Source organism: Cygnus atratus, chromosome 20, assembly GCF_013377495.2.
Source record: "Cygnus atratus isolate AKBS03 ecotype Queensland, Australia chromosome 20, CAtr_DNAZoo_HiC_assembly, whole genome shotgun sequence".
Lineage (NCBI taxonomy): Eukaryota > Metazoa > Chordata > Aves > Anseriformes > Anatidae > Cygnus > Cygnus atratus.
In genome coordinates, this window is record NC_066381.1 from 4596499 (window position 1) to 5140757 (window position 544259).

A 544259-nucleotide genomic window follows, 5' to 3' on the forward strand; every position below is an offset into this window, starting at 1 on the left:
GCAGTGCCAGTCACACTAGAGGGGAAAGATGGTGTAATCAGGTGAGAGAAAGCAGTGCCAAATGCACATTACTGCAGCATGGCTCCGCGTGTCTCGCTGCACCAGCTACAAAAATCAGCCATGCATGAGAAGCCTCTTGAACAGCCCTCTCCTATTGCTTGATGAAGTGGTGAGTGTAGCTCTGTTCCTGAGTGCGCAGGAAACACAGATGAGAATGTTTAGTATGTGGAAAATCTAGAATTAAGATGGTAAAAACAGAAATTTCTAGTCAAAGAAAAAGTTGTTTCATTTTCATATCTTCATTTTTTTCATACACATTTCCAACAAGAAGCACACACACACTGTACTATGTCAGGGGTACCTCCTATTACTTCCTGCAGACAGCTTCAAAACCCGTCTCTGTTACTATTCCAGGACCTCAGTTGGACACAAGGAGGCACTGTCAGAAGAAAAGCAGCATGGTTTCTCTTGGGCTGCGGGGAGACCCAAACCACCAGTTCCAGTTCCTCTGCCTGCCTTTCCTCCCTGTGATTTCTCTTGCTCTCCACAGTACCGGCAAGGCTGCTTCAGGAAGTCAACCCCCCCACTCTACTCTTCTGTGTCTTGCAGGCAGTTGTGGCTTCAGCTGCTGCAGAACGTGATGACTCTGCAGGTTTCTCCTTCCTGTCCTCCGAGTCTATCAACCTCTCCATCAAGAGGGGCCACTCAAGTCAGTGCAGCTGCAGTAGCTACCAGCCAGCTGTAGCTACTGGGTGGCATCATTCAGAGGAAAGGAGAAGTACACGGGAAGGCCTGCCCAGCTGTGCAATAGCCACAACAAGCCCTTCCTGGAAAAAAAACGAAGGATTTCAGCCTTTTGAGAAGCCCCAAGGATTTTCCTCCACCTTCCTACAGGTGGAGCGGTTGGGCAGACACTTGCCTGAACCCTCCTGGAGCCTTCCCAGCCCACTAACAGCAGGCTTTCTGTCCAAAAGACTCATGTGCAATTAGGCAAAGCAAACTTCAAAGCCGTCTAGCCCACTGACCCAAGATGGGACAACCTAATTAAAAGAATTAGCTACAGTGTCAGCTTTTACTGGGACAGACCTTGCTGGAGGTAGAAAAAAGTCTGAACTGGGTTCTCAAAGCTGCAGGTTAGTCTTCTACCAAGGAGGAACTGAGATCAGGGCTATGAGAACAGTATTAGTTGAATATCTGACATGTCCATTTCCAATTCACTAAGGTCTGGCATTGATCATTTCTAGTTCTTATAAGATGGTAAAATATCAAAGGAAAGCTCCTTGTGAAATGGATGAATGCTGTCATTGCAGGGAGGGTTCCCCAGGCAGCTGATCCTCAGTGAGTGTGAGCTACGCAAGTGACTCTGCCTATCTGCACCACTCCAAAATGGACACAGCAGCTAGGTCTGGAGGTGACACAACCCTGTATCTGCCTGTACCTGAAACCAAAGCATGATATGCAAATGAAAGGTGGCTCAGAAACTGCAGACAGCACGGTAATGGTAAACAACAGTGAGTAAACTCCCTTTGTAAAAAGCTGGTAAACTGTATTTTCCAAATGAGAATTGGGTTAACCCCATTTATTTGCTTTCCCACTTGTATGCCCTGCTGGCAATATTAATTATTAAAGAGGTGTAAGCCCATTCAGAAATAAAAGCCCTAACAATCCATAACAGTCCCATTAACTAACACCCTGAACTTCCTTTGCACTATGCAAGTACACGTTTAGTGCCAGGCACAAAGCCACTAAAGCCAGGGAAAGTCTCCAGAATGTGGGCTACTCGAACGCTCACAGATATTGGTGAATTCACAACTTTTCGGTGAGATGGGTCAGCATTGTTAACCCCATTTTACAGACAAGGATATTGAGGAAGAGAGAAGGGAAGTGAGTCACCGAAAAAAAAAACCACCCTGTATTAGAGACAGGAATAGGACTCAGATCTCGTGACTTCCATTCCTGAGCCTTAATCACGATTAGATCGAAGCTGTAGAGCTTCGCTTCACAAGTTCTGCAGACTGGGAGAGAAGAGGGGAGAAACAAGAGGTGGGAAGGGTGCGGAGCTCCTTTGAGTCAAAACGAAATGCAAGTTTCCTGGAATGGAGCCACCACTAATTTCAATAAATTTACTTAGATCTTGAGCTTTGGGATGGCATGAGCAGCTGTGAGTCATCTTGGCCAGTCAAAGGAATAATTAATTGTTGTGGGCAAATCTCAAAAGGTTTAGGGGGTCAGGTAAGGTAAGCAGTTAAGCTTATCCTTGCCTGCTCTTTTCTGCTCTGCAGACTATGCTGGAGACACTCACCAGAACACTCACCCCATGGTTTCCTTATGCCAGATCTATCCATCTGCTGCACACACTTTCTGCCTCGTCTTATATTTTGATTATAAACTATTCATTGCTGGGATTGTCTCTTTTTAAGAGGTTTTTATAGCACCTGCCATGGCACAGCTCTGATCCATATAAGGATAAAGCAGTCTCAGACGTTCAGCCATCACCCAAATAGTAATAAAGGCTGAAAAGTTTGGCTCCTGAGATTTTTCATGCTTCCTGATTAGAGCAGGAGTGGTTTCCTTGTGGAGCTTTGATAGTTTTGCTCCCAGCACAGCTCACAACCAGGAAGTACAAGAATGCAGAGCAATGATAGCCAGAATTTGCAGAACAGCTCAGCATGCACGATCAGAAGCAGATTTGCAAAAGAGCTCAGCTCCCATTTAGGCACCAAAATCAGTATTTAGATTTTCAAAAGTGCCAAGCTGGCAGGCTACAGAACTCTTTAGCAAATACAGCCCTCGTGGCAGCTTCTGAGCATTTGAGGATCTGGCTCAACTTTTCATGCTGAAATGGCACCAGAGCAATGTGAAAAGTCTCGCCTTGACTCAATGTTGGGTATTCTATTTTTTTTCCACAATTTTTAGTGCCTCTCAGTGCTGTAGGATGAACCATGTAAGAAAAGTGTTGTCTTCTTTGATAGCTCTTCATTCCAAACAAAAATGCAAAGCTAGGTGTAGAAAGATGCCTTTTCTGCCTGTTGTGCTGCCCTGAAATCTCAGCTTCTCTCTGGCTCCAGTCCTTAGGCAGTGCCTGAGGCTGGTGACTGTACTTCGGTACTCCAAGGGTCATACCCAGGCAAAAGAAAATCCCATAGAAACAAAGAGAGCTAGCTCTGTAGTCTCCTCCCTGGTGTCCCTACTTCATGTCTCATCTCTGAGTCAGGGAGGCAAGCAGCATCCTACACAATGGATTGTCACTTAGGGCTCCAGCTTGCTCCTTGAATGGGGCAGGACAGGAAGCTGTAACTGGGTTGCTGACAGCCTGTTCCAGCTCCGTCCCAGCTTCACCTCACAGTAGAGCACCAAGGAACATCTGGCTGTGAGGGTGGCTAGGGGGTCCCGTCTCATGCCAAAAGCCATCAAGGCTCCTTGCAAGTATGACAGGCTGTCAGCAGCTGCTTGGTGATCGCTGGCATGTTTGCAAGGCACAACTGTTGGCATTTAATTACAAGGCTGATACCTAATAGCACATCTCCTCTGAGCTGGGCTGGCACTGCGGCACTAAAGGGAAAGGGGACGGAGGAGAGGAAGGAAGAGAAATCCACACTGCTCCCTGAAATCACCAGAGAGAGTCTGCTGCACTGGGGGAACAACTCAGCTACTGGAGATGTTCCTTACAGCTGGATAAGAATTCACTACTGAAAATTACTTGTGCCCAAAGAATGACAGCATCCTTGAAATTCAAGAAACTTAGTGGCTTGTTAGACTCAGGAGGGGTCCTGACCAATCCTGGCCACATTTCTGGACAGCTTGCCCAATAAAGTCCTATGGAGCACAGGTTTCTGGGATGTGTGGTCTGGGGACAGCCTCTCCACAATATCACACTGGTCAGGGAGCCATGAAGCTGGCAATATTATGGCTAGTGGGAACGTTCCCATTGCGGATTTGGCCCAGCAAGTGTTTTTTGCATGTCCCTTGCTTCCCATCTGTGCCTGCTGCCTCACTGTGTGACTGCTCCTTTTCTGTTCCAGAGCAAAGACAAACAGTTATGCCAAGCTATTGGTGGTTTGAAATGAGTTTGATTTTTCACTGGAGTACAGCAGAGGCACTCCACAGCCCGAGCCGTGCTCGGGGAGGTGACGACTAACATACCTGTGGAAGCCCTGAGAACCTCACTGAGAGCCGATAGGCATGCAGGAATTTAAAAGCCCTGAAGCCACGTCTGAACCAGGAACTTCAGAGCACAGACTTTCAGGTTCAGTTTCATTCTGAAACGTCTGTAAAGAAACATTTTGATATTTAAAAACCATTGTAATTTATTTTCCCTTCCATGGGAAATTTCAAATATGTCATTTTTTTTTTGCTCTGAAACAGAACCTGTCAACTCCCACCTTCAAATTTTCCAGGAATTTCCCCAATTTTTCAAGTTCTAGGATTGCCCATAAAGACATGCTGACTTTCAACCCTCTCTAGTGCCATTACTCCACAGCCTTTTTTCCAATTATGATTACATTTTAAAGAAAGAGTTTATAATCCCCTGCCAAAAAAAAAAAAAAGAGCTTCTTTTAGGTTCCAAGTCTGGAGAAAGGTTCCCTTTTGTTCCTACTAAAGAGATATGTTGCCTGGTGCTGACTGGGAGCGGAGACACTCCTGCATTCCCAGCCCTGACACTAACTGCCCCTGTGGCCCCAGGCTAATCGCTTAAATGCTCTGGCTCAGTCTCCCCATTGGTAAAACAGAGATAATGATACTTACCATCTTCTTCGCAGGGGTGTTGCAGAGAAATAATTAGTTTGTCTCTGTAAAGCACTTTGAAGATAAAAAGCACAATACAATTGATAATAATTATTGCTATGCAGACTGGTTCTCCCCTCCCTAACAACTTACTGATGCAGAAAGGTAAGGAAAGCCCTCAACTGAACCAAGTGTCTCTCCTGGTATAGCCCCAGTTTCAGCAAAAGTGCATCTCAGCCCAAAACCATAAGCCAGACACCCCAAAATTTTGTAAAAGTCAAATCTGGTTTAGTGACCCTAGCTTTAACTTACCAGAGTTAGATTCATCACTGCTTGGAAAAGAGATTTGTTTTTCACTGTCTCTTTTTCTCTAGTCCCTCGCAGTTTTTAATAGCATTCCGTGCCTTCAAAAGCTTCCACCAGTCCCTGATACCTCTGCCTTTCCCGGCATGGGGCAGCAGCTTATTATACACCAGTTTGTTACAGCCTCTGCTTCAAAGCCCCACAGTTCAAAGGGTCCTAGAAGTGTTGAACAGGTCAGCACTTTAATGCTGATCCACACATCTTTAGAGGGCAGTAACATAGCCCCAGTTTTGTTCCTGGGGGAAACAGAGAACAACTGGTTTGTAGAGTTCCCTTTGGCCTTAAAACTGGCCAAAGAATTGGATGCTCCTGGTGGTAAAGATCAAGCGTCAAGGAACCCTGTAGGGGCTGAGCATGTAGGGCTGTGATGTAGTGAATGAGGGAAAATGTATCTTTATGAGTCACTGACTTGTTCCTAATGGGAGCTGCAGAGGAACAGCGGAAGAAAAAAGGGAGAGGGGAGTAAAAGAGAAAAAAAGTACCAGAAAGGATAAATCAATCTAAACTAGTTCTTTCCATGCACTTATTTTTCAAGGCATGTGACAGAGTGATGGCACACCTAGAGATCAGCCAAACCGGACCAGAGAAAATGCTACCCCAGATAAACCCCCAGCACAACCTGAGCCACATCCTCTTCTCAGATTTGGTGAAAAAAATATAGATATGGAATACTTGCTAAAATATTTTTCACTTGCACATAGACTTGAACTTCCTGCACACTGGGTCAAAGTCTTCTGCAAAAGGCCCCTCTTGGTGCGTTTATGGCCCAAGAGGAAGCAAGAAAAAGCAGAAATCATCCTGTTCTGCTGAGATCCTAAAGACTGTTTTCCAGCCAGACAGTTTGAAGAAGTAGTATTTGAGTCACTGGGCATCTCTTTAGGCTGAATCCAAATATTGAAACTAAATGTCAAAACTTCCTTTCTGATATCAGCCAAAGTGGAAGAAGCCATTTTTGCGGTGGGTATTATTTGTTGTCTTCTAAACTGATGTGAATCAGATATGGTATCAAGCCCTGGAAGAGCTTTGCTCTTACCAGCTTTATATGCATATATATATACCAACTTTAATCAAATGCAACATGCATGAGGGCAGAATTTGCCCTGCAGTATCTAGTTGGGAGATTAATATTAGCAGATTCCTTTGAGTAACAGAAACAGAGAGGCTTCAAAGAACAAAACAACACAGAAAGGGGGGGCGGGAGGGGGGTCTGTCTGCGAGGATTTTACCTGGGGAAGAGCTGTATACTGTAGCACATGAATTAAATGCATGACTGAAATATACCACAAACCAACTGTAGGAGAAAACTGCAGCATCTCCTGGGTGCAATTTTTTGCAAAGCATCATTTAGCTACAGATGCTCATAGACTGTAGACATCTAGACTGTAGACATCTCTAGACAATACCAAAAAGCCTATTTTGATGGCTTAAGTAGTGGGGTCTTGCCCTTGGAAGGGCTGAGTTTCCCACCAGGGGAATGATTCAGGTGATCGAGAAGTAAATGAAGTTTGGGCTCTAACAGAACAGGCTCCATCCCAGCTGCTTCGACTTCAGCTGGTCGTCAGAAAATCCAGTGCACAATCAGGACACAGCTCATTTCTTACTTCTCTTGTTTCATCTCTTTGTTTCTAGTCCTTGGGGGAAGGGTGTTTTCATCCACTGCAGAGCTGGTACAGCACAAGCCTGAACACCAGTACCTAGCAGAGATGTCTGCAAAGGGGAGCACTTACATTTCTGAAAGGCTTTTTTCCATTGCCCATCCAGACCCATGTCTGTGCCCAGACACCTGAAATTCTGTTTGCCCAACTGTAGAAACTGCTGTAAAAACCTTCATTTTTATAAGCACGTAGGGCTACAGGAAGCATAAAAAGTGCACAGGTGCCTACTGTAAACAAACATTTCATATGGGAAGGGGGGGATGTTGCATTTGACCTGAACTATGGAAGTATAGTTCTCCTTTGTCTCAGGTGAAACAGTCTGTAAAGCTCTCTTGTCTATAAAGCCTCATCCTTCTGCTGAGTTTGCCTTAGGCTCAGCCATTCTTGCACCTTCAGAAAAATACTCAGAAATATGTTTCCTTGCTTCTTTTTCCAGGGCCTGGGTGGCATGATGTCTTAATGCATCTGCCTGTTTACGTTAGCAAAATGGAAAGCAGCTTTGTTTATGGAAAAGATCTATTTTTGTTTTACTTTTTTTCTCTCAACTAAACTGACTTTTATCCAGGATTGTGTTTTGCTTTGGGAAAAGAAATGTGCTGCAATTCTTAGCCCTAGCTTGAAAGTCAGGTCAAGAGGAAAGGGGGAAATCCTGATCATATTATTTAATTTTGTAGGATTACACTGCAGCTTGGAAATCTAAAAGAGCGGAAGAGTTAATATCCCCCTTGTCTTTGCAACATCTTGTGTCCCTGTGCAATGATATTTGCTATTCTCCCGTACACATTTAGACAAGCCAGACCAGAAACAAAACCAGTATTTCCATTTTATGGGCAGGGGGACAGTGTGTGGAATCCAGGAGAGAAAGAAATTTCCAAAGTCATCGTGCTCCCTTGAGGATAAATCATGTCACTATGTCTTTCAACTTCTTCAGACTTTGATCTTGTAAGAGATCAAACAGGGTCAGGACATGGATGGTAGGTTTTGAATGAAAACCCAGACAGGGCATTGACGTGGTGAGGTGAGGAGCGCAGCACGCAATATTCTCCCTCTGCAGACACTGCTGAGTACCTGGAGGTATACATGTATACCGATCGGCTGCTGAACAGGGAAGGGTCCCATCTTGACTTAGAAGTCAAACTAAAGTCTGGCCAGTCTTCATCTTGAAAGTTTGCTGGACGGTTTTGACAAAACTTGATACTTAAGCCTTGGGTTCTAATCTTAGCTGCAGTTCTGACATTTAGATAATTCTCTGCATCCTCCTCAACAAAATGGAGCTTGTACTCTCCTGTTTTGCAGAATTGTACCGAACTTTTGGAATGTGTGGTATAGAGTTGGAGTTTGTACAGATTATGGCCACCACTTTATGACACGTAACAATTCAAGGTGAAACCTGTATATAAGGATATAATACAAGTATATAAATTATCATTAACACTATGTGACATAGGAAATGGGTTTATCCCTATTTCAATTACGAACATTTAAATGTGTGTGTGTGTTATGGAAAACTGTGGTAGCATTGCCTACTATGACGGTTGTCTGACTTTCCACAGCAATATATTTGTATACATGTGTGTGTTTGTATAATGCATATATACATAACTGCATTAAAAAACAACAACAACAACAACAACACTGTGGAAATGCAATGTTATTTTTGATTGCAAAGCAAAGTGCTCAGAAATGAAGGATATTACAGTCTTGAGGTGGGCCGTGCAACTTCAGCTGAGCCCCACTGTGCGTATATCTTTATGACACAGTCATTTAGCATTTAATCACACAGTTTTCATTCAACGTTCTTCCTCTTTCCATTTTCAAAACCTTGTGCAAATCACAGTACTGGATATGCCCTTCAGAATAATAGCCAAAGGAATTTTTAAATACAAACTGTTTAAGTGACCTAAATGTAAGAGTTTGCTACTACTCTCCAGTAATAACATGATACAATAGCCAGGGTATGCACTATTAAAAAGGATAATGAACAATGATAATAATCCTTAATAAGTCATAAGAAATAATAAAGTAGGTAATGAGGTGCCAGTTTTCACAGTTAGCTGTGAAATGTTTCTCAAGTTGATGCGAGAAAATCCATAGAAGAGGATGAAAATGACCATATCTGTTGATTTACTCTCACTTTTGACGTTTCTTCCTAACATCAAATTTGTGAACTGGAACAACGGAGCTTAACCATGTACTGATACATGTCTGGTGCAGAGAAATCTTTCCAAAAATGCAAAATCAATTGAAGAATAAGGAACAATCAGATATCAGCTAGTTTCTGGCTGGTTTCCCATCTGACACTGTAAAAGCATCCAAGAGTATTTGTTTAATTTGAAATAGAATAGTGAACCATGCCATTCTGGAACCCCTCCTAGCACATATGCATATACGCAGACCCAGCAACAAGCTCCCTACCCACAGCCATCTGTCGTATGTGCCAACTGGAGTAACACACTAATATTACTCAACAAGGAACTCAGTACTGCTTCCTTTTCATATACTGGGCTTCTGTAAAAGATCACAGTCTTTGGGAATGTGCAGCAGGATTCTGGACTGGGGTGCAGTCTATGCCTTTCAGTAACAACTATCATTATCATCACTCAGGGTAACATCCGTACTTCCTACAGCACAGGCCAGCTGCGGAATCAACCTGAAAATGACTAGCAGCCAGTCCACTCTGACCTTCTCTGGACTGTTTCAGGAGTTAATTTCATTTTGTCTATCTGTAAGTCTTTTTCAAATCACACATTTATTTTAAATTTTTCTCAGTTTTCCATCACCATAATGGAAATATTCACTGGATTTTCAAGAGATACTACAGCTCAGTTCCACCATCACATACTTCATTCCCTGTGATTTCATTGTTGGTCAGTCCCTATTTAACACTTCAATGGAGTTTCCTGCCCTTGAAATTCTATAAACTCTTTGGGACAGAGATGATTTTATTACATCACAATATTCAGTATCCAGCACAGCAAGCCCTGAGCACAACTATTGCACTATAATAAAGAAAAGGGCAAAATTACAGTGAAAAACTCTGGCACACGAACAAATCCCTTAACTTCTACCTGAAGCAGATGCTGGTGGTATATTTAACGTGTGGGGCTTCCCTGATTTACACCCTTGTAAAAATCAGTATTCAAAGCTCCTTTTCATGTGCAACTTTCATCTAAGTAAAGGGGATACCACATATCAAAGGCAGCTGCACCAGCCACTTTAGATTTATTAGTAAATCCATTGAAAAAACATTTCCAGTGAAATAAATCTCAGCCTGCTGACTTCCTCCTATTCTTTACTTATCCTCTTATTGATTTTTGTCTCGGAGATTTAAACCTCTCAATTTGTTTTATGAGACACTTGTCGAACAGATGACAAGAAAAAAGACAGTGCTGGATATTTTCCTTAGCAGTTTTAAGTAGAAATAAAGAGCATTTCTTTGAAATTAGTCTTGCTCTTGTGACACAGTAGGAAGAATATATCTGACAAGCCCTTTAGAAGGCTTTAGCTCAGTGCACAGAGAAAGCTCACCGGCTGCCACTGACACAGCTTTGTGGCAGCAGTGCCCCAGAAGCTCATTGACAAGTTTGACATGTAAACAAGCTGTTGCTAAAAATATTTAACCTAGGGGACCCCAGCTAGTTCAAGGGGCTAGTAATGGAATACAGATCCTTTCACCTCTAGGCATCTGTTCAAAGCTACAGCATTGACTGAAAGTCATTATCGTCTGATGGCTGTTCAGAGGAATGAGTAGGTGGGCTCCACTCTGGGTCCTGGGAGAAAATAGTTGCTTTACTAAACCACTCTCTGAATCTCACCAGAAAGTTGGGGCCAGGTACCTGCTGGTAGCTGGGGCTACCCAGATGAGGGTGTCCTCAGCTTCCTCCCCTCGAGCTCCACGCTGAGGACGTGACACCTGGCAGGCAGTTGTGTCCTTGCAACAACCCCCCTCCTGAGTTGCTACTGCTGCTGTTCTGGAGGTGAGAGGAGATGGAGGAGCGCATCGTTCCCATCAGCTCCTGCCACCTGCCCCACAGCCTAAACCTACCCCAGTCAACGAATGCCAGCAAGGTGCTGCTCTGAAACTGAGCTGCCATCTGCAGCCATTTCTAAAGCCTCTCTCCAATCCTGGCTGTACAGGAAAAGAGGTGACACAGGCTGAAACACTGTCTCCATCTTGGAGACCATCCTTTTGGGGCAGGCACCAGTGACAGAGCAGCACCAGGGACTCAGGCCATGGTGAGATCAGGTCCGTGAAGCACTGCCCACCGAGTGCCTCTTCCTCCCCTCAGCTCCGCAGGAGCCTGCCCACAACACGGGGGGAAGCCAGGGAAGGAGAATTTCTATTCCCACACATTTTAAATTGCTGTTATTTCACTTACTTGCCTTTGCGCTGGGCTGTGTGCTCCGAGATGACTCTGTCAGCTTTCCGCCAGTCTGCTACCACAGGAAACAGCTTTCCCCCGACTGTTACTCAGCTTGAGGCTTGGCAGCGGCTTTACGCTTAAAATCAGGTCCTGAAGAGACCCAGAGGCAGGCAATGAGGCACTGCCACTACCACCAGAGACAATGGGCTTCCCCATTTCTGTAACATCCACTAATCCCGTTTTGTTTTTCCTCACGCTGTCCTGTGCTGTGGGGCAGCCTGGCTCCTCGCCTCAGCACCCAACATGGCGGTGACAGCAGGCCCAGTCAGAGCCCACCCCACCCCCTCCCCTCACAGCCTCCCCAGAGCAGTATCCATCAAGGACAGGGGCTGCATTTCACCTGATGTCACATACTCTGTATTAAAATATGTACCTATATATAATATGTGTATGACATAGGTGGGAGAGATTGCTGCCAGGCTCTGGGATTTGCATGCGATGAGGGCTGTGGGGTTTGGAAGCTCTGTCTTCCTGACAGGCAGAGAAGGCTGTGATAAACAAGGCTTGGAGAGAAGAGGTTGGAGACACTGGGACAGTTTCTGTTTTCTGGAGAAAAGTCACTTTCCCAGACTGACTGTTTCTGCCCCAATTGCTTCAGGTTGTCAGAGGATAACGGGTGCCCTGATGAGAGGATTGAACGCTGCGCAGCAGGCCGCGAGCCACTCCTGAGGTAAATTTAAGGTTGGTGTCCTACTGCACACAGTATCATTACAGGTCCTTCAGCCCCCAAAAGCAGGAGGATTTAAATCCATTATTTTTTAAAAAATAAATTAATCTGGCACCTCTCCTACTTACTTTCTTCGTTGTGAGGCTTTTCAGTTCCCATTTAAGAAGAGACATCTCATCCCAGGGGCTCCAGGGCAAACTCCATCTCCACACACAGAGGAACATGATGTTGCTAGGCAAGGTTGGTGTTAATTTAACTTTGGGAATAGCAGGAACAATAGGACTGGAAGGGGCCTTCTGGTTCATCAAACTAGTCGTCTGTTGTTAGAGGCAACTATGTTATATAATCCCTTATGCAAATGAAGCTAGTGCTATCCTAAAGCCAGCTATGTTATTTTTGTCCCCCTGCACCCACGGGAAGGCCCTTGGAGAACCTCACTGCTGAAAGGACGTCTCCAGCTGAGGAGCACCTTGCTCACTGTGGAGTGTTGCTGTCATTAATCCCAAACTGCACAGCCTGAGATCTCATCCTATTACATTTCATCTTGTCTCTAACGCTCTAATGCCCAGAATCATAGAGTTCTTCCCCTCGACTACTCTGGCCCTCCACATTTACAGTACTGCCCTTAATTTGTATCACCAGCACAGTCCTACAGCAAGATCATTGATCCTATTTGATACTTTAGTAATCTTAAGGTTTCTCCTTGAGAAATTTCAAGTTACATGCCAGTAGGATACTCTCTGATGCAGCTATCACCTCCTTTTTTGGATGGTATGCATTGGGCAGGGCTATCTGACCTGGGTAAATCTATCCATTCCCATACAGTTTTGTTCAAATTCAAGAATGTATCTGCTACTTATGTTCTTCTATCATATAACTGTAAGGATGATACATCCCATGTTGGCTGAGAGATTTGTGAACTCCTGCCTTCTGGAGAAAATTTGTATGCCACATCTTCCCGTGGCTCTTATGAGGATCTCAGCATAGATTTCCCACATTTATAACCTTCATTTTCCTTTGATTTAGCTCTGTGAAGAGTTTTGGACAAAATTAGTGTTTACCCTATCTACAGGATTTATATTCATCCAACCTCTTGTCAGGGCAGGACAGAACAGGAAGAGTGCAAGACCTTAGCCACTTATTGAAAGAAAATCCAGACAGTCTACTGTTTTCTTGTACCCTAACTATCATGTTGAGTGTGTAGGCATTTTAGAGAAGGAGGAGGGGTCCTGTTACAAAGAGACCTGCTTCCCACCCTCTTTTTTTCACTTCTTAGAAGGCCTCTTTGGAGGGGACTAATGGCCCTTTGGGACAAGCCCCCTTCTGCCAATAACTGTAGGTCAAAAGTTAAAATGAACAGGGAAGAATGAAAAACGGATAAAATACACTATAAATCTTGACATTCTAATTGAGAACTGTCCAATGCAAACTGCAGTAGTGTGTCTGTTTTACCTCAATGCTCTACAGGAGGCCAGATCCTGCTTTCCTTAATGGCTTGAAGTATCCTACTGATTTTTACTAGGACCTCTCATTTGATCAAGAGAAGCAAGATTTGGGCTTATATGCCGTCTCCTTGAAAAGACTTGATGTTTGATTGTTAAAACAATTTCTGTTCTGCAGTTATAGTAGCAGAATGATGTTTTTGATTTCACAATAAAGGTGTGTTCATCTGATCTTTCCGGCAGAACTGACATGACTGTGTATGTATGTGTCTGGGGGCAGAGATTTGCAGGACAAAAAGATCTGTGGACAAATATAGCTTGTACAGAGAATTTCTTACTGAAGAAAAATTTGCCTGAATATTACATGTCATCTCAGATGCTTTATAGATATTTTTGCTGGCTGAGGTAAATGGGGGAGGATTACACCTATTTTACAGACTGGTGAAATCAGCACATAAAGAATTTAAATGACTCACCCAAGATTACACAATAACTCAGTAGCAGACCCTAGCAGACATTTCAGGAGTCTGGAGTCCCTGTGCTTGGAACACTAGCCTAAATTGTCTCCTTGGTCTCATCATCTCTGCCAGACACATCGCTTTCAGACATTTAGAATACATACAGAGTCAAAAATAGAAGAACGGAGCTTGTTTATTCTGATTCTTATATATTAAACATTAGTTTGCTTTCAGTGAATAGTTTTGTTGTTTACATTTTCATAGGAATTCTAATTATTGAAGCAATTCATTCCAGACTTTTGCTATTCCTTTTCACAAAGGGACATATAGATACTGAAACAAAACTACCACTACTACAAGCAGACCACTGTGGTTCCCATCCTGGCAGCTCAAGAGAACAATCCTGTAACATTAGAATAAAGGAGCTTTTTATTAATGCTACACCTTGGAGCTCTTCTCTGAATAGGAAACTTTCCCCAAAAATGTATTTGAAATTACATCCCTACACCCCGAGCTAATTTTTTTCAACCTGGTTAACGTCATGAAATGTATCATGAATATGTCCTTTGAAAACGATGCCAGTCCTGTGTAGCTTATACAGTCTGTATGTGTTGGTGCAAAGAAAATTGCTTCTACTGTATAGAATGTGTGTGCCAGAGAAGAGAGAGAGGGTTAAGGAAGGGAAAACATATACTGGAATGTAGTGGCATAACAAATCTATCCCTAATCTTGAAAGCTCCATACTGCATGAGTAATGAAACTAAAGATGAATTATTACATCTTGCACTCATAATTTACAGGTATGTGTGTATTATCTTACAGCATAAATATTCCATTTATGCTTTGTGACGATGTTTTTCTCCATATAGGAAAATAAAAGTAGTATTAGTCACATGTCCATAGCTTTGTTAGTGGTTGCAAAATGTTTTTTTTTTTCCAAAAGGAAAGCAGACTGAAAAATGCAACGCTTATATTTAGGCTGTTGGTTTTTTTTTTATTTTGTTTTATATACATTGACACTTTCAAAATCTAGAAATGGTTCTTTTAATTTTAAGGGCTACAGTGTCTGCTCCCTTTATTCCTGCCCTTTATCATCTTACACACCATGTTCTTATAGACAAGGGGGGAAAAAAAACATTCCAGTGTCTAATAAATCTGAAATCCATCAGGGGCCGCAAAGCGTTCATTCTCCTTTCTTGGTTCAGATCGTGTTACATTCAGCAGCACAACAAATGCACTTTGTGCACAAATGCCAATGGATTAAGCACTTTTGTTCATTTTTCCAGGGTGGGAACTGATTCCATTTTTTTTTAGAGTTTTGAAAATTTACAACAAAGAAAAGAGCTCCACAATTGATTTTCAAGCTAGGAGAAGGAAAATTTGTATTACAATAGTTGTTTCCAAGCAGGACTTTAATATTGTTAAAGGACTTTTAAAAAATATTTTATGATACTAGCCTTCCATGGCACGCAGTGCTCTACCTTTGGTTTTCTGAGCTAATTTATGAGAATCTCCGTGTGTGCAGATCTCAGTATTCCTTTTTTTGTTCTTAGACCTTTTGCTGCCTGTTACAGAAAAGTTGCACATGCTGTGCTTTCTCAAATAGGAATTTTACTCTTGTTCTTTCCTGTTGCATTTCCCTAAAATAAAGTATCTGGGGGGCAAAAATAAGTATTATATTACTATTTGTGTAGGGGTATGTATTTTGGGACCAACTTTTTGACACACCAGGACCAGTTTTCGAATACGTGATCTCACAGGTATGAGAGATTTTATTTCAAAAGAGCTCAGTTCACAGTTACATACCTAAAAGAGGAGTAGATTAATAGGTGTCGGGCATTTTAATAGTTTCTTTCTGACCCTTGTAGACAGATTTTTTAGAAGAGCTGAGCTCTCAGCAAGCTGAGTTCTTCTACATGGTGAACCTTTCTAAAAATAATAGCCCTTCTTTCAGATACCCACATCTCAGTTCTGCTTTTGTGAAATGAAAGCATTAATAACAAGCTAAATCATTATTAATGAGTTGATCAGTGAATGATAGCTATGAAATGCTTTTAGATTCATGGATGCTAAATAACATTAAAACAAATAAATAATTTGCTGGAGAAGTCTCCCATGAAGTTTAAAAATGTGCAAGAAGATAATCTTTCAAAATTTGTTCCACACAAAAAGTAAGTTGCATTCATCAAATCCATGGCAATTTACAAAGTGGATAGTAACCAATATATATGTTTTTAAGGAAGAAGCAGTAGTTAGCTAATGTAACTAGAGCTTTTTCACGTAACACAAGTGTTGAAGTCTTCCAGCACAAAAAAATGAAGAGCAGTAGCAAAGAAAAAGCCAAAGGACAGACCCTCAAAGACAGACTTTCAGATGGGCATGTGCTAATCCAAATGATCTGCTGAACTTGTGTGTACAGACTTGGGGGGGGAGGGGAGGGTGTTATATTCATGTGTGAGCATTTTCATATATACCAAAATTAAGCACTTACATATACACAAATTGGCAGATTTGAAAACATCTGCATTGAGTGGCATGCAGATAAGTGGGACATCTGTAATAAGGACTGGATCTCAGCAAGGATTCTGTTGTATTAACTTTTAGTCTTGTCCTCAGCTTAAAGAGAAGAGAAGGCAGAACAAACACTCCAGCCTGCCACATCATTGGCTTCTGTGCGGGATTAAACAAAGCCAGAATTCAGACCTCTTATAGCAGGTAAGAAATATAAAGGATGTCTTCCATGTTACTGCTGTCAATCCACTGCTTTCTTCTTTTCATTGGTCAATAAATGGTATTGTCAGATCTGGAAGGATGCAAAAAGTTTTTTTTTTTCCTATTATCATTAGGTCTGATATTTTGAGCTTGCAGTGGACACCTGTGCATTGTAGAAGTGTTCTTTAGTTCCAATCAGTTTTCATCAGGAGTGGCTTATCAAACATGAAAAGCTGTAAATGGTTGCTAGTGTTTCAAAGCAGAAATTGTGCTTTGAAAAAAAAACACGTTCCCAATGCTGGCATGAAATACTTCCGTGGACAAAAAAAAATAAAATGTTATGGTCCTTAAGAAATCGTAGACAGTAACAGTAAGGCAGCAGAGGGAGAAAAGCAGTGTGCAGAGATATCTTAAGGAAAAAGGTCTGGTGGTCACGCGGTTCTATGGGTAACCTTCAGCATTCTGCCAGCAATACCACTGCTTTATTTGTAAGAAGCCATCCATTTCAGCCAAAGAAGGTCTTATTTTAAAGCAGAAGCATCTGTTTAAAGCTGCAGTCCCCAGTAAGTATTTCTTAAGAAACGGTTGAAACTGTCAGCATTTTAGGAAAGCTAGAGGTATTGCAGCCATTTCCTATCAGATGATGTCTCTCTAAGTATGCAGGGTATAGGACTTTTTTGAGCAGATTAGGTTAAATACTAAACCTGACTTCATTAATGCTGGTGGAAACACAGAGCTCAGTATTCTGTGCAAAATTATGTTTTGAAGGAAAACCTCATGTTAAGTAAGTCAGAATGTACCAGTTTAGACTGTTAAATTTGATACTGTTTTAACATAACACATTTCAAAACTGAGTCTCATTCTGAAATAAGAAGTAGAAATGTTCCAGTCCTGTAGGAGAAAATTTATAAATGTTGACATTATTGGTGTTCTTTGCTTCTACATTTTAAATCAATTTGCATCAGAAAACTTTGTGTGGGAAATAAATTGGGAGAACTACTCTCAAGGAACTCGAGGCAAGTAATTTTTATTTTTATTCAGATTTTTTTTAGATTTGTTATTCTGATTAAATAGTGAATAAAGTAATCACCATATATCTATCACTTATTTTGCTTTGCAGTACAAAACTGCAACAGAAAGCTTAGAAAGTAACTGTGTTGCTTTAGCAGTACTGGCATCCCTGATGATTCTTGTACACTAACAGGGTAATAATAAACAGAAATGCCTTTTGAATTACAAGTTCCATCGGAATCATAGGGGAAAGGTCAGTGTTTGCCAAATTGAGGAAGACAAAACTGGCATGAAAGGAATTATATGTTCAAGCTTCTCAGAGGGGATTAGAAGTGCTTTCCTAATAGTGACTGAAAGGAAGCTGGAATGGTGTCACTGAACATACAGACATTGCCCTGCTTATGTATGTATACACACACAGTTACCATATACAGCAGCTCAAGATGCAAATGTATAAAGTTGCCGCAACGTTTGAGGGGGGGGTTAAAATACATTTTTTTCATCCTTCATCTCCACATACTAAATATATAATAAGATACCTTGTTTTCTTGCCCTGTAGACCCACATGACCAAAATGAGGGACATTAGTAAGTGTTAGAAAAAGTATTCAAGTGTGAAATGAATTTCTCAAACATTAATAAGTATTTCTAGAACCTCAGTTTCATAATTTGACAGTTCCACAGTTAATAAATCACAGGAAAAGGAAAGTGTGATAACAGCAGAGCAAAAGGAAGCCTGGATCTATGAAGTGCAACTGAGGGATAAGTGAAAGAACCATGCCGATGACCCTGAGTTTACTTTTGGGGTTTCTGAGCTTTCACTCAATTAAATTCATTCCTCTCCTCTAAAGACCTATTATATGCCTTTACCTAGGTTCCTAACTGATTTTTCTTGTAATTCAGCTTCTTTGCCAAGTTATTTCCATGATTTAAAGAGCACTGATTAAAAAAAAATTTAAAAAATGTAATGCTGAGATGAAAGGAGCATCTACAGTATATTTGAAAGGGTTTTCTAAAGAGGTGGGTTGATTTTAATTAACTTCCTGAATGAAACAATTCAGGTCTGGAGCTGGCAATCTCCAATAATCACTCTTTGGCCTCTGGATGAAAAAGGGAGTCAATTACACAAAACAATGCAACAAAAAGGCAGTCAATGGAAGGAAGTAGTTATGTGTATTATGGCAGTATACACATTAAGAGAGGCCCAGCATCTAGAGGCCTAAAATGAGATTAGTCCCCACTGTGGTAGACACTAAATACACATTGGAAGAGACAGCCCCCTACTCCACAGCTTATCTTCTCTGCAAGACTAGTTCCTGTTTATATATTTTGAGCATTTCCCCTAATTCAAACTCTATCTGCACACAAAAAGCTTTAAATTTAACGTGAGTTGCTGTCCCAAGAATACCTCAAACTGCAGCCCCATTTACCCAATGACTATGTGCCAATGTGACCATTCTGTAATATCGGCATTGCTTAACATCACTCACCTGCTCCCACATCTCTAGTTCTTTCCCTCTATCCCCCCTTTTGTGTCCTGAAAAGAGGTTATTTAGACCACATTTTCCCTAGGAAGAGTTAATACAGAAACTTGAGGAAGTACCCAAAATCTTCCAGTTGCCGTTGAACAAGAAAGATCAAGGAGAGAAAAAGAGTGGCTGGGAGAGAGAATGGCTTGCCAAAGTTCATGGCAACAGGGTAGCATGCAGATTTTTCTCCAGCCCTTGTCACAACAGAGCCCTGGTCTCTACTGGGACCGCTATCTGCTGCCATAACTTATGTAAGCCATGGTAATAGGAAGGCTGGCAAGCTTGTGTGAAAAGGGAGAATCAAAGCAACATGAACATGGGAAAAACGCATTCAGTTGAAAAAATGAAAAATATTCCCAGGCCCTGCCCATCTCTGACAAACACGGTTTCCCATAAAAGGCCCCAGGATTTGATGTGTCACTGTAGCAGGCTTTCCGATTCCTGCAACTTTCCATAAATTTTGGAAAGTCCTAGGTCCTAGTACTAGACACTCTGAATGTTATATATATGTAACATATATAAGAGCTATACCTATTATTTGGTTTTGTTAGATATTGAGGTCACCTGCTAGGCATCTGTAGGCTAAGTATGGTATGAGGTTGAAAAACTCTGGCTCCTCTGTCCTGTGTTGGCAGAAGGGAGCAGCACTATTTTCACCTGGGTAAGAGGGAAGGTGGAATAGCTACTAAAGGCCACCAAAACCAAGGAGAGACAACGTGAAAACCAGTTGACTTGAAACAGTGTTCTTCCTGTTGAATGATGGTAGGGGGTGTCTCTTTTTTAGGGACAGAGGTAAACATTTTGTGGCTGTTGTTCTCCTTTGACTGGTGTTCAGAGGGTCTTCCTGTATCCATCTATGCTGCAAGGATGGTTCATCTTGTGTCCACTCAACTTCTTTTGTGTTACTTGTAGAGACAGAATCACAAGGAACCTGTATTAACCACACAGTGATGGGCTTACCATACTTGTCTGGTTTCTGCAGGAAACTAGCATAACCCCAAGAGTTGAAGCCCTCCTTCCAAAAATTTCTTCCACTCTCCCATTAGAAACACCAGTTTACCTCCCCCAGACATCACTGTCCTTTATAACCCGAATATTTACTGTGAAAAAAAAAAAAAGGAAATGATGGCAGCAAATCCAGAGACATAAGCCTAGTTGTCTCCTCTCAGCACTTTACCTTTACCCCCCTTCTCATACTCTAAAAGCCACAGCCCAGAGATATTTGAGTGACCAAAAAGATCTTGTCAGGGTCAAGTATTTTTTTGTCTCTCTTTGGTCTTAATTTTCTATATTTCCTAGTCAGAATTTAATACCATGCTTTGGTCAGCAGTGCTTTAAGGCAGATTTAGTTCAGAACAGCATGACACATCCTCACTTCAGACACATATCTGTTCCACTACACCTTCAACCTACCCAGCGAAGCTTCTGGGCTTCTCTTGAGCAAAGAATGTAAATCAAGAAACTGCTTGGTGGTTTTCTGCTGCTGGGAGAAAGAGAAAATTCTTGTGATGGAGTTCAGAGTCTGAACTCTGTCACCTGCCAGTTCCACTGACATTAATGTGCCAATTCTGGGTTAGGATTTGGTTTGGGAAGACATCCTTAACCAGGTGAGCTCATTGGTTTAAAATGTACTTATAAAGGGTTGCCCCAAAGCAGTAGCTTTAATTGATATAACTCAGATCCAAGCCTGACCCACAGACTCTTAAGTCCAGAAGACAGTTACTGCATAGTTTAAGCAAGGCAGCCTTTATGATAAGAAAATAAAATTGGCTTTTAAAAGTGAGATTTACCGTTCTACTCCTAGTGTATTTTTCCCCCTGCCAGCAGAATTAGTGAATAAAGATTAAGCAGAAGGAGGTGACAGGAGGAATAGTGAGGCTGCAGGGTTGTGCTTTTACCAGAATGTTACATGCAGCACCACTTTGTTCTGAATCGCCCAATCTATGGATTTAGCAAAAGAAATTTGAGACACTTGAAAAATGAATGAAAGTGATCCTGAATGGGAGGAAGAGAGAGAGAAAAGCTTAAAGTAAATAGCTTAAGTCAATCTGTCCAAATGTCACATGTAAGGATGGCTCTGCTCTGCCTAATGACAGGAGAGCAAGAAAGGTGAGGGGGAGGAAGGGACCCTTTTGAAGGGCTGTTGTTCTAATGTACCTGTGTTTATTTTAAAAGCTTTTCAAGGAGGCAGGGAGGGAAGCTACTGTCTCTCAGCGATAAAAGTTGAGTGATTGAAGACGCCATTTGGGGGCAATCTGTTCTCTGTCTCTGTAGTGGCCCACAAAGTTCCTGATACGCAGGTAAAACAAGCTCGGAAGAACGTGGTTGATGGGAGAAGACTACAAGATAGGACTCTGGGCTTTATTTCTAGTTCCAACCCTGACTCCATGTGTAGGCAAGTAACGTGAAACTTCAGTGAAACCACCGATCTGGCAAGCAGTGGCAGTAGTCTTTACTCCTCTCATAAGACAGGGATGACATGAGGTTTAAGAAGTGTCTGCCACACAGATTGGTTTCATGGGTGAAAAGTGGCACAGACGTATGAAATATCTGGTAGCTAAAACAGACCAGTGAGTAGGACTAGACCCTTACTGAAGAAATTCTAATTTCTCTAATGTATCTGTTCTAATTAGGTGTCCTATGTGAACATCTGCACCCACCATCTCCCTGGTATGTGGCAAATAATATCATGGTTTTTGGCTCCTCTGTCGTGAATGGCTTCTTGCTCAGTGTCTGATATTAAATGGGTTCAGGCTGGAGTCTACTGTGCTGTATGCGAACTAGTCTGTTTTAAAAGACAAAAGCTTTTGCTTCAGTTGCTGTCATATACAGACACTGTAACCTGGCTCTTGTGGAGAAGGCTGGCTGTGGAACATCTCCCGGCAGGTTGCTGAAGATAAAGGTATTCTTGGTTTTAGTTCCAGGAGATTGTTCTGCCAGAAGTTCAGAGTCAGTTCCAGCACTCACTGACCCCCGCTGTCCTCACACACCTCCAAATGGCCCTTATTTAGCAGATAAGAAAAATCTCTTTTTCTCTCTGCCTCTCTCCTGTGCTCTTTCTCATATAATGTTGTCCTTTACTAACAATGACATATTCTCACTGCTTCCTGTATGCCCTTCCATTAGGTGAAAAGCTAGGTCCAGATTTGTTTTTGCTGTCATTCCAAATGAAGCCATTCCCATTATTCTGGGAATCATCTGCACTCTGCACTTTACCTAAACAAATTGGGAAGGACAGGTTTTGAAGGCAACTGATCCTGCAAGGTATACAGGGTCTTTAGTCAGTGAGAGAGAAGGACACAGCCACAGTGCCAAGACTCGGCTTTTTTGTAGCGCATGGAAACTGATTTGGAGATTGGTTTCTCCCTATAGTAGTAAATGAACACAAAATTTCCTAGAAATAAGCCTGAGTGCTGTCTCAAAACCAAGACAAACAGCATCACCCCAACAAATCTTCAGGTACATTTGGATAGTTGTAGCACCAGTCTCAGTGCAGAACTCCTGTCCAGGCTCAGCATGGCAGAGCAATGGGGAAGTTTTACTTTGGGTTAGGTTTTATGTCCCAGCTTCATCTTTTTCTAGCTCACCATTGGAATTAGCTGCAAACGGCAAAGCGTCCCAGCTTCTGACCCCTAAAATATCTGTCCATGTGAGTTCAGCCCTTTGTCCTTGAGGATCTCTGGCTCTGGTTTAATGGAGCTGTAGCCCAAGAAGGGAGACAGATGGTACTGATGGGCTGAAATTATACTCGGCTAAGTGCAGAGCTATAACTGCTATTTGTCATTCTAACATCACTGATTTGTCTAGAGAGAAAAGCAAATAACTTATTGGGGGAGTAAGCAACCGACTGGCTGTGGCCAGGCCAGATTGGGAGTGGGTGTAAGGCTCGGCACACAGAGACCCAGGTGCCATCAGCACTCAAGGGAGGCTATTAGGATGTCATTTCAGTTTCTTTCTCTGACTGTCTCTCTCTCTCTGCTTGCTGTGGAGGTGGAAGGTGCATGTGTTGTGAGGTGAACTGGGGAGTGAGATAAAAATCTGTGGTAAGGAAATGCTACAGCTTTATCTCTCTTCTTTGATGTGGCAGGACAAATTAATTGATAACAGAACCAGCCAAAGCAGATGTGGTCATGGCCTCCTGAACTGCCCTATTGCAAGGAAAAGGCCCAGCAACATCAAAGACAAAGGTCAGCCAGCATTCCTCAAGCACAAAAAGACAAATCATGACAGGCAAATAGCTCAGGCTGCCATTGGAAAGGGGTTATTACCACAAAAGATGATGTCTGGCACATGGCCACTTTCCCAATCAGCTGGACTCGGTAGCTTCCCTCCTAAGCCATTTCTTTCTGTACCCAAAGGCAGAGTTTGGACATAATATTTTTTCTGTAAAAGTGACTGTTGTTTTGCATGTAGTGGAGCAGGAGAATAAAAGAACAAAGCAGAATCCAAGGAGCAAGGCAAAGCCCAGACAATACAGTTAGAAAATCATCTTCAGTTACTTTGAATGCTCTCGTAGCCATGTCTTTGAAACTACGGTAATCCTATCTTCTCCCTTTCTATTAAGAATGAAAAAATTTGGATTCTAGTCCCAATTCTACCATTTGCTGTCTGCATGTCTTGAGCGAATCAGTTCCTCTCTTGTGTCAGAACTTCCCTGTAAAAGGGAGGTGGCAAAGAAGGCCACTCTGAGACCTCCAGCTCTAACAGAACTCCAGATGATATTAGTATTTTATATCTAGTATTGCTTGTTTCTACCATTCCCTTTAGTATTGTCTCATTAATATCAATATGTTGATGCTTTTCTAACATGCTCCCCATCTATAACAAACATTGATCAGTGATCAGAAACCACTGAACACATAACGCCCTTACCAAAAAGCTGACCAAACAGCAGTTCTCATGTTTATTTTCTTTGTTCCCTCTTTCTCTATCTGGGAACAGAAAAATATGTACTTCAAATTTTATGATCTTCAAAACTGAAACCCTCACTCCCCTAGCAAGTAGTTTTTAACTGACACGGGGTGTGTATTTTCTTCTTGTCCATACTACTAAATTCCTTATATTCATCCTTGCATCACCAAACAGCACCAGCATGGTATAACAACATCGACATGCCATTAATACCTTTTTCTTCAGATGCTGCCCAGCTGTTTGTCCAAGCTATGTCTCAGCTGCACGTCAGAAAGAGATCCTGGCATGCATCTCATGCCTCTGACCACTGGCTTTCTGCTGGTGAGAAAGCCACCAGGCCAGAAAACACCTGCCAGCAGATGCTGGCCAGAAGGGAGCCATGAAACTTTCCAGCATAGCTCCTGGATGTCCCAGGGCCCAGGGTCATGCCACAGAGAACCACTGCCCCACAGCTAATATGTACTCAGAGTGCCAAAAAGACTGATCCGCCCTCACCTGGAAAACCTGCAGCATATTGAGCTCTCTGATCACTTGAGCCAGAGCTCTAGGTACTTTCTGTCATTCACACGGGCAGAGTTGCTGCCCAGGATGTGTGCTATGCCCTAGTCCATGAAAACATTTCTTCTCACTGCGGTAAGAGTCCAGCAGCGGACCTTGGAGTTCTCAGACAGCCCTGGAGAGCTGCGCAGCCCTGGCTACCAAGAGATGCTCAGTTGTTCCACTTTTAGGTGTCCTTGTGCCCATTATAACACAGACACACAGACACAGATTTCTAGGTTGGAAGAGACCTCAAGATCATCGAGTCCAACCTCCGACCTAACACTAAGTACTCCACTAAACCATATCACTAAGCTGTACATCTAAACGTCTTTTAAAGACCTCCAGGGATGGCGACTCCACCACCTCCCTGGGCAGCCCGTTCCAATGCTTAATAACCCTTTCGGTAAAGAAGTACTTCCTAACATCCAACCTAAAACTCCCCTGTCGCAACTTTCGCCCATTCCCCCTCGTCCTGTCACCAGGCACGTGGGAGAACAGACCAACCCCCACCTCACTACAGCTTCCTTTAAGGTAACTGTAGAGAGCGATAAGGTCGCCCCTGAGCCTCCTCTTTTCCAGGCTGAACAAGCCCAGCTCCCTCAGCCGCTCCTCGTAAGACTTGTTCTCCAGACCCCTCACCAGCTTGGTCGCCCTTCTCTGGACTTGCTCGAGCACGTCCATGTCCTTCCTGTAGCGAGGGGCCCAAAACTGAACACAGTACTCGAGGTGTGGCCTCACCAGAGCCGAGTACAGGGGGACAATCACCTCCCTAGACCTGCTGGCCACACTGCTTCTTATACAGGCCAGGATGCTGTTGGCCTTCTTGGCCACCTGAGCACACTGCTGGCTCATATTCAACACTGCAACAAAAATAACCAGAAGCGGGTATGTGTTCCCAGCAGGCATCAGTGATTCATAGCAAACTGTAAAAACCAACGCGTGACATAGATAAAGGCATATGAAGCCCCAAGACACAGTTCTGATGTGTGCGTGCACCCTGCACTACGTCACCAGAAAGCAGAGGATTGCAAAAGCTTCTCTCCTGTGTGTGCGATGGTAACTCAGTGGGACAGGTCACATTGACAAACAGCCAGCTACCGTCCTTCTCCTGTGGAGAAACTTATAGGAGAGATCACAGAAGGAGAAAAGCTCTGGGAGGCAGCCCGGACAATGTTCTCCAAAGCTTTTCTACAAGGAATATGGGAAAGGTTAAATAGTGGTACCCAGGGCATTGCAGAAACAGAAGGATGTTAGCTTCCCCCTGCAGACCTGTGTCTCCCTTGGGGAAAGGAATGTTTGGTTTTCTGTGGGCTTTGTTTGTTTGTTTGTTTTCATGTTATTGTCCTTTTTTTTTGTTTGGGGGGGTGCTTGTTTTTTTGTTTGCTTTTTTTGTTTGTGTTTACTGGAGACAAGGATTGACTAGATTTTGTCCCTCTTCTCCAGGGTAACCTGGACATAGAAACTTACAGATTACACTACAGGGACAAGCTGGTTGAAAGAGGTTAGTAAATGTGCCTCACAGGAGGAATAAAGGAGCCAAAGGGATGTTTTTAGACATGACAGCAGCTGTACAATTTCAGACCTAAAACTGATACTGACTGGTTTCAGGGGGAACGCTCCTGTTTACAAAACTGAGAATCTAAGCCACCAAAGTTATTTCTGATTTAAACCCAGTGTAACTGCAGGAGGATTAGATTCAACTAGCGTAGTTCTGGCAAGTCTGAGAAATAGGGGAACTGGAGAAAAACATAGCTGCTGCTTGAAAGGGGGAGGCAATACTAGTCCGGGACATGAGTATGCACACCAGGAAAACTGGTTGTGAGTCTCCAGGTGACCCTCGTTCACCTGCAAGTTCTTTTTGCTGTGGTTTCCCTGTCTGTCAGGGTAGGAAAGTGACATTGACCCTCTTTTGGAAAGTGATGTGACAAGCACTAAGTCTTAGATTGTTAGACAGCTGTGGGAAGCATTGTGAGATCTCTTGGAATTACAGATACAGAAACAAGGAAAGATTCTGTCAGCTGGATACAAGGACTGAAAAAAAGACATCCTGACATGCTATTGCTGCTGAAGTAACCTCCCCAGAGAGGTCTGGCGAGGGCATTTCTCAGTGCCCACTCCTTATCTGAACTCCTCCACATGCCTCAATCCTAATCCAGCACAGCAGAGACTCATCCTATTGTGTTAAAATCAAATGTACTTACAGGTAAATGTCACTCTGCCATAAAAAGAAAGGAAACCACTTAACTTTCTGTTTCTTTGTCTACCTCCCTCCATAACAGTTCTTGTCAATTTACATTATTCATGACTAGCAGAGCTAACTTAAAATGTATCTTTCAATAGAATATAATGCAAACAGTTTTCTGTGTGGGCAGGGTAAAACAAAATAATAATTACAATACAAGATGATAACGCTTGTAATGAACTATTATTTCCATAAAAAGATTTTTTGTGGCAGGAATACACACTCCAGCAACAACAAAAAATACTGAGAAAGAAAAACATCTCTGCTGGTATATTTGATTCTATCAATGACACTGATGGTTGCATTGTCTAAATAAACATTGTGCGTAGATAAGGTATGACCTGAAAAGTAAATCCTGAGATTGACAGGATAAAGCAAATCAACTTTCTTCTGTCTTTATGCCTCCCACCAGATACATAAGCAGGCTTCTCCCTATGTGGGCACTCCAACTGCAAGCATCTGTCAGGATCAGCTATTCTCATAGCTGGGGTTTGGTAGTTTATGATAATCTGACAAAATTGCATCAGTCCATTTCAGAAGGTTTTTCCTCTTTTTTTTTCAGCAATACGAGTACTTATTATTTTGTCTTTAAAAGAACATTAGACCTGGGCAGGTTGATTTTGTGATTTAGGATAATGAACTGCAGTGTCTGTGTGTGTGTGTGTGTGTACAAATCACATGTATGGAATTTAGTTAGAATCATAGAATCAGAAAACAGCTTGGGTTGGAAGGGACCTTAAAGGTCACCCAGTCCCACCCTCTGCCGTGGGCAGGGATGCCACCCACCAGATCAGGTTGCCCAGGGCCTCATCCAACCTGGCCTTGGGCACCTCCAGGCACGGGGCACCCACGATTTCTCTGAGCAGCCTTGTCCACTGCCTCACCATGTCATGTAAAAAGATAGCAACGTAGCCACCCTATTGTAAATCAATAAATGGAAAACCGAAAGTGGAAATTTTTCTGCTTTCTAGCTGAGCTTCTGCTAGCTTCTGCTAGCTTTTCTGGTAGATTTTTTTCTATTTTAAAAGTGTGGATTAAGGTATATCAGACCCCAGAAGCTGTGTGAAACACTAAGAGGATACACAAGAGCATCTAACAAGTTAATTCAGGCTAACTCTACTGTCCAGGGCCAGAGCAATATTAAGATGATAGAACTGGCATAAAATAGCTAAAGCAAAATCCTACCATAACTCACAGCTCTAAGTGAATCCAAAAGACGGCTGACTGAAGCCAGAAGATAAGATGACAGGGATATATTCTCTCACAGCCTTAAGCAGCTTGCCCCACAGATCACGGTCCACACAATGACAAACTGCAAAGAAAAACTGTTAGTTAAAAAAAAATAATTCACCTGTGGAAGTGATGGGATTGTGTTGCACTTTGTGAAAAATAATAACTTGTGACAACACTGACATACCTCCAGCCACTCTGAAAGCACTGCTGTGAAGACTTTTTGTTAATATCCTTGTGCTGGAATGTTATTATAGAGTCCTTGTGAACCCCTGTTTATACATCTTCCCCAGGACTATGGTGACCTTTTCTGCAGGGTGGAAATGCTTTCAGAAACTATTAATCTCTCCTCTGGGGTGGGTAGAGAGGACCCGTGGAGAGAAAGGCTTCCATGGTCTTCCTCATCCTTGTCAACAAAGATCAGAGATAGGAACAAGGTTTCGTGTTTGGCAATATACAGCAATAAGCACAAAGCTATTACAGAGCAGGGCTTTGTAAAGATGAAGGGCTGAGGAACATGAAATGGAAAAGCAATGCTGCTCAGTAAATATTGATAGATGTTCCCTGTACTCCCTCTACCTCTGTTGCACAGTGATCCCCTTCACCACTGCCTTTCATGCTGTCACTCCGTAGACTAGAACATTACTTCCCTTCACCTTCTGGCTGTTTAATTTAAAGCAGGTCTCTGCGTTTGCTCTGAAAAGTGACGAGGTGAGGGAGATGATAGGAAACTTTCCGCTCAAGACTTTCTGCTCAAGGACAGCAGCACAAATGTAACCCCAGTTTATTGCATGAAATGAAGTGAAAGGTTTTGTCAGTGTTGATCAGTGTTTGTTTCACTGGTACTGATTGCCCATTTTGGTAGAAAAATCAAGGGCTGAATGCTGAATGGCAGGAAGACTAAGCTAACCTTTCTTCCCAGGAGATGATCATTGCGGGTCAGGCTTGAAGCATATTAGCTAGGTATTATAAGGGGAAGCAATGCTGAAAATCCTGCTGTGCCTGTTTGTCAGATAAATAAAGAATTTCAAGCTCTGGGGCAGACAGATCAGCAATAAATTCATATTAAGAAATGTCTGTGAGATTTGCTAACAAGACTTCAAGTACCTCGGGGCAGGGACCATGGCCTTTCATGTGTTTAAAAAGCATGCAACTCAATGGAGCCCTGGTCCTGAACAGGGCAGCGACATGTTACTGCAGTACAGGTAAGAGCTGTACAACAGTTCTGTGGGCATACAGGTGCAAAAGAGGAACAGTAGGAGTTCAACAGTACAACCTCTAAGCAGGTTTCAATGCTAAATGTTCAATACATTTTCTTCTCCCTTCTTCTTCCAAGCAAGGCAGCTTCTCCCTAGAGATAGCCAGAGAAAATGTCCTGGAAGATAGACATGGGTTGAGTTTAGGTCTGGCCATTATGAATTCCAGAGTGATCAGCTCCAAAGGAAAAGTACTTGGGATGGGATTCTCTGAAAATATCTAGATAACTTAAGAGCAAAAGAAGTGACTGGATCCTGGTGCGCTCCTAAGTCTCTTGCTCTTGAAGCAGTGTTTCCTGTCTCTGAACAACATCCATAAAACTGAAATGAAAATTCGGCATAGAAAGGTGCTGTGAGGTTGAATTTGGTGGCTTTTGCAAAGCTCTGATGTGAATGCTGAGTGTCATTCTGTGGTAGCAAGATAGGGGGAGAGTTTTGTGAGGCGGAGGAGCGAGATTCTCTCACTGGATCGCTTTCAGTCAGCCACCTATGCTTTTGCCATGCAAAGTTGAGGTACAACTCCGTATTCTGCAACCGCTCCCTATTATAATGCCATCCTAGATTCTGCCATCTTCTCTTTCAAATTAAGCAGGTTCAAATATGAAAAATTCCCTTGGATGGGAGATTCATGCATTTAGGTTGGGCAAGAGTTGAGCCTAGGATGCTGCCACGTACAAGAAATGAAGCGGAGGAACACATTACTGCTTGGAGTTTATATGGACAGCAAATTTATCCTGGCTTCAGGAGGTCTTGCTTTCTCTGCCCCCTCTCCATCATAATTAGACACATCAAAGAGCTGATCTGTCATCTGAAATGGCAAGATGCCTAATATTCATATTAGAAGGAGTCAAGCCTCAAGCGAACAAAGATCAAGAACATGATGGTGAATGTGAGGGGGGAGATTGAAAGTCTGTCTGTGGACCCCAAGGAAGCTAAAATGATGGAAAGTGTACAAGAGAAGAAGAAAAGGCAATCAACCTTCCAATTAAAATCCCCAAGGACGAGAGTTTTGTCTGGGTTCGTAATAATCAAGGGTAAGAAATCAGACAACTCAATGAGACAGGAGAAATTGTACTGAGAAGCAGAGGACAGGGAGGAGCTGGGGGTCACTGGGGGTTGGGCACACACAGGAAGAAAGAAAACAATGACTAAAAATTTAACTACAAGGTGCTTAAAGGAAGTAAAAATCTCCCCAGGTGCCGGGAGTGTTCTAAAGGCAAGACTGGCTTTACTCACCCCTCGACCTAAACAGCAGGCTTTCTTCAAAGTGGAGACCTACTCAAATATGCTTATGCAAAGAGGTTTTAAAGCTTTTATTGACAGCACTTAGCAACTATGGTTTTCCTGTACCTCAGCTTGCCTAAGGTGAACATTGTGTAGGTTTAAATTCTTCCTCCGGCCAGGGGTACTCTCCCTCAGTTCAGGGACATGCTGGGCACGAGCTGGGTGCAGCGGAGGGAAGGATTCTTTCTTGCTTCCATAACTTTGAATCAGGAATTCTGCAGCAGTCCCTGCCTCTTGCACCCACAAGGAGCAGATCTCAGTCAAGCCCGTACTGATTAGCCTAAGGCAATAGATGGTGTCAGTGTCAGAGCCAGGATTAAAACTCCAGTGGTTTTTGGCTGCCAATCTGATGCTCGAATCACTAGACCACACCTCTCATTATAAAATAATTGTCTGATTTTCCCTTTGAAATCAAAGCTGTTTACAATTATATGGGAGAGAGCTAGAAAATGCAATCTGGGACGGTTCTGTTTAAAAGCATTTATTTGCACCTTTTTATGTAAAATTTCAGCTTAAACCAGCCCTGTGCATGCAGTTGTTAGGGGACTCTATTTAGTCCCTTATTTTGTCTTCAATTTGACAATCGGAGTCTTGTCCTATTTGGAGGTTTGCAGGAACTCTCCAGATTGAGATGAATTCATGTATTTTTATCTTATTGAGAACTGCTGATTGTGATGAATGTAAAGTGTTATACTTTAAACACAGCATAAGTATCTACCACTAAATGAGTAGCTGAAGACTTTGGTTATGGATAGCTAACAAATTTATGAGTGTTGCATAGGACCAAGCTTTTTCTGAAATGATTCAAGACAAGCTTTTAATACCATAAAAAATAAGTATTGAATATGTGTTTCTCAATGAATTAGGTAATCTTCTATGGTAAACTAATATTACTGCTAATGAAACAGTAATATTTCTAGCAATTAAACACTCATAAGTAGTAGACTACCGAGTAGACTAACCTAATGAGTGTCGTCAGCTTCCATAAAAATCCACAGAACTACTCCGGCATTTCAAGTTGTGCAAGTATCTGACTGAATTAGGCCTTATTTAGTAACAGAATGGGACGCCACCTTCGGAGGGTTTTGACAGAGTTGCACTGAAACTTACTAATACCGAATATATCCCTGTTTTCTTGTATGGAGTTTCAGGAGGTTTTGTTTGTTTGTTTGTTTGTTTGTTTGATACTTTGGACCTAAGCTAGATACAACTAACATCAGTGGGAGTCTCTCCTTTCGGTTTAAGGGGCTTTGGACTGGATCCTGGATACTTAAAGAGCTGTAGACAAGTCTGTATTGTAGTCAGCCTTCTTCTGTAGATGGTAATGTACATTGCTCATGGTTATTATGAAAATGATTCCAATTAGAGATACCAGATGCCGTGATATGAGGTAAGCTAAAGAAGCTGTCTTTAGCTAAGGAAACACATCCAGACCTATCATTAGCAAAAAAAATGGCTGAAGCTGTTGATACTGAAGACTGCACATAAATATTAGTCACTAAAAACTGTGCAATATGTTTTCCCTAATATTTTATGACTAAAACCAGCAAGAATCAGAAGATGTAAAAATGGTATTTTCAATATTGTTCTTCCTTCAGCCGAACTGCACGTTTCATGGCATTTACTTTTTATAGACACATATTAGTTTATTAAGCTACCCATTTAACTAGAAAATCAACAGTAAAATGGTATGTACTCAGTGCAATGCCACTGAGTTAGCACTGTTCTTGGAACTTTGAAGGTCACTTCCCTGTGGAAATGGACTATAGACATATGCAGATAGATTACATTTTTATTATCTTTCAGTGACTCCACAGTCATTGTACTCACTGACAAGTGGAAGTCTGGCTAAGGAAGCATTGTGAAGAGGAAGGGTGAAAAGGAAGGGTAAATTTAACCCCAAATAATCAAGGTCCTGTGTATTTCTTTTTCTTCTTATGCCATATCTGCAGGAACAAATGTTTTTTTCAGGTTCAAATAGGGCTTGGGTGACATGTATATAGCCTCATCTTCCTGGGTGGCATATCACAAATGTGTTGACACCAATCATGATAACCACATTTTGTTTTAGTGTTAAGTGTAATGATAATGATGTAACCTTAGATAGCGCTGTATTGTAATTACACAGTTGTGCCAGTTATTACATAGTTGTAACACAGATCAGCTTCTTGATCAGATATGCCCAGGAGCTTCTTTTGCTTTACTCTTAATGTAGGAACAGAAAACTAGATCCCTAATTAACTTTGATTGAACCTTGATTAGATAAGGGAGTGGGGCCAGTAGGCACCAAGCGGGCGGGGAAGTCAGCCCATATGTAGATATGTTAAATGTGTAGGCACCATCCTGACTAGTCATAGGAAAGAGAAAGGAAACTCCCTTTTCAGGAATTGATACCTCCCGACAAGCACAAAGGAATTGGCCCAGACTAGCCCTCAGAAATTCAAGAAACGTCTTACCTTCCCCATCCAGCATTGCCCCCACCCTATTAAGATGAGATTCTCAAGCAATTCACCTTGGGAACAGATAGATTTCTATCAGTCTCTCCTGCCATCACAGAAGGGAATTTCAGAGAGAATTTAGTACAAAACACAATTATTCCTCCTAAGTACTCATTTCTTACTCCTTTTATTCTGCTAAAAGTGCTGAATTGTTAGTGCTCTACAAACAAAGTCCCTTTGGCCTCTCTGAACAATCTCATTGAATACATGATTTAATAATCGAGTGAATGAAGCCAGACTTGGTTAACTGTCTGGTGGACAGCTGAAACCTAAAAAGCAGCAGATGTATCTGAGGAGAACACAGTAATAATTTTGTGTATGAGACAGGAGATGTGCAGATGCCATTTCACTTTTCCAGAGCTGCACTGGCTCTACAGTAGCCATTTTTTGGATCCAAATGTTGGTATATTTGGTAATGATACTGCCATAAAATGAAACTTCAGTGTAGCAGGATATAGATTATCCCCTTTTCAAGAGTAGAACTGCATGTTAAAACTCTGTATTTTTGCTGACGCTATTCATTTTTCTAGGGATCACTAATATGTAAACTCAACAGGAGCTCTAGGATGCTTAGTGTCCCGTAAAATCTAACTACTACTAATCTAATCTACTTTGAACAAATAAATCAGTACAACTTGAGACACCCTTGATAACCTTTCTTAATCAATCGAGGGTGATTTTTTCCCATGCGTTAAGCTGCCATATTGATTCCTGTTTTACAGAGTTCTTCTTGCCTAAACTCATTACAGAGTGTGAAGGCTTTTAGGATCCGTGGCCAGAGTATATTAGAAATGTGCAAGGATTAGCTAAGAGTGCTCTCAGATGACATAGCATTTTGTACCACCCTCAACATGGAAGGGAACATAAAACAGTATTTTGCAGAAGCATTAATATCTGAGCCCTACTTAAGCACAGTATATAATTACTGTTAAGTGAGTATCATACTGACTTCTAGGGCAATACTAAGCACTGTACTCTTTTGAAAGATTTTAAGTTATCTTTGGCCCAAATTAGCCTTATTGAACCTAGAGAGGAAAAAAAAAAACATCTCAGAGAAAAGGTACTTTAGTGACTGTCCTATAAATTGACAGTACACCATCCTCTGTAGATGTTGTCACTCAGACTTTTCCAAGGCACTGAAATATTTTGTTCCATTTAGTATCCAACTTTCAGGCATCAGACTTTAATACTATCCAGACAAGACTTTTTTCCTATAGGGGCTGTGGACATACCCCTCAATGACAAGTATTTACATACAAAGTATCAGATTTGAAATTTCTTTGATATATGAATTGTGTGTTTGGTGGAGAAAAGCATGACGGGTTGCTGGGCACTGGAACAGGCACTTCAGGGAGCTGGTCATGGCAGCAAGCCTGTCGGAGTTCAAGAATTGTTTGGACAATGTTCTCAGACATAGGGTTTGATTTTCAGGTGGTCCTGTGTAGAGCCACAAGTTGGACTCAAAAGTCTTTGTGGGTCCCTTCCAACTCAGGATATTCCATGATTTAATGATTTTATGATTCTGTATTCTACGGCAATGGTTTTCTTCCAAAGTGGGGAAAATGTGCTGATTTCACTTTTGTAGAACTTAGAAATGGCAAGAGTATTCTACTTTACATACATAAGTGTGTAAGTAGGAACACACAGATATGGATAGAAAGTGAATATGGACAGCTTGCCTGCAAGAGAGAGCTTTGCAGAAGTGAATATGTGAGCTATACGGAACCTGCCTGCAGGCACAGCTGTGGACAGTCCTATCAATTTGTTATCATCTAGGTGAGGGAGTCTCAACATTTCCTAAACTCTGGCACCTTTGTTACTTCCTAGCATGCCTTTTCCCTTCCAGCACTTTCTTGATGTACAGGACAGATCATCCAAACCTGAAACTTTATCTCAAGCTTCATTCAAACTTTGAAAGGAACTGAATCAGCAACTTTGCTGACTGAGCAAAGTACCAAGCACATGCTTAGCTGTGAGCTGGTGAGCAGCCTTCCTGAAGCTGGTAGAAGACCTGTATGTTTAAATTCAGTATATGCTTCCATGTTTTGCTGGATCAGAGTCAGTATCATTAGAATTGAGCCATCTTTGTGATTTTCCTGGTTTCAGAGCAAGGGAGATAATAGTGACGTAGCAGGAAAGGCATCCTGTAGACCACTTAGGACTTTGTAACAGTCACAGAGACTCCAGTGCAAATAAACTATCTGATGATACTGATTTGGTTTCTGCTGAGTAGGACCTTAAGAGTGTGAGGCTGAGATAACCAGCTCAGACCCAACGGAGAGCTTGGCTCTACATTTGTCCCTCTCCAGTCATACTCATTTTGCACAGAAAAAAAAACAGCTTAGCAGTTTTGCCTGCTTTACAGCCAGCAACATAGTGACAGAAAGCTGTAATAAATGGGGGAGAGAACGTGGCTGATCTGTGCTTCCAGCATTTGAACCTCTGAAAAAAAATTATGTTTCATTTAGAGCTCTAAGGAAGGGCTGTGGGTGTAAGTACAATGCTGGCTTTTTCTCTTTGCTGTGGCCCGGAACTCTTTTGCCAGGGTTGGCTTCTTTTTCTCCCTTAACAAATCATCACAATTTCGGCAAGCACTTCATTGACTGCCAATGCTGCGCTACCAATAATCTACCAGAATTGAGAAATTGTTCTTTCATTCTGCACAGCTAAATTATCTCCTGCGTGCCTGGATTTGTTCAGTTCTGAATTACGTACCAGAGGCTCAATCCTACCCTGATACTGGGCACTGTCTCTAGGCTTTTAAGAGCATGAACACTCCCAAGGATTTCAAAGTGAAGATAGTGGTTGGATATTTTGGTTCAACTGGGGACACTCTGCTATGCATCTTGGAAAGGAATTAGGGACTTGCATGAATGCTGTAAATTAGAAAGCATAAGCGCTTTTTCACAGTTTATCATATTTTTAAGGCTTGCGTGCAGTTTTATGATTCCTGATATGTCGGTACCAAAGAGCACCTTCTGCAGGATGCTGCACCAACACAGATTACAAATGGTCCCTTTTTAAGCAGTTGGTAAAGTTAACATAAAACAAGATGTGACAGATGCAGAAAGATGGGTGCAAGAGCACAGAGTAAAAATGAGATGGCAGCTGGCCTATGCAGGACTACAGTGGTGCCTTCTTCTAGGAATCCTTTTGGGGGTGAATTGTATGTACAGTGAGGAGATGTTGCATAAAGCTGAAGTGAAATTTCTCGTATTAGCCTTAGATCTTAGACTCAAAGTTGTATTAACCTGGGAAATAATATGAATGCCATTAGAAAGCCTATTCTTGTAACATTTCTGACCCATTTCAGACTCCTTCTGGTAATCTGGGAAGGGACCTTTGTTCCCATGGCAGCCCATAATTTCCTGACTGAAACAGCTCAGCTGAGCTCTGAATGACACAGTCAGACATTTGGATGCTTATCTTGCTTCCAAGTGTTCTGAGGTTCCTCATTTCTCACTTATTGCACAATGCCCCGATCTCACTGGGAAGGTGAGAACTGGATCAGAAAGAAATATAATTGCTTTTTTTTTATTAGCTTATGATACAGTCCCGCCCTTCTGTGTTGCCAGCTTACCCAGTTATTCACAAATGATGATATACATACAGTGAATTATATAATTATCAGCCTATAATTACAGGTATATAGATATATACATCCCCCTGGAGGAGAGCTGGGCTTGGCACATACCTGCGTGCACCTCTGGGTCTTTAGGGAATTCATGCCCATTTTAAGTAGAAGATTATTTATTTATCAAATGCTTGAGACATTTTATGAAAAATGAACCCAAAAGAATCCTTTGATTCTTTTTAATAATGTTCATAAAGTATGTAACTGAACAAATCCAGGCATGTAGGAGCAAACTCACTTGTGCAGAGTGAAAGCAGAGAAGTTTCTCAATAGTAGTAAATTATTGGTAGCACAGCATTGGCAGTCAATGAAGAGCTTGCAGGAGCCATGCTGATTTGTTGAGGGAAGAGAAGATGCCAGTCTTGGCACAGTGATCAGAAGCCAACATTGAGAAAGAGGAGTCAGTGCAGTATTTCTATAGACACCTTTTTGAAAGCATTAGACAAGAATTAGTTTATCTTATGATGATGCTTTAATTCTGTAACCATAGATAAACCCTATTGCCTTCCCACTATGTTTCAATGCCTCATTTTGTCATTGGGGCAGATAGTGATTCTCAGCTGATATAAATCAGCAAAGCTCCACTGATTTTTAACAAAGCTGTGCCAGCTTCTGCTAGCTGAGGGTCTGCCTAGATATTTCTCTGCTTGTAAAGCAAAGAATCCAGCAGGCAAAGCTGATGTAAGTTGGATATTTTTCTTGGCTTGTTTTCCTTTGTTCTGACTTTCAAATGCTGCTCTCATTCATAACTGCTTGGGTGCTTTCAAGCCTGTGTATGAGAGTTATGGAGCTTAATCTGGCTCCTACAATGGTGCAAATCTAGGGTAGCTCTATTTAAATCAAAAGCATTACTCAGAGGTATTGCACTGCTGTAAAAGCAGCATACTTGTGCATAGCAACTGATCTGTAAATCTCATAATGTGCCCAGTATCTTTACAAGAGTTTATTTGCAAACAAACAAACAAAAAGAATCATTGTGGCTGAACAGACCTGATTCCAGCCCATGAAAAATGGACTGAGCCTCTGCCAGAAATAAACTGTAGACACTTGCTAATTACAATTTGTGGCCAGCTTACAAAGTTCAGTAAAGGAGAAAACTACCCCATTCAGCTCCTCTTTCCCAGTTTGATGACATCATTCACATCATTATGTTGTGATATGCCAGATGGGAAAATTTGAGGTGGGGATGAAGTGAAAATCCCGGTTACACCTTTTCTCCAGGCTATCTGCCTCTCCATCATTTTACAACATCACAAGGAGACTCAGACAGTTTGACTCTGCCATTCCCAGCTGGTTTGGACCAAGGAGATAAATGCTGAACCATTAAGAATCAATACGTGCTTCCACTGATGTGACAGGTTATGCTGCACATAGCTAACATTAATTTGTTTATTTAAGCTCACTCGTATATTTAAATAGAAAGTGAAGGTAATGGTATAAACTCTGTAATTTCTATTCCTTGGGACGAAAAAAAAAAACAACCACCAACAGCCCTGCATCAAATGCTTATTGAAACTGAAACATATGTATTAACATATGGCAGAATTTCACTTACTGTATGTTTTAGTGCAGAGCTGATGAGGAAAGCATCTGTGCCGAGAGCATCTGAATGGAGGCTCCGATAATGAGCAGAGCTCAAAAAATACAGTCTGAAAGGTTGGGATGTGTCAAAGTGCCCTGCAGTTGATTTGTGTCAGAGCCAAAAGAATGTACTTAAGCTCCCATGCAGGTACATTGCTGTACTTTGCTTTTGCTCTGAGACCGGTTCGAACCTTCGTGTGCTACTTTGGGCACCTGCTTTGGAAGTCCTGGCCAAATTTTAAACCCCTGAGAAAATGGTTTCCCACCAGAAATGCTGACACAAAATCTACTTGGCGCTTAGGCAAGTGCAGTTACAGTATTGCCAATTAACAAAGGAACGATTATTAGAGAAGATCTTAAAATCAAGCCCAAATCTGGATCTAGATTTGAGGTTCCCTTAAGGACAGCAGCTCTGTAGAGCTGAGGTTTTGTGTTTGCACTTTCTGCAGATGTGCAGCCTAGTATAGTTGTACGCATAATCTCTGTCCTCAAACAAGAGACACCAAGAAACACCAAGAGCAAGCTTTCTCTGTGGAGATTCTCATCCCAGCCATGCAAACTTGTAAGGCTTATACAAAGGAAGGTATTCGGGCTCTGAGAGGAACCCCTGATTACTGTGAATATTAACCATTTCTCCTGCCCGCAGTGATGCGGCGTTTCAGTAAGCTCTGTAAAGACTCTCAGAGGCTCGTGCTGCCAAGTACTAATATTACTAATGGGCACTACAAAGCCACATTGTTCTGCACCTATTTACTGGAAGCAAGATATGAGGATACCAGGCGTAATTACTTTACTGCCTTAAGGATAGAAGTCTTTCTTTCTGATTTGACCACAGTTGAACATCTGCATCGCTCAACCACAGTTTACCTCGCTCCTGGGAGATGCTTTCAAAGCACCCAGCTCCTGCCTAGTGACCCAGAAGAAAATTCACCACCTACTCACAAAGCCTCATTTTGAAGTACTGTGCCTCTTGTAAAAGCAAGGAATCTTAACCTTCTTTGGAGCATGGGCCACATGTTGAATGTGTGAACTGCTTGTGCACCATTGTACAAATCGTGGCTTTTCATATGAAACCGTACTCCCGAGGTATTTCCTACTCCATAAAGAAGTGATTATTGAGACTAAGGAAAAGTATTTAACACATATACGTTGCTTCTTATGGAAGTTTGCATGGAAATAAAATAGGTTGGGACTGCTCAAACTGTTTGTTTCCCAGAAGCACCAAAGAGAGTAAAATTGTGTTTATTGAGAAGGTCCAAATCTTTGTGTTTCCCTTATTCCCCTATGTTCCCCTTGTGTTTCCCTTGTTCCCTTATTCCCCTATGTTTCCCTTATTAGCTGTATTGAGGAGACTTTTGGAGGTCTTGGCATAGTCCTTGTGCCACAGGCTGCACCCACAGAATGGAGTGTGTCCTGCCACGAAAAGATTTCAGTGTGTGGTCTTAGAACACGAATATTTTCCATGTATTTGTTGAACTCCACCCAGGTACAAGCTTCTCCTTCACAGGAAGGACAGGTTGTATAATTAGGGGCAAAACAAACTAAATACAAAGGGATGTCTCAGTTCTGCAGGGTAAATGCTGACGTGCAAATGCCCTGGCTGGAAGTACAAGCATGCCGAGCTCCCCTTCGGTTGTCGAAGATGTCATTACTCCTACTCCTCTGCTCAGTCTCTGCGCTGGAGGTTACCTCCCACAGCAGCATTATAGGCAGGAGATGCTTGCCTGCATCTCCACTGCTTTGAGACAAAATCAAGGCAGGTAATTTCAGCTCTTTGAAGGTAGGTTTGTGCTAAGGACCTGGATTTTATGTTGAAGTGGCTGACGCTAATACTATTTGGGGGATAAGGGGTAGCCTTTGGCAGCAGACAGCTGACAGTTCTATCATCTTCAGCCAGCGTAGGAAGATTTTCCAGAGCTTGTCTGTTAGCACCTTGAATAAGTCCCCAACTTAAATCCACCTTGATTGAGAAAAGGGCAAAAGAGATTATGTATGCACACAGGCATATGAAAACATATTTGTCTGTTCAGGTATCCAAATAACACTGTGAACAGAGGCTCGGTGTTTTGCTCTAAGTGAGGCAGGAACACTTGGCACAGGCCTGGATGCTGAACTTGGATCTCCTGGGTCCCAGCCCACCGTTTCAATCACAAGACTATTAGTCTTTCCGAGTATGGATTTGTCTATCCCCTATGTCTTTTCCATCATCTCTAAACTTGAGTGACTCCTATGACTAATGTGATTGTAAGTCATAAAACATTAAGTTATGACACAATCAAATCAAAGCCAAGAAATTCATAGTTAGGGTGTAGGCTACATTCTTAACTCAAAACCAGAAAAGCAGCATTACAGGGTAAACAAAAGGATGAAGTGTCAGCCCTCATTTTTCATTTTTGGGCTCTTATCAGTTTGTATCAATTTAAGCCTTTTTTAAATATGTAATTTCTTTGACTTATTTTTTTCCCTCTAGGAACTGAAAATTATTCTGCTTTGAGGTCTGGAACCTGCCATACAATAAACACTACTTAATTGGGACATGCTTAATAGGGATGGCCACTTTAATGGGACATCTCCTAGGGAACCTATTTATGCTAATGAGACTGAATGACAATGACTGTTTCTTAAGTGGGGCAACAAAAGGAAAAAAACCTCCGCTTAACAGGGATGCGCTCAAATGTTACTAGTTTAAGTGTTTAATCAGGTGTTAAATAGGTCTAAAATTTGGAGCTTCCATCTTTTAATTCAAAAATGGGAAATTACAATTTACCTCATGATGAAATGTGGTGTTGGTATTTATACAGTGGCATTTAGTACAAAGGAAGGGCCGGGCTGTTTTCAAGGAAGCCAGACATAGAGGTTCTCTTCTCCAAGCATGGAACTACCTGTAGATTAGATTTGTTCAGAATCATTGCAAGAGCTAGAAATAAAACCCATCCACCCTAATTCTCAATCCTATATTTTATTCTCTCCCCTCAACTCTTCCCACTTCTGTATTAGGACAGTAACAAAGAAGCAATAAAATACAAATAGGAAAGCTTTTTAAATCCAAGTGATCCTTACTCAGAGTCTCTAAAACCCCTAAGAAAAGATGCCTGAAGACTTCCAGGAGCTTCCAGAAGCTGTTAAGCCATTTAGAAGGTTATTCTCCTCCTGAAGATCTTTTGTGTTCTGTGGTTTCCTCTGAAAATATGTATGCTTGTCTGAGGGATGAACAGGAGACCACGTTAAGAAGTTGTGTTAAACACAAAAATCCCGTCTTAGATGACAGCTATATAAATGTGGGGACTCTCCCAGGCAAACCAAGACATCTGATTATGCCATTGTATACTGTTTGGCAAAGGAGAGAGTGAAGGAAAGTGATAGACATGAGGGGCAGATGGAGTTTGCCTAATGTGTCTGTTCTTTTCTTCGCTGCCTTTTCAATTTAAGAATGTAGCAAAATAGCAGCTGCTCATAATTTCATGAATCAAGAAGTATGTAAATTTCAGCTACAAAATTTGTTGCATAGTTAAGACACACACAAAGAAGGAAAAAAAAGAAAAAAAGATCTTGCTTGCATCTACAACTTTCTTAATCTTGCATGCAAATTTAGCCTTTCAGGCCTGGTTCTCCTCTTGTTTCGGTGCAAATCAAGAGCAGTTCAGTCAATTTTGTCATTGTCGTGTAGGGCAAATGCTGTGGGGTTATCCTCCGCTAAGGGTTCAGCTCATCTCTACTCATTGCCTCAATGCTTCAATGGAAGGTGAGCCTGGTATGAAAGGGTCCTTTCATACCCCTGAGCCACAGAGGGGCTTTATGCCCTACCTCTGCTCCTAGGCTGCAGCTGGAGGTGAGGAGGAAAGGCTCGGTGATGGGAACGTCTTCATGAACAGGAAAGCCGTAGTGGCGAACAGCTACCTGAGGATGCTGACAACCGCTTCACATTGAAATGGAAATCGCACTCCTCGCATTTCAATCCCTAGCCATCTCTGAATTAAAAGATGGAAAAAGTGACTTGAAATGTATCATCCGAATGCATGAAACACTGCTCAGAAAGAGCTGGGGATCTGGGCCTCCATATACTATACAGCTGGTTCTAGTTTTCAGACAAGATTTACTAAACACATGTAAACCGTGCATATCTGTTTGAATACTTTTTGTGCAAATAACTTCCTCTGTGGTCAAGCTGTTCCTTTCAGATCCAGCCTACAGATTTGTGCTTTATGCTCACCACTTTTTTACCCTTGGATTTCCACCAGTATCAGTTCACACTCAGAGTATGAAACTGTGAAGAAGGGAGCTGAGTTTGGCAGCAAGAGTCGGGAGAATTTACAATGCAAAACACTGAGCAAACTCATGATAAAGGGCAGAAATCATCCCTGGCGTAGCTCCATCCAAGTCAGTGGGCCAGATCCTGAGCAGCTATAAACAGACACAATACTACATATTTCACAGGAGCTGCCACCGCTTGTATCATTTGGCCCAACAGTCTCCTACACAGAGGCAACATTTTACTGATTCTGGTGGGATTTCTCCTGATTTATACCCCAGAGTGAGCAAGCAGAGCATTGGTCTGTCTTCACCAATTAAAACTGCCCCACAATTATATCTGCTGAGTGTCATGAGTTGAAACTTTAAACACAAAGCAACAGCTGAAGCTGAATATAAAGGAGCAGGAGGGCAGAGTTTTATGATCAATGTTTTATTCGAATCATATAAAAAAGAAAAGCATTTCACATATTTCACGGAGGCATTTTATGTGCATATTTAATATGAATCCTTTTCTTGTTAAACTCTTACATGATCTATGTACTTCAGTATATAAAACACGGTATAGGACAACTATGAACAAGTTTATTAAAACAGCTTAGGTTCCTGTTGACATCACCAACCACACAAGTGCTTGCTCAGGGTTGGTGTGATCTTATCAGTCTCTCCTTATATTTCAGGTTACCTACTTGTTCGTTTTCCCAATATATCTTTCATTGTTACAAGAATTCAACTCATGGGCAGATTTCTAAGATAAATCTGTTTGTCTGTTTTGGGAATATGGCTCTAGTTCTAATTTTGCAGACTTCGTTCAGGCAATACTCCCTTTGACTTCAGGGATTTTTGCCTGAGTAATCCTTTCAGAATTGGACTCTCCATGATTTTCATTTACTTAACAACTTGGCATTACATCTGTAAAATATTAGCCCAGTAATGTGAAATATCAAATTAGATTTATGCATTAATCTAATCTATATATGAAGCCTGATAGTCAGTTCTCTTACACTGCATTATTGCAATTCCAGGCATTCTGTGTCACTTCAGATTTATACTGATGATGTAAGAGAAATAAAAAGTGGGATTTATAGATCAAATTCGGTAACCCACGTATCATGGAATCACAGAATATCCTGAGTTGGAAAGGATCCACAAAGATCATCGAGTCCCACTCCTGGCTCCCCACAGGACTACCTAAAAATTAAACCATATGTCTGAGAAAGTCCAAAATTAAAATAAATTCCCATTTTCAGGGAATCCAGGTAAATGTTTCTCTATCAATCACAAGTGAAGGAGTGCACACAAAAAATTAGAAGAAATCAACAAAGCAGTAAGTTATTTAAAAGGAATAAAAGGTCAAAATAAATATCTGAACTGCAATGCACTCCCTAAAAATCCTTGGAAAAGACAAATAAGCAGTTATTTATTTTCTGTGTGACAGTAGCAGTCTGAAAAGTAAAAAAATTACTTTTGCATACATGTTCATAAACTGCATTTATAAACACTTCACATAATGAAATTATATTTGTTTCCTCCAGGTTGGCTGCCCTTGAACATTCTTCTCCTTCTTGCAGTTTTTAATTTTTTTAATATAATTCTTCCGTGAAGACAGGTCTTATGCATATGGCCCTGGATCAGCAGCCAACCCCGCACAGCAGGGCATTTAAGAACATGTTAAACTCCAGTTTTGTATGTGCTTTGGTACTATTAAAAACTGGGTACTTGGAGACGACCCACCAATATGGTATTCTTACATCTTAAACCCATTTACCTCTTCTCTTTGTGAATGCTTTCAATTTGTTTTACTCTTTTTGGGCCAAATCCAGATTGTTATTTACAGAAGGAATGCAACAGGATTAATAGGTTATGGTCTGCACTAGTCTATACCCATGGAAATTCATTGTGATCCCATCAATTCCCATATAATTTCTTTGGATTTGTATCAGGTTAAAGCCCCAATCCAGGATAATGCCAAGCAGATGCAAACAAGGGCCAGGGTAGAAATGTGGAGAATCACGACCTGAATAAGACTGGATCTGTTTATTCCAATGGAGAAGGTAATCTTTAAATATATTTAAAAAAAAAAAAAAAGTTAGAGAATTTTAAGGATTTTTTTCCTATTTGGTAATTTATCACCACCCAAACACCAAATAGGAAGTGAAGCAATGCCAAGGAAAAAAAAATCAATTTATTTCCTACACATTACTAAAGAAATCCTAGACTGAAATGCAATCCTGAGCACTTTGGTTCACTTTCAAGTGTGCTGTTTACCCTTACGGATATTCACCTAAACGTGGCCTTCGTACAGTGTACCTGCACAGAGACTCGTGCTGAGCTGGGAATCGTATTGTGCTTTCCATTTACTTGGCTCTACGAGACCTGGCTGAGTGTTGCACAAAAATAGGGCAGCCCACAGGTTATCCACACTAAAATGCATCCTGTGGAACGCCGCATCAATTTGTGCCAGTGTATGGCAGCTGCAGTGAACTTGTGGCTTACTTGAAGGGTGTCTGTTTTCTCCCTTTCTGCGTTAATCCAGAATTACTGTTTCTCCTACCCTAGCATTCAGATCCAACAACCCCAAACACAGTTGTGTTTGCAGAAAATCACAGTTGTGCCAAGCAAGTCACAGTTGTGTTTCTAAGAAAAGACGTGCTTCCCAAAATGAAATCTCACACGCATTTTTTGAAGAAAAACCACCTCGAACATCCTCAACATCCCTCCCCAGCAGGCGCCGCAGCCCTTGCAGTGTGCAAGGATGTGTTTTACACCGGCGCAGGAGGCGGACAAGTCTGTCTGTGTCGGTATCTCCCCATCTCCGCACACACCTGTCTCTCCGTCCCCGTACACCCGTCTGCCTCTCGTCTCCCGTCCCTGCGTGTTGCAACAGGGCCCAGGCACGGATGCCTCTCCCCTTGGCACCCGTGCACTGGAGCCAGCCGCGCCGACATGGGGCTGAGCTGGCACCTGCAGGGGACCCGGCACGAGGGGTGTGACCACCTGGGACATCCCCAGTGGTGTGGGGACAGCCCAGAGCCCAGCTGGTGGAGGGGAGCAGAGCGATCTTCCCTCCCCAGCAAGAGGGAGCTGCCACACCAAGCCTGAGTGACTGGAAAGTGAAAGAAGAAGCTTTTCTCTCTTTTCCTTTCCAAGATAGCATCAGCTTTACACTCACCTGCTTTACGGGCCCTATCTGGAAGGGAATGAAAGGGAAGCCGGTAGGTGAGGGAGCACCCTCCGAGCTGGCTGACGTGCACGCTTCCCTCCATCTCCTTCCTGCAATCCTGGACCTGCAAGGTGCAAGCACCTCACAGTCACCACAAGATTTTTATCTCCTGGTGACCACAAGCATTTTACAGAAACTGAGTGACGATTTGGTGAATTGTTTCATGTCACGAAGAGACTTGTGACAGCAGCTGAACACAGCTCCCAGCCCCAGTACAGCCACTAAGGCTGCTCTCCTGCCACGGGGGAGCGGCACAAAGCAGGCAGAATACAATCAGCCCAGCTGAGGTTCAGAAAACAGAAAGGAATTTAAACTGATCATGCTGTTTTTGGCTTTTTATTCTTAGGTAATATGTGAAATATTATGACCTGAAGGTTCTGCAGAAACTGGAAGAAACGTCTGGTGGGGGCAGAGGATTCCTGACCGAGCAGGAGGGACCTGGAAGGGCAAGAGCCCAAAGTGAGGAAGGGGCTGTACAGAGTGCTTGAGGAAATTCATGATAGGGATAGCAAGACTTAAATACTGCTGAAAAAAGATGTTCAAAAACTAACAGAAACCAGTAAGAGGTAAAGAATAAGTGAAAGGTTCCAAGTGAGAAAAAAAGGTGGGAATTTTCCCTAGGACCATAACCTACGAAGTTATCTCCCAACCCTTGAAGGACAGAGGCGATAAATGCCCAGGTGAACAGAGCAGCCTAAGGCAGAGGATGGTGCCAGAGGGAGCACGAACCCTGCCCAGCCACAACGGGCACCTGTGGGCTCACCGCACCTCCCGTCCAGCACAACGCTGCCTCTGGTATCAGCCTGTGCACAGGATGAGGCAGTCAGGCGAGGGCAATGCTGACAAATTGATGCTGGTATGAGCCATTCACTTACGTAGGTTCAGTATGAAACTGTTACTCCCTGCCAGCTCCAGGGAGGGGATAACCTGATGGGTCCTCTTCTTCTCTAATTCTCTTGATCGCCTACGGGTGATGTTATTGGTTACGTTGGCCAAAACATGAATATGCATCTGGATAGAATATACCATGAGAAAAGCAGTTATTTAACAGAACTGTTGCAAACATAGCCAGCCTGGGAAGACTGACTCAACTCACTAGGCAGACTGATGTATTTGTTCTTTTGGGGTCTTCAATAACTCCTTCTGTGCGTGGCAGAGAATACCACTACAATGCCATCACACGCTCTTGTTGGTGTGGGTTAATCCACAAATCCTCAAAGAAGATCTGTTGTGGGTTATGCTGGATACTTATGAATGTCTTCAGAGCTAAAGAGCAAGTAACCACACTGCCCAAATTTACTTTGCCTTCAATTGTGGCTGTTTTCCCTGCCCTCTGTAAGAATTGCTTTCTTCTCTTCCATCTACCAGTGGGCATCTGTGACTAGGTACTACTCAGGATGTCATGCTTAGATCATGTTTGCCACAGTGTACGTGATTTGTGCCAACATTTCCAGGAAGTACCGAAGAAGGTGGGAACCACCATGCCACTTCAGAACATGGGTCTGACCAGCTCAGTCTCCTGTCTCTGCCACTGACTGCAGGTGGACACTGAGGTAAGGGCAGGCAGGTGGCTGTGGGGCTTCTCCCCAGCTCCCAGCCGCTTGGCAGCCTGGGGAGTTCCCCAAGCCGATAAACATCACTGTGTCCACACTGTTGTGTTCACGTTGCTTGTCAATTTTTCTGTAATTTATGTGCTGCAAACCCCCTGGCTACTATGACAGATATAAATCAGTGTGGAACCAGAGTTACTAACAATGACTGGGGAAAAAAATCTGTGGTGTTAAAGACCTATGAGTTTTGATCTTAATGTGGGCTAAATCTCCCAGCATCATAAATTACCTGTCTGCTTGTCTGTCTCTATTCCTTGTCATCCCTTGGACTGAGGGATTTTGGTATGAGGTCCTCCTTTTCACAGGGAACAGACACGTAGAGCCAGGCAGCTGGGGACAAGAAGCAGCTGAAGAAAATGCAAAGATGAGAGCCAGGAAACTGAAGAGGGAATGGGCTGGAGAAGGAGCAGGAAGGGGTACAGAAAAGGCTCTAGAGGAACTCTGTGATGGGAACTGACATTTGGGAGTTAGTTAAGGTGAAAAAGATGCAAAGAACTCAACAGAATCAATGGAGAAGAGACTCAAAGTTACAGCCCTGCTGAGCAGTTCGCAGTTCTCAGAGTCCTGGGCAAGGAAATAAGCTAGATTCACTAAGGCAAACAGAAGCCCAAGTCCAGTGATTAGGACTGGACTCATGGTCCAAAATGTCTTAATGAATGCGGACTGCTGCCCAGAGGAGCGGCTGTGACAATGAATTGTTTCTGACAAGTTTGGGGCCCTTGGAATAAAGGTCCCTTTTCCTCAATATTCTGGACAATGACACGTGAAGCATAACGAGACCGATTGCCATTGATGGCCCAATGCAAGTGGTAGAGCAACTGTGTTAATTAAACATCTGTATTAGTGACATTTTCTGACATGGTGACATTAATGGGAAACGAATTTTAATTAAGTATTTGATTCCTAAAATGGTGCCTGTGTGTCTATACCTGGAAGAAAATAAAAAAGAAATCTGTACAACATTCTTTCAAACACTTTGGACGTAGCAAGCATGACTGAAGCACTGTTAGTAATTGCCATCATTTTAGATTTAAACTGCAAATACACTGTACTTACTTTTTCAGTACTCTATTAGTGCATGTTGAAAGAAGTTAGCATTTACACAGATCAAATCTAACCTTAAGAAAGCGTTCCTCAGATGAACACACGGGACCGATTTCTGAAAAACGTAGTAATCCAAAAAAACTTTATTCTAACCGGCCTCTTGCCAGGGTGCACCAAATTTTCCATGATCCTTCTTCCGTCTGACACGGGTACGATTCGGCAGAAACACGAAGCAAATTACCTCTTGCTCCGAGAAGCTCTGTACCCTGCAGGATCTTTGCAGAATCCAGCCCAAAGAAATACAGCACTTTCAGAACACGGAGCTGTCAAGCAAGATTTCCTCGGGCTTGTTGCCACACAAAATGGCAAATAAGGGACCTGATCCTGCACTGAAGGCAACGGGAATTATAGGTGCTCAGCATTTGTCTGCTGGCAGAGCTAAGGTTTCTCAGTACTTCCTAAAATCAGCCGTGCTGTTTATTCCTATTGAAAATTATACAGCTAAAAAGCTTTGGTATCTAGCCACAGAGCTTTTATTTCAAATTGGCAATAATGTAACAAGATGTAACTCCTGCAAAAAGACTACAATAATGTTAAAAATATCATAAAATATTATTTATATCAGGATACATTTGCTACCCCATATGACAATCATTCATATTTCTTGACAGATATAAACCTCTGCTTAACACATTAGTATCATAAATATTACCAGATATAACACTGTAATTTAATACCTACCAAATGTATTTTAAAATATTACTCAATTTAAAACTTTGGATTTTAACCAGATGTGTTTCCAGAAAATGATTCAGGTCAGATGCTTTTTTCTTTTCCTTTTTCTGTGCGTGTGCGTTCAAAGTGGAACATTACTATGTGATTTATTGTACTATGACTGTATGCCCCAAACCTAAAACAGCACCACGATACTTCATCCTTGAGGCTTACACACCTGCAGTCCAAACTAACAAGAGAAAACATCTACATGGCACGGCAGGAGTCTTTGAAATGTCTCTTTGCAGTTGCCTGGACACAGAACAGACTGGTAGAGCAGGGAGGCAGCGGAGAAAGGGTGAAGACAGGAACTCCAGCCTCTTTCATCTAGAAAGGGGGGACCATGGAGAGATTAGAGGAGAGGATTTTGATTAGATCACTGGAATGTGAAATGATGCTTCCCAGGATTAAAATCCTATTTTAGAGCTACCAAACCGGTTACGTTCTTAGTCAGAATCTGGAGGCTCGCAGGGCTCCATCCCTGCAGACGCCTGCCGCGCCCGACACCCTCTGCCTGCAGCAGGGGGGCCCCGGCCAAGCCCCCCGGCCTCCCCCCGGCCTCCCATTCGGCAGCCCCCGCTGCCAGCCCTGGACATGCTTTCCGGAGGGCGAGGGGCTTCATTCCCCTACCAGCCCCGTGACGGCCGCACGTGCTGCGAGCCCGCAGCATGCCCGGCCCAGCTGGGCAGGCAGAGGCCCGGCGTTCTCGTACCCTAGTGCCATTAGTTTTATTCCCGGTACGGCCAACCAAAAATGCGAAGGTCTACAGTTGTCGGGTTGATCCTTAGGTGGGACTCGTTAACATAAAACCCGCCGTTGCAATTAGGAGCTTTGTGAGCAGCAGCCTCAGCAAAAAGTGGAAATGGAGGCTGAAGCGATGGTGCTCCTCCAAAGGAGGACGGCGGCAGATTGGGAAATAGTCTGCAGCAGCCGCTCCGCCGCTGTCAGTGCCGTAACTTCTCCAAAGACAGACAGAGCCATTTTCAAGTAGTCAGCCCGCCGACTTGAGCGAGCACTAAATTCACTTGATGATCAAATACTGTTTGACGAAAAATCCACCGTCGCTTACTTTCCCGGAGGAAGATCTATTTATTTGCCTTTTGATGAGGCAGTGCGAGGCAGCAGCGGCGGCAGCGCTTGGGGAGTGCGATGCAGCGGGCTCAGTCCCACGGGGCCACCCGCGAGGCATCAGGCACGCTGCAGGGCCACGGTGGGCGCGTGGGCTGCCCACCCAGAGCTTGTGGGGCCGAGCTGCGCCCCAAACCCACCGTGCTCATCGGGGTGGGCGCAAGGGGGAGGGAAATAAATCGCGTTTATGGACGCGTTATTGTTTAGAACAAAATAAGTTATTTCATCCCTGTGATCTCCGTTTCTATGGCTATGCCGCACGAAGCTATGAGCTGATTTTCCAACCCCGGTGTTAGCCACCCTCTCCGAGCCGGCGGCCAGGGGCAGTGGCCCCATGGGCGCCTGCCCGCGCCTCCATGAACCCCGCTAACGACGGTGCGGCCGGTGGGGACGTGGGGGTCCCCCTGCTCCCCCTGCCGCCACCAACACACCGGGGGGGGGGGGCCAAGCTTGGAGTGGGAGGGCTGTGGGCAATGCCCCCCTCCCCAAATCCCCCCCAAATCCTAAATCCCAAATCCTAAATCCTAATTCTCCCCCAAATCCCAAATCACCCCCAAATCCCAACTCCCCCCCCAAAACCAAATACCTCCCCCCAAACCCAAACACCCCCCCCCAAATCCCAAATACCCCCCCAGCCGTGCCCCCCCCCCCCAAGCACGGGGATGGGGGGGGATGACACACACACACACACACAAACACACACACACATTGGGGGAGGGGGTCTCTATGATCGCACCGCCCCCCAACCTTCTCTCCCCCCCCCCCCCCCGCCCCCCCAGCGCACGGGGCTGACTCCGCGTTCCGGCCGCCGGCGGGCTCCAGGCCGGGATTTGGGCGCTCCCCGCCCGCCTCCCGCCCCCTGCCCCCCCCGCCCCTCCTCCTCCTCCCCCCTCCCTCCCTCCCTCTCTCCCTCCCTCCCTCCCTCCCCCTCCCTCCCGGCTCCCGAACTCCAGCCCCTCTCTCTCCCTCGATCAGCCGCTCACTCTGTCTCAATATGTCTCAAGATGGCGGCCAATGTGGGATCGATGTTTCAATATTGGAAGCGCTTTGATTTACAGCAGCTGCAGGTCAGGCTCCCCCGCTCGCCGCACCGGCCGGGCCGCGCCGCCGGACCCCCCCCGCCCCCCTTCCCTTCCCCTTCTCCGCCTTCCCTCGGGCCCGGCCTCCCCCCCTCCTTCCTCCTCCTCCTCCTCCTCCTCCTCTTCCTCCTCCTCCCGCAGCCGCCCGCAGGATCCCCCCGCTCCGCCCGGCCGCGCCGCTCCGCTCGCCGCCCCCCCCCCCCGCCCCCGATCGGCGGCCCCATCGGAAATCGATCCCCTTTGTTCAATTCATCGATCAGCCCAAGATGGCGCCGGAGCCGGCGCTACCGGGGCCGCCACCGCCGCTCCAGCCCGCTTCGTCCCGGGCTGCCCTCTGCCCGCTTCCCGTGCGCGTCCCCCCCCCGCCGGTACCCCGGGGCCGCCGCTCTGCGGGGCTCCGCTCGGCCCTTCCCCGGCCCGGCTCCCCGCCGCCTCCCTCAGCCCCGGGGGGCGGCCGGGGGAAAGTTTCCCGAGTGCCGGGACTTTGTGTGGGGTGTGCGGGCGGGGGGGCGCGGGGAGCCGGCCGGGCTCGGCGGTGCAGGCGCGGAGCGGCGGGGGCTGGGGGCGCTGTGGTGCCGGCCCAGGGGTGCCGGTGCCCCCCCCGGTGCTAAACCCTCCAGTGCTTCCCCCCTCGGTCCTTACCCCCGCGGTGCAACCCTTCGCCCGGTACTCCCCCCCCCCACCGGTGTCACTCCCTGCGTGCTTCATCCCTCCCCGGTGCTCCCCCCTCAGTGCTTGTCACCCCCCCGGTTTCACCCCCATCACGGTGCTCCCTCCCTGTAGTCACCACCCTCCGGTCCGCATCCCCCCGGTGTAACCCCCCCGGTGCTCTCCCCCCTCAGCCGCCGCCGGGCAGGGGGCTGCGGCCGGCCCCGGGGGGGCAGTGGGGAGCTGAGGGAGGGAAAAGAAGAGAGGGACGGGGGGATCCGGGCTGTTTTTTGGGGGTCACAGGGCTGGGGCAGCGCGCCCCGAGGGGCTGGGGGCGGCCCGGTGAGGCGGGGGGGGGGGGGGGCAGCGTGACGGGAGGCGGGGGCCGCGCTCTGACAGGAGAGCGGGGGGCGCCCGGCCGGGGGGGGGTGGCTCAGGCGGCCGCTTCCGTGCCCTGTTGAGGGGACGAGGCCGGGCGGTGCGGTTTGGGAGCCCCCCGCGGGCCCGGCCCGAGTGGCATCACGGTGCCTCGGGGCCGGGGGGCAGCGGGGCCGGGCCCCCCCGAGCCTCCCCGGGCAGTGCGGAGCCGCTTGGGGTAGGTGCTGGCCCCGGTCCCTGCCGGCTCTCAGGTGCATCGGGAGGTGGGGTGAGGCGCTGCCTTTCCCTCTCCGTCTGCCTTTTTTTTTTTTCTTTTTTTTTTTTTTTTTTTTAGCTGCTTTCGTGTTTTATTGTTTCTTTTAAAGGCTTTGGATTAAGGTAGACTTGGCTGAACTTTCCTCACTTGAAAGGATTCTTAATAGCGACCCAGAATACCTACAGGAATACAGAAAATGAGGTCCAGATGTAGAATTGTATAAAATAAAATGGATTAAATTAAGATGTATTTAAACAAGGTCTGACATCTTTAATTGTGGACTTTTGCCTCTGTGTATGCGTGGTTGTACTTGCTTAGCATAGAAAAATAAACACTCGGAACGTCACTGCTGCGGCGTTACATTTAACGGCGGGGAACTCTGAATATTTCCTCTAAAATAAAGCCCTCAGAAATGCTTATTGATTAAAATATATTACGCTAAAGTATCTATCATGTAAATTAAATTCTAAAATGTAATGAACGCGGCCAAATGGCATTTTGATAGATTGTTCCATTCTGTTTTTAGTTTGAAAAAAAAAAACCCCTCACTTTTATTATAATTTAATTTCTGTGCATACTGTAAAACCTGTTGTGGAGTATCACTCTACAAACCTTAATCTTATTTTTACAGGCTCGATGTGACAGGCTGACTCGAGCAGCTTGTAGGCTCTCCTTTGAAGCACGCCTGTAGTGCCAGCTCTGAGCTGTCTGAGCAGTGTTCGTTACCTGGTCCCGAGGACTCGTGATTATTTGTACGGGTTGCGGATTGGGGCTGCTCACCTCATGGCAGATTCACCAGGCCGTCCGTACCCAACAAACTTTGTGCTCAGCCTGCCCGCGGAGAGTCCTGGAGTGACCAGAGAGGGAGAGAGGACCTTTCATCCCTAGGCAGAGTAGTTAATTTGTTTCAAATTAGCTTTTTATTTTTTTTTACCCACCCATCTGCATGAAGAGGTAGTGTAATATTTACTCCCACTTGCAGATGAAGCAATATGCTATTAAATCTATCATTACCGAGTGTGAAGCTCAGTCTTACAGAGCTGTTTGTTCCCCCCATTCATTTGTAATCATGTCTTTTGAGTGTGGAATTACAGACAGTAAAAATTGCCCTTTTCCGTACTTTCTTTACCCTATTCCAGGGCAAAAACGCGAAGGACTTGTGCTTAGCGTAGTTCCGCCTGTGCCCTGCCAAGTCCAGCTCTCCCAGCTGTGGGCTCGGTGGCTTCAAAGCTGTCGTTTTGCTGCGCAAGAAAGTTGTGAGGAGCTGAGGATGAGGCTGTGCCCGTGTTCCTGGCAGCGGCGCGACGTGCATGCTGCCTGCTCACAACTTCCTCTTCTGCCTTCTGTTAGAGGGCATTTAACTGTTGATGAGCTCCGACCTGCCTTGTAATATTAAGCAGCAGGTTTCTCGGGATTGTGTCAATATTAATTAAAAACGGAGCCAAGACCACTGTAGGGTCTGACTCTTTTAATTATTTATTTCCGTTCACTAAATAACCTCTTGTTTGTAGGAGGAGAGATTTCAAGAGTTGGAGGCAGGGTTAAATAATTCAGAACTCGGATTAAAGAACAAAAAGGTCCGTTCACAAACGGAATATGACGCGCAGAAATGGCGGTTTCCTAAAAGTACCAAACACGGCTCTTCGCTTGAGACTGTACCTCAAACCCATGCACGCAGACTTTTATTTTACAGCGAAGGTTAGTTGCATTTCCTAAAGAAGTGATGAAATTGGCATGGCATCATTTCTGCGTGAGTTTGCTGCGGAAGGTGGATCCGTGTTTGATAACTCATGGTGAAGGAGTTGTAGAGAAAACAGACCCTCGCAGACGGTGAATGCTGTGGCCATAAATGCGAGTTAAAGCACCGGGGCAGTGCTGGTGCCCTCGAGATAGGAGCAGGTCTCCTCTTGGGAGGTGTCGTGCTATCCCAGTCGGCTGGACCTGCAGCAGAGTGAAGCTTGTTACCTGCTGCTGGCCAGGTCCTCGCTCACGGCTCTTGTTTTTGGTGTCTCTTGCCATCACCTCCCCCATAAAAACACCCCTCTGCTGGTGAGCAGGAAAACAAGCCTGTGGGTGCTGCATGCTGTCCTGTTCCAGATTCTGGTTGGTGTTTCTGAGTGTGCGTGTGTGCCTCTGTGTGCCTGTATCGGCAGACGCAGACGGCCCAGCCGTACCTCTCCGACCAGCAGTACTGCTCGAGTAAGCCTAGCTTGCCTCTCAGATCTAAGCTGCGTCTGCAGGATGAATGGAAAAAGTTAGTACTGCTCGAAAACCGAACGCACTGCGTGTTGAAGCGTTCCGCAAATAAGCACGAGTCTCAAAATCTCAAAGCTTTTTAGGGCAGGCACGCATGCTAGTGAAAAGTACAGCTTCTTCAGTTCCTTGCTGCTTTTGAACAGAACAGCATAACTTGTTACCGTCAGGCTACAGAACTAAAATCTAACCCCAAGTCTTGCTTGTGTTTTTTTTTTCCTTTGGTAAATCTCATCCCAGTATTGCATCATATATGATTAATATGAGGATAGAGTATTAGTTTTATGTCTGCTGTGACTAAATGTTTAAGGTAAACCATTGATCTTACTATACCATTACAAAATTTGTAACAAATCTGGAAAAACTAAGTAGTAATGAGTAGCGTTTAAATAATGAAGCTATTGAATTATTTAATTAGAAACAGGTGGAGTTCTTGGCATCTTTTCCTTGGGTCTGATTGTACTGGAGCACGAGCCGATTTGCTGTAAGTGAAGAGTTGCCATGCTTCATCAGAAGTGGAATTAGCATCTTAGCATTAATTTTGTTTACCCATACAGAGCTCTGCAGAATTTGTATCTGCCCTAAAAGTAGTCAATTCTCGGTTATTTGTGATGGTAGCTAAACATGCAGTAAGAGGAGTCTTTAGCTGCTGAAAGTGCATTCCTGTTCCCCCACCCGATCAGATACGGGTGCTGAAAGCAACTTGGCAGTTCTGCGAGAAGGTGCAAGAGAGAGAACCCAGAGGGCTGCGGATACCTGAAAGACAGGACGCCGCTGCCAGTCGACTCTGCCAGCCCTCGTTTGCCTGAAATAGGCAAATTTGGCTTTTTGTGGTGGTCAGAGCAGCATCCCTGGGCATCCAGCATGCATGACGTACTAAGGGCCCACGCTGTACTTCTGGCTTGACAGTTTGGCCTCCCTAGGATTCTTGAATCTGTTCCTCAGAAGGAAATTTCTGAAAGCTTTGCTAGCCCTCGTTCTTGATCCTCAGATGAAATAATGCCCATCTGAAGCATGGCAGAATTAGGGCACGTTTCAGTCAGACTGCTGGTATGCCAATTTTGTAGTTAATTGGATAATGTATCGAGAAATGCAGTAGTGGGGATTTGGAATATGGCAATGGTTGGGATGTGTTGGAAAAAGAGATTGTGCTGCTTGGCTCTGTGTGACAATACCAAATAATGGGCGAAATGTTTGTTAAAGAAAAAAATACATGCAGTCTAAAATTTCAGTGAACAATTATTCTTTATTTGCGAGCTGATTTGTAATGCATGGATGTAGAGAAGTGCACAACCCCAAGTTTCAGTTTGATCACACTGAGGCTGCGAATGAAGGCAGTTTATCTATGGGAAGAGGAGATGCATACGTGAGTGTCTGCTGTTATTTCAGACACCCAGCAGGCAGGGCTCGTTGGCTTGGGGTGTGAGCGGGGTTGTGTGTTCCTGTCTTGGATATCCAGGTTTCTCTTGCCTGTTTTCTTTGCATTTTGCTGTTTGCTTATCTTTTTGCTTGGCTGTTTCCTGTGTACTTAATGGGCAAGGTGGTGAAAATGTGATGTTTTCTGGAGCCAGAATGTGGTGATGATATTCCTACACTGCATGCCTGAAGGAGTGGGGACGAAGATGTGAAGCTGAGCAGGAGAAAGCTGAAATGGGGTCGTTAGCAGAAGCCAAGAAGTCTGGGGGCAGACATTTGTACAAGAGTCCCCATGCACAGGCTTTCAGTGTAGGGTTGAATTTACCAGGAAAGATGAGAAAAATTAGGCCTCATGATCAGGATAGCTGATGTCCTTAAAGTGCTAAAGATGAGTCTTACTCAGGTTGTGGGATGTATGTTTGCGACTTGTTTTTGTTTTCTCTGCTCTGACAAGGCAAATGCATCTGTCACTTCTGCTTTTCTTGTTAATTATACTGAAAAAATACAGCATGTTGCAGTGCTCGGGTTATGAAATAGGTGGAAATCCAAACAGAAAACTGAACGTTAACAGAGTTAAGTTCTTAAAAAAATGAAATGCAGAGCCTACAGATGTTGGGTGTAGGTTGCTGGATGTAACAGTGGTCTCCCCTGTTGTCAAATAACACTTGGGTTTCTTGGAAAGCAGTAGGCAGCAAAGAATTTGTGCTAGACCCACAGCTCTTGCCTGGTGGCGCTTACGTTGCAGCTCTCTCAAGAGCTCTGCAGCAGTTCAGGCTGCGTTTCTGTGGCTTAGCAGCGTTGGGTGTTTGAGCATGAGTAACTGCGCTGCTGGGTGGGAAGCGTCGAGGCCAGGGGGTGACCCGATGGCTCCGTGCGGGAGAGCCGCAGCAGACGGAGTCTGAGGCCGGAGTCTTTCAGACGGATGCTGTCTGATGGCTGCTCGCCTTGCTGGCGGCTCGCTCGCTTCCCTGCCTTGCAGTAATTTAGTGCCTTTGTCTGCAGTTGGGGTAATAAGGAAGTCTCTTGCCGGGGCCTGAGGTGTGCTTCTGTGGTCGGGTGGAGGGCGCAGTGCTGGGGTGATCAGCTCTGTGGATCACGGGGGGCTGCTCTGGGGAGGCGGAGGTAGAGGCAGCCCTGCCTGGGGAAGCTGGAAGCAGATGCATAGAGATCTGGGACCTGCCTTCCTTCGAGGCTTTACGTTCCCACGTGTCTGTGCCCTGGCCATGAGCTTTTTAAGGCCTGTGCGGATGTAGGCCGGGACTGTCTCCAATGCATGAGCTTGTGCCTCAGTGCTGAGCAGGTCCTGTTGTACCTTCGGTTTGTGAAATGTGCCTTAAGGAATCTGCAAGCACCTGGAAGTGCTGCTGCGAGGTTTCTGTGAAGAACATGAAAGTTTAGGCAAAAGCGTTGGTAAACGAGATCTTAGGTTTGGAGATCTTGTGTCTGGCTATTGGTCAGCTGAGCCTGGAGCCACACGAGCACGTGGGTGAGACCAGACCATGGTCTGATTCCTGCTAAAATTGTAAAGCAGTGCTTGAGCTGTGGAGATGAGGGGGTCCTGTGCTGTGGATCACCGCGGAATTCCTTCCGTGTGTTTTTTTTATGTGTACAGGGAATCCAGATCCCCTCTGCTGCTTTTCGGTTAGTGGTGGCTTCAGTCTGTGGCTCTCCTGTGACGAGCTGAGGTCTGTGACACTGCAGGGACACAGAAACAAGTGGGGTGGGGGAAAGGACGCTGCTCACAGAGGGAAGTGGTGAAGGGAGGAAGGAGTTAAAGAGCGAGCCTAAGCCTAGGGCTTGGAAAAGAAACTTTCCTTACAGCACAGCTGGGAGGAGAGGGAGCGTGTTTCAGAACGTGCACAGGACTGGGGCGGTGCGGCTGGGGAGCACGGAGGGTCTCCCAGCAAGTGCCTGGCTGCCGTGTTGCAGCCAAACCCAGCTCACCTGCGCTCGCCCGTGTTACAAAAGGATAGCCTGGGGTTTACCACCGTGCCGTGCTTGTGGGAACACCCTGGGAAGATCTGCGCCAGAGATACCAGGGCGGTGGTACAGCGCCGAAGCACGCCGACAGATTTTAGTGCCGTCCTGTAACAAATAAGGCTTATGTTCCTGGTAGAGCTAAGCAGTTCCTTAACCACTGAATGGTATTTTCAGGTATTGTGAGTAACAGACGTATTGTCATTGTTCTTACTTCACAAAATTTGAAAGGTGATTTAATAGCTGTTGACTTGCGAGTCTTCGTTTCTAGAAAACAAACAAACAAACCTCCAGATGTATCTCAGGCACAAGAAGATGATTTGTTTTGCATGAGAATGTCCTGGCTTATTTCTCTAGAAACTGAACTGCAGAACTAAAGCGTAGCGCTGCGGGTGATGATGTGCAGTGGAAGTTTGGTTACATCGTGCTCCTGGGCGCTCCGGTACCTCCGCTGGGTGCTGGAGGCTGCGGGGTGCTGTCGGTCTCTTATTTTAGGGAAAACAAAGGGCTTCCCTTACCAGAGTGGTAACCTTAAGCTGGTGTGTGTCAGTTCATCAGAAGTCTATACACTGTGAATATGTCGGGGAGTAATGCTCGGGGGCTGATGCTGGCTCGTAGTAGGTGAGTGGCCGATAGCAGGTGGTGGTGGTCTGGTGTAAGCTGGGGGTCCCAGCCCTGCTGGTGGCTCGTGGTGCCTGTGCTGTGCTCTGCGATGCGGTTCTCCACCTGGAGAACATGAAGCGTGCTGAGATGGAGGGCTGTCAGCCAGCGCGTGTGGTTCTTCATGGCTTCTGCCGAATTCTGTGCTCAGCATAAAGAAGAGTTAATGGTGCATCTTTCTGCACCTCTGTTTGATTTCTGTTCAAAGAGATTAAACAGAGGACATACCGCCGTTGGTTTGTGGAGGTTTTTCAGGCTTGTTGCTAGAAGCAGTGTCTACAGGAACGAGTGTGGAAGAGGAACTGAGTTGTCAGATGTCCTAAAAGGTCGTTGTTGGTGATTGGTACCAAACCACTGGGAAAAAACCTTTCCTGCAAAGGGTTATGGAGGTGCAACCTGGAGTTACTCGTACATACACACATTCTACCTCACAACACACCAGCAGGTGCTTTGGCTTAGTGTTTGAAGGCAAGACACGCGACTTAGCAACTTTCCCTTCCGATTCTCTGTTCGTTAAAGGCTGCTTAAAATTTACATTATAGGCTCCCAGTGGTAGAGATGTCAAATTTAATGCTCAGCAGCCCGTGGTTGCATCACTTAGAAGTGAGGTCCTGAGCTTCAGCTGGAGGCAGCACCACTCTTGGGTGACCACCGACTCATCCCGCATGCCTTCACTTCCCGAGGAGCTGCTGGGCTGGAGGGGCGCGGTGCTAGGTTGCCGAGCCCCTGAGCACCGCTCTGGGTCGCACTCGATGAACTTTGCAAAGGTGAATAAGCTTTACCCCTATTTAGCCTATCACCAGGGCCCTGACCCAGTAAGCATTATCGCATGTGCTTAATTTTTAAACACATGCGTAGTCGGAGTCTTCTGAGGTCGTCTGGGAAGGAGTGCCCTTTGCTGCCACGGCCGGTGGCTGAGTTGTGAGCGGAGGAACCTCTCCAGCCTCTCCCCACGGTCTGCTGCAGTATCCAGGGTCTTCTCTGTCTCTTCCTTTATCTCAGGTTTCTAATCAGCTTGAATCTGTTTCTTGTTTGGTTCGTTGATGTCAAATATAAATGTTGTCGGAATAGCTCAATAAAATTTATACTTGTGCTTTGTCTGTAATTATTTTTCATTTTATTTTTATTGGGCATTTACAGGTTTTATTGCATATGCATGTCAAAGTAAATTTATGTCATGTTATCACTTAAAGATGTTTGCTTCATTTTCAGACGTAAATAAAATGTACCCTTTGTCTGTGATCTGAAATATGATCATGTTAATTTTGTCAGCAAAATACATATCTATTTTTATGTTGCAACTTTTGTGTGTGCGTGTTAATATTGTAGTACTCAAATAACTTGGGTTTGGTATGTCTGGTATGAGCATAGTTGCTTTTCTAATACTAATTGTGGAGATGGGATAATATTAAACATTTAGTAACAAGGAGCCAGTAGTCTTGCAATTGATTTTCTAGGGGGAGACCTCTGTACAGAGCTGCTTGCACAATTGTAACCTTAGTTTCTTTTATGTGAGCACGAGAAGCGTTTGGTGTATTAAAAAAGAAAAAAGGGGTGGGGGGACCTGAATACAGTGATTTGTCCCTCCCTTCCCTTCTGCCAGCTCTATCCTCTTCCAGGAGCTCTTGTTTTCTTTTGCTTATAGGTTTCTGCACGTTTCCTTTGGCATGGAGTCTGGCTATCGAAATTCTTAGGATGCTGGAAAAGGGCAGCTTGCTAATATTGTGTCTTCAGCTCATCTGTCCATTGCTGGGCACAACACCCTGCTCGTTTTCTCGAGCAAACGTTCTTCAGGCTCGCAATTACCGTGTGAACTCACAATTTCTATCATTTTGTTGTTATCAGAACTGAGTCGATGCTTGCTGCTTTGCTGGGGTGACCCTGGGAGGCTTCCACACAATGAGAGGGGCAGGAGGGCTTGATAAGGCAGATGATCGGAGAGCAGGATCACCCCGAGGATTTGGGCACTTGGTAATGAAGGAAGCTTTCCCCTGCGAGCCTGGATCCTGTGGGACTGCGGGTACTGCGCTTCTTAGAGCCTGCACGTCTGGGCATCGTTCCCCTGGCTACTTCAGACCAGGGTTGAATCAAATGAAATTGTTTTACGCCACGCTCCCAATTCTGTGCATAAAACACATTTCCCTATTTTCTGTGCTCATGAGGAGGAGCTGTTTCAGGCTTTTCATGTATGTTTGGTCAATCTCCTGCTTGGGAAGTTGTGTTGTAAAGCTGTGTTCTTTGTGTAACCTCTGATACTCGTTTCTATCAGCCCTTGTAAGTCCTTTGTTGTGCACCGTGCCATCAACTCTTGCAACTAGAACTGTTTTTTTTGTTTTTTTCTTGGGTTGTTATGGTAAGCATAGCACAAATGATTAAAACTGCATAGGCACTGTGCTGTGACCAGCTCATTTTAGATAATAAATTAAAATCCATTAGTATCTGAGATGTCCTGGCATATCCCGAGTACAGTTAGTTCTTTAATGTGCCACGTCTTACACCAAGCTAAGTAAAACTTGATTAATGTCACTATCTGGGATTTTCTGTCCTGTAAATAGGACTTGAAGTCTAAAATTGGAACTGTGAAAACCTACTTTAAATAGGATTAGAAGAAGAACTTAGTAGCTCAGGTTGTTTTCACAATCTTAGAAAGTGGTCGCCAAGGCCCCCGAGCTGCTGCACGTGCTGTCTCTTTGACATTCCCCTGAGTGCAGGGACTGAAAGGCTCCTCCGGTCCCTGCCTGGTGCTGGTGCTGTGCTCAGCGCAGCCTTCCCCTGGGGTGGGTTCACAGCTTCTGGTGTCTGCAGCACCCTGCCCAGAGCTAGGTGCTGGTGGGCGGCGTCGCCTTCTGCAGGCACCTGAGCAAATGTGGAAGCTCCTGGCACCAGGGAGTGACAGCTGCACGCCTTGCTGCTCATTTTCCAGGTGAACTTGGGTTTGGTACAGGCAGATTACGTGGAAGCTGGCAAGTTCACAGGTGTGCCTGGTTTAAAAAAAAAAAAAGCAAAAACTTTTTTAAGGCATTCACTGCTCTTTATCTTATTTGCTTCTAGATGTGTCACGGCAAAATGAAGTCATATATTGTAGTGCTTTTACGCCCTCTTCATTTGCTATAATAATTTTACCAACAAATTGTGAAGTTAATTTCAGCAGTAAGAAGTTTTCATTCTAGCGAGTTTTTAGATGGCTGACGGCTGGCAGCAGCCCCTTTGTACGGTTTCTTGATTGTCAGCTCTTCATTAGAAATTTACTTTCTAAATGCTGACTTAAGGCCTGACACTTTGTTTGTTTAACTGTCAGTTACACTACTTTGGAGACCTAATAAAAGCCTCTCAGATCTTTCTGTTGAATTAGGCCATCCTTTACCACCCCGGTGACTAAAGTAAAACAAGCGTAACGTTATCTTTCTGTATCTACCCAGTTTTTGCTGGATCCCATCTACGGGTGCCCTCTGATACTTTATCCTCAACGCGACAGTAGTTCAGTTCTCCAGTAAAAGGTCACTGTGATGTTTTAATTGGATTTTTCAGCTGCGAGCAATATAAAAACACAGGTTTATTAATAGAGCGGCTTTGATCTCAAAAGATTCCCAAACATTTGCCATGTTGCGCACGCAGGAATGGTTCGTGCTTTAGTTTCACTGCTCGGTCGGAGTGATCGGTTCCGCTGGGGAAGCTGGATGTCGCATCCCAGCTGGAGGAGCGAGGAGCATGTCCCTGTGAAACCGGGGAAAATCTTCGAAGGCAGAACTTTGTTTCCTGAACTGGAATTTCCCCAGGATACAGCATTGAACTGCTCTTCCATTGGAGGTGCCAAAAGATCTTTCCCAAATTGTTTTGGTTTTGTTTTCCATCTGAAATCTTTGAAAAAGGTCACGGGCAGTAGACATTTAGAGAAACGCTTAAGTGACCTTGTTAGCGTATTTTTGTGGAATTATTGTGCTTTACAGTTATTGCTGCCTTACACAGATGGTTATTGCTGGTTTCCATCTGTTCGTTAAGCAAAAGTAAAGACAGAAAGCGGCATCTTTAACTGGGTTTTTAACCAGAACCTTTAGGTTTTACTTCTTCGACCTGTTGGGTACACAGCGCCGTGGTTTCAAGGAAAAGAGATCAAAGCGGGAACACGTCTGCGCAACGTGGGTCACGATAGCAGCTTCCTGTGTTTCGGCACCCTTGTCTCGTGCGGCCCGCAGGTACGCAGCATGGCGTCGCCATGGCAGGGGACCAGGCCGAGGGCCAGGCCCTGGCCAGGCCTTACACTGGGCAGCGGGCTTCATGGCCACAGGACCCTTCTGTCATGTTGCTGCTTGCTTGTGGATAGCCTTGGTGTTCTCCCTGTGACTGACCCCAGTGGAGTTTTCCCTGGTTTTGCTCAAATCTGCTCCCTCCAACTACTGCGATGGTTAAGTCCTGTTGAAGTCTTGCTGGTGTTGGAGCTCCCTGCTGGCTCTGGTGCAGTAGGGCTGGCATCGGTTTTAGCATTCGTGGAGGTCTTCTGTCCCTGAGTTTCTGCAGAACTGTGGGAGAAGGAGCCCCAGAAATACAGAGAGGGATTTGGGTTTTCACCTGGTGAAGAAGATCAAAACAAAAAGAAAAACTTAAAAGTCCCATTGTCCTGATGCTGGCACTCGGGGTTTTCCTTCACCTGCCTGCTCCCTTTGGACTGGTGGATGATTTGGTCTCGCGAGGCTGTTCTCAGTCAGCAGAAATTTCAGGTGGGACAGAAAAGTCGGTCTGTCCCTGGTGGGAGAGCTGCTTCCAGCGGTGCTGAGCAGGGTACAGAACACTTACTGTACTTCTCAGGCTCCTTTGCCAGTTGCTAGAGCAAATGTCCTCAGCAGTTTGTGCTATAAGATGTTAAGTAATTAGATCATTCAGATTCTAGTTAAACATAATTAGAGCCCTGTGTAAACTGAGTGAAGCTGACAGGTTTTATAGGTTGGTCATAGCAAAAATATCGGATGATATAGTTCAGCATTAATACAAAAAGATTTAAGCCTCCCTGCTCTCAAATAAAGAGGTGTTTAGTCTCCAGATTTAGTCCTTAATTAGAACTACAGTTTATGGAACTTACTAAAAATGTTTTCAGGATCTTGGAAGTCTCACTCAGAAGTACTCCTGAGCAGTGTTTGCCAGTTACAGTTTCCGTCCATGCTCCTGAATTTGAATGTGAAAACCTGTGAAGCACTTGGTGGTGGGTGAAGTGAACAGGAAGGTAACAGAATTTCACCCCAGCTTTTCTTCTTCCTGTCACCTAACCCAGAGGGACAGTTGGCCGCAGTGGTGCATGTGGATTTGTGAGGAGGTGTTGAGCAAGGAGTCCATCTGTCCCCTGCCTCGCTCATGCCCGGCTTGCCTTTTCGGGTCGTGAGCGCTGCGACACGGTGCACGCACCCAGCATGGGGCCTCAGTGGACTTCACTCTTCACCAGCTGTCCCACTGCCACCTGGAGCCGTGGCCATCGTGTCCCTTTGGTGGCCGTTCAGCAGCAGAACTGGGGAGAATCCCTGTGTAATGTGACCACGAGTGCAGGTACTGGGCTGTAAGGGCAGCAAATGCAAGGCTGTGAGCACGGGGCATGCGCGTTAGGTCTGCGCTCGTGGGTGATCTCAGGCATTTGATTATTGTTATTTTTTTACAGCACTTTGAAGCTAATTCCTGGTTATTTCTCTCCCTCATTTTACAGATATGACACATTATTTTGTTGTTTGTTTGCTGGCAGGCGAAACATATTTTCCGAAGGAAAGTGTTAACAGATAGGCTGATAAAATGTCTGTCTTCTAAAAACTGTCTGAAGACAAATTGAGTTTTTGTCTGCATGTGGTGTTCACACTGTTGTTTTGCTAGCTACCGAACAAATTAACAAGATGATTCTTGTCTTTTATGGGATGTAAACTTTCTTTTTAGATGTTGCAGGACTCCCGTATTGTAAACTAGACCCAGGGTGATTGTTCTGCTGAATGCACTGGAAGCCGATTGCTGGTCATTTTGCCACAGCAAATAAAGAAAAATTAGGTACAGAATGTTTACAGAAAAGTGAAAATATGTTGGAAAAAATCAGATTCAAATAATTAAGGCAATTTTGCAGTTAGGCTTAGTTAAAAAAAGGAAAATCAGGAGGAGAAAACAGCAGTTACTTCTTGGTCACCCTAAATGATGAAGTTGTCGTGCTTGGTACAGAAAACAGCTCCTTTGCATGCCCTGCAGAGTTGTTTCGTGCAGTAACTTCCCATGTCCCCTCCAGCCTCTCCCCACCATGCTCAGTTATGTCACTTCTGTGATGCTCCGAGCCTTGCTGTCCTGGCTGGAATCTTGAGACTGTTTCCAAGCTTGTATTTCTCACTTGGCAGCACATGATGCGGCTGGTGGGCAATCTGCCGTATCCCTTTTTTGTCAAACATCAGAGTTGGTGTCTGACACTGAATCCGGGAATAAGAACAGGGAGAGTGAAATGTAGAGTGGAACCAACGGTATCTGCTGGGTGTTTTTGTGGGTTTTCTGCTGCTATTGCTTGTGATTGATACTCAGTTCTGGTGGTGATATAATGACAAAGATTTTGTTTTTTTCCCTTTGTAATTTAAGTGATTAGCATGACCTGGTCAGTGGAAGTTTTTCACCTACCTTTCATGTCAGGTACCATGTACTTAGGAGTGAAAAAGCTCAGTTTGAGGAAAATCCCCTGAAGTTATATGGAAGCAAAACAATTTTAAAAAGCTGTCTGTGTGTGTGTATGTGTATGCATGCATGTATGTGTGTTTGTGTAAACACACAAGCTCACACAGGCACAATCTCTTTCCTGGATCAGCTCCCACCATGCAAAATACAACCTGAAAGTGCTATAATTGATTATGTGCAATAGGAGACAAACAACCGAGATTTTGGGAGAGGGCAGGGTGTGGTCCAGATCTGGCAAAACATTTAAGAACAGAACATTATTTTTTCAAAGGTAGGGAAACTTTAAAACATCAGTCCAAGAGTTAAGACTGGTTGGGAGAAGGAAAAGAGTACAGTAAACTGAGACGTGTTCTTTGTAGGGGGAGGTGTTGGGGGGAGGAATTGGGAAGAAAGAACACGCAAGTTTAGGTTAGTACATGTTCATGTTCTTCTGGTTTTTTAACTTCATTTGTTTCCCTGGCAGATGTCCCATGGCTTTGAGGCCTTTGTCTGTGTGAGAGAGAACATGAAGGAGGGCTTGGCAGAATGCTTTTGGGTTGTGTGGAATAGCTGGTAGTCATATTTATAGTGAGTGTTGTCTCTTGGCATGTGCAATTTTGATAACTGGCAATTGTTCTATAAAGTTACGTGTTACATTGGCAAGTAAGCTTTCCCTGAATTTCCTCCACTAGTTCTGTGTTGTAGATGGATTTCACGTACAAGTTCATCTAAGTCCTGCGTGGGACTTGTCAAAGCACAGTGCAAAGTACTCTACTCGAGGGCTGTGAGCCTGCCCCTTCCAATCTTTCCTCTGTAAGCCATCTTCATATAATCTATTACACTTAACCCTGCTTAAATTGAAAATAATCAGTATTTGTAGTAGTTTAAAACAGATCTAGCAGTCCTTAGGTGATAAGATTTTCCTGAGCTTTGTAGCATGTATGTGTGTGCTGCATCCTCCTTTGAAAGCTCTTCGTGCACTTGTAATGCTGCTTGTACCTTACTGCTTAACGCGGCGTTCTTTGGACTTGCTAAAATTCGTAGTGGAGTTGGTCCTGTAGGTGCTGCTGTCTGCAGGGGAAGGATACAGGAACAGTATTGGGCTGCCATGAGGGTTTCAGTCTTCTCGTAGCCTTTTACTTTTTCCATATCCATGACTCTAAATGGATTTATAACAATATAGCTTTATGCCTTTAAAACACCTGCTATAATTGCTTAGAAATATACTCCATGTCAGCCTTTATTGCTTACTGTGATTATGTTTCTGGTAACCATCCTTTTTGGCAGACTCATAAAATAAGTTTCTCATAATAGGATTCCTTACAGACTTAAACAATATGCATAGCTTAAAGTGCAAATATGTTTTATAGGGGAAGGGAGATTATTCTGCTGTTCTTCGATACCTTTAATTTGAGACAACAGGAGGTGCTCTGTTAAGTATATGCATAAGTTTAAAAATACCTTAACTTCTACCCATTTCATCGAGGGGAAGTACGTGGGGGCCTTTTCTTTGCATGGTAGGTTTAGAGTTGAGAAGAACGTGCAGACAAGTTCTTGAACTTCTAGACGTGATTTTTTATCAATTAGCATGGTTTATATATAAGCTGTACAAAAGGGTGAAAAAATGTTGCTTAACATTGCTGATTTAACACCTCGGTGCTGTGTGAATACTGAAAAAAAATCCGGCACCAGAGGTTTGTACGTTCAGTTTAGGGATGACCTCATGCACTCTACTAAAGTAGAGGGTCCTGTGAAGCTTTATGTAGGGTGTGATGGACGAGCTCTTCATATGTTTGGTCATAGTTATACGTTGTATTTGAGTATTTTACATCCCAGAAACATATCAAGGAGTATCAGATCATGTATTCTCACAGCGAAGGTGCAGAAGATTGCAGACAACCGAGGCTGTTGGATGCCAAGTTGTGCTACCTAGATGGTAGGTGCGTAGTACATCTTGGCAGCGACATCAGCCGGCTACGGGAGGTTGGGAAGTTCCAGCTCAAGCCTGCAGATCAAATTAGGATGTTGGTTCCTGTAAACTGTTTCTAGAGATTGCAGGATTGAGGAGGTGTTATTTATCGTCACTTTTAGCTAAAGAGTTCCACCCATGCAAAATTCTTTGCGCTAAGAGAATGAGACTTTTTGGTAGGCGGGTTGTTCTCAAAATCTTGAGTAGAGGAAAAGGTGGTGAATAGTTATTTTGGGGCCCTTTTAAAATATGAAAATAAAATTACTGGGGTTAGTCAATGTTCTTTACATCAGCACCTTTATCCTCAAGGATATTTTGGTATTTTTGCCTTTGAAATTTAGGCTAGACTTCAAAGGGCAGGTGGAATTTCCCGGGAGAAGCAGGGCGCTGTAGGGTGGCAGAGGCAGGGGCTGGAGAAGACGAAGCAAACGCGCGTGGGCCGCTCCTGCTGCGGGCCCGTGAAGGGTCTCTGCAGAGGAAGCCAAGAGGCCTCAGACGAGTCATTGTGCCTCAGTGGCACAAAGTGCTGCTGAGGGTTCGTTTTGTGCTGCAGCTCCCTGTGTCACCCATCTGCTGAGGGGTTTGATGTGCTTGAACATGGCTGCGTGCTTCTGAACCGGCTGATGTGATGCGCCACGGTTGGTGGTGCCATGTGCAGGTGCTTCTGCTGCTCAAAACCTGCTCGAGTGGTTTTAGCCATTTCCTTGTGGGACAGGGATAGTGAGAAGTTTAATCATTTTTTTTTATTATTTCTTTAAGCATCGAGGATATCAAGCAAGCATAACATTAAATCCTGTGGGATGGCAAATACTGTTTTTAAAACTAGTTGGCTTGTTGTAGCTGTGATAATCTGTGTTGATCAACCCTTTTGGTGTTTGCTACAAAATTTATTCTAAAAGGCATGGTGGCTCATTCTCGCTGGTGGCAGTCCAAATCGTCTCGGCTGCCAAACTTGGCACTGGTGCCAGTGGTTTGCTATTGCTGATCTAAGAATATAATACAGATGGTTTGATACGCAGTGCAGATATATACAGATGGTTTGAAACTTTTGCATTTCTTTTTCATTCCATTGTTTCTTCTCGGTATATCAAGTATCTCTGGATATATAATTGCTATTCTTAAAACATTCTGAGCCGTATTGGGTTTAACTTCTGCCTGTTGTTGTCATAAGAATTTGTCAGCAAAAGGCATCTGTTTCATACAAGTTCAAATGTTCTGCGTGTTGGTACAGGTATGCTTATTTAAAAAGCACGAGAACATTTCTGTCAAGCTGTTTGACCACCACACCTGTATATATCCTTCAGTTACACAGGATGAAGAAAGCAGATTCCATAAAATAAGCTTGTAGATCTAAAAATCCAAAGGCTGTGGTCCCTGGCTTTGCTTCAGATTATTGCAGAAGCTGGTAATGACATCTTTGCAGTCAAAACAGTGAAGCTTTAGCCTGGTGTAATAGTTCAAGCAGACATCATTGAGGTCTGGCTAAGGGCTGGATCATTTGTTTTCAGTGCTCATTACAGCCTGTTGATCTCTTGCCAGCAGAAATTTCTAGGTTGTGAATTTGTTTCTGTTGTATACAGGCATATGACATCAGTTGCCTGCTAGCAGGACAGGGCGTAAATAGTATCATGACAGTGTAACTTCAGTACTCTCCACATTTCTCCATGCGTACAATATATTGATGTTACAGTAGCTGATGTTGACATAGTTCATTGCCTGGGCAAATGGTAAAAGTAGCCTCTGCTTTGATTTGCTTCTGGTCTGATCGTATATGAGAGGTCCTCATTCTGCTCTTCAGGGATATCGACAGCTCTGTCCAGTGCATGGAGTTTCAGAGGTGCTTATACAGACGTGCTTTTGAGCAGTGATTTACTTAGCTTCCTTCGTAAGGTTGTTAAAGTGCTTAACAATGCAATTAATGTAATTTAAGAACAGTTAAAGGCACTAGTGGTTCTTTTCAACTTAATTTTAAATGCTGAGACAGATTAAGCAGTTTGAACAATGACAAGATTATGTTCCATAGCCATCGAGCGTATAAATAAAATATGCCCTAGCACTTGGTATTTTGAATCCAAAACTTATGGACCACTGCAATGACTGATTATGGATATATTGCGTTGTTCGGGGATTGTCAGACATCTGACAAGTTAAGCATGATTAGTGCAAATCAGTATTTAGATGTCAAACCTGTAATGATTATTTCATTGCTGTGGGAAGTACTGCTGGTTACTTCAATACGGTATGTGTCTTGAATTCATTTCAGTTCCGCTGTAGATACTGGCATAATGATAATTCCTGAGATGAGACATAAAATAGATCTATGTGTCTCTGAATGCTTTCTGTTCTATTTGCATGGAGGCATTAGCATTTTATCCAAATATTCTCTTAGCTTTTGTGTGTGTAAATGATTTATGGCTTTTTTTCCCCCCTATAAGTTTCATTAATGCTTTAAGTTAACACTTCATCCTTTTAATACAATTCGTATTTGTAATACAAAGCAGCTCAGACTGTATTCAACAGGAAGGAAAGTTTCATAGGATACCCTTATGGCAGTGCTGCCAGACAGATCCATCACACCAGCCCTCCCTGGCCAATTGATGGTTGGTTTAGGGTAGGGTATCTCCACCTTTTAATGGGAAGAGAGATGTTGACTGTTTGTAAGCGTACCAAGAGTTGTGGTAGTTCCTTGGTGGTGAAATAAAAGCCACAAGGGTAGGTGGGAGGTTGTGGAAAAGTGCTTTACAGTGAAAGCAGTCAGACATTTCGTGCCTTGAGAATAAACTCAGTGGAGGTATGCGCAGCATGAAGGGAAAAATGAATCTAAGATTGAGCGTGGACTTCATTAAAGCCTCATTTGTACCTTGAAAACAAAGTCACCTAAATCATACCTGGATGTAGGTACTGACTTCTAGTCCAGTCCACTTCAAAATTGGTGTTGCTCCAGAGGTGGTGTGACACTGAGAGCAGGCACATCTTTGGACAGATTGGTTGGGAGCAACATGCGTTGTGAAACCAGCCTCACTGTCTGGTCATTGAAATGCTTAAGTTGGGTTTGAAAAGATGGCTCGTCTTTGGAAAAAAACGGGTGCTCGTGCTGTTTATTTGAACAGTCCTTTTGTATCTGCTTCAAGAACTTCAGTTCTAATTCAGCCTTATTTAAGAAAAACTAGTTCTTCAGATTTAGCTTCTATCCTTCCTTAGCCAGGATAGAGCTTAACTGGGGTGTTTCCCAGAGAGCTGGTTTAGGAGTGACTGACGGGTAATGATGAGTGACAGAATTAGCATAAATTCAGATTAATGGAGATACGGTCGACTAGTGCCAACTGCCTACATGGGTATAAAGCTCTGCTCTCGGTAGCGATGACAGAAGCTGATTTTATCCCTCTGCCCCACCGCCTTCCCACCCAGACTGCTGAGCATCCGGCTGGATGTTAAATACTTGAAAATCAACCTCCTGTGCAGGCTGGAGCGGGCTCTGGGGACGGGGATTTAACAGGGAGGGCTTGTTTGGGCTGATTTCTGCCCATGGATATCTGGGGGCACACTGCTGCCTGGCATGTTGGGGATGTCCGGGACCCCCGGTGGAGCTGCAGAGCCGTGTCACCGTGGCGGGCAGCGGGGGCCGCTCTCCTTGGCACCCTGAGCGATTCTCCAACAAGCGCTGCTGCCGGTGGCGCCTGGCCAGCTTATCATGTTGTTGTTGAAAACTCTCCTACGCTCCTCCAAACGTTTTGAACCTGTCTGGATCTGCTTGGTAAACCTCGGTGTCCCCACAAGCTTCACGTGCAGAGCAGGACCTCTCTGACCAGCGGTGACACTTGGTGGCTTGCCGATGGGCAGGCCAGGCCATCCCCACGCAGCGTGTTGGCGGCGCGCACGGCCTGGCGTGTGGCGGAGGAGCGAGGAGCTCTACGTGTGGCTGCGCTGCGTGGCCCAGGTGACAGCTGCTGTCTTCGGGGACAGGCTTTAAATTAAAAGAGGGGAGGTTTAGATTAGAGGTTAGGAGGAAATTCTTCACTCAGGGCGGTTAGGCACTGGCAGAGGCTGCCCTGAGAAGCTCTGGGTGCCCCAGTCCTGGAGGTGCTCAAGGCCAGGTTGAGGCCTTGGCCAACCTGACCTGGTGGGTGGCGTCCCTGCCTTGTGGCAGGGGGTTGGAGCTGGGTGATCTTTAAGGTCCCTTCCAACCCGAGCTGTTCTGTGATTCATTCCTATGGCAGGGTGCCAGCATCAGGCCAAGCTGGGCTCAGGGCTTTATCCCAGAGCTGGGCAGGACAGCGGGTCTCTCCGTGCCTGTCCTGGCCCTGGAGCACTCCCTGGCGCTGCAGCCCTGGCCTGGGAGAAGCGGTGGCACGGCCAGGGAGCGGGTATGGCGGTGGCATGGGGCTCAAGGAAGGGGCTCCCCAGGGGCTGGGTCTTGGCACAGCTGCAGCGAGAGGTGACCTGAGGGAGCACCGGCACTTTCTGACTTCTTGGCCCCTTCACGGCACAGTCTGCCAAGTCTTGTTTGTTGTCCGTGGTTTTAAAAATAAAGTAACAAAGAGACGAAATGCAGCACTTGGGCTGTGTGATGCATCGCCAGCAGAGTAGAGATGTCTTTACAGAAATCATCGCTCCGTGTTTTGCTGCCTTGCTGCTTTCGGCATCCACAGTGTTGGACCCTACCTGCTGATGCTCCATGTGTGGTGAAATAGGGTGAAAGCTGGCCAGCACTCTGCTCGTGCCCGTTGTGGGTCGGCTGGGTCTGGGCAGCGTTTGGTAGCAGGCTCCAAACGCACGCCTGCTAAATGCATGCCCTGGCAGGCAGCGCTGCCTCTTTTCCCCACATGTGCTTAATCAACTGGATAAATAGAGTGGCTGCTCAAAGGGGCTACTAAAAAGCACCTGCAAAATCAGTAGTCGCTGCTGAAATCCTAGTCCCTATATGCTGATTAGGCTCTTGTTTTTAAAAAACTCCTAGTGAATATGCTTAAATTCTGAAATGAAGATATTTTCCCCAATTATTTTCTTTTAAAACACACATTTTAAATTGTTTGTTCTTACACTGAAGAATATGTAATGCTGCTTCCCTCTAGTTACTGGTGTAAATGCAACCCTGGAACATTGTCAGCATTTTCTGATATTATTCAGGCAACATTTTCTTTTCCTTTTTTTTTTTGTTTTTTTTTTGTTTTTTTTTTCTGATGAATTCCATGACTGCTTGTAAGAATGAAAGACTTGGTAGTATTCCTATTACAAAGTATTTTTTTAATTGCTCAGAAATATTATCCTGCTTGCTTAGTGCAACTGTACTGGGTTCTGAAGGTGGATTTTTCATGAAATTTCAGGGGTATTGCTTTGTTTGACTTGCCTGTTGCCCCCTCCCCTCGTTACACGTTGGTTTGTGGAGTTTTCTTGCAGTCTGTTACTGCTTTGCTTGTTCGAGTGAGATAAAACTTGTTGAACTACTAAAGTGGACAGAGTTTAAAATTACAGACACATTACTTTCCTTTGCAGCCATAATATGTTTGTTTTGGCAGTCTGTCTCTTCACCGTAACATGGAACAGTTCCTTTTTTGCGATTATTCACCGTTTTCAGTCGCCGTTTTCAGTCGCACCGCACGAAGTATTATTCATGGTCCTGGAAAAAGTTACTTTTCCACAGAACAAAAGCATAGGAAGTATTCTGAGCTACCTCGTTTTCATAACTGATGGGTATTAACAATAGGTGGGCACATTTTGCAGTAACAATATGCTTTAAACGAAGTCATGGCACAGGGCGTTTGAGGCTCTTGAGTCCCAAGAGCCTTCCCCAGGTTGTGAGGAGGTTTGGGTGGTTGCGCAGGACCTGCAGGAGTGATGCTTTGGGGATCCACCACTGTGTTCACCTGGGCTAGTGCTAAGCTTCTCCCACATGGTGGAGCTTTTACCCTCGACTTGACCACAAAAAGACATTTATAAAGTGCAGAGAGCCAGCTTAGCGAAGGAGGACTCTGCTTACCTCCTCTTTGATCCATGAAATTTTTGTATCTCATCTAATGATGTGTTTGAACTGCACAGGCGTGGACACAATTGCTGTATTAATGTCTGCAAATCGATTAGCGTTAAGTAGAAGACAGGCTTCCTTGATACCTTTACAATCATGTGGCGGTTCCTAAATGGTATATAGCTGTAATGTGCATTGCAACTTCTGCTGAAAAATGAGTGTCTGTTTTTTGGCTAGAACAGGCTAATGGGATTTGCATCACGTTCAACAAGTATCTGGCCTCTTCTCCCACCCAATTTTCCCATTTCCAGCTGCCTTATTTTGAAGCGTCTTGCTGTCCTGTTTCTCCGTAATACAGGAATAGTGCTAATTATTAAGATTAATGATCCTTAATAATCTGGAAGTTGGTGTGATTTGAACCATAGGTACAGAAGAAAGTGTGCTAGTGAGAAAAACTGCCTGTTTTGCAGAAATAAGCCATTTCTTTCTCCTTGTTTGTAGCATTGTGATGCTGTGTGGCCTTTTGAAGGTTGAAGTGAAGTGTGATTCACTTTACTCCAGCACATATCTGTTTTCTAATAATACTTAGAACAAGAGCCGACCTTTCTTTCTTTTTTTTTTTTTTCCCCCAGGGAAAAGGAAAAGAGTAACTTCAGTGTATTTTTTTTTCTTTTGAGTAAGGAAAATACCATTTCCTCCAGTGGAAATGAGTAATGGTGATGGGGGTCAATTTAGATTTTTACATTAGCCACTTGTTTACATAAAAATAAACGGCTCTTCCGAAAATGGGTACTCTTCCTGGGAACTGTGCGTTAATTTAAAGCTCACCCTGCTCAGACCACAGTAGCGTGTTCACCTATCATTTGCACGGGTGGAAATAGGAACCATTTTTCCTGCTGTCCCTCTATCTGCTAGGAAATTGTTTTTCCTGCTGAGATCCCTTAATGCCCGTGTGCTGCCCTCTTTGCACGTTGTGCGGCCTGCCCAGCTCCATACGTCTTTGGTCTTGCTCTCTGCTGTCTCTGAAGCAAATCCCTGAAACACTTTTTTCCAGTGTTCCTCTGCCTTTCTCTTTTTAATTTATACAACTAAATTGTAGAGCTGATCTGCTGCCTATCGGCCCAGCTGTTGGTGAAATCTCCCGTTCTGCTGGGAGACAACTGCTAACCCTTGTGCCTGTTCTTACTGCTCCTCTGGCTGCATGCTTAGGTTTTCCTTGCATGTAAAAGATTTAGGTAGTTTTATCAAGTGACGAGTGAGTTAAGTTTTGTGTTTTGCAATGCAGGAATAGATGTCTTCAAATGAAAACATCTTGCAGCGAACAAAACGATGCTTCCGATCCATGGATTGGGAGCTCTCAATGTGCTGTGGTAGTGGGAGGCTTGGTTTTGTTAGTTGCTGTTTTCTAGGTGAGAGTAAGTAATGGCTTCTTCCCATAATCTCAGTAATCTTTTAATTTTGGTGATTCAGTCTTTAATATAAGTACAGTAACATGACAGGCTTCATGCTCTTAATTTTTAGGGGTTTTAGTCATCTTTTGAATTAATCCAGGTTTCAGTGGAAGCATCTGTTATTAAAGAAAATACAGAGTCAGGTATTTAATTACTTTATTTTCCTTTTCTGACAGATTTTAAGAACAGCTGCGGATTCTAATGAAGTCAGTGAGACTGAGTCCCTAAAACTGCCTAAATTTTTACAGGCATGTGGGAGGAGGGGAAGGACTGGGGTGGAGGGCAGGGTACTGTGAAGACGCCTGGCATGTATTTTGAGAAGACTTACTGTATTTTTAGCTAACGGGTATGTTTAGAGTGTCATTCATTTCAGAGAGTAAGATTTGTTCGAGGTTGTTTGAATTCCTAGTCCTTCTGTAAACTGCACCAGAGTTTTCTTGTGGGGATGATTTAGAGCTGGATGATTCTCAGCTGTGAAAGGAATACTTAACATTGATTATCTCTGCCTCACTGTGTTCTTTTAGGTTTTAAGAGGCTGTGCTTCACATCTCAAAATTAGAGGACTCCTTTCAAACTGCTAAATTATACCTACCAGAGGGCTGCAAAGCTAGGTGTGCGTGCCTGTCTGAACTGTAGCTGCTCTCAGCTGCACTGCAAATAAATTATATACGTTAGCAAATTATTTTGAAAGCAGTAGTTTCCAAATTGGGATGGTGCTTCTGTGCCTGTTGATATGTTTTTTACTGTAGCTGGTTAACAGGTGAATTTTCAGATAAGTATAACACGAATAATTCTCCTCTCTGTCCTCTACAAAGAGGAAGGAAGGAAAAAAAAAAGCAACAAATCGATTTCAGTATTTTCTCAGAAGCTTGCTCTTACAAATTTCTCTTTTTTGATGAAACTGTACTTTAAAATCAGCTGAATTTATTGAGGACTACTAGGATATCTAATTCCGCTTCGTAATCAAACGTAATGACTAATTATTCACACTAACGAATCTGTCCAGACTTTTCAAAACAGTGGCTTTTTATAAAGTATGTAACAGATGGCTGCTCATAATTTTGAGTCACTTACATATATATTTTTTTATCAACATGGAATTATCAGATGGTTTTGTGTGTTTATGCAGGGGAGTGTACATGCTGGTGGCTTTTAAGGCTCCATCAGTGAGGTTTTTACTTTACATTCAGCTCTGTACCGACCTAAGAGACAAACAGAAAACCTTTGTTTCACATAACAAACGCAGACATTACCGGGTTTAAGAGCTTTGCCTTCTAGTCAGTTTTTTTGTTCTTTGTGGTCTCGTAATTACATTTTCTTAAATGCAGTTCTCTTCACTGTTGTGGTGCAGAAGACTTTTAAGGAAGGGAACTGTGCATGTGCAATAGTTCGTGTATGGTCGAAGTGTGTAAGCTAAGAAGAGAAAAATGTCTCTTATCTTTTTCCGTTATCTCTGCTTACCTCACTTTTTTTTTTTCGGTTGGTTTCCACCTTAACACGGTGCTGCAAAATGAATCTGATGAAAAGCATAGCAATAATGCTTGGGGCTTCGTGGTGATCTGTTTCACTTGCAAGTGAAAATATTTAGCCATACTCTGAGGTCCTGTTTGGCTCCAAATAAATCAGCACGTAGTACCAAGTTAACTTCATTGTTCTTAGAGAGCTTTTTATTATAGGTACTCTGACTTGGGTGTGGTTTTCCAGACTTTGCAGAATTTTGTTAAAATCAGGGAATGTCTTTTGTATACTTAAAATAATCAAAAGCAAGTGTTGACCTCTATTGATACTTGATGAGTGTGGAAGCTGCTGGCTCTGTGCTCAGATACCGTGAGTGCATGTCTAACAAACTGGTACGAAACCTGCTAATGGAGCTTGCACTTTCCTCTCCCAACTGAGCAGCAAGGTGGCTGCCCTCGAGTCATCGCCTGAACGTTGTCCTCTAATCTAAGTGGCGTGCTGAAGTTTTTTGCAACAGCGTCGAAGGCAGCAGTGCAAACTGATTTGACTGATGGTATTTGTGCTTTATATCGTCATCAGTGGATTATCTGCCGGAGGAGGAGGAGTGTTAGAAACGAGGATGAATAATACACTAAACAATGAAGTGCCTAATGAAAAGGAAAGTAGAATTACAGACAGTAGGATTTAGTTTTATATTGGACACCCTTTTGGTAAGTTATATAAGAAAGACTGGAAAAATCTCGTGGCAGGGTGGCAACAAATATTAGGTAATTTATTGAACAATAGGTATTGTCCTGAGCAGGGAGTTGAAATATTTGGTACGGCTGCTTAAGTGAGCAGGAGGTGGGTTGTTTGTGACTGAGGGGGAACATTAACCACAGCTGTTTGTGTCTTGAAGGGGATGGGAAACGTCTGAGCAACGTCACTTTTATCAGCAGCGTCTTTGCTTCAGTGGTTTGCTGGTAGCCAGGGGGAGTAATTAGTGAAGAGCAAAAAAAGTGGGGGCAATTTTGTACCTGTAATCAAAATCCATCACTGTATTAAAAAACAACCAGCTTAAAAAGTGGTTTTACTGAACATCATTTCTGTAAGCTCGAGGCTTTGATTCAAAATAGATATGGCAGCACCAAGTAAAAGCCTCATCTGTATTTTAAAGTATGTTTGGCTGCCAAACATGGCATTTAATTGGTGGGAGTGTGAGTCGTTGTCCTTTAGCCCTGTTGTAGGAAGCAGAAGAATCTGAACCAAAAATTAGAAGTCATTCTGATCCAGAAATTATCAGTGGTAGCTACGTTGTTAGCTTGCTCTTCATATCTACTAGCATCCTTGGTGTCTAGAAACCTGGATCTGAATGACTTAGGTATTCTGAATGCATATTTTAGAATGCTTTAGCAGAAGACATGATTCCAAAAGTTGTTTCTTTCTAAACAAAATCAAAAATAATTTTTAAACTTTCATGTGTGCAGTATTTCTAGCTATATTTATCATAGGCCTAAATTATTTAAACCGTAAAGCAATATCTTGCAAGAAATTCCTATTCCTATGATCTGTTTTAAAAAAAAAAAATCCGTATAAATATTTCAAGTCCATACAAAAGGCAAACCTTGTACAAAAATACTATATCACCCATGAGTAAGAAAAGCTAATAAAGGTAGGCACAGACTGAGTGGTGAAGTGGGAACGTCAGATTCCTCAGAATAGTCTGTTACTAAGGGATGCTGAATCCAGGATAAAAGAGCTCATTTCTTCTATTTTCCAAGAGTTTTCTCTGACCTATTTAATTATGCCTTGAATATATCCAATCTGATGTTGATGAGGGTAGCTGTTTTGGATAATGATCAGCTGTTGCAGCAAGAGGATTCACTCAGATTTGTCATTTAGGAAGGAGAAAGCTGTTTTTTGATAAACCTGGTCAGTGAACAACAAAGTATTTCCTAAGGTGACAGAGAAGTCTTGGATGTCACTTTAGTTTTCTGTCTAGTTTCTCAGGAAACAGCTGAGTGCAGTACCTAGAGATGTACCTTTTTTTTTTTTTTGTCAAAATTACCTTTTTCAGCCCTTACAGTCCCATAGTAATTCACAAATCTGCAAATAGTGTTCTGCTCAGAGCTCAGCCAAAAATGAGTGATTTCCTTTTTTCTTCACAGTACTCTGGTGCTAGTCTGTAAGATTCTCCCCCAGTGGAAGAATGGGACACATAATGTACTGGAACTGGAGCCCGTAAGAGAATCAAATTTAAATTAAACTGATTCTAAGGATTCCTTTTTTGCTTTACTGTTTATGTGCATACACAGAGTAGTCTGTGAGCACTTCATGTGCCCAGCTGCCATTTTAACAAGCTTTTAGGTGTGTATTAGCAAGCGTGCCATTACCTTGCATCTGTTCCTCTGTAGGAAACGGGCTGTTATCTTCTGTTTGCTTCCTAAAATCCTTGTGGTTCTCTGTTTGAGGCTGTACCCCATTAAATATGGTATTAAATATGGTGCTGATGGTAGGCAAAGTCAGCTTGTGACTGTTCTGTTTTCCTGCTGTTGCTGCAAACAAACATCAAGAACCCTTCCAAAAAGAAAAAATCCTCAAGGATCCTTCATTAGGTATACTCATGGGAATTGGTAATAGATACTTGAATATCATTCATTTTAGGAGCAAGGTTTTGATGCCTATTAAAATCAATGTGCATGCTAAATATTTACTCTGTTTGTTTTGAAATGTGTATTCCTTTGAAAACAGCTTCTTTAGCATCTGCACTGGAAATGCAGAGCTCACCGATCGCTGGGGAATGGTTCTGGGGCTCCCAAGGATATATAGGTGTTTTGGCAAACGAGACCTCAGGACCTCAGTTCCCCAGTTCCTGGTAGATGCTGTGCAGGCGTTTGGCTGGCCTTGCACAGAGCAGATGGCACAGCAAGGAGAGTTCGTAAGTTCTGCGGGCCGAGGTTTATAGCAAGCTGGAAAAAAAAAAAGGAAATGCTAATATAGAAACTTGAAAAATCCCCTGATAAAGAGAAGGGAAAAATGCCAAAGGGAAGAAACAATGGTATTACTCTGAAAGTTGTATTCTCATCCCAAGCATAAAAACTAAAAAGCTATCCTGATCTCACCCGTGCAAGGTCTATAAAATCCAATTACTCTGATATCTGGAATTTAAATAACTAGAAACTTTTTGTCTAGTCTTGTCTTGCTTTTAGCTTTCTTTTCAGTGGGAAAAATTGTCCAAGTCAGTGATAAGGAACCATTTTATTTGGGGAGGAGTTTTAAACAACACCCAAGGATGATGTCATTCCTGACACTGTGCATATCCTGATTCTAAATCTGTGATGGTGAAAGAAAGAAGTATGTATTGGGAATGCTGTGGCGTTATAAACTTATGAGGCATTGTTTCAGATGTTTTAAAACAAGTCTTGGCATATAGAACAACTTACTGGGTTTATGGAAGACTGATCTACTTTTTAACTGAAAAAAATCGTTATTCAGACAACATCTGATAAAATGATAGTGCATGGATTTTAGGCTACAGTAGTGTTTTTTTGGTTTTGTTTTTAGCAAATGTGTTAAAAATGGAAAATGTGCTTAGGTTTTTTGCAGGTAAAATATTAAACATGACTTTAAAACATTAAAGGAGAAAAGACTTGGAAGCATCTGAAAAGGAAGTGGATTGTTAAAGTTGCTTGAGAATTTCTTTTGCTGTCTGTTTAGGTAATCATAATTAAAAAATGCCTGAATGATCTTAATAACACATGATTCAACTGACAAGCACTAATTGCTCTCTATCAGGCCAAGAGAAGATGAATGTTGTCAAGAAAACCACAAGTCAGACAAGCTGATTCTCTTCTAGTCTGACACCATGTTCCCATGTACAAACCAGTTTTTACTGGAGTCTTTCCAACATCAAAAGAAAATCCGTGCCTTCCCATTAATTTTCGTTGCTGGCAGGCTTGAGCTGTTTGTGACGAGTTACTTTCGATACTACTGCTGGCCTGCTAATGCACAAGATTGTGCAAAGACAAAAATGTAAACAGGTTTCCCAACTTCTCTTTATCTTCTGTAGCTTAAACTTAATACATTTTTACTTTGGAACATGAAGCATTAGGGGGAAAAAAATACTCTTTTATAATAGTCACAGCAATCCCTACCCCCACCCCCGGATTGTGCAGCACGCCGGGCCAGGTAGAATAACATGATTTTTTTTCAAAGATTCTCTTTCTTTAAGACAACCTATGCAAATTATGTCATTGCTGTGAAAAATCCCTGTTTTATATAGCAGATGTTATCTGGCAGGATTTCCTGCAAGGTGATGTGTATCTATTGTTTTTTTTTCTCTTTTTTTTTTTAAAGATACCTTTTCTGCCTGTGTTGCTTCTGTTCGAGTTGAAAACCTGTCCTTAGCTGCTTGACTTTACTTTATTCCTCGATTCAAATCCAAGTATGCTTTGTGTTCTTTCAGACTTTCCATTTAAGTTTGGGAATCTACTAAGTAGTGTTGGGGGCTATGGGCCACCTGGGCAACAGTATTCCACTATAAATCTGATGACATCTTTCAGTAAACATATTTTTTTTAAAGGTGGTGGAGGGACATGTTAAGTTTTAATTTACTCCAATGTTAATGGGATCGTACTGTGTTTCAGTGTAGGTTGTGACTCTTGTATAAAAACAAAAGAAAAAAAAAGGATCTTTCTGTAAACGAAATATCTCCTTTAACCAGGCATTTTAAATTGGATCTGTTAAACCTCTTCCCAGAGCTCTGTAGAGCAAGTTCATCTTTTAATTAGTTTTTCTGAGGAACAGGAGTATTCAGTGGGTTGTGAATACAGCCGTGCACTCTGCAAGAACTTTTAACTCCATCCGATTAATGTTATTATAGAGAAGGCAGAGATCAGCTTTGTAGAACTTTACCATCGTTCTCAAACTTTAATTCTTAAACATCATGTCAGTCATCCACCTCACACTATTTCCCTGCCAATTTTAATTACTGTTTTAACTATTTGATGCCCACCTTCCATGGCTGGAGATAGGATGTCTTTAAAAGGACTTACTATTTTGTGCAAAATGAAACTTGGAATTCTCTCTCAAGTTGGGCAACTAAAACATCTTGAAGTGCTAAACCTGGTGGTTTAGCATGGAGTAGTAATGAACACATTTTCCTTACCAGCTTCTTTTGCTGGCAAAGAAAAAAAAAAACTGATAATGGGTAATGTTCGGAAGCAGAGGGAAAGATGGGTAGAGAACATGGGAAGAGAGGATTTCCAACATCCTTTCCAAAAAGATGCCGGTCCCTCCGGTGTGCTGGGTCATCATTGCAGGTATTGTTCCCCAGTTTTTGGCTCACAGACAGTAGAAGTAAGTGAATAAATCGGAGTAGATAGGCAAGACCATGAGCTGACAGTGGGTTGATTTGTCATTTCAAATCTCCTGAAAGCCAAGAAGTACCTATGTTTTAATGTCAAAACTATTACCAAATCTATCTGAAATTATAATAATCTGTGACAGTTTAACAACATGCCAGGATATAAAAAGCATAGTGATGAGGTCCTGTTCTCAGTTTTTGCATGTGATGGAGAACAACAAATTCCAGCTCTTCTTGACTGGTGCCCTGGGATGCTGTTCTGTTGTGCTGCTGCTCTGCACCTGAAATACGAGGGGGCTTGTTAAAATCAGAGGGCAGAGCACTGCCTTGTCAGCTGGAGCCGAGCTCCTTTCGGGGCAGCAGCAGGAGAGGTCTCGTTTGTTCCTACTTCAGAGTTTTCTGTAGAAAATAATGAGAACCCTAGAGTCTGTCCTGAAATTGTGAAATCCTTCGCTTCTGTAGAAAAGTGAACAGATATTAAAAAAAAAAAAAAAAAAAAAAAGGCTGGGGGATGGGGTTTGGTGTTTAGACCGTGGTAACTGAAAAGCACCAGACGGTCATGGGGTATTGTGAAAATAACCATTATCAAATCTTGTTTTAGTAATTTGTCAGTGATGTTGATGTGTAATTCTATCTTGTATTTGAGTAAAATTGTTCAAAAATCTGATCTAGCACCTTCTGCCGTACAGAGCTGTGCTCTAGTATCAGAGCTCACTGTTTTTTTTTTATTTTAATTTTTTTTGGTGGTGGTATCTTTTGCAATGCATTACTTAAGGAAATAGCTTGGGACTTTATTCACTGGGTTTATAGAGTGAGGCATTTCCATCAAATCCAGATATTTGCAGTTACCAGGTTGATTTTCAGGGGCAGACCCATGCTGCGGGTTGGGTGGGCTGAAACTCACTTGTCCCCGCTTCTACCCTTTCTTATTCAGACAAGCGAGGGCAGCAGGGTGGTGTGTGAGGACATGGTGCTGTCCCGGGGGATGGATTCTGCCATGCTGCCTCACTTCCCAGGAACCTTGCGGACGGACAGAGCAGCCTTGGAGGTTCTCTGCCCTCATACGGGGTGGCTGAGGTTTTAATGTATACCTTTGAATGTGTAATTTATGATGGGATGAACGCGTTCCTTGGCACGGTTCCCCATACGCAGTGTGCCAGTGAGCGATGAGCAGTGCCATCTAGGGTTGAGCCTGGCCTGGGCTTCTCACTGTGTCTCGGCAGCCAGCTGCAGCCCTGCGGTGGAAGGTTTCCGAGGGCAGAGTGTATCCTTAATCTTACAGACATAGGGTTTTCCTCAGATGAGAGCCCATTTTTAAAGTACTGAACTGAATCTTACGAAGAACCTTGAATCCTGCTGTTATATCAAAAATACATACCTGTGCCAGGAAGACTTGTGGGAGGCTTTTGCTGGGCCTGTGATTTTATGGGAAGCACGGGAAGTTCTTGGCTTGTAGGTGATAAAGCGTTGGGATTATTATTGAGAACCGGAGGACATTGCCTTCTGGCTGATTCATGCGGGAGAGCTTCAGCTTGAGGAAACATTGCTGCATGTGTTTGAAAGGGAATAATGTAGTTTGATCATATGGTTGAAAAACCTAAGCAAGCCAGACGAGTTGCTCAGAAGTAACTGGGTATCCCATTTGGATTTTGATATCACTGCAAACCTTTTTAGGGGGGTGGGTTGAAGAAATAAAATAAATAAAGCACCTTTTCCGTGGAGCAATATGTTTGAAGCCTTGAGTAGCAGTCCCCCCTGACGGCACATTTATATATATGGCATATATCTCCATTTATTTAGCTTTGTAGCTGAGGCATCCCTTAGGGGCAACGTCTGAAAAAGTCAATTAACTCTATAACTGACCCATACCCAGAAGCAAAAGATTTTGTTTTACAGATTTATCTGAGGCTTGTGTGTAGCTTTGGGGGAACTCATTAAGCTTGACAGCAAATGCTATGGTCTTGTTAGTACCATCCAGAAAGGCCTTGTGGTTTAGGCTTTGGATTACAGTTTTCCACAAAGAACCACATCATTTTAGGGTAAGTAATTGCAGAAGGCGCTAATGTTGAAGTTCTGTCCTGTCCTGCAGCCTGTGGCCCACGTTCTGGTGGTGGGACACCTACACAGAGCCGTGACTGAAACTGCGCGGGGCGAAGCTGCCCAGGGCCTGGGCCTGTCACCCCAGCCTCGTCCTGGCGCGCTTGGCCTTGGGGCGAGCTCGGGAGCCAGCTCCCAGCTGCTGCCTGTGGGCAGACGTGGGTTTGCATTATTCTTCAGTAATATTTAAGTTCAAATGACTATAACGTATAATAGCAAAACCATAATTTAGTAAACGCAACGATTTATTTCCCAAAGTGCTGAGCACTCTATGCCTTCTTCCGTCGCCAAATTATAACAGGATGTACAGTGGTCTGTGGATTATTTTTCCCCAAACTAGATGATTTTCCTAGGCCAGTTTACTACATCTGAGGAAGGTAACATGGGCTTCTGTGAGCAGAGGGACTGATGGAAGGGAGGCAGGCCTGTCAAGTGCAACTTCTGCTCAGTGCTTCTTTCCAGCTCTGTGGGCTTGAAGGGCAAAGCTGATAGGTCCCTCGACCCATTTCCTAAATCTTTCTTCACCTTTCATTTCTTGTACAAAAGAATTCATTTTCTAAGGAATTTACTTACCTTTTGATTGGATGTGTTAGGCAGGAGATTTGTCTGTAAGCTCAAACTACTTTAAAGGTAGTTATTTTGAAGGTGCCCTACACCCCACCCCGAAGCAGCAAGTATGGTTTGCTTTGACGTTTCAGGTCCTTGCTTCTTCCTGTTTGAATTTCTGTATTTGCTGGTTTCATGGTTGCTGTTTCCTTATTATTATTATTTTTTTAACCCTTGCTTTTTTTCCTGAAAGTACCAGTGGAAACTTCAACAAATTCTTTCGTGGCTCTCCTGATTGAATGACTAAAGGCTGGGGTGGGAAGAATGTCTGGCCTTCAAGTTTGTGATCTGCTGATTCATAGATAAGTATTCTATAAAATGCATAGTTGGGCTGCTCTGACTTTAGGGCTGAATATTCTTTGATGATCTGTTTGGGAAAACAGCTGCAACTTGACTCAAACTTTCCAGTTCAGTATGTCCTGGTTCCAGTATTATGAAGTTCATCAGCCTGACTTAAAGGGAAATCCTGGTTCTTGCTCCCTTGCATTGTACTCCTCTGCGTGCAGAACACTGTCGTGAGCGAGGTGAGGCCGTGCTGATGTCCTCCTAGCAAAGCTGTGTTGCTGATAGCTGTGGGGAAAGAGGGAAAACAGCAGACTGAAGATGAGGAGTGCTGGCACGCAGTGTTACGTAGTCGCTACTTGGTTTTCTGTGGAAAAAATACTCAAGTAGCAAAATAAATTATGTACAGGCTGAGAAGCACTTCTTTTCTTTCTTGATCTTGTTAAAGCATTTCTTAACACAACGGCTTTTTTTTCTCAAGTATTAGCATTAATTACTGAAAATGTTAATAGGTTTTGTGGATTGAACAACTGGGAAGACTAGCAACAACCTGGTATTTCAAAAGAAAATAATATTCTGTCCTCTAGATTCAAAGATAATTCAGGAAAGTAATAAAAGCTTGTGAAATCATATGGAAGAAAGCTTTATGTCACTTCGCTCCTTCATCAGATAGAAAGCAAATACTTCATTTCATTGTCCAAAAATCTGTGTCTTGGAAATGACCCTGTAATTTTTTTCTTTTGCAAGTCACTAAGTTTCATACATCTCAGTGTGCTTTTTCCTCCCCTTCTCAAATTGTAAGCTTAAACCCTCCAAAGTCTTGGGGCATTCTGGCAGTCAAGCCTGCTGCATATGCTTCCTGGAGTCAGCGTGCACAAATGATCACTCTTTAAATCACATAGTGCAAGATTTCATTAAAAATTTGGAGAACCATCTTATGACTAGGTTGATGATCTCATTTTATCCATACATGGTACTTATTAAGTAAATACCTTTGAAGCATAGGAAGCCGTCTGGGAACCGACTTGTGTTTCTTCCTCTGTTGTGTTATCTTAATTTGATTGGTGGTACAGAAGTCCTGAAAATATTTTGTAAGGGAAATATACGTTGGAAATAATGCAGTGCTATTCTTAGCTCTTCTTGCAAACTTCCTACTTTTTTTTTTTTTTCCTTGGGACATTGCCATACTTCACGTACTTTAACTTTGCATTTACTCTGATTTCCCTCAAGGGAAGGATTTGGTGAAGTACTGAGCACCTTTCAGAATTCAGAAGAGAAGACTAAGGCAACAGGACCTTCTCCAGGAACTAATTCTGGCCTTTTCTGTGAGAATCCTTGTCAGCGCATTTTTGCTGTAAAGAAACGGTGAATAAACTGTAGCATTTTTGGTAGCAGTGGTACACCACACGTCTGCAATGCCTGTCCACTGAGAATGCGTGTGCTCTGGAGACTTAGGAATTGCACATCTTGAGCATGTTTCTGCTTTAGTTATGAGGAAGTATTTATGCCGACAGGCCAGGACAGAAGCTTTCATGAGTGATCTCCTATTGTCTCACCGTGGATAATAATCGGCCTCTCACCTTCTGTGGTTATTAACTGTTTAGTTGGAAGCATGAGCCTTTTAAAAATTTGGCCAAGGGTGTCACATCATAATAAGCTGTCTCGTTTGAAGGCATCCGATACTGGATGCTGGAACTGTTGGTGTCCTTTATAGCTCTGGAGAAGATGGCAAATATGGTCCTGTCCTTGGCTCCCAGCAACTGAGTTTTCAGTTCTGTGTGGTGAAGTGGGAGGTACTGTGCGCACAGTTGGTTCTTGTTAGCAAGAAAAATCCTAGCATTGTAGAAACACTGGATGGGAGGGACCTCCGGACTGCCTCCAGTCTGACGTCCTGCCTGACATGGGACTGTCACCCAAGTCACAGCTCTGCTGTGGGTTTGTCTCAGCAGAGCATTGTCAGTCTCCAGGGATGCAGACTGCCCTGCACTGAGAAAAAAGTGAAAATGGACACTCTGAACCTCCCAAGGAACAATTTTGGCTGTTCGTCAGTTCAAAATCTCCCACTTAAGACTGGTTTCCTTTTTTTGCTTTAGACGGCGCTTGCTTGCAGCATGAAGTGAGCTCCTCTGTTGTTGGGGCTAGGAGCAGGGCTTCTGCGTTAGAAAAGCCAACAAATTCTTTTGAAAGAGGATGTAGCTATTCATCTAAAGCCTTAATTTTCATATGTTAGTGTTGTTATCTGCTACCGTGAACTTCCGTATTTGATAGAGAGCAGTAGTCAGAAAAATCTTGATGAAGAAGAGGAACCACCCAGCATATAGCTGGCACTTCTCTGCATTGTTCTGGACTTTCCAAATTGGATTGAACGTTGTGATTGAAAAGATTGGCAGCACTATGTAAATGAGAAAGAGAAGTGAAAGTGCATCTCATGCAGATAATTTCTATGTAGATAATTTGCCATAAAAATTTATATTGCAGTCCTTAAAACCTTCAGAGATTTATTCTGTCTAGGGAAAGGTGATTTATATGGTATTAAAACACTTTTTATGTTCCAGTCCTTTAGATTTAATGTTTATTGCCTATAAAAATGAAATCTTCCTGTGGATATTTAAAAGTTTTGGTACTGTGTGAAATATATATTCAGCTTGGAATCTGAAATGCTTTAGAGACGCAGTAAATAAGTGACGGAGGGTTACCTCAGGTTCACTGGCCTCGACAGTCCAGACTCACTCCAGGGATGAATCCATTATGTAGGTACCATTCTGCTTACCGTAGGCATATCGTAGAGGAGGGTATACTGTGATACAAGTAACATGTAATTTTGTGCTTCTTGTTTTGGATAAATATTTATACATATTTATACTTTATACAAAGGTTTTCGAAACTGAACTTGGCCTGCTGTGTATAGTTGGTATTAAAATGCACAGGCAGGCTTACTCCTTACCCATAAAGGGCTGGATTAAAGCACAAGGTTAAGGTACTCTGCAGGAGTATCAAAGAAGAAAAGGAATTCTGCATCGCTTCTCCGTGTGGTGGTCGAGTGAACAGGGCAAGGCAGTGCTGGGCTGCTGCGGTCTGCGTGGACAGATGGGCAAGGAGGAATCCGTTCTGGGTGGGTTTCTGGTTCAGCTGTGGGTTGGTTTTGCTACCCCTGCTATTGTTTGGGCAGAAACACAGAAGAAACTGTATTTCTTTTAAAGCATAATTTGTAACCCTATGGTGTAGGTCTCTTTCCCAGCCAGTTTCTAGAGCCTAGTCAGCCTGCCTAGAAATGCCTGAAATAGAACACGTGAGAGAGAAGGAAATAAATCAAATGATTTTTTACACAAAAATAAGAAAATGTGTGTAGATGATAGTTTTGCCTTGTAACTTAATGGTGGTGTCCTGAAAAAGTAAATGACACAGCATGTTTTGTTTTTTCCCAAACGTTTCTCATAGTTCTAGAGTTCATCCCACAGCAAACATGTAAGTTAAGCTCTAAAGCATGCATCCCCTGAAGATGGAGATCGAGAAAAGCTTAGCAAGTCCTTGTGAGATTTTCTTGTGGAACTGCAAAATCCTCTGTGTTACTGCAGATGAAGCACAAAAACTGAAGGCTGATTCGTAGTCACATAGCCAGCACAACCAGAGACATTGTGGGAAATAATTCTGGGGGCTTACAGATAATGCTTAATTTGCAGTGGTACATCAAATAGCATCCAGCAATTCCTTTCCAAATCATTTTCTTTTAATAGGAATTTAATGTTACTGCGAGTTCCTGGACTGATTGTACTGGAGCCTGAAGTCCTGCCTGTGGCAACAGCGAGTCGGCAGCAGTGCAGGCTTTCTCACACTGCTCCGCAGCTCTGCCTCCGTCCTGGTGTGGGAAAGGATGCAGTTCGGATGTTGCAACAGCAGACAGCCAAGTGAATGGCACTGGTTCAAGGAGGAATTTTGGTGAGGCTTCCCAGGGTTGTAAGTCTGCACCTTGGCACATGAAAGCCGAGGAAGCAGCCGAGTGTCGTAGCCATAAGAGGCGAGTCTGCGTTGGTAAATGCAGCCTTTGGTGCAGCGTGTTTGGCAAAGGTGGCTTGTGTGCTGTTTGAACAATGAAGCCATCCAGTCATTGAGACAGGGTGGGTAAGGTGGCTTGCAAAATGTGAGGAAAAAATAAATAAATAAAATCCAAAGCAATATCAGGGTAAAACTAATAATAATAATAATAAAAAAAAGGAACAACAACAACAAAAAATGCCAACAACAAAACCTTTGATTTTTATTCTGGTCTTTATAAGGGATTTTGGAAAGCCAGGATCATATTCTACATGGCTTTTTCCTGGGTAATGTGAATGAAGTGGAGAGGCAGGAAAGAAGAATAAATGTGCAGTGGGTTTAAGAAGACTTTTGCTTATAGAATTGTAGAAGTGTAATTTAGCTAAAGTTAACCAAAAAACAATAGCTGAAAAAATCAGGCTTCAGCTGAAGGGATTTTGTTCTTGGTTCCTTCACTGTTCAGGGCAATGTCTCTGGTGTGAGGTGACTGCCATTCTCCAGCCCTTTTCCTCCCCCAGTGCTGTTTGTGTGGCTCCAGAGAATTTTCTGCGAGGTGTTTCCAGTGACCTGCTTTGAATGGCTGTCTTCATAGTGCAAAAATTAAACTCCTGTATCTTTTGTATGTTGAACTCTGAAAAGCGTTGAGAGGTTTTAGGCAGTCTGTGATGTTGCTGTTGAAGCTGATATCTGTAGATGTCTTCGTGTGGAAGAAATATGGTTTTATTTAGTTTATCTTTTCTACTGCTTAGCCAGATACACTGTCATAAAAACAGCTCTTGTAGTCTGATCATTCCATGATTTTGTGGGGCTTTGTATTTGTCCGCTTGCTTCTACTGTAAAAAGCTTACTAGTTAAATGTTCATTTCATATCAGATATGTGCTTTAAATATGTGGATGATCTTTGACCAGAACTTTTTCTCCTAATCATGTAAAATCTCCCTTTCTTTCTCCCATGATTTAAGGGAGAAAGAAAACCAGTCTCAAAGTGAAATTTGTATCATTTGACACACCACGTAGCACACTTGTCATCGCAGTAGTGGTGTTTTGGATCAAGCTTCCCTATTGTCAGGCCCTAGGCTTTATGGTATTTCATCAGCTTTTTCAACATAAGTGTTTTCTGGCATTTGGAGGAGAGCGTCCAACACTCTCATCTTGCATATATGAAAGTTAAAATTTGGTGGTTCTTCAAGAGCGAGATGCTGGAGGCAGTGAATCTCCGTGAGCAGATGAGAGGTATACCAGCTAGTTCTGGTTTGTCTGAAAAGGGATGGAGAACGGTGATAAAAACCTTTAGCTTGCTGCTATGTATCACATGCTTGAATGTTTTTTTTGGTTCAAAAATATGATACTGGTTAAATACATGATACAACCCACAACAAACAGCAAATTATTCATGAGGACCTGACTTCATTTCTTGAACTTCGTTTCAAGAACTTGGGGTAACGTTGGATGTGCTTTCAGGCACTGCAAAAAAGAGGGAACGTAGTCCCACCGTGTCTGAAAGTGTGGCTGTTTAATTCCGTTTTCTTCCAGGATATATATCTATATGAACTGAAATCGCTGTATGACAGAATGCCTTGACAAGATACAAACCGAAATGGTTTCTTGGTAGAGAGATCACGTCTGTGACTTTGCCGGGAAGCAAAAATTAGTGTATTGTAGATAACTGTATTTGTAGAGTTTCTTTCTGTGTGTGGGAAGGGAAAGAAGTAATCTGTTCCATCAGCTTGTAAAACTGAACTAATTAACAGACAATCAGCATTGATTGAGACAGCTGCATTCTTTACTGAGGGGTTGTAAACACACAGTCTTCACAGAATTGTTTTTACTGCTCTAAAGTGCAAGAAATTGAAATTGTATTTGATAGCCAAAATTAAGGACTTTTAAGTGACAGTGTATCATAGCAAGGTTGACAGTGCCACTGCAGCTAAATCTGTTGTTTTCATAGCAAACCTCGTTTTAGTGAGATTTGTCACAGTGAATAGTGGCGGAATTATAGAAATTATTATTGAAGATTTTTCTTTAAAGTCAAAAAGGTATTTTAGCTGTATTGAATACCTTAGTTGTATTCATGGAGCAAGTAGATGCAAGCTGTCCTTGGTTCAGCGGTCATCCTGGTTGGCCCACCTTCCACCGAATGCCAGAGGATGCCGGATTTCCAGTATTTAAGTGTGAGTGGTAATGCATGACTTCTGGAAGACCATTATAACAATTCCTTGCATACGGTTTAGAGAGTGCTACCAGAAACACTGATCTTAACAAGGGGGGTGGCAGTACATGTTAAAAGTACTGCATGAAGAAGAGTACTTCTGGTACTAAATTAGCATGCAACATTATTAACATCAAGCATGTTATTCTTTATGTGGTGCTACGTGCGCTGTCACCTCCAATCCAGCCTCCTCGTGACTGTACATCAGCTAATTTTACCTCGTGAGTCAATTCTGCTATTTTCCTTTTCATGTCACAGAAAATGAGCTCAACCAAGTACCCCAATATGTTGTTGGAAAACACCTAGCCAGGAAAGGCATTCTGCATTCCTTAGCATCTCCATCCGGGTTTGAGTTCGGTGAGATCCTTACGCTGCACTGTCGTCATGGTCCAGAAAAAAAATATTAAAAGCTATAAAGAAAAAAATTCTGAAAGGCTTCACAGTCCAGCATTGTTTAATTGCCCAAAATATGTAATGCTTGCTATCAGTGTTAAATGCCAGACGTTCATTTTAAAATCGTGTTGTTGTCATAGCAAGCTGAGTCTTATTTGGGTTTTAGATATGAAAGAATACTGAGAGGTCTAAATGGGACTTCAGTAATGAAAATCTAAATAAAGAAAACGTTACTTTCTTGTTTCCTATTTATATCTATAATTTTTTAGAAAACATCCACCAATTGCATTCACAGACAACTTCACAAAAATGCTGTATTTTTTCCATCATGGGAAAATGCATAAACCTTGCAGCGTGCCCAGAAAGTCAACAAACTCAGACCAAGGGAGGAAGCGTGTTAGTCAGGAGTCAAGGACCGTTCTCCAAAAACCCTCTGCCAAATACTCTTCCTGCTTAAATTGTTTATCAAACAACAATTTCATTTGCCAGTAATTTTCTTCTGATGTTGTTTTTGTTACTACCGATTTCTTAATACAAGTTCCCCATCCAGCTTCCTCTGCAAAATGCTGCAGTCACCGTCCTGTGCCTGATGTCAGTCTGTCCGTCTGCCAGTGCAGCCGTGTTGTGAACCCAGGTACAGAGCTCTTCTGCGGAGGAAAAGACAGTCTGTGAAGGACCATAGCAACGTTTAAATGTGTCCTTTGATCAGAAGGGACAGGTGAACTAAAGCCTATTAGAAGGGGGTCACCAGACAATATTTTCAAGATGTATTTTGTAGTTTTTCTCCTATTTCGTAGCACATACCTGCTGCTGAGGTCTTTAGTAACAAGAAATTCCAAGTCTAACCTCATCTTTCTGAACCATATTTATCTGGAAACCCTCCTACCATACAGATATACTACTAGGATAGTTTATTCTCATGCTGTACCACTTCTGCAGTGCCCCAGCATCAGATGGGAGCGAAGGCTGAGGTGGTAGGTTAGCTCAAGGCCTGCTCCTCAAGGAATTACTCTGTTGAATGTGGTTTAAAAAGTATTTGTAGGCTGCTTCTTCAGTGTGTATTTATTCTTTTGTTGGTAAATATTTTACGTCCAGTATTTATTGTCCATATTTTACGTTAGGAAACAGCTTACGTAGCTTTCAGATTGGTGATTGCATTTGGAGACTAAAAGATTATTGAGTGGTTGCTGTGATGGACTTCAGGGCAGACAGTTGGTCTGTCTTCAGTGGTTAACCATGTTAAAAATCTTCCAAGAATAAAATGTCATCAAAGGAAGAACAATTGCGACGTTGTGTTCTAAATGACAGTGTAGTGAGGATTTGAGTGAAGTTAAAATCCAAGCAATGAGTTAGTTTGCGTTTAGAATAGAAAACAAAACAAAAAAAGCTTGAGTTTATTTCTTTTAAATAATAAGTGTCCAGAACTCACGTTGAAAAAAGGCTGTGTGTGTATGTATTATTGATTTATTAGTGGCGGCCTTTATAGCAAGTTATAAATCCTGATCTGTGTTACAGTATGTGTCTAGCTTAAAGCATGGTCATGCTTCATTTGCCAGCAAAGCTGAGGCTGAAAAGAGGAGTAACTAAATACTTTAAATGATGTAGCAGAGCTTAGGTAAAGGGCTGATCTTTTTGTTATTTGAACCACTCTTTTAAGGCCACGTTTTGCTTTGATCTGAGGTCAAGAGAATTAGTTAGTGTAACGCACGAATCTGATCTTGCTTGGAAGTAGGACACGAGCTGAAGTTTATGAAGGTGTTTTATTACAAGATGGCAGCATAATCTCTCTTCACCTGAACACAGTGGCTGCTGCAGGAGTTGGCTGAAACAAGAAGAGTGCATTAAGTAGTTTGTAATTAGTCATTAGTTAATTGTTTTTTTCATGTTGTTTAAGGGCCACAGCCCTTTAAAAAGTCCCAAAGAACTACAGGGACAGCCCTGGGGACCACCTTGTACTCCAGCCTGCTGTGTTCCTGCATCCCGTAGGGCAGTGGGGTGGCTGTGCGCGATGCACTTCTGGTGGTGCAGTTACCACATCTCTGCCGGCCCTTGGGGTCTGTGCAGGGCGAGCTCATGCTGCATCTCGGTCAGTCTGTGCTCATCCAGCAAGGTAGGAGGTCAGGCAGATGTGTATCACTGCGTCTTGCCTGGGGAAAGTCTTTGCAAGCGACACCGGGTTTTCTTTGGTTCCTCGTAATTTATTTTATTTGGCAGAAGGTGATGTCATTTGATTCCCCGCCACCGTGTAGTTGCTGTGAAATAGCAAGTATTAAACTGAGGCATTTTGTGCTTCTTGCGGAGTAATTAACCAACATGGACGTGGTAGGCTAACGAATTCCCTCTTGCAGTGCAGGCTGGGGGTGATGCTCCACGGGCCAGCCGGAGCTGTGCTCGCTGCTTAGTGCATGCTGGCTGCCTGGAGGAGCCTGTCCTGGGAGGCCCGACCACAGCCCCGCTCAAATTCATGTTACTTTTTCTTTTTGGCCTCTTCTGCTGTAGCTTTTGATGCAACGGGTTTGTACTTCTGCTTTTGAGTGCAGGAGTGTGAAAATTAACGTGTGGCAGGTCGGTGAAGCCCTGAGCAGCACTCCAGCAGCATGGGAGCTGGAGCCTGGCAAAGGCAAAAGGGAACCCTCTCCCCAGCAAAAGCTCACGGTTTCGTTTTAGGAAATTTATGTCATTTGAAACTATAATGAACAGAAATGCAGGACCTAGCAGAGTGTTAAGTAACTGCTGGAGAAGGTTTGCTGAAAGGTTTTTTTTTTTTTTTTTTTTTTTTTTTTTTTAATTTGGCCAGGATTTGTAACCAAAGGACAAGGTGAAGTAATGGAAGGTGGTGGTTTCACAGCGTTACAGGGACGTCTGTGTGAGAGCCTTCCCACAGCGCCCCAGTGGGGAGCTGGGAGTTGGCCTCTTCTCGCAGGTAGTGATAGGACATGAGGGAATGGCGTCAAGTTGCACCAGGGGAGGTTCAGGTTGGAAATGAGGAGACATTTCTTCTCAGAAAGAGCGGTCAGGCATTGGGACGGGTTGCCCAGGGAGGTACCATCCATGGGGGCATTCAAGGAAAGGTTGGACGTGGTGCTTGGGGACATGGTTTAGTGGGTGACATTGGTGGTAGGGGGACGGTTGGACCAGATGATCTTGGAGGTTTGCTCGCATGGAGAGCGCGGGGCCTCCGTCCCAGCAGCCGTGGTGCAGCCTGGCCTGGTGACACCTCGCCCAGCAGTCGCCTGTGTGAAGGGACTGGGCCCTGCGTGCATGGCGTGCTGAGGAGGGCATAAACAGTGCCGCAGGATGAAAACTGCCTTTTGGAACGAAGAGCCGGTGTTTCGTTATCCCTGAGTGGGAGGAAAAGCTCGTTAAATAAAACCTACAGACCTTTGACATTAAGGTCTCTCTAGCTCTGGACAGTCTTTTGTTCCTTGCATTTAAAAAAAAAATGAAACAAAACACAACAAACTTTTGAATTCAAGGTGTAGATGAAAAGACAGGCATAATCCCGTGTTGGCCGTGGCACTGGCAGTCTGTTCCAGTAATAGTGGTTTTGTTGCTGGCGTAGATATTTATGCAGCTGGGTTATGCTGATGGTAGCTCCTTTTGAAAAGCCAGGACTAGCTTTCCCCTCTTGCAAGATTTTTTGATAGGCTTTCCCTGCATTTGTGGTAGTGCCTGGTGTTAGGGTGAACAAAGCCACTACAAACTTTTTTTATGTGACCTTTCTTTCTTTTCTGTAAGAGCTTTTTAGTTAAGCTATCTTATTGATAGATACATTAGCACCTCCGCTTTTGTTCTCTATTTGCTTAATGTGGTGGCCACCGCACACGTTGACTCACTGTCCAAAAGTACTGCACAGAGTACAAAAGTGGTTCCAGTTAAAGCTTGTTTAAAAGCTTACTTGGAGTCAAATTACTTGAGTATGCGGAAATAAAATGTGTTTATTGAAACTTCCTAATTCTGTGTGTGAAAGGTAGTTGCATCAGTTTGCCAAGTGACAAAATTATTCTTAAGAAACATGTTTATTTTAATGCTTTTTTTTAATTTTTATTTATTTCTAAGGTAGGAGACAAGCAATTCTTGAGATGTTGCACTCTTTGGACTCTGATCTTTCCTTTTTCTTGTGTGAAAAAGGGGCTTCACTGCACAGCAGGCATGAACTCATCTTACAGAGAAGAAACTTCATCCGTTATTGCATTCTTATAACATGTTCTACCTTTCTGAGCACTGCTAGACTGGAATTGGTGCTTGCTTTTTACAAGCAAGGACTGTGAAAATAAGCGTTTACAAAAAGTACGACTTTCCAAACGTCAGCTCTGTGGTTACTTCCCACGTAACAATCTGCAGCTCTGTCTATGAGCATGCGTGTTTGTTTTTCCAGAGAAACACATCGAGCTCACAAAACAGCTTATCATTTCTGAAATACTTCTGTAATCAGTACGTAGGCTTCTGAACAGGTGAAGACTTCGTGGTTTTTCAGATTGAGAGATTACATAATATATCAGTTAGGGAAACGTAAAATGTCCCTGAGACAAGTAGGCTGTGGGTACGCAGGGCTGTGTCTGACACTTCTGCCTTGGTATCTTCGATGCTCTGAGAAATTTTCCTTTAATAGGAAATTAAAAATTACAGAAAGCTACATTGGGAACTTTGATAGATTTGACAAATGCAATACAGAGAAAGGATGCAAACAGAAATGAGACTACTGAAAACTCCTCTCCGTAGCAGGTTATCATCTAGACCGGGCAACTGATTGAAATGATGATAAAGGGAAGTACCTGAACTACACAGAAACAGGATTTCGGTGGAAATGGTTACCAGTACATTTACTGGTAGAAAATTCCTAATCTGCATGCAGTTGTGATTTGTGTCTATCTTTATTATAAGTAAAATAAGGTTTATGGTGCAAACATGCTGCTAAGATCTGCAGCCGTGCCTGAGGCTTTTGAAGGCGCACCTGTGCTTGGGAGGCATCGCTGCCCTGACTGAGAGGTGTCTGCCAGCAAAAATCAGTCTGCCCTGGAGTTTTGTTCTCTTTCTTGCTCCAGAATAACAGCTTTGCGAGAAACACAGCAGGGATTAGACACTTCAAAATGGGGGAAGAACAAAATTTTGGGGTATGATTATATCACAGTGTTTGTGGATGATTACCAAATGTTTTTGTAACTCATTCTATGATAGAGCTGACGAGTGCAGTCCTGAGAAAGGATTGCTGTTGTGCATGTCCCCTCCTTCCTGCCGGGGTGTCCATGCGGCACAAGATGCTCCTCGTGCCTCTGCCTTTGCTCTTCACCTGAAGTCTCTTGTTGGTCCTGCTTGACCAACTGTCAGGGCATGCATCTGTGGACTGTTGTTGCAGTGGGTAGCAGACTGACCTCCTCATTTTAGATTATTTTTTTATATAGCATGAAATAAACCTTTTAATGTTTGTTTTCTGAGGGTTGCTTTTGATGACTCCTGCACTTAAGCACCTAAGACTTTCCTGTCTCTTCTCTTCCCACTGCCTCCCTCCCACCCCCAGTAAATTTCTTGAAATGGGTCAAAGTAGTAACCCTAGGGAGGGGGTTCCTCACTCATCTGTGGCTCAAGCAATGAGAGCTGGCTGCCCGAAATTGACAGTACTGTGGGGCAAAAGGAAAGAAGCAAGAAAGATAAGTCTTTTTATTTTGCTTGAATAAATGATGCTTGTAGTGTATGTGGTTGAGATCAAGTAAGGAAGAAAAAAATAGCAATTTTTCAAATCGTTTTGATTTGGGGTCTGTTAACTATGACATAGACTATGAAGACTTAATATCTCTGCAAGGTCCTTGAGCCCTGGTTTCGAACAGCTCAGTGTGGCTGCATGCTGGCATTTTTCCTTGGTGACATCTCTACCTGAGATGTCCCAGAAGGAAACATCTTGTAGTGAGAAATTACGGTCCCTGTCCCAGAGGGTTTCTGAAGGAAAAGGGAGGGTTCCTGCAGTAAAGGCACCGTGGCACTGGTGTTGATCAGGCAGTGAGGGCGATAAGGGTATTCTTTATTCACCACCTGACTCTTCATAATAGCACAAAGTAGGATTTATTTATTTTTTGAACCAGTTCTTTTTCTTTCTTGTCTCTTAGCTTGGAAGTATAGGTCCTAAAAAACTGCTTTTCCATTTGTAAAGTGCCTTGCTAGCCCTCTGTATTGTAAAACAAGCATTTGATTCGTTGCTCTACTGAAATTCTCTCATGCTTCATGATTAGTGTTTTCTTTGCTTTGCTTTAAATGTGTGCTTCCTTTTTAAATATAGTTTTCCAAGTTGCCGGCCGTACCAGATTGTTTATATTTTTTAAAAGCCTTCTGCTTAGCCGTTATATTGCTCTTTATAGTACTGCTTAACCACATTGGTTTCTGTTGCTCTTTTTTCTTGCATAAACTTAGCTGGGATGAATTTCAAATGTGGTTTATCCAACTGTTAAGTATTTCCCACTTTTCTGCAATAGATTTCACATATGTTACAGAATTCCAAACCAAGATCTGGTGGACATATTGCCCTATTTTTTTCTCTCAAAGTCAGAAATGCAGTGTTTTTAAAGCCTTACGGTGACAATATTTAGGTCACTGGCTCCAGCGTGCTGCCTAGCTTCAAATCCATTTGTCATATTTAGCTTATTTCCAAGGATTAAGATAACTGTGGTCCATATACGTAGTAGAAATAAAAGACTTAAAGGGGAAACAAGTACGGATTCTCTGGAGTTGGAAACTGCAGAAGGGATTTTTTTCCTTCCAGAGGTCAAACTGTGGAGCCACGTAAAACACATGTCCATCCAGTTGGTGAAAGTTACGGGATTCACCCTCAATAAAAATAACAATTTGGGACCAGTTTTTTTCACAGAGTATCTAGAAAAACTGCAGCCGAATTGCCTTTTTAAAAAATAAAAAATAAAAAATTTGTAGTGCAAGGGATTTTAGCAGGTGTCCTGTGGATCCTGCTTTCTGCCTGCTTCCAACACCTCTAAAGAGTAGGAGGAAGTAAATCTTTGGTTTCCCATTTTGTTTCCCTCCTCCGGCTGCCTGGTTCCACTGGCAGGACCCAGTGCACGGTCAACTTTTCAAACATCTCAAACAAACAGCATCTGCTCTATTTTTACCACGTTTTTTTGGTGTGCGTGGAGATGACCGGGCTGGTGGCTGTCAGGCAGCGGGAAGGGAAGGCAGGCAGAGGTTTTCGGGCTGCTGTGTGCTGCTGGCTGGGCTGGCGGCAAGGGGCTGCGGGGGTCCGGTGGTGGAGGTGGCCGCCAAGAGGACCTTCTTGGTGTCTTGCTAGGGCAGGTTTCTCTCACTTCTCATTTACTTCTTTCTCACAGCCAAGTTGTTTCTTCATTTCAAATAAATAAGGGGGGGGAAGCAATGCCCAAATTCCTCTTACAGCTCCTTGCTTACAGCTCCGAGTGATTTGGGAATGATGTCCATAGCTGAGTCGAGTTGTTATTTTTTTCCTGCTATGTGGAAATACCTCAGAAAGGGAACGGCCTGACAGGGAAGGCTGTGTTGTTGCTTTCTGTGCTGATAAGTGACCCATTCAATCCATTGTGGTGGCATCTGGAAGCGTGGGCCTGAGCAAAGGAACTCTGGTGGGGATTACACTCTGGGCTGGGCCTACTCAGCCTGGTAGAAAGCCTCGTTTCTGCTCAGCCGAGAAGAAAGCTGTTGGAAGATACTCTGGCATTCACCAGATGAGTGACTGAAGCATAACCAATGTAGGCAGAAGCACAGGATTAACCAGTAGCCGAGTTAGTCATAACTTTTTTCACAGAAAAGCTCACAAAGGCAAAATCCAGTATCTGCAGGCATGTGAAAATAAACCTGGGTTGAACGTGTTCAAGCTTTGTCATCTTCACTGGATTTGGGGAAGTATTAGGAGGTATGTATTGCGCTCCTCTGTTAGCATGCGTAATGTGATAAACGCATGAATGCTTTTCAGGAAAAAAGGTGTTTTGGTTGCAAGGTGGAATTAAAAAGGTTGCAGACCTTCGTTCGATGTTAACACAGGAGTCTGTTTTCTGGAAGTTTGGTGCTTTGTTCTGTACTGCTCTACAGCCCAGCCGCCTCGGTATTCCAGATGATGTGATGGACATACAAGCTTTTATTTTTATTTTGGTGATAATGAGAACTCTAACTGTAGTCCCCTTTTTTTCGTTGTTTTTCTTGACAGAGAGAACTCGATGCCACAGCAACAATATTGGCTAACCGACAAGATGAAAGTGAGCAGTCTAGGAAAAAACTTATCGAGCAAAGTCGCGAGTTCAAGAAAAACACTCCAGAGGTAAGGAGAAAAGCTATTCCAGTCTTTGGAGCTTCTTGCAGTAGTAGGCATATTTAAGAGTTCTTTTCTTAATGTGTTGTTTCCATAATTTTCTTAGCTAAGACTTCTTAAATTTGATGGCTTTCTCTTCAGGAAGCTTCTGTATTCTTTAAGCACTGAAATATGAGTTGACTTTTTAGGGGAAGTATGAACATTAGACTTCAAACAGGCTTGCTCTAAATTTTGTAATAATCTAAAACCTGGAGAACTGCAAAAAAAAATCTTCTTCAGTTAAACCTAACTCTTTTAGCACTTGGATGTAGCAAGTGACATTTTGCTGCCTAAATAAATCTATATCAAGGGCATAACTTCAAAGATGCTCATTTTTCCACCAAAACTCAAATGAAGTTCAGCTGTTAATTTCACTGGAAATGCGACAAGGTCAGTGCTGAGCTCTTTACAAAGCTCCACTCAGAGGATACACATTGCATGCACCAGGTGGTGTGTAAAAGGTGTCAGAACCAATGCTAGGCAGACCTTGGAAAGGTGAACGTTGCATGGAGGGAGCTGATAGTTTTCAAACTCTTTCACGATTATGATAGCTTGTGCAATGTTTGTCTGTGCCTGTGTATGCATAATTGTATAGAAAATGCATATAAACTCATTATCTGTAATGAATGCATAGCAATGTGTAGGGCTTTTTTGTTCTGTGTGTTTCATTTCTCCCAGTGACTGCCAGCAATTTGTTCATCCAGGAGAGTTCTAGGGTTTCAAAGCCCCTTCCAGATAACTGATATACAAGTATGGGTTCCTTCCAAGAACCGTCTGGGAGAGAAGCAGCAGGCGGCTCTTTTAACCTTCTCAAGTAGCAAGCAGATGCTGCTTTGCTTCCTCTTGGTACAGAGGGAGAGATGCTGGGGGAGCCTGACCCAGCATGGGGAGAGGGAAAAGGGGGGACTGCTTAACTGGTGCCCTGAGGAGGCTTCGTGGGGCAGAAAGCAGTTCTGCTTCTTTGAAAAAAGAGAAGATTTGGGGACTGCAGCTTTAAAAGAAGAGGAGCAACTTTAAGTAGGTGCAAAAGAATATGGAGAGTAAGTGAAATCTCTGAAAGGGTAAGGAGTTGGTTGATTCCCCTTATAGATGGGAAATGATTCCCCCATTCTCTCTAGGGATGGAGAGAAGTAAAAGAATAAAGAAATTGTACAAAATTGAGAAAATAAGTAGATTTCTGGGGCCACATTTTCAAATTATTTGCTAGAAGCTTAAGTTCATTCTTCAAAACTTATTTGAGTTTCCTGCTTCCTTCCTTTTCTTCCTGTAAGGAAAACGACAGATTCTTCAGGCTGGGGCTGCAGCTGCCAGCTCCGAACTGATAGCATGCTTACAGATTTGTCTCAGAATGGTTTCTTCAGACCAATTTTATTTTTATGGAGCAGAAGGTTACTGGCGGGGGGAAAAAAAAAATCCAACACTGCAATTCTAAGAGCATTGAGAGAGGGCCTCGTAGCTCAGTGGGAGTTGATGTGCAGAGGAAAATTATGCACTCTGTATAGTCACTTCAAGAGATATCATGGGGAAAATGGTATGCAATTAGTTCTTTTCAGTTAGCAAGATGGAGTGAATGTCCTCCACCGCTAAATCATTTGATGGTAAAATTAAAAAAAATACTTTTATAAAATATAGTTACGTAGCCTTTCATGTAATATTTTGGAAGGGAATTGAGTTGTTTTATTCATTCACAGACTAGGTTCAAAACAATGGCTCTGAACATCCCTAACATTTGGGGAAATTTGGATCTGTGCTAGATTCTACATCTTGATCCTGCATCATGGGATTCCTAGGAAACCACGTTCCTTTATAAGATTGCATGGATTTTTGGTATTTTCTTCTTTCCTCTCTGCTGTGATGTTTTTTTCTGCAGCCTTGTTTCTGAACAGCACACAATCCGACTCCTCTTCTACTTTCTCTGACAGAATTCGCGAACAAAAATGGGATCAAAAGAGAGTATCTGAACTGTAGTAACAGCCAGCTCTAACAGACTGGATATGCTGGCATTGCTCATAGCTCAGCTGAGCTGGGTCTGACAGGGCCTCCCTGTCCCATCCAAGGTGATTGGTGTGGTAGGTACAGGTGTGTAGGAGGCAAAAACTGCAGTACCAGTGGGATAAGTGAGATGGTGTCCAACCGGCCTCACTGGAAAACTTCACTTCTACACAGACGTTTAACCTTGCACACTGCTGCATTCATCTTCAGCTGTTCTCTGTCCTCCCAAAAAAGAAAGTCTACGGATTGAACTCAAAGCATAGACCATTTTGGAGGACAAGAGAACATTAGGAGGCAAGGTTATAACTCTTTGAGCTGATTTTTTCCAAAATTGCAACTTTGTCTGAAAACTTGATGTGGTGAAAACATCCCTAACGTTGGTAGGAAACACATAGTCAGCCACTGGCATTTTCAAACTGATCCATTTATGTTACTAAAACATCAAGCATGCTTTTTTTTTTTTTTTTTTTTTTTTTTTTTTTTTTTTTTACTAATGAAAGAATTTTGTGATAGAAAACCAGCCTGTTTGCAGAAGTGTTCTTTAGATAAGTAAGTAGCCTAGTATATAGCTTTATTTAAATTTCCAAGATGAGGAAACACATTTCTTGGTATAAAAAATGTGGCTGGAAATGTTAAATGTAATAACCTGTTTCAGAGTCCTACTTTCCATTTTCTTTTTCATTCTGGATGCATCCCTGTTGGTGCAGTAGTGGTTTAGTCTGTTCCAGCATCTCTTTCCCTCAGCCGTAGCCAGTCTCACCATAAATCAGGAAACAAGTGTCAATTGCCTCAAGTTTCCTATCCATTGCTGTCTGAGATGTCCTCTAGACTTTCCATAATGTCTGCTGTAAGCAATCTCCTGAGTAGCAGAAAAGTGAAGTTGAGGATATTTATGCTGCTGTTTCAGAAGACTTCCAGAAAGATGTGACAGATCTGTTTGGATCATTTCTGTCATCTTTGCAAATGATCAAATTGCTGCAAATGAAATATAATAATATTTCAAGTTTATAGGAATGACTCTAGGGCTTGGTATTTAAATATATTAAAGCACTATTTCTGACTTGGCATACTGGGACATAAATCTAGGAAGAAGTATTTCATGGTTTGGGGACCTTATGAACAGAAAGTTAGGTGGTGGCTGTTACATGCAGAAACTTTAAGAAAGAGTTTGTAATTCCTGTTATTCCAAAAATACTTTGTACCCATCACATCTTTTAAGCAGTCGTATCAGACCTGCTTACCACAGATGTTTTGGGGTATTTTCAGGCTCATTTTGTTCCATCTTGAGCAGCTACCGTGGAAGGCTCAGACTGGCCAAGAGATTACTTGAAACATCAATTTTACATGACTGTTATTTGGAAGGCAGCTTCAAATATGTCATGTGAATTGCCACACTACATCAGATTATTTTCTTACAGTGATAATTCCTGAACTGTTGGGAGTAACTGCATTACATTTTGAGTATTTTAACCTCAGTGAAATTCTTGGTCTAATTCATCATGTCCTTGTATGCCGATTCTGGTGTGAATACAGAAGCGTTTGAGTGACAGTCTTTGGCTTTGTTTTAATGTCTCTCTTTCTCTGAAATAATTCTGGTTGCGCAGGTTAGTAGTTTTTGGCACAAAGTGAAGATACTTCCTAACATTGATAATTTTACTTTGGTTTCTACCCAGATTCCTAGTTGAGTAACTGCTTTTTGCTTACCTCTTGCTGTTTTAATCATTCAAAAGCTTATGTAATACTTCAGGCAGGGGATACTTTTAACCTTGTCAACAACAATAGTGAAAAATGCCAGAATAAGTAAATAAGTAATTTGTTAAACACTTGTGGGGAGGGAAGACAATAATATTTAAACTTGATTAATCTATAACTCTCCATGCCTTTTCTTGTGTCCCTCTGTTTCCAAATAGGAACAGGAAAAGAAAATAAATTTTACATCAAGTCCAAAAGACTAAACGTTTTCAAGTTTTACTAGTGTATTAACTGTTGATTGCCAGTCCAATGTCATTATGTAGCTGCACATTTGATTTTGATTTCCAAGGCATGATGTGTTTCAGTGTGGAGAATGGCGCATGGCACTGCCCATTCTTCATTCTTGGAACAGAAAGTTATTTCCACGTGCTTAGGTGTGTCCTACAGCTCGCAGCTTCTCAGTAACCAGGTCTGGGTGTTGGTATGGCCATGTAATATGTGGAAACATTTTAAAGTGGAGCAGGTGATTCCTGTCCAAATTTAGAGCTGGGGAGTGGAAGACTCAGGAGCCCTTGAAGGCTGGGTAAGGATGAACACAGCTCTGTACACAGCCTTACAGGATGAGGTTATGGGGTTTGCTGGCACCATGACTACCTGAGTGCACTTCATTCAAAGAATTTGAAATCAGAAAATTAGTTTTCCCTTTGTTCCAAGTGTCTTGTGAACACCTGAACAAACACTTCTCAGCCTGTTTTTAATATTGATTCCAACCGAAAACTTCGTTTATGGTTTAGCCATGTAGGTAACTGCTGAACTATGTTGATTATTACCAGGCTCACCTGCAACACGGGTGGTTAAGTCAAGTCCAGGAAAAAAGAGCAGCCAGAGAGGTCTGAGCCAGCTGCTCTTGGGAAATGCAAGACAAGGCGAGCTTTCTAATGGGGGAGAGCGTGAGCTCTGCAGAGCTGGGCAACTTGCCGTGCCCGCAGCCAGCGTCCCCCTCGGCTGGAGGAGCTCACCCTGCAGGCTTCTTGCTTTGGTCACTCTGGTTTTTCCTGATGAGAACTTGCACTGTTGGTTCCTCGTTGTTGTTGCTCTGCAGTATTTCTAGGTTGTGAATGTACTCTATCAGTGAGGTTTAGAAAGCCAAGATTACCTTTAAATGCTAAAATTGACACCTGTATTTTGCAAAGCAGATTAAAGATTGGATGAGCAGAGTTATGACAGGACACGGGGGAACCTATAAGCATAGGCAGCACAAGTGTGTTATCAAAGCAACTAGCTTTAAAATGCCCTGCAAAATGGAAAGTTGGAAGGTGCCAGGAAAAGAAAGAACTGAGCATATGAAAAGCATGTCTTAGCACTGCATGAAGCAACACAGCTCACCCCCAGCGCTGTTACAAGGACAAGCTCTGTGGTGTGACAGTGATGGTGCTGCTCAGGACCATCCAAGCTGACTGCTGTGTTTTAATCCTGTAAGCGTGGACACATGTTAGTAGGTGTAAAATGTATTTACAGCGCACATATCATTTTACGTGGTCAGTTCTGTGCTGTCTCGGTCGGTCTGTAAGGAGTGACTTGACCAGTCCATGTAAAACCTGGGCTTTCCTTGCTGCCCTTGTTCCCTGAGCTACCACCACCGACCCCATCCTGCTCTGTGACCTCCCCACGCTGTCTCTGCCACAGAAGGGAGCGAAAGAGGAGCCTGCGTAGTTTAGTCTCCTTGAAGTATATTCTTTGAAGTTTTTGTTACCAAACAAGTTGAAGTATAGCAGTTGTAGTAATTTTATTCATGAGGTTACAAATGAGGGTGATGCATGTTTTTAAGATCTCTCTTTATTTTACAGAAATAATATTGTAATTGCAACTCTAACGAAAGGAAATGATCTCAGTTATTAAGCGACGGCCCAATTTTTTAGAATTTAAAATTCTTAGTCTCCAGTGTTTCTGGATCGTTCTATTGAGTTAGCTAGTCTCTGCAAAAAAAAGATAATCAAATTAAACTTTAAAAAAAAAAAAGGAATATTAATTCTGCCGGTTGAATAAGTTATTGAAATGAGAGGAGTCTTGTTCTAATTGTTGGTAGTGAAGTGTGGTTGATTCCTAACAACTTTGCACAGTCAGCTTTCGTCTAGAGTGTAATGAAGTGAGAATAATGACATGCCTAGAAAAACTGCTGAAAATACACAGCCTGTCTCAAAATACTTGATGCTCTCAGTTTCTGTGTACATAGGGGTGAATATTGATTTGCTGCCATCTAGAGCTGGGTTGTTCTACTCTTTTTTATTCTTTTCTTTTTTTAACTTTGATTTTCTTTTCCAGCATGCCTGAGAGTGCGTAGTGTGGGGAAGTTCCCTCCTGCCCTTCCCTAGGGACATATGGGAATCCTGCTAATTTTGGGTCCTGAGTAGGAAAGAACATACATAATGTTTATGTAAAATTTAGCTACCATAATGCAACTAAATGTACTTAACACAATTTGAAAATAGTAGATGTCTCAGTATATGGCAGGGAATAAAAAATAGCACCTTTAAACGTCTTTCTGTACTTAAAGGTTATTGTAGGAGAAGATGAGTAGAAATGCTTCTTAAGTTCTCCCTTTCTTCTCTCTTCTCATGATTTTGAAAAGGAGAGTTTAAGTGATTTTTGCGAAAAAGAAAAGAATTTGCAGATGATTCTTTTTGAACAAACTGATTTTTTCTATTAATTTGTATGACTCAAATGGAGCTATCAATGTTTTTTCAATTCTGTTATAAACTTGTTTTATATTTTTAAGATCCTTCACATATTTAAAACCTTAGAAAAGGTTAAATTTAAGATACTCTCTGTGTTAATTTAAAGCATTACCATTTTCTTCTGTAAAAAAAAACATGATTATAAGAACAGAGACCTATGACTTGCAGGTGTGGAACTTAGATGAATACCTTACATACGGGCTAATGATATTTAGGTGCAGTGTCCTCCCTTTCAATATTTTTATTGATTATTACCATTTTCTGAAGAATCTGTTTGCAAGGCAAATGACATTCATGATAATTTTTACTACGTGGCTTGCTATTTCAAAAGCTAAATGAAAAAGTATATTATTATTATGAATCTTCTTGCAGAAAACTATTGTAATATAGCCCTATGCCTTGAAATAAAGTCTAAAATCTAGTCTGGAGGAGTCAGTAAGGTTAAATCAGATCTAACCTTATCCTGGAGATCTTTATTCTTGAGTTCTCAGTAATTTTGTTGTCATTATTTAATACATATTTGACTTCAGAATATTCTAATTGTTAATGGGAAAAACAGCAGTGTTTCTGACTTGTTTTTCTATGTGATTATCTCTCAGTGCCTTTTCACTTCATTGGGAGTGAGGGAACAATAAAAGAATTGTAACTCACAGTTGTATTTTTCTAGGATTCTCATAAAACTGACCTCCATTTTTCTGCACGTTGACCATTCTCACCACTATAATCACAGGACATTATTAAAATACAAAAAGAAGTCTTTATCACCCCCAGAAAGCTTGGCCAGCGTCTCTGCAGACGGTGTTTGCTGTGCATGCATTGCTTATTGCTCACAGTGGTTCTTCACACGTCTCGGTGTGTTGGGCAGCAGCACAGCCCGGCCAGCACCAAGCCTTCGTAACGCCTGCAAGCCTTTAGTCGCTCTGTGTGGTATGCCTGCTGAATTCTCCTGTGTTCAGTGCAACTCCAGGACTGGTTTCTTTTCCAAAAGCAAGTGGTTTTGCTTTTCGCAGCAGGGAGAAGATGGCAGCGAAGGCTGCAGGTGGGCAGGCTGCCGAACCTTTAATTTATTTTGAGGTAACAGGCCTGGAGAAGATGCTTTTGCAGAATGAGTATGTATTTTGAAGGTTGCTGGTGTGTGGGATTTCAGGGATAACAGTGTAACTGTACAACAGCATTTGTGAAAGTCTGAAAGCTAGGAAAGTAATTCCCTTCACCTGCAGAAGTAATGGTCGTGCATTTTATGTTACTAGGCAGAAAAATTAATTTGAAACATTTGTCTGAAAGCATGTTATGTAGGATACTGAGATACCATCTCTGTCTCCATTTCCTTAATAAATAAATAAATTCTAAAATCAATTTTCTACAACACATTTACCTCAAAAGTCTTTCCATAAAGCTGAAAATAAATGGGTGATTACTTTATTCAAGAGCTCCAAAAATACTCAAGGAGGACACACATCTGATTCAACTGAATGTGTTAGCGTGGTTCAAGAAATTAATTACTCTGAAGTCAGTTGCTCTCGGTAATTTAGATTTACACTATTTAAGCATTTTTCTAGTTAAAAGTGCTTGACAGTTGAAGAATGCATTATTCTTGTAGCAACATCAGTTGCAGGTATTAGATTTCAGTAATGTCAAGAGTGCTGTATTTTCCGTTGCAGAGGAGGGGAAAAGGAGATATTTTTGATATTTCTGTAGTTTTTAAGAAAACATACTTGTAAGTAAATAGTTACCGGTTAATCTCTCTGGCTAAACATGCCCTGCTACTTTTTTCTGCTGTCACTAAGAATGAAAATGATACAAAGCAAATAATTTGTTTTTCTTGAGTTGTGCTTTCTTTTGCTAGAAGGAGGAAGGGGAAGGTTGAGTGGAGGTTTAAGAGAAGGTTTTCAAGGCCAGAACTTGAAGGTGAAGGAAAAAACTTGATCTTATGGGCCATTTCCTATAGGGCATCATCCTTCCTCCTAAAGAATGGTTGTAGTTTAAAGAAAGGTGCATTAAGAGGAATGACATGATTTACTGAATGCATCACTGGCTGTTCTCAAAGGGCAAATATTTGAATTTATTTAGCTGAAAAAGCTAAGATTTTTCTTATTGCGTTACCACCAATTAACAGCCATTCTTATGGTCTGTTAGGCTGTTTCTAAAGGTAAGTGTGAAACTTATGTAACCTATATGTGTGTATATATATGCATGAAACAAAAATAAGGCTGAATACTTACAGCAGTTATGAAATTCAGTTCCTAAATTCGCTTTGAGCCATTTGAGCAATAGGTGGACTTATTTTCAAGATGCAGCTTATAAAAATAACAGGCAAGCAAGATGCCTGCTCTTCCTTCCTATGCATATTTACCAGAAGAAGAAATAATTAAACATCTTCAATTAGTACTTTTCCTTTTTACTTTGTGAAAAAATATGCTGTAAATCTACTTGAGTTCATCCACTGGACCACCTCAAAGTCATTCAGGTGTAATTAAAGGAACATGTTGTTCTCATTAAAATTATTATGTTGTCATGAATAACTCTTTTAATAATAGTTGCCAGTTACGAGAGATTCTTTTCATTGTTCTGACAGCGGATAAGTGAAAAGTTGGATCTGCTTGAAACAAGAGCAGAAACGATTAATATGTTGAGTGAAAATGCTCACAAACAAAATGACTAGGTTACAGATGACAGTTGTAAGCTCTTCTATTAACAAAACAACAACAAACAACAGACTTTCTGCAGAGAATTGCTCTCTTATGGTCAGTTTTGGATGAAATCTTGAGGCAAATGTTTAGGAGGAGAAATACTTGTAAAATGCTTTTAAAACATGTTTGCATTCCCATATTTTTAGTATGTTTTGCTTGCTTAAAAAAAAAAAAAAGCTTCCTGGTAACCATTTTTAAGTAAATTAAATGACATATGAGAATTAGAGCAGTTGAGAGTCATTTTTATTTTAGAATTCTTTTTGCATTAACACATCTGCAGTGTTGATGAATATATGGAAAAATGAAATTGTGCTTCTATCCTGCCGTGTCTCCAATGTGACAATAAATCAACTTTTTTTCCTTTTAAAACGTCTGGCCTTGTAATTTATGTTTGCATAACCCATTACTAAATTCATAGTAGGTGTTTTAGTTGGCAGGCACAATTCCAGGGATTCAGTGGACCTGTTTTAATACTGAGCTTTTGTTACTGTTCATAATTATGTGTAGAAATATATGTATTTTCTTAATTATAAAAACTAGCTTGCTTTTAGTTTTGGATTTTTTACTTCCTCAACACAAATTGTGCTTTAAGCCTTTGAAAGAATTAGTATCTTCCGGACTTGAAAAGACAAATAATAGGTTTACCAGGTTGGTTTTTGTTTATTTTTGGGGAAAAATAAAGTCAAACAGTATAAAAAGTAAAGTTATGATGCATCCCTGTTGCTATTTATAATTGTTGAGGATTTTTTAATTTTATAGTCAAGTAGTAAATATTTAGGCCAGCATCAAGACAGTATGCAAATAAAAGCAGTTTTATTAATAACCATTATCTGGACCCTGGTAATAAATATGTATGAGTCACATAGGAGTAAACCCACCCAATAAATATAGAAGCCATACAAAACCATTAAAAAATTTTAATGGACTTGCAGATGGAATAATTTAATGCAACCGTAGTTACTCAGGTTCCAACTCCTGTTACTATTTCTCATCTGCTTGAAAGCTTTCATCTGAAATACATTGCTACCATTCACCATTCCACCTTGTCTCTGTTTAAAACCATAAAATTGCGGTTTCACCATTTGTGAAGCGCTAACGCTAATTTATGGCAACTTTGGTGCCTTTTTTTTTTTTTTTTTCTTTAAGAATAGGGGCAGCTATTTCTCTCTTGAGCATCCACTGACTTTTCAAAAGAAAGTTCTGGGAAGCCGCAGCACAGGACCTGTGTTTGCGGTAGATGCCAGGGCAGCACAGGAGCCCTGCGTGCCCCCCGGGTGCTGATAAGTGAGATGCTGCTTGAGAAGGGGGCTTGGAAACGTTCTGCAGTTCTGGAAGCTCATTTTAAGCCACAAAGCTTTTATTTTAGTGCATGACCGTGCTGGGAGAACTTGTTGAAAGTGTCTGAATGAGTTAGGACTCCTTGGTCCTGCATCAGCGGTGGTTTGTGCACTGAGAGCTGGGCTCTATTGTGTGTGCTTAGGGCATGTCCGTGCCTCCCTGTGACCACTGCTCCCACTGTGGATTTTGGACAGGGTTCCCATGTTTCCCAGCTGCTTCAGGCCCCTGCTGCATCACCAGAGCTTGAAAGGCTGGGTCTGGCAAACAGACCTGTTGCTGATGGTCCCATGTGCCTCTTGACTCCTGGTGGTGAGCAGCTGGAGAAGTGGGGCGAGCAAATGAGACGTGCTGAATCTGTGGGGAATCAAGCTTGGGGCTGCAGTCACTTCTCTGCAGGGACTCAGCAGGAGCTGGGGTATCCAAAATGCATGCATTTTCCTCCAGGACCGTAAATCACTGGGCTGTTTTGAGATGTTCTCCATGGCCAGGTGGGGCTCAGCTCGGAAACTTATATCGGGTCTGCACCATCCCCATTCTTTGGAGCCCTCGGCTCGCGGGCTGTTGGACAGAGGTCTGGGTGATGGGTGGCGTGCGCCGGAAGGCAAACCCTTGGCATTCGCTCTTCTCAGTGGTACAGGTAGGCAGACAAAAATTTCTTCCACCTTACAAGGAAGAAGTGGCAACAGTAAAAGTGAGGCCTGAAGATTTCCTTCCTCACCGTTTTGTTCCTGTCATCACATCATGCCCTTCTGTGGAGCTGGACCCTGTTCCAGCAGGGCTGAGCTGACAGAGGGGATGCTGGTGAGATACCCCAGTCACCGAGTGCCAAGGTTTGAGCTGTAAGTCAAGGCTTGAATGTGGACATTGGCATGCTGCAGCCGGGTGCAGTCCTGGGGAGTGATGTGCCTTTAAAGCAAGCCGCTTACCGCCAGCGGCACATCCTGCTGCCTGCAGTGTGCTTGGTTCATCCATGCAGTTAGAGTACGGGCAGCAATAAAAGAACCAAAGTGATGCTTTGTTAGGAAAGGAAGACATTTTTAGTCCAAAAAAATGAGGTAACTGGTTGAAGTAGTTCTTCAATTAATGGTTGATAAAGCAATAGGCCTGTTTAAAATGCACTTTCAGTTACAGTAAAAGGAATATATTAAGCTCACCTGTTGAGAGCATTATCTCAGCTAAATGCACACATTTTACGTGAGACCAAAATAGATCCTTAAAAAATTAATACTGAAATAGGTTTACAGCTGATAGAGAGATTTCTTTCCAACCTGTTTTGTGTTATGCTCATCTGCTTTTTCAGGAATTTTAAGCATTGAAGGAATGAAGTCAAAGCTGCTGCTTGTCTTTGAAATGGATGCCTCTTTGATAAGCCTCTGATCTCTGTACCCGGAGTTGCAGCAGCAGATTCAAACACTGATTGTAAAATTGGGAGACTAAAATGTAGCCACGACAGCTTCAAACGCTCTGTCTCTCTGTCAGATTCAATGCACAGGACATTGCCAGGAGTTAAAACGATGCAAAATTAAAGTAGCCTACTAAATTTACCTGCCATGGAGAATCCACAAAAGAGCTGCCACTTCTAATCCTCAGATTCGTTTCAAATTATTATTTTTTCAAATTGGACTCCCTGATCTCTTCAGCTCAAGCTGTTGTACAGATTTGAAAAGCTGTCTCTTCTTGTCAGATCACTGGTTTAATAATAATAATATCTTACGTTTATATAGTCCTTTTCATCCCACAGATTCCTAAAGTGCTTTACAAGCTTTATATATACAAAATCGTGCAACCATCTCTTGGGTGGCTGGTGCTAGTCAGCCGCAGGAGTGGCTGGCAGCTCGTTACACTCGCCTTCCTCCTTCACATGAAAGCCTTGGGGAAGAGTAAAAGACACGACGACGGTCCTGCTTTGTCCCAACAGGATCACGCCATTATCTCCTGCAACGGGGAACTAGCACCAGTGTCCAGCCCAAAGCTGGGGACATGGTGAGGAGAGTCCATCAGTGCAGCCTTACAGACCTGGTCCTATTTTTGGGTCCTAGTTTTGTTCTGTGATTATTCCCCTCCCTACCCTACTGTCAGTCTGAAAAAACACCTTAAGTCTCACTTTGGAAGTTTGGGGAGCAAGAGGAGTAATTTTGCATGACTCCTTTCAAAACTATACGTGTGAAAAGTGCAGGTAACTTGAATATAAAACAGTTTTATTCATTTCAAAAAAATCCAAGCCTCTATCCAAATACTCTTACTCATCTGTTTCTGGTGGAGACTGCTTGGACAGCCAGTCCTGACCTGTCAATAAATGCATTGTAATGGTTTCTTTGAACTTCCAGAAGCTGGGAATGATTGCACAGGATAGATTTTTGTCAAATGAGTGCCAGCTCCTGAGGTCATCATGTCTGGGAGAAAAGAGGTACCGAAGTGGGATGTGCACTGCTCGTTAGTGGAAGAGGCACAAATGACTTAGCCGCTCAGTGTTGGTTTCTGAAGGCAGAAAGGGCACGAACACATTTACGGAGGTTCAGACACCATTTATAACATGAGACCGGTTTTCTGTGATGATTGATCTGGCTTATTTTTTTCCTGTGTTAGTACTTAATGTTACATTTTTGTTTGGTTTCAAGCTTGCCCTTTTCAAGATTACTGATGCTGAAAGACAACTATTTAAAAAATAAAAAAAATCAGGCTCTTTTGTTCTCAAACCGAGCCACTGATGTGTCTGAAGAGCGAGCATACTGCTCTGATGCCTTCCTACAGTTTGGATTGTCTCTGACCTCATAACTCCTTAAAATTATCCTGAGTTTAGTGTACTGGATACCATTAGAGATTGTTTGCTGTGTCCAGATTCACATCAAATAACCTTGCCTTCTTCTTCACCACCATCTCGGGGCACAGGGGATGCAGAAGGGGAAGGCTCCTCTTCAGCGTGAAGGGAAGGGGTCTGGAGAGCCAGGAAGAGGGAAAGACAGAGAGCCAGACTTGGTCTCAGAGGCCTTAAAAATGTGGAACAAAAGAAAGCGTGCATCCATAGACACTAATGCTAATGGACACTTAGCCTGTCTCTGGCTGTAAATTATTGAGCTCCTGCTTCTCTCTGGTAATGCAGCTTAATAAGAATCAGTTTTTCTGCTTTGACCCCATAGGGAACCATCTGATTCCATGTCTCTGTGTTTTGTCTAGTCACCGTACTGGGAATCTTCATATTGGGCCTCGTGGTGCCACGTGCAGGCGAGGTGCTGCTCGCCTAAGGACAGCGTTTTGGGAGGCAGCAGCTCAGCACCGTGTCTCCTCCTGCAGCCCTTCGGCCGGCATCCAGCACTGCACAGGGCTATGCCATCCTGCTGCTGGGGAGGACCCGTCCAGTGCCCTTCCACGCTTCCCCCTCCTTGCTGCCTTTTCACAGCATTGAAAGATGACTGAAAACTGATTTTTTTATATTGTGCATCTCTGTACATAAGAGGCCTGTGGCATCGCACGGTGCCTCCTCGCAGCCTCAGCCTGTGCTTTTTCCCAGTCTCCCCACGGGCTGGGGCAGCTTCGTAGGCAAGAAAACAGTCTGAAAGGCAATCAGCTCTGCCAGTGGCTTTTTCATTTGTGCCCCTAAGTTGAAGGTCAGTTGTTGGGACTGTCCAAAGGCATGAGCGTGGTGCAGCTCTTCGCTCCTGGGGGAGGCTTTCTGTGCCACGACGCACAGCCACGGGTGGGAGGCACACACTCGAGCCATTGCCTGCCATAAAGACAGGTGGTTAATTTTACACCAGGCCAGCCCGAAGAGAACTCCCTTGCTGTAGTGCAGACGATACGGGGGGGTCAAGTCTGAAGGGCTTGCACTGCCCTATCCAGCTGCCCGCTGACCTGAAAGACAAAGCCTGCGTATAGTTCCCTAAATTCGGTGTCAGCAGGAACCAGTGTGCAGCAGTATGTTGGTGGGATACCTGAGAAGATGGGTACTGGATGGGGGATCCTTTACTCTTGCTGACTGCAGGCCGAGCAGGGTTCATGCATTTTTCAGCTCGGTTCCCACTCTCCCTTTATTCTCCTAGCCTAGTCTGCAGGTTTCTTAAAGGGATTACACTCCCAAGCCTGGGACTTAAAGATAGTTTTAATGAGTTTGATGAGGCTGTGTAGCAGACTTCCATAGATGCCCGTCTGTCTAAATAGCATTTTAAATAGCAATTCCTTCTGCTCAGGAGATTAGTAAGCTTAATGCTTCGAGGGCTTCTTCCCCACTGGATGGTGGCACAAAAAAGCAAGCTCGCCTGAACGGTAATATCCTTCACCCAAAAAAGAGCATCTTTAGGCCTGAAGTTGTGGTTCACTAGTGCTAGAGCCTTGCTCTTTGTCAGCAGCAAAGAAGCGTAGAGAGGTGTGTGTGTAAGCTCAGTGTTGTTGGATGCTTCCCTGAAGATCCTCACCACTGCCTTTTGTGGAGGATATTTTTTGCTGATCTCCCATAAGAGGTAATTGGCTCAACCTCCCCCCCCAACCCTCACAGTTACTTCCTAAAGGAAGTGATCTGTGAATTCATGTTAGTTGCCTAAACTTATCTTGGAATTCTTTTGGTGGAATTTCTCTAACTGAGTTAGAGCAAAGGCTCTCAGATGCTGTGTGTGCATTTGTGTCTATCTATTTTATATATTTATACATATAGAAGTAGTTACAGGTGAAACCAGTAATGTCTTAGGGCAGGAGTGCTACAATACCCCTCCAATGGACATGGTTTTCCAGTAAATTCTGTGTCTCGAGTAGTATCAGCACATCCATAGACAAGTGAATAAATAAAGTCTCAGAAAATAGATTCTAATAAGGAATTTTTTATGTGAGGTATAACTTGGTAAAATAGATATGTTTAGACTGTATGTTTTAGAAAGTATTTGACTCTTAAAACCTGTTGCTGGTCCAAAATTAAATACTGCTGTGCTGTTTTCCAGGTCAATGTAGTTTTGGAGCAAGGAAAAAGATTTCTGCATTCCTTTTTTTTTTTTTTTGATAAAAGAGGAAAGAGACACAACATGTTTTTGCCTGTGAACTTTTGAAATGTTAGAAGTATTTTGGGGAGATGGCTTAGCTGGCAAAGTTCACGTTGTTGAACTCCTGTTCAGAACCAAAAGTAGCTTTCGGTGGGTATGAGCATTCTGTTACCTGTTGCTTATCTGATCATATGTTCATTTCTGTGACCTTAAAAAGGGATTGTCTTGTAACAGACCTGTAATGAAGAACTTTGATAACTCCCAAAAGTCGTCATGATGTTGATGATTGCAAATTAAGTTCTTAGACATTCAGGTTTCTAAGCGTAGTATATGGTGAAGTAGTTGCATATGATACCTTCATGCTTCAGAATACAGTTATGAGAGGATGACTGTATTTTGGGGGGCTCAGGGTCATCGTTGTCTGTTTTCTGCACTTCCATTTCCAAATCAGATGTTTTTATTTATTTATTTAGAATTTAGCTTTTGCTTTTTTAAATGCACCGCTATGTTATGCCTATAAGTATGATCCCATACAATGGGGGGGAGGGGGAGGGCACTTGGAAAAATATATGCTAAAACGAAGTCAGAAGAATGAATGAACTCACAAGTTCGATCATTCTCTGTGGTAGTTCTTCTCTTGCTTGTTTTATTTTGTTTTCGTTTCTATAAAAGAGGATGAAGAAGTGTCTTTTCCTTGTCAGTACAAGTGAATGCTAAGTGCTTAGATATAGCATCATCTGCAGCATTTAAGGATAAGCAGACACATAAGTGCTAATAGCATCTCTAGGTTTCTTTCCTCCTTTAGTAAGCATGGTGATTTGAAGGAAAAGAAGATGGCTTGCAAGTCCTGACTTGCTACTGCCAAATAGGAAGGTCTGTAATTGAAACTTTGGCATTAGTTGCATGCCCCTTTCATGAGTATTTGCGTTTTACCTTGCAGGATTAAAAAATTGGAAGTGAAACACAATCAGGTGTAAATGATGTTATATAAGATCTTGCTGCCATATCTGTGCTGTTGAGAAATAAAGTATTTTTATTGAAACCAACAATTTAATTTTACCAATGTACTGACTTTTCCTTGCTCTCAGAGGAGGAAAATTGGCAATTAGTATTCCAATGACCCAGTCTTATGGAAAGATTTATCTGTTGTCAGCTAGATTATATTTATAGAACCTAGTGTGTTCCGTGCTCTGATATTCTTCAGTCTGATCTCTTTAAATTTGTGCCAGGAATCAGAATTTAATGTTGGAATTAATTAAAATCCAGAACATTGAACAGCTACATTTGTTGACTGTATAAAATAATAAAGGGATAACCAGTAAACAAATACATTGTGCTTGAAATGTTCTAGGGTTTAATTCAATTATCTAAGACCTTGGACACGCTAATATTGAAGGTTTTATTAGTAAAACTTGCACGTTTTCCCTTGTGTTGACAGTTACTAAAAGCTAAAAGATTGGTTTCTAAGTGTCAATGAAACATGATGGTTGCCAAATGGTAAATAAATGTACTTTTGGCCACTAACCTTGCTGCTTCTCTCCCCCTTCTTCCCGTCTTTGTATTTAGGAGCAAATCCTCTGTTTGTTTCATGGTTTTTATACAATGATACGCAATCAGAAGTGGTGCTGACAGCAGAATGATATTAGTGGGATAAAAAATTGAGTGAGAAGATTCTTGATGTTTGGTCTTCAATGCATTCAGCTTATAAGCTTAACATTCTGGAGTCAAAATAGGAGAAAGGTATGTAAATCTATGAGGAAAAGCTATTTCTGGGAATTGTAATGACTCTTACTAGATAAAAAGGAAATATTAACCATAATATCAGTGGGTGGATAGAAAAATGATGCTTAGCAGCTAAAAATCACAGTGTTTGCCTTTTTAAAAACAGGGTCTTGCAGGTTGGGATCTTTGGCTGGAGGCTTTCCAAAGCAGAATGACTAAGTAAGAAAAGACAACTCCCAAAGCTGCTGGGTGGAGTTCCTAGGCTGGTACCAGCAAATTCCCAGAAAGGAAAACAATCGCTCCTTAATGGGAATTCTTTAAACGAAAGATTATTCACTTATCAATACTCTAAAAATACCTTAAATAGTTTTCCAGAAATTTCAAGTACAGTAGTGTTTTTAATCAGGATATGCTCGTTCTGCTTGTACAGTGATGGTAGACATGCTGTAGGATGCTTTTAAATATTTCTTTAGTGTATAAGAGCAGAAGGGGAGATGAGAGTTGAAAGAAAGAAAATTAAACAAGGTGATTCTTGGCCTGTAAGGAAAGACTGCGAAAGGTCAAAATTCTATATCTTTTCCTCAAAAATAAATTTTTAGGGGGAAAGTATACATTTCTAATATTTGCCCTTTTGTATTGCTGGAGTGTATAAAGTTTCATTTTTGTGAAGCAGTCAGATAATAGCAACAAAAAACATTTCAGTCTAAGGAACATGATTTTTCTGGATAGCTCTGTGGAGTGCTACATATTCAGCGGAAGCTGTGGTAGGTGTCAGATTTTTGTATACAGTGTGACACAGCAAGTCTGCGTGAAGGTGTAACAGCAGTATAGATTGCTTTAGTATTGATAAAGTGCTTTGTAGATGAACACTTGTCAGAACAGACTGGCAGAAATCTGCATCCTTGTCAGTAAGTCTTCATGCTTTAAAAATTTCAGCTGCACTTTTCTGTCATATTCCTCACACATGAGCTAATTGGGAGGTAGTTTGTGGTAAGTTAATGAGAGCACCAAAAGTCAAAGATTGTTCTCTACACAAAATCAAAGGAAATTTCCAGAGATTGATCATTTATAGTATTCTGAAGGTGGTGTTTGCTTGCCTTTTTTTTTTTTTTTAACTAGTCTTTAAGCTACTTTTTTGTTGACTGCTTGAAGTATAGTGTAGTACTTTCATACAGGTTCTGGGTGTATTGGTTTCTTTTTCCATATTTAAATCCATAAATCATGTGTACTCAATTTGTCAGCAACTGGAATAGGCTAAAGAAACTTACTTTCCCAACACCTACAAAAATAATAGGTGTAGAAATACTTTTAATTATGAAAAATGTCTTAAGAATTACTTTGAGCAGACTTCCTAGTTGCATGAATTTGTTACCTTGTTGAACAAAATCAGCTGTTCTGTTGCTTGTTTTGTATTTACTGTTAAGTTTATACCTTAAAACTGGCTGCTAGCTTCTTAGCCGTTTATGTTGATTTGTTTCAGATCCATCCTGAGCTGTGGTAGTGAAATGCTTTCTGTTCTACTCTCTGGCACCTTCTTTTGGAGGAAGGAATCATTGAATCTGCATCATGAAAGTCGAGGTTGGACTTTCTGGACAGATTCTTCTGCAGGGGCTACTTGATGCCTTGCAAACACTCCATGTTTATTCTGTCTCATTGGCTGGACCTGCTGATAGGCAAGGCAGGGGCTTCAGGAATTCCCAGAAAAAAACTCCCTGGCTGTGAGAGGGCAATGGTTAGCAGGGCGCTGGAGCTCCATGGTGGAGCTGTTGGTAGGGGGGGAAGTAAGGGAGCTGGCTGGGCATGAGGGTTCACAGCCAGAGCTCAAGAAGTGGTGGCAAGCAGTGTTGTATGTCTGTAAAAGGACCTTCTGTGCTTGCTGTTGTATGACCACCGAAACACCTTTTCTTAACCGGGAAAAGATTGGAGCACGGTGCATTACTGATCGCGTGCTGGTGTTGGACAATATGTAAAGCAGTGAGATCTTAAAAGGCAGAGATTTCACGTACAAGGAAGTGTAATTTTCTGTAGTTCATGGAACAAGACAATACCTTCTCTGCTAGGTATCCCACATGGGTTGAGGGTCTCAGTACCACTGCTGCTCAGAGGCAGGCGTCTCGTATGGGTTTCTGTGTTCATTCTCACCAGAGGTTTCACTGCTTTGACTTTTTTTCTTCTTCTTTGGCAAGATGGATAGGGGTATTTTCTTTCCACAGAGAAGGTTAAAGTTTTAGTGTCATTTTTGTCAGGTTGGCAGCGTGAGTAATTTTGGTGGCTTATTTGTACAAGAAGTTAGTTTCTATACTCTGGTGCTAAGGCTTGTAGTTATTCTTGTTAGTTCTCTTAAATCCATATGAAATAGCAAAGTAGAAATGCAGAGTACACAAGTAACTGGAAAAAACAAACCTCTGGGGAGGAACCTCTGCTGGTTTAAGCAGGTCCAGCTGCAGAGCTGCTGAAGGAGGTGGTCTCATCCTGCACAGCCCACGTTTTCTTACGCCCTTGCTCATGGATAGTTTTTCCATCAGTGTGATTTTATTTGTCTTTATGCTTAAAAATAAGTCATTTATTTAAAGATGGGCAAACTGCTCAGTAATCCTAGTGTGTGGTTATTTGCACACACTCCTGCAACATGTATCTCAAGCCTCAGATCTTGCAGGATAAAATTCCCTATTAAAATTTAACAAAATAAGTAGTGTTCTTGTGCTAGGATAATTTTTCCTCTTGCAGCAAGGACATAGTCACTGTCTGCTCCTTCATCTGAGGAGACTGTTACCTCGTGGTTGTGTTGAAAAAATCAGATGACCTCACAGCTTCTCCTTTCCCCTAATTTGACCCCATCTAAAGAAAGTTGCCTGAAGTTCTTGCTTTTCTCATTGACTGAAGCGAGCAGGTCCAAACAGGACTCTTAAATTTCACCAACTTAATCTGGGTTCGCTCCATCTTATCATGTGTAAGCCTGTTACTGGCCTCAAACTTGGAAGTGCAATATTCCCCCGGTAGAGGTATTTGGGAATGTTTCTCATAAAAGAATTGAATTGCAGTGCCAGTTGATCAAACCAGACTTCTCATGGGAAGATGTTTTGATAAAGTTTTAATGGGAATGGCTGCTCCCAGACAACTCCACTAAGCGGGGAAGGAAGTCATCTGAGAAGAGGTCTGGGTTGGGAATCAGACAGTGTGCCTGAAACAAGGGGGATGCATCCAGGGCCCCTTTGCCTGCCTGACATGGTGGATCTAAGCAGGGGTCGTCCATGCCCTGCACTGGTGATTCAGCACTGACCTACTGAGGCAGTTGCTGTTGTGAAGGCTTTCTCACATACCATGCAAATAGAGGTTGTGGCTTTAAGGTGAACGGCTTGTTTCCTGAATATTTGTTGTGAGGACTTTTTTGGAAAGAAAGTAATCCCGAAAACACAAGGATTTGTGATTAAGGCAGTCGCTTTTGGTTTTTGACAGTGACAAAGTAGGTACTTGAACACTGGCTTCCTCCTCTTTCCTTGTGCTTTGCTCAGTTCTGGGCAACCAGGGAGAGGGCTGGTTTTTTGCCTTGTTAATTTTTTCCTCTTTAATACCCAAAAGTTCTGCGGGAAGGGAGAATTACCACACATCTCTGCCTTAGAGCGTGCAGCAGTGCTCTGGAGGAAAGAGGGGATATCGTGAAGTGGTCCATAATGGCCTCCCAGCCCGCGAGGCCTGGTCGTGGCCGCAAGGCGACGTGCTCGAGGGAGTCCTTGCCCCACGCTTCGGGCGGGACGCGTGGAGCAGGCACCCTGCATGCAGAGTCTTTGAATCAAAGAACAGGAACAAAGATGAAGAAATTCCAGAGCAATTAACTTGTTGTGCAATATTTAAATTATTTTTAATCATAGTTTTACCTCAAATTATAATTTAAGATATATCATGTAATCACTGCTAATACAAAATGAAAATGGAAAGGGCATGTTCTTTCTTCTGAACGTTCTCCATATAATAATCAGCTAATAACGCTGTCTGCTTTAATTCAAAAGTTCCACTTGCTCAGTTTTTAAGTTGGCAGGCTGCTTTTTAATTCTTCTGTTCTAATTTGTTGTAACATGTATGAAATACATGTGTTAATTTGTGTAAATACAGTAAAGTTAATCAAAGGAAATGATTACAGAAGGAACGCAAGAGGGTAGCTAGTTATCGCTTAGAAAAGAGTTATGTAGTTCTGCCAAATTAATTAAACTCTACTAGTTAAAGGCAAAGGTTATGATAAGAATCTTGTTGAATTTTGGATGCAGGTGACTTGTTATAATGGATAAAATGATGACCCTTTGGTAGAACAGATTCTTTCTTCTTTCCATGTAAAAGCCTAACAGGTTATTTATTTTCAACGTCCTCTTGCACTGTATCTGCACTTCCACAAGGATTTCCCTTAATGGGATCAGCGGCAGAGTTCTGCCTCCCTCACCCAGTGCTCCGAGGTTGCTTCACTGGAGGCCTGCGTGCTCCTCGGCTCCCTGCGTCACTGCCGAGTGTCCCCACTCTGCTAGGAGAGCTATAATTAACTTGCGAGGCACTAGTCAGAGGATTCGGCAAAGTGCCAGGAAATCAACCCCAATTACTATATTCACGTTGTCAGTAATGCCCACTTCATGGTTTCTACTAATTTGAAATGGCAGGTCCCAACTTCCCATAGCAAAATTACCATTTTTGCACTGTTCTTCTATTTTCTGCTTCTTATTCTGTTATTTTGACTCCATTAAATTACTGTTGTAAAGAGAATTACAAATAATCTCAGAAAATTCTCATCAGGTAATTGCAGTGATACAATATAAATATAGCAGATCCAGAATTATAGACCTTGTGTTTAATACAGTTTAACACAGATCCAAAAAAGAAAAAAAAGTGTATTACTTGCCCTTAACAAAAGACGGTATTTAGGCTTGATCAAAACTGTGTCTGCACTTTGAAAAAACATTCTTGTAGGGGAAGTTGAAACAGTAATGCAATTTAAAATACATTCAGAAACTTGACTTTTTCTTCTTTTACATCACTTTGCATAAAGTTGTGTATACCAGCTTTCAGACTGTTGCCTTCAATCTATTGTTGACATCAAGTTTCATATTCAGATGGTTCTTCTCTTTTTTTTTTTCTTCAATAGGTTTTCTCAAACATTCCACAAATCAGAATCAAATGCTACAGGCAGATGGGGCAACAAATTCTTAATTTACTCTACTACAAGACAAAATAATGTGTTTAAAACTATTTTTCTGATTTCAGTGTCTGTAATGCAGATGATGCAGGACTAACCATCTGTAACCCCTGGTATTCTGGTCAGTCTGGAGGAAGGAGCCTGTCATTGTTAGCTGTACCCCGAAACACCTCGAGTGGATGATGGCTCTACCGAGGAGTTATTTCTGTGATCTGTTCTTCTAAGATCCTGCCTGGCTGATCTGATCCAGCTTTTGTCCTTCGATACTCAACGAATGTGATTATCTCATTGTAGGCTTCGTTCACTTCCCTAATGAGCTCCTGATAGTGTCACCTAGTAATAATCTGATATGGAGAACTGAATTAATATGTTTCCTTGTATTTCTATAAACATTAGCTTAAGGGCTAGATCATTGGGTAAGAGAGATTTTAATTCAGTGGCTTCATGTTCCTTGGTAGATAGTGGTTTTGACAAGAAGATTGGTTTTGTTGGTAGTTCATTGAAACACATTCACTGATAATTTATTTATTTTTTTATAGTTGTAGCTTTACCTTGAATTCGTATGTAACATCCTTAGGAGTACTGCTTTGGTTTAACTTCAAGAGCAAAAATCAATTTCGCATTTTGATTATAACTTCCATTAACTACTGTTAATGGAACTGTCATAACTGCTGTAACTACTATGTTTTTCACTCGAGTTGATGAATAGAGTGGGCATGAAATGCAAAATTCTCACCCTGGAAAACTTTCCAAAATTAAATCTTTTTGCCTTTTTTTTTTTTCTTTTTATTGGCGCCTTAGCAATACCTTATAAGGAAATAATAAAATACATATATTTAAAAAGAAACCACAACCTCTTCCCACCTCCTCATTTTTGCATTTGGCCCATAGTGTGGCAGCCAGGACATTTTTCTGGCATGTAGCAGATTACAGTTCAAGCTTTTGCCTTGCTTGACTTGGAGTAACTTCCTGTAAAGCACCGCTTCCTTTCAAGCAAATTTTAGAACGGTGGTGTTAAAGATCTGTTTTTAAAAAGATTACAGTACAGGGGTTGAAGATCTTAGCTTTAGTAAAACTAACTTGTTAGCCCAACTTGGCCATGGCCACTGGTACGTTAATTGGCATTTTCCTTGTTAGCAAAGCACTTTTTTGGAATTAATAGGATAAGATGCAGGGATTATCAGGAGAGTTTGCTTGCAGCTTTGTTCTTAGGTTTTGGCACTTGATTTTGCCTGTATGGAAAATTCTAGATGGAAGTAATGACTGTTTCCACACTCTTCTGTCCTTTTTAATGCAGCAAGTATGTGTATTTTGTCCAACAGTTGTTCTCTTTTGCTATTACTATCATTTAACAGTATCTACATAATTTTGTTCTTGTTGATTAGATTAATCTTTTTTGCTGATAACTAACATTTAAGAGGGGCAATATAGAATTTCCAGGAGATAAATACACATACACATCTGTGTTTTAGCCTCCCGAGTTTCACAAGTCTAGGAGGTCCTGAGATGGCCTGTTGAGAAGATGACTTTTTCCAAGCACGGCTTTGCCTGACCAGCTGCTGTTAGGGAAGCCATTTGCTTATTTGGTTTGAAAGCTTCCAACACCGGTGATTGAGCTCCTGCAGCGGAGCATCGCTGCTCCCCTGCCGTGCGATGTCCTGAGAACAGCAAAGAATGTCGCACGCTCTGTAAAACAGGGTAGCAGTATTTCATACTGAGTGGCTGGTGAAAGGGTCGTGATTGAAAACGTGAAATAAGTTTTAAAGCACCCGTTCTTTCTGCTGTTTTCTTTCTGACCTGTTTTTAACAATGCTTCAGAACGGATGGCTCTTATTGGAAGGGAGAACTCGCAGTAGAAATACTGCATATTGTAGAAACGATAGGAATTTTACATAAAAGATTATTTTTTTTAAATAGAAAAGGGTTGTACCTAAGATAGTAATGAGTGATGCAGATGACTAGCATGCCTTTGAATGGGGGCAGGAATGCTTTTTCTTCAATTTCAGCATCTCTTGAGCAGTTTTTGCACACTGACGATTGTGTTCAGTACTTCATGCTGTCCTGTCCAAATCCTTTTGAACTCCATCATGGTTGCATCCAGTTGGAAGAACTTACATGCTAGTGGTCAGCCTGAGGTCCTGGTCATAGTTTGGTGACGATTCAGATCAATGCCAGGGCCACTTTCCCTTCTGTTTTTAACTTGATGTATTTAAAAATTGAAGACTCATTCAGACACGAGGTATTTTACATGGTGTTGTATGACTGCAAGGTGTGATGCAGGTCCTCCTTGAACTCTTAAAGCAGTGTTGATAGGTTCCAGGGTGTGCTTTGTTTCTCTGTCCCGTGCCTGGTTTAAGCAAGCCAGTGCTCTGGCTGAGGATTAGAGCTACTGCTTGAGTTCAGATGAAGAACCATGGTTGAAGAACTCCTCAGAGCTCCCAGGCAGCACGAGGCAGGGCCCCGGGGTGCATATGGGGGGCTGGCGAGCAGTGAGCAGGCAGAATTCAGAAATACAGGGTTGTTATCGACTCCAGCACGTAGACCCACTGCTGCATGGGTGTTCAGGGGGTGTGTATGTTGGGACAGATCAGTTTAATGCTGTTCGGGAAGCAGGGAGTAGGCTGCAGTGGCGTTTGCAATGCGGCACTTGCTACCACTCGTGTTCTTGAAGGGCTTTGGTGGTGGGAGTCTCAAGTTGTTTTCTCTTCCCTGATTGCAGTTTGTTCAGAAAGTGAGTTTGGGTAGCTGGGATTTATTGTGACTGTCATTAAAATCAGTCTTATTTTTCAGGATCATAAAAACCGTTTACATTGCAGAAGATATTTTGGGTAGCAAGTAACGTAGCTGTCCCCATCTAGGAGCAGGAAGCATTTTACTGTCCACAGCAAATCTTGCTTCACTTTTTTTTAAAAAGGAGAGATTTATCTGCAGAGCAGAAGTGCATTTTCCAGAGGCAAAGCTAAGCGGGCAGAACATCGCCACCAAGTCTCACTTATTACTGGGGCCAGTCCGAGATCAGGTATCAGTCCGTCACATTTATCCAGCTCCTTTAATCCAGGCCTTGAATGATTGCTGGTGTTGCTGACTGAAGACTTAATTTAGCAAGCAGGAGATGAGCAGATACTTGTTGACCATGGTACATGAAGTGAACCCTGAACAAGGAATCCAGGCTTTTCTCCACAGGGCCATGGCTGTTGCTGCTCTGAGAGGCCTCGGGAGGTGCCACATGCTCCGTCCAGAAAGCCGTCACGTCCAGCTAAAAAAAATCGAATGAGAGATGTCCTTGTTTATGGCGAAATTGCCATAGTGTGCAGCATGATGGGAGTGAAGTGTTGCTCTTTCCTCTGAAACCAATTGTGATGAGGGTGGAGTTCCTTGCAGTTAATTTTATTGCTTTTTTAAAACAAGTCATACTTTTTTTTCCCCTCCCCTGTTCGTTCTTGGTTTTTGGGAGGATTCAGTTTTTGCTACTTAATTAATAGGGAAAATATTCTCCTTTTTAGTCTTGCATCATATGGAAGATCCATGTTCTGACATGGTGGAGCTTGTGGACCCTTTTAAGTATAGCTTCATTATTTATAAGGCACTAATCAGATTAATTTCGTAATAGTTTCCTGCTAATCCTGCCATTGTTCCTTAACTCAGAACTAACGAAAGCACAATTTTAATACTCTTTTAGTTGCTACAACATCCTTTCACTATCAGTTATATTTTTATTAGAGAGTACTTTCAAACAGTTGTTTAAAATCTGCAAATGATCATGCAACACCTTAAAATTGTAGCCCTAACTAATTTTACTACTGATAAGAGGACAATTTATCAAGCAAATCCCCTTTTTATTAAACTCATGTTTCTTTGTCAATTAAACTTTGTAGGAGTGTTCCAGCTTTCTGTGTAATCCCAGTCCTTGTGCCAGCTGAATTTGTTCTAGCAGCAATAGTGAGGCTTACTTAAAAACACGTTTCTTTTGTGGCAAACTGTCCTTTTGGAGATCCTGATATCAGTTACAACTGAAGTACTTCAAATACTGACGTGCAGGTATAAATGCATAAATCTTAATTACTTGTATATTATTTTGTTATCGAAGAAACCTGTGCTCGAACGTTACTTCCTTAACTTCAGTTTGCGAGGGGCCTCATTCGTGAGATTTTTTAATGAGATTATGTGTTTTTCATGTATTTTTTCCAGTTCTGTTTTTTTCTCTGTTATGTAATGTTGAAATATGCCATTCAGGATTTTTTGTGATATTACGTAGCTTAGAACAGAAACCCTGTCTAGTGGTAGTCTGAAAAACAAAACAACCCCCCCAAAAGTTAACCAGCCCCCTGCCGAGGTAAGTCTGGTTACCTGCATGCACAACCGCATGGGTATCAGTCTGTCTTAACTGCTGTTCATCTCGTCTCCAGTAGCATTTTAAATACTCTAATATAAATGTATATATAATTACAAAAAGGCTATTATAATCAAAATCAAAAGGTCATCAGGCAGATTTCTGAATTGATGTACCTAAGAAGCACATCATTTTTAATTATGATGAAAATGTATTTTTTCTGTGCCAAAATGGATGATGGGGAAATGCTTGCACACAGTCTAAGAACAGATTTTTGCTCAATAGCTTATCATGATAGGGTCATTGAGGTGTCAATTACATATTTTATATTTATAGAGCACTTCTGTTCATGAAAGATTCCAAAGTGTCTCCCAGGCACTAACACATGCATATGAGGAGATTAATATATTATTTTTCATCTTGAAATTGGAGTGGTTCAGAAATAGTAGGTATGCTCTGTTATAAAATGATTACTATTTTCACAAATAGACTGATCAAGATACAAGGGGTTTGTATGAGTTGCCTGGAGTAGTTGTGTGAGGGTTTTTTCTGGATGGTGTATATTGGAATAATTTTCTTTTTGAACATGGGCTTCTCTGAGACAGTAACCATGGTTCTTGATTTGACTTATTCCCGTAACTGATTAATGAGAGAATGAAAGTTTAAAAAGCACCCACAACTCATTTCATTAATAGCTTATCTCTTTTTAGAAATTGTGTCTATGTACTACTTCTGAAGCACCAAATTAAACTCGTTTTACAATCCCATCATTTGTCATTCCTAAATTAGAGTGTGTTTAATTGCTTTGAGGGAGCTCCACAGAAATGCATGCAATTCAAATGAAATATTTTTTTCTGATTTTGGGGATAGACTCATTGTATCAGCAGTAGTTACTGATCTATTAGTTTGTTTTATGTGACAGACCTACAACAGAAGTGCTGATCTCTTGTAGTCATGCAAGTTTCCAATGCTTGCTGTGAACAGCAGTTGAATTGATGATGCTAGGGTTGGTTAAGGTCTAGATCAAGCCCATCTGTTAGAAAGTGTGTGGTTTTTTGTTTGTGGGTGTTGAGTCTTTGTTCTTTAAAGTCTGACTGTTACAAGTGAACGAGTCTTCAGTGTCCATCCTTTGGAACAAATTCATTATCAAAGAGTTTTTGCATGTTGCATTTTACATGGTCAACCAGCTCAAGTTGCTATGTGCGGTTGAACATGATCCCATTAAAGTGTGGTTGTGTTACACTGGCAAGTAAATAATTTCTGTACACATGGAGGAGATGCATATGTATTAATATTTTGTAAAACTTATTTGTTCTTGAGGATCAAAGCTACCATGTTAGTGAAAACTTGAAATCCATGTCTTTTAACCTGCTGTTTAGTTCGTACGTATGTATTCTTTCTTGCTTAATAGTGGTGAATTATGTGTATCTCTCATTTTAAGATCAAATAAGCATCTCAAATCGGTTTCTTAGAAAGAAAAAAACAGCTAAATTAGTCTTCTCCACAGCGGTGCTGTCAGCACCACTGGAGGTGCTGTACCAGGCTCCTGGGAATAGAGAAAACCCAGTTAGCAAGAGGTCTTGGGAGAAAGGAAGAAAGCAGGTAGTTATGGGAGACTATAATTAGGGCAGATTTTATAAATATTTTTGTGTTCCTAAAAATGCCATCATGTATTATCTCAGTTAGTCATGACAATAACCAGCAGCATGGGAGAGAGGAAGGGGAAGTGGAGGGAATTAATACACAGCCCAGTAATGTGGCCATTCCTCTTTTTAAGAGGAGATGCTGTACGATGGGCAGCTTAACTAGAGCAGCAATAAATATCCCGACCTCTTGTTTCTTTTTCCTATAAGTGAGAAGGAAGTAGGAAAAGGCACCTTCAGATAGGCAGCCTCCAAAAAGCAGCATCCTCACATTTTCGTGTTAAATCATGCTCAGAATTTTATAGTTTGGAGCAAGTTCTGTGCCAGAATCCTAACTGCTTCGTTGTGAAAGCAGCTTTCCAAAGTAAGAGAGAAGCGCGGTCCCAGATTCATTATAAGACTGTTGCAAGGAACTGCATTGTTTTTATGGCTTCATATACGTTGGCTCAAAAATGTAGAAATCAAACCAGAGATTCTGCTTCTTATTATACAGGTGCATGAGTCAGCTTCTTGTCTAGTTTTTTAAAGCTTTTTCAATTGTGTAATAAAATCATGTTGAAATGCATTTTAGTACTAAATGTGTTGTTTCTCTGAAAGCTTCACTGAAGTTGTCTCTAGAATTATTCAATCTTCCATCCACATGACGACAATTATCTGCAGTAGGAGCTTATAGCTTGGCACCCAGATTTACCATAGCTCGGCACAAGGCAAACTCTGCCTATGCAGCTTAAGGTCAGATTGTGCTAATGAAAACAGAAGTGACCAAAGGAGACCTTAGTGCAAATATTGCTGTTCCTAATGCTGGTCCCCAGAGATATGAACACTTACTGGAGAGGTCTAGGTTAGAAGCAAGGGGAAATTAGGTTCTTGCTGTTGGGCTGTCCACAAACTCTATGAGGAAATGCACTACTCACCCTAGAGTTGAAAACTGTATTTTAGTTAGCGTAGGAGATTGGATTTTTCTTTCTTTCTTTCTTTTTTTTTTTTTAAAGTATACCTTGTATTTTTTAAAATAAAAACAACCACTTTTATTTTTACCCTGAACAGAATATTCTAGAAAGTATGCCTGTCTCTAAATTATGCTGTTAGTCTTGATTTTCTTTTTGTATGACTGAAGCAATTGTTGTTTCACCTTTAATTCAGGTTTATTAAATGTAGAAGACACAGAGCATGAAAGAAAGGTGAAGCTTCCCGTTCCTTAATGATCTTGCTTCCTGCCAAAAGTGCATATTCCTCCGCTGCGTCTTCCCTGTATGTGACTGCAGGTTCAAGTTCAAATTATCTGGTGCTTAGCTGAGAGCAGATAAGTTCAGAGAGTTTTTCTTGCCAGATTCAAGAACATTAATGCTTTCAAAGCAAACACATTCATTTTTCTTCCAATTAAAGAAGTCATTCCTATTTGAGGGAGGCATGAGAAATTGCAACCCTAGCATCGTGGTGATGAATTTTAGGACACAGAGCCTTCCACCAAGCAGTGTGATACTCTTTAAAAAGGAGCATTTGGGAGAGAACAAATGAGCTTCATATTGTACTGGAGGAATTAACTTTCATTTTAGAGGTGGAAATTGGAAACACCAATATAGGGAGTCAGTAGTAATTAAGTAGAGAAAACAGGACATGGCTTCATACCTCTAGATATTTAAGCATTGCAGTTTCTGTGGAAAGAGGGAAGTTAGATGTGTACTTCTGTTGCACTTTTCTGCAAAGCCTGTTAGCAAAGTGCATTAAAAAAAAAAAGATCTCTACAATTTGGGGGCTACTTGGTTTTACTGTTAGTACAGAATGATCTGCGATGGGATTTTAAGTGTATACGGAATACATGGCTTTGGTGTGGAGCAAAGAAAAAATCAGCCATACCTGACAGCTGTTTGCTGAACCTCCTCTTAATTCCCGTGTTGGTGGCGGGTCACAGACGGTTGTTTCCAGTGCCTTTTGGTCTTTTCCTTTACAAAACAGCCTGACTGGTGCTGTCCAGTTCTCCGTATTCTGCCCACAACATGGAGAAGAAATTATTACCATTTGCCTCTCTGCAGCAGTATTTTACATTTTGAAAACACCATCTTCCCAGTTTCATCTCTTTCCAAAACCAGGAGTAGGTTCATTTATGAACCAGGCAGGCCTCAGAGCGCTCTCTCTGCTCTGTGCTTTCTCAGATTGAGCTCTGTCAGGTTTGAAATGCAACATGCAAAGGCAGCAAGGCCTCAGCTGGAGTACTTCGTCCACCACTCTCTGGGGCAGAAGGATTATTTCACATCTTGTTGGTTCTATGTATGGGTTTGTGCTTCACAGGTGTGATGCCTTCCTCCTTTGGAACAGCAGGGCACTGGCTGAGTCCTTGCCAGCGTGTGATCCAGAATTATCCCTCCGTTTTCCTTGCTGATTACTCAGTCGTTCTGCTACTAAAGTGTAGTCTTTTACAGTAAACATATTTCGGTTGAATCTTGGGGTTTGGGCTTCCCCCCCCCCCCCAGTTTGTAAAGTTCACTTTGAATTTTGATCCTGCCCTCTATCACGGTTTGTGTTCCCTCCAGCTCCCTGTCCTTGCAGACCAAATAAACTTGCCCCCATCCAACAAAAGGTTGTTAGTGACAGCTGAGCAGGACCAAGTCCAGGTCGGACACTGGAGGAACCTCTCTGAGCACCTCGGGTTTAATAAGCAGCTGCTGCTGCCTCCCCTCTGGATGCCACTCGGTGGATGGAGCCCCCAGCCCACCTGATGCCTAACCTAGGTAGGTGGGTCCACAGCAGGTTTCCTTAGCTAGTTTGAGTGTGCTAATAAGTATTTGTTGAAAGCCCTCCTCAGTTCAAACTGTGGCATTTCCTGCTGTTTTACTTCCTCAGTCCTTTAAGCTCCTTAGCATCTCAAAGAAGGAAATCAGGTTGCTTTAACAGGGCTGGTTAGTGACAATTTGAGCTAGTTGTTGTTCATCTGTTGGTTTTCTTCTAGGAGCTTCCAAGCAGGTGGTTATCTGTTTTTGTGATTGCTGCTAAGGTGTTCATCCTCCGTGTCGTCTCCTCCTTTTTTCTGCCCCTTTAAAAATGGGCTATATGTTTTGCCTTTCTAGGTGCTTTTTAAGGTAACAGCTAATTTCTCAGATTATCTGTCAGGTTTTGTAGCACACATAGCAAAAACATTTATGAAGCTAGGCCAGTTTGAAAATACCTAAAGCCTATAATTGACATCTTTGTAATCTGTTCCGAATACAGCTTTTAAACCTCCCTAATGTTAGCCATCTACTGGCAGGTCTGAAAGTTGATGTAAAAAAAAAAAAAGGCAGTACCTGTTTTTGGCCTCCCTCGTGCTCTTGTTGATGTCCTTTTTCCACTGTGCGGTAAGCCAGCAGCCTCTTTGGTTGTCATTCCCCTGTTCCTTTATTTATAAAATGTATTTCTTGCTGCTTATTGGGTCTTTTGCTAGTTTTCTCCCATTCTGTGTTGGAACATTTCTGATTTTATTTCTAAATGTTTATGCTGTACTTTTATACTTGTCTTTGGCAATCTCACCTAAATCCTTTCATCCCCCAGGCTTTTTTCTTTCATTTGAGGTCAGCAAAGAGCTTGTGATAGAGCCGCTGGGGACTTCAGACACTCTTCTTCAGGAGGGCGTTTGGACCTCTGTCCTCAACTGCAGTTACTTGAGATTCTGCCAAGTTCTTTTTAACTCCTTTTTTCCTTAGGTTTGTGTCCATTCTGACTTCTACCAATTACATGAATTTGTAGGTCTGTCGCCTTTAATTGTGCTGTGTCTCACAAAACCCTCCCCTGTAGCTAATCTTTAGCGTTGGGAATAGATTCCAACTATAAAATCTACTGTATAGTCTTCTGCTTCGGTCACCAGAAGACTTTTGGCCAGTTTGTCTCTTACAGGTGTCTGAGTCTCGGATCAGATGCATTGAAACCCTGGTATTGGAGACAATCCTTTCTTTTTTTTTTTTGGCACCTTTACTCCTTCCCTCCCTCCATCTCATTGTGCATTGTGCACCATGCATCCTGTCTGAGCAGAATCCCAGGGGCTCTCTGTTCAGCATTATGCTCGAGTACATGTTCCGAAACCTGAAGGCAGCAGCAGTAACAAGGTGTGACAGAAGTTGATTGCCCTGATTTTTACTCCTTAAAAATGTGCAAAGTCAAGTTTGTGGTGGTACTACTGACACTGTGATTGAATTTACTGAACCACTGATGTAAACACATAGTGACTGTACGTATTGGAGACCTAGTTGGGGGATGTATGTATATTCAGAAGCTCGTTGATAGTAATGGATGAAGACAAGGGGTGGGAGGGCAGAATTGATAACTTTCTGGGGGATGCAAGTAATAGATATTGTAAGGAAATTAAGTGTCTTATTAAACTTGGTTAACTAGATGTCCTGACAAGTGCTGAAATATCATTTGTTACTGGAAGCTTAAAGAAAAGGTGCAGTTAGTTAGGAGGCACCTTCACAAGAAATTTGATAAAGGATATCAGATGTCTCAGAACCAGGAGTAGTTATCTGGGAGAAAATCCCAGCTCCCAAGCAGTGCGTAGCTGTCATTTCTCCCTGTGATAGTACCACAGTTATTTCTTGGATTATCATGCTGTGTTTTAACCCTATGGCTGATGCACGTGGTTAACAGTAATTAGTGAATCCAAGCATAATTGTTACTTTCCCCCGATAGCCCAATTTCTGAACGTTTGGGAATGCAGTAGGGAAAGCAGCTAAAGAGGTTATCACCTTCTGCCACTGGTGCTACACATTTTTGGAAGGCAGGTGATGCTGAGGTTGATAGAAAAAAGCAAGCTCTGGAGTGAGCCTCATTAGCAGCCACAAACCAGGGCATTAGTGAAAATCCATCCTCACTGGAGCTCAGTCCTGCTACTGGCAGCTTGGGAGCAGTGGAAAACAAGAGGCGGGTATGTGGAAGGCAGCTCTGCACATGGAAGGAAGGCTTAGCTCCTACTTACGGGTTCCCAGGCATCATAAATGGGGACAGACCTTCAGAGTTAGAAACAGGAGAGGGTAGTTAAAACTGAAAGCAGAAAGAGGAGGCAGTAGCCATTTGCAAGACGACAGAAAAATGATGAGATTAGATGGTAACTTCATAAAGTTTGGGGGAGGTGAATGGAGACAATGGAATGTATGTGGAAGTTAGCATCTGCACTAGGGGTTACCTATATCAGCAAACGTGAAAACTGTGCTTTTGGAGGTTGCTTTTTACCAGTGAATGTGGAAGCTACTGGTGAACGTGGATGCTCCTTGTTGTTTTGCTCCAGTTTTGACTTTACAGTCCTGGTTCCATCTTCACAAAGGAACTTCAGAAGGAGGAGAAAGATGCTTTCATGTTAACCACAGTGGCAACTGTATTTTAATTATGCTGTTTTTTTCTTAATGTTGGCATGATGTTTTTTATTGTATGTGGAACTGTAAGAAATCGTACAGCAATGTTGCATTAAAAAGATGAGCAACCCTATAGAGTCCATGGATTCACTGCTAAACACTCGCATAATTGTCCATTACTACTCTTTAAGAACAGCTCTTCTGCTCTTAGAACTGCCAGCATGGGGTCCTTAAGAATACCATTTTGGGTGGAGGGAAACACAATTGTAATCAAAACAATGATTACCATCACAGTCATTTAAATGCAGAAGGAGAAACTAATGTGTGCTCCAAAGGGATGTAAAAAATTTACAAGTAATTCCTGGTTTTGAGGTGAGGTTTCTGATGTCCATGGGGAAAAAGTTAATTTCTTACCTTTCACTTTCAAGTGAATATTTTTGTATTCATTTCTCACTCTGCATTTAAATGAATGTGATAGTAATCATTGTTTTGATTACAGTTGTGCTTCCTTTCCCCTATAATGGTGTTCTTGAGTACCCCATGCTGGTAGTACTAAGAGCAGGGGAGCTATTCTTAAGGAGGAATAATGGACAATTATGTGAACATTAACAGTGAACCTATGGACTTCTTAGGACTCCTCGGCTCTTACAGAACACTTCTTTTGCTCTTCCTCTAAGATGTGGGGAACTCCTGAATAGACTTACCTAATCATAGAAAGTTGAATTTCACAGTTCTCTATCAAGCTCTTGCTAACAGCAAATGGAGATCTGCCTTGATTTGTCAAACAAAAGAATTATGAACAGGTCTTTGCATTCTCTGTCCCGCTCAGTTGGACTTCAGTATTTTTGCGTGTAGTGCTTAAAAATCAAACTGCAGAAATACTCTGTAACTGTCAACATAAATACAGACTTTTTTGCTATTAGTAATGGGTGATGACATGCTGTAAGAAGAACGCATTTCCCGTCGCTGCCATTCTTCCTTTCTCCTGCTCTCCATCCACCCACCCTCTCTTTTAATATTATTACTACTATTATTATTTTTGTAGCAGACATCATATCTGGGAGCAGGAGATTAAAAGAATAATTCCATTTGGCAGCAGGCAAGCAGCATCAGTACTGGAATCCTTTTTGTCCTTTAGCAATATTAATGTTGGTAGAATATTATTGGGAGGTAGTTGGGTGACTGGAAACTTGCATATAAATAGAGGGGGGATAATTTTGTCCATGTTGTTTCTTAAAACATTTAGCTATACAGGAGTAGCAACACTGCAAAAATATTCTATACATGTTCTTAAATGCTTTTAATCCTGATTTTTACTTTTAAACCAAAAGATACTGGAAATATAGTGCATTTTATTTAGAATTATGGTGCTAGTTGGGGTGGCTGTCAGTACAAAGGCTAATGCTATTTATTAAGGTCCTGGTTTTATTTAATAGCCAGATGAATGGAACAGTTAATAAAAGAAATATTGCTTTATTCCCTGACATTTATGTCCTTGGTTTCCAATAAAGAATTGAAATTATGAATAGTTGATGGTTTAAATTGATGTTTTATGTTGAACGCTAGCTATAATTTCCCCTCTGAGGATTGTAATACCGAGAAACAGATGGTTTTTCACAGTAACAAATTGCCGTGTGTACGCCGTACATAGAGCTGGCTTTCAGATGCCTTCACCTCCAGCGCCGCGCAGCCCCTGCATCGGAGCGCGGCAGCAAGCACGCGAGAGTGTGCCGTCACAAACCGCCTTCCTGGCTCCGTGCGAGACAAAGTCGATGCCATGGGAAACACGAGCTATTTTTTCAGGTGTGAGAGCGATATGAAAGCTGCTGCTGAAATGGCTCTGTTGAAGCTCAGCCTGAACAACACGGTGGTATAAACACACAGGTTGCTGGCTGTTCGTCCATCGGGCACACGCCTCGAGCTGCCAACATTTTGGTGCGCCCTGGCAGGCTGGTCGCGTGGTTACGGTGCTGTTGGAGGTGGACTTCTGGGAAAAAAAGCTGTATAGGTAGGGAATGAACAAAGAAGCTTGAAGTTAAACAGGCAGCTTGAGTCCCGGCCAGTGGCGGCTCTGTGGTGGCTCTTGTGTCTGAGGACAGCGTGCTGCGCTTCCAGTTTGCCTCTCCTGAGGTTTATTGACACGCAGTCTGAAGTAAATGCGCCCTAAATGCTCTTGTTTATGCATTTTTAAACTGCTCCTCAATGATTGTTACTGTGGGGAAGTAGTGCGAGATGATTAGTGGAAAGTTTGGCAATCCATGGTAAAAATGTACTTTTTATAAGCTAATTACCTAGGGAAATGGCTAGTAATTATCATTTTTTAAATATTCTCTGCTAAAATGTAAAGTGACCCAATCCAAATATTGCATGTAAGACTTCACTTTAAAGCAGAAAGGGAAAGGAAGCAGCGTGGCGGCGAGCAGGCTGGTGCCCCGTGAGGCCTGTGTGTGCCGCCATGCTGGGCTCCAGCACGGCCCCACAGCCGGGAGCATCCGGCTCCACAGACACATCCCTGATAAGTCATGGTGTCGGCAGGCATTTAAAACATACACGTTTCAACTTGAAAACAGCAGCTTTTGAGTAAGGCGTTAATTGTTCAAAGGTGAATTGCACAGATCATATGATAATTTTAGAATGGAATTGAATGGTTCACATGGAAGGGACCTACAGAGATCATCGAGTCCAGCTGGCTAGCCACTTCAGTACCAGTTTTCAAAGATCTCTTGTTCTAAGAATTGATGAAACTACTTTCCAGATCCTTTCCTGCTCCTCAGCCTGAGATCACTACTTTGTGAATCTCAGCATCCTCAGACTTTTATATTTCCTGCAAGATTTGGACCTGAGCATGGCTATTTGTTATATGTTGATTGTAAACCAACCACAAACTACGATTTTTATAAAGCAATTGCAGTTGCTGGAATGAAATGCCATGTTAATAATCAGACTTGGTTAACTAAATGTTACTTACTGTAATTTTTCTGGTTGTACTGCTGATGGCTTGTATTCAAAGTAGTGAAGAAATGCATCAGGAATCCTGGCCTTTACTGTTTTCCCCTTTTGGCTTAATGTCAGGAAATGGCACATTACTGCAATTTGTCTGGCTCTGTGCTGTTGCTAACAGATAAAGCACTAAGAACCCCAGGACTCGAAGGCTGGAACTGAATGTGGCCATTGACAAGGACAGCAAAGGTCGGAAAAGGTTAAGATGGTTGGGAAAGCCGTTTTACATCTATCAACTGTGTTGTTTAATAAGTGACCTGGAACCAGTTTCTAGCAGTTTGGATCACAGAGCTTAACCAGGAAAATTCGACAGAAATCCTACCTAAAGTATCCAGAATGTTGGTTATAATTTAAGAGAGCGCAATATGAAACTTGCTGGGACCAGCTTTTTCAAGCTTCTGTAATGAGAAAGTCGCAATCAAAATACTTAAAAGTGATCTTTTGTCCACATTGTCCACAGCTTCTAGTTATTGCCTGGTTAAAAAAACACAGGACACGATTGTCATTGATCTTCTAATATGAACGATTGGCTAGGTGAAGTTTTTTATTTTTACAGCTGCAGAAGGGGGATCAGCCCACAGGTGAGCAAGAGCCTGTAGTGTTTTGAATTCTGTGCTGAGGGATGTCAATACACTTTACTTACTAGCTCTTACCTTGAGGTATTTTGTCCTAATGCTGCTAAGTTTAAGTTTTGGGTGAGGGAAGAATGGGACAGAAACTTGAGGGAGGATCAGGAGATCCGTACCTGCAGAAAGAACAGAAGTAACCAGCACTTGCGTGCGTGTGGTCTTTAATTTAATTTAATTTAAATGGTCTGGGTTGTTTCCTTTAAATTCATGTAAATTGCATGAAAAAGTTAAAATGGTATTTTTAGTAGCATGAAGGGCTAAAATAAGCCTGAATTTCTCCAACAGGGTTGTTGTCCCCCCTCCTTTTGTTAATTCTCCTTTTTTTCTTTTTTTTTTTTTCTTCCTTCTCCTTCTGGCCTGGAAATGTTGTCCGAGCAGAATGGGAGAGCCCTGGCTCCCTGCCCAGGATCTCTGACTGTCTGGTGCCCCGGTCTGAACAGGAAATCCCGGGCAACGCCGAAGCGCGCAGGCGCGGGTCACCCTGATAGTGCACGCACCCCGTGCCCAACATGCCCCTCGGTGCCGGAAGCGCTGCGCGCTCTGCAGCATGGTTTGGGCGTGAGCCACGTGCTCCCAGTGGCAGCTGCCCCCAGCATTGCACATGAATGGCACGTTTTGAGCAGAAATACAACGTTCCTAGTGATGTTTGCTTTTTTTGATTCGTATAGTCGGGCTGTAGCTCTCTGGATGGGCAGGATCGTTTCGAGCTAGTGCTTGCTTGTGACTTGAGCAGTGATGGGCATATCGGAGCTTAAGAATTGTCTGAACGGGGAGTATTAACAAGAGATTTCTTAATCCTCTGTCTTTTGCTTCAAAACCATTCAATATCTCTTAAAGATAAAATTTTGTCACTTTAAGTCAGTTGTGGCATGTCTTGGACGTGAGTAACTGGTTATTTTTATTTAGAAGCATAAGTGTTTATGCCAAATAAATCACCATTCCCTTTCTTCCAAATAGTTACATCTGGTGATGATTTATTTACTTAGGAAAAAGCCCAACTAGTAACAAGTGAACATGTCTTGGATTTGTAGGTTATCCTTCCCCCAGAGGTCAGAGGTGCAGGGGTCTCCGGCTCTTGCTGAGGAAGCTGCTGTTTGCAGGGCTCCTGTGTGGGGATGCTGAACAAAACGTGCCCAGCCCCACAGTTGCACCTAATAAACTGGAGCTGTTAGGCAGCCATACATTGTAAGAAAAAAAGTGCACTGAATTTCCATCTCCTAATCCACTTGTCTTTTTTAGTACGTGTTCACAAAATATTATTATAGCCCTTTTTAATAAATGGAATAATAGTAGTCTTAGTGTTACATACAGCAGATTATCATCTTCCGTGATTGTGTGTGCACAGCTTGTGTTATCAGAAGATTAAATGAATCTTAAGGAGACTGCTTCACAGCGAGATTTGATTTTCCGCTGCAAGAAGGCTTGTTAAATTATTGAGCCATTGCACTCGCACTGCAAACAGTCTTTGGCAGCCCAGAAGCCAGAAGGAAGAAAGTTTTGAACCAGCTTACCTGCCCTGTCAAATCGCTCACCTTGACTGAGTAGGAAGGGCCCTATCGCTTTTAACATATGGGATGAATTAGGGGCAGATTAAACGCTTCCTCATCGACTTAACGCAGCGCAGGGGGCGCGCGGCAGGCTGGGTGCCGGTGCCGGCCCCGCGCCTCGCTGCCTGCTCGCGGCAGCCGCAGCCTCTCGCGGTGCTGCTCGCAGCTCCTCGCTGCTTGTTCGTCTCTTCCAGCAACCTTGGCACAAGGGACCATGAAAACTATCACCTTACGTAAATCCTCATAAGCTATTCATGTTACTAGACAACTTCGCTCATGCTATTTGATTCACAATCCTCTGCTCCTTTAGTTCTTTCACATATTAACGAGTTTGATCACTGCTCCATATAAATGAGGCATAATCTGAAGCTGTCAGACCTAAACTGTGTCTTGAACATACACTAAGTGAATTTATTCAAATTTCTCTTTAAAGCTAGGAATATTTATAATAAAACTTGTCAGAGCTTCAGTTAACAGTTTACAGTGGAAGTATTTTTGGTTGTGAAATACAAAAACAAGTCCAAAAATGACTTTGTGAGCTGATATTATTATATTTGCCTTGCATATGGAAAACTCATGTTGTGATTTCAACAACAAATGAGAAAATTGTCAAACTTCTATGAAAATTAATTAACCTCAAACTTCTATGAAAATTAATTAAGCTTAAACTCCTATGAAAATTAATTAAGCTCAAATGAAAATATGTTAAAACACTCCACAAATTTATACTAATGTGACTTGCAACAATTGCAATAAAAGAGCAACAGACTCTGTTAGGAATGCTTTTAATTCTGGTTGTGCTGCTTCTGTCATAGACTGAAACTGGATATATATTGAAGTGAAAACAGCAGACTTTTTTTTTTTTTATCCTGTGATGTTCCCAGGGAAGTATGCTGCGTAAAAATGTCTCCTGGCTCTCTGAGCCGCAGACTCTCCCTATTTTGTTTGACTGCTATTCGGGTTAGTACCTCTTCCTCAGACTGCATTTGTCTGTTCTCCCGTATCCTGTCTGACACAGGGCTGTGTCCTCACTGGGGCAGAGGCCAGCACAGAGGGAGCTTGAGTCTTGTCTGGGTTTTTCTTTGTGTTCCCCTAATACAAATATGTAAAATTTAGGAATGTGCTTTATATGTTTGAGTGGAGGAAGCACAGAAATAAACAATATATAAAGATGACTTCTGAATTCCGAACTGCCAAGGCTGGCTGCAATAAGGAACTGTCAAAAGGAACAATAGTAGGAGCAAATATGTCTTTTTTTAGCTACGAGGATAATATTTTGGAACGGAATGAAGGCTATAGCTTATGAATCTCATTTCCCTCCTTAGCCATATCAAATGCAGAAGGGGAGTGTATATCCAAACGTGTGTTGCTGTGTGAATGAAGTTTAAACCAAAACTCAGAGTTAGGGAACTCGTACAAGGAGTTTCTGTTCTAAGCCCTCGGGCTGGGCTTGGCCAGACGGCCTGGAGCATCCATGAGCTCCTGCCTGCAGCCTAAGGGCAAAGCTGATAGAGTTTAGCCCCCAAATTCAAAACATTATCTTACCCAGTCGAAAGCATTATCTTTGTCTAGTTCTGTGTCCAAGGCTAAACAGACCCTGGAAATGTAAGTTGAATCGAATGTGTGGAAGATTTCCTTAGCAGCCTTGATGTGAACAGGAAATTGATCCTCCAGCACAAATGTCCAGAGTGCCAAAAGCTCATTCTTCAGAAAGATAATCAGGCACAAAATGTTGCAAGTTAATCAGTTCTGTTCCAGTTTAGTATTTTCGGTCAGTTCAGTTTTAAATAAGCATTTAATTAGTTCTTAAAGTATATTTGAAAGCCTTCGTGCTGGACCTCATAGATAATGATGCCTGAGATTTTTGTTTTTTTGTTGAAAAGTGAAACCAGATGCAGATTCGCCATCCAAGTTTAGATTCTGGCTGACTGAAAGCTATGGAAGATAGGCTTTTTTTTTTTTTTTAATCATTTTGGAAGTATTTCATGTACTGCACTAGGACTGGCTGTTATGTTGTGGATGTTGATTCCACGCAATGTTTTAAGATGTTGGAACAAAATTCAAACATGTAAAGCAGCAGAATCAGATTGTTCTGTTCAAAAATGGAGGAAAAAAGAGGATTTTTTAGTTAATTTAATATTCAGGAAGTTGTCAGTACCATATAACTCTATCAATTTCCATATGCATTGCGCAGTTGTACTATTTAAGCCTCCTTTCTTTCCTTTGGGACCGAATTCTTGTCCCAAGTGCGAAACCACGGTCCGTTTTTTCCAGTGAGAACCATCGTGGGAGTTGAGAAGCACGCCTTGCCCTGCCGCTGCCGACTCACCACAGCACCCGGTGTTCCCATGCTTGGGGCTCCCCACAGTGCCCCCGGGCTTCGCCCAGCTGGCTGCTGCCCCGTCCCACAGTGCTGCTGCTCGCCCTTCCTCTTCCTCTGAAGCAGCTCAGGAGAGGAGCTGCCTTTTCCATCTTCTGCACCCTGCCCTGCAGAAGCCGCACTCGTGCTGTAGTTTTTTGAACATAACATTTGTTTTTCACTTGCTCAAGGTTCGCACAGTGTTGACAAACGACCACTTGTGACGGCCATGTAAGAAATGCCCGTTTTAGATTTACTTGTTAAAGCAGCCCTATCTGCTGTCTTACTGCTTTCGTTTCATGGGACAATCTGTTAAGGGTCCTCCCTGAGGGGATGCAGAGGGAAAATCCTACTGTGTTTGTGATGCACTTAATCCACAGCCTGTCGATGGACTGAAATAAATACAGCGTTCACCTTTCTGTTTGTGGATTCCTTTCAAATACAATTACAGTGTCACCTGTGGCATCCCGATTCATCAAGATCTGCACTAAGCACTTCTGAATCTTATTGACCACTTGTTTTAGAAGATGATAAATCCTTGTTCTCCCAGAGCAAATAGATTTAATAGACCAGATTTTTTTCTTTGATTTATGTTTGCCATGACCAGAAAGCAGGATTTCAGCATCCAGTCGTCAGTGCTTCACAATTACAGAGTCTGAGGCGGGCAGTGTCTGTTTTGCTGCTGTATGACAAATGGGGTAAGATGGCCCGGTGACAGTACATGATATGTTCATACAGAGCTAGAGCACTCGTTGCAGTGGTTATTTCAAGATTGAACTTTCTTGAAACCTCGCCTTGAATTTAGAGGATGCCTCTATAGATGTAAGCTCTTCAGCTTACTGGTTAGAAAATGAAGACAGGCAAAAAAAAAAAAAAAAAAAAAAGCCCCATGTGTTAGATTTGAAAACAAAGATGAGATGTTTTTAACCTATGTAGAATCTTTGAAAAAGTGAAGGTAGTGTGTACTTTGCAGGGCTTGGAAGATTACTGTAGACATTTGAAAATTATTTTCACCCCTCATTCTGTAACATAGATAAGGGCATAAAAAGCAATCCTAACTGCATTTCAAAAAGCCACAATGCTAGCACACAACAGCCGAAGAAATTAAAGAATGACATGTTAAATTGTGACTATATGATAAAATTAGATAAACAGAACAGAATAACCCAAATGAGATTTTGGCTGATGGAATGTGAATGTGGTTACAAGTCTGTGTTTGTGTGTTGTCACAATAAACAGTCATGTGAGTTGCAAGCATTAGCGATGCAGAGTGGCACTGCACTTCATGGATCATAAGCTGGAGTGGCTTGTGCAAGATGCTGTCCCCAGCTGCTGCCTACCCCTTTCCTCATCTGCTATCAATCCATATGATTTGGAAGGGGTGCTATACCCCATGGTATTTATGGGGTACCTGGGCCTATGCCTTATCTAACAATTTCATCATTAGTAGTTGCATCCATGGGATTAGAAGAGCACCAGAAATAGTTGTGTTTACTTAATGTTGTCAGTACATTAGAATGGGACTTGTCTAAATAATGAAATCCTAGTATAGCAACACATCACTTGAAAACCATATGTCAATAGGGCTTTAATATTGCTTGAATATGAAGAGGATGTTACACAAAATAGAAAGATTCTGCCAACCTACGGATAGGAATTGGCATTTTTCAGAACAGATGTCATTGATAATTTATAGATGCCTTTAAAAATTAAACTTTATATAGAAGCCGGCTTCAAAATGGAGTGTTGTCAATGTTCTAAGTGCATTAGGTACATTAAGCGAAAGCGTACACTTCACTCAAAGGTATTTAAATACTTCAGAAGTCAGTTGCAACCATGTCAACCAGGTCTGGTTGTGTTCAATATTAAAGGCTCATAGCAGTCTGCTGGATTACAGATAACGTGGTTGTGCTCCCAGGAAGTGTTTGGAAAATAGTAATTATTAGTTTTATTTCTTAGGTTTCTGATTTAAACTTGAAAATGAAATGCATGCTTCCTGGCAAAAAAAGACACTTTTACATCTAATAATATTAACTCAGCTTTTTCTTTCAGTAAACTGTAGAAACATCATATTGATGGCCTCCTCACTTTAAAAATGGCTTCGTGGTGCACTCACAAAACAGAAGGCATCTACTCTCTGCTCGCAGGACAACACCACAGAGCTAGGAAAATTACTGGAAATCTTTCTTGTGCTTTTGTGGAATTAGGCTTTCCTTTTTTTCTTTTATAAATTCACTTCTTGTTAAATGATCCGCCTAAAACTAAACAGGGGTTAATACACTCTTTGCTAAGTAAGAAAAATAACAAAAAGAAAAGTAAAACTGAGGTTCAGCCCAGGAAGATGGGAATTCTGAGATAATATTCAATGTGCCCAAAGGGACAATGCTGTCTCTTGTTGTTGCTGTCTATATTTAGATACCATGCTCATAGGCAACTTAAAATACCTAGAATAGCAAGAAGAATTTTTTTTTCCTTTCATTTGAAGTGGCACAGGGTAGGGTTGTTAATTTTGGCTTATCACAACTGACACTTGAGTAGGGGGAAAAAAAACAGTGGTTTGAAGCTTTAACTCTCTCCACATGTGCGCCTTGTGAAAAGCCCTCTTGACTCCTGTGAAACTTTCTTGGCTGACTTAAATTATATGCCCCTCATTTAGGAGAAGTTCACAGGTCGTTTAGTTGATTTAAAATCCATTGTTGTTTGTGCAGCTGATAAGGAGTAAAATAGCTATTAGTTAACAGTCTGATAGTTCAGAAAAATGTTTTAATAAGTTTAGCTTCCTACTTCCATCAGCTGAAATTCTTCTGATTAGTTAATGGGAGCAGTATGATTTCTACTTGAATACTCCAGTTTATATGAAAATGAGCAATTTTTTATTTCTGTTGCAGCATAATTCTTTATGTTTCAAGATGATTAAGTATTTCTGTATGATGATCTGGTAAATATTTATGTTTTATGAACATATTACATACTTCAGTGTGCTGGTTTTTAATGGGTAACACTCAGGAGTGTCAGTTAGAGCTGTCAAAAGTATTGAGCAGAAAAATGGAAGAGAAATCGCTGCTGTCCTTCCCTAAGTTCTGTACTATTAAAAAGCACGTGGAATATAGCTGAAATTAAATCTTTTCCAATAGGAGCTAACAGTTGTTTATGCTTCCATTATCTGATAATAGCAATGAAATATTTCCTGGCTTTTATAATTAGAACTTCAAGAGCAGTATCAAAAACAGCATGTTGGACGCTGTTGTTTGCTTTGATGAATCCCTTGTACAAGTGAATTATCTCAATCCTCAGATCTGGAGGACTCTGCAAGAGCTGCTCTGTTCCCTCCGTCACTGCCACTGAGGGGGGTCATTTCACCCCAAAAAGCTGCTGGAGGTGGGCTGTGCTCAGGGGGCTCCTGGGGAGGGCTGAACAGGCCTGGCTGGGTGGAAGAGGCAGTCTGTCTTTCAAGAGCACAAAAGCCTGAGGCTGGTTTACATTCTGAAGTTGTATAGAAAGAAATGTCGGTTAGTGGTGGGAGGGGATGTGGGTTTGGGGTTGTTTACCAGCTCACTATACACAAGAATATGAATGCAGTTACAACAGCGAAAAGATGTTTATTTCTTTTCCTACATGGGAATCACTATTTCAACTTGCAATTACATCCAGAGTGATGAAATTTCCTCATTTTAATGGCATTGGAATGAAATAGTACAGCTTTCTAATTAGAAAGTTAGTTGACCGTTTCTAGCCATGTAACTTACATGTGATGTGGTGAAGATGTTTTATATACGTATGTTATAAAGGATGTGAGAGAGCAGGGCATACTATAAGCTTTTTATTTACCAAGCTCCTTAAGTGAGGTGATGTAATTACCAAGGATGACACAGGGACTATGTGGGCAGTTAAGCGTTAACAGCTGCGTGCTCACTAAAAAAACACAAAACGGTCATTTTGATTTATGTGAATGTTTTAGGAGCCCAGTTCTTGTACCAGTCACTGCCCAGCAAAAGGGCTGTAGAGTCAGGATTGCCTCTTTAGTCCCTGTATTACAGCCCAAGTCACTGAGGTTTTCACCGTGCAGGTGAGAGTTAGACAAAGGAGAGCTTGGTACTGGGCCTGCCTCTGAGTCTGTGGGACTCTGGCTGCTTTTAAGACTTTTTCGCATCAGCTTCTTCAATAGTAGTGTTGAACTTCAGAGCAGCAGTTCCCACTGCCTTCTTAAAAACAAACTTCCATGGGCTGGAACTTATTGTGGAGTCCATTTAACTTTTCCTTCTTCTCATGTATGAATGGCTTACATAAGGCATGATCTCCGTAGCCCCTTGTGTGGGTTATCCGGTATCAGTCTGTTTTCTAGCACTTAGACCTGCAAATATGCAGCTGTATTAGGTTACTGGAAGTCTTTTTTATCGAATGAAGGAAAACAGATTTAAACATGCATTTTTCTGAAGACTTAATAAGGTGAAAATTCAAAATCAATTTTAAAAATTAACTGTTATATCTTTTTATAAGCATGGACAATCAGGATCCACTAAGTAGAAGTTGTAAAGTCAAATAAGTTGCTGAATGACTATTGATTAAGGTAAAACAAACAAAGGGGAGAGAAAGACAGTCCTCGATGTCTCTTGCCCCATTTGGCTTTTTGTTGTCTGTGGACAGCCTGCAGTGTTAGTCCCCGCTCAGCTGAAGAGAAAGATCACATTTAAAATACCATCTTTGAACTTCATGGTATTAATAAGCAGCTGGGCAAGATACAATCTCCTCTTTTCCTCTAACTCCCCTTGTCTCTGTGTTTGAAAGGCTGTGACATGGCTGCATGGGGTTTTCGGCCTTCAGCTTGTGGTGACCAGGCCGTCCCCAGATCCTGGTGACGGGGCTGTGCCACTGCCTGAGGTTTCAGAGCCCTGAGGTTTCAGAGCAGCTCATGGTTGTTAGGACAATTAACTGGTGTGTGCTTTTGCACAGGAAGAGGCTGGTTGTGAGTCTTGGCTTTAAATGACATTTAAAAGTGAGCCCCTGTGGCATTTTGAAGCGGCAGGGCTATGTATCAGGACGGTTTCTTACTGATGTTCTTTCAGGCAGCTGTATGCCAGACAGAGGAGAGGTAGAAGTTCAGAACTTGCAGCAAAATGAGTAAGATACTGAAAATATGCAACATGAATATCATGGAGTTGAACAGCTCAGTAGAAGTGTTTCAACTTCCCTGTGGAAGCCCAGTGAGCAGCCTTCAATCAGGTGGTGTCACTGGGCCTACAGATACCACCAAAACCCCAAAGCGTTTAAAGTTACCTTTGTGTTCCTGTGACTCTGAAGGTGAGTGTCAGGGACTCAGCAGATTACTAGGCATTGTAAAATAAAACAATAATACCATTCTGAATCTCTGAGAGAGAAGGATGTAGTTTTCTAACTGAGGCCCAGATCTTTCCCTGGGAAACATGTTTTGGATTTAGATGCTCTGCAATCTTACCAATAAAAGATGGTTTATATATGTGTGTATATATATGTATGGAGGTATGTGGGTGTGTATGTATATATATATATATATATATTCCTTTCTATATATATAAAGAAATTGAAGCAAGGCTACAGTAAATACAGTTGTGCCTATAAGCTAAACTGTCATTTATGATATTATTTTGTTATGCTTTTCCTGGGAGAGCCCAGGGCTGTGATTACCAGTTCTGTGTTGGTATGAACAGGTCCCCAAAACAGTCAGAGACTGTTGTTCTGTTTCTCATTCAGTTCTCTGATGTTGCACTTTGACAGTGTTATCTATTGGTTTGCTTTTTGGAAGGTTGTCATTCACTTTTTTTCACTGTGTATTTTTTGTGCATGTGTATATTTTTCTGTATAACACTTCAAAGGAAATTGTTTAATAAAGCAGTTTCTAAGTACATGTTTCTCCACATGGCTTCTCACTTGAGCTTGTCTAGATGATACCGTCTCCTCTGTCTGTCATACTCTCATATTATTCCATCCTGCATACAAAATTTAATATTTACTTCCAGTCTTTCAGCCAGTATACCGAGGTTTTGCTCCTTGGTTTAAGGAACTGTAGTCTTAGCCATTTTGAGCCCTCAGTGGCACTTAACGTCCCTTTTGAGGCGTGTTAGGAACATTTACCTTAAAGCCATTTGAACTTGTTGTATCTTTTGTTTAGAATGCACAGAGCAACTTTTGGATCCAGCTAAAAGAAGGTTTCAGTACTTTATCACATACTGTTGCTTTTTACTTATTAGTTTAACCTTTGTGTAAAATTAACATATGTATAAAAGATGGTCATTGCAAGAAGTTAAAATACAATATTTTTCTGGATTTAAGGATTGTTGCAAGCATTGTTGGAATTCCTTTGTAAGTCCCTGTGTACATCAGTCAGTCAGTTTTGACCTCCCCTACGTTTTTTTGAGTGCACATTTCACTTCATTTACCAGTTTGTGCTAGACTTCTCGTGACACTTGGTGGTAATTGATATTTCAGGTAAGCTGTAATGGAAGACATCTGCTGTCTGGTGAGGTGCATGTCTCCAGTAGTAGTAGTGTAAATGAAAATGTGAACTTCACAGCATCTCATTCTGGTTCACTCATGTATATAGATGTATTTCTGAGAAGCACAAGTTGTTAACAAAGTTAAGTTTTACTGAAGTGTATCTTAATTCCAGTATTTTTGTACTTAGTTTTTACAGTCTTGTAAAGAGTGGGAAAATGCTTTTGAGAAAAGTATTTGACAGTTTGTCTAATTTAGCAGTATTACAGATCAAGGAAGTTTGCCACTAGGATAGGAATAAGGTAAAAAGTTTGAAGCTTAGGTTAAAATGATTGTAGATAACTCAATCTGCAGTTGCCATATATAGTCATACAAGAAAAAGTCTGCACAAATCCTCCAGACGTTTATGGACTTCTCTGATTCATCTGTCAGAGCCAAACAGCTCCAGCCAAGAGATAGGGAATTTGTTAAACTGCATTAAGTTCCTAAATTGCTGTAGCCCAAAGGAGCAATTCTGCCTTTTTAAGGGGGAAGAGTAGGAGGGAGTAGGCTGGGAGGATAGTGCATTATGAAGTCTACTTTTGGTAAGAGGTTCAAGAAGATGAGTAACATTCTAGAGCTCTTGAGGAAAGAAAAAAAAAAAGCTACACAAAAAAACTTGAATTAATTTCCGTTGCTATCATCAAAAGCTGTCTTTCTAAATTTAGCAGTCTCCTATAGACGCTCGGCTTATGCTAGCAACAGTGAAACTATTTTTCCTTAAGTGCAATTTGTCACCTCCCCCTTCTAAGTTAATAGAAGATAAGCTTGTATTAATTCTGTTGATTTATTATTACACAAGTATGTCTCATTTTAATCTGCTATTGAGTTCATTGTGATTCAGCACTAGGCTTGCATGCGTTCAGTAACGGAAAAAAAGTGCACAGGAATGGCAGACTGAGCTTGCTCTGTCTCTGTCTTTCTGACTCTCTTTTTTTTTTTTTTAATTTTCTTTCTGGTCTTTTTATCCCCCCAGTATACTGGAATGGTTCACAGTTCAGCATATGAATTTGGGAATTGGTCCCAGCTGAGACTATATATTATGGTTGTGAGGAGATGCTGTTGTTCCAAAGTGCTTTATGTGTTTTTTTTTAATTTCTTAAGTTCAACTAACAGGCAGTAAACATACTGAATAAGCCTGTAGTGAGATTTTACTTTCTCCCATCCTGATGATTCATTTATATCTACTGTGCACTACCGATGCATAGGCATTATAGGCAGTGTGTTTCAGCAGGAATTTTGCTGAGAAGCATACTGGTAGCAAAAGTTTGTTTTCTCTGAATTGCTTCGTTTATGGGAGCAACATGAAAAGATCTGTGTTTTTTTTTTGATTTAGGTCAGGAGGATGACAGTTATATTAATTTTGAGGTGTTTGTTCCAGATGTGGTAAATTAGACGTAATAAATACTTTGGGCCCATAGACAGTGCTTTTGAGGTTGTCATTTTTTTTCTTTGAATTTCTCATTTTTGTGGGGCTCTGAAGTTATGACTTCAGCTGTATTTGAAAGTGCTGCCTGTTAAAGGCATGGTAGCCTGTGAGCAGCAGCAGCAGGCAACTGGCCAGTGGCTCCCTGAGTAGAAGAGGTCACAAAGAACACAAAGACAATGAGGATGATGCTTGCGGGAGTTTTAGCAAATGTAGGACGTGGATTTACAGGACAGCTGGCTTTTTGCTCTGACCCTCACGAAACAACTTGTTTTCTATAGGAGCAACTGGCTGTTGAATAAAATGGTCAGAATCAAGATTAAGCAAGCAAATCTTATAAACAGATTATTAGAGGATTGCTTAGTATTGGATTTTCTTGCATTGGAATCATAGAAGAAGGCTGACTGTAATGATATAAATCAGTAAATATACCTGTGTTCTTACACGCAGGTATGTCAGAGTACGATTAATAACGTGGTCTGTGCGCAGCTAGGTTTTTAACATGTATTTGAAAGATAAGCAGAGAAAAAGGCTTGCGGTATCTGATGTCTCACAGCCTGCCCCCTAGTTCACATGTAGTCAGTAAGGATCTGTGAGGATAAAATCTGATTCCTTATTTTAGTATTTAGCACAGAATTACTCTTCTTTCAAACTTAACCTGGCTCTAAAGCAAGATACTTGTATTTTGGAAATCTTTCCAATCTACCTGATAGCAGGTTTGGAACATTTTTTGAGTAACCTCACTTTCCCTAAATAGGAAACACATGTTGAAATGCCTGGTTTCTCAATAGCCCTACCTCTCTTCTCCATGAGACCAAGGAGAAACCCCAGGCTGGTGAGCGCAGCGCTGCCACGCAGCACCCAGGTCTCTGGTTTCTTGCTGCCAGAAGGCGCAACTGAGCGCTCAGGTAGGGTGCGCACTGATTCAGACACAGCTCTGCTTGTGGTGGAGGGAATAGGGAAAATTGCAGGTGCAATTATGGTTTCACATTAAATATTCGTCTTTTTACATCCACCATGTGAAGCATTAGTCCGTGTTTGAACTGGTGTTGTTAATTGGACCACAGTACTTATATGCCTTTTCTGCAGACTCATGGCCCATGTCATTAGCTTCTCATTAGACACGTTAATTTTTTAAGACTCATAATAATTACCTTTTTTCAGAAGTTCCCCATTTTACACTGAAGAGAAAAACCTCTGTTCTGCAGGCTGTAATTCTGAATAATCAGGGCAGCATTGTGAACTCTTTGGCTATAGACTTTCAAAGTGGAAATGAGACTGCTGGAGTGGATGGAGAAGGATTTAATGCAGGATGTGCTCTGGGAGGAGTATTAAGGATGTTTTTTACAGGAAGCCTCAGCTGCAAAGGAAGAGAGCTTGTGGAATGATGTGTAGGTTTGGAGGGACAGAGTGGTTGTGATTAAGATTGGGCAAACGCAGGTGAGGCTTCTTATGGGGATGCACACGAAGTAGTCAGTTGGCTTGCGGTTTTATTAGATAGGCGTACACAGCTAGAAAAAAAAATAATCTGCAGGCACTTAGCAAAGCTCGGTACCAAGTGATTATCTTCTGCATATGCAGAGATACTGGCCTGAGCCCTAAGAACGGAGGCTCCTGGGTTTCGCTGACACGTGGTTATCCTGCTGGCAGGAGCAGTGCGCTTCAAAGATTCTGAAATATTTATTTGGCTAATCAAATTGTGTTTCATTACGCACAATAAGTAGTTCTGCTGACCTGGGATGGTAGGGACATGTGGTTATTCCCATGACAAGGGTCTGGCAGGGTATGTTTGGTATCGCCTGCAACCTCCAGCAGGGACTACGGGGCTTAACAAGAAAGCAGGACAAACTGTTAGCAGGAGGAAAATCCTCCTGGGGCTATTAGCCAATATGCAGCTTTCTAACTTTGTAAGTTTGTTAAAAATTGTGGTGGATTTTCTGCACTTATTGGCGACCTATGAAAGAAGCCATCCATTTTTTTCTCTACTGTAATTTTAGCGGTCAGGCTTTCATTTGCTTAGAATTAGCTCTTTCCAGAGCTCTTCTACCTCAATCATTTTTGTTTGAATGATTTTTTTTGTTTCCTAGCAACTCCAGTTTTTAAGTTCTGAATTGTTTCTGTTCAATGTCTTTTCTAGCCAATGTTAACTTACTGGTTTATAAATGACGGCAAGGTTTCAACATGATTCTGAAATGCATAGTTCTCTACATTCGTTTGTAAAGTTAGTCTAAAAAATCTTTTTTACATTATATATAGCATATGCGTGTGTATATATACATAGACACATATATATGGGTGCAACAGCTCTTCTTTTGCACAGTTGATTCTTTAAACAGTTGTGAAGGTAACCAGTCTGTTTATACGTTGCTGCATAGGCACAGAGTAAACTTGTTAGCTTTATGTTTATTTTAGCTTGGAAGAAGCCATAAGAAGATTCCATTAAGATTTGCTCAAGTGAGTAGTGCCATTGAAAGCACCGTGCCAGTCCCAGACCTTAGGAAGCGCGGCGAGTAGACACCTTCACAGATGCTTCATTTTTCTCGTGCCTGGGAAGAGCAGGCTTTGACTCCTCGCCAGCGAAAGGGACCACAGGAGCAGCCCCAAAACGCTTGCTCGCCTTGGGTTATTAGGGCCCATGTGGCCTGCAGAGTTTGGTGGGAATGAGGGTATTTCCACAAATAGTCTGAGACTTCTCTGTATGTCAGCTGTCGAGGCTCGCTTCTTTCGGGGATTGTCATGTGGCAGAGGTCTGAGGTGGTTAAATAGCAAAGATTCTCTCTCTTTTCAGGGAGTCTCTTTTAGTTTTAATTCTGTAGACTGGTTATGCCCTGCTTCGTAACCTTTCTGAAGTGCGAGCTTCTCCCCCTGAATTACAATGCGTGTGTTTTTGCTTAATTTTCTACTTTCAGCTAGAAGCCTGCTCTCACTAAATCAGCCTTTCGCAAATGGAATATTTTTTCACTTCATGCTGGGTGGGTCCATACACTGAAAAATAGGTCAAGAACAGTAATCTAAATCTACTGCTAATAAATAATTAAAGCTAATGGAATTTGCACAAGATCTGTGAGCTAAAATATTTCAGAATACTATGGTGTACATTTGGCTACTGTAAATCAGGATTTTTTATTTATCGCTGTGCTCGGTTGAAACACATCTATAAATGTAACTTGAAATAATTTTTTTTTGTACAGGGAAAATACTGGCATGTTAGTATATTAAAATAACTGAAAAGTCATAGAAAATTGATAACATCGTGATTCATTCTTTAATGATCAGATTTCAAGTAAATACTTTAGCAGCCTTAAGCAATAAGAGGTTTTATATCTCATTAAATCATAGTGTAAATTGAGCAATAAATTGTTTGCTCATATGATTTAATTTGCCTTATATTTTAGGAATTAAGTAAGTCATCTAAGCTACTGCATAATACCTGTTTGGACAACTGTCTGGGTCTTCAGTTTCATACCTTTCAGAGCAAAGCTAAGTGGAGCCTGCTGAAACTAATTACAGATAACGACTTCTGTGTTTCCCTTAGTACACCTCCAAACGTGTGCCCAGGACCTCTGAAGAAGAAATCATAAATTCGGTATTGCTTCATAATTGTGGGTGCAAAGAAATAAATATTTAACCGTGGGTAGGTGAGCATCTGCCTGAACGATCGCAGCTTGTGCACCAGTTTGCCCATAGCAGGGCGAAGCTTATGCACACATTGGCTCTCTCTAATTAACCAGCAAAACTGATTGCTAGTAATTATAGTTAACTTGCTGATTCCTGTGTTTCACAGTGACAAGTTGTCCTGTAACTATGTTACAACCAAACAGCTCAGAAGCCCATGCCAAGGTTCTTCCCAAATCCTTCCTGCTTGGCGGCTTTTTACCTCTCCCCCTTTCAGCTCCATTTACACAAGAGCAATGCTCAGCGACGTTTCTGAGATGATTGCTGCGTGGACAAAGTGTAGGGAACCCTGCCTGCCAGGGTACCCTGATAAACGCCCCCTAGGCTCCAGAAATGAGTATGAGTTGAGCCAGCACGCTGCTCGGTGGAAGAGGGGCTCCAGCCGGCTGGCAGGTTGGGACTTGAGAGCTCCTTGCGGGGCCGTGCCCGTCCTTCTTTACGTGCGGACTGAGCTGACAAATAAATACCTTCCCACACAGCAAATCCGTCCTGGTTCTGTTCTGGGTGCTGGAGATTGTTTCTTTCTCCGCAGGCTCTCACATGAACGCGGAGTCTTGCCAGTCTGAGCGCGGGGCTGCTCGTTAGTTCCTCCGTACGTGTGGGCTCATGAGGGAGGAAACGGGGAAGGGCAGGGTGGCAGGAAAGCCAGAGCATCTCGCCGGTGATAAGGTGGCTCAGAAATAGATAGTGACAGCTGAACTAATGATGTCACCGATGCTGATACAAGTGGGCTGCTTCTCATTATGATTCCTCTGCCAGACACAGTGACATTTGCCAGCCAATGCGTGTCTCAAGTAGACAATATATAGAACAAATCATAGGAAGGGTGGCACAGGAGGGATAGGAAAGAACATTTGCCCATTTTTTTGTTTTATTTTACACGAGTGCAATACTTCTGCAGGTGATAAAGGTGTACAGGTCAAGCTTAACTCCCTGGACCACTTTATCAACTCAGGGTTGTAGGTCTCTTGTTGTGACATTTAGAGATAAGCATTTGGGAAGTAAATGAGATCGAGCAGTCGGAGAGGAGATCGGGAGGTGCTGTACAGCTTTAGACCTCAACTGAATTACCAGTACAGCATTGGTAGCCTGACCAGTGATATGTCCTTTGTACTGCACGCAGTGTATTAAGATAGAGATAGATAAATAATGTAATTTACTTGTCAGAAAGATGAATTTGTCGCCCAGCTTTTTACCATGGATTTATTCTTGGCTTATTTTCCATAGAGTTATTTTTAATGTGAATGGAAAGGGAGTTAAAAATTATTTGGATTCAGATTTCATTGTGTAGCCATTTGATCAAAATATAAACTAGTTGTTTATACTCCTGTAAAGAGGAAAATGCTATATTAGCTTTCAGCTATCAGATTTGATTCAGATAATGATACAGCATCCTAATTCATAGTCTCTACTTCAGCTATTGAGTTTGTCTGTGATAGAGCCTTTTTCAGAAAACTGCTCCATTCTGATAAATCATCCACAGAAAGACGGAGCACGTTTAGATGGCATGGAAAAATAGGCCAATAATGTGATTTTATAGGAGTGCTCGAATATTTCAATGCATTTGTGCTGATAAATTGTCATTTGTTTTAATGTTCAATTGCATGTACTCTTTTTAGCTGTTCTGCTTGATCGCAGTGATTTGCTAGCTGTATGCGAGTGCAGGAGTTGGTTGCTTTTCCTGTTTTGATCAAAACCCAGGCAGTAAAGGCCACCACACTTTAAACAGATAATAAATCATATGGTGTCCTTGCTAACCAACGCTACAGATTCCCCCGGGTCCAAACCGAATGTCCTTCTTTCTGTTTAGTTCAGTGCAGAGAAGGTAAAATTCTATTTGATGTTAATACAGGCTTTTGAGACAAAGTCTGATGAGGAATTTTTCCGAACTGCCAAAAATAAATCTCACCGGCAGAGTTTTAGCTGGTGACTTGAGGCATATGTAATCCTGACTTCTGTGTGTTTATTTTCACTTCCTTTTTGTTGTGAACTGTCGAAAGTTTTGATGCTGGTTAGCCAAGGAAGGAATTACAGAAGTAGCCTAAAAGCACTTTTGGGGGGGAGGAAGGGGGAGAAAGGGGGAGGAGAGGGAGACAACCAAAACTGGTGTGAGGAAGGGGTGTATTCCTTTTGTTATGCTGCCTGCCATTTACCCACTTATCTGCATGGCATGTTTGGTTGCATTTAAAACACTGGAGCAAATTCCTTCTGGTTACTTCCCTTAGCCTATCTGCTCTGGGCAGATAATGGAAAGGGGATACTTTCTCTGCATTGTTCAGCTGCGGCAGATCTCAAGTTATGGCGAAGATTTTGAGTTGTCAAAGCATTTTGCGCTGTTAAAGTGTGCTGTACTGATCAGCGTGTCCCACCACTGCCCCGGATTGATTACTGCTGTACAAACGATTGCTTGCCTGTGAGACTGAATCACTTCGAGCTGCCTTCTCCTCTGTCACGAAATATTTTTAAAACAGTTTTACCAACAACAGAAGCTGCTGCCTACATTTTCCATAGCATAAGCCGTTTTCCCATTATGCCTACATTTCCAAGCATAATGTTTTGCCATTATGGCATGAATTTTGCTTAGTAATGTTTTGATTGCTGGGATGAGCCTTTAGCATCCTGAATTTGCTAAATGAAGAATGTTTGGGAATCAGATTTTATACTCAATGGCTTTTCCCCCCTTTTATCAGCTTGACCAGCTGTTTCTTTGGCTTTGGGATGCTCCTCATATTTCCCCTCCTTTTCCTGCTCCTCTCTTCTGTCCTCCATAGCCAACGAACAGCAACATCACTCGTTATCAGAAGTGAATAGGAAGGCAAAGTCGGGACATGGTTTATGATCATGAAATAAAAAGTTCTGCACATTCAGAAGTTAGTGCGTTTCAGATACAAGATACACGGTTCAATAGCAGGCTCTGCTAGTGCTCACCATGCACACAGAGGAGCAATGCTTACATCTTCTGCCTCCACAACCAGCTGTGGTTTGTTTTCCTGAATGTCACTGCGGCGCTGTGTCGTCTGCAAAAGTGTCTTGGGTGATTTCTGGTGCTTAGGCAGTGGGGATAATGTTTGACGCTTACGAGCTGTGCAAGCACGAGGCTTGGGGCTGGTGTTGAATTAGATCTCCTACATTTCTGCTTTCAGCTTTGACATCAGTTTGCTGGCTGGCACCAAACCAGTTAGTAAATTCAGAGGCGATACCAGGAACCAGGAGCCTTAAACCCGATGATATCCTATGAACTGAGATTTTTATTTCATGAAATGTTGCTTTGCTTGAATGGTGTAATTTTCCCTGATTTTATGAAGTTTAAAAGGATACCAGTGTCCTGATTGTAAGTCTTAGGTCTCAGTTTACAATTTCACTGTGCGTTAAAACCTGGCACGCCAGATTTTGGCCCTGACTGCAGACATTTATTTTGCCATTGATGGTTATTGTTTTTTTCTTCAATGTCATCATCGTCGCGTTACGAGGAAAATAAGCTATAAAACGTGCAAAGCCTTCTGGGCTCCCAGCGTAGTCAGGAAGTGGGAAAAGCTGCTCAACCTGCCAGCTTGCTTTGGTAGAGGCATAATTTATCGACGGTCATGGTACACAAGGACAGTATCTACCCTTTTTCTGTCCAAAAATAGACGACAGAAAAGATCAGGAAACGTTCAGGTGACTTGGTCTAAGAAGAGCAGCGTTGTTTGGTTTGGTACGGAAGAATGAGCTTATAAAGCTGTGACATTACCCTCATCGTGGTGGGGGTTAGCTGTACCGTATGCAGTAACCATGGAAGAAGTGTGATTTGGCTGATCATTTGTCTTTGATAGCTCCATTGGCATTTGGCCCCCTGAGCCATTTCTCAGGGAGAACTCCCGATTCTCCAACTCCCTCTGTGACCTGTCATTTAAATGACAAAACCCACTTCTCTCAAAAGCCTTCTTTTCCTTCAGCAAAACAGATTAAACCCAGGGCTGAGGGTATTTTGGTGTGTGGTTTAATGCCCAATTTGTTGTGTGACTCGGGACGTAAAAGTATGCATTATTGCATTGGAAGAGAGAATTTCCCAACTTTCTGTGCTGACCCTCTTTTCTGAAATGCCCAAGGCTTCAATGGGCACTTTTAATACAGAGAGAAAATACTTCAAAGATGTCTTTATGACCCTATTGCATGAGCTTCAGTCTAGCTATGGGACTGTGGGAAGCAAGGAAGGTTTCACGGCCGTGTCAGCAGCTCGTGACTGCCCCGGTTGTGTTGTTGGGGCGTCACGGGGCTGGGCTGGAGTCTCCTGCTCTCACCTGGCCCTCAGCAGCTCCTCAGCTCCGGGCAGCTGGGCCTACGAAACCCTCCAAGGCTGGGAAATCCAGCCCCATCTGGGGTTTGTAAGTCCCAGCTGGGAATTAGTAAGTAAATTCGGCCTACGTTGGTTTAAAAGCAGAGCCACTGAGAATTTTATAAAAGATAGATGTATCCCGTTGTCCTAACTTACCTTGGTTGGTAAGTCAAACTATGCTATGAACTATTAGGGTGCTTCAGTGGACAGTATTTTAATGAATTTTGTAGTGTGAAGTGTGCTGTAATTCTGGAAAAAGAAATTTTGAGTTGAAACCAACTTTGTTGGTTTGAGAAACCAACAAATAATGCTCCCATCTTCAGTATGGCTATCTCCAGTTCCTCAGTGACTGAAGTCATAGCACTCTTCAGAAAATAATAAATAAGATAGTCTTTTTACAAAATGACAAAACTCTTAGCTGGACTGATGGTCCAGAGTCATCTTCCTTCAAGCCTGGCTTCCATTTGTGGAAATTTCTTCAGCGTAAGTTCAGAGGTGTAGCTGCTGTTTGGGAAGATGGAGGCATTTACTTCTAATCGTATTAGTGTTTCAGCTGAATTATGAGCTGAAAGCGTTTAGTGCTTACCTAACATCACTACAGTTTTCAGTTTTGTTAATTAATGCTGTTTGCAACAGATACAGGTGTACATCAAACTGGAAATTCAGACTTGTTCAAAATGAATTCTGGATTTACATTTACTTTAATCAGAGCTCCCATAAGGTACAACGAAGTCTTACGCAGTACTTAAGATCTGAAAACAGGCTTGGGAAGAACTTGACGACGACACAGCCTTTCACACTTTCTGATGAAATATTTTGCTTCTGTCTTCTAGGACCTTCGCAAACAGGTAGCTCCATTACTGAAGAGTTTCCAAGGAGAGGTAAGAGTTTCTGCTTCTCTTGATGCTTTTGATCTCGCTTCATGTGAGTAGCGTGCCCGCAGTCTCTCAGCGTGGCCGGGTGGGGATGGAACCTGTGAGCAGGGAGCATTGATGGGGTTCAGCTTTTCTGCATTTGGCTGTGTGCTGGATGTATTTGTGATGCGCTGCATTTGTGCTGGACAAGCTCAGCTAGTCAAATCACTTTGCATTTGGCATACTTGAGCGTAAACTTTTGCTGTTGTTGTGACTCAGGTGGCACACAATAACTCGGTATGCGTCAGTGACTCGACAGTTCGAATGCTTAACGAATGCAATGTAATGTGTGTATACAAAAATATGAAGGATATTAAAATAGTTGTAGTGTAAACCTTTTCAGCTGTAAAAGACTATTCTAGGGGAGTTGTTGGAAAACCTTAAGTTAGCAGGTGTTTGTTGGAAAACCAACAGAAAGTGTTCAGAGCTTTGGTGCTGGCTCTTTATTTGGTTTGTCTTCACACTGCTCCACTGAGAAACATGTGATTAGAGTCATCACAAGTTTAAAGGCCAACTGTTGTTATTTTTGAAGAATTTCTATAGGAAATGGCAGCTGGGCCAATTGCAGTATTGTGGACAGCACTGAGGCACTCACATCACATGAGCGAGGGCCAGCTGGGAGCTGTTGTACTGCCTCTAGGAAAAAGCCATGGATGAAATTTGCAAGTTATTTTTCTCTTTATAAAGATTAGTTCCTGGGGGTAGGGTGGCGGGGTAGGTTTAGGTTTTAGCTTGCACTTTTACATTGCAGAGCCCTACTTTTAAGGTCATCTGTGTTCCAGCAGCAAAACTACTTAATTTCTCAGTCTGTAGTAAGTTGTGAGCTGATCCTGTACTGTTACAGTTCCCATCAGAGCACAGGGAAATTCAGGAGCATGTTTTCAGAAGTCTGCCCAGGGAGTTAAGTGCACAACTCCTATTATCTGTAATGAGGGTTGCATTTCTGATTACTTGTACTTCCTGCTAAATACGTATCCCAAATAGACAATAATTTTTCATCTTAAAAGCAGTATGGTATTTTTTAGTTTACTATCCAATTTCCCACGTACTGCTAGAAATAAATAAATAAATAGGAGAACTTTGTCCTTGATATATCTAATAGCAATTTGTGAGAACAAAGAATGACTTGTGTGAGTCCATTTGCCAATAGAAATTTACACTTTAAAATTGTTCCAAGTGAATTGCAGTGCTCTTAAAACCTTTCCACTTTAGTTTCAAGCTTGCAAAGCACTGACTGAAGTGTATGTATGCTTTCAGCACTGTTCTATAATGAAGGGAATGTCTGAAGATCAAGTAAGAAACATAAATCAAAATTTTGCTTAGTGAAGGAATATTATCCAATTAGATCTTGCCCATTGGAGATAGTTCACTATTACCTTTGTGTGGTTCATGCACACTCCTCTTGTACAGATCTGCTTCACTAATGTAAAAGTGAAGTTTATGTTGGTATAAATTCAATCTCATAAATTACAAGGGTAACATTTGTTGGTAGAAATCCCCTCTTAAGTGAAGCACGAATATGTCACAAGATTGTGCTGCTGAATCTCCTTAGGCAGTGATTCCAGTTTCTGTAGTCTAGACAGGGTTTTAGAAACCTAAAAGAACTGAATTAATTGTGATTGAGCACATAAATGCAGAACAGCTAACTGTCAGTTGTGGTATTTCATTATAGATTTAATTACTGTACCTTGTTTTGGAGACAAATAGGATAGAACAGAGTAGTTCAGTTGGAAGGGACCTTCAAAGTTCACTGAGTCCAACTGCCTGACCTCCTCAGTGCTAATCAAAAGTTAAAGCATATTACTGAGGGCATTGTCCAAATGTCTTTTGAACTGACAGGCATGGGGCATCAACCACCTCTCTAGGAAGCCCACTCCAGTGTCTGACCACCCTCACAGCAAGGAAATGTTTCCTAATGTCTATTCTGAACCTCCCCCGCCTTTCCCATATCAGAATCAAAATACTAAGGGTATCAGTAATAATACTAAGAATGCTAAGAAATCAGAATACTGAGAATATTAGCCTGTTCTGTTGAGTTATAATTTATTGTTCAGTGTATAGATTTGGCCTCTGTTTATTGTTAAGACTGGCTTTCTGAAAGATCATGAGATGAATGCTCCAGGTAGGTCAAGAACAAATTGCCTTCAGTGTATATAGGCTTTTCTCCATTCCAAACCCACTGGAGTTGCCTCGTCTTACTCTCCCAAGATGGCTCTGCAAGCCATGTAGTTGGGGCAGGTCTTGGTGTCACAGCACAAGTGCTCTAGGACATCTGCAGGGAGGAAGAAATTGAAACGGGGAGTGATCTGCTGGTAAGAGGTTCCCTGCTTCTGCTACAGACACTTCACAAGTTGCAGCCCCAGTGAAGCATACAAAAAAACAATGACAACAACAAAACCATAAGTAATTAAAATAAAGAGAGGTAAAAGGAAAAGTAGTGAGAATAGATGCCTTCTGCTGGAGAGGAAGTGTTCTGGAGCAGCAGGTAAAGAATATTCTTGGAGTGCTCTGGTTCACGCCCCTGTAGGCATTGTGGATGTTCCTATTGAACTTCAGGGCACCACCTTCTCATCGTCTTTTTCTTGTACAGAAGCTAGGAAAATACGTTCTTGTACGACACAGCTTCTCCATCAACCATGTGGTCTCCACTGCACTTTTGCCCCTCGCTTCTATCTCCACCCTGTACTGCTGTTGTTTCCACCCTTTTCTTGCTCCCTACTGACAGAACTAAGTAGGTGTTTTGGCATGTCAGAGCAATATTAAGTTAGCATTCTGCCCCAGAAGGGAAGCAGGCCTTTGCAGGTGCCACATGGGATGACTCCTTCTGTGGGCTCAGGGCACTGGGGAAGGCCAGACAAATCAGAAGGTGCAGTTCCCTAATGAACAGAGGTATTTAGGTAGCTTTACATAGCTATCGATGTCTTCCTGCCTACCTCTGGACTGTCTCCCCACCTCCTGCCTTCCCTCCACACTTCTGCTTATATGATCCCACGGAGAGCACAAAGTTTTCTGTTTTTCCCCTCTTTTTTGCTGGCTTACTTTTCTGCCAGGTTAGTCACTGACCCAGCTCGCTGAGGCTCCTGCTGGCCAGGGGAGAGCAAAGCCAAGGGCAGAAGGAGTGCAGCCATGCCAGTGTAGGTTGACTTAAACTGTCCTTGAACTGTACCCTCAGCAAGCCCGACGTGACTTGGAGAGAGGTTAACTTAAGCTCGCATATTTAAATATCCTCCCAAGCATGCTTTATGGGACATCTGCTTGTAAACCTGTGGCTAGTTCACTTTTTAAAATAAATACACTGATCACTTTAGCCAAATTTTCTTCTCAGCTTGAACAGATATTGGTACCTCGTGCCCCACTCTGTATAGTACCTTTGTATAATATGCTCACAAGTAAAAAACAAAACAAACAAAACCTGTAACATTCCATATTCCGTGGATATTTATCTCAATCAAAAGAAATTGCAAATGAAACTGTTCCACTTATCAAATCTGCAGTTTCCATTAGTTGTTGGAAATAACTTTTTTTTTGGTACAGATTGTTGGTGCTTTAAGTAAGTGTGGATTTTTTATGATGACAGTTGAAGTAAAGCATTATGAAATGAATTTTAACATGCTACAAATTTAAAAATGCATTCCGAGTGCAATGTGAAACCCTGCTAATTTGTCATTGATAATTTCATTATAGTACTTTTTCCTTGTTTAGGATTTTAATGGAAATTGGATGCATTTTTTTTCTTTCTTCTTTTTTAATGAATAGACTGTTGTGTCTGATAGAAAGCTGGTAACATTGTCCTTTTGATTTCTGTGGGTAGCTTTTCTAACTTTCCTGGAAGGTTTAAGGCATAGAGGGTATAAATAGCTTATTGGGAGCAAGACGGTTAGAACTCACTAACTTGAGGTGTAAAATTCCTAACATTTCTGTCTTGAATCTCATTTTTTGTTTGCTTATCATTAACCCGAGGATGCATCTTATTAATGGTTTGCTCACAGTATGCTGGGCTAAATGCAGGACAGAATCAGAAAGGCTTAAGAGCTTTATCATTCAATCATAAAATCATTATTTATCATTTCCAAGTTGGCAAGCAACCACCTCAGTAAGCTGTGCTCAAACCCACTGGGTCATTGTGCATTACCACGTTTACGTGAGCCGTTGGATATTTGTATGGGAAATCTTAAAAATAAAACTTTATGTTCTTGGGCTACGTTAATTCACAGAGCTGAAGCTGTGGTATGGAAATCTAATGTCTGAATCCATATTTGTGAAGTCATCAAATAGATATTTTAAGGCTGGGAAAGGATTTCCTGAGGTCATTAGCATTCTTTTCATGTGGCATAGCAGTACTGTCCAACAGTAATGCAGTAATCCCTCATTTGGAGAACCCTTTAAGGCACATACTCCGAAACAACACGCTATGCTTCGTTTCTGTGAAATCCATTTCTCATTTTCTTCTCACAAAGCAAGTACTTTTAAGAGTGCTCCCGTTCTGATGAGACCACTCTGGCTCCCCACTTAGCTGAATTGCTCTTTAAACTATTAATTTGGTCAGCAGAGTAATTTAATAATTTTCCATATGCAGGCAACAGAAGCTGAAAATCTGTTTGGTGTGCTGGAACTACTAATCATGCCTTTGAAGGAGGGCTTTAATAATGCGTGTGTGTGCCTGAAGAACTTCGGACACGCTTTCCTTCTGCATTTTGGAAGGAGTTATTCCTGAGCTGATACCCTGATACTCCCTCTCCCCCCTTTAATTTCCTTATGTTAAATTTACAAACCTAATTAATACAATTTCTTTCCTGTAGGTTCACTCCATGATGGCTCAATTAGAGTAGCAGTAGAACTGTGGTTCAATATTCAGGCCAGCTTCATAATTGAAAACACATTTTCTTCTCAAAAGCTGCAGCTGGTTTGGTTCTGCTCATGCAGAAAAGGATATAACCTTGCATAACATAGGAAATGAACGGTTGAGAGAGAAGCCAAATTCAATTTCAGTCAGATATTTTGAGGATAAGTCCATGATCTATGGAAGCAAGGGAATGAAAAGTGTGTGTATGTGGAAAGCAGCGTATTCAGCACTCTATTAATCACGGCTAGCCTGGGTGCTGTTGTGTGCTGTTGCGTTAGCGCTGATTCGAGTACAGAGGCTGGAGAGCAGCCAAGCACTCCAGAAGTTAACCTCTTAAAGACCCTGAGCTGCTTTCTGTTGAATAAATGTAATTTTGTGGTCAGAAATAAATGCTTGTGATGTAGCAGGAGCTTTGAAAACAACAGCGTGGCAAAGCTATTACAAATTGCTCTGTGTTGTGGAAGTCAACAGCATACATCAAAATTCAGAGCTCGCATCAAGCCGAGCCCGGCCCAGAGCCTCGCCACTCTTCAATGAAAGTCCCATTAAACCACTCCATGTAACAAAATGGAGTAAATCTGGTCTTTTTGGTGGGTAATTGTTATCTTTCAGCATCCACTCTGCAGGGTGGGGGTGGTAGGTAATTTCCTTTGTATAAGGGGAGCACGGGGACTGTGCCTCCATGTCAGTGCTGCTGGGGAGGGCAGAGGCGTGCCCTCCATGCTTTTTGGGGTGTCGGCAGCTCAGCAGCATTTCAACTCTGTTTACATGCGTGTGCAAATACTTATTTATTTATATTCATCTGGCTTGATTGCAGTTTAAACAACAGGAAGGTGATTTAAATATACTTACTTGAGCATCTCAAAGGCAGATGCGCTCTTCCTGGTGAGCATGGAGGGTGCCTGCTTCCACAAGGGTCAGAAATCTCCCCAAGAGAAGAGAAGTTTTAACTCCAGAGCAAGGGGCAGAACTGCAGAAACTCTCAAACTGCAGAAATTCGGCTATTGGGATAACAGATGAAGTCCCAAAGCTAAGGAATGCCAGCCAAACACATACCAGCACCAGGCACCTTTCCGAAGCTCTTGCAGGTTCATCTCCATCCCGTCTGGTGTGCAGGCAAGTCGTACAGAAACAGCCATCACTACTGGGGTAACTTTGGGGGGGGGATCAACCCAAATCCTCTTATTTTTATGTAAGTGACAATGTGCTGAAATTCCTGTTGGCAGCTGGTGGGCTGTCTATATTAAGGCCTGCTATGCCGCTGCCACGCATTTGGGTGAAATGCTAACAGTGGTGGGAAACTATTTATGCAAAATTCAGATAGGCAGCACTGTTTCAGTTCGCAGTGTCAGAAGTATCTTCTCATCCTTAAAAAAAAAAAAAAGAAAAAAAGAGAGTTTGAAGTGTGCTGGAAGGAATGGGGATGGGAGCGCTGTGCAGGGCGTGGTATTCTGCTGAGTGTCATCATAATCCAGTCCCTGCTTCTCCAAATACAGAATTATTCCTGTATTTATTGCAGAATTACTACAAGGCTTAATACAGGTCAGTGTCTGTTTCTGCCTTGCTGTAATAAAGCAGCAGTGATTTGTAAGAGGGCAGCTCAGTATAAAATATGAGCAAAAGATTGCATTTTGGTATTTATGTGCAGGTAGATTTGCACAAAGGCAGTTAATGAGCTCGTGGCTGCAAGGATTCCTCTGCCATATTTTTAAAAATACATGAAGAAAAGGTTGGGTCATTTCGAGGGAGAAAAGTGATTGTGGGGTCCAGGCCACTGCTTATTGTAGAGGCAGGAGGAGAGGCTGATGGGCAGATGAAAGCAGCCACTCGCTTTCCTGCTGGGAGGCTGGAGGTGAGGGGGGATGGCACAGGCTGTCACCGCTTTCTCTCCTTCCTGCCCTGTCCCCCTTTGCTGTGTTGTGTGCCGAGCTTGCCCGTGTGCTCCTCAGGGGCAGCTGTCCTCCATCCCACCCCATGCTTGTGCACAACATTGAGAATCAAACACAGCAAGTTCTTCTCGGGTTAGTAGCATGCAGCGAATAATTTGTTGATCCCTTTGCTAGAAAGGTGTTGTTTTTTTAAGGTGTGCAGGCTGTAAGGAAGCCAAAGTCCCCCGGTTGGAGGTTGTGTGGTGCTGGCGCCCCTTCCCCTCCCATTGCTCCCCAGCTGAGACCCAGACGAGCACAGCTCTGGTGCCCTCAGCAGCAGCTCAGTGTCCCCAGGGTGCCCTGGACACAGTTACTGTCCTCGGGGGACACGTCCCCTGGAGCTGCTGACTGCCAGGGCTGAAGGTGCTCGGTGTCCCTGGGGAGTGCAGCACACAGCTGGTAATTACGGCTGCTTTATTGCCTCGCCTTGGAAGAATTGAGCTTCTGTCACATTCACCTGCAAAGTGGCTTTTTTTTCCTCCTTGCTTCCTGACGTGTTTGGCTTTTTTTCCAGCAATTTGACCCTCCTTTTGCCACCCATGTTTTGACAGTGTGGTTCCGTGCTGTACCAGCCCATGGCAGCACGGGGCTGCCGTAGGCAAGTGTCCTCGCCCCAGCCCGGGGTGCCCACCTCCTCCTTGTGCTGAGTCTAGCAAACATACAGGATGAGTCAGTTCAGCTCGCCGACACGGTGGAAAATAAATTCTTTCTCTCCTTCATTGCTTAGTTTTTCATCGAGTCAGTGAGCTGAATCATGCTACAACACTGTGATCGCTGGATCTGATGCAAGAGGAGCGGGAGCTGGTGGCCCGAGGCAGGAGGAGGGAGCTGGGCTGCTCCATTTGGTGCTTGCCCGAGAGATGGATGAGGAGCAGAGTGAGAGCATAAACTGAGAAACGCTGCTCAGAAACGCCCGGAGAAGTGTGGAGGAACACATGCAGGTTACAGAAGGATCCAGGAGAGGTTCGGCAGTCGTAGCAGACCCACCACTGCAATGATCTGAAGGCAGGGTGGCAAATAGTAAAAGCTATTTAAACAAAGCTGTCGTTCTTCTGTCAATGTCTTGAGGCACATGTTGGGCTGGGCTGTTTTACTGGGAAGGAAGATCAAAGACTGGAATAGCAGCAAGAAGCTGTCCTGTGAGAATGAGGGAGCTCAGCTTTCCTCAGGGGATGGCAGCGTTGTTTGTCTGGGAAAATCAGGATTTATCTGGGCACGAAAGGAAGAAAAGGTTTCAAGGGTTCAAGGTTGCAGCTGTTTCACAGTAGAGGGAAGTAGAATTGAAAAGTTTAAGGATTTCAGTCCCTCTTGAAGCTCTCTTGTTAACTTGAGGTTAAAACAACCAGCTGGCGAGGTGGCGTGCTCTTCCCTTGCTCTTCCCAGGTAGCGTAGCTGCGCGCGGCACCCACAGCTTCGTTAAACAGATTGGAATTGTAGCCGCTGTAAGGCCCTACTTTTGTTAAAGAATTTATAGCACAGCTAAAATACATACCATATGCTTTAAGCAGCCGCACAGGAATCATTTCTTTTTAATTTTGCTTCAAAAAATTTTTAATTGTAGCAGAGAAGAAAAACAAAATCATATTTTTAATTTTTCTTCTGTCAGCTGCAAAAACTCTAACCGGGCTCTATTTTTACTAATTTTCTGTGTAGATACCTGTTGGTATAAAGAAAGGGAAATCAAGCCAACTGCAGATATACACTGCATGCTCCCTAATACGCACGCAGTGTGTTGTAGAGCTGTTACTGTGCACCACCTTAGCAGCTGATGTACTGTTTTATGTGAGGGAGCAGCTAAGCTCTATTGTAATGGCTTAAAAGAAAGAATTATGTCATTGTGTAGCGCTAATAATGCTTGCTATATCCACCACTTGATTCCAAGGCAGCTATTCAAGAATATGGCTTAAAATAATGTTACGTTAATGAGTTGTTATCATGCTTTTCCCTTTGTTTAATATGGTTCTTACAATTCTTAATGGCACTTAGGTAGCTCAAAGAAATTGAAGACAAATGAAAAAACTTGGCAATGCAAAACAATACAAGGAAAGATGTGTAGGGGAGCTCTGTGTGCAAAGGGGGCTGCGTGTCTCTCGTTAAGGCATCTATTTAGTTTAAAAATGGAACGGCAATATAAATGCCTGTTTAAATTGTTTATTTCTTCTTGGTAAGTTTGTTCCAGATTGGGTGCAGGACAGTACAAGTTAGTATCTTTCATGTTGAGGTTGTTAATGAGAGTGAGAATTGCAACTGAAGAGCAATGATGGTAAGTAGAAGAGTCAGGACTACAAAATCCATGTTTAGCACAGCTGCGTGAATGCTTGTGTTTGAGACTCGTGCTGTGTGTACAAGTTAATTGTGCTTCAAGGAAATCGCTATTTCTTAGGTAATGCCATACCGACACCAAAAGCAGCGTGATCCCTTCAGTGAGCAGTTGGCATCCTGAGTAGTCTAAAACCAGAAGAAAACCCCAGCAATGCAGAACGATCCGATAGAAGGAACTCATCGTGGCCAAGTGCTGGTCACATTGTCTGCAAATGTGTTAATATGCTGATACCCATCAGTTTGGAGAATTGAAGTGTCTATGCAGAACGCGTTGGCACCTGGCAGCTCCACCTTCCTTGCAGAGTTTGACCTGCCTGCTTCGCCTTCGCTCCGAATGCAACCGCTCAGCCTGCCTGGCTGCGGTGGCGGAGCAGGAACCGTGCAGCTTCTGCAGATCTGCCTGCTGAGTCCAGGTGATCTGTGGTGCAGTAGGCATCAGATTTTAATTAATGTTGAAATTTCTTGGCACACGAAGCGTGACAGATTCCAAAATAAAGCCACGGGTTTTGCTTTCATCTTTTTGAATTTGTCTGTACAGAGCTAAAACGGAAGGAGTTAACGTTAATATGAAACTGCATTCGGCATCTTCCCTGACACACGTGGCCAGATTTACGATGCTTACCTGAATGTGGAGACAAAACTGCTGATTTCATTGATGATGATTAGATTTTAGCCAGGTGTAGTAGACAGGAGACTGACCAAGCCACCCTGAAATGGGCTGTCCGTGCTATCAGAGCAGCATGGCAGCAGTGCTGGGCAGCCTGCTGCTGTTCTGCCAGTGGAAAATGGGAGCAGAGCAAGGAGCTCCTGGCACACAAGCTGGAGAGAGATGGTTTTGGAGGGGAAAGTGTCTTTCAGCCTCAGGGAGCAACTCGGTACTTAGGGCAACAACTCATGAAAGCACTTGACCTGGAAAAATAAGGTGGATGAAGGGAGGGCGGCTCTCAAACGAGCGTCTTGCTGCTCTGGTGAGATTGTGAAGATGAAGGGTGTGCGAAGGAGGGAGGATTCCTTGTGTCTCATTTCTGTTATCTCAGTGTAGCTCCAATGGTATTATCAAGACAAATAGTATGCCAAAACTTAAAAGTGAACATATGTTTATGGGGGTGGTGGGGAATACAGAGGTCACTGTTGTTTCTTTCTGGTAAGAGAAGACATAATGGGGCCTGGTTTAGATAAATTAAGATGTGGAGCTAAGCTCGTGTCAAGACTACCCTAGTGTGATTATAAGTTGACTTCTTTCTGGGTCCCTCAAGTTTTTAGAGTCAAATAAAAATGTTCAGCGAGAGTTTTATAATATATTCACTGACTGTTTTAGTGTGATCTGATTGCAGCTGATCCTTGTTGGCTCCTGAACCAATTTTACTTTGATTTGAAAAATTTTCAGTGAACTCCCAAATGCTTATTTCCATGTCATTTCAGCGCTCTGTTTCCTTTGTCTCTGGACTTTATTTATATCTTGCTATTTTGATGACCTTCTCATCCCATATTTCCTTACACAGCTGGAAACTGGCATACTTAATTCTTTTTTATTCTAGTTAAAGTCATCATAGTGCTTTGGTTAAAACTATTTATTTTAAGGTACAGAATAGCTGCAGAGCTCATTTTTAATAGAACTTTAAGCCAGGCAGCTTGATTGATTTTTTTAACTACTTAAACAAAAAAATCTTTCTGCCTGGTGGGGTTGTTTGGGGTTCTGGTTCTGAATTCTGGGAGGAAAAAAAAAAAGGTGTGAAAGTTCAGTGATTTACAAACTGCTGCCATCAGAGCATCTCTGATGTCCTTGGAATATGGTGTTTCAATTCTGTTTTATACTTCAATCACAATATAACTGGCGAATAGTGAATAAACCATATCTTTTGTAATATTTAGGGAGAACATAAGTACAAATGCCCTTTATTAAAATGTAAGAAGCTGTAATAGGAAAACAAATCCATTCAGTTATTTCACAGAAATAGAAATGCGTTTATTTTAAAAGCCTTGTTTTTCCTAGAAGGGGCAAATGAATTTTTCAAAATACAGTACAGAATGAGTTCTGTGATGCTAATCGTCTTTAATAATAGTAATTTAAATTTGGCTGTACTGTGCTGAGCAGCAGCGAGAGAAAATTGTACGTGGGAACACTGAAGTCCAGAAGTCTAACATATGGTGTGCTTTGGCCTTCAAAGTCTGTCTTCATGTACCCATGAAATATCTCAACTGCAGAAGCCTTTCTGATGGCTGCCCCCTCCTTTCTCGCCCGCTCGCGAGCGGTGGCTGATACTCTCAAGCATGGTTTGCACTACCCGGTGCTTCTCCGGCTCTGGCAGTTTGTTCCACATTCTAATTTCAAATACTCTTTGTGTGAAAATGTTCCGAGTTACTTATGTTCTCGTTCCCTAATGAGCATTGGTCCATCTGTGATTGCCTGAATTCCGATTAATAAATGGGTTATTCACAACCATCAATCCCTCACTGTCCAGCACGTCGCATCACACGCCCGCTGAGATCCCGGCGCCTTCCCACAGCCTTTCTTGGTGCACTCTGACGGAGAGCACAGCCAGTGTGTTCTGGGACCTTGGGGCTGCTCTCCAGATCCACATCGTTTTGGCCTATGCTGCTTGCTTGTCACCTCCCTAATACTTTATTTTTAAATTTATAAGAATAGGTCATGGTTCAGTCATGGTACACCTCAATTAAGTTGCCTAAATTAATCCAGATTTCGGGAGCTGTAAGTGAAGAAGGAATTTGGTTTGCTTCTCCTACTACAGCCTCGTCTCGTGCTGAAGTAACTCATCCCTTCACAACCTCTCTCCAGATTTTGGTGGGGCTGCCAAACGCTGTGCAGATGCCTTTGCCGTCCTTATTCTCCTCCTTGACCTCTCTCCTCAAGCCTTTCCTCGGTTTATACGTTGTGTGTTGTGCTTGTGTGTGATTTTACAATTGGCCTCCTACTTTAGCTTTTTGGCCTTGATCCCCTCCATGCCGGTCTCCACAGGCCACTTACAGCCACAAGACTGATCTTAAGCCACATGGAGGTGCTGCACGCTGCTCCTGTGCACTTCTTCGCACCCATCTCCTCGATGATTTTCATCATCTGTTTTGCAGGCTTCTCCCCCCGGATCCTTCCCTTCCCAAGGCACTCTGGCAGCAGGCAAACAGCCGCGGCACCGGGCTGACCCAGCAGCGCCCTGCGCTTATCTCTCCTCCTCCCCGCGCCGTTTCCTTTCCCTGGCACCCTGTGCTTCCTGCGCCAGAGCTCCCCGCGAGCTGGCGCGGCAGGTTGGGCTGCAGCCTGCCTTCCAGCCCTGCAGCCCTCCCTCCTGTATAATAAAATATCAGATACTTTCCTGAAATGCAGATACAGTAAACTCTGTCCATTGTTCCTGCCTTATCTACCGAATCAATAAAGTGGTTAAAGGATTCAAGGACGTTTTTCAGACAGGACCTTCCTTTTTTAGTACATGTTGACGTACGCACCTTTAAATGGTTTCATAATATTAACTGCTTTTCGAATACGCAGAAGAATTGGTATCAGGCCTTTGTATCTGTAGTTCTTCAGATCCTTCCTTGCTTTTTATTAAAACATGGGAACGATAATCTGCATGCTTTTAGTTTCCTGATTTCGGTAAACTGCTGGAGAGCTCTGCCAGGCTTTCCTGCTTCCCTTTCTGTCTCTTTCTGCTTTGGCATAGTGATTCAATGGGCCAAGTCCTGGGTGGGTTTATGTGGTTTTTGTCAATATTTAGTAATCGTAAATCCTCTGTTTTCCGGTACGTTAGGAAAATACTCTTGCCAAAAAAAAAATAAAAAAAATTGCAGTGGAATAAGTATTTTATTCTCAGAGCTATAAAGCTGCCTTTCCTTTTAAAATGAAATTTTTAGAGGAAAATACAGATTTAGAGAAAATAATAGCTTGTGGGAGGCAGTATTTTCCCTCACCTGGGCAGGCAGCTTCTCAGATTAGTACTGTATGTATTAATACAAAATAAGAACAGAAACTAGTCAGAGCAGCCTGTCTCCAGCTCAGCAGTGCAAGGCAGCACAGCCTTCATGGTCTGTGCTTTAAGCTTTAGCAGAAAATGCATTTGCATGTAGAAGATTCAGAGATTTAGTATTAAGTATCAGAGGGTACCCAAAAGTACAACTTTTCATCTTCTCACAGGCTTAGTCGATATAAGAGAAAAATATGTTTCCTACAATAAAGGCAGAGCGTGATGTCCAAAGTACATGCGGCTCCCATTTGTTGTGTTAGATCTTAGTCAGTGGTAAAAGAAAAGTTTTTGAGAAGAATGCCTGTCTGCCAAGTGCCTGGCTTTTTTTTATTTTTTTTTAAGATTTAAAGTAACGAATGATAATAGGCAATAGTGTTCATAAAACTATTGATGCTTCCTATTGTGCTGAAAAAGAGCTTTAAATTACATTAAGTACAGACATACCAGAAATACTCTTATAAGGCTGCTTCTATAGGAGCTGTACACAGGAGACTCAAGTTCCCTTTTTATGTATTAACTAGTTTTATATGAAATATTTTCATTTATTTTTATAGCTCAGACTACAGGAGTTGTACTGGAATAAATCTAAAGCCTTCTTTTCTCATCACCCCTTTAGATTGACGCATTGGGTAAAAGAAGCAAAGAAGCAGAGGCAGCCTTCTTGAATGTTTATAAGAGATTAATTGATGTTCCAGGTAAGTAAATTATTTATGTATTCCAAGAATCTCATGGTTTATGTTGGTGTGAATGCTGCTTGGCATTTTTCTACCTTTGCTAAGTTAAATATGAGTAATGTTTTTATTCTGAAACCAATATGCTCTAATATTGTTTCTAATGGAAGAAACTATAACTAAGGCACGCTTCATGACTTCTTAAAACTGTTCATTGACTTTACATTTTAATGTTTGTATGAATCGATTAATATTAATACAGTATTGTGTGATTCTGAGTAATTCATTCATTAGAGAGTCCACTCTTTTTAACAAAATAGATACATCTTGAAACTTCATCAGGGTGAGGCGATGCTTGTACCTTGAAGGACAGAGAAAATTCCTCATACCTTTGAAGGAAAAAAAAAAAAAACCTTAATAGTTGCTTGCAAAGGCCAGTTGCTCTGCTCCTATTCATTCGTGAAGAGAAGAAACACTTTGGATACTGAAAAGTAAATCACTACCAAATTTCAATTCTGTTCAGCCTAAGCGTGATCATAAACTTTATGCAAAGGCTTTTCGCGTGTGTATTTTCAACTTTGCTTTATGTTTGTCAGCACAAGTTTCCATATCATTTCTTTTTGCATTCTTTGGGAGCTGATTTTTTTGTTTGTTTGTTTTCCCCAATGTTAGAGACATTGCTGTCTGTCAAAGATGAGAGGGAGCTATGAGTCCAGGTCCTCAGGTCTAAATCCTGCCTGGGCTGAGCTGTTGGCATATGGCAGAGTCTGTGTATGATTCTGTACTTTCATAAAATGTGGACATTATATATCTCTCTTATATGTGTTATATTCAATATACTTACCTCAAAGAGGTTTTGAGGTACAATTAATACATCTAAGGGCTTTTAAGTTCTCATTGCAAAGCACACACTGGTCTTTACCTTTTAAGGAACGTACTTTATGCACACTTCAAACCAGAATGATTTTTTTAATGTTTTGTTTACAGCTTAACTGGTTAAAAGGTCAGTGTTTTTCAGAAGCTAGTCAGCACTAATGTATATATTTTCCATACTTTTGCCCAGTGGCCAGTACCTGCTGTGCTACGTGTGGTGTACATGAAGCGATGCAGAGGCTTATGATGCTTGTCCCAGACCACAATTGCCCCAGCAATGTTGATTTTTAGGTTATTTGGCTATGGCCTGGAGTTTTCATTGACTTGCTTCCTGCTCGTGGTAACCATTCTTAGGTGAAAAGCTCCACTTGCACATCTGCCTGTGCCACAGGAGGTGGCTGACAGCTCAGAGCAGCTCCGGGCATCGGACGGCTCATGCCAAGGTGTGCAGCAGGGCACAGGATGGGCTCCTACAGCTGTGCTTTATGCAGGAAACTCCTCCATGAAAGCACCCCTAGCAGGCCTGCAGCCTGCAAACCCACCATGCAGTGCTGCAGAGAAGAGCTGTAGCTCCTCCATCTCCATCTAAACCCACCCAGGATGCTTGTTTGTTTCCTGCCATAGCTTGGGAGGCAGGTCAATTTGATGTCTAGTGCCCTGAGAGAGGTAACGTCAAACCAGAACTGCATGGGACTCTGTGGATGCTCTCATGCAGAGGCTTTTTTTCTGAAGCCTTGCATCATCACAGGTGCTGGGATTTGAATAGCAGAGTCAAGAGTAAAGCCTGGTGGGGAAAGCAGGACATACATCCCATGTTGTAGGATCTGAGTTGTGAGAAGCGTCTTTGTAAGAGAATTTTCTCCTTTCCTTCAATTGCAAGAGCAAAATTTGCACCCCTTTGTCCACAGTCACAATCTCTCCCTTGTCCAGCCTTCCCCTGTGTGTGCCTTATGTTAAGTGTCAGAGAAATATTTCTTTGATATTCTGACTCCATGTAAAAATTTCAGCCTTGCTATGTTGTGAGTGCAATGGAGTCTGTGGGATTAGAAATATCTACAGGTCTTAGTCCCACATCAGGGCTGCAGGCCTCAGAGGCACACGAAGAGCATGCCAGTGCTGTTAAAAGCAAATTCCAGATTCTCCAGAAGTCCGGCCAGTCTCCCGTAGCTGTATGCAGGGTAGCCAGTACTCGCAGTTTACAACAAGGAACGCAACAGAAAGGAAAATCGCCATTAGGAATGGATCGCGCCGGTGTTCGTCACAGCGTGGTGGGGCTTGGCCATATGCACTCACGGTGCGTGTGGTGGTGGCTTTTTCCTTTCATCATATATAGTCTTCTGCATTCGGTGTATCTTCATGGTGGGCTTTCCTTTATAAGAGACACCAGTATTAATTTATCACACGTGCTGTTCTGCCTCTCTGTGGCTTACATATCTTTTGACCTGTCCATTTGGTATTTCAAATATTTAGGTACGCTTTTAGCTCTGAAATCCTGCGATGTTTTCTTTTCAGTGCAAGAAGGGAGCTATGATGTTTTGAGAAAGCTATGACTGGAATGCTGCAGAGTGGTTATTTAGCATTAAGCATCACTGTTACATGACAAGGGTGCAATTTTATCAGACGTTCAATATCCTTTATAGGACCATATAATAATTGCAGCTGAAGTCTAATTCCCAGCAGCCAATTTTATGGTTCTTGAGGAAAGCATGTATTCCCCTCTTCGGTAATAATGTGCACACTTTATATAATTAAAAAGGACTTCTATTTTAATTTTAGTATAAAATGATCTGTATTGAAATTCTGGCTACGGTGTTTTGTGGATTCAGCTAAGCTTAATGATTTTCTTTCCTGACTTGACCAGAGTTTTCACTCAGGCTCTCCAGTGAAGAATTTGTGGGAAGGCTGGTATTTTGTGAATTTTCCTGTGTACATAAGTGGTTTTCTCTTTAAAAGATAAAATAGACCTTTTCATATCTCTCCCTAGTTTATGTCACTGTTAAAGCATTATCATCGGCGTGTTCTGCAAAATACATCCTTCTGAAAGGAAAGTACATATCACAGAAAACACTTTGGTTTATGTGCATTTATACAGTTGTAATTCTCACTCAGATCATTCTGTCTTGCTGGAGACTGAACATTTTTAATTAATGGAATTAATTTTCTCATTTAATTGCCTTATTTTCAGTATGCAGTAGAGAGCTAGAGAAAAGTGAATGCTGCCACATGAATTGCACTAATCAACAAGGTTGTCACAACTTACCTTTAAAAATAATGCGAATGTATTTATTTTGAGGTAAAGGGAGGTTCAGTTTGTATTTTGAGGAGGCTTTCTTCCATCTGTACAAGATTTCTTTCTCTCTAATTTTATAAAATAAGTGCATTATGCTATCACCCTTGGCTTTCAGGGCCCTAATCTTGCAAACACTTCAAGTGAAATCGGAGCCCTAATTTGTAAGTGTTTGGAGGAGCAGTTGCAGTATATACATAATTCTCTTTTTCTAAAGCTTTAACAGAAAAATATTAAGCATGAACAATATTAAAAATTAAATATTTTTCTCTTAAAAAGGAACAATGTTCAATGCTTGAGAAGTTTAATCTTTTTTTGTTAAACAAAACTTCACTGTGATTTTCAAGTAAAAGTTAAAAGAGAGACCGGAGCGAATACCAGATGACGGTATCTGCATAAACTGCTTGAACAGAATTTCACTTTACGCTGCCTCGTTATTACTGTGCGATTACTGCACAATGCCACACTTTCATTTTCTCGGTTTTCAGCATTACTCCTGTTACAAATGGCTGCTGCGTAGGCAAAAAGAAACAACTTTCTGTCTTCAAACAGAAAATTTTCTATCTTGCTGTGGCACCGATTAAACCAAATTTGGGTGCCAGCACTCATTTCCTCTAACAAGTGACGGTACGTACTTTGCAGTACCGCTAAAAACTTTTTAGCAGAGAGGAGTACCTGTGAGTTCGCCTCCTCCTGTGACTCCCTGGACTCGGGAAAAACTCGTGCCGTCGCTCCTGGGCTCGGGTCCCATCCTGCAGCCTGTGCTCTTCCACAGAGGCTCAGCCCTAAGCTGGGCTCCTTCCTCCCTGCCGCCTTCCTGCCTCCGGCACGGCTGTGCCCTGCACCAACAGAGTAAGAAACTGTGTGGAGGCTTGTCAGCATACACGTTTTGAGAATCAGGATAGGTTAACAAAAAGTACTTGCTCTCAGTTCGGTGGGGACTGTGCAGCTCTTGTGGGTTGAGTCACAAACGGTTGAGTCTGCTTAACCTGGATCTCAACGAGAAGGAACTGAATGACTCTTACAGTGTGAAAGGGGATGTGCTTGCGTTTTTACTGGAGACTCTTCACAGCTCTGTTGTGGTCAGACATGCCATCACTTCGGTGCTATTTAATGTGCATGATGTATTTTTTTAGTTCAGAGAAGCCCCTATCTAAGGGAAGCATAAAATAACAGAGAGGGTAAAAAGAAGAAATGCACAATTCTTTTAGTGTGCCCTGTCAAAACAATTAAAAGCAGTAACAATGAAAGATGGCTGAAGTGGAAATTTTGTCTTTCCCTTGTTCCTTACCGTCATAAATTGCGTGCCCGGCCCCAGGGGCTGGACCTTGCAGAGGGAGGGGAAGGAGGGACGGGCGCCTTCCGAGAGTTTTCCACGCACACATGGGATGCGTAGCAGTGGTGCTCGCAGTCACAGTTCTGCCCTGCCCGTTCATCCACCCTGCCTTGCACAGGGCTATCTTTTCCAAGGGAAGATTTAGCTGGGGAAACACAAACTTCATTTAAAAGAAGTAATCAATTAAAATAAGTGTTAGGGAATTACTTCTACGGGCAGAAATCTGTTTCTCACCCATAAAGAAAGCTTCATTCCTTTCCCAAGGAGCACAGGCTATCGGCACTGTGAGATGTAGTGCTTACATCGCTCCATTTCCCTGTGATTATTTACAGTTTAGCAACACTCTCCAGACTTGTATTGCTGCCTGGGCTACGAAAAGACTTCCATTTAAAAAGCGGTTAACGCTTGATCAGTGCTCTGTGGTCGAAAGTGACATAAGAGAAAAACAGGTTAGATTTTTTTTCAGAAAAGTTATCTTTTGCTTCTGCTGGAGGTGATAAATGTGTATGAAGTTGTTGTATCTGTGTACATTACGCGACTCATTTGGGTTGTTCTGCAGAACATAATGTTAAGCAAAAGGCATAAAGGTTAATGCCAGCCGATAGAAGAAAGGCAGTACAGACTGTTATGTACCCAGGTGAGCAGAAAGCTGCATGACGTGCTTAAATTGCGGCACAAGCGCACACACACAGCACTTGTGCTTGCAGAGGAGAGGTGGCTGAGTGCAAAGAGGTGAGAAGGAAAAGAGGCTGCTCTGAGGGATCATGTTCAGCACATCCTGAACTAGAGCACTAAAAACACGGTATGAAAAAGTTAATTATCAGAGTACTTTTCATTGGGCTAATTGGTAATTGTTTTGCAAAACTCTGTCTAGAGAGCATGATCGGGTTGTAATATGCTCTGAGTTTGTGGTGTGTTGAGACTGATCAGCACAGGTAAGTTTCTGAGGAATGTTTCCTATTGTTACGTACAGTGCAAAAAATTTTAAGCAGTTCTATGTTTGATAAACGATAATAGGTGTCAAAATAGTCCCCCCTTCTTGAATAAAATATACATAAATCAAATTGGAGATAGAAGAATAAAATGAAAGGGCTTATATTTCTGCTGTCCCTAACTTTGCAATGGAAATGAATATTCATAACAAGTGCCTTTTCTCAACATTAGAGGGAAAACAAATCAGTATGACAGAGAGTAGTCCTAGGAGGAAAGGAAGCAAAATGAACTTACTCACGGACAACAGAAGCAGTGCATACACCCCCTCAAAGAGAGCAGTGGGGTATCTTTTTAAACACACTTGAAAATCGAATAAAATTAAGCAGAAAATTGAACGTAGTTAATACTTGAAAGAGCAAAAAGCAGTAAACCCATGGGGCTGCAGGTAGTGATTTAGCTTGTGACTGTATCCCATCTGAAGGTACAGTCTTTGAAGCTTCACCAGCACATTCAGGCCAGTTAAAAAAAAAAAAAAAAAAAAAAAAGGGACTTGTGTAAACATATTTAAAATGCCCCAATTCTGGCTGGAAGAGAAGTCTATATAATAACAAATTAGGGAACGTAGGCACCGGTGATTTTTCTGCAAACCATTCTGCACAAAGAAATGCCTGAGCTGGGGTGAAAGGGATGGTTTACGTAGCCCAGGCTGCAGAGTGGAGGTCTGGAGAGGCGTTTCGGTGGGGTCAGCCACTGCTACTGTGAATTTTTCAAAAGGGTCTGGCTCGCCTGGGATGCTGCTCCAGCCTTCGGGCAGCCCAGCGCCGAGGAATGTGGAAGTAGCTCGTAATCACTTCAGCCTCCTTCCCTCCGGGGTCTGAATTCTGTGCCGTGCCTCTCGGAAATACAGCATGAAATACAATTTTGGATCTGTGCTGGCTGAGTGCGTGCTGGTAGGGCATACTGTTAGTGTTACATAGTTACTTTCAGATGAGGCGCAAAGTCCTGGCCGATGCTAGTCTTTTAGTTCTCATTCACTTTATCCTTATGTTTTGAAATGGATGTCACAGTAACTAAAAATAGCTTTGTTACCTGAATATGTGGCTTCAAATTGGGCTTGTCTGATCACATTTTTTTTCCGTTTTTCATGTTGAATTAATAATTGGATAAATTCCTTTGTAAAAGCTGGAATAAATATTCGAAGGAAGAAATATCCCTAAAGCACACACTTTAAAAAATTTATTGTGTGGTTGTCAAGCCCTATTTTAGTTGGTAGGCTGGAGGCACGGAAGGAAGAGGGGAGGTGCAGATAAGGGGAAGGATGCAGTGAGTAGATGCAGGAAGAATGTGCCATATAGGCAAGCAGACAGCCCTGCTGCCTTGGGCACGTTCACCTGGAGGTGCCAACTGCAGCACCCTTTTGAAGCTCTCGCTTTAGGGACTGGGGTTAGAGCAACCCTAACCCCAGTGACTGGAGCAGCGTTGCATATTCGGGGAAGAAGAGGCAGTATTTGATTCATGTGGGATGGGATACATTGCACTTCCCTTCGTCAGTTGCAGGAATGTGAACTGGAATTAGAATAAACCCCAGCCTGCTGAGGGTTTAGGGCTAACTACATTCAGCAGTGTTCAGGAGAAAGAAGGGTTGATTGTGGCAGAAATGCTTTCAAATACAGTGGAGGGTTCTCTTTTCTTTTTATAATCTCAAAGTAGGAGAAATGAAACTTCTAGCATATGAATGATTTTCTGTAACTGTCCTTTGCTTTGCATTGAGCTCAGTGTGCAAGCAGTAAATTCCACTGTCTTCAGCCATTACTAGAATATTAATGTTCAAATTGGAGCATTTTCAGTTGCTGGGGGTTTTTCTTATAATTCACTAGGTCCTTTTTTAGCTGGCATATTACAGTGCCATAAAATACTGTATCACCTATTATGCATGCCCACTTTAATATTAAAAACTTCTCTGAGGATTAATTTTGGTTACTTCTTTGAAGGTAAAGGGAACTGCAACACAATTCATGAAGGAATCAACCATCAACATTGCCTTGCTTGACTTTTTTTGGGATACTAGGGTAGAGATGCATCTCATAATGTGGTGCAGGGCCAAAGCAACTTTTCAGCAAGTAGCCAGTCTAGAATTGGTAGATAAATAAAGGATGTTTTCATGTAACAACCTAAAAGGCCTAAGAGCCACATTCCAGCACAGGGATCCTTGTGATTGTGGTCGAAGTGGCCATATCCCATCTCACATCATTTCACTTAACCCTGTGAGTGTTGCAGGGTGCTGCCACTGACAGCTTATGGTGATTAATGGGGAGCAAAGCCGCCGTTACGCTGCGGCTTCCCGTCCCTGCTCAGAGGGGTCGCTTCAGAATTGCTTTGCTGCTTTAGTGCTTTTGGAGGGCGGCAGAATGTGGCATTCTGCTTTCTTTCTGGTATGGAAGATGAGGGTCCCTCACCCTCTTATGGGTGCTTTGAATTCCCTGGCACGGCCCTTAGAAAATGCTCCAATGCAAGGAGGGCAAGGAGAACACTTTGAAAAATGGAAAAAATAAAAGGAAGAGAGGGATCCCAGTCCTGTGGGATGGGGGAGTAAGAAAATGTGTTTAATTCTTGTTGGAAGGGAGAACCTTTTCATGTTTTTTATGAAGTGAGGAGTTGGAGAGATGATGAGCTTTGTTTCAAACGGAATTACGGCTATAACTCTTCTGTCCCTGGGCTACCAGAGTCATGGGGGAACAGGAGGAAAGTTATCATTTATTCCATGAAATCTTTGTCTCAGTCTCTCTAGGCTATTTCAATTTACCCCTGAAATTTCTGGGGAATAATTAATGAATTAATTAAGTATGCTGTGAGGTGTTTGAATATTCAAAAGCTACAATGTAATTATTATTTTTTCTAAAACACATTTTCAGGTTATTTTCAGATATGCAGCCTCCCAAGGAGGCACTTAGTGTATCACAAGCTGATGGAGCTGCCTGCAAAGCAGGCGCCGTGTGCCCAGAGAACCACTCGCTGCACAGTGCAGCCTGGGCCAAAAGCTTCACTTGGCCATGACATGGCAGAGCTGAACTTTTTTCCAGAAAGTTAACAGCTTACAGTAACGAAGTTCTGCTAAGGAGGGTGGATTTATTATTATTATTATTATTTTATTTTTTCCCCCTCCCTTATCGTTTTGCGTGGGTGTTTCTTGCGAGCGATCGCTAAGCTCGGTTTGCTTACAGCATGGTTTAGGCAACACAAACAGTCTTTTTGAAACAATTGCTGAGCCTTCAGTGCATTATTTTTAGACCCCAACCTTAGGAAACACATTCCCCGTGATATAAAATATTAATTGCCCCTGTAGTCCTGGCACTGTTTCATAACTTGCTTTCCGTGCGTTTCCAGCGCTACGGGCCTGTCATGAAGAGGGAGGAGGGGATTTAGGAGAAGCCCTTTGTTTTGGAAAAGCCTTCTCAGGAGCTCCATTTTAAGACACCGGCCGAAGTATTAGGTGCCCTTTCCCCTTTTGTGAATAAACCGAGCCGAGCCCGCCGGCAGCGCCTCGCACCGCAACTCGGGAAGCACGTTTCCCTCAGAAGCGTGGAAAAAAAGGGCGCCTTTTTTATTTTATTTTTTTTGGTTAGTTTCCCCGGCCCGGCCCGGAGCCTTACGAGGGCAGCGCTGCGCTTCCCGGCTCCGAGCTCCAGGCCGGGCATTGCCGCTCGCTCCCCGCGGGGCTGGGCCGGGCCGTGAGGTGCCGTGAGGGGCCCGTCCGGGAGGGACCGCGAGGTGCCCGGTGGCGAGGCCACGCCAGGCCGGGGCTGCGCAGGCCTCTGCCGGCCGAGGGGACCCGGCCCGGCCCCGCAGCTCTCGGGGGGCTTGAGCGGGGCTCTGCCCCCCCCCCCCCCCATCTCCGATAAACGAGGGTGGTCCCAGCATACTCCGTATCTAGACAGCTTTTCATCAGTCGCTCATCAGCATGCTAATTGCTGTATGACTAATTATGCCCTGAATTCCAGTTGATTTTCTTAATGAGACAGCTGGGTTAATTATGTAATCGTATGATTACATTAGCCTAGAGTGCCCTGGCGAAAAGCGAGGCAGGCGGGAGCGTGATGTCATTGCGGGAGCAGCGCGCACAAGGGGGTGCATTCATCTCCGCTAATGACAGGGGAGGGCAGCGTACCCACAGTGCTCTTTGTGTAAACACTTAGATTGAATTATTAAGATCTGTGTCTTTTTCCAGCTCACAGAATGAGCGAGGGATTTACCCCCCCCCCCTTTTTTTTTTTTTTGGTGAAACCCCGTTTGGAAATTTAGCTGGGCATTGGTAGTGGGGTTTTGTCACCAGGTTGGGGTTGTGCTGGGGCTGCAGGTGGTGAGGTGCTGCCTCCAGCGAGTAACATAATGCGTTCTTTGGTCCAGATCTATCTCTAGTTTTCTTTTCAAGCTGTTCTGAAAATGCGTGGTTTACATGCACAGGCAGCAGCAAAAAATTGGTTCTCCTGCACTGCTGTTTGAAAATAATTTGTCCTTGGGGCATGTATATGGTGCGAGAGTAGCCTGAGAGGTTTACTGCTGCTGCCTTGCACCGGCTTGTTTGATGTGAAGTGTTGCCTACTATATAAATAACGTTACACTTGTAACGCTAGCTAATTCTGTTCACCTCTTCATTTGCTGGGACGTGTCCATCCAGCCCCTTCATGAGCAGAGGAGCTGTCAGCAAGGGGACTAGTGCGGTGCGTGACAGCTGTTAGCACCGAGCTGGGCACAGGGAGCCCCATGTGCACTGTCCCCAAAGAGTGATCCCTGGGGAAGTGACAGCGGGACCAGGCTTTGGGATGCGGGTGTGGAGATGCAGCAGGTTGTTACTTCTGCTGCCGGGTCAGGGCCAGGCCTGGACATGCATGGCATGCACAGATGGGTGATGCTAAGGGCCTTCCTTGGGGACATGGGGGGCTACAAGTGGATAAGGGAAGTAGAACAGAGTGGGGAGAGACGGAAACAAATCTACAGAACTTCATGTAAGAATGGACATCTCAGTTTACTCTTGGGCAATAATGATCCTGCTAAACACTTTTTAAGTTTTGGATGAGCAGATTCCTTTTGTCTCTGTTCTCATTTCTTATTTATCTAGTGCCTAGCAGGGATGCTGAACTTCAAGCTAGAGAAGATTCAAACCAAGAGAATAATTTGCAATGAGTTTTTTACGTTGAAGTGTTAATTGAGATTATTTTTCTCTTTTACCGATTACAGAAAAGGCATTTCCTTTTTTTGCTGCTGTCTATAAGCTAGTGGCGTTTGATTTTTTTTCAGAATGCATATGCCTGTTGTTTGTGTAATGAATCGAAAGTTTTGGTCCATTGCTTGTGTAAAAATTCAGTGACCTCCTGTTAAATGACATGAAACATACTTTGTAAGTCTGGTTAATATAAATAGGAATGCTTTTTCATGCATGCATATGTTGGGAAAAGGAGAGTATTCTTATTTATTTTTAAATCCAATCCGTTCAGGTAAGAAAAGAGTTGCACTGGCTGTATGGTTTGTACGGGTTTCTGATTAATTGATGTTTATAAATGCTCCAGAAATCATGGTCCTCCTTTAGTTTTTTTGAGATAAAAGAGCATGTTGGAATTTGCCATGAGAAATTAATTATTTCTGTCTCTGGTCAGAATGTCTCGGTTATCTTATTGTCATGCAGTGATTAGTTTTCTTTAATGCAGTTTATAAAAATTAAGTCTAAGAGGTGCTTCAGCCATGGTTTTTTTTAACATGTCCTTAAGCAGTATTTAGTGGCTGCAGGCCATTAGTCCTTCAAATAGGCTCTAGTAAAGTTTGAAGTTTAATGCACAGAGACTGTTTTTACATTTTGTTTGTTCTGCAACTGTTTTGCTACTTGAACATTAACCTTTAATAGAGCTAAATTAAATATACATGTCCTGATGAATAATTATGAGATTGCAAGTATTTTCATTTTGAGCATAAAGCTTCTCAGGGATCGCAAATTTGACTAAAGGCTTAGTCATTATTCACTTCATAATGCCCATGTTATTTTTGTCTCCTAATTCCTTACCAATTTAAATTTAAAAAGCCATGTGTATTTGGAGCAAAATATGTTTTGTGGGTGTCCTGGCTTTTTACAACGGACATTCTAAAAAGAGGGGGCAAACGTGCACTCACAGTTTTTTAAAGTTCAGTTTCTTTCATCGTGGCATTTTAACACTCTTTTATAGAAGTACCATAGCTGAAGCAGAAGATCGCTGTTTGATATATTTTGAGGTTCCTTTAACAACTTAAGACACGGGTGGATTGAGACAATCCAACCTCTTTTTACGTTCAGCAGATGAATGTCTTGGACTAGCTCTGTCAGAGAAATGCTGAGCTGCAGAAGTGTGACAAAGCGGGTAGTCCCGCTAAAGGTCGGCGGACCTACATGGGAGAAGGGTGATGTTGTGACAGCCTGTACCTTAATTGGACCATACATAAATATTGTAGGGACTTTAACTTGTGCTACTGCTGTGACTTAAACTTTGTATTTAATTCTTTACCTGTACCCTCTGTCTCTGCCACAATAACATTTTAAGTTTGATTTATTATAAATATTTTAATATAGATAATAATAACGAAAAGTATTTGGCCTAAAAAGCATAAATGAAAAAGCTATGTAGTCATAAACTATGTATGTACAGAGAACAGATGACAAGCAACCTAGATTTTGTATTATGAACAGGGTAATGCCATAAGCTGTTGAAGAACTGAAGTAACAAAATGCAGCAGACTGCTACTTATAATGTCTCTGAGCTCAACATAACCCAGTACTATTCTTTTATAAACTATGAAACAACGCTGGCATATTGAAAAAACACACAGGCTCATGCTTAATGTGTTAACAGAGGTACAATAGACTTATTATGTGTTTCCAGAGACTGAGGGTGGTCTGAAAAATTAATGACTGTGGTGGCTGAAAATTAAGTGAACTCCCTAATATATACTGTTGTTGATCCACTGAGTTTGGTGTTTAGCATTCCTCAACAGGAGACTAAATCTTTGCAGCCATTTCACAAGAGATGCTGGCGCCCATAACAGAAATGTATTCAATAATCTTTTATAAGTCCATTGGACTCCAGCATTTTCCTATTCTGACTGGGAAGAAATCCCAGAATAAATCACGCATGTGTACATGTCAGGTGTGTGCTAGGGACTCTCTTCAGTGGAAGGGAACCAACATCGAAGAATTAATTTTGTGAGAACTTACAAACTAATTTCTTATTTTTATTCGATTAGTAGTATGCGAAAAATAGGGAATAAAGGTCACAAAATCCAAGATTCGTAGAATTAATTAAATTTACACAATACTTCAGATTGTTATTGATCTGTCACTCTGAAAAAATACAGCTCAGATCTCTATAATCAAATAAACTTTTAGTGCTCAGCTGTGCAGGAGGACACAATTTTCATCAGAAATTCACTCCTGCAAAAGTGGAGGTATTTAAGGGACACCAGCTGTCAGTGGGTGGTACTTTTTGGATTACTTTTTTCCCCCAAAGTTCTCATTTTAAAAACAAAAATTTGAAACTTCAAGCTGTCACATACCTTCGCATCATGACTGTCTGCACCCTGGGCGAACTGCCCTGTGGATAAAAGCCACAGTGAGGAAGGCACACTTCAATTTAAAGGGTAGCATAGGTAAAGTTAACCATCCATATTTTTTTAATTATATAGGATGTGGAGTGATGAACATAGGGAAAAAGTAATTTAAACTAGGGCATTGACACGTAAACTAGGTATTAATAGAGAAAAAAGGATACTTGAGCTCTGAGCTGTTTGAGTCACAGAAGCGTTACTGTTATCTTACATTTTATTTTACTGTTTCTTTTTTAGATCCAGTTCCAGCCTTGGATTTAGGACAGCAACTTCAGCTCAAGGTTCAACGTATGCACGATATTGAAACAGAGAACCAGAAACTTAGGGAAACTCTAGAGGAATACAACAAAGAATTCGCTGAGGTGAAAAATCAGGGTAGGTTGCAAATGTGTGTTTACCAGCTTTTAATGCATACTGAAATTTGAACACTGGGATGAAATTCAGTTTTATTTCATACAGGCAGAGTTGACAGTAGCATTGAAAGTCAATAAAGAAAGTACAGTAGTCTATTATTGCCATTTGTGCATATACATATGACTTTGGGTTAGACTCTCTGAATTTCTTTAAAAGTCTTCTGTAGCACCACGTCAGAATGTGAAGCTGTTATTTAGTTGTAGCCTCCAGCACTGCCTGGAAACAACACCATTGACTGAAGTTATATGTAGACACTATATGATAGACCATACTGCTACTGACATCAAGATGAATGTGCATGTGGGTGCATGTAGTACACAGACACACACAGCAGTATTTCATACATGGATACAAACCTGTACAAATGGGACTTTCCTTGTACTCTGTTTTTCCCTTACGTAAATCTGAAATGTGTTGCTGGAGTACATTCAGCATACATATTTTACATTTACTCCAGGGACTATCCAAAGAACCATGTAAACACAAGCTAATACTGTTTAATTAATTAAGTTTTAATGAGACCAGAGATTTAAAGCCTGTTGTCCTTAAGACTGTTCAAGTTTTCTTGTACTTCAAAAGAACATGTTTCCTTCACCAGGAAACAAAATTTGCTTAGTTGTACACCTGCTTCCCTGGACATGGGACTCAACATTTCCATATTCAATACTAAGTTCTGGCTGGTAGAAAGGTATATCTTCAAGGAAAATGTGGAAAAATAGAGGTTTTCTTATGCTATGGAACCATTGCACTGAAATGGGTAACATTTCGAAGCAGCATTAGCGATTAGGTTGGATCTATTATGTCTCATTTTCAGCAGAAGAAGCACCTGTGCGCCCACGGATTTGCTGTTAACATAGAGGGTTTGGGCCTTGGGGAGGATAGGTTCCAGCATGCAAAGATTCAGGCTGCACTGCACAAGATGAGCTGTAATGCTCTACCCAACAGTCTTTTGCTGGAAATGCACAATAATTGCAGGTTACTGTGCAGTTTTCCTGAGGCTCTGCATCCCATACACTCAGACATGACATAGGGATTCATCCCAGAAAGTAGAAAGATCTCAATTTCCATAGTTCCATGCTGCAACTACATGTAAACTGGTTTTTGTTTTAGTTTTTTTATTTCCCCAGTGTGCACTAACTTTCTTTCTGTTTTGCCACTCTAGTGTTTGCGTTGTTTTTGATGCCAGTGCAATAGTTTTACGCTCTATTTCAAACGAGGTTTAATAAGATATCCAGGGAAAAGTGTGTTGTTAGCTAAGGGTGCTTTTATCAGTTAATCTCTTTGTTTGGAGGAGGGCTGTATACAAGCTGTACAATGCCTTTAAGAAACTCCTTCCAAACCTGGTATGAATGGCAGTGGTAACAAGCTGCAGCTGACCTGAACAGTAAAGAAGGCACTTAAGTTCTTTCAGCAGTGTAGGGGATTAGATTGTGCCTAAAGGTAAAAACAGATTTGTCACAAAAGTCATATTTTTTCCCCATATTTGTGCACTTTTTGCATTAATTTTAGTACTTTTGTTTCCTTTTAAAAATGAAATGTTCGGAATTGGTAAGGTGCAACTCTGTGCGTTTCCCTGAGATTGTTAGAATGGAAGCTACTTATTTCGCTCCATGCTTCTTCATGTACCTGAATACTTTTGTACAGCTCACATGTGAAAATACTAGCAGCAAAGGTACCTCCTGCACAAATAGTGCATCCTTCATCTGTATGAATGAACATCCTTTTGCATGTGTGAAGAGCATCCTTTGCTTATTCATGAGATGATCAAAATTCCTATTTCCCAGATCTCAGAGAAGAATTTCCCCTTGCTCTTTTTTTTTCTTTTTTTTTTTTTTTTTTAAGTCATGTCCCTTTCATGGCTTATTAATCTGTAATGAGACTCATCTGATTTTTGCATGGCTAGCAAAATCCCAGTCCTTCATTTAGAAGTAGCTGGTTTGCTGGCAGTCATGTTTTACCACTCTCCCCCCGTTCTTGTGGTCTCTGTGGTCCCAGCTGCCTTTGGTGTAATTCCCAGCCAGCGGACCTTATCACCAGGTATCTGCTGCTTGGTGTGACAGTTCTCTAGTCAAGTCTAAAAGTGCAGGCTTTTAAAGGATTATGCTTGGTTTTGTGTGTATTACTGAGATACTTTTTTAAAGTCGTTAGGCTTTACTTTTCATAGCAAAGTTTGTCTTTCTCCCATATTTCTGCCGAATGAGAAACAATTTGTATCCAAAGGTATTTTTCCTAAAGCATCGTTAATGGCAGCTGCTAATAAGCTGATGCCTTTAAACCACCCCATCTCTGTGTAAGTACATTGAAGTATATTGCTAGCTGTGAGTCTTCTGGCAGTCTGACGCTTTTTCCAAATTCCATTATTGTTACAAAGCATACTCTGGTGAATGTCCTGCTTTTCCTCTTATGAGCCCTAAAAGGATCTGGTCCTTTCCTGTGGGTGGGATCAGAGGGCTTTCATGTAGGAGCGGATGAGGGCATGCAGCAAGACACTGTCCATCAGAGGCTCCGTGGTGACTCTTCAGGTTTCCGCCTCTTCTCTCATCCGTTACCAGGCACAGTTAATGCAAGAAAGCTTCTTTATCTGAGAGCAGGGTTTTTTCAGATTTCCTGGAAGACTGCAAGCACACTCACCGAGCTGTAGCAGTTGATGCTTGTGCATAAAACACAGCGTGGATGACAAGGCAGTCAGAGCAATGGGAACACGAGGGGCTCCGGAGTGTCTGTTGCATCTGATCTACTGTTAATACAGCAGTTAAATCTTAACTGCCGTATTTGTCATCAGTTGTGAAGCAGAACATAGCTATATCCCAGATATGTGTTCAATTAGTGTTAGATTGCATCTGTGCATGAACCATAGTAAAACTGCCTCTTTTTACACGATCACAGTTATGTGAATTAACTGTCCTGTGTGTAAATGCATACTTAAACCCGCACTGGGACTTTATTAATCTCCACTCAGCAGCGAGCTAATTTGAGACTAGTCAATAAGGTGATATTATATTTTACAATTGATTTTTTTTTCTTTTCTTTTCTTTTCTTTTTTTTTTTTTAAAGTCATGTTAGAGGAATCTTCGCTCTGCTTTCCAGCAAACTCCATTGATTCTTCTCAACCTAAACGCTTAAAGTTCAATTTAACATTTAGGGAGTAAAAGGTCTCCAAAGGGACTCATATCCATTGATTTTGTGTCAGAGTTGAAGAGCTAAAGTTTAAAACACACTGAGCCTACAGGGTAAAGAAAGCTGTGTGTTGTGGAGCCACGTGGAGCCATGTAAACTCATTCTTTCCCTATTGTTTTTCTGTAGAGGTTACAATAAAAGCACTTAAAGAGAAAATCCGAGAATATGAACAGACCCTGAAGAACCAAGCTGAGAATATAGCTCTTGAAAAAGAACAAAAATTACAAAATGATTTCGCAGAGAAGGAGAGGTGAGTGTGCATGTGTGCTCTGTAGGTATTGTAGAGAAGCAGAGATGTATTTTTCTGTTTAATCCTCCCAGCCGGGATCCTTTCTTTGGTGTGCTGAGACAGCTCATATATTGAGTGATTCTGGTGATTTATGTGTTTGACACAGAATCATTTGATACTCAACTTTGCACAGAAAAACAATCGTGAAAGTGTAGGAGTAAAACAAGGACAGATTGTTGCTTGGCGGTAGTGTTGTGTGGGGGGTGTCATGTTCAGAAGGGTGCAAACCTGCTTTTATTCTTCACTAGCTGCATTGTCCTTTGTGACACTAATCTTTCTCCATTAGCCGACAGTGTAATTCAGTCCACTGTGTCCACTTTGTGTGTCAGAGTATCACTGTACAATCTGTACAACCCTGAGCTATTTCAGATGAAACACTGTACCCAAGAGGTGCATCACCCCTGCCGGTATGGTCATGTTTAAGAAGGGGACTGCGTTCCTGAGCTAGAACTTTATCCTCAAAATAGCTTGCACAGTCCTGTGTTAACGAGTATTTTAATTTTTACATTACTGATTTTTTTTTTCTTGAAGCATCTTGGATGCATTTCTAATCTTTTGCAAATGAGTAAGGAATGTTTGAATCTTGTAAGCTAGTGGGCAAACAAATCTGGCAGAACAAGGCCAAGGGTCTTAAAAGGGAGTGCTTTTCAAGTCAAGTTTCCTACCTTGAGAATTTATTTCTCCTGTGGAGCAGTAACACTGAAGCTAACATGTTCAACTTAGTGTGAAAGCCCGAGAGTTTACATGAGCTTTTTAGTTGGCACATTGATAGTTTAAATTCATATCTGAGTGGGAAAAACCTACCTGTGAATGCCAAGGTTTTTTTATTCATCGATACCTGTGGTTACTCTCTGATAAGTAACATGCAAACAGTGACTTTAAAAAGCGCAGTATAGAAATGTGTAAATATGAAACAAAATGACAGGTCATGGAATGCAAATAACAAAAACAAGCATGTATAAGAGAGATTTTGAGTTCTCAAAGCATATAATTTGGTATGAAGGGAACTGACGCATGTTTCTCGGTATAAATAGTTATCAACCTGGTCAGCAGTGTTGGAGAATAAATTTATGTACCCTATAGACTGCAAGTAGGATGCTGGTAGTTTTATAAGCCATTTCACAATTCAGAAATCTGCAGGATATCTTAAAAGCGGTGTCATAAAAAGCAATGTCTTCTGGGAGATGTCGGACAAGCTCCCTTCCAAAGATGAGTTTTTATAATTCCTTTTGTCCACCATTTAGCAAAGGGTGTAGTGCCTGTATGGCAGGATGATGTTAAAATGTATACTGCTGACACAAACAAGAAAATATTGCCTGTGGACGTAAGAAATGTGAGCATACTAGAGGTCTGATTGTGTTATATAGAAAATATCAATGTGAAATTTGTTTTGAAATATGCAGATTTTTTTTAAAAAGTAGCTAATAATGTTACTGCATTTGGCATCCATTACAGCTACGATGAAACAGCTGCCACATCTATTCAGTATATCACTTAATGGCAAGAAATTTCTTCATTATGACAGTAAAATGGAAATGTATCATTCTTCTTGTACTAACTTTGTACAACAGAGGGTGCTTGGTGACAATTTTCTTAATGTGTGTGACATTTCCAAAACAAATTATGCTCAAGAAAACCTTCCACCGAAGTTGTCATTTATATAGCAGTCAACTCTTGTATAATGTTCACAGCTTATGTTATGAGGTGGTTACACTGCTAAAATTTTAATAAGTGGGACTGCAAAGTATGAACAGTACTGCAATATGACATGATTTATGGGTCCCATTGAAGCACCTTGTAGTCTGTGTGGTGTTGTCAGTTGTCTGATTACAGTTGAGACAGTTAATCACTCTATCTTCCAAATTTGCAAAATACAGATAAGTTGTTTAACATGATTACGAGCTATGTTCTCACCTCTTCTTTTCCCTTTATAGAAAATTGCAGGAGACACAGATGTCGACAGCCTCGAAGCTGGAAGAAGCCGAACACAAAGTTCAAGCTTTGCAAACAGGTTTGGCATCGCTATTCTGACCTATACCAATGCTCAGGCTGGAGGTGAGAGGACAGAGATCGTTAGCTGAGTCAGGACTGTGTGTGATCCAGCTCTTGCAAGTACAGAGAGATCCAACAGAGCTCGAACGTGCTTCATAAATCAGAGCTTCTTTGGGGCTTCACACCTTAAGTGAACACTTGGGTTGCAGCCAGTGTGTTGGTAAATACAGTGGACAAGGCCAAGCACGAAGCACATACAGCATTAGAACAACACAGCAATTAAAACAAGCTATGGAACTTTGCATCCATGTTGTGTTTTGCTCTGGGTTCACACATTTCTGAACTATGATAAATATTTATAGTGGTCTGAGTTCAGTATGAGCCCAATTTCCGCTAGTGTTCCTTGCCTGTGACTTGCTTGCCGTTAATATTTCTGTTCATCTCTGCAGCCTTATATATTCCAGGTTGGGATACATTTGTTTTTGTTTCCTTTGAGAACACAAGAAATGTTATTCCCTGAATTACTGCAATAAATATTTCAAATGAATAAGCAATTTAGCCAGTTTAATAAGAAATGAATAATGTCTAGTTTTGTTTAAGTAGAATAGAAACTGGAAATTTTTCCAATGTAAAAGTAATAGCGTAAGAAATTGTGAAAAATCAAGACACGTTTTTGCTAAGTCATAATGGTTTGCCTAGGTAGAAAGATAAAGCAAGGTATTTTTCATCAGGAGGTATACAGCTTTATTTATGGCTCAATAAAAAAAATGGAGTAGTCTTTTTGCTTTTCACTACTGTTACAGTGCTGTAATGCTTCATGTTTATGCCTTTTAGCCTTGGAAAAAACCAGAACAGAACTATTTGATCTGAAAACAAAATATGATGAAGAAACTACTGCAAAGTAAGATTTCACTGTTTTCTTCCTATTTCTTTCTTCAAGGTATCACTGCCTTTTTTTTTTTTTTTTGTATCCATCTGTTGAAGACAAAAGGGGTGGTGGAAAGAGGTTCAGGAGTCCAAATTTTTTTCGAAGGCATTTTCTTTGGCCTCCTGTAGAAAGATTAGGAGTCATCTTAGTTTATTCCACCCAATTCCCTGGTTGTTTCTGGTTGTGGCATGACAGTCATCACTCTCCCAGATACAAACCAAACTACACGAAGTGACATTTTTGGCAGGCTTTTGCCTTTTTTTTTGTGTGTGTGTGTTAGAACATGCAGGTAGTCTCAAAAATGCATATCCTCATCTTCTTTATGGCTACTGTTTTCACTTACCCTCAGTTTAATTAACAGTGCAGGAAACAGAAAAAGTGAGACAGACTTCTGCTGTTTTTCTTTGAACCTTTCATATTTAAGGAAATTTAGTAATGAGAAGGAATTCTCATGACCAGCAATAATCCCAGTACTAAGCCGAAATAGTCAGTAACTTTTGGAAATGGGATGGGAAAGGAAGAGCCCATTTCAGATGGGAGCCCTGGCTTCTGTAAGGGCAAGGGGTGGAAGATGCACCACACATCCCTGTGCCGACCGCCCCCATCACGCTGGGAGGAGTGCTGTGGTCTTGTTTTGCTGGTAGGTGAGTGCTTTCTGGTATGGCTCATGGCAGAGTCAGGTTTGTCAAGACCACTCAAATTGGCAGTAAGTTTTAATTTCTTAGTGTATGATTCTGCAAGCACAGAGGATTCAGTTCTTCACTGAGCATCGGGAGAGCTCGGCGATTACAAAATTCAGTCCACAGTGGTTAAGAATCAGTGTCCAGGGTTGAAACACCTTTTACATCGTTAAAGGTAAACTTCTAGGTAAATTTTGGGGTTGCTCTATAACTCCAGTTTCATTTGAGTTCCATGTAAGGTAATTAAAAGTGTTTTTTTTTCCCCCCTCGATTTCATCATTCTCTAAGAGACACATACTAATGATGTTTCTGATGGAGCCTTAAATTACTGCAGATTGCCTTTATTTCCTTTTCTGCGCATAGCTGATGCTGGCAGATCTGTTGCTGTTATTTTGTCTTGCTGTCAATTCTGCAGGAACAGTCATAGATCAGGGCTCAGTGGTTGTAGGCACCAAGCCTTGTAACCCCTGACCCTTTTCACTGTTTGTATTTGCAGAGTGTTTGCATCGTTCGTTTTTTCAATACTATTTCCCTAAGTACCATAATTTATACTGGGCAAAAGATGTACTCTTAAACTGTTTGTTTGCACTTGTAATGTATTTCATTTTTTCAGAGGGATTCACATTGAGATGTTTTCATATGATCTTGAATATGATTCTTAGCTAATATATAGAGAATTACATCAAATTAGTAGCATCTGCAGCAACAAGAAGTTTACTGTGTTCTGTAGCAGAATGATTATGGAGGCTGGTCTGGGATATAGAGATCATAGAGCTGAATCCTGAAGCAGACATTAAGGATGTACTTTATCTCCCAAACTAATGTACTGTGAAAACAAACTTGTAGAACCTAATAACAGCAGAAATATTTTATCATTGTTTTGGATATTTATGGCAGGAATAGTTCTTGCATAACAGCAGTCGTCTGTGGTGGTTGTAGCCCAAATTTTGCAATATGGAAATCTAGAAAAACATGAAAAGGGAACTGAATATAGACAGTGAAATTGAATCATTTATTTTAATTGTAAAAGCTGGGAGAAATGTTGAAAAAACACCAATAAAAATGGTGAAAGACAGTTTGATTCTTTTCTAAAAAGAAACCCTCTTTTGATCTAAGTCTAAAAAGCTACTTGTATTGCCAGTTTTAATTTTGTGTTTTAAAAACATGTGATTTTTATCTTAGGCCAGAATTGTTAGTTTTACAGACACTTATTTGATGCAGATGAATTGGAATGCCTTTAGGAAAAAAAAGATAATTGTCAATTTTTTTAAGCTAACAGTACTTTTAAGATTTTAAATTTTGGAGTAAATCAGTCTCTTAACTGTTTGTAACTTTGAAAAGCTTTCAAAAAAAAAAAAAAAAAAGGAAGAAGAAATACACAGTAAGAAGTCTTCAGTATCAGCATTGAGGAGTCTGGATTTTGTCCTAGTGGCCGGTGGTTGTGATCTTGAAGCTGGAAATCACTTTGTCAACTTGTTTGTTTATCTTTTGGTGTTTTTTTCAAAATGTCCCAGTTTCAAGCGCTGTGTGCAGAACAAGGTATGGAGGTAACTGTCTGAGCCTGATGCTAGCAAGGCATCTTCAGATGAGATCAGTTTCTGGACTTGAAATCTTGGGTCATATTAGCTCCTGTCATCCCATTTTATAAAAATCCCCCTTCCCTTTGCCAGTGGCCAGGTACCCCGTGTGCAGCAGGAGCGGGGATGCTGCGAACGCCCCCTCCTTGTGGCCCCCCATCGCGCAGATACTGTGCTGGCGGGGCACCGAAGGTGTTAATGACAAAAAGAAGTTTGTTGTGTGCAGTCATCGCAGCCTGTCAGCTGGAATATCAGAAGCTGAATTTGACAAGATGGCAGCAGAAAAGTTTTCCATGTGTAGGCTTGAAGTAAAATGTAATTAGCCTTTATGTGCAGAACAAGGATCCATTGATGAATACAGCTGGTCTTTGTTTTCTTCTGTCATTGAGTGTGGGAGGTAAAAGTGTTCTTCTTCATGTTTATTAATACAGGATTCCTTAGACAAATGGCAAGCACAGTTTAATATTTGTTGGAACACAGTGGGGCTTGCCAAAACAGTTGTTGTGTAAGAGGATTTCAAGGTTTTCAGATTATAATCATCTCTGGGTTAAATAAATGAATGATTACTCTGCCTTTTTCAATTAAAGAGGCACATCCTCTCTCGAGGCCTGATACTGATTTTGTTTGCTGTCCCACACGTTTCTATCAGCAAACCTGGATTTAACCAGCACTAATGAGTTCGATCTGGAGATTCTATCAGAGCTGAAACTGAAAAGCAAACTCAGGCTTGAGTTTCATGAAAATTAAAGATTTTTTTTCCACTAGTGCAACAAAATTATTTTTCTTCTTCACCCTCTGTAGAAAAGAACAGGACAAAATTTGCTTGGGGATTTCCTTAGTTTTCTGGGGACAAACTGTTCTCCTTGCTAACATGCTTTTTCACTACTGTTTCACTGCAGAGTCTTAGCAAGTGTTTGAGGTTCCCAGCTGAGCTGTTAATGCTCTGAGCCAGAATGGTTGAATTCCAGTTCTAAATAAATTCCAGAGCCACCTCTTTGCTCCTGCCCCTTCTCTCCCCAACGTAAATGATTTCTAATTGGAAAAGGATCTTCGGTTGTAGCACATGCAGTAGGCTTGTTACATTACTGTTAACATGTGGGTTGAGGCTCCCTGCCTTTGATGAAAGAAAATATCAAATTTCACTGAAATGCTGCATTTTCACCAGTAAATGTTAAATAGTCTTTTGAGGGTTTTTGGTACTGCACCCGATTCTGCAATAAAAAACCTTCATAAATAAGACAGAGCAAAAAAATGTTTAGGTTTTGGTTGTCAGTCAAAGCAGCTCTGCCCCCATTTTTTGTTCCTGCATGATTTTCTGGAAGATGCTGACTTCTTGATCTTCTAAAAGTAGTGTATGTGTAGAAAATTAAGTGGAGGAAAAAGGTTTTAATATTTACTAAAGGAGTCATCCTAAAACAATTCTTCTTAACAACTTACTGAAAAACTGCTTTCCAGTATATGAAGCAGGGAACCGTTGTCCATTTATAGATCAGACTGATTATTATTTTTTGGCAGTATAGTGAAGGATGGCACAGGATGGCATACTGGTGTAGCATCACTAAGACTGTACACTAGTGCAATATTGCAAATTACCTCCACCACATAGATCCAGCTGACTTGTTTTAATCCTGGACTACATTTTAATGAAAACTAAATCAGGAAATGGCAAGACTGCAGTTGATGAAAATGTGGTCTGTGAGCTGGCAGTCCCTGCTTTGCGATAAGGGAGAGATTTTCTGATGTTTCAGGGCCTGAATCTGTAATCTAGACTCACAAGATTTCAATATCAATATTTAATCTTACTTCTCCTGTGGTGGTCACAGACGTCAGCCTGTGAGGCTGGGGACACTGGGGTGGGCACCACATTATATCTCTTATAAAGACTGTCTCTGCCCTAAAGAGCTTACAGTATGATATCATGACACCGCACAAGAAGTTAATGAAACAACTAGGTAGACACTCAGGAGCGGGAGGACAAAGTAATGCCTGTTTTCATCCGCATATCCTGCTTGAAAATAAATCCTCAAGTAATCTGCACAGAGTCAGAGGTGGGTGACAGATGGGGACTGCTGGGAAGGAGGCAGGCAATGCTGTAACACAGGCAGGAGGGCTGCTGGAGAGGTAAACATCCCCTCCTGTTACCTGCACGTTAGTGCAAGGTGCTTGAGTCACCACTCCTGGGGACAGGAAGCATTTTTGGGGGATTAGATGCCAAAATACAGGAACAGAAAGAGACACTTGTGTTTCCTCACTGTTTGGGGTGAAGGGTGCTCCTTCTACTGGTTATTGAGTGGACCTGTTCTTCAGGCATCGATGTAAAATAAAGTTTTAAATATGTGGCTTTCTGCACAAAAGGAGTGCAGGGTTGGGCTCGAAGGCAGAGGAGCAGTAATTTTAGTCATGAGAATTATTTCTGCTTAAAGTTACGTGATGGAATTGGAGTTCAAGTATTCATATGAAATCTTCTGTTACATTGGGGCAAGTCTCAGTTAACTTTGGCTTCAGGGGAATAATTCCCAATATATACTGAGAATTGAATTTGGCCTATGAATTATTTACTTTAATTTTTTTAACAAATCTTTCTTGTTTAAGTACTAGCTCCTACCGATATATCACTTTTCAGATGTTTGTAGTCTTCCATTTTGACAGTGCTCAGGGTCAAACTGAATAAAAAATAAAGTTGTGCTCCCTCCAGCATTACATAATTACTGTGATAGATGTCCTCAAATGCTGCTTCCCCCCATTGAGCATGAAATACTGTAGTTAGGATGGTTGTGTTGAACATGACATGAAATAGCTTCTCTTTGCTGTGCCTTTAAGGTCTTAAAGTTTCCTATTTCCTGTTCTTTTGATGAGTCATTAACTTCTAATGCTCGTCTCTGGAATTATTGCTGTATTTAAAGTGATTTCCCTAAAAACAGGAGATGGAGAACTTCATTGGCCATGCGTCTTACAGCCTTTTCTCTTCTTAAATTTCCTAGTCATACTGCCATTGGTGAAACCCCAGGAGTAGTGATAGTGGGGGGATGAGAAAACAGTGAGGATGTTAAAAAGAACTAATTTTTAAAAAGCAAGAACAAGTGAATGTCTTGAATCTTACAGAAAGCTCTGGGTGCATTTTACAATCTGAGACATTCGTTAAAGGTTTCAGCTGTGCCTTATGCAAAACTTAACAGTCACTGTGTAACGTTAATATATTTCTTAAAGCTAGAAATAGAGATTAATGAAAATGCTTAATGAGATCTTCATTTCAATTTAAAGCTCTTGTGTGAAGCAGGGCTGGAAGGCTCCTGTGCAAACCAGCTTTCTTTTTTTTTTTTTCTTCCAAATTTTGGGTTCAGCCTCCAGTCAAAACAGAAAAATTGCAAGATAGTTATGACAATAAAACACTCACCTGTGTAAAGTGCTGAGTGCTTGCTTTCCAATGTTGTCATTAGCCTTTACTTTTGGGTAGGGAAACTGAGGCACGAGGAGCACGTGTAATGCTCAGAGCCAACAAGTCTGGTCTTGGCTGGAATCTAGAAATATGCAGACATGAGGAACATAAACCACAACTGGCAAGAAGAATTTTCTTGTAATCTTTAAGTGTGCATTTATGAGAACTCCATGGAAATGGAGTATTTAGAGTTTGTAGGAGTTAGTGCAGGGCTGTGTTGTCTCTTCTGCTAGGCTTGTAATGCTTGCAAGTAGTTAATGTAACTTTTCGACAGCACAGAAGTGCCCTAGGTCTTTCCAGGGTTTTTATTTGTTTGCTTTTTAACCTCGAGTGAGACTGTTCAGATCCTTTTTCTAGTGTAGCCTAAAAGCTGGTGTTATTTAACAGCCCAAAGTAGAAAAAAATAGCCTGAGGGTATTCCAGCATATTCTAGTCATCACCCTGTTACGTTATCTGTAACCTTGGGTTGACATGAGATCCTAAGCTGCAAATCTTTAAATAAATACAGAATATTGCACCAAAGGGTCTTACCCTACTGTGCTTGCCGTGCTGGTGGTCATCCTGACCACAGCAGCTACCGCAGCTCTGTCTTGGGTGTGAAATCGCAGGGAAGAGGCTGGAGTGTCCTTGGTTCATGAGTCTCCACGAAGGTAGAAGGGGCAGAATGGGCCCTGTCCTGGCTGTCCTCACATGCCCTTGCTGGAACCAGACCTCTTCAGGCTCCTGCAGGCTGCGTCCTTCTGCCGAGCAGCAGAGACCACCAGTGTCTTCCTGCAGCCCCAGCCTGCCACCAGGGACCTGCATTTCCTGTGAGCCTGACAGGAGGGCAGCCCAGTTATTTGGAGTGGTCTTGTCAGGGCAGCTTATTTTTATCAGGAACAGCTGGACTCTGTGAGGTCCATGTGGGGGCTTTGTGAGGAAGAGGAGCAAGTTACAGGGAAGCAGCCCCCTTCTCGAGGTGAAGGCCCATCTGCACCCAAGCATGGACAGGGCTTGGGCCTCCACGTCCAGGTCTGCTGGGCTTGGTTGTCACGCAGCTCTCTCATGGAGGTCTACAAATGATAATACCTATTTTTTTTGAATGCAGAGTACCAAAGCAAGAGAGTAATTTTGGTGTAGTACCACTTGTGAGGTCTTGTCCTTGAGAACAAGGAGGCTGTGTGGTACTGCCCTGGCTCCTTGGCACAGCTGCTGCTAGGTTGAGGCTGCGGGGAAAGCCATCAGGAGAAATCCTTCAGTCATCAGAAGTGAACGGTTCATCTGTTTTCGATAGGGACCTGTCCTGTACGATACGTGGGATGACCTATTTCCAGTCACAAAGCAAAGTTCTCCATCAGGCTCTCAGTTAAGCTGGCAGTTCTTGTGGTAGTCTCCACCTAGCTGTGCATTTAATAGGTAGGCTTTCTGTACTGGCATTTACTTGAGCCTCTTCTCCTTGCACTCAGAAAATGGATTCCAGCTGTGTTTCCCACTCCCACGCAACAATAGTGCGGGCGAAAAAATGAGTCACGTCGTGTGTGTGTTGTGCTGCCTCATTTAATGGAAAAAGATGGCCACCCTGAACGAGAATGGGTGTTGAAGAAACTTTGCGAAGGCCCGAGCACCAAAACACTGGGTCCTAGTAAACGGACTCTTTCTCTTCCCTTTGTCTTCTTTCCCTTTGGAAAGCCATGCATTTGCCATGGGAGCTGGGGGACCCACTCTCCCATGTCCTGCATTGTTCCACACAGGCAGCTCTTGCACTCATCCGTTGTTTTCATTTCACTTTTTTGTTTGGCTTTCTAGAATGGGAATATGTTGATAGTCACTGTCAGTGGCTGTATCTGGCCCAACCTTCATTAAAGTATCCATATGCTGTTTCCTCATTAGACAGGTTTTTCAGCATCTCATTAAATGTGTACCTAAATGTGTTTCATCCCTCCCCTGCCTTAAAATGTTACTGCGATGCCACAGCTGTAAGCCACCTTACTACAGAAACAACAGTATTATACTCTCCACAGTTGCTTTAAAAATGTATTTCTGTTTTGTTTTTGCCACCTTATCTGTTAGTTCTGTTGATATTGGGAACTTTTAGGTGTTCACATTGCTTGGGGTAAAGTCTGCAGAACAAAATCCTACAGCTGCATAGCTATGCACGTCATCTCTGCCACCAGTGCTGGCTTTCAAACTTCTGACTAGTTTTTCCTCTGCCCACCTCATGTAAATCTTTGACTTCCATTTTAACCCTTATCCTTAATGCGTGTGGCTGAAGCACAGCTCAGGGAGAAGTATCTGCATTGGACATCAGGGAAGCATGTCCGATCTGGTTCAGCCTCTTCTAATCATCCTGGAGACATCACTTAATGGGAACTAAGAAATATTGTCTCATTTACATATCCTCTGATCTCAATTAAAAGACAATAACACCGTGTGAGATTGCAGTTTTGTATGCCACAGAAAATATCTGATATGATGAAAATGAATCTCATTATCTTGAAATTTTTAAAGAATGTTTTAATGAATGTGATTTTTAAAATAGTATCTTTGAATAAGAAGCTGAGAATCCCAAACATAAGGAGCTAGGAACCAGGACCGAGCACTAATTCAGGGATTTGGAAGAGAAATGTTGGCCAGCTCGTGGAGCAGAAGGGATAAGGCAGTATGGTGCAGACAGTAAAACCAAGAAAAACAATAGACAGCATGCAGGCATGTTAATAACTTCATTAGCATTCATGTAAAGCATTAAACAAACAAATGCATTTACAATCCTGTGAGCCTGATATTATTAACCCTTAACATTTATCTAGTGTGTTTCTGGAGGGGCAGATCACAGCAAAGGCTAATTAACAGCCTTTCTTCCGTTTTTTTTGTAACATGTTGGGAAACTGAGTCACGAGGAGTTTGGTCAGGGACGCAGAGGGCAATCGATATTGCAGCAAGGATCAAAAGTAGGAAATCAAATCACTGGCTAGAAGGACGGGCTGCGTCTTCCCATTTTCACTTAGATACGTCTTGATGCTGATTGAACACTTGCTGATTGGATTTCACGGGTTTTAAATGCTTGTTAGCGAGAAATTTTGAACAAAAAATGAATTTGACTGAAGTACTACCTTAGTGTTACCAGTCTTTTGTAGTAGTCTTTCAGTGGCTCCTAACAGATGGTCTTTGGTTACTTGTGATCACCGACTACACAACCTGTCTTCATTCCTTCCCTCAAAATAATGAACTTACAACTGAATACGGGATCTGTCCCCAGTTAGGTGCTTTGTCCTGCCAGATGACAAACCTGCCCTCCTGCACCTCCTCCTGAATGAACTCCTGGCTGGACCACTCAAACCCAGCATTACTGGGCTGAAGTCAGCCAGGTTCCCAACTGAGTATAGGCCTGATTTAGTTGGACACCTGTAACTGTTCCCCTTCAGGTGCATGTGACTGCATTGGCAGTGATACACAAGCCATAGCCTTCAGGACAAAGCAGTATTTATTTGTATTACAGAATAGGAAGCATTCTAACAAAGGATTAAACTTAAGAAAGGCTTGAAAATTTTGTTTCTTAGAGTTTGCTAGTTCGTTTATCCCACTTGTAGTGGTATTCCTGGGCTCGGTTACTCAAAATGAGTTGATGTTCACATACACACACTTACCTATGTAGCACCAGGGCAGCTTTTGTCCTTCCTTTTCCTTCATTTGATTCAAACTTCAACGCTGGGAAGAGTCTGCAGAGTTGGTGCAGGGGAAGACTGTGAAACAGGTAGCTTTCTTTCCATGGTTTCCTCAAGAAATTGTATTTACTGATGTTTCATTTCCTGTGTATTTTTCCACTTACGATGTCTGGATTATTAACCTGCCTGAATACAGTGGTTACATCAGATAACCTGAGGGGCACATCTGCCTTTCATAAAAATATAACACCCATTTCCATCATAGTGAACTATGTCATCTACCAGCTGGGTTGCCATAAATTGCTGTGAAATGCACGCAGCCTTAACCAGCAGTGAGGAGCACATAACTTAACCATGGAGTAACTAACCATCTTAATAAATCTAAATTCACTCTTTGCTGGAGACACTTCAGGGAAAGTGGCAACGATTCCCACAGCCTGTGTATCCCACGTGGTCACAGTAATGGAATGGGTAAGTAGAGTTGTTCTGTGGAGGGGTAGCTGGACCCTGCTCCGTGCTTCCCCCTCAATGGCCGGGAACCTCTGTCTTGTGTAAAACAAACAAAAAGCACCGCCAAACAGCCGGTTTTGCAGCCCGAGTGCCCAGCATCCTTGTTCAGGGCCGTCATTAAAAGATTTCATGAAACAGCCTTAAAAATGAAAAGTTTCCTTTCTGAGAGAGAGAGAGATAATTGAACTCATTGATTTGTTTCACGGTTTGTTTGCCCTTTCATTCCCTTCCTGAGGTGCTGTTTGTTGAGGAATGTCTCCAATTGCCAGAAAGACAGTGGGGTGTCTAATATTTCCCCGCCAGCTCTCCTTTCAGCCAGAGCAGAGTACTGTGGCAAGCCTCTGATATGAATTTTTAATGCAGAACTTTATAACATAGCCCTTGCAGCACGGCTGCACTACTCTCTTGAGCTTTCAGATTTAATGCTCTGATGAACAGAGCACAGACTTGGGGCATTCGACAGCAGTCAGAATTAACCCCTACATTTCCGACTGTTGTACCAGTTAATTTCCCTGTAGATTAATACCGACGTGGGTGGAAAAATTCCAGACACGCCTACAGTGGAGAAATATCAGAATAACTTGGAATTTGACACCAAAAACGATCTATGAAATGTGTTTTTAGCTTTTTCCTCTTCCTCTAAGAATAGGAATTTTTAAGGCTATTTACTTTTCCTGGGCTCAACAGTAATGCAGTCCTTCTGTATCGGTTGTACCAACACTGTCCTGCCCCCTGTGATAAAGACCTGTGCTGGTATGCTAGATGTCCAAAAAGGGGAAAAAAATTGAAATAGCTCTGTAATTCATAGTCATAGATTAATTTACGGTAGGAATGTTCTTCCAGATTGTATTGTTTAGTTGTTTATGCCATGAATCACGATGTTTTATCTGAGGGGATTTTGCTTGTTTTGGAATATGATCTTAACTCGGTGCGGATGTTCCTATTAGCCCATCATCTTATTCAGGTCTTTACTGACTACGAAGTGGAGAAGCCCAGCAGTGTAGATAAGTAGTCTGAATTATTACTCTTCAGGGCATTAGCGCTTGTTTGTCAGTGTTGAAGCTCATCTGTCATAAAGCTGCCCATTCACCTGGTTTGTTTTAGTCTCTGTTTTTTTTACTCTTGCACAGCCCTTGCAAACCTGAATAATTTTGCTGTACTGCGGTTTGTGCCGCTGTGCCGTTCATCAGCTTTTCTAAATCATCCCTTTACTTATTAAACAATAGCAGGCCTGATGTATTATCTGGAGCAATATTGCTCTCCAAATCCTTTAAAGTCTGTTTGCATAGTCTTTGGGTTTTGTAGCCAGTTCTTTTGGCAGCAGAGCATGTCACAGCCAGGACTGGCCTTTCAGGGACTTTGGCAGGATTTTGTCAAGAGAAAAATGCTACATTTGTAGGTTTGACTTTGATAATGGAAAAGGAGTATGATGTGTTTAAATCGTGATAGAACTGGTGTAAGCCAGAGAGAATTAGATGGGATGCAGAACATGCAGAGGTGTTAATGGCATTCGGGAGAAAGACTTAGCGAGGAGTTTGTACTCGGGTGATGTTAAACTCTTTGCCTTAAGCCCTTGCGAATGAGACATGCATGTTGTTCTTAACTGATACCAGAGAAGTACATTTACGCTTTTTAATCATAAATCAGCATCTCTGCTTTGGTGAGACATTTGCACATTTACTTCAGATGAAGTCTTTTAAGCAGCTTGTCTTATTGATTATAGACCCAAGATTGTCTTTACTTCCTCCACTGTTATTACTGACTCACGAGATTAAGGTTTTCAAGGCTTGTTGCTAAATGTGGAGAAATCCCATCATTTCATTCAGTAGTTCTAGGCATCTATTAACTTTACTTCTATAAAAAAGCCGTGTATTTTGATAGAAAGCTTAAGATTTGTGGAAAGGACACTCCTGTTTTCATGTACTGTACTGGTAATTAGCTCCTACCTCTTATTTTTGTTGTGTCAAGTATGCTACCTAAAACAAGGCTGATGACTCAGTTTTGCCATATGTAAAAAGGGCACACGGGGTAAGGCAAGGCTTTATTAATGTGGATAGTCTTTCAGTCCTTGGATAGAAAAGTGGAAGTGCTCTTCTGACGCTTGCATTGTAGCCTGTAAAAATAAATGTACATAAATAGAAGCACATAAAATGCATTTGCTGACCATTCATTTGAGCATTGCCATCCATTAGATCATGCTGTGATGAATGGAAATATTCTTCTTTCCTGGAGACCACACCAAAGGAGAAGGTGCATATGGCATCTGTCATAATAATAATGCAGCAATACCACTGACTACCCCATAGCATGGGCATTATAACTCACTGGAACGGGCGACTTTAAGCATTACAGCATTTTTCATTGTTTTACCTATGTGGTGCTTTAATGTGGGAGTCGTCTGCTCTTACTGAGTCGAAGTGGAAATATTTATTTAATGAGTTGTAGCCGATTTTTATATGCATAGCGGCAAAGTTGAGGAACATGACTCATAGGAAGTAAAAAGATCAACAAATTCAGTGCTTTCAACTGTTTTAAGTTCCTCGCCACTGTCCTTCTCATTTGGGGGAAGGGAACAAAGACAGCAGGGGGGCAAGAAGCTGTCTCCCAGCCTGAATTCCAGAGGCGCCTCTGCCTGATGCTCACTCTTGACCTAAATTCTAGCGATAGGCAAACAAGGGTCTTCCAGAGCATCTCAACCTAGGCACTCTCAGTGCTGCTCAGTTCCTGTGGCTTTGAAGTTTGCCTGGGTGGCCAGAATGATCTTTTCCTGTTCCTGACCCAAGATAAAACTTTGATTTATTTTTTTTAATTGCATGTGATCAGAGAAAAATAGCCGCTGCAGTAATTCATGCTTTTAATTAAAGATTTTGAAGTTGAGATATGCAGGATCTGAATCAGAAGATACAGAATCTGTATCTGGACTTCTTACACTGGGGAAGTTAAGGATGTTGGCTTGAACTTGGGGCTCAAAGCCAGAATTTATATAAGTTCTACTTTTAAAAATGCAAGTAAATGACCAGAATGGCTTACATTTTTAGGACAGAGGTTGAAATAATTAAATTGTAGCTGAGTGCATAATATTAGTGTCTTTGAAGATCATAGTAAGGAAGTATTCCTCAGTAATACACAGCAGCACTTTTAATAACTTCACAGTCCTGGGTTGGTTTAGATTTGTGGAGCCAGTAGGGAAATGTGCATTAGCATTGCAACTTGCCATCTGAGTGTGACAACAAACAACTCCTGCTATTTGAATGCTAACAACTGACAAGTCATTTGGTACAGCCATTTGCCAGTTGAATGGCTTAAGCAGCTTAGTTTTAATTAAACAGAAGCTTCTGTGTATGGTATCAGAGAAAATAATGTTCTACTTAAAGCTCAGTTGTTTACTGTTGTCCCCAACTTGCTGAAGATACTGAGTTTCTCTGTTGTGGCATTCATCTTGTGCAGTGTCTGCCATTTCATTGCAGAATTAGTAACAAAGGCCCTTTTGGGCTATGGCAGAGCCTTAATCTGGTAGTTAAGTGCTAACTCAGCATTGCCTCGTGGCAGCAGTTGTTGCTTGTGCAGGAAGAGCTCCGTGCACAGACCGCAGAAGTGGTTTTCATCCCAGAAACACGCAGCCTGGGGCATCCTGCAGCCCTTCAGGGCAGTGGCCAGAGCGCCATAACTGATGGGAGTAGAAGACTGGGAGCTTATCAATAAATGGGTAGAGGTCGTGCCTCCTCTCAGGAGGTGCACCTAGCAGGAAGGTGAAGTGAGTGATAATTTGTGGTAGGAGGAGTATTTTTTTGGTGGTATATCTGAAATTAATTTCATAGGGATCAAATGACTTTGTCAGGAAGGGGAAGTCATGTCCTTTGCATTTCACTCCCTAGTACCTGGAAACTAGAAACCAATTCTGTTGGAGAGCCGTGCCGGAGGTGATAACCCTGCCATTCTGCTGCTGCCAGAATGAGACAGTTCGGTGGCGAACGGCAGAGAAAGGTCATGTTGCCAGACACAGTTCCTTTTCTTAATCACGCTGCTTTTCAACTGATATCTTTTTAAAATGTCTTTTTTTTATTTTACAAAGAGTATGTGGCGTGGGATCACTGTATTCTTTGGCTGATATTCCTTTTCTTCTCAAAGAGAATGGTGTAACATGAACTTCTGCACGACAGATGAAGACTTAACACTTAGGCTACTTGAGATTAGACCTGTAACATCATGCATAGACAACTGATTATAAACAGCCTGGATTTCAGAGTTGTTCTTTTTGATTTCTGTTATCTGAAAGTGTCAGCCACGGCACTGGTTTCCCGGTTACCTGATCCTTCTGTGTGCTAAAAGCCATGAGCTCCAAATAAGTCAAATTACTTTGCAGGAATTTTTCCATCCTCTTTCTTTTTTCTTTCAATTTCCGTTCCCTTCCCCTTCAGTCCTTAGATGTTTTGAAAATCTTTGAGTACATGTGGCAGTATATGCAAAATGTGTAATTCTGATGTAACACCCATGGTAATAAGGAGATAGCCAGGGTACTTTGGCACTTAAGTAATAAAAACCCAGAACGCACAAGGTTTAGTTCAACTTGTGCTTATTAGGGCAAGTATTTCACATCTTGAACTAGAACCTCTTGAGACTGATACAGCCTAGCATTGTCTGATTTATTTAATCACATTTACATGGAATCAGATATATTCATCAACAGAGAACATTGTGAGCAAATTGAATGAAAGCATTACTCAACAGAATTTCCTTCTCTGATAATAGAAAATATCCTTTAAGTTTCAGCTAGTAGAGCTGCTGCTTGTAGCTCAATAGCAGATCATCTACTAAGGAAATGAGGGCCAGAAAGCAACAGCTATCTGTGATTTCTCTGTTAATTCCCTGCTTGATAAATAGGTGTCCAGAGCTCCTGCCATTGCGCCTTAAGGACGTTGTTCATCAACCCGTACGTAGCACTGGGAAATTCCTAACCGGAGGCAGGAAGGAGTGACCTGCGTTGCTGTTTGTTTAGAGAGATAAGTGATGGTCTCCATTTGGGCATGTTTGGAGAAGGAAATGCTTCGGTGTTCTCATTTGCTCCAGATTGGGGCTGGACACCGAGCTGTCTTGCAGGCTGGGTCCACCCTTTTGCACTCCGGTCTGCACTGCAGCATGCGCAGCTTGAGGCAGAAATGTCCCTTTATAACAAGCGACTTGAACCTGTAACTAGTGGCAACTTAGTTATGTGTACACAAGCTTCTTTTAGTTGAATAAAATCATCATTAAATTAGTATTTATTTACAAGATGTACGTTGGGGTAATGGATTGATTTTCAGGCTCGTATTCCATTAATTCTTTGGGGGAAATGCTGGTTGTTTATTAAATGTAGAAGCAAGGGGGTTTGGATTTAAGTTGTATTTGTGACTGTCACTGGCAAAAAATGTGCACACAGAATGGCATAAAGTAAATAATCAGCAGAGTTTTGTAAGTTATTCTTGTTTGTGGTCAATTAAATTTATTAGTAATTTTTTCTTGACTTTAAGTATGGCTGTCTTAAATATGCTGAAAGTTAGTGACTTTTTGTGTGGATAGGAAAAAATGTCTCGTTCTTCTAAGAACCGTAAGGATGCAGTGGTTTTGCTCTGATCATGCAGGTATCTGGAGTTCCCAAATTGCACGTTATTGGTCTTCTCATCGTCTTGGCAAATCAAGGAGATCTTGCTGCCAGTCACAAAAGAAGGATAATACAAGAGACTTTCTCAATGTCATGTGCTTCAGAGTTTATGTTATAAAACAGTTTATCCTTTTTTTCCAGAGCTATCTACATTTAAGGGCTTTGTTTTGTACACTGTTGCGAATACATTTGCTGCATGCATTAGTCATTTACAGTACTTAGATCCTGTAACTATTAAATTGTTAACATTTGGAGCCAGCTATAATTATCTTTTATTATTATTATTTTTAATGGGCATAGTGCTTTCTTTCCTCTCTAGCTTTCCTAAACATTGGAGGGATCTTTAAGGTATCTGTTACACTGCAGTAGTGGTGTTTGACTTCTGTTTATCATGCTTGTTTTCTTATCTTTCTAAAATACTGGGACTGCTAAGAATTTTTAGTCTGCATGAAGCGCTTTGTTCTTCAGAATGTCTAAAATGAATATCACAGAGCAAAATATACCTTAAAGACATGGCTATGCAGAATCAGCAGAACTTCTATGAAGTCTTTGCATTTGGTGTCTCTGATGGCTGCTGTGACATGGTGTCCACACTTGGCAAAGTCGCTCTGTAAACCTGACCCAAATACCAGTTGACATAGGTACTTGTTGCTTTTTGATTTTTTTTACAAGAAGTGGATAGTGCCAATGCTGATCACTGGCTATTCTGCTAAACATTGTTTTTTCCATGCTCCACTTATTTCCAGTTAGGAATACGCGTTTTTCTTTCACTTCTATTTCAAAGCCTGAGTGGCCTATAAATGAGCCCATAGTTTAATAGTTGGTTTTTCTAATTCCTTTTTTGATTTTTCTTTATCTGAAACCATTAAATCTGGAAATGCTTGACTTCAGAACTAATTGCACTCTTTCTCTAGTGTTTATTGTTTGATGGGGAAGGACAGACGATAGCACTGATGATGCTGGTCTCATCTTGGGGGTACTGTCCACAGGCAGGCAATTCTTTGAGCTTTTAGTTAAGAACATGGGGGTCTTGGAAGTGATGGAAGACCCTTAGCTATGTCCAGTCAGGCAGCAGTACTGTTAATTGAGCTCTGTGTTGATGGTCTAGATCAGCGATTTTCAGTGTGTTCTGCGAATTCCTGGAATTCCAATGCTTATTGCTAGGAGATCACAAAAATAGCTGTGAAAGTCAACCAGTCACTACGTGCAAATGTGCTGTACTGATGCTTCATCCTTTAATGGAAAATGCCAGGTAATCCAAAGATTGGAAAGGCTAGAAATAATCTTGTAGATCCACTGGTGTATAAATTTAGCTGGGACTCTTTCACAATCCCTTGTGATCCTCTGCCCCTGCTGGATAACTGTCCATACAACAGCAGTGACTTTCTTGTCTTTTCTGTATTCATCATACTGTCATAGTTGTTGTTGAAGTTTTATATATACAATATCTCGATGTTGAGTATGTTGGACCAGCTTAACTCAGCAGAAAACCATTTCTGTACAGGGCTTGTAACCGATAATGGGTGTACTTTCGCCCTCTTCACTGAAAGGCAGTGGCCACTAAATATAGCCGAGTGAGCTATTTTTGATTATGTAACATCTCTATCTGTCTGTACTCTGATTAAATAATCTATTTTCTTGGCAAAGGAGTAGGACTTCATTTTCTATTATTGATCAGAAACATATTTGAGCTGTGATACAGATGACTTATTTGTCTTGCTGCCTGTTGGATTGATTTTTGTCACCACCTTGTCGTTGGTGATGCTGTGGCGCAGTGCTAGCGCAGAGCAGAGCCAGGCAGAAAGCTGGCAGTGGTGAGACGTGCCAGGTCCCTGCCAGCTCTCACCCAGGTCAGTATTAACAGTCTTTCTGTCTGGTGACTGTGAATGTATGGCAGATAAGCCTTGCTCTTTCTCTTACGCTTTTTGTTACCATTTTTTTGGGGTGAATATATTGTCCGATATCTAGACTAACTAAGCTTTTTCATTTAACCTCTTTTTCCCCATATTTTTTTTTCTAGTTCGTTCCTGTTCACTCACATCTTCTACCTAAACAATATAGGTGTCACAGTAAGGTTTGCTGTACTGAATACTTTACAACCCTGAAGAAAGCTACATGGCCTGGGCTGTGCGCAGTGCAAGGGGCCGGCAAGTCTGGCCCCATCCTCTCTGTTTGTATAACAAACACTTCAGAAGCAAAGTAAGGTTCCCTGAATTACTGATTTACTACTTAACGCCATAAAAGGAGCTAAGCCTAGGGAAAACAGAGGAAGACTAGATGCACTTTATTTGGAAAGTTTAAAACTCTTTTACACGTACTGTGCAGAAGCTTGCACAAAATGTCCACTTAGGGTAAAAGAAGGGGAAATTCCCCTACTCTGTAGCTGCCCTTGCGTGAGCTCGTGGGACAGAGAAGTACCCAACTGATCCCAGCAAACTGAGGACAGAGAAGCTGCGTCTTTGCAGCTGGTGTGTCTTCCCATGGTGTCCCATCGAGCATGGACCCTGGTGTGTAGGGGCACCCCTAGCTCGCACACAGCCCATGAGGCCGGCTCAGCAGCTTATGGATCAGGCCAGCTCACCAGGTGAGACCACAGAGCCGGGGAGAGGATGTCACACCTGCAGAAACGCGGGTGCTGCAGCAGGAGGGGAGGCAGTGGGGCAGAGGTCTGACACCTGGTGGGGCTGTAGGCTTATCTTCACACCTCCTAGGGCAGGTAGCAACCAGGAAGGGTGCTTGGCCAGTGAAGGTCTAAATGGAGTGAACTTACTCATTAACCAAATGCTGGTCGTGTGACTCTGAGATCCTTTGGGTAATAGTTAGAATTGCGTTAAAAGATAGGCAAATCCAAAAGGAAGATCTGCGTTATCTTACCTCCTTTCTGTGCTACAGCTGTTTGTTACATTTAGGAAGGATGGTTTTCATCCACTGAAGAGGTTTCTGACATCAGTGTATCTTTGGATGTAGCAGAAATGTTGAGGAACTATCATTAGCAACAGAAGACTTTCCAGTTCAGACTTCCCTTTTCTGTAGAAATACTAAACCTGTTACATTAGCTGTTGAAACAGAATAATCAAATAGTTCCATACCACAGACTACAATATTAGTCAGGCCTGGAGCTATTTTACTTCAGCTGTATTTTAAAGGCTAACAACTGTTGAAAGGGAAATAGAGAATTGGAAAAGTGCTTCTGCAAATAAAATTGTAAAAGGTTAAATTAGAAAATACTGCACTGTTGTCCTCCGAGGGCTTGCAGTAGTACCTAGTGTTGTTTTTTGCCAAGGATTTTTTAAAGTAATTTCTCTAATATATATCTAGTTCAGATTCTGTGTAGACAGGCAATCTGTCAATCATATCAATGAGCATCTCGCATAATATGATACAGCTGGAGACTTAGCTAGAAAAGGACTGAGCAGCTTTTATATATTCAGCAAAGATGTAAAAATAATATATGCGAGCTACTCTGCTGGTACCAGCGACTGGAGTGAAGCTGTGCTGATCCATACCCACACAGCCGCTAATTGGGGCCAGCCTACCAGACAGCAACTCGACCCTGGGAGGCTCCTGAGGGCAACTGGAGGCTGAGTCTGCCTTTCCAGGTGCCCCACTGGGGTATGAGCAGGTCCAGAGGAGGGAAACGAAAGAGAAGGAAGGCAGTTCTGCCATCTGAAGACCGGGACATTGTTCTGTGTCCCAGGTGATGGGTTTCTGTTAAGTAATTATGAACTGGTGCTTGTTGTGCTGATTCAGAGAGTCCCTGCCCTTTCTTCTTCCTCCTGTTTGTTTTCTCAGTTCAGTGGGCTCCCTCTGCCTCCTTTGTTTCTTTCTGCCTGTTTTTTGCAGCTTTGTCACTCAGGTCAGCCAGATTCGTGCTACTGATAGCAAAAAAACGAAACTGCAGAATGGTGACATAATTGCAGTTTGACAGAAGCAGTGTTTCCATTCAGAACAAAGCTGGAACAGATTGGGAAGAGAGAAGACCATATTTGTAATTGGATACATTATTATAAAGATAGCAATCATCCTGATTTTTAATCTTCAGCACAGCTCATGGGAAGGGTAAAACCTACTCAAAATGTTCAGTAAAACATGTCCCCCATCATGGGTTATGCTATTTTCAGTCCCTTTATTGAATAGAAGGACATCAGTTGCTTTTGTCAGAGACCATGTAATGCTGTTTTCTTCAATAGCCAGAGGGAAATACTTGTTTCAGTAGCTAGCAGAGAATAGGCTCAATCACCTATATTCACTCCTACAGCCAAAAGCACTAAAGCAATCCCCAAATACATCTTCCACTTGAATGCTGTGTTACTGCAGAGTCAACATCTAGCCTTTCCTTTGCACAGTGTGCATGTCTTTTACATAGATAAAGGAAAAAGATAATAAAAATAAGGTGTTTTTATCTAGATTCTGTCACTAAATAATGCTTTTTTGGTTTTGTGCTTAATGATAAAGCAGTGTCTAGATGCTACAGGTGCAGTTGTCAATGCAGGGAAGCAGGATATTATCATATTTGGGTGGCTATTAGTAAATGTGCTTGCAGGGATACACAAGGAACTTGATAAGAAATACAAAGTTGGAGATTATTTTGCCTACTGGACATGTTTATCTTGTTTCATGCCAGCAGACCCTTCAAAAAGTCATATAGGATGTTGTCACATACTCCATAGTGCCAGTTACCAAAGTCAGACAGAATAGACAGTCCAGAGGAGGCAGATAATCAAGAGAACTTGAGTTTTTCAGGTAAGATTGAGAGGGGTGTGGCTTTCTCTTCTTTAGTCCGTTACATTTACACTAATACATGTTCAGGCCACTGGAAAATTACCGTTTTCCACAAGGCAGGAGCTGATGTTCTGTCGTTGCCGCAGTGGTAAACAGTAATTTTCCCTTGATATATCCCCGTGGAGTGACATGTGTACATAAAATTGCCTCACTGTACTGTTTTATTTTCAAACTGACATAAATCTGTTTTACTGAATGTAGAATAAAGTAAGTTAAACAAAAGCTTTTTATAGGTTCTTACAGTGACGGACAAAGATACAGAATAGATAAGGGGAGAAATTAATAGATATCTAGATTTTCCAAATTACTGAGCTGCCCAGCTCAGCTCTTTTTGCAGTTAAGGAAAACAAGAAATGCTGAGCCTCTCTGGAAAGAAGCTCCTAAAGATGATTCGGGTATGTTACTGTAGTAAAAATTGTGAAAAGTGTCCAATTTTTGAAGTTATTTTTGTTTGAAAGAAAACAAACGTACAGACATATGTGATAGTAGCATTCATGTAAAATGAGAGAAGATTGTTCATTTTGTGATTGCAGCTACTCAGAACCTAAAGTCATTTTTCAGGTGTGACATGGTGATTCTTAAAATAAAATAAAAACAAACAATCAAGCAAACCATGACCTTGCCAAGATACATATACTCATTTTACATACTGTATCTACAGTGACATTGTTGAGTAAGTTAAAGTATTTGTGTGTATTTTTAGAGAATCTTTAATCAAAGCACAGACAATTCTTCCTGCTGATTCTTCAAGGTTTAAAATACACCATTCTGTTAAAAAAGAATGACAACTAAGATGCCTCCAATTAAGTTATCTAATTTTGGGTAATTGATGTGCTTTAACTCCATCAGTAAAAATAAGAAAATGTTGCAGGTGCTGTATTTCCAAAATCCCAAAATGTCCATTATTATTACTATTATGTGTTTGGAGAAATAATTATAAAACAGCTTGTGCAAGGTGTAGAGCAGCAGAGGTAATCAGTTAAGGCTTGGTCTTTAACAAAGTTCTCATTCTATATTTGTTGTACGTTTTTTTCAAGCCAAAGTAAAAATGACAAGTTCTGCTGTTGTGCAGCCTGTGCGTGTCCGTGGAAGGCATGTGTAGCCAGCAGTCGCGCTGAGTGAGCACAGCTTTCAGCCCAGCTTCTGAAGGAAATGAAGCTGCCATTGGCTTGGGGTCTGTTTTACTGCCAGCCTCCTCGGTGCTCAGTTTGCAGTTTATCAGCTCTCCTCCTAAATTAACTCGTAAGCTGATGATTGACTTCAACAGAAATTAACAGCATTAGAGATCCCCAGGACAGCGAGCTCTGGTGACTCTTGCAGGAATGGGGAGTGGATAGAAAAGACAACCGAGTAATCCATTTGAGTGGAGGGCTGCGATTTGAGAGCAGCAGTTACCTGTCCACTTGCTGGTTCATCAGCCGTGTACATGTTTCTGGAAGGCATCCATAATCCCTATTTCCATTTGTGGGCTGGGAAGGGAAGAGATGACATTTAGGAGATAAGGGAGTGACCTAGAAATATTGCAGGAGGAAGTAGCAATGGGGGGCAGTTAGAAAGCACAGATGGGACAGCTGATACTATTACAATAGGTACTGTCCAAACAACATTATAGGAACAATTGATAGGAAACAGTACTTTATTTGTATTCAGGCTTACGGGAGAATGTGTTATTTTAGCCACTGACTCAGCTCTGTGTAGAGCATCGCAGGAAACAGCATGCAAGATTTCAGGGTGTCAAATAAAACTCTGTTCCCGCCAAATCAGGTTTTGTAATAGTGCTGACTTGTTACTTTATATTGAGGATTTTGCTCATTGTAAACTCCAAATCATGAAAAAATACCTAAGAATACACATGACACTCCTTCAGAGGCTGTTGCTTTTCTTCCATCAGCCCAGTGCAGAGCACCTTTTTGGATCAAGCTAGCATTGACCAAGTCTTGTAAAATTTTGCACAAATGATTGCTGCTGTTTGATTCTTTAACAAATTAACTGACATTGATAGCTTTGTGAACAGACTTCGGAAGTGGCTAACTGCTGGCAGCAGAAATAGGCAGCCAGAGAGTGGGGAGTGGACCTGGAGCTTTAAAGCTCCCACCAACCCAGCAGGACATGTTCTGGAAGTCAGTGAAGTTCGTGGCAGATGGGAAGGTGTTCAGGTTTCTGAGTTAAGGAGCAAATTGAATTGAGTTACCATTAAGAAAACAATCACTTCTCAAAATGGTTTGCAAAGGATGGTTTAGATCAGGATTTCTCCACATGCAGACCACAAACCTATTAGTGGAATAAGTGGGCAAGAAAGGGGGTCCTCTGCATTGTCTGGCATGAGAAGCACTCTTCTTCTGCTTCTGTTGGGATCAGACAGAAATGAGAGGGTGGACAAGCTAGGAGACAAGGAGAAACTTGCTTTGTTTATGAGGACAGCAGCTTTTTAATAGAAGGACCTCTAAAGTTCATGTTTAAATCCTTGGGAAACAATGATTTCATCATCAAATCTAACTACAGAGTGTACCCAAAAGAGCCCAAATGAGTACAATGCAAGGACCATAAGGTTTAATAATTATGCAATCTTCATGTGATTAATAAGACTGCTGATTTCCCTCATCTTATCATCTGACTGCAACACTGTTTTGTATATTTGTTATCTCCATTATGTGTTGCAGTATGGGTAGATAAATAGAAATACCATGGAGGCAACAGGAAACAAAACAAAAATAATCAAACATGTTTATCACTAGAGCATTAAAATGGCTGCTGTGGCAGACACCAGATGAATTATGCAATACATAACTTAATTCTCTGGGCCACAGATGTTTCATTTTTCCTGCAAGAAGATGATTGAACCTTGAATGACAGTTTCAGGCAGTCTTTGATTGCTCTGTGGGTCACATGCTTGATATGACCTGCATTTGAGTTGCTTTCTACATGCTGTTGCTTTATAAAACATGTAAAATTGACATCATGTTGGCTGCTCAAGGCCAAGTCAGAAGTAATTCCATGCTTTTGATATGCTTTGTGTGTGAGCGAGGGAGAGGGAAGGGTGCCTGTGTTTAAATTCTGATACGTTATTGAATCAACTGGAGTCAGGAGAGGGGAATTGCAGCAAGCTCTTTCAATTTGTAATAGGAGGCACCAGGAAATACAGAGTTTGTTGCATCTGTGTCATCTTGTATTGTTAGAAAATCCTCAGAGCTGTAAGTAGCAGATCAGGCAGTGCCTCCTGCTACCCAGGGCACAGCACAGTGCAGATTGGCAATGGCCAGGAGGGCGAGTGGAAATGTTTGTTTGTCTAAATCAGCTCCTCTGAGCATGAATATTCTGCATATTCTGAAGCTGGAGATTGTGTTCCTCACCCTGAGGACTTCATCCTGCAAATTTAGTGGGTTTGTACTGATATTGGTGCAGTATGTCAATCACAGTGTGTGTGTCTCTGGGTATTAAAGCAGGTGGGAGTCAGGCATAAATACATCAAAAATTAAATATCCAGAAGTTCTTGTTTTTTACATAGCCTCTAAAGGCGGGTCCAAATGATTGCACCAGAACTGAATTGCTGAGATGCCTTGCCTTGCCTGCCGGTATTAGAGCCCGCAGGAGGATGAGCCCACACCTCCCACGTGAAGTCCGAGACTTCTTGTCGGCTCCACCAGAAGCTGGTGTGTAGCACCGAGTGTAGGTCAGTCCGAGGAGGTCATTTGTTTCTGCAGGTTTCAGGTGCAGAAATGATCTCGTGCTTCAGCAACCTTCTTCGAATTCCCCTGTGACCCAAAGGATTGTCGCCAGTAGCCTGCAGTGGGAGGGGACCCAGAATGATCCAAATCTGGACATTCCTAATAGCTGATTTTAACATTGCTCATAAGGCTTTGTGGGGTAAAGCAAAAATACATTGTGAAATAAGACAAGTTTGATCATGAGACTTGTAGAAAAGAGAGAGATTGCGTTTCTTTTCCTGTCTGATACTCCTTTCTGTAACAGGCAACGTGATGGCTGGGCACAGATCACAAAAAGACCTGTTCCTGTGGAGGGAAAACCAAAATGATAGTTGAATAGGGGGGTATTTAAATGGAGCAATGAGCAGTTTGGGGAGTTCAGGATTCATGTTGGCTGTGGTACAAAATATATCAATATGCAGTACGTAAGAAAATAGTATTGTCGTTGAATAAAAAAGATGTGCCATCTATTTATAGATCGGGCTAGTTTTTAATGCAGCCAGGATGCCTTCACTCTTCTTTATTCCAGCTGCTTACGTTAAGCATTCTTCTCTGGTTTGGGAAGTGTGCCAGGGGCATGTGTGTGTAAAACTATGGGACTTACAGCTCTGGGATTCCATGAGCTGATATTTTCTCTTATATATAATTCGTGGGGTTTTTTGGTGTGATATTGGGCTAATAATTGGTGTCATTCATAGCAATTTTTCTCTGTAAAAATGATTAATAAAACACTGCTGATCTTTAGAAACTCTGCTCCCTAGTGTATCGCTGAAATAAAGCTGATTTCTATTGTATATAAAACTTCATAATTGTAAACATGATTTTCTTATCCTTGAAAAGCCTGACTTAAGCCATGGAAGAGAAAACAAAGTGATGTAGGGGTTTTCTTAGAAAGCGGCTCTTCTACAGACTAACAGAGGTTTTATTCTGTACAGGTGTTTTTTTCCTTCTAACAATCAAGATGATTTTTGTATTGTCCAAGCATTGCTCTGTATCTTGAGCTTTATAAGCAGTTTCTTTAACCTCAATCAATATTTGATGATCACTTGACATCTTTCAAGCACCTAGGACATCATTTATTTGAAGATCATACCTACAGCTGGTGCAACTGCTTGATGCTGCTACTTATGATACTAACCCGGTGTGCTTAATGAGAAATGCTTGCATGAAATTTAGTTTATTTTTCAGTTTGAAAATCTGTATGCAGCGCACTACATCGATACAAGGCTGACAATGAGAGGAAACACAAATTAATTCCACAAAATTAAAAAAAAAAAAAGAAGCATTGAATCTCTCTCCTTTTTGCTAGGGAAAGAATTTGATTTAGTATAGGATAACTGCATGGGGGTGTCTGGACAGTGTACACTGGACATTTAACCATTCCCCAGATTAATTCAGATGACGTATTGTGTAATCGCTGGAGCACCTGAAACCAGCGTTCCTTTGATCTCTCAATTTAAAGCCTTCAGTGTTTCACTGCTTAGCAGAGAGAGGATTTTTTCTTCAATTGAGTTCCTAGGAAAGGAAACACCCAATTCATTACTAAAGTTGGTGGATTTATGAATCCCTGAACAGAGAAATTCTTTTACGAGAGGCCTGGATTTATATGACATTGGAAAAAGTATTATCTGATCTGAAGATCCTTAGAGGGTTGTTGTGAAAGAAAATATTAACCTATAGCTCTTGCAATTTGAAAAGTAGATTTGAGAACTTACTACTAAAAAGTGTGTGAGTTCTTGCCTTTTGATGTGCTGTACAGGTTATGCTGAAATAATTTTTTCTTTCTTTGTACAACCTTTGTGTCTGTGACTTTTAGAGGCCCTATTAGCAAAAAATGTGGATTTATCTAATACGGTTGTTTGTTGGATTAGAAACATTATGAATTCTAAAAAGGCCTAAACTATGTGTACAGCAATGTTCCTAAGATGCAAGATGAATGGAATTGGTTGTGATTTTCTATTACATCCTGTCAAAATCTTTTTAAGATCTTAAGTGTGTTAAGTTCCTCATAAGGTGCTCCTAGAAATGAAGCAAGCCAGCACTACATGCACCTTTGCATGGTCACCGACGTGCAGCAATTAAATAAGGGAACCTACCAGCAGAGTCTTGAACTTGGGTAGGAAATTTGTTACCATTTTTTTGCTTAGAGAAAAAATAAAATTTAATATTCAAATGCTGGAAATGCTCATGTGCCCGGAGTGAATGCTCTTATCATTGGACTTCAGGCAATTCTGATGTTGTTTAGTGATCCGAAATTACCTCCTAGACCCAGAAACTTTTCCTGATAAAAATTTTACTGAAACTCTAAAAAATAATAATAATTTTAAAAGTCCAATACACTGCATTTTTTGAGTGTTCTGGCCCTTCCTTCTTCTCTTCTTCCCTCCCATATGTCCCAAATAACTTCCCAGTTTGCCTTGTGCTAGCAGTGCTAGATTACACTGCCTCTAATTTTAAGAGGGTAAGATGTTTACCTAATTCTGCCAAATTCTGCTTTGTGGTGACTACCAATACATGTTAGTAGTAGGATTTTTCTTCCCCCCATCCCTCCTTTTTTTTTTGTTAAACATAAATGCACATTAGTTGATAATGTATGCTTTTAGTTTGAAATTGACTGCGTAAATGTTTTAGTAATTAGAACATTTTAACAAGCCCCACTGGCTCCATATACCGTTTGCTCTGACCAATAAACTTATACATGTTTTTAAAGAAAACAAATGTGTGGGAAAAAACGCTGTTTGTTTTTTGCCAAACCAAAACATTAATCTGCCCTGCTAGTGAAGTTTCTTGGCCATGCCGTTGACTGCAATTTCAAAAGTGTCATCTGTGTTTTTCAGTTCTTCCATGTATAAAGAATCCAACAGCAGTTCCCTTCAAGGTTCAGTAAGTTCAAATGTTTAGGGGGCTGTAGCCACAAGATTTGACAAACCACTCACTTGTCATGTTGATAAAAAAGGAATTGTTTCTGCCTCTTTAAGCTAGTATCTAAATGAAGGAGTCAGATCAACTGGATTTTAATTATAAAGTCCACATTCTTCTTGCTTGCAAGTGAATAGCTTCATGGTGTTTAGGGTTTTCATCTGATTTATTTAGAAGATGAGATTGAGCTGCTTCCATTTTACCAATACTTGAATTTGCTTGCTTGTTGTGCTGTTCAAACTTAATCGGTTAACTTGATCTTAAAAAGAAAATTGAACCTTTTTGTGTTTTTGACTTCCCATAAGCAATTGAATTGAATAAGCGTTTGTTGTTGTGTGTTTTGTTGTTGGTTTGGTTTTTTTTTGAACTACTTAAGTTGTGGAGTGTTTTTTGGTTGTTTGTTTGTTTGTTTTGTAGATGGCACGTTAGTTTTGAGGGCTCCTTCATAAATGGCAAAAACTTACACCTTGTAAAATCTATACCTTTTAACAAGCTTGGTTTTTTTACTTCAGATACAGTTACAAAAGAAATAGTAGAATATTTTGTGGTCATGCTGTTTTAACAGTTCAAATTCCTTTTATTTGTTCCCACTTATTTTATAGCTTCAAATGCTTGAACTGAAAATTTGATTTGCTACATTGGTTTGCTAAGTTCCTTAGCTTGAAAGTGTTGAAACTTAGAACAAACTATCTTTAATACAGACTGAAACCGTCTTGTTTACATGATTACTTTTGCTGTAACAAAGGGAGTATAAGGACCTAGATCAGACTAACGATAATACCATCTGTGGAGTGGGAAAACACAGGATAGATAATATTAATTCCTGAAAACAGCTTTTACCCATTCTCTTTCTCATGATCTATTTTAATGTTAAGAAAGAACCACCCTTGACAAACCCTGAATACTGTTGGTGTTAATCTTGGCCATTGTGATGTGGAAATCTGTTCTAAAACACCATAAATATTAGTGTAAAAGATTCTCTCACTTCTAACTACCCTCATTTTCTGTATTCATGCAAAGAAGGAACTTTGTGGTTTGTTTTTTTTTCCCTTGCCTTCAGCTCTTGGGTTGATGGGGGGTATCTAGGCACTCAACAAGAGGCCAAGTCATCTTTGCTTCAGGAATTGAGAAGGTTAAAAGTAAAATCATCAGATCTGTGACTCTTGTAGGTGAGTGTAACTCATCTGCAATGACTTTGGTCAGAAATTTAGGATTGATATAACCACGTTTGCTAAACTTGGCCGTTGTTTTCTGTAAGGTTCCCATCAGATTTTCAATGAAAACCTGTAGGACATGATGCCATTAGCCTTGAGCTGGATGGTGCTTTACCTGTCAAATAGTTCCACTGAAATAAAGAGAAATACTGAAATCAGAAGGTCTGAAAATGAGGAAATGTTATGGATGGTGGATACATCAAAAATGGCCTGTGTGGGCCTAATCCACTGATCCGGAGTGGGATTTCCTCATGCCTTGCAGGTTTGAGTTCGACACAGTGCTTTGTAAACAATAAATCAATGCAAGTTGTTTCTGTGAGTGCATAAAAGGTGTAAGAACTATAATTTATTTTATAATAAATACTTCTGCTCAGCAAACAGCGAATGTAGCTATTAGAGACTTTCTCAAATAAGTGATTTTAGACTGCTGAGTGCCAGCTACCGATGTGGGAGTTGAGCTTTTAAAATGAAAAGACTGAATTCCTTTTGAAGATTCTTCTGAATGCTGTTGACACTTGTGCTTGGAAAGAATACAGAGTAATTTAATTCATTGCTTCACTTAAAGATAACGTTTATGGTTGCAGCATTAACCTTGGTTGGTGTGCAGACTGCTAGGCTGGAGGTGTTCCGCTTGAATTTTTTTGGAGATGTCACATCCTGTCGTTAGGTGTGTGGAGAAAGATTGCGTGGGGAAAAGCTGGATAGAAAAAATGCCTGGGTGAAAGGGAGCTCAGGACCAGGCAGCTGGTTTGTCTGGGTGCAAGGACAAAGGGACAATTTTGCCCTTGGCTACAGTTTGACACTCTACCGGATTCAGTCAGAATTATCTGCGGACACTGAAGGGCAGAAATGTCATTTTTATGGCATGCTATATCCTCAGTCGCTTTTTTTTGTAATTGACTGCGTATACCAGTGCTGTAATAGAGCTCTTAAATCCTGACCCCAGCCGAAATGGCATACAAATACCAGTATTAATACTTGTGTCCGTTGTAAACAGAGGACTGTCCTGGGGCCTCACCCCGCTCCTCAGGCTCCGGCCTGTGTGCCAGCCTCCTCCCTGAGGCCTCACACCCCTCGGCCGGCCCTGCTGCTCTGCTGCCCGTCATTCCCTCTCCCTTGTTCCTCTGACCACAGACATCCCTCTGCTTCTCCTCCTGACTGCGCAAATCCTCCCCTGGCACGCTTCTCCCACAGGCTGCCAGCAGCGATGGCAGTTCATGCGGGCAGGGCCTTCCCAGGCCAGCTCTGGTTCTCCAGGAGTTGGCGCTCAGTTTTCCTCGTTCCCTTGGAGTCTAAGGGCTTATAATTTCCATTTGCAGCTGTATGCCCTAGACATACATTTCTTAAGGTTTAAATGTTGCTGTAATGCGTGCAGAATCTTGTGTTTCCCTGCCCTCAGCTTCCTTCACTTGCCTCTGTGACCTTTACAGGTGGCTAAGGGTCCTCTGGTGAGTCCAGACCCCCTCATATACCTCTTTTCTGCATCAGAGCCGCCTTCTTTTCTCTGCAGCCAAAACTCTCCCTTGGCTGGACTAAAAAATGGCCCTTTTGCTACAAAAGCAGAGCACTTTTCTTTTCCTCGCCCAGGAATTTGTGAGTCCTTTGCTCTTCTTGGGCTCTGTAGTTTTTCAGACCTTTGGCTGCTACCTGACACCAGCGTTCCCCTGTTTTGGGGGGAAAGGCAGGGATTTTATTGCTCTTCAGACCCTACAAAGAAGCAAGCGGAAACTGGGTTCACTCGAGCTGCAGCCGGCGTACTGGAGTGGGACGCTCCCAGCTCTGGTCCGGGAGGCGTGTGACACAATCCAGACGTCGTTTACTGGCTCCATATAACCTGAGGCATTCACACATAAATTCAGCCCGAATACATAAGCTTATATAAAGAGGATCCTTAAACTATCCCAGCTAAAAATATTTGTAAAATGCTGGGAAACGTGGTGGGTTTTTTTTGTGCGTTTGGATGGTTTCTTCCCTCTGATCTCTGTTACAGATGCATACTGGGGTCATCTGCATGTTCTTATGGACTTTGTTCGTGAGATGTAATTTCCTTATGGGGTTTACAGGATGGACAAGCATTTTGGGTCTTGATTCTAAACAAAAGGCTAAAGAGATCAAAAATACTAATGTAGGCTTATCTGAACCTGTCTGGGTTGGTCTTCTTGTTAGTCCCTGCACACTTTAAGTCCTTACTTGTCCAGAGAGTGATTGTTCAATTCAGTAACTAATGTCTATTATATATTATTAATTCAAAACATCTTGTGCATGATCTCTTTCCAGTGTAACAACATACTAGCTTCTCCTGCATGAGGAAATACACATTAATCTGTTTTTCATTATTGTCCAAAAGATTTTTCAAAAGGCAATTCATGTTGCCTCAAAATTAAAGGCTATAATTAATAAATCATTTTCCATTTATTTATATACATACACATTTACTTATTGTGATCTTTTACTGCATTTCCTTAAGTGTGCATGCAGAAACCTAAAAAGCTGTTGAAGAGTAAGTCAATGTTCAGTGTAATGATCCAGTGTCAAGTGTGCCAGTACTCCTGTGTACTTCAATTAACCGTCTTTCCCAGCAAACACGTGCACAGAAAAATGGATTTTCTTTGGGATCAGCCAAAAAACAAAACCTGACTTTTCTGCATTGGCAGGGGAAGGGAATTCCAGTATTTCACAGCTTTTACTGACAATAATCTGCTGCAGATTAAAAACAAAAAACAGACATGATGGTGTTGGCAGATTGCAAAAGGACTTGCTGGTTAAAGCTGCTGTTCATAGGAGATGAGGATCGTGTTTATTGCATCCATATGGTCCACAGATACAAGACCGGCAAGTGTCTGGGGAGAAGTAATATGTCTTAATATACTGATACAGAACATACTTAGAGCTATGTAGGCCCTTTGGCTGGTACCTTTCGCAGGTGAGAGTATCACTGAAATATTTGCCCATGATTCAGTGTGATGATACAAATGATTGCTTAACCATCAGATCCATTTGTGTGAGCAAAGTCTTAGAAATGCTGGAGTTTGTAAAGGATTGGGACTGGTAGTTGGCATCTAGCACACACATATGATTGATCTATTTTGTTCTTAACTGTATAGTTTTCAATCCTTTGATTTCCTGTTCAACTTTGTAAAGTGCATTAAAAGCCTGAGTCTAAATTTAGTTTCATTAATTTCTGTCAAAAATCTCTCTTCTCTATAATTTAAAATCCTAGGTCTCTTTGACTTCATGATTTTTTTTTCTAAGCAGAATGTAGAGCCAAACTTCTAGGCACACTGAAACAGAAGAATACATGTTGTGCACATACGCAGGTAGTTGACTGAAGAGCTATAGCCTCGGACTTCTCCGTAATAATCCTTTTGAAGCACTTTTATATCTAGGAAAGGTGGCAGCCCTTCTGCAGAAAGTTTGGGAGTAAGATCTAATAAATATGCTCAAATATCGACATGCCACTTCACTGGTAAAAGGAAACAGGCAAAAAATTTGGAGACTTGCAAAGCAGTCCAGAGCTGAAACCCAAGAGAATTTCACCAGTCAAAAGCTTAGCTGCTCAGTCTTCACTGTGTCCTTTAAAAAAAATAAATGTATTGTTTGTATGAATGTTGCAATTGTACAAAGCATGAACTCATGTAACATTCTTCATGTGATAACAGCACTTCTGCTCTCTTGTTCTCCCAGGGCTGATGAAATCGAGATGATCATGACAGACCTTGAAAGAGCAAATCAGGTAGGATTTAAAAATTAGTTTCTCATAAAATTCTGAATATGACTTTGTTTTTTCCTCTCTTCTTTAGGATATCATGACAGTTCTTTTATATGCACTTAGCAGTTGTAACTGTAGAATAAGAAAATACTCAAATTTAGAGAAAAATACAGATCTTTGGGGATACTCTTTAAGTATTATATGCACAGAGGATTAGTGTTTGCCATATATTTACCTTCTAATAATTTAAATTTGTTTGCCACTATAGTTTTTCTTGGTTTTATGTTTCTAATACCATTTTACTTGTCCCTACCGAGATGTAGCAGCTAACTGGTTTACCCAAACCACATCTCAATGATTTATACACAATTTTTACATATTTTGAAGAGTGTGAAGTGGCTTGCACAAGAACTGTGAATTTTCAAATATGTCATTTTATCCAGGTCAGCTTATGTTCAGCTGCTGGTCACCAGCTGATCATCACATTGGAAGCTTTACAGAAGGGATTAAAAGTAACTTTCAGGCTTAAAAGTGTTTGTTATATGTATTACATTCAAGGTGCATTTTACAAGGATTTGTTTCAGAAATACTGAAAAAACATCCTTCGAAAACCAAGATCCCCTAACGGTATTAGTGGGATTTTTTTTTTTTTGAGCCAGACTCTTGCTACTGTAATCTTTTCTCCTTGCCTGAGCTCCTTCCATGCACCTCCCATCTCTGATGTGTCCTTTCTATCAAGAACCAGGATAAAGGTGTGATGGGGCTGTGGTTATTGATGCAAGGAAACTGGAATTGCACTGGTGTGAGGGCAGGTTGATCACTGGCTGAGCAGAAAGGGTAGCAACACCTTGGGTTATTAAAGGCAATCATTATTTTTGGTTCATCCTGCTGCTTATCTTCTCCTCACCTTTCCTTTGCTAGAGGAGCATCAGCACTGTCAGGGCAGCCCTGAGCTAGGGAGGCCTGACCCCTGCCACTGCTACAGCTTCTGGAGGCTTCTCTGGACTTCGCTTTTTCCTTTATTTTCTGACATGTTTTATTGGCATGTTAATTTTTAGCAAGGGTCAGATCAGACTGTGTCATGCAGAATAAAGAAACTCCAATTTGTTCCTGCAGTGCTAATTTGTTGGACTGTGAAATGTCTGCTGCATTCCCTAGCAGTGCACACACTCCTGAGAAAGTGGCACAATTGTATAGAACTATTTTAAAATAAAAATTGGAAAAAAAATAAATTTCCAACACACGAGCAAAGTGCCCTTTTGGTCCATTCTATACACTGAGTAACTGTACAAGGTGATGAGGAAAATGCGCATGGACATGCAGATTCCCAGGTGGTACATGAAACAGGTGATGGTTTCATAGAGAGAAACCTCAACCAGGCGTTTCTTAGTCAGAGAGCTTCATTAATCCATCTGTCAGGTAAGGTCAGAGATTGCAGATCATAAGTCGCTCAGGTTATGGTTTTATAATCCAATTTAAGCTTACCCAAGAGCAGCTTGCTTCCAGTTGCACAGAGGGAGGGATGTACAGTCATGGGTTGGGGTTAAGTGGAGGATTGTCTCTTTAGATAAGTTAACCAGTCATGAATCTTAGCCTCAGTCCTTTTATTCCAAACCCTGGCCTGCATAATATCTTGTTATGTGTGATTGGATAATCACAGCAAGTATATTATCCTTTACATTAGTTCTGTATAAATTGGAAAAATATGAATGAGGTAGAAGGCAGATTTGTAAGTTGTTGGGTTGATTATACAGTCAGTAAAGGAAAATTGAGTTTTGTACAGTGGGTTTTTAGTTCTGTCAAAGATCTTTTGTAGACAGCATTAAATATTTATGAAAGTGCTAGTAATTATTTGAAAATCCGTAGACTTCTTAGAAATGATGTAGGTGTTAAAAGATGTTTTTGTAGAATTATTTTGTAATTTCTGCAAAGGCAGCACATTTTTCAAAGTTGTAGCAATGATTTACCTAGTAGTTTTTTTCTTTTCTCTGAATAGAAAGATTGTTGTAATTAAAGAACAGGTATTTCTTATTTCCTCGTTGCCATACTAAAATAGAAGATAACCATTTACATAGAAATGCTGAAGATATTTTGCTACCTTACTGGAACAAACCTGTAATGATTGTTTTTTTGTGTTTTTTTTTTTTTTTTAACTTTATTGGGATTTTTTTTTAGCGAGTCGAAATTTGTAACTGCTCATGTGCATAATCCTTATTTCTGTCGTAATTTGGTAAATTCTGGATTTGTACATAAACATCAGTGTGCAATTCATCCAAACTGCTGTAATGCCAGTAGAGGTGATTTGTTCTCCTCTTTCCCCATTTTCCTCTCCTGTCCTTCCCAGTCGGGGCTGCGATTTACCCATCCCCTCCCTAGCATCACCTTTTGCAACTGGGGACCTTTCACTGAGTCCATTGAGCTCACTGACTGCAAAAGAGCATGAATTTGGGGTGAGAGGGGCAGGTTCATTTTCTGTGGGATTGGGAAGTTGATGCAACTCACCAAAACCTGGGACAAGCAGCAGCAGCAAGGGGAGGAACACGAGGAGTGTGTTGGAGCAGGGAAGGAAGGGCGAATTCGCTGGTGGGGAGCAGCCGCTGGAGTAGCACAGCTGGTTGCCAGACCATCCTGATAGTCCTTATTTGTGCAATGCTTTACCTTTATACAACACTTCTGTAAATTATACCTAAGTAATCTTTGCAGCAGCCTCACTTTACAGTTGGAAAAAAAAATGAAAGAAATTAAATCAAGTGCACAGGCCAAAAAGTGAGTTTGCATCAGACTGAAGTGTTACAATTGCAGAAACAAGTACTTAACATAATTATGCATTTAATAGTTAAATTAACATTTCCTTTTACCATTTCAGTAAGTACTTATTCCCCATTATTAAGGCTACCTTTAAAGAGTAATGCTCAGCATGACTCCTACTCTGAGGCTAAATAGACTGCCTTGCTGATTTTGATGTGATACTTTGCTGTTCTGGAATTAAGACTGACCCAAACTGGACTGGGATTCACAGTAGGAGTTTACAGAACTGCAAAATGTTTCTGCTGAAAACATGGAATATGTTTTCTCTAACTTCTTAAATATCAGATACTTCGTGAAAATCCCCTTTTCCTTTATTGCCCCTTTTAAATCCAGGGTTGATATTCATGAACTTCCTTTGCTTTACACGAGGACACCCTCCTGACTTAAAGAGAGGTGGGAAATGCTGCTTCCCTCTCCAGTTGTACAGAGATGAGTGGGTGGATGTACTCACACTCATCCAGGTTTCCATATTCAGGCTGATGGAAGCTGTGGGGACTGAGTTAATGTGATTCCTACCCTCACGTCCTGTTGGGTAAAGCATAGCACCTGCATGGACCATCCTTGGAGTCTTTGGACTCCATCACCTCTCTTCTCCCACTGTTTTTTCTTCATTTAGATCCTCAAATTGTTTCATGCAGGAGCTTTCTGGGCTTGTTTGGGTGCTATCACAACACCGTCACCCCCAGAAGAAATGACTAGCTCATAGAAATAATTACCTTTGAATACCAGGAAGCTTTGCAATTTGCTGCTTAGAAACAAAAAGGGGTAGTGACCAAAAAATTATATTCCTCTTCACTGAAATTTGGAGTATAAATTGAATTTTGCCCCAGACCGTACCCCTAACCAAAGAGAAATAAATCCCTGGCTTGAGCAGAGCGAGCTGCCTGCTGGGCAGAGGAGTCTGGAGGCGGGTGCCCTGGTGCTGGAGGTAGCGATGCAGTGGCAGCATGGCTGTTCAGATGACAGACCTTCATCAGCTGCTAATCCAGACACTCGGTACGGGTAATCTAAGAGCTCGAGTGGTGTTCTGCAGCAGGGATAGTCTTGCTCAGGCTGGCAGAGCTCAAAGAGAGGAACTCAAGTACAGCAATTTGCACCAACTGTTAGGGTGAGGCAGGTCCTGGCGAGGACGCGGGTGTCAGTGGTGGTCTGCTTTGAAGTCTGGAGAGGTGTAAATCAATACAAAAAGGACAAGACTGGTGCATAAAAGTGGCTTCTTCTCATGTGTCTCCCTCAAGAGGAGCAATTAAGTAGCTCCATAATGAGTAGCTTTAGCAGGGGTGTAAGGTCTGAAGGTGTGCACCCAGCAGCCCCCTCTTGCTCGAGCAGTGAGATGCTACTGCATCGTCTGCACAACAGCAGGAGGGCTGAGGGCAGGAGGGCTGAGGGCAGCAGCAGCTGGCTCTGCAGGATCTCTCTGTTTCTCTCAGTCCCCGAGGTTGTATGACTTGGGTCTGTGAAGAAACAAAGTCAAAATATAACAACATGCAATAGGCGTTGCTCATTTTCACTTTACTAACCAGCCAGCTCAGTAGCGAAAATAACCCTGAGAGCTCACCCTCACGTTTCCATGAAGATTTAATAATCCTCTAGTTTGGGGAAGGGACTCATTTTATTAAGATTTCATTTTGCACAATAAATCACTGCATATTTTCTGATATGCTACGAAGTATAATAATAAATAATTAAAACTAAACTACCCTTACTTGTCAAAATAAATGATTTATCATAGTTTGGGATATAACATCGCTGAATTTTTTATTGTTTGATTCCCAGAATATTACCATTTTCAATCAGTAAAGTTAATGAAGCTCCAGTGTACTTTTCTGTATATACAACAGTTACAGTTGTATGAATGTATATTTTGTATAAATATTTATGATTAGCTCTTTTCTGTACCTTTTCAAGTTTATACCTTGCTCATAAGTGTTTATGGCAGTAAGTTGTGATATTTGGGATGACAAATTTATTCAAATGAATTATCCTGTTTCTATATTTTATCTAGCAACTTGGAGTCACCCAGTTGCACATGAGAAACACTGAAATTTCTGCTATAAACAGTCACTGAGGTTTCTGTTAAAAATAATCATTTCCGGGGTGTGAAAACAGAAATGCTTGGGAGTGTTTCATTTAAGAAAAAGATGAGTCTCATTTTAATGTTTTAGTATTGGGTCTAAGTTTGTAGTTTCATGTCATTGATGTATCCACATCTGCTGACTTCGTACACTCAGTTCACATTATTTAGAAAAAAAGAGTCTTTGGACTTTGTATTTTTTAATCCTTAGGAGGAAATCGACTTGCAAAAAAGTCTCAGATACAGGTATTCTTAGATTTTGAGAGTAATAACAGAAAAAGAACATGAGTTATTTTTTCTGTACACTGCATTGTGGAAGTTATAGAAAAATAATTAATGGTGTTCTTTTTTTCCTTCTGTGTCTGTGCCATGTTATCCCTTTGGAAAAGCAAAATGTTTCCATTGATTTTTCTTTCCGTATTCACAGTGCTGATCATGTTCCCAGATTTCTTCTGCTTATTTTTTGGAGGGAAAAAAAGCAAAATACAGGAACTTCTGTTATCAATAAAACAAGACCAACTGCTCTTTCTAAAATACATAACCATTTTTTAAAGAATCTGGGCTGAATCAGTAGCATGTATTCCAAAGAAATAGATTTTCAGTTCTATAGGGGAAAAACTAACGATTTTTAACATTTTTTTAATCAAACTATAATTACAATAAGTAATCAAACTATCATTACAATAAGTAAAACAGCTGTAGAAGAAGAAACAAAATTGTTGTAGAAGTAGAAACAGTCTCACTAGGTCAGCTTTGCAAGAATCCTGTTCTCAAGGTGTTTTTTTTTTTTATCTCTTTTTCATTGGTTATGGTGCCTTCCTATCTCTAACAAATCACATTGGCAAATGGTTTGCAAAGATATTCCCACTAAGTGAGATTGCTATAAAATATGTATGTTTTCAAGCAGCAGATGGAATAAATTCTCCTCTTTCATTTAGCAACACAAATGCAGCAGAATATAGGTGGTGGAAGTACTGCACAGGGGAGTGATGCTCTGAACCACCAGTGGTAGCAAAACCGGTGACAAGGCAGTCCTTTTTGCGTTCCCATGAAGATGGGTATTAATCTTGACATGATTCCTTCATCTGCACCAAGGCGAACACAGATAGTGCCAGAGTATTTGCTTTTTATTTGTGACTGCCTTTGCAATGAGCTAGAGCTTCTGCTGACGTGGTATGCCACAGCTCTCCTGAATTTGGTGAAGCTATGCCATTTTATAGCAGATGAGGTCATTCACTTAATTCTGTGATTTAATTTCACTGTCTGTAAAATGGGAATAATAACATTTACTTTATAAAGCGCGTGGAGATCCTCGCATGGAAAAGGACTGTATAAAGGCAAAATATGGTCAATATTATTTTCATACAAACATGGGAGTTTCCTGTAAATGCTTGGATTTCAGTTGGGAATACATTTATCTGGCAGCCTTTCAGTGTGGAAAGAAAAGCAGAATAGCCTGGAGACAAGAATGAAGACAACCCAACCTCTTCTGTTTGTTGGTTGTTGTTTTGTCTTGTTTTTTTTTCTTATTTAATTCTCCATTGCTGAAAAAAAATAGGTGCCAGAGCCCTGGAGAGTCTTTCATGTCACAGATTTTCTGATAACCTTCCTGTTGTTTTGTGAAAGCTGGGGAGGTTTAAAGGTTTTGAAATAAATTTGTGTATCTCAAAAGTGAGAAAAAGTTTAAAGCACATTGAAACAGTGTGCCTTAAATGATCTTGTACTCCAAGAAACATGGCTTTTGTGGTGGCTTGCAAGTAAGACGGCATGAACTTCAAGCACTTAAAACTGAGCATGATGATTACTGCCATAACGGGGCTCATTGATTTCAACAGATTTACTTGTGAAAATATACACCCCTAGCCCATAGGAAGATTGTGCCACGTACAGCCCTGGATTTAGCATGTAATAAGAAAGCATAGTTTGCCTCATGGAATTTTAAGGGAAAGATTATACTTTTTGCTTGTAAGTATCTCATTTTCCTATTCACACCACTGGTCTTTGATCAAATTAACATTTTACTGTGAGTAGAAGAGCACTCAGTTCATGCTATTCATTATCTTGTCAAGAAACAATGAGAATAATTTAAACAGAATATATTGTGTAAGGCTTTTTATTTTTTTTTAATTGGAAAGCACACGGCAACATTATGATCATGACCTACTGGCTTCACTGGGAAGAGTGTAATATTTACATACTATATTAAGGAGAATGAATGTATTTTGAAATATTTTGTTACCAGGGAGGGAACTCTAGGCTTGAAAATGAGCAGTATAGAAATTAGGAGGAATTGCTTGACTGAGGTATCCAGAAAAATGGCATTTTCTAGATAGTGTTGAATTTGAGTGGTCTTTATCAAGACCAGGACTGTGGCTGTCGTGGACTTCAGGGTTTGTCTAGGCTCATCATAGATTCTGAAGTAAGAAAGAGAGTGTTTTAGCACTGGATGATGAAACACAACTGTACTATGGAATACATATTTCTCAGCTAAAATAAGATGTTTCACACAAAGAGAAGGTTGTGTGAACTTTCCAGTGGCTCTGAGTTGTGCAAGATTGCTAGGTTTTAGCCATTTTCCATACTGGGCGTCTGTCTCTGGCTGCATACTCTTTTTTTTTTTATTCAGGAAAAATTGTTCAACCATTTCTAAGGACAAGATTAGGAAAAAAAAATCTAGTTTTTCCCACATGTTAGGAGTCGTTCTTGCTGTTTTGGTGAGGAGCCTGCTGTGCCCAAATTTAAGAGAAGGGGCTTGGCACTTGATGAGGGAGGGTTTGCCTTTTTCTCAGGGTTGTATCTTCTGTTGCTTCAAGTAGCAAGGAAAAAAAAAAAAAAAGCCCCAATTTTGGCCGGTCTGTAAATGCCTGAAAAAAACAGAGTTCACACAAACTCAACAGAATCTGGTTTGAATTTGTGGGCTTTGATGTCCGTGTCTGTCCCAAGCACACTGCTGCCTATAAGTGCGCCAGCCGGGTGAACATTAACCAGCCAGGTTTCATTTCTTTTTGGTGTAATGAGCCGATGCCATTTTGACGTGGGGCACTGGGCGGGAAGGGGGACAGGAGCAATGTTGGGGTGAGAGCAGGAGGACCACAAGGACCAGGAGGTAGAGAAGAAAGAGGCTGTGCTGGGGAGGTTGGAGTGAGAAGGCGCAGGGAGGAAGGAGAAGGACCAGGACAGGGCTGCTTCGAGGAAAGTTGGAGAAGAACCAGCGAGGGAAAGAGGAAGGAGGAGAGCATCAGGGTAAGACAAATTTTGGAAGTTTGTGTTTGTTTGTTGGGTCGCTCAAGGCACAAGCTTGCTTTGGCCAGCTTGCAGCTAAAGGCACCATTAAGTTCTCAGGAGACCAAAATACCACTTGATTTTAGAAGGGGACAAATGCCAGAAAGACTTTAGAAGGGGACAAAATGACAAGCAGAGAGGGGTGGGAGTCAAAGAAGCAGGATGAGGATTGCAGAACACAGGGTGCCTGTCCTGCCTGGTGGGCAGCAGCAATACTCAGGGGGTGAGAAATGGGGCAAAACTCAGGAGCCGTGCAGCGAGGTCTGGAGGAGCCAACGTTGGCACCGCCACGCCGAGCACCTGGCTGGAAGTACACTGGGGTCTGGGGAACCCATGTAGCTCAAAATGGGGCTTTGTGACAGCACATTCATTAATGTTTCTGAAGTGCTTAGGTCCTGTAATGGGGAAAAGCGGGGTAAAGCCCAGGAGGAAGCGATTAATTCTGTCTGCAGAGGGGGGTAGGATTAGTTTTCAGTAAATAAGCCACAGAGGTCACACGCTGAATGAGAACAAAACAAAATATTCATTCGCTGAGCAATATACATCCTGAGAGTTGTATGAAGTAGGAGGTCTCGTTGGAAAATAGAAATAGCATCGTAGTGGGGAGTTACCGATGCCTCGCAAAGCTGTGAGCACAGGGGAGGCTGAACATGCAGGCAGTCTCGAGCTGGGCTTTTCAAAACTTCTAAGTGCTCCATTTTGAAACCATACCATTCTTTTAATAGGTTTTTGTGTGTAATTTATAATTTATATCGCAATAGCACCCAAAAGTGCTTCCCAGACGCTGAACACATCTATAATTCTGACTCTAAAGAGCTTAAGTTCTGGGGGGGAAAAAAACACAGAAAAATGGACCAGTATTTCCCAAACAGAATTGCCCAAAGTTTCCGTTGATGCATTTTTAACAATATGTAGTATGAAATCTTGTCTAATATTATTCACAGGATTACAACAGGTGTTCTGAATTGGCTGGGGAGGCTTTGCAGAAAGGGCAGCTGACAGCTTACTGTATATGCAGATGTAACATCTATTAGAAATATCCTCTGTGGTTTGCTTGCATGCAAGCTGAATAGATTCTCAAAACAATGCTGCTGTGAATAGAAGCCATCAGCAGAATTGCTTAAGGCTGCAAAACCCATTACTTATACAACAGTAGATGCAAGAGCCAGTACCACAGTGCAGTAACTTGTCCTGCTTTGCTGTAGTTGCTTAGCAGTTATTCGATCAATATATTCACGTCCATATCTAACAAAATGCAAGAAAATAAATTATCTCAATCCATATTGTTAGCTCAGTTTTTATCCTAATCTTATGCAGTTGCATAAACAGCATAAACTTTCTCTTTTTCCGTCTATCTTGTTAATGCTGCTACCATTTTATTCATGCCCACAATAGGTTGCATCCCGTGCTTTGATTATTAGAGCCATGTTACTGTACTTTTTACAATTACATTTTAATTACAGCTGTAGAACCTATGCAAAATCATTTAATATAATGTTGTGAGCAAATAGCGCAGATGATGTACTTAGTATTTGATTGCTGTTAGTTTACTGATTGATTAAACATGCAGGCAGAGGCTCTGCTTTGACTAGTAAGTCAAAGACCATGCACGTACAGAAGGGTATACAGGTTTTTATACTCACTATGTTTAAATGACTTTGGTTTTCAAAAGGATTAGCTGAAAAAGAGAGGAGTCCAGCACACAGAAATACGACAGTTTTGGTGGTTTAAAAATAGAAGTGTGATTTTTTTTTTCAATTAAGGAAAGGACAGGACCCATCAGTGTAAAGGGCAAAAGCTAGCAAAGAGAAGTTCTGGCCTTGATTGGGGGCGATTTGTGGGTTTGGAAGGTTGATGATACGTCTTGGAAGTGGAGATAGCTGTGGGATTTTAGCTGTTTTCTGGTGAATGTGTGGTGTGATTTGCATGCAGCCCAGGTGGAAAGCAATGATTACTCAAGGAGGTAAGCAGCGTGTTTTGAAAAAAGAGTGAAGAGACTGGCCAGAAGGAATATATACTGTAAAAACAACCAGGTGTTGTTCCACTTGTCTTAACAGAAGCTAATATGCAGTTATGGAAAAGACTTTGCTATTTATTGCCTGAAGTTACTGATCCATCTGTCTCTACCCAAACTCTTGTACAGATAATCTTTCCTCATAATTCTGCATTTCTCCTTTCAGTTATTACTCAATATTTGTATGGCAATTTCATCTGGTGGCCAAGTCACAGGCTTATTAGATACCATGTAAATCCTCAGCAATTCGTAACTGATCTGTGCAAAATTGTCAGTTTAGGGTTAAATATTGTTGAATAAATAGACCTGCTGAAAGAACAGAATCTAACAATTCATGTTTTGGGAAATAATTACTGAAGAAAGACAGCCCACAACATTGTATGTGTGTTAGAGAGAATGGTCAGAATATCTTTTAATTCAGCATTTACCCATGAGAATTATTCCCATGAGGAACCTTGCAATAAAATCTGCTTGGTCTATGAGAATAGAAAGAAATTGAATAAAAAGACTCCATTTCCACTTGTATTTATTCAGTCTGGGAAATTCAGTGGGCCGCAGCATTAGTATCAGCAGGGGATTCCTTGCTCCTAGCGTTAAATTACTGTCATAATCGCTCAATTATTTCTTCCTTGTACTGTTTAAAATAAAAATCCATCACATTCTATGTTTTTTTCTAACATTTATTAGGTTGAGTGTTTAGGAAAATCAATTATATTCAGTCAGGCATGAATTGATGAATGTTCTTGTAATAATTGTCAGTTGTTAAACTGAATGTACTTTCTCTTTTCACCCCTTTTCATTTCCTTCAGAGGGCAGAGGTGGCTCAGAGAGAGGCAGAGACCTTAAGGGAGCAGCTCTCGTCAGCTAACAAATCTCTCCAACTCGCTACGCAGATCCAGAAGGCACCTGATGTGGTGAGAGAAAATATTTACTGACTCTTACAGGTTTCTGACATTCCTGCAGTACAGCTCTTTCAATTTATGCTCGCAGCTATAAAAATATCTGTTTGGAATAATATTTTAACTGAAATGGAATTGTGTTCTTTTGGGATTGCAGTTTTGTTAGACTTCTAAGGGGGCTGGTAGCTGCAAAAGACCATGAAAAGGACAGAAATCGTTCTGCTCCATGGTGACCAGTATGATGATCTGCTGCTGCCAGACCAGACAGATAGCACAACTCTTAGAAATTATTTCATGTTTATAGGAGCTTCAGCAGAGGAAAAATGAAGCAGCAATGCTGTATAACAAAGAGTGTTCTGATGGGCCATTAACACATGCTTGCCTTGAGCACAGAGCTTTAGGCCAAGGGGCTTTAACCAGTTTTTTCGAAACGGCATTAGTGGGTCTGGTTGCATGCCCATGTCTGTGTTTTCTTATTCTTAGCATTATAGGCTGCCAGAGAAACTGGAAATGAAAGTCAGTATCACTCTCTTTTTTACTGATTATACCTAAACTGAAAAACACACACAGAAATCCAATAAAAGAAGCTAGGAAATTGAGAATATATCCTTTACTTCTGAAGGTTGGGCTGACCCGGTGGGCACGGAGTGCTGTTACAGGACCAGCAGGGGAGGGAGGGGAGGGTCCCCCTCTGCTCTGCCCTCCTGAGGGCCCACAGGGAGTGCTGCGTCCAGCTGTGGGGCCCCCAGCACAAGAAGGATGTGAGGCTGTTAGAGCGGGCCCAGAGGAGGCCATGAGGATGGTCAGAGGGCTGGAGCACCTCTCCTGTGAAGGGAGGTTGAGAGAAATGTGGATGTTCAGCCTGGAGAAGAGGAGGCTGCAGGGAGACCTCATTGCGGCCTTTCAGTACTTAAAATTTAAAACTAAAACGGTTTTAAACAGTTTTAAACTAAAAGAGGGGAGATCCAGGCGGGGTGTGAGGAGGCAATCCATCACCTGCGGGTGAGGAGGCCGGAGCGGGCTGCTCTGAGGGGCTGCAGGTGCCCTGGGCCTGGAGGTGCCCGAGGCCAGGCCAAGTGGGGCCCTGGACAGCCTGGGCTGGCAGCAGGGGTCGTGCCCATGGCAGGGGGTGGCACTGCGTGGGCTTTAAGGGCACCCCCAACCCAAGCTGTTCCGCAGTTCTGTGACTCCAGCTGATCCTGGGTGAACAGGTATCACAGGTGAACAGGTATTCTGATTTTTGTTTGCCAAAGGAGAAATTGGATTTAGATGTAACGATGTGATTAAATTAAGTTTGGTCTACTTCTAAGCAACAAATTTAACAAACAAATCATGCTCCTTATGTCGGCTTTTTCTTGTGAGCCATATATATGCTTGACACTGGTATCAGAAAAACACGTGGTTGCCTTTAAAATATATTTGGAGAGAATGAGTAACAAACTATAAGTCCTCCAGGTATGTTTGGTCACCTATTAAAATGACCCAGTATTTCCTTAAAGAAGTCAAAAGATAGAAAAGCAGGCTGCAGAGCAAAAAATAAGAAGCCTGAATATCATTTGTAACTCTGAATTACCTGCCGCTTCCTATCTTGTGTCCTAGTCTTATCATTATTTTAACATTAGGTCTTTCTTGTATTTAATAGTACTTCTGCACTTCATTTATATTTAATATGACAACTACTGCAGGATGAAAATGATCATTATCTATCTTATTTCAGACTCTACGTTGTAGTCTCAATAGGCACAAGCAGCAGATGATTATACAACTTGTGATGTTTCATGCAAGCAAATTAGAGGTTTTTTCAAGTTAAAAGTATAATTCAGTGTAATAGGAGAGCGTTGTTAACTGCTGTTCGTACACGCAGCTTTCTGTGAGGCACAATGGTATGTAGTCACTGAGAATCAAGCTAAGTGTTTAGCAGATATGGAAAAGGTATTTTGTTGTGCCTGTATTATCCAGAAAAGAGGGTATGGAGTATATTTCTATCTGCTGCAATGTCATCGTGAATTGTAAGGAAAGTGCCTGGGTGACAGCATTGGTGGGTTGAAGTTTCAGCTCTTTCCCCATAGGATCTTTGGCATAATGCTTACAATCATTGTTTCTCTCTTGGTAAATGGATTCGTTCCTGCCTCACTGGTGTTTTGTGAGGAACAGCCATTAACCTTTCTAAGCTGCGTTTTTGGCTTTTTAATGGAACATGCGTTCAGCATTGGGCTGCCTCGTGCTCCCTGGATCTGTACAGGGGTTTCCTTGTGTTCCTCGTGGAAGAGAGGTTCAGAGCTCTCCAATTATAGCTATTGATCTCTTAACACAAAAGGTGACAGAAGAGCTGGAGCAATCAGTCTGTGTTAACTTTTCTGAATAGATCTATCTTCTTTCCTTTTCCGCCCTTTCTTACTTCTTGTCCTACTGGAAAGTCAGTCTAGCGAGGATGTTTCAGGCTTGAGGACAGATTTTGCAGCCATGGGAAACTGGAAGAAGAAAGATTCTGGTTTAGGGAAGGGAATTGTTAGAAATGGAGACCATAGGCAGGATTGCCTTGTCTTACAGGCATCACATGTATCTTCATTCCTGTGGAGAACAGGCTTCGGTTGCTAGCAATAACATAATAGTGAATAATTTTCATGCAAAGAGCAAGTTCATTGGAAATAGCAGTTTGGGGCAATTTTTTGACAATTTCTCTTGAAATGTGTGGCATACATATAAAGAGCCAAAGGCACATGCCTCTGCTGTTCTTGATTAAGAAATTCTGCTCCATTACTTCAGAATATTTTATCTGATTAGTATTTTGTTAGCACAGATTTTCATAGTTGTCAAAGCTCTTGGACTATTAATAATAAATAGATATAAATAGAGTCCTTTGACTTTCACTACTGCATCTTTCCAGTACACTTACAAAATAGGGAGATTTATTTTCTGTATTTTACCAAAGAGCTGTCCCAGGGAGTAGAAGGGTCCATCCTCTGCATTCATGCAGTCACAGGAGTACCAGGTTTAGGAGTTGTTTCTGTCACTCATGCTGTCCCATGCCATGCTTGGTCTTTACGTAACTGGCCTGAATTCAAGCTTGTTGCCTTTATTTATTTATGTGATCTATTTATTTTTTTTTTCACATCAGGAGCAGGCCATCGAGGTGCTAACACGGTCCAGCTTGGAAGTAGAATTGGCCGCAAAGGAGCGGGAAATTGCCCAGCTCGTAGAAGATGTCCAGAGACTACAGGGCAGCCTCACCAAGCTGCGGGAGAACTCCAGCAGCCAAATCTCACAGCTGGAGCAGCAGTTAACCGCCAAGAACAGCACGCTTAAAGTAAGGCTCAGTTCTGTGCTCAGCAGCTTTCGAAGGATATGGCTGACATACCGATATTGGGTTTTACTAATGTAAGCTTTCTGTGGTTCTCAGAGGCACCATAAAAGCTATTTACTTCTCAGGATACTGTTGAATTCATGTTTCTGTGATGTTTTATTTTAAGTGATCACAGTTTTGTAGAAATTTAATTTGCCTTTTTCTAGTTCTCATTGTTTTGAAATTTGTTTTTGCAGAACATGGAATTACCAATGGAATTAAAACCACCGCCACAAAAAAAAGGTTTACCACGGATAGGTAGTGAAATAGCTGAACTGAAAAATTAAAAAGGCACAGAAAATCCTTCTTATGTTTTAAAACTTAACTCCAGTTCCAATGGTTGGTACTGCAGATTTGCCATGGCTGTTTATTGTGCTCTAGTTGAATTTACCTGCTACTCTCTTTGGCTCTCCTCCCATTGGAAAGGGGAAGTGTGTCATTTAGAGCATGAAAACAAGTGAAATTAGGACACAAAGAGAAGGCTTTTTAGGCTTAATAAGCATTTAAAATTTTTTTCAACTGTTGTTTGCTGCACAGTAATTCCCATTTATAATTAGCAATCCAGTCCTACGCTCGTTTGCATACCAGTAGCACTGCACTAAAACTGGAAGAGCAGAAACATTTAACAGTGTTGTGAGTGACCTCTTTACCTTTTGCTTCAGCAGCTTTACTTTCTTTGTTGCTCTATCCCACACAATTTTGATCTATCAGTAAGCATGAGAAATGTTTCCTGACATCTGTTATGAATCAGTTTCTTCTAACTCCTGTCTCTTTCATTGTTCTACCATCTCTGAGCTTCAAATTGTAAACAAGATAAATTTATCTATTCCATTAAAGACTTCATAGTTTTGTAGGTTTTATAGTCTGAGAGTTTTTTGAAAGCAGGAGGCTGATAGTACCCACTTAGCTCTAACTGGCGTGGGTAGCTTTCCTCTATCAGAATGATTTAATGTTCAATTGAAACTCTTACAAATTGTTCTAATTCTGACATTATTTAGAGGTTACTAGTTTTGCTCTGGTGTAGTATAATTTATGTGGAGGGAAATATCTGCTAGGGGTGAAAGTTGAAGTGTTGCATTTAGTACACTTTCTACATCTATTAGACAGCTTTGCAGAATTTCTGTGAAAATTCAGTAGAGCAAAGGAAGTCTGGGTTCCTGTATCGATGGTATCAGTCTCTGCCCATCTGTCACCATGTGGGCACACTCTTAATGGGGGAGGAAGGAGCTGGTCTGGTACGGAGGGACAGATTTTTCTGGCTACACCCATGTTATGGGACTTTTTTATTTTCTCATAAAGCCTGATAGAAAATATCTTGAGACCTTGCACTTGACAGATTTTCTTGGAATAAAGCATGTTCCTGTTGAGGTCAGTATCAATTTAGCCATTAACTTCAAAGGGAATAGGAACATAGAAATGACAGAGCAAGTCTTTGATTTCCATTTCAGTAATCTCCTTCTATTTTCTCATAGGTTTGCCCAGCTAATGCTCTGTATTTAGGTTCCTGTTGATCATGTCTGATGCAATGACTCTATTGATAAAGGTTTAGTCATTTCAACCCTATTTAACCGTACTTGTTGCACTATAAAAATATTTAAAGCGTACATTTTTTTTCCCCAAAGCGCTAGGAAAGCCTGTGTCTGAGATCTGTTGTACAAAGAACCAAATCTCAGTGGTGATGTGTTGATCTTATGTTTGATTATAGAGGAATTGCTTCTAAAATAGCGAAGATTGTAATGGTTGCCTCCACAACAAATGAATCACAGTTTCACAAATTGAAGCAATGTTCTCAGACCATATCTTGGGGGAATTCTTTAATACCCTATGACTTAATGAAACAATACAGAAATTCTTCCAAAATTATTGCTTCTTCATCTGATCTAATAATCAAAATATGTCCTCTAGTAACAAGACTTTTCTAACTGTAATTATGTTAACCCTTTGTTGCTGGGAGTTAGAGCTTCCCTGCTATCCAGTTAAAATAGAGCAGTGCTAGTTAGCAGAGATGCACCAAATAACTTTGGCTAATTGAATATGGCTGTTTTTGTTTATCACTCCAGACAAAACTAAGACATTAGTCTAATGTTTTTTTTAATGTTTTAAGTCCGTTTAGTAGAGTCCATGCTGTTTTACCTAAGATACTTTAGTTGGTAATACAGTAATGATTATTTATTTTTTTAAAGTACAGTAAGGGGGGGGGCAATACATGCATGCTCTAACATGGGTTCATTCATACAACAAATGCAAGACAATTCCTTAACAATTCCTAATACTTGCACATTTAGTGTGCAGAAATGCCACCGGTATATTCTTTTTGTCCTCTGGCTCACTGCATTTTGGTGTGTTGGAGGATGGTAGGATGTATTTTGTCTGAATTAACCAGGTTGATATTTAGTGCAAGATATTAGTTCCTCCAGATTGTCTCACAGCTTGAACCTTTGTTATCCTATGTTCTATGCATTTTAGAGGGTTCTTCAAGACAATTACCATACTAATACATTTTAGAGCAGTCATTGACTGGGAAAATGCCAAGTGTCTAAATGGACTCCTTACATACAGGCATTGCATTCTTGGGTGTTGGTTTGTATTGTTTAGTGAAAGTATACATTTAGGTGCAGATTTTCCATGGTAACAATCTCCGTATTAGGTACTTGGGGAGTGATGGATGTATATGTGTTTTTTATACAATTCAAAGTAAAATATTGCTGGTTGCCATACTGCTGTAACAGCATAAAAGTGGTCTTGCACCCTGAGAGTCCGAAACAGCTTCATTCTATAAATATCTTTTTTTTTTTTTTTTTAAGAGGTGTTTTATGCCTAAAATTTCCTGGAATAATTACTGGATATGACATAGACCTATACAGAAGTACGTTTAATCGAGGTTGCTTTGAAATGGAAATCATCAGTTTTTCTGTATTTCATGTCTGTTCATACAAAAGGCTTTTTTCTTAACATATCCTTGTATAAGTAATTCACTTAATAACTCAGGATATGGTTTGTTTTATATTCACTTGAGTATTTTTTATACTGAGGCTAGCATAAATAGCCAGTTATCCCTGCTGTAGACCCAAATATGATGTCTTAAGAGTCCAAGATTTAAGGGAGAGACGAATTGTAGAGCATCTTTGCTTTAAACTCTAGAGCAGCAAAAAGCAGTTAGAAGTGGCCAGCGGAGCGACACGACCAAGGATAGCTGAAAGATGTTGTGTGGCATTCAGGAGAGTCCTCCCATTGCCTGCATCGAGTCGAAAAGCTGTGAATTGTGGTGCTGAATCACCTCACCTGTACTAAGGGCTCTCTCGCTCACTGGCTTCATTTAAAGGCTCCCTCTCCACTCTCAGTGAGCCTGACCTGGTCCATAAAAATGTCTGTCTGGGTTCCTTGTTATAGTAACTGGGTTTTGTGCATCGAGCTGTAGCTTGAGAAGCTGCTTGAACTTGCAGCGTATTGTAGCTGGCCCTGCAGAAGGCTTGGAACTGACTAAAGTGACATCTTGGGCTCTGAAGAAATGACTAAAACTTGCTCTCTGTTTTGCCAGGTGAATAAATTTGCTTTAGCTCCAGCACACGTGTTTTTTAAACACAATCAGATTGACTATGCAAGTTACCAATGGCTAAGGATTCTAGGACACAAGACCTCTTAAGGGGCTCTTCATTTCATAAGTGTCAGGGTGCAAATTCCACACTTAACAGCTATTTCTCCTGTCCTGCAATGAGCAGTGGTGGTGATTTGTTAGAGCTGCTTTTTGAGCAGCTGCCAGAGCAGCAGCTTCTTGTGTCCGTTAGATAGCTTTGAGATGGGCAGTATTTACACCCTGGGTCACCTGGGAATACAGCGTGATTAAGGGGTTCCCACTTCTCATTGTGCTGTCCCAGCCCTGCTGTTCATGTACCCACATCCGTGCTGCTGCAGGACATTGTGGGGCTGCATTTTAAAGGAGCTTGCTAAAAATGCTCCACGTTCACGTTAGCCCCTCCCTGCCGTCCTCCTGCACTCAAGCGAGCAGCCCAGGAGCAGCGTAGAATCTTCTTGAATTCCCATCTCCAGCCAGCCTCACCCACTCATAAAGCCCTATTCTTTTTCATGTCATTCATTCCTTTCCTTTTCAAAGCAGATGCTTTTTCACTGAGGGTGGTACATCCTTGTGTTATTTACGAGACTTTTGGGATTCTGTGCCAATTTTACCACCAGAAATCCATTGAAGCAGAACTTAGCCTGAACTTTTCCATGGAAGTTGCAAGGCAGTGAATTCTGTTCTTTCTTTGCTTAGATCAGGCATGCCTGTACTAAGCTAAGAAATCATTAGTGGGAAATTAACGTGGCTTCTGCAAGCAACATAACCGGCATCAATTATGTATCACTATGTTTTAGGCCTCCTGAAGCATTTATCCAGTAGTGATGAGCACTGTTGTTGGGAGCAGGGGCTTTGGGGTAAGGTCCAAATGTGTGGCGTTGCGTTCTGGATTGTGTTAGGAGGTTTGTTTCAATGTTTGTGGCATCTTCACACTGATGAGAAGCCATTGAGACCGCCCCAGCTGAGGCAGACCTGAGCAAAAAGACCTGCTGAGTTGGTCTCAATGCTTCATCTCCGGTGTGTAATCATATTAGTTACTGCAATAAGTAATGCTTGTAAAATGACTTGGTACAGCTGTTTTGTTGGGCATGAGGCATTGTAGAAGTCTTACAAGCCTAAGGCATTCCAGTCAACAGCAGCTTCTTCAGTCTTCTTTTCATGTGGATAAGGTTATCGGGAACTGTCACGTTAAGAATACAGTACGTGCCAAAACATCCTGCTTGTTTACTCGATTTATTAGTTTTGTAAAAATTTCAACTGCCCCATTTTTAATACCTTCTTCACTGATCCCTTTATTGAATGTATCACGGTGACGTTAGAAACAGCCAAATTGGGACCTGCTGAATTACCTACTGTAATGCTTGGCACTCTGTAAACAAAGGAAGAGTGAGGTATAATTGTGTTTACGTTGAATTGGTTATAGTTTGTTTCCTAATATATGTAAATTAGGTATGAGTCATTAACCCTCACTTGTGCACTGCCGCATATATGGAATAATTTAAAGGTGATTTTTGATAAACCTGCAGGAAAAATCTAAATAACTAAATCCATGTTCTTTCTTTTAAAGCAACTGGAAGAAAAACTGAAAGGACAGGCTGATTATGAAGAGGTTAAGAAAGAATTAAAGTAAGTGTTAAATGCTCATATAATTATTTCACAAACTAGTTTAACGATGCTTGTTAAATAAAGCCACAAATCTGTGTTCTTGGAACAATAAAGAGTTCAGTCAAAACCACAAAGACAGGGAAATAGGCAATATTGGCTGAAATTGCATCCAGGACCAGTGCAACTGCTGTATCTGAGAGTATTCCTTTTTTGTTGTAGCAGAGTATCACAACACCAAATAATACAAGTGTTCATGAAGAAAAGACTGAGATTGTAAGCCATCAAGGATAAAAAGTTGGAAAATCTGTGGTATTTTAGGTGGACCACTCGTCAGAAATCCCCAACCAACAGTTTAATGTAGTCTGGACCAAGAATTTAATGCAAGGCCTTTGGCCATAATACCTTTTCTCTGCTTCTGCCAGCCAGCGTTCAGCACTTACCATTTTAATGCTGTGCTTGTTTCACTGTATATTTTTGGTAATATACTGTGGTTTTAAACTAAAGCCACAAACAGCCTCTTCCTATTTCAAGCATATTTTTTAAGAGACTTAAAAGAGCCTCATTTTAAACTATAACAAGATAAGCTGTCAGGTTCAGAAGAGAAGATTCTTGACTAGAAATATGTTTAGTGTCAAGGTTTAAATAACTGCAAGGAACTCCACCTCTTCTTTCATCACTCCGGCATTTCTGTGTGTATTTTAAGAAGATTGAAAAAATGTTACCTTGTTTAATGAGGTATTTCAAATGAGGCTGGAGTCATGTGCTTTTGTTTACACATCCCTGGAGAATATGGAAAGCAGGTTTGGTTTCGCAAGCCCAGTGACTGTCCAGACCCTGGTGCTATTGTATTCAAACCCTGCTGGCTGCACTTCTGGTTCATTGCCAGCTGCAGTACACACTGATGTGGGTGTATAGTTTAAGTAAAGTAAAATGAGTTGTCCATTTCTTTGGTCACTGTGACTGGTCTCAAAAAAGCTTCATTTTAGTGATACGCCTAAATATGTCCATGTTCTCTCCTGAGTTAAATAAATGCAGCTTCAGATTTCAGCCAGTTAATGCACTCTCATATAAATTAGTGAATGTGAGTTAAGCCACAACCTTCAAATTTGCTACATGTTCCTAAATGTGAATGTACAGAAACAGCGAGTATGTCAGACATCTCACCACGTCAGCACTTTTTGGTGCTGTCAAATGCAGCCTTGCAACCGGAAGAAGAGCAGAATTCATCCCCTGTTCTCTTGGACTTCTGTTTATTACTGGAACTAAAAAAAATCCTGGATCTATGAAAATTCAGATGCTTTTGTTCTACCTTTTACCCTTGATTTGTGGGTAACATCTCTTATCTGGGCAGCATGTCTTTGGAGGGACAGCTGGCTGGTTTGTAGGTGGCCTGGGGTTCACACACCATCTTGCTGGATAGGGCTGGAGGTTAAGGCCCTCCACAAGAACCCTGAGGAGGTTTACAGTGCTGCATTGTCACAGCAACTCATTCATGCCACCTTCCCTGGTCCCATCTGGTCCAAAAGATGTTACAAAACCTAAAAGTACGTCACCTGACGGTCTGATCTGAAATGAAACTATAAAAAGCCTACAGCTTTAAATGTATTATCCCATACACTGAATCCTACTGTGCCCTGAAACAGCGGCAAAAATAATCTGTTCATAACACACATGTGCACCCAAAAAAAATAATCTTGGCACTAAGGAAGAAAGAGAATATATTTCCCAGTCCTTTGGGCACTGATTTCTGTTTTCCTTAATCGCCCCAGAGAAGTTAGAGGTATTCTAGAGTGAGGGATCACAAGCATCAGACAAATTCTAACCTTGGAGGAACTTAACTGGGTCCACATCAAGATCTGGGGTGGAAGAACTCTCTGTGCTCTGCATTGGCTTTTGTGCCAAGTGGCTTTTAAATCTATTTTTGATATCTGAGAGCTCTGTGTGTCCTTTCAGTTCCCTCTTGAGTAACACAAGTGCTAACCCTCCTGCCTTTGCAGTTGAGATCATAAAAACAGAAAGCTGAACTGTCCCAATGCACTTCTTGCTTTAGAGTAAGATCTTTCAAGTTGTCTTAGATGTGCAGATTCAAGTGACAAGATCATTCTTTTAAAAAGCAGATAACTGATCTTGACGAGCAGCAGACTGAATTGAGATCTCATGGGCAAAGATATTCCCAGAATCCAAAGGGGAAACATTTTGCTTCCTCATATTCCTGAGAAAATATCTTTCATGACACATTAGGAGAATCATTTTTGACATGTTTAAGTTTTACATGATTTGAAAAAATGAACCCGTTGTACTGAATATCCCTCCAAGGGCAATTCAACCTGGTTTTTAATATATTTTGGCTTCTAAGAGAAGGAAATTACCTGTGAAATTGCTAGTAGGCTATTTCAGGTAGCAAAGAAGCCACTTCAAACAGGCAGAGGTCACTAAATTTCCAGCCGAGGTTTGAATACGCATGCCTGGTCCGAGCTCAATGAAAAATGCAGCTGCTGCAAGGTTCAGGATCCTCTCTGGTCCCAGCTGGCAGTGAGTGCTGGGAACTGAAATCAACTGGTAGAGCAGCCTGTGCAAGTGGTCAGCCACAACAGGAAGAGGGCGTTAAAGCCCACCTGTTGGTGCTGAGAGCCCACTGCACGCACTAAATATGTCCAGGCTTACTTTGCACTCCAGACTGGTTCCAGTCTAGTGCAGAGGTCGGAGTGCATCATGCACACTCCTCTGGGAGCGTGCAGCTTCTGGTTTGCTTTCGCCAGAAGGGAACACGGTTGGTGTGCTCCAGGACTGCTCGGCATGGCCAGCCAAAGCGCGGTAAGTGGGGAGCACTGGGAGATGTGTGGAGCGAGCGTGCTGCTGATGTGGACTGAAATTATAGAAACAACAGCGATTTTCCATGGAAAGTTTGCCACACGATGAATTGCTTCTAGGAATTGATGTATTTTTTAAATTCAGATGGGTCTCCTTATTTGACCCTTGTGAGGACATAACGTTGCTACTTGCTGACCTCTCAGAGGCCACACTCTGCAGAGTCTGTGGGAGGAGGAAAATACTTGCTTACCCGTGCCTGGGGCTTTCCTGGATGGGTCTCCGTATATTTTCTTCCCCAGCTCTGTAGCATCCTGGTAGACAGAACTGTGCCTCTGCAGAGGTGTCTCAGGAAACACTTGCTTTCAGCAGGGATTAGCAACCTGAGTAAACATGTCTGTAATGTCAATATAATGTCAGGAGCTTTAACAGCTTGAGCCATTAGTGCAAAATCTCTCTCCTTGACTGGCATGACTCTCTCAATGGCAGGAAAGAGGCACTTTTGCACATAGGTGAGCTGTTGTGCCCATGTAAAGCAGAGTCTCAGCAGCATTGCTTTCTGTGCATGTGTGTTACATGACGGACGTAGCTCTACGGTGATTTTTGCTGGCAAGGGGCATCACCCGATGATGCTGTATCATGAAGCTGATGGCCAGAATTTTGTCATTTTAATAATTATTATATTTGCAAGAGTGCCTGTCAGAATTACCGCTGTATTCAGCGAGTAATGCACAGATGCAAAATATGCAAGGTTTCTGTCTCAGACTTTTTCTTTCTTGGATTTGCTGTGAGTTTGCCTGAGTACATCACTGAGACCCCTGAGTGTCACTTGATGGGACGTCTCATTCTGGATTAATACACAGACAGATTTATAGCGGTGCTGGACGCCACATGGTCAGAGGCTATTAATTAATGAGTGCTGGTGCCTGGCTGACTCCTAGGGGCATCCGGAACTAGTACACGCTAATACTGGCCTTCTGCTTTGTTTTGACTCAGTTTCCACATTTGTTACATGATTAAACATATTCTCCCTGCCTCACAAAGTTCCCGGTGCTTTATATGTGAAAAATGCTGTATAAACACTATCTGTATCTGTTTATGTATTTTTCTTCGACAAATGAATGTCGTTGTTGTACATTGAGAAGCTGAAGTAATTTATTGCTTCAGTCTGAGGAACTTCACACCCTGCCTGACCAGGCCTATTTAAAAAAATTTATAAGACAAAGCACAGGAATAAGTTTGTGTTCTTGTAAGATTCTCATTTACAAGGCAACACTAACAGAAGGACTTTGAAGGGAGATGTCCTTTGACAGCTCAGTATTTATGTAAAATATTGACAATAAGACTATCAGATTCTTCTCTTAATGTACTTATAAATATTTGGATCTTTCATATGTCTTAAGAAATATTGTGCCATTGTGCCTTCCCTTTGCTATAGAGCTAGGAGGTTATTAAAATGAAAAACTGCCTTTTAGCCTGTAGTGTCTTGGTTGGGAAGATTATTTGCGCATATTTTCCTTGATATGTGAGCTGGTGTATATTATATAAAGTGCTGTAACTGTGGCGGTGATTCCCTTGTTTTGTTGCTTTGCTGCAACTTTTTCATTCCCTTCAAGCTTCACAGATAAATTAATATTGTTTCTGACAGCTTAAAATGTTATATCCTTATTAACCTTTAAATTTACGCTTTAAACTGGCCTTGTGGGATTGCATGTGGAATGATTTAGATGACGCTTGAGAAAATTTTCTTATCCAATAACTAGTTTGAATAGTTATTCTGTATTCGTTATCAGCTTGTGTTCCTGCAAGGAAAGTTGCTACCATTTGTACTGTTGCTGGAGATTAGGAAATGATAATGTTAATGCTCATTAGTGGAGATGTTATGAAAAGAAGAAATAGAAAATAATTTCTTTTCTGCCTTCCACAGTATATTGAAATCCATGGAGTTTGCACCATCTGAAAGCTCTGGTGCGCAGGTACTGAATCTACTTTTGTTTTCTTAATTATTTCAGCAGTTCAGTTTGTTAACAAAAATTTCTCTTAAAATTCTCTTACAATTTGTTCATGTTAGCGTGGACAGTTTCTTGTTGATGTTGAGACATATGAGTTGATCATTGCTTTCCTGATCTTTTCTTATGTAAAAAGCTGAAGTGAACATTTTTTGCCTGCTAATTTCCTTTAAGTGGTCAAGGACAAAGAATGATGTTTCAGCTGATGCTGCAGTGGATAGCCATAATGTTGTGAAGTTGAGCCTTTTAAAGATATGATTTGATATACAGCTAACCTGAAATGTGCATGCGTCTTGTAGTGACCAAGGATTTTAGCATTTTTAAATCTTTGTTAGCATTGAAAGTAATGTTCACAAAAGAAAACAAGCCTTTGAGTATTGAGAAAGCAGGAAAAACCTCTGCTCATCCAGCAAGTTAATCTTACTTAAGTTGGAAGGTTTTGAATTAAATTCCTGGTTCTGAAATCTGAATTGAATATCAATATACCGGGATTAATTCTCAATATGCTTTTTAATGATCAAGGCTTGGATGTTTAGTGGAAAACAGCTGACAGGTTTCTGTGACTGATTTTATTTCTGAACAAACTGTTGATGCTGAAACACGGCATTTCAAGGAAATGCTTAAGTTGGGTCAGTTGACCTAGAAGAAATAATATCACTTTAACTCCTATTATAATCAGATTAGAAGTCTACAGCTTTTAAATTGTGAAAGCATGCCAGTACCATTTTAAAGTAAGTAGGATTAAGAAATTGTTCCATTACACATTCCATTACCAAATAATGCAGAATTGATGAGTGATTTACACTGAAAATGAAACAGTGCATCTTTACTATAGCTCTTGTAGGAGCACTGAGTGAGTCCTGCAAATATATGCATGGTGAATTCCCTAGCCGTGTACACAGCAGAGATGAGCACTTGTTTTTCTCTTCTGAAATCCTTTTTAGTGCCTGAGTGAGACTCTTAATTCTTTTAGAAACAAACCTCCCACTTTGATTTTCTTTAGGATGCATCTAAACCGCTGGAGGTGCTGCTGCTGGAGAAGAACCGCTCCTTGCAGTCTGAGAATGCCACGCTGCGTATCACTAATAGTGACCTGAGTGGTAGGTTGACACGATTTTCAGCTCTTCTGGTTTGTTTGCTGTCTTGTAAAGGGAGGGAGGGGTGAATGAGAGATGAGAGTGTGAGCTAATGCATGGCAGGAAGATTAACAGGCAACAAGAATGCTGAAGAGTGTTTGATTTCTGCAGTTTTATAGGCTGGATAGTAAAATAAAACTTGGAGACCTTGGAGACTCTTTAAAGGTTAGGAAAGAGAGGCATTACAAGATGTACCAAGTGGTAGCGTTTGAGGCTGTCTTCTGTTTTGGGAACAAATTCATCCGTGGCACCAGAAGTCTCTTCCCCCACGCACAATGTTATGCAAAATGTTTGCATGCAGAACACAATAATCTTCCTGTCTGATACACTTAGATATATTACCAGCAGGTCAGCTTGGAAAAACAAAATACTTTCTTTTTAGTGAAGTGTGTTTGCCGTTTAGCTTTCCTAATGTGGGCTTTTTACATTTTGTGTGCACATTTTTTAAATGGCAAGTCATGGAATTTCCAGATACTTGAATGCTTATGGTTTTTGCAGCTGGAAGAAAGTTAAAAGTTGCCACTGGCACTGGGATTACTGAATTCTGAAGTGTTTTATGACTTAAACTGAGTGATCTTGGTGCATCCACCTAATGGTGATTCCTTTATACAAATTGGTTTGTTCCAAAATGTAAATGTTTGCTGCATTTGGGTTCAGTCAGGTCCAATGAGTAATGTCTTGAATGAGAGACATCAGAGGGACTTGCTGTCTGTAACTGCCTTTATTTTAAATGTATAACTGCACTTCATGTAATTGTTCTAGTTTTAATGTTTGTAAGGGGGATTCTCCAGGCTGCAACATACAAGAAAGGTGCAAACATGAAATGCATGTTGTTTGTTTTGGGGGCCTTGTTTGGCTTATTGAAATTTGAATTATGAAAAAAAAAAGAAAACGAACCAAAACCAAAACAAAAACAAAAATCCCACCGCCACTTCATTGGCCCTTGTAAATCTGCACTTTTTCCCTTTGCGGGGCAAACTTTGCATTTTTTATCTTGGTTTTTCCCTCTTTAATCCCCCATAATGCATTATGTTTGACCTTCCTTGTAGGGTCAGCCAGGAGAAAAGGGAAAGACCAGCCTGAGAGTCAGCGTCCTGCAACCTTGCCGGCCTCCCCTCCTTCTCAGTTGCTCCGCAACGCGGGGGAGCAGGCTTCCAATACTAATGGTACACACCAGTTCTCACCAACGGGTTTAAGTCAAGACTTTTTCAGCTCATCCCTGGCAAGCCCCAGCTTACCCCTGGCCTCCACAGGAAAATTTGCACTAAACTCTCTCCTCCAGCGACAGCTAATGCAGTCCTTCTACTCCAAGGCAATGCAGGAAGCAGGAAGCACAAGCATGATTTTTTCAACAGGTCCTTACAGCACAAACTCCATCTCTTCCCAAAGTCCATTACAACAAAGTCCGGATGTAAATGGCATGGCCCCGTCTCCCAGCCAGTCAGAAAGTGCTGGGAGCATCTCCGAAGGCGAGGAGATAGACACAGCCGAAATTGCACGTCAGGTGAAAGAGCAGTTGATCAAGCACAATATTGGACAGCGGATATTTGGACATTATGTGTTGGGACTGTCACAAGGGTCTGTGAGTGAGATACTAGCCCGGCCAAAGCCATGGAATAAACTGACTGTGAGAGGCAAGGAGCCATTTCATAAGATGAAGCAGTTCCTCTCGGACGAGCAGAACATCTTGGCTCTTCGCAGCATCCAGGGTAGACAAAGAGGTAAGCGCTCGCCAGCCGAGGGTCTTGCCACATTTTCCTATTAGTTACAAGCATAAAAAATTGAAAGTTTCCATGTTTGAGGCCGTTTGTGTGTTGATGCTGTTTTCACCTCAATCAGACAAAAAGTGCGGAAAGTACAGCTTTCTAACACTGCTTTTCAGCACTCATGCAGGTTAGTATCTTTGCTGATGCTGTAGTTAGCCACTGCCTTGTACTTGTCAGCCAAGGAACAGGGACATTTACATCCCTTACTTCAAAACACTGAGTAAAAAGGGTCAGTGGCTGCTATGGGTATCAGCCATCAGAAATACTTGGCGATTTTTATTTGGGGTTGTTTATTGAGACCACATTTTTGTTGTGTCTTGTGTGATTTTTCCCCAAAGTGTTTTGACAAAGTATCGTAGGTGATACATGAGATGACTAATTAAAAACCAGTCCTACTTTAAAGCAGCTTTGCATATTTAGGGTAGTGATTTTTAAAAATAACATATGCATTTCGTTGTGATTCATCTTAAATGAAGACTGAGATTTACATTTAGAGAAACTGAAAAGTAAGTTGTTTACAGTCTAGAAATATTGGAAAGGACAGGCAGGATTTGTCTAGATTTTGTTTAATTGAAAGTGAACACTGTTAGATTTATAATCTGTTCTTCCTTTTGATGATTGTACTTGAGGGGATTATCTGCCCATCTTTAACCTCTTCATTTTTGGTATCTCTAGACATTTATTTATATCTGTCTAATCTCCTTTCCGAACGTAGCTGTAATCTTTATTAACAAATCAGCCAGCCTTGCTTCTTCCAAAGTAGCCAGCTCCTCCAGCGCTCAGACAAAGACTCGAGGGTTTGAGGAACGCTTGAACCCTCGTCTCTAGAGACAGGCTGCTATCTTCTTATGTCACACAGCCCACGATGTCAGAGCAACCATCCCCTGATTGTTTTGTTCTTACCAAACTTGTTTTTCAACAGAGAATCCAGGCCAGAACCTGAACAGACTATTTCAGGAAGTACCGAAACGAAGAAATGGGTCTGAAGGTACGTCACAGGCAGGTGTTTTTCTTTGCAGTCAATACATAGGAAGTGGAGTGTGCTTTAGCTGTGTGTTTCCTTAAAACTGTGCAGTTTGATTCTGGCCTGGAATCTGATAGAAAAACAGACAGTAAGTATAAAACAAACCATGGGTTAGACCAACACTTTGCTTTTTCTAATTCTGCTGCTGCTGTACTAACTTAACCCTTCCACTCCTATCGTCAGTAGATATGCAGATAAAGAGAATTAAGTGATAGAAGTGGCTTTATAAAATCATTGCATCTACGGAAATGCTCTCTTTGCTGTTTCTATGATTTTAGAGCAAGAAAGCTGCACAATTATGTGTAATCCAATATCAGTTGCGTACTGCTTCTGCTCTAGATTTTACTTCTTTCTCCTCATGGGGCTTATGTTGACAAATACACTTTAATAAGCTGTTAAATTAGTGTGATGCTTTCTGCAGTATGGTGTATGGAAAAGACTGAACAAAAAGATAAGGGAACATCAGATCAATAAGTTATCATTAAACAGGAACTATGAACATTTTAGTTGCAGAATTTTTCTTTTAGCAAAACAAAAACAAAACCAACAAAAAAAAACAGCTACCCCAAAACTCTGTAGTTACTTTGATTCCAGTCAGAAATTACACAGCTCACTTACAAATGATAATCTCTTAATGAGCAATGCGATAGCTTTCACAGTCACAGGAATTTTCCCTCCTTTCTCTCCCCTTAGTGGTTAAAACAAAAACCAACCAAAAAACAAAAACAAACAAGTAATAGTTCTTAGCTGGAGAGTACTTCAAATCGTATCATTCCTTAAATGATTGTTTCTCTTAATGTATAAAACTTTAGAAAGGCAAAAATTATTTTTGACTTCCTGCATCTAGTCATTTTTTAATCTGTTTGGGGCTGAATGTGTACTCATCCTAGTTTGCCTAGTAGCTGATGCAATTTTTAAGGATAATTTCTGGTCTTACATTTTTATCTTTGTTCCTTTCCCCTCCCGTTCTTTTCCCTTCTGTTTCCTCTCCCCCTCCAAAAAAAAGAAAAAGAAAAAAATGTCCTGTGTGTGTTATACTAGAAAAGGAATGTATAAGCATGTAGTTCTTCCTCTGGTGATGTCAGTGCTGTCATCATGCAGCGCAGCTAGTGGACAGGCTTTCATGCAACGAGGATATTTTTCCTTTATTGTGTCATTAAGGATGTTCTTCGTGTTGTAGATGTTGGTAAAGGTTTTATGTAAACTATTGTCAGGTTATGCTATCAGCGTATCAGTATATATACACCATATGTCTTTGTATTAAAAACAAACAAGCAAATAGAAGCTTTCCAAGTGTCATTAGTTTTGTTTTCCTCTTCAGGTAATATAACCACACGAATCCGAACCACAGAGACTGGCTCTGATGAAGCCATCAAATCCATTCTTGAACAAGCCAAAAGGGAGCTGCAAGTACAGAAAACAGGTACAGCCTCATTTCGTCTCTTGCTACTTTTACTTCAGAATTTAATTAAAACAATTACCATGAGCTTTCTGGTCAGTTAATTATATTCTTAAAACCTTGAATGTAGGTTTGAAGAGCTTTTTTTAAATTATTTATTCAGTGGAGTGGTTTCTGTCTGTAATGCAGCCCAGGATAAGTTAATACACATCACTGCTTGACGGGGTCTTTGTTCAGTGCTCTCCAATTCAGGCCCCAGGGACACAACTGCGTGGGAGAGGGAACTGAGTGTATTTGCCTGAGTGAAGGTCACAATCCAGCCAGCAATTACTAGTACCACAGTACCATCTTACTGTGGACATCGTGTACTAAAATTAGAACATAGGCAAACTCAGACATGACTTTGGTTACAGAATGTAAGGGTATAGGTTTTTTTTTCAGGGAGTGAGCTGGCTAATCCAAAAAGCATTTCCTTTTCCGACAATTTCATTAATGTTTAACATCTTAGCCTGAGATAAGTTTAATTTCTCATTGTATGCTGTCATGTAGTTAACATTTCTGTCTACTCCACAGCCCTCCCAACTTTAAAACAGTTTCCAGTACATCTAGAGGGCTGATATTGAAGTAGAGAGTACTTTGCAATACTTCTGTTTCATTTTTCAAAATAAAAACTGGTTTACAGTTTTGGATAGTCATCTTTGAAATGAAAACTACGCTAATCTCATGGCAAAATATTAAAGACTAGTTAATATATGATGTAAATAAATAAGTTTATACCAGCGATGATTACATAGAGACAAATGTGGGTTGTGTGCAGGAAACTGCAAGCACATTGTTCAGTAGCATGTTTTATCTAAGAGTGTCGGACTTCCTTTCAAATACTAACTCAGCCTCAAAACTCCCTATGAAACCAGTAGATAAAACAGAAGAGATGGTCTCACCATCTTTTCCCATTTCTCAGTTTTTCACGTATCTTACAGTGTGTGACAGGAAGGAGTATAGGGAGACAAATCTGGAAATGTATTCAGGTGAGGTGTATCAGTAGAATAATACGCAGAGTGTTTCAAATCTTACTTCACTTTGAGGTCACTTCTTGCAGTGTATAGGTTCCCTGACACTCCCCAGTGCTTCACTTTTCCCAGTCTTTGTAGAGCAGCTTTCAGAGGAACTGGTTTTCAAGCACTGGGGTCCTCAGTGGAAACTAGCTTAAATGGAAACAGATGCCATTGCAAAAAAAACCTTCTTATTCTGCAGAGATAAGTGTACACCCATGTTACAGTCTCTGCTCATCTCCGGAATGCTGCAGAACAGCCACATGGGTCCTTGGTTCACCACTGAGATACCTCGTTTAGGTGCTGTCTCTCCTGACATGGGGCAGAGTGTGATGGCCAGGAGTCATCCTGGTTTCTGTAGAGCTGTTTATTTCAGTGATTGGAACCACGGAACAAGAAAACAGGAAGCAGGAGCACATTTGGCTTGTCAAATTAAATAATGAAGCCTTTTACTAAACTTCTTGCTTTGTTGTAATTTGTGCGCTTTATTTTTGGAGTTAAAAGGACTCTCACCTTATTTATATTGTAAGTGGGTATTAATAGTCTGTCCAGGTGGATACAGCTGTGTTCAGTGTGTGCGTTACGATTCATTTGTGGAGATAAAAGTGAAAGGTTAAATAACTTTGTAAATAGAACTATAAAACGTTATTGACCACTTGGGGGTAAGGGAGGAAGAGTTGAAGGCTTGATTTTCAAAGGCATTTATTTGAAAATTTTTACAATGGTGGAAAACTTGCAAGTAGTAACAGACTTGTGCAGTTGAGTCAGTGTGTGCAAATGTCCAGCACTTTGGCAACGATAAAAATTTTCCAGTGAAGAACTTTGGAAATCTTACCTTATTTTGAAAAGTGAGAATCTTTGCTTAGTTGAAAACTCCTCCCTCCCATCCAGTAATGTATTGCAGCCCGTTTTCTTGCAGGGAAATATTTACAGTAGCGCATGTTGAATATAAAGCATATTCCTCTGTTGCATTTAGTCTTTTGGTTGTTTTTCATAGCTGAGCCGGCTCAGCCGCCTTCTGCATCTAGCAGTGGCAATTCTGATGATGCTATTCGATCCATTCTGCAACAAGCCCGACGCGAAATGGAGGCACAGCAGGCTGCCCTTGAACCTGCCTTAAAAACAACACCTTTATCTCAAGCTGACATTTCTATCCTGTCCCCCAAACTAGTATCTACACCTGCAATGTCTTCGGTTTCCAGCTATTCTCCTTTGGCCATATCCCTGAAGAAACATTCATCTGTCACTGATTCCAGTATCTCTGCATTGCAGAACCTCTCTGGGCTCAAAAAGGAGCCTCAGGAGGCACCTGTTTTAGAGCTTCATGGAATAAGTGATTCTGCCCAGGGTATGTTGAGGCATGTTAAAAATGAGTTGGGACGTGGTGGTGTTTGGAAGGACCATTGGTGGAATACTGTGCAGCATGAGAGAAGAAATCTTCCCGAAGATATAAAAGTTGAGGAAGCCAGTGGTGGAAAAGAAAAGGTCAGCAATCAGACTAGGCCAGATCGTAGCCAGCTCCAAGGACCATCTTCTTCAGAGTATTGGAAAGAGTGGCCAAACGCTGAATCTCCGTACTCGCAGAGTTCTGAATTGAGCATGACTGGGGCGAGTCGCAGTGAGACGCCACAAAATAGCCCCCTCCCTTCATCCCCTATCGTGTCCTTGTCAAAGCCATCCAAACCTTCAGTTCCTCCACTGACACCTGAGCAGTATGAGATTTATATGTACCAGGAAGTGGATACAATAGAACTAACGCGTCAGGTCAAAGAAAAGCTAGCAAAGAATGGCATCTGCCAAAGGATCTTTGGGGAAAAGGTAAAGAATTGGTTCTCTCTTGTTACCCCAGTGTTTTGTATGTGCATTATGCTCCTTGCATCGGTACAGAGCTCAGTTTAACACAGCCATGCGTACAGAAGGGGTGTGCCACACGTGTCTTATGAAAAAATGTTTTTGCTTAGTATGTTAAGAACTTTAAAAATAAGCTCACAAAGGAAAGTATTGGTTTCCTTGTATTCCATGAATTGCATAGATTTTACATAAAGATTGGCTTCAGTTGCTTACAATTAGAAATGGGGCCCCTGAGTTTAGAAACACTGAAAGCTGAAGCAAACATTACTGAGACTCAGTATTTCATGCTTAATGTAATGAATTCATGGAATATTTGAGTAATATCATTGTTGTGACTGGAGAATCTTAAATTTGTTTTGAGTGAAGATTATGGACATGAGAGCATTTTTCCTTTTTTTTTTTTAATATTTGGAAAAGTGCACAAGGGTATTTAAACAAACACAAGGAAAATCCCCTACATCTCCTTAGTCTTAAGTCAAGAATTCACAGTCCTTTCTTATACCTGGTGCTTGGTATCTCAGTGTGGTTTCAGACCTTTTTAAGCAGTGTTTGATTACAGACACACGATGCGTGATAAGGTCTCGCATTCTGGGCTCTGAACACGTGGGAGCTGGGGGGTCCCCGACCACCAGAAATACCTTCCAGGCTGAGAGGAGTGCTGGACATCTGGTTTTTCTTCTTCCCATAAAGAATTGAATCAATCTAATAGCATAATAGGAGCTGGCATCATGCTATTACCTTTTCAGTAAGACATAAAATGAAAAGCCTGACCTCTCGGGGTCATTAAGGATCCCGTGGCACCTTTCATTAAGTATGAATTTTAACCCCTGCACCTGTGCTGAATTCCAGCAAGTCACTGAGTTCTGCCCATCTGAAATCCCCCTTTGCTGCAGTAAGCTGTGCTCCGAAATATTTACTTACGTGGAGCAGCTGCTGCTACAGGTGAAAACACACCTCGTTACAGTTCATACCAAAAACAAATCAACCAAATGAAGGCCTAGTCTCAGAAGTCCCAATTATTTTTGTTTGAGAACAAAATACATGACAATCATGTCCTGTTTTATCTTCTTCTGTGAGCTGGTATGCTGTGTTTTTCCTGTTAGGATCGATGAAACTGTTTGACACTAAATATGGAAAGCATGCAAATCTCGAGCCATCCGTTTGCTGTTTGTGCTGCCACTCTGTTCCTGCAGGGAAAAAAAAAAAAAAAAAAAAACACTCTCCAGAACGAAACTATGGCAGGAGAAAAGCATTTCAATCCCCGTACATGTATCTGTCATTTTGAAGTTTTGCTAATTGACTCGAGCAATGTAGCAGTAAAGGAAGCCGAAGTGACTTAAATTACCCCCTTCCAAACCAAATGTGTTAACGTGCCATTCTTGGTTGCTTCACTTCAGGTATTGGGGCTGTCCCAAGGAAGTGTCAGTGACATGCTCTCCAGGCCAAAGCCATGGAGTAAATTGACACAAAAAGGCCGAGAACCATTTATTCGTATGCAGCTCTGGTTGAATGGTGAGCTGGGACAGTGTGTCCTGCCTGCACAAGGGCAGCAACAAGGACAAGGTAATTAAAATTCCACTATGTTGTTTGAGTTGAGGAGGAGGAGGAGATCTTTTTAAAGCTGCAGTAAGCAGGACTTCCACCCTGCGGCAGCCCAGGCGCTGGTGGAAGGGGAAGTGTACCGCCTTGCATCCCAGCCGGTTCCTAGGGGGACTGGCTGGGAATGTTTACACAAGAAGCGCTCGTTTATGTCCAATTGATAAGCAGCCGTTATCGAGTTCCTAATGAGGGAGATATTATTTAGGCATGAATATGATAAGTAATTCCAAAAAATTTGGCCGAAAAGCTGGAAAATGTTGTGTGCTGTTTTCTAGGGTTGCATAGGGGATTTTTATATTGTTCCTAGGAGAATATCGATTGTTTTCTCAGGAGGCGAGCTAGAACTCAGCTGTAAAGGGGGAATGCTGTGTTGCAATTATGCTTTTTATTGTGGCTCTCTCTTATCCTAATATCCATTGATACAGAAAGGCCAGACTAGAGTTTGACCTCGGTTGTACCCTTATAATGCCACTGACTTAAATGAGCAGTGTGCCCTTGCTGAGATCAGCGGTTTGCTATTTGTTGAGCCTGCTTACTGTTTAGTTTGTGGTTTGGCATCTCCTTTTATTGTTCCCTGATTTTCCTCTCCTCTCTTATCTAGTCCTTCACTCTGTGACATCATTACAGGATTCCCTACAGCAGGGATGTGCAAGCTCAGGTAATCAGCTGGTTTCAATGATTTGCTCTGAAATAATTCTCTGTGCTTTTGTTACGTGTCTTTTGCTTTGATGCCGAGAGGTTTCTCTTGTTTTGTTGTATCATACAGGAGACCCTTCAGGTTTTTTTATTAACACAGTTAATTCCTCCTTCTCTCCTTGTTGCTATGGCAGATGTAGGGAGTACACATATTTAGCTGCATATATTAGGTAAAGAGACTCTGTCTGATCTTAGAGATCCTTGGCTCTGTAGGGTTGTTGTTTTTTTTTTACCATAGTTCAGCTTATCAACTTGACATGTGACAATGGCTGTAAAACAAGCCTTTCGTTTGTAATGTGATCTACATACTCCAGCTGCCTTATTCACTGGCATATTTTTCCACTTTCATTTGCACAAAATCTGCTTTGTTAATTTGAAGGTGGGGAAAAGACCATGTTATGCGTTTCTGTTTCAAGCTCCGTTAAATATTCCAAGCCGACCTTTTTCCTCCCTCCCCTTTCCATTTGCAAAAAAAGCAGATGCAGCAAAGATGAGTGTCAATGAGAAGTGAATTGCTGAAGGTTTGCTGAAGATGGCCACAGTATAGGAAGGAGCAGAACAGCTGTGTTCCTGCTGTTAGATACCAAACTCTACCCACACAGACTTTTTACCAATGATATGCTTAACTGATGTAAAACACTCAGGCTCTTTTCTACTCTAGAAAAATACGTGTGCCCTGCTCTGTACATGCAGCTAGTATTTGAGAGTGATTGCCTTTCAGGATACAGAGAGAAGGATGAGATATGTTCTACCTTCCTGCCATTCTGAAACACTCTTCTCAAGTTTGTTAGCTTTATTCTGACTGTCTCAACTGAACTGTTTTTCCGCACTGCTGGGAAACTATTTTGCATTCTGAAAGATTTTACCAGAAGAAAATCCGTGATGATATTCAATCCACGTTTTTCTTAAGAAGAACAGTGGGAAATAAATAGATAAAAGCAAAAAATGCCCCTGGTGAAACAAGCCATAAAAACAAAACCAAAATGGGAAAAATTATTTGCAATCATAGAGCTATTGTTACTTATAGGCGAGCATTTAGCAAACATGGAAATTTCATGTGACATTTTATATGCTGCTGTTCGTTAAGAGTGTGCCATTGACTACTTTTTGTAGCATCAATACTGTGCAAGAGTAACCGTTGTAGTTATAAATGCCTAAGACAGCATAGAAAATATGAGTAATTAATTATAGCCACTTTAAGAGGAATTTGAAATCAGAGGAGCTGGGAAAAGGCTGCATTGTTATTGCTGATCATCATATTTATGACTAACTGTAATTATAAAAGATTGAAAGACAAGCCCATAGCATTAAAATTCGACCACCTTAGGGATTCCCGTGAGGATCACTGGTAGCTGAAAGTGATTTCCTTCAGGAAGTTGGGTTTTGCTGCCGTGATATTTTGCTCCACTCCCACACTCCCAACCTCGTTTGTCAGCTCCTGCCCTTGAGCTAATATTGTGTGACGCGACATGTTCCTATCAGCTAATAAAATCATATTATTGATGATCGCTGTCCTTCTTTCCTTAAAGCAAACTTACAAATGAGAAAATGGGTTCGTGCCCTTTTCTTCCTCTTTCCTGATGATTAGAAACAAAATTGTTTTACAAGGCGTTCTTTTCTTGGCACCTCTCTCTGGATGGAGGAATAAGGAGGGTTGTGACACCATGCAGAACAAAAGAGCAAAACCAAGATATTTGAATGAGGAAGGGCAGTTTGGTAATTTTCTTTTATTACCAGCTGTTCTGTAATTAAAAGCGCAGCAAACAGTTTGGAAAAGGGTAAAAATAATTATGCATTTGTGAAAGATCCTCTACTCGAGGGCAGAAAAAAAAAAAGAAAAAGCTCCCATTTTCTGGTCTTCTGAGACATTTCCCAGGAAAATCAAGGCAGAAAAGGTTGCATACTAGTAGTTTTAAAATAGAAATTAATCAGACCAATTTTAAAATGAGAAAAGGTCTGAAGCCTTTTCCACGTAATATAATTGGCTCAGAACTTGTTGAATGCATGAAGGGAAAGAAGTGAAATTAAACTAATACATTCAGTGGCTCCTGAGTGCTTTGCCAAGAAGGTCTTCAGTGTACGGAGTGTCAACATGCATAGTAACGTCTCAAACTTTTATTAGCCGTGAGTATTTTCATTACTGTTTGGCACTATTATACCAAACTAGCAAGATTTTCTGGATTTCTGACCCAGTTAGTTACGCTTCCAGATCATAAGGTTTTGATTAACACCTCATTCATGAAAATCTGTTCTTTTGTCCAGTAGTTTTCCACTGTCACACGTGGACAGATGGACCCATCAGCCTTTTATACGTAAAGATGAATGGATAAGATGGATAAGCATCATATATATATATATGTATATGTATATACAATTTATATATATAAATTGGAGATTGCAAAGAGAAGCCAGGCTCATTTTTCTTCTTTGCAAGCAGTATTTATGACTTTTTGAAAAACACAGCCTGTACCAAAATTACAACCAGGTACATATATCTGTATTTTGTGCCTGTGACCTTGGCCAAGGCTCTGGCGATTAGAAGAATTTTGTGCAAGTTCCAGCAAACGTGTTTTACACAAAAATGGTGTCTGTACCCTAGGTGGTCAAAAATAGTATCGCTATGCCTTTTCTAACATTTTTTTCGGTGTATTTCTTTCCACGTAAATGCTCTAATGCCCTTGGGTAAATCTGCCTTTTTAATGATTTATGTGTCAAAAGCATGGACCAAATCACATGGAAAAAAAAGTAGAATTAGTGTCACCCAAGTGCATCAGCATTTTTTCATGATGAATTTGGCCCTTATTTAGTTGCATTACTGATGATCAGACCTGGGTTGGGCTTGGAAAGTAGCCATGTGTCAGGCGAAGGTTTATGTGCTTGGATATTTTTCTAAATACTTGTACTGTATATAGCTCGTATTAGTTTGTTTTATTTTGGGGTCTTATATCTTTAGTGAGCATCTATATGACATTAAGACCAAGTTTCTTTTTCAGTGCTGCTGATTTCATAACTACTCCCAGGAAAGCTGAATTTTTATTCACTTTAGTATTTATCCTCTGTGAAGGACATATACTCTCTATATACTACATTAAAGACTTGCAAATACTCAGTGGGAGAAAGACGTGCCTTTTTGGTGTGTGTTTCTGTAAGGGTCGTCTTATGACCTAATGTGGAAATCTTCATTTGCCGATACAGCTGCGGGTGATCTCAGGGGATTTTGAATTTCCCTTTTGTTTGTCTTCCTTTCTGGGTATCATCCATCATTCCTAACCTCATGCTGCTTAGCAATAGTAACGCTCATGGGAGTTGAAGAAAGGATTATAGCAGCATAAAATGGGGAGCTAATTAGAGCTTGTTTCAAAATCAGAATCTAGCTTGAGATAATTGCATATTATCTGGTGATTTAAAAACCCAAGATCTACTGTATTTAGATCAACTAAAATATGCATAAAAGCCTTATTTTCAAAATAAAACATTTGTAACAACAGGGAGATTACTTCTTATCATCTCTTGGGAAAGAAATCTGAAAAAAAATCAGAACGCAATCTACGCTTGCTGTAGTTAGGATATTAGCAGACATACTACGGAATGGTGACAGACCCAGGTATCCCTTATATTTTTATTTATATAATACTCATTCCTGTAATAGCTTTCAGTCCAGGAGCTGCCAAGTGGGCAGGTAGTTGACGGTGTACAGGGTAGATGTCCTTGTTTATCTGATAGCAGAAGGGTGCTGTCACATCTACCACTCCGTGAGAAGTAATGGGGGGAGAGCGTGCCTTTCGGGCTTGCGACTCGTGTTCAGGATTACCACCCTGACATGCTTACCGAGAGCTTGCTGGCCATGGGGTGGCAATGGAGAAGCTCTGACCTTCCCTCCCCATGGTCCGTGATGATTTTGTTCATTGTACTGTTTTGTGTTGGGTGAGAAGAGCTGGCTGATGGTGCTCCAGGTGTGCTGGGATCAGCACGTGGAGAACTGAATCCGCAGTACCTGGAGAGCACAGGAAGGCTTGGTCCAGTGATGCTGAAGGATCTTCCCAGATTTTAGTTGTTTTTTACTGGCGAATCAAAAAGAAGAGGGAGATTGTTTTGCAGTCCTTTGCTGGCATTCTGAGTTAACAAAACTGTGCCTGGCATGGAATGGTTCTGGTTAATGTGGCCTGTAGTAGGAAAGAGAAGGGAGAACACGTGGCTTTTTAATGGCTCAGAACTCCTTGTATGCATAGGTTATGTTCAGAGACCAGTTTTTGAGTCTGTGTGTGGTTGAGAAGGTTGTCTCCTTTTGTGCTAGGTACAAATGCGTTTGTAAAGTTCGGAGCTGAACAACAAAGTCAGCCGAGCAGTTACCTCCGTAAAACCCTAAAACCCACTGGTGCATACTGGGGAGGTTTCCACATTCTTTCTGTGTGGCTGGAGATTGCAGCGCTGCAGCAGTTGGCCCTGGCTGTCTTGATTTCAAACCATAGGATATCAGTTGGCTTCTCATAAGGGCAGCTGTTGTAGTCTGTCTGTAACGTCTGTGATCATATTCTGTGCCATTTCCCTGACATTTGGACCATGAAAACCTTCCTGGCAGCCTTTATGGTATCAATAAAGCTGGGAGAATCGCTGTCAAGGCACCTTACTGGGACCTGGGAATGCAGCGTGAAGTCAGTGCTTCAACTTCGTTCTTAATATAACATTGGATATCATTGCTAGGCATCATCTGGTCATTTCTGCCTGTTGCCTCGGCCTGTCCTCCATAGGCTGTGCTGGAGGGCCGTAGTCCTTTGTCCATCAGCAACGCTTTGTAAGGAGTCGGTATTTGTAGAGAAATTCCTGTCCTAGTTATATTCTTTTCCTTCCATTGAACCACCCAGTCATTAAACTTGCAGAAGATGACTCCGTCCTCATTGTGGTCATAGCTTTACTATTATAAAAGTGCTAAAATAAAATACATAATCACAGAGTGAACACTATTTTCTAGGCAGATATTCCTTGCGGCTGAATTATAATGACAAAGCACCAACACACTTTTCATATTAATATGGCAAGAGGAGACTCACGCTGTATTCTGAAGACAAATTTAATTCACTCTGAAGCGTGGCTATGAGTTCATAGCATTTGTTTTGGAGAAGTTCCCCGGTCAGGTGGCAGCACTGCTTTATTTCTGTGGTTAATTTGGGAGTGGGGGTCCTTCACCTTCACCTGCCCTTGGTGTGCGTGGCAGGGACTCCAAGCAAGGAGCTTGTGTGCCAAGTGTGCTGCTGCCTCTGTCGCAAAGTCTTCATTTTAAAAAGAAGAGCTCATTAATGAATGTTTGTTTTAAGCTCTATAAAAAAAAAGAAACTCCCCTGACCATTGTTGCTGCTACGCTTCTCAGGTAATTTGGAAGAGTGTCAGTTTGCATAATAGTTGCTAAAAAGTGGATGTAGGTCGTGAATTACTTTCACCGTAACTGTGGTGTCAATCTGAGCACGAGCCTCCTGTGCACTCTTCAGGCATTTTTTAAAAGAAGTCATGGTCGTTGAATATGAGAGCTGTGTAAGTTCCACTTTTCATCATCTGCTTGCTTATTACTTCATTTCATTATTTACCAGCGTTCGCTGTCCCTCCGTTGCTCATTTGGAAAGGAGCAGGCCCCTTTGGGGAGCGGGCCCACGTTGCCTCCTCTGCCTCTTCCTGGGCGCGGGGGGATTCTCCTGCCAGCTGCCAACCACAGCGGAGCTGCCTGGCAAACGATGAGCCGATACGTTTGAAAGCCAAATACAAAAATAACTGGAGCAGCACTGAAACGCGAGCGAGGCCATCGCAGCCGTGCTGTAGCTTCGGGGGGGGTCAGGAGCTGGGGTGATGGCTGCACTCTGTCCCCCGTGGGCTGGCAGCTGCAGAAGGGGTCGGGAGGGCTGTTCTCTGAAGGGCTCAAGCAGTTTTCTGTCGGTAATGGGAGGCTCTGGCAGCTGGCAGGAGCTCACGGTGGTGGCTCGTGGGAAGAGGAGGCGCGGGGCCACAGAGGTGGCTGCGGGGTCCGGCCGCCCGTGGCTGCCACAAGCGGGATGGAGATGGCCATCACACTGGGTGCCAGCCCCACTGCTGCTTGAAGAATTACAAAATGCTCCTCCGGTGGATGAAAATTACCTTGCTTTCAATTCAAAGAACACATAATGGGCTATTTTCCTCCCAAAATACTGAAAACAAGGTGTGCTACCACCAAATGTGCAGGTTGTTATTTCCTTTTTATAATAGGGATGGAGCTACGAGGCAGCTGCCTTCTGCTCAAAGTAGCTCTGACACAGGGAAATAAACAGCCTGCTAGACTCTGAATCCTCTTCTGATTATAAAGAGTTATGTATTACTTGAGAGCAAATCATCCCCAAGAAAAAAAAAAAAAAACAGAAAATTAATACCTTCTAAGCTACCTTCTAGCCTGTCCTTTGCATTAGAGTGCAGCAGAAAAGAGGAAAAAATTATGATTTTGTCTCCCCTAATTTGATAGGTATTGGAGGTTTTTAAATTTGCCAACAGCTGTTCAAAGAAACAGCAAATGAAAGAATCCAGTGATTATTTGAAATCTGTTAAGAACCACAACTTGCACTGAAAACAAAACAAATTTGAAATCAAATTTAAATAAAAGTGAAAATAGGAAAATGTCCAATTAATTAGCCTCATGAAAGGAAAAAGTCTAGTGGCAAGAAGAAACAAAAGGTGAGTCTACCTGTAAATGTCCCACTTTTGTACTTCTCAAAGATTCTGCTAGAAACAACTTACAGATGCTTGTTCCTGGGCTCTACGTATTATGCCCCACAGCGTGCTTGAAAAGGATGATTGTTCCGCAGAAGAATCTTTTTTATACTACCCATTGGCACAGCCTGAGCTTGCCAAAATATCCTCATTTTGATGTCAGTGCTCCAGATACCTCCAATGGGCCTGGCCGAGGACAGTGAGGTGCTTTGGAGAAGTCATTTTGTCCTTGTGAGTTACTCTCAGTAGTCCGGCCTTGCTGCAGAGCCCAGGCCCTGCTGATTTTTGGGGTGCTCCCCGTTGGGTGCTCCCCTCCTGGGCCTTCTCCTGAGGCCCCCAGCCCCACATTTCTGCCTCCGAAGGGAAGTCAGGATGGGTGCATGTGGGAGCTGCCCCTGGGTGTTCCCCAAAGAGGCGAGGTGTTAGGTGAGCTGCCTTGTGCCTGCCCTGGTGGTTTGCATTTGTTTCTCTCTTTTACCCCTCTGGAACTTGGCTCCTAAAAATAGTGCAAGTTTGAACTGGCAGATGTTTCATTTGTCCTTTACGAGAGGACCAAAATTAGACTCTCATTCGGCACATAAATAAAGCAACTTTAACTGCCTTTATACGAACTTTGCAATTACTGTCTATTGAAGTTGCAACATTTTGTGGGGTTTGGTGGGGAAGGGTATTATGTAAGCAATACCAGTACCTAAAAAGCCACTAGAGCCTGAAAGAGAGGACGAACAGGAGCAAGCCCAACTGTTGTTTGGGGGTGGGTTTTTTTTGTTTGTTTGTTCATTTTTTCTTTTTTTTTGAAGGAAAAAAAAAACATTTTCTGATCTGTGGCAGATTTATTTTTTTTTTCTAATGAAGATTTCATTAAAAAAAAGGCAAAAGTAACTTGGAAATGCTCAGAGAGCTGCCTGTTGTAAAGGTAAAAAAAAAATAATAAAAGGACAGCAATGGTTTCTGTAATTTTCAGAGAAAAATCTGCACAGAATGCCTGAAGCTGGGTTAGCAGTGGGACTCCCCAGGGGCAACAGAAAGATGTTATAATCAATTACCACATCATAACACTGATGTATGATAATTACTGAGTGTTCCTCCTGAGATAGTGCAGCATTTGGCTGGGATGCGGCTCTTTCATGGTCCACTGCCTGATTAATATGCAAATAATAGGCTGATTGCATGATGAATGCAGAAAATGAGTTCGCTGATAACGTGAGCACCGAAGCGGGAAGATGATAAATTACTTTTACTGACTGTCCTACATTAAGTACCCTTTCTCAACAATTTTATCACAAATTAAGTAAAGCAGTATGGAGAGATTATGAGGACGTGTAAAATAATGTACCTTAATAGCTTTTATAATATTGTTGCATACAATGAAAATGTCATTTTGTTTCAGTACTTTTGCCAGCACTCCTCCCGAAGAGGAGAGCATTAGGTATAGCAATGTTCAGGGTCACTCTCCTTCAGCTGCTTTCTCTTAAGATGAAGAACAAGCCCCTGCTGTGGTTGTTAGATGGGACTTTTCTAGCAGGCAAGGAATCCAGTTGTTAGCCTCGGATCCATCCCATAAGTATCTCGCCCATAGCAAATAAATGTCCACATTGTTTAGAGGGGGAAATACATATAAATGCAAAATGGGACGCAATGCACATACACGTTCTGCTTCTTACTCTTGTCTGGAGCAGACAGATGAAAATCTCGAAGGGCGGTGTAGGTACACCTTCACGCTTAGGCTTACAATAGAGAAGGACAACAGACAGTCAAAAATACTGTAAGGCTTCAAAGTTAGTGTCTAATCACAAGGTCATCAAGTCAACAACGACACCATAAATTGCCACAGAGCCTCTCTAAAAGCTCTAAGTCTGTTTTCCAAAAGGTATTGTGCACGGGTTTGTTTTGATTATACTAAAAATGTAACTGTGTGGGGTTGTGGCATCTTGATTGATTGCTTTCGTGACATATTTGTTTTAATATTCAGAAAAATCCTTAATAAAGCTTGTGCACACAAGCTGTTTTAATAATAAGGTTATTGAAAATATTTTCCAACACTTATTTCTAAATATTGACTTCTGACTTAAGTTACGGAAACCCAGAAAAATCTGAATATTAAATAAAGATTAACAAAGCAGAGCAATGTCTTTTAAAGCAGCCATGGTTTTGCCATTAATCATCTAAATTAAAATCTGATTTCATAATATAAATGTTTTTTTAATTGTTTAAGGGTGATACCAGAGAAAAATTAAAAATTAAAAAAAAAAAACATTCAGCACTTTTCAATGCAAATATCCTACTTAGGAACCTATATGCAAGCCAGCAGGTATTTGAGGAAATTCTCCCTACATGCTTGTTGCATTGTTTACCTCTTCCATAGACATCTGATTTTGGCTAGGGAGACTTGGAAAGGATTTTGGGGCTGCTGGTCTGACCCAAATGGTGTTCTGATGTTTCTGATTCTGTCTCTTCATCCAACTAAAAAGAATTCCCAAGTTCTTTCTATTTTCCTCCATTTGATGTAAAACAGCACATAAAATCATGAGATCTGCTTCCCTATGGGCCATTGCAAGTGTCCCTTAATGGTGCGTATTTGAAAGCTGTCTCAGATGGTGCACTTGTGCCAGGGGTTGGTGTGTCCAGCCCAGCACCGGGTAGATCTCAGTGGGGTTTTTCTCTTTAATTAACTCAAGTTGCATCCTTCTGCACATCTGCATATCCAAACTGCCCCTCGTAGTGATCTGTAGCCCCTACTCGAGCCCATCCACACCCCAGCGGACAAATCCCAGAGCCCTCCTAATCTGGTGGAAGTTGGATGGTTTGAGTTGGTGCCACCCTACGGTTGTTGAGCTCTCTGAGACGTGGCTTGGCCGTTCCTCCTGTGCTTGTAGCTGAACTTGCCTCCCTGCATCCAGCCCTACCACGGTGCTTATGTTGTACAGACCAGAACTTTTCAGCTTATGAGGCATTTTGCATCAGCAGGGCACAAAGTACCTCTCTAATAGAGTTTAGGTGCTTGCTGGTACAGGGTGCATTCAAAGGGCTGCCAGCACTCACCACCCAGGGCAGGGCGCTCAGCAACGAAGGCCAGAGAAAGAGGAGTGAGCCCCATGAGAGAAGCTGCACTGTTAGCACAGTTTGGGGCACAGTAGTGCGATTTCCAAGACTGTCTGTGAGGCATTTGTGAGTGCACCTTCATTGCAAGGAGAATTGGTCACCTAACTTATCTAAGAACTTGTAAATGTTCGGCTGTAAATTTTTCTTCGAGTCTAATGCCAGTTCTTTTCTGAACTTCGTCTTATTTCTCTAGCTCCTTCTGCTTTCTAGAATGGCTAAAAACATATGTTTTTTAGTATAAGCACAGAGCAAACCATGTAATTATTGAAAATGCAACATAAAGTTGCAGCTACACCCTGTAATTCTCCAACAATACTCAGAAGCAGATATTTTCAGGTACTTTTAACATTTACTCTGATCCTTCAGCTAGATGTATGTGCTTCTGTCTTTGACGTATGTTATTCCTATGCAGAATGGGGACTTTTATTGTTTATTTTCCCCTAGTAATCTCTGAGTTAGCCAGAGCTGGTTTCCTCCCCTTTCAGTGCAGACACACATACATCTGCATGCTGTCCTGAAGGGCTTTTCTTTTGATCCCTTCCCCCCTTCACATAAAATTTCCCTGAGCTGAGACCCAAAATAACGTTTTCCCCAAAGTTAAAACATTTGCAAAACAAACAAACAAAATCCCCCGGGTCGTGGTGGAAATCTATAATCATAACTATAGCAAGCACTTGCAATCATGAATGCACGGACCTGCCTACTTCATATCATTATATGTGCACACTGGAGGGAGGTTTTTATACCCACTACAAATAACTGGGGGAGTTTATAACTATAGGGAGGATCATATTTTCATAAGCCAAATTAATTTGCACATTGTAAATAGGCAAGATTCATTCACTTAAAGTTAATCCACCAAAAATGCTACCTGCGAGGAAGAGTTCAGCTTTCACGGGTGTTTTCGTTTAATTAGTCAGAAGAGGGATGTATTGCGGTGCTGTTCAACAAATGCTTACCTGATTTATTACAAAGATCAAACTCGCACTGTATGGCTGTTAACGTGGAGAGCTGTTGGGGTTCTTAAGGAGATCCCGCAAAGACAGCGCTTCTGGAGTTAAAATGAGGCAGAAGGTTGGGAACGAGAACTCTGCCTGGAAGTGTCAGACCCTGGAAAACAGTAACTGGGTTGTCCTGAGTACGCTGTCATTGATGAGCTGGGTGAGGAGGGCCTGGCTCTCAGGACAACACACCCTGGGTTTTGGTCTACAAACTGGACAGAGTGGGCAGCCCAGTGACCAGGGGAACACAGAAACCTATCCAGTCCCAGTGTGCGACACGTGGATCTCAGGCAGCCTGCCAGGTCTGTTGTTGTCCATTAACTGATCTGTATGAGGAGGTAAACGCAGGCCCTGAAGTACCAAATGCTCTTTTAAGAGGTTGCGGAGAAATCTCCTGTCCGCATTTGTCTGCTTTCATCTTTCGTACTAATTTGCCGTAAAAGCAATGAGCGGAGCACAGGATGCTTGGTTGCCTCTCGTGCTGCCGTGCGCGGAGCATCCTCTTCTTGCTGTCCTGTGGTAAGGAGCTGTGGGTTCCACTGGTCTGCCGTGGAACAGAAGCCCAGGCTTGGGACATCACGAGAAGTGGTACATCAACCCAACCGCCAGATAAATCATGTTTGGGTTCCTGTCGGAATGTCACAGAGCACCCTGTCATTTTGTTTTAGCAACTTGTCCTTCCAAATGCGCAGTTCGCCTTATGGCATGCCAGCAGTAAAAATGTCACTTACAATAATTACTTTTTGGTGAAAATGCTTGCTGACTTCCTACCTTCAAGCTGTTTTTTACACAGTGGGGAGATAATAAGAAATGACTTTATCCTGACTGCTCAAATGAACACTAAATGGAATTTAGGTTATTATTACTGCAGATAGAGGACTCTGTATTGAAATTTAAATAGTGGATCAGATAAACTACAGAGATTTGTCTCTGAAAATTATAGTGGATCTGCTTTTTCAATCCACTTCTCTGTGAAACTTAAGGCAGCTGTTGTCTGCCTGCTGTCTTTAGAATATAATATTTTTCATAATCCATTTAGAGGCCCCTGAATACCTTCTGTGTTTTGCATGGTCTTCCCCCAACTTCTCCATGTACCTTGATTCCCCCAAGTCTTTTGCAGCTTAGTGGCTTGTGCTAGCACCCACGGTTGGGCAGTTTATTCCTCCTGCAGTTCCTGGGCTGCTGAAGTGCAGGATGCTCCTTGGGGAAGCGGAGGGTCCTAGCAGGGGAGGCTCAGCACGCTGAGCTCCTGTCGGATGCTTGTGAGTTCAGATGCTCTTGTTGCACGCCCTTTAATTCACAAGAGGACATAAAGGAGCTGAGGCAGGGTCTGAGCAAAAGTGGCAAACCTGCAGCTCTCAAAATGTATGCAAGAAGTACCTGGGGAACCTGCCAGTGCTGGCCGGCAGCAGCGTGATGCTTCTGGACTGGTGAAACCGTACCCAGGGCTCCGCAGCACGCTGTTATCTGGATACTGCTGTTGATGGAGTACATTTGAGGCTGGTGTCAGGTCATGTAGATGTCTATGATTTTCAGGGAGGGGTAGCAGACATGACCTGGAAGTCTTTGCATCTGAGGTGAGCTTCAGTAGGAGGCTCCAGCTGCTGTGTGCTGTGGGTCTGAGCTGTACCGCTGCTTTTTTACCAAGGGATGTGGTGAAGGTGCTTCCTCCAGGTGGAAGAGTTCTGGAATATGATCATGATAGAAACTGAGGAAGGTGTAGAGAGGATGGTTGGAACCAAAGCATCATTTGGCTTCATCCATTGCAACAAGGAAAGCAAGACCACAAAAGATTTTCTGCATTCGTATAATTAAGGCCAGGTCAATTTGTTATAGTTCTCAGCCAGTTTTATGGTATGTTCAGCCAAACCCTGGTCATACACACTAAATGGTCTGCAAAGTATGTTGACTTTCTTAACTGTTAGGTACTAAACAGATGGGTGGAATGTGGGTAAGCTGATGTAGGGTTGTATAATGTTGAGTTTGTTTCCATTTGTTGTTGTACCTTTATATTAGATTATATGTCCCTCTCTAGGGTTGTGTCTCTATGATGACACTTGTCAATGTCAACCAGTACTTACGTAAAATTTACCCCAGTTTCTTGATCATCGAAAGTCATCATGTTGATCCATATCTTCATCACATACTCAGGCCCTGACACACACCATCTTCCCACCAAGTTAGTTTGGAGGGGTTTTGTTGCAGGTCTTTCTCCCAGCCTCTACGAAGTGCGAGGCATGGCTCACTTCTGTGGCTACCCGAGGCTTCAAAAAATGAATAAAAAGTAAGAAATTCCTAGGTGATGCAGAGAGTGTGACACCAGTGATACTCTTGATCTCTCTAGCTCTTTACTTCACCTTATTTTTGAAGCTTTTGGGCTTTTGCTTCAGGTTTTAAACTGCATACAGGCTGCTGGGATGCAAAATGCAGAGTACCCTTGGTATTGCAAAGTTTATCTGAAATTTATTAAAGATACTTTGTCAGTAGTGTGGGATTTGCCAGTTGTGCATGATGGGATACCCAGAGCCTAATATAACACAGTTTTACACCCGTCTGGACAAATGACCTCCTCTTCTCTAAATACATGTGTAAATGTTCAGTGAGCATTGCTTACATGCTCACAAGAAATCAGATTGTTCTTAAGTTAGCACTATTTTTCGTTTAAGTCTGGGGTTAGAAAAACAGAACGTGTTTTTAAAAAATATGCTTTCACTATTACTTTCATTGGAAATGTTCAATTGCTGCTTTTGAAATCTTAATATCTATTTTTCAGATGTCCTGAATTTGCTTCTTTGTCCTGTGAGGAACTTGAGAGAAATGAATGCAGACAAATTATTTCATAAAACATATGAAATGACTGTAGATTGACAGTTTAATTTGTAATAGTGAATACATTCAATTTTCCCCTTTGTTCTGTCAGCAATCACTTGTACTCTAAATGTCTATTTAATTTTTTAAGTAGATTAATGGGAAATGTTTGTGTTATTTGATTATTGAATTGACTTTTCCAAATAATGGATCTTTTCCTCCAATATTTATATCATCTCAGAAATGTTTTTCCATAAGGGAGAAGTGCTAAGAATGAGTGGGGAGCATATTTGGAGTTATTTGTAGTTGATGCGCATAATGCCTCATCTGAAATCGCTGTACACTTGCTTTCGTTGGGAGAAAAAAAGCAGTTTGTCATCTGTACTGCCTTCCAAAATTAGGTTCAGATAATCCTACCTTTTTTAAGATTGGTCTTAAAAACAAAATTCAAGTAAGCTCTCGATGTGTGATATAAAAAATAGATAAGCTAATATGTGAGCACCGTGGAGCATTTCGGTGATAGATTATAATATAGATTACCTCCGTTGTTTACATAATTAGGCTGGGCAGGGAAGGGAGAGGGAGGAGGAAGCATCACTACATGCTTTTGTTGAGTCCTGCAGGAGGGGGGAGGTTGTTTTGGTTTGGTTTGGGATTTTTTTTGTGTTCTCCGTGTGTGCATGTGGTTTACGGGGCTCGGATGAGGAATTGTATAGGAAATTTGCAGCTGCTCTAGTTACTTGGTAAGATTTGTATAAGCTGGCACAAGGGACAAAATTAGAGGGAACTTGAACGAGTGCCGTGCAGTTTATTAGCTAGGCAGCCATAATTTTGACCTTGCTGTGGGTTAAAGGACACAGACCTGAGAAGAAATCTGTTTATCATGTAGGGAATTCATGCCATCCCTGACAGTGTACAGTGAACAAGATGGATGATCTGCCAAATTGGTCCCTCGCATGGGTGAATCAGGGCAAATTTACAGTACAATTCCTCCGCTGCTCCTGATACAAAAATAACATTTGCTGGGTTTTATATTCAGTTGTATGGTGACCTGGGGTGAACAGAGAAAAGAAATAGGATTTATAGTATCCTTCTCGCCTTAAAGATTTATATGCACCTTGCTTTCCTTGTATGTCTGCCTATTTTGCATCTTTCATAAAGCACTAAGAAATAAGTCCAATTGCTTGTTTTGAGAGCAGCTCAGTGTCAGGGAACCTCTCTTAAACTGCAGGATCGAGAGAGCTTCTGTTGCCTTGAACACCACAATTACACCGTGAACCCTGCTCCATTTGAACCCTACTTTTAGTTACGTGGCGTTTTCCTGTAGTGCCAAGGATATGCCATCCGTGCTGCATGAGCTGTGTGCTCTGTGAGGACTTGCCTGTATTCTGAATAGGGAAAAAAGGGGAAATTTGGGGTTAGCCGTTACCTTGGTAGGGATGGCTGCAGAGTGAGCCGCTGCCCCAGCAGTGTTGCAGATCTCAGGAAAACACAGTTCTGTGCAGAGACTGGGATTTTCATGCAGACTGGCCTCATCCTTGCATGATGGTGAACATTGTAAGCTTCCTTCAGAGATCTTGAGGTGAATCTGCTGATGTATGAATCTGAGACACCTATAATTAACCATGTCAGCTAATGAGATGTAAGACAGCAAGGAGAAGGAAGCAGTACCACGAAAATGGAACTGTAAATGGAGAAATTGAATGTACTCTTTATCTTTTTAAAGGAATTGTTCTTCTAAAGCACATCGTTTACATGTTGGTGCCCTAAAAAAATGTTTAGACTGTACCCTTAGATGTCTGGATTTTCTGCATAAGCTCGTTGGTACATTCCATTAGAGATAAATGTGAACTTAAAAGGGGAAAACAACATTTTGTGCAGAACCTATTGTTGGCAAATTAACAGATTCAGAAAGCTTTCTTTCAAAGTGTCAAAATAAGAGATTTTGATGTCTCCTGATCCACTAGCCATCTTTTTGTTGTATTCTTAAACACATTAATTAATACAACATAATTAGAAACTGTATTTTAATCTTGTTAATTCTGGGCAAAGAAAAGTGCAAAAACATGATGCATGTGATAAACGATATGAAATCAATAACAGTCTCAAGATACAAAGTTGTATCAATTGTAGAAAATCCCTCATTGACAGTAGCACATAGTGGCTAAGTGAGTTTCTTATAAGTCATAGAAAGAGGCTTAAACCAGTCTATAACAGTAGATTTAAGAGCATCCTTACACAAAAATGTTGTAGAAAGCAGAACTATAAGATTTCCTGACCAAGGAAATTCCATGCAACCTTACAAGTGGTTGTACTTCATTTATTCCTGATTTTTATTTGTATATTCTTGTCTTTTTATGAAAGAAAAGATTACTCAAGATAAAATTAGAAAATAATTCTGTTTTTAAAAGGAGGCTTTTCAGTAACCAAGTCATAAGAAGTAGCATTTTGCATACTTAGGCATTTCTTTAAGTAGGTAGAATATAAATGAGAGGAAAGTTAAATATCCTGCAATCAAAACATTACAATTATGCTAAAGTGGGGACTTTTTTTCTTTTTTTAATTGCAGAAAGCACTCCAAAGACTTCTGCCAGTTGCAGTCCTGCTCCTGAATCTCCTATGAGTTCCAGTGAATCAGTGAAAAGCCTGACTGAATTGGTACAGCAGCCCTGTCCCACTATAGAGACAAGTAAGGATGGCAAATCCCAAGAATCTAGTGAGCCACCTGCTTCTGAATCCCAGTCCACAACACCTTTGCCGCTGTCAGGCCACTCGGCACTCAGCATTCAAGAACTGGTTGCTATGTCCCCTGAGCTGGATACGTATGGCATTACAAAAAGGGTCAAAGAAGTGCTAACGGACAACAATCTTGGTAAATCGCTTTATTCTCATTGCTTGGCTGAAATAAAATGAAAGTTTTCATGCTTTTATTTCTAAGCTATATTTCAGTAACTGATGATTACAAGAGTACTTGGTTTTGACTCTGGCCTTAGCTTTCACCTTTTAAAAAGATACTTTTAAAGAGTAAAAAAAATGCTTTCATATTGTCATACTCTACTTACCAATATATGATGATACCCTTGCTCTCCTTAAGCTCTGATTCTGGCTCACCAGCCAGATACTGCTCCCACCTCCCTAAATGCAGTCCAGCAGGCTGTCAGGATGACCAAAATCCCAAAGCCAGTAAGGTCTCTACTTGAGAAATGCTGATTTCCCCGTGCTTGTAGGTTCAAGGCATCAGCAGTTCAGGCAGAGGTGAAGTAGAGGAGTGCAGCATGATTAGAAAGGGAGATGCATCACAAGGGAAAATGTAGTGTGCCTGCAGAGCTAGGATGGTAAATTCAGACTCAGCTGAGGTTTATATGAACCTGTAGGTAGGCATATGGGGCCATTCAGTTATATTGCTTAGAGACACGCAAAGCAAAGGCTGCTTTTGCCTGCAGATGAGTTTTTAGGTATCAAATTAAGTGTAATGTTGATATGGCTGACGATATTTGGAATAGTCAAAGGGAATAACCCAATCAGAGTGTGCGAAATCCATGCTTAATGCTGCCACTGTGCCTCTAAATCAGTAGTTCTTATCTGTTTAACACTTGCTTTCCTCACAACGCATTGGGAAACTTTTAGGAATCCTTTGAAATTTCTAGGTAGAAGGCAGGAAGGTTGCACCAGCGTTACCTATACATACATCTGGTGCTGAGCATGGGATTCATCTCACCTGCATTTAGATGTTCAAAGTAGATGTCTGAGCTGGTGGAGACAAATCACTCTCCAGAGGTGCCAGTTTCTCACTGTTCGCTAGAGATGGGTCCAAAAAGATAAGTTTAGGTTTAGACTGCTGATATGTATGTGGGAAGAATTTCATCCATATCATCTGAATGTTATGACTGTATAAGTAAAAACTCCTTTATTTCAGTACATAAGGAAGCCCTTTTTTCAGCTAGACACAGGATAACAGGTGTTACTGTCAGAGATATTTTTTTTTAAGGGGGAAGAATACTGGGGTGGGGGAGGTTGCAAGTTCTCATTTAATATAATTTGGGGAAAAAAAAGGAAAATGGCCCTGATCCTGGGCATACTCTGCATGAGAGTGTTCCACTGAACCCAGCAGAATTACTTGCTCGTGCACATTGACATAGGCAAACTGTGGTTGCTAGTTCAGTGGACCTAATGTACAGATAAAGCCACAAGTCACGGGAAGGGTTTACAAGTTCAAGCCCCTAGTTTTTAAGCAAAATACTGTTGAGTGCTGTACCTGCTCTGGTGTTCCAGAGAGGTTTGAAAAAAGTATTTTTGTTTACGTTTGCTTTGATGCCATTTTTACTTAGTCTTTTTTATTTCCCATGATTTTTGTTTTCCTACAGTGTGGCTGACAAGCCTAAAAAGCAGCAGAAGAGCCAGGAAATGTGCCCCAAACTCTGCATTAGGTGTGGAACCAGTTTCAATGTCTCCTTTTGCGCCCTCAGTGTGCTAGTGCACCAGGCTGACTTGGTGCACAGGTTTCTCTGTCTTAGGCCACAGGGCCTTGTGAACCTGTCTTAGGCAACTGCTGGTGGCTCCCTTCAAATACCATCGGCCAGTAAAGACCACGATTGTGTGAAACTATTCCAGATGGCTCAGCAAACCAGGCTTGGGTTTGACGGGTCTCTCCTCCCGTGCTTTTAAGCATTCATTCAGCAGTCACCATTTTAGCAAACGATGCTGGCAGCGTTAACGCTGAGTTGTTGCTAGTGTTCCTACCCCCAAATGTCATATTATCAGTGATTCCCCGTTGAGCAACATATAACCTGGATACAGAGGGAAGCGAATGCAGTGAGCTGTTGAAAGATTGCAGTATTGGGGACTTTGCAGGAAGGGCTGGGACTAACCATGAAAGCAGCATAATTTGCAGGAAGTTTCCTCCATGAGCAGCTACATCAGCGGGAACAGGTGTGAAGAACATTAGGCAAAAAGATGGGGAGAATTAACAGGAGTTTTAGGAAGCCTGTGCTTAAAAATATTTAAGTTATTAATAACACTGATGAAGACAGAATGCGATACATCTGCTACCCCAAGAATGATTTCTAACACATTCTCCATTGGCTTGGGAGTCTTTCAGGTGTTTTATCCTGCCCTGCTGTGTCCTAGGATAAGATAAATGACACAAACATTTTTAGCTTCTTCCTTAATACCTAAAGAATGTGATGTTATCTCCTTCCTTGGTTGTTTAATTCCTGGGCTCTAATTTGAAGGTCATTTCCTTCAGCAGCCTTGCTAGGACCTGCTCCGGGCTGCTTATTTCCGCCCCCTTTGCACATTAGTGCCAGTATTCCTGTCTGTATGGCTGCACAGTAAGCCAGACCAGCTGGTCTGAGTCGAAACTGCCCATTTTACTGGTGGCGGGTTGGTTTGACCCAGGTCAGGTCCCCTCTCCCATTTACGTGGCCGGTTGCAGTGCCTGGCGCTGCTGCACCATGGCTGTCAGAGCTCTGCTCACCCCGCTGCAGCCAGGGAGCAGCCAGAGCACAGAAAGTGGGGGCAACTCTAAAGGGAAGTTATTTACTAAGGCAAATTAAAATAGTTTTGTAGAAGCAGTCCTAGCTCAAAAGTAGCTGGCAGTTTTAAAGGTAAATGGATAAGGTCTTACCCATCTTTTTAAACATACAGAGAAACAGGGAGGCAGTAGGTTAACAATACAGGGGCTCTGAAGGTGGCCCTCGATGACTTCTTTCTTCTGATTTTCCTGATAGTGAGGGAAGTTGAAAATCACTTATTACTTAGGAACCTAAGTAAATTCTGATTTTAGGTTTTTGTTCAGTCTGCAAGAACTATTTTCAGGGTTAGTTCCAGTGCTTATTAGCAGACTTGCTTGCTAACCCTGTCCTTGCTTCCCCTCTCCACCTTTCATAATCTCAACTGCTTCCTCCAAAAGCTTTGCAGAGCCACCTGCCCCGCTCATCCGCATGGGATGTTCTGCATGGGTGTCTGCTGTTAACTGAGCCCACCATCCCTCATCTCCCTGTGCAGGCAAAAAAATCATGAGGCCAGAAGTTTTGTGGGGTATTTAAAGAGGAAGAGGAGATTTATGGAGTCTGGCACATGGGAGGGGGCTACAGAGCAGGTATTTTCCACGTCCCGTTTGTGTCAGGAGCAGATGAGGCTGTGTAGGGAAGAGCTGATGGTGCTTTTACAAGTGACAAGGACAAGCATATCCTGCACTGCTGCAGGAGGACAAGCCTGCATCTGCACGGACCCCTCGGGATCTGTTTGCTGCCACAGGCTAACGCCGCTGGCACTGCTAGGACGTGAAGAAAGAGCGTTCTGCTTTGTGTTGGGGTGAGGGCATTCAGAAGCCAAGGATCAGACACAAGACCCTGAGGCCTAAACATGGTCGGGATGGGAAGATCTTTGGGTTACCTTGAAAATACATGAGAGCTGCACTGCCATCAGAAATCACCAGGGGTGACTCAGATGACTTCAGGCTTTGTCATGTAACAAAGGCTGTTGCATATCAAGGCAGTTTAGCTTAGGAACAAAACTGAAGTAAAGGTTTGTAGGAAAGCAGCTGTATGGTTGGGTTTGAGCTGCAGAGGCGTTTTCCACAGTCCTCAATAACTGAGATTTTAACCATATAAAACTAGTGTTATTAATGCACTTACAAATGCTGTACATTGAAAAGCATTTTTAGTTTTTACCCTGCCAGACAATAGCATTGTGAAAGAAGTAAAATTAATTATTAACTAGAAGTACTGTAGAGGCTATAAAAACTGGAAAAGCTGTTATATTGTAAAATGTGATTATCTGCACTTGCTAAAACACTGTTAGAACACCACATATAGTACAACACAGAAAATATTTACACATGTCTTTGAGGACATTTAAATGACTATTGCTGAATGGGGGTTGCATTGGTTTTGGTTCGTTGATTGCTTGAAATGTTTGGATTGCCCTGCTGGAATGAAGCTGTTGCAATACCCTCCTGCACAAGAGCTAAGTAGTCTCACTGCTCTTAACTAGTTGCCTGCTTAGCTGCAAGTTTGGTTTATTTTTAATCTCATTAATTTTAACTTTATGCACACTGTTTCCACTGTAAGGTCCTGATCCTTAAAGGTGTTGAGCTCCCCTCTTTGCCACAGTCAGATCCTAAGGATTAAACTAAAGCTCAATATTTACACCTTTAGTGGGTGGGGAGAGCTTTTATTCTTCTAAATGTTTCTTTTGGGTTTTCAAGCAATTTTGAAGTAAGAATAATTGATGAATGATCTCGTAGATGTGTTCTGTCTTTTTAGTTTGCCTTGTCTCTTAGCTGAATGAATTCATGCCATTTTCAATTTCATATTAGGTCAGCGTTTGTTTGGGGAGACAATCCTAGGGCTAACACAAGGCTCTGTCTCAGACCTTCTGGCTCGCCCAAAGCCCTGGCACAAGCTGAGTTTGAAGGGACGAGAACCCTTTGTCCGCATGCAGCTGTGGCTGAACGATCCCAACAACGTGGAGAAGCTGATGGATATGAAACGAATGGAGAAAAAAGGTAACTTGGAGCTGACTGCTGACTCATGTTTTCCATTATTTCAAAGATGACTGTGTCTTTTATAATTCTCCATAAAGAGTATAGAGGCAGCATTGATCCAGTATTATGAAGGTTATTCAAACAGACTTCATAACAGCTTTTTCTTAGTTTTATTTGATGCTAGCTCAAGCAGATACATCTCAAAAAAAAATTACGCACGAAAACCCTGAATATTCACCAGCTGTCATGAAATCATTGCTATATTCTCCTGTAGATTAATTACTGAGGCCCTGGTGTATCACTGATAACTTGCCTTACCAAATGAGAAATGTGAGTTTGGGAGCTGGCTTTGGGTTATTAGTTAATGGTGCTGCAGCTGGTCACAGATGTTGGGCTGAAGGAGCTGTGTGTTGATTCCTGAGAGATCTTCTTCCAGTCCTGCATGGATGGTTACTAAGAGGCAAGAAAAATGCAGCATTTATGAAAGGGTGTTTGAGAATAATTCAGTCTATAGCCTTTATAGGGTTGGGGAAGGTGATTTTATTCAGACACACTTGTGTAAAATGGCCATGTCATGAGCATGCACCTGTGAGAGATTTCAGTTATTTCAGGTATCTTAGGAGGGAGCATATACTGATAATCTTAGCCTATTCTCTATATTTTAAATTGATTACTAAAAAACAGTGGTTATTCAGAGCCCTGGTTTTAGTGCGTATGTGTGATTTTACGAGAGGCTTATAGACTGCCATTATCAGCAGTTAACTAATTAATGATATATACATCTCTCAAGCTATCCCTTAATGATATTAGTACAGACAGCATTAATCGTGTGCACTGAAAGCACTGCTGTTGACTGATGTCCTGAAAGCATTAACACATTTGATCAAGAACTTTGTGATTATATTAAAAATTACAGCGAGGGAGCTTCTGGGAAAATTGTGGTCTTGCATGCTTTTAAGAATATAATCAAATCCTTGTTATAGTAACCCATGTAATACCATGCAGTGCGGGATCTTATCTCAGATTGTGTGTGATCTGCCACTGGGAGCACAAGCCACTGGGGTTTCCTACTTACAGTTGTGAACCAAAGGGAGCCATGATGGTGTTTTGCTGTATTAGAAATACAGCAGAAATAAAATTGTCAACTAGCTGGATTTTTATAGTCTCAAAGAGAATATCACCCATAATGCAGGAAAATAAAATAAAAATAATTTAAAAGTAGTGCTGACAATATCCTTTCAAAACTGTTTTCTAAACTGGATTCTTATCAAATACTGTGCAATACATATGCTGTGTAGATGGCACCTGAATAGAGATAAGGCTATAAATCATCTGAGTCTCTGTACTGAGCGCCTCAACTGTGTAAGAGCTGTCCTCATGGCAGAGCACTCCAAACTGAATTCAGCCCTGTATTTTCAGCAAAATCCTTTCATGCAGGTAAGGATCCTGTGATGTAACCTTTTAAATTGCACTAGAGCCACATAAAGAATACAACTTTCCCTTAAGCTAATGGCAATTAGAGGACAATGCAAATGTATCTGCTACCAGTAAAACATTATTATCAATTATTTCTCTGCCTCTGTTTATTAAGAGAATAGATTGATAATTATGATACAGGTGAGCCGCATATATCTTTTTTTTTCCCTTTCTGCCAGTCTGAAGTTTATGCTATAAATGCCCTGTTAAGAGATTCTGAAAATTTGTAACGTTCATTAATGAACCTCTTCGGAGGAAGCCAGGGGTTCCCACTCAGTAGGCTGAGACACTCTGCACCACTTTTTCTGCCGAGGAGGAGTTCATCCCTTTTCCTTATAACCTCCCGGTGTGTGTGCTGCTGGCAACGTCACACTCCTCACTGAACAGTACTGAAGCCTGCTGTCAGGAGAAAATTTAATTCCCTTTATTTCCCCATTATTTCACTTTTTAATAATCTTGTTCAATACTGCATAAGATAAAAATTGTATTAGAAGGGGCTCTGCTTTACCTCAGTGGGCAGCCACTAGTTCTGCAATGGTGTCTGCATCATCTGTAGCTGAGCACATGCTGGGGAGTCTTCCCAGAGGGACACAGTGATGCTGGGCTGGCAACAGCAGGGGGAAAAGAAGAGGTAGGAAGACTGCAGAGAGAGCTGGCCTTGACAAGTTGGTCTCAGACACACATCCAGACTGTTGCCCACATGACATCAGTGGTGTTTTTTTTTTTTAGGTCTCCTGAGAAGTGGAGACCCATCACACACAAAAATCAAACGTCGCCAAAAATCAAGTGTGTTTGCAACTTGGATTCCAGTTTGAGCCTCGCTGTCACTGAAAATGTGCTGAATGATCTCCTTATGTTGTCTACAGGCAGCACATATGTTTAAAATAAGAATTAGAAAGGAAAAGCTTTTATAAAGTTTCCAGAGAGAGACATTAAAGCCTGGTGCTTAGGTACTAGTTCTTAGCTTAGGTACTGGTTCAGCACATGGCCACATGCCAGGATTGTGCCTTTGGCCCAATAGAAATTTGTTCTAATAATACATTATCCTCCAGGAAAACAATTGGTCATGACATAGCAGCAGGACTTTATTTTTATGTTAAGGAAATAATGTACATTTGTATGGTTTGTTCCATTCACACGAGAGACCCATATAAGTCCTTGCACCTTTTGTGAGGTTACAAAAGCAGAGGTAGGCATAGGGCACGAAATTCTTCCCAAGCTATCGCAGCTACGTGCTGTCTTTAGGAGTCTAAAGCAGGGAGCTCTGAGCTGCCAGAAATGCCATCCTTTGGAGGGCAGAGAAAGGAGAGATTCAGAGCATCCCAATGCATGGGTGTCTGGTGTTAACTCAGTCGCCTGACCAAATTCCAGAAACTCCAGTTAGAGATAGCCTAAACACGTTTTACATCTTCCACCCAAGGCTCTGTTTTGTTTCAGGGACTCCTTTAAGTTGCTGCACATTACTGAAGGGACAGATGTTGTCTTTCAGCCCTCTTGGTTGTTTTGCCAAAATAGACGAGAGAACCTTGCCTATGCCAGCATATCGATGCAAATTTGAAATAACAGCTAAGAGTCTTTGAATTTAAAGGCCTTATATAAATGTGAGCTTTTATCACTGGAACCATTAATTCTGTGGTTGAATTTTGTAACAATTCCTTGAGCGCTGCAAAAATGAAGCCAATAGGTCACCTTGAAATAATTCATTTACCTGTAATCACGTCACAGTTCTACATCTGCTTTGAACAGCTTAAATAGGTGATTTTTAAATGAAGTTTTTTCTTAAAAATTTAAGGCAGCTAAAACTTTGCTTTTTATAGTTATTTCAAACACATGCAGGAGTGTATCGTGGCAGAGTGATGGATCACGAGCAACTTGCGCTCTGTTCCATATCAGTGATCTTACACAGTAGGCAATCCACAGGTAATCTGTCATATTCAGGAAAAACAAAATGTGGGCCATGCAGATACCCCCTAAAGGTTACAGAGCATGTTCAAAATTCAGTTCAACAATAGTAAGATACTGCGTAAAAAGGTCCCACTGGACATAACACGACATAGAGGACAGGATGCTGAAACCCACAGGAGACAGAAGACCTGGCCAGACCTGTAGGGAGCTCTGCCAGAAGAAGTTGGCTTGCATGAGCAAGGCTTTCAGTATTGCAGTTTGTTTGATTGCATTGAATTTTTCTTCTTTGTGCACCCGCAGCCTAAAGGCAGAGCTGTGGAGAGAGAGAAATTTATTTTTTTGAAGAATTCAGTTGCTGGCTGGTGTGACCTGCCCCACATTGCTCCCTGGCTCCAATCAGAGCTCCTGGCTGCTGGAGATTTAGTGCCTGCTTGATTGATGTCAGGCTGGTGTAATCTGGAACATAATAGGCAGGGTTATCAAATTGCAGCTCTTGAATACCTAAACTCTTAAAAATCTAGAAGGTATTTAACAGGCTATTAAATATTTTATTGACAAGATTCATCTATATTTGCTGTTTTCAGCCCCCTCATTAGCAATGCTTGTGCGTGATACTGCCAGGTGCAGTAAATCCCACCTCCCTTCGCACAGTGTAAATCAATCACGTCAGTGACAGCATTTGCTGGGACTCTTTCCTCGCAGAATTTTGCCAGGATAATTCAGTCCCTGCTGGGCAGGCAGGAGGGTCAGCAGTGGTATTGTAGGCTGCTGCCGTCAGCCTTCCTGAGCTGCAGTAGTGCAGCGAGGGATGTCTTCAAAGTACAGGCATTTTGGAAGGAGCCTTGTATAGGGGAGGAGGATGTTGTGGGCTGTTTTTCTTTCATAACCTGTCACCTGCTATAGTGAAGATCTGTAAGAAAAAGCAACAAACGCCTGATGGGTTTGTTCAGCCCGGTGCTGGGATGGCCGGGCTCTGGGCGCCATCGTGTGTTAGAGATGGAGCCTTGGCTGCCTTCAACTTCCAGAGGCGTATTTTTAATTCCAAGACCTTAAGTGTCAGGGAGACCTTAGTGTACGCCTTAAGTGTTTAACAAGCAAGACCATTTAAGTCTAAATGAAGGGTAACTGTCCTAATCAGGTGCTTATGTGGCAGTTCACCACCCTTGAAAGACTGAATTTAAAATCAGTCCTGCTAACTGAACCTTGTTACTCGTGTCCCATATTCATTGAAAAAGCAGAAAACTCTGACAGGTTTCCAGTTGATTCACCTTCTTTTCTTTCCCTTCTTTCTTCTTTTTTTTGTCTCTTGCATCCTCCTCATGTTTGCTTTGCTCTGATCTCTGATGATGCCCCTTCCCTTCTGTTTTCTCTGAATAGCCCATCCATGCATTTACAGCCTGTCATCTTCACATTTATTCCACAGCTCATATATTCATTGATTTTGCATTTGTATTCAGCTGGGGCTGATCTGATGCACTTCTCTTTCAGCTTACATGAAACGGCGACACAGCTCCGTTAGTGACAGTCAGTCTTGTGAGTCCTCATCCGCTGGCATAGACTACAGCCAGGGGGCCAGCCCGCAGCCACAGCATCAGCTGAAGAAGCCCCGGGTGGTGCTGGCACCAGAAGAGAAGGAAGCTCTGAAACGAGCCTACCAGCAAAAGCCATACCCATCACCAAAAACCATTGAGGAACTGGCTACGCAGCTCAACTTGAAAACCAGCACCGTGATCAACTGGTTCCACAACTACAGGTACGACATCTCCCAGGAGCCCTACTCATAAAGTATTTATTTTATTTGCTTTGGCAGGGTGCTACTTTCCTTCAGCAGACTGTGTCTGTTTCTGCTAGCACTGAGCAGTTGTACAAAATGAACAGTTTTGACAGCAGGGAGGTTCTAACAGCAATGCTAATGCTCCAGACTAATTTTAAGTCATCCCTGAGGAATAGCAATATTCACATACTGATGTAAGAAGTGCTTTTAAACACAAGTCTTGCTTTTGGGGTGGGCATTGATCTAGAGATGTCCACTGCTGTGTTGAATATTTATAAATCCCATTGCTATAAGCAAGACTGGTCTTTTTTACTTGCATATACAGACACACACAGACACACACTCATATGTATATATATATACATATAGGTGTGTGTTGTGCATCTTATGTCTGGGTCACTTGGCAGAGATTGCTTGAAACTGTCCTCTGCTGGATGGTATCAGAATTGCACTGGTTTTATTGTACATTTTTCTAGCATAAGAGCAAAAAGAGGATTTTTCTGCTAGGTCTTGGGTCACTGAGCTCTGAAAATAGGCATGTTGTGTGCGGTATTTCTGGGAAGCTTGCACAGCCATGAAGGACAGAGAACGGATAACCCTGAAGTCAGATGTTGCCACAGATTTATTTTGTTATTATGATTAAATCATTGAGTCCCACTGAAACGAAATAAGATGTTGGTCTGTTTGGTTCCTTTTTCATATTAGAGGGAACCTTCTCAATATTTGAACAGTTGAAGTAGGTTTTGGCCTAGAGACACCAATAAAAAGAAACAATGCTGGAATGGCATGTGAGACTTAGAAGGATTTGAATAAACATATTTTCAGCTGTGCTTGGGATTGGGAATCTTAATTAGTTCAGCAGACTTTTCTCCAAGAAATTTGTTCTAATGAATATTAAACAGGTACAGTTAAGATACCAGGTTTAATGCCATTCTGCTCCTTCACTCAGAGCCAGTAATGTTCCTAATTATTCTAACAGCAGCTTGCTAAACTTGTTTGTTTTCAGAAAACTGCTAACATTTAACGGGTATTTTCTGCTTTAGCCCTTCTCAGCTTTTCACAGGGAAGTTGCTGAAGCAGAAGAAGAATAGTTTAATGAGATATCTCAGAAATATTATGTACAATAGTAAAATAATGTTTATAGTAAACAATATAAAATTTAAAAATGATAACCAACGAGTAATCATATTTACAGTGAATTTCATTGACTTGAATTCGCTACAGATGCAGCCTCTTTCACTGCTCAGAGTTCTCCAAACACAGGCCTCTATTCCAATTCCCACTTCTAGGCAATTATACACAAGTTGGAGGAATGCCTATGAAAATATGTTCACTTGGGCCTGACAGCAAAATGTGCTGTTCTCACTTACGCAGACGAGTGCGGGAGCACTGGTGGCATGTGTCATCTTCCTCATTATCATGAGATCTCCTGCTCAGGCGTGCTGTGAGAAAGCGTGACAAGTCATGACTGATCAGCGTGTTTAGCCACACGAAGCTATACATTAATGTAGACTAGGTGCTGACAGTTGTATACAAAATAAAAAACGTATAAACAAGGTGCTATAAGCTTTTGGGTAGCACCAGCTTCACAGCACTGAGTGATCTGGACCTGCTCCCAGATGTGCTTCTGCTGAGTCTCTAGGCCTTTAAAGGGATGGCGTAAACCTGTTTGGAGCAGCACTGAAAACCAAACCATATGCCTGTTCTGTTCCTTAGTACAGTAACTTTCTTAACTTTTGTCATGAAGTACTCTTAAATCATTTGCAGGACATGGCAAAAGAGGTGCAAGTTACGAGCTCTGCTAGGGGAACAGGGTCAGACTGCTCTGCAGCTCGGGTGTTGTACGTAATGGGTAGTCTTTCTCCTCTTCATCTTCTTCAGGCCACACGATTTTATTTCTCTCTTTTAAACTCTTCCCTCAACCATTGCTCTTCCAAACTGAAGACTATACAGAAGCAGTTCCAACCCTCAGACCATTTAGCTGTTCTGTAATGCTAGTTTTTCTTTAAAGAAGCTTTACATGAGGGAGGGACAGATTTGGACATGTTAGTCTCCATTCTCTTGGGAATCCCATTACAGTGATGCTTTTCTTCCGGGATTCAGCCCAAACCTCACTTTCCAAGGGACGTTGCTACAACACAATCTAGTTTTATATCTACCAGATGGGAAGTCAGCAATAGCATTTATCAGCCACAGTAGAAGAAACTTGAAAAAAGTCCTCAGCAGGCAAAGAAGTAATCCACTTCAGAATATAAATAGATATAAAGGATTTTACTGCATTTGCAAACTTGTCCCAGTCTTTTGCTTTGCATCCATAGCAATTGTAGAGCTCTGGAAACAGAAAACATAAGAATATATCTTGAATTAATACTTGCATTAGTGAAGCACTTACAGGACACATCAGTCTAATGCTCCGTTATCTAAGGAACTCACTTAGAAGAGCGAGTAGGAAATGGGAATTTCAATCCAACTTCATGTGGTGAAACTGGCACAGAGACTCAGTAAGGTCATGGGGGTGATACTACAGAAGCATCAGGAACTGAAATCAACTTTCCTGAATTGTAATCTAGTGCTCTTGGATCCTAAATTTTGTTGCTCTTACTATGGGTATATTTTTCAGTGAACTGTAGCATTGTGCTTGGTTGGATGAGTTCCAGGAGTTGTGTAAAGGCTTGTACAGGAAACTTCAAATCTCTGATATTTTGAGTTACACTGACAAATGCCAACGGGATGTGTTGGTGTCAAGGCCAACACCTTCCACGGATAGGAACGCTCTCAAATTTCCTAGCTGCTGTCATCAGTTCTTCTTTACAATAGGGACTTAATATGAAATTAGTCAGGAGCCAGATTAGATTTCAGAAGCAGTGGGTTGGATGTGAATTAGAAGGATTTCCACAGACACTGAACCTGTATTCTCTCGGGCAGTGGTCAGTTATTCAATGAGCATGTCATCATTCTGTATCTTGCTGGAGTTGAGGTATTTTAAATGCTATGCGGGCATGAAGCTCTTACCTGTTTCCTCTCCTGACTTGGTGAATGTTACAGAAGCAGCATGTTTTGTATCGGTGTCCATGCAGGGAGATTGTAGGCATGAATACAGCCTGATAATCCAGGCTGCATGCAACTAATGGTAATAGAAAATTAATGCTAGCACCTGTGGTCTGCTGTTAGGTGTATAATATTCTCCTAGGGAAAATTGCAGACCCCCTAAATCCTTCAAAAGTGTAGAGTCAGCAAGTACTGCTGAAATAGTCTGTTGCATTTCAAGCAAGTCAATAATATCATTAGCTTCAAAAGCAGTATTCAGATGGTGTTTTGCATTCATCACATTTTTTTCCATTGTGTGCTGTCTTCTGTAGCAAGATCAGGGATAAATGAAAAATTCTTACAAGCCATCTGTGTTGGGACGGTGTTTTACTTGTCATCTGCAAGACCCGTAGCAATTCTCCCTGGTTAAAACCAAAATTGTTGCTTCCACTCTGACAGATAAAGTTCTGCTAAACTCTCCCTTTGTAGTTTCGTCCTTGATCACAGGTCTTTGAGGCTGCAGACTGGGACCTGAACAGTGTTCGTAAGCTTTTACTGCTGATGGGGTGCTACAGAGAAAGAGTCGACTAGACCCTAAGATGCTTTTTCATAAACTGTTCAGTTGTGCTTGTGAGGATCGTGGAAAATCCTAAGCAGAGAAGGAAGAAGGAAGGACCTGAGTTAAATGGCATAGGCAATGTGTTTATGGGATTATTACATGCTTCCAGAAACAGGAGGCACAAGGTGAAACACCAAGTAGTTTTAGCCACACATGGAGTGTATTAATTCCCTTGAAATGCACTGCTTGCCTTGTCACTATTCATGTTCTGAAATCGATTTTTCAAATAAAAAATAAGACAGAAGTCAGAGTAGCTTCTAGACTGACAACCTGTCAAAAGGCTGTGCTTCCCCGGAGGGGTTTCACAATGATGAACTTTCTTTCATCTTGGTTTCTCCTTGGTGGCTGTTTTTTCTCGATTTTTCTTTTCCTTGTTTCTTTTTTGTTTAAACAGATTGTGGTTCGTTTTTTTAGTAAAGTCTGGATTCTTTTTCATTTATAAGCTATTTTCCACTGGATCTACTAGAAATATATTCATATTTTTTAAAATCATCCCTTCTGTGGTCCAGTGTATTGTAAAGTTTCGTGTTCCTGATGTCAGACATCCTGTGGGAATAGGAGACTGCAGAGCCTTTCATCTCTGTCCATGAAACCAAGTCCAGAGCTGTAAAAATTCAGCATAAAATTATGAATGTTACTTCATGTGAAATCATAAAGGAAAAAACACTCTCTCGTTGGGTTTTCGCAAATCATATTATTACGAATTGATTATCCACATAAAGTTTATATTTTTGCTTTGTTCCATAATGTCTGCTCTGGTTATTAAAATGGGTAGTCATTACCATAAGTATGCTGGTTAAGGTCAGATGGGTCACTCTCAAAAACTAAGCGCTGAACAGGTTACCAGAAACGGTATTCTGCTGAAAGTCCTGGGTTTGACCAACCTTCCTCCCACCTCCTGTTTTGGAGGAGTCAGAGTTTTGCAGCCTGGGTCCTTCCATGCACAGCAGGCTTAGAAGTGGGTGTGTGGCCAGGGAGAACAAAATTAAGAGCATCTTGACAATATTCCACATTCTTCCGAATGCCTTTTGCGCCAGTCCTTTGAATTGTATCATGTGAGCTCTTTCACCACCCCAGCTTGTTGCAGCTGTCCTGTAGCCAAGGCAAACTGGCTTCTTAGGGAAGGGCGTTGCAAGTTTTTGGTGTTGGTACCCTGGGAAGGTGTGTGTTACGTGGCAGCGAGGCTTTGTGTGGCCGCCAGCAGCCTCACCATCCCTTTCATCTGTCTCCTAGGTCTCGCATCCGCCGGGAGCTGTTCATCGAGGAGATCCAAGCGGGAAGCCAGAGCCAGGCCGGGTCGAGCGATTCTCCTTCGGCGAGAAGCAGCAGAGCCGCTCACAGCTCGGAGGGAGACAGCTGCGACGGCGTGGACGCAGAAGGCCCACCTGAAGGAAAGCCGAGCGGTCCGGAGGCGGACGAGTACAGCAATGCAACCACAAAGTCTCAGGGAGGGCAAGCGGAGTCGGCTCTGGAAGCAGGGGAAGAGGCACTGCCTGGCGCCAGGCCTTCGGAGAGAGCGGAGCCGTTCCTCTTGGGAGCGGAGAGCCTGGAGGACACCGACGATGAGGGCAGGCTCAGAGCACCGCGCCAGAGCTCTCCAGCGGGGTCTCAGCGTTCAGGAGAAGCTCTGGAGACACTGCCCAACTCCGCCACGGAAGGGGATGCCTCTACCTCAGCTGCCTCCACCTCAGTCCTTACAGGGGAGAGCTCCTACAAGTCAAAAGAAAGTTCAGAGAAAATCTCCAGCGTGCCAAGTACGAGTTCGACGCCGGCCGCAGGCTCGCAGAAAGCCAACTCTCTCCAGAGCTTGTTCAGCTTCTCCGAGGCCGCGAGCTCCAGGAACACGCGAGACAGCTCCTTGAGGAAAAAGAAAGCAGCAAACTTGAACAACATAATCCACCGCTTGGAGAAGGCCGCGAGTCGAGAAGAGGCTGTCGAGTGGGAGTTTTGAGATTAAAACTCACCCAACTCTGGAGAGCTGGGAAGTGAAACTGGACCTCTACTGGTTTTATTGTGTTGCGCACTTAACCGCCCTGCGGGCCACAGGGCAAAAACGCCATAGGCCAAGGTGCATATAGAAAACAAAAGGAGCGTTAAGCCCAATTTATGTTTGTGTTTTCGAGGAAGAAAACTGAAATGTGTAGTCGAGCTTTTTTGTACCCTGAAGTGTTTTTATTATTGCCCTAAGTGATTTCCACAATTTCTGGAATAACTCATACAGCTTTGCCTTGTGCCCTCCTCTTTGGTGTGGGCTTTAAAAAAAAAGAAAAACGTTTAAAAAAAAAAATCAAACCCACATATTAAAAGGGGGCTTTTTATCTGCCATCTAATGGCTACAGAGCGATAATACACTATTATCTTCTTAAACCAGGAAAAAAGGGGAGATTTTTCAAAAAAAAAAGAAAAAAAAAAAGAAAGTTTTTTGTAGCTGTTCAGTTGCCACTAAGAGATTGCACAGTCAACCGACTCTAAACACACTAGTTTGGATTCCTACATATTTTCAAGAAAAGAAAAGAATCTTGTTGTTTGAAACTTTGAATTAAAAAAAAGAAAAAACACATTTACTCCACATATTTTTTAACAAAACAAAAAAAAGTCACATCAGGAAAATATCTTAATTTGTGGTAGCTGACTTAGTGTTTTCTTGTAAGTGATATAGAATATTGACACGTAGTGCACATTGTTTCATAGCTTTAACTGATTCTGGTCTTTTGCAGACCAGAATTTGTTTAATACACTCCATTTTAGGCCAAATCAGGACAAAAAAAAAATCTGAATCTAGGTATTTTATAATCTGCTTTTTAACCTCTAACCACAGAGCACGCTGATCAGACCTCATATCTAGGAGGTTTAGGAGACAACTTAGAAACAGCATGTACTTGATCATTTCACTTGGTTCATAGTGTACAGGATTTCCTTTCAGTAAAGTCAGATAGCTCAAAAAAAACGTTGGCCAGTAACATTTCAGCCTGCTACTTCGGGGATGTATTCTGTAACCCGAAATGTTCAGCTTACCTGGAACCGATGAAAGCGTAGTTCATGTGTACGACTGCTGTCACACACCACTAAGAGGGGACTGGAGCTGCCTCAGATAGAGAAGTTTTCCTGCTGTAGGTGGCCATTTACTGACTCTCTTCCCACCACAAGCACTGATTTTAAATATGTTTTAGTTGTGGGAAGCTTATTTTTTACGTGGAATAATAGTACATGGCAATGACCAGACGGGCTCTTACCAAGACGGAAGCAGCCCAAACTCCAAACCAAAACGTTCATGCTCTCGAGTCCCAGTCTAGCCCATTCTGCCCTGCAGAAATACAGCCTTTTGCCATTTTTTTATGCACAGGTTAGGGCTGATCAAAGTACAAATCAAATTCTAACTTGTCTCTAACTCCTCCTGTTGTCTATATGTATATGCGTGAGCATAGAGGTGTGTGGAAGGATGTGTGTGTGTGAGTGTGTGCGTGCAATTTTATACGTCTGTGTATTTTTCTTACGTACTTGTGCACACATAGAGTGCATTACTGCCACCTTTTTTCAATAAGCTGTTTTATCAGTTATGGCTTCTACAAGTTTGCTAATTTAGACTCCTTTATTGCCATATCTTTAAAACTAACAATAGATGATTTCGGAATATATATATATATATAAATATATATATATATAATTTTTTTTTGCTTATTTATAGGTGCTGTATTTTATTATCTGATTGTTAGGAAGGGATGAAAGGGGGCAAATATTCTTTAGAGGGATAGACTGCCGGCAGTATTGGGTATAATTTACAAGATGTAGTTGTCATACTGTATATTATTGATTGAAGACTTTTTGACCGTATTGTGTATCATTGAACTTTTGTCTTAGGTCAGCATCTTTTTGATGACACTTTAATGGTGCATTCATTACTTCTTAAGTTTAATTAATATTACTTTTCTGATTTTGGGGGAGGGAGGGATGGGGAGAGGAGTTCCGACTTTAAAGGTATGTTCCCAATATTACACCTCAGTGTGCTTGTATTAATTCATTAGTAGGATTTTTGACTGTAAGATGTGAAACCACATTTCTTGCATGATGTTTTAGAACTTATGTATTTCATTTACAGTCTCTTAACATGCAACAGCAGCACTTAGCGCAAGTTTCACAAATTAAGAATCAGTACACTAAAATCAATCCTTTTCATGATTAAGAAAAGAAGGCTCTAGGAGGCTGAAAGGCAGGGATTTGTTTCCTCTTTTTACTGCTAGCTGTTTCAGGGTACCTCCTTGGGTATTGGGGACTTGTGATGCAAAACTAAAATCGAGGAACAGAGAGAGCAACGGCCCCTTTCTGTGATGAGCTGAGGAGATGGTCTGTAATAGCAAACACGAGTGTGTGACAGCCCGTACTGGAAGCGATTTTGGCTTCTTATCTGGAGTGCAGTTAGTCCACGGGAATGGCCAGCAAGGGAAATAACGTGGTGAAGCAAAGTGTTACCTCTCTGTATCTGTACAATGGTCTGGTTTGACATAAAAAGCACAGCTCCATCTATAAATGCGCGTCCTGGTAAAAGTACGCCTACCTTAATACAAGTCATAACAAGATGCGTCTTCAGCCGTGAAGCAAAACTTCTGATGAGAAGACAGAGATATTTTATGTTCTGAATTTTTGTCTTTATTGTTCGGTTCAGGTTGTATTGTGGTTGTTTGTTTCTTTAGGTAATTCTAGGCAGTACATTTGCCGGTCTGTTTCTACTGTCCTTGTCTGCTGATTTGAGATCCAGGTGCTTGATGCAGTCAAGTGGCTACTCTCGGCTTTCTCGATAGAGAGGTTTCATGTTTTTTTTTCTGTTTGATCATTTTTTTTAAATTAATATTCCCCAAACTGTTCTTGTGCCTGTGTCGATATAATTGCATTCCATAATGCTTACTGAGAGCTCTTGCTGCATTATCCGACAGCAGAACTGTATTCACAGGTTGAACACAAATGCAGCATTTAAGGTCGATCTCTCTTCTTAATAAGCAATACGTAAGTGCCTTGAAACTTGTATCTTTTTTTTTTCCTGTTTGTTTTTAGATTGTTTTTCAGGTTTCCTCTAGTTCTTTAGGGTTCTTTAGCATCTGCCCAGTTTTTAATGCTATAATGGTTTTTAAAATGCATATCTGTAGCTTGCCTTTCTAGAGGAAATTTTTCTGTTATAACACTAACTGTTAATTCTAAGCTCCATCATTACATTTGAATCTTGTAATTTTGCTGGATAAAGACAGCATTCACAAGTCAGAAGTCACTCCATCCTGCCAAGGGTTGTCATTGGCATCTATTATAAAATTAATCAAATCAAATGCTGTCAGTATTTCCTGTATTTTTGGCACTTTATTAATGGCTTAGCTCCTTTTGTTGTTTCATATTTAATGATCTGCGTTGAATGTGGATTAGCCTGCTGAGATGCTGTGGGGGCAGCCCGGCCGCCCCGCTGGGCGTCACTCGGGGTCCCTTGGTAAGCGCCTCGTTCAGGGCACGGGCAGACGGACGCCCTCAGACCGAGCTCGTAGAGTTGAAGTGATGCTCCCAGCTGTTTGTTCCCGATTTTTAGCCAAGGTCACAGCTGCTTTTCTGTTCCATTGGAAAGCAAAATGGATTAGCTTGAACTACTGCTGAGATTCTCTTGTTGGAGATGAGCTACCTACTGGCTTTCCGAACGGGCAGAGACCTCCCTGGTTCAGAGACTTAACTTCAGCAACACTGAAAGATTTTAGCTGTATTTCTGTTCTTGTGTGGCATTTGAAAGTAACGCTTTTAGGAAAAAATATGTATTGGAGTAACTTTCTTTTTACTTGATTAACAGAAAAGGACAAAAAAGTTGCAGGAGAAGAAAAGCCAGAGAGTAGCACTGGGGCTTTTTATATTCTTCGGTCACTGCGCGGGAAGGCGAGCGGTGTTACAGAGGCACAGGGGACCTGGGGCTCGTCCCGTGGCATGGTCATTTTGCAGAGCACGGAGCCTGGGAGCAGAGCACTCACTGATGACATTTTTCTCCCAATGGATAAAAGCACAGATAGTTTTCAGAAAAGATGTAATGCCAGAGTCTATTTTGTTCTGATTTGTTTCTCGAGGTTCTTTAAAAATAGTTTTATTTTCTCTTTCTATATCGAGTTCTATGCTCTTCTAAAGCTGTGGATGAAGGGCCCAGGCTATTTTAACAAAAATACCTTTATATTGCAGCAAAAAATTGTCGTTTTTCTTTCTGGATGGTTAGGAAAGGCAAAAGGTGTAATACTTGTTTAGGTAAAAGTAAGGGAAGAGTATCCCTTGGCAGAGGGCTCATCCAGTGTGATTTTCAATGCACTTCCATATTTGAGGATACAAATTTCAGATGACAGGTTTACACATTACGATTGGCAGAAATGGTTCTAATTACAGTTGCTGTTGATGCCGTAAAATTTGACCATTTTATTTATTCATCTGTAAAATGTCTCTAAATAGAGCCACGTTTTAAAGGAACCTTTATCAGTGCGCTCTGTCCTTATCATGAATTAGTGAATATTCAGTAAAAAACTCTTTGCTGTAATAAGAAAGATCAGTCATATAGTTAAAGAGAAAAATATATATTTACATGTGCCTTTCTCATTAGGTGAAAGATCCTCACAATAGTTTTATCAAACTTGTTCATATGGGAATGGTGTAGAGAAGGGGGTTAATGAATGCGACAATTCTATGCAATATTCTCTATCCAATTACTTAAAAGTTGCTGGTTTTCAGTCCTTTAATGGGAGTAATAGTAAGCTATAGAGGTGCATCATTCTGGTGGTAACTCAAATTAGAAAGGTGATACATTTACCTAAATTAGGGTTGAGGGAGATCTGACAAAGTAATGTACTGAAATAATGGAAAATGGTAACAGTGATTGCAGTCCCCACTCGCACAGTTGCAGTCAGAAGTCTGTCGTTTTCCATCTTAAAATTACTAATTCCAAGTATTCTTAAAACTTATAGGAAATAAAAATGCTTCTGGCAAAAACAGCGCTGGTTAGAAACAGGAAAAAATAATATTTTGACCATGTATAAATTATGAGAATACATGAAAAAAAAATCCCTTGGTTTTGGACACTTCCTTGCACTTAAATCCAAATCAGTTTATTTAAACTTAAATGTTGCAGTAATCTGGACTAGTGCCTTTAGCAAGGTTGCAAAGAGATCAGAAATCTTACTTAGCAATTTGTTGCAAGCTGAAAGAAAAGCAGTTTGTTGCATGCAGATGGAGGGCACTATTTTTGCTTCATTTGTGTCTTTTTAACACGTGAGTTTCTTAAACTCTCTCTTCTTACTTCTTGACTCTGTGTACATATCCTAGAGTATTTTCTGTCCTAGAGCCACCCTGTGTGGCTGAGTCCTGTGCTGTGAGTGTTTCTTGAAGACTATCAGAAACACAGGAGAAGAGAAGTTGGTTCTTATGTGGGGGGGAGGGTGATTTCACATTCACTAAAACCAAATCATGTCCTTCCCGGGAGTGAATTGGGTTTTGACCCTGATGAGACAATTTGCTCATATCTTCTTACTCCTAAATGTGACTCACTCAGACAAAACAGCTGTAAAGCAGTATTCAGTTCACATATACATTGGCCTGCTGCATTCCCTTTGCACTTTCTGTTGCCCCACTACTTGAACATCAACATTTTCTTCCTTTGTGTTGCATATACAATCAACTTATTGAAAAGAAAAGAGAGAGAATTTAAAAATTCTGTACAAAAATATATTTTTTTTTCCAGTGGTTTAAAATCTTGCTGGATGGTTTTAAATTGCAAGGAGAATCACTGGCTTGGAAAGCACAAGATCTAAGTTTCTTTTCTGGCTTAACCTTCTCAGTTTGAGAAGTGACCTAGTGGTCCCTATCTCCTTCATGTATGCGTTTGAGCTCTGAAATGTAGAAATATTATTTCACAAATAAGTTCTTTCCTCCCCGTCCCTTTTGTGGGATGTATTGACTATGCCATATGTAAAATATAGTTAATAATGAACTTTAAAGCAAGACAAGCCCTTTATGCTATGCCTAGGGACTAATCCTACATGACCAGGTCATGTACCCTACCCCGTTAATATGCAAGGATATAAAGTTTCTATGCTCTGAAGGTGAAATTTATCCTTTTGGAGAAGGTTAGCATTAGGCCTGTGCACTTAAGTTTTCAAAAAAGCCTTAAAATAGGTGTGTGAGTGGTGCCATCTCTCTCCTCAGGGATGATTTTCCCCCCAGTCCACTGGTACTGTGGCATACGGGATGCAAGTTATTAGTTGTAAGGTCATTTCCCAGCTGAACGAAGTCGTTCATTGAAGTTTTATTAGTGAGAACCTCTGGTACAGCCAAGGACCAAGGGCACCCACTTTTCCCACAACCTCTGTGTCAAACCCCAAACCCTTGAAACAGACACATGCCATGAATGACTGAATTCCTGACCATAGCAAAATAACGTAGGAAACAGTACAGCAAAAGTAGATGGCTAAAGTCCCCACGATATCACGTCTTTGACTTTCTCTTTGATTCTTAGAGACACTTGTACAACGTAGTACAATCTTCATCCAAAGATCCATGGAAGTGGAGAGTCAGGCCAGGAGTTCCCTGCTGCTTCGGTGACACACTTGCTTGTGGCATAGTTACTGTGTAATTCTGTGGTAATGTTCATAACAGCACCATCTCTCCGTTGGTAACAGGAATCATGGCATTAAGTCGTGTTACATCTTCTGTCGATGCGGGTAATGAATATGCATTTTTAGGAGTTGTTAAGTGTGTATGTACATGATTCCAGTATGGGAAGCCCCCTGTATGTATAGTATTTACATGCTTGGTCTCGGTGGGGCAGTAGAATTGCTACAGCCAGAATCATCAAATCATTTGGGGCATAGGTGAGTGGAGGCTTAAAACTACTTTGTATCTTAATGCATAGCATGCTATTTTCCCATTTGTCGGATAAGTTCCGTGTTGTAAATGCAGGATTATCCATCTGAGAGGTCGGATTTCTTGAGATATGCGGGTTCAGCTAACCTGGGGAGGGAGAAGATCATGTTCAGAATACATAAAAATAATTCCGAGGGTCTGAAATGTGCAAAAGCCAGGTAATTTGAAATTAAGGGTCAAACTTTGTCTGTAACATCCCGTAACAGTTGGTGTGAGGGGTTTGCTATGATGTGGCCTAGGAGAAGTTAATATGCTAGATAGCTGCACAAGTAAATTATACTCTGCTATATTTATGTACAGTGGGAAGTTGGAGAGTAAAGAATTTTGCCATGTATTTAAACAATTGCAAAAACCACTGATAGGTAAATTTAGCCAAGTAACAAGTACAAGCAAGTGGTTTGTTCTTGCTTTCCCTGAGCTGAATATTCAAGTATTCTTGGGAATGAGATTGAAATTCTCTACTTCACAGTTCCTCTTGGAAGACAAGTGCTGTGTGTTCAAGAGAAGAACTAAAACTTGGCACTTGACTTGCTCTGAAGTACAATCCTATCTCCAAGTAACTAAAAAAAAAAAAGATGTTTTCTACAATCAGTCCTTCAGTCAGACTTCTCTGGCTTTTGTTAGTTTACATTAGACCCTTAGTACTATTTTGATGTATAATTTATGTGAGTAAATTATTACTAGCTTTAAAAGTGTTTCCAAAGTACCTAGTTACCTCTGGATGCTGGTACAGGCTCTGCTGCAAGTGCTTGAGCATCTGGCTCCTAAAGGAGACGTGTGGGGAATAAGCAAGGTCACCTCTGTGTTGTCCTTTTCTTTTTCCTTGAGCAGGGCTTCCATTTCCTTTCACCTCCTCAGGAGGTGGGGATCATGGAAAGGTCTTTTATGGGGGAAAGAGGTTAGTTTAGTTTGAAATGGTTTTATTTTAATTCAACAGGCATGTCATCAAAATCCTGTACGTTACTGCATTTCCCATTAAGTTTTTAGTTCTTGCTACTTTCCTAAAATGTAGTCTTTAACAAACTTTCTATACTTGGAAAGCTATGTGCCTTATTTTCTAATCTCTTCGTGGAGAATAATCTAAAGCACAGTGATCTAGATCGCAGCATTCACAGCTTTTCACTTGGGTGGGGGGAAAGCAAGCGCCAACCAAGGAGCACTTGCGTGGCCCAGCGTTAGTTGCCCCCTTGCTACTGAGCACTTCAAACACTGTGCGTTAAGTCTTCGTGCAATAGAAATTCTCACTCTGCATCTGGAGGCCCCGTCCACTGAACACAGGCGAGCGCAAGCACTGGTTTAGAGAATTCGGGTTCCTGACGAACAGCCCTGCCTGGCTTGGCTCCAGCAGCACGGAGGGTACAGGCTTCGAAAGCCCAGCATTGCCCGGTGGCGTTAACGCTCCCAAGGCCCGTGCTGTGCCCGCAGGTCTGTCCGCATTCAGGAACCGCTCATGGGCTCCAGCCCTCGCTAACTGCTACGTGTCCTTCGTGCCATTGGGAATCCATGCTGTCTGTCTTGTCTTCAGGGCTGGCTGTGGGGGCCGAGGCACTGTAGGGTCAGTCCCATCGCGTTGGGTCTGGCGAAGCTCGGGCTTCCTCCCACCTGCATCCTCAGCCCTCAGCAGCACTTCTGTGTCACGCTCCAAGCTTGCTCTCTCTACAGCATCATAAGGTGAAATATATAAAGGCGGTTTGTAATTAGGAAAACAATCTAACATTTCCTATTTATGAGATTAATTTTAACAGTTTCTTTTTTTTTGAGGTTTGTTTTTATTTGATACAAACACAACAGGAGTATACATATCCCGTGAGCAGACACTGGAGAAAGTTGGATGGAGTGGGGTGCTGTCGGCTCGTATCCATATCATTGTGCCCCTGTTGTGTTTCCTAGAGCAATCATTTTTTAAAAAAAAAAAGTATTTTATCTAAATGCCTAATAAATAATATTATTTAAATAGTTTTAAAATAATTTAGGACTGAGAATAAGAAGCCTCAGTTGTGAGAGAAGAGACTTAAAATATACAGAGAGAGAAAATACCCTTAGCCTCCTAGAGCCTCTACTGAGAATTTCATGAAGATGCAGTGCCCCTTTGTCAAAGTACATTGTGATTTACTCGCGTGTTAATTTAAAATGAGAGACTGGTTTCCTGTGATGTTCATCTTTGTTGGCATATGTTTGAATTTCTGAATTCAAAGCTGATTTTCTTCTCATTCAAAGTTGGTCAAGATTTAAAACAAAAAAAAAAATTAAAAAAAATCCAAAAAAAAAAGGAAAAAAAAAAAAAAAAAAAACACCTGGTGCAGCAGCAACTTTTCCTGGTGTGAACTCTGGAAATGCACGTTGTAAATTGATCTTTGTCACGGAGGAGTTGTTTAAGTTTTCTTGCGGTGTGGAAACACGTTCAGACAGGCTGTCCCTGGCTAGGTAACATGTCACGAGTGAGCGAGAGAAAAGCTGCAGAAGCAAAAATGAAAACCGTTGCGCTAGAAATTCCCCCTGCTTGCGGCAGGGGAGCACGTGTCTGCACGAGGGACGAGGGACGGGGCAGAGGGCCGCCGGTGAGCACCGAGCCGGCCGGCCCCATGGTAAGACCTCATGGTGGGCAAAGGGGGAAGGTGCTGAGCTAGTTGCAGGGCACATCACCACTTCTGTGGATTTGGAAGCAAATTTGCACTTTGCCTTTCGAGGGTGTCCCACTAAAAACCATCAGATGCATTTCCCACGCGAGGTTTTTTTTTTTTTTTCCTTTGACGTAGTCTGAAAGAAAAGAAAAAAAGGCCCTATGGTAACGATTGGATAACCTCAGCAAAGAAAAAGCTTGTTCCTGTCAGAATACTCTATGCATTTCTGTGTTGCAAAGCGTTTTCTGCCGTTCCTTTCACAAAAGCGGGCACCGTGCGCCCCACTCGCTGGAAATGCTCCGCGAATGTCAAATGTATGAATTTGGACTTTAATTCCAAAGCAGATGGAGGCTGGCTGGGGTGGGGGGGATTTCTTTTTTTTTTTTTTTTAATTGTTTCCCTCATGTCCCTTTTCATTTTTTATTAAAAAAATTAACTCTTTGCATTTGTGCAATAACTACTTGCCATGATAATGGGCAGACCTTTGAAATGCCCCGACTACTAACACAGCACAAGATGAACTCAAACAGAAAGTGGTGTACTTTTTCCTGAGAACTTTTTTTTTTTTAATAATAAGCTCAGTTTTTACCCCAGTGTATTGTGGTGTCTTACATTTTTAGCAGTATTTTATATTTTTTCTGTAACGCACTAAGTCTTAGATGTTTTTAGAGCTTGTTTGTTATATTCACAATCACAGATTAAAAAAAAAAAGATCCTCACAAAGACCCAATTGACCAAAAAAGTGTCATTTTTTGTACAAGTAGCTTTGAGAAGCCCACATTGTGTTGCTGTGACTCATCTTTTGTAACATTTTATTTCTTGGTATTTGTTTAAACATAAAAAGTAAGAGTTTATATGGCTGGCAGTAGCAGGGAAGCGCTCCCTCCGTCAGCAGAATGGCATTGTTTCTTCTGTCTTTGTTTGGTTAGCCATATAATGTTTGTTCTCAGCACTGTACAACGGTCCCTATATGATATGGAGAAGCAATATCACTGTATGAAACTCACACGATGTATTATTATTATTATTATTCACTAGCACCCTAGGTGTGATAATTGAAGTAAATATCTTTTATACAAACACAATTACGCGTGGGCTGTCTTTATTAAGGTGAGACCTGAGTCCAAGCAGCAAACATTTACATTGGTGTTCTGACTCTGTCAGTAATGTCCAGGGGAATGAAGGGGCTGGATTCGGTGGGGATTTGTGTTTACCATGGGGACAAAAATGTACATCCTGTGTATCAGTTTCTGAGGGGAGGAGGGAGTTGTTTTCAATACTTTCTTTAAGTGTTGGACTTCCAAACCGTATCCTTTTTCAGTGAAATTCAAGTGTTGTCAGTGAGAGGTGCACACCCAGCTTCACGGACAGAAAAGATGTGTTTTGAGTCTGAGACTGCAAGGGGGATTGTGCTGAGCACCAGAACAATATTATTAGCTAATTAAAAAACAGACAAAAAACAGATTAAAGAAATTGAGGTCAGAAGCGCTTGACATTCAAAAATGAAAATGGATACTTGGCTCACTCTTTATTTTTACAGGTACTTTATCCAAAGATGAATTCATCTTTTAGTGCCTTGTAAGATGTTGTTCCTTTAAATATACTGAGTCGTTACAGAGAATTTAAAGTTTGGTCTTGGTAAAGAACTGATATTTTAACCCATCAGTTGAATTACATTTTAAAAAAACAGTAGAATAAACCTCTAGCTTGAATACTCCGGTTTTCAGGTAGCGTGTGTGTGTGTGCGTGCCTGTGTACTGCTCTTTTACCTGGCCTGCTGTGTCTGCTTTTTGAATTGTGTTTTTTGAATTGGAATTTATTTTGAGGGAACTAAGTTTACTTTGTCTCTTCCTTAACTGCATTAGGTATGCACATTTCCTATGTATTTTTTGCACCAGGCTGTAAGCACATTTGCTGTGTCCTAGGCTGTTTCCTACGGAGTAGGACATGCTCAGTGTTGCAGGAGGAGTTTTGGAAGCCCAAGTTGGAAATCAGCTATAGTTTTATCCCAAATGTCGAGCTAGCTATCCCGGAGATCGGGGAGCTGGGACGGGCTTTCCCCACATGCTCCCTTCCCTCCAGGTACTGCAGGGACCCAGCCAGCTGGTTTCACTCTCAGCCCCGTGGTGCAGCGTTGGGTGCTTGCTTTTGCTCTCCCTCTTTGCCATCTTGAGCTTTGATAAATCCTGCAGGAGTGGGTCACTTTAAAATGGATCGAACGTACTGTATAATGCCTTCATTCCTTTGTAAACGTGTGCTTTCTGTTTTTGAAATGTCTGACAGGTTGTTCCACAGGTTGTAAAGGTTCTGGGCTTAACACCTTTTTTTTTCCTACTGCTTAATGACCAGTCACACTGTTGATTGCTATAAATGGCATTGTCTTGTATAATTTTATCCTAATCACTTTAAGCTTGATGCTGAACACCTACACTTTTAAAGTGTTATGACTCAAGTTGGTTAATATGCATATTTATAAGTCACACTTTTCTTTAGGTATGGCGGTATTGGCACTGACGTACTAAAACCACGTTATCATTAAAAGATCGCTTATACTTGTGAAAGCACAGACCTGGTAGTGAAGAAGGTAGAGGGGGTTTGGTGTAGCTCAGAATCATGCACCCAGTATAAAACCAGACTGACCTCTTCAGCTTGCATCTTCAGAAGTTTATTTCTGGAAACTCAGAGGGTAACCAAAACCACAGGGACGCATCTCAGAAGTCAGGAGCAGATACCTGGGGTATTCCATGGAGGTAGCTGGATCTTAAGCCACAGCTTCATTTGGTAGCCCCTCAGAAGGATGTTGAAAAGCCCTTTTCAGAAGGAGAAGCATGTGGTGCATGATCCCACAGGCACTTCATGTCAGCACTGTGGCATGCCTGGGTGTCACTAATGTTTCTGCTGGTCAATAGCTGCTTCTGGAATTAGGTGCTGTAGCAAGGGTGAGATTTTACACTGGAAGTACTACAAGCATTTGCTGAGTTAATGGGAGAAAGCCTGGTTTGTAGTATCCTTAGGTACGGGACTAAGTTAGCACCAGGGAAGCAGATCGGGGCCACAGGTACTGCCCATGGGCCTACTCCTGCCCTGCAGCCAGCCAGAGGCGGTCTGGCTTTCCATGACAAGGGGACATCCCAGCAGGTGAGGGCCATGCAAACAGCTGGCATGGTGCTCTTGGGCCCCACTTATTTCCATTTCAAGCTGCTATCATTTTCTCCTAAGTGTTTCTATTTTAATGGAAGTGCTGAAGAAATTGTGTACTTGCCAACAGAGGGTTTCAGAAAACATGATTTGATTATAGTAAAGCATTTTATTTTCTTTTTGCTCCAAGCTATGGGAAACTGATAAGAAAATTCAAACTGTTTTCTTGAACTCTTCCTAGTTACCCATGTAATTATCTTAGTACCCTTGGAAATAAGCCGCTCCTCTATGAAATCTCTCTCCTTACAGGGTGAATTTATTAAGTGGCACTGTGTTTCTTTTCTGGGGGCTGTTTATTTTGGAGTGGCTGGGCCAGGAGGCAGAGAAGGAGAAATCCCTCAACCCTTCCCTTCCCGGCAGGCCCTCAAAATTCCAGAGACGTGGTAAAAGGAAAGGGGGAAAAGGAGGGGAGGGAGCAGAATTCATGCCTGCAACTCCTCCCCCAGCAGCTGGCAGAGAAAGGCCAGAAGCTGGTGAACAGCTCCTTAATGACAGCCTAGGGGCATCAAAATGATCCATCCCTCAAAGTGTGGGGCTCCTCAGTTTTTCAGGAGCCATTTTTCCCACAGGCCTTTAGGTTTGTGCCCCTCTGTGTGCAGGGAGAGGTGGGCATTGTGGCTGGCCAACTTGGGCCAGGCCGCAGAGCAGTGTAGAGGAGGCCGCCTTGTTTCGCTGCGTTACCCAGAAATCCGGCCTTGGGCCATGAGGTGCTGTGAGGCGGGCCCTCATCTCACTCCTCTTGCTCTTCTCCAAGGTCACCTTCACAGTTGTGTCTAAGGGCACTGATGAAGTCTGCAAGGGAGTCTCCTCCAGTGTAGTGAGCATAGCAGGTCGGGTGAAGGGCCTTTTCCCTGTGCTCCCAACCCTTTGTCACCTGGGCAGAAGAGGTCTCACACTTTGTCCTCAGGCTGTTAGGTGTGATCTGCTTCCTACTGTCCCTATTTTTATTGTCTTTTTGACAGTACATGGAAGTAAAAATAAGGTTTGTTCTTCTTGCCTTGGCTAGTGCCAGTCCTGGCCCTTGCCAGCCAGGTCTGTGCACCTTCTGCATGCAGCCCCAGAGGACATCGCTGAAGGTTCTTGATGTCTTCTCCTGTAGCCTCTGCCTCTGAAGAGCAATCATTGTACTTTATCCTTGGAGCTTTCCCAGGGCTGGTAACAGTGGCTAAAGATAAGGTAGATGGTGCCTAGGAGTTTCATGTGGCTTCTAGAGATGTCATCATCCCTTTCTTTTTGTCATCTTTTTTCTTTTTTGTCCCTTTTGAGAAAATGTGCAAATCTTGTGGCAGGTACAGAGATGATAAACGAGGACAGCCTGATTGCTTCTGGTAAGCAAAACTGCAGGCCAAGATGATTCCCAGACTAACATGATCTGGGCACGCTGGCTACTACAGGTGCTCTCAGAGTTGACTGAACTTTCTTCCCTCTGGAGATTTCTAGAGAGGTTGCTTCAAAATGTCCCAAAAGACCAATCCTTGTGTGACTTCTGTCGTGTTGGGCTTTCTGGAGCACTTGACTTGCATCTCTGCTATCTTTATTCACTCTTAGGAGATTCTTGGAAGAATATATACCCTTCGGGTGATGGTGATGTTCCTTCTTTGCCTTATGAGGTGAGGTGGACCTCAGGAAACAGCTTGGCTGGGCTCCTCTGCTCCAACCTGCTCATTAGCATTTACTTCTGAGCAGACTTGCACCACAGAGGACTCACTAGATTTGAGAGGCAGGGCTCTGATGCCTTGCAGTAAAGAAATGTTAAATCATCCCTGCCTTCTTATCCTGTTTCTCGGCCTGCTGACAGCTCACAACAACAGCAGCTTCAAGGAAGAGACTTTGCATAAAGTTAAGACCAAATAAATGGTCCCCATACAACTGTGGACCGTGCAGAAATGTTGTCCCACACTACAGAAAGGCCAAGATAGAACTGGAACTGTTGAGGTGTAAGACATGAAAAGGCCTTCAACAAGACTCTATTGTGAGAAGGATTTTGGCTGTGATCTTTTGTTCTTTGGCATCTTCATAGACCAGAAGAGGACAGAAAATCATCCAGGACAGAATCTGCAACATAGGGACACTGCCCTCTCATCCCTTCAGCTACAAAATGCAGAGTCAAGTCATCTCCCTGTGACTCGCCTGGAAGGGGAGCAGGACTTTGGGCAATAATAGTACTTTCTTTTTCAGACTTCCTTAAAAGCCAAATGCAAAGTATTTTAAAAGCCTGAAATTGTGCCTTAATTTATGTATAAACCTGGGAGCTCTGGCATCAGGTAGAAGTGGAGCTGAGACTTTGTTGGCTTAGAAATTTTCATGGGAGACAAATGCCAAAAAGCCTTAGCATCTGTTTCTGCATGGGTAGTAAAGACTATTTCAACTTCTGAGTAACTGTCCTCAGCAACCCGGTCATTAACCAGAGCGGCCCAACGCAGGGAAAGGCTGAGCGAGCTGGAAAAATCAAAGGACCCAGCTCCTGCTGCTTTTTTTGGATCTCGCACCTCGTCCTGGCGCACTCAGACACCAGTGTTTGTGTTGAGCGAGTCTCCAGCTTTGAGCCTGGGTTTCTCAGCCTTAAAGTCAAGGCAGTCCAAGACTTGGTTATCTTACCATCATCTTCCTTCCAGTCAATAAAATAGGCTTAAAACCTTTGAAGTACTGGATTTCAGTGCACTACAGTTGACTTCTGAGAGGGTAGATTTCAAAGAAAGCTTCAAGCATGCCACATCATTTCTCTTCTTGTTTTCTTATATTTTTACAGTTATGTAAATCCAAAGAGGCCAGACAGTAATGGAGGCAGATTAAAAAGTTACCATGAGGCAAATGAGGGTGTGAACGTGCAGAGCATCAGCTAATTTGCAATAACTGCCCATGTGTGTGCTCCTACCCTGCAGATCCCTTCAGCAATATCACTTACCTCTCATTTCCTTCAGGCTAAGAGGATTCACATGAGCAGTTACTGCAGTCTCTTGGATGTGTAGCAAGTTACAGCCTATCTCACCCCAAGGTGATTTATTCATCTGTCTGTATCCTCAGTAATCAAGCCACCATCTTATGGAAAGATTGCCTCTCATTTATTTATGTCTGGCCTTATAACTTCAAACTAAGTTGCTAGTATGTCTTAATTCTCTCCATCTGTGAAAACAGATGCTGTTTATTTTGGATGATTTGCCAAGGGAGTCCGATTGCTGGGGCTTGTTACAGGAGTCAAAGTTGCTGTTGCTCTGTGGCAGCACTGGGCTCGCCGCCTTCGGGCGCTCCCGAAGAGCCCCTGCATCTGCTGGGCCTGGAGCTGCCCGCAGTGAGCTGCAGAGCCTGGCGCCTCGGGACTTTTCCTCGATACTCGCTACAAGGATTTTCACTTGCAGCTCCTGGAGGCATGCAAGATTGGCCGTGTTATCCAAAATGGAAGTGTGAGAGGCATCTAAATCTTTTATTCTCAACTTAGGACCGTTTGTTTTCTCTCTGCTTGAGACGCCGCATGGCCTGTCTGCATGGACACTTTGCGTCTTTCCAGAAGCACGTGTCTCCTGGCACTGTCATCTGTGGCTAAGCTCCTCAGGAGGCTGGACCTACAGGAGATTGCACCAGACAGATATCGTATTTAGAGCATATGGACTCAGCCAAGGCTCTTCTTAGTCCCTCATTCGGTTTTGGTCAGGATATGATGCATTTCAAGAGCCTTATCAATATTATTCTTTCTTCCACACAACCATTCTTTTGCAAAGGGCATGGTGCATTACAGAGGGCCTCATCACCTTCCCCACTGGGGTTAGGTATTTCATCAGGTCAGATGCTGAGTGATGCAGAAAAGGTTTGAAGAAATCAGAAGTCTCCCTTCACCTATCCTGGGGGAGCTGTGGCATGGCAGAAAGATCTGAAGATCCAGCAGCTGAGAGATGAAGAGGGGAAGGCAATCAGGGTGATCAGGCAGGAAGGGGACCTGGGCTTTCCCATCCTTGCATCATATGTGTTCATGATTTTATTCTAGTGTCTGCTTACTGTAAGCTCTGTTCAGTACTTCTGTTCTGTGCTACTTCATAAGTTTCTTGACAGCAACAGGGACCCTCGCAGCTTCTCCAGGTCAGTTGTGCAGGCTGTGTGGGAGGAGGCCTGTGGCTGATGGTTTGCTTAGAGGTGCTTCTCTTCGAGTCCAGGATTCCCAGGATGGTCCTGCAGGTGTGCCTGCAGGGCTGCGCTGTTCAGGTGGTAGCCTAAGTTCAGCGGCAGGTAACCAGAGGTTCATGGATTTGCTCAGCCCCCATGTTTGTGTCGGCAGAATTTCTGGGAGTGTGATTACAGAGACACCATGAAACTCTTTAATGACCAATGTGTTACTGGCCAGCCAGGCCAGATGAAAGCTCAGGACTTCTGGATCAGCGTCATGGGGGTTTCGGATTAGGAAAACCATGTCCCAGAAGGTTCCAGTTCACCCAGCCAACTGCTGATACCATCGCTAGTGCCCCATGCAAAACCCAGTCCAGCTCCCATGTGCTCGGCCACCTTGCCACGGACCCCAGGCAGGTGTAAGAAGGGTTTCAGCACTACTGCCACCTCGGGTACTTGCTTTCTGGGTATCGGGTGGAGCTGGCAAGGAACAACCAGACCTCCCAGTGCGGCACCAGGCAGGGCTGGTGACTTCTGCCCGCACCGGGCTGTCCAGTTGCTGCATGTCAATGCTTTTATTCGTAAAGCCATGTCAGGGCGAGGCCTGGCACGTTGGAGATGACTTCTCTCTTGCCTGAAAAGTCAGGGACGAAGAATTTTGAGGATAAAGATACAGGGTTTTAAAATGCCGGTTTCCTCAGGTCTGTCACCTGCTTTGTCTCATTATCTTCTGCAGCACCACTCTGTCCTCCACAGCGTTTGAGGTATTTGCACATGTGAAGGGTCAGAGCCAGGAGGAGACAAAGGCAGATGCTCTTTGCTCAGCCTTGAAGCCTGGCGTGGCCTGGGGAATGCCTGCTGCTGCTGGAGGGGAGTGCTGGTGGCCTCTGCCCTTCCGAGCAGAGAAAGTTGTGATTTAAAAAGCTGCAAAGAAAGATACTAGGGCAGGGGGGTCAGAGGAGGTTCCATGCACTTCTGTATTAGATATGGTTCCTATCTTTTCTGTTTTCATGGCCCATTTGTGGAAGAGTGGCCAAAGCCTTGGAAGTGAACCCTGGGGGAAGAAGGACGCAACTTTTCTTTACGAGTGGGAGACGAGTTTCTGTGCTGACCTTTTGCTCTCCTAAGCAAACTGTGAAACTCACTCCATGCAACCCAGAAGCAAAATGACCATTTCAGAGAGAAACCAGGGAGGTGGGCACCAGGGCTGGGTCTTGCAGAGGGGTCTGGGGCAGGGTCCTTGCCCCACTCGGGCACGGTGCACCCGCAGCACCATCGGCCCCGTGCGTGCCAACTGGGGCTGCCTTCCGCAGCGCTGGGCCCCACGGCCCAGGTTTGGCTAGGGAGAGTTTCCCAATTACATTTTAATGCAATTTTAAGAGACAGTCAATTAAATAATTAACCGTAGGGAAGAGGTTTTCATCTTTCCAAATCTTGTTAATGCAAGTATTTCGCATCAGGCCACCCATGCTTCGGGAGTGCGGAGCCGTTCCCCATTGCTTGCGGAACACTGACCTCCGGTGGGGCTGCTCGGCTAGTGCAGCTGCCGGGGGGCTGAGCAGGGCTTTTTGCCTGGGCCTACAAAAAGCAAACATGCAGGGGGAAAAGATGAAAAAAATAAAATAAAGTAGTGCATTGTATCTGAGGCATGTGACCTCTCCCTTTCCCTGAGGACAAGCTCTGTCCCTTATGGATAACGTAAGAATTGCTTTCTGGAGAAAAAGGGGAAAAAATTGCACTGGCAGAGCTTGTGTTTTTCAGGAAAGCAGCAGTTGCTTGGGCACGATTTCATCCAAGCCCCATCGCTGGTACCCTGAGCCCAAATCCACCAGCATCTGCAGGGCATCGACCCAGCCCCTTGCAAGGACCCCAACCTACAGCTGGTTTTGGGGCTGGCAGCTGGCAGGATTGGCAGTGGTGCCAGCACGGAGCCACACGCCTTCCCTCTCAAGTCTTGGGCATGGGCAGGCGACCCCCAGGCACAGCCCTGCCCTTGCCCCCCAGCACAGCACTGCCTTCACTGCCTGGCTGCTGATAAAGGAGGGGTTTTGCCTCCCAGCTGCCTGGAATCCAGGCTGATAATTACAGCAGGAATTATCAGGGAGGGACTGGCAAGGCTGGGACCTGAGCTTTCACCCACCTGGAAATCCAGGCACCGAGGGACGTATCCTGCATCCCTGCAGCAGGGAGGCTGCTTAGGGCATGGGTTTTACTTGGGGGAGCAACTGGAAGGATGGTCCTTCATGGAAAATCAGATGGGCAGGGACCTGGGGGCCGTGCAGCCTTCACCTGTGCCATGGGGCAGGGCTGGTCCCCTCTGAGCCCAGCCCCGGAGCCACCCCCTGTCCTCATCACACTGAGACAGGCCGGGCGATTGCCCTTTGGAGCACACCAGGGATCACTGCCGTGCTCCTGCCACCCCAAGAAACAGGGACAGAGCCCTGAAGGAATCAGGGTCACTGCCTGCATGCTGGCTTTGGTGCCCCAGGCAGGGATCTCTGCCCCCTTCTGGAGTCCCCTGGGTGCAGCGAGTGGCATTGGGGCACCCCTGGGTGATGGCCCCGGCTCTGTTTTGCAGTGCGCTGCGCGGAGCTGCAGATCCAGCTGACGGAGGCCGCGGCCACTCTGGCTGGCCAGAAGGAGCTCGTCGCCAAGCTGGAGCACGACCTCAGCACCATCCAGGCCCTCTCCGCCATGCACCGCCCGGATGCGGAGGTAACCTCGTCTCTATCAGCCCCCAGGGACGGCTCAAGGTGGCCCCGGGGGTTGACCACCTCTGGTGGCAGGCCCACAGCAGGCATGGGGGTTGTTCCATCTCCTTTTTTTTTTTCTTCTTTTCTTTTTTCCCCTTTTCTTTCTTTTTATCTTCCTGCCCCTTGCCCAGCTGCATGGTGCATTGTGCCCATGCGCAGGACAGTGCTGGCATGGGAGGGGGTGGCATTGGGGGACCACCCCGTCCTTCTCCTCCCTGGGGACAGGGCAGGTTTGAGGGTTGAGCATCACCTCTCCGCACTGTCTTGGGCTTGACCCTTGCTGAGAGCCCATCTGGCAGCGACACTCCCCATGGGTCTGCTGGTTCCAGGTGGGAAATGCTGAATCCTTTCTGCTTGCACCCCCCAGGGCGCAGCCGTCCCCAGCCTGGAGAAGATACCGGAGCCCATCAAGGAGGCCACCGCGCTGTTTTACGGTGAGAGGCAGGCACAAACCCACACAGGATGCCAGGGAACCATCCCAGAGGGGTGGGCAGGGTAGCAGTCACCTCCAGGGGATGGCAACACGAGGATGCTCAAGGCGGGTGCAGACATGGCCTTCAGCAGGGATGGTGATGGGTTTTCCATGTTCAGCACGGTTTGCTGGTCCTCCTGAGACAGGGCAGCAGGCACATGCCAAGATGTTGAACCTGGGCTAAAGCACGCACCCCGTGCTTTGGATTTTGCTCTTTCCCCACCAAATCCCTTCTGGAGCCAGTGAGCTAAATGTTTCCTTTACATCAGCTCCTGCACTGAGGTCTGCAGGATAAAATGAATCGAACAAATAACGACGGTTGGCTCTTCTGGAAGAAAACCCCACTTCCTTTCCTTTTTTTTTTTAATTTGTTTCGAAACGTTTTGCGAACCCACGATAAACAGCATCACGGCAGCAGTCCCACCAAGCCAAACGACCTGCAGCCACCCATCCTGTGCTAGGAATAGCTGCTCTGCGCAGCCGTGGAGTCACAGCCCTGGGGGAGGCAGCTCTCCGCAGCCGCTGGGGCCTCCTGCTGCTGGGAAGGCAGGCGGGGAGGGAGGGGGCGATGGGCACGGCCCCCCCATGGGGCACCCACAAACTGGGGCACGGCAAGCTGGTGGTGGCTGCGGGCGAGCAAGCCCTGCTGCTGCAGGGTGGGTGGCGGGTGTCCGCCAGGTTGTGTCTGAAGCTGAGCGCTGTCCGCAGGTCACCCGCCGGTGCCCGGAGCCACATTCCCCGAGGGACAGGTGGACTCGCTCCTCTCCATCATCTCCAGCCAGCGGGAGCGCTTCCGAGCCAGGAACCAAGAGCTGGAGGGGGTATGTGGCGAGGGGATGGTGGCACCTGCATGCTGGCACTGGCTGCTTCAGTGGCCTGCAGAGGGTTTATTATCAGCACAATGCCAGCAGCACCGCTGCAGAAACTTTACCCAGCTGAAGCACAGCTCAAAATAACCAGCTGGCAGGCTGGCTCTGCACCGCCCGTTGCCCACCTTGGCTGCCCCAGCCCTTCTTTGGGGGCCCCATTTGGCAGCAGCTGGGGCCATTTTAATTAAGGAGCAATTTTAATTGAAAGCTGAGGGATCTGAATTACTGGGAGGGGAGAGCGTGGTGATGAACGTGGTGCTGCATCGGGGGTGGCAAAGCTGAGCGTTTACTCCTGGTCCTGCCACATCTTGCTGCATGGTGGCAACAAGTTGTGTCCCAACGCATTTTGTCACCTGCCCTCGTCTCCCCTCCGTGCTGCCAACCTCACGGCTGCCCCTGCACCTCGGGGTGCCCCCCACCTCCCCTCGCCTCCCCACTGCTATTGTTGCACAGCTTCGTTGAACCAACAGTGGAGCCGTGCAGCTCTGCTGCTGTGACACTGAGGATGCCCAGCATCTTTAGATCCAGGGAGCTCAGTTCGGTAAGGATTGGCCCCTGCCAACCTCAGCTATCCTGGGATTTGGAGGTTCAGTGAGCTGCCCGCGTTTGCATGGTGAGGTGACACCAGTCTGGCATGACCGTGAGCACCCGGTCCTTCCTGGGGCTGCACTGAAGCCCCAGCTCAGCTCTGTGGCTCTGCATCCCACATCGGGATGGGGAACTGGTGGGGCTGTGGGCGTTGGGCTGGATCCTGGTGGGTGCACCAGACAGCCCCCGTCTCCCTTCTTCTCGACCTCACTGCTAACAGCCCCCCTGCTCCCCTCTGCAGGAGAACCGCATGATGCAGCACACGGTGCAGGCGCTGCAGAGCGAGCTGGACAACCTGCGAGCCGACAACATCAAGCTCTACGAGAAGATCAAGTTCCTCCAGAGCTACCCCGGCCGGGTGAGTGGCTGTCCGTCCGTCCGTCCATCCGTCCTGCGGGTGGGTTTGCACAGACAGGCAGACCCCAAGCGCAGACCGTTCCCCGCAGTGCACGAGAGCAGGGGGAAGGTGCGCATTACCCGTGTGCATCTCGTGTTGGAAAGTTGGGGGTAACTGGGGCGAAGAAGGATGCAGAGATGTACCTAGAGGAGCGGGCGCCCAGACCACCTGCTGGGCCAGCAGTGCTGAACTGTGCCGAAGGGTGTCAGATTCTCACGTTTCCTCCCCAAAATAACCCCTACAATGTCTTTGCTGCTCACTGCCTGCAGCATGATGCTCTGGCAGGCACGTTGTGGATGCTCCTGCCCAACCAGGCAGCAGGCAGTTAAATCGGGCTCTCCTGCAAGAAATCCCCATAGTTGGAGGCTGAGAAATCATTCCTCCCGCAGTGCGGTGAGTCACTGCCCACCGCTGGTGTGCGGGAGGTTGGCCCAGGCCATTCATCTGCCTCTGCAAGCTTTCGGTCGCACAGCTGAGCTCAGAGACCTCGGGGCTGAGCACGGCGCTTCGCTCTCACTGTGTGCCAGGCGGGGGAATAGCTGCGAGCATCGGCTGCGTGCCTGAGCCAGGGGCTGTTCCGGTGGGGTTTTAGCCCAAATTTCTTGCAGCCAGCAGAGAGCTGCTCTGCTTCTGGCCTTCTGGGCAGCCAGGGCTGTCCCTGAAAGAGCAGGAACCGGCCCCAAACCCTCCCACTTATCCCAGCAACGCCAGGAGGAGATGGGAGTGGGGCCAGGCTTTGCTGCTCACACCGCACCCCCTGCGGAAATGCTGCCACCCCAACAGCTGCTGCCTCTCCGCGCTGCCTGTGCCGAGCCTGTTTTATTGATGGACATTTTAACAGCGTTTGAGGATGGGAGACTCCCACAGCCGTGCAGGGCCTTATTTGGATCTCGTACTTCTGCCTGAGTGAGGCTGGCCCCTCTGACATTTTTGCCAGTGTCTCCCGCGGAAGATCATCCCCGTGTTTATCTGGTGCCACAAGGCAACCCCTGGATGCCATTCGTGTGAGCTAAAGAGCACAAGCCTCCCGCGCGTCGCGTTGCATAATTCACGACCTAATCAGGCATGTGACAAGTTAAAAATAATCATCAAAGATCATTCAATAAGGCCAGGATCTAGTGACTTCATAGCCCCTAAATTGGGATCTCAGCTCATCGGGGTATCGCCTTGCGGCACGTAAGGGCACATTTGCTAAAGGTCTGCTGGCAGCAGGGTTTGCCCGCCTTGAACCCGAGCCACCGGTGGCCGTGCAGGATGAGGGGCAGGACGGGGGCACCCACAGGAAGCCCTCCTGGCATGGCAGCGTTATGGGGGTGCTGCAGCAGGGGAGCCTCCATCCTGCGGGGTTAAAACTGAGCGTCTGAACCCAGCCCCATCTTTCGCTTCTGTTAAGGGGGTTCCTTAATTTTCCTCGCCCTTTGCCCTGCTAATAGTAGCTGTGGGGTTAACAGGGATTTCCTCCTCATAAACCACTGTCTCCCTCCTACCTGATCTGGCAGGAATTTGGGGTGTGATGTGCAATAACACATTGGTCCTGCCGGCCCTGTGGCCAGTTTGGGGCTGCGCTGCTCCATCCATCGGGGTCGTTTCCTCCAAACGAGGCCAGGGAGGGCAGTGCAAGTGCCTGGGGGGGGGACATGGGGGCTCCAGCCCTTGCTGCCCATGCATACATCGGTTACACGGGGATAAGGATGTGCAGCTGTGCCAGCCGAGGTTCTCACCCTGCCTTCACTCCTGCAGGGCAGCAGCAGGGACGACACTGAGCTGCGCTACTCCTCGCAGTACGAAGAGCGCCTGGACCCCTTCTCCTCCTTCAGCAGGAAGGTATGGGCAGCCCTCGGCACCCTCCCTCCACACCAGCCCCTCCGGCACCAAACCTTCCCTGATTCTCATCCCTCAAATCAGCCCTTCGAGCCCCAAACCCAGCTTCTTGTACTTTGTGCTTGCAGGAGCGCCAGCGCAAGTACCTGAGCCTCAGCCCCTGGGATAAAGCCACGCTGAGCATGGTGAGTGCGCTGCGGGGCGGGGGCAAACCCTTCCCTGCCCCGGGCAGGGGTGCAGAGCGTGCCAGGGCCATGCTGCAGTCCCCAGAATTTTACATCTCTGCTAGGGAGTGCTGGCAAGCAGCAGCTTCTCTATTTTCCCTCTGCTGAAAGGTTAATTTTTCTGGATGTTTTTCTTAAAACACTGCCTCCTCCTGGAGCCTGGGTGCAGCTCACAGCAGTTATGGGGTGCTGACCCCATGCTACCTCCTTGCTGGCAGAGGAAGGTGGGCTCTGCATCCTCCCTCAGGGCAGTAGCAGAAGGCTGTTAGAGCAGAGAGGAGGGGCGAGACTTCGCTTTCCTCACTCGCCCTTTCCTTTCCCCCGCTCCTCCCCAGGGACCTGCTGGGATCGGGTGACCCAGCCCCAATGCCGCAGCCCACTGCGGTGTCATGGCTGGGAGCTCGGGGACAGCTCTCGCATCCCGCAGGGTCATTATGAGTCGCTGTCAGCCACCCATGTGCATGCCCATGGCTCTGGAGCCTTTCGCTGCCTTCCCAAACCTCCCCCTGAAATTACTGAGGAGGAGCCCACAGCTGGCCCCAGCTAACGTTGTACCCTGTCCTTTACATCACGTCTAAGTACCTGCAGCCCAGAAACCTCCAGAGATGGGTGCAATAACCTCTTCTCGTGCCCTGAGCCTTCCTGCTCTCTTTTCTTCCAAAAAAACATCAGGGAAAATACTGGGGCACTGTCGGTGTCCACAGCAGCAAAGACTCCTCATGGTGGGGCTTGGCTGCCATCTCGTAGGAAGGAGTGCTGCTTTCAGCGTTAAAGCGGGACGTGGGCATCGAGACAATCTGATTTATACTTGGATTTGTGACATTCAGGGTCGGGTGTGGGATGTTAACCCCAGATATCTGGCACAACAGAGGTTAACATGGGAGTGCTGGTCTGCAACAGCCACAGAATACAGAAATATCTCGTAATAAAGGCAAAGTTGTCATTTGCATAAAAACTAAGCAAATGCCAGCATGAATATGGATTGGGTGGCGTGCCAGCACCACGGAGAATTAATGAAAGGCATTTACAAAAAACTGACTTACGGGAGTTACTCCTTGGGAATATTTAAGAACATAATCTTGTTTGTTACAGCAGCCTCCGCCGTGGCTGTGAATAGAAAAGACGATTTCAGCATGGGGTTGGTTTGCTGGGAGATCTGTGGGTTTTAATGCCAGCCTCAGAAATCCCACATGGTGTTTTGGGGAATTTGCTTATGTCCATAATGAATCCCTAGCTTTTACAGCAAGAGTAAAAAGTGGCGATGTAGGAAGGCAGGATGTGTTCTTCACAAGCTGCTTTTCTAGGCTGTGGGTGCTCCGGAGTTTGGCTCTTTTGATGGGATGGGCACACAGATTTTCCCCTTGGGATGTGGTGTCATGGCAATGCCACCAGCTCCAGCCATGAGCCTCCATCCATCCTCAGGCACGCAGCTCCCCTAAAATTAATAGTCAGGTGGTGCCCAGCGTCCTCGGGAGCTTTACGTGTTCTGGGGTGCTCAGACGTCGTGCACCCAGGCGCAAAGGGTTTTAATGCAGCCCTCAGAAATACCCATGGAGCATGTGCCCAGGTGGCTGGTGAAGGGATGCTGCAGCTCACGACTTCCACCAGCTCATGAATTAAAGATGTGCGACACTTAATTACTGCTGGGGCTCCTCTGTGGCGCGTGCTGAGCTGCAGGCAGGGCTGCGCGGGGCAGAGCTAGGCAGAAAGCTCAGAACGAGCCCTCAGGAGAGTTTTTGGCAGGGGCGGCCCAGCAGGAAGCCCCGCGGTTCACAGCCTTGAATTCCCCTTGATTTCGGGCGAATCACCCTGGTTGTTGAGTCCCCTGACCCGTGCTGAAATGGGATTTCTGCTCTCGCTGCAGGGGCGGCTCATCCTGTCCAACAAGACAGCTCGCACCATCGCCTTCTTCTACACGCTGCTCCTGCACTGCCTCGTCTTCCTGGTAAGTGTAAGAGGTTTTAGGAGTAAAACACGGCAACGTGCTTCCAGGCCCTGTGCAACGCCACCTCCCTGCTTGCTGGGTACAACCCTGGGTGCCCGGTCACCTCTGTGGGCACTGAGTTCTGCATTTCCCCTTGCCCTCGGGATCTGCTTCTCTCCAGTTTTTGAATTTCCCCCGCTGTACATCAGGGTCAGAAGCAGAGGTTTGGGTTAGGAATAGGGGTGGCTGTGGAGAAGGCTCCCTCCTTGCTGCAGGGGCCAGATCCTGCAGGCTGTATCCACAGCTGCCTTCCCCGAGCCCTTCTGCTTGTTCACTGTCGGTGCTGGAAGTGATGCTGGGGCTGCAGCCCGTGCTTCCAGGGCCGTCGTGTTCCGCACGATGCAAGCTCCCATAGCCTTGCTCAGTCGCTGGGGGCTTAGTTAGCTTTCCAAGGAAAAAAAAAATCTAAACATCAATAATTAAACAATGAAACAAGATGAAAGACAAGTCAGAACAATATTTTTATCCTGATCGTCTCAGAATAAATCCAACCTCGTGTTATTTTGGTGAGGAAAGGAGCAAAGAAAATAAAAAGTTAGGCATCATTAAAGTTTAAAGCTCTAACCTAAAAAAAATAAATCATAAATATTGCATGGTTGGGATGATCCAGCTTCATCCAGACACAGAAGGGCCTGGAGCCCAAGCCCAGAACTGGGCAATCCTGCAGCTCTGCTGCTACAGAAATGTCTCTGCGGCAAACCCAGGGAAGGAAAGTGGCTGTCGCCCCTTCCCTGCGCTGCCTTCTGTGGTCTCAATCACGAAGGAAAAAGAAGCCAAACCGAGCCGTGACCTCCCCCAAGCCAGTGCCTAAACCACGGCTCCAAAGGCTTCACCATCCACAGGCAACCTCAGACATCTCCTTGCTCCAAACCGCTGCAGCACACTTCCCCGGCAAAAATAACGTGCTGCAAAACATCAGCCCGGCCTCCGGGAGGGCAACGCCACAGCCACACGCTGGGTTTCTGCTCCGGTAATGTGAGGGTGCAGAAATGCTTGTATCCATCCTTTGCTGTGGGGCTCTGATTGATGCGGAGGGGACGGGATGTCGCGGGATGTCATGGTGGGGGTGGGATGTTGTGATGGGGACAGGATGTTGCGGGGTGTCACGGCAGCGACACGCCAGGCAGAGGCTGGCACATGAGCCCGCACCTGACTGCATTCCTTATTTTGCAGGTTCTCTACAAAACCGCCTGGAGCGAGAGCGTGGGCAGGGACTGTGCCGCGTTCTGCGCCAAGAAGTGGGTGTGAGCGGGGCCCGATCCTGCGCGGGGTCGGCTGCGGTGGCTGCCCGGGTGGGGGATTGCAGCGGGGTGTTTGAGCACCCGTGCTGGAAGTGAGGGTGGGAAATGGGGGTGGGAAAGCAACTAAAAACTGGTGTGAAGGCGGAGATCAGGATCAGGCCCCTGCCTTGACTTCCCCCATGTCTGGAAGTGCTAATCATCGCGGCTAGCACCCCAAAGCGAAGCGCCCCATGTTAACTAGCTGTGCCCTTTCCCCAGGTACGCCGACCACGTGCACAAGTTCCACGAGAACGGGGACGTGGGCGACATGTGGCAGTGATGTCGGGCTCAGCCCCGCCGCTCCTCCTGCGGCAGGATCTGGCCCCTCGTGCCTGCCGCCTGCTTCGCTGCAGCTTTGCTTTCTGCCTCGTCGGATGGAGGCAATGCTTCACCCCCCTGCCCCAGCTCGGAAATCAGCAGCCTCGCTGTGGGAGAGCCGTCTGCAGGACACGGCCCCGATGTCCCCCAGTGCTCAGTCGTCACCGAGCGACGTGGGAAAGGCGAGATAAAAGCTCCTCTCTTCAGCTGCAATAGCTCATTCAATCCTGTTTCAAGTGCAGCACAACATGGAGCGGACTAAATTTAGCCAGAAAATTGGGGGGGGGGGGGGTACGACTATTAAGCTTGCATTTCAATGTATTCTGCTATTTGAGAATTCCCATTTTGCTCCCGTTTATTGAATTATCCGAAAGCAATCAGTCCTGCTGGGCTTTGGCAGAGCGAGCAGATAACGGCGCTCAGCCGGAAAGCCGAGCCACTTGGCACGCTGCCTTCTCCCCGTAGCTCGGCGATGCGCTGGGTCCGCAGCATTTCTCGGGGCCCTTTCAGACGTGTGCCACCACCACACCGCTGAGCTCCGGCACACGGTCGCGTTGGAGCAGGGACCTCGGCCTGAAGGCAGCATGGCTGGTGCCAAGTCACCTGGCGTGACGTGAGGTGCTGCTTTTGGGGCTGAGCCCCACGGGTGCTCGGGGCTCTCCGCCCTGCCCTGCCTTGTGTATTTTGGGCAGTTCCCGCAGCTCTGGGCTCAGGGTCATTCGGTCTGTTCAACCTCTGACCCCTTAGGAGGCTGAACGAGCCAAACGGGCCTATTGCTGGTGGTGGGCATGATGAATGGGGAGCTGCTGGTGGGAAATTTAGGTTGATTTGGGGAAAAATTGACAGGAGGAGAGGCTGTGATTTGGGGAGCAGGTTCTGGCACCCCTCGTGCCCGCCCAGCTGCCCGGTGCTGGAAGAGACCAACGTTAGCATGGTCTGCAATTAAAATTCTCCTCCTAAGACAGGAGAATCTTGTGGCTTCCAATTAATGTTTCATTGCCGATTCAGATCTGTTCTGCTGGGAAGCTGGGACCTCAAACTGCATGTGCAGGCAGCAGTCGGCTTCACATCTGCTACGGGCAGCAGAGGTTTATTTATAGTAGCCATGGCCCGTGGAAAAAATGCAAAATACTCATAAATGGAAGCAGAGAACAAACACAGAGGGACCAACCCATGCCTGTCCCACTGGGCATGGGGTAAATCAACCCACAGCATCTTGGGGATTTTAGGATGGCTGTGCGAAGGATGGAGCTGGGGCTGTGGGATGCTCAGCACCGACAGCATGCGCCCAAGGGCCAGGGAGATTTAGGGCTGCTTCTCCTACCTCTCCATAAACTAATCGACTTTAGATGTGTGGTAGATGATGTTTTGCTCTCTGACATGGGTAGCTCAGAAACGTGATCCAGGGAAGGGTGCGATGCTTGCTGAGGCTTTGCTGGGAAGGCTAAATTTGCTTTTTTTAGAAGCTATATATGGTGTCTTGGAATTGCAAAACTTCTGCAGCTATTCACACTTGTACTCTTCATAAATGATTTCAAATAGATGTTGAGTTCTGCGGGATGAGTGATGGAATAAACTTAGATATGCATTGACTGGATCACTTTTGTGCTTTTTTCTCTTTGACTTATGGTGCTCAACAACTGCGAGGAGACGTCCTGCCCCAGTGCCAGGGCAGATCCAGCTGATGCTGGAACCCCATCCCATGAGTGCTGCTGTGGTGGTGAGGGGGCTGACCATGGTTTCCCCCATCCTCCTCCTCCTTTTTTCTTGCTTTTTCATCCCAAATGTGCTCCAGCAACCTCAGCCTGGCATTTTGGTGGTCCCCTAGCCCCATGTTCCATCCCTGCAGCGAGGGGTTGCAGCCCCATGCGCTCGCATCGTCCCCTGCAATTTTGCAGCAGCTGCCGGACGTCCGGGCGGCTCGCAGCGAGGACAACTGCCGCTCCCCGGCGTTCGGCTTTGGCTGCCAAAAACCATCTGACCGTGGGCAGGGAAAGCCCAAATTCGGGAGGGTTCTTGGGTCTCAGCCTGCCTGCGTCTGGCCGCAGCCTTGGCCAAGTTTTCGGGGCTTCCTCGGCAGCCGCTGCTTTCTAGAGACGCTGGGGAGGCGGAGGGCACAGCGGGGGGGCTGCGGCGAGGCACGGGTGCGTCTCCCCAGCACAGCCCCCTGCTCTGTCCCATCCCTCCATCCACGCAGGTGACCTCGGCTCTACCTGCAGGGAGGCTGGGAAGGTGGGTGGGCTTGTTCTTGTTTTATTTTTTTCCTTTATTTTTGGTCATGTGCATCAGTCACTGAGCGCTCACGCATCCGTGCCAGCCTGCAAGGTCACCAGGACCCCTCCCTTCAGACAAAGTCGTCCTTTGGTAATGTGTGTGTGGGAGGGAGATGGGAGTGGGGTTTTTGCTAATTTGATTTGAAAGCTTCTTTTATCCCTCTGTGGCTTGAAAGAAAAGGATTTTGGTGACCCCTTGCTCTCCCTCACTGTTTTAAATTTGATTAGGGGAAGCAATCTTAATTAGTATCGACAGATATTCAAGAAAATAATTAAAGGAAAACCCGTGCTTTTTATATCCGTTTAACCTGCAAAGCATTCACCCAGCCTCGGAGACCCAGGCTGAATTTCGGGGGGGCTGGAGGTCTGTGTGGCAATAGAAGGGGGAGCCCGGTTGGCGATGAGACAGCAGCCTGCTCGCATCTGGGTCACAAGTTCAGGTTTCGCCCCAGGCAGAGGAGACAGAGAGAGAGAGAGAGACACCGCTGCCAGGATGGAGCAGATCTGTCTGGATCACGGCTGCAGCGCCCCGGCTGCCCCTGGCAGGGAGAGCTTCGGGGGCCTGATCCTGCACCGACCCCACAGACCCCACACTGCAGGCTCAGGAGGTGCGGGGCGATGCGGCGGTGTTTGCAGGGCGATGCGCTGCAGCAGCCGGTGCTGTGCTATTAAAAATGGGGGAAAAAAAAAAAAAAAAACACAAAGCGCGGGTTTTGTAAAGGTCCGCGGCCGGGTGCCTCGCCCCACCGTGCTGCTTCACGAGCGCGATGGGTCTCCATAGCCACGAGCGCGCAGGCTGCAGACGTGTTTGCCCGTGCTCTGCAAATGGAAAAGCAAGATCAATAGCGTTTCAGCAGCGCTGAATGAAGGCCAGGCGCTGCCGGGCGCACAGGATGCGAGCGAGACTCCCACGCAGACAGGAAAGGCACTTCACAAACACAAACACACGCAGAGCCAGCGCCGGGAGCGGCGTGCCTGTTATTCCAGGTTATTTTAAGTTCAGGCTGTACCCGGTGAATGCGGCAGGCTCCCGACGACACCGCGGGGTCGGGGTTTGCGGAGCCCATCGGCAGCGGGGCTGCGCATGGATGCTGCTGGAAAAAGGGGAATCAAGGCACAAAGGGGTTAAACATCCATGTGCAGCCTGGCCACAGGGATCGATTTGTGTTTATTTTTGGAAGAATGGCTCTAACAATCCGCTGTAACCCAGCGGGGGAGCAGGGTGGACCTCCACCACTTGGTGCTCCCCATTTGCGTGCCTTTCTACAAGGGGTCAGCAGGAGTCCTGGCCAAGGGTGCGCAGCCTTATGGGGTGAGCACGGTGGCTTCGCGATCCACCAGCCATCGTCCCTCTCGTTTCTTCCCAAGTTGCTGGAGCAGCTGGGGCCACAGATGAACCAGGTACAGCTCATTTGTCTGAAAAACAACAGCAGAGCTTGAGTGCTCCAAAATCCCATGTGGCCGTCCCTCATTGCGCCCAGCCAGCATCCCAAATGCCCCCCAAACCGTCCTGGCATTTTGCACGCACAGCCCTGATCTAGGAGGGCTTGAACACCATGAGAGCCTCAAAACCCTGCCTGCAAGGGAGCTAACGCCTGGGGTTTGGGGCGAGCAGGGGGCGAGCAGAGGCTGGGAGGTGCCAGTCCCAGGTTTATCGCTTCCTGCAGCGTTAGCCATCCGACAGCAAGCCGGGTCCAAAAGCTGGCGCAGCATATGGAGCGGCCCCAGCCCCCCCGCTGCCTTATTGACAGAGTCTCCCTGGAGATGGGCCTGGGCCACGCGGGCTTTTCCAGCACGGAGAGGAAGTGGAAAAATATTTACTTCGCCCCCCCTGAGCCTGCTCGCGTGAAGGCAGGAGGAGGCAAAGCGAGCGAGGCGCAGCAGGCGGGCAGGCGCTGGTGCCGGTGTGGGGACACTGGGGTGGCACGGGGACGTTCAGGGCCCCCACTGCCCCCCAGGGCTCATGGTGCAAGCAGAGCAGGGTGGTGATTTGCAGGGCAGGGGGCTCACTTAGGCACTGAATTGGTTGTTGGTGGGGGCAATGGGTTAGCAGAGGGAAAGGACCGGGGGCAGCAGGGGGCAGCTCTGTGCTTGCCCGTATCCTGTGTTCAGCGAGGGGGCAGAGCAAAAGCTATCGGTGGCTGCAAACAAAAATAAGGTGAAACGATGGGGAGGTGGGCAGTGTGGTGCTTTGCGAGGTGGAAAAGCTCAGCCATTATCTGTGTGCAGGACTGCAGTTGGAGAGATGCCTGATCCTGCCCCATTTACTTTCCCCCAGATCTGGTAGGATCTCCCCTACACTGGGAGAGACCCACGTCCCCAGTGGGTCCCGCAGGTGTCACCGCTCTGCTGGATGTGCTGTGGGGTTCAGAGCAACCTCCCACTCCTGAAAAACAGCACCGGGCTGGCACTGCAGAAACGCCTGCAGTTGGGGGGGCAGATCGAGGTCTTCTCCAGTGCCACCAGCCCAACTGAGCGCCCAGCTGCGGTGACACAGGGATGGGCCACAGCTGTACCCGGGCTGCCTGCCCTGAGGTTTTTCCCCAGGAATAAACCCCCTTGAAAGGCACTTGCACAGGGTTACCCCGGCTCACTGTAAGCCACTTGGCAAGGCAGAGCATGTGCCAGCTCCTGGCATGGCACGGTGACCACAGGGCGAGGGAATGTGCGGGGTCTAGGACATGGGGCAGGAGGGACACGGGGGACACTTGCTGCTGATGCTCCCACCCTGCCACCTCATCCCTTGGTTTGGCCAAAATGCACCTGGTTTTGGGGCTGGGCTTAGCCAGGGGTGCCCAAGAGGGTCCCAAGAGGGGCACCCGCTACTGCTGGGGTATCTGGGGGGGTGCCTCGGGCACGGCACCTGCAAGGGGATGGGCAGTGCCACATTGCACTGAGCCACTCTTAGCACCTTGTCCCCATTTAATGGAGCTTTGTCCCCATTGCATTAGCGTTTTTTCCTCACTTTGTGGTGCATTGGTGCTTTGCCCCCACTGCACGAAGATTTGTCCCCATTGCGAGGAGTTTTCTCCCTGTTGCATCAGTGCCTTGTCACTATTGCATAAGTGCTTTGTTCCCATTGCGTGGAGCTTTGTTCTCATCGCACAGGGCTTTGTCCCCACGGAGTGGAGCTTTGTCCCCATTGCACAGATGCCACCACTGCGAGCTCAGCACCGTAACACAAAACAGGTGAGAAAACCAAAGCTAACTGCAGCTGCGAGCGCAGCTCTGCTCCCCCAAAGGCATCGCTGAGGCATCGCCTCTTCCTCCTGCCCCCGGTAACCCCACTGGTGCCCACAGCTGCCAGGGGAACAGCCAAAAATAGCTGGGGAGGGTACGGGGGTGGAGGGGAACCCCCCCATGCGCTGCAGCAGGGGGTGGCTGCAGCAGCTGGGGGCGTCCCAGCCACGACAGGCACCTGAGGCCACGGGGCCAGAGGGGGGGGACGCAGCCAGCAGCAGCACCATGTGCCCCCTCAGCACGTCGTCCCCTCCCCAAATCCTTGCAGGAACAGCCAGGATCTGGGGCTTTCGGGTGTCTGTCGCTATGGAAACCCCTCCTGATAGTGCTGGGCCATGGCTGAGCCTGCTCAGCGCTGCTGCTGCACACCAGAAGGGCGATGCTGCGGGGTGACGCTGCGGGACGGGATCCTGAGGGTCCCCAGACATGGGGGGATCGGGGAGGTGCACCCATGGGGGCCTTTTAGGGAAAGAAAGGGAGTAGTGGTGTGGGTTTTAGTACCCTCCTGGTGGTTATATAAGTTCGAGAAAGATGCTGAGCACAGGAAAGGCTCCAGGATGGACCCGCATGAACCACCGTGGTGCTGATGTCCACAAAAGGTTTCGCCCATGCCTGAAATTTGGAGGTGTTTGGTGTAAGGCAGGAGGGAAAGCCGTGATAAGTGAGAGCCTGGAGAGCTGGCAGTGTGGCTCTGCAGCACCCAGGGGAGCGGGACAGCAGGATTTAGGCCCAGACAGAGCCTGGTGGGGCTGTGGGCCTCAGGGTGAATATCTCCAACACCCAGGCCTGGAGAATTTGGGTCCTGAGCATCCCTGAGCAGCAATCACCAAACAGATGTAATTGCAGGAGGTGGCTAGGGGCTGATGGAGAGGGGAGGGAGCCCTCTGGGCATGTGGAGGGTGTGGGGGAAGCTTTTTGAGGCCTTTTCCTCCAGTGTGCCGGTGGAGGTGCCAGCTTCCTACACCATGACCTGCGCTAGCAAAGCATAGCCTCCGGAAACATCTTTCAAGCGTGGCCAGAACAGAACAACACAAAGAACATGGCTATTTAGGAGAAACATGAGGGCAGCTAACTGCCTCTAACATCACTCCAGCAATGCCCCCAGCCTGGAAGAGGTGTGGAGAGCTCCTGGGAGGGACCCAGGCACCCACCACGGGCACGGCTTGGCGGGCCGGGAGAGGAGCAGGGCCTTCCAGAGACAGCAGAGCTGGTGAGAGGAGACAGGAGTGATCACAGTGGGGTCTGAGGTTTTTTTTGCTGTAGTTTCATCTCTGCACCCCCAGGTGTGGACACACTCTGTCCCCCCGACACGAGCACCGGCGCTGCCGGCTGCCTGCGAGCGCCTGCACGCTTGGCGAGCTCCCCACCTGCTGCTGTCTGTGGCGGGGAAGTTTCAGAGCAGAAAAAGCCTTGCTTTTCATTTGCATCAGCAGGAGGAAGGGCAGAACTGGTGCTGTGCTCCTCTGCAAGCCCCCACAGCCCCCAGCTCTCTCACGAACCTGCTTAGGACACAACGAAGGTGTATCCCTCTCCAGAACCTGTCCACTAGGGCCCCTGGGCTGCTGCGCACAAACAGCGCCCCGCTCCTGTGGGGATTTCTCTCTCCTGCAGCCACCAGGATGGGGCAAAATTCAATGATTTAGGATGGGAAGCCCTCAAGCCCTGGATCATCTCAGCTGCCACTGAGGGGGACGCCCCAGCTGTGCCCCCTGCCCCGCTGCCAGCAGTAGGACACAGCACTGGGGCCAGGACCCTTCCCCCCGTCCGCTCAGGGGCCGCTCTCCTCCCTGCTGGCCCACCTGGGCTCTGACTGCCAGCCCTGAGAGGCTGCCGGGTGTGATCCTGCACGGGTGCTGGGAGCATAGAAGAGTGGATGTGATGGGAACTGGGGGAAGGAGAAGCTCAGGGACGGGCTTTGTGCTGAAACCAAGGGGCTTTCCTCCCTCCTGAGGAGGAGACACGAGCCTGCACGTCAAGGACTTCACGTCAAAGCGACCCCGAGAAGAGGCTCCTCCAGCCCCAGGGCCAGGCTGTCACCGGCTGTTCGCCTTCCCTAACATGCCAGAGGACATTTTAAAGTGATTTCTCCTGCACCAACAGCTAGGAAAACAAACAGCTATTTCTCCCGGTTCCTTTCCCCTTCCCCTCCCGTCCCGGTGACACCGTCCTGCAGCGAGCCCCTCGCTGACGTCTCGGCGGGGACCTTTGCTGGCCGACCTGCAGCTGTGACAGCCCGTCACCTTCCTGCAGAGAGGCACGGGGCCGGCAGCTCCCAACCACCGGGGTTTGGGGCCATGCCCAAGCCATGAAACAGCTTCCAGAGCAGCCTGGTGGCAGCTTTTTGGCGATAAAACCCACTGAGCATCGCAGTGCCCTGGAGAAGCGCATGCTATGGAGGAGCAGCCGGGCTGGGATGCTCCGTGCAGCAGCCACAGCTCCTCAGGGATTGCTGAGAAAAGTCGCGGGCGAGGTTAAACTTTCACCCCAGCAATTCTTTTAAATCTCTTCGGGCAAGGCGCAGACCTAAAATTAGCCCTCCGGTCCTTTGGAGGGTTTGGGTTTTTCACTCAGTTTTTCAAGTGATCGACCAGCAACTCTGCAAAACATGCGTGTCCCTGCTCTGAGGCCTGATTTTCTTTCTAATTGCAGCCCCGCCAGGCTCCATAGTGCTGTACCGAAAGCAAGGACAGGTTTCCAGCCTTGTACACATACTTGTAAATACAGGATCACACCTGAAATGAAGCTGGGCTGGCGGAGGGCATGTACCCGAGCCGGGGGCCGCGCGCCCAGCCGATCGCTGAGCCCGTGGGCTGGCAAAAAGCGTGGTGCTTTCCGCATCCCGCAGCTGTGTGGGGCACAATGGCTTTCCCCCCTCGAGGGCAGGTGTTAAAATAGCGCATCTGCTCTTGAGCCACATCTGATAAAAGTGGGGAGGGCGGGCTTTCTGCCTTTCTGGTTGAAGTCCAAGGGGGGGGCTAAGAGCAGGGTCCCAGCGGCATGCCCCAGCATGGGAGCGCACACGGGGGGACACAAGGTGCCCAAACTGGGTGCCAGGAGAAGGCACATGAAGGATGAGGCTCGGGAGAACATCCGCTTTCGAGAAACCATGATTCTCCATCCCTGGAGATGGAGATGCCCCGGATGGTCCACGGGGCATCGACGGGCTACATCCGCCGGGGCTGCTGGTCCCACGGCGCGCCGCTCGCCGCGCTGCTGGCGATCGATGCCGAGTGCAATGAAACCCTTAATGAAATTTCAGCCTAAGAGACTATTGATTGTGTATTTTCTTTAAAAATGTATATGAATGGGAGAGAGGCTTTTTGGAGAGGCCGGGGAAGGGGGGGGGAGTGAAGGAAACCACGCAGGGCTGCCGGAGATGCAGAGATGGTCATCCCCCCAAGCAGCCTGGGCTGGGGAAGGGCTGCAGGCTCCCACGGGACCCTCACACCACCCGGGGAGGAAAACGCAACTCCCTGAAGCAGAAGGGTGGGCATTCACCCAAAACCATCGCAGAGCCAGCAATGATGAAACCAAGGAGAGAAGTCACGAGCCCGTGCCCCGGTTGTGCTTTTGCAAATCCCCTTTGCCCCACGTTTCCTGTCACTGCCTGAAACCCAGAGCAGGAGACGCAGAAAAGCCCTACAGCCAACCTCCCTCTGTGGTTGGCATCCCCCAGGTTCCCAAATCTCACCGGGTTCCCCCTTGCAGGGTAAGGGGGCGGCAAGGCAGCATGATAAAGGCAAACAATAACAATAACAGTAACAAAGCACCCCCTCCCTGCCCCTTACATAACCGGCATTGTCTTAATCCTACAGGTGCTTCGCAGAAGCAAAAGGGATTTGTTCCTCCTGCAAATCCTTTTTATATTTTTTTGGTGAGTCATCCTTATCCGCCCCGCCGGGGAGGCCCCTGCCGTAATGTGACCCCTGACTAAATCACTTAAACCTCCCCGGGCTTCGGTCCCCCCGCGGTGAGAGGCGGATTATGACTGTGTCCTGACCCCCTTGGCAGGGCCGGTGCTCGGCGATGGGCCCTATAAATATGTCAGCAGGGCAGCGAAAGCGAACGCCAGGGCTTGGCCCGCAAACCTTGACCTGGAGCCGAATCCGGCCGGCACGGCGCCGCCTGGCAAAGCCCGCTGCTGGGGGGCTGGTGTCACCCCAAATCCCTCTCATAAGCAGGGGAAAAAGAGCTTGGGGTGGCACAGGGGACACAGGTGCTGCCCCTTGTTGGCCCATGGAGGCGTCCTCCCAGCGCTTGGGGGACTTTGGGGGAGGTTTGGGGGTGCCACAGGGGGTGTCCAGCAGGATGTGGGGTTGGGGTTGTTCTGTGGGATGTGGGGTGCCCTGTGGGATGTGGAGAGTGATGTGGGGTGCCCTGTGGGACATGGGGTGCCCTGAAGGACGTGGGGTGTCATGCAGAATGTAGGGTGCCCTGTGGGATGTGTGGTGCCCTCTGGGATGGAGGGTGGGATGTAGGGTGCCCTGTGGGACATGGGGTGTCCTCTGGGACATGGGGTACCCTGCAGGATGTGGGGTGCAGTGCGGGATCATTGAATGGCTTGGGTTGGAAGGGACCTCAAAAATCATCTAGTTCCAGCCCCCCCTAAGGTGTAGGGTGTCATGCAGGATGTGGGGTGCCCTGCGGGACGTGGGGTGCCCTGTGGGACATGGGGTGCCCTCTGGGACATGGGGTATGCCGTGGGATGTAGGGTGCCATGTGGAATGTGGGGTGCCCTGTAGAATGTGGTGTGTCCTGTGGGATGTAGGGTGCCCTGTGTGATGTGGGGTTCCCTACGGGATGTGGGGAGGGATGTGGGGTGCCCTGTGGGATGTAGGGTGCTGTGTGGGACGTGGGGTGCCCTGCGGGATATGGGGTGTCCTCTGTAACATGGGGCACCCTGTCTGATACGGGGTGACCTCTGGGATGTGGGGTGCTGCCCCGCAGGACACCGGGTGCCCCCCCCAGACCCCGGGACACACCCCCCTCCCCACGGCAGGACCCCGCTGTTTGGGGGGGGTTCCCCGTGCGGAGCGGGGCCGGGCGGGGCCCTTTAAAGCGGTGGGAGGAGCGGGGGGGGGGGGGGCGGCGGCGGGGCCGGGCGGGGCGGGGGGGGCCGGGCAGCGCTGGCCCCGCCGGAGCCGAGCCGGGAGCCGGGAGCCGGGGCTGCACCGGGGCTGCACGGGGAGCCGGGCCGAGCCGAGCCGGGCCGGGCCGGGCCGGGTGAGCGCATCCCTCCGGTACCGGATCCGCGGCTGCGTGGGGCGGCGGGGGCGGCGCCGCTTTCCTGGTCCCCCCCCTCCCTTCTCCATCACCATTTCGGGGCGCACGCCCTGGAGGGACCCCCCCCTGCACCCCCCCCACCCCCCCCTTCCCCGTGTCCCTTCGGGGTGCGGGGTCCTGCGGCGGGGGGAGCCGGGCTGGGGGCTCACCCGGGAAGGCGAAAGTTGCCGGCTGGGGGAGGCTGCCGGGGGGGGACACAGGGTGCTGGGCACGACCCAACGCGCGCGACCCCTTAAGGACGGTCTATTTTTATTATTATTATTTTTTTAATGATTATTATTCCGCCCGAGGTGTGCATGCTGCCTGGATGGATGCTCTGCGGGCACCTGCGGCCCCCCCCCCCGGGGCAGCCCCTGCCCAAGGGCACGGCCCCACTGAGCTGCCCCCCCCGCAGCCCCCCAGGAGCTGCTCAGCACCGTGCTGAGGCCTCGGCTTGGCGAGGGGCTTCCCCTGCAGCCCCCTGCTCCTGCCAAAGCAGCCGCTCGGGCTCATGTGCAACAGCCCCATGGTTTTGGGGTGATACCCAGGGAGGTGCCGAGCACCCTCTTCGGGGCTTGACTTCTTCAAACTTTGCCTTCCAGGTCCCTCCGGGCTGCTCCGGTCCCTCGCTGCGCCGTGGGAGCTGGGTGCTTTGAGCGATGAGCCTGCACTGGGAGAGCCCCGCTGCTGGCACCTCGGGGACCCCCTGAACTGCACCGGGAGAGGAGGTAAAACCGCTCGGCTCCCCCCAAACCCTGCCCTAAATCCACGGGAAGCCAGCAGCTGCCTGCTGCCCACACCGAGCGGATTGCTCAGACCTCCCCGCCGTGGTGGTTGTTATTATTATTGGGATGATTATTTGCTTCGCCCTGTTGGGAGGGGGGCGGAGGAGGAGCGCCGTTGCAGTGCTGGGCGTTTGGGGCCGTGCTCCTAAATCACCCGGGCTGGCCCCAAGGGCCGGGGCCCTCAGCCACCGCGTTGGCACGGGTGGGTGGCTCCATGGCTGGGAGATGTGCTCAGGTGGGACTGGGAGCTCTCCCAGCTCTGCCCCTTTGCATCCCTTGGTGGTGCCTGGTGGTCCCGTGACGCTGCGGCGCACCCCAGGGTGGCCATTGGAGAACTTATTTCTGGAAAAAAAAAAAAAAAAAAGTTGCAGAAGCCTCACGGAGGTGCTCCAGGCCATTGATGCGTGTTTGAAATCAGGGTGGTTTTGCCCACTGGTGTCTCACCGAGCGCGGGGCAGCTGTGCCATCGGGGTGAATGTGTGCTGGGGGCTGTAGGATGGAACCTGCCCTGCTCTGGGAAGGTCTTTTGGGATTTGGGTGCTGTCTGCCTCAAGCACAGGGTCCTTGGTGGGTGCAGGGGGGCTGCTCGCCTCCTGTTACCCCTTCTGGCTGCTTGTCTTCGCCGTCGGGGCTGTTCCTTCCTCTCCCAGGCTGGTGGGAATGCGTCTCATGTGCCCTTGTGGCAGGGTGGCCTTGCCCAGTTCTTGTCTCAGCTGTCCCTCTTCCGAGGTAAATCGCCATCTGTGCACCCTGAGGATGTTTCTGGTTAGAGCCCTTCCTCCTCCTCTTCTTCCTCTTCCCCAGAGCAGTCTGAGAAACCCGATGATGGTTACACATCTGCTGCTCTTACTGAATCAGGCTTTTTGGGGTGCCCTGGGGCAATGCTGCCTCCCCTGCTCTTCTCCAGCCTGAAGCCCCCTGAGCCCCACACAAGGCTGTGGGGCAGGAGTGAGGCTGCAAACGTGCAAATGGGGCCAGGAGTACCAGGAAGGAGGGGAGGCAGAAACATCAGGCACAGGCTAGATGGGAAACGGCCCCTCTGCAGAGGGAACCCCTCCTGCACGCCTGTGCCCGCTGCGCTGGGTATGGAGTGCTGTGTGCCTGGGAACATCCCTGCATAGCAAAATGGGGGGTAAAAAAGGGATTTTGGGGGGAAACCCCAGCCAGAGATCCCAGCTGCAACGTGGTGTCTGGGCACCATGTGGTTGAGGGGCACTTGGAGCCTGCTGGAGCTTGCACAAGGTGTTTTGCCCAACGCACACCAGAGGAGCTCAGCAGTGAGCGCAGCGGCCCCGGTAGCGGGGCAGAGCTGAGTTTCCCCAGCTCAGACACCATTAGGCAGCGTCAAACGCTGCTGGCAGGCGGGTACGAGCCAGGGATGCATGTGGGGAATTATATCCGCAAAGTAAAAAAGATAATGGGAAAATTTAATACGGGCCTATGTAACTTTATCCCGTGTTTGTTATGAGCCGTAATTGAAAAACAATCTTGGGGTTTTTCCTTCCTGTCCCTGAAGGAACGGGGGGGTCCTGATGTGAGCAGGGCTGTGCCACCTCGGGTGCGCTCTGCTGGGTGCTCTGCACCATGGACCCGTGCAGCTTGTGCACCAAAACCACCCCAGGAGCCCCTTAATGGCAGAGTGATCTGCAGGGCAAGAGGTTTTTTTTTTTTTTTATTTGGTTGGTTTTTCTCCAAGCAGTTTGCGCTTGTTTGGGGAACTATAGCTGGTTTTGTACAGCAGGGCCTTTCCTTTAAACCCCTTGCATTTTAGGTACGTCAGGGATGTTGAGCAAACCGTGGTGGCCGACCTACCCATCATTTCGTATGTGTGTCCAGCACGGCTCTGCCCTTCGTGCCCCAGGCCCTGCGAGAGCCGCTGCATGGTGGTTAATGTGTAACGCCTGCGTCGCACCCCGCTGTGAGCGCCAGCCCTGGAGGTGGTCGCATGAATTCGCTTTGACCAGGGTGGGAAGGCGAGAAGGGGAAGGTTTTGTTGTGGGCCGAGGGGAGGAAGGAAATCTAGGCTTAGCGAGGGAAATCTGAGCTTGCTTGGTTGGGGACAGGGCTTCTGACGCTCCTCGCGGGAGGCTCTGCTATTGTGGTGGCTAAAAATAGACTTTGGACTAGTTAATTTTCTGCAGAAAGCTCCCAGGTCGGAGCCCTGGCCAGGTGAGGTAGCTCCCATCGAGAGGGAAAGGACAGCGGCTCCTTACTTTCTTCACCAAAAGCTCTATTATTTTAACGAGAAATAGCCCGCCCTTGGTTTGGGGTAACAAAGGGGTGGTTTGGTTGGCTTTCCAAGCCTCTGCCAGGGCAGAGCATCCCATCGCTGTGCCCTGGGGACCCCCAGGTCTCCCACCACGGGCGATGCTGTGGCCATGCACCACAGGGACCTGCCTGGAAGCACAGGGAGGAGATCAGCTAAGATCCACTGGATCTTCTCTGTTTAACTCATCTTTATTTTCCAGCAGCTGTCAGCACGGGGGTTGCAGTGCACGGCGGGGCAGGGTTTAGGAAGCAGAGAAACGACCCTGCAAAGTGAAGTTGGTCAGAGTAGTGGGAAGTGGAGAACGCTGTGGGTTTGGAGACGGCCGTGACCTGCGCTCTTCCCGAGCGGGCTGTACGCAGGGTGTCAGTGTCACATCCTCCTCAACGCGTGCTGGGGAGTTTTGAGGGAAGGAGGAGTCATTTCTGGCCCGAAGTTCGCTTTCTCTTCCGAAGATGTCTCTTTCCGAAGAAGTCCTTCCTCAGGGCTGTGGTGGCTCCCATCCTGCACAGCAGTGGAGCACTTTCCCGTAGTCCATTGGGATTTTGTTCCTCTGGACGCTGAGATGAGAAGCCACCTTCCTTTCTACCCTGAGAAATGGTCATCAACATCTGGTTTGTGCCCGGGAAGGGGACAACGTGCCCATTCCTTCTGGGGACAGACCAGGCCCATGAGGCTGCCTGGGGTGAGTCACGAGTTTGGCAGCCCCTTAAAGCCCTGGAGCCCGCAAGGTGCGGTGCTTCGTTTGCAGAGGAAAGCTTCGTTAGGGGATGCACAACTGCTTCCCGTGATGGTGTCTCAGCCGGAGCAGCCCCTGCTTGGTGCAGCATAAGACCCAGGAAGGCTTTGCACACCGGACGAGCGTCTCCAGCTGGCAGGAGGGCCCTCCGGTGCGTCTGGGCAGTGAGTCAAAGCGTGCATTTAATGGGAGAGTGAATCGAGGAGGGTGGCTTGACCATTAGACTTGAGGCCAGAATGCTGCTCAATTAATATTTCAGTGGGATGGACAGTAAATGAGAGGAACAAAGATTGTTTCCATTTCTCTCTAATTCCAACAGCCAGTCTGATTAAAGGGCTGTGGAGTATGAATAGTACATGGAGCCATAAAGAGCACGGAGAGATGACCTACTCCCATCCTACCGCTATTTTATGTATTTATGTACTTTCCTATGGCTTTCTGTCCCTTAAATCAGCCTCTGCATGTAGTTAGAGCACTGAAGTCTCAGCCTTGAGGGCTGGGACCCTTGTGGTGGCAGAGGAAGCCACCAGGAGGAGGTGGTTTGGTCACTCCAGCCTTCAGGTGCCAGCTGCAGGTGTGGGTCCCCAACTCTGTGCCTGCTGCATCCCCTGTTCTGCTGGGCTTGAATGGTAAATGCAAAGGTGTTGCATTTGTTTTTCCTCCTATCCATGTCCTAAATGTGCTCAAAGCACCCTGCCGCCCCCCAGAGCAGCCCCTGCCATGTTTTTTTTGTTGGTTTTTAGCTGCTTTCTGCAGCACGCCGGGGCCATGCAGGCAGGCTCAAGGCTCCCTGCGGGCTGCCAGGCATGTCCTGCCCGCCGTGCCAGGAACGTCACCTTCTCCGGGGGGGGCCCTGCGGGGTGTCACGTTGCTCCAGCACCCGCTCGTGACCCGGGGATCTCCCCTGTCCGAACACGTGGGGACGGCTGAGGTCAGCCTCTCTTCTGGGGCGAGCAGGTGCTCGGGTTTCCTTGCGTCCCGGGGTCTGATTGGCATCGATCTCGCTGGAAGCTGAGCATTGGGACCCTGCCAGCCCCATCCTTCCCCAGGAGCGTGGACCCAGGACCACCACCACATGCGTGCCTCTCCCTGCAGGATGCTCCATCTTCCCCGTGCTTCCATCAGCCCAGATCTGCGTGCCTGTACCCCTGGGAGCGCTCCTGTGCAGGCGGAGATGCAGGCATGCGGGCTTTCGTTACTACTATTTTTATTTTTTATTTCCATGCTGGAAACCCCCAGGGAAGTGGAGGACTGCTGGTCGTCCCCTTCGTACTGAAAGGTGTTTATCCTTTTAAAAAAAAAAAAAAAAAAAAAAAGGAGGGGGGTACAAATCTGCCTCCTGCAAGCTCAGCTGGACGCAGGTTTTCCTCCTGTGGCCCCAGCCTGGCTGTGCTCCGCGGGGCGGAAAGGAAACATCTCTTTATTAGGGCTGTTTCCTTAAATAAAGCCCTTGGAGCAAGTGCTGGGCTGGCTGCTCTGGCTATCCCATGACCAGTGTTGTGCATTCGGGTTATTAACACCTCATTAGATGTTAGTTCCTCCCCGCTCCTCTGGTTCAGCAAATCCTGGTGGCTTTGTTGTCACTCCCTGACTCCCACTGCACCGGAGACTTTTTTTTTTTTTTTTTCCATGGTCTCTTGCACTTCTGCTGACGGCTGAAATTTCATTTCTTCTTGAGGTCAGGAGCTCACTTCAACTTTCAGATCTTTCGGCTTGTGTGTGCCGACACGCGTCCCTGCCGCGCAGGGGCCATCGGCGCGGTTTATCGGGAGGGATTGGCATAGCATCGCTGCCAGCAGCTGGCTCACGCCTGCGATTGCAACCTGGGCTTCCACTTGGCCAGGCCCCAGAAATCCGTATTTATTTATTTTCCCTCCTTCTAAAACCTTGAATTGTTTTCCCAAGTGACAGCAGCAGCAGCAGCAGGGCACGGTTCTGCCTGGGGAGGTGTTTGGGGACCAGCCAGTGTTAGGTGTTAGGAGGAGCCCAAGGGTGCTGATGTCTCGGCTGCCTCTCTGTGGCCACGCAGCTTCTCTTTAGGGACAAACCTCCTCATTTCCATATTTCTGTGCCTGTCCTGCTGTGTAACCCAGGCCAGGGAAGCGAGGCTGTGACCCCTGAGCAGGCAGACGCCCCCCACAAAAGGGCTCTGCCTCCTTCTGAGGTGCCCGGCCACACGCTGCAACCCTTGGTGAGCCTGGCTGGGAGCGAATTGCCCCTGCTGGCCAAAAAGCAGTCATGGATTTGCTGCTTATTTTCATCTTGAGCTTATTTTCATCTCGACTTCCACCGCCCTGCCCGGGGATGCTGTCTGTGGCACGAGGAGTTATTTCAAGAAGTGGGGCAGTGCTGTTGGCATAGAGGGGAGCGGAGGCACCGAGATTAAAGGTAAAGCTGCAGAGATAATTGGGAGCCTGCTTCCCGCAGGAATCAGGTGAAGGCATATGTGCTGCGGAGGGGGGGGATGTTGCTGCGGTCCCAGGGGGCCTCCCTGAGCCCCCCGCTGCTCCCAGCCTCACCAGTGGGGTCCCCATGGGGGGCTCACAGACCCACTGCAGGTGGGGGGCGATGGAGACACCACGCAGGGCTGCCAACCTCCCCCCCCTCCTCCTTCAGACCTGCCAGACATCTCTCCTCTAGGCTTCATTTTTATAAATTGGCCTTTTAGAGTTTGTCATCCCCGTGCAGATGAAAGGAAGACGCTGTGATGCCTCTGTGTGCGTGTCTCCCAGCTTGAGGCTTGCTGCAGCAGCTGGGTGGCCAGGCTTTTTGTTTGGGGTTTATGGGTTTATCTTTCTTAAAGTGTCTTCTTTTCTTTCCGCCGCCCCCCCTCTTTAATCTCTCTGTTGCATCTTGGCTTCCCATCGCTCATTTGTGGGCAGGCTGGTCCTGCTCCATCGTGCCTGTCCCTCCTGCTCCATCCTTCCTGGAGGGGGCAATGGGGGGAAGCATTTTCCCTCCTGTGCATGGGGGGGGAACACCAGCAAAGCCCTGGGGCTTGGCCCATGGGGTAAAACTAACTGCTCCCTTCTGGCAGGTGTGACAAAATCAGGGCCATCACCCATCGGCGTGGGGATTTCTCTTCCCTCCTAAGCCCCTTGCTGCCCTTTGCACCTTTTTGCCCTTCCATTGTTCTTGGTGGTGCCGGCTATTCCCGCTTGGGTCAGTAGCAGGAGACCCCCTTCCACCTCCCCGAGCCCAAATATTCCCCCTCCCTTGCTTTGTGCTCAGGGAGCTGCGGCTGTGGATGGTAAAGCTGAAGGGCAGTAGCTGCCGCCGGGAGCTGAGCCTTTAAATTCTCTGCCGGGTGATGGATGGGTAAGTGAGAATTGCATTTGCTGGCCTGGTAACAAACAGCTTTACATTTTCTGCTGCTTTCCCGCTGTCTCTTGGGGAAATTCAGCCTTGTTGTAAACTGCGTGGACGGGGCTTTCCCTGCTCCGGGCTGGGTTGCGGCAAGCAGGGCCGGCTCAGTGCGGGGCAGAGAGGCACCCAGGGACAGCTGCAAGGCCCTTATGAGACGGCTGGGAAGCCAAGCTCCCCCGGATCTGGCTCTTGTCAGCAGCTTGGGGTTTCCCTTCTCACTGAGGGCTTTTATTGCCTATGTTTAACGAGGGAATTGGGCCTGTCTGGTTGTGTCGTTCCGGTTGCTCCACTGCCTGGGCCTCCCTTGGCTGTGTTGGTTTCCTGCAAAAGCCCTTTGGGGAGCTCCAGGTCCAGCCAAGCACTGGGATCCCCTGCTTCAGGACTGGTGAGCCAAAAAGGGATTAAAAATATATATATACACATATATTTTAAACTTTTTATCTTCTGGGGCAGTTTATCTGACCGGTAGTGAAGTACTGGCTGTGAAATGTGATGGTTAGTTACTGTGCCTGATTTATTAGCAGCAGAAATCGCTCACCAGCAAAAGAGATTTTGTGAGCGGAGAGCAGCCGAATGAGGGGGGCTGTCCCGTTTTTCCAGAAGCCCTGGCGTGTCCCCAGGCTGGTGAGTGCTGGGCAGGATGGACTGCAGAGGGCAGGGGTCTAGAGCAGAGCGTTCCCTTCATGCTGTTGAGGTGAAACTGCCCTCGAGGGGAAAAGGATGCTTCTCTGGACACATAGGTGGCACGTGGCTGAGCAGTGCCTGAATAACTCATGGGGCAAGGTTCTCTGTCACCAACAGGCACAAGCAGTCTTGGTGCTGGAAAATGACAATTTAGATGCGAGCACTGCAGGAATCTCCCCTGTGAGGTCCAAACCTCACAAAATTAGGCAGAGGTTTGGCAAATGCATTGCAAGCAAAAAGACAAGAAACATGTGAGTACTGCAGAGGCTGGGTGAGGTCGGGTACCTCTTCTGTGGGTGTGAGGTCAGGTCTTCACCTCCCTGCAGCTCCTGGTGGCTCCTGGGTCTGCTGCCTTGTTTTTTTTCCCTTTTACCTTATCAACTCCCTGGTCTCTGGGGTTATCCATTAAAGCCATGGGGTCTGATGGGCGGTGGGGAGGGTGCTGGGCTCCTGCTCATCTGCATCTGACAAGGATGTAACTGAACTGAGGTACTCAGCAAAACTGATGTGCCAGATTTCTTCTGTGGGTAGAAATGTGGACAGAGCTGGAGCAGCTGCTGGGGACGGTGGCAGTGGATGTGCTGCTACAGGCCCGCGGTGCCCAGGCCACGCATGTGGCAGCGTCAGTCCTGGAGGCGAATCCCCCCGGGCTGCTCCGGTCGGGGACTCCTTAGTGGTTTTATGAGAAATCGATAACACTTTTGCATGGTCATAATCGTAAAATAAGTACGATTTATGGCTGCTGCCAGGGCCAAGTTTTTTTCCAGCACGGCAGAGGGAGGGGAAACGGCACAAAAATGCTTTCCCACTGTGTTTCCCTTCACATCCCACTTCATGCCAGGGCTGTGGACCCGCTCTGGCAGCGTTGGCGGACGGGATCACTGCCACCGAGCTCACCCTGTCTGTCCCCTTGCCCCGCAGCCCGCCGGCAGGTGGAATGGGGCAGCCATGAACGGCGATGCCCTGTGCCAGGAGCCCTCCTCCCCGCTCCCCGACTGGCGCGAGTTCTGCGAGCTGCACGCCCAGGCGGCCGCCGTCGACTTCGCCCAGAAGTTCTGCCAGTTCCTGAGGGAGAACCCCCACTACGACACCCCCGGCGCCGAGGCCTCCTTCTCCCACCACTTCGCCGCCAACTTCTTGGACATCTTCAGCCTGGAGGTCAGCCGGGTCTTTGTCTCCGACTCGCCCACCAAGTACAACATCGTGCCCTTCGTGGGGCTGCAGAACTGCCACGTGCCCTACGGGCGCGAGGTGGCCCAGCGGAAGGAGGAGACCTCCACCGAGTCCCTGGACAGCATGGAGGCCCCGCTGGGTGCCGGCCGCTACCTCAGCCCGGCGCAGCAGGCCCAGGCACGCAAGGTGTCCTCCTACGGCCAGTCCCGCAGCTCGGAGGACGTCTCCGTCCACGCCACCGCCAAGCCCAAGTTCAAGAAGGGCTTCTCCTTGAGGAACATGAGCTTGTGTGTGGTGGACGGCATGAAGGAGATGTGGCACCGCAGGTCTTCTCCGGAGCCGGGTGCCGAGGCCATGCCGGGCAGCAGGAGGGCTGAGAGGGAGCCGTGGGCGGCTGGGGGCAAGGAGCCCAGCGACCCGCGGGAGAAGTGGACCCACAAACTGCGGCTCTCCAAGGCTCAGTCCTCCAAGGTGGAGCTGGTGGACATCCAGCGGGAGGGGACGCTGCGCTACATGGTCGCCGACGACACGAACTGTGTGGGGAGCTCGCAGTGGCAGAAGTGCCGCCTCCTGCTCCGCAAGGCGGTGAAGGTGGAGGGGGAGAGGTTCCTGCTTGAGTTCTACGTCCCTCCGAAGGTAAGTCATGGCTCGTCTCCGCTGCCGTCTTGGTGAGCGTTGGGGTGAAATTCAAGCAGCTGGGCTTTGCGTTGTTACTTTTAATTTCCACTGCGGAGCTGGGATGAAATCCAGCCCTGATCCAGCGGGAGGTTTGGTGCCGGGAGGCTGAGATGTGGGTGTGTGGGGGCAAGGCGGTCGAGTCACATCCACAAACTGCTCATCAGCGCTCAGCCCACGGCCCTTGGGTGAGATGCTGAAGGCCCTGCCTGTCCCTCAGCCCCAGATATCGGTGATCATAGTGCAGAAGCTCATTGCCACACTGAGATGAAGTATGTCCAGGACGCCAGGAGATTTTTCTCTTCCGAACACATTAGACTGCTCCATGTGTCACCAAGCAACCCCACGCTTGGTTGCAGCACTCGTTATTTTCAAATTAATAATTCACGTGGAATAATGTTGCACCCAGCACAGCTTTGCGGTGGTGGGGGCAGAAGCCCTGGGGCTGGAGCACCACAGCTGCCCATGGGTTTTGCAGCGCTCCTCACTGACAGCCCCAGCTACTTGCCTTATGTGCAGGGGAATGCTGCTTGTTATCAGTACCGATACCCACGCTATCACTTTCCCTTGCCTGTGTCTTCTCTGCATCTGTAACGCTAGGGAAAGCTTCAGAAAGAGGAGCTGCTTTTTGTTGTGGCACACCTTTTCTTGCATGCCTCCCCTCTGCACATGGCACAGGGAAATATTGCCCCTCTTTTCCTGGAGCAGAGAGGGGAGCAGTTTGCTCAAGAAACGCGGAGGGCATGTACAAGGTCCACCTTCAGCCCTCCTTGCTGCAGGACCCCTGTTCCTCCTGGGAGGAGCAGAAGGTGCATTGTGCTGACAAACCCGCACTGACTGAGCCTCATCTGCACTGTGTGCGCTCATCTTTGACAAGCATGGGGCAAATAATAGGCTATTCCCGGGGGTTTTACTAGTTGCACGGGTTAGAATAGAAATCTCAGGTTACTTAAATGCTTGGGGAAGAAAAACCTCATTTACTTGATTTTCTCCAGGATTTTTCCACTTGTGTTTGGGTCCCTTGCAGCGAAGCTGGGCCAGCACAAGCCTTGCACAGGGCTGTGGCTCCCCTGGGAGCTGCTGGGAACCCACTGGTCTTGATCTTTGCACCCCTATTAACTCTGGTATGATCCATACAGGAGTCACAGGGATGGCAGGAGAGTTCATATTTTTAAAAAGCACCTTCTATTTTTCTGAGGACAAAATGAACCATGGCACTGTTGGTGTTGGTCTGTGCCTTTTTTTTTTTTTTTTTTTTTTTTTTTTTTGCTTTCCTAAGCTTCACACCTCTCCTGATAAAATATAAAATCTGAGTTTGAACTCAAGCGTATCCCTACAGCAAGGCTCTGAGCTGCTGTGCATAGTGCATGTCCTCGGGCTTGGGGACTTCCTCAGCCGAGGGAATTCCTAGAATTTGGGAAGCCCCTGGGAGCGAGGGCTGCAGCACTGCGCCGAGGTGGCCCCAAACTCAGGTTAAAATGGAACAATTGCTGCTCTTAAAACGTTTAGGAGAGTGCTCATAGAGGGATTTTTTTTAGTGCATCTTCATTTGGCTCTAAAAAAAAAATCAATTTCCAAATGATTTCATGACAACTTTTATGGAAATAGTCTGCTCTTCTGTTGTAATTACACCCCCCTGTCTTTGGTTTGCATTTCATCTCCCCTCATCCCATCTTGTATTCCATCTGGCGTGCTCCAGCTGCAAACGTGGCATCAAGCTGGCACAGCTGGAAGAAAACTGCTTTTTGCTTTGGGAGCCCCCAGCTTCAGTTTTGTGTAGGCCCTACAAAAACTATGGTCATGTTTTCAAATCTCCTTAGCGAGCCCTTTCTTCTTAACCGCTGCTTCGACAGGAAGCGATAAGCCAAGTTAGGTGTTTGTGCCGGCACGCAGCAGTCGTTTTAGGTATCCTGGGGTTTCAAAGGCAAAATAGATGTAGGGGGATGTCCCCAGAACGTCCCCACGGCCATTAATAATGCTCCCTGTGGGCACCCCGGGCTGCCGCAGGAAGACCCTCCTGGAGCAGACCCTCCTCTGGTTCACTGCTGAATTAACACTGGGTTTTTTTCTTTTCTTAGGCAGCTGCATCCCCTTTTCTCACCTCCTCCAGTAGAAAAAAAGATGGAAAACTTCAGCAGGGCTGAGCCCGGTGCAGCCCGGGATGCATGCAGAGGCAGCACAGGGGGCTGGGCTGGTGGAAATAAAACATCCCAGAGGGGAAAGGACAGTTTCTGTTCTCATGCTTGGATTATTATCTTTTTTTTTTTTTTTTCCCCTTAACTAAAAAAAAATAGTCACTGAACCCATCTATTGGTAACCTGCAGCCTGGTGCACATCACCAGCCTCGTCTGAGTGCTCCAAACCCTGGAGCCACGATTCTAAGCATCCCAGAGGGGACCAGCCCTGGGAGCATCTCTGTGTACTCCTTTGGGCTGGTTTGCTGTAATTTAAGCAAATATCTAGGGAATTTGGTGCTCAGTAGAGACTTTGAGTGGGAGGCGGCGGGTCCTGCCCCCACACAGAGGCTCCGGCGGGTGCCGGGGGAAATTCTTTTTTTTTTTTTTTTTTTTTTCTCCTTTATTTTAATGTAATTAAAATTCCCCACACAGCTCCGGCTGCCACACCGTAACTTCTGGGCTGGGTAAACAGGGTGCCCGTCTGTGCTGCTGCGCGGCTCTCAGGAAGGAGAAGGTGTAAAGGGAGAGAAATAAGTGGGCTTGGCAGAGCTGGAACAAGGAAGGTTTGGCAGATAAATGCACTAACCTCCCCATCTTCCACCGGGCCTTCTCTTGGTTTAATTAAAAGAGCTTAGAGTTAGCAGGCACATGAGGGAAATCAATGCTTTTTTTTTTTTTCTACCCCCCATAATAACCGTGCGGCTGAGCCACGATCTTGCCTTGCTGAGAGCCACGCCGCGCTGTCCCCTGGGACAGTTTGATTAGATTGAGCGACTTTTTTTTTTTAATTTATTTATCGATTTCTCTTAATTTTCTCTTTTCCTAGGCTTCCAAGCCCAAGGTGAGCATCCCGCTGTCAGCCATCATCGAGGTGCGGACCACCATGCCTCTGGAGATGCCCGACAAGGACAACACCTTCGTCCTGAAGGTGAGGGCAGGGTGGCAGCGGTGCAATCCAGCCCTGCTGCAGGGATGCTCTGACCCTGGGGGACATTGCCTTGGATTTGGAGCTGAAGCACCAGCAGTGCTGATGCTCCCCACAGGGTCCCTGCCTCCCCTTCTCGGTCTGTGCTTCCCTTTGGGGCTCCCAAAATGATGCAACGTCCACCTGATGCCCAGGTATTTGGGGATCGGGCTGGTTGCCTGGCTTTCACCATGGGGTTTTGCTTCTCCTTGTCACCAGGACAAGGTTAAATTAGCGTCTAGAGACAATTTGCAAGGGTTGCAAGCAGAGAGACAAAGTCTGTCTCCAGCTAGAGACCTCGGAGGAGTGTTTTCCATACAATCTAATTAATTAAGGTCATGCTCCCAGCAGCCTTTTGTGGCAAATCCTGGGCTTGAGCAGGAGCACTGGGAAGTTCCTCTGGGGCTGGGTGGCAGCAGGGACCTTCCCGCTGTGTGCTGCAGGCTCTGGCTTGGGGCACGCTGTGCCGATCCCCTGACAACAGTGGTGGCGGTGGTGATGTTTCTCTCTGTCTGATGAGGCTGTGCCTCCCTGCACACGTTAACGGGCTCACACTCTCCATCAGAGCTGTTGGACGTGCCCGGCTGGGAGGTGATGTGTAACAGCAACGTGTGGAGGGGCTCCATGTCCCACCCCTGCTAAAGTTCACCTCTCTCCCCGGTGCTTCTCCCTGAAAGCACATGGCAAAGGCAGAGCGGAGAGGCCGGGCTTCACGGCTGGGTGAGCCTGCTCACCAGCCGAGAGAACTGTGAATGCAGAGGGGGGAAACTGCCGTGATTACAGCTGCTCTTTGTCTTCAGCCCGGCATTGGGAGAGCCCCCGTGCCTCGCAGCCTGCCTGACCCCAGTGCTCATTCCCATGGGCTTCTTGCTGTTAACCTCAACCTTGGCTGCGGTCTGTGTCCACCATGGACACAGAGGCTAACTTGGCTGTTGTCTTCTGTACTTGAAAACCAACCTCACACGTCTTTTCCTCTCTGGACTGAGCAGCCTGTGCTCCTCCCCACGTTCCTTTTGGGCTCCGGAGTGAGCGTGTCCCAAAGTGAAGGCAGTGCCGTGGCCAGGAGTGGGTGGGAAGGATTGCTTCTCCTTTCTTCTTCCTCTTTATCCAGCCCAAGTACATCCAGTCGCTGTCTTCATACCCTAACGATGATGCTGACTCACAGGCAGCTTGTGAGCTGCCATAACCCCGCTGTGCTTTTTGCAGAACCTCTCCAGAGCTGCAGTTCCTCAGGCGAGGTGCCTGTGGTGTCAGCACGGGCCTGGAGCTCACCGTGCCCTTGAGGTGGAGCCTGGCCTGGGCGTTTTCTTTCGAAGACTAATTCTCAGCATCGAGAAGTTCATTTGAATTCTTGCCTCATCTTCCAAAATGTTTACAGCGTGGTGTCAGCCATGAATTGATCAGGCATCCTCTCCTTGCTTTTGTCCTCACTGCTGAATGGCAACACGTGCAGGACAGCATCCCTGACGCGAAGGAGCTCAGCATCTCCTCCACATAGACCATTAACCAGCAGCAGCCGCTCTTGGAGTGCAGCTCACCAGCTACTTCTGATCATGGTTTTCTGGTCCCTTTACAAGTCTCATCTCAACTCCGTTCCCCTGCCCTGCGTGCTGCAGCATTGCATACGGTAGCACCAGGCGTACTGCTGAAGCCGAGGACGTGGCACTGATCACTGCTCCCATCCCTCGCTCTGGGGCTGTGGCAGAGCACAACCAGATCACCGTGGCCCCACTGGGGCTCTGCAGGTCCCCACTGGCAGGGTTTTGGCTGTGGGGGGCTCTTGGTGCTTTGAGGAGGGCTCAGAGGCCAGGTGTGCTGCTCTTCCACCCCACTGCCACGGCTCTGCCCTTGCTTCAGCCTTTTCTGTAGTTACCCCCAGCCTGAAACCGCTGCATTTACCAGGTACCCTCTAACCTGCTCCTGCCCTGTTCTGGCCTGAGCGCTTACCCTGCCGCAGGGTTAATTGATTGCAATCGATCCCTTTAATGAGGCATGGCACCAAGCACCGCATTACCCCCAGGGGCTCGCTCAGCATCATCTGCTGCCCCGCTGCTGCCGCCCTCCCTCTCGCGGCTGTGGACACGGGGAGCTTTTCCCCTGTTCCTGACATCTTCTATTGCTCGTGGCTCACTTTCTGCCCTGGCCCTTCTCACTGGGCCGTGTTCCTGCTGCTCTGTTGTGTTCCTCCCTTGCAGGCTGGATTCACAGAGGGGTGGAGCACCCCTTGATGGCAGGGTACAGATTAGGTGGGTGGGATGGGGATCTTCTTGCTGGACTGGTGTGGAGCCACATCTTGCCCCTCCTGGGCAATGTGCCTTGCTTTGGGAGGTCACTGTGGGTGGAAAAGCCCCTGCTTTTTGCACAGAGGCCACACTGGAATCAGTTCACCCAAAAACTGACAGTCGGCGTGTCCTCGCCACGCGTCAGACACCCGGCACACGCATTTTTTCCATTGCACAAGCTGGTGCTTGCAAAATACCCGAGCCCTGCACGTGCTTTGCTCGCTTTCATGCTCTGCATGAAGGAGCACCCTGGTCTCCCAAGCCTGCTCCATGCCTTCCCCTCGGAAAGCCTGGCTAAATAAAACGGGGGGGCTCTGCTGCTCCCCTGTACCCGCTGCGTGGCAAGAGAGCTGATCACTGCTCGCCGCGGCACCGGGCACTGCTCCTGTGCTCCCTGTTTATTTTCAGGACAGTGATTCAGTTGTGTGCGATTAATTTAATTTGCTCAAAGGCTGTCTCGGCTGGCAACGCGATACCCTCCCGGAGTCGGGGCTGCCTCAGGGACACGCTGTGGAAGGGGTCCGGGAGGGATGGCATGGGGAAACGGCCGGAGGCAGGCAGCACCGTGCCGGGTGCTCTGAGTGCTCTGTCCTCCCCGGCCCCAGAGCAGCCCAGCTCCTTTGGGCTTGCAAATTTTGCATCCTGATCTTATTGTTTTTTTTTTCCTGTTAGAGGGCCGTGGGGGGTCTTTTTCTCTCTCTCTGATGCACTGAGAAATTGGAAGCCTCGTGGACCAGCAGGCAAAGAAAACGAGGAGAGGTTTAAACTCCTGGTTTCAGGGGTCTGGTTGGATTTCAGGGCAGTGACAGAGGGCAGCATGGCCTCTGACATGCCACCTGTGCAGAGCTAGTTTTGGGGGGATGCTGTAGGCAAGGGAATGCTGTCTGCCCTTGGCTGTGCTGGTGCACAGTGACACTCAGCCTTGGTGCTGCTGGCCAGGCACTTATACCCGGGTGTGACCACGCAGGCTGTTAAAACTTTGTGATGCATTTGCTGAAAAAGGGGTGATTTTTTTTCCTCTGGGCCTCAGCTTTGGTCAGGGATCATCCCTGGGGGTCACTTCTCAACACCCCTGTGCTGGGATGGGAACATGCAGGTATCCTTCAGCTAAGGCACTGTGTGACAGTGGCAAGTGAACGCGGGGGTCCGGCCGGTGTCCTGACAGATTATGGGTTTTGCTTTGCCTGGTGGGGGACAGCAGACGGGTGGCAGGACCCTGGACGTGGCCTGACGCTGTCCTGTCTTGCCTCCAGGTGGAGAACGGTGCCGAGTACATCCTGGAGACCATCGACTCCCTGCAGAAGCACTCCTGGGTGGCAGATATCCAGGACTGCATCGACCCCGGGTAAGGCTCATGGGGCATGGTCGGGTTTCCCCTCCAAACCACAGCCTCCATCCTCTCCAGTAGGTCAGGGCGTGACCTGGGCAAGGTTCCTGCGCTGCTGCCCTTCACATCTGTGTCCGTCAGGTCCAGGGGTCCCAGTGCATCCAGGAGGTCTCTGCTATAATGTGCTTGTTTAAAGGAAAGTAAAGGAAACTCATCTTGTTCCAGCAAGTGAAAAGCTCCTCTGAGCACCCCGGAGAGGGCAGAGGGCATGCCTTTGGGACTGGTGGTCAGCCCTTGCAGACCACTAGGATGGAAGAGACCCCAGCTGATGCAATTTTCGCTGCTCAGCTTATTACAGGAAGTCTCTGACTTGTTTTGGCAGAAATCTGGCGGCAAAGTTAGCAGCCGTTGTGTGTCAGAGGTACAGCCTTGCAGCGTGCTAGCCACTTGCTAACCCTTTCCTGCTCCGCATCGCCTCGACTAGCAAAGGCAGGTGACCCAGGGATGCTCCTAACACCAACTCTCCAAAGCTTTCATATCATCTCAGAGCTACTTCCCATGCTTTTTTTCCAGTCCAGCACCCACACTATATTCAGTGGTCTGCTGGCATGCTCTCCCGCAGCCCCACTGCTACCCTTCTTGGCAGTATTTCGGCAAAGGGGGGGATGCCCAAGCTCGCAGAGGTGAAAGCCTTGAGCAAAACTGGGACAGGGGCTCTTGGAGGCTCCCTGCTGCCCCCCGTGCCACCTTCCCCCAGGATGACGCTGTCCTCCAGGGCTGCGTCTCGCAGTGAGGACGCACCGTGCACTCCTGCTGCTGCTTTTTTTAATACATAATTGATGAAGCAACACCGAGGCTGGGCTGCGGAAGGAGGTGAGGCAGGGAAGCGTGGCCTGGCAGTTGAGGAAGGGTTGTTTTTACCCAAAATGGGTGTTTCGGTGCCGGTTCTCCAGCTGAGGCCAGGTGCCTGTACCAGCTCCTCGCTCTGCCTCTGGCAGCCTCGTGGTGTTCGGTGTTTGCCTAGCACCCAGCACAGCCCCGTGCTGGCCTCCGGACACGACCGTAGAGCAAATAATAATGAACTCTACAGCAAATAATAATGAGCTGCTTAATACACTGACACGCGTGCTCTGTGCCAAGAATGAATTTTCATTCAGCTCCTGCACGCGGTGCTCGGTCCTCCTGCCAAGGATCCGTGCTGAAACCTCTGCGTAAGCGCCCTGGCGACGGGTTTTCTGCAGAGCTCTGTTGGTTTTGGTTTCCTTCCCCCCTTCTTTTTTTTTCCTTTCTATTTTTTTTAAGTGGCTGCAGTTGAATGACTCCCAGTGGCTGATTCACTTACTGGCCACTAAATAATTCAGCAGCTCCCTCGTGAGCCGTTACCGCTAACGCAGCCGCTTCCTGGCTGTCTGCACGCACGTGGCCGCTGTTAAGCAAGAGCACCCGAGTGCCACGAGCGGCTCCGGGCTCTCGCTGGCGGCCGGGCTAAAAATAGGCTGTGAGCAAGCAGGGAGCTTGTGCAAGAAGGATGCTGAAGTGCACGGGCAGGGGGGCAGCTGGGGATGTGAGACGCAGGGGCTGCAGTGCAGTGGATGCGCCTCTGGTCTGCAGGACCTCCTGGTTTTTGGGGTGCAGCGCCTGGGGGTCGGTTCGAACAGCCCCTTTCTGAGTGGGGGTAAAAGCGAAACCGGCTCTGGGTGGAAGTTGGTGACGGGAGTGTGTGCGTATGTCTCGCATGCAAAGCGTGCGAGCAAAAGCTCTGGAAGTCACAGTAAGAGACGTGTCCAAGCCGAAGGGATCGCAGCACAGCTCTGCAGCTGGTCCCAGCCAGCACGACCCAGGCAGCAAGGGCTTTTCAAGGGCTCGTACCCACACGCTGGTTTCTCAGCCCAAAAAGCCACCTTGTTTTGATGGCAATGTTTGAAGCAGCCTTTGGTGCGTTGGCTGCTCTCCGTGCCTCCTCCCGGCACACTGCGGCTCTGCCGGCTGCTCGGCCTCTGAGTGCTGCGGGCACCTCGCTGCTCTGGGAGGAAGCGGCGAGCACCGGGATGTTCTCTGTGGACTTGGGCCAGAGCTGGGATTTCACCGGGGTGGTGGTGGTTGGATAATAAAGCCCCTGCTGCCTGCGAGGGGTGATGCTGTGCGTGTCTGTGTGTGGTCACCTGCTCTGTGCTCGCCCCCCAGGGACAGCGGGGATGACATCGAGCTGGCCTCCTGCGCGCAGGGAGCCTGCCTGCCGGGCAGGGCGTCCTCCTGCAGCTGCGAATTTCTGGCTGACGGTGAGAAATCCTGCTGCAGAGGGCGGGGGGGGTCTCTTGGTGCTGGCTCTGCTTTTGGGGGTCCAGATCCTGCCGGGGACAAAGGCAGGGAGCCTGAAGTGAGCGCTCAGGTCCTCGCACTTGTCCCTGTCACGGGGAGATGCCCACCCTTGTTGAAGACACTGACGTTGCCTTCCAGATGTGCACAGGCCACCAGACAGATGTGCCCTGCCTGGTGCTCACAACGCCGCCACTGCCACCACCGTGTCCGTGCCCCATGGCCGGGGCAGGGACTCCCTGGGGGAGCTACTGGCCCACGTCCCATTGGAGAGCTTTCTGCAGACGCTGGAATCGCCCCCCACCACCGGCACAGGTAGGCAGGCAGGGCAGGGGTGCAGGATGCAGCCCCATCGCCTCACTCTTGGGGTGCACGGGGTTGGGAGAGGGCAAATGTTTGGGTGCTCCCTAAAATCTGGCGGTGCTTGCGGCCAGGGGAGGACAGCGAGGCGGAGGCAGAGGTCAACCTCTCCGACTTCCCCTGGTTCCACGGGACTCTCTCGCGGATCAAGGCGGCTCAGCTGGTGCTGCTCGGCGGTGCCAGGAGCCACGGCTTGTTCGTCATCCGGCAGAGTGAGACGCGGCCTGGGGAGTATGTGTTGACCTTCAACTTCCAGGGGAAAGCGAAGGTGGGTGCCGCCTGCTTCGCGAGCAAACCTTGGCTGGTGGAGGGGCCTCCTCAGGAGGGTGAAGGGAGGCAGGGGCTGTCTGATCACCTCCCGGCTCACCCCCTGCCCCTGCCCTCGCAGCACCTCCGCCTGTCGCTGAACGAGAGCGGGCAGTGCCACGTGCAGCACCTCTGGTTCCAGACCATCTTCGACATGCTGCGCCACTTCCACACGCACCCCATCCCGCTCGAGTCGGGCGGCGCGGCCGACATCACGCTCCGCAGCTACGTGGTGGCCCAGAGCCCGCTGCCCGGTAGGTCCCGGGGCTGTGCCAGGATTCGGGGCTGCTGGGTTGGATTTGGGCTGGGACCTTGCACAAACCCAAAAGGGAATGGGGCCCTGGGATTTCCCCACTGACAACTTAATGGTGTGCCCGTGTTGGAGGGTTGGTCCCATGCTGGTCTTTTGAGGAAGGGTGCGTGTGGCTCTGAAGATGCACCAGGATGGGCGTTAGCCCATTTTGGATGGGGGGAGAGCCACAGCAAGCCATGTTGGGGTGGCCTGTGTGTCCCTTGGTGTGGGGCAGGAGAGGATCAGAGGCTGCGTGGCTCGCTGGGGCATGCAGAAGGTGGGTGAGGAGGGTCGGTGGGCACAGGGTGAAGGATAGGGTGGGCATAGGAAGCAGCCAGCCTCCAAGGAGTCAAACCCCCGTCTCCCTTACAGATGCCGGCCCCCCGCCAGCCATCGTGCCGCAGCCACCGGGCTGCCGAGCCGACCTGCCGCCACCGCACTACTTCTGCAGCACAGCACCCGCTGCCCCACCGGCCCCACCACCCGCCGAGGGGGTGGCCACAGCCCCCGTTGTCCCCATCCCTGCACCCTACCACCGCCTGGAGGGTGCCCTGGGCCCCCGGAGCCGCAGCGACAGCGCTGAGCGCCGGCCGGAGCCCCCAGCCGCCGGCGCCGAGGACTACCACGATGCCGACGGTGCCCGCAGCCGGACCCGGGCGGTGGAGAACCAATATTCCTTCTACTGAGCCCCCCGGGGGCAGGATGGCGGGGGGGGCAAGGGTCACCCACACCTCGCCACCACGCCAGCCTCGCTGCCACCACCGCCACCTCCTGCCACCACCAGCACCGCGGCCAGGACCTCCTTCTTGCTCGCTGCTGCTTTCGGGAGCCGTGTGAGCAGCGAGCGATGGCACGGCCAGTCCCAGCCCCGAGGCTGGGGTGGCGCTGGGGGCTTGGGAGGCTGAAAGCATCAGTGCCATTTCGGAGCTTGCAGCATTTTCCCTTTCCCTCTGGACCAAGAGCTCTCCCGGGACCGAGTCAGCATGGGGCTCGGGTGTTTTGGGATGATTGTGGGGACAGCAGGTGCCCCCCAGGGGCTGCTCTCCCGCATGCCCATCTGTGTGCATCCCAGGGGCATGCCTTTCGTTCGCTCTGCCAGGAGAAGGCATTTTTCAAAGCCAAACATCTCATTGGAGGAAGGTTTTTCCTGCTGTCCTGCCACTTCTGTTCCTTTGTCCTTTCTCTCCTTGTAGCTGGAGACTCCCTGAATAAGCCCTTTCTTCCTCCCTCTCTTCCTTGGCTTTTGAAACCTTGGCTGCCTGCAAGGGCATCAGCTCAGCCTGCTGCCTCCTTTCTACTGCAGCTAGGCAATCATTTCCAGTGCTCAAGGCAAACCTTGAAAAACACAACATCCCCACTTGGATCGGCTGTTAGTCAGCGGGGATGTGTCGGGGGATTCACACAGAGGCCAGGGGCTTGTATGCAGAGGTGGAGGCAGTCTCACCTCCACGAGTGCTCACCTGGACTCCCCAGGAGTGAAAACACTACAGACCTTCAGTAGATGCTATTGAAGATTTTTATTTTTATTTTTCTTATAGAAATTGAAATGCCCGGAAAGAATGAAAGGAACGGGGCTGCTACCAGGTGGGGAAACAAGTGAATCAGAGGGGCTGGGTTAGGCTGACAGCACGGGCTGCCAGCATTTCCCTTGCTGGTGGCTGAAATGCCACCCTGACCCTGCCCGTGTGTGCGGCAACACAACTGCTGGCAAGGCCCGGGCGCTGTCTCTGCCTGTTAGCAGCATTGTGGCTTTTGAGCAGCCCCCAGCGCAGGCACATGCGTCTCTAGCTGAAACAGGAGCTCCCTCCTACACCACTGAGACCTGGGAGAGAGCGCAAAGCAGAAAACCACCGGGGCCAGGCTGCTTGGTAGGATTGTGTGCTTTGCGTAGGGTAGGAGCCAAGCCACAACCTAGTTCAGAAACCATTGAATTTGCCTGGAGAGTTGCTTTGGCATCTGGTTTTGGTTTGGGTCAGTTTTGTGGTTTGTTTGTGGTTTTGTTTTTCTTTTTTTTTTTTTTTTTTAAAGGTGCCTTCTTTCCTGAGCTAGCAAAGCGTGTCCCCAGCTCCGGAGTCACTTTCTCCCCCTTCACCAGGTCAGGGGGGTGTCTCCAAGGCTCCTTGCCTCCTCCAGCCAGGCGGGAGCTGCCTTTCTGGCCGATAGATGTGTGGGCTGAGAGCTGAGAGATCTTCCTGCGGCCAGCTCCCCCTTCTCCCCAAACTCGTGGCCCTTCAGCCCTGCCACAACAGCAGCCACCTCCAGCAGCTTGGGCAGTGAGAGCTGTTCGGTGTGCTGGGGTATTTCTCCTTCCTCAGCACAGCTAAACACAGCCCAGGCAGGGAGAGACCAGATGCTCTCGGGTTTAACATGGACCTGCTTCTTTCACGCAGACGGTGAATGAGGGGGAACCTCCAGATGCAGCACAGACATCGTTGCTCTTGTTCTTCCCCGAGGTCCGAGGTGGCTGCAGATGGGAGCACTGCCTTAGAGCCCTTCACACGTTGGCTGATTTTTCATCTTCTGTGCCACGGGATAGGAACAGGGTGTTGGGGGGGGAGTGATGATCTGCAAGCAAAAATGTTAATTTGTAAATAGGGAAGAGTCTGGAAGAGTTTACTGTTCTGTAGAATAAATTAATTTTATTTAAAAAAAAAAAGACAAGGGGACTTGTTAAACAAATGGAGAAGCTGCGTTCTGGTTTTAAAATAAAACCGCTTGCAAAAAGGACAGCACATGGACATGAGCTCGGGGCTTTGCTGGGTGTGCTGTATAAAGAGAGGATGCTGTCATGTCGCATGTGTGTAGACCTTGTTGCTGTCTTGAGGTGGTTGTGGCTGGGCTCAGACTGCCTAACGGAGCTGGTCTAGCACACCAAGGAGGGAGGAGGGGGGGAATTTTTTATCACGGCTGAGCAGAGGGAGGTGGAGGACTTTTCCAGGCTGTGCAGGGCTGGGTTTCCTCTCCTCCCAGTCGGTCGTTTTCTTTGTCTGGTTTGTCACTGGTGTAAGTCGAACCGCCTCCAGCCCTGGAGCAGTGCAGATAAAAGTGAAGCGAGAGCCCAGGGGAGCGAAGATGTGCCTCCCTCTCCGAAGCCAGCGCTAGCATCTCCTAGCAGCCGAGGTCCCCGTAGCATGTTTTTTCCCCCCTCCTTTGCCACCGTCTCTCCTGGGAGGCAGTGCTTCATGCTCTGCCATTGTACATCTTTCTAGTGTGCTCTCTTCTGGTGAGGATCCCGTGGGAAAACCGGTACGTTGTCCCAGACTGTGCTGTCACAGCTAAGCAGCGTGACAGACACGGCTTCCAGACGCAGCGAACACATGGCTTTTGGGGGTGGAGGGAGCTGCTCAGTGCCGTAATCAGGTCACAGTTGCATCGTGACCCATTCACAAAAACATTCCCTCCCCAAATTCTCCAGAGCCTGTTAACCAGCCCTGGGTGGCTCATCCATCAGGACCCGGCCAGCTGGGGAGATGACAGCCCTTCTCCTGCATTGCCTGCAAGGCAGGCAGCGAGGGCTGTGCCTGCGGGACAGCTGCTCCTCCTGCCTCACCATAAGCTGTTCACACCTCAGCATATTAGCAAATTGACTAATTAAGGCATTAGTTTTGCTGGAAAATGTGCTTTTCTTTCCTTTCCTTGGATTGCCCTCTATGTTGAACGGGGAGATCTAGCAGTGAAACAGGAAAGTGGCCGCAGCGCTTGGGCCGGACTGGCTGGTGGCATACTGCATGCTGGCCGATACTGTGAAGAAGGCAAAAGATGTGAGGGACTTGCAGCAGTGTACCCTCACGTGTTTCTTCGGTGTTTAACTGTCTGTGGGGGTTCCTGCGTGCTTGATGTGCAGGGCTTTTTTTTTTTTTTTTTGTGCAAAGGCTTAGGGTGCTTCCAGAAGGATCCCTTTAGTTAAGAAAACGCCTCAGAATGCCTTTGCTTTGGAACACAAAGGAGCTTCTTTGATACAGATCAGGGAGTTCAGGTGGTTGGTTTGCACTGAACTGCTCATGTGCAAGTCCCCTGCTCTGCCCAGATCCCAACCCAGCAGTGATTTCATGGGCTATTTTTTAATGATGTGATGAAACACTTCCCATTTTGCTTTTGACCTGAGTAAAGTAACAGGTGCATAAGACGTCAAGGGTCTGCACTAATTCCCTAGGCATGTTGTTTGACAGCGAGATGCTCCCAGGTCTCTCTCCCCACACTGTTTGCGTGGGCTCTGTCGGATGACAGGCAGCTGCTTGTCATTCCCCAGGGCTGTGAGTTGCTGCCAGCAGAAGACACCTTGGGCAAGAGAACTGAGCTGCCCAGCTGCTCCCCGCAGCCCTCGGGCTGTAGCCGTGTCCATGGTCGTCATCACTGCTCTGCCGCTCTCCAGCGGGGACTGGCACGACAGCACTGTGGCCTGACAGCTCATTGCTCACGCCCCCGCGTTCAGAAGCTGTGGTTTGGGAGAGGTGGCCATGGCAGCAAGGAGGAAGAAACAGGGTGACACCTTATGGGCTACTGAGTGAAACTGGCCCATGTTGTGTTCAGGGCTTGGCAGAGGAAAGTTAATGGATTGGCAGCAGATCTGCTTCTAAAACACATTCTTCAGTGACTGAGAAGGGACAGAGGCATGTATCTGCCCCAGCCTCTGCAGATAGAACTGCCGTGTCCTGATGGAGGCTGAGCATGGGCTGGTGATGCTTGGTTTCTATCCTGGCATGCCAAGAAGGACCTGTGCTGGGAGAGCTTTGGGAATACGAGATCACAAGCTGGGAGACAGCATGGGGGGAAGCTGTTTGCATTGATCCAGCCAGGGCACTGACTGCAGGGATGTCTTACAGGGCCAGCGCACCAGCCGGGAACTTAGCCAACCCTAAATTCACACCATTCTTTTACAAATCAGGTTGGTAAGACAAACACGAGACATAAACTAGAGTGATTTCCATAGCAACCTCAGTAGAGGTTGAAAAGTCTTTTGTAAACAGAGAGAGGACTGAACCTGAGGAGCAGCTCCAATTTTCTTCATGGAAGAGGGAAAAGCATGGGGGCTTAATAAATTCAGGTCAATACAAATGACCCATAAATCTCAGACAGGGCCATTCCCAACTTTGTGTTCCTTTTTCTGTCCCCCTCTCCACATGCACAGCACGAAGCTGTCTGAAACGCAGAGCCAAGCCTCGCTGCTCCAGCTTATCTCCATAAACTACACAAAGCCTTATGCTCCTGTTCCACTGCAGCTGACCTTTACTAGCTAATTCTCTGACGCACGCACAGCCTGAGTACATGCCATGCCATTTCTGTATGGCCATAGCAGCTCGACAAGCAATTTGGCTTGCAGAGGAAGCTTGTATCACAGCCAGCTCTGGCTCCTCTTCCTCCAGCCCCGTCGGGCAACCACGGCTCTGGGTGTATGAGTCCTCAGCTGGATGAGGCACTGCTCCTGCAAAGCCCAGATGTTAATATAAACACAGACAGCGCAGCATCCCTCCCCAATACCTGCCCTCCCCGCTGCCCCGTGAGTCCGTGCCATGGGGAATCACGCTGCTGCTCATGGCTGCCAGCGGGCAAGGCCTGTTAATTACCAAAGTGACACGAGCAGATGGTGCCGGCAGCCCTCCAGGGAGGCACCAGGAAGTCCTGTATCGCTTACACTGTCACGGGGCAGGGATTTGGCTGGGGCCAGGGTGCCTGTGTGAAATACTCTGAATTCCCTGCTCCGCATTCTGCTGTTAGGGGCTGAGCCCAGAGCTTGGCATGACAGGTTTTGGGGTTGCTAACATGTCCCATGGGGTCAGCTTTATAGGGTCAGCCTTAACTCGGCACAGCTGCAGTCTGGAAAGTGCTGGGGGCAGCAGAGGTGATACAAGCCCTGGCAAACACTGCTTTGGGGGAAGCTAGCTTAGAGGTGGGCAGTGGGAAACACAGCAGTGGCTCGGGGAAGCCCCCAACAAGGCTCCACCTGGGCCGGGAGCCGCAGCCTGCGTCCTCCTCACAGCCCTCACCGTGTCCGGGAGCCCCTGAGATGTGTGTGGGGGTCCCTAACATAGCACGGTTTTCCTCCCCAGCAGCTAACAACCGGCTGCTGGGAGGCTGAGGAACGGCTCGGGCAAGCCGTAGCCCTTCCCTCGCCTTTTCCAAGGCCTCAAGGAGACGGGCTGACGACCACAGACATAGCTGAGAGACGCAGCAGCGCTCAGCCCCGGCGCCATTTTCCCGGCCGCGCCCGCCATGGCGGCGCCGCAACCCCGGCGCGGTCGCGCTCAGTGACGGCTGGAGGCGGGCGGGGCGCGGAGGGACGGCAAAATGGCGGCGCCCTCGGCCCCGCGGCCGCCCAGGCCCCGCAAGGAGCCGCAGCCGCTCGTCATCCCGCGCAGCGCCGCCGAGGAGCAGCGCCTCCGCCTTGAGAGGCTGATGAGGAACCCGGTGAGGGGACCCCTGGTCTGCGGGAGGGGGAAGGGGGCTCGGTCACCGCCAGTTTTTGTGGGCGCTGAGGGGGAAACGCGACCCCGGTGCCCGTAGCCGGGGGTCCCTGTCCTGAGGTGAGGCGTTTGGGGAAGGGGTCTCGCCCTCCCTGCCTGGGTGCTAGATGAGGAGACAGCTCCCTGCGTGGAGTTATTCCACTGACCTTGCGCCCTGGCTTCTCCCTCACTTATCCTCTGTAGATCTGTCAGGGAAACTGCACAAACGCCTGTCAGCTCTTCCCAGGCTCTTGGTAATGTATTCAGTTCCCACAAGCGTGGAGGTGCTGCCTTTCTTCCTCTACTTTCCATGCTAAAAAGAAGCACAGACGCTCCTAAATCCTCCCAGGGTTTGTTGACCCGCAGGCCTGAATCTGAGCGAAAGAGAGGATACCTTTCAATTCTCATTTTCTGCCTGCTCCCTGTGCATGAAGAGATTTCTACAAAAGTGCTCCTTCTGGGATCTGTCAGCTGGTGGAAGAGGCTGTTGTCGTGCATATACCACCCTTCAACACCGTGTTAAAATTGCAGACTTTGCTCCTAGAAGAGGATGACTGATGACTGGTTGGTTTGTTCTTACAGGAGAAGACCGTACCGATTCCTGAGAAACTGAACGAATGGGCACCACGACCTCCCCCGGAGTTTGTTAGAGATGTGATGGGTAAAGATCCTATTCTTCAGATAACTGTAGGATCATCCACATTAAGCTTAGAAACTGTTTAACAGAAAAGGCCAGAGGTGATTGTTTGTTGTTGCTCATTTTGCTTGCTAGAGAAAAGAAGTATAAAATGTGCTTTTTGAGCTGCTTTTTCAAGTTTTGTTTGGTTCTTGGGTTTTGCTTTACTGCTGGTTGTCAGAACATGAAGTGAACAACACCTGTGGCACTCCAGCACGTGGGCTGTGTGTAAAGAAATAATCCGTTGCTGTACTGGTGACAAAGCATAAGTAAATCTGGCTTTCCCACAGATGTGAGAGTGCTCTGAAAACTTCTAATTATGAAGTCCCTCTTTTGATTGCCTTGAGTCTGAATTTCAGGCAGTGAGAAACAGACATGTGCAGTGGATGTGATTTTGTGTGGTCAGGAAGGGAGCTAACAGCTGCACAAGGAACCCAGCACAAGTATTCTGCTTATGCTTCGCTTTTATCTGGAGGGATTAGGTTTGGTATTTGTGGTGTAAATTCTATCTGCATTTGGAAGTTATCTCTTTCTTTGGAACTTTTGTCCTTATTAATGATCCTTTCCAGAGTCTGACTTGTTCTTATTTCAGAATAATTGATCGAAGACTAAAGGTTTTATACACTTTTGAATAAACTGTTGTACTTACTGTAATTCTCTCATGGCTTTTCAGAATGGCTTTGCTGTGTGCTGTTGGACTGTTTTGTTTTTCTGGGAGCACTTGACATGCTGGGATTCTGTTGGTATCAGGAGCACCTCTATTGCAGCCCCAGCTGCCATGTTTTAGTTACTAGGTGTCTTCTTTTGAGCATGTTTTTGTGTGCTTTGCATTGAGAAATAGCTTGGGAGACAGAGAGATAGAATGGAGTGCAATGTTGAAAGCTCCTGTGAGGCTTTTAACATGCAGATTGGCGCCAAGAAGAGAGAGTTATAAGGGTTTTGTTCATGAAGGAACGGATAAAAACTGTCGGTGGTATCTGTCTTGCAAGGAAAACTGTAATATGATGGGGTTTATCACCTTTCTGTTGACCTTTACTTTTTTGGTATGAGATGCTGAAAAACAATGAGAAGCAGCGTTGGTAGGATGTTTCAGTTCACCTCTGTCTAGAAGACCACGGGGTGTGTGTTTGATCTCTAGTTCTTTTACTGCCTTGGTGTCTAGCTAAGACTGGATTCTCTGTGGGGAAGATAGGATGCTATTTGCCTTGATCAGCAGAAACTGCAGTGAACCATAAGTATAGGGTTTTGCAGCTCAGTTTGGTTTTTGGTTGTGATTTGATCTTATATAAAATGGAGACACGCTCTGCGTGTAGATTTTCATCTTACAGTGCCCTTTTGTTTGTTCTGCCCCTCAGCATCTAGCCATAGTCATATGTGAACGTCTGGTATATTTTATCTTCTGGCAGACTGACCCCTTTTTATCGTAGGTTCCAGTGCTGGAGCTGGCAGCGGGGAGTTTCATGTGTACCGGCATCTTCGTCGCCGAGAGTACCAGAGGCAAGATTTCATGGATGCCATGGCTGAGAAGGTCAGCAAGACACTCTTTGTAATATTTTTCCCATGACTATTTGGTGTTCATTGCATTATTTTTTTTCTTGTGAAATCATGTGCAAACAGTTAAATTCTAAACCACCATCAGTGCAAAAACAGTGCAGGAATATGTGATATGTGGTGTTTTTGTTAGCATTGAAACATTTGGTGTTTTGTGTCAGACTTGCTTTATCTTTCTCTGTTCAGTGGGGGTCCTAGCACACAGTAAAACAGCATATGAATGTTTGTGTTCTCATGTTGGATTGAAAATATTTTAAAAACTGTTAGAAATGTCTCTAAGAATGAAAGGAAATCCCTAATTTCATTGTCTTTCAGAGACAGCATCAAAGCAAGTGCATGCACACAGACTCTTTTAAGTCTTGGTCAGGTAGAGGATTGCTTCCTCCAGAGAGATTATACTCTCTATTGGCCAAGATGAGTCCTTTGATTCATATGTTAATGTTTGTGTCTCAAATTATTCTCTTGTTTTTATTGACACATTCTTTAGGGCAGAAGCCCAGTGTTGCTCATCTGTTTTGGTGAGGATTCCTCCCTCTAAAGCCTTCAATAGTTGGCTCAGGCTGCAGGTTAAGAATGCCGTCTGTACAGAAGTCTTCCTTAGGATTACGGCTTTTGTATAAAGAGAAAGCCAGATAAAAGCTGGCAAAGCTCCCTTCTGTATTTTGCGAAAAGACTTCTCCCTAAAAGGACATGATTTTGAAAAGAAGTATTTAATTTAGGTTGTGACCGAAGTATAACATGTGATCAATTACAGCAAAGACTAGATGAGGAATTCCAGAAGAAACTGGAGAGGAATAAGATGATTGCAGAAGAACAAACAGCAAAACGCAGAAGGAAGCGGTAAGGGCAGATTGTTCCCAGGGGGCTTGACGTGGAAAACCTCATGCCCTGTGCCTCATCTGTAGCTACGTACTTTGGATAGATACTCTCACTCTATTTCTACATCTGTCAGCCAAGAAGTCTGGCTGTGGAAATTAATTTTGTAGATGTCATTGTTTGGTTTCTAAAGGCAGTTGTAAACTTGACAGGCTTTGCTGGCATGGTTTATTTTCAGTGCCACAAGATAACTTTGACTGGTTGAGCAGCTTTTGCTGACACTTGTGTTGACTGCAACACGCCGTACTGCGTATTTGTTTTAACAATGTCAGAAAAGGTCTGTATGTACGTCTGGCTTAAGTAAATGTCTGTAACAGCTGACATCAAGCAGCTTAAGCACAAAAACGGATGCTGCTTAATGGGTGTGTATGTGGGTTTGGAGTAGCAGAGCGTGATGGGGCATGATGCTGTCCTCTGTACGCCGTGTGACTAGCCCAGTTCAGTCAGTGCACGTGGAAATGGCTGTTTCTGAGTGCAGCGTTGTTAAAATCAGTAGCTGCTTCTACCTACCTCGGAGGTAAGTCTGGCAGGTTAAGTCTACTAAGTTAGGTGGAAAAAATAAGAAATATGAAATCCTTCCCTCTCTTAAGTTTTAGACAAAGTAAAACAGTTACAAGATCGGTGCTCTCAATTAATGGCCTGAGAGTTGTTAATGCAGTGATATAAGAATTTAAATTCCACAGTCTGTGCCATCGCACCTTTCAGAAATAGCAGGATATCATGGCTTGCCTCTTTCAGAGGGTCTGACCCTGAGCAGCTTCTCTCTTGTCTCTTTGAGCATTTTACATTGTGTAGCTGAGAGTTGCTGCCGAAAGGCCTGTGCAAAGTGACTCACTGGCATATTAGCACAAATGTTTGCAACACCAACATCGGTGCCATCTTACTTTAGATGTAGTGTTGTCCAACAGATGGCCAGCAAGTCAGATCTGGCCTGCTGCCTTTTCCCTGGCTGAGAAGGAGAACAACTGTTCAAACAGCAAATGCTGCCTAAACACTTAAACACCTCCTTTCTCCCTTCTTCCGCAGAGTAGTCTAATGGTGTAGGTATCAAGCAACTGTGCCCTGTAGGAGCCCCCTGACTTACCTCACCACCCTTTCTCTTCTGTCCCAAGTTCACAGATATGGTGCTTGGCTCTTTGTAAAGAATCTGTTTATGGCATGAGAGGAGTGTGAATCCAAGATTGCTCTGCCCGCTCTCTGCCATTAGACTGCCTGGTTACCTTGAGTAGGCAAACAGAACCGAAATTCCCTCTTAACCCCTGTGTTACTTCTGGGGCCCAGTGTAATGATTAAGCATAGCTGAAGATGAAGATCAAAGAATATGGTTTTTTGTTTGTTTTTTTCAGTTAAAGCATATATTACTGGTTTTTTTTTTTATTGTTGAATTCTAGCAGTCTGGGGTTTTGACACCACTTTCTGTTTTTTTATTAGGTTAGGTAGCTAAAATGTAGGGGCATCTTCATTTTTTTCTTCTTTCTTGTGTTCTTGGATGTTCTTGTGTATCATATAGTTTTGGCTGTAGTGGCATCAGGGAATAGACTTCAAAAAAAAATTTCCATAGAACTAAAACCACCATATAAATGTTTCTGTTGATCTTATGTGTAATTTTGCTCTGACTGAATTTTTAGTTGAGGCCAAAGTTAAATTGAACTTTTCTTCTGAAGTCTGTTTCCAAGATGTCTGTAGTAAGTCCTTAATCAGTATATGATTACAATGTGAAGTAGCTTTACAATACTAAATTTTCATGAGTCTTTTTTTCATTGCTTTTCAGCCAGAAGTTGAAAGAGAAGAAACTGCAAGCTAAGAAAAATAAACTTGAACAAAAGAAACAGGAAAAAGGTCAGTAAGAGTTAGTTTTCTTTTCTCAAGACTCAGTTCTGTTCCCTAATCGAAGCCTTAGAAGGGTTTTTTCCACCACCTGTCCCAAGCATTCTTGATAGATGGGTAGGAAGACTGAGTCTCAAGCTTGATATTTTTGTTAATATTTCGAAAGTACTCTTTGAAAACCCTCTAGGTTGAGATTTAATATTACAAATAACGTCTCTATTTATGAATATTTTCCCCTTATTAGGGAAAATTTTGGACAGCAAATGCTGGAGTTTGATTTCATTGATTGTGGGTGTTTTACCCCAGCTATTCTGACAAACTGCAAATTTAGAACATGCACTAAAAAAGGCGGTATTGTTAAGGGCTGTTCTTTTGAAATATTTTTAAATATTTATGGGAAAATGGGGAAAAATGCACAATTTCAACATCAAGAAACTAAGTTATGATTTTGTGTGCAAGAAATTGAGACACTGTGGTGTCATCTGTTCTACACAACTATTTCATTTCACATAGAAATAAACATGAAAAATCAGACTGCTGCTGTTCTGCCGTAGTCTTGGAAATGAACATTCAGCAATGCCAGTATAAATGTTTGTTCAAATTTTTGAATACTCATTCAAATAGTTGTGCTTTATGGATTAGCACACTGCCTCTGCAGTAAGTCTTGGAGTTAACACAGCTCCCGATAAATTCTGCTAGAACATTAACTTGTCTGACAGTTCTACCCTATTTCTGCTTTGCTTTTCAAAGTTGGATGTATTTCAGCTGAACCATTGCCAGCCTTCCATGTAAACATGGGAGGGTAAATTAATCAGCAGGTAAATTGTACTTGTGACAGCAAGTGAGTGTAGCAGAGTGCTTTTGTTTTGTTTTTAAAAGCTACTCGGTCATGAACTGTGACTGGGAGGAGAATTTAAGTGTGAGGCTTAGCAGAACAGAATTATCCATCCGTTCAGAGCGTGGCTGCGAGAGGGGAGCTGGGCAGGGACTGGCACTGTGGTTTGGGACTGCCGTGTGCAAGTTGTTGGGCTGGAATGTTCTTGTTCGGCACAAACAAGTCATCTGGAAGCCAGGATTGAAACTGTCTTTAGAACAGTTTTTAGCTTTTAGCAGTTTTTGTTTCTTTATTTAAAAAAATAATAAATAAATAAATAAATCGGTGGAGCTAGAAAGCACTTACAGCTATCTTTAGGCTGCTGAGAACAGACTTGTCTTTTGCTAGTTTTGTTTGCCTTGGGTTGAGATCTGAGAGTTCTTTCTGAAGCAATGGAAACGTATTTGTTGGGCCTGGTAGGCAAGCGTTTATCTTTTTTTTTTTTTTTTTAATGAATGAATAGATAAAACTTCTGAGTTGCCATCTTTCATCTTTACTGAGTGAAAATCTTTAGAATAAAGGTTGGCACTAAATTTGATAGTCGCCTACTCTAAAATGACAATATCTAACTTCACCACGTGGTGGCATCAGACGGCTAATCCTAAATGCTAAGTGTAAATGGTCGGAACCTGAGCTGAGTATGACTTGGTCTGAGAACCAGTACAAGAGCCACTGGGAGCAGAGGGAAGGCTGTTAGGTCTAGGTCCCACTTCACGCCATTTCCATACCCATTATTTAATTTCTAGTAGCTGTTTTCTCTTCTGGTCTTTTGGCAGGCATCGTGAGTTTTCTGTGATCCTAGTTAATCTGGCACCTACCTTAAAGGGTTCCTGTATTTGTTAATAATCTGAACAGTCTGTAAAAGGTCTTGGCACCCTATGGAGTTTCTGTAAAATTGGACAGGCATTGAAATATGCAGAGCCTGGCAGGTGGCTTCCTGGTGTTTGCATTCTTTGACAATACTCTGTGATACTTGAAAGTTCATGCCGACATGCCGAGGTGAGATTGGGAAGGAGATAACCTATCACTTCAGCACTTGACTACCTCTGATTGAAATAACGTTCAATAGGAGGTGGAGTTGTTTAATGATGTCTTGGCACAGTGGTAATGCAGCTTGAGTGGTGCAGGCGAGGGAATATTTCTCCGAGGGAGAATTTGATATCCAGGGCTCTGCATCACTCAGCAGAATTACTAACGCCTAACACCTTTCCTTAGTATCTGGGACTACTTTGTTGTGAGGCATTTAATGTGGGAGGCACACGGGACGTGTTAACCATTCAGGCTAATTAGTGTGATCTAATACCTGTTCGCTGAGCACCTGAGACTATTTTATTGTGAAATATTTAACAAGGAAGACACACGGGAATATGTTACCAATTCATACGGTTTCTGTTTTTAGAATCTGATCAATCTCAAGAGCGAGTCAGCAGTGAGGATGATGAAGAGGATAGCAAGGAGGAGGAAGAGAAGGAAGATGATGCCGAAGAGCCAAGTTTTGTGATGGGAAGAGGATGAGGCCTCTCAGGGAGAGCTGGAAACACTGTTCATTGCTTTATATCCAGGAGCATGAAGCCTTTCATCTCGGCCAAGCGGAACCCATTGGCGTACGTTCTATCTGCTTAACGGTGAATGACCTTCACGTCGCAGGCCCAAGAGATGCTGATAGAGAAATGCCAAATAAGAGATTTTTTCCTTAATTGCTTGTATAACTGCTGTGCAGTCTGCTCTGTTTGCTCTAAAGAGTCAGCTGTAAGTCTCTGTGACCCTGGAGTTAATTCTGACATGGCCCAGAGTGTTTTTCTGAAAGCTAAAACACATCCATTACTATTTAAGGAAAATATTACTGTGAGGACTACGTAATCTACTTTTGTCAAAGCTGGTAGCAATTGGATACCTGAATCTAAGGGCAGAGTTTAACCTGAAATAGAAAAGTGGTCTGTAGCCAGACTGTCTTGCACTGTGAGTGTTCTGAATGTGGGGGTTTGTATGGGGTCATCTCTAACCCAAAGAAATCAGTTTATGTTGCTAGACAAGTTGTATAGATTTTTAAGCAGGATCCCTTTTTTATTGCTAAAACTTTCCCTATTACTTTTCTTCCGTGTTTTTTAAATTAATAAAAGGGATGTGTCGGATTGTTCTGTCTTTTATTTGAAGTATTTCAAATTCAGTATATTTCAGTAAAATGAAGAGGTGCTTGCCGTGTTGCAGGAAGGGACAAAAAGACCTAGTTACATGGCACACGTGAAAATACAGCAAGAGGTGTTAGCTGCGTTTCATACCCTTTTTGCTTTTTGACTGGAAGAAATCAAAGTTTTCCGAAAGATTGTGTGTAAAGCTTCCAAATCCTGTGGCAGAAAGGCTTGGAATGGAATAGTTGTGCTTGTGCTAAACATCATGTAGTGACGCCTGGCTTTCCCTCTGCCTTGCTCTCTGCTTTGAACTTCAGGTTCCCTGGTAAGAATCACAGTATTCACGTATATATTTACTTGTCGATGCCTAAATGAAAAGCATATGCGGTGGTGGTTTTATTTGTAATTTAGGTTGTTGTCTTTTCGGTGTATCTTGAGCTAGTAGTGTCAGCCGTCTTCCAGATGTGCTCATCCCAAGACCTCAGCATCCAGAATGCGGTGCTACTTCTCGAGCTCTAGTTAATGCCAAATAATTTAAAGCAAAAACAATGAAAAGGGAGAATCTCTTGCTGGATTTAGTCTTTGAACAGTGCTGCCAGAAATCAGACGTTTTGTCTGAGCTGGCTTTATGAATTGGCTTCTCGGTGGTGTTACTGGCAGTGGGGAAGCAGATGTGATCAAGTGCAAGTGACGTTTGTGTTTAGGTCCCTTTTACCTCCCCGGGGACTTCAGAGCTGGGTGATCTCTGAGCGGCAAGGTGTATTTCCCCGCCAGCGCCCTGGGTTGGAGATCTGCATGGAAATGTTGTGTGTTAAATCTCTGTAGAGGCACATGCTTCAGAGTAAGCTGTGAATATTTCATTCTCTGGTGCTTAAGGTACAGAATGGACGTTCTGCAGTTGTCATTTGCTCTGTGGAGAGAGATGAGTTACGAGAACTGTTTCACTTGAATCCCCCTTCGGGTAGGTAAGCCCTGTTGATACATCTGTGTCGTAGGACGAGCCGTAAAAACATTGTGATGTTTCTTGGCTTTTGTGGACGGAGAGGAAGTGAGAGTCTCACAAATAAACAAAGACTGTTCTGCCTCTGAGCTTGTCAGGCTTTTGAGCTGAACAAATAAGGGCTGTTTTGCATTAGGAAGAGCAGATGTGCTGCGTGAGGACACACTTCTCTCAGCTGGGAAGAAGATGGACTTGAGCTGGTCTTGGTAAATGAAATGGATTCGGGTTGTATGGCCTTATCCCGGCTCCTCAGGATGTCACAGTACCCGTGCTGAATTATTCATCCACTACATTTACGAGGAGTGCTTAGCTTGTGTGTGAAATCCATAAAAAGCAAAGAATGTGTTGCTGAAGGTGGTAGCTGCCTTACGGTCTTCTCTGCTGGCGTGGCTGTATTTAGCAGTAGGATCTGTATGTGGTGTGTGTTGCTGTGAATTCTGAAAACTGCTATGCCATGTTGTGGTTGTTTGTTGGTGTCGTGTCTTCCAGAATACAAAAACGCATCCGACTGAGCGGCTCGAAGGGTGTTTCTTCGTTAAGACAACGTGCGAATGCTGTGTGACCTCAGAACGGGGAAAGCATTGTCTGCGGAGCAGAAACAAGGAAGTGTAGTAAAAGGAAGAACAATTTTACAATTGCTTCCTATCCCCAATATAGCACTGAAAAAGCAGTAGTAACGTGGGGGTTTTAAACAGCCCAGGAGCGTGACCTGCTTCAGTTAAACTCTCGTTCTAGAGGAGTCACTCCCCAGCAGAGCAGGGAGAGGCATCTCCTGGGGCTGGATTTGCCGCTGTTCCATTTCTGCGTGCCTTCGTACAAGCACCAGCCCTGAGAGCGGCGTTGGCGCTGTAACCCAGCAGAGATGCTCGCGATGGGAAAGGTGAAGAAGTACGCTCAGGAGAACAAATGCTTGTCTCTCGAGTAAGTTTTTAGGAATTGTTTCCCTTTTGTGATTTTCCCCCGCCTCTGCAGGCGGGGCTGAGCTCGGGAAGAGGGATCGCTGTGTGATAAAGCTGAGTCTGTGCTGCCTTGGAGCGCGTTGTCTCGCTCCCAGGGCAGGAACTCCTTCCCCCTGTCCCACCCGTGCCCTGCGGTGGCTTCGCGCAGGATTTCCTGCTGAGTGCATGGGGGAAGGCGGGCGGATAACGGAGCCCAGGGGAGGGCGTCCCGTGCACGGACGCGAGGACGGCTGCGACCACAGCGCAGTGACCGGCGGGGGCCGCGCCCGGCCCGCGGGGCTCGGGGCTCCCTCCCCGGCGGGGCCGCTGCGGGCAGCGCGGGGCCGGATCGGGACCGGGGGGCGGGGCTTCCACCGGAGGGGGGCGGGGCCATAGCAAAGCGGGCGGGGCTCCCGATGCGGCGGGCGGGGCTCCCGGCGAGGTGGGCGTGGCTGTGGCGGAGGGGGCGTGGCCACCGCGAGTTGGGCGTGGCCTCCCGCCGGCCCCGCCCCCCCACCCCATCTCCGCGCCCAATCAGGCGCGGGTCACGTGCGGCGGGGCGGGGCGCCCTCCCGCCCCCTCCCATTTCCTGCGGGTCACGTGGCGGGGGCCCCGGCGTTGCCTTGGCAGCGCGGCGGCGGCGGCTCCGCTCCGCTCCCGGGGCTCCGCGGTGAGCTGGGGCGGGCTGCGGGGGGGGGGTGCGGCCTCACCGGGGAGGCCCGGGGCTGGGCGAGGAGCCGGGGGGTGCAGGGGGGCCCCGTTCTCACCGGGGGTTACCTGGGGGGCACCGGGGGGTTACCGGGGCTCGGCCCGGGCTGCTCGGCTGAGGCCTCCGGGGGGGGGGGTCCCGGGCACCGGGGGGTGCTCAGCAGTCCCGGGTGCTGATGGCATGGGGGGGGGGAGGTGCCGGTAAAGTGGCCCCAGCCGCCACGGCCGCGAGGTATTTCCGCGATGGCTCTGCCCCCGGTGGGGCAGGGGCACGGTATCTCCCCGGTAACTCACCCCCCGCGCAGGTAACTGAGGCAGGAGCGCGGTATTTCCTGGTAACTGTCCCCCAGCCCAGGTAACTGGGGCAGGAGTCTGATAACTCGCCCCCCGTGCAGCTAACCGAGGCAGGAGCGCGATATTTCCCCAATAACTCTCCTCCCGTGCGGCTAACTGGGGCAGGAGCACGATATTTCCCTGATAACCCCCCCTCCCCATCCAGTTAACTGAGCCAGGAGCACGATATGCCCACGATAACTCTCCCCCCGTCTAGCCAACTGAGGCACGAGCGTGATATTTCCGCGATAACTCTTCCCCCATCCAGCCAAACGAGGCAGGAGCGTGTTTCCTGATAACTCCCCCCCCCGTGCAGCTACGCGGCTGGGCAGTGCCACCAGAATAAAAGCCCACGGAGGTGAAGGTGCTGTGAGGAGGTGAAGGTGCTGCGCGTGGAGCTGCTCTCCTCGGGTCTCGCCACCCGGCCCCTCCATGCCCGCGGCCACCAAGGTGAGTCCGCAGCCCTGGTGCTGCCCCCGTGGGCTCTGCTCACGCTGAGGGGTTTTGTTCCCGAGTTGTTTACTTACTTGGGAACAGCTCTTGAGCTGCTCCAGAGTCAAAAACCATCCTCGTGGTATTTCCAGTTTGTTTTTCTAAGGGAAGACGGGGATGTGATTGGGTGCTCGCGCTCTCCCTCTGTAACCTCTGGATTTTTTTTTTTCTTTTTAATGGAATTTGTCCTGGGTTGAAGTTTCCAACGTACTAAATTCCTGTGCATTTCGTGGAAAATCAGCGTCAGGGTAGAGGCCGTCAGTGTCCCAGCTAGAGGCAAAGCCAACAAACTCGCCCCGCGTTATACGTTGCAGAATTCACACAGGATGTCATCACAGGAAACAGCTTCATACTTCTGCTGCTCGCAGGATGTTTCTGCTCGTCCCAGGGGGCTGGGGGAGAGGGGGTTTTCTGCCATAAGTAGGTGATTCTTGTCCTTTCTGGAAAGGGGCCAGGCAGGGAGGTTTCTCTCTGTTAGTATGTTCCGCGAGTTCCTTTGCTTTTTTTCTGTTCTATAATTTGAAAGCTCTTTGCTCCTGAGCTTTTGAAGAGCCATCGAGGACTCCTCTGGGGCTATAATTCTGGCCTTGTCAAAAAGAGCAGTCTTGTGCTTTTGCTGCCATCCTTACGATGTCTGAGGAGCTGAAATCCGAAGGTTCACAGAAATGCAACTCTCTACGGAGACGGACAATCTTACGTCTTGCAGTGCTTTGTGTTCTGCTGCAGCCTAATCTTGGTTACTGTGCCTGGGACAGCTTTGTTCCTTTCCAGTCATGCCATTCAGAGCTGTGGGCAATTGGTGCCCTCTTATCTTTGCTGCTTCCTCAAATCTCGCAGCAAACATTGATTTATTAGCTGTCTCCATATGGCCCTCGTTTGCTGAGAGCTGGGTGGAGCAGGGGGGATGCGGGCAGGGCTGGGGCTCCTCTCAGGCACGCAGCAAGGTGCTTGTGACCTAGAGGTGTGGTGCTGAGGCTAATTAGTGCCATGCCGTGTGTGATTCTGGGCACCCATCTCCTCCTTCCAGGAGCTGGTAAGTATTTATAGCCAGCAGGGTCTCACGTGCTGTGACTCGGTGTTGCTATCTGCCACCGTGGTCACGGCAGACCCCAGGGTGTGAGGATTAATCAGAGGATCGGGTTTTCCGTTCTTCAGACGACTGAGTTAGCTGCTTTCAGATGTTTGTTGGAGCTGAGAAGTCCTTGCCCAAAACATAAAGTCTGTTTCATATCCGCAGATGATGCGGAGATAGTGAGCCAGTCGGCAGCAGCGTGGGTAAGTTGTGGTGTGAGGAGGGGATTGCTGGGACCTAGCGCTTGTTTCTGCTGCCAGCTGTGGCGTTAGCCACCTGAACAGCATTGCTGGCCCTTTACTTATCTCAGTGTAATCTCTGGAATCTGAAGACGCTCATACCACTTGGAAAGCAGCCCACTTTTCTTCCTGGAGTTGCCTTTTCCTCTCCGTATGCTGAGAGCTACCAGTGGAAGTAAGGGAATAGGATTCTAGGCCAGATGTGGATGATAAGCGGAGTGTGAATAGTTTTGGAAATTGAACTTTCCACTGCAGGAGCTTGGGAGAATCAATTGTTAACCACGCACAGCGTTCAGGCCTATGCCTATTTCCTGTCTTGTGCCCGTGTGAACTGAGCAGTGGTTTAACGGGAAAACCTGATTTCCAAAGAAAAAGCAAAAAGTGAGTCCCTGGACAGCTGGAGTTACCTTGGTACTCCAACAAGATTCACTTGGAGATGGTGCATGATGCAGTGGGAAACTAAATTGTCAGATTACAGCGAAATGATAAGATGGGGAACCTGTTTCCAAAGTGTTATGTAAAACAAATTACCGAGGAGGAATTAAAGGGGAAAGTTGAGATGCCAGCTTTGAAATAAAAAGTTGGGCGCTGTGCAACCTTCCTGACCCCCTGCTGGAGCAGTTCCCAAGCTTACTTGTGCAGTCTTGCCTGGTTCTCATGGTCACTTTTAGCATACAGATGGTCATTTTCCTGTGTGGCGCATTGTAAGTGCGATACAGTTTGCTCCATCATATGTCTACTGACCGAGGATAGCCGTGTTTAAACAGCTTTTGCAGTGGCTGATGCTTGTCCTTTCTCTGCTGCCTCCTTTTGAACGTGACTTTTGTTTCCGCTCAGCACTTCTCTCATGATGAGTTCTGAATTAAACGTTCCGGTGGACCCTTCCACTCCCGCTTGCTGCTCTGAACCTGGCACCAAAGGCATGGATTATCGGGACTGGGTGCGCCGCAGCTACCTGGAGCTGGTGACATCGAACCACCACTCCGTCCAGGCCCTGTCGTGGAGGAAGCTGTACCTGAGCCGAGCCAAGCTGAAAGCTTCCAGCAGAACCTCTGCGCTGCTCTCTGGATTTGCGATGGTACGTTTGTTTTGTGGGCACGCTTTTCAGATCGTGGAAGTTGTGGTTCTGTAAAATCCCCCGTTAATCGGCGGTGGTTTCTCCCTGCCAAGAAGCAGGACGTGCTGTTGTTCTCTGAGGAGCAGGAGGCATCTGCCTGTGGGCTTCTGTTTGGCTGTTGAAAAGTTTGAGGCTGGCTCTCTCGAGGCAGCGTGCATACGTGAGCTGCCTAATGATCCACCCACGCACTCCCAAACCAGACCTTTAAAGAAAATGGTCCCCTTCCTGCAGACCATCCTGAGCGTTGCCCTGGTGCTGCTGAGCAGCACGGGAGCTGGGCTCTCTGTTGGCCTCAAGGCCAGGCACCGTTGGCTGCCTTCACGTGAGGTTGCGCCTGGTCTGGTTCTGGAGCTCCTCGGCCCCGGTGGTCCTCAGCGTTATCTTATTTTCTGTATGTGCTTTTTTCAGGTCACGGTGCCTAAAATAAGGCTGGGTCACAGCCTGCCAGGGAGGAATTTGCATAGCGTGAACAGAGAGATCGTGTTGTGAGAGGCCCCGCAGCCTCCGGCGCGGCGTCAGAGGGCTGTGCAGCCTGCAGGGAGCCAAACCCGGTGTATTTTTGTCAGCGCTGTCTATCGGGAATAATCCCCAGTCCTTTCTTTGCTCTGTGCGGCGCTTGGGTGTTATCTGGAAGCTATTTGCATAGGTCAAAACCGTGTCGGGGAGCGTACAAATAACACAGAGACAGTCTGGTGTTCGGGACTGAGCCGTGGGATTAGCAGAGCGCTGTCACGCTGCGATGCCAGCAGCCTCTTTACCTCCCCTCGGGTTCTTCCTTAGCAGCAGTGCGGGCTGAAGCCTGCTCTGGGGAGGCTTTCTGCTCAGGAAACGGGCTCGCTGCTGAGGTCTGCGCGCTGAGCGCGCCCACGCAGAGGGCAGCGCGTGGGAGAGCGGGACGTGAAGATGCTACAGCCTGCGGCGCGCGAGCTGCAGGGGGGCAGGCAGGTTTTGGGTAGCTGGGTTTGTTTGTTTGTTTGCTTTAAGCTGCTCCCACGCCTGCTTTTCCACCCCCGGAGCATTGCAATGGTGAGTTCCCTTTTGGATGACGCAGTCGGTCACCCAAAGCAAAGTTGGAGGAGCGTGAGCAGAGAGATAAGTGGGGGCAGCCTGCAGGGCAGGGGCGCTCGGTTGCTTTGCGGTCCCTCTCTCCTCACCGTGTGTACGTGATGCTCGTAAAAGCTTCCTGTGCAGCCTGTGCTGGTTTGTAACCAGGCGTGCGTGCTGAAATGGCAGGAGGTGCCTCCCCGTCCTGAGACAGCTGGGTTCTCCCATCGGTCTCTTTTCACTGAAGCTTTCTTACTCTTAAAAAGCAGTTTGTGTGCTGGCCCCCCATGCCTTGAGGTTCCTGGAGTAGTGCAGTAGCCGTTCGTGACTGTGCCCTTTAACGTGAGCACTAAATTGGTGTTTTGTAGCTTTGTGAACCCTGATGCATCGCGGCTCGGCTGCACGAGCAGATGGCTCTGCCTGGATGCCGGTGTCGCCAGGACCCCGCAGGGGCTTGGAGCGCCGCTCCGCAGGGCTGGGCTGTGTCTGAAAACAGAGAGCTGCTGGAAGGGCTCAGCAAACACACACGGTTAACCGTTTGGCTTCTATTTATGAGGCACTTAGCCACCTGCTAAGGTTATCTCGTTTACTTCGTGTTTCCAGATCAGTTTTTAGAGGAGTCTCGTGCCGTGGTGGGCATGCCAGAGCTGGTGCCCGGGAGTGCTGTCTGCTGGGCACGTAGCAGCTTAAAAGCTAATTATCAAGTAGGTATAAGGATTGCGAATTCGAGACAGCCACTTTAACATAAGTAGATCCAAAACTGGTGCTTTTCAGAAAACAAAACATTTTCTGGAAGGAATTCTCTTCTATTAGCAAGCTTTTCCCTAGCTGACTGCATCGGACCGTCCAGTGAAAGGTGACGTATCTGTTGCTGCCTCGTTATTTCTCTGTCTGTAATTTGCTAGGCATGTGCTATGTGGATGTTTAGACTCTAATAAGAGCATCTCTTTGGCTATGATGAAAGCAGCATAGTTATTTAGAGTGGAATAGTTTCCTTGAAGCCCTATGTGCACTTAACTATGTAAACAAATGTCACGGAGGCCTTGGCTATTGCTTTATTTACTTCCCTGTCAGCGTGTGTGATTCCAGCCAGTTCCATATTGGCTGGAAATTATTCCAAGCTGATGGGTATTTAATCAACAGGCGGTGGCTTTGATCCAGCTCCTTCTGGACAGGCTGCAGAATAATGCGAGCCTTCCTCGTTAGGCGATGCTATCTGCGGTATTTCTGGCAGGGAAGCGGGCAGGCCAGGAGGACGCAGGAGCCTCCCAGCGCCAGGTCTGGCTGGAGGGGGGGCCGTATGGCTGCCGGCATCGTCCCGGGGAGGCTGCAGGTGAAGGAGATTCGGAGGGAGCTTAGGAAATCTCCGTAATCGTTTTCCTGATGGAAATAAGAGCTGTTGCTGCTAGCCGGTCTTCTCAATGCTTGTCCAGTTGCTCCAGGATATGTATTTGATTTAGGAAAGGGGGAAAAAATCCAACAGATTGACCGGAGCGATTGTTTTTACAGGCTGCCAAACCATCTGTGTGAATGTAGCGTGTGTTATGTGAAGCCATTTGTCATCCTCTCGCCTGGTATTATCTGTGCTGGACCAAATTTCTCAAGATGAGCATCTTCTTTATGGGCAATCTGGACTACGGTGATCTTGAAGGAAAAAACCCACACAATTGCATGTAATTTAACCACCGTCTAACTTAAAAACGTTCCCAGCACATGCTTCTTCAGCGAACCTGTGAGCCTGGAGTTCAGCAGGGCAATCCTCAGGCTTAAAATTAAGCCTGCGCTGAAACAAGCGGCTGCTCAGCGCGGTGCTCGGCGCCTTGCAAAGTCAAGCCCTCGATACCTTGCCCGCCGGGAAGAGGTTAGCATAAAAGGGGCTCTTGTCACAGAAGAGCGTAATTGTATCGAACATGACATATTAATAGTTTTACGGGCGAAGCAGCATACTTAATGATTTTTAAATGGGTTATGTCAGCTTGTCCTCCTTCTCTTATCCCGGTCAGACAATGACATGACAGTCTGTGTGGGGTAAGGTGATAAAGCTCACTCACCTTTCCCGTGCTCGTTCGGGTTAAATGATCTGTTTTTCTGCCTTGCTGCCCTCTCTGGATTGTTGATGTTTTCCTGTGAAATACCTCTTACTGAGCCATCAGTCAGTGTTAAAAATTCATCACGTTGCACAGCTGAAGCTAGCCCTAGGGAATAGGTTAGTCTGGGAGGAAACATCCAATTAGCTGAAAAGTGCTGCTCATGCGAAGGATAACAACTAGAAATTGATATGTTGACATCAGCCGGGCTTTCAGCTTTAATATAAAGCTATAAATTGAACATGCAGGTACAGTTCCTATTCAGCTCGCTGAATGCTGTGTCTCTGGGTATTACAGCACCCAATAATGAACAAAATACCTGCAGCTTTTCCTGGCTGACACGGGGTGACTGACGAGCGCGGCGCTGTGCAAGTGAATTGTACAGAGCCGTGCAGCAGAAGGTAAGTCTGATCCCAAATCAATGCATAGGGAACTGCAAAGGGGACGTATGCAAGGCAACGTGTGCGTTGTATTCAGATGGACCTTGCTTGCAGTAGATGGTGAAGCCAATTCTGCATTATTTTCCCCGCTATTTGACGAGATCTGCAGACAGGAGTCTTAAAATACCATGCCCACATTCATCACCAGAACAAACGGCTGGGAATATCCAAGAACTGTCACTATGTTTTTGGTGTCTCTAATACCACATACAGTTGGCGTAGGTATAAAATCCAGACGTGTAGAGGCTGGCTGTTTTCTACCCCAGACACGCGTGTTATTTCTTGGTGCTAACAGAGGCATTCAGGCTTGACCGTGATTCCCCTCCTTCAGACTGCTGATGGTTTCAAAGTAAACACAGGTGGGACAGCAGTTGTGCCAATGTAGTGCTGCTTCCACCCTCTTTAATCCTTCTCAGGGCTACCAAAAGTAGGAGTGTGAGTGTACCCTGATCTCAGTGCATAAATAACATTAATAACATCAAATTAACATTAATTAACAAGTAATGCCACAGTGAATGGTGCGGATCATCATACAGAGCCCGAAATGGCTGCTCATACAAAGTGTGGATAAAGCGGTGATGTCTGTTCTGCAAAATCCACCTACCCCCTGGAATCCAGCCGCTTGTGCCAACTTTCCCTCCCCATAGCGGCTCTGAGAGGCGCTGGCCTGGGGCAGGCATCCTAAATCAGCTTCTCCTTCCCCTAACACACACGGTGAGCTGTGGTGTGCTGGAGCAGCAGGCCGCCTGGGGTCACCAGAGGTTTTGCGGGCCGCACGAGCATCTGTGCAAGTCACTAAGTGATGCTGGAGAGTTATCGGAGGGCAATGTTGGGTATTCTCGTCCACTGGCCTGTAGCTTCCCTTGGCAAAAGGTTTCTGCAGCCCTGTCGGGGCTGACACCACGCAGCAATACACATGCTGGCTTGCTTCACAGACAGGTGAAGTATTTTAACAAATTGCTAAACCAGTTACAGACCCGTAGCAGGACTGCAGTTCTGGTGCCACAAGGGCGCTGCTCTCCTGCGTTTACTGTTTGTTAAACATCACTCGACTGAAGACGCAGTTGAGGTTCTTTTGAAATGACCAGCTTCAGAGACTTGCTGCGTGATGTGAGCCTGCTTTCCTGAAACGAGAGCCGAGCTGTTAACATGCCCGTACGCCTGTAGCTGTCCACCTCTGTTGAACGTATCAGTAAGTTATTAGACCCCAAGGGAGAAATTTGGGGATGTAAGTGACTTGTATCTAGGCATGTTTGTAATAAAAACGACCGCCGTGTTCTGAGAATAGAAGGCAGCTATTTTTACTATGGAGTAACTTAAACTATAAAGTAGCTTGCGCGCTTCCCTTGGGAGGTGGTGTAACCTTGCTGGCGGCTGGCCAGGCGGGCTGCTTGCTTTTTGCTTTTCACACCCGTGAAGCTGAAACTTCCTGCGCTGCAACCGCTAGCGGTGAGCGGAAGAAGAAAGTGTGGCGGGCGCGCGGGCTAGCAGGCTGTCAGCTGCCTCCGAGCTACGCTTCTGGTCTAATGGGTTCCTTCTGTTGTGTGTTCGGTTTGAGGCAGCTCGTATGGCTCACAGTTGCAAGGAGAGAGCTGTTATTTTGGAAAAGTGCAGCACGGAAATGTGTGCGTGAGCCTTGCAACAGGCCAAGCCGCAGACGGTGCGTGCATCATCACGGGGAACTGGGCTGAGCCATTTAGGCTGCTCTGAAAAGCTCTTGAGGGTGCACTTGACCTTACGTGGTCTTCCTGAATAAAGATGCTTTCCTGGATGAAGGCCTGGAAAAGAGAAAAACCAGCAGCTGTTGATGAGCAGTTTTTTCTTCCTTTCCCCCCCAGGTTGCCATGGTGGAGGTGCAGCTGGAGATGCAGTACAAGTACCCCCAGATGCTGCTGATCGCCTTCAGTGCCTGCACGACGGTGCTCGTGGCAGTCCATCTCTTCGCTCTTCTCATCAGCACCTGCATTCTGCCGAACGTGGAAGCAGTGAGCAACATCCACAACCTGAACTCCATCAGCGAATCCCCCCACGAGCGCATGCATCCCTACATCGAGCTGGCGTGGGGCTTCTCCACGGTTCTGGGAATCCTCCTTTTCCTCGCAGAAGTGGTGCTTCTGTGCTGGATAAAATTTCTGCCTGTGGACTCCATCCTGAAAAATGAAACCACCACCATCCAGAAGCCCAGCGGCCACGCGGGTTGGCAAGCAGCGCTGGTCTCCACCATCATCATGGTCCCCGTGGGGCTGATTTTTGTCGTCTTCACCATTCACTTCTACCGCTCCTTGGTGCGGCACAAAACGGAGCGCCACAACCGGGAGATCGAGGAGCTCCACAAACTGAAAGTGCAGTTAGACGGGCATGACAGAGGCATGCAGGTAGTGTGACAGAGGCTGAGAGCAAAATTCCCGTTCTGCTAGTTGGTGGGACACACCAGCGATGGATTGTCCTGAGGCTTAAATATGTAAATGCTAATTGCCTGCCGTATTTAGCTGTGGGTTCTAGTGCTGTTTCAGATGCTGGGGTCTCTGGTCCTACACACTTCTGTACTTAAGTAGACACTGCCGTGGAGTTCGAGGTCAAGTCTTGATCTACATTGGTACAAGTAGCCAAAAATCTGCTCTTTTTTTTCTTTTTTTTTTTTTTAACAAATGCAACATTCAGTTGTCAAAAGTAAAACTGCATCAGCTGTCCAAAAAGGCTGTGTGTGTGTGGAACCTGTCTTACGTGTCAGAACTCCCTGGCTGTCAGTGCAGCAGCAATTAATTGGCAGTTTATTTCTAGAGCTGTGCTGGTTAACGAGGGTATCTGCTTCCAACCTGAGGACCTCCAGGAAAGCACAATAGAAACCGAGTGTTCATCACCTCAGTTCTAAAGCAAGCGTTCCATAAGTACGTAACCAGGAAGAAACCAGCCTTAGCTTTTATGTTCTGTTCTTGCTATTCCTTACTATATTTTTATGTCTGGGGAGGTCGAATCCCTAATTGCAGGGGACTGAGGAGTTCTGTTGTAATTTCTTCAGCAGCGTCTGTCACTCTAGATTGAATGGATGCCAAGATCATGTGCTTTTTTTTCCAGTAAGAAACAAGAGTACCCAGGGAAGGCTTACAGGTGTTTTAGTTCTAACAAGGACGTTCTTAAAACAGAACAGTGACAGGGAATTTAATGAGACAAAATTTTGAAGGACTAGAAAAGCAAGTTTCAAGGAGGTAAAGAGTGACAGCGGGCTGTAGAAATCTGTCCCTGTGTTGTCTTCAGTTATGTACTGTTGCAATGTCTTTCTCCTGGCTTGCTGTAGAGAACAAGCCCCAGTCCTGCATTTTTCATCAGTGTTTGTCAGCAGTACGTTCACCTGTCCAAACGGAATGCCTTCTTCTCCCTCCACCAAAGCAGGCAGCTCCTCTGGGGGAACCTGGAGCTGCACAGGCGAGTCTGGAGCTGGATCCGGCAGGAGATCTGTGTGCCATTGAAGAGCTATCACGTTTCACTTGAGCTGACTCCTTTTCAGCAGCAGAAAAAAAGACACTTGCACGTCTGCTTTGCTTAGCAGGGGAAGCTTGTGAATACTATAGCATCCTTTTGGGGGAAAACTTCTGTAAAACTTGTTCTATGATTTGTGGTAACCTTGTGGAGAGAAGTGCTTTGCAATCATCAGCTCTTTGAAGGGCAAGTAAGGCTTTCTGGTACAGGGCTGCAAGAAGCATAAGCGCATTTTCTTAGCCCTGATCCTTTGCCGATTTCCTGCTCTGCACTCAAACATTGCAGTTAGGCTCCCAGGCTGTATAGGTTTCTGAAATTGTTACGGATGTTTGTAATGTTCTATTTATCTATGGTCCCTTATTCCACTGGGATTTGAGAAATCTGATGGCAGCATATTACATGTCAGCTGCCCAGAGTGGAGAGTACACACAAATCCCAGTGAGACTATCCCTGTATTTCTCTCTGACGAGGGCCTTGGGAACCCAACTCCAATTTCTCTTGTTTACATGCAAGTTTGAGCATTGCTGAACGAGTTGCTTAGCACTGTGTCTGTGCCTTTCATCTGTTGTTCTTGCCGCAGTTGGCATGTACCATATTGGCTGATGTGCAGCAAAGAAAATAGTTTGTGTGTGTGAAATGACTAGCCTGTACTTATGCACATATGCAAAAAATGAGGAGTGTCCTCCAGGAAGTGGGTGGTCATGAAATTCATACCATCTCCCCAGGAGCCTGCCCTCTCTTCCTCCTCTTCTTACCAAAATAAAAAATTAAAGGTTTACGGAACAAAATCAGAGTTGAGTTTTCTGCCAAGTATTACACGCGTAGGCTCTTCTACCAACAGAATTTCTATCGTGAGGCCAGAGCCAGGCCAGATAGGATGAATTTCTTATCTGAGCTTTGTGCTTTCCTTTAACGTCAGTAAGAATAGGGCTCTGTGTGCACTGTGGAGCCCACGGGGCTTGAAATTAGTTGTGGAGGGAAGTATCTTGCCATTTTTTTGTAGTAAAAAGTCATCAAATTTCACAGCATGTACGTGACGCTGTGACAGCAATGTGGCTCATTTGGAAACAGCCAAGTCGTCCGTTTCTTTGCAAATAAACTTCAGCAAATGGAGAAATGCAGCAGAGACTGTGCTTGGACTTCATAGAACAATTAGAGGCTTTGGTGGGACTAGGTTCAAAGTAGTCTCAAGGCAGTGAGCAGTGACTGGAGAGGGATCGCCTTACTCCAGCAGGGAGTCTGAGAGGGTTTCCCATGGGTGAATACGCTTAAATCAGCGTAATCGTGTGCTTGGCCAGCTCTGCTCCCAGCTTTGCTTTTTGTATCTCTTGTGGGAGTATTTTTGCTCCTTGGTGTCTGGGATCTCTCCAGGTAACCCATCACTTCGTGCTGCAGCCCCTCTCGTTCTTCCTTCCCAACAAGAGTGCTTTTTTCTCTTGCCTCTTCCTCTAACATTTGTACATGTTCACTGCTGTTGGGTCCAGACTTGTGTTGCAGTAAGTTCACCCGTGGTATCAGCAAGCAACAGAAACTTAATCCACGAAGGAGTGGGGACGCTGTACTTGTCCAGACAGGAGTTTGCTATGATGCCAGAAAATCCTCCTTGCTCCTGCTGATATCCCTGTGGTTGGCAGCAGGATTCCCAGCAGTTAAGCATGGGGATGCCTTTCTTTTGGCAGCACCACGTCTTGTCTCGTGTCTGCTGCCAGTGCCTGGCCTCGGGCACCTTGACCCTTGTGTCCCTGTGGTTCCTGGGGCATCTGTTGCTTTTGGGGTCTTCCAGCCTTGGATCAGCTCCATGCCCTGGGAGGGTGATTTTGTTCGGGCGAGACAGGTGTGGGTTCCTCTCTCCTCTCCTCAGCAGGGGTCAGGACTGGGCACGAGTGCAGGAAGGAGCTGGGGATGCCCGGGGCAGAGCCGGGTTCGTCCTTTGGCTGGGGTTGGTGGCAGCTCCTGCCCCCTGAGCTCCCTGTGTTTCACACTGCTCCCAGCCTGTCCCTTGTTGTGGTGGGCAGCAGGAGGCCTCGTCACCACAGGGGATGAGGCTGATGTTAGATCTTATCGCCTGGGCATGATCTGCGTGACGATGGAGGTGATACTGCAGGAGAGGCCTGGGGTGGAATGGAGGTGATACTGCAGGAGAGGCCTGGGGTGGAGCACGCCGCGGTAAGCACTCAAGTACCTGGAAGTGTTTGTAGAGGGCTGGTGGTGCGGGTGCAGCAGGGGACTGTCCCCGGTGTTCCTGATGCCAGGAGAGCGAGGGCAGCTTGCCGTGGGGCCAGTGGTGGCTGGGGTGTGGACTCTGCCTGGGGATCGGGGTGCCTGGCCAGCTGCAGGACTGGCTGCTCACACTACGTGCTCTCCTCTTGCCTTTCCATGGCTTTACGTGGGATTTCGCCCTGTCCCTCCTCTTCTTTCCCTTCCATAAACAAACAGAAAGCCTTCAGGATTCCCTCCTTTCATAGCTTCGTTATCTTCCAACTCGTGCAGCTTCCTCAATAACCTCCCCCAGAGCTGCAACCTCAAATCCGCATCCCAGCACAAATGGGTCAGCATGCTTATTTTCTGATTATCTTCTCACAGGGTGTTTGAAAGTGGTGCAGAAGAGACCAGAAAATGGCTCCGGTGATTACTTACTGGCTGAATTTAGAAAAGTTCCTGTGAGCGCCCATGCGTGTGATTCGGAGCTTTCCTCAACCACGATGAGCGCAATGGTGACTCAGTTAAGTGCTTGGAGAGAGCAAACCTCTGTCTTTCTGTTGGCCTATTCTTGTTTTATCTCTGCATGAGCGCTATTTAATATAGAACAACGCACGTATCTCAGTTATCGGTAGTGAGTGAAACTGGATAAACATGCTAAGTTTTACGCTACTTGCTGATTTCAGACTGATTTTTTTATTCGAAAGACAGCTGAAGTCCTCCAGCATCCTCTTTGGGTTAATCTGTGCTTTACTTTTTTTTTTTTTTTAAAGCTTGCACAGATATTACCTATCTTCTTTTAAAATACATAAGTAGATATCAAATTGATGCACTTGTTTTTAATGAGGGCCTGGTTCCTGGTATGTGTTTTACAAGTGCTAATCTTGGTTAAGAAGATAAACAGCTGTGATAGCAGTTCCTATAACATGAAGAGTGTTAAAGTTTGTCTTATGTTAATGACACTAGCACAGTGGACAAAACTATTTTTAACGGATGATTAAGATTAAAACCTCTTCATACTCTTCTTAGACTTCTGTGATACTTGATAATCTAAATCAATCGTTAATGTTCTACAATGCTGTAGTTCTGGCTTTTTTAGGAGAGAATATGCATAAGGTTTTAGAAAGTAATACAGAGCCAATGAGATTGTGATTGCTTTATGATCTCTCTGAGATGATGCCCAAGAGACAATTTAACGGGTGAAAAATGTTGAAAGATAGACATAGCAATGACTGAGGAGAGACTACGTTAAGTGTTGGGCTTCAGAAACCATCTAGACAAAGCCCTCGGTTTTTGGCTCAGAAGATAATTATGTGCAGGTTTTAAACTTAAGATATCAAGTAGGCAGAGCTGGAACTTTCTAGCAAGAACGGCAGCTTTCCGTGTAGTTTGAACAAGGCAGAAAAACTCAGCTAACAAATGCAGAGCACAAAATGAACTAATGTTGTTTATCTTTTCATTGTGGCACACTGATTCATCAGAAGCTATCATCTGCTTTCATTGCTGGCAGAATGAAACAGCAGGTACGTGTAGACAAAGTATTTTAACAGGCTGGGAGCACAATAGAAATGTGAAAGCGAGCGTTGGAAATAAGAGCCAAACGTTAATGGAAATAGTTGATTGTCGTGTTTTGCCATGAGAAGAGCAGATTGATGTGGAGGCTCGGCACTGAAAGGTGGTAGGGTGGTGGCAGGATGTGGTCTCAAAGCTTGTTCTTCCTCCAAAAGGCTGCCCTGGGTTTCCTTGTGGCTTTGTGCCGAGGTCCAGCAGGCTGCCAGCTGTGTCCTCCTGCTTGGCTGAATGTTCTCTGACCCGATGGCAGTGATGCCCTGAGGCTGGGACACTGTGGCTCTGGCCGGGGGACAGCACGCTGTGAAGCCCATCGGCACAAGCAGCAAAGGACTGATCGCCCCAGCCTGCCACAAAAAGGTTAGGAACCGTGATTTTGAGATTTATTTATTCTGGTGGAGCTTGGCTGCCTGTTGCACAACTGTCTCCTTGCAGTGACAGCCTTCTGTCAGAGAGGGCATGCTGGAACTGCTGCTGGAGAGCCTAGGTGATGCTGTCAGCAGGTCTGGACGGAGGTTTGTGGCTCAGGGCAGCCCATGGGAGTGGCGCTCACTGATCCCTCCTGCAATTATTCTGTAGCCCTGTCCACGACTGTTTAAATACTGGGCTAAACTGAAACTCTCTCATTGCAGCGGTGAAGCAGCATAGATGTAACTGTTAAAAACATCCTGATTCACCAAACTGAATTCAAGTAAAATAGTTTTGTTGGGCTGAAGAGCTGCCTTCTCTGCAATGCCTGCAGCAGAGGGCAGAGTCCACAGTGAGAATGCGTTGCTGGTACATTAAGAACCTGTGCATTGTGCCATGGAAGTACTTCTAAGACAGGATATGTCTGTACAGGAACGCTGAAATCCCATGTAATAAACCTGTCCCTCTTTTTCTTACCGGACAAAACCAGACAGCATTGCAAAGTGTCATTTTATTGCTGTAGGTGTGACTGTGCTGAATGGTGTCAATGACACAACAGTGTTTGTTAAAGGATCACGCTTCTTCCACAGCACAGCTTCATTTTCAAGAGCACAGAAGTTTGTTCTGAAGAGACAGATGGCCTCAAATCAGCTTCTGCTACAAATGACTACTTGAATCTTAGGTACAAGGTATGATTCAAATCTGACTGATGGAGGTGCCAAGAAAAAAAATTATAGCTGCTGGTGTTGCAGTCTGTTGCCCAGCTTATTCTCAAAATCTGACTCCTGCTACTGAGAGCTGACAGCAGGGTTCAGAGATGACAAACGATCAGAAAATAACACAGTCTGTGCAAGCCTCTGGTCTGAACTCTGTCAAGCTGTCTCTGCGGAAGAGTCAGCATTGGCCCTCTGCAAATGCAGCTCTCTGGTCCCAGAAGATATAGGTCACACACAGTATTTATGATTTATTCTCGCTGTTAGAGCATGAATCTTCAGCAAAGGATAATTACTTTAATTAGTTCTCAGTGTGTTGTACTGTCTGTGGAGAGATGCTTGCTTACCTGCCCCCCGGAGAGGTGATCTCTAAAGGAACTATCTGGAGTGGGTGAGAAGATGCCTGTGCCATAGGGATACAGCTAACTCTAAACACCGAGAGATGTGATGCATGCATTTTGTCTAAGAGCTACCACTGCTCAGGACAGTCTTCACAGAAATAAATGGCCCACCCCTTCCCTGCACCACCTTGTTTGTGTTAAACTGCTATTTGATTGAGCTTATCTCGGTACATACCTGGTTCCTTATGCACACTTCAGAAATAAATCAAATTGTAAAAATACCGTACTTTATTTTTCGAACCAAATTTCCTAACAAGACGCAATTCTAGCCTCCCCTTGCTGATCACACTGGTGTTCCTTGAAACGAAAGAGCTATTTCTAGCAGTTCTTTACCCAGTTCCTCATGCCTTCCTCCAGCGCTGAACTCCGCAGACAGCTCCCTGAACGTGACACAGATTCGCCGGTGCTCTATATGCTTGCGGTAAATCGCATGTTTCCACTTGTAACGTGCGTCACCGTACAGTACCACCAGAGACCTTCTGGGGAAGTGAATGGCAACGGTCACCTCTTTACTTGGAACAAGCCTTGGGGATAAAATGTAGTCGGTTCCCTGTTTGCTTGAACTTTTGCAGGCTGACGTCTCTGTAAGAGATCCAGGGGGACTTAATTCCCCGTTTTCTTTACTGAAAGTGGGAAATAATTGGATGCTGTCCTCTGAATCACAAGACATGGAGAGCACGGTTTTTGAGAGCAAGTTTAAGCTAACCAGACGCTCTCCCCAAAGCCACCAGTCATCAAAATGTGGGTCGATGGCAGAACCTCTTTCTGGCCTGTAGTCCAGATTACATTGTTCAACAGGTAAGAAACCACCTAGTACAGAGCAAGCCTTCATTTGTGTCACAATTTTTTTACTAAAACTTGGCAAACCGGTAAAGCTACCAGCTTTCAACCTCTGTTTCTTGAAGTTCACTTTGGGTCCATAGTCCTGTTGGAAAAGAAGAGGGGGAAAAAACAATATTAAGGAAAGATCTGGGACAAGTCTTTTTGGAGAGGCTGTCATCCCTACGGGCTCGTGGTCAAGACTTTTGAGTTCTGCTCTCATCTAATCTGGTGACCTGGTCACCAGTTTGGAAAATGACTCAGTGAAGCTATATTAATCTATGGAATTAGATTTCTCACCTGTAAAGCAGAAAAAAAACACACAAACAAACTACTACTCTCACTTAAAGATTGCATGAACTTTGCCTGAACACGCAACATGAAGTACCAACTGTAACTATCCTATACTTCTGCAAGAAGCTGATTTTAATCACAAATAATTCTTGCAATTGATTTCAGAAAAAGCTTCTGAAGAAGAGCTTTTAATGAAAAGTGTAAGTGGTTTGGGTTTTGAATGAAATCAACTTTGTTCTTAGATCCTTCTGGAAAAGGAAATATGCTTCTAAAGTCAAACCTGTTTCTTTCGGCCAGACTGCGATGGCTTCCATTCATCTTGGTCCATCAGTTCAACCATCTCCGATTCTTCTTCTTCACTAATGAACTCCTCTGTCAAAAACACCCCTGGAAATGGAAATGCCCAGCCAGCAAATTCTGAGTGCTCATTTCCTTTAGCTAAACCTGTTGCTGGACAGTAAGTGAAATTATCTTCTCCCTGTGGAAATAACAATAGAGATGAAAAAATGAGTGGAGGGGGAAACTTATCAAGATAAGGTATTTACCCTGGAACTGATGCTGCTGCATGTGGAACCTGTCTGCACAAGGCTCTTGTAACCACGAGGGATTTCACAGCTGCTTTTTGGGAACAACTCCTCCCTGGGCTGGATGTGCTAACAGCTCCAGCATTACCACCCTGCTGAAAGCTGCTTTTCTTTCCTGGTACTGTCTTTATCCCGCAAAGACGGGGAAGCACAGATGATCCTCGGTGCCAGGCGTGTAAAGAGATTACAAACCCTTTTTCCTCAGCCCTGCACTGAGGGATAGGGCTCGTCACAGCTCTTCCCCTTGACTGAGGAAAGTTGCCCGTAACTGCGAGGCCAGGAGGCCAAGTAACCCACCCCCACGCTGCCTTTTGTTCTCGGGCACGGCCCCACCGGGGCCTGTCCCGGGGGGCTCGTCCCGCTCCCGGGGGCTGCTTGGGCCCGGGGGGGGGGGGGGGGGGGGGCCGCGGCCGGGCCCTGCCTGGGGGCAGCCCCGCGGGGCTCGGGCCTTGCGGGGGGCGACCCGGGGCCCTATTGCCCCCCTCCCGGTCCCTCCCGCTCCGCCCCGCCGCCGGCCCCGCCCCGCCGCCCCCTCCCCGGTACCTGCGGGGGCGGAGCGGCCTGCGCGGGCCCCTCGCAAAGCAGGCAGGAGCGGATCCCCTTGCAGCCGCAGCCCGGCCCCGCGCCGCCGCCTCCCGCCGCTTCCTCCTCCTCCATCACCGCCATCATCATCACCGTCCCCGCCCGCGGGCCGCGCGTCAGGATACGGCCCCTCGCCGCCCTCCTGCTCTCCTCCTCCGCCCGCTTCTCCCTGCCCGCGGCCCGGCCCGTTTGCAGGTGAGGGGGGCGGCGGGGAGCAGGGGGTCGGAGCCGGGGCCGGGGCCGAGCCGGCGGCGGGGCACGAGGGCACGGTGCAGGCCGCGCTGCCGGCCCGGTGGGCTGCTGGAAGCTGGAGAACGGGGGGGTGGGGGAGGGGGGGAGCGGACTCGGTTTCCCAGCAGGCCCCGCGGCGCCGTGCAGCGCTCCAAGGCTTGGAGGCGCCGCGGGGGCTGCTGGGAGTTGTAGTGCCGTTTCCCATCGCACGCCCCGCGGGGGCGCCTCAGGCCGAGGCCGGCGCCGGTGCCGGCCCTCACGGCGGCCGGGCTCGGGGCGAGCGGGGCGGCGAGGGGACACCGCCAGGCCCGGCCCGCGGCGGGGCCGGCCCCGGCCTCACCTGGGCTCCAAGCCGCCGGCCCGGCCCCGGGCGGTGCCCATCGGGGTCACCTCAGGCCGCCTCTGGATGGAGCCGCGCGGGCAGGGGCACCCTGCGGGCACCCCCCGTGTCCCCCGTGCCCGTCCCCGGCGGTGGCCGGCGGCGGTGGCTCCCCGGCAGCGGGCCTCGTGCCACGCCGTGGCCCGGCCCGGGAGCGCGACATGGCGGTGGCGAGGCCGCAGCATGGCAGTGGTGGCGATGCCAGGGTCACCGCTCGTGGCCCAGGCGCAGAGCGAGGGTCACTCGTCCCCCCGGCACCCGCACGGCTGCAGAGCCAAAGCTAAACTTGTTCTGTTCGCCACATCGTTTGTCCGGCCCGAATTGGCGCTGCCACAGGGCCGTGGCCTCGGCGAGGTGTGGCCGTGGGGACGAAGGGCCTGGCACCATGTCACAGGAAGCAGATCTGTGCACGATGCCAGCATAGCCAAGCGCAGGGTGATCAGGAAACCCACAGTCATTGGCGTCGAGGTTTTCTTACAGATATTCGAGCTTAGTGGGGTTTATTGGGTCAGCAGGGAAGGGTTTGGCTTTCATTGACAGTTCTGTTGCTTGAAGGATCAAGTCCTTGAGCAGCTGCTGTTCAAACGCTTCTTTCAGGCTCGATTTTCTTTTTTTCCCATATAAAACCATGTAATATTTCATATATAAAGGATTGTCCTTACTTACAGGTTTTAACAAAACATCACCCATGATGATCCAGGCATTGTAGGCACCTTACAGTACTAAAGTCAAGCCTAAGGACTGCTTACGTGTCCCTCATGATTTACCAGATTGGCGTTTAGGCAGAATTGAGACTAACACAAAAAGACAGTAGAGAGCCTGCCTTGGAGCTCTTTCCTCTTTTATTTCCCTCTCTTGAAATCTATGTCAGAAATAGCGGTAAACCATGAACCAGTAATTTTATGACCTTGCTTTGGCCTTGTCAGTGTTACTTACTATTCTCAATATCTGTATCTGTGTGCACACGTAGGACAGAATGTATCTGCAACAATGCATGAAAACGTCTGGTAATCACCAATAGGGTACAGAATGCTGCTGTTTCTATTTCCTCAGTGAAGAAACAACGTTACTGAGTGGTGGGTATTTACATTTCTGGTAATGAATCCAGTGTACCAAAGTTGTAGGGAATCCAGAGGTTGTCAGCCAAGAGTCTATCCACCTGGTCAGGCCAGCGAGTGCTCTGTGTCATTTCCTTCAGAGGAAGAAACCCACGACAGGTGTATTTATTCTGACTGTTGCTGTTTGTTTGAAAGCATGTGGGAGTTCTTGGACCAGAGCCTGGTTGCACAGGAAAGGTACACGCTGGGTGAGTTTCCCTAATCCTGAGTGCCGTCACGCTGCAGACAGTTTTCATTTACAGCAAGCCTTTCACTTTAATAGCCAAGGGAGGTAGCACCAATGTTTTGGAGATGGGTTGGGTCAGCGTGTTGGGAGTACGTGCCCAGATTTATAACTATTCCTGGTATTTTCCTTTCAACCGTGAAAAAAGGCTACTTCAGAAGCAGTGGCTAACCTCATAACTTTTTTTTTTCTCCCTTTTGGAGTCAGTTGCAAAGGACTTGGCCTCATCCCTGTTTGTTTTACCAGGAAGGCTACAAGAAGAGATCCTACAGCTGTGTAGTGATTGCAGCAGAGGGGTGAAGATAAAAATGTCAAAAATTACTACAGAACTTCTTTTGGAAAGAGCGGTTCCAAGATCTACAAGACTACGAAAGATCGAGACACTAAAGTAAGTGTAGACAGGAAAATTCCAGATGAATTCAGCGTGGGCAATCCTTTTTCAAGCGTTTTTGCTGAAATAGGAGAGGCCAATTCAAAGTACAGAATTAGAGATGGCATTCTCAATGCAGGGTTAGCGAGCACTAGTGGAACTGCAGCAATTACCACCTCTCTTCACCATACAGGTTTTAGCTATGCCACATTCTTTCTGTAAAACTGCTCAGGGCTGGATTCTGATTTCCTAATCCTAAGAAGTGCTCCCTCCCTGCCCCCAAAACAGTTCTGTCCTTGGTAGCAATTGCTCAGTGTTAATAAGAGAATCGCTTCTGGTCTGGATCTAGAGGATTTTCTTAACGTTTTGGCATTATTTTCCTTCTCTTTCCTTTCCCCTCCATCACTTTTTATCTGTTCTACATCCGATTGTATTAGTACCTCAAACATGGCAGAAAGGGAGAATAAACTCTGATACACTTAGAAACCTCTAAAACAGTTTTGTTGGTCAGATCATTAATAGAGGTCATTGAATATAATAAATGTATTTCCAAATGTTTAATACGGTGGAATTTCGCTATTTGCGAACTGGTCACTCTGAGTGACTCAGCTAGCCAATATCTGGCTGGCACCTGCGTTGTTTTTGTTGCTGATGTAGGAGTTTGGGGTTTCATATGTAGTCTTTAAAGTTATTTCTTTTGTTTTGTCTTGTCATGAAATATTTGTTTTCAGATAGAAACTCAACAGTATATCCAAAGACTATAGGTCCCAGTAATCTGGGTAACAAAGTGATGGTCAGGTGTTTGAAGTTGTGAACTTCTACGGGTAGTTTTCTCCATACGGCTTTGTACCATGATTTTGAAGGGTCATATTTCAGGAAGTCCGTTTGGGAAACACTGTGCTTAGTTTCTCCCAAACTTTGTCCATATCCCAATCCCAACTAATGTTCCTGCCTGAAATCACAGTGACACAGTAGTCACGCTCAGCTTTGCAGCCAGCTGAATTCTGTTCAGCCTTTCTCATATACTTTGACTGGCTAGTTAGGCTTCTGAGATGGCAAGCGAATGAGATGTGATCTTGCTTTCTAAATTTATTTACCTGTTTTATTAACATTTTGTATATATGTAGAGGGCCTTTTTTTTTTTTTTAACTAATCATTATAGTTGGATATTCTGTTTGTTAAAGGAACTCAGGCTTACGTTCTCAAGAGACCCTGGCCGTCAGTGCTGAAAGTTCCCTTTGGAGTTCAGCTCAATGGTCTAATCAGATCTAAATGATCTTCCTTATGCAGTTTTCTGTTTCTCACAGAGAAGGGATATTTTTTCTCCCTTCACAAATATTGTATCACTTCCATATCCAAGCACAAAATGCTTTAATTTTGGTTGCAGCATTGTGATTTCTTAGGTAGATTTGCATACTTGCCAGTGGAATTATTTGGAGCAAAACTTGCTGCGAAAGAAATGGAAAAATCACTTATTTTGGGATGAATTTCGCTCTTAAAAACCACCTAAATGATTTGGGAACCTACTCTATGCATGCTCTGAGCTTACTTGTAATGCAGAAAAGTTTTAAGCCAGATGAGCAAACCGATCCGATTTGCCATATGGATGTGAGAGTGCAAGTGTCAACATGAAGGGAGGGGAGCACAGGACCAGCCTTTTTGGGAGCCCTGCAGTCTTGTAGTGCTTACACTGGTTGTGACACTGTGATTTCTGTAAGGGAGGGAAATAACGAATCTAGAGCATTTTATGGAGAATATAGACTGATGGCCTAGTGAAAAAGTATCTTGTATTGTCACAGCTTGTTTTGTTGAATTTACATTGCAAAGGAATAAAATACCAAAACTGTTAGAGACATTAATTTTTCTATGTACAAGAACATTTTTGGTAATTCGCTGCTGATAATCAGCTCTGTTACCCATAGGAAATTGATCTGAATTGCAGATTAATTGTACCGCAAATACTTCAGCAGACTCTGATCATGCCTGTTAGCTCAGACACAGCATCTTTTCCATATCGGCATGCCTGCAGTCCAGAATGCTGCAGGCAAGAAAAAGCAGATTTGGTCAGATCTACCCAGTGAGCTGTGCTAGTCTGAGAGGCGCCGCCAGGTATGGCCTTGTGCCTTGTGAAAGTCAGCACTTGTGTTTCCAGTGAAATGCAGGTAGTTCATGTTCTCTTTTTCTTTCAGCCTGTCCAAGCTGCAGTTGAAGACTGGAGACTTAGACCCGCGTTTGTTTTCCCGTCTGAGGCATCTGCAGAAACTAGATCTCTCCGATAATTTATTGGACAAATTTCCCAACAGTCTAACCCTGCCTGACCTGCGTGTCCTAAACTGCAACAACAACCAGCTGGAAGATGTAACTGCTCTGAAACAGTTCCCTCTGCTTGAGGAGCTCACTTATGAGAACAATGTGTACTTGACCGTGAGTTACTTCCCATTCGTACAAGCTATTAAATAGAGGGGGCAATAAATAGCAATTATGCCTAGTTCTTATATATTATTCTTAGGCAGCAAGTGAAGATATCTTAGTAAGTAATTAGTTCTTCTGCTCACCTTAACCAATTTGTGCCACAATTTCCCAATCTGCAGAAGTGACTTGTCCAATACCACTCAGAGGTGAAAAATCTTGAATCTCCTGATTCTCCAGGCCAGAGTCCCACCTTGAGTTGCTTTTCAGACAGGATGTCTTTTGTTCATGCTTGTGTAGAGCTTCAGTGGTGTAAAATTTAGTAACGACTGTGTAGAAATGTACTCCTCCTTATACGTTAGTTTTAGTGCACCTGGTGGTGCTGCTTGTCCAGCAGATTTGGTCCTGTGATGAAGAGTTAAACTTGGTGATTACTGTAATTTAGGTTCCTGATTTGTCCCAAGAGGCTTTACTGACTACGTACGGAGAGCTGAGGCTCTCAGTTTAGGCATCTGAAACTGCAGTTTTCCATGTGCTTTAAACTGGCATCAGCCACCTCTGGTGTCCCCAGGTGCTTGTTTGCTGTTGCATGCTGGCAGAAGTATACGTGCAGCTGTATGGTGAACAGGACTGGGGGACTGCTCTGGCCTAAAACTCCCCTGACCCAAAGAAATCCTGCTGGTATTTGCTTACTTCAGGCAGGGCCTTCCTCTGTATTAGATGTTCAGAGTTAAAGGCTGTGAACAGAACTCCCTGCCTTGCATTCAGGACAGAGCCTGGTTTCACCACCACCACCTTGTGTTGGATGTCCGGTACTGCAGAAGGCGAGGCAGTTTTTTTGTCTGTGTTGCTGAAGATCCCAATTTACAGTAGAACTTACAAGTAAAAGTTGGTATTTGTGTCGGAAATGCTGAGAAGATTTTATGAAATGTCCTTTCCTTAGTAAATACATTCTGCTACTTCTTGGCTGTACTTTAATAAAGAACAGTGGACATACAACTGAAGCAAGTAGCATGTGTATGGTTATTGTGACGCTAATGTCTTCTCCTTCTAGCTCAACGATGATTATAAAGTGATGTTTCTTTTGCAAAATCTTCGGCTACTGAATGGCAAGGATATAACCAAACTGGCTAATCATGTGAGGCGTGTCAATAGTCGTAAGCTCACCAGCAAGGTAAGATGTGTGGTGTTTTCTGCATCTGTGAACACCTGAGAAGTACCTAAATACTTTGCCACAGTATGGGCTGTGTTGTAAATACCTCATTACTGCTTTCTCTGATCACTGCTTGCATTTGCTCTGCTTGTTCTGTGTTGGCAACTTCTGCCTTCAGCTTCAATCAGTGTGAGGCCTCATTCTGGGTTTCTGTAGCGCTGCCATGCTGACTCTGTTGGTGTACCAGGGCTGCAAAACCAGCAGGAACTGACAACCAAAGAATTTTTGTTTAGCAAAGAGGATTTGTGAGGAGTGTTACACAGGAGCAGAACTGACACGGTCTGTATATGAGCCATCGGTTTTCTAGGTCACTCAGTTGCTGTTCAAAAAAAGGGAGAAACCTGGTGCTGATATAACAGCTGCATATACCTCTCCGTCTAACTGATGTTACTGTCCTGGCTCCAGGACTGGGGAGCTGAGAGACAGGCTCAGGATAATCCTGAGTTTTCCAGCATGCACCAGGAACAAGGATTTGTCCTTTATTTTTCCACTCTCCGTGTTTGGAGCTGTACTTTCACTTACATGCACCGTAGTTCAGCTCTTGACAGATTCTCCCTGCAAAGCATGTTGTGATCTTAAGCACACATATTGTTTTATTGAAAAAGGTGTGTTTTTTTGTTGTTTTGTGCAGTCCAGCTCTTACCATCTGTATTCTAGTTAGCTGATCTTGTTAATTGCTTCTGTGTAGCAGTGGTGGAGAGATCAAATACTGAAGTCTGTGAAGGCTTGCTGTGCTAAGTTTTGTCTGTGTAATGCCTTGCACTTCAAAAGGTCTTGGTGAGTGCTGCTCAGCCTCTCATCCTCCAGGCAACTGGGCATGCTTGGCTGTTGGAATGGTTAGTAATGAGACACCAAATGCTCCCCCATGCTGTTCATTTTGTGCTGGTAGCTGTGCCCCAGATAGCTTTTCCTGATGTTACTGAATTGTACCTGGCTGCCCAGTTACTGCTGCTGTGTGTAAACATAGGCTGCATTTTGTTAAATCTAAATATCTTTATCTATAAGTGGCGATGGCGTGTATACCGGTCATGCTCATGAACTACAGGAAAACTCCCCATTGTCCTCTGCCTTTTATAAATAGTTACCTGCCAGGTACACCCTGTCAGTAGAGCACAGTGTGAGACTTCTTCAGACCACTTGCTGTGGAGCTCGAGGCATGAAATCAGGGGTTGGTTCACATTGACAGTATCTTCTTAGCCACGCAAGCTTGGGTCAGAGGGACTGTGTTTCCTGCTAGCTGAAGTTGTGGTTTGAACACTGATCAAATTGAAGCAGTACCATCATGTAGCTAGCGGAGCCTCAGGGTTGGTAACTTCTTAGGTGTTTTCACAAGTACTGTTTTGCTTTTCTGCTCTGGTTTCCTGTAGTGTTTTGTTGAACAAACCCAGTCTTTCTGCCTAGGTTACCGCTCACTGGGAAAAATTCTTCCGTGACCAGCTTCCTGAGAAGTATACAGCTGAGCAAGTGAAGTCCATCAAGAAGAAGTTCCTGAAGTCAGTACAAACTAATGTAGTAGACGGACCCAGCTCACTCAGTGAATTCACCCGCTGGCGGGTAAGTTCCATTTCACTCAGTCTTGTTTTTCAGGCAAGGACTCTACATTCTGAGCAGATTTGGTTAAAATGCTGTGTGGGTTTGAGTTCAGGGGACTTTTTCCAGAGGCATGATATCACTTTTTCTGCTTTTCTTTTCTGGTTTGTTAGGCACTTACAGGAGCACTGACACCAAATGTGCACCAAGATGCAATGACTGTCATTAGGCATTGTTTTTTTAATTCATAAGCAATGATGATACTTTTACTAATTGACAAGACTGCAGCATCCTTAGTACTTAATTATTTGCAAACAGCAAATCACTCTAATGGCAGCCTTTAGTCTTGGTGGAAGGTGCATGAAAGGAGAAAAGTTAATGACAGAGGTGTAGATACTCCCAGTGGAGAAAGATACTATTCAGTTTATAACATTAGATTTAATTGTATGTATATTGGCTTCCGTCCCTCCTTTGTCTTGTGTTATTGCTGAGCTGTTGTTTTCTCATACACATACCCTAGAAATGCAAGACAAAGTGAAGTTCTTGGATCACGTAGCATAGATCTAGCCAGCAATGCAAGCCACCACTGATGTCATATGTGGCGGTGAAAAGTCCAGTCCAGCAGGCTGTTTTTGTTTTCTTTTTTTACCCTACCTGGTGCACTACAGGGTGGTGGTTGTCTCCAGGAGTCACTGTAATCACTGATTTCCAGTGCAGATCTGCCCCAGGCCATTTGCAGCGTCCAGGTGTTCTGCACAGTTGATCAGCGAGGCATGGTGCTGGTGCACCAGTCTTCCATGTTTCAGTGTGATCATGATTTCATTGGGTTCCTTTGTGACTGCATGTGCTTTCCTGAAGGGACAGCCTCACCCTTCGCATTTGTCCCTCTCTCTACGTGGTGGTAATTCTATCTGGCTGCTGTCGATCAGACCTGAAGTGCTGTGGACTGAGTATGTCTGCACGCCAGCCTCTGAACGACCACCCTTTGAGATCAGACCGAAGCACACTGTAGAGAGGCAGTGTGAGGAACCTCTTTGATCTCCCAGATCTGTCTGTAGAGGACTCGGCCTGCCTGGCTGTCAGCTGGCAGTTACCCCATCGCTTGTGAAATTCACGTAGAATAGTGGAAGCAGATACTAAAAATCCAGCAAGCCAGCTCTTGTCATTACACATCACAGTTTGACTGCTGCTGCTTTTTGTCTTTTTTTGTACATACCAACTTATTTGCTTCTAAGGTGAAAATGATTGCAGAAGAGTTTCTGTCTTACTCACTGGGTCTGGAGTTAAACACAGATACTGAAACAGAGGAAAAGATGGATGAAAATGAGGAAGAAAGTGCAGAAGGCCCCAAGGAAGATGCAGAAGATGTGGGTAAGGTAGGTGATCTTCCATTTACATTAACAATTCCTTTTTTTTCGTTTTTTTTTTTTCTTTTTTTTTTAACAAACTAAGTAGCACTTGTCAGTTTACATGTATGGTGCTGTGGTAACTGGAGGGGCAGTCTCAGGCTCCAGCCTGTACTCAACAGCTGAGGCTTATTCTTTATGGCCAGACTGAAGCTTTCCCAGCAATGAGAAGGTTGGGTTGCCATCCGAGAGGAGAGAGCTTCTCCATTCATAGGAGACCCAAAACATTTCATGAGTATAGACCTACCCACTCCACCCATCCTTTTGGGAAGGGATATTTTTAATGAGAGAACTGGGCTGATACATGGCTGGATTGTGATGGTGCTTGCCCTGTTTGAAATGACTTCAGACTAGTCCATGGGCCAGATTTGTTTTTCCATGTCGTATGAAAATCGCAAGTAACTGGGGCAAGGGAAGCAAGTTGAAAATCAGACTGTCATTAGCTTCTAGGAACTCTGCAGCTCTGGGCTTTCTTGATTCTGTGACTGTGGGAGGGTACTGGCATTTGAATAAAGAATCTCTTTTACATGTAATCTGCATGTCTTGGGGAAAGTAGAAATCTTCTGCAGAAACTGACAACATGCCTTACAGGTCGTGGTAGCGCCCAGGAAGAGGAAAAGAAATCATTCCAAATCAGGCTCTGGAAACAAGAGGTCCAAGTCCCAGGCAAACACTGAGAAGGAGGCTGTCCTTAATCCCAAAAAGTCCAGTCAAGTGCAGGATGACCCAGCTCCTGATAAAGCAAGAGCATCGAACCAGCCAGCCAAAGAGGCAACCCCTGATCAGGAAGCTGAAGGGACACAAAAGAATGGAGAGCAGTTTCCCAGGGGGCAAAGCAACAGAAGATCCAGCCAGCTGACAGGGGAACAGAAAAGCCAGGAACAGGACAACGGGGTTGTTAACTTGACCCCAATAAAGAACTCCAAGGGCAAGGTATGTTCACCAGCCTTCTCAGGCCAGGCTTTCAGCCTCTTGGTTTAGTGGGAAGAGCCATATTCAGATTTCAGCAGAGCTCAACAGATCTTGGAGCTCATGATTGGCCAGATATGTTGTGAGTTATAGTTTTGTTTTGTGTTTTTTTTTGTTTGTTTTAAATCTCTCAGAGGTGTCAGGGAAGCCCCCCCCCCCGAAGACAGTGAATTCCCTGCAAGGGATGGATGGACTAGCGCTCTGAGGTGGTGCACTGAATGCTTGTTCTTAGAAATGGGACTGTCATGACTTGCTCTCAGGTCAAACTGATGGCTGCATGGGGGAAGGTGTTTCCCTCTCAGCTCAAACCAGTGGGGATCTAAAGGGTTTTTCACATTTCTCTGCAGCAGAATATGAAGGTCAATGCTGGGGTCTGATGGGCACATCTTTTCTCCTTGCTGTTTTGGGAGTCTTGAGCACTGGTGGCACCTTAGCCTCTCCTGTTCTCTGTAGCACAGAAGGGCTGAAAATACTTTGGTTTAACTGGAATTACTGTGTTCAGTAGAGGGTTCTGCCAAGGCAATCACAGGCATGCCGTTCAGACAAACCACTGTCAGGGGAATGAATTGTCTAAATGTGGATGGTTTATTGTAGGAGGATGTCAGTGCAGAGCCATTGCATTTTCTCCAGTGTCACAGTAAAGGCAACAGCCGTGAGGATTTTAAAACGCAGCTCTGGTCCTGTGTCTTCGAGCCATTGCTAGACTGTGGAGCCAGGAAAGGTGAGCTCTTAAAGAGGTTTGCAGGATTTCCAGAACCACCTGGCTCTGGAATCCCAGCGGACTCCATGCGTTAGACCCCAGCTTCTTCAAGCTGTAGTCTCCGATGTCAGGATGAGACTTGCGTACACACTTCTTCTTTGACTTTGAAAACAGGAGTCTGGGAGAGCACCAGGCAGTGATAAACTGCACTCTTCATGTGTTATCCGTGAACCTGGGAACTCCTCACCTATTCTTTTCATCTTTCAGATCCCATTGAGGACTCCTCCAGAACTGTGGCGACGTGTGGAGGGGAATCTGTCTGTCTGATTGACTGTGAAACAGGGATGGTGCTGAAAAAATATAAGGTGGCTACAGAGGTATGTTGCAAATAGGAACAGTAGAATTAGATGGGAATACCATAATCTGTTGTAATTCCATAGGTATATACATGTTATAAACAATTCTGAACGAGAGTTACAAGCATTAGTGTGGACAGGTCTTAAAAGGCTCAAGATAGATAGTGAACATTTCTTGCTTGTCGTTTTAGTCTTTTTTTCTTTTCTTTTATTTTTATTAGTTTAAAATATTATTCCGCATCTTTTCTTCACAAAGGTGTGTGTGTGTGTGTGTATCCAGGCTGCTAAGAAAGCTTGACAACATGGAGTAACAAACATCCTGTTCCAAAAAATTGTGTTCTTCTGAAGGTTTTTTGAGATACAATGTTCAGGCTTGAATAGCCATGTAGTTTCACCTGGATTGCTCTGTGACAGTTACCTTTCCTCTGAGCTAAGAGCCATCCTGCCAACTGTTCTCTTTCATGCTCTTCCTGGCTTCTTTCTGTCCTAGGAGTTTTTCAGTGTTGCGTGGACAACTCTCCCAATGGTAATCAGCGACGGTCGGAAGAAATCTCACAATATCTTGGCAGCTGCAGGGAGGAGAGGGATTGTCAAACTGATTCATGTGGCGGCTGACTTCTGCTATGGAGAAATAAAGGCTCATAAAAAGCCCATTGCTACTGTCTGCTTCAGCCCAACTCAAGAAACTCACCTCTTCAGTAAGTCTCTAGTTCAGAATCTCTTTAGCTTTAGTACCCAATCTAGAAACGGCTGGGCTTCCTGAACAAGGAGAGTTGTCACCAGTGGAGGCAGGTGCGGGTAGGCGAATACAGGGACCACCCACACATACACAAAGTATGGCCAGCTGTTACACACAGAGTACCGTTAGTCCCGTGTGGCACTAGTCTGGAGAAGTTACGAGTTGTTTCAGCCACAGTCTGACTCTTTAGCTGAGGTGCAGCAGCTCCTCTTTCTCACTCGGTAGCTCCCTGGTATGCCAGCTCTCCGGCTGGCTGTCACGCAGTAACCACAAACCATCCCAGTAGCGGATCCGTTCCGCAGGGACGAGTAAGAAGAATGATAGCCAGAGTGGCGTGCTGGGGGCCAGGCAGCAAATGGTCAGCTAGCAGGGCTCTCTCTCATCAAGCATGGCAACAGGGGCAATGCAGCATGTAACGGCCTGTTAGGTTTCATTTTTTTCCAGTGATCAAAGCTGCACAGTGAATCGCTTTTGAATAAATGGAAGTCTTTTGAGTTCTGTGCCTTATCAGAAATTTCTGTCCAGGTCCTGAGGTGGAAGTGAGCTTTGCCACAGTAGTTCCCGCAGAGGCTTAAGGAGTGGTGGGAAGTGAACCATCATGTTACAGGTTGCAGCTGCATTGTTGGGGTTGTAAAGTAAGCTGTTACAGAGTCATTCAGACCACACCTGCACCCCATAGTACATTGTTTTTCTTGCCTACAATTGCTCACATCCTGGACTGGTTAGACTGCTCCATGAGCCATTAAAAGTGAAATTCCTTCAAAGCGTGGGCAGCTGTAACGGATACTTTTCGAGAGTAACCTCAAGAGTGCAAAAAGCAGAAACCTAAAGGGATCAGGAGGTTGCTACCACATCCATATAATGCTTAGTTGTGACGGGCTGACTGCCTTGGCAATGCTGCTCAGGTGTAGACAGCGAGGCTTATTTTATTGCATAGTAAAATGTATTATAATAACCTGAGAATTTTGTATCCCTCTTTGGGGACTGGACGCTAACCTGCTTGAGTGATGCCACCTGCTCAGGATCCCAATTACTCTGAGTACTCTGCTAGCCTTGTTACTATTGCAAGTACATCAGCTTGGTGACAAAGGCAGTAAAAGCCTTTTTATTTTACAGTCCCTACCTTACCTAATGGGAGCTGCTGTGGATGCAAATACACATAAATATGTGGAATACAGTGGAATCTGCCTGAGAATAGGGACTGGAGCTCACCTTTTCAGTTCGACCAGAACCCATGACCAGAAACGCGACCTTAAATGCGCACTAATTAATGACCTTGTGAAGCCACAACTTAGTAACGGACACCAGGAACCAAACTTCCCTTTAATCTGCTCCTCTTAGAGCACAGGATAAGAATTACTGAATGTGCATGTTTAACAATGTCTGTGAAGTGGTGTTCAGCCAGGAGCTTCTATGACTGCTGCTGTGCTTTAATGAGCTCTCTGATGCCCCAGGCTCAGAGTGTTACAGTCTGTGACACAGGTAGAATTGCCAGCTAGCACAAGAAGAGCCAGATGAGCAGCGGTGTCACTACCTGCTTCTCTTCTGTGTCCCACAGCTGCATCCTATGACAAGCGAATTGCACTCTGGGATATTGGGATTCCAGACTGTGACTACAATTTCAAAGCAAGGTAAAGGTTCAAAAACCAGATGTGGCCAGTCCAGGAGCCTATACCTATCACTTTGCAGCACCACTTAACTGTTCGTTCTCTTTTTAGCCAGCTGCTGGTGCTGGAATCTTTCTCTGTACCATTACGGATTGCCCTGGTCCCCACCTGCCCAGAGCAGTACCTGCTGGCTGGCTGCGAAGAAGGCTGCTTTACCTGGAATATAAAACTGGAAGAGGAACAGAAAAGCAGGTGAGAACCAACAGTTCAGGGGCATATGTTTGCTTTCCGTAACAAGAAGAGGTAGCCCTAGCTTTACTTCCAGCTGAGGAGGTCTGAGCAGGGAAAGCAGCATGGCCTACCAAATGTAAAGGAAACAAAATAGCAGTCCCTTAAGCAAACAAGCTCCTGCTACATTAAGAAGCCCAGGTAGCCAAAAACATAAGTTCAAGTGGGAATTCATCTGCTCTATCAGGCGAGAGACTAACAGATTTCTATCTCTTGGGGTCTGTATCTAAGCATCCTCCCAGTGCTGCCCTTTCATGACCTGAATCACGTCACCTTTCCTCCCGCAGGCCTTTCGAAGTCATATTCCAGTTTCCCGATGAGGAGGGAGAAATGACGACATCTCACAGGGTTGACGGTTTGGCTTTTCTAAATGATGATGTTGTAGGTGAGTGTAAGCACAATAGCCAGATCCACAAAAACAATCAAGTGCCTCAGTGGGGAATGATGAAGCAGAGGGAGTGAAGGGAGTGCAGCTAACACTGTAGATTCTGGAGGGCTACGCTGAATGGCGTTGCCTCTTCCCGTAAAATATGGTTGGTCATGTCTGGGCAGAGATGGAAAAAAGACAGACTCATCACAGAGGGAAAACTTTGCTTAGCAGCGCTGAAGTGGAAGGGAAGAGAGCCCCTTTGTGTTTAAGGGCTGGTGGAAGCAGCAGTTCTTTGCAGAGGATTTGGGGTTCCTACATCTCAGAGGCTCCTAAAAGCATGGAGTGGGTCTTTCTGAATAGCCTGTGCTTGTTCCACAGTTTGGGAACCATGTGGAAGAGACTCCCTCTGAAGCCTCAAATTATCTAGAAATAAGGTAAAGGAACTGGAAATAGTTGCTGCTGCTATCAGGTCCTGTGTCTTAAAAGCCACCTTCTGGATGTACCACCTTCCCCAGCTGTTCTGAAGCACTGCACTCCTCAGCAACTGACAGTCTTCCATCTTCCTTCCCTAGCTTCCAAGAGCTCCAAACCAGGGTGCATATACTTATGGAGCTGGAGTCGGTCTTTTGACACAAAGGGGAAAGGATGCCAGCGGACGGTATCTGCAGTTATTCTGGCTGAGCTGGAGTGGTCCACAACAGACTTGTCCTATCTCACGCTCAGCACCTGCCCAGGTAGGCAGCACCCTTCCTCAGCACAAGCGGCGAGGCCGTGCCAGTCGCTTCAGCAGGGGCAGCCACACTGGTCAAGATTTACTTCAAACAGTTGTAAATGGCTCCCCTCCCACCCTGTAGTTGCAGGCAGAGGGCTGGATTTCATTCCCAGGCCAAGAGAGCGCACCTGGCCTGCTGCCTTTGCACAACAAGAGCTCATAGCATGCAGTGCTGCAGCTAGCAGACAGGCACGTTGCATATAAACACGACTGGTCCCCGGTTGTTAAAGGCAGAGGTGCTCTGCGCTGACGTGATACAACATGTCATAATGCAGCTTAGGACCAACAAGGAGTAAAGAAACTCTGAGCCCCACTTTTCAAACCTAAAAATACTAACTAAAGTCAGAAGAAAACACTTATTACTGGCTTTTCTCTACTACAGTAAGATAATTCTCTCTTAATAAATTGAAGTTTTCTCCAGAGCTAGGGATCTTACTTATTTTGTGCCAGGAAGAATTTTGCTGAAGTGACATCCTCCACGGGGATGCTACACACCAGCCTGTGTAAAGCCCCACCTTATAGAAGAGGGGACTCTCAGCTCCACTCTAGTTTTCCGGCTTCTTCTTTTGGTCTTACAGCAAAAGAGCACGTGTTCTGTGGTGATGAGAAAGGAAGCGTGTGGATATACAACCTCTCGAACTACACCACAGCTTGGAGCTCTGCAAAGGGAAAGCGTTCAGACAAAAGAATCCCTCCCACACAGGTAGGTCTCATTTATCCGCTGCGACTGAGCTGTGCCTCCCTTCCTCCCAGGGGCAGCCCTCGAGTTTCTTGAGCACCTTTACACCAGAACAGGCCTAGTATTTTCCCTGCTTTTAATTAGTTGTGAATGTTAGATAACCTCCAGAGCGTGACCGAGGCCACCTCAAATCTCACACAAACAATTGTGACAGGAATTACGAGCTGTAAAGCAAGTCTGTTCACGCCCGTGTTCTCCAGCTTGACAGCTTCTCATAGCAAAAGACCTCTCTGGAAAAAAAAAAGTTGGTGGTTAACCCGTACAGCCCAACACCACGGGCTGTTCCTGCACCCTGTTAACTGGCAGGCAGCTGCTGTTTCCCTGCCTGGCTGAGGGGAGGGTAAGTGCAGCAGCTGCTCCCCAGCAAAACTGCACACAGGAAAGGGCAAGCTCCTTGCGTTTGTTCTTGCCCCCCTTTTGCTCCCTGGCCTTTGAAAACAGCTGTGTTTTGGTTGAATGCTGTTCCCTCACAGATATAACTGAACGGACTATAGCACAAACAGCCACAGAGGCTGTGAGTCGAGCATGGTCTTGAGCTATAACCGTATGTAAGTACGATGTGACGTAGTGCTCTATAAACTTTGCAAACGTACTGCTCAAATCAAAAGTCAGTTCCTCCAGGAGTGAGAGGTAGCCACTTTCAACTCCTCCATTCTGATTTTAAGTCCTTCTGCATTAAACCCTGGTCCTCTGGGAGGCCTAGCATAAAGGTGCACCCTGTGAAAGTGGAAGAACCCTTTTATTCAGCTCCCCCATGTTGGCAGGGACATGAGAGCACTCTGTTCTGGACCATCATCAGTATCATCCAGGTTGCAGAGACAATACCCTTCCTTTTCTACACAAACTCTGTTCTCCTCATAGATTCTCAAGTGGCCAGAGCTTCAATCAAACGGGGACCATCTGAGTGAAATCCTCATAAACAATGTGATAACAGACCCTACTTTCACTTACCTTGTTGCTCTAACTAGTGTGAACATAACAGCAATTTGGAAGAAGTCATAGTTACTTGTACCTGAATTTCATTCCCGTGCTTTGAAATAGTGCAGTATTAGTGACTGTTACCCATGTAATCATAAAGTTTTTTAGACCAGCTATTACATGCAAAAGAAAAAAAGGTAAGAGTTTGTTAAACCCATCAAGTCATTGTAAACATCCAGTTTCTTTTACTGTAACTTCTCACAATTTGTGCATTTGTTTTATAGAAATGACACTTAATAAAACAAAATGCAGATCTGTTGGCAGTGCGTAGACTTCTTGAAAGGGACAAGCAGAGATCTACTGCAATCACTCAGCAATTCATCGTTCTGCAAGTACAGTCAAAATAAACTCACCGACAGCCTAGTACAAATATTTGCATTAAGGCTCCAATTAGAAAAACAGAAATCATTTTAATGAATTATTTATCAAATCAAACACATTCATCCTCTTGGCAAACTGCCTGTCAGGTACAAAACCCCCTCAAAATATCACTGCAGCTGTGAAAAATTAAGAATAAGTGGGGCAAGCAGGGGAATACTCGCCACAAATGAGGTTTAAATAAAACACTCAACTAACAGACACATCATTCTTCATCAGAAGTACAGTCCACTCTAAACGTGATGATTTCACTCAATTCCTTCCTGTTTGTCTTTGATGGCAACCTGTAAAATACACAAACAAACACACGCTAAGACAAGAACTGTCACTGAGCTAAGGAAGCTAGTTTAAACATTGATACCATCAGACTTCTATCAAACACAAGGACAACTGCAAAACAACAGGCTGAAACATCTGTGGAAATCTCGATGCCATCCAGGCAAATAAAACTTAAATTAAAATCAAAACACATTTGTAAAATGGCTTCTGGTGCTTTTACCATTTACCAACACATCCAAGGACATTACACCTATGCGAGCTAGTACCCTATTCACAGTTGTCCCCCTTTCCTTTGTCTGAATACCTTTCAGGCAGATGAAGACCCAAAAATCACAGATTGTACAGCTGATCATGATTATGAGTGGTCAAGAAAATGAAAGTGATTAAAAAAAAAAACACAGAAGATTAGAAATTTTTTTTCTACCCTAGTAAGGCTGTGAGCCAGCTATGGAACTATTACAGTGTACCCGTTTAACTCTTGCAGGGCACATAAATAACCCTCAGGAGCAGCCAGGTCTCACCATGCTCTGAAAGGAGTTGTCTGAGTAGCCAGACCCAGCATGGCTTAGACAAATTTACTGCCATAAAACAATAGCAACTCTAGCAAACACCAACACTCCCTTTGGTTAAAGTGTATGAGCGGGTTACAGTTAAAAAGAAACAAACGTACCCTGAATCTCTCTTCCAGGAGGGACAGCTCACTGATCAGATCCGTGATGGCATTGGTGAAAGCTTCCTGGGGGCTGTAATCAGGAGTGGTTTGGACGCGGATGATGATTTTGTGTTCCAGCGGGTGTGGGACCTTGTACCCTGCAAATAACACCTGAGGGTCTTTCAGTAACTGCCTGAAAGGGAAAAGCAGCAGTGAACAAGCACGTAGCACAAATACAAACATTTTCTATTTAAGAAAGAAAAAGAAGAAAACACTTTTCTGTAGGCTTTGATGGCACACTTTCAAACAGGGCAGTATGAACAGCTGAGGCTGCTTGCTCATTTGTATGGGCTTTGATAGTACATTTTTAAACAGGGCTTGTTGAATATTACAAAAATATTAACAGCAGAGCTGCGTTGCCTTCACCTAACATATCACAACGTGCCTTTTCTGAGGTAAATTTTAATATTAAAAAAAAAACAAAAAAAAAACACACTAAACCCGCCCCAAAATGACCCCCAACCCCTCCTCAGCTCACGATTTGATGATGTTCCCCAGTGTGTGGTCCTCCTTGTTGATGGTGAAGAGGCAGGCGTTGGGCACCTTCGTGTCCTTGTTGATGGTGATCCTGCACGTCAGACGGGGCCGTTACCTCAGAGCACCGTACGGGGAGCCCGTCCCCCTACCCCCCCCCCCACCCCCCCCCCCCCCCACTCCGCGGCAACCAAACCCAGCCCTGCTCACTTCTTCTCGCCCTCGAAGAGGAGGAAGGACTCGAAGGCCGGAGGCGCGTTCATGCTGCCTCCACCGCCGCCGCCACCTCCTCTTCCTCCTTCCCCGCCGCCACCATGGCGACCAGCCCCTCACTTCCGCCCACAGCGGCCCCTGGAGGCCGGGAGGTCCGAGCCCCAACGGGAGGGTCCCACAAAATGGCGGCCGGGGAGTGCCGTGGGCAGCGAGTTGTGCTGTGCAATCCGCTTCCCCTTCTACACACACACACAAACACACACCCGTGATGTCCCCAGTGCCACCAGAAGGGGCATTAGTGGTGGCACCAGTTACACAGTGTGCCACCGTCAGCACTCATACAGGTAGTATGGTTGGAAAAGACCACCAAGATCATCTGGTCCAACAGTCCCCCTTACCACCAATGTCCCCCCCCAAACCAGGTCCTTACTGTGAGAAACACTCTGTAGCCAGTAACACAGGCTCAGGCGAGGCTCTCAGTGAAGCAGCATTTTTATTTGCGATTGCAACGGCAGGCGTCCCACAAGCAGGAGCGCACCTACTAGTTCCATAACAGAGTTTATATACTTTTTTTCCTCGACGACTGGGATCCTTCCCGTTTCCCCAATTGACTGGGTAATCCAGGTTCACAATCTATCCGATGCTTCACAGACAATACATGGCTTTCAGTTGCCAGCCTAAGTCAAATTTCTTTTGCCTTTTATACTCTTTGAGGTGGTAATGTTTCTTACACAGTGATTTCTGCCTAATTGCTCTAAGGATTCTGGTTGTCTGCATTTTACAAGGTCATCTGTTAAGCTTTCTTATCACTGCAAGCATATCTCAATACCACATTCCTTCCAAAGCCAACGTTTTTATTCCCACATTAAGCACCACGTCTTCTTTTCTTGCTTGTGTCTTGCGCCTTCTTCCTGGGTTGCAGGTGCCTGAGCTCTTGCAGGTGGAGCTGGTAGAGGCACTTCAGGCACCTCACTGTGAAGGCAGCGTTGGCCTCCATCCGGCAGAGCAAAGCGTAATCATCCACAGCATCCTTTCCCCAGCGGTCTGTCCCTAGGGAAGCTGAGGCCGACCGGCCCGTTCCCTGGAAGCGGCAAGTGAAGCGGTACAGTGAAGGGCATGGATGAGGGCTCGTGGGGTGGAGAATTGTCTTGCTGAGCTCGGCTTCCTCTGGAGCGTCCAGCCTCATAGGACTGCTCCGGGTAGCAATTGGGGCTCACAACACCACCGGCAGGCCCCGGGCTGTGCTAGGGGCTCCCAGCGGCTCTCAGCCCTGCGGCTGGGCATGTCCCTGGGGAAGAGGCAGAGGGCCTCTCGGGGCCTGCTAAGGCTCTTATACCTGCTGGGTTTTGTTCTTTCCTGCGAAGCCTTAGTGGCCAAGGTCCTTGTGGTTCCCGGCTGCCCACAGGCTGGCCCTTTCCTGCACGCTGCATCTCTGTCACTCACCTGTCTGTGGGGTCTCTTGACTTTTCCTCAGAGGCCACGCCAAGGAGGCAGATGGCTTCCCAGTTGCTGCAAAGCATCCAGAGTCTCCTGCCCTGGGCAAGGTAGCCCCAGAAGTGGCCCAGAAGCTCTTCTCCTCCACCTTCTCAGCTGCACAGATGTCGGCCAGGGCGATGGAGCCGATCCTCTGCTGGAGGGAGGGGACACGGTACTCAGTGCCATCCCAGTCATAGCAAGGTTCCACCTACACATTTGTCCCCCTTACTTCTGCCCCAGGACTCTTGGCAAAACTGAGGGCCTCCCCGGTGAGGTAGAAGTGGAGCTTCTTGGCAGCTCAGGACAGCAGCAGCACCTTGCGCTGCATCTTGTGGACAAGGAGCAGCCCCTCCTTCACCACGGCAGCAGGGGGGTTCCGTGGCCCCCTACTCCTCCTCCGTCCCCACCAGACGGACTATGAAGGCCTTCATCTGGGTGGCACCGTGCTGCAGGGAGGGCTGCAGTGTGGCCAGCCAAGCCTCCTTGGCCCGCCGTGCTGCCGGGTCCATGTTGCTGCAAAGCAGCCATCTTTCCTGCCCTGGGCAAGGTAGTCCCAGAAGTGGCCCAGGGCGTAGGGCAGGTCGGAGGGCTTGTGCTCAGTGCTGAGGCGCCGTTGCTTCGGGTCCACGGTGCTGAGCCGGAGCCAGCTGGGACAGCTGGAAAGGCCGAGGCTGCAGGGCCAGTTGGAGGCCTGGCACTTGGTGCCATGGCGCTTGCTGACCCTGACCCTCTCCCAGCAGCGGTGGCTGCAAAGGCCAATGCCACCTGGGATGGATGAAGCAAGGCCAGAGCCATGTGCAGGAGGAGAGTCAGGCTGAGCTTTGTCCTGCTCTCTCCCAAGGAACAACACCAATATTAGAGGTGGCTGTCACGGTGAGCAGAGCTCCGGGAAAGACCACCAGGACTAACTAGCAGCTGTGGCCCAGCCCCATGATGCCGTAAGGCCTTTGGTCGTGACAAGGCTGGGGAGGACGCGGGCAGGCGGTCTTCAAGGCCTGCTGCCGCCACTGCAGTGCACACGGGGGGACTGCGTGCCCAGCAGGGCGGTGGGCCTGAGCCCCCTGCGTTTTGGGCCCTGCCCTGAATTTCTCAGTGAGAAGGAGCCATGGCCAGTGTCACATATAAGCTGGGCAGCCATGGCACGGTTCTCCTCAAAAGCCCCTTGGGGGCAGAGTGGAAGCCCCCATTAAGAGGAAAACCCCCAGTTGGCCGTTGGTTGGACAAAATCATAGAATCATAGAGTTATTAAGGTTGGAAAGGAGCTCCAAGATCATCTGGTCCAACCATCCCCCTACCACCAATGTCACCCACTAAACCATGTCCCCAAGCACCACGTCCAACCTTCCCTTAAACACCCCCAGGGACGGTGACTGCACCATCTCCCTGGGCAACCCGTCCCAACGCCTGACCGCTCTTTCTGAGAAGAAATGTCTCCTCATTTCCAACCTGAACTTCCCCTGGCGCAACTTGAGGCCATTCCCTCCAGTCCTATCACTGGTTATCTGCGAGAAGAGGCCGACCCCCAGCTCCCCACACCTTCCTTTCAGGTAGTTGCAGAGAGCAATAAGGTCTTCCCCGAGCCTCCTCTTCTCCAGACTAAACAACCCCAGTGCCCTCAGCCGCTCCTCACAGGACTTGTGTTCCAGAACCTTCACCAGCTTTGTAGCCCTTCTCTGGACACACTCCAGGACCTCGATGTCCTTCTTATCCTTGATGTCCCCACGGCCTCCCTTGTGGCCGCTGCCCCACGCCCCTTGGTACTGAAAGGACACGTTCCTGGACATATGTTCTTTCTTCATCTGGGAGAAGTGGTCTGCTGCCAGCAGAAATTTTCAAGAGTCCCATGCAGCAGTGGCTGCAAAGGTCAAGGCCACCTGGGAGGAAGGAAGCCATGGCCAGAGCCATGGCCAGGAGGAACACAGTACTTGAGCAGCACCGTCATGAAACAGCTCCACCCAGTGCTGCCACAGCACTACCAGTGCCTATCCCTCTGACCAGCAGTGTCCCCAAAGAAGAAGGACAGGGGTGCAGGGAACAAAGTGCCTTTATTGCCACCACCTAAGACAGAGGTCTCCCTGCCCAAACCCCTCACGTCTGCAGCTCCAGCAGGGCAGGGGATGCGGGGGGACTGGGGGACAGCAGGCGGTGGCAGCCCTCCAGGTCTTGCAGCACCTCAAAGAGCTGGCTCAGCCCCGGGGGCACTGGTGCACCTGTGGGGGGGACCAAAGGGCAGTGATACTAGATCTCCCCAAAAACACGCAGGAGCATGCCCCAAACAGAGCATCCCTGATGGGGATGGGGAGCTGGGGGTTCCTCCCTCTGTTTCCCCAAGTGTCCCCCTCATCACTACCTTCACCGCAGACCTGGGGGCCGTTCTGGGGGTCCTCCATCTTCACCAACTCCCAGTACTTTTCCCTGGGGAGAAGGGTACAGGGGAGACAGAGCCTTTGTGGGGCAGGGGACACACAGGGGGTTGTCCTCCCTGTTGGCCCCACCATGAGGGGCTCACCTGAGGGGCTGCTGGAGGCCGTGGAGGTGCTGGAAGAGGCGCTGTGCCTCTGCGTCGGGATCCAGGGGGTCACTCCAGTCCTGCAGGGTGACACCGTGCCGGGTCCGGTCGCACCCCAGCCCTGTGGGACAGAGGTCTGGCGATGGGCTTTGGGGGGAGGCAGGCACCCCACCAACACCCCCACACCGCATCCTGGCCGCCCCCCGTACCCGTCCTGTCCTTCTGGTGGCAGCAGGTCCACTTGTCCCCCCTGAAGACACCAGGGTGGTAGGCGCAGAGCATCTGGGGGTTGTTGCCGCACACCTTGCGCAGGGCGGACAGCCACTGGTTCAACTCGTTGACGCACTGTCGCAGGGGATGGGGTGGAGATGGGGTGTCCTGGGTGGCTGACACCCCCATCCCCATCCCAGTCCCATCCCACCTTGCACTGCAAGTACGCCGTCTCCTGCTGCCCATTCTCATCCACGTAGACAACCTGCATGACGTGGCAGCTCCCGAAGCTCTTCTCCTCCACCTTCTCGGCCGCACGGATGTTGGTCAGGGCAATGGAGCCGATCCTCTGCCAGAGGCGGGGACACAGTGCTCAGTGCCACCCCAGTCATGGTGGGGTTCCACCTCCTCCTGTGCCCCCCTCACCTCTGCCCCAGGGCTCTTGGCAAAGCTGAGGGCCTCCCCGGTGAGGCAGAAGTGGAGCTTCTTGGCAGCACAGGACAGCAGCGGCCCCTTGCCCCGTGTCTTGTGGACGAAGAGCAGCCCCTCCTTCACCACGGCAGCAGGGGGGCTCCGCAGCCTCCCCTCGCCACCATCCTCCTCCTCTGTCCCCACCAGCAGGGTGATGAAGGCCTTCATCTGGGTGGCACCGTGCTGCAGGGCGGGCTGCAGTGGGGCCAGCCAGGCTTCCTTGGCCCTTCCCGCTGCCGGATCCATGTTGCCCACCATCTGGATGGCCTGCAGACCATGGGGACGGTGGCATCACCACCAAGACATCGCCCCCGGTGCCATCCATCCCCTGCTGTCCCCTGTCCCACCTTGGCCAGGAGCAGCAGTGTGCGGCTGGTGCGCGCGTCGGCGTGCGTTTCCCGCAGGTGGAAGAGCTTGGGGGTCATAATGGCCGGCGAGAAGAACCGGAGGCAGAGGAAGCTGGTGACGGCCACGAACTTGGCATGCTGTGGCCACCAAGATGTGTGAGGGCCCATCCCAATGTGGGACGTCCCCAGGCACCACGTCCATTGATGCTGTGGGGATGTGTGGGCTGGCTACCAGCACAAGGGACAACCCCATATTTATGTGGGACAGGAGTGACCTTGCCAAGATGAGAGCTGGAGGAACCTCACCTTTTCAGGGCTCTGCTCCTCGCCCCAGGGCTGGGGTGCTGCCTGGGGTGCTCTGCTCCCTGGGGACCTCCCCAAGGGCCCTGCTCCACGCGCAGGAGCAGACCCCAGCAAGCAGACTGGAACAGCCCCAGCGCACCCTGCCTTTTGGCAATGTCCCTTCTTGACCCCCAAAGAGACTTCCATCTTCATGGCACGGTGCGACACCAACCTCCATGGCCCTCCATCCCCACCACAGGTTTTGAGAAGGGTCCCCGCGCCAAGCCTGACCTGGTGCTCTGGAAAGCGCTCCCCGACGCGCTGGAAGAGCTGCCGGAAAGCAGCGCGGATGACGGGGGGGCAGGTGGGGGCTGACTTGCTGATGGTGTCCAGCAGCTCCCTGAGGTAGGACTGGAGATGCTGGCGGCCCTGCTCCATCACCTCGCTCTCTGTCTGCACCCGGTGCAGCCCCGAGCACCTGCGGGCACCATCGGAGCCCATCAGCCCCACACCGGGGGCAGCCCCACCCCACCACCATCCCCCCTGTGCCCCTTACCCAACGTCTTTGATCTCCACCTTGCTGGGGTCCAGCTCCACGTACTTCTTCTCCTCGAATACACGGGTGATGATGGGCCCCAGAACCGCGTGCAGGTACTGCATCCCTGTCACCTGCCGGGGGACCACAGCTGTGTATTTGGCACCCTACACCCCCATCCTCAGGGCCACCCAGGGGATTTTCTTCAACTCCTGGCCCCAGGGGAAGAAACAGCCCCACCAGAGCTCCCCCTTGGTGACCTGGCATGAGCAGGGTTTGGGCTGAAGCTCCCTGTGGGTTTGGGGACAATGTGGCACCTTGAGGAAGGACTCCATCGATTTTGAGGCCAAGGAGTTGCTCCGAAACAAAGTGTTGGGCTCGCCTGTGAAAGGGGAGAGGGTCTGTGGGGACAGCCCTGGGACACCCCCCAGGAAGCTGCAGCCATGGGGGTGTTTCCAGGGGCTCTGCCCTCCACCCCCTGCCTGTTCTCACTGCAGTCACAGGGGTTTCCCAACCTCAAACCATCTGCTCCTCCACCAACTACAGCCAACATTGGCCAGCAAGTTCCTCGGGATGAACCCAGCAGGTTCCCACCCACAGCACAGCACGACGGCTGAACCTCAGCTGTCCCCCCAAGAATCACCACACAAGGTTCCAGAGATTTTGCAGCCCCAAGAGAAGGCTGGGAGCCCCCAGCACTGCTCCCCACCCCAGTCTTACAGGGCTTGGCCAGCTCCAGCTCAAAGAGCAGGTCCAGGAACTCCTTCACCAGCCCTTGGCCCAGGAAAAGCTTCACCAAGTTGACGGCGACCTCCTGCCGGCACTCGGCCGTGGTGGTTTCATCAAGGAGGGTGACCAGGTGTACCCGGCCGTCCTGGAGGGGAGAGGCACAAGGATGTGGTGGCCCGAGGGAGACGCACACCCAGCCTTGGTGAGGGTCGTGGGCACCCATATCCCCATCCCGGACCCCTCACCTGGCGCCCCGACTTCACCTCCTGGCAGAGGAGCTGGACCAGGGGCTGGTAGCAGTGCGAGGGCAGCACCGTCTCGTCCCGCAGCCTCACCTGCAGCTGCAGCGAGCCCAGGCTGCCTCGGCGCCTGCAGGAACACGGCGTGCACGTCCCCACCACGTCCCCCCTTGCTTGTCCCTCTGGTGCGTCCCGCTGCCAAGACTCACCCGTCCTCCCTCGGCTTGGACCTGTCGGGCTGCAGCCTGAACCAGCCCTCCTCCTGCCCGGCCGCCCGCAGCCCCTGCACGCTGAACACCACCTGGGTGGGAAGCGAAGGTTCGGGAAATGCCCGTGCCTTCCCCCCAGCGGGGGGGACAGGGCTGGGTGGCGGTGCTTTTTGGGGCTCACCTTGCCCAAGAAGTCGTTCTTGCTGACGAGGTCCCAGTCCCACACCTCCACGCACAGCTTCTCCCCGGCGGGCTCGGGCAGCTCGAACTCAAAGGATTCGTTCCAGCGCGGGTAGCAGGATTTCTTCACCACCTGCAAAGGCAACGGCTTCGTCCCTTTGCCACGTGGATTTGATCCTTCTGGGGACACTGAGGGCTCCCAGATGAGGATTTTCCCTGCCTTGCCACAGGCTGCGGGATGGGATAAGCTGGAGCTGGACTCACGGTGCTCTCCTGTGTCTTGCCGTTGTAGCGCACACGGACGAAGGGGTCAGAGGCACCGTTCCGGTCCTTCTTGGCCAAATCCCTGCGGAGAAGAGAGGGGACGTTCCAGTTAAACCCCAAAACACCCATGTGCACTCCTGCTCCCCTCCTCGGTTCCCCTGTCTCAGGCACAATGGGGAAACTGAGTCACGGAGCAGCCAGGACTCACCAGACACCAGAGCGCAGCAGGCAAGGAGCTGCCCATCCCAGCCTCCTGCCACCCTGGGAGCGGGACGTCCCCGTCCCCATCCCCGTCCCCTCCTCACCTGGCCTCCAGCACGGTGCAGCGCAGCCGCCGGCCACCCTCGCCCTCCAGGAGCTCCACGCGGAGGTGGATTTCCCCCTGCACCTCCTCGTTGGGGTCCACCTCGCTGAGGCTCACCCAGCCGCTGTATCCTGCGGGGACAGCAGGCACTGTCACAGGGGGACCTGGGGAGGCGTCTGGGACCGGCTGGCTGCAGGGCTGGGGACAGCCCCCCGTCCCCTACCCTTGGGGTGCTCTGCCAGCATGGCACGGGTGATGCAGACCTTCCCGATAACGTCGTCGCGGCTGCAAAACACAAGCAGGGAGGTGTCAGCGGGGGTGGCACGGAGGGACAGGGGATGAGGCACCCGGGGGTCCCGGGCTGGGGTCCCTGCGGTGCCTCTGTCCCCACGGCGCACCTCAGCCACTGCTCGCTGCCAGCTGGAAAATAACCTCGGGCTCAGGACACCACATCCAGCACCATCCCCGCCCAGCCTGGATGCTTTGCCTGTTTGTGTCCCAAAACCCACACCTGTGTGGCCAGGTGTGGATTCTCTGGTGTCTACTACAGGGTTGAGCAGACTGCCTGTCCCCTGCAGGCAGCCATAAGCACTGAGCTCCAGTTTCCCAGCCCAAACCCTGCGTTGTCCCAGGAGCGACCTGCCCATACCTGAGCGCATCCTCATCCATGACATAGATGGAGACGCTGTGAAAGGTGGGCTGCAGGTGCACCTCGTACTCCTCCCCCCAGAACGGGGACAGCGTCTTCCACACCGTGGCAGTCCTGCGGGGCAGATGGCACCGGTGATGGCGGGGACACAGCCCCACGAGCATTTGGTGACACCTGGCTGGGGTGCAGCACCCACAGCGGGGCGGCTTACGGGGTAGGGGTTGGCCATGGACTACTGGGCATTGTGGTCCATGTCTTGAGGAGGGGCTCAGCCCAAAGCAGAGAGCGATAAGGAAAAAATCAGCTCGGCTGTTCTGGGGACCCAGGTGGGCACGGGGAGAGGGCAGAGGGGCCGGATCCGCTCACCTGACGATGGCCTCATTGTCGATCTTCACGATGCAGTACGGGTCGCTGCTCCCTGTGCTGGAAGGCAATGGCACGGCCCCGTCAGTGCCGCCGGTCCCGCGGCTGCAGGCACGCGGTGAGCCCGGCTTCACAGCCCTGACCCCGGCGTCCTGCTGGCAGCCGAAGGCAGCTTCTCTTCCAGATAGGAAGGCAAATAATAAACAAATCCCACCCTTTCCCTAAAGCGAGTGTCTGCAGACCTCTTTGGCACACACCAGGAGCCACAACAGCCTCCTCCAGCCCCGAGATGGACCCAAAGCCCAGACATCCCTGGGGACACCCTGCGGTGACGCAGGGCGTGGGCAGCGCGTGCCACGGCCACCGCAGGGTGTTTACAGCCACCACGATGCTCTTAGCCCGCATCCTCCCCAAGGACGGCCCGAGTCACCGTTCCCACGTGCCGCTGCCAAAAAATCACCACTTTACAGCCGGGCTGAGTTCCTCAGAAAGGGGGTGACTCATCTGCAGGCACGGATGGGGCCGGAGGCGGAGGAGCCATCAGGACCCGTGTGCTAGCCAAGAAGGTGGAAAGGTTTCTGCTCAGCGTGCGTCTGGGGGCTTCCATGGGTCCTGGCTGCCCTGAGCGCTTCAAAATGACTGCTGGGGGACCGCATGGGTCCAGGTGTGGGTCATATCATCAAACACGGCTGCTAGGGGATTAAAAGGGTTTGGGATGCTCCCTGCCCTGCAAAACGCAGCTGCTGGGGGACCGAAGGGGTCTAGGAGGACCCACACGGCCACGTGGCACTGCCGCCAGCATCAGTGGCCTCACAGCTCGGACACGTGGCCGTCCCCGCGGAACACGGGTTTGCTCTGGAGACCGACAGGCAGCCGGAAAACAAAATAAACAAGCGAGAGCAAACAGCTTAAATCTTCCCTCGCCATCTCCCTTTCAACACCCAGGGGACCTTGCCCCCACGCTCCGTTTCTGAGGGCTGCACGCCCTGGGCACCGCGCCGGTGTCCCCGTCCCACGGCGTCCCCTCCCGGGGCACCCCCGATGTCACGCAGGTTGCTAAGAGCCGCGCTCTGCCCGCTCCCAGCTGCAGCCACCCCCTGGACAGGTTTTAAATGAAACCAGGGGATTAAGCACCATTAACCCGAAACTATTGCCGACATTCCCTGCCTTATGCAAACCATTAAGCGGGCAGCGAGTACACAGACGGAGAGCCACCATCTGCCCAGCTGAGCTCTGCCGAACAACACGGAGCGTGTTTTAGGTGCTGGTGGCTGTAGGGACACTGTGCAGAGTTTTCCTGCAAGCCCTGAATTTTGGGGAGCTCCCAGCACGGTCAGCATCAGTGCTGCAACACCCAACCCGCAGCCCCAGAGCAGTGCTGGGGGATTTGAATGTGAGCAAAGCACCATCCCCGACACGGGGATGCTCTGAGCACCTGTGCTTGCGCATCGCTTGCTCCTGGTTGGTCCCAGCCACCAGCAAAGGGGATTAAAACCCAGGTCTGCCGAAATCTGCTGCTTCAGAGCCCGCCCTTTGCAAGGGCTGGGGATAAATCCCCTGGGCAAAGCCCCCTGGGGGCCCCGCAGCCCAGGCAGGGTTACGCAGCCGAACACCCCGGCCAGCCCTGGATGATGTCGTCCTTGCAGCATCGCCACCAGCACTCGTGAAATGTCAGGGAAGGCGATTTTGCAGGCTCTCAGCGGGTGCTGGGCATCCTGCTGCCGCCCACGCAGCTGGCTCTGTCCGCCCGGCCCCGCTCACACGGCGAGCGCAGAGCCCGAGCGTTGTGACGGAGGGAAAGGAGACGGGAAGGGGCAAGGTCGGGCTTTAGAAGGAGAAAACAAAAAAAACAAGGGGTACGGATTGATAGCACCACACAGCACTACCTGGCCTCGCACGCGGCACTGGGGAGGGGACTGAGGCAGCGAGCTCTGCAATTAAAAATTCACTGGCTTTGCCCAGCCCTTGGGGAGGCGGGGGAAAAATCCCATAAAGCAGGCAATTTTCCTTGCTTTCCTGCACTGAAGATGCGGGGGGGGATTTTGCAGGGCTCCGCTGGGGGGGCTCAGGAGCCCGCCGGAGGTGCCGAGGCTTTCCCGGGCTGGGTCCCACGCGGTGCAGCCGGCAACGTGCCGGAGGGCAGGAGCTGCAGCAGGCTTCCTGCCTCTTTATGGGCAGCTCCACGGTTTCGTGGCTGCCCGGGGCCCCGCTGCCAAACCACGCTCTGGGCGGGCGCTTGCATGAGGAACAGAAACAAACAGCAGTGTTTCTGCTCTGGGAAGAGGGGGGGAAACCCACAGGAACAGCGACGGTGGAAACTTTGCATCGCAGCGGCGCCGGGCTGGGGTAAAGCCCACCGAAACCCCGCTGCTGCTGTGAGAACGGGGCTGCGGGCTCCTGGGAGCAACAGGGCACCAGGGGGGGGCACCAACCACAGCAGCATCAGCCAAATCCTGCTGCTGACCACCGTGTCTGCAGTAAGGAAGGACTCCTCCGTCGGATTTAGACAGAGAACCCCGCCGGTGCAGACCTGCCCGCCCTGCCAGAAGCAGGTTTTCCCCTGGGAGAGCGCAAGGTGCTTGCAGCACGAGCTCAGAGGCAATTAATTGCATTGCGCAGGGTTACGGCTGCCAGCAGCATGGCAGAGACCTCGAGGCTTTTGTTTTCACAGCCTCCGGAGTGGTCACGGGCAGAAATGTCAGGGTGCCCGGGGACTCGCTGCGCTGCACCCACAGGGACGGAAGCCCGGGGGTGTTTGTGAGAGGGCTCTGACCCGCAAACACGCCCCGGGGCTGCCGGTGACATCCCGGATTTCCTTAGGGAAATCCCAAAGGCTGCGTGCGACAGGGCAGAGGAACGGGATGCCATAAATCACTGGCAGGAGCAGGGGAGGGGACGGCAGCGGTGAGACGTGGCCAAGGTCAGGCAGCGGCAGGTGAATGTGCCGGGTCTGCGCTCGGGTTTCCCTCCCAGGGCAGCCGCTCCCCCTGCCCTGAGCCTCGTGCCCACGGGTCTGGAAACCTCTGCTCCCGTCTGGAAACATCTGCTCACGGCGACGTCATCCCTCCCGCAAAACGTCCTCCTAAAAAGCAGAGCCTCCCCTCGCTGGTTCGAGTTCCCAGCAGGGATTGATGCCAAGGGATTTAAAAAAAAATAAAAATCAGGCCTTGACACATGGGGTTTAAAAAAAAAAAAGGGGCAAGAAAAAAAAAAAGTCATATTTCTTTCCTTGTTTATCCTCTTTTTCCATGACGGCTGTAGGGCTTTTTTGCTGGTTTTCCAGCAGCCCCGACCCTGCCAGGCTGCAGCGTGCTCCTTGATGGCATCCCGTGAGCTCCACGGCTGGGTCCCCCCCGTGCTGTCCCCACGTCCTGCCCCATGGCGATGCTGGGACGCGTGGACAGCCCTTGGGGGGCTGCCAAGGAGGGAAAACCCGACCCGATGGGGACACCAGCGGAGCCCCCGGACCGGGTGCTGGGAGATGAGCGGGGACAGAGGGACGGAGGCACCTCCTGTTGGGTGACGGCCGTACCGGGGTCCCTGCGAAGGACCCAGCTACAGGTGGGGCTGTATGGCCGGGGCAGCCCTGCCCCGTGGCAGCACATGGGGAGTCATCCCCCTCCCCCAGGTATAGGGGCTGCTTGGGGCACCATAAAGGTCTGTGCTGGGGATGCCCCCAGCACTGGGTGCTCCTGGGAGGGAACCTCAAAGACATCCCAGGGGTGTCCCGAAAGCAGGGGGGGCACCAAAGCACTAAGAATTGCTGGGGGCACCCCAGAGCCCCCCCCAGAGAGGGTTCCTAAAGCACAGGCACTGCTGGGGGCGTCGCACCAAAGCCACCCTGGGGGAAACCCTAAAGGAAGGAGCACCCCAAAGCCATCCAGGGGGGAACCCCCAAAGCACAGGCACTGCCAGGGCGGTCCCAAAGCCATTCCGGGCGAGCACCCAAACCGCGGGGTCGCCCCCCAGCCACCCGGGAGGGATCCCCCAAATCACCGGGGCTCGCTGCGGGGTGCACCCCGAACCCATTACGGGGGCGGAGCAGCACGGCAGCGCCCCGGTGGCACCCCGAAGCCCTCCCGGAGCCACCCCCCGGCCCGGGGGCACTCACATGTCCTTGGCGGGCAGGTCCCTGCCCTCCACGATGCGCACGGACAGCGCGCTGCGCAGCGCCATGCCTGGCGGCGGCACCGCCCGGACCCGAACCCGCGGCCCCGGCGCCCCGAGCCCATGTGCGGGCCGGCGCCGCGGGGAGCCAATCAGCGCGCGGGGCGGGGCTAGGGGGCGGGGCCTGGAGGGGTGTGGGCGGGGCCACGTGGGCGGGGCGGGGCGCGCGCAGGGGGGCGGGGCCCAAACCCCGGGTTTCGCCTGGTTTTGGCGTTTTTCCTTTTTTTTTTCCCTTTTTTTTCCTTTTTTTCTTTCTTTCCTTTTTTTCTTTCTCTCCCTTTCTTTCCTTTTCCCTTTTTCCCCCTTTTTCTTTTTCCCTTTTTTCCCTTTTTCCCCCCTTTCCCCCCTTTTCCCCCCCTTTTTTCCCTTTTTCCCCCTTTTCCCCCTTTTTTCCCTCATTTCTTTTCCCTTTTTTCCCCCTTCCTTTCCTTATTTTTTCCCTTTTTTCTTTTCTTTCCCTTTTTTCCCTTGTTCCCTTTTTTATTATTATTTTCTTTCCCTTTTTTGCCTTTTCCCCTTTGTTTTTCCTTTTTTTTTCTTTTTTCTTTCTTTTTTTTTTTGGCAGGGTTTGGGCTGTGCTAGTGGTGTCGCAATGGGGTGGGCTCGGTGCAATGAATACACCTTTAGCAATGTGTAGGGTGCAGGGAAAACCCTCCTGGGGGACCTCTCCTCCGCTAAAGGCCACCGCCGGTCCTTGGCATTTGTGCCCAGCTGCTGCGGGGACACCGTGGGGACATTGCAGGGACATCGTGGGGACACCACAGGGACACCGCGGGATCGCGCTGCCCTGTCCTGCAGCTGCGCAGGGCGTGGGGGCGATTTGCAGACCGGGGGCGAGGCGACTACCGCTGCCCTTCCAGAAACCCCAGGACCTGGAACTCTCCCGACCCCACAGAAGCCCCAGGGGCTCCCACCACCCTCGGGCTGTTCCTTCCCCAGGCTCCCTGGGGTGAGCCCAGGCGCTGACTCGCACCAGGGGGAGATTTTCCCACCCACGGCCAATGCAGACCAGGCACAGGAACGCTTCCCCCTCCCAAAACCCCCGCCGCATGACGGGGCCAGGACAGGCAGCGAGGCTTCAGTGGGAGCCAGGAGGCCACAGAGGGAGGCAGAGGCCAGGCACGAGGCAGGCAGAAATCCCATTTATCTTGATCACTGCTCCCCCTCAGCCCAGGGTCACCCTCGGTGTCCCCTCCGGTCCCGGCCGGTGGCAGGGCTCAGAGGCGTGCGGCCGGCTGGTCGTAGACGTGGTGGGTGGTGTAGCGCCGCACGGACGCCACCTCCGGCTTGAAGATGCCGCCGCGGCCGCAGGGGTCGGAGCTGGGGGACACGGGCATGGGGTTAGGGACACGGGGTGCAGGCATCACCCTCCCCCTCGTGTGCCCCCCAGACTCACCCGCAGAAGGCCAGCATGGCCACCATGCCGGCCAGCAGGACGGCGAGGAGGATGGAGAGGATGGAGGTGATGGCGATCATGTCGGCGCTGCGCTTGCCGCCTGCACCAGGGCCGCTCGGGGGCTGCTGGGCTGGGGGAGAGAGCGGGGTGTGGGGGGCGGCACCTCGCTGGGTGCCCACGGCAGTGCCCTGCCTCAGTTTCCCGCCCGGTACCTGTCTTCAGTTCGATGGGCTTCGACCACTTCGTCTCAGCCACGGGCTCGAAGCCGTTCAGGGCGAGGAACTTCACCCTGGCGGAAGAGGGCAGGTTGCAGGATGCGGCCGGCACGCACGAGGACCATGTCCCCCCCACATCCTCCCCAGTACCAGGCTCACTTGTAGGTCCCGGGGCTGGGCAGGGGGCCGTTACAGGTGGGTCTGGACGTGTCTTTGGCACAGCTGGTCTCACTGCCCACGCGCAGCACCGTGATCTCCTTGGGGTCTTTGGGGCAGGGGTAGTTGAGGAGGGTGGCGTTGAGCGTCAGGTAGGCGGAGGTGTTGGCGGGGAAGCTCTGGAAAGCCCACTCGGGCATCCCCGGCTGCACGCTGTTGGTGAAGCTCACGGAGGCTGCGGGGACGAGGGATGGCGGTGAGGGGGGGACGCTGGGACCCCCCCCCCCATGTCCCCACCGCCACACCTACCCGCGGCGTCGGCCACCACCAGCCAGATGCTGGTGGTTGTTTGCATCGTGCTGTTGTCGAAGGCGCAGCGGGGCTGTTCCAGCACGAAGGTGCTGCCGGTGATCCGGCCGCCCAGGTTCCACTGGGTGAGGGTCGGCTCGTACGTGAGCTCCTCTGCGATCAGAACGCGATGAGACCGGAGCCCCCGGCCCCGGCCGGACCAGGGGTTGGTGGCTCAGGGCAGCACCAGGGGGTTTGGCGCAGAGGGAGCTGCCGGGGGGGATCCCGGCTGTGTGGCCCCCACACCTCCCAGCTCTGCCCCACCACTCATTTTGGGTTCAAATGCAGCAAGTTTCATGAAAAGACGCAGCAAAGACCCTCAGCGCCACCACCCGTGGAGAAACAGCACAGCCCAGGGAGACCCCAGAGGCCGCTGTGCCGTGCTGCAGGACCCAGCTGGGTGACACCGGCGAGGGTCCCAAAGCGGGGATGTCACCCAGAACGGGGGGTGTCCTGCACCTCCTGCAGCACCCGTGCTCTGGGCTGGGTCCCCGTGTCCTCGCAGAGGGGACACCCACGAGCAGGGACATCAACCCCCCTCCCCCCCAGCCCATTTCAGGGGGTGGACACGCGGTGAAGCCCCCGCAGGGCCCCCACTCACGCAGGCCGTGGGCCGTGGCCAGCAGCAGGAGGAGCAGCGGGAGCATGGTGCCAGCGCCTGGGTGCCGAGGGCCGAGTGCGGGCGGCGGGTGGGGGACGCGCGGGTTGTCCCCGCGGGACCCGCCTGCGGCCTCCAGCCTCCCACATTCCTGCGCCGACCGCGGCCCCGCGGCAAACAGGTCGGGCCCGTTTCCCCGGGGAGCATTTGCTACGCCTGGGCGCCCGCCGGGAGGCGCGCAGAGAACGGTCACGCTCGTAGCAGGGGTGTGCCGCAGCCCGCACCCCAGGGTGGGACCCGCCTCGACCCCCAGCTGCAGCGTCCCCACCAGGGACCCCCGCTTTTGGGGGCCGGTACCCCCCTTTCTCCTTCGTGTCGTGGCTGCCTGGTGAACAAAGCGCCGCGCTGGCCGCGGAAGGCCGGGCGGCGTCCCGGCGAGGAAGGACGAGGAGGGGAGGCCGTACTATGAGTTTACTCGGCAGCGCACGGACCGCGAGGCCACGGGGCAGAGCAGCTCTTCGCCGACCTGCAGCACCCGCAGCAGGGGGGCTGGGGCAGGGCGGGAGAGATGTGGTGGGTCCTGTAGGACCGCTGGGTGAAGGCAGTCCCGAAATCCCGGCCGCACAGGAGTCTCCACACCTCGGCGCTGCAGGGAGACGAGCGGAGGCATCAAGCAGGGTCCCCACAGCTCTGCTGGCCCCCTCCCCGGACTGACCACCCCTAAGGGACCAAACCCCACAGAAACCACCCCGTTCTCCTTTAAAACCCCAAATTTAATTAAAAGAAAAGGTCTTCAAGTCTTAAAATCCTCTCTGCTCCCTCTCTTTGCCTTTGGAGCCGAGGAGGGGATGCTCTCCCAGGACCCCACGGACGCATCCCCCTGAGCAGGGCCCCGCTCAGCCCTCATACCCCATGGCACCGAGCGCTGCCACGGCCAGCCCGGCGCTGAGGCTGGCCAGGATGGAGGCGATGACGACCACGTCGCTGCTGCGGCGCACAGGCATGGGGTCAACGGTGCTCAGGCTGCGGGCTGGAGGGGCACGGGGTGAGGGACGCAAGGGGAGGATGGGGGGCACCCAGGAATAGGGTGAGCAGGAGAGCTTGGGAACCTCTTCTCCCCTCTGGGGTTTGGGGTGGTGGCACAGAGGCGATGCCGCACCCCAGGGGATGCAGGGGGAAGGCGATGCTGCACCAGCCCCGCTCCCACCGGTACCTCTCCGCAGGAGGATGGGGTCGGACCACCTCGTCTCCGCTTTGGGGCCGTGGCAGTCCATCACCAGGAACTTCACCCTGTAGGACGGGCACCACCAGCACAACACAAGCCCTGGGATACCCAGCGGTCCTTGGGGATGGGGAATTCCCCGGGGTTCCCGACCCACCAGCCTCACCTGTACGGCCCCGGGGAGGGCAGGGGCCCGTTGCAGGCTGCCTGGCCATGCTGGCCCCCGCACGCCGTGTCCCCACCGACCCGCAGGACAGCCGGGCCAGGTGCCGAGCAGGCGTAGGCAGCTGCCGCCGTCTCCAGCGTCATGTAGGCGTGGGCGGTGGGCAGCCCCTCGTAGAGGGGCACGTCGGCGCGGGACGGGGGGTTTCTGAAGGTGGCCGAGGCTGTGCGGCACAGACGGAGGGGTGAGCGGCCACAAGCCAGGGCAAGGGTCCCCGACGTTCCCCGCTGCATCGAGTGCTCACCATTGGCGAAAGCCACCACCAGCCAGACGGCATCAGAGGTGTTGGCGAGCCGGTCGAAGACACAGCAGGGTCTCTCCAGCACGAAGGTGGTGGCCGTCACCTTCCCCAGCAGGGCCCCGGGGGGCACGCGGGGCATGTAGGGCAGCAGGGCTGGGGGCACAGCCATGAGCGGCTGCCGGTTGCACGGGGACCCCAGCTCATGGCTGCACCGGGGTCACCAAGTGCTGGTGCCAGCACAGCAGGACCCATGGGGGTCACCCCAGTGGGATGACAGCAACATAGAGCCCCCCTAAAACCACAAACAGCCCCATAACCCCCCTCCCCAGCACAAAAACCCATGGGGAAGCCACCCCGCAGCCCCCGTGTCCCCCCTGAGGATTCACCCAGGCCAGCGGCTGCGCCCATCCCAGCCAGCACCAGCAGCACCCGCGGCAGCTCCATGGCGGTGTCTGTGCTGTGCCGGCCGCGCTGCCTCGCTCCGTCCCACTGCCGAGGGGCTGATCAGCCCTGGGTGCCCCCCCTGAGCCCGGCCCTCCCAGCCCCGCATTCCTGCAATGGCTCCACCAGCACAGCCAGACCCCGGGGGGCAGAGATGGACAGGGCCCCTCCCAGGTCACCACGGGTCCAAAAAACACCCAGGAGCCATCAAACCCCAGGAACAACGCACTAGGGATACGGGCACCAGGCTGGGCTCTGAGAGGGGAAACTGAGGCACAGAGGCAGCACTGGAGGAGTGTTTGAAGGGCAAGCCAACGGGACTGGGAGGCTTTGGTGGGGCTGCTGGGGAACATGGGTGAGTGGTCCTGCTCTCCCGCTCACCCCAGCAGTGCCTGGACCCCACGGGTGCCCTGTGCCCACCTTGGCACCCAGAGCCACGCTGGTTTGGCACACAGCTGGCCTTGCCCCACAGCTACGGAAGCACCTGGAGCCATCACACCCAAATCTTACCCAAAACCCAAAGCATTCCAGTCCCACCCAGCACAGAGGGCGGGGAGGCAGCTGTGCTGCCATGTCCCCATCCTCACCCTTCACTCGTGTCAGGGCTGGGCCATCAGCCCCCTTCTCCCTTGGGAACAGCCCCCCCCAGGCTCCCCAGCCCTTGGGACGGGGCCAGGGAGCTGTGCCAAGGCTTCGAGCCCCCACCGGCTGCTCTCCAGGCAGCTGGGCTGAGTGCGCTTCGTGCGCTGTTTGCCAAGGGCTGTGGCTGCCGTTCCTGCGTGGGAAAGGATTTCCCCCTCCCTCCCTCCCAAAGGGGCTGTGGCTTCTCCTTCAGATTAAGTGGAAATGGGACATCCGGAGATTACAGGGGCAGGCTGGGGAGCGCAGAACCTGGCACAGCTGCGGGCACCCTCCCGGCTCAGCAGCCCCCAACACGTTCCCCATGCCAGAGCTGGGGAAACTGAGGCATGGCAAAGGCAAGAGCCCCCTCCCCAGGGTGAAACCCCAACTCCTGGGGGGGATGCCAAGCTCGCACCCTCAGCACGCATCTGGGTGACGCAGCACAGGGACACTGAGTCACGGTTTCAGGTGCCCGTCCCTGCCCCACGGCCACGGGGTCAGCATAGTTGTGGGGTCAAGGCTGAGCTAAGAATAACCAGCGTGGTGCAAAGGAGGCAGCGGCAGTGGGAGGGGAGGAACCCACACCACAGGGCTCCAGGGGCCCCTCATCCACCTGGGCCCCAGCCCTGGAGCAGCCCAGGGGCAGGGAGGCTGCAGCTGATTCAGGCACAGGAGCATCTGCTGCAGGGAGGGCTCCAGCCACACTCTGCAGGAAATTCTTGCTTTGCACAGGGCCAGAGCAATTTTCATTTCAATTCTGTTTTGTTTGCTGGGACAACATGATCCGGGGATAGAAAGCTGAGGTCTGAGCTAGAAACCTCGTTTCACAAGCAGGGTGGGAGAAGAACAAACACAACCCATTTCTGTGCAGCTCAGAACAGACACGTACCTGCTGCTTCCGAGGAGCTCCTGTTTCCACAGCATCCCCAACTTAGCTGCATTCGCGAGCTCTCTCCCCAAAGCCTTTAGCAGAGGGTGGTGGCTGGTGAGGAGAGGGTTAACCAAGGGGATACAAACACCACCAGACAGCAGGGAGAGCTCTCCATAGCTCCAGGAGCCCTTTCATTTTCATATTGATGTGACAGAAGGAGGCCCCAGCAGGAGGAACATCACTGCTTGCATCAGCCAAAGGGCCACGATGCTCACAGCCCCGCACGCTGGGGAGCAGAGTGGCACAGGGACCTGTCACCACCCCATGGCACCAGCACTCCCTGCAGCAGCCACCTCCCACACAGGCTCCCCTGGGCACAAAAACCCCAGCAGGTGGCTGCAGAGCTAAGGAGCAGCCCCCAAACTGCCGCTGCTGCTTCCTTTGGAGGACACGGGGAGCCAGGGGGTGACAAGCTGCACGCCTGGGATCAGCACCTGGTGTCCTGCCCCTGCAGGGAGCCGCGTTCTTCCAGCAGAGCTGAGCTTTCCCTCCTTTCTCCCGGCTGGATCGAGCATCCCCAGCTGCAGCGAGCAGGCTGGTCCCTGGGGGAGGGACGCAGACGGGGAGGCAGCCCAAGCCGTGAGGCAGGGCGAAGGCAAAGCAGCGACTCTCCCTGGAAGTGAGGTGTTTATTACAACCAAGCAGAGATACAGGCATCAGCTACAGGGGCAGGAGGGAGGGGGCTTTGCTCCAAGAGGTGCCTCAGACAAGGAGGTGCAGTGTACAGGAGGCTCTCCTTTCCTTCCCAGGTGGTCTCTTGGAGAGCAAGGTGCTCCCCTGTCCCCCCAGGCATCACCAGGGCTGGGGTCCCTGGGGTCCCACCTTCCCAAGGGGGTCTGTCACCTCACCACCGCTCCTGCGGCCGGTCCTGGCTTCAGCCACCAACCCCTACCTGGAGATGCAATCGCGTTTTCTACGACACTAGCCTTCCCTCCAGAAAAAGGAGACTGCACAGAGCAGGCAGGAGTCCTGCGTTACAGTGTTATTGCTTAGTGTGACAGGCAGTCAGACGTAGGAACTTAAGGCAACAGGAATAAGTGCACTGGGTGGGCTCCCAGGCTGGGGGCCCGGAGATGTGCACAGCACAGCCGCCCCCCAACCCCAGCTCATTTTCTCAGGCAGTCCTCAGTGACGCCCTGGGCGGCCAGCTCTGCCAGCACATTGTCCAGGTAGTTGGGGTCAGGGTAGCCGTGGCCGCTCAGGTTTGTGTCCATCTCCGTCTTGTGGTGGATCTCATTCCACACCACTGTATTGCTCTCACCAGTGGTGCTGGAGGTGCCCACTGTGAAAATCAGGCGTCGCTTCCAGGCCACCTTCAGGAGCTCCAGGACCTGGATGGGGAAGGAGAAAAAAAAGGAAAAACACAAATCAAGACTGTCCTTCAGCAGCTAAAGCCACAAAAGCTGCTTGCCAGAAGCTTAACAGCCTAAATCCCTGTCCCAGATGGGAAGAACGATTCCCTGCACTTTGAAAAACACTGGCACAAGCTGAGGCGAACAGGTCCACCCACAGGAAGCAGGGATGGGAGGAGCCAGCAGGCAGACCTTCCCAGCTCAGCAGCTGCAAGTGCAAACCCTTGTAAGAGCAGAGCCCAAGACAGGCCAGGAGGGTTTTCCCAAATCACAGGGGCTTTTGTTTCATAAAGGGTTGCATTTGGGGAATGTCTTTGCTTCTTCACAACTTTGACTGTAAAGATCTTTATAGAAAGAGGGGCTACAAATGCACGGGCAGACTCCAAGAACAGGGGGGTTAGCATCACATAAACAACTCCTAAAGCAAACATCATGCAAATCCACCAACACAGGGCCCCAAAAGACAACCTGAGAAGAGCCACGTTGTCACGGCACAATACCTTACCTTTCTGCCTTTCTCGTTGTCCGGTAGGTAACAATAGCGAGGAAAGCCTCTTGCTGTGTAAGGCATCCCAGGGTTGGGGTGCTCGGGGCCCTGCAATAGATAAGACACATTTGGCACGCTTTCATCTTCGTAAGTGATCCCTCAGCAGCAGGATTTAGGATAAGCAGGAGGATTTGACATAGGCTCATCTCAGTCCAGCTCTTCCATGTAAAAGGAAGAAGGTGCTGCTGATTGTAATTGCCTTGTTCCTCCAGGATGTGCCAATATCTGGCGGGCACAACCCCAAACCACACGGTATGATGATGCCCTCGGAAGAACACGTGCACCTTAGGCAGGCTGCTCCGCGCTGGGCTGCACCTGCCGACGAGCACGCTGTGCTCACCTGAATGCCTCTGCTGATGTGGTACACGATCTGGATTGTCCCACAGTCCTTGTGGCCAGGGAGGGACTGGGGGAAAGTGGAGACCTCCATCTTCCCTTTGGGCTGAGTACCGGTTTTCTCTCCGTAGATGGTCTTACAGGAGGGGCACTGCAGGCTGCCGTCCTGCAGGGAGAGAAGCAGGCATCAGAGCTCCACAGCTGCATCGCCTGGACACGGGGCGCACAGACCTGGTGGTGCTGGGCCAGCTCAGTACCTTGTTCCCGTTAGAGTACATGGCCAGCACGCAGAGCATGTGGAAGGAGTGCTGGCAGCTCGTCAGGCGTCCGACCATCTCCGGCTTGATTGTGCTGCTTTCGCACGCGTCGCCGTAGCCTGAGGGGGAGGCCAGCTTCTCCATGCAGATGATGCAGTCCTGGAGCCCAAGACAGAAGGAGAGAGCCACCATGTAGCGCGAGCACAGGCCGTCACAGTGACTGACCCACCAAGGAAGCACCCGGGGATGCTTCAGGAAGATGTGCCCTCACCTTCAACCCTTCTCTTTAAGGTTTATCTTTAAGGTTTAAAGGCACCGGCAGGTCTCGTCTGGGCAGTACCACCCCACTGCTGCCTCCCTGACAGCACAGGATGAGAGCCTGCCAGGGGCAAGCAGGAACTGGGTATGGTTTTGTCCTGCTCCTCTACAGAGCAGCTCCAGCACAGGGTTCAGTCTGCAGTTTTGATCTCTATGATCACAGAGAGGAGGCCGAAGTCCCTGCTCCACCCCACACCCCGCAGCCAGCTCCAAGAGGAGCAGGGAGGCGCTGTCAGGGTTACCTGTTCAACCCACACGGTGCTTCCTTTGTCACAGTCCCCTGGTGAGGGCCAGCCACCAGTTACCTCGTGTGGGCTTCAGGGAACCCCAAGGCCTCTCTACCGAGTGTCAGTGGTGCCAGTGCAAGCAGCAGCACCCAGCACAGGGGGTGGCCAGGGCGATCCTCAGGCACCACCTTAGTTTTCACAACGCCTCCGGAAAGAGGCCTCTGGGCAAGCCAGACTTTTTTTTTTTGTTTTACCATCTTCTCTTCTTCCTCCCCTCTCACCTCATCAGCAGGAGTGCCCTTCAGCTCCTCCAGGTACTTCCTCACCACCGCTTCTGGCTCAGTCAGCGTCGCTGCACAGAGGGGGGAGAGAAGACAGCAGAAGTCAGACACCCCACGAGGCACGGGCAGGGTGAGCTAAAAGAAGGGGGAGAAGCAAGTAACTGGCCAGGACGCCAAGGAGAAAGGTACGGGTTAGAGGGGGGGGGGGGGGGAAAAAAGGCTGCTGCAACTGATCCACACAAGCCCCACAAAGGCCTCCTCCCTGACAGCAGGGCCAGGGCTGTGAGCTGCAGATGGGAGAACCCAGCAGGCTGAGCCCCCGCTCGCTCCCAGGATCCCTGCAGGAGGGCAGGAAACGCCCCGCAGCCGGGGGTGTTTGTGCCCTGAGCTGCACACCGGGGGGCCAGCTGTAGCTGCTGCGCTCTGGGTGTCCCCAGGCACCCCAGTCGATGCCAGCCAGGTCCCAGCAGGGCTTTGTGCAGCTATGATCAAGCTCAGAGACACGTCTCAGTGGGAAAGAGCACCATGTCGTGTGTCGGTAGTGGAGAAGAGATTCCCACCTCACCCAGCTGACACGGGACCTTCTTACACCATGGGTGAGACACAGCCAAACCCTGCAGCTGGCACATAAGGAAAATCCCGGCACATCAGGAGAAACCCAGCCACACTCTAAGCGTTGGACCTTATTTTGGGTACAGCAGGATGAGCCTTGCATCCTTCACACAAGACAGGGGCTTTTCTCCTGAGCTTTCACATACTTAAATCCAGCAAGGCACAGCACAAGTCACGCAAAACACATCAGCTTTATAACAGGTGCCCTACTTGCAGTAAAGGACACGGACATTTTCACATTTCCCTAAATACAGCCCCGATCCCGCCCACCCGAGCACAGCCCATCTCCCAGGGCAGCGTTCTGCTTCTCAGAGCAGGCCGGGCAGATGCCCCATCCCCTCGTTACAGGATTAAGCAAACATCACGAGATCCTGAGCTGGGTAGGGCCGGGAGCTCAGCCGTCACCTCAGCTCCCCGCCAGGTTTCGCTGCAGCCCGAGCACCTCGCACACCTGCACAGCGCCCAGCTGCAGCTCCTTACCCGGCCCCAGGCCCATCACGGCAGCAGCCAGGCTCTTCCACCAGCCTGCAAAGGGAAGCATGTGCACGAGCGAGGCCACGGCTCCACCTGGCAGGAGGCAAGAAGACCTGTCACTCGCCATGGGGGCTGCTCACCCTGCCTGCTCTGCTCCAGACCCGCTGCTGGGGGAGAGCGGGGAGAAGCAGCACAGCGGCGAAGGCGCTGGTGAAGGTCGTTCTCTGTCCCGGGCAGCTCGGGGAGCAAGGTGGATGCTGACAAAGGCTGGGAAGCCCCAAGCAGCAGTGCCCAGCTCCCTGGGGTCATGAGGGAGCTGTACTCCAGCATTTCCCCGGTGATCTCTGCTCTTGAACGCAGCTCCCACTGCCTGTGCTTCAGCACGGAGACGTACTCCCAGCCGCCACGCTCACAGGCGGGCAGCATCAGTGCGTCTGGCACAGTATTCGTCTGGCACAGTATTACCACATGCAACAGCTGGGCATCAGTCCTGTGCGTGTACCTGCACACCCACAGCCCACCCCATCAGCTTATTTTTCCCTAAGGAAGACAGAGGGATCGCAAACATCGCCTCTGCAGGTGGAAGAGCTGTGCGTGAACAGACAGCCCGACTGGAGCCAGCACCATCTTCCTGAGCTGTTCTGCCACCCCAAAAAATAAAGCAATCTCCACCACCAGCAGGAAAGGGTGGGTGCTATTCTCCAGATAACCACTTTTCACGGTGCCAGCGTGGTGAAGGAAAGGACTGCTCACATGCCACCGCTGCCGTTAAGCAGGCAGAGACCTGGATGGCCCAGACCCTGCATCAGGCAGGAGCCCTGTGCTCCCCTGACGGCCAGCTCCATGCTGCTAGCTGCAGAGGTGGGTGAGATGCAAGCAAGGAGCACACCTTCTCACTGCAGACCAGCTAGCTGCAGGGCAGCAGAGGAGCGAGGCAGAAAGCTAACGTGGGTGGAAAGTCATTTAGCTAAGGAAGCCTGATAAACGGGGCGCTGGACTCCCTTCAAGGAGCGCGCAGTCATTAAGACGTGCTATTTTCAGAAGGGAATTCCTGGCCATCCTGAAACACTCGTTTTCTGGCAGCACGAGCAGGCCAGAGGCACGACCAAGCACACAGAACAAGAAAACAAGCCCACAATGTGAAAGGATGCTCCCCGAGAGCTGGCGCCAGGCAGGAGATGCGTGATGTCTCAGGGGCTGTGAGATCACTGTCCTGGAGACCCTCAGCCAGGAGGGTGGTAACAGGATACAACAGCCATTAAGCCAATCACGGGAACTTGGAAACAAGGGTTTTCCACCTCAGGGACGTGCCAAGATCCCCTAAAAAAGGATTTCCAAGAACTGCCACAAGAAGAGCAGGAGACAAACAGGAGCCTGGGCAAGCCCCTGTTTTCCAGCGCCCGGGCCAGGAGAGCAGCAGCGCCAGGAACTGCTCCAAGGCCGCCTCAGCAGACCTCCTGGAGAACCCCCTTTGCTCGCCTCGCCACTTCCGAAGGTGACAAGTCCCCAAATCCTCTCTGCCAGGCCCTTGCTCAGGTGCAGTGGATGAAAAGGTGGCAGCAGGAACAAGCCACACGGGGATGCCGTGGGTCTGAGCCCAGCTCACTGCCTGCCGTGCCTGCAGCCTCCCAGCCGAGCTCCCCGTGATGTCCCTGCTCCAGGTAACAAACACCAGGTGGTGCTTCTCACGCGTGGCAGTTGGAGCCAGGCTCTGGTTTCTAAGTGAAGGAAACCTTCACCATCACAGGGCATACAGAGGCTTCAGCTTCTGCTCGGCTGGTTGTGAAGAAGACCGTGTGAACAGGGCTTGCTGCTACCCACAACTCCTTCCACTTCCCCAAGCGCCGCTCACAACCACCGTGTCTTCGTTCGCAAGGATTTCCTGCTGCCCACCAGACCCTCCTCCAGCCGGCCGGTTCCTCGGGTGGCTCTTTTTGAGGCAACCTCCCTTCTCCTCTCCTCTGGCCGTGGGCTGGAGGAGAACGCCAAGAAGATGCGCAGACGAGGCAGTGAAGACAGCAAGGGCAGAGAGCAGGGGGTGTTAAACCAGCAGCAGTGCCCGGCGCCTGGCAGAACGCCCCGGCTCACCTGCTCGACAGATTTGATCAGCTTTGGGGCAATTCACCTTGGCCAGGAGGGCAGAGGATGCTCCCTCTCTGCAGCCCCGACCATGCATTGCTCTCCCTGTTGAACTCCCTTCCTCCAGAGCAGCTCAGAGATACAAAACAGGCCACGTTCATCCAAAAATGAATCAAGAAAAGGTGACAAAAGTCATGGCACAGAGCTGGGCAGAGTTCTTGCAGTTTGTGGGGTGCAGCAGGGGTTTGGGGCAAAGCAAGTGGCATCAGCCCCTCACCAACAGGGATGAGCACAGAACTGGGGCAACCCTACAGTCCTCAGCCATCATCAGATCTATGCCTGATGGGTTTGTGGTGTCACATCCCTGATGAGGGTACAGAAAGCACCCCGCTCCCGTCCCTTGGTTGGGATAACGTTCTGGTGCGCTTCGATCCACCGCGGATCTTAGCGAGGCAGACCTGGGGACACCGGGCGCTCCTGAAAAACCCATCCCCAGCTGCGACCGCTCGAGTGCCCGGCCCTACAGAAGCAGCTCAATGCCGATAACCGTTTTCATCAGGGGAGCTCAGCCCACGCAGCCGTGCCCCGAGGAGCAGTGTGTCCGGCCGGCCACCTCCCAGCTGCACAGGGGGCCAGAAGGCGGCCGGCAGCCGCGGCACGCTTCTGCGCCAACATCGCTTCCGTGCCGGGCCCTTTGTGCTGCAGGAACGTCTGCCTCCAGCCCTTTGTTCTTGCCATCCCCTGGGACCAAAGCCCCACAGTTTGCAGGATTCAGCAGGGGACTGAAGAGGCGATGCAGAACTGACCGGCGCTGTTTACGGCCAGCTGGCCTCACGCTGCACCGTGGAGCTGTTGGGGATGTGGGGGAATGCCTGCCCTTCCTTCGGTTACAGGGAGAAGAACAACGATTTTCCTTAACGCTTCCCCTTCCCCCCTGTAGATAATAAGCTGCTTGCTGAACCAAGGGCTTTCCACGGGCAGCATTTAACAGATGCGTTTTGAAGCCTTGCTCAGCAACCAAACGCCTGCAGCAGGAACGCCTCCTGCTGTACCCCCAGGAGCCATCCAGGTGCAGCACAGGGTTTGATTCCCCCTGCGGGCCAGGCAGGTTGTTCCTAGCTAACGCCAGGGACCAGCACCCAACCCTGACCACATCTGCCCTCCATCCCCTGGACGGGCAAGGGCTCCACCTACTGGCCTCAACCTCAAGGGCAAGGGGAGATTTGGTGTTAAAAAAGAAAGGTTTCTCCCCTTTTAGCAGTTCAGGAAAGCCAAACGACCAGGCCACTCTGGCCGTGACACGGAGCAGCCCCGTTATCGCAGCCTGCCTCCCTCCAGGAGGCCCGGCACTGGATGTGCCATCGGTGGCAGCAGGACAAGGACACGCAGGGACCAACGTGCCAGCACTGACAGCGTGGGGACAGCGGGTTTCCCACACCCGCAGCACAGCGCTCACCCACACCACAGACATCACCGCCAGAGCAGCAACACCATTATCGAGCCCTGGCTAATTAGCGCCTTTGTTGAGCATAAGCCAGGTATTCAGAAAGCTGCCTGCAATGCTATCAACACCGCCTCAGCCCACACGCGGCCAGGCCGGCGTGCAGGCACAGGCTCACCGCGGGGGGTGTTTGGGGTGTTCAAAGCACCCAGGTCCGCGGGCGCCTCTGCGGGGCCAAGCCACAGACCCCCTGCACCAGCCCTGCAGGACTCTGCCGCAGCAGGACTGACTTTGAGGTTTGGTACGGTGCCACAGCAAAGGCTGGGCAGGGGGGTGTCGGTGGGGTGAACGCGCCCGTGCTCCTGCTACAGCCAAGAGCAAGGGCTGGGGGCCTGCTGGAGGCAGCCAGAAGGGGCTGGGCAGGGGCACACTGCACCCACCGCCAGGTATTTTGGTGCCAGCCGCTTGTAGTCGGCATACCAACGTGCCTGCACCTGGGTGCGCAGCTCTCGCTTGAGCTCCTAACAACAGAGAAGTCTGGAAGAGAGGAGACGCAGGAATTCTGGCCACACGATGGGCCCCCATCTCTGCCTGTTACAGCTCCAGGGTCTGTAAAGAGACAGAACAGCCTGACCACAAGTCAGGCTCATCACTGGCGCTGCAGCACAGCGCTCCTTAGCCAGGAGGGCACAGACAGAGCTCGCTCCCGGGTGGCACCAAGACCCTGCTCATGCAGGCATCTCGCACTCAGCACCCTGCAGGACCAGCCTTCCTGCCCCCAAGGGCAGTCCTGCTTTCTAGAAGACGACCTAGAAACTAAAACAGGAAAGCTCCCTCTCCTCAGTGCTGGAAGTGGCAGAGCTGGCAACGCACCTCCTCTGCGGCACATCCTCAGCAGGACGGGGGCCAAATCCTGCCGGCTGGAGGGAAGGAGCCACACGGTGCCCCCAGCACCCACACTGCCCCTTCTGCACAGGTTCTCCACTCCCTGGGTTTCCGCTCCTCAGCCCAGAGGTTTCGCAGCCCCAGCAGGTGGCATTGGTGAGCTGCAGCAGGGCACTGGCACCAGCCCCACGCTGACACAGAGCACAGCTCCTGCTCAGTGAGCCCCATGGCCAAGGCTGGTGCTGGGCTGCACGAACACAGAGCTCAGCAGCCTCTGCCTGAGCGAGTCTGACCTCTGGCCAAGGTGCAGGCACTGTGCAAATGCCCCTGGTGCTGTGCCGAGCACCGAAGAGCCCACATCTCGTGCAGGAAGATGTGCTGCTGGGCTGGCAGGCCAGCTCCGTGACATCCCCTCTGCTGGCAGGGGGCTTCAGGAGACCAGGACCGCGTGTTTGTGGCCTCACCTTGCCATAAAGGCAGCCAGCTTCGCGTCACGGACCTCCAGCAGCTCCCTTCCCATGCGGCTGTCCCTGGTGCACAGCCCTCACCCTGTCACACCAACACTGAAGGATTTTTGGTACCCCAGCAGCCAGCCCCCAAGACACAGTCCCCATGCAGCCCCTCCACCACAACCTCCACTCAGTTCTTCTCCTTCACCTCCCTTCTCCTCATTGCTGCTTCTCCCACCACCCCTTTTCTCCTCCCCCCTCACACATCCTACTCCACACTTGCTCTCCCTCCTTCCTGCCGCTTGCATCTCCTCCCCCCAGCTCTGCCCATGATGAATTTCTATGAGATGCCTCCCTCCACATTTAATTTCTGGTCCTCCTCGCCCCCTTCCTACCTCCTTTGGAGGACTTTGCACCTTGCGTCAAGCCTCCTCCCTGCACTGACTCCAAGGAACACCAAGGAACCGAGACAGCCAGGTGCCTCCTCTCCTCCACCACAAGGCTCCTCCTGTCCAGGAGCAGGGACAAAGGTCCTGCCCCGCAGGTGGCTGCGCCTGGCAGGGAGCTGGGGTGACCTGGTCCCTCCTGCCCGAGGCAGGCGGGGAAGACAAACCCAGCCCAAGGCAGCCTCAAGTCCCCTGCGTGACTCAGGGGCTGCTCGCCTGGGAGATCCTCCTCTGCTCACCTCGTGACTCAGCGGTGACGAGCCAGACCTTCTGGCTCACCGGCAGCCCTTCTCTTGAGACAGCGCATGGATAAATGCTGTCCTCGAGGGTTCCTCGGCTCCCAGACTCGTCCCAGCAGTGAGTCAGGGAAAGTCCTGGTACGTGGACAGCCAGGGCTCCCCGGGAGAGCTCAGAGGGACGCCGGGGAGATCGCAGAGATCTGACATGCACAGAGAACAGCCAGGCAGCTCTAGTGACTGATGGAAACAAGCAGAGCTTCCAGGGTCTACTTCATCATCTTATTTTACAGCCTGGCAGAGACCAAACAGGCCAGAGAAACGCCCTGCTTCTTCCCTCGGTGGGATGAACATCCCCAGTCAGTCGGAAGAGCCGAGAGGGTTGAGGGGAGAGACAAGAGGAAAGGAGGGAGGCAGAACAAGTGCAGAGAGATAAAGAGAAGGAGATGGAAGCAAATATCAGAGTTTGAGCAGGAACTACCTTTCTTGGACACTTTCCTCCCCTCCTTAACTGAGCTGTGTTTTTTAGTGGCTTTATGGGTGCTGGCAGCTTGCGGCACACAGGTGAGGTGCACGGGGAGTCCAGCGGCTGACATCAGAATAGCCGTCATGCCTACAGCGGGTACGAGATCAACATGCAGGAAGGAAACAACGGGGAAACACATTAAAAAAGACTTCAATCTTTCAAATTAAAAAGATAAAAACAAAACAAAACCCAAGCCCTTGATTCAGAGAACATAAAACACCCGAGAGGCAAAGGGGTTGGAGTCACCGCAAGGACAGGATCCAGAGGACTTCAGCAAGGGGAGCTCGGGCAGCAAATTAAAACGGGGAAATGCAGGCACCCTCTAAGCTGGGGTTTGGACAGGACCTTCCTCTCTGCCTTGGCTTTAGGGCTCCTCGGGCGTTTCATGTCTGTCGTGGTGCAGAGTCCTCCAGCTCACCGAGCCCTGCGGGCAGCACTGCCCCGGGGATCTGCGGTTACCTGTAATCCCTACAGCTCCTGCTCAGCTACTCCCCCGTAAAGCAGAGTGTTTCAAGGGCATCGCACCAAACTAATCCCCAGAGAGCAGCCTGAGGGCCTGCAAAGCCTGCAGCTGCCCTGGGCCGGGCACAGGCTGGAGCTGCCCACCTTGGACCCTGCCGAAGGAGCCCCGTCCAACTGGGCTCCGTTTTCTGCTGGACCCCATGCACAGCTCAAGCCCGAGACTTCTCTCCCTCCCAGCCAGCACCGAGAAGCGCTGCATTCACCGGATGCAGTTGGTGAAAGCTAATGAATCATTAAAAAGGACAGCCATTCCCTGAAGGTAGAACTGGCACGCAGAGAGCCACAGGGCTGGTGATGCTGATCTAGCGCGATGTTTGCCCGTGAAATACAGGCCAGTCACAAGGCATAACACTCGCAGGGTGGCGCACTGCTCTTAAACATACGTTCCAGGGAACGCCTGCTTCAGTTTTTCCAGGAAGAGACCTCCCCCTGCCGCAGCTATCAGCACAGCCAAAAAATAATTCAGAGATGCAGACTGACAGCAGGCAACCTGAAAGCCCAGCTTACCTCTTAGAGCAGCCTGTGCAAAACCACCTCCTAATACTATGGACGTTCTTGCCAGCATCCCCAGCTGCCTATGCAGCAGCTCATGGCCAAAACCAAAGTTACCAAGGCTTTTCAAGCCTATATTCTACTGGGCTGGGAAAAGATAGAAAAGCAAATGCGTTTATTCAGGACAAAATGAGGAGCCTTGCCCACACATGACTAAAAATGGAGTTATGACAGGAAGCAGCCAGCTTTGTGCGAGTGTTAACTAGTTGTGTGTTTCAGGCAGAAACTAGTGTTAAGAACCCACACCCCGTAACTCACAATCCTCTGTGCAAAACCAAAGTAAGTGCCCCAGGCAGAGCCACCCCCTGCAGCCCCGACTGCGTCCTGCACCGGCTTCACGCGAGCTCCGAGCGCAAGCCCCACCCCACGAACTGCCCAAGTCCTTTCTCGACCCAGGAGCTGGATGCTTTTAGTACAGCTCTCATGTAAGGCCCAAAGACTTCCAGAGAGACGGAAAGGACTTCACAAGATTGGGTACGGGGCAGAGATGAAGCAGTTTGCCCAGGGTTACCCAAGGACCATTGGCAGAGCTGGTTTGGCCAGCAGACCGGGTTGCTCCATGACACATCGCCCAAGCACGCGCCTCCTGGTCTGAGGGAAGCTGCAGACAGCAAGAAGCCAGTCCTTCACAGCACCGAGAGCTCCTCTCCGGACCGGCACCAAGGCAACAGGCATCGGACACATGTAATTGTGCCAGAAATTACGGGGGAAGGAAAGCAGGGCAGGAAAACAACAAGCAGGAGAGTTAAAGATGCACAAGCAGCAGGTGAAGCAGTTGTTTGAGCAATTCCAGCCCCTGCCTGCTGATTACGAGGCCTGTGATTCAGCACCAAGGAGAAAACACCTCCCTCCAAGAGCTCCTGGCAAGTCTGGCGCCAGAAGATCAGGAACACAAGCTTGGAAGAGTCTCCTCACAGCACATCCACGTGCTTCCCGAGGGAAGCAGGTAACACCACACCACGCAGCACCTTTGAGGAGCTAGATTAACGTGCAGTGCCCTGCTCCCTGGGAGCACCTTTGGAAGGTGCAAACACCAAGCGAGTAACCATCACCCCGGCAGCACCACACTGCTCTCAGCAGGTCCAGCCGAGGAGAGCCCCCAAATTCGGGGCAAGACAGCATGAGCATCGGGTGAACAGCATGAACAGCAGCTGAACAGCAGATCCGCAAGATTCAGTCAAAACAACCTCCTGCAAGTCTCGAACTCCAGACCAGAGGACTGCTGCCTGCTCTCGGCCCCGCTAAGCCAGCAGTCCTGCATCGCTTCCGGGAAGCCTGGAGCAACAGCCCAGTGTTCCCATAACAAATGGGAGCGAACAAAGCTGAGTGCCTGAAGCCCAGCGACTGCACCCAAGCTGCCACCCCCTGCACACCAGGCAGGGACTTTGGTCTTTGGGAGCCTCACCCCAGCAGGGCCATAAAGCGCCGTGCCCCGGCCTGGGGCAGGAGGAAGGGGTGAGGTGAGGCTGCCTCCAGCACCCGCTCCCCAGCGCTGACCGCACAGACCGACATCTGCAGAGCAAGCCCAAAGACTGGCGGGGGTTATGGCCACCTCCACGCAGCTGGCTGACACGCAAATGCAAGACGAGAGCTCTCTGCTGAGGAGATCGATACCAGCTTGCTGGTGTAACGTGCAGAGCCCATAAAAAACAGACACAGAAGGAGAGGTTGGAAGACTGACTTCAGACTCCACGTCAGAGGACAAGATGTCTCCTTCAGAAGTTAGACTGAGGGAAGAAGACAAGGCACAGAACCTCGGAGTTCAGTTGCCTGCTAACGCGGCCCTTCCCATCCCCTGAGGAACTTATCTAAAGTTGCCTGTCAGCACCATGAGTCACTGCAAAGGAAATAAACATTTATTTCAGGAGCTCTCTCACTTCGTGAGTTGAGGGCATCTACAACGCCGTGCATGCATACAGGCAGGTCAAGCGTGGGACCAGGACAGCTACCCCCTGCCAAGCATCCTCCTGAAACCAGCAAAAAAAAAAAAGGTCATTTTCTGCTTTTACCTCCTGCTGCCTTCAGAGAGGCGCAGTGAATCATCTCCTTCTGCAGCTTCCAATCAAGAGAGCATTCAGAAAGGGGCTGTTCCCGCTCTTCTGGCTCATCTCACCACCCAGCAGTGATTCTTCCTTTAGAGCACTAATACAATATTGGAAGTCTCAGCATCCAGCAAGCCTCCCACCAGTCTGGTGACAAGAGTCACCAGCGAGGGATCCCCCCGCATCCAAGCCTTACAGGGGAGCGCGCCTTCACGCAGAGTGCCGGAGACACACCACACCTGCAGGCTGATTCTCCACTTCTGACCCGCGGACAGTTTGAATTCAGCAGCCACAGACATCAGTGGAGCTGGGTCAGGAGCAAGTTCGGCCCTGGATGAAGTCCCCCTTGAAGACACAAGGGCCACACTGCAACAAAATAAGCTCACCCAGACCGAGCCTTAGATGCCTTTGTGTTCCTGCAAGAGCTCCTGCTGCTCGCCGGCCGCCCCTGGAGCTCACAAAAATATTCATTAATATGTTCAGACTTTCCATTGACCACTGGTCTCTTCCCCGCCAGCACTGCAGAGGCAGGGAGGAGAGGCAAAGAGCCTTGCAAAGCATGCTTTGGCACCTCATCTGTTCCTGCCCGTGTGCAATAGGCGCACACACACACACCTGCCTCTTCTCTCTTCCTCAAAGCATTTATTTGGCTGCAAGTGCAGCGTCAGCAAGGAGTCGGTAGGACTCCTTGGGGTGGAATTATTTCTGCTGCAGCTATGACAACGTCCGCCGGCTTTTCTTAGCCTCCCATGAAGTCAGGCGCTTTCGTAATATCCTGTACCGAAGCTGAGCACGGGGAAAGCACCCTTACATAACGCCGTGAGCCTCAACCAGGCTCTTACTCACACATCCAGCCCTACGTGCCCCTGCAGTCACCGTTCTGGCTGCTGAGCTGTATTTACAGACCTCAGACTCGTGTGTGCTTTGTTCCAGCTCGAGATTTCAGCAGGTGGAAGGAAGGGCAGAGCTCGCCTTCAAATAACCTGATGTCTCAGAGAGAAGCACTGAGAATTTGCACAATTATACCCAAAGTTTCTATGGTGAGTATATCCCCAAACATCCCAGCTCTAGGAACCATGTTAGTGAGAAACCGTGTTAATAAGAAACACTCAGCTTAATTTAACACAAAGCTCACTTCCAGCCTTTTGTCTCCCAATCCTAGAAGGGACTCCATACGAGCACCCAGTCCCCCAGGCAGCCACGAGGCACACCCGAACTAGGTTGTTCCCCCCAGATTTCATCCAGCTGAGCCTTAAACACCAACACCATGGTTTAGCAGTCTGCTGAGACCTCTCCTCTGGCATTTCTCTGTACTAGCACAATTTGGGGGGTGGGGGGAGACACGTTTCCACGCACACCTTGAAGCAAGAAGGTAACAAAGTCAAGACAAAGCCTGATTTTACATGGAAGTTTAAACCAGCTTCACGATTTCTGGGCTCGGGAGTTGTGCTGCTGGAAGGTGTGGGGCTGCAGAGTTATGAATTCCTCACCCAACACCCCAGGCACCCATCGCACAAAGCCCACTTCCTTCAGACCAGCAGGACTGCCCAGCTCCCGGTTATCCAGAGCTGCCTCCTGCACTCAGACACATCTGGAGCGCGTCAGTACAATTCAGGGGGTTTGCTTCTGCTTCAACCAAGAACCAAAGCTGCTGAGAAGCACCTCAGGATGGAGACCGAAGGCTGTAAGACGTGCGGAATAAAACCCTTCTCGGGTCACACCTGGGACCTCCCTCTCCCCATGTCACCAGAGCCTGCCCTTCATCACCACCAATGCTGAAGAACACAGCTGTGCAGCAGGACTGGGGGAAGAAGGGAGGCCCAGCCCGCACATCACAGAATAACCCCAAGAATAAGCATTGCCAAGACCATCCCCCAGATTTGAAATATGAACAAAACAGCACTTCCCAGAAGAGGTCCTAGAAGCAGAGAGCAGAGCACAGAAGGGGAGGAGATGTGCCTGAAGACCCAGCCAACAAAAATCCCAGTAAAATTTGGCCTTGTTACCACAACCTCACTGCTTGCTGTTTACCATAATCATTCCCAGACATTTATTTTCCTTTCACTCGCTAATTAACTCACCCAGATCTTCCCTCTGCTTCTACTCCATTTTAAAGACAGACACAAATTCAGATTTTTCTCCTCCCTTGCAGCTCCGACATCTGTTACACCTGGCAGGGAGCAACCCAGGGCTGATCAGAGCCATGCCCAACAGGCTCAGACCCGAAGGAGATGCTGTCCCTGGGGGCAGGTGATGCACTGAGCCCTCAGCCCTGCTGCAACTCAGCACACCTCATGGGGGGCTGCAGATCCGAGGAAGAACTGTTCTTGTCCTTTGCATCCCCAGCCTCCAACAAGAGCAGAGCCGATTACCAGCTTCACCTTCTCATTCTGGTTTAAATGGTGCCAAGTGGGTGATTCCACCGAGCTCTTCTGCAGCCTTTTAGGTCTAAAGGTGGCACTACAGAAGGACTGTGCATGTTCACCTCTTCCAAGTGAGCAGGAAGACTTGCACATCCAGAACAAGGTCATGGTTAACAGTATTAACGCAGCCTGGATTCAGCAGGGCTCTCCAGTTCTTTGCTGTGTTTACCTTTATGTGATTAAGGAACTAATTACACAGCCAGTGCTAATAGCCGGGGGATGAAATCAAGCTTTCATAAGCAAGGTGAGCCCTGCTCAGGTCATCCATCTAGGCAAGGTCTGAGCTCGGCCCTGCACCTCATTGCCACAAAGATCGATCTGCCGACAGGGAGATGGACTGCGTGCTGCCTGCTTGGTGTTAGGGACCTGCGAGGCGCAGTCTCCACGGTGGTTTTAGCACTGGATGACCAGAAACAGCAGTCCCAGGGGATTGTTTTGAGGCAGGGCAGAGCCTGGCACCTAGAAGGGCACCAGCTGCCACCACCTTGGCTAGAAAGAGCTGGTGGCCACTTTGTCCGAGGGAGAGCCCAACTGCCTCTGCGTGCTCAGGAGCAGAGCTCAGCACCCAGGGAGCTACTAACCTGAACAGACCGTGCTTGGACAGAGGAGAGAGAGGGTTAATAGATATTCAGGGGGTTAATAGATACTCCGTTGTGTCCGAAATGGGTACAGCAGCCCCCAGAAAATGCCACACGCCAGGTCTCTTCCGCTCACCTACCCCAGGTTACTGGGTTAGGACAGTTTCAAGCGCACACGTGGTCTTTGTATGGGGAAGACACCAGCTCCCAGCAGGACACCCGGCTCCTCAGGCACCCGAATCCCACTGCTCGCAGCCAGCACACAGCAAACACACCAAGAGGTTTTGGCCCCCCGACTGTAAGCACCACCACTAAAAGCTGCGAGCACCGGTTGCTGTCTTCAAGGCACCACCATTTCACGTTTAACAGGCAAACCCACTCAGAAGAGTGGCACATTGAAAACTGGCACTCCTGTCCCTCCCAGACACGCTTCTCGGGGATGTTCAGATCACATTCACAGGTTTGGATGGTTACAAGCAAGCCTGCGTTGTGCTGCCACAGCAGACAATGCCTGATTCAATGTCTGTCTCTTCCTTTCCCCAAGGCAATGCATCACAATTGTTTTTTAGGCTAACGACCACCTGAGCCTCTGCAATAAAATCACATGAGACAACCCCACACACCATCCTGCGCTGCGAGTTTCCTCCTCAAAGGGAGGAAAAAACAAACAGGAAACACCAGCTAGCACACAGCCTGGCCCATGTGCTCCTATACACTACAAAAACAAGTACCCAAGCCCCAAATACACCCCCAAAAGCCAGCTTGCGATGGTCTATTTATAAACTACAGGGGCAGAAAGTGCTTCAGAGCCTCACCCACAAAGCTCCATCTGCCCCTCTCTCCTGCTCAGACTGACAGCACACCAGATACGCCCTGCTCTCGCATTAGAAAGGTGCTGAGCTACAGCCTCAGGTGCTGAGCAGCATCAAGACCTCACCTCAGCTAGGATGGGAGCACAAAGCCTCAGGACTAGCACCCGTGAGAAAACCAGTTACCATGGTCTGACCTTCCCATTCTCTCTCAAGCTCGTCTTTTCTACCTTTTGGTCTTTAGGCCTAACTAAAACTTTTCCACTGCCAAAGGCATTTCAGAGATGCTAGAAACTAAAAAATTAAAGAAAAAGAAAAACACACGCTATGGAAAAGTAGAACACTTGCTCACATAACCCTAAAGAGAAAGCAGATAAAGCAGAACAGAACTGTTACCTGCCAAAGCCTGGTTCACTTTGCTGGGTTTGGACATCTTGACCGGCAGGCTGGGGGCGCTGGAAAGAGAGCAGAAACACAGAGACATCAACCAGCACAGCTCAACCACTGGACACACCAGCACCAATCCACCACCCCCAGGCCCTGGGTATATCAACGGGCTCTAATTGCCCAGATGAGCCTCATCTGGGACCCCCCACCCACACGTCCTTCACCCACTGGTCCAGCTGCTGTATTTAAGGAGCCCGCCCCTGGCCAGAGCTAGGGGAGTTTATTTCTCTGCAGCCCTGTCCTGAGCACAATGGGTCTGTGCTATGTGCAGGTCCCTGGTGTGAGTGTGCAGCCAGGAGCTACCAGAACAGAGCAAATAACCTTAAACCTTCCTGGTGACTTGCTCTGTCAGCCTGTTATGATGGCCAGAAGAAAAAACACTCCCCAAAGCTCAAACCCTGATGCTGCGTGAGATGTTGCAGCTGTGGGGACCGGAGGAAGCAAGCTGCACCACCCAACAGCTTTCCACGTGGGGAAACCGAGGCAGAGAAAGCTCGAGCCAAGCACTTGAGCACGTGCAGCTGGTCCTCGAGCAGAACCGAGTCCTGACGCTCACTGTCCGTCCACAGGGTTACTGCAAGATGTAGGAAGGAGGGAGGAAGGGCTGAAAGAGATTTGGAAGAGTTTGGTACCCTTCTTCCCTTGGAAATCAATGCAGACCCTGTAACATCCCTTTCAGGTTCCTAACTTGCTCTGATGGTGTTTCCCAGAGCTGGCAGCTCACGCCTACCAGCTGCAGTTACTTCCCAGTGCCCTCAGATGACCACCTCCAGACTCCCCACGCCAGCCCCAGTTACGCCAACCCCGGCCAGCTTCGTAGGACAACAGGTCGCCAAGCTCCCAAATGCCACCCGCTGTCTCTGAGAACCTAGCCCTCTCCAGAAGCTGCCGCCGTGCCCAAAACAGCCCCAAGGACAGCGGTAGGTCCCTCTCCTCGGCCTCCCGAGGTTCAGCAGCGACACATCCCCAGGTCCCCATCTACCTGCCGCCGCTCGGAGCAGGTCCCTGCGCAGGCGCCGAGCTCCTGAAGAAGGCAGCACCCCGGGCTTGGCGCTGCTCTGACAGCCTGGCCGCATGAGACTGGGGCCTCCAGACCTTTAAGAGGTCCTCTGGGCTGCGGAGGTTTCCCTTCCCTCTCTCAAAGGCTGTGGTTTCCCCTCGCTTGCCCCTAATTTTGCAACGTTTTCAAATGATGCAACGGGCTGTTCTCACCGCAGCCCGGTTCGAACCCCGCTGGCAAATCTTCCCCTCGCTTTTGGGGGGCTTTGAAGCAGGCGCCGTGTCCCCTCTTTGCGACCTTTTTCTTCCCTGATTCAGCTTTTCATCGCTCTTTCCCATGGATTTTTTTCTCCCCTCCGTTTTCCCTCCTGCTGTGCTCCCCCCAGCAGAAGCACCGCGGGGTCTGGGCACCCCCAGCCCAGACACCGAAGAGTTTGTGCTTTGCTGTCACCCCCCCCAGTTGCAGCAGCCACCGGGGGCGCCTTCGTTTCCCCTTCCCCACGGAAAAGAAAGCAAAGCAAACACAGCAGAGCAGGGACAGGGCTGAATCCTCAGTGGGGGATTCACCCAGGGGCGCACGGAAGGGCTGGAGCGCAGGGATTTACGACGCAGGACCCAAATCCTTTTTATTCCACGTGGCTCAGCAGCAGCTCAGCGAGCGAGGCCGCAGGACGTGCTAACCCATCCGCTCGGCGCTGCGGGAACGCCTCGGCCGGGCTGCCACGTGCTGCCATTTCTCTTACACCCGCAGAAACCCCTGGTGAAACCGAGGGAAACTCACGCTGCTCCGCGGTGCCTCGGCCGCCTCGCTGCCCCAGGAGGTTCGAAGCCGCAGCGCGTGGGAGGAAGAAGCATCGTCACGCCGCAGAAGGGGCAGAAATGCTCCTCCGGGCCCGAAGAGGGTTTTTTTGGAGGAAGGGGAAGAGGTAACAAAGGGTATTGCCACGGCAGTCTCACACGTGCGGTGCCTTGCACCTGAGCAGCCTCGCCAGCGGCACGAGCTGCCTGCAAGTAGTCCATCGGCTTAGACCCGAGGTGCTCCGGCACCGCCACGGCTTTTTGGGAGCGGTGCCGCCGATTTGTAGGCTCGGCTATGGGGGCAGCGGCCCCGGCAGGCTGGGGAGGGCTCTGGTAGGGGAGGTTGGGAGAGCAGCGATGCCAGAACAAGCGCTGCAACGCAGAGAGGGGCTGGGTGTCCACCACCACATCAGCTCCCACCACCTCTGCTGCCCACAGATGAAATTCCACCCGGCGGTACCTGTGACACCGAGCCAAATGTTCCAGCTGAGCTTGTAGCACCTGGAAGTCAGCGCCTGAAATCTCGGATTTTCTGCCGGTACCGACTCCTCCCCGGGCTGATTTCGTCCTGCCATGCCCTGCAGGCCCTGCTCGCCCCCTTGCTCAGTGCCGTAGGTACCAGGGGGTCGTGGGCTGTGAAGAAAGGGGCGCAAAGCAAGGCACCGTCCTCACAGATCCGGTGAGAAATTCCTGGTGAAGTTAGTTTGCCGTCAGTGGATCCCATAAGCAAAGCGTGGCAACTTCTTGCTTTCCCAGACGTTCAGGTGCTGCGGCACCGGTGAGGTGGCACTCGGTGGCCAGATCCGAGCTGAACAGCCCCATACGTGATTTCCTCACGGGGCAGGAACAGAAAAGTCCGTATCAACTCTCTCCCTTCCCAACAGAGCCCGTTCTTCCTTCTCTCCCCCACAAAAGCCGCATTTTCCTGCGCCCCGGTGCCTTTGTACCCTCTGAACAAGCAGCCAACGCTTCCCCCAGGTCCCGCCCTGCCTCAGATTCGCACACGTGTGCCCAGGGGTCTAACCCCTTCCATGGAAAACCTCCTGGGATGCTAACAGCGGCCACACAAGAGCTTCTCCCCTCCCTTCGTTTTGAAGACATCAGGACCTAGACCAAGTCCCCCCCCCCGGGACCTTTTCTTGCGCTGCACTCAGCGGTGTCGATCCACGGGGCTCGCTCCCGGCACCAGGACAAGGAGTGACAAAGGGGTGGGGACAAGTCACAATGGGCCTGGCGAGGGCTGGGGGTGGCAGAGACCCCCTCGGTCTGCTGGAGCCGAGCAGCCTGCTGTTCTGCTGGTGGGCAAGAAGAGCTGAAGGGGGAGGAGGAGGAGGAGGAGGAGGAGGACGAAGGGGAGGAAACACCCTGCCTGGGGTCTGGTCACTTGGGTGCATCTCCTGATCCGACAGCGTGCTGAGCACACGGGAGATGCGGGGCTGCGGCACTTCCAAAAGAGCACCCTAACACTACAAAGCTTCCCTCCCCAGCCCCAAGACCCCCCTCCCAATGCTTTTCAATAAAATTTCCCCAACCCGAGCCCCCTGCCTTATCTGCAGGCAGGAGCTGGACGGGCACCCACGGCCACGTGAGCCCAGAGCAGCCAAGAGAGCTACCGCAGGGACTCTCCTGGCTGGGGCACGAATTTATTCCCCCCCAAACCGCCTCCTGCAGCTTTCCTTGCCCTTGTGCCAAGCAGGACACCCCTCAGCAGCGCCCTTCTCTGCAAGGAGCCCCCTTGGGGGGGGGGGGAGCTGGGCGGCACCCGGAGATGGCCGGAGCGCGGGGAGCCGCACGCAGCGGGGCGCTGCTCGCTGCTGCGGGCACGGCCCCCACCGCGGCACACTCCGTCTGCGGCTCTCAGCGCGGCCCGTGGAGGAGGCCGGGTTCATTATCTGCCTTTAACGCACGGGAGGCAACCAAGGCACCAAGAGGCAAAACAACCTGCCCACGTTTACTTAATATTCTTGGCTCCGCTGCTAACGTATTAACGTCTGGTTAGGCCTCGGCTCGCTCCAGGCGACGCTCGTCTCTGGGTTTCGCAGACTTTGACCCCCGTGAGAGCAGGGGGAATTGACGCCGCAGCTTGCGGTGCCCGAGCTCCACCCTCTCGCACCCCTGCACCCGTGCCCCAGCCCGCAGCAAGCGGGAAACGCTTCCCGGTGCTGCCACGGCTCAGACATGCCCGTGCCGCCTGCCCCGGGGGCTATGCCCGCCCGCACCTTGGGAATAACTGTCACAGCCACCCAGGGAGGCAGGCAGCTTCCCAGGAGGAACTACACCTCCTTCTGAGCCCTGCAGGAGCGAGGTTTTCTTCTGTGCTGCCATTTTCTGCCGTGCTTCCTCCCGAACTGGGTGTATTTAACCGGGCGTGTGTAACTGCCCTGTCTTTCAGGTTCCAGTAGCATTTGAGCCGCCAGGAACAGCTCAGCTGCAGCGAGGCAGGGGCTGGGGCAGCCCTGCGATGACGAGCAGCTCCGTAACGGCCAGCAGCCTGCCAGGGGTGCTGCGGGGCACGCACAGCACAACCTGTATCAGACGCTGGAGAATCCCCATCCAACCCCGCTGCTCCCTTCCCCACAGCCCAGGCCTTGCTCTGTCACTCCCACTCGTTCCGTCGATGAACACTTGCGTGAGCTGCGGCGAGGGCCGAGGAGCAGCGGCAGCAGCTCAGTGCCACGAGGCTCCTGTGCAGGCGTTCTTCCAGACCACAAGTCATCCATCTCTTCTCGGAGCCCCGGGGCTGGAAAGGGGCTAGCTGCCATTTCGCTGCCATTTCCAGGCAGCTGGAGGTGCTGGCAGCCAGAGAGCCGCTTCCAGGGCCAGCCCGCGCAGCCCCGAGGCCACGGGACGAGGTTTTGTCCCCGCACGGGGCTCCCGCCGCTGGGATGTGGCCCCGCTGCCAGCTCTGCGCCCGAGCGCCGACCGCAGGACCTGCACGTCCCAGCCAGGAGCAACCCCAGCAAAGCTGCAGGCTGGACACAGACACAAACCCTTCCTGGGGTAATTAGCGCAGGATAATTAGCACCTCGCCTCCATAGCCACAAAGCTCCCCATGCAGCGAGGAGCAATGGGAGAGGAACGAAGCACCCCAAGGAGCACAGCCGAGGGGGAAAGGCAGGGAACCTAGTGGATACAATAACTCCGGAATGTTCCGGGCTTTGGAATTAAATGAAACACATTGTTAGGGCGTGCTACTCAGGTTTCCCCTAATTCACAGAAATGAGGGTATTTTCTGCTGGAAAACGGCTCCACGAGCCTGGGAACGTAACCCCAGCCAAGAGCAATCACACCGGCCCCGCAGTATTCCCAGCTCACGGCATGGAAAGAAAGGGGAAGAGCCATCTCGAGCTGGCGCCGAGTCCCCTCCACGTACTGGAACGGCACTGGAAGACAGAGATCATCCCCCCCCATGCATTTGTCTGGCAGGGGAAAGGACAGAGCCCGCGGGAAGGTAACGCTGCAGGACTCCAGCTCCCCGCTCAGCACCCAGCGGGGCACCACAGCGTCTTATCGGCTCCAGCCAGAGCCTAGCAGGGCAACCACAGCAGCATTTTGCTCTTGTTTTGGCCAGCTCTTCCCACCCCAAGAGTTACTCTGCAAGCCACACGGGTGTTTATGCTCTGGCGACAGACGCTGGCCCCAGGCAGGGTGACGGCACCGCGCACCAACCCTGCAAGAAGCGGAGTTTGGCAGCTGCTGCGGGAGGCAGCAAGAGCCCTGCTGGGTGCTGAGCTCCGGTTCTGCGCCCCGTCCAAAGGTGAGGGGAGCAGAGAAACACCGCGGATGCACGAGATGCCACGCGCAGTCACCAGGTGCAAAGGGAGCACCGTGAGAAAGAAGAGCAAGGCGCGGGAAGTCGCTGTATTCAGATCACCCCCGAGAGGGAAAGGCCTGCCATGCGCTGAGAACACCGCCTGAAGATCAGACGCAGAGAGGTACAGCATGGCTGGGAGCTCTGCGGGTCACCTGGTCCAACGCCCTGGCCAAGCACGGCCGCCCGGGGCTTCTTGCACAGGTCCTGTCCTTGGCTTTTGAAGATCTCCAAGGAGAGAGACTCATCAAGGGAGCACGACTTCAGCCTTGCTTAAGATACAAACGAGGTTCAAAATAAACTTGTGCCGCGTGCAATTAGCGGAATGAGCTTCCACCGCCCTTCTGATCCCTTATCTGTGCATCTCCTTGGGCTGGCTTGGACAGGTAAATCAACCCTGACAAGCTTGCCTCTAGTTTCTCAGATGCTCAGTGTTGCAGGGCCTGACTTATTTCTAGCAAAGCGCGTGCACTGCTCTACACCCTGACGGTGGTTTACAACCAGAGCCCCCTTACTGCGGCCTCAGGTTGACGTGACTGTAGCTGGGAGATGCTCGGCGCACGCGTTATCACCGGCTCTTGGGAATAAGACAGACCCCAAAAGCCTTGAGCTAGAAAAAGCCCTGCGTGCAGAAAGAGTTAAGACGGAAAACCTCTTCGTGAATATCCTGCTTGGTTTGGGTTACAGAGGCCGCCCCTACCAGGTGGAGGGAAGGGCCACTTCGCAAAGGAGACGCTGACAGCCCCGGCTGGAGCTGCTGCCCCCGGGGTAACCCACCGCAGCCCCCCCAAGCAGCCCACACAGAGGAGAGGAGCGGGGCCGCAGGGTGAGCCCAGGAGATGTCGCTTTTCTTTTAGCTCGGAGCACCCAAAGGCCCGAGGAGAACCGAAGCCCTGCCTCCCACAGCAGCACGGCGCAGACACAGCCCTCCTTCGGCTCCAGCCGCTTGCCAGCAGGAGCTAAAATCCTGTGCTGCGAGATGCGTGCATGCTTCAGGGCCTCTAGTGTGGCAGCGAAGCCCCACAGCACCCTTGTCCCCTCTTTGTTCTCATTAGAGACATCAAACGTGGACTTCCTAATTGTGTCAGAGAACGTGGGAGGTCTCGGCCACGTGCAGTGAGTCCTGCAGGGCCTCCTTGAGGGGGAAGAGCTCTGAACAGGGCACTTTTCCACTCCACATTTGCCGTGCATTTTGAATTAAATAGGAACGTTCACAAATCCCCTTTTCATTTGCTCGGTCTCCCCTCAAAATTGCTTTCAGACGAACAGAAGTGCTACCAACCACCTGCATTTCCTCTAGCATCTCCACCTGACTACTTCTCCCAGCGGCTCGGGGGACTTTCACGGCTGACAGGGAATAATTTTGAGTGGGAGAAGAGAGAAAGCAGAGGGGAAGCCTCCTCATCCATCGGACACAAAGGCACGAAGATCTCCCTCGTAGGGAGAAGACCCTTGTGCGGTCCCCTGGGAGAGAGAGGCTCCTAAACGAAGACCTGAGCACAGCGGGGCTCTTGGGCACGCAGGCAGCATTTAAAGGCGAACTGGGGGCTGTACCTGACTCCGTTCGGTGCAGACAGTCCTGTGCTGGGGCCCCCAGCTTGAGGCAAAGCCCAGGTGCTCTGTGCGTTGAGTCTCGGCGTCGACCTCGCCGCCGACAAAGTCGGTTTGTTGTAGGGCACAAAGCCCACGCCGGAAGAACTCGCGGACGTCGTCCTGCCGGAAACCTGATGCGTGGCGGAGGAGTTGGGGAAGTTTGTCCCGGAGTGCCGGGACCCGCGTGGTGATGGGGCCAGTCCCCCCGTTGAGCCAGCACTGCTGGCAAGAGCAACCCACCCCCGCGTGGCCGGGGGCCGAGGCGGACGTCACCGGGTACGGGGAGTCCAAGCGCCGCTGCACGCTGCGGCGGAACCTCGTGGTCTTGTTGGTCTGGACCTGGGCCACCAGGTCGACGTCGTAGTTGTAGCCGAAGGGCGCGAGATCGACCCGCTGGTGGTTGGTGGCACGGGCCTGCTCCAGGACCTCGCAGACGCTCATCTCGTAGGGGGACCAGCCGCCTTCGTCGTTCTGCCACTCCCAGACGATGCCCTGCCCGGCCGCCGAGCTCCCGGGGAAGAGGTGCCTGCGGACCGCCCGCATCGTCCCTGGGGGGAGAGGGGAAAGTCAGCGTGAGCGGAGAACTCAGGGGGAATCTCCTTCCGTGACCCGTTCCTACACAGGGCTGCGGTGGCTAACTGGAGGCACGAATGGACTTTCTCGCCCCGGCACGGGATGAGCTCGGAGAAACGCGACGCCTCCGAGCCCTCTGTCCCTCGGCCAGATCTGACCGCGGGCTGGCAGCGGGTTCAAACGCTGCAGGGAGGAAGGGAGGGAAGGGGAGAGGATCCGGACCCCGACACACCCAAGCACAACGGCGCAGCAATCACAGATGCTTCGCTGACGTTAAAAAAAAAAATTAAAAAAAATCAGGCTGAGGCACAGATCTGGTAAAAAACCTCCCACAGCCTTGACAACAGAGTAACTATAGAGACGTGACACCGTCAGCGAGCGCTCTGCAGAAACACTTGAGGGGCTGAACGCCTACCTCCCGCTGCTGTGCAAGGGTCTGGGGAGTGGGTGAAGTCCCACACGGGCAGGACACGGACGTCAGAGCGGGGAAGGACAGGGCCAGCTTCTCCAGGCTCCCGCCTGCCGGGCGATAGAGCAGGAGCAGGGAGGAAAAGGCAGCAAAGTGATCTGGAAGCTGCAGAGAGCAGCTGTTCACACAAAGGACGAGGAATGAAAGCAGACACGCTGCTGTCGCGAGGCTGCTCTACGGCAGCAGCACGAGCTCGAAACCCCCTGGAAGCCTGGCTCTCCGGGGTGACTTCGCGCTCGGCTGCTCTATAAAAGCAGAGGGCAGCAGGAGGAGGAGGTGAGCCGCCCAGCAGGACAGGAGCCCTCACCTCTGCAAAACCAGGTCCCTGCAGCGGGGGCAAAACTGCTCCTGCTGGGAAAATCCTCGGCAGCCCCTCTGCGCGGCGAGGAGCAGGGACACCACGGGGCAAGGCTGGGGACGCAGGAATGCGGGGAGTCTTCAGGCCGAAGGAGGAGCTCGGAGAAGAAGAGCACCAGGAGGGGCAAAACAAAAACAAAGCCCCTGAAGCTGTCATGAGGGCTATGACCCTGAACTCCAGGAATGGAGGTGACAGAGGGCACACCTCCAAACGAGTATCTGCACCTCAGCCCCGCAGAGAGCGGCCCCAGGACGCTGCCCGTGGCCCTGTGCGACTCCGCGCTGCCTGCCCCTGATTGCTGCCCGTGCCGGGGCTCTGCCTGGCTGAACGCTGGCTCGAGTCCCTCTGCCTCACGCCGTGCTCATCTCCACCCTCACCTGCAGGCTGAACGCTGAGAGCTCAGCCCCAGGGCCCAAAGACTCGCGTGGGACGAGACCTCGCTCCGGCAGAAGTCGGGGCGGAAGGTGCCAGCGGACCCGAGCCGACCTTCCCCAGGCAGCAACCGGCGCTTTACAGGGGAAAGCAGAGAGCACGGCCAAGGGCAAACTCGAGCAACAAGTGCTCCGAGCCGGCAAACGAGGCCTGCCAAGTGTTGGAGACGCACTAACCACCGGGTGCCCAGATCCGCGGCCTCGCCAGGCACAGCACGCCGGGGGAGTGCTGAGCAGGGGGAAGTCTGAGGGTGATGTGGGCTGGAAGTAGGGCAGCGAGAACAGCGCTGCATTTCGAGGTGAGTGCTGGGAACCAGCTCCCAGCGGAGAGGAGACCACCACGGGTAAAGCAAGGCGTCGGAAGGCCCGGCAGGATCCACGGGTGGGAGATCAGCCAGGCAGTCCCTGCCCCGCTGGCCCGTCAGAAGCCAAGAGCAGCACGGGGACCTGTAACTTTTAAGATCTCCAAACAGCAGCGGGAAGAGGAGCCGCGAGGAGTCCACAACGAGAGCGGAGGCACGTGCTTCTCGGAAAACGTCCCCCTTCCCCCGGGCTGCCAGGGAAGCTGGCATTCCTCTCCCGGGTGGGCAAACAGCTGTGGCGAGGGGACAGCTCCCGCTGCTGCCTCACCTCGCTTCCAGCTAATCTGCCCAGAGCAGCAGCTGAAGGCTAATCCTGCCCCCGAGACCCCCCTGCGCAGCTGTCGCTCCCCGTCGGTGGGACGCGGCCCCGTTAACACTGCCTTCCTGTTATTCTCCCTGGCTTCCTTTGAAGAGCCCGTTTGTCTGTCTAGTAGCTAATGAGCAGAAGACAACAGCCTCTTTTTTTGTTTTTTCGCTCTGTTTAAAGATTTTTCATGGGGATGTTTCCTGCAGGGATTCTTTTCTCCAGCACATGACAAAGGTCAGCTGGCTGCTCGCTCGGGAAGGTTCGTGTTTAAGGCAGGGCCCTGCAGAGAGAAAAGGCTTTGCTTAGAACTGGGCCATAAAACGGGGATATGAGAGCACTTTCAACAGCCACGCTGAAGAGCACGTAGGAACAGTTGTGCACGGAGGGGAGCTCACAGACCTGGCCGCTCTGCTCAGCATCCCTCCGAACCGGTGGGGACCCCTGCGGGGGAGCTGGGCAGTACAATCGGCCCGTTTGTTACTGAAGTCTGCCGCAGATCTCGTCCGAGGAAAGAGGAGGTCACGTCATCCAGCACCATTTCCAAATCCACACTGTGCCGCCCCCCAGACTAAATCCAAACCATCCCCCAGCGGCCAACGCTGCTAGATGTTTTGAGATCTTTCTCAAGGGACTGAAAAGGTGCGGGACGTTTGTAGAGAGACAGCTGCAGCCACGAGGAAGGACGAGGATGTCCCTTTCGCACCGGGACACCTCTTCCAGCCGCCCAGGCTGAGATCTCAGCCTCACCAAGCCGGGCTGTGTCCTGGAGGATCGCTGCCCAGGTGCTGGATGGAGCACCAGCTGCAAGGTTCCTTCACCAGGCTGGCATTAAGAACGCAAGGAACAGCCGCTGGCGTCAGTTCTCGTGACCCACGCTGTGTTACTGGAAGCCCCAGCCCTAGCAGGGCTTCCAGGCCATGCCGAGCCAGAGCTGCCAGCACACTCACCTGAAAGAGCTCCTCACCCAGCACTGTCCTAGGAAAAAACTAACCTCGAGGTCACTGGTAAGCACTGAAGTTCCAACAAAAACACGGATGCAGCTGCGATGAGCACTCGCCACTCCAACCACTTCCCTTTCCTGCAGGAACTGCCCGATCCTGCAGTTGATTCAAGATACCGCTCGCTTCTTGCCTCAGTTGGCAAGAAGCCCGCGCGCTGCCAACCTCTAAAGCTTGGTGGGGGGTTTGGGCAGCGCGGTAAAAAGCTGGCTGCGTCCTGGGGTGATGGGAGGGGAGCTGGCAAAAGGGGGAAAAACTGATGCACGGAGAATTTTCCGTTGGTTTGGGGTGCATAACGCGGAATCTTCCTGGATTTTCAGGAGATGAGAGCATGCACTCTGTCCCTGCTTCCTAAGCTACAGCTGCTCGGCACAGCCGGAGCAAAAGAGGACAGGAGTCACCTCGGCACGTTCTCAGCCTCAGTGACCCCAAGAGAGTCAAGACGAAAGTGAAAATTAGGCCTTAGACCTGCGATTAGGACCAACCCACCCCCGCCTCCCCGGGAGGAAGCGAGCAAGCCTGGGACCGCAGCGGGGGGGGGGGGTGGGGGGTGGAAATATTCTGCGGCAGCATCGCGGCGGCGTGCGGGGGCTGCAGGCTTTCGCGGAGCAGCTTGCGCAGGGCGGCGTGCCAAGGTAAAGCAGCTGGCACTCCCACCGCAGGGGGAACAAGGGACGCAGGCGGGAGGGTCGGAGTCGCAGAAAGGCCTTTTTGTGCCGGTGGTCTTCGACGGATGCCGGGGGCGGAAGAAAGTTGCCAGCTCTGAGGCGTCTGGCTCCCGAGCTCTGGGCTCCAAAGGTCTTGGCGATGAGGCTCCTCGGGAAGTCACCTCCGCCTGCCCGGCACAGCCCCGCGGATTCCCAACGCCAATTTGCTCACGTGCTGGGTGGCAGGCAGCACCAGGAGAGCAGCAGACGTGCCAGCCAGCAAGTTACCACCTGCAGCAGCGGCAGAGCTTCGCAGGGCTCTCCTGCCCCACCTCTCTCCGAGCACGCGAGCAGCCCTGCCGAAATCCCGGCGCGGGAGGGGAGCTCCCTTACCTGTGTCCTGTCGGAACTGCGTCAGGCTCGGGATGTCGATGACGTAGGGGGCCAAGACGGCATCCGCGTGTCCCAACGGGATGCTGCTGACGAGGCCCGACCCCGAACGCCGGCCCTTCTGCTGAGAGGCCTGGAAAACCTGCTCGATGTAGCTGCACACGTTGCCTCGGTACGGCCTCCACCGGCCGAATTCGTCCTGCCATTCCCACACCGCCACTGCCGGGGTGCTGCCGTGCCCCGGGACGGAGGCGGGGGTTCCGGACGGCCCGGCCACGCTGCTTCCTGCTCCCTGAGCCGCTGCCATGGTCCTTCCTCGGGTCTGGGCACACAGCAGCTGCGCTGGCTGGCTTTACACCATCTTCTTCTGGGGGATCTGCAGCAAGAAAGAGCACAGGGAGCTGAGAGCGATGCCCCAAATCCACCCCGCCCTGAACCCAAGCCACACAAGCCGTTTACGAGGGAAGCGAGCTGAGCCTTTCACAGAAGACGCGTACTGTGCGTTTAGGAGAGCACAGAGGAGTGGATCAGCCTCAAAACCCTCCGGTCGAGGGCAAACGAGGTACCACCACCTACACCACGCCAATGCCAGCAACTTCTTTTGCTGATTCGGAGCGAGGGCTCTTTGGAAGGACTCTGCTTCCGCCCCCAGACACCACACCAGAGCTGCTGCAGACCTGCCTAAAGGCAGCTGCTGATCGGTATCGATGTAGCTGTAAGCCCTGACCCGAGTTCGGATGCCCAGCAGCCAGGAGCCAAGGCGAGAGGCTGCCCTGCACCGCTGCCTGCCCGTGCTCGGAGCCCGTCCTGGCAGCCGCACGCTCCGAGCCCCGCCAGGAGCCCAGCGCTCGCGCACGGCCGTGCCTCGGTTACGCAAGCAGCTCCAGAAGCTCTCTGTGCTGATCTGAACTCTGGGAACACAATGCCAGCTCCACCCCAGCTTCTGAGGGGTTTTCATCCAGGATCAGTCCCTTGGTTCCTCCTGTGCAGCGCTACAGGTGCGCACAAAGCCAGGAGCCGATCCTTTATGCAGAGCCCGAGAGCCTGCAAGGCACAGGAAGACAAACATTAAGCTCCTCCGTCTGGGACAGGGACGGATATGGAAGCACCAGGAGGAACAAAAGGCACAAGGAACAGCCTGCGCCACCGAGGGCGGTGATTCAGCAGGTCACCAAGACTGCGGCACACCTACCTGCAGCTTCTGGGGGTGGAGAACCAGGGTCAGTCCGCTCAATCCACTGAGAGAGGATTTGGGGAAGAACAGAGAGAGGGGTAGGAGCCTTAAGACGTCCAGATAAAGACGCAGAGGACAGAGACTAAACCCTAACGACTAACCCTAACTCAGAGCAGGCACGGGATGCAGACACCAAAGACCACCACCACTCTTCGCCCCCGGGGGATATAAAAAAGCAGCCCCAAAGCCATCGCATGGCGTCACCCACCGCCACGGGGACACGCGGGTCGTTCAGGGACCCTGGGCAGAACGGGGACACGTCCGTCCCGGTGCCTGGACGCCAGGCAGACCACTTGGAGCGCCCTGCGGCGGTGCTCGCGAGCAGCTGGGCACGAGAGCAGGAGCGTGGACGAACGAAACTCATCCCGCTGTAAAAACCAAGTCACCTTCTCCCCCCTAAGGTCTCGCGCCGTTGACTGCCCGCTTCGGTCCTGCCAGCCGACGGGGAGCTGTGAGCTTCCTTCCCGTCGCACGGAGAAGCCGAGGTCCCCCGAGAGGCGGCTAAGGCAGTGGGTGGCTTCCACTGGAGGATGCCATCTGCACGGGGAACGGCAGCCCTGCCGGATGGGGGAAGATCCCACGCTCCGCGGAGCGTCCCATCCATCACGCTCACGGGGCTCGCTGGCTTAAAAAAAAAAAAAGAAACAGGATAAAGAGAGCAAAGAACAGACACGCCCACACGTCTGCATCTGTCAGAGGAAAGCAACGCTTCCTCCAGGAATTCGCTGCCGATTGATTCGTCGGAGCCGCTCTGAGGTTTTCGCACCACACCCCCAGCTCGACCGGGGTTGGGGACGAACGGCTCGGGGTCACCACACGAGTCCCCGCGCGCTGTGACCCATCCTTTATCTTTTTTTTCTTTTTCTTTTTGCCGTCGGGCGTTCTCACCCCGCCCCCCCGCCGTGCACGCAGAGGGCTATCTCGCTGCTCAGAGCGACAAATTTAAACGCGAGGTGTCAAAGCCGACACCTGCCTCCGCCCGTGCGGTCGATGGCGGGTTTCACACCAGCACATCCACGCTCCACCTGGAGCGGCGTGCGTCAGAGCAGGGCTCGGGGCTGCCTGTCCCGCCCGCCGCCCCGAGCCCCCAGGAGCTCCCTATTTACGAGGGGGAGAAGTTCGCCAACGCCACTTTCCCCCGAAGCTGGCGCCAAATGCTCACCTGCGGAGCCCACAGCCGCGAGCGGAGCGAGGTGTTTTTTTTTTTTTTTAGGGAGTCGGCAGCTTGTTTTCCTTCCTTCCTGAGGCACGGCGGCAGGAAACGGAGAGGAGAGGACAGCCAGCACGCAGAAGGGCACCGAAAGCCACCTCCCTCACGCCCCGCCTCGTGCAGAGAAGGGGGCAGGTGCCACAAGTCCCTTCTCCTCCCCTGGGCCGGCGGCGACGCTCTGAATCCGGAGCCACGCAGGCAAACCCGACCCCACGCAGCGAAGGCACCTGCCTGGCCGCGCGCGAGCCCTGAGAGCTGCTTCCGAGCACGCCGGGCTCCGACAGCCACTTCCCCGTCAGAAAGGCCAAATATTTCCTGCGCCGGGGCTGCTGGGGCGCAGGAGGAGCCAGGGGCACGTCCCAGCCGCCCGCCCCCGGGTGCTGCACGAGCTGCAGCTGCCCACAGCCACCAGGAAGGCGGGGGGGGGGGGGGGCAGGACACGAGTCCTTGAGCTGGGGCAAACACCAGCGAGAAGAGGCCTCGAGTTGCATTTCCTTCCCCGCAACACCAACTCAGCGAGGCGCAAAAACACTAAAAGCGGAGTTGCTGTACTTTTTTCTGTGCCCCCCCCCCCCCCCCGGGGGGCTGCACTAAGGCGGAGGGGGCTCGGGGCGCTGTGCTAACGCAGCCTGGAGGCGGCTGCCAGGGCTGGGGCCACGGCACGCAGCTGACTTGCCTGGCGCCACATTTGGGACGCTCGCGGCGGCCACCGCGTCCCTCCGACCCCACCTGCCTGCTGCCCCAGCTCCTTCCTGGCTCAGTCCCGGGGGGGCACCAGCAGCCCCGGGGGCACCGCGTGCACGTACCGGGCCCCTCGGAGCGACGCCTCCCCCGGGAAGGCAGAAGTCACACCGACTGCTAAGGGCGACGCTTGCTCAGCGAGCGCTCCCGGCTCCAATCATAAATCCCACGGGACTTTTATTTAAGCCCCAAACGAAACCAAAATCCGACAGCCGAAGACTTAAATACCCCGCCGACCGCCCCCCGCTTAGGCGGCGATTTGTAACTGGGGTCCGTTCGCTTTGACCTGGAGCTCCAGCACAAACGCTGCAGCGCTTGCCCCCGAGGCTTCAGCTGGGGACTTCTCACCCAAGAACGGGGCGCCTTTCAGTCGTTCCCCACGGCCGAATTCGCTCCCCCCACCTCCAGCCCCAGCCGAACACACCGAGAAAGGCAGAGGAGGAGCAGGTGGGGGCGAGGGGGATTAAAGCATCCGGGAGACAACTGTAATTCTCAATCCTCCGTCCTCAAACGGAAATGTAGTTTGCTTTAAATGCAGGATCTTAAAATTCACGAGCCTCAAATGATTTCTGAAAACCCCAAGTCCACTTGTAAGCTCCTGAACCGGAATTGCCAACGCTGTTAGAAACCGAAGCGATACGTGAGCTTGTGCCACAGCTGGAAAAAAGCCCTCGAGCTGGGCTGCGGTTGCAAAACGCATTTTAAAAGTCACCAGATTGGTAAAACTGACTTCTCAGCGGGCTGCTCAGAAAAGGGGGTGCCCGGGGGGGGGATTTGTTAGGGGCCTCTAACACCAGGTGAAGGACGGGACTGGAAGGGCCGCAGGGAGCCCACGGCGAACTCTGACTACACGGGGACAAGAACCCGCAACACACGGGGAGGCAGCGGGGCTGAACGAGCCTGGGACCCCACAGCCCCGTGCCACCGTAACCCCAAAAGGAGCCCGGGCAGCACCCCTGTGCCCCCCGCTCACACGCACACCCCCAGCACCAACACAACAGCCGGCAGCAACCCGGGAGGGAGAGGGGAGGTCGCTGCCAAGACCCCGGCCACGCAGACGGACCCGACGGACGACCCCGTGGATAGCCGCGGTGCCCGGGTTAACAGCCGAACACAGGGGAGAAGTAAAACCCGACCGCCCAAACCCGGACTCCGTCCGCTCAAAACAAGCCCCGAGAACAGCCCCTGAGAGAGGAACCACGCTCGGCTCACCCCTCGCTCGCTCCAGCGTCCTCCTGGGGTGCGGGGCAGGGGATCGCGGATCACAGAGAGACTTTATTTGGGGGGGGGGGGGGGGGGGGGACACGATCCTGAGCTTCAGCCAGCACCCAGCGCACTCACCCACCGGTCTCACGGGCCGAAAGCCTGCCCGGTGCCCCTGCGGGGGGATGCCCCGGCGGCACAGCACCCGCAGCACCCCGAGGCCGGCAGCTTCTCTCCTGCCCCGGTCGTGTCCTGGCAGGACGAGCACCACGCACCCGCCGGCGGGGCCTGGGCTGGCCTGGAGGGCTCCGGCTGGACGTGGCAGGGCACGAAGGCAGCGGCGACCAGCGGGACGGCTCAGGGCGCTTCCCCGGGGGGCACCCAGCACCCTCCTGGGGGGGGGGGACCCAGCACCCCCGGGGGGCACCCAGCACCCCCCCGGGAGACCGAGAGCCAAGGCAGCTGCCCCTCGCTGGGGCTCCCTCTCAGCCCCCCTGCCCCCAAACCAACCGGGCAAGCGGCGGGGGAAGCAGAAATGCCAATTAAAGGGTCGTTTTTGAAAAAAAAAAAATATTTTTTTTTAAAAGGGAAACGGCGCCAGGGCGGCTCTGGGGGAGCTGCTCCCCGCAGCCAACGGGGCGCTGCCCGTCCCGGCCCACCAAGGCCCCAGGGACACACGAGCGGCCTGGGCCCGGTCCCCACGACCCCAAACCCGGTGCCCAGCCCCCAGCCCCGCTCCCCCCGGCCCCAAACCCTGCCCCAAACCCGGTCCCGGGCCGCACCGGAGGCTCGGGCCCAGCAACGGCGGGGCCCAGGGGAGCCGTCTGCCGGCCGGGCAGGGCTGGAGCCCCCCGCCCGCCTCCTGCCGCCGGCCCCGAGCCCGCTGAGGCCACGACCGGGGCCAGGACCGGGGCCGGGCCCGCCGCCCCCCCCGCCCCTCACCGTGGCTCCCGGCGGCTCCCGGCGCTGCCGCTTCCCGGCCGGCGGCTCTGGCACTGCGCGTGCGCGGCGCGGGGCCCGCTGGGAGATGTAGTGCGGGGGCGGGGCGGGAGGCGGGGAGGGGAGGGGCCGTGGGGGAGAGGGGAGGGGCCGTGGGGTGGGAGGGGGGAGAAAGGGGGGGGCGATAAGGGGGGGCGATAAGGGGGGGCGATAAGGGGGGGCGATAAGGGACTGATGCGAGGTGTGTGTGTGTGCGCGCGACATGGTGTGAGTGTGATGGGTGTGTAAAATAGTGCTGGTAGGGGGCAAGTGTGTAAAACAGTGTGTGATGTGGGGGGGTGTAAAATAATGGGTGCTATGGGGGTGTGTAAAATAGTGTGTGATATGGGGTGATGTAAAATAGTTTGTTCTATGGGGGGTGTAAAATAGTGTGTGCTAAGGGGGGATGTAAATAAAATACTGTGTGTGATACGGGGGGGTGTGGTACAGGGTGAGTGTGTGTGTAAAATAGCATGTGATATGGTGTGTGTGTGTAAAATAGCGTGTGGTGTGAGTGTGGTGCAGTGTGAGAGTGCGGAATAGTGTGTGGTGCAGGGTGTGTACAATAGCGTGTGATATGGTGTGCATGTGGTACAGGATGAGTGTGTAAAATAGTCTGTGATATGGGGGGTGTGCATGTGTAAAATTGTGATGCATGCGTAAAATTGCGATGTGGTGTGAGCGTGGTACAGGGTGAGCATGATGAGTGTGAGTTTTTAAAACTGTGTGATACAGTGTGCATGTGTGCTATGGTGTGTGTGTAAAATAGTGTGTGGTGTGTGTGTGATACAGTGTGTGCACGGTACAGGATGAGTGGGTAAAGTAGTGTGTGATAATGGTGTGTGTGTGACGTGTTGTGTGTAAAACAGTGTGTGACGTGTGTGTATAAAATAGTGTGTGATATGTGGTGTGTGTGGTACAGAATGAGTGCGTAAAATAGTGTGTGCGATGCGGTGTGGGGGGGCTGATTGCAGGTTAACTTCCCCACGGGACAAACCCGAAGTGAGGGGAGTCAGGGAGAAATTCCAGCCGTGTGGGCCTGCTGCGGCCTGCTGAGGAGCGGGGCCCTTCCCAAACCCTGCAGGCGCTGTGAGCGCTTCTCACTGCCACCCAGTGTGCCACCTAGTGCTGCATGGCCCCCCTCAGCGCCCCTGTCCCCTCAGCGCCCCTGTCCCCTCAGCACCAGTGTCCCCACAGCAGCGGGATGCTGGTGCAGGCCTGAGGCAGGCGGCATGCAGGCCATCCCATTTCTGTGCCCCATGGGTTCGTGCACCAGGGGAGGCAGCGCCCACCACCGTCTGCCTTCCCCGCACCCTATTTTAGGGCTCCGCTCCTAAATCCCCAACGCCAGCCGGTCTGAGCTGTGCAGCCTGCGGGTGGGGTGCTGCGAGCTGTGACTGCCCTGCGCAGCGCCGGCAGCGCTACACCAGGAGCAGGCTGCTGTGCTCCGTGGGCTGGTGGATGCAGGTGGGAAGTCACCCGGTCCCCACGGCCACAGAGATAAGAGGTTGATATAGAGATGTGGAAAAGATCCTTTAAGATCATCAAGTCCAACCATCGATGCTGGACCCTGTCCCTCAGTGCCCCGTCCATGCGTCTCTTCAGTACCTCCTGGCATGGGGATGCCATCGCTTCGCCGGGCAGTGTGACCACCTTCTCCAGGAAGAAATTCTTCCTAATATCCAATCTAAACCTCCCCTGGTGCAACTTGAGGCCGTCTGGGACTAGATTCACATAGGGTCCGGCTGCCAGGGGCCCGATATCCTACCCAGAGAGGTAACCTCATGAGAGGGGACGCAGAACAGTGAAGGACTCACATCTACTCCCACAGGCTGTAGCATGGACACTGGGATCACCGATGGGTGCTCCAGGGCACCTTTGTGGGTCTTGCCCTGCACTGTGCAGGGAAAAGAGAAGAAGCTCTCGCCCTCGCTGCTGTCACCAGTGGAAGCACATCCAGCGGTGTTTGGGCACCCCGATGACACAGCAAAATGCTCGGACAGACAGCGGCCCAGCAGCCGCTCGCATTGAGCACCTTGCTGTGCCCACCCAGAAGGGACCCAGCTCCCCGTTTCCCACCCCTGAGGCCATCGGAACCTGTCAGCGGGGCGTCCTTGGGCTGCTCCTTCTCTCCGAAGTGGGTTCCCCGGGCAAACAAAGGCCGTTTTGTGCAGGGCTGGGTTGCTCTCCCTCAGCTCCACCTCGCTGCAGCCCTGCGCCAGTGCCGAGGCTCCCTGGGGGCTGCAGCCTCCCTTCCTTCTGCCCTCCACAAATGTGTTAAAATTAAACACAACCGTCAGCTGGTGCACAGGCTGGCCAGAGATGCTCTCGTACTGGTTTCGCCTTCCTCCACGAAGGTGGGTAGAAGGGCTGCTTTCCTCTGGGGACAGCGAAGGGCTGTGGGGAGAGGGAGCAGGAGCAGCGGTGGATGGATTCCAACACCTCACAGAGCTCCTGGGTCGCTGGGACCAACGGGGTTTGGCTTCCCGCTCCCTAGGGAGCCCCCATCCCCGGCGGTGCCAGCAGCCCCCAGATCCTGTGCAGGGAGACGGAGGGAGGCAGCAGGAGGAGAGGCAGCAGCAGGGCAGGGTGGGCAGGAGGGGTGTCGCGTCCCCTCTTCTTGAGCACCAGCAGGTCTCGCAGCCATCAGCCAGCTCGTGCTGTCCCTTCCTTCCCCATCCTGCTGCCGGCAAAGCCTCCTCTCAGCTGAATTCTCCCCAAAATGCAGATGACAGCAGGAAGCAAGCTCCTGAAAGCCTGCTGGTGCAGCTCAGCAAGCAGCAGGGTAAGCCTGCAGCTCATCAGCACCCAGCCCGTGGCTCACACCTCCCCGAGGAACAGACCAGCCCCAACCTTTTCTCCCCTCAGCCAAAATACACATGGGGTTTGGCCAGCTCACTGCCGAGGGAAGCCTTTTTTCTCCCCATACCCCTGCAGATTTGCGAAAATCCTGGACAGGGAGGGGAGCATCTTCAGGCTGCCCAAACGGAGGCTTTGCTTCGCGGTGCCCCCGGGCTGGATGCGGATCGCTTGTGACAGCGACCATCCATAGCTCGGGGCTCTGGCAGGCAGCCAGGGTGCCTGAAAGTTTTTCAAAGTTTGGGCAAAACAGACCAAAAAGGCACCTTTGAAACTAGCATTTATGAGCAGACTAATTATAACTTTGCCGCTGCTGGGGAATAAAAAGTCAATGCCTACTTGCTAATTACTGCAACACCAGAAGGAATATCGGCAGGTGGGTAACGGCGCAGTCACCAGTGGTTGTCACTGCTTTGTACCGAGGTGAAGCACAAACGTTTTGGGGCACGGGCTTCCTGCAGACCCACAAAGAAGGGCAGCGAGGCACCCGCTGCCTGCACTGAAAGCCGGAGCAGAAATCGTGCTGGTTGTGGCTTCAGCTTGTCCAAAGCCAAAGGCAGACCAGGGTCCCCAAATCACTGGGGGGGGCTTAAGAATCCGCAAGAAAACCCAGCACGTTTTTGCGGTCCTTTTCAGTTGCCTTCAAGAGTGTTGAGACTTTCGATGGGCTTTTTCTTGCAGCAGCGATGGTTGAACAAGCTTCCATTTAAAATAACGCGGGATGCCCCCATGGCCATCAGCTCCATCGGTCTCCAAGAGGGGAGCTGGGATCCACGGGTGTGCAGCGCCGTGAGGCTGGCCCTGGCTGGAAGCTCATGGAGATGACCCAGACATGAAGCACCTGAGGGGGGGGGGAAAGGTTTCCCCTGGATGGGAGACAGGGTAACACCACCACCCCAAATCTGGTGATTTTTGGAGAGCCCGGAAAAACCTTCCTTGACTTCGCCCTTGGGAAAGAGGAGCGCAGGTGCCACCGATGTCTTGTGCGGCGAGCAGAGGCTGGGGGCCAGCAGGGGACCTGCTGGGGATGCCCAGGGGCACACGGGGAGCGCTGTGGGTTTGGGACCTGTGTCTTGCCCGCACAAACAGGCCCGATCCAGGCATTGCGGGGTGCCAGCAGGATTGGGACTGTGTCCTCGCTGCCTTCCCCGTGATGAAGGCCTTGCTGCCTTCTCCAAAATGGGGCAGGAAAGCGGGGAGGGGGAAGCGAGGAACCCAGATGCCCTCCACCCGCTCCCGGAGGCATTCAGCCGGCTCTCAGCGCCAGCCTGAAACCCGAGCCAGTCCCACCCCATCCCGCCTCGCTCATCGTCCCCTCTTCCTCTCCTCTCTCTGCTTTTTCTCGTCCTCCTCTTCCTCTCCTCCCTCGTCATCCTCCCTCCCCGGGCCGTCTCCCCCAGGAGGGGATGGGCAGCCCCACAATGGGGCGACGTGGGCACCTTCCAACCCCACAACCGTGAGCCTTCCTCTGCCAGCAGCAGCATCCAACCCCCGGGTGGCACGGGATGACAGGCTGGAGCTGCTCTGTCGATGGACGAGATTCTTTTTCTCTTCCTTCTTTTTATTTTTTTGTCATTTTCTAAAAAAATTTGCACCTGCCCCCGCGCTGAAAGAAAAGCTTCCTGCCTTATCCCCACTGCCTCCTGCCTGGGATAAAGGCAACATTCATTTCATCAATTATTTTTTATTTTTGTTAACTAACCAGCCAGCAATTTTCTTGACTTCAGAAGAGAATCTTTATTTCTGGGATTTAATATATCCCTTTTTATACTGCAAAGAAAATATCGAACAGGTATGTAGATTGATGACACTACTTTTGGAAGAGGGTTGGTCCAGTAGCAAATGTGTCTCTTCTGGTCCGACGGAAGGAGTTTTTGTGGTTTATTTGCTGGGATCTGCAGGGAAAGTGGGGATTTACCTTGATGGGGACAGCTGGGGCTGCGGCTCGCATTTCGGTGGTTAATGACTGCCAGGGCACGGGGGTAGCTGGAGCCGGAGGAAGGGTGGATATGGGATGGATGCAGGGTGGATATGAAGTGGATGCAGGATGGATGAGGGATGGATGTGGGATGGGATGCAGGATGCATGCGGGATGGATGTGGGATGGGTGTGGGGTGGATGTGGGGTGGGTATGGGGTGGATGCTTGCCCACAGCAGGGCTGGTGCAGGCGGCATGCCGAGGGGCTGCTGGCCCACAGCAGCGTGCCGGCTGTCTTTCAGCCCCTCTCCGCCGCAGAGCAGGGAGGGCCGGCAGGACAAAAGGCGACATTCTTCAGAGCGGCATAAGCATGAATGGAGTATTGAGAAATGCGATGTTAGGGCCTAGATTGATTTCCGTGCCCCGTAACTGAGCCGTTGGTGTGCTGGCGGGTCTCCTCCGAGCGCTGGGTCGGCAGCAGCCCCACAGCAGGAGCAGGGGTGTGTATGGGGCTGCACCCTACGTGGAAGGTCCATCCTGCACCCGTGGGAAGGTGCTGAGTCCCCATTTCTGACCATCAGCAGAAGTGGCAGTAGCAGCACCCATCGCTCCAAGAAGCCCCGTCCAAGCTGCAGAGTCTAATTTTAGGCCTCCAGCTATCCGAGATTTACAGCCTGGCTTTACAGCCACCGTGAAATAGTGTCCTCAGGATGGCACCCCTCCGCCAGGCCCCGGCAGTGCTGTCCCTGTCCCTGTCCCCATGGTGAGAGCCTGGTGCTGGGGACGTGCTGGGTGCGGGGTGTCCCTGCCAGTGCGCACCCAACAGAGCTAATGTTTACCTTTTCTACAGCAGCTTTTGAACCGAGCAGCAAATGGAGGGGGAATTGTGTCTCTTTAATAAGAGGAGAGCACCGAGGGAGGGAGAGGAGCTGCGCGATGGAGAGGGAGAAGCATGGATGTAGCCAGCCCGATAATTCAGGGAGGGTTTCTTACCAACTGCACGGTGGGAGCCTGGCACAGCCTTGGAGGCTTTTTGCTGGGTTTCCTGCTCTTGTGAATTCTTCAGCCCCGGAGGAGCAATGCCAGGAGCCTCCCCAAAAGAGGGCTGTGACTTGCTGGGGTGACATGAAGCACCTTCACGTCCCAGAAGGGGGCTGCATGGCGTGCTGGAGTGCCACGTCGATGCGGTGGTTTAGGGATTACCCATGCGGACGGGGAGCCTGTTTCCACCTCCTCCAGCGGTTAATTTAATGTGTGCCTCATGCGGCATGGTGTATGCGGTGGGTGTGTGCTGCGGAATCTGCCTGTAACCTCATGCAGAGGACAGAGAAGGACGAACTCCACGGGGGTGCACAGAGGGTGCACCTGGGGCGGTGGCACCGTGGCACAGCCCAGCGGGCAGGATTGTGGCCCGCTGCACGGTGCCGGGGCAGCAGCCCTCAGGGTCCTGAGCTTTGGTTTTGAGGATACAAGGTGCCCCTGAAGCCACACAGGAGAACACCTTGTTCTCAGCAAAAGCCAGCCCGAGCCCTGATTTTGATGCGACTTCTGCTCCAGCCGCCCCCCCGCCATCGCTAACGCTGGTGTCTGCGTGTTCCAGGGGCAGCAGGAACCTCGAGTGGAGATGAGCCCTGGGCCGTGCCCGGTGTGTGGGGCGCTGCCTGCCTCCCTGCTCCTCCTCCTCCTCCTCAGCCCCACAGGTGAGCTCTGGCTGGGCACGGTGGGACTGGGGTCTCAGGCACCGAGGTTCTTCCTCCTGGCTTGCCGCGGCAGGCAGATCGTCTTCGTGCGGAGAGTGTCACCACGTCCCTGGTGGCACTGAAGGAGGGAGCGAGCTTGGCTCTTATCTCCCACCACGGATTATGTGTGATAGCAAGCCCAAGACCATCCGGTGGCTGGAGCAGGATGCTGCCAGCATCCCCGGGGCATCCCCACGGAGGTGTTGGGGGCTGAGCACGCAGCCCAGGGCACAGGCTGGGCTCCTGGCGGGTGCTCACAGCCGGGGTATCGCTGCTTTCACTCTCCTTCGTGCTGTTGGGAAGCATTTCAGTCGAAACTGGTGAAAGCGATTCCTGCTCCAGGATGAGCAGGCCCACACCAGAGCTTCAGCAACACAATTATTCCAGTTTGACAAAAAGCCAAACCACGCCAGTGCTGTGCTGGTGCGGTGGCACCACGCTCTGTGACACCAACCCCTTCACGCTGTCCTGCTCTTCTTCATGAGTGGGCGCAGCAAAGTCACTAACGAAGGGTGATGTGTCCTCCTGGTCGGTGGTTTTGTTTAGAAATGTGCCCTGAGAGGGGCTGTGTTTACACAGTTCTTTCTTCTTTCTTTTATTTTTATTTTTTTGGCTTTGTGAGGCTGGATCAGAGAGAGCTGGAAGCTGCGTCTGTTCCCCAGGAACACCGGTTTCCTCATTAGTGTGGACACACCACGCGCATTTTTTCAGGCCTCCCTTGACTTTGCTGGAGGATGCTCTTAAATGAATGCTTCAGAGCTTTGATCCTGACGGATGGGAGATGAATATGGAATATTTAACAAAGCCATTCTCACACGCTGCTTGGAATAGGTGGCAAAAACCCACCCGAGCCAGGATCAATCACTCCTAAAAACCCCAGCACCTCCACCCACCCTTTGGCATCTCCCCCCCAGCCTTTCCTCCCAGGTGCCAAGACACTGTCACAGCGCCTTGCTGTCATATGGGGGGCCTCCAGCTCCCCCCTTGGCGCCCCTCCTGTGCAGCACCCACACAGGGGGGCACCCTTGGGACACGGCAAGTGCCCGGTGCTGGGTACAGGCAGGCCAGCATCAAGCACCCCCAAAGCAGGCTCCTGGCCAGAAAACGGTGAGAGAAATGGGCTAAATGCTGCTGCAGCGACCCAAAAGAAAGCCCTAGGTACCGTGTGGTGCTGCCCACGTTCCAGAAAAGCATTTCTGTTTAATTGGGCAGACAAACGAGGGGTCCCCCCGCTGCATCCCCAGCCCGGCAGAGCTCCTTGCAGGCTGGGGGGGCGGGCGTTAGTGAGGCAGCCCCTTGCCGGAGGCCTGGCAGCATCCCCCGGGCTCCTGTTTCCTGAAGGGATCAGTTACCAGCAGGTGAGCCCCTGCTGTGTGCTCCTCCCTGCCCACCCCACCAAACGTGCCCCATCTCCTGCCCTGGCACCCGCCAAGGGTCCTAAGGTTCCCTGTGTTTTGGGGCCGCATCCTGAGTTTTCCCTGGTGGGGATGCTGCAGCAGGTGGGTGTTTCCCAGGTGCTTGCACCACTGCGAGGTGGAAGATGTGGTTGCAAGAGGCAGATCCGCATGGACCTGCCGTGCCCTGCAGCAGCAGCACCCTGCAGCTCGCCCGGCTTCGGGGCCACCCTTGGCGTGGCTTCATCCCATCAGCTGTGTCGGTACACGCATCGAAACACACAGCTTGCAAAATGCTGACTGCGTTGTGAAAAAAAAATAAAAAAATACAATGCATAGAGAGCTGCCCAGCGCAGTGTTTTCCATCAGGAAATCACCAGCAGGCTCCCCGTGGCGGCAGGCAGGACCATTTCTCTGGGGGCTGCTGCCGTCGCTCGCCGTGCCCATAAAGCAAAGCTGCTGGCAGCGAGACAACGCGGGGAGCGGAGAGGAGAGGCAGCAGTGAAAGGCTCCTTCTGTCTGGAAGCTAGCAGCTCCCGGGCGCGCGCCAGGAGAGCAGCTTGGTTTCATTAGGCTGCTAACAGCCACCCTTGGCACCTCTCTGCCGAGCTCCATCCGAGGGTTTCGGGGAGCTGCAGGGACCCAGGGGAGCTGAGAGCGAGGGCGGTGGCGGGCGGATGCAGGGGGCTGGAGCTGCCAGCTCCTCTGGAGCAGAGCCGAAATAATTCCCAGCACGTGCAGCTGGTCCCAGCCCTGCTCCCTCCGTCCCTGTGCGTTTATCCGGGGAGTCCTGATCCTGCCTTCTCTGTTTCAGGCACCTCCAAGCCTGCTCCGCTGCCGTTCCCAGGTGAGGTCCTTCTCCCCGAGCCGCTTTTCTCCAGGTTTTGCAGCTGAAGAAAAAAAAAAAATATGCGGTTTTGTTACAAATGGGGCTGCAGATAGGAGGCATGTTGGTTTGGAACAAAGAGCGGCAGCAGAAAGCTAAACTTCTTTTACGGAGAGGAAATAGGGACCCTTTATTAGCCCCACGCTGCTTGTTATCAGGCGAGGAAATCCTGCCAGCCCCTGCCGGCTGCCTGTCCCCGTGTCACTCACTGTGCCCCCGTCAATAAGTCCCTCGAGGGCAGCTTACACACGCGCTCCCCGCTGCCAGCAGCCTGGGGAAGCGTTTCCCTGCCGCCAGTTCCCACTGCGGACCGACTGCGGCCGCGTCCGCCGAGACGAGCAGCAACCTGCTAACTGCGCCTCGTCACCCGAGCCGCGCGGTGGCACACGGCTGGGTTGTTCCCGGGCTGCCAGCAGCCAGGAGGACAGGTGATATTGCACCTCGCGTGATCAAAAAAAGGTGCAGGGGTGCCCGTGTCCCCGCCATCGAGCTCAGTAGGTGTTAGTAATGGGGTTGGCATGCTAGCGGCTGGCCCACGCTGTAGCCAAGAGTCACCCATTCGATCCAAGGAGCGGCGATTCGGGGCAGAATGGGCCCAAAACCTCCATAATGGAGACATTTCTGGGTGTCTGCTGCCTCCTGGCCAGCCCGCTGAGCACCTCGCTGTGCCCGTCCTCGCAGAGCTGCGCCTGGCCAACGGGCCCGGCCGGTGCCAGGGCCGCCTGGAGATCCTCCACAACGGCTCGTGGGGCACGGTGTGCGACGACGACTGGGACATCGTGGACGCCAACGTGGTGTGCCGCCAGCTGGGCTGCGGCCACGCCATCGCCCTGCCGGCGCCCATGACCTTCGGGCAGGGCAGCGGGCCCATCTTCTTGGACAACGTGGACTGCAAGGGCCGGGAGACGGCGCTGAGCGAGTGCTGGAGCCACGGCTGGGGCATCCACAACTGCTACCACTACGAGGACGTGGGCGTCGTGTGTAACGGTAACGGGGATCGGTTCCTCCGGGGCGAGGGGTGCGCGGGGGGCTTGTGGCTCCACGGACCTCCCGAAGGAGTCCTGGGGTCATGTCTCAGAACCTGTTCCTCTGAGGTTGGGTCAAGAGAGCCTCTGCATCCTTCCTGCGACCCTTTTCTTGGCCCCGGTCACCTCCCTGGCAGGAATTGAGGCCGTCTCTCATTCCCTCTCCAGAGCTCTTGCCCACGCCAGCAAGCGAAGGACCAACCAGCAGGACTGCCACGGCCTCGGGGCGCAGTGGGGAAGGTGAGGGGCTGGGAGCCCGTCCCGGCTGGGGGCTCTCTGAGGGGCGAGCGGAGCAGCACCACCACCACCCACCACCACCCACCATCACCCACCACCACCCACCCACCACCACAGCCCAGCCCTTACCCCCCATGCAGCCACCCCGGTGGGTTGCCCAAGAGGAGCAGACCCCCAGCAGCTCCGCCTTTGGGGCCAAATCCTGTTCCAGCACTTCGTGCAGGATCCCACCAGTCGTGCTGCCCCAAAGCAGAGCCCCTGCCGCCCGCTCAGGTGGTTTCTTCCCCACCAGAGCCCAGCTCCGTGGGTCGGTGGCCTCGAGGGGACAGCGAGACGCTTGTCCCCCGTGCTGTCGCCCTCCAGGTGACGGCAGCATCCGGCTGGTGAGCGGGGCGGACGCCTGCCAGGGCCGGGTGGAGATCTTCTACGGCGGGAGCTGGGGCACGGTGTGCGACGACGACTGGGGCCTGAGCGACGCCGGCGTGGTCTGCAAGCAGCTGGGCTGCGGCCGAGCCCTGGAGTCCAAGAGCAACGCCTATTTCGGCTACGGCACGGGGCGCATCCTGCTGGACAACGTCAACTGCGAGGGCAGCGAGCCCGTCCTCTCCGCCTGCTACAGCCTCGGCTGGGGCATCCACAACTGCGGCCACCACGAGGATGCCGGGGTCATCTGCACGGGTAATTGGGGGAAAATTGGGGGGGATAGCCCCGATGTGCCCACGGGGCTGCTGGAGCATCCTTCTCCTCTCCTGGGGCTTGGGATGGGGCCCGACCCCAGCTCCGGGATGGGACAGCAGAAATCATCTCCCTGCCCTCGCTGCGGGGCCAGGAAGGGAGGGAAGGAGCGGTGCCAGCGCCGGGAGCGCTGCCAGGCTCGCCCCCCGCCCCTCTCCCATCGCCTAGCCCCACCATTATCCGCTGATTGCCATTCATAACGTTAATAAGCCCCTTGAATTCCCTCGTTATCGTGGCTAATGACTGGAGCAGGAAGCGCCGCCGCTTTCCTGCTATTAGCCGACAATGGGGCTGATGGGGGGGGGAAAGGGGAAATTTTCTCAGGGTGTCCCTTTGCGCCTCAAACACGGGCCATGTGGGGGCCAGGTGGCAGCGCTCAGAGCCCGTCAGGTGGGGCAGGACCTCGAGGAACCCGGCTTTGGAGCTGGCGGTGGGGCTGACTGCACGCTGCCTGCCTCCGCCGCGCTCCCCGCTGCTCCTTACTCTGCTCATATTTGAATATTTTGTGTATCGAGGCTCAGAAATGTCCTGCAGCACTTCTATGGGGCTTGGAGAAGCTCCATCTCCAGCATGTGGGAAGTGGGGACAAAAGAAGTCTATCTCCAGCTCCATTTCCATCTCCGTCTTCATCTGTCATCTCCATCATCTCCATCTCCATCATGTCCATCATCTCCATCTCCGTCATCTCCATCATCTCCATCTCCATCATCTCCATCACCTCCATCATCTCCACCTTCACCTCCACCATCTCCCTCCATCCTTTCCATCCTCACACCCTTGCACCACTCTGCTCTGCGTCCCAGCCCAGCTGCTCTGCAGCTTCTCCCCGCTTGTCCCCTCTGTCCCTCTGTGTCCCTGCAGGGCTGGACACGTCCACCATCACGTCCTTCACCACCTCGGTGGCCCTGGACTACCAGGAGACGCTCACTGCCACAGCCACAGGTATGGGGTCAGCAGCCACCAGTGCCATGGCGGGGTGGGGGGCTCCAGGAGCTGGTGGCTCCCTGGGCTGTCCCTGCCCAGGGGACAGGGGACCCAGGCGCATCTTGGTGAGGTTTTGGGGCTCTCCTGGGTGACCTTCCCCATGACACATCCCTGGGAACCTCTTGCTGGCCCCTCAAGTGACTTTGCCATGAGGCCACCATGGTGCTGGGGGGCAGCGGGAGCCGGGGCCGGACCCCCCAGTGTCCCCATGTCCCTGTCCTTGTCTCAGCGGTGACAGACGGCCGTGAGCAGCCCACGCCGGTGACCGAGGTGGCCACAACCGCGCTCCTCACGTCCCAGATGGAAAGTAAGCGTGTGGCCGCCGCTGGTGCCGCACGGGGTCTGGTGCGGCCCCCACCCCGAGGTGCCCCTGCCCCAGCCGTGGGAACACGACCCCGTAACCCCAGGGCTCGACCCATACGCCAGGGGCACCCCAGGGCTCACTCCGTGCTGCGGGGGGCTGCCCCATGTCCCCAGGGGTTCACGCCCCTGCCCCCCCAGATTCATCCCATGTCCCCAGGGGTTACCCGATGATCGCAGTGTGCACCGCTGCCACCAGGGTGTCACCCCATCTCCACAGGGGGCTCCCCTGATGTCCTCAGCCCCCCCCCCCCCCCCATCCTTCCATGGTGATCACCCCATACCCACAGAGCTACCTCCTACACCCCTGGGGGCTCCCCCCATCTCCCCAAGTCTCCCCCCATCTCCCCACGCCCCCAACATCCTTCCATGGTGTTCACCCCATATCCACAGGGCTCTCCCCATCTCCCCACGCCCCCCCCATCCTCCCATGCTGTTCCCCCCATCTCCCTCTGCCCCCCCCATTTCCCCATGCCCCCCCCCCAACTCTCCCATGCCGTTCCCCCCATCTCCCCAGGGGCTCCCCCCATCTCCCTGTGCACCCCCCTCTCCCCAAGCTTCCCCCCATCTCCCCAGGGGCTACCCCCACTTCCCCAAGCCCCCCCCCCCCAAATCCTCCCATGCCATTCCCCCCATCTCCCACAGCCCCCCCCCATCTCCCCGAGCCCCCCCCCATCCTCCCATACTGTCCCCCCCAATCTCCCCACGTCCCCCCCCCCATCTCCCCACGGCCCCCCCCAGTCTCCCCACGCCCCCCCCATCCTCCCATACTGTCCCCCCCATCTCCCCACGCCCCCCCATCCTCCCATACTGTCCCCCCAATCTCCCCACGCCCCCCCCATCCTCCCATACTGTCCCCCCCCATCTCCCCATGGCCCCCCCCATCTCCCCACGGCCCCCCCCAATCTCCCCACGCCCCCCCCATCCTCCCATACTGTCCCCCCCAATCTCCCCACGGCCCCCCCCATCTCCCCACGGCCCCCCATCCTCCCATACTGTCCCCCCAATCTCCCCACGCCCCCCCCATCCTCCCATACTGTCCCCCCCATCTCCCCACGCTCCCCCCCATCTCCCCACGCCCCCCCCAACCTCCCCACGCCCCCCCATCTCCCCACGCCCCCCCATCCTCCCATACTGTCCCCCCCCATCTCCCCACGCCCCCCCCAACCTCCCCACGGCCCCCCCCAATCTCCCCACGCCCCCCCCATCCTCCCATACTGTCCCCCCCAATCTCCCCACGGCCCCCCCCATCTCCCCACGGCCCCCCCATCCTCCCATACTGTCCCCCCCAATCTCCCCACGCCCCCCCCATCCTCCCATACTGTCCCCCCCATCTCCCCACGCTCCCCCCCATCTCCCCACGCCCCCCCCAACCTCCCCACGCCCCCCCATCTCCCCACGCCCCCCCATCCTCCCATACTGTCCCCCCCCATCTCCCCACGCCCCCCCCAACCTCCCCACGGCCCCCCCCCCACCCCCCCACCCTTCAGGGTCCCCCCCCCCGTGGCTGTGCCGGCGCCCACCCGCAGGTGGCGGCGTGCGGCTGGCGGACGGCAACGGGAGCTGCCGCGGGCGGGTGGAGGTGCGGCACGGCGGCACCTGGGGCACCGTCTGCGACGACGACTGGGACTTCCCCGACGCCCAGGTGGTGTGCCGGCAGCTGGGCTGCGGCCACGCCGTCTCCGCCACCGTCCTCGGCTTCTTCGGCTTCGGCAGCGGGCCCGTGCTGCTGGACAACGTGGGGTGCGGCGGCGGCGAAGCGCGGCTGGCCGACTGCTTCCACCTGGGCTGGGGGCGGCACAACTGCGGGCACCACGAGGACGCCGGGGTCGTCTGCCGAGGTGGGTCGCGCGAGGTGCCCCCGCCGCAGAGCGGGCGTCGGATGGGGTGGGGGTGGGAGAGGCCGCGGGGGGGGGCAGGGGTGCTCGTTCGGGTGGGGGGCGATGGGGTTTGGGGTACCCCGGTCGGGCGGCGGCGCGCCGAGGTCCCCAGGGAGGTGGTCGCGGCACCCAGCCTGTGGGTTTGGGGGTGTTCGGATGACGGTCTCAGACACGCGGTGTGGTTTTTGGGCGGCCCGGTGCTGAGCCGGGTGATGGGCTTGACCCTGGTGGGTCCCTTCCGATTTGGGATGTTCTGCGGTTCCGTGCTTCGGGGAGGACGGCGGCAGCGGGATGCTGGCAGGTGGCGGCCGAAGCGTGGGTGCCACCTCTGCTCCCATGGGTGCGCCCTGCTCCTGCGGCTACAAGCACAGGGACCACGTTTCCATGCTACGTCACCCGTCCCCAGCTCCCGTCCCCTGCCAGCCGCTCACACGGGGACTCTGAGCTGGCCCCAAAAAGCACGGACATCCCCCGAACTGCCCTTCCCACCCCTTCCCCCTGCTCCAGGTGCTGACGACTCAGGAGACCATTCCCAAGAAGCCACCGTTACAGCCACCACGCCAGCCCCGACCCACCCGGAGGACGGTAGGTGCCCTGTGGTCCCCGGGGGGATGGATGCCATCATCCGGAGGTCCTTGGGACGGAGGCTGGGAGAAGCGAGGCTTGTTTTGGGACGAGCCCCACATCCCCCACCCGACGGGGAGCCACCCCACCCCGACGTCCTCCCCGCAGGCTCCCTGCGCCTGGTGAACGGCAGCCACCGGTGCGAGGGGCGCGTGGAGATGTTCCACCTGTCCCAGTGGGGCACGGTGTGCGACGACGCCTGGGACCTGCGGGACGCCGAGGTGGTGTGCCGGCAGCTGGGCTGCGGGCGCGCCGTGGCGGCGCTGGGGGAAGCGCCCTACGGCCGGGGCGCCGGCTACATCTTCCTCGACAACCTCAAGTGCAAGGGCAGCGAGCCCTCGCTGCTGCGCTGCTCCCACATCCGCTGGGACGTCCACAACTGCGACCACTCGGAGGACGCCGGCGCCGTCTGCAGCCTCCTATGACCGGCCGCCCGCGGGGACCCTCGCGCGGGTACGGCGGGGAGGGGGCTCGGGGTTCAGGAGCTGGGGAGGGATGGGGGGCCCCGTGGGGATTTTTAATGCAGCAGGGTATAAATCAGGCGGGCGGGAGCTGGTGCCAAGCACGCTCAAACGAGACACGAGGTGTGTTTCGAGCCCAGCTTCCCAGGGAAATGAGTTTGGGCAATCACGCTGGCTGCGCGTGGACGTGTGCCTCGCCGGCTCGTGAACCCGCCGGCTGGCTTCACCCGAGTTGGGCAGAAGGGGAGAGGTCTCCAAGGTGATGCGTTCCCATTTAATTCTTTAAAATAGACAGCGGGGGGAGGGAGAGGCCTCTACAGGGGGGGAAACCTAACGAGCTCAACACCATATGAGCCATCAGAGAATCCACCAGCAAGCACTGCTGGACGCCAGCCTTTGAGAGCAGAATTTGTGCGCTGGCACCACCCCGCTAGCACACATGGGGCCGGGCAGCGGTGGCTCCTGGTGGCCGGTGTCCCCAGCTTGGACACAGCCAGCTCCCTGCCTCCACATCCCCTCTCGTCCCTCGGGGCACTGCCTGGGGCTCCCTCGGGCGTTTGGGGTCAGCGCTGGGTTTCCTCGGCTCCTAAAGTCTTGGCTGAAGCTTCTCCCCCACCCCAAACTGCCCACTGGAAAGCAAAACGAAACACAAAAACAAATAAAAAAAATAGGTTTTGGTGTGAAATCTGGTTGGTTTCAGCCATTTTGTTTAAGAGATGAGGGGAGCAAAATGGATTTTCTGCTGTGAAATTGACTCGGGATTGTACCTGGGAAACGTAACCCAGGGCTGAACTCCATCCAGAACATTCCAGCTGCTCTGCAGCGGGGTGCTGCCGTTCTTCCCTTTGCTTTGCAACCCCCCGTTAACCCATGCACGAGGTTTCTCTCCCCGTGCCGCCAGGAGAAATACCAAGAAACCTCCCAAATTCTCACACAGGGCCACATCCCGCAGCTGCCCCCTAACTTCCCCCTGTGCCCACGTCGTCTCCTCTCCTCCTGCTCCTCTCCCGAGCGCAACCACAAAAAGCTGGGGAGCAGGGCGAGACGGGGCTCCCTGCAGCCTCCCTGTGTCCCCCATACCCCCCGTGTCATCCCCATGTCCCCATGTCCCCATGCCCGCTGCCACCCAGACCCCTTGCACGGCGGTGGCGCCCAGCAGCACAGCCCCTTTGTCCCTGCAGAGCACGGGGACGCACCAGGCACCATTTCCACCAGAAAGCAGAGAAAGACTCGTCAGGTCTGTGTAGGGCATGCGAAGGTGTTTATGGGGTGCCACGACTGCTGCGTAACGCAGGGGGTGCCGGGGTCCCCCTCCTCCCCACTCGGTCCCGTGTTTGTACAATTCTTTTGTTAATAATAGATTGCGCACATTCCCATTTTTTTCCACTTTTCTTACGTGTTTTTTTTGGGGGGTTGTTTTGTGAATAAATAAAATCCCTTTTCAAGTGAGCGCTTGCCTCTCTGCAACCCCTCCGAGACTCGGCGAAAGCGAACGGGCTCGGGACAGGCGATGCCCCCGCACCACGCGAGGGGGGCTCGGGTTTGGCCGTGTGAGGTCGGCACAAACCCCACCCGTGCACACAGCGGCTCACACCGAGCTGGGAACCAAGCTCGGACCCTCCTGGGCTCAGGGGAGGGATTTGGGGTCTGGCTCTGCTCCCGGCCGGCTTTGGCAGCCCCGGAGGCTGCGGGGTTGCTGCTGAAGCGGGCGGATTGCTGCTGTGCAGCTGGACGGGCTCCGCAGTGCTGACGGCAGTAAATCGGTGCTGCTCGCTGACGCCGGGGGAGCAGCCGGGCAGAGCGGCCGTGCCGGGAGCTGCTGGGGCCGCAGGCTTCTGCAGGGGGCTGGGGGTGGGCATGGGGGGGGCTCTGGGCTCAGGCTCCAGCCCCCAGCTCGATCCCACAAGGGTTTTCTGCACCCAGCCCACCGGCGTCCCACGGCGGTGGCCCCAACCGTGACACAGCCGCTGGACCTCCGCTGCCATCAGTCCCAAAACTGCTCCCAGCCTCCTGCAGGTGCCCTCGGGTGCCTCTCGTCCCCTCCCCAGCACGCTGCTCTGGGTCCAGTGGGGAAACTGAGGCACGGAAGCGACCCCCAGCAAAGCCATCGCGGCACAGCCGGGTGCGGGCTCTGGGTGCCCTGACCCTGGCAGGACGCAGGAGCAGGGTGCGCAAAACCCTTCCCACGTCCCTGCTGCCCACCCCGCTCCATCCCCTCTCCTCCCGCGTCCCTTCCCTGCTGTCACCCGCTTCCAGGACAGGCGGGGAGGAGGCTGGAGGCCAGGAGGCCACGGGGACCGCGGGGTGCCGAGGGCTCTCCTCTTTTCGCACTGCATCAGCTGCTTCCCCCCCCTCGGCCGGAGCAGCTGCGGCCCCGCACGGGTCGATGCCATCGATTAGTTCCTGCCTCCGTCCCCAGAGAGGGGATGGCATGGAGGCTGGGGAGAGAGAATGAATATTTCACAAGGTCCGGGCAAAAGCCGGGGTTATTTTGGGGCCTGGATTTATGGCCTATTAGGAATAAGGAATGAGTCTGTGCTGGGGAGAGGAGACCCATTAATCCAGGCGGAGGGAGCACAAATGAGCAAGGGGAAATGGAGGAGGCTGTAATTATTTCACCGTGTTCCAGAACAATAACTCGGTCCGGCCGGCCCGGGAGCGCTGGGAACTGGGGCACGGGCACCCCGAGAGCCCTGTGAGCCCCAGGGGGGAAGCTGCCCCAGCAGGGACCCGGGCTCACTATGTGCTGTGGGGCAAGGGTGCTGAGCTGGGATTTTATCCCCATCATCAGTCTGGGGCACTTGGGGTGGACGGGGGTCCCATTTGGGGACCAGCATGAGACCATTTTTCCTGGTGGGGTGGCGGATGTGCTGCCGGCGGGGTCACCTCACCATGATTTGGGCTAGGTGCGTGGTGCAAGGCTGCTACCCCCCAATAGCCCCCGTGCCCCTTTAGGGCAATCCCACACGTGCCTATAACCACAAGTCCCTGCAGGGCCCCCACTTGCTCAGCACCACCTGGGTGACCTTGGGCTCTGCTCCCAGCCCTCCGCGCCTCCGCCCCGCAGCCCTCCCGCCTGCCTCAGTTTCCCCAGGATCATCCCTGCCCACCCCGTCCCCTGCTGCGGGGGGCTCCTGGGGACAAGGGGACCGTGCTGGGGGGGCTCCTGGGGACAAGGGGACCCGGGCAGGGGGGGGGCTGCAGGATGCAGCCGCCACCGTGCTGCTGGCCGGGCCTCCCGCCCGCGCTGCGTCCTCCTTCCCCGCGCCTCCCGTGTCTCACGGTGACGTCAGCCCGGCGGAGCCAGCAGCTATTTCGGGATCTGCAAAGTCACTGGTGCAATTAGTCCCCTGGCCAAGGCACACAGCGCTGGGGGGGCCACAGGGCCGGCTGCCCCCACTGCGCCGGGGGGAGTCTGCACGGCCGCAGCCCTTGGGTGCCCGGCGGTCGGAGCCTCTCCTTGTCCCTGCAGGCCCAAGGGCTCCCTGCCGCGGCTGCAGATCCTCCCATCTATCATCTCCTCTCTCGTGGGTTGTGGGATTTAATTTTTTTTTCCTTCCCCCCCCCCCCCTCCCTTCCCACCCGTTCCCCTGGCGGGAGCCATCCCACGTGGGCTGCGGAGCGCTGGCGACATCCAGCCCGCGACCGCCCCGCAGCCTGCGCCGGCATCGCCTTCCTCCGGGGAGAGGCAGGGGAGCAGTGAGCTGGTGGCAATGTGGGGACGTGTCCCCCCCAGGACGATGTCCTGGCACAGCCTAAGGGCAGGGGGCTGCGGCTGGGAGGGGACTGGGGGGGCCTGGGCTCTGCCTTCAGCTGCGGTGGGGTGTGGGGGCTTGGCACCGGCCCCAAATTCCCCCCCACCTAGTGCTCTTGTGCTCCCCGTGTGTTGCAGGGGTCCTGTGCCTTATTTCAGCTGATTTAGGGTGGTGGGGTTATTTAGTGTGGGGGGCTGATTTAGGGTGGGGGGATGATTTAGGACAGGGGGCTGATTTAGGGTGGTGGGCACCCCCCTCCTGTGCAGGATCAGCCCCTTCGGAGCTCCATCTCCCCCGCTACCGCGGCTCCAAGGGGCTGTCCTTGTCCCCAGTGGGCTGTCCCCTTTTGTCACCTTCATTAGGGACACCCGCAAGGCTCCCTGCGGGTGACAGCTGCTGTCAGGGTCAGGCTGGGCGCTCGCCTCTGCCTTGTGCTTTGTCCTGGGGACGTGCCACGTGCTGCTGTCACGGCGGAGGGACGCCCGTCCCTGGCACACAGCACAATGAGTGAGCAGCTCCTGCCCTGCGAGGGGCTCCGTGCTTGGGGACACGGGGACATTTGGGGTGCTCGGCCCTTCTCCACGGGGCTGGGTGCTGTTTCCAGCCACCCCCCTGCTGGGTGACAGCGAGAGAGGACACGCACATTGATGCCGTGAGAAGCTGAGCCTGGGGGGCTCCATCCTCCCCGAAAGCAGGGCTCCAAAATCACCAAATTGCTTTAAAAACCCCAAGGCTTTCCCATGTGACCCCGGCATCCTTCAGTCCCATCCCCCATGGAAAAAAAAATAAATAAAATTAAAAATAAAAAATAAAAATCCTTTCTCCTCAACCCTGCAAGATGCTAGGGAGCTGCAGCGAGGGGAGCCGTGCAGCTCCCAGCAGGGGGGACACGGGCAGGGGGGGTGACTCCGGGCGTGGGGCAGGTGCCAGGGGAGGGTGGCAGCGATGTGGGGTGCGTCTGCCCCACATTGTGTGGGGCACGGGGCTGGGGGGGCTGAGGGGGGGCCGGGCGCCGGGCGAGGCTGTGCTGAGTCACGCTGCAGAGCCGCGCAGCAAGACTGCAGCAAGCGGCTCGCCCGCCGCCACCGCCGCCTCTGCCGGGGATGGATGTGACAGCCCCGTCCTTCCCGGTGGTCCTCGCCCCGCCGGCAGCGCGGAGGGGCTGGGGGGGGGGTGTCGAGGATGGGGGGATGCCTGTGGGGGTTGATGCCACGGGGGGGCTAGGGGAGGGTGGGGTCCTGCTGCGCGCCGGGTGCTGGCCGTCCCCGTGCTCCTCCGTGCAGCTCTGTGCCCCTCTCCTCTTCAGCAGGGATGGAGTGGCTCTGGGACCCCCGTGGGACCCCCAACCCGCTGCGTGGGGACACCCGGAGTGGTGCAGGAGAGGTGTCCCCAGGTGTCTGTGACCAGGGGGACAGCACTAACAGGAACCCCGCAGCAGCAGGGATCCAGCTTTCCACCTGGCACTGCAATTTTGGGGTGCAGAGACCCGCTCTCAGCTCCCTCCCCAGTGCTGACCCCCCCCAGGGACACGGGGCCAGCCCTGCTCTGGGTCCCCGACCCTGCTGCCACGGCACAGGACAAAGGGACACGCTGCAGAGGGAAACTGAGGCACGGGTGGGCACGGTGGGGATGTCACCCAGGTGCTGTCACCTCTCACGCAGCGCCCTGAGCCCGAAGGTCACCCTGCCCCGCGCTGCCCACCGGCCCTGCAGGGCTCCAGGGTGCTTCTGGAGGGACCGAGACAGCCAGGGTGGCTTTTTTTTAAGGCTCCATCAGCGCTGTCTGGGCGGTATTTATATCGGCTCCTTAAATAAGAGCTGCCATCCCAGCCTGCTGCGCCTGCTTAATTATTAATGCCCCGTGGGGAGGCGGTGTGCCGGCTGGTCCCCGTGTCCCCATGGGGTTGGGGGCCGGGTTCTGCACCCCGGTCCCCCCAGGTCCCCACCAGGGCTGGTGTCCCAGCAGGAGCCGAGGCCACCCCAGCTAAAATCGGGAACATCCCCGTGCGAGCATCCTCCCGGGGGCCACGGAAAAGGCTCAAGGGGGGGGGGGATTTTCCGAGAGGAGAGCATCATGGTGCAGCCACCGCTGCATTTCGGGGCGCTGCAGGCCTCCTGCTAGCACCGGGGATAAAAAGAGGGTGGGAGGCGCGGCGTGGCTTGGGGCAGCCACAGGCACCGGGACCCCCGAGCTCCTGGGGCTACTGCAGAGCTCACCCCTGGGTCGCTGCTCGTGCTGCAGGGTGCACCGCGCCGCCTCCCGCGTCCGCCAAGGGCCGGGACCGAGAGCCAGCCCCGCTTGTCCCCGCGCCAGCACCGGTGGCGCGTCAGCTGGCAGGGCCCCGGCCCCCTCCCCGCCTCGGCTGGTGACTCAAGTCCCAGCGTGCTGCTAACAAGCAGATGCAGGCAGACGCGGGGCGAGGGGAGGGTCCCGGCTGCCCCCTTTCCCATCCTCCATCCTCCATCCTCCATCCCCATCCTCCATCCTCCACCCTCCATCCTCCATCTCCAGCCTCCCCGGCTCTTGCTGCCGCCCCTCCCGGCTCCCTGGCCCCGTGCCCTGCCTCTGAGCTCCTTTTCTGCCTCCACCCCGCGTCCATTCCTGCCCTGCCCAGCTGCTCTCAGCAAGCAGCAGAAAACCCCTGCCCCGAGCACCTCCGGCGGGGAGCAGGATGGTTCCCCAGGGATGTGGGGTGAGGGCTCCGGGCGGGGTTTAGCCCCGGTTCCTCACGGCGAGCTCGGTGCAGGCAGGCGGCAGGGCCGGCGCTGAGCAGTGCAGGAGGGCAGCTGCTGCAGCAGAATTAATTTGGGCTTGGGAAGCACTGAGAAAGCCTCGGATGAAAGCCTGGGGCTGAGCACAAAGCGCTGCAGCTCCGCAGACGAGGAGGAAGGATGTTCTCCCCATGGCTTCCTCCGGATTGTTGGGACCCCCAGGTTCAGCGTGTGACAGAACAGAGGGAGAAGGCTGCGGGGCTGGAGGATCTGCCTCCTCCGGGCAGGTAGCGAGGCTGGAGGCTGCCTGCAAGCACCGGGAGCAGTGTGGGAGACCCCGACCACAGCTCTGCACATCGGCCCTGGGTAGTGCCGCCCCCCTGTCCCCCTGCTCTGTTGTTCCCCCGGGGGTTTCACTGTGGTGATGTTCAAGCCTACCTCCAGGGCACTCTGGCTGGAGCCAGGGATGTGTCCCCGAGGAGGTGTTGTCACCCTGAGGGAATGAGCATGGCATAAATCCTTCATAGGACCGCGGCTGCAGGGTCAGACAGGGCTCCTGCCGGTGGGGACATCCCCTGAGCATCCTCGCTCGTGCTCACCGCTGCTGGGCACCCCGTCCCTGCCACCACCACAGAGGACATACAAGTCCCCAAGCACCAGGGTGCTGGAGACACCGCTCAGGGCCGGAGGCAGTTGCTGTGGCCCTGCCCCTATGCCCACTGCTGCCACCCTCACCCAGATGCAGCCCCCAGCAAGCTGGGGTAAGGATTTCTGGACAAATTCTTGGAGTAGTCGGCAGCTAAAGCAAGCGAGCCTCCAAGTGTAAGACCATTTGCTGTCTTCCCTTGCAGTGTCACAAGGCATTTACAGCACGTAGGAAGGCAGGAAAATGCGAGGAGAAGGACTTGTCTTCCAGGCCACGGGAATGAACAAAGTGGCACATCTGAACACTCCCGAGTTATTTTAATACTGCAGGTGGAATAAGGGTTATCAGGTTTTTCAGGGACATCTGCAGAACAGACCCACATCCTCTGGGTCTTTGTAATTTCCCAAACCTGCAGCCTTCTGGGATCGTGCTCGGGTGTGTATACACGTCCCAGGCAGAGGTGGAGAGGAGAAGGGTTTTTATTGATGGGCAAACAGATCACACACACCAGAAGCACCAAGCTCAGCACCACGTAACCCTCCCCACACCGCCTCCTGGTCTGTAAAACAGAATAATGGAGCGGTGTGAGGAGGGCTGATTTATGTGTCAGAGCAAAAAGGGGACTAGATACATAACAGATAAATATTATGGCCTGATCACTATTCTGAAGAATTTACAGCATTATGAATATTGCATTCTGACCTGTGACGGGGAAGAAAATTGTCTGCTTTGTGAGATGTATTTATTGCTGTGGTGCTTCGACAGGAATAAATCAGTATTTGCTCAGTCTGGGGCATATACAGAGTCACCATAAATAGGAGAGCTGCAATGATTTGGACTAGCTGAGAATCCACCATATTCATGCAAATTACTAGATAAGTGTCATAAGGTTTGCATGGAGAGGCAATATTTTTTATTAGGCCAGCTGATATATTTGGAAAAACAGACAAGCTTCCAGGCACGCAACGCTTCTTCAGGCCCAGGCTTGTGTTACATCTTACCTGTGAGAATCCAGGGCTGGTACCCAAGGTCTAATACTATTTTTTTTGCAGGTTAGAGGAATGATGTATTCGATCCACATGTGGAAACATAACTCAGAAAGCCTTAAAGCCTGGGTGTCCAGGAAGAGCACACAGCTCCGGGCTGGTCCGTACACGGAGACCTGACTTTGTTGTGGCACATCGTCCTGTTTGGCTTGGGTAGGTGCCCTGTGGCTGTAGCAACACCTGAAAAACCACAGAGGATGCTTGAGACCCACAAAGTTCTTTAATATTCTCCTACGTTTTCCACTCTTTTTTTGCTCAAATTCTATCCCCAAAGCTGGTGTCATACCGAAAACAACACAAAAACCGTTACTGAGCTCTCTAGAGGCTGCGACCCTTGCTGGAAGAATGAAGGCGCCATTATCATAAAAGAGGAATAAACTGCTGTTGTGTACGGGCGCTGTCCTGGGGCAGCCGCCGTGGTAAACAAAAGCAGGGCACAATGGCTGCTTTCACAGCCAAGCACCGCATGTGCCACGGGGTGTGAGGCCAGAGACGCAGGGGACGCGGGCGAAGGGATGGGAGAGCACTTGAGTGCTGATGGAGCACGTTTGTGGCAATTGACTCAAGAGTCCCGAGCTGTGCTTGGCTTCACCAGGCTTGCACGAGAGGAAAAACTCTACTTTGTAAAGGCAAGAACCTGTGTGGGCTCACCAAAACACCGAGCTGGTGCTGAGGTTGGCGAGAGAAAACGCCTTCAAGGGGAGAAAGGCACAGCATGGCGCATCGCTGTGGGATTTCCATCCACTGATTATGAATGCTTGGATCTCAGCCTGGTGAACGTGAACCTGCAAGGAGCCTTGAACAGCCTGAGCTGAAAAGCCGCAGGGTGTGGGGAAGGTTTAACGTCGGTTTCGTTAGAAACCTGTCCGACCTCACCCGCGAGCTACGACGTGAGTCGGTCAGCTGTTGAGCAAGATGGCCAAAGGACGGAGGGTGGAGGGGAAGGAATGCGATAGACAGTGGTTTATTTCAGGAAGGAAATGGAGAGGATCTGCACGTATTTCTAGTTTTAGGGAACTATTTGTCAGAAGAGGTGATCTCTTGTTTCAGAACCTCTATACAAAGAAGTAATTCGTGTGAGTGAAACAAATCCACTCAATAAAATTTTTGTTACTTGTAAAGCAGTGCTAAAAACACAACAAAGATGGAGAACTTAGCAAAATTTGTGCTGCTCACCATTGTAAAGCACTATCAGCATCTCCAAACCAATTTGTCTCCACCTGGGTGAGGCCATCTCCACAGGTTTGGGACAGGCACAGTCACCTGTGGCTGGTATCAACCCAGGAAAACCAGCACACTGCATGCCCCAGTGCCACAAGGGTTTCCTGAGGTATTTCAGAAGAAAAACCACTAAAACAGGGGACCGGCAGGTGATTTGGATGAGTCGCCAGGTCCAACTGTCCCTCCAGCTTCAGCCATGAAGGTGATGAGATCTCCACGGACGGTGGCATCGGGAAGGGTTGGGGACGAGCAGAGCTGCTGCAGCAGAGGATGGCACTTGCCAGCACCAAAGTGCATCAGGGATGAAGCGTTTCCACCACGGTCAGCACCTCTCGTTAAACCCTTTTCCTTTTCCACAGTGCTGGTGCATCCTCTAAATATGGCATTCTCTATAGGCTTTAGGAAAAAGGGCCCAATAATGGCTTGTTATGAAGCTTCTAACGCACAGCAGCAGCTCTGCTAGGTGCCGAGCGAAGGCGCGTTTATACTTCACTCAGAAAATTGTAGTTTTTATTTATTTTAAGGGTGACGGACCACTGGGACAGGTTGCCCAGAGAGGCTGTGGCGTCTCCTCCTCTGGAGACACCCAAAACCCGCCTGGGTGCCATCCCGTGTGGGGTGCTCGGGGTCACCCTGCTCGGCAGGGGCTTGGACTGGATCCCTGAAGATCCCTTCCAACCTCGGCCATTCGGTGATTCTGGGATTCCCTACGGACGAGCGAGCGTCACGGGCAGGCCACCAGGCATTACTGATGTCCTTCCCCGTGGGGCTGCTCCCCTCGGTGAAGGGACGGCGGACGCGGGGCGCCAGCCGCGCAGCAGGGTGACTCAGCACCACCGCAGGCCTCAGCACCGCGCCGCCATCCCGCTGGGGACCCCAGCGTGAGGGGGACTCGGGGAGCGGGCACAACATGGCGGGGGGCTGTGTGTGTGCTTGGGGACACGGTAACAGCGGGGCCGTGAGGGGCCGGGCCTCGCGGCCTGGCGGGGCCCTCCCGGGGGTGAATCAGCAGCGGGGCCGCCGCGCCCCACCAGGGCGGGCCTGGGGGGGTGGAAAGGGAGGAGGGGGAGAAGGGAGGTGGCCATTTTGTCAAGCGGCCAGCCGGGGCGAGGCGCGGCGCGCGGGGCGCGCTGGGAAATGTAGTCCTCAGGAGGGAGCAACGCGGGGAGGGTGAGGGGGGAAAGACTTCATCTCCCGGCGTGCCCCGCGCGCGGGGAGGGGAGGGGTATGGAAGGGGCGGGGCGTGGATGGGCGTGGTCGGCGGGGGGCGTGGCCAGCAGGGGGGTTGTGGCGCGCTCACAGCCCCGCGAGCAGCTGCCGTCGTCCCCGCTGCAGCGCCGGGAGTCGCCGCTTCCTCCTCGTCCTCCTCCTTCTCCTCCTCTTCCTCCTCCTCAGCCTCCTCTTCCTCAGCCGCCTCCTCCTCCTCCCGGAGACCCCCCCCGGCCCCCCGCGAAGATGGTGGACCGCGAGCAGCTGGTGCAGAAGGCCCGGCTGGCCGAGCAAGCCGAGCGCTACGACGACATGGCGGCCGCCATGAAGAACGTGAGTGTCTGTCCGGCGGTCTGTCCGTCCGTCCGTCCGTCCGGTGTCCCCGGTGTCGGGGTGGTGGGGGGGGAGCCGCCGCCCTTCCCTTCCCCCGGCCCCATGGGGATGGCTGCGGGGTGGGGAGGGGGCGGCTGGAGGGAGGGGAAGGGGTGGGGGAGGGCACGCGGACCCCTCTCGGTCCCCCTCCTGTCGCCGGGTCCCCTCCCCTGCTGCAGCTCCAGCTCTGAGCCCCCCCCGGCCCTGCCCCTGCCGTCCAGCACCGTGCCCTCACCGGTGGTCCCCACCCCCTGACCCGAACCCCATCCTCAGCCCCAAACCCCATCCCTGTGTCCCTATCCCCTCCTCTGTCCCCGTCCCCACCTAGCAGGAGGTGTCCCTGGGGTTTGGCGCTGCCCCCAGCCCCACGCAGGGCTCCCCACCCCGTGGGGTGAGGCTGTGGGGTGGGGTTGGGGGGCCTCGGGGGGCTCTGTCCACATGCCGCTGCCCAAACGGCCCCCGCTGCCCCCGCGCATCCCTTCCCCTGCGCGGGCTGCAAGGCTGCTGCACCCCTGACCCCGAGGAGCTGAGCCTTTAGCTGCCAGGGCTTTGCCTCTTTTTTTTTTTTTTTTTTTTTTGCTGCACTTGTTTCGAGATTTATGAATTGAGTCATGTTGTATTCATTTCACGCTCTTAAAATAAAGACTCTGCATATAGCAGGCTGATCTGATTTGTGACACCGAACGCTCCCCTTCAATGCTGACATTTTGACAATGTAAGAAGTAAAAAAACATATCTCTGATCTGATCTTGCAAACAAAGCAATCGTGGGAGGCAGGATCAAGTCATTCCAGAAGATTCTGCATTTGTCATATTGCAGAGAGGCTAGACTGGGTGGAGGGAGGGAGGGGGTGCTTTAAAGGGGAAAACTGTTCTTTATGTTTGTCTTAGTCAGGTCTGAACCTTTGAGAGGAGCTGGGGTGTTCTCCCTTGCTGATGAAAAGTGAATGCTGATCTAGGAATGTCGCAGTCTGTCTGGGATGCAGCTCGCTGAGCCTATATTGCACCATTTTGACAATAACCTTGCGTTTATCAAACAGACAAAACTGTCACAGCCAGCGAACGGGGAGGGAGGAGATGTCTTCCCAAGGAACGAAATACGGATAATCAGAACGAGATAATATCGCATTAAAGCACCCGGGCTGCTCCTCTGCCACACCATGGATTTTATTCCGTTTTCCGATAACGGCATCCATTCATTTTAAGGCAGAGCTTGCTGGGGGAGCAGACACCACAGCTTATTTCACACGGATAACGCAGCCATTAGCACAAAGCCAGCAGGGATGTGCCTGCAGACTTAGCACGTAGGCTCGGGGCAGGATTTCTGCCGCGTGAATTTCCCTAGGCTGCCTGCCGGGGCCGGGTGCCTTAACCCGGGGCCGGGTGCCTAAACCCGAGTTGTTGTTAGAGATTACACGTACGTTTTTTATTTTTTTTTCCTTTTAGCCCCTACCGGCCCTGGTGAAACAGTAACCCGGGCTAACGCCGCTTATCAGCCGCCGCGTCGCTCGGCCCTACGGGAATGATTCACGGTGGGCGTGCTGCCGCCTCCCGCCACGGCAAACAAAAGGCAGAGCTTTGTTCCTGATTTCCCTGCAACGCCACCGAAAACTGCGGCCCGCTCCCACGGCGGCAGGCACGTCACGCTCGGTTATCCCCGCTCCCGTCCTCCCCGCTGCCCAGCCCCCAGCTCCGGTCGTGCGGGAGGCTTGTGACCTCGCGCTCATTTCCGTGGCAACGCGCAGTGATGTCATATGTGCGATGGGACGAGCTGCAATGCGCCCAGGTGGTAGCAGAGAGCATGCAGCCCAGGGAATGCAGCAGCCTGGAGCTCGGCGCTGGCTCACGTCCTCCCGGGCAGCATCGCCGCAGCTCGCCATCCTCTCGCAGCCTTAGCACAGGGTTGGTTTCCCTTAAAGTCTGGCCGTGTGCCTAAGGGGTTAATTTTTCCCGCAGATCTCGCCCGATTAGCACGTTTTCGTGGCAGCCTGGTGGGTCGTGGACGCCGCATTGGTCGCGTCATGCGGGCGCCATTGAATGGCTGCTTGTGAGGCTTCAAAATGGGAGCAGCGATGGGGCTCCTCCATTGTCTGCTCCCATTCACTGCGTGGTGTGCTGCAGCAGTGCGTTGGGTATCACGGGGGGTTCTGCTGAGTAGCGTGTATCGAAAGTTTTAGGTTCACCCTGGCTGCAGGCGGTGGCTGCCTGTGCCAGCAGTGGGTACTGCTGCAGGAGCCGGGCTCTCCCTTTGCTTGCTCTATGCAGCAGCTTTCCTGGGGTGTCTCAGGAAAACCCTGGGGAACAGAGGTGATACATCGCTGGGCCTTGCCTGTGTGTGACCTTGGTGGTGCCCCTTGTTGGTGTGGGGCTGAAATCAGCCCTGGCCAACGAGCGGAGAGCCTTCTCCTTCCTCCCTCGCTGCCCACAGTACCTTTGTCAGAGCGAGCTGCCTTTTTGTCCAGCTTTGGCTCCTCTAAAGCTTTGCTGCCCAGGCTGGCTGCTTACACCGGGGCCCAGGATCGATATCCATCAGGCAGGGAGCGGCGGTGCCTCCGCGGGCTCTGCGCCAAGCTCCGGGGCCGGTGCTGCCCGGGAGCCGCCTGGGTGTGGCAACGTGCGGTGCTGGCCTGCCTTGGGCACCCATGGGAGGGCACCCGTGGGAGCCCCGTGGTGTGGGCAGGGCAGGAACCCCACCAGCTCCCGGCTCCTTTGGGGCCTGGGGGAGCGCAGGTGGCCGAGCGAGATAAATGGTGTGACTTGTGCAGGATAGAGGTTGGCTAAAAAGGGTAGGAGGGTTGTTTCATTGCACCTACCCACGGTGTAGGAACGGGGGCGCATGCAGGAGCTTTCAGGCCACCTGAGGGTCCATGTGAGAGGAACGTTTGGTTGCTTGTCCCTGGTGCCCCAGGCTCTGCCCCGTGGGTGAGGGCTGTCAGTGGGTGACTGCTGGGGATGCCAAAAAGCTGCTGCCCAAGCCTTGGTGCAGTAAATGGCTGTTGTGGGAGGAGGAGGAGGAGGCCAGGCGTGGAGAACCACAGGGTCTCCTTGACACAGGTTACGTGGGCTTCTGCCACGTCTGCTCGCCAGGCTTTCAAGCTCCCACCCTCCAAGCCCTGTGACCAATTTAATGCAGATTTTCCCTTGGGAAGTGACATGGAGGTCCCCCACCTGAGGGGTGCTGGGGGGCAGAGCGGGACGGTTATCTGCTGTCTGCTCCTCATGAGCAGGCCAAGGAGGAGAGGCCTCTCCTGGAGGAGCGCTGTGCGGGCCATCTGTGGCGGCTGGAGCCGGGCGGGGAGCGTAAGCTGTTGTAGTAGCACTCCCCGGGGGGCTGGGGGAGGCTCTGGGGAAGCCATTTCCAGCACCAGAGCGCAGAATTTCTGCTGGCATCTACCAAACACGATGCTGCTCTGGCTGCCGCGGGCGTCTTAAGGGGTTCTCGGCCTGGCGGCACCTCCTGGTGTGCCGTGGCGTGGGGCTGTGCTGCTGGCACCATTTTGTGTAGGCGAGCAGTCCTCGTTCGGCCCTGAGTGAGGATTCTCTGGGCTCAAGGTGACCTTGTGGGTGCCTGGGTGGCCACAGCAGACAGCACCTGGTGGGCTGGGGAAGGCTCCATAGGCAAGCACTGCTCACCTCAGACACCCTGTGCACATCTGATGGCCCAGGCTGTGGTGACGCGGCCCCCAAGGACTGCAGCGAGGTTCTCTTGGGTCTGCTCAAACCCTGTCAGAAACCCAAACTGAGGTGTGGCTCTCCTCAAACTGCCCCCTGCTCCTTCCTGGCCCCTTCCAGGGGAGTCCCACACTGGGGTGGTGCTGGGGGCCTGTCACCCTGCCATGGCAGCAGCAAGGAGCGAGCGTGTTTGAAGCCCTGCATGGACATGGGAGGATAACGGGTGGAGGGGGGCTGAGAGCACAACAGGGCCAGCAGCTCCCCTGTCACCTCGCAATGGAAGAGCTGACGCAGAGAACTGAAGCAGCACAAAGTGTCGGAGCTGCTGGGTATTGCCGCTGCCTGTCTGCACTGATGTGGGTCTGCCCCAGCCGGCGGCAAGTGGGGCTCCCTTCTGGAGGGCTGTGGGGCCCGGCGGGTGGCTGCCATCACAGGCTGCAGTCCTGCTGTGCTTCTCACCTCAGGACGGTTCTTAGCCAGGGTTCTCTCTGCTTACACAGCTTTGGGTTGTACATGTGGCACGTACCTACCTGCCTGCAGCTCGAGATGCCCCAGTTCAGTGGGGCATTGCGTACCCTAACCATGTTAGCTGGCTGGTCCTCAGCAGCTTGAGCTTTTGGGAGCTCCTAAGAAGTCTTATCTACGGGCTTTAGGAAGAGCCACCGTCCTGTAAAACCGTTCTGGGCTCTTCTGGATTGGCCAAGTGTAACAGCGAGGTGCGGACTGATCACAGATAGCTTTCTTTGAACCAAATGGGAGTATTTGAGGCTGTGTTGGAGAACATAGTTTTTGAATCCTCTGCAGGTGCCTCGGGTACATGGAGACAATAAAGGTCTTGGGCAAGGGCTCTGCAAGGGCCCTTTGTTCTGGGCTTACCAGCAGGTCTTTTGTGTGATGGCCAGCCCTGCGAGTGCAGGAGGCTTGGTGGAGCTGTTTTGCTCTTCGTTTCTTCTTGTGCTTGATCTGAATTGAAAACTCTTGGATCTCTGGAGCCCAAGCGCTCTCATCTTGTCTCATCTGAACTGGATGATGCCACTGGGCATCCATCCTCTTACCAGTTCTCATCAGCATGCTGGGCAGCGCTCACGAGACAAGTGCGGGCTGTACAGATAACTGCTGTCCTTCTGCCTCTCTGCTTCTTGCCATACAGCAATAGAGATGCCTGCAGATGCTCTCGGGATTTGGGTTGTGATGGCAGGAGGTGTCTGAACCAAGGGCTCTAGCCGTGCCCCCGAGCTGCTCTTTGCCTCATGGCTCAGGGGTGAGTTTACGCGGTGCTGATGGGAGAATCGTGCAGGTACAAAATGCACGCGGTGGAGGCTTGCACAACTGGGTGCCTCTGGTGTGGTTGTACTGGTGAGCGGTCACTCAGCCTTGCATGCAGTCTCCTGCCTTAAATCTCTAAGGAACTAGTGCTCCCTTGGGGCTCGGTGAGTGATCTGTGGGTGAGCACGTTGCAGCCTACCTGGCTTTGGGGCAGCTGCAGGTCTGGCTGGGCTGAAGCACTGAGCGTCCAGTCCTGTGCACCAAGAATCATCAGGAAAGATGAGATGTGCTTGCACATTTACCACTTTGATTGATACATACTTGTAGCTTCAGCTGAGCTTGGAATCGATCCCCTACTAGCTCTGACTCTGGAGGATAAAAGAAGAAACATGTCTCATGGTGCAGCTGATAGGGCTCCATGATAGGGCTGCCATGGCTGGGAGAGGAGAGCAGTGGTCACGGCTTCGTACCTGGAGAGACTTCCCTGGGCACTGGCAGGCTTGGCAGTAAATGATGAACAAACTCCACCACTGAACTCTTCAGCTTCCATTCTGGGCAGCTTCATGCCAAGTAAACCGATAAATGCTTGGAGCATTGTGGGCAAGGGTGCATATTTTAGAAAAACAACAAAAAGCTTGAGTTTTTGGGTCCACCTGCTGATGCTTAAGGAACCAGCTTCTTCTTGGGAGGTGGCTTTGTCTCTGCTCATCCATGTCCTGGAGGCTGAGCACGGCTGAGGTGCCAGGCTTGGGGACTCAGTGCCAATGTGGCAGGGAAGAGCAAGGAGGAGGACTGGCTGCTCTGTGTGTCCCAGCCAAACATCAGGTTGTCTGGAGGCAGGTACAGAGGAATGGGTGGCTTGAAAATGCCTGTGGTTGAGCTGGAGGGAGCCTTTCCTTGCCAGGGTCGGTGTCTGGGGCTTGTAGGACTGCAGAGCTGAAGCTGCTTTCTGTTTTTCTGCCACCTTCCACCTCCTGAACCGTGACCAACAATGAAATACAAGCGCGCAGTGGAATAACTGCAGTACAAAGCACAGAAAAAATGGGATTTGCCTGGCTTCCCAGGCACTTCATTGACAGTCTCGATAGGACACAGGCACCATCTTCTTTTGCCGTGGCAAAGCTGTGCTGCAGGGCTTTGGTTGTCTCAGGCTGACTGATGGACCCTTGGTGCTTCCAGGCACAGTTCTGCACTTTGGTGCTCTGCAACTCAAGATAGATTTTAGGAAGCTAATGCTATAATGAGTAATTTTGTGCTCCATGGTTTGGAGCCAGCTTAGACCCTCTTTCCTTCGCTATTCATGCCTTCGTTATGTCTTTCTGGAAGGCTGGAAGCCTTAACCAACTTTTTTTTTCCTTTTGTTGGAAAGATGAGTAACCTAACCTGTCCTTGGCTGAAGTCTTTGTCCCTCCTATTAGATTCATGTTCGTGATTCATTCAGACAAATGGCAATCTGATATCTGGAAAGCAGAAAACAAATAAATCTATAAAAACAGTAGCAGGTACTTACTTCATTGGTTTCTGAAGCAACGACTGCTCTGCTGGAAGGCGATAATTGGAAACCAATTTTAACACCTGCTCAAACGAAGGGTAGGTGGCTGTGAATTGGTGGCTGTACTGGTGAAGACACCGTGTTTTTTGTGTCTCAGCCTCTGCAGCCTTCATCCTGACTTGGGGATGTTCAGATCGATAGCCAGGGGCTGGTTTCACACTGGCAGTGGTCAGGTAAAATGCTCTTGTTTGTGCTCCTGCCTCTGCAGCTCCCAGCCTTTGCAGATGTGCGAACTCTTCCCCCCCAACCCCCCCGCCCCCCCCCCCCCCCCCCCCCCCCCGTGGAGACAAAATGGCTTTCTGAGAGCCTGGACCAGCCACGCTTTGCGCTGTGCTGCCTGAAAGCTTGGCCGTGCTCTCCTGTGCAGGCTCCTGCCTGTGCACCAGCACCGACTGACACAGGACAGTCCCCTCCTGGTACCTGCATCCTCCTCCTGCCTTCCCTCCCTTTGGCGTGGAGCAAGCCAAGCCTTTGGGCAGCATGGGAGGCAATTCATGAACCTGCACTCGACAGAGCAAGTGGGAAAGGGGAAGGATATAAACCCACAACCGGCCGGCTGTGGGGTGGTTTGGTACCATCTCCTCCGGCGGTCCCAGCCCGTGCTGTCGTATTCAGCTTTCTCTTGTTCCTTCCTCCTGGCTGCTTGGTGTAATGAACACTCCCTCCTCCCATCCCCAAACGAAGGAAAACGATGACAAAAAGACACTTCTGCACTCTATTATTTATTTATTGAAGCAAAAGGCCCAGCTCCTCCCTCCAGATGTCAAGATGCGGGATTCCTGCCCCACTGTCGCGGGGAGGAGCTCGGGATCCCCTGGGCTTTGTGCGGCTGGGCTGGGCACACAAAGGCAGCGAGGCCGAGCTGCTCGGCCCTCCAGCCCCGCATAATGCCTGCGGCTGCCTTTTGTGGGCTGGAGCTTGGGGAGTTGCAGCCCTTGTGCCGGGGCTGCCAGAGCCCGGCTCGACGCGCACAGAAGTGTCGCGCGGTGGCTGCGGTTCTCTGCCGTGGCGGGGAATGGTGGCATCTGGGAATGCTCCGAAATGGTAAATTCTGGAAGAAAAAGGGAACTGAGATGATGAGGCAACAGTCCCAGGGTTACAGGAAATACAGAGAAGACCATCTCAAAAGCAGTGATTTCGTGGTGCTGGCGAAACAAAAGCCTTTGTCTACTTATTTAGGCGCAAACTTCCTCCGATTGCAGGTTTTTCATTGTTTTATGAACCCGAGGATGAACTGCTTGTCCTGCACGCCCATGCTGCTCGGATGTGTGCTGGCCATGCCCTCGCCAAGCCTAAACCTGCTTCAGGAGCTGGCACGGCGCTGGGGCTGAAAGCCTGGCGCTGAGATCAGGCGGCTGAAAATGGAGCGATGACGGCACGGCTGCAAAAAATGCACTGAGCAGGTGATCTGTGGCAGCTGCAGAGCATAAAGGAAGACAAAAGAAGTCAATAGGGAGAGGTGTCATTTTTTTTTCCTCTCTGCTAAAATAGGTTTGGTCACATCTAAAGAATGACCCAGCGCATGCTCCGTTTGGTATTAAACCTGGTTTTTGGCCCGCCACCGGTGATCTGGTGACCAAGGGCAGTGCATTAGTTAACAGCAGCAGGAGAGTAACTAGAGAACATATCCCTGATGGCATGAGATTCCCTTAAAGTGATCCCCAGATTAGGGATTAGAGTACTTAATGTTTTTCTTCCCTAAAGGAGATGTTAGGACTGAGTCAGCCTATGGGCGTTCGAGGCGGCCGTGCTCGGACATACGCAAGTCTGCAAGGACTCAAAGTACAAAGCATTCCTTAATTGTTTGCAAATTCCTTCTGATCTTACTGGATGGGTTAGCCTGCTCGGGACGTATCTTTGCTTGCGTATCAGGCAAAGCTGCTTGGCGTGTCGATGTGCTTCTGATTCCTCTTTAAGGTGGCTTCGGCAAGGCTCTAGGAAAATATCAGCAAAAAGACTCAGCTTCAGAGCTAACTAGGTTGCTGATGGACATCTTGTTTGGACAGTTGTGCTTCTCTGCAGCAAAAAGTTTATTAATAGTAGCTGGAGAAGCCGTTGCTGTGCAGTGTGCTAATAAACACTTGAAAGCTGCGGCAGGAGATCTGCGCTTGTAAAAGACTAACGCTCAGTATTCAGCAGTGAATGAGAACTTAGGGAGGATTAACAGGCTTTGATTTACATCCAGCTGGGGAAGTCATCGGAGCTTTGCCTGTTTATGCTGTTGGGCTTTGTTACGTGGGATGAATTTTTCATTACCTTGGAGGTGAGAGCCTGGCTTCTCGCATTTGGCGATGTCAAGACCCTGGTGCTTGATGGGCTCTGCCACCTGCGATGAGCTGAGATCAGATCTGTGGTACATGTCCCATGGACTTCAGAACAGGGCTGGGAGGAGATGGTTGGAGCCAGGCAGCAGTAGTTAAATCCGCAGTCAGATCTAGCTTACTAAAGCAACCCTCCTTGTAAGGGTACCCATTTAAAATTGGCTGCAGTGTTCCAGAAAGCTGCCAGAGCGAAAACTCGAGTTGCTTTTCTGCAAGTCCATTTAAGAAATAAAATTCTTTGCTAGAGGTGTGTAAGATCAAGCCTGAAATCCCTGAAGCGGTGGGAGGGCAAAGTACATCTGGAGGGATAATCACCTTGCTCGCTGGTGCGGAAATTAAACCTACTGTGGAGCTGGCATGCTGGAGTCCACCTGGGCATTCTGGAGGGGCTTTGGCTTAAAATGGTAAAACATGTTTTAGACACTGCAAGGAACAGCTGGCTCTGCAGACCAAAAGACCTAGAGCAAAACCATTTTTCTTTAATGCTTCTAGAACCTTGCCTTGAGCAGGCTTTCCCAAAGCGTTTGGGGTAATGAAACGAAGCGGTTAAAAACCTTCTGTGCTAGCTGCAGGGGAGCTGTTTGCACGGTGGCAGCTTCTCCCATTTCATCCTGCTGGAGCAGCAGTCTGCCAGCTGTAGCAGTTGGCTCTTGCTGGAAGAAGCCCTGCGAGCAGGCAAGAATTGCCTGGTTCATCCTGCTCCTGCATGCCTCTGCCCCTCGTCCAGACACAGCCCTACAGGCACTGAGCAGGGCAAGGGCTGCAGACAGCAGCTTCCAGCAGCCAGAAGACACTCACCTGGCCTGTGGCAAACTGGTTCTCCTCTCTCTACTCGGTCCATCTGAATAGTGTTGGTGGGTACAACACACCGCAGTCACTTCTAGAGCCCCTCATCGAGGACAAACGTCTTGTGGTGGCCTGGCCCTTCCTGAGAGCTCCAGGAGCGGGTGCGATGATGTGGTGCCAGGTCACTCACCTCCCAGCAGTGGGGCTGAAGGTGAGTAGGGAAACACTAATACCTGAGCCAGATTAATACTCTTAGAAGCTGTGAGGTAAGTCTTTAAGCAGCTGAAACTCCCAGCAGCACTAGACACACTTCCTGGCATGGAACCTGGTTTGTTTAGCTTGTCCACGCTTATGCACCAGAGTACCTAAGGGCTGCCTTGCTTGGTTTAACTGTTTTGTCATAAACTGGAGGGGGAGTGAGTCTTCCCGTATTAACCAAGTCTTAAGGCTCTAGGAATGACCAATGGTGGTCCTATGGATGGCTTATTCTGCTAAAAATGCTGTGAACAGATGGGCTTCTCCGAAGAAGCAAGATACTTGAATGGAAAAAGTCCATGTCTTTAAGCATAACAGAAATGCTGTTGAGGAAAAGGCTGCAGTTATTCAAGAGCTGCTCAGCTGACACCTGAAGAAGCTTCTTCATGCAACTCAAAAAGTCAAATGAATTGACGTTCTCCTTTTAATAGCTCAGAATAAATCCCTTTTAAACTTTTGGCGTGCTCCTGGACCGTATTCAAGCTTCCATGGCAGTGGCGTGCTGCCATATTGGTCTGCTACATGCTTTGCAGAAAGATGATACAAAAGGCACATTTTGAACAATATTTTCAAATAGTCTGAGGTGGGAGAGCTCCCCAGGCTTTTGAGTGATGGAGCAGGGTGGTGATCTTGGACTGCTGCTACGGTGCTTGCAGAAATGCAAGAGTGGGCAGATGTTGCTTGCCAGCCTGCCATATCTTGGGGAAGGAATAAGTTGGCGTCCCTTCTGTTCCTTTGCAGTTAGCAGGCAAAGGTGCTGGTATCCCATCTGTCAGAGGCAGTGTGATGAGCCCTGAGTGACAGTGCTTCTAAATGCTCAGCCTGATGTGGATGGACTTGCTGCTTTCTCCGTCTGGTGGTAGGAAGGCATCAGACCAACAGAGATTGATGATTTTTCCCAAGGGTTTTTAATAGGTACAAGGCAGCTAGTGGCAGCAAGACAGTGAAACAAGTTGTCCTGCGTCCAGCTTTCATCTTGTTAAATAGTCTGCCTTTTTGTAGGGCTAACAGGAATCAGGGTGTTCATAAGGACCGCAAGAAGAACTTGGGCTGTAATCCTTAATGACTCAAAGCAAATACTAGCTACAGCAGCAGCTCCCTGCTACAAGACTGCAATGCTAATTCAGAAATGGTGCATAGCTTGGCACAGAGGCACTTGAAATGCATACACCTTGGCCATGCTGGGAAGCTTGGGTTATTCCTCCCCACTGCAGTGTGTCTGGGTTGCCCTCTTCCAAGTCAATAGCCATGTCAGATGGCAGGGTTCAGTACCATACCTGGAGGCCGCGTATGGAAAACAAACAGATGCTCCCATGTGGCTGTCTTATCTGAAAAGCTGCAGAAGAAGCTGGTGGGGCAAATCTTTGGCACCCAGGTGTTCTGTAGCAGGAAAGCCTTGAGCCGTTAGACCAAACATTGGGACTGCAGCTCTGCAGATAAAGGACGATCCTTGAAGTGCTATCAAATGCAGAACGGGAACAGCTCAGAGTTCTGCTTCTGCCTCTGGCTTTCTCACCACAGCTCCCTTATGACCTTCTGCATGCAGAAACTTGAGGCAGCAATGACCCAAGTACTTGAAACTTGTTTTTTGTCTAGCTTAAATCCAGCAGAGCCAGACTGAAACTGAAGTAGATCTGCAGGCTCTAAGGGCTGATCAAACTCATGTGTCATATGATGAAATTCACTTTGGTTTAAGTAGTTGTTGAGCTATGGAGGCCAATGAAATAAATGAGCTCTTGCTTTTCATGTCCCTCAATTTTGGAGGCTTTGTCTCAGGTGGTTCAAAGTTGCCTTATATAATAAAGGCTACAGGGTGTGATGAAAGCTCCTGTTAGCTGGAGGAGCATGCGGAAATCCTAATCAGTGTCTGGAGTACCTAAGTGTCCTCTGAGATCCAGTTATGCTACAAGTAATAAGCAGCCTTACTTTGCAGACACTGCTCCGTGATGCCTTCTGAGCCATTTGAACCTTAATGGCAGAACCATCCACTGTGCCTCCGTGTGCCTTCAGCTTCTTTCAGCCACTGTCTTGTGATGGCCCCTGTGAACTTCAAAATGGGAACCAGAATATGATTATTCATATTGAAAGAGTTGAACGAGACAGCAGAGGGGAACTAACTTCTGCCCACAGCCTGCACGTGCTTTTCTGGTTTTGTCTGAGATGAGAGGAAGGGTCTTATCTATAGCCTAAAATTCCCCAGCTATGCTCAGATTAAACAAGAGGATGGTGGAGGAGGTCAGAAAGGAGAGGAGTAGTTATGATATGACTTCCATTTTAGAAGTATAACGTCAGGGAGGAGGCTAGAATACAGGTGAAGAAGACCCGAACCTGTGAAGTCTGGTAAGATTCTTGATTTAGATCTAGTTTAACACACGCCTACTCTGTGTCAAAGTAGGACAGTGCTTAAGAAAAGCATCTTTCCAACTGCATGATGGCTTCCTAGGACAGCTTGCTCTTGAGTGTTCAAGGAGAAGCTGTTCTTGACTCAGTTGTGCGATGTTTAGCCACGACTGTAATCAAGCTACAAGGCAATGGCAATGATTTAATGTGCTTGAAGGAAGACATTTCTTCAGAAACTAGATATGGAGTGAAGTATGGACAGAAAATGCAGGTAGTGATGTAGAAGTCTAAAGCTGGTTTCTCCAGCCTGTCACTGTCAAAATGGTAGAGCTTGGGTCTTGTTCTGGCTGCTGCCTGCTGAGGGTGGCCTGGTGCCTGCCAAAGGGCAAAGGAGTTCCACTGTGAGACCAAAATAAAAATAACAGTGCTAGCGATGGTGGAAGGTGGCACGAGTGCCCATAGTGCTGAAGGTTTCTCAGTTGCTTCAGCCTGAACCGGCTGCTGGCCAGCTGCTCCTATTCTGACGCTTTCAGACTCAGTGAGAATGTCACTGGTGGGACTTTAGGCCCAACATCGTCTTAAAAGCCCATTTACCTTTTAAAAAAAAAAGAAACAGAAATCAGGACCTTCAAGCCAGGCCTCAGTGTGACTAACAAGCCATGTGTGAGGGAAGACGAGGCGATTGCTCGGGTTTCTGTTGGAAGATAACGTGCTGAATTACAAGGTGCAGAAGCCATGGATTGAACAGCAGAGACACAAATGCTGAGGAAGAAATGGCTGTTGGGTGTCGTGGTGGAAGGGGAGCTCTGGCTGTACGCACAGGGTATCACAGAAATGGCCCTTTTCTAGCCTGAAAGAGGCGAGCGGTCAAGAGCTGGGCTCGGGCAGGCCCCTCCAGGCTGAGCGAGGTGTTTGAGAGGCCTGTGAAGGGAGCAAGCAGCTGTTGGCCCTATGTCACTCCCATTAATTGCGTGTAATATCAGATTGTGAATTAGCCACGCGCAGGATCACAGGGTTGTGGTAACTGGTGACTGCTCTACTGAAAGCATGGCATGTTGTGGACAGCTCGAGGTTCCCCTGGTTCTCTCTCTCCAGGAAAGCTTGGCTCCTTTGTCAGTGTTTAGTGTCTTCAGGGACTTGAGATCTCTTCTGGGCAATCAGAAAAGCGAGTGTTGGGGATTATAAAATGGATTAAATTGTCGAATGTGGATGGTGTTCCCCAGAGAAGAATGTCTGGGTCTGTTCAGCTTGCTCTGCTGTGTGCTTTAAGATAAGACATCAAAACTAGGTAGCAGCCATAAATGGGTGGGCACTTAGTTAAAAATGTCAATTAAAACCCATCGTAAGGGTAAGTAGGGAAAACTAAACCCTGTGATGCACCTCCACTGCAGCTGCTCTGTAGCTGAAGGGGCCACGTGTACTCAGAAATGGTTCCTTCAGACCTACTGATGCGAGGTGAGAAGCGTGGAATAGAGTCCTGGAATAAGCCCCGTGAGCAAACTCACCAGCTGGTGGCTAGGAGCAAGCGTTTTGTGTAGATCCCAAAGAAGCCTAATTAGGATGCTTCTGGAAAGTGGGACCAGCCATGGGCGTTTGGAGAGCGTGGACCTCGATGTTAGGAGCAGGTAAAGTTCTGCCTGGCCCCATGGCTGCAGTGTGATGCTTGAGCATGCTGGGAGCCTGCCAGGCTCTGGATGTGGTGCTGGGTCAGAGCTCAAGGGTGTAATGGCGAAAGTGGGAGAACCCCCTCTGGGCTTGCTCTGCCTCCAAATGGCTTTGTTACAAATTGGTGGTCTTTGAAGGTGTACAAATCTCTAGACTCTCGAGGAGCAGAAACCCTAAACTCACAGTAGGTTCCTGTTGGACCATCTCCGTTGCCTGGGGGCCCTCCAGTCTCGATGCCTTTCCTCCGCCGGGCTGAAGGGTTTGTGTCTGTCAAGTTTCCAGCTGTGTGGCTGGGTGGACCAGCTCTTTGCACTGGGCTTTCTATGCCACGTGCAAGGCTGGGCTCAATTTCAGCAGCACGCATCTCCTAGCCCCCCAGTGCCTTGCTGATCTGCAGGGCCATAAGGGTGAAACGAGGCTGGGTACGTAGATTTGCAGCACAAGGTCTGCTTCTCTGTGCCGCCAGCTGGGGAAGTAAAGCTCCAAAGTGAGCTCTGGCTCCCAGTCAGAGGCTGGCTTGGTTCCTGCCAAGCCCTTTGAATGTCAAGCTGTTGTTTATTCACGTATTTATTTTGGATATTCAGCTACCCTAACTGCATGTAGCAGTAAGTGGGTGGCACAAGGATCCTGGGAGGCTGTGCTCTGTACACTGCGGTCACGCTGTGGCCTTGTAAGTGCCCAGCCCAAAGCTGCTGCGCGGTGGCCTTCTGGCGGGGCTGTCAGAACTGTGAGCACTTTTTTCCTCTTGTCTTTCCAGCGGGCAGCTGCGATTATCACTGTGACCATAGGGATGTCGCAGCTTTTATTTTGGGACTTGGTTTGGGAATGGCATGAGGCCTAGTACTGCTCCCAGTTACGTGCCTAATGAGGAACCCTTCCTGCTTTGATAAGTTCCCCACAGGCTCCCTGGAGAAGTCTTTGCGTTCTCCACAGGTGTATGTTCCATCTGTCAGCGATTTTTTTGAAAGGATTTTGACAGGCGACTTTCTTCCGTAATCCTTAATAGCTTCAAATTTAAAATGTTTATGGCAAAGCTAATCCTACGAAACTCCCTGTAGCTTTAATGAATTTGTCCTCCTGCAAGACTCTTCTGGTGGGAGGAGGTAAATCTACTTCTGAAGTGTGCTTTCTGCGGCAGTGAATATCTGGAGGCAGGGCTGTGGGGTAGCTCTAACATCCACCCGCCTAGGCCCCATTTAAAGCTGGTGTACCTGCTCAGCGAGCATCTCGCTAAAAGCATGACCTCACTTGGTTATCAGCCTCCATAATTAGTGTCAAGATAGAAAACCTCTGGGATTGGCAAGTCTCTTGTAGTATTATAGCAGCTAGTGTTGGACACTCGGGATTTACAGCTGGAAGGTTAGATCATATATTGGGTTGGGATTTCTGGATGCCTCTTGCCCCCATCTCCAAGGATGGACAACCCGTAAACCCTGGGGCAGGGGAACACCATAATTGTTCTCAATTATCTCTGAAAGTTGGCTTTATACCACAGTATCTCTAATTAATGTTTGTGCAGGCGTTGTGCAAAGGGAAGAATGATCAGAGTCATCTCAAGATGTCAAGTCCTATAAAAATGCAGCTAGACACGTGTGATGTTATGGCACAGGGTACCATATAAATGCCTATAAATGGGTCGTGTAGCACATCATGGCTGAGCCTCTGCCTCATGCCCTCTGTGGGCAGAAGCATATCAGGAAAAGGAGTAGAGCGGGGCTGGATGAGAGCACCAGCATGCTCTGCTCGCCACTAGGGAGACTGCAGAGTAGCAATAGCTTGGGTCAGGGAGAACACACGTTGGCCAGACCACGGCTTAGCAGCAGCAAGGAAAAGCTGGAGGCAGAAGTGGATGCCACTGGAACGAGCTCTTGTGATGGTAGGAGCGAGGTGTGCGTTCCAGGCCGCTCCAGTGAGATCCTGGGTGGGTCACCTGCCCCTCACGGCCCAGTCCCTTGGCTTCCTGATCGCCATCGTAAACATGGTTATCTGGGCCCCGAACGAACCTCGCCCTTGCAGAAATGACTCAGTATTTGCAGAAGCCTTTCGTTTACAAACCGTGACCTAATCCTCGTGGGAAGTGACTGCGGAGAGGAGACGCGGCAGGGCCCGGGGTGCATGTGCCCTTCAGACAAGGGATGGCAGCTGTCAGCAGGCAACCAAGTGGCTGTACGGGGTTGTCCCAGCACCCTAGGGTGGCTGTGGAAGGAGCCCACGCGTCTCTGAGCTTGCCCAGCTCTGGCAAGGCTATATGGCTTGTACAATGCCTGGCTGGCATTGTACCCCGCTCATGGGTCCTGCCCCAGTGCCTTCAGCCAGCGATGGATCAGTGGGAAGTGGAAGGAGGTCACGGTACCAAGTGCAGCGCTTCCAGAAACTCAAGCGACCGCGGCAGTGTTTGGTAGCCTGGTTGTGGAAAGGCTCTGCTCCGTTGTCTCCTTCCTTAATCACTCTGTTGCTGCACACTGTAATGACTAAATTGCCGTGTTGCGTGAGGCAGGTGGAAGTGATACTGTGCGTTAACGCTCTTATCGTCAATGAAGAAAATCCTGTGTGGGAAGAACATACTCTTACCATGTGAGCTTTTAAATCCTTATCTCTGCAAATGCCCTAGGCAGCTAGAATTTTAACATATAACATATTCTTGAGGCATCTCAAAAGAACGTACCATGCTTGTGGGAAACGGAAAAGACGAATATGCCATAGCTGAATTGTGTTGTTAATCCATTTGTCTAGCTAGTAACCCTAGAACATCTCCACCCTCTTGCTCTGATGGTCCCTCATGTCTGCCTCTTGATGTCTGATGCTCATCTTGCAAGTGAAATGCATCTTTTTTCCTAGCGGATTTCTCTCATTCTGGAAAATACCGATCTGCTAAGATGGAGAATGCCTTGAATGAAAGCCACCCTTCCCTGGCTGGGGGGCTGGACCACAGCACGATTTCCCAGCTGGCTCCCTCTGGGAGGAGATTGGATGCCCAATGATAGCCAGGATTTGGCGAGCTGGCTGTGTTCTCCACACCTCGCTCCAAGTGGGAGCACCCGAGTGCTAAATGGTGATGGGAATGGCGAGTGGCTGTGGCTTAACCTGAGTTTCTCTCTTCTCTCTTCCTCTCTCGATACAGGTGACAGAACTGAACGAGCCTCTGTCCAATGAAGAGAGGAACCTCTTGTCTGTAGCCTATAAAAATGTCGTGGGGGCACGGCGCTCTTCTTGGCGAGTAATCAGCAGCATCGAGCAGAAGACCTCTGCCGATGGGAACGAGAAGAAGATCGAGATGGTACGGGCCTACCGCGAGAAAATAGAGAAGGAGTTGGAAGCCGTGTGCCAGGATGTGCTGAGCCTGCTGGACAACTACCTGATCAAGAACTGCAGCGAGACGCAGTACGAGAGCAAAGTCTTCTACCTGAAGATGAAAGGGGACTATTACCGCTACCTGGCCGAGGTGGCCACTGGTGAGAAGAGGGCGACCGTGGTGGAGTCTTCGGAGAAAGCCTATAGCGAAGCCCATGAGATCAGCAAGGAGCACATGCAGCCGACCCATCCCATCAGGCTCGGCCTGGCACTTAACTACTCAGTTTTCTACTACGAGATCCAGAACGCCCCGGAGCAGGCCTGCCACCTGGCCAAGACGGCGTTCGACGACGCGATCGCCGAGCTGGACACCCTCAACGAGGACTCCTACAAGGACTCAACGCTCATCATGCAGCTCCTCCGTGACAACCTAACGCTCTGGACAAGCGATCAGCAAGACGACGACGGTGGAGAAGGCAACAATTAGACCCCCAGATGGACTGGCAGCCGCACGCTGATGCTAACTACTGCAGTCTTTATTTTTTTCCCACGAGTGGGGGGGTCAGGGGTGGGGGAGGGAATGGGAGGGGACACCTTCCCAGGGAGGCCCCCCACAACCTGTCTTTGATTGCCTCTTTGACATTTTTGCCAAAACACCACTAGTGGAAGTCAGGCTGGCTGTGCTGGTATGGAATAGCAGCCTCACTGGCATATGGACTGTTCTGTAGATTATTAATACAAGTGGAGCTGTCTTTAATTTAACTTTATTGCTAGAAATAAAAGGGTTTTAAGATGAATTAACTTGAATGGAATGGCCCTCGTTTTTAAGAAAAGCAACACAAAAAGGAAGTTCTGTGGTTCCAGTAAGGCTTTGTGCGTTTGTTTCTTCAGTTAAGTGCCGTGTGTTTGTACCACGTCGCGGGGCGTCTCCCTGGAGCGCTCTGCCTGTCAGGGCATAGCTTAAAATCCCCAAATTGAAAAGGAATAATAATAATAAATAAAAGACTAAAGAATTTGGGACTTGTAAAGCCCCAGGATTTAGGCCATTTAATCTTTTTAAGATATTTATTAGGGTAGCTTACAGTATTAACACTAAATTGCAGTTTACAGTATTTCTACATTACAGCCATATGACATCAAGCCTTTGATTGTCTGTTTTCTTTTGCTAGTTCTTTTGGCTTGCCTTCCTGATCAGTCCTCGCCTGTGGACTGGCTTAGCTATTCTGTGTCGCCCAAGGCAAGAAGACCGCCCGCCCGAGGAACATCAAAGCTGCTCTAGTTTTTTGGTCAACAGCTTAACAGGTGCTTGGCTAGCGGCTGTTTAAACTATTTTAGTCCACAGCAAAAGGTTTAAGAACTTAATTAGAAAAGGGGGAAGTGTTTAAACTTAAAATGCCACTTAAGAAAAAAAAAAAAAAAAAGAGAATTCAGGTCTGTATGTCATGTACTGTGTTTGGTATTTCAAAGACCATCCTGATTTAAGGTGCCACAGCTGCTTCCTCAGGGATTGCACTGCCATTTCACTCTGCCTGACTTTCTCCCACTGTACCATGAGGTTTGTCAGCAGATCTGCAGCACCCAGGCTCCCTTGTTTGTCATCAGGGAAGCCAGGTGCGTTTTCTTTCTCCTGGGGAAGCTTGTGGTGTAATGAGTGAACTTCAGGAGCTTAGAAACTAATTTGGTAGAGAAATCCTCAAGGGAAGAGCTACAATCATAGACATTTCTATCAAGCATCGGGAGCCCAGGAACTTAGTTCTCTTCTTAACAAAATCTTTTCCAAATCTGTCTTATCTGGTTGGGGGTGGGAGACGGGGCATCTGAGTTTGCTTAGCAGGTAATATTTACCCCATTTTGCGTAAAATTTGTATTTCCCCCCCCCCCCCCCCCGCATAACTGTTGGAAGTTCACTGCTGGTCTCTGGCTTGCGGAGTGCTGCCACACATAGCTTTTTTAAATAAAGCTGCGCAGCGGGGAGAATGGCACTCGGGCGTCTTTTTTCGAAGCAGGCTTTCATCCTCCCTTTTGAGAGCCCGTCCGCAAGCAGCGCGCAGCGGCGATCGGGGACCCTCGGTCCCGCCAGGGTCGCACGGCGCATCCGCCCTGCCTCGCCGCGCTTGAATGAAGTCGCAGGGGCCGCCAGCCCCTGCTCAGAGGTGAGGCTGCCCCGGCCACGCTAGCCAAGCTTCCCATCGGGTGCCTTTGCACGGAGAGCCTTGCCGAGCCCTGCAGTTGGCTGTGCGCCTCGGCAGCGTGCCACACGCCCGAGCCGCTGGTAAATGCCGCGGACTTGGAAGATCTGTTTAGGCTTCTCACCTTCCTTTGAGTTCCCGTCATGTCCAGTGAGCAGTGTTGTCCCAGCTGTATGATTTGGAAGTGATTTACTGGAATTACAAAACCTATTTTTTTCTTTCCGGCTTTTGCTCTGGCTGCTTTAGGAAACTTAACGCAGGAGAGATCGCACAAGAGGGCTAAAAGGGGAGTGGGGTCAGGGACTTGATTTTTAAGCAGCTTGAATGGTTTCTTTCATTTTTTAAGAAATGCACTTGCCTATGATACTGTCTCTCCAGTGAAATGATTACTGCTCCATTACTCTATTGATACAATATTGTGCATGCTAGTGTCGTATTTCTATACAGTAGCTTGAAATTTATTAACTTATACTGTAGATGTTATGTATTCCTATGACAAAATAGTCTTCAAAAATTTTTTAAAGTTTTTTAATTTATTTTTCTTTTGGGGGTAAAGTTTGCTCTACCAAATAGTGATCGTAACAAACTGATCTGTTATGGATGTTGCTATAGTGACATGCAATTATATATGATTTTGTTTTTAAAAAGGAAAAAAGCAAAAGAAAACACCAGTGTTAGCTTAATCTTAATGTCTGGTGTTCGTCATGGTGAAATTATAACTATTACAGTGTAGGAGAACAATGACTGTGTTCTTTGAATGAGCCTTTGTTTGTGCTTTTTGTCATGTTATGCAGTGAACTATTTTTAAGGTCTAATCAGTGATTATTTTTCCAACTCCGTGTTTCTGTAAGGAATTATTTCACACACGGACCATTCTTAGCAGTTTTCCTCAGTGATGGAATATCATGAATGTGAGTCATTATGTAGCCGTCGTACATTGAGCAAATAAACTTACAGATCTGACGTCAGCGCTGCTCAATTGTCTTGCGTCTGTCGAGTTTCTGGGGGTCTGGGGCGGGGGGGCAGCGCGATCGGGGTCGGAGGCTTGGACCCCAGCCCCAGCTCATGGCAGGTTGGGTGGTGGGGGAGAGCTGGGATCACGGCTGTGTCCCCACCGGGCGCCTTGGTGGTTCTTGGGCTCCCGAAATGGTGAGGGAAGGCTCGATGAGGAGCCGTGGGGACGGTCTCTGCATGCTCAGGGTGGGTACGGCGGGTTCCCGGGGCTCGGTGGTGGGTGCCTGTCCGCCCTCCGTCCCTGCCCGTGGGCTGTGCCGCTCGGCGCCGTGTGCTGTGAGCGGTGACTCACGCTGTAAAAATAAATCCCCTCCCTTGGAAACCCTCAGCCCCAACGGGCGTTGACTCGTGAGCCCTGCGGGGTGGGCATGGGTTGGGCCCCTGCCTCCGGAGCTGCCACCGAACCCCAGGGAAGGGGCTGGGGATGGCCCCGGGACGGTGGCAAAGAGGTGCCCAGGGCTGGCACGGCACGGGAGAGCGATGCCACCTCCACCTGCAGCGACACCTCGCCACCAGGGCCACCTCCCCGTTAGGGTGACTGGTACTCACTGCCCGCCCCTCGCTGCCAGGACGCCCTTCCTGCACCATCTGTCACGGTCCCCGCATCCCTTGAGCTACCTGGGTGGGTGCTGTGGGAGCAGGACCCGGTCCAGCCCCTGGAACTATCCTGGGCCCCCCAGATGGCACATTTGGGGGCTGGTGGCCTGCACCACCGTGGTGCCTTGGTTTCCCCAGGGCTCCAGTGTCATGGGGTTGGGGCTGAGCCCAGCCCAGCACCTCCCAAGCCCCAAGTTAGCCCCACATCTCCCCCACCGTGCCTCCCTCTCCTCTGCCTGCTGATGGGGGCCTCAGTTTCCCCATTTGGAGAGGGAAATGGCCCCCCCACCTCCAGCACCCCACGCACCAGCAGTGCCTGTGCGCATCCATACCTGCATCTCTGCTTGCCAGGCAGGATTTGGCCCTAAACTGGGGCAGTGCAGCCTGCCAGGGGCTGGCTGCCGTGGGCTGGGGGGCAGCACCCACCGGCACCCCCATCCCCTTCCTCCCCTACAATCAGCGGGGCCGCAGGGCGCTCCCACTGCTGGTCCCCAAGGCTGGAGCTGCTCTCGCTATGGCAACCGTCTCCATCGCGCCGGTTGCCGTGGCCACCCGTCCCCAAAATGGCACACCACGCACACCGGGGGTGCAGGAGGATGCTGTGGGTGGGGGGGTTGGCTGGCAGAAGGGCCCCCCGGGCTGCAGGATTCCTCCCGGGTCACCAGCTGCCTGCCTGCGGGATGACTCAGGGGGGATTAGGGGGATTTGCCGGAGCGGGAATGCGGCCCGCGGCCATGTAGGGCCAGCCGTAAGCCCCTGCGCTGAGGCACAGGCACGTGGGGGGCACGGGGAGCGTGCCCCCCTCTCTGCGTGGCACCAGTCCCTGAGCTGGGGCCAGGGCTGGGCGTGAAGCTCCCCCCATCCACCTGGGGCATCGCCACGGGGTGAAAGGAGGGGGCAGAGCGGGGCACGGACAGCCCGGCATGGGTTGGGGATGGGGGGGACCCTGTTCCCACCTCCTGGGGGGGCTTCCCTGCAGCCTGGGGGGGCAGCTTGTTTTTGAGGGGTGTGGGGACCCGGCAGGTTGGGCACATGGGAGGCTGAGGTGGTGCCACCTGGGGTGTGGGAGACCTGGGGAATGCTGAGACCTGTAATTCTGGAGCCTGGGGGTGCTGAGCTGTTGAGACACGGGATGTGGGTTTTTGTGGAGACCTGGGATGGAGGAGACCTGGGGTGTGGGGACCCCGAATTTTGGAGCCCCAGGATGGCAGAGCCACGAGGGACATTGGAAGTCTGGGAAATTGAGATCTGAGGTGTAGGAGACGTGTGATGTTGAGACCTGGGGTTTTGGAGACCTGAGATGTCAGAGCCCCAGGATACAGAAACCCGTGATGCTGAGCCTGGGCTGCTGGAGACCTGCGATGTGGGACCCCAGGAGGTGGAGACCTGGGACTTTGGAGACCCAGGATGTCGAGACATGGGATGCTGGAGGCCGGGGCGCGGAGGCCTGGGATGGGAGGCCGGCTCTGGCCGGCAGACAGCGGGCACGGGGCAGGTTTCTTTCACCACTTTTTATTCCCACTGACACTACCTTCTCCTTCACATTTACTCAAGGCACTGGGTGACTGAGCGAGTACAAAATAAAAAATAAAAAGGGGGCTGGGGGTGGGGGGAAGGCATGAGGGTGCACTTCATGGGGACAGCGGCGGGGGCTCCTCCTCCTCCTCTTCCTCTTCCTCCTCGGTGCCTCCTACTTCTTGGCCGGCTCGTCTTTCTTGCCCTGGCTCTCGACGGTGACGGGGATGGTGATCTCGGCAGACTGGATGGCCGGCTTGGGCAGGGGCGCCTCCACCGTCAGCATCCCGTCGGGGGACAGCGAGGACCGCACGGCCGTGGCCTCCACGCCGGGGGGGAGGCTGCGGGGGAGAGGGGGAGATGCTGGGAACGGCCCCGAGGTCCTGGCCACCACCCTCCCTGTTTGGGCTGGTGGCAACCCCGGTGTGTGCGGGCCGGGGCGGGCGCTGGAGGGGACAGGAGGTGGGAGGAGGTCCCCAGGGTGCCGGGGGGGTTCCAGGCCCACATCTCCTCCCCGCACTGGCACTTACGTGTATTTTCGGGTGAAGCACCGGGAGATGAAGCCGTGCTCATCCTGTTTCTCCTCATGCTTGCCTGGAAGAGAGAAACCCAGGGCAGGTCAGTGCCCATCAGGTCTCCGCACTCGGGGCGCGCCTTTCCCCTCCCCAGGAAGGGACTGATCCTGCCCATCCTGCATCTCTGTGCCCTACCACCAGCCTGGAGCTGCGCTGACACACAGGAGAGACATGGGCCCCTCCAGGAGCAACCCCCAAGCCCCAGAGCAGCGAATTGCTTGTGGTGACAGACCCGACCTGTCCCCAGAGCCTTCATTTCGGCTCCCCGGCACCCTGCGCATGCTGCTGGCTCCGTGCCACGGGGGCCTGTGTTTTGTCACCACGCCCCTCGCCGAGCCACCCGCGGCGCTCCGGGGATGCTCGGGATGCCGTGGGGCTCGTCACACCCAGCTGTGCCCCCCAGGGCACTGTCACCCCCGCACCCCTCCACGGCTCACAGCCGGGGCATCCGTCCCCATGTGGTGGCCGCAACACAGCGAGGGGCTGACGGTGTGGGGCGTGGGGTCTGCACCCTGCAAGAATGCTCTTGTAGTGCTGTTCCTTCTTCTCTGCTGTTTTCTCATTTCCCCTTTTCCTTGTCCTTTCTCCTTCCTTTCTCTTTTTCCCTTTTCCTTGTCCTTTCTCCTCCACTTTTCTTTCCCTCTTACCCTTTCCCTTTCCCTTTCCCTTTCCCTTTCCCTTTTCCTTCCTCTTCCCCTTTCATTTCCTCTTCCTCTTCCCCTTCCTCTTCCCTTTCCCCTTTTCTTCCTTTTTTTCTCTTTTTTTTTTTTGCTCTGCATTGCCTTCCCTCCCCAGCAAGCACCATGATGGCTGCACAACCATCACCAGAGCCCCCAGGGAATGGGGGAGACCTGGCACACCCCCGGCCCCCACCTGTGGCACCGCCACCCAGCACCCCACCGCCCCGCGGACTCACCGGTGATCTCCACGATGTTGTCCTTGGTCTTGACCACCAGCTCCTCGGGCGCGAAGTGGTTGACGTCCAGGGTGACCTTCCAGCTGTCGGCACTTTGGCGGATCTCGGAGATGCCGCTGCTGAGCTGGCGGCTCAGCGCCCGGCTGTAGGGCGAGCCCGGCGCCGGCACCAGCGCGCTCTCCCCGGGCAGCAGACGGAAATACCCGGGCCAGGCGCTGCCGCTCGGCCACTTGTACCAGTCCTCGGGGATGTGGGGCATCCCGAAGGACTGGTCGAAGAGGCGGCTGCCATGGTACCAGTCGCGGAAGGGCTCCCAGCTGGGGCTGCGGAGGAAAGTGAAGGGCACGCGGCGCTCAGCCATGATGCGCAGGGCAGTGGTGCTGGGGGGCCGGCCGCGCGGGGCCTTATGAAGGCGTCCCGCTGGTTATTTTTAGCCGGGAGGCTCAGCTGGCTATTAATGGAAATTGCAGCAGGGCCCGGGAAGGGACCAGAAGCTTTCCCAGGCCGGGGCGGCCGCGCGCAGCCGCGTTGGGAGCCCCCGGCTGCCCACCCCCGCGGCGGGGGCTCGGCTGCTTGGCGGGTGATGGATGGCCCCTGGAGCGCTCCCAGCCCTTTCCCGTAAACAATCCCTGCGATGCGCAGCTCCGGGGCCGTCTGCGCCGGCGTGGGGAGGGCGCTGGGGGGGTCAGCACAGCGGGGGGGATGAGTCAGTGGAGGAGCCCGTGCTCGGCCCCGCGCCCACTGCGTCACCTGGTCCCTGCCAGAAGCTTCTGGAGCGCCCCCCCCCCCCCCCCCCCCCCAAAGCTCTGTGGCCCCCAGGTGGCCCCCAGGGCTTGGCCAGGCTGGGGTGAGGTTGTCCAGGCCCCGAGCAGTGCGGTCCATGGGGGTCAATGGGGCTATAAGGGGGGTTGTAGGGCTTGGTGGAGGTCAGTGGGGGCCCAATGGGGCTGATGGGGGCTGATCGAGGCCAACGGGGTCCATGGGGTTGGTAGGGGTTGATGGGGCCATAGGGGCTGATGGGGCTGATGGGGTCTGATGGGACCTATGGGGGCAGTGGGGACTAATGGAGGCAGCAGGGTCCAATGGCACCAACAGAGGCTGATGTTGTTGTAGGGGCTGATGGGCTTGCTGGGGCCCAGTGGGGCCAGTAGGGCTTTATGGGGCTGATGAGTTGGAGAGGGTCTGGTGGGGGCAGCACCCTCTCAGGGCAGGGGAAGGATGGCTCCTTCCCTTCGTCCCTTGCCTTCACATCCAAACACATCTCTCTGGTTACCCCTGGGATCCCTTGGTGCCTGTTTGGGGCCAGATTCCAGCCCCTCAACCCCACTGGGGCCCCGGCACCTGTGTCAGAGAGTCTGGGGGCACTGAGCCCCCCAGTGGGATGCCCCTCCTTGCTCAGGCTCTCTGCCCATCCCTGGCAGTTCTGAGGCTTTGTTTTTAAGACCCTGCATGGCCGGGAGACGTTTGTAGCTGAGACCTGACGCACTTGGCGCAGGGATGTGCGAGCCCTCCCCACGGGGCACAGTAAGGGTGCGGGGATGTCTCAGCAGGGTGTAGGGGGACCTTAAGGGTGTCCCCAGCCTACCAGCACCCAGCTGCCCCGCCAGCACCTGCCAACCCTTCTGAATGGGGCCGGGAGAGCCCCACGCTGCCTGGGAAACCTCAGGGCAGGGGATAAAACCAAAGCAGCTGAGCTGCGAGGGGCTGGGGGCGCAGAGGGGGTGGCGGAGGGGCTGTGGGGTTGGGGGAGGCAGGGGACAGGAGGGATGGGAGGGTGGGAGGGATGCAGGGGGGATGCAGGGGGGGCTGGGAGGGAGGGATGCAGGGAAATGATGCAGGCAAATGGCAGGGCTGCAGGGAGGGCTGCAGGAAAGGAAAGGAGGAGGGACGCGGAGGGGGATGCAGAGGGCTGCAGGGAGGGCTGCAGGGAGGCTGCAAGGAAACACACGAATCATATTTTCCCCAGCATCAGGGACCCCCAGAGGTTTCCTCCGCTGTGGCAGGATGCTCTGGGACATCGGATGCAACCGGTGCCCGGTGCCACCTTCACCAGGAGCCAGAAACCGATGTGACGGATGGCAGAGGGCAAGGGGCCCCAGGGACAGAGGGGGCTGAGCCTGCAGGGGGGAGCAGAATTAACCCCACCGAGCTGTCCCCATGAAGAAACTGCTCCGTGCCCCGCAGCGTCATTTACAATATATACTGTATATTTTATTGTAGTTGAACCAGCTCACTGAATCTACAGCTGTACTCACAATCCAGAAAAAAAGAGAGCGCGCGCGCGAGAGGAAAATACTGAAGTATTTCTACAGAGTATTTGTTCCAGTTAGCTCCCTCCACGGCAGGAGACAGAGACTGTAAAAGAGGAAGACTGGAAATTTTCCCTGATGTGCTGTCTTGTCCGCGCCGTCGCTGCAGTCGGGGCTCTGTCGCTTCTGGGAGCCGTGGCCGCTGGGGTGGGGACGGGGACAGGGACAGGGATGGGGACAGGGACAGGGATGGGGATGGCCTCGGGGGATGCCTCCGAGCATCCCCGTGGAGCAGCAGGGCGATGCTGGCGGGATGCGGGGGCAGCGGGCGCACTTTGGGCATTGTGCAGGGCTGGGTGCCGTGGCCAGAGTAGGAAGGGATGGTTTTGCAGGGAGAATGGGGAGTGCAGTTGCGGGGCTGGCAGGGATGCTGTGGGGACCTCACATCTTTTCTGCCTCAGGCTCGGGCCAGGATCTCTATCTCCACCTGCTGAGGGCACATCCAGACCCGCCGCCTGCCCCGAGCCATGCGGAGCTGCAGGTGTTTCTCCTCCATCCCCGTGAAAGCCAATTTCTTTCTGATTTTCTTTTCTGAGCAAGCAGCTTCCTTCCCAGCTTGGGCTTTGCTGGGAGGGCTGGAGAACCAAGTGGCTTGGATGGGGGCACGGCCAGCTCCTGGGGACGCTGCTCCGAGGGATCCTGCTGGCCTCAGTGCGAGGCTGTGCATGACTTTGTGGCATGCTGAGCCCGGAGGGTTCACCTGGGCAGCACGGGTGGGTTCACACACACAGCACCCACCCTGCTCTGCACCCCGGTGCTGGCACGGCTGCGGGTAGGAGCAGCACAAGGGTGCCCGCCCCAGCACCCCGCAGCCCTCCCAGGGGCGTTTGCCCCCTCGGTTCAGGCCGGGGCGCTGGGGACGGGCTCTGGCACCGCAGCACCCGCCTCCCGCTGCAGCGGGGTGAGCAAAGCACAGTGGGGTCTGGCTTGGCCGACACCTCAGCCCTCTGGAGACCCATTCACCAGCTCTACCGCTGCATTACCACCTGGGCTGGAGTCCAAATGGCATCCCAGTGCCCCCCAGTGCCCCCAGTGCCCCCAAGCTGGCTGCAGGCGGGTGTCCGAGGGCCGCACAAAGCCCGGCTCTCCCTGCGGGGCCACGCGTTAATACTGGCAGCTGCTCTCCCCACCCTGGGAGGCTCAGCTGCTTCGTCCTCCTCCAGCCAGGCAGAAAACGCGTGGCCAACGCGGATTAAATGCAAACCGCCCCAGGGCCGGCACGCAGCGGGGCTGTGGAGCAGCCCCCACAGCCAGGAAGGGCTTTTTTTGGGAAATCAGCAAAACGGCGCAGAACCGGGGCTGTCAGCAAAGCACTCGGCCAGCCCGTGCTCGTCAACCCCCTGCTCCCCGCCTCTCTTTTTAAAATTAAATTTATAAAGCTGCTGGAGGGGCGCAGGGATGCTCGGGGGGAGGCCGAAGCGGAGCTGGGGGCCGGATCCTGCCCGCTGGGCCCCGAGGCACAGCTAACCCACGGCTGCCACAGCCAGGGCACCAGTGGCAGCATCTTCCAGAAGAGGAGTCAAAGCCTTCACTCGGGGCCGCGTTTCTTCAGGGAAGTGGCACGGGGAAGCCATTAGGACCGGGAACTGGGTCGCAAACCGGGGTGAGGAGGTAGCCAGGGGGTCTCGGGGACAGCCCTGTCCCCTCGTGCCCTGCCAGGGGGTCCCCCTGCTCCGGCGCTCGGAGGAAGCCTCTTCATGCACCACGTGGCTCCGCACACGAGCCCAGAGGTGTCCAAAGCAAGGGAAAGGCGGGGGGCAACCCAAAGGGCACCCCACAAGCTCTGTGGGGCGCATCCTGAAGCACAATCTCACCCCAAATTTGTCAGCTCCCCCTCACGGGGACACCCAGGGGACCCGGCAGCATTTGTTCTGCAGGGGCAGGGGGCGCACAGCACCAAGGCGGAGGGACCCCAGCCCCATAGCCCTGCATGGGATGAGACGGGACGACGCCGGGCTGCTCCTCGCTTTGTTCGTCTACGGCTCTGCGGGTGCCCGGGGCTGCCAGGACCCCGGAGAGGTGCGTGTCACCTCTGTCCCCGGGGTGTCCTCTTCCCCGTCCAGTGTCGGCGAAAAGCCCTGAGCGTGGGCAGGAGAAACACGCTTATTTAGCGCGTGCTAGAAAAGTCCAACTGAGCCAAAAAAAGCACCGCCGGCCGGAGCGCACCATGTCGGGGGCCCCGCCGCCCCGCAGGCTCGGTCCAAGGTCTCTGCCAAGCAATTTGTTCCCTCGCTCTGTGCTTGCCCACCCCGTCCCACCCCACCCTGGCGTTTGCAGAAATAAGAAGCCAACACCCCCCCCCCCCCCCCTCCCAACCCCCAAAATACTGCGGGGGGCTCGGGGCTGCCCCGCAAGGTTTCCATCCGCCCCCTGACTTTCCTCCTGCTGCCGGGTCCATCCTTAGCAGCCCCCCCCGTTTTTTTTCCACCTCCTGGGGGGGTTCTCCCGGGGCTGGGGTGGGGGGGGCTGCGGGGCTCAGAAGCCGGCGCTCTCCGAGCTGCTGCGGCTGTTGTAGCTGGGGCTGCGGCTGGGGCTTCGCGAGCGGCTGGGGGGGCTGCGAGTCCGGCTGCGGCTGCGGCTGGTGCTGTAGCTGTCGTAGCTGCGGCTCCGGCTGCGGCTGTACGAGTAGGTGCTCAGCGAGCTGGAGGACGAGGGGCTGGGGCGGTAGTAGGGGATGGGACGCTTGCGAGCGCTGCGGAGGGAAAAGGGAAACCGAGTCAGGGCCGTGCTGAAGTTTGGGGAAGAGGAGGGTGGGGGGGCACTGACCCAAGCACCGGCCCCGCACATCCCCAGGCTCGGAGCAGCCGCGGGATGTCAGGATCCAGCCCCCCCGGTCCCTTCCTCCTCCCTGGTCCCCCCCCGGCTGTTAGTCCTGGATTAGGCAGTGGCGAGGACAGAAAGTGAGCAGGTTAATGTGGCTTTTGTGTTTCCCCAGCCACCAAAGATTGAAAGCTGCTGAAAAAGAGACGTTAGGGATTAGCGGGAGACGAGCGCCGGGCTGCCCGCGGTCCGACCCTCCCCGGCTCCTATGGGGACGTGGGGAGCAGGGGGAAAGCGGGGAGAGGGGGACCGGGGGCAGTGATGTCTGGAGCTGGTGCAGGACACTGAGCCCGGAGCCCTGTGGGTCCCTGAGGAGGCTGGAGGGGGGACAAGGCAGCCCCTTGCCTCCTTCTCGCAGCCCCATGTCGTGGTGAGCGGTGTTAGTGGGACCAAAGAGAGACACACGGCCGGCCTCGCACAGCCGGGGAGACACGGAGGGGTCCGGGAGGAAGAGGAGGAGGAGGAGGAGGAAGGGGGGAGGTTACCCTGGGAGCCAGGCCCGCGGCGATGCTCTCCGAGAGGAACCTTGGGATGAAATGGAAAAGGAGACGTTGGCATCACTGAGGGACGAGGCAGGACCACGCGGTGCTGGACCCCGAGGTGGCGGGGGACAAGGACAGGGCAGGAGGGCAAAGGAAGGGGGCTTCTGTCCAGGCTATGGGGCTGGTCTCCCCTGGGATGGTGAGGACCACAGGCTGTGTCCCCAAGCCGGTCCCCACAGCTCCTCCCTGCCACCTTCCTCAGGGCATCCCAGGAAAATCCAGCCCAGGGCAGGGGACCGAGGGGAGGGATGGCCACGGTGTCCCTGCTGCCTGCATCCGTGTGAGGCTGTCAATTTCTGGGCCACGTGCTGGCAGCCCCTCTGTCCCTGGGGGATTTCAGCTGGGGAAGGGCAGAGCCAGCCAGTACCTGAGCAAGAAACCTTCTTCTGGGCTGGGAGGACCTCTCCTGGCCCATATACTTCACAGGGGAAGCCTGCAGAGAGCTTTAGCGCAGCATACAGGCTGTATTTCTCCTGCCTTCTCTCCTTATGTCCAGCCCAGGAGAAGTCAAAATCCTTCCAGAGTGAGCGAGAGCCGATTGCTGGAAATCCAGCCAGCTCCATGCTACGGCCCCTGATCTCCCCGCTGAAAGCACGGGAGACAAATAGGTCAGAAAGGAGGTAATCTCAGCTCAGCACCGGTAACGTCGCCAGCACCGCATGCTAACGAGATGCTATATATGCACACAGTGTTTCATTTGGCACTAAACACTGCCTGCCTTAGAGCCCCGCATCTGAGTCAGTAAGGTCTCAGGGAGGAGAAAACAGCATTTGGAGGGCAGGAGGCAAACGCACTGGGGTTGGGCTTCTTGATGGAATATGCATGTGCTGGAATATGGAATATTACACAGAGTAAAATGAGTTCATATTTGCTGTCTGCAAATGGGAAGAGACCAGAAGGTTGTAATGCTGGAGGCAGCCTGGTTACCCAGCTGTCTGGGCCAGCCTGGTTCACTCTTCCATTCATTCTCAGGGTTATGTGGCTGTCCTCAAAGGTGCTTGTCTGTCCGTCCGTCCATCCGTCCTTTCTGCCATCCATCCATCCATCCATCCATCCATCCATCCATCCTTTCTGCCATCCACCCATAGAACCACAGAATCACTGAGGTTGGAAAAGCCCTCCAAGATCATCTGGTCCAAACGCCCCCCTAACACCACCATCACCCACCAAACCATGTCCCCAAGCACCACGTCCAACCTTCCCTTAAACACCCCCAGGGACGGTGACTGCACCACCTCCCTGGGCAACCCCTCCCAATGCCTGACCGCTCTCTCTGAGAAGAAATGTCTCCTCATTTCCAACCGGAACCTCCCCTGGCACAGCTTGAGGCCATTCCCTCTGCTCCTATCACTGGTTACCTGTGAGAAGAGGCCGACCCCCAGCTCCCCACACCTTCCTTTCAGGGAGTTGTAGAGAGCAATGAGGTCTCCCCTGAGACCTTCTCTTCTCCAGACTAAACAACCCAGTGCCCTCCGCTGCTCCTCACAGAACTTGTGTTCCAGACCATCCAACCAGCCATCCATCCTTTCTGCCACCCATCCATCCACCCATCCCCATCCACCCATCCGTCCATCCTTTCCACCATCCCCCCCACCCCTTTGGGGCTACGTGGGGGCACAGGTCGGTCACGGGCTGTGCCAGCGGTGGTGGCTCCACATGCCGGGACCCACCTGGTGATCCTCCTGGGCTCCATGAAGCTGGGGGAATCGCGCCTCCTCTTCCTGATGGGGGAGTAGCTTCGGGAGCGGCGCCGGGCCCGGGCGGGATCGGGATCGCTGTGGCGTGTTCGGGGCTCATTGTCCTTCTCTCTAAACCAAGACGAGGGGCGTTAGGGGCACGAGGAGCCGTGTGTGCACCGAGGCGGGCTGCAGGGACACCCAGCCCTTCGCCAGCCGTGACGCCGCAAGCCCCGAGCCGTGCCCCCGTGCCACCCGCACCCCCCCGAGCTGACCTGCTGGCGGTTTTCTTCTGCGAGGGCGAGCGGCTGCGGCTGCGCCCGGCCCTCTTCTCCCGCGAGCGGGAGCGGGATTTGGAGAGGGAGCCGCTGGAGCTCCAGGAGCTGCTGCGGTGCCCGGTGCTGTGCGAGGGGCTCTTCCTGCGCTCGGAGGCCCCGTGCCGAGAGTGCTTGGCCGACGACTCTGAGCTGCTGTTGGGCCGGCCCCGGTGGTGCCGCTCCTTCACCCTGCAAGGGGCACAGGGGGGGAACATCCTGAGTGTGCCCGCACCGCTCCTCGTTTCCCTCTGTAACCATGGGGGAGCAGAAGCTCCCACATAGCCCTGAAAACACCCTGATTATCATAGAATCATAGAGGTAGTAAGGTTGGAAAAGACCACCAAGATCATCTGGTCCAAACGTCCCCCTACCACCAATGTCACCCACTAAACCATGTCCATAAACACCACGTCCAACCTTCCCTTAAACTCTCCCAGGGACGGTGACTGCACCACCTCCCTGGGCAACCCCTCCCAATGCCTGACCGCTCTTTCTGAGAAGAAATGTCTCCTCATTTCCAACCTGAACCTCCCCTGGCGCAACTTGAGGCCATTCCCTCCAGTCCTATCACTGGTTATCTATGAGACGAGGCGGACCCCCAGCTCCCCACACCTTCCTTTCAGGTGGTTGTAGAGAACAATAAGGTCTCCTCTGAGCCTTCTCTTCTCCAGACTAAACAACCCCAGTGCCCTCAGCTGCTCCTCACAGGACTCGTGTTCCAGGCCCTTCACCAGCTTCGTAGCCCTGCTCTGGACACGCTCCAGGGTCTCGATGTCCTTCTTGTGGTGAGGGGCGCAAAACTGAACACAGCACTCAAGGTGTGACCTCACCAGAGCAGAGCACAGGGGGACGATCACCTCCATAATCCCATAGAGCCATCCAGGCACTGCATCACTCACCAGGATAACACCATGGGGCTTCCCCGCCCCACCAGGCTCCATCCACGCCCCACCCAGTGTCCACCCACCTGCACCCAGCCCCGCAGCCCCAGTCCTTGCATTTCCCATATGGAACTGGGTTGTGGCTCCTACAGGATGGCACCCGGAGAGCCCTTACTTCTTGGCGTGGGCGCCGTGGGTCCTGTCGGGGCCGAGCGGGTGGGAGCAGGCCGAGCCCTCCGAGTCGCTGCTGTAGCCGGTGGGGCTGAGCCCCGTCGGTGCCGGCTGGCGGGGGGCCTGGCCGCGGTGGCGTGGCGGCGAGGCGGAGCGGGAGCGGTGTCGGTGGCCGTGCTTGGCTCGCTCCGGCGAGGGCGAGCGGGGGCTGCGGGCGCCGTGACGGCCGCCCCGGGCGCGGGGGGACGGCGGCTCCGTCCTGCCGCGAGGCCGCGGAGAGGGGGACGGCGAGGCCGGCCTCTGGCAGGGGGAAGAGAGACAGAGAGAAGGGGGGACAGGCGGAAGGGGGAGAAGAGAAGAAAGAAGGAGAAAGAGGTCTTTAATGGGGCGCGCCGGGCCGGGGCTCGGTGCACAACGTCAACGCACATTGCATTAAGGCAGGCTACACAGACGCTACCCTGCACCTTCCTCAGCCTCTCGCCCTCAACAACGTGGGTCATGCAAACCTCCGCATGCAAAAACGCAAAAAAAAAGAGAAACGAACCAAAAAAAAAAAGAAAAAACAACAAAGAAACGAAGAAGGGTTTGGGGAAGAGGGGAGGGACCAAAAAAATCCAAGAAACCCCAAAGTCGTTGGGGAGGGAAAGCTCAAAGGGAAAGAAATGACCCCCCCCCCAAACAGCTGGAGAGGAGATAAAGCAAGCCCCAGGCGCCCGCCCGCCCCAACCAAGAAAGGTGAAAGGAAAAGGGGCGGAAAACCCAAACAAACCAAGGAAAATGAGAAAAAAAAAAAGAACAAATGAGAGGAGGGGAGGCAGAGGGGGAGTAAATCAGAGTGAGCAGTGGGAGAGAGGGTGAAACCAAAGAGGTGATGGGGCCGGGCGGGCGCGGGGCGGGAGGTCTGCTCACACAGATGCATGCACATATATAGATATCTATACGTTTATATATGCATAGGTTTTATAGATAGTACGGCTTTTGGCTTAAAACAAATCAAGAAACGAGGAAGACGGCACAGAGCAACGATGGAGGGCAAGGCAGGGAGTCGGGGGGCGAGGGGCGAGAAGGGAAAAAGAAACCAAAAGAAAGAAGAAAACATCAAAATCAAAGAAAAACCAAACCAAAACTTCACAAATGTCATCGTTACTGAGATAAACGAATGTCTCTGAACTCTTCCTGGGATACGCATTGATCTGTTAGCTGTGACTCTGCAGGGAACTGCTAAGTCCTCATCAGCACTCAACACAGACTTTGCTTTCTGCTTCCATTTTTTTTTTCCATTATATGCTTTTTTTTTTTTTTTTTTAAGTCCCTCTTGGTTAACATCCACTTACCAAAAAAGTGGCATTTCCTCCTTTAGTAGGTAAGGTATGAAGAGAAGGGAAAAGCGGGGCAATATAAGTGCATCATTAGATTCACAAAAATGCAAGAGAGAAAGAAAAGAGAGAGGAGGAGAGACAGAGACAGCGAGAGGAGAGAAATAAAACAAAACAACTCCCTTCTCCTACGCTCAGACACCGGGAGAACCCCTCCTAGCTACTTGGTGGTGACATTGGGCCACCAGCGTGGTGACAGCCCCAAGTGTTGGGCTGGGATTTGGGGTACTGGGGGTTCCAGCCCCAACTGAGCCGGAGAACCTGGGCTGGGGGGCGAGGGGGTGATGGGGAGACTTTGGGGTCTCTCCCCCGGCAGTCCCCAGTGCCCACGGAGGAGTAAAGCCTGTGCGACCTGATGGGGCCTAAGGGAGGCTGGGAGGTGCTGGGGCAGTGCTGCTGCGCCCGGGGGCAGCCAGTGACCTTGTTTCCTCACCATCCCTTTGCCTAGAATGCAGTTAAGCCTAAACGCTGCTTTTCTCCCCAAAAAGAGAAGCAGACGATGTGCCACGGGTCTGCGATGAAGATGCTGACAAAGGGACACGAGGCCACTCCACTGGTGGCTTGTCCTGCATCATGCCCCTGTCCCCACAGACGAGGGGGCTGAGCCAACCCCTGCAGACCCTACAGCCACAGAGCAGTGTGCCCCACCTGCCAGAGCCAAAATGGGGTGGTTTGGTGCATTTTTATGACTGCTTTAACAACTGGCTGCTGTTGCAATTGCTCCGGCGAGGCACAGAAGCAGTGGGGGCGATGGATGCCACACCAGCGGCATCCTCACAGGGGATGGGGCTTCGGCCGTACCTGTCCCCAGCCCTACTTTTGGGGAGGGAAAAACTTGAAATGGAGAAGGAGGAGAAGAAGAAGAGAGAGAAAGCCAGAGCGAGGTGTCCTCCTCCCGAGCGCATCATTCTCACGCCTATTTGCTATCCATGCTGTCGGGATGTAGGGCTCATGCCCACAACGCAGGGAGAGGGATGGGGAGGGCAGAGGGGGCTTCTATTGAAAAAACAAACAAACAAACCCAAATAAATCCTTTGCAAAGGTCTGGCCCCAAAGGGAAAATGCATTTGGGGTGCTTGTGCTCCCCAGACCTGCCTCTCACCTCGCCTGGCTCCTTCCCAGGTGTGGAAGGTCTCAGCCTTTTACCACCACAGCCCCAAAATGTTCTCCCCGGGTCCCTCCACCACCACGACTACAGCCCCAGGAGGGGCAAAAAATCCCAATCTCCCCAAATTTCTCACTTGTTATCCTCCCTCCCAGTCCTTCACCCCAAAATACCCGTGCCCCAGTGACTCCTTGTGACGCACTGGGGTTCACCTGCTTCTCTTTGCCTCTATTTTTCGCTAATTGTGCTCGGTCTCATTAGCCAGCCCCTAAAAAGCACGGAGGAACTCAAACCGACTCATGGTAACTGTACCGTCTGTGGGAACGAACACAAACTCAGAGGGCTAAAACACACAGAAATGCATTCTACCAACAGAACGAGGAAACGAGGAAGAGAAAAAGGCGGAAAGAAAGAAAAATATTACATGGACAGGGCAAAAAAATAAAAGAAAAGAACGTAAGAGAAGAGCATGGCTTTGCAGCTAACTGGGGAAAACCATACAAATCAAAAAAATATATATAGCCACCAAAAAGAGACAAAATGAAAGAGAGAGAGAGAAAGAGAGAAAGAAAGAAAGAGAAAGAAAGAAAGAAAGAAAGTAAGAAAGAAAGAGAAAATAACATTAAATCAAGCTACGGTGCTTTTCAACAGGCTCATCTGCAGAAGTGAACGTGCAGAGGTGGACGAAATACCTACCTTCTGAATTGGCAGTGACAGGAATGCAATAATAAAAAAGAAAACAATAATCTCCACATTTGGAGTGCAGAATGGGAAAAAGACAATGACTCTTTAGTAATGTGATTTAGACCCCTTTGCTAATCAAGTTTGCTTTGCTTAGACTTTTTTTTTTTTATATTGGTCTCATTTGCATCTTTTATTTTATATTTTTTTGCTTAAATGGAAAGCCCGTGGCTTTCACGGCTGTGGCGGGTTTGCCGGCTTGCATGTGGTGCCTGGCCCCTACCCGGCAGCATTTTCAGTCTGGAAGGTGGCTGCCGAACGTCACCGAGTCCCAAACGTCATGCAAGGAAAGCGGCGGATGGAGCGCAACGCGTGGAGGTTTGTTGGGCGGCGTCGGCACCGGGAGCGGCCCGAAGAAAACCAGAGAGAAATTTGGGGCTGGAGAGTGAGTGTGGGAGAGAGAGCGAGGAGGAGGAGAAGGAGGAGGAGGAGGAGGAGGAGGAGGGGGAGGAGAGAGAAATGGGGAGGAAGGGCAAGCGCGAAGATGGGCAGGCAGCTGGAGGCAGGGATGGATGGAGACCGGACTGGGCATTTAAAAGGGAAGTCAACCCCGCGCAGCGCCCTGAGCACCTGGAGGGCTTGGGGAGCTGGGGTAGCCCAGGTGGGGACGTGGGGGAAAATGGGCTGAATTTGGTGGTTTTGGAGGGTTTAAGGCAGGCGGAGGGTGCTCAGCCCTGCTGCTGCTGGTCTGTGGGGCTGAGCTCAGGATGGATGCTGAGGATGCTCGGGGAGCGGGATGTGCATCACAGCACGGGGTGGCGCGGGGGTCCCAGCCCGGAGGGGTCATGGCTGGGTGGATGCCAGAGCCCCATCCTAACGGGATCACACGTGGGGACCCATGGGGAAAACATCCCCACGGTGCCAGGGTTGGGCAGCGGGGCCACAGCCAATTTGAGGAGGCAAAGGGCAATTTGTGGCTCGGTTTTGGGGTGAGCCCACTCCCTTTTCAGTTCAGAGCTGCTTGGTTATCTTCCCTTTTAAATTCCTTGTTCAAAATATAGAGAATGGAAATACAGTGTTCAACGGTCGTAAATATTTAGAAAACACATCTTTTTTGTTTTTTTGTTTTTCTTCTCCACATTAACACACACAAAAGCAAAAAATTCTAGAACAACACGACGACGACAGGGGGAAAAAAATAAGAGATATATATCGTTTGCATTTCTGTACATCACGAAGGAAAAGAAAAGAAATCATGATAAAGGAAACTAAAACAAGGGGGGAAAAAAAGCATATTTCATTGCCCTTCCCTCCCCCTCTTCCCTGCTTCTGCTGAGCAAGAAATGGAATTGTATATTACCGTTTGGGTTTTTTTTCAAATGGGAGGCTAAAGAAAAACACAGATGGGATTAAAAAGAAAAAAAAACAACAAAACAAACAAACAACCAAAAAAAACAGAGAGAAAGAGAGAGAGAAAGAGAGAGAAGTTGTCGGAGAAAAGTCCCTCTAGAGCCGGGGAGCCAAGGCAGCTCGTGCGGCCTGGGCGATGCTGGGTGCCCGGGGTGGGGGCTCCTCGGCACCCGCACCCCCAAAGAGCTGAGCCGAAACCACAGCAAAGAAGAAAGTGGAGAGGTGCCCGAGAGGTGGGCTCCGCCACCGCCTGCGAAGCGGCTGGGTGCTGGGCACTGGGTGCTGGAGGGGATGGGGACAGCGTGGGGGACCGCGTGGCACCCAGCCCGGTCCCCCTGGTGGTCTCCCAGCCCCTCCGGTACTGGTTAAACTGGGGCTGGCCCCCTCGTCCCGCTGGGGCAGCGGAAGCAAGGGGACAAGTGCCCCTGGCGCAGTGGGCTTTTGCCGGGGCAGTTGGCAGGGCTGGGGACAGTCAGCCCTGAGTCACCCGCCGCGGGGACCCTGAGTGCCTAAAATCTGAGCACCCAGCCCCAGACCCCCCTCCGAGCCCTCTCCTGGCCTTAAACCAGTGCCCAGACTGGTGCTGGGGTCCCGCTGGCACCAGCACCTTTGTGCTGGGATGGGCTGGCAGTGGCAGGGAAATCATTTTTCCATTTTTACCCATTTCTCAGCCATCTGGGCTCAATCCACTCCCAGGGCAGCACTGAGCCCAGTGGTGGCCCTACGAGCCACTGGGGACACCTCGGGGTGTGACATCCACAGAGTGGCCGTGTGGGGGGACCTGCTGGAGGTCCTGCCCTGCAGAGGGGCGAGCACCCCCCAGGGTGGGGGGGACATTGTGCAGCCAGAGAACGGCCGGGGAGGGGAACAGGCAGCACCCGGTGTCCCCATCCATCTGTCCATCCCCGACGCCACCAGTGCCCCCCAGATGGCGGCCAGGTGAGTGGGGAAAGAGGGGAGAGGAGAGCTGGGGTGAGGGGGTCCTGCGGAGGGAGGAGGAAGAGGAGGAAGAGGAGAGGGCAGCGAACCGTGGTGCAAGAAAAGCCTACGTACATCCGGCGGCTCCTCGAGCGTGGCGCCGTGGCTGTGGCGGCCATTCTGGGCGCTGCCCTTGTGCCCGTTCTGGTGCGGCGAGGCTGAGCGGCGCGGCGAGGAGGAGGACGGGCTGCGGCTGGAGCGGGCGCTGCTGCCCTTGGGGCCATCCTCGCGGTGCTTGGGGCTTAGCCTGCGGGGCACGGCACGGTCAGGGTGGTGGCCGACGTGTCCCTCTGTCCCCAACCCAGCACGGCGGTGGCACCCAAGCTCGGGCTGCAGCACAGGCTTTGCCGAAGCAAGAAACGGGGCGAGAAATTGCTTCTGTTTTTTTTCCCAGTTCACATTTTCCCATCTGGTTTGAAACCCTGGTGCTGAGTTTCCCACCCCACCAAGCATCCCTTGTGCTGCAGCACCGCCCCGCTCCCCTCCCGTCCACCCCCAAGGGTCCCCACCCTGGGGACAACCCTGCCAGGGGTGCTCCTACCTGCCGGGGGATTTGGAGTTGCTGTAGTCGGAGGAGAGCGAAGCGCTGTGCGAGCTGCAGCTGCTGCGCCGGTGCGACCGCCAGGCCGGCGACTCGCTGCGGGACCTGCGGGGAGGACGGCCGGGGCCGACGGGCAGGCTGAGCCCCCGTGCCGAGCAGCTACGAGGTTTGGGGGGGCTGGCCCCACACGGCAGCACCCTGCCAGCCGCCTGCCCGCGGTGCCTCACCTCTTGCGCTCTTTGTTTTTCTCTTTCCGCTTGTTTTTGGGGCTGCGGGACCTGCGGAAAGGGCGGAGAGGTGAAAAGGCAGAGATGGGAGAGGGGCAGCGGTGATGCCCGGTGCGATGGGTCACCCTGTTGAGCCCTGGCCAACGCGCGCCCAGAGCATGGGGTGGCCCCGTGCCCCCTCCAAGGGTGGGGGACAAGCAGCGGAGCCTGGCCGTGGGGTGAGGGGGACGCTGGCACCAAGTGCAGGTGGCGGTGGGATGGCTCCCGGCTGCCTTCGCTCTCACCTGTGTCTTCTCTTCTTCCGGGACCCCGACTCAGACCTGGGGATGGAGAGGAGGCAGAGACATGTTGAGCCGTGGCGGGGGGGGTAAGACTGGGCAGCCCCAGGGGACGGCAGGGATGGGGACAGGGGCAGGGGGCTGGGAGGAGGCAGCAACCACCAGGCTGGGTCGCTGGAGGGGGCAGCCCGGCCACCAGGAGGTGACAGCCCGTGTTTCAGAGAACTGCCTGCCCCCTTGAAAGGCCATCCAGCACCCTGCCCTGCCCATGCTGCCAACCCACCCCAGTCCGAGAGCCCCGGCGACTTCCCCATGGTCTCCAGCCCTCCCTGCGGCCACCAAGCAGCCCCGCTGTCCCCAGCCCCAGGAGCACAGTGCCTGGAGGAGACGTATCCATCCTACCTGTCGCGTCTGTGTTTCTTTCCAGTCTTCTTTTTCTTCTCCTTGCGGATCGGTGAGGAGCTGTCGCAGCTGAGGGGGGGGGAAGTGGGTGCCTTTAGGGTGGGAGCAAGGAGCTGGGGTGCAGCAGGAACCCCAAGTCCCATCCTTGTGACCCCCCACCCACTGGCACCCCACGTCCCCGGACAACCCCCAGGACGCATGAATATTGCATGGAATTTATTTCCAGGGGGCTTTTGCAGCAGGGGACAGAAAGGAGAGTCCAGCAGAAGGACTCAGGTTAACCCCGGTGCCAGGGTGGCCAGATCCCGCTTTGTCCCATTGCCACCTCGTGGGCTCTGTGGCCTCCAGCAGGAGACGGAGCTGGAGCAGCCAATTCCCACTGGGATTTGGGAGCGGGACACTCACCTGCGCTCCGAGCCGGGTTTCCTCTTTTTGCTGCCGCGGGGAAGGCAGAGAAGAAAGGGACATTAAGGACAGCATCCTCTCACTGCTCAAGGACATGTAAACTGGGGAGGGTACCAGGGGGTGGACGGAGCCGGCCCCCTCCCAGCAGCCACATCCTGCCTGGTGCTGCTGCCCTCCCAGGGAGGCTGGGGTGCTGATGGAGCCGGCTGTGGATGCACCAGCACCCTGCAGCCCCCAGCCACAACCTGAGAGCACAGCAAGTGCTGGGTTAATTACCCAAGCTCATTAAATAATCCCCCTGAAGGCCTTCAGCGTCCCCCAGCTTGTTGGGATGGGGTGAGCAGGGAGGGGACCTGCTCGGAGCGACCCGGCAGAGCTGCAGGGTCGAGCCCTCCAGGTCTAGGGGACAGCGTGGGGACAACTGTGGACTCACCGGCTCCGACGGTGACCCGATTTCTTTTTCTTTTTCTTCTTGGGTGGTGGCGAGGTGGAGCTGCTGGACCGTCTTTTCAGCCTGCGGGAAAGAGCAGGCAGCGTTGGGGTGAGAACGGAAAACCACCCACCATGCCCTGGCCACTGTCACTGTGCCCCGGCCACCGTCACCGTGGCCATCACAACGTGGCCTAGGTGTCCTGAGCACGGTGTGGCTGTGCCGAGGAAGAGTATGAGGACACCGTGCATGCATTTGGGGTGCACTGGGGGTCACCACGCGGGGACATCCATCCCCCTGTCCCCAAAACCTGCTGCCCGCCGTGGCCAGACCTGTACTCGCGGTGGCTGCTGTCGTCGCGATAGCACTCGGCCGAGCAGTCGCACTGCAGCAGGCAGCCCTCGCCGTACTCGGGGTACTGCGCCGCGTAGTCCTCCCCGTCCAGCCCGTGGTGGTTCTCTATCATTCTGGCAAAGGAGGAAACGCGGGATGAATTTGGGGGGCTGGTGGAGCTGAATCAGGGCTGGGAAAGGGGATGGGGGCACAGGTGCCTGGTGGCACATGGGTTTGGGGACAGCCAGCTCCAGTGCTACCTCCCCAGGTGACCTTGGTCACGTCGCTCGATGCTTGGCAGCTCTGGGTGTGACACCCTGGTGTCAGCACCGCGTGGCAGAGTTCTTATCAGGGTCCCATCCCTGCAGCACGTCACCGCTGGGCTGGCACAGGGACATCCCCAGGGCCGTGCCACCACCTCCCTGTCCTCGGCACCACTCGGAGCCCCGTGCTGCACCGCGGGGCTGAGCGGGGTCAGCCCAGGTGGGTGGCAGGGGACGGATTAGGGTGAGAGGAGCCGGTGATTCGGGGATTATCCAGCCGGCGGCAGGAGCTCCCGGGATGATCTGGGCTTTGGGACCAGTGCCCAGCCTGCCACAGGCTTGGCACGGGAGGTGATGGGTGACGTCCCCCCGGGCTAGCCGAGGCGAGGAAGGGGGGGAAAATCAGGCCTGAAGCCACCAGGGTCTCCTCTCCCTCCCGAGCAGCTTCGTCAACATTAATTTTCCTGCTGCCGTGGAAACGGACGGGAGGTTGCCATTGACTACCGGGGCTGCGGGCTGGACCCGGCGAGCAGGAGGGAGCCGGGAGCCCTTGGCCAGCCTCTCCCTGCTGCCCCCAGCTCCCCATCTCCCCCCATTCCTGCTCTGCCATCAGCCCCAGGAGCAACCTCCACCCCCCCGGGGCAGAGCATCCGTCCCCATCAGGTGGGCTGGGGATGCCTTGGTGAGGACGTGGGGCAGCGGCTGAGCTCCTGAGCCCCAAATGTTGCGGGGGTCTGGGGGCTTGGTGACAGCAGCTGTGAGAAGGAGGTGGAGCAGGAAAAGCACGTCAAAGAGCCCTGATGAAATGTTTCCTAGCAATGTCACCGCTGGGGATGGCCACCTGTGGGACGAGCTGCCTCCAGCGCCGGCGGCACTGGGCTCGGGGCGTCTCGGCGCCACCGGCACAGCCAGGAGCACTGCTGTGTGCAGGATCCGTGGTGCCAGATGTTATTTTCCCCCCCTTTTTTCATTTGTCCCTTTCTGCCAGAGTTCAAGCTCCTTGGCAGCAGAAGGACACGTGGGTTGGATGTCCTCCTCTGGGATGTCCTCGGGTTCCAGAGGCTGTGGGTGCTCTGGGACACGTCCCACGGCGCCCAGCTGCCTGGCCACGGGTGCTGGGCGAGGGCAGGATTCCCAGGGAAATGAAGGCACTGCGGACACTCCTCCATCCGCGATGGGTAACAACAGCACCCAGAGCCCCAGAGCTGGGGAACAATGACACAGGGACAGCCACGCAAGCAGAAATATGGGCTCTAGGTGATGCTGCTCGGCAGGGGGGTTGGACTGGGTATCTTCAGAGGTCCCTTCCAACCTCAGCCATTCTGGGATTAATGGGGCAGGGTGAAGCGTGGAGAAATCCCAGTTCTCCATCGCGTGCACACCAGCACCCCCACATCTGCTGGGGGACATGGCTCAGATGTGGGACACCTCATCCTGGGAGGGATGTGGCCATTGAGGAGACTCCAGGTGCTCCGGAGGAAACCCTACTGGGTGGTGCCGTGTCTGGGGGGGAGCCGACATCAAACAAGCCCAGGCTCTCACTCCCCGGAGGAGATGTGGCCTCAGGAACCAGGATTTTTAGCTGATGTCCCACCCTGGCTTCTTCCAGATGTCTTAGCCAGGGGGCTGGCAGCAGGGGAAGCTGCTGGAGAAGCGCAGCCCTTGGCTTCCGACCCACCTTTTCCACGAAAATGCCTTTCGAACAACAACCAAACCACGGAAAGGGGAAAGGAAAAAGAGAGCTGAGCAAACCAAGATAATTCCTTGCTGCACTCTCTGCTCGGCAGGCAGCTGAGACGGCACCGCGTCGCAGTGCTGGGCCACATGCTCCTGCTGTCAGCTGTGCTCTGCGGTCCACGACCAGCCTGTGGTGCCCCATTTACACCTCCCCTCCTGACACACGCCTGCATTTTGTTTCAGGCCCACTAACCTGGTCATCGAGCAGTCCCTCAGCCAGCAGAGGGCTGTGTGGCAGGGCTATGCACGCACAGACGGGAGCTGAAGGGGTGCAGAGAGCAAGCCGGGGCTCAGGTGGTCACGGCTCTGCTCGGTGCCTCAGTTTCCCCTGGGGATTTCTGCAGACGATGCTGAGCTTTTCGCCTGTGCTTTGAAACAAGAGCAGCTGGTTCGGGCTCGTAGCCCAGCCAGCCCAGTGACTGATTTGTAGACCTCCAGGGTGGTGCTGGAACAGGACCAGCACACAAGGTGCCTGTGCTGGGGGCTCTCCCAGCCTCCAGCTGTTGCAAAGGCTGGGCGTGTTTATTTGAAGCATTGCTGCATCTCCCTCCCTCAGCCTCTTCCTCAACAAGTGCAGAGGTTTTGCATCCAGGACATCCTTTGGCAGGGACCTCTGCAGGCCAGGGCCCCATCTCATGGGGAACCACCTCCTTTGGGATCTCCTCCCAGCTTCCCCCAGGCACCTCCGCGCTCCTCCAAGCAATCCTGTGCTTTGAGACCGCTCCCTCCAGCTCAGCGCTATTATTTATAGCCCCGGGGCTAATCTAACGATTACCCTTCAGACTGGAGAGCAAGCCTGCCAGTGGGGAAAGGTGACAGCTACGGCCGCCGGGGTACCCGTAACGCACCTCTGTGCTCGTTACAGCACCAGCCCTAACGAGCTGGGCAGCCTCTCCCAGCCTGCCCAGAAGATGCCCTGAAGATGACTCAGGTCCCACGGGCAAAGGCCACTTGTTAACATGCCACCTGGATGCTCGGACACCTGGGTGACCCAGGTGCCTTGGTTTATCCCATACCTTGTTTATTCCACCGATCCCTGCCTGGAGGAGGACCCCAGATGCTCGTCGCTGCTGTGGGACGGGGATGGGGCTGCACACCCTGACCGGGACGGGCTCAGCCCAGCCCTGGCCCCACTGGGAGGCTGCTGGCAGAGGAAGGCTGCCCCCGCCGCCACGGCTTCCCCGCCTCCCCCTCGCCCTGATTTCCTGACCCTAATGAAGCATTAATATTCAGTGAACCTGCAGCATCTATTCCTGTCCCAAGTGACCTGGTTTCCAGGCTGATGGATGGTGCGCGCCGGGCCAGCCATGCTGCCTGGGCCATTAAGCAGCGCACAGATAAATCATCATCAAGCCAGCACAGACCCTCGTGAGGCTGGGGATGATCCCGTGCAGGGCGGGAGGAGCGGGTGGCACGTCCCCAGCAGCAGCAGGGCTGCTTTGCGCGACAAACCTCAGCCCCAGGCCCCATCCTGGGGCAGAAGCAGCACGAGGAGCGATGAGGAGGCAGCGGCACAGGGCAGAGCTGCTTGGGGCAGCTTCCTCCACGGGGCTCCTGGGTTTCACAGCAGTCTGACAGAGGTGCGGCACCACTCTAGGGATGGCTCTGGGTCTGTGCTGGTGAAAAGCAGGCTCAAGCCCTGCCTGGGCCTCTTACATCATTTATCGTTGCTATTATTAAGGATTAGTACTGCTAACACTAATATTACTGGGGTTACAGGACAGCAGGCAACCTCCCAGACCATCCCCAAGGTGAGTTACCCCAGCTTTGCACCTGGGCAGGAGGATTATTCTGCATTATGGAGTTAACAGCAAGGACTCGTAATCAACGTCCTTGCCCGGATGGAAGCAGGAGCTGTGATTTCAGCCCTGGAGAGAGCAGGAAAGGCAACCAAACCAGCAGGAGCAGGCAGAAGTGAGGCATGGCCTGCACATCTCATCTTTCTCCCCAGGACCAAGCTGGTGCCTGCTCTGCTCCAGTGACATTGGTGACAGTCGTGGCCAGGCAGAGGCAGGGAATGAGTGGCTGGACCCGTCCGCACCCTGTGGTGCACCCCAAACCTGCGGCTTGGTCTCTGCCACCAGCTGATGGGTGAGCTGAGCACCCTGAGCTCTGGTTTCATCTTCTGTGATGGGCATTGCAATACTGGCCTGTACAGCACGCGGAGGCTGCCCAAAGACCAGGGCAGGAAAACCCCTCTGGAGGTAGTGTCCTGCCTCAGAGAGGCTAAACCTGCCTCCTACCAACCAGCCAAGCAACAAAGCAAGCAATCAACCATCTAACCATCTAACCAACCAACCATCTAACCAATCAGCCATCTAATCATCTAACCAATCAACCATCTAACCAATCGGCCAACGAACCATCTAACCAATCAAACATCTAACCAACCAACCAACCATCTAACCATCTAACCAACCAACCATCTAACCTTCTAACCAACCATCTAACCATCTAACAAACCAACTATCTGTTTGTTCATCCATCCATCCATCCATCCATCCATCCATCCATCCAACCCTCCAACTATCTCTGTCTATATATCCCCCTCTATATCAACCCATCCATCCATCCATCCTTGGTGGCCACCTGGGATGTGTCTCCCAGACAAGTAGCACAACGTGTGGCAGACAAGTCGGACACACAGATGGACCGACTCGGAGCTGCCTCACTTACATTTGGCGCCCATGCTGGTCTTCCCTGGTGAGCACGCCTTCCTTCTCCATCAGCATTTGCCGAAAGGTCCCCACTTTCTGCCGTATCTCCTCTTCCAAGTACCTGGATGGGCAGAGATGTGGTCAGGGCTGGTGTGGCCACAGCGCGGGCCCTCCGGGGGCTGCACATCCCCCGGGGGCTGGGACCTGCTGATGACCTCTGTACCTCCAGGTCTGGCATGTGGCCAGAAGGGCTGGGAAGGAGAGGTGGCATTGTGATGGCCACTGGGGGGTGGAGGACAGCAGGTCCCTCCACTTGGTGCCCTGCCACCACCCTCCTCAGCCCCACTTCCCCTTCCCCAACAGCTCTCAGCAGACGAAGGGACCACGAGGAAGGTGAAAGAGGAGGATGACCACGAGGCTGTCCTCGCAGCCAGTGAGGCCGGGGTTCTCGCCCATCCCCTCGCTCGTCCCCGTGCTGCGCCGCGGCCCAGCAGCCGAGCCAGCTCTGCACTACCGCCGAACGCTGACTCAGGCCACTGCAGGGTTATTAACGAGAGACACTAATCACTTTGTCCCTGGCATCTGCAAACAGCCGCGGCAAAGCACGGCGCTCCAGCTGTCCCTGAGACGCTGGAGGGATCGGTGACAGCCCGCGCTGGGCAGTCCTGTGCCGCATCCCGCATCGGCACAAGGGCACCGGCGCATCCCCGCGACCGAAACCCAGCGGTGCTGTGCTGAAAATGCCCACGTGGAGCAACTCGCCGTGCTCTCGGCACCGTCACCGGGAGGGGGAGGCACAGGATGGCACCTGGGCTGCGTCCTGCAGGCGGGTGCGGGGGGTGCAGAGCTCCTCCACCACCAGAATGAGATGGGAATTAATATTAACGAGCTCATTTGCACTGAAACGGGCTCATTAATGCTCCAGCCGGCAAGGGCTGCTGAGCAGGAGGAGGGCAGTGAACCAGGCAGCCCTGGCTGATTCCCTACACCTTGCAGCACGCCAGGGCTGGGGGACCCCAAAAACAGGGCAGGACCCCAAAATGCTGCTCTACACCTCACCCAGGGCCACTGGCGAGCAGGGAGCAGGCAAAGATTTGCTGCAGTGGGATATTAATGTGGGCAGTGCTATCGGAGTGGGGACATGAAGTCAAGCTGGAGGTGGTGCACAGGCGACCGTGGCCAAGTTTATGGCCACCAAGGGGCCATTTTATTCTCCTTTTCTTTCTGGGGACTTGCCTTTCTCCCCGCTTGCTCCAGCAGCCCCACCACGCTCTCAGAGCTCTCCACAAGGCGTTTCCAGCAGCCTGCAGACGGCTCAAGGGCTGGATTTGTCATCAGAGCCACAAGCAGGAGGACAGCAGCACCCCAGGGCTGGATCTGGCTGTGCCATGCAGAGGGATGGGGGCTGGCGGGTCCCCAAAATGTGCTTCCATCCTGCCCGCAAAGGCCTTCCTGCCCCAAGGCTCCCCCCAGCCTTGCAGCAAGGGGAGCCTGAGGTTGGCTGCAGAGCGGCTGCTCTTAACCCTTTCAGAGGGATTTTTTGCCGTTAACACAGAGAACAGGGTGGGGAAGGAATCAGAAATTGCTGACGCTTCTTTTCCAGAGAAGAAATCCAGCCACCAGCCTGCAAGTAACCCCACAGGCAGCCTGGAGCGGGCGGATCCAGAGCAGGCAGGATCCATCCACATTGAAGGGAACCAGGGAGCTCTTAAATCCCCAGAAAACCTCCCCTGCTACCACAACACCTAACCCCACAGGGTCCCTGCCCTTGGAGACAAATCCCCCGAGGCGCAGGGGCCACAGACAGGCAGAAACCCCTGGGGAGTTTCTCCTGCAGCCCCTGGGAGAGCCCCTGCGCAGAGGGGGATTAACCAGGTTGGCCAAGATTATTGCTGTAATTATATTATCATTTCGGTGGATCCCCATCCCCACTGTTATTAATAGCCTTAATAACAGCAAAGACAATTACAGCAATAACAACAATACCCATCACCACAGTGCTATTACCCGCTGCACTACTACTACTACTACTCATAGTAAGGCTCCTCGTAGGGCACGGGAACCCGAAAGGAGGACCCAGGCTCCCCAAGGCGCCAGGTCAGCCTTATTTATTTCCATAACGACAAATTAGGCGTAATCATTATTCCAGCCTGTGTGAGACAATTTAATTCTAGGTCATGGCTGCGCTCTTAATGAAAGCCTTGGCGAAGCCTTCCCTCAATCCATTTTCCCTCTCCGCAGCTGATGCCAGTCCCCATCTCCCTGCGTGCGCTGAAGAATGTGCTCCATCAGTCAGGCTTTAGCCCCAAAACTGGAGGGCAAACGGGGAGGCAGAGACAAACCGAAGCACTGGACCGGCCTCACCTGGGGCTCAGCCACAGCTCTGCTTCATTTCCCCATCCCGCGAGGCAGAGACTGGCCCTTTCTCACCCCAGAAAACCCCATGAGGCGCTGCAGAGACCAGCCCAATCCACTCTAAGCAAATTTCCTTCCAAATGGGGATGTTTGCCACTTCAGAGTTGTTTAGAGAGAAAACGGGGCAGGAGGAGGTGCCAGCGGGGTATCCAACGGGGATCCCCAACCACAGGATATCCCAGCCCAGCCCCGAGCGCCCACCACTCACCCTTGCTCTTCCATCATCTCCTGCAGCTCCATGCACTTGAGCTCCACCCGCCGCTTGCGCTCGTGGTCCAGGATCTCGCGGTGAGCCTTCTTCACCAGGCTGGGCTCCGCCAGCCTCACCTCCTCCTCGGCCTTGTGCCACGTCCCCGAGGCGCCGGGCTGCGCGAAGCCGTTGGAGGCTTCCTGCGGCGAGGGCGCGTTGGCCCCGTTGTTGTAGAGAGCCATGCTGGTGTGGTGGCCTGGAGGCACGCAGCACCTGGAGGGGAGGAAGAGCCACAGGTCAGTTCCTTGTCCTGGCTTCGCTCCCTTGTGCCGTGACCCAAAACCTGAGAGCCCCACGCACCGGCACTGGGGATGGTGCTGGGTTAATGCTCACTGGCACTGGCGCGGGCTGTGAGGCTCCAGAAATAACCCCTTGGAGGGGACAGCGCTGCGCCGGGGCTTTGGCTGATGTCCCCAAGCCTTGGGGAAGCGGAGATGCAAACATGCTTACATCCCAAACATCCCAAATCAGCCAGAAAGGCGCAAACCGCCCCACCAGTGTCTGTGCAGGTCATGACAGCCCCGATCCCAGTGGCTCCGGTGCGCCCCTGAGCGCACGAGCCCCCTGCTGCACCTCGGATTCCCACAAAACGCTTCTCCCGCAAAGTCCTACCCGAAGGAAAACGATCAAAGGCACAGGCAGAGCACCCCACCCCATGCACAGTCTCCCCCCCGTGCTGGTTTTGGACGCGGAGATGCGTCCTTTTGTAAGCAGCCAAATCGCGGGGGTGCTCCCGCCGGCGGCACCCTGCCTGAGATGCTTTTCCGAGGACAGGCGTTGCCTGCACACCCTGTATCAGGGGTGACGGGGACAGCAGTGCGAAGCCAACCTGGGCACGTGGGAGTCGGTGCCATCACACACCAAAAAAAAAAGCAGGGCAGGGAGAAGGGGAGCCAGGTCCCTTCAGCAGGGCCGTGCCAGGGGCTGAGATGGCACGAGCAGGGATGGGAGAGATGGACGAGGAGGGGAAGGGCTGGGAGAGAAGCAGTGAAAACGAGCAAACGAGCACGCCTGCCCTGCCATATCCCAGCATCGTGGCTGCTGGCTGCACACCCAGCGGGGTCACCCAGCACCACCGGCTGTAAAATTATCTGCCCGTGGCTCGGGACACAACGCGGAGCCGGCGGAGAGCTCTGATTTCTCCAGAAAGGCTGTGAAAGCAGCAGCAGGGACGAACATCCCTGTCCTCCCCGCGCACCTTCCTGCATTATTAAAGCCCATTGATTCCCAGGGCTGAAACCCACAGAAACCAGCACGGTTACAGCGGGATTTCTATGGAAATGTCACCTCCTGGCCAACACACGATCACCCACAGCCGTGTCGGGTCAGACAGAGCCGGGGCAGCAGGGCTCGAGGGCAAACCTCTGCTGTCTGCGCCCCTCCAGAGCCTCTGAGCCCTGCCTGGGGCAGCAGCGGAGAAGAGACGGGCACGATGGGGTCCGTTTTGGCAGGCAGGGCTCCCCCCAGCACCCCAAAAACGGGGGCTCAGCCTGGAGAGCTGCCGTGCCACAGGTGGCCCCGGGAACATCCCGGCTTCCCCACTGCCCCCGGCTGCCCCACGCGTCATTTATCTCCTGACAACCCTGCCCGGCGAGGATGGCGGCTGACTGCTTAATTACACGGCGTCTCTTCTTCTATTTTTTTTCCCCGTTATTACCGTGCCGACAGGAGCCAGCAGGCTGCGTTTCCACAGCGGGGGCTCTGCACACCCCGAGTCCCCTCGGTCCCCAGCCACACGGGGACCCCCAGCAGCACAGGGACCCTCTGAGCTGCAGGAGGCACCTCTGGGTTTCAAAGCCCTGGGGAGGCTCGGATGGGTGCTGCAGAAAGCAGGCTAGTGCCCGTATTTCGGGGCCTGCGATGCCCTGCAGCAAGGAGCTGCCCAGGTCCCGCGTGGCTCTGGGTGAGAAATGCTGCAGAAAACCCGGCTGTGGGCTCCTCTTCCCCAAAACCTCTGCCTTTCCCCCGTCGGGGCAAAAATGTGGGGATGGGGAAGCTTCCCACAGGGAAATGTTCCCCCACCGGGGGGCTTTGTCCACAGGGGATCGAGAGGGGGAAGGAGGGGATGCTTCCTGCAGCAGCAGCCTCTGCGTGCTTCCCCCAGCGGGAATTAATTTCATCCCCGAGCCTCCCGTTTTCCCCTCTGCAAAAGAAGCTGAAGGCAACCAGAGCAGAGCCCTCACTCTGTGCAACGTCCCCGGGTCGATCGGTGAGCAATTTGCTCAAAGATCACCGCAGCCACGTCCGCTGTCCCTGTCCGTGTCCCCGTCCCCTCTGCAGGGTCCCTGCGGGGCAGGGGGAGAGGGGATGGGACCCGGTGGTCCCCAGGTGGGTCCTGGCCACTCGCAGGTACCCGGCAGGGCTCGGGGCGGCGGGAGCTGGGCTGGGGGAGCAGTGGGGTGCCCGGGTCGGTGTCACACAGACGGCTCCCTCCTGGCTGGCTCGAAGCCTTCCCCAGGCAGCTGAGGACAAGGGGCTGGGGGTGGCAGGGAGGGGAAGCGCTCCGACGTGAGTAATATTCCCCATGATGGCTAATAACAGCAATCCTGCCTCGGTGACGGCACAGGCACAGGCAGGAAAACAAAGGAAGAGAAAAAACGACCCACAAACACCACCCTGCTATAAATAGCAAAGCAGAGCCACAAGCAAAAGCCCCGGACACACACACAAAAAAAAAAAAGCAAATGGAGCAAACCCTGCACCCCCGGTGCCAACAGGACAATGTGCTGGGGCAGAAGGAGCCCCAGTCCCCCAGAGGGATGGGCTGGGTCTGTGCCCCCTTGTCCCCAGAGGAGAGCCCCAGCGACACCCTGTCTGCAAGGGACGGCCTGGGGACACGTTGCCGGAGGGGGGCTGTCACCTCCCCAGCCTTCAGTCGTCGGCCAGCGCCACGCGACAGAGCGGGGATGGCCTGGAGCGGAGGCAGCAACCCAGCCTCATCCTGAGCCTCCAAACCCATCCTCATCCCCAGTCCCTGGCCTCATCCCCATCCTCGTCCCCAGTCCCCAATCCCCAGCCTCCATCCCCACCCCCAAACTTCGCCCCCGTCCCCATCAGCCCTGCCCGAAGGCCAGCGGCTCCCCGCCCGGCTCAGCGCTATCCACAGCACTAACCACGATGGTTAAATATTTCATTATCTGCAGTAATTACCCACAAATCATCAAGCGCTGGCAGCCAGAGCCCCGACCGCCTTGCAGAGGGGGACAGAAGGCGTTTCGGGGCGAGAGCTGCCACCCGTCCCCAAACCACCCCAGTGCCACCGAGCCGCCCAAGGTCCCCAGCACCGACATGCCAGGGCTTCGGGGGCAGCTGCTGGGGGAACTCCCGAGCGAACCCAGCTCATCCCTTTTTGCCAAGCCCTTTGCACTCGTGTTTTGGGATCCCCATCCTCCCCGCTGGCACTCCAAGTGCCACCACTGGGGCTGGGGAGAGGGAGATCAAAACGGGTTTTCATCTCGTAGGTGCTTTCTGCTGCCTGGATTCAGCTTTGTTTGGAGATGCTGCATCCCCATCCCCATCCCCATCCCCATCCCCATCCCAAAAACGTTTTTCCACCAAACCACTCTTGCCTTTAGCTTTTCCTGCCCAAAAACATGCCTTTCCCCAGCTGCCTGCTCCAACCCTTCCCCAGCCAGCGCCCTGCTCGTGCCCAGGGCCAGGCTCTGCCCCCCGGCACCCCCCTCCCGGGGGCAGGGAAGCACCACAGCAGCGGTGCCCCCCGCCCGGCCGGCCTCCCCCTTGCTGCCGCGCTAATTAAAGCTGCCTCCGGCCGGCGCTCAATTAATTCTGGCCGCATCCAGCTGCACCAGACGGGGCGACGGCGGCGAGCGCCCGCGTGCCGGGGCCGGGGACTCCCGAGGACGTGCAGCAGCCTCCGGCCAGGGCCAGAGGCCGGCGCTGAGCCCCCCGAAGGCCAAGAGCCCCTCATGAGAGGCTCCGGCTGCTGCGGGGTCCCCCGAGGGGATGGCGTGACGCGGTGGCAGGCATGGCTGCCCTCTAGATAAAGAGCAGCGGTTTTCCCCTTTAAAATCTCCAACTTGTTTACAAGAGGGAGGCAGCACCAGGAAGCGGGGGGATGAAGCTTTCATCTGCTGCTGGCAGCTTGCACCGAGCCAACACGAGTTGGAAGGAGAAGAGCCCACCTGCTCCGGGGAACGGGGAGAGATGGGCCAGCCCCATCCTCCACCCTCCGTCCTCCATCTCCATCATCATCTTCCAGCCACCCCATCCCATCCCCATCCTCATCCTCCACCCTCCAACCTCCATCCTCCATCCCCATCCTCATCCTCCAGCCGTCCCATCCCTATCCTATCCCCATCCTCCATGCTCCATGCTCCATCATCCTCATCCTCATCCTCATCCTCCACCCATCCCCACCCCACCCCACCCGCCCCCCCGCTGCCAGCCTTGCTCCGTGCCTCAGTTTCCCTGCCCAACCACAGTTTCGATGCCGACCGCCACCCGGCTGGGGCCAGCGCTGCCCTTCGGGTCTCATCGTGGCACACAACCACACACCAGCCCACAGCAGAAGCAGTCACCCCATCCCCTAAGCGTTTACAGCCTCGTTACAGGCTGCTAATTGTTTGAAGGTGGCCGGAGAAGGCCTCCGCCCGGCTGCCTTGCTGCACGAAGGCAGAAAACAGCCGGAACGCAGACGGCCTCTCCTAAATACCTGGCCGGAGTCAGCAGGAGGAAAAGTCTCGGGTTGCTGCTTTTAATTGGGCCGACCAGTGCCAAAACCCCTGAGTCAGACCTCCAAGAAGGGGAGAAAAAAAAAAAAAAAAAAACAGGACGAGAGCAGCTTGGAAAGGCTCAGCCCACCAGCCCTGCCCTGAGCCGGCGGGACCCCACAATTTGGGGAGCAGAAAGGCGCTGGGTGCCCAAAGGGCACCCCCAAAAAACAAACAGTACCTGGGGACAGGATGCCCTGCACCGTGTGGGGCCATCCCGCAGCAAAACCGCTCCATGGCCAGAGCCAGGGGGGACACCAGGACGGACCCGGAGGATTTGGGACCACCCCGTCACGGCTAACGGGGGGCCGGCGAGCCGGGCGAGGGCTCGCTGCTGCTCGTGCGTACGCGCGCGTGTGCGCGTGGCTGTATGTTTTAAATAGCTGAGGAGGCTGGCGGAGAAGCCACCGAGTTGCTAAGCAACTGGGCTCCTTCCTGGCGTGGCAAAAAGAAGGGACCGGGGGGTCCGGGGGGCACGGAGAGGGGCAGGACCCCATGGGGAGGCGGGCGCAGGGGGACGATGGCGCATGGAGAGGGACGGGCGATGCCGCGGCTCCTCCGAGGAGCGGGGCGATGCTCCGCGGGGGAGCCGGGAGCCCGAAGGGAGGCGAGGAGCTGGGGTGTGCTCCCGGCCCCAAAACGCAGCCTGTTGGGGGGGGGGGGGGGGGGGGAAACCCCACCAAACGTGTGAGGGAGGGCGGCGGGGAGCGTGTCCTGCAGGCGGCATCGAAATTCATGGTTTCTGGCAGCCCCGGATTCACGGCACAGCACGGGACGGCACAGGTGACACCGAAGTCCCTAAATTTCACCCAGCCCCTGTCCCAGGAGCCCCCAGCACCCCACATCGTGGGCAGGGGTCGGGTGCTTGCTGCCCCCAAAGCTTTCACCCCCGCGGGGGTGCTTAAACAGCAGGAGCTTGGGGGAAGGAGCAAAGCACCAGCAGGGCCATGGGCCGGATCCTGACGCCCGCGGCCCCGCAGCCCTCCCTAAGGCCACCGCCAGGCTGGGGACAGCCCCCGGGACATCCTCACCTGTCTGCCCCTACAGCAGCACCCCCTCCGACAACCCTGGGGGGTACAATAATAATAATAATATTCAGTAATAATAATAATAGCAGCAACTATTGAGACCCAGAGCAGCGGGGGGCTGTCGCACCGGTCCCGATCCTGCCGGCTCACCTCCCCCGGCGCTAACGGAGGACCCCGGGTGCAGGGGGGGTCCCGGGCGAGCAGGCAGCAGGGCCCCCCCTGGGCGCGGTGCCCGTTGTGTAACGGGAGGAGCTATTCCGGGGCTGAGCACGTTATATAAGCCGCGGGCCACCTGGCCGGGAGAAGACGCGAGCTGGGGACGCGGGAGGGAAGGCGAAGGGCTTTGGGGACGCCGAGGAGCGGGGGTCCCGCTGCCCCCCAGCCCCATCCGCCTGCCCGCGGCCCCGCAGCGGGATCCGGCCCCCCGCACGCCGAAACCGGGGCAGGGAAATTGGGGCTGGGGCTGGGGGTTTGGGGATTTCCTCCACGGAGAGGAGCCGGGAGTGGGGAAAGGCAGCGTGTCGCAGGCCAGCTACCGCCTCCCGCGGCGTACGGTGCTGGGGGGCACCGCACACCCACAGCACCATCCGGGGGGGGGCTGAGGATGCCCGCGGGGTGCCCAGCAGGCACAGCACCCCAGGGAGCCGTGCCGTGGGGGCAGCCCTTCATCGGGGCAAGGCCGCATCTCCTCGGTGCGGGGACAAAACCAAGCGGGGACAAAACCCGTCTAGGGGGCAGGAAACCGGGGGGGGACCACTCGGCACAGCCCCAGCAGCGCTGCCCTAAAACCCACACGGCTTCTGGCTCCAGGAGCCCCCCGCCGGCTCCGGTAACCCCTCTGTGCTGTAGGGAGTGGGGCTGCCTTCATCCCTGCGGGGCTGCTACCACCGCGGGGCAGCGGGACGGTGAGGATGGGACCCTCGGGAGGTGGGATGCAGGGGGGACACACAGGGGTGGGTTGTGTGAGGGGAAAGGGGCAAGCAAGAGGCTAGTGAGGGGCTAGTGAGGGGCTAGCGAGGGGCTTGCTCCCCACCTGGAGCCCCCAGTGAAGGGCCTGCAGTGGCAGAGCCCCACGGGGTGCTCTCCTCCAACCCAAACACCCCCCGGGACCACGGCACCGTGCCCCCCCCCCCAGCACAACCCCTCCGCCACAGCGCAGCCACGCGAGGCATCGCCCGAGCTGGGGCCACGACCCGAGCCCCCCGCGGCGGGCACCCCGCTGCCACCGAGGGGACGAAGGACCCCGTCCCCGCGCCCCTCCGGTGCCACCCCGCTCCCTGCCTGGCCCCGAGCCTCCCAGACCCCGTAACAGAGCCCGCCGGCAGCCCAGCCTTGCCCCTTCTCCCACCCCCAAACCCCACAGCGGGTCTTTGGAACCTGCCCCGTTTTGGGGCCGGGTTTTGGGGCAATTTGTGCGTTCCCCTCGTCGCAAGCCCTGGGCCAACGGGGAGCCCCCAGCCCCCCCTGTGGGGGCCTCGTGGGGCCGTCGGGCCCTTCCTGGCCCATCCCCACCACGCTGTGCACATGGGGTGCTCCCGAGGAGCCCAGACACCCCAAAAAACATCTGATTCCCCTTCCCCAACCCCACTGTCCCCCAAGTAACACCATACCCAAAAAACACCCCTGTCCTTTTAGGTACCCCCCACCAACCCCATCCCGTGGGGTCTCCCCACATCTCCCTGCTCCCCGTGCAGCCCCCAAAACCCTACAACCCCCCCCAAACCCCTCCAAAACCCATCAAAGCCCCCCAAAACCCCGCTCCTCTGACCCCCCCCCCAAGTAACACCCCCCACAACCACCCCTCTCCCTTTACCCCCCCCCCAAAAGCCCCCAAACCCACCCCATGGCGTCTCCCCTCACCCCCTTGCCCCCCCACATCCCCTGCTCCCCGTGTGCCCCCCAAAACCCCCAACCCGCCCCCAAACCCCCAAAACCCCCCGAAACCCCCCCCAAAACCACCAAAGCCCTCCCCTAAGCCCCCCCAACCCCCCACGCCCTCCCCAAACCCCCCAAAATCCCCCCCAAACCCCCCCGAGACCCCCCCAAATCCCCCCCCCAACCCTCCTCAAACCGCCCCCAGACCCCCCCCCCCCCCCCGCCCCAGACCCCGCTCCCCCGGTCCCCGGCCCCGCTCCCCCCGGCTCCGCTCACCCGGCCCCGCCGCCGCTGTCCCCGCAGCCCCGGCCCGGCCCCTCCCGGCTGGGCTCGGCGCGGCCCCTCCTGAAGCGCTGGACAGCTCCGCGCCGCGCCGCGCCGCCCGCCCAGAGCGCCCCCAGCGCCCCGCAGCGGCCCCTGGCGGGCGGAGGGCGGAGCGCGGCCCCCTCGCGGCCATCGCCTCACGGCAGGGCCCCGCCGGCCTGCGGCCTGCGCCGCGTCACGCAGCCCTTACCGTGCCATCTATCATCCCGCGGCAACCCGTGTCACCCCCGTATCAACCCATATCAACCCACGTCATCCCATGCCGTCCCATACAGTCCCATACTGTCCCACAGCGTCCCAGATCTCAGCCCGGGTCCCATCCCAAACCCTATCCCAGACCCCATCCTGTCCTACATCCCACCCAAGCCTCTCCCGTATCCCGCCTCGAATCCCTTCCCACCCTGTATCCCTTATCACTTCTCACACCATATCCCGTCTCGGCCTCTGAGCCATCCCATACTCTGTCACACCCTGTATCCCATCCTATATACTATCCCATCCTACATCCCATCCCTTCCTGTATCCCACATCCCATCCCATATCCCATCCCTGTATCCCATCCCCTCCTATATACCACATCCTATCCCATATCCCATCCCTGTATCCCATCCCATATCCCACCTCTTCCTGTATCCCACATCCCATCCCATATCCTATCTTCACGTTCCACATCCTACCTTCACATCCCATATCCCACCCCACCCTGTATCCCATCCCATATTCCATCTCATCCCGCATCCCATCCCATATCCCATATCCCATCCCATTTCACATCCCATATCCTACCTTCACATCCCGTATCCTACCCCGCCCTGTATCCCATCCCATATCCCATCCCACTTCACATCTCATATCCCACCTTCACATCCCATATCTCGCACCCTCCATATCCCATCCCACATCCCATCCCATATCCCACCCCATAGCCCACACATCCCACCCTGTATCACATTCCATATCCCAACCTGTATCCCATCCACTCCATAGCCCACCCTACCCTACATCCAACCCCATATCCCACCCAGCATCCCATCCCACACCCCACCCTGTATCCCACCCCTTCCCACACCCCAATATCCCACCCCATACCCCCCCCCAGACACCCATCCCACCCCATCCATCAGCACCAACCGGGACCACCCGCAGCACCCCAACAGGGACCGGCCGAGGGCTGGTTGGAGGCGGGATGCGGCAGGTCCCTGCTGGGACAAAGCTGTGGCGCCAGCGCTAATGAGCCCGTAATTAATTCTGCTTTCCGCACCGTGCCGAGCACTCGTTCTCCTCATGGGCCAGGAGCAGGGGGGTCTGGGAGGGGGAGCTCCCAGTGCCCCCAGTGCCACCAGTAAGGTCCCAGTGCCACCAGTAAGGTCCCAGTGCCACCGTTACAGTCCCTCTCAGCCCGAACATGAGCGACAGCAGGCAGGATTGGGCCCGAGGAGGAGAGTTGAACCCAAAAAGGTTTGAGATGAACCCAAAAAGTTTTGCATTGAACCTGAAAAGGGCCAAAATGAGAGAAAATCCAGGTCAAAGTGCTGCGATGCTCAGGGCCACGCTGCTCCCCCATGGTGTGGGTCAAGTTACCCAAACCTTCCCGAAATCCGGTCATGGCAAAGGATAGGCTGCCCCAACCCCCCCAAAACCTCCCTGCACAATTGCAGTGAGGGATGGGACCCCCGAAGCACCCCAAAACAACCCACTGCACTCCCAGCAAGGGGCAGGTTACCCAAACCAGCCCCAAACCACCCCACACCACGTGGCTGCGGCACCGGGGAGCTGCCCCCGGCTTTGGCTCCTCGTTTGTGGAGAGCTAACGAAGGCACCCAGCTGCCCCCATGGGGGTGGGGGGGGGGGGATCCATCCTACAAACTGTTTATGGCTGCTGCCTATGGGAGGCTTTGGGGCTCAGCTGCCCCCCATCTTTCTCCCCATCCTCATCCCTGTCCCCATCCCCGTCCCCATCCCATTGGGGTGGCAGGGGGCCCGAGCGCAACCCCACAGCATCCCCAGGCTGTTTTTAGGGTGCTCTGCTCCTCTCTTTCTCCCCTCTGCATCCCCACCAGGGCACGAGGAGACGCTGCCCCATGGGAGAAGCCCCCTGCCTGCTCTGCACCCTCCATTTTTTGATGGCAGAGGGGGCAAACAGCCATAAAGGGGAAAAAAAATCCGGCATCCCCGGGGCGAGCACGTGCCCCGCACACCGCCATTCTCTTTCCAGCACCCGCAGCGTCCGCAGCGCTGAATAATGCATCAGGGCCTGGGAAACAAAGAGGACGGGGAGACGTGGCCGGGCTTCCCCGCGGCGCAGCGGCAGCAAAAGCATCGTGGGGAGACCCCGCTGCGAGGGCAGCAGCCCCCCGGCACCCCAGGGCTTGCAGCGGGGCCGCGTTGGGGTTTGCTGCAGCATCCTCAGGGGCCGGAGGAAGGCAGGGGCTGGGGGTGAGGGGAAAAAGGAGAAAAAAGGGAAAAAAGGGAGAGAAACCCGCAGGCAGGCAGGGAGCTGGGGGGGAGCTCGGCTCTGCAGTGCAGGGAAAGAGCTCGCGGAGAACAAAAGGGGGAGAGAGAGGAAAGGAGTGGGGAGAGGGGACGTTAATTGCAGGAAAAGAGCCAGCCGGAGCGAGCCGCGGCGGAGGGGGAGCAGGAGAAAAGCATCACTTGAAAGAAAGCGAGGCTCGGGGAAGGAAAGATCCGCGATAAATAATTAAAGGAGATCAAACGAGGCAGGCAGCAGAACAAGGCCTAATTGCAAGGATTCACACTGCGGTTCCAAAAAAAATAAAAATCGCTGCCAGCCTCCTCCCGACGCACGAGGGAGGGCGGCCGGGAGCGGCCCCGCCACGTGCTGCCGGCATGGCCACGGCCCCATCCTGCCGAGCCAAGCCCGCGTGGTGCTCAGCAGCCCCACACAGCCCAGTGAGGCAGCAGGGGAACAGGAAAAAGCCAAGAAATGCTGCAAAAAACAGGAAAAGCTGTGCAGGGGAAGGGCCCAGGGGCAGCCCGGCGGTGGCTGCGATGGGGAGGGGGTGTCCCGGCGTGACCTTGGGGCGTTCGATCGTGGCCGGCGGCTGGAGGCTCCCATCGATTTGGGCTCGACCCCGCGTCGGGCCGGGGATGGGGTTGCAGATCTGCTCTCCCAGCACCGGTGCAGGAGCAGAAATGAAGACGCCAGTCCCCAGTGGGGTCACTCCAGCCTGGAACAACCCAACGGCAGCTGTCCACCACCGCAGGTTTCTTTTTTACAAACCCAAAGCGCTGCTCCCTGCAAGCATCCACCCAGCGCAGGCACTGCCGGAGGGGCAGAGCCTGGCCATGGGGCCCGTGTGCCACCATCCCTTCCCCACGTCGCAGCCCTTCCTGCATGGGCATCGCCCACACCCCCGTGCCACCGGGGTGCCCACCCCAGGTGCCAGCAGCGGTGGCGAAGCTCAGCACGAGCGCGCTCACCTCTCCCTGCCGGCAATAAAACCTCCGCCCCGGCAGGAGTCCCCGCATATTAATCGCACCGCCTTATCCCGCCATCTGTTCCGGCAGCCGGGAAAAGAGCAGTCCCTTCGGTGGCCTTTATTAACATGTTTCCCTGTAAATGCAAACAAACCCGCCCGTCTCGGCGCCGCGCTCCAAATCCGCTCCGAGGCACCCGGTAGGGAAGGGAGAGCTCGCAGGCATTCGAGTAAATCAAGAGGAGTGAACGCAGCGGTGGTGCGGCAGGCAGGGGAGCGAGGAGAAGGAGGGAGGGAAGAGAGGCCTCTGCCAAGCTGGAGCCACCACTCAGGTGGTTTCTGATCCTCCTGCCCATGCTCAAACCTCTCAACATCACCCTCCGGGCCCCTTTCCTCTCCCTGTTCCCCTGTGATCTCCGCAGGCTGAGGATGCTCCGCGTAAAGCAGCACCCAAACACCTTCCCCTTGTTGTTTCCCTGCTTCTCCTAAATATCACCGAAATGCCAGGAGCGAGCCCTGCCCAAGGCAAGCTGCTGCTGCCATCTCCCGGAGCGTCCCCGGGGAGAGGAGGCTCCAGGGGGTCACAGCCGCCACGCACGGGCTTAGGGCTGGATTTTCCCGAAGGATTACGGCTCCTTATGGGGACGGATATTGCACCAGCGCTCATTCTCCCCGGTCTGCCTTTAAAACCCACCCGCTGTGCTCGCCACGAGGGCTTGAGTTGCATCGGAGATTGCAGGCTCCATCCCAGCAGGGTTCAGACAGGGACGGGTGCTGGCACCCCTCCCCGACACACGGTCCCCTTAAATAAATGTGCGTGCTGGGGAGCCAGGAAGGGAAACAGGGAAAACTGTTTTCCCAGGAATAAATGTGGATGAAGGCTGCCAGCCTGCGCTCCGTCCCTGCAGTCTGCCAACCTGAAGGCACCCTGGCACCAAGGGCGATGAAATAGCCAAGCCCTAAGCCTCACCATTTGCTTTTCTCCTCGTTTTATCCTCTCCTGCGCTTTACCACATCACCCCGATCCACGCGGGACGGGTAAAACAGAACGAGGTTGTTCCACCGAGGGCACCTGCACACGGACCTTTCCACCTCCCCCAGGAGCTGGGCCCCGCAGCAGGGCAGGGAACGGAGGCGATGCGCCCCGTAACAGGGCAGGCAGGGCTGGGGAGGATGTTTCAGCTAACGCCTAAACCACTGCCCGCTCTCGTCACAGCACGGCCACCGCGCTGCGGTACCTGCCGGAGCGGGGGATGGAGGTTGTGTGGCTCGTTAGGGACCCAGCACCGGGGAAATAACGCCCAGGGCGAGGTGCCAGATCATCCCGGTGCACCCAGCTAGCTCCTGCTCCTCCGGGAATCTCTGCCAGCGTGCGCCTTGGTTCCTTCCCTGGGACTCCAACCGCATCCTGCCCAGCGCCGATGGCAGCATGGAGGAATTGGGAGGGATAAAATCAGCACAGAAAGAGGAGCGGATGTTGTCTTATTATGAAAAGGATTTGAAGGAGACCCTGAAGAATCTGCCAGCCAGCAGGCGCTGGGAAATAATCCTCTCCCACCTCAGCTCCACTCACCCACGCTGTCCCAGGGTCCCTGCTTTCTGCTTTTCCATGCAACTCCCCTCCCACTTTGCTGGATTTGGTCTGCTGACGCAGAAAAGAATAACCCAAGCCACGCTATGAACATCAAAAGTCCCAAAACACTCCAACCCTCGGAAATCTGCTCTACCTGCTGCACCTGAAAGAGCAGGACAAGAACAAGTACAGCTTACGTCCCTCCTGATCCAAGGCAAGGCTTTCCCAGCAGCCTGGGCACAAGCAGGAGGAGCAGGCCACTAGCTCTGCAGACGATAAACACCCTGCTTTTAATAACCCCCTGCCTGCTTCTGGGTACGGAAATGCTGATGGGTCTGGAAGAGCCCCATGCCCAGCAGCCAGCATTACTGCCAAGGCCACCACGCGCTTCCCAGTCCTTGTTTTGAACAACCTCGAGGTCGCACGTGCTAGGCCTGGCCTGCCACCCATCCTCTGTGTCCTTTGGTTGTGACATCCTCCACTGCCCCCAACACGATCTTTAATTCTATTAATACCATCTAATAACCACTTTGTTCCAAGCCTGCTGAGTAATGAGTGCCGGCACTTCCATTTCATTACTATTTCTGTAAAGAAACCGAGCTTTAACACATTGAGCTTCCGCAGACAGAGGCACAAGAGCTGTGCTTGCTGCCCTCTCTGCCTACGTGTTCCACAGAGGTACAGAGCCAAGCACTTTATTGTCAGTCTTCCAACAGCGTGATAATTGTGTGATCCATTTCAGGATGATGGGCTAGATCAAAATAAATTAAAAAAAATAAACAGTTCAAATAGCTCAGGAGAGTTAGAATACAAGAGGCAGGAGGAAACGAAGCCAGTGACCAAACAGCATCTACTACCTTGAGGTGTGTTCCCTCCCTAAGAGGGACTTCAACACCAGGTTCTCTCGCTCAAACCAGCGCTCCCCTCAACCCATCCAGAGGTGCTGGGCTTTGGCATTTCCTTCAGCTAATCAAAATAGAGTCTGCTCAACTTAGAATTCAACCTACGTGGATTAGAGCAATTCAAAGCAATAGGGTAAGCAGCCCACAGAGCATGGAGGAAGACTGAATTAATAGCTTCCTTCATTAAAGCTTACCTTCAAAGAAGTCAGCGATAGAACTTGTCATCACCGTTTTCGTGCAGACATTTATTTTTATATTCACAGGAGGATGAATGTAAAAGAAATCTATGCAGATGCTAAATCAAGGCTTTTGTTCCTAACTAGAAAGAAGTCACTCTCAGCATTTTCATTATCTTCTTACAGCAGGACTGACGTTGCAACCACTGTGCTCTTTCACTAACTCTTTAAAAGTCAACTTACGTAAGGTTCCGGCAACACAATGTAACAGAGGTAATGTGCCAACCTGAAAAAACCCTTTTGGGATCACTCTAATCAGATACCCTTCTGCAAGCCTCTTCAACCCGTCTCGATCCCGTTTGATCATCCCCGTTTTCCCAGCTGCTGTGCTGAACAAGCAGCCTGAGACAAAACCGAAGCAGCAGCACAGCTGAGAGCTCGGAGGAACTGCAGCGTAGCCAAGCAGCAGGACCGGGAAGGCGATGCAGAAAACATCCTTCCC

At 48.5% G+C, this 544259-nt stretch overlaps 15 protein-coding genes and 1 long non-coding RNA gene across 44 annotated transcripts; 7 read left to right on the forward strand and 9 right to left on the reverse strand.

The window, feature by feature from the left end:
- Positions 1–48796: 48796 nt before the first annotated feature.
- LOC118254188 (uncharacterized) lies at positions 48797–51295 on the reverse strand. The gene is made up of 2 exons (XR_004780605.2): positions 51172–51295; positions 48797–49387 (listed from the first exon to the last, which is right to left on the reverse strand). It is a non-coding gene; the product is annotated as an uncharacterized LOC118254188 (long non-coding RNA).
- CUX1 (cut like homeobox 1) lies at positions 50979–318994 on the forward strand. Of its 17 annotated transcripts, none has more exons than XM_035559218.2 (25): positions 51116–51255; positions 99489–99599; positions 157518–157565; positions 171282–171360; positions 184626–184763; positions 188106–188229; positions 190203–190279; positions 191095–191161; positions 222974–223022; positions 233986–234090; positions 237194–237382; positions 242560–242618; positions 247333–247381; positions 248418–248514; positions 249600–250271; positions 251239–251304; positions 252662–252763; positions 254789–255609; positions 257040–257205; positions 257843–257899; positions 274141–274443; positions 275936–275998; positions 278893–279081; positions 283930–284194; positions 289095–290435. In XM_035559218.2, the coding sequence occupies exons 1-25, from the start codon at positions 51193–51195 to the stop codon at positions 289810–289812; spliced, it is 4677 nt and encodes a 1558-aa protein (XP_035415111.1). In that variant the 5' UTR covers positions 51116–51192; the 3' UTR covers positions 289813–290435. The 17 variants fall into 17 exon arrangements, with proteins under 17 accessions (XP_035415113.1, XP_035415126.1, XP_035415111.1 ...); XM_035559225.2 differs by having other exon boundaries at positions 249906–250271; XM_035559220.2 differs by lacking the exon at positions 275936–275998 and having other exon boundaries at positions 50979–51255.
- Positions 318995–328028: 9034 nt separating this feature from the next.
- On the forward strand, positions 328029–350655 carry SH2B2 (SH2B adaptor protein 2). The gene is made up of 10 exons (XM_035559216.2): positions 328029–328133; positions 328775–328900; positions 336934–337821; positions 340864–340965; positions 344537–344628; positions 346795–346889; positions 347068–347241; positions 347361–347554; positions 347675–347846; positions 348257–350655. The coding sequence occupies exons 3-10, from the start codon at positions 336961–336963 to the stop codon at positions 348568–348570; spliced, it is 2004 nt and encodes a 667-aa protein (XP_035415109.1). The 5' UTR covers positions 328029–328133; positions 328775–328900; positions 336934–336960; the 3' UTR covers positions 348571–350655.
- Positions 350656–354115: 3460 nt separating this feature from the next.
- Positions 354116–362260, forward strand: PRKRIP1 (PRKR interacting protein 1). The gene is made up of 6 exons (XM_035559266.2): positions 354116–354289; positions 354907–354985; positions 356428–356528; positions 357306–357391; positions 359199–359266; positions 361528–362260. The coding sequence occupies exons 1-6, from the start codon at positions 354170–354172 to the stop codon at positions 361641–361643; spliced, it is 570 nt and encodes a 189-aa protein (XP_035415159.1). The 5' UTR covers positions 354116–354169; the 3' UTR covers positions 361644–362260.
- A 2515-nt stretch (positions 362261–364775) lies between these two features.
- Positions 364776–379869, forward strand: ORAI2 (ORAI calcium release-activated calcium modulator 2). 10 transcript variants are annotated; one of them, XR_007709064.1, is made up of 7 exons: positions 364776–364865; positions 365505–365686; positions 367877–368117; positions 373566–374102; positions 377788–378926; positions 379131–379487; positions 379605–379869. XR_007709064.1 is itself a non-coding variant. In XM_035559264.2 (6 exons), exons 4-6 carry the CDS (start codon positions 367887–367889, stop codon positions 377794–377796), a joined length of 777 nt encoding a protein of 258 aa, XP_035415157.1. In that variant the 5' UTR covers positions 364818–364865; positions 365553–365686; positions 366966–367003; positions 367877–367886; the 3' UTR covers positions 377797–379869. The 10 variants fall into 10 exon arrangements, 6 of the variants coding, with proteins under 6 accessions (XP_035415155.1, XP_035415153.1, XP_050570788.1 ...); XR_007709066.1 differs by having other exon boundaries at positions 364777–364865; positions 365553–365686; XR_004780608.2 differs by having other exon boundaries at positions 379131–379869.
- An 830-nt stretch (positions 379870–380699) lies between these two features.
- On the reverse strand, positions 380700–382876 carry ALKBH4 (alkB homolog 4, lysine demethylase). The gene is made up of 3 exons (XM_035559256.2): positions 382735–382876; positions 381888–382085; positions 380700–381419 (listed from the first exon to the last, which is right to left on the reverse strand). Exons 1-3 carry the CDS (start codon positions 382861–382863, stop codon positions 380778–380780), a joined length of 969 nt encoding a protein of 322 aa, XP_035415149.1. The 5' UTR covers positions 382864–382876; the 3' UTR covers positions 380700–380777.
- Positions 382758–399427, forward strand: LRWD1 (leucine rich repeats and WD repeat domain containing 1). Of its 2 annotated transcripts, none has more exons than XM_035559254.2 (16): positions 382758–382968; positions 384971–385112; positions 387284–387518; positions 388558–388677; positions 390118–390270; positions 391482–391622; positions 392244–392585; positions 393216–393342; positions 393589–393698; positions 394168–394375; positions 395975–396047; positions 396135–396275; positions 396599–396696; positions 397254–397415; positions 398032–398156; positions 399054–399427. In XM_035559254.2, exons 2-16 carry the CDS (start codon positions 385033–385035, stop codon positions 399192–399194), a joined length of 2256 nt encoding a protein of 751 aa, XP_035415147.1. In that variant the 5' UTR covers positions 382758–382968; positions 384971–385032; the 3' UTR covers positions 399195–399427. The 2 variants fall into 2 exon arrangements, with proteins under 2 accessions (XP_035415147.1, XP_035415148.1); XM_035559255.2 differs by having other exon boundaries at positions 382828–382968; positions 384975–385112.
- A 133-nt stretch (positions 399428–399560) lies between these two features.
- On the reverse strand, positions 399561–401361 carry POLR2J (RNA polymerase II subunit J). Its single transcript, XM_035559267.2, has 4 exons — positions 401224–401361; positions 401018–401107; positions 400498–400672; positions 399561–399832 (listed from the first exon to the last, which is right to left on the reverse strand). The coding sequence occupies exons 1-4, from the start codon at positions 401274–401276 to the stop codon at positions 399797–399799; spliced, it is 354 nt and encodes a 117-aa protein (XP_035415160.1). The 5' UTR covers positions 401277–401361; the 3' UTR covers positions 399561–399796.
- A 3368-nt stretch (positions 401362–404729) lies between these two features.
- On the reverse strand, positions 404730–414248 carry LOC118254104 (ras GTPase-activating protein 4-like). Its single transcript, XM_035559098.2, has 20 exons — positions 414105–414248; positions 409997–410053; positions 409631–409744; positions 409205–409266; positions 408983–409112; positions 408678–408759; positions 408415–408546; positions 408234–408325; positions 408031–408154; positions 407777–407930; positions 407374–407438; positions 407078–407190; positions 406813–406999; positions 406240–406377; positions 405848–406159; positions 405633–405770; positions 405421–405556; positions 405212–405332; positions 405053–405117; positions 404730–404912 (listed from the first exon to the last, which is right to left on the reverse strand). The coding sequence occupies exons 1-20, from the start codon at positions 414167–414169 to the stop codon at positions 404791–404793; spliced, it is 2409 nt and encodes an 802-aa protein (XP_035414991.1). The 5' UTR covers positions 414170–414248; the 3' UTR covers positions 404730–404790.
- Positions 414249–415343: 1095 nt separating this feature from the next.
- On the reverse strand, positions 415344–416922 carry LOC118254168 (uroplakin-3b-like protein 1). The gene is given in 6 exon segments (XM_035559197.1): positions 415344–415480; positions 415557–415686; positions 415769–415845; positions 415922–416162; positions 416237–416389; positions 416877–416922. Coding segments are annotated over 6 exon segments (750 nt in total). The 3' UTR covers positions 415344–415377.
- An 847-nt stretch (positions 416923–417769) lies between these two features.
- Positions 417770–418728, reverse strand: LOC118254080 (uroplakin-3b-like). Its single transcript, XM_035559061.1, has 4 exons — positions 418563–418728; positions 418262–418481; positions 418087–418163; positions 417770–417903 (listed from the first exon to the last, which is right to left on the reverse strand). The coding sequence occupies exons 1-4, from the start codon at positions 418726–418728 to the stop codon at positions 417770–417772; spliced, it is 597 nt and encodes a 198-aa protein (XP_035414954.1).
- A 2791-nt stretch (positions 418729–421519) lies between these two features.
- On the reverse strand, positions 421520–455549 carry DTX2 (deltex E3 ubiquitin ligase 2). Of its 3 annotated transcripts, XM_035559147.2 has the most exons (12): positions 455458–455549; positions 450131–450503; positions 445833–446140; positions 445554–445723; positions 438341–438399; positions 430974–431105; positions 424963–425049; positions 423871–423941; positions 423045–423203; positions 422792–422953; positions 422410–422499; positions 421520–421883 (listed from the first exon to the last, which is right to left on the reverse strand). In XM_035559147.2, the coding sequence occupies exons 2-12, from the start codon at positions 450432–450434 to the stop codon at positions 421659–421661; spliced, it is 1767 nt and encodes a 588-aa protein (XP_035415040.1). In that variant the 5' UTR covers positions 450435–450503; positions 455458–455549; the 3' UTR covers positions 421520–421658. The 3 variants fall into 3 exon arrangements, with proteins under 3 accessions (XP_035415040.1, XP_035415041.1, XP_035415042.1); XM_035559148.2 differs by lacking the exon at positions 430974–431105; XM_035559149.2 differs by lacking the exons at positions 424963–425049; positions 430974–431105.
- Positions 455550–461538: 5989 nt separating this feature from the next.
- Positions 461539–470559, forward strand: SSC4D (scavenger receptor cysteine rich family member with 4 domains). Its single transcript, XM_050714810.1, has 11 exons — positions 461539–461550; positions 461871–461970; positions 464218–464250; positions 464971–465276; positions 465483–465554; positions 465915–466229; positions 467148–467228; positions 467500–467577; positions 469160–469471; positions 470018–470095; positions 470243–470559. The coding sequence occupies exons 1-11, from the start codon at positions 461539–461541 to the stop codon at positions 470557–470559; spliced, it is 1704 nt and encodes a 567-aa protein (XP_050570767.1).
- A 10637-nt stretch (positions 470560–481196) lies between these two features.
- On the forward strand, positions 481197–501870 carry YWHAG (tyrosine 3-monooxygenase/tryptophan 5-monooxygenase activation protein gamma). Its single transcript, XM_035559187.1, has 2 exons — positions 481197–481516; positions 498533–501870. The coding sequence occupies exons 1-2, from the start codon at positions 481202–481204 to the stop codon at positions 499187–499189; spliced, it is 972 nt and encodes a 323-aa protein (XP_035415080.1). The 5' UTR covers positions 481197–481201; the 3' UTR covers positions 499190–501870.
- Positions 501871–503998: 2128 nt separating this feature from the next.
- Positions 503999–506153, reverse strand: HSPB1 (heat shock protein family B (small) member 1). The gene is made up of 3 exons (XM_035559145.2): positions 505509–506153; positions 504548–504611; positions 503999–504358 (listed from the first exon to the last, which is right to left on the reverse strand). Exons 1-3 carry the CDS (start codon positions 505867–505869, stop codon positions 504193–504195), a joined length of 591 nt encoding a protein of 196 aa, XP_035415038.1. The 5' UTR covers positions 505870–506153; the 3' UTR covers positions 503999–504192.
- A 3127-nt stretch (positions 506154–509280) lies between these two features.
- SRRM3 (serine/arginine repetitive matrix 3) lies at positions 509281–529894 on the reverse strand. The gene is made up of 17 exons (XM_050714811.1): positions 529671–529894; positions 527067–527168; positions 522390–522524; positions 522061–522141; positions 521628–521657; positions 521223–521291; positions 520827–520862; positions 520543–520593; positions 520316–520420; positions 519850–520021; positions 514229–514524; positions 513131–513361; positions 512850–512987; positions 511061–511162; positions 510983–511028; positions 510246–510509; positions 509281–509403 (listed from the first exon to the last, which is right to left on the reverse strand). The coding sequence occupies exons 1-17, from the start codon at positions 529892–529894 to the stop codon at positions 509281–509283; spliced, it is 2205 nt and encodes a 734-aa protein (XP_050570768.1).
- Between the last annotated feature and the right edge of the window lie 14365 nt (positions 529895–544259).

Excerpts from the sequence above, each read along its gene's own strand:
- HSPB1 (XM_035559145.2), bottom strand. The coding sequence starts at position 505,869 with ATGGCTGAGCGCCGCGTGCCCTTCACTTTCCTCCGCAGCCCCAGCTGG. Across the intron at positions 504,612-505,508 it reads CAACATCGTGGAGATCACCG|GCAAGCATGAGGAGAAACAG; the intron begins GTGAGTCCGCGG and ends TCTCTCTTCCAG. Across the intron at positions 504,359-504,547 it reads TGCTTCACCCGAAAATACAC|CCTCCCCCCCGGCGTGGAGG; the intron begins GTAAGTGCCAGT and ends TCTCCCCCGCAG.
- SSC4D (XM_050714810.1), top strand. Across the intron at positions 467,578-469,159 it reads CCTCACGTCCCAGATGGAAA|GTGGCGGCGTGCGGCTGGCG; the intron begins GTAAGCGTGTGG and ends GCCCACCCGCAG. Across the intron at positions 469,472-470,017 it reads CGCCGGGGTCGTCTGCCGAG|GTGCTGACGACTCAGGAGAC; the intron begins GTGGGTCGCGCG and ends CCCCTGCTCCAG.
- DTX2 (XM_035559147.2), bottom strand. The coding sequence starts at position 450,434 with ATGGCAGCGGCTCAGGGAGCAGGAAGCAGCGTGGCCGGGCCGTCCGGA. Across the intron at positions 423,942-424,962 it reads CGTGATGGGCCTGGGGCCGG|CGACGCTGACTGAGCCAGAA; the intron begins GTAAGGAGCTGC and ends CCCTCTGTGCAG. Across the intron at positions 422,954-423,044 it reads TGTACTCTAACGGGAACAAG|GACGGCAGCCTGCAGTGCCC; the intron begins GTACTGAGCTGG and ends CTCTCCCTGCAG.
- PRKRIP1 (XM_035559266.2), top strand. The coding sequence starts at position 354,170 with ATGGCGGCGCCCTCGGCCCCGCGGCCGCCCAGGCCCCGCAAGGAGCCG. Across the intron at positions 354,986-356,427 it reads GTTTGTTAGAGATGTGATGG|GTTCCAGTGCTGGAGCTGGC; the intron begins GTAAAGATCCTA and ends TTTTTATCGTAG. Across the intron at positions 357,392-359,198 it reads GCAAAACGCAGAAGGAAGCG|CCAGAAGTTGAAAGAGAAGA; the intron begins GTAAGGGCAGAT and ends ATTGCTTTTCAG.
- ALKBH4 (XM_035559256.2), bottom strand. The coding sequence starts at position 382,863 with ATGATGATGGCGGTGATGGAGGAGGAGGAAGCGGCGGGAGGCGGCGGC. Across the intron at positions 382,086-382,734 it reads AGGCCGCTCCGCCCCCGCAG|GGAGAAGATAATTTCACTTA; the intron begins GTACCGGGGAGG and ends TTATTTCCACAG. Across the intron at positions 381,420-381,887 it reads AGTCTGGCCGAAAGAAACAG|GACTATGGACCCAAAGTGAA; the intron begins GTTTGACTTTAG and ends CTTTTCCAACAG.
- LOC118254080 (XM_035559061.1), bottom strand. The coding sequence starts at position 418,728 with ATGGCTGTGCCCCCAGCCCTGCTGCCCTACATGCCCCGCGTGCCCCCC. Across the intron at positions 418,482-418,562 it reads GGTGGTGGCTTTCGCCAATG|CCTCGGCCACCTTCAGAAAC; the intron begins GTGAGCACTCGA and ends TGTGCCGCACAG. Across the intron at positions 418,164-418,261 it reads CCCTCCCCGGGGCCGTACAG|GGTGAAGTTCCTGGTGATGG; the intron begins GTGAGGCTGGTG and ends CCCGTCCTACAG.
- LRWD1 (XM_035559254.2), top strand. The coding sequence starts at position 385,033 with ATGTCAAAAATTACTACAGAACTTCTTTTGGAAAGAGCGGTTCCAAGA. Across the intron at positions 385,113-387,283 it reads CGAAAGATCGAGACACTAAA|CCTGTCCAAGCTGCAGTTGA; the intron begins GTAAGTGTAGAC and ends TTTTTCTTTCAG. Across the intron at positions 388,678-390,117 it reads GTCGTAAGCTCACCAGCAAG|GTTACCGCTCACTGGGAAAA; the intron begins GTAAGATGTGTG and ends CTTTCTGCCTAG.
- ORAI2 (XM_035559262.2), top strand. The coding sequence starts at position 367,887 with ATGATGAGTTCTGAATTAAACGTTCCGGTGGACCCTTCCACTCCCGCT. Across the intron at positions 368,118-373,565 it reads TGCTCTCTGGATTTGCGATG|GTTGCCATGGTGGAGGTGCA; the intron begins GTACGTTTGTTT and ends TTTCCCCCCCAG.
- CUX1 (XM_035559218.2), top strand. The coding sequence starts at position 51,193 with ATGGCGGCCAATGTGGGATCGATGTTTCAATATTGGAAGCGCTTTGAT. Across the intron at positions 99,600-157,517 it reads TCAAGAAAAACACTCCAGAG|GACCTTCGCAAACAGGTAGC; the intron begins GTAAGGAGAAAA and ends TCTGTCTTCTAG. Across the intron at positions 223,023-233,985 it reads ACCTTGAAAGAGCAAATCAG|AGGGCAGAGGTGGCTCAGAG; the intron begins GTAGGATTTAAA and ends CATTTCCTTCAG.
- LOC118254104 (XM_035559098.2), bottom strand. The coding sequence starts at position 414,169 with ATGGCGCTGCGCAGCGCGCTGTCCGTGCGCATCGTGGAGGGCAGGGAC. Across the intron at positions 408,760-408,982 it reads TGCACCGTGCTGGAGGCCAG|GGATTTGGCCAAGAAGGACC; the intron begins GTGAGGAGGGGA and ends TCTTCTCCGCAG. Across the intron at positions 407,000-407,077 it reads GTGGAGATCAAAGACGTTGG|GTGCTCGGGGCTGCACCGGG; the intron begins GTAAGGGGCACA and ends TGGTGCCCGCAG.
- SRRM3 (XM_050714811.1), bottom strand. The coding sequence starts at position 529,894 with ATGGCTCTCTACAACAACGGGGCCAACGCGCCCTCGCCGCAGGAAGCC. Across the intron at positions 522,142-522,389 it reads AGCAGCCACCGCGAGTACAG|GCTGAAAAGACGGTCCAGCA; the intron begins GTCTGGCCACGG and ends TCTTTCCCGCAG. Across the intron at positions 513,362-514,228 it reads CACGGCGCCCACGCCAAGAA|GGTGAAGGAGCGGCACCACC; the intron begins GTAAGGGCTCTC and ends TGCCCCTTGCAG.
- SH2B2 (XM_035559216.2), top strand. The coding sequence starts at position 336,961 with ATGAACGGCGATGCCCTGTGCCAGGAGCCCTCCTCCCCGCTCCCCGAC. Across the intron at positions 347,242-347,360 it reads GCCCCCCACCACCGGCACAG|GGGAGGACAGCGAGGCGGAG; the intron begins GTAGGCAGGCAG and ends GCTTGCGGCCAG. Across the intron at positions 347,555-347,674 it reads ACTTCCAGGGGAAAGCGAAG|CACCTCCGCCTGTCGCTGAA; the intron begins GTGGGTGCCGCC and ends CTGCCCTCGCAG.
- YWHAG (XM_035559187.1), top strand. The coding sequence starts at position 481,202 with ATGGAAGGGGCGGGGCGTGGATGGGCGTGGTCGGCGGGGGGCGTGGCC. Across the intron at positions 481,517-498,532 it reads TGGCGGCCGCCATGAAGAAC|GTGACAGAACTGAACGAGCC; the intron begins GTGAGTGTCTGT and ends CTCTCGATACAG.
- POLR2J (XM_035559267.2), bottom strand. The coding sequence starts at position 401,276 with ATGAACGCGCCTCCGGCCTTCGAGTCCTTCCTCCTCTTCGAGGGCGAG. Across the intron at positions 401,108-401,223 it reads CTCTTCGAGGGCGAGAAGAA|GATCACCATCAACAAGGACA; the intron begins GTGAGCAGGGCT and ends TCTGACGTGCAG. Across the intron at positions 399,833-400,497 it reads TCCTGGAAGAGAGATTCAGG|GTTGCCATCAAAGACAAACA; the intron begins GTACGTTTGTTT and ends TGTATTTTACAG.